Source organism: Bubalus bubalis, chromosome 2 (genome assembly GCF_019923935.1).
Source record: "Bubalus bubalis isolate 160015118507 breed Murrah chromosome 2, NDDB_SH_1, whole genome shotgun sequence".
Classification (NCBI taxonomy): domain Eukaryota; kingdom Metazoa; phylum Chordata; class Mammalia; order Artiodactyla; family Bovidae; genus Bubalus; species Bubalus bubalis.
In genome coordinates, this window is record NC_059158.1 from 141,979,310 (window position 1) to 142,471,495 (window position 492,186).

At 39.4% G+C, this 492,186-nt stretch overlaps 9 protein-coding genes and 1 non-coding gene across 26 annotated transcripts; 3 read left to right on the forward strand and 7 right to left on the reverse strand.

Moving 5' to 3' along the window:
* The first annotated feature begins 2,712 nt into the window (after positions 1-2,712).
* Positions 2,713-26,875, forward strand: CASP8 (caspase 8). Of its 3 annotated transcripts, none has more exons than XM_006080519.3 (11): positions 2,713-2,930; positions 4,920-4,963; positions 5,557-5,618; positions 14,894-15,231; positions 17,733-17,838; positions 18,748-18,886; positions 18,999-19,043; positions 19,606-19,691; positions 21,231-21,372; positions 23,964-24,465; positions 25,837-26,875. In XM_006080519.3, the coding sequence occupies exons 4-11, from the start codon at positions 14,927-14,929 to the stop codon at positions 25,970-25,972; spliced, it is 1,461 nt and encodes a 486-aa protein (XP_006080581.1). In that variant the 5' UTR covers positions 2,713-2,930; positions 4,920-4,963; positions 5,557-5,618; positions 14,894-14,926; the 3' UTR covers positions 25,973-26,875. The 3 variants fall into 3 exon arrangements, with proteins under 3 accessions (XP_006080581.1, XP_044793152.1, XP_006080583.1); XM_044937217.1 differs by having other exon boundaries at positions 4,920-4,932; XM_006080521.3 differs by lacking the exon at positions 4,920-4,963.
* A 629-nt stretch (positions 26,876-27,504) lies between these two features.
* FLACC1 (flagellum associated containing coiled-coil domains 1) lies at positions 27,505-66,331 on the reverse strand. 4 transcript variants are annotated; one of them, XM_006080522.3, is made up of 15 exons: positions 65,931-66,328; positions 58,730-58,916; positions 58,163-58,237; positions 55,510-55,558; positions 53,672-53,805; positions 51,832-51,925; positions 49,402-49,463; positions 47,698-47,795; positions 46,371-46,423; positions 45,198-45,297; positions 42,998-43,101; positions 39,712-39,774; positions 36,270-36,359; positions 36,043-36,152; positions 27,505-27,991 (listed from the first exon to the last, which is right to left on the reverse strand). In XM_006080522.3, the coding sequence occupies exons 2-15, from the start codon at positions 58,840-58,842 to the stop codon at positions 27,814-27,816; spliced, it is 1,323 nt and encodes a 440-aa protein (XP_006080584.1). In that variant the 5' UTR covers positions 58,843-58,916; positions 65,931-66,328; the 3' UTR covers positions 27,505-27,813. The 4 variants fall into 4 exon arrangements, with proteins under 4 accessions (XP_006080584.1, XP_006080585.1, XP_044793157.1 ...); XM_006080523.3 differs by lacking the exon at positions 39,712-39,774 and having other exon boundaries at positions 65,931-66,331; XM_044937222.1 differs by lacking the exon at positions 36,270-36,359 and having other exon boundaries at positions 65,931-66,331.
* LOC102413693 (acyl-CoA-binding domain-containing protein 6-like) lies at positions 29,560-30,437 on the reverse strand. The gene is given in 2 exon segments (XM_045164437.1): positions 29,560-30,401; positions 30,404-30,437. Coding segments are annotated over 2 exon segments (846 nt in total). The 5' UTR covers positions 30,423-30,437; the 3' UTR covers positions 29,560-29,574.
* Positions 66,332-78,295: 11,964 nt separating the features above from the next.
* Positions 78,296-153,253, reverse strand: TRAK2 (trafficking kinesin protein 2). The gene is made up of 16 exons (XM_044937232.1): positions 152,984-153,253; positions 124,626-124,913; positions 118,309-118,503; positions 108,285-108,361; positions 106,673-106,789; positions 97,753-97,962; positions 97,029-97,107; positions 95,966-96,096; positions 95,461-95,535; positions 94,066-94,203; positions 91,906-91,985; positions 91,404-91,601; positions 89,750-90,048; positions 87,947-88,213; positions 83,785-83,890; positions 78,296-82,180 (listed from the first exon to the last, which is right to left on the reverse strand). Exons 2-16 carry the CDS (start codon positions 124,714-124,716, stop codon positions 81,502-81,504), a joined length of 2,742 nt encoding a protein of 913 aa, XP_044793167.1. The 5' UTR covers positions 124,717-124,913; positions 152,984-153,253; the 3' UTR covers positions 78,296-81,501.
* A 62-nt stretch (positions 153,254-153,315) lies between these two features.
* STRADB (STE20 related adaptor beta) lies at positions 153,316-184,620 on the forward strand. The gene is made up of 12 exons (XM_006080529.3): positions 153,316-153,579; positions 157,024-157,121; positions 160,533-160,613; positions 174,808-174,907; positions 178,119-178,240; positions 179,169-179,277; positions 180,118-180,241; positions 181,291-181,462; positions 181,764-181,868; positions 182,032-182,276; positions 183,275-183,317; positions 183,774-184,620. The coding sequence occupies exons 2-12, from the start codon at positions 157,110-157,112 to the stop codon at positions 183,915-183,917; spliced, it is 1,257 nt and encodes a 418-aa protein (XP_006080591.1). The 5' UTR covers positions 153,316-153,579; positions 157,024-157,109; the 3' UTR covers positions 183,918-184,620.
* A 5,161-nt stretch (positions 184,621-189,781) lies between these two features.
* C2CD6 (C2 calcium dependent domain containing 6) lies at positions 189,782-327,633 on the reverse strand. Its single transcript, XM_006080530.3, has 18 exons — positions 327,160-327,633; positions 313,096-313,182; positions 312,495-312,546; positions 311,031-311,176; positions 306,267-306,389; positions 298,382-298,426; positions 297,404-297,472; positions 294,511-294,590; positions 285,787-285,933; positions 274,712-274,817; positions 271,245-271,311; positions 267,158-267,201; positions 265,729-266,022; positions 241,678-241,732; positions 234,589-234,647; positions 197,181-197,255; positions 192,591-196,163; positions 189,782-190,139 (listed from the first exon to the last, which is right to left on the reverse strand). The coding sequence occupies exons 1-18, from the start codon at positions 327,517-327,519 to the stop codon at positions 189,849-189,851; spliced, it is 5,673 nt and encodes a 1,890-aa protein (XP_006080592.3). The 5' UTR covers positions 327,520-327,633; the 3' UTR covers positions 189,782-189,848.
* Positions 327,634-330,015: 2,382 nt separating this feature from the next.
* On the reverse strand, positions 330,016-354,433 carry TMEM237 (transmembrane protein 237). Of its 7 annotated transcripts, none has more exons than XM_006080532.3 (14): positions 354,261-354,433; positions 352,173-352,204; positions 351,573-351,583; positions 350,602-350,658; positions 348,522-348,659; positions 342,750-342,870; positions 341,667-341,824; positions 339,239-339,362; positions 338,766-338,957; positions 335,501-335,574; positions 334,760-334,853; positions 334,238-334,359; positions 332,065-332,144; positions 330,016-330,181 (listed from the first exon to the last, which is right to left on the reverse strand). In XM_006080532.3, exons 1-13 carry the CDS (start codon positions 354,300-354,302, stop codon positions 332,083-332,085), a joined length of 1,227 nt encoding a protein of 408 aa, XP_006080594.1. In that variant the 5' UTR covers positions 354,303-354,433; the 3' UTR covers positions 330,016-330,181; positions 332,065-332,082. The 7 variants fall into 7 exon arrangements, 6 of the variants coding, with proteins under 6 accessions (XP_006080594.1, XP_044793191.1, XP_025133785.1 ...); XM_044937256.1 differs by lacking the exon at positions 351,573-351,583 and adding an exon at positions 350,201-350,329 and having other exon boundaries at positions 354,261-354,357; XM_025278000.2 differs by lacking the exon at positions 354,261-354,433 and adding an exon at positions 353,506-354,166.
* A 1,128-nt stretch (positions 354,434-355,561) lies between these two features.
* MPP4 (MAGUK p55 scaffold protein 4) lies at positions 355,562-397,090 on the reverse strand. Its single transcript, XM_006080535.3, has 21 exons — positions 396,742-397,090; positions 395,579-395,700; positions 394,090-394,167; positions 389,236-389,316; positions 387,269-387,400; positions 385,943-386,024; positions 384,417-384,502; positions 382,626-382,697; positions 381,930-382,126; positions 378,716-378,780; positions 376,813-376,830; positions 375,842-375,880; positions 373,946-373,966; positions 370,005-370,019; positions 368,844-368,885; positions 367,676-367,846; positions 366,175-366,255; positions 362,054-362,147; positions 361,566-361,674; positions 360,071-360,205; positions 355,562-356,104 (listed from the first exon to the last, which is right to left on the reverse strand). Exons 1-21 carry the CDS (start codon positions 396,896-396,898, stop codon positions 355,913-355,915), a joined length of 1,989 nt encoding a protein of 662 aa, XP_006080597.2. The 5' UTR covers positions 396,899-397,090; the 3' UTR covers positions 355,562-355,912.
* On the forward strand, positions 358,224-358,327 carry LOC112583052. Its single transcript, XR_003107415.1, has one exon. It is a non-coding gene; the product is annotated as a U6 spliceosomal RNA (small nuclear RNA).
* A 10,182-nt stretch (positions 397,091-407,272) lies between the features above and the next one.
* On the reverse strand, positions 407,273-467,746 carry ALS2 (alsin Rho guanine nucleotide exchange factor ALS2). Of its 6 annotated transcripts, none has more exons than XM_044937276.1 (34): positions 466,958-467,734; positions 455,735-455,810; positions 454,291-454,445; positions 450,521-451,458; positions 447,057-447,414; positions 445,571-445,739; positions 444,615-444,711; positions 441,526-441,603; positions 438,653-438,835; positions 436,681-436,852; positions 434,417-434,597; positions 432,612-432,677; positions 429,041-429,203; positions 427,464-427,595; positions 426,722-426,850; positions 426,285-426,355; positions 425,826-425,892; positions 425,360-425,562; positions 425,174-425,239; positions 424,047-424,145; positions 422,842-423,006; positions 421,172-421,283; positions 420,860-420,937; positions 418,604-418,737; positions 417,513-417,677; positions 413,937-414,054; positions 412,871-413,028; positions 411,904-412,026; positions 411,209-411,385; positions 410,463-410,508; positions 410,185-410,246; positions 409,451-409,600; positions 409,265-409,361; positions 407,273-408,621 (listed from the first exon to the last, which is right to left on the reverse strand). In XM_044937276.1, exons 2-34 carry the CDS (start codon positions 455,752-455,754, stop codon positions 408,583-408,585), a joined length of 4,971 nt encoding a protein of 1,656 aa, XP_044793211.1. In that variant the 5' UTR covers positions 455,755-455,810; positions 466,958-467,734; the 3' UTR covers positions 407,273-408,582. The 6 variants fall into 6 exon arrangements, with proteins under 6 accessions (XP_044793211.1, XP_044793206.1, XP_025133787.2 ...); XM_044937271.1 differs by having other exon boundaries at positions 417,513-417,680; positions 467,368-467,732; XM_025278002.2 differs by having other exon boundaries at positions 417,513-417,680; positions 466,958-467,732.
* Between the last annotated feature and the right edge of the window lie 24,440 nt (positions 467,747-492,186).

Sequence of the window (492,186 nt, forward strand, 5' to 3'; positions counted from 1 at the left end):
AAACTCATGTCCATGGAGTCGATGGTGCCATCCAACCATCTCATCCTCTGTTGTCCCCTTCTCCTCCCACCTTCAATCTTTCCCAGCATCAGGGTCTTTTCCGATGAGTCAGTTCTTCATATCAGGTAGCCAGAGTATTGGAGTTTCAGCTTCAGCTTCGGTCCTTCCATTGAATATTCACGACTGATTTCCTTTAGGATGGACTGGTTGGATCTCCTCGCAGTCCAAGGGTCTCTCAAGAGTCTTCTCCAACACCACAGTTTAAAAGCATCAATTCTTCAGTGCTCAGCTTTCTTTTATAGTCCACCTCTCACATCCATACATGACTACTGGAAAAACCTTAGTTTTGACTAGACGGACCTTTGTTGGCAAAGTAATGTCTCTGGTTTTTAATATGCTGTCTAGGTTGGTCATAGCTTTTCTTCCAAGGAGTAAGTGTCTTGCAATTTCAAGGCTACAGTCACCATCTGCAGTGATTTTGGAGCCCCCAAAAATAAAGTCTCTCATTGTTTCCCCATCTATTTGCCATGAAGTGATGGGACCGGATGCCATTATCTTAGTTTTCTGAATGTTGAGTTTTAAGAACCTGGTTAGAGCAAGTAAATTAATACCGATCCTAGAAGATCACAAAAGGAATTTAACCAACTTGAGGGTTACACTTTACGTGTTAATTATTTGTCTTCTTTTATTCATTAAAAAAATATTTTATTTTAGTTTTTCTGACCATGTTCCAAGGTATGTGGGATCTTAGTTCTCTGACCTGGATCAAACCCGTGCCTCCTACATTCGAAGCAGGAAGTCTTGTCCATGGGACTGCAAGGGAAGTCCTTATAGGTTTTCCTTTTAAAAACAGATTTAAGACTAAGAGAGCGTAGGATCAGTGCCTTACAAAAGACAGGTTGAAGCCCTGAACCTCCCCAACTCATCTTCAGTATGGCTCCGTAGATGCCTGCAGTGGGTCATCCATTCCATCCAAGCCAGGGATTGGGAGATGGGTGTAAACGCTCAACTGCGACGATCTTGGGATCATGTGCTGGCCATGCAGTTTGTCAGTTAATTGACACTGAACTTAGTTTCCTCAACTGCACTACATGTCTAGTAATTCGTAGCCATTGTACAGATGTGAGCTTATGTAACAGTGGTACTGATTATTTACCGAGAACTCCAGGAGGTCCAGGCATTCCTTTAAGTGCTCAATCTGTTTTATCTCCTGTAATTCTGCTCAGATAGGAACTTCAGAGCTGGGGCCTGAAGACTGGCAATTTAGAAACCTACTCAGTTAACCCTCAGATCAATCAAATTGAGAACCATGGATGTGTACTAATGTTCAGACACTGATTAACCTCTTGGGGTTTTAGAGAGACACAAAAACCTCATCCTGCCACTCACTAGCTGAAGATGCTTGTCTGAGTCTTTTAACTCTCCAAACCTCATTTTTCTTGCTCAAATGAGAGCAAAAATAGCATCCACTTCTGAGAATTACTCAGAAGATGCAATGAACCAGTTTGGGTGGTTATACATATGGCACACACAAAATCTTTATAATGTTAGCTGGTGCCTGGAGGCCGACTCCTTTTTCTTAGGTGACCTTCTGACCTCTGCGCCCAGGTCATCATGTTAGTTTAAATTTAGCACTTTTCCATCCACATGGTTCATTTCAAATCCTAAGTTATGGGGGAGGGAATAGTGTGTTATGGTGGAAAAATCCTTGTTTTGGATCTAGCTGGACTGAGTTCGAATTTGTATATTCATTTGAGCCTCCATTTCCTCCTCCATGACATGGGGGATCCTCTACATTGCTGGGAGAATGAGAAATAATTGATGTAAAGGTGCAACGTACAGGTATTGCATTATTATTGGTGTAGTTTTAAAATCTACAAGATGTGAAAACAAAAAGGCAGAAAGCTCTTTAAAAAATTCAAACAGGAAACAGAGGCAGAGGGTGGGGAGAGGGTGGAGGATGAAGAAAAGCTGGGGAGGTTCAGACTCCCAGAGGAGAGGTCTTCACATCACTGTCCCCTCCCCTCAACACCTCCTTCCCCACCGGGGGTCAGCACTGGACAAGGATGGTTACCTCTGCTTAGGGCTGGGCAGGACCGCACCCCCATTTGGTGGTGAATTTCCTCACAACTCAGCTAGAGATCTGTTTGGACCCAGGAAGAGCTCTTGCCAGATGATCGGGGAGCTTGTCCACGGCTGCAGTGCTAAGATTCAGGCCACAGAACAGAGGAAGCATTTTTCTCCGCAGACCCCTTTCAAGCGAGAATGACATTTTACTGGTCACAGGCAGTCTCAAGTCTGTCTTTAAAAATTAGAGAGCTGATAAACACTAAATGTAGTGAGTAAAAATGCTTTCCAATAAAACATGTCCAGCTTCCTAGTTTTTAGTTTGCATGTTGACAAATTGTCTGTGGTCACCTCTGAATGTAGGGAAATTGGTCATGGTTCCTTTAAATAAGAAACATTTTCTGTTCAAGTGAGTCACCTCGGTTTTCCAGCTTTCAAAATCAAGTTTATTTTCTAGTTCTTTCTGTTCAGGAATTTTCTTTCTCTCTTCCTAAAGACCAGAGTTTGCCCTTCTGCTGGAAGGCAATGGTTTCACAGGTTCTCTTTCATCTCAAGATTTTTTTAAGCCCTGCTGAATTTGGTAGCAAATTCTGAACGTAGAGAGGAGAGAACCAGGAAGTGAGGCTTCCAGGGGCAGGCATAAAAGCCTGGTGGAGGCATCGAAAGTAAAAGTAAACTTCTTCCTGGAGGCGTTTCCAACCCCACCTCTTGTCTCCCCCTCCCGCTTGCCTCATTTCCAGGGATTTTTCTCCAGCTTGGTTGTAAGAACCAGCCTCAGCAATCCGACGTGTGAAGTTAGGCAGTTTGGGGTCTTGTCGTTGGGAGTTTGGTGGCTGGGATGTTGCCAGGACTGTGTGGAGCAGGTGAGTGCCTGGTGCCCAGTTGGCTTCTGGATGCCGCCTTTCTCACTCAAGGACTTCCCTGGGGAAGTTACCTGCCAGGGTGCCAGGTTCTGAGTGGGTTTCTATCTGAACCACAGCCCCTGGCTTTGCTACTTTTTAATCTGAGGACTCTCCAGTTCCTCTGATGCCCAGGGAAGAGTCCTGCCAGGGTGCCAGGTTCTGAGTGGGTTCCTATCTGAACCACAGCCCCTGGCTTTGCTACTTTTTAATCTGAGGACTCTCCAGTTCCTCTGCTGCCTCGAGTATAGGTACACTGTCTATCTCCTTCTGGTTTACTTTAGATTTCCCACAAGACTTTATTTACCTTCTTATATTTATTTTCTTTATCACTTGTCCTGGGGCAGAGGGTTGAGTTGATCACTCAATCAGGTCCCGATTCCCTATAAGCCCTTGGTCTTGGGGACCCACGGCCCTTCCCTCCACCTCCGCCCTGCTTTACCCATTTTCTTGGATCTCCCCACTCCCAGCCTATCTCCTATCCTCCTCGCTGGCTCCCAAAGTGTGTGTGTTTGCTAGTCGCTCAGTCATGTCTGACTCTTTGCGACCCTAGAAACTGTACCCGCCAGGCTCCTTTGCCCATGGGATTTTCCAGGCAAACATATTGGAATGGGTTGCCACTCCCACCTCCTGGGGATCTTCCCAATCCAGGGATCGAAACTGCGTCTCCTGCATTGGCACTTGGATTCTTTCCCACTGAGCCACCTGGGAAGCCCAGCTCCCAAGACAACCCTCCCCATCTTATGATACATATCCTTAATTGTTCTGTATCTTTGTGAATGTACCATTTTTTTGTGTGTGTACACTATGTCTTAAACTGTGTGACCAGAGCAAGAAAGTAATTTCTCTGTACCTCTGTTTCCTCATCATTAGTGGGATTAACACTCCCTCAACAGGTAGCTGTGAGGATTTATTTGATAATAACAGCTTTAGCCACTTAGTGACTGGTGTTGCTCTCTACCCAGTAAGTGTTAGCAATTATTATTACATGTTATGTATTAGTATTCATATTGTATTTTGCTTGTTCTGTTTTTGACTTTTTATTTTATTTTATTTTATTTGCAAGTAAGCACTCTGTACTTTAATAGAACTTTAAGTTAAAGTACAGAGTTCTGTTTTTTAAGTGTTTTGCCTGGTCCCACTTTATAACTGCTGCTTATTATTCCATGACGGACAGTTTCTACAACTTATATAAGTACTATAGAAGAACTGGCCCACCAAGAACTTAGCTGGATCCAGCTTGCAAACCTTTGCCATTCTGATAGGTACAAAGTAGGTAGCTCATACCTACTTTGTATTCCCCAGCTTAGTCATGAGTTTGAGTATCATTTGCACACTTTGGCCATCTGAGTATCTCTGTCAAGGAACTCTATAATCAGATCCACTGTCTTTCGTCAGGGTTTCTTTTCCTTGTTGGTTTGCAGGAGACCTTTGTATATTCGAGATATTTCTACTCCTGTGGCACAACCTGGGAACATGGACATGAAAGATGTGGTCCCTGCCTTTGTGAAGATCACAGCCTAGGACAGGAACCACCCATAAAACGGCAGGACAGATATTGGGTGGATATTCAGGAGGTCGCAAGAAAAGAGCAAGGGGGCACTTCCTGGACTAGGATTTAGCCACTAATAGGTTTTCCTTCTGTGGCTGCCTTCTCACTTCTCAGGGCAGAGTCAAGGGAAGTTAAGGGAACAAAAGGAACACAGCACTCCTACCTAACCCTGTGCAGGTGGAGGGGCATTTTCAGCTATCTCGTTAATCCACTCGGCTGTGAAATTTGCCCTCTGAAAGCTAATACTCCATTTGGGGAAAGAGAACATGTAGTTTCAAAGAAGAGAGGTTTTTTTTTTTTTTTTTTTTTTTTATTCTTTCTCTGCTTTAATCACCAGAAAACAACTGATGAGAGCCAAAAGGCAAGGCTAAAGTGAGTTTTGTTCTCTGTTTTATCTCTAGGTCCCAGTCCATGGTGAGGGCCCTGGGATTTTATTTTTCCTTTGGTGAGTTTGGCTGGGCCTTTTGGGAGGAAACACTATGATTCTAGAGTTTTCTAGACCTAGACTGCTGAGGGTGAGATCTGGTGGTCTTGGGGTCATGGAGGTGATCTTGTATTTGAATGTAGATGGGGGAAACCATGAGAGTTTCTGTGGGGGTCAGTAGACCCTCTGAACCATACTGAGGGCCCCACAGTTTCCAGAACTCAAGATCACTCAGGAGTGCTCAGTGAGTATTATTGAAGGAAACCACTGAAGTCTTAATAATGAACCCATCAAAATCTGTACATTTCTGAAAAGGAAAAGAAAGGGTTCTTAGCTATCATTCAGTTCAATTTTTTCCTTTGGAATGTGGTACGGAAGCCCCAAAGAGAAAATGACCTGCCCAAAGTCACATAGCCAGAGGCAAGTCTCAGATGGCCAGGTCCCCACCCAGCACCTACCTCTTATTTCACGGGCTCCTTCTTGGAGATGGAGACGGGGTTGCTGCCTGGAGGCTGGCCTGCCTCACTCAGCCTATGGTGACTCAGGAGTTTTGAAAACAGGAAGTAAGCGAGCTACGCTGTTGGTTCTTCATTTGACTCTAATTCCTGTCTTAGATCTACTGAGAGAAGAGGCCGTGCAGTGGCTGCTGCTGTGAAGGTTCCAGGATCCACCTCTGGTAAGATCTGATGGGACTTTGGAGAGGAAGACCTTTGATTCTAGAACTCTCTAGGCTACTGAGAATGGGATCTGGCAGGTTCGGGGCCCATAGGATAATCCTTGTATTTGAGTGTAGATGGAGAAACTTGGAGAGTTAGCCGTGCCTCTGAAGGCCATGGTGAGGGTCCAGAGATCCCAGATGTCCGTGTCCCTCCAGCTTCGGTAGATGATGCATTCCTGGGTTTTAGAGGGGGAATACTCCAAGTATATTCATCTTTACAGAGGCCTCACCCTTATGCCAGCCAGACTTATCAAAGAACAGAAACCAAAATTCAAATCTCAACTGACTTTGCTGATGTAGCTACCCATCTGCCGACCCACAGACCACCAACATAAACACACACACACCTAAACAGACACACACAGAAACACACACACAGTGCTAAGCACTCAATTATTTATTTATTTATCTTTCCGGGGTGGGGGTGGGGGGATTAAAAGGGTAAAGAACAGTACAGGGAATAATAAAATGGCAGTAGGTTGATAATCAGTATTTGTGGAGTTAAGCGTTCATAGGTGGAATTATGAATTTCATTCCAACATTGGTTTGGAAATGTGAGATTAAGCATTTACAGGTGAAGTTATACATTTGTTCAGTTTGGTAGGTTCTAAATTTGGTTGGAATGTGGATACCTTTCCTGGGCTGTGTGATAGTGCTGGCTGGGGCCCTGCAGTGAACAGTGCTTGTGTGGGCCTCTGGCAGGTTCTGGGGGAATCCCAATTTGGAGTGGGAACCCCAATTCGGAGTGATCCTCCTGGACTGGAGGGAATGGCCATCCTATTACTTAGGGCTTTCAGGCCTGAGACTAACTTTCCAGTACTCTTGAACTTTGAATGAGACACAGATTTTTGTCTCAGAAGAGGAATGCAAATTTTGGGTTTATTTTCTCCAGCTTTGAGGTAGTTTTCCATAAGACTGAGAGAGCTAAGATGCTGCTAGAATGTTGTTAGAAGGATTGTTTGTGATTAGATGAGATTTATTTGCAATTTAATTGTGGTGTAACAGGCAGTGCTAATTTGGGACTCTGGGATGAGGTGCTGAGATTTAAATCCAGACTTCAGCACATACCAGCTTGGTTGTAAGGTTCTGACCTTCTCTCTGCTTTCGTGGATTTGTTAAGAATTTTTGTTTGTTGTTTCTTTTGGGGGTTTCTTTAAGAATTCCAAAGACCGTATAGTCCATGGGTTCACAAAGAGTTGGACATGACTGAGTGACTTTCACTTCACTTCACTTAGTCTTTTAAAATTTTAAGTAATTCATAATCTTTAAAAATATTTTGATTATGTGTCTTTATTAAATTTCTTCACTGGCTTCCAACTGCAATTAGAATGAAATCTAAATCTTTTCAGGGTCTGTCACTGAGCCTCTTGAGATGCTCAAATCTGGGCCTGATACCTCTCACTAGTTTATTTCTGAACTGATTTTTCATGGTAATAAAGTGAAGATGATAATAGCATTTTCTAGAGAGGATTGCAGTAAATGAGACAAGAAAAATATTTTTATGTTTATATGGTTATATGTTATAAACATTTATATATCATAATACAAACATTTGGCTATATAAAAACACTTTGGAGCACACATTATAAAAATAATAGATATAGTTACATATCATATAATACAAGTATATGTATGTGGGCTTATTACTTAGATATTATATAATTGAAAGTAAAACTTCTGAAGGCCTTTCCATTCCCACCCCTCTCCTCTATCTTGCATGCAATATACATCAATATATTCAAACTGATATATTCTACATATGTATATGCATATATTATATATGCATGTATGTGAATAAAATTGGGGAAAAACCCACAAAAGTGACCCCAAAATTACTTCTAAATTTTTCCAAGTGGTATTTTTCTTTTAAAAGTTCTCTAAGGAACAAGTGTTACTTTTACTACTTTAGGATGAGAAAAATAGAGCAATGAATATTCTTTTTAAAATATTACTCTAATAAAGTTTCTGGCTTATGAGCTCGTGCAATAAACCCAGATCCCATAAAAAAAGAAGTGCCTTTTAGTTCCTCTTCCTATAAAGCCTAATCTAGAGGTGGCCCGTGGTTAATGGTATAAAATCTAGAGCAGGTAATAGTGCTTCCCAGGTACTACGAGCAGAGAGATGGGTGACCTAAACAAAGACAATATTATACCACAATGTGTTTTGGAAAATCTGGGTCAGGAAAGAAGCCTCGCCAGTACTTTCCCTACTAAGTGAAAGTAGTAGGGATGCGATGTAAAAATCACTTAGAAAGCACTGCCAGGCTATTGCAAAGAAAATGAAATGACCTGGTTATAGAGGATGGGAGCCAATCATGTTATATTCAAACTCATGTCATTCTGGCTTTGGATTGGATTTTTTTATATGTCAGGAAATGCTGTTGAACATGTAACAAAAGCCTTAAAAAGCTTTATGTCTTTCATCTCAATAATGCTATTTCTAAGAAATTATTCTAATAAAATAATCAGAGTTGCATTGGAGATTTGCATTGTAAGATCATCCTAAATGTCATCACTGACTCAATGGACATGAGTTTGAGCAAGTTCCAGGAGATGTGAAGGACAGGGAAGCCTGGCATGCTGCAGTCCATGGGGTTGCAAAGAGCCGGACACGACTAAACAACTGAACAACAACAAAAAATGTCATCAGAGACTGGTTAAATTATTGCCCATTTGTATGATTATATAACTTACAGATGTTCAAATCCATGTTGTAGAAAAAAAAAGACATCAAGTTGTACTTATAATATTATCAGTGGAAAAATACACTTACACCTCAGAAATACAGTGTGTTCAGATAGGAGGGAAAATATATAAACAGTACTAAAATATTTTGTAGGAAAGACAGTAAAATATTATTAGGTAGTTATCTTTTTTTTAAATTATTTGTTAATTTGTTTACTTTTGGTCGCACTGGGTCTTCACTGCTGCCTTGGGCTTTCTCTAGTTGCGGCGAGTGGGGGCTACTCTCTAGTAGCGGGTGCACTGGCTTCTCATTGCTATTGCAGGGCACGGGCTCTGGGTACGCGGGCTACGAGTTGTGGCGCACGGGCTCAGTTGCTCTGAGGCACGTGGAGTCTTCCTGGACCAGGGATGGAACCTGTGTCCTCTGCACTGGCAGGCAGATTCTTATCTACTGTACCACCAGGGAAGTCCTATCTTTGTTTTTTATTTTAAGTTTTTTTTCAAATTGAAGTATAGTTGATTTTCAATATTGTGTTAATTTCTGCTCAGTCACACGCACACATGCGTGTGCACACACACACACGTATACATATACATTATTTTTTTCAATATCCTTTTCCATTATGGTTTATCATAGCATACTGAATATAGTTCTCAGTGCTGTAGGGCAGGACCTTGTTGTTTATCCATTCCATTTACAGGAGCTTACCTCTTTGAACTGCAACCTGCCACTTCATCTCTGCCCCTACGCCCTCTCCCTTGGCAACCACACGTCTGTTTCTGTTTCATAGATAGGTTTCATTTGTCCTATTTTAGATTCCATAGATAAGTGATATCATATCGTATTCATCATTCTCTTTCTGATTTACTTCATTTAGTACGACAATGTCTGATTGCTGCAAATTATATTATTTCATTATTTTTTATAGCTGAGTGATATTTCATTGTATATATATACCAGATCTTCTTTATTTGTTCATCTGTTGATGGACACTTAGGTTGCTTCCATGTGTTGGCTATTGTGAATAGTGCTGCTATGAACATAGGAGTGAATGTATCCTTTTGGATTAGAGGTTTTGTCTGGATATATGCCCAGGAGTGGGATTGCTAGATTATATGGTAATTCTATTTTTAGTTTTCTGAGGAACTTCCATACTATTTTCCATAGTGGCTGTACCAACTTACATTCAGAGAAGGCAATGGCACCCTACTCCAGTACTCTTGCCTAGAAAATCCCATGGACGGAGGAGCCTGGTGGGCTGCAGTCCATGGGGTCGCTAAGAGTCGGACACGACTGAGCGACTTCACTTTCACTTTTCACTTTCATGCATTGGAGGAGGAAATGGCAACCCACTCCAGTGCTCTTGCCTGGAGAATCCCAGGCATGGGGGAGCCTGGTGGGCTGCTGTCTATGGGGTCGCACAGAGTCGGACATGACTGAAGCAACTTAGCAGCAGTAGCAGCAGCATTGGCCATTTATATTCTCCTTTGGAGAAATGTCTCTCTGGGTCTTCTGCCCATTTTATAGTTGGTTTTTTTTGTTGTTGTTGTTGAGCTGTATAAACTGTTTGTATATTTTGGAAATTAAGCCCTTGTCAGTTACATCATTGGTAAATATTTTTTCCTATTCTGTAGATTGTCTTTTCATTTTGGTTTTTTTTTTTTTTTTAAGGGAAGGATTTTTATTTGTTTTCTTCACTTCTGTGCTTGATACATATAGGTCTCAGTAAATTAGTGTTAAGTAAATGTATTCATTTTCCATGTGACAAAGGCTGTGTGCCTGCTCAGTTGGTTCAGTTATGTCCCACTCTTTGTGACCCCATGAACTGTAGCCCGGCCAGGCTCTTCTGCCCATGGGATTCTCCAGGCAAGTATACTGGAGTGGGTTGCCATTTCCTTCTCCATCATTTTGTTTTGGGTTTCCTTTGCTGTACAAAAGTTTGTAAGCTTGATTAGGTCGCATTTGTTTATTTTTGGTTTTATTTCTATTGCCTTGGGAGACTGAAAACATTGGTACAATTTATGTCTGGAATGTTTTGATTAGGGCTTTTAACTTTGGATGATAGAATTATAGGTATTTTTATTCTTTTATCTTTCCTGTATTTTCTAAGATGAATACAAAAAGCATTGTTATCAGAGTCAGAAAATCATATCAGAAAATAATTGTTATAATATCAGAAAACAACTGCAAAGGGGGAAAAAAGGAGATTCTGCTTTCATTTGATTCTTTGGTTGATTTCATTCTGTAAAATGATATTTTAGCAATGGTTAGAACTGTTAAAAGATCTAAGGACACTGGACTTAATGGTACTAAGCAGAACTGGACCCAGTTCAGATCCTTTCCAGATTCATATACGGGAATAAAAATAGGACTTTAAGCAGAGCTTTTCATTTAAGTTCATGTACATTTAGCATAAGTAATACACGCAAATGGTAAAGATTCACACTGTGCAAAGGGTACAGAATGTAGAGCATGTCACTTCCGGTCCACACCCGCGCCTCCCCCACCCCCAGACCTCTAGTTCCTCTCTTCTCAGGCAACCAATGTATTTTCTTCAAAGATCTGTGAATACAAAAACTAGGCACTTTATGAGTTTGGTATGTCACTTTCCAGAATTTCTGTATCTTTTTTTTTTCTGCTTTTATGTCTATAATCACTGAAAATCTAATTGTGTTGTTTGAGTGTTTCTGAAAAGTAGCTATATGATCCTTGGTTATTATATCTTCACTGACATAACACATCTTGAATATCTATGCATTTTAATTTCAGAAGGTGGAGGGCATCTTCTTAAGTGCTGCACAACTTTCAGTGTATGACTATACTGTAGTTGACTTGAGTGAAGTGAGTGAAGTTGCTCAGTCGTGTCTGATTTTTGCAACCCCGTGGACTGTAGCCCACCAGGCTCCTCCGTCCATAGGATTCTCCAGGCAAGAATACTGGAGTGGGTTGCCGTTTCCTTCTCCAGGGATCTTCCCGACCCAGGGATCGAACCCAGGTCTCCCACATTGCAGACAGACACTTTAACCTCTGAGCCACCAGTAGTTGACTTAACCACTCCTTTATTGGAGGACTTTTGGGATGTTTCAAGTTATTGAAGCTTACATATCATGCTATTGTGATATGTACAAACCCTGTAGAGCATATGTGCTCCTATAGAGTGTGATTTAAGGAATGAACTCACTAGTCTGTTTCCTGGAATGTCCAGCAGCTTTGTTTGTTGAACTTTGAACTTATGCTTTTAGGTGCTGGCCAAATATTTAAGATATCAAATATTTTTATGATAATTGATTGCTTTTGCAGTGAATGATCTAGGCTCTGCAGTCTTTGTGACTCCAATGTAAAACAAAATGCATCTTCCCAAGAAACTGTCCCTACAGTTCCCTAATCAAGAAAACACTTTGTCTAAACAGTAATGCCAGCTCTAGACCAAAAGTGTGAAAAAAAGTTTTGCCAAAAAGTTTTGCCATGATTCCAGTTCTAAAAAAGGAAATAATCAGAGATATGCCCAGGATATATGAAAAAGTCCCTCAATGCAATTTTATTTTAACAGTAAAGAAACAGAAAATTGCTTAAAATCAATTTTATTTTCACATGTTGGAATTCAAGAAATATTAAAAATATGCCAAAAAAGAATGTTTATGGTAAGGGTAAACGTTCGTTCTAATTATTAAGTGGGTTAAAAAAAACCCAGGTGTACATGTTTGTTTTTTATATAAATGTATCTTTATGTGTATGTGATGTATGATAATGACAACTGTAACCATGTTATAATTTATTGTATTTTCAATTTTTACCCTTCCCCCTCAAAAAAACCCCACTGTTCTATAATCAGCATTGGGAGGCTGGAAAAAGAAAAGCTAAAAAGCTTCAAAATCTTTTGGGTTACTTTAAAACAAGTTATTTTTCTGTGAGCCACTTTTAAAAAATACTAAAATTTACCTTAATGTTTCTATTTTAACATCTGATGTACAAAATACACAGGTCCTGGTTCACTCTATCGCCCCTCAAGTGATAGTCAGGATTCATGGTTTCATCCAAGAATGTCAGTGAATGCAGGGAGCTTAAAAATTCAGGAGCCTTGTTTCAGGGAGGAAAGAGATCCAAACAGGTTAAGATTATTTGATGTCAAGCAAAATGCCCAGAGGCACAGAGTCTGTGGGAACAAGCAAGTGATGGAGCTGAGGTTAAAGGTTTTCTAGTTCAAGGTTCGCAGACAGTAGCCCTGAGGTAAGGCAGCATTTGAGTAAGCCTTCAAGGAAAAGTTTTCAACGATGAGGAGATTGAAAATTGCTGCTTCCAGCTGACGTTTCCAGTGAGGAAGCAGGAAAATTAGGAGGGTAAGAGAAGTGTTGAGGTTACATGAACAAGTGTTCATGTAAGTGTTCATATAACCACCTGCTGTGGGGCCAGTGGTGGCCAGCCCCACAGCCAAGGTGTTTCCTTTCTTTCAGGTGAACACGCCTTTATTCATTAGTTGTTGGTCATTACTCTGCAAACACTATAGGTGTTACATACTCAAAGTGGGCTTCCCTGGTTGCTCAGAAGGTAAAGAACCTACCTGCAGTACAGGAGACTTGGGTTCGTTCCCTTGTTTGGGAAGATCCCCTGGAGAAGGGAATGGCTACCCACTCCAGTATTCTTGCCTGGAAATCCCATGGACAGAGGAACCTGGAGGGCTACAGTCCATGGGGTGGCAAAGAGACAGACGTGTCTGAGCGACTATCACTTTCACTTTCATACTCACAACACTGCAGGAGAGGTTGTTCTTTTGATCTTACCTTACCGAGGAGAATCTCACCCTAAGAGGCTCTGAAGTGCCCAGGCCTGGGCCAGGCTCACCCTGGGTTCTGGTCTAAGTTCTGTCTGACCCCACAGCCCCACTGCCTAGACACTCAGCTGCTGGTGAGATTCCTGGCTTTGACAGTGACCATGTAGCCCGCCTCGAGTAGTCATGTCCCAGTCTTGTTACTATGCTGTGTCTGATACGAAACCTGCTCTAAGGGCTCCTTGTGCCTAGAATATAGGTCTATCAGAGCAGGGAGGGTGAAGGAGAAATCCACGGTGACTCAAGGGGCTCAAGGGGGAAAACTCCAGGTTCGGGGCTACTTGTGTGAAGCTTATCTGTGGTTTCCGGAAACACTACCCTCTCCTTTTCTTACCTGCTCAAATGTGTGTGTGTTAGTCACTCAGTTGTGTCTGACTCTAGGAGACCCCATGGACTGTAGCCTGTGAGGCTCCTCTGTCCATGGAATTCTCCAGGCCAGAATACTGGAGTGGGTAGCTATTCCCTTCTCCAGGGGATCTTCCTGACCCAGGGGTCAAACCCAGGTCTCCTGCATTGCAGGTGGACTGTTTATCATCTGAGCCACCAGGGAAGCCCACTCAAACAAGTAAGTATGTGGAAATAGGGCTTCCCTGGTGTCTCAGTGGTAACAAATCTGCCTGCCAATGCAGGAGACGTGGGTTTGATCACTGGGTCAGAAAGATTCCCTGGAAAAGGAAATGGCAATCCACTTCAGTATTCTTGTCTGGGAAATCCTATGAACAGAGGAGCTTGAAGGGCTACAGTCCATGGGGTCAAAAGAGTCAGACACGACTTATCGACTGTACAATAGCAATATGTGAAAATACCCCATAATTTGAGTTGAAAGGCTGACCAAGTTCTTCTGGGTTCTGTTTCCAGTCTTGGGTTCTTGACCAGCTGAGAGAGCCAGTCTTGAGGCCCCTGGAGGACAACACTGCATCGTGTCCTCCCACCACCATTGTTTCTGCCAGATCATATCACTTTTCCCACCTCCAACCCTTCCAATCTGTCCTCCACACTTCATTTTATTTTTTAAGTATAATTTTTATTTTATACTGGAGTCTAGTTGATTTACAATTTTGTGTTAGTTTCAGATGTACAGCAACATCATTCAGTTACCCATATATGTATGTCCCCCACACTTTAAATGTTAATACTAAATTGGATGACATCATTGTCGTGCTTACGATGCTTTCTTAGTTTCCCATTACCTCCAGGACAGAGCCTGACCCCGTTGACCCATGGTCTGGGCCCTTTATAATGGTTCCTGGTCACAGTTCCATCCCTTTGTCTCACCATTCCCTCTTTCAGACTCTTCACGGTTACTTTTTGAGCTCTCCATGCCTGTCTGAACTGACTTGAACATTCTTGCCTCCATCTTTTGCACACATTATTTCCTTTAAGAATTGTCCTTCACCCTCTTTTCCCCAAAGGTGACTTCTCTCCAGGAAGCCCTTCTCCCAGGTTGAGTTAAGGCTCTATATTTCTCCTGTGCTCTGGTTACAACTCTCTGACCACTGATTAGTTTGTAAATCTATTTTCCAAAGCAATGTTATGTTCCAAAATGATAACGAGTGGGAACCTGTTTGTTTGTGGGTTTTTTTTTTCATTTTGTTTTTCTTCTTCCCTGTATCTTTAGCATAATGTCTGGCATACAGTAGATGTAATAGCATTTGATGAAGGAACAAACCAGTAAGTGGTAGTTTTCTTCCTCATCTGAAAATAACATTGTGTTTTAACCTAGGTAACAACTACATTCTCCTAACACTTGAAAAGCATGGCTCTCACCCAATGTCTCTATAATATTGGGGAGCAGCTGGGCAGTGACGACCTGGCTGCCCTCAAGTTCCTAAGCCGGGACCACATCCCATATAGGAAGCAGGAACCCATCAAGGATGCCTTGATGCTATTCCAGAGGCTCCAAGAAAAGAGAATGTTGGAGGAAAACAATCTGTCCTTCTTGAAGGAGCTGCTTTTCCGAGTGAATAGACTGGATCTGCTGCTTAACTACTTGTATACCAGCGAGGAGGAGATGAAGAGGGAGCTTCAGATACCCGGCAGGGCCCAGATCTCTGCCTACAGGTGGGGAGAACCTCCACGGGGTGGACCTGGGAGCTGTGGGTTTGAATGGACACATCTTTATGGGCAGGGCTGATATTGTATGTAGGTTGTCTGTGTGGAGTGACTTTGGAGGCTCTGGTAAGAAGTTTCACCATGGCCAGGTTAAGAAATGTAGAGACTTAATGTAGAATTCAGAGGAAAAAAATACTAAAACCAATAAAGTAAAATTTTCTTTACATAGTGAAACATTACCAATAGGTACATGTGCTAATTGCTTCTGTCGTGTCTGACTCTTTATGACTCTATGGACTGTAGCCCTCCAGGTTCCTCTGTCCATGGGGATTCTCCAGGCAAGAATACTGGACTGGGTTGTCATTTCCTCCTCCAGGGAATCTTCCCAACACAAGGATTGAACCTGCGTCTCTTATGTCTCCTGCATTGGCAGGCGGGTCCTTTACCACTAGAACCACCTGGGAAGCCACTGAAATTCAAATAGCCATGCTTTAAGCATTCTAACTCTCCTCTCTTTACATGTCTGTTATCTTGATGCCTCTGCTTTGCTGGTGTTCATACCGTGCACTTAACTTTGCCTATTATTAAATAAAGCATTGTAGCTTCCCACTCGAGAACCTGTCCCATCTACTTGTGGATGACTATGAAATTCTCCACAGGGTTTTAGGCTTTTATTACACACTTTAAGGCTTGTGTTACCAAGTTCTTCAGTGAGGTGTGTGCTGCCAGTCATTCTGGATTGGCCAGCCTGGACCCCCACAATAATTGTTTTTTTTTTTTAATGGTATAAGATAACCATTTAAAAAAAATGATTCATTTATTAATTTACTAACGGTTGTGCTGGGTCTTCAGTTCTGCACCTGGGCTTTGTCTAGCTGTGGCGAGTAGGGGTTACTCTTTGTGCAGCGCATTGACTTCTCATTGTGGTAGTTTCTCTTGTTGCGGAACGCAGGCTCTAGGCGCGTGGGCTTCAGTTGTTGCAGGACTCTGGCTTGGTTGTTTCACTGCACATGTTAATTGCTCCAGAGCAAGTGGAATCTTCCCCAACCAGGGACAGAACTCGTGTCCCCTGCATTGGCAGGTGGATTCTTACCCACTGTACCACCAGAGAAGTCTTAAGATAATCACTTCTACTCTATCTCTGGCCATACACTGGAAACACCCACTGTAATAACCAATCATCCTAAAGGTTAAACAGCTTCCACAATCTCACTTCATAAGCCAGTCTGCAACACCCAATGACTGCTTAATCCCCATGACTCCAGATGCTGTCAGAAGAACGGCAGTGGCTTGGGCTGTCTGTCCTGCCAAAGGCTTAACACAGTAGAGAAATTATTTTTCTAATTGTTCTGGAGCCTATGGGCCTGAAATTGAAGCGTTAACATGACAGGTTCCCTTTTGGAGGCTCTAAGGGAGACTCTAATTCATGCTCCTCTCCTGGCTTCAGGCAGTTGCAGGCAGTCCTTGGTGTCCTCCTTTCAGATGCATCACTCCAATCTTGCCACTCTCTTCACCTTGTTTTCTCTCCTTTGTGTCTGTGTCTCAAGTTCCCTCTTCTTTTAAAGACACCAGCCATCGGGTTAGGACCATCTTAATCCAGTCTACAGATGAACAAGGTAATGGGGGTATGAGGGGCCCAACATCAAAGGGTGAGGAGCAGGGCAACTGGGTATGTTCAGAGAGGAATGAGGAGATGGTGGTAAGGCATGGCCAGAGATGAAGAGGCAGACTAGGCTCAGTTCACAAAAGCCTGTGTTCCAGGAGGAGGTGTTTGGCCTTCCTATTGAAGGGAGTGGCTGGGAGAACATTGACTAGTTTTAATTGAAGAATTAGGGTTAAACTGATCTGTGTTTTGAAAAGAATAATATCCAAAATCAAAGCTTTTTTTTTTTCTTTCTTTGCCACAAGATCTTGATCTTATAGTGAAGGACAAGGGAAAAACACAATTCACTCAACTGATATTAACTGAAAGTTAAAATTGGGGAACTTTAAAATTTTTTAATTAAATTAAAACTATTTGTTTAGTTACTTTGGCTGTGCAGGGTCTTCATTGCTGCATGCAGGCTTTCTCCAGTTGCAGAGAGCAGAGGCTACTCTTCATTATGGTATGCTCAATCTGGGACTTGTGGGCTTCAACAGTTGCAACTCTTGGGCCCTACAGCATGGGCTCGGTAACTGTGGCGCATGGACTTAGTTACCCCGGGGCATGGGGGATCTTCCTGGACCAGAGATTGAACCTGTGTCCCCTGCACGAGCAAGTGGATTCTTAACCACTAAACCACCAGGGAAGTCCCTGGGGAATTTAAATTCCATTAAGAGTGGGATAGTTGAGCATGAGCCATGAGTCTTCAGTGTCACGACACCAGCCCCTTTCCAAGAACTCAACTCACAAATCATGTCAATAGCTGGTTTTATTTTAAAGGGAGGCCAGAGGATCAAGTCCACGTGACTCCATATATCAGATGGGAAATAACTGAAGAAAGTTAAAGTGTTTCTGTTTCCCCCCATAGGATTCTGCTTTTCCAGATTTCAGAAGATGTGAACAAAGTAGAATTGAAGGACTTTAAGTTTTTTTTGAGCCAGGAGATTGCCAAATGTAAGCTGGATGATGACATGGTAAGACCTGGTGTCTCACCCGAGGTGTAGCCCTGAGGGTGAGTCAGCTGGTGGGGATTACTGAGACTAAAGAGAGCTCTTGTCAGTAAAAGCAACCTGAATTCTCACTTTTTAACCAAGGGAGAAGAATGCTGTCTGGAATGAGTGCTGTAGATATGATGCCTTTGTATAATATAAGGTGCTGCTCACATTAATTATCAGGGACAAGACAGAGTGAGGAACAAAGGGAGAAGGCTGGTTGTGGGAGCCTAGGTCAGTGTGGGGGCCTGTAGAGCCAGGAGAGCCACCGGTGGGCCTGAGACCATTTCCCCACTTCTGCAGTCTCTGAAAAACCTGGGACCTGGAACTCTGTGTGCGTGTGTGTGTGTGTGTGTGTGTGTGTATGGTATGGTGTGTCTATACATATATGTGTCTGTACTGTGATGTAATGCTGTATGTGTGTGTGTTTGTCTGTGTGTGTGTGTTGCAGTGCACTGGTCACTGCTCTGTTGTTAAGGACCCTCAGCCTGGAGGTGAGTGGGTGCCAGAGGCAATGTAGGGTGTGAGGCAGTTCCCAGGGCTGTTGCCATGGGGACTGGGCAGCTGCATCTCAGCCATGTACCTGGGCTGCTTCACTGCTGCTTCACTGTCTTCACATAAAAGTGTCCATAGATGGTTGGACCTAGAGACTGGGTGACATCTGAGGTGACTTCTTCTCTATGTTATTTCTGTCTTTTTGGGCCAGAAAACATGAATTCCCTCCCTGATAGTTTATTGATTGGCTTTATAAGACCAGGATGTCCTCTTAAGAGGATCAGCTTGGGAAGCTAGGTGGGTGTCTAATTTGGAGAAAGTGGAAATAAAAAAATAATAATCTAAAAGTCAGTAAAACTCCATCCTGTTTTCTAACTTGACTTCTCCTCCCTCTAGACTTTGCTTGATATTTTCGTGGAGATGGAGAAGAGGACCATCCTAGGGGAAGAGAACTTGGACACCCTGAAAAGAATCTGTGAGCAGGTCAACAAGAGCTTGCTGAAGAAAATCTATGATTATGAAGAATTAAGACAAGGTATAAATAACCTGAGAGCTGTGAATCAGCAAAATGTAGTCTTAAATTGACAGATGCTTCTATGTCACAACTGTTTCTAATCAAATATGTGTATGTTTCTTTTAAAATTCAGAGAGAAGAATGAGCCTTGAAAGAGATCCAGATGCATTTTCAAATGGTAATACTTGCAGATATGTTTTCAAGGTCTATTTAGTTAATTTACTTCCCAGGTGGCTCTAGTGGTAAATAAGCCGCCTGCCAATGGAGGAGATGCAAGAGATGTGGGTTCAGTGTCTGGGTCGGGAAGATCCCATGGAGAAGGAAATGGCAACCCACTCCAGTATTCTTACCTGGAAAATCCCATGGACCGAGGAGCCTGGCAGGCTACAGTCCATGGGGTCTCAAAGAGTCGGACAATGACTAAACTACAAGCCTCATTGTCTCCTCTCTACAACCTTTACCACATCTGCTCTCCTAATAGCAGTGACTACTAGTCACCTTCTCTGCACATTGGAAGATGTAAAAGGAATTGTCAAAAGGCAGAGACCCTGTAGCCTCAGGCTGGCAAGTTTGAAATAACAGGCAGAATGAGTCGGCAGTAAGATTTTCCCTTATTCTGTGGACTGCAAGTATATTATGTTCAAGGCAGTCTGTGAATTTACATTTTAAAAGGGACCTTATGTTGTCCAGGGTGCCACCTCTTTACTAAACAATATCTTCCCTGTCACATTTCATTCCAGATATGTCACAATCGCTTCCAGAGGAGGGCTACTCTGAGATGCCGGCCATGTCAGACTCTCCAGGAGAACAGGACAGTGAGTGGCAGGTACCAGGAAATTCCCATTCTTTCCCCTTTTTCCAGCAGATTCTAGTTATTGTGTTCCTGAGCTTTTTTTTTCCCCCCCAAATAAACTTATAAGGGACAGAAACATCATGAAAAGTGTTGAGAACTATAGAAAAATTCCACAAAAGCACAAGTTTAAAATGTGACTTTGGAATTTGGTAAAGGTGATCTCTTTGGTTTCCCGTGTGTTAAATGTCTATTTTAAAACCAAAGATGTTGGAAGAGTTGGAGGACAGAGGAGTAGGGAGCCTCTAACCTGATCCCTTTAGCAGCTGCCTCAGCTGAAATGGGAGGGGGCTTTTGGGGGGAGAGTTGAACAGGACTGGAAGAAGCAAAGTCTTCGTTTAGCTTGGCATTTCAAAACTGTTTCTCCCTTGTGATTAGGCGTAAGCAGCAAATGTTCACGATCTAGTCATCTCTATGTTCTCCTCCCACTGAGCAGGCCCAAGAATTACCTTTCCTGGTATCATTTCTGTTTCTGTAGCCTTCAACACTTGACCACCTTCTTACTCATCAGCCCATTCACTCTTCCCAGGGAAGCAGAGGAATTGCTATAAGCCAAAAGTCTATTGAAAAAAACTTGAAATTAAGCTTAGGAGAGACCACTCATTAGTGGACTCCTGAGCAAATTACCAGACCTCTCTTGGTACGGGCATCAAGGATTAGCCAAAGTCATGTGACACTTTGTAATCAGTAAAGCATTTTGCTGACATCAATCCCACCCATCAGCTAATGACACCAAGGGCAAGAGAGATTCAATAACTTGTACCAGGTTTGAGGTTATTGAGCCAGGAATTTGGCCCCCTAGTCTGGGGCCCTTTCATCTACCTTGAGAAACTGCATGGATTTCCCAATAAATGCTAAATATCTCAGCACTAAAACAGCCCTGGGGAAATCAGGAGGTCACAGGGTCACTGTCAAGTACTAGAACCTGGATATTGTAACCCATAGCATAACCTGTCTGTCTCCTCCAGTCACTGTGGTCCTCAGAGCCAAGTTAAGCCATCAGCTTTAAAAATCCTGGGACCATGCTGTGTTGTGTGATGGATAGGTCCTCAGCTGTTAGCCCAGAGCATGGATGAGATGATCAGAGAGCCAAGGGAATCACAAGGTCACAAAGGGGCAGCCTAAAGACAGCACTACAATAGTCCTTAGTCCAGCAACTCCTGATTGAGCTCTCTCAAATGAATAATAAATCCTAGTCCCTGACACAGATGTTCTGTGCCTTGAGCAGAGATGAGAATAAGTAATACTAATACAATATGACGGCAACACTATTAATATAAGTACAAATGCTGAGGAGACCCAAATATTGGGACACTGACTTTACACACTAAACTGTGGGGAAGAAGTCTGGGGATCCTTTGTCAGGGGAATGAATGGAAACTAGTTGCTTAGGGGAGCACTGCCAAGTTGGGGTGGGGCCATGGAAAGTGCATTCGCATCCCAGTTGGGCTTGGGTGATGCCTAACCAAAGCTGACCCAGAGAGTCAGCTCCTGGGTTGGATTTTTGTTTTCCAGACATCTGACACAGTTTACCGAATGACAAGCAAACCTCGGGGATACTGTTTGATCTTTAACAATTATGATTTTAGCATAGCACGGAAGCAGGTGCCTGAACTTCACGACCTTAGGGATAGGACTGGAACACACTTTGATGCAGGTACAGTAGAACAAAAAAGAAATGTTTCTAATACCTATGTTTTTGTTGAAAAGGGAGAACAAAAGCTGTATCAACAGGACCACATGTTTCAAAAAGGTGGATCTAACCATATTTCTCTATGGACACGAAGAACATTCTTATATATTTGCTAGTTTTCTGCTTTTGTTTTTTTTTTAATTAATTTTTAAAATCAAAGCAATATATTTATAAAGATAAAATATTAAATTTTACTAAAAGGCTACAAGCAACAATAAATTTTGTTTTTATCTATTTTTGGCTACACTAGGTCTTTGTTGCTGCATGCAGGCTTCTCTAGTTGCAGCTACTGGGCTTCTTGTTGTGGTGGCCTCTCTTGTTGTGGCTTGAGGACTCTAGAGTGCAGGCTCAGCAGTTGTGGTTCATGGGCTTAGTTGTTCAGTGGCATGTGGGATTCTAGTTCCCGGACCAGGGAACAAACTTGGGTCCCCTGCATTGGCAGGTGGATTCTTATCCACTGGACCACCAGGGACGTCCCTAAACTTCATTTTTTTTTTTTTTTAGATTTCTTTTTTTTTTTAATTTTATTTTATTTTTAAACTTTACAATATTGTATTGGTTTTGCCACATATCGAAATGAATCCGCCATAGGTATACATGTGTTTCCCATCCTGAACCCTCCTCCCTCCTCCCTCCCCATACCATCCCTCTGGGTTGTCCCAGTGCACCAGCCCCAAGCATCCAGTATTGTGCATCAAACCTGGACTGGTGACTCGTTTCATACATGATAGTATACATGTTTCAATGCCATTCTCCCAAATCTTCCCATCCTCTCCCTCTCCCGCAGAGTCCATAAGATTGTTCTATACATCAGTGTCTCTTTTGCTGTCTCGTATACAGGGTTATTGTTACCATCTTTCTAAATTCCATATATATGTGTTAGTATACTGTATTGGTGTTTTTCTTTCTGGCTTACTTCACTCTGTATAATAGGCTCCAGTTTCATCCATCTCATTAGAACTGATTCATTCAACTAAATGCATAGAGCTTCTGCAGAGTGTATTAGGTGTTGGGTGAAAACATTGCTTTTGTATAAACCATTTACAGAAGTTGGGCTCTGAGTGCAGCAGAAATTGAGTTCTTAACATAAATAGCATTTTCAAATGTTAAACTAACCAGAAATTCTTTGGCTCAGTCTTTTCTGGCTAAGATTGAGATCTTACAGGTTGAATGAAAAATAATTTGCATCATGTGAATGTAGATATGATGACAACTAAAAGCAATAAAAGAAATAATCCAACCCAATCCATAGTGATATTAAGAATTTCAACTTGATGAAAGAATTTTTGAAAATGGTCTTTATGAGTCATAACATCAGGTAATGACTTATTTTTTTTAAATAGAGTAGCGCTTAGAAAATTAAGATAGGTTGATTTTAATCATCAGGAATCTGTGAATGTTTTCTGTTAACATTTGTCTATTCTAAGGTTTTAAATAGCCATAGAGCTTAAGTTCACTGGCTACATCATTTATCATCATATGTCTTGGTTTATTTTAATAAGAAAGGAAGCATATTAAAGAATATTATATTTACATAGTACTGGTAATATATAGATTTCTGCTGCTTCAACTAAATGTTATAAATGTTTAAGAACACCAAGTGCTCATCATCCACAATAGGAACTCAATACAAAAGTCTAAAATTTATAAATAAATAAGTAGAAATGTACCCAAATTCATTACAAAATGGAGGCTTATACCCCCTCCCCCAAATAGTTAAAAGTTGAAAGTGGTTGCCTTCACAGAAGTGGCTGGACAGAATATAACTGGGTAGTAGGAAAGAGTAGGGAAGGGGTAACTTTTTTATAATAAGTCTTTTAGTTCTACTTGACTTTTTAAACATTCATATCTTGTATTTTGATAAACAGCTCTGAGAAGATATAGGATAAAATAAGTATGGATTTTGTATTAAAAATTTGTTTTGCTTTCTTTCTGGTTATGTAAGTAGTACAGTTAGTTTTTAGACTGGTTCGGTAGTAAGCCTTAAAAATAGCTTACCCATCTTGTAGACTAGTTGAGAAAAGACAATAGCAGTCTCCCCTTTCTCATTTGCCTGAGATCTGGGAAATGTTTGCAGCTAGTGGCAGTAAATATTAGAAGCCTGTGGAATCCAGCCACAAACATAGTGGGTCTTGTTCTTAAATTCAGGTTCAAATTCTTATCTGATCAATGTTCTCTCTAGTTCTAGGTTGTGGTCTAGGAGTTACTGCCGTATACTACTGACTTTCCTTTCTTTTGTTTTCAATAAGTGTATTTATTTTTGGCCGCATTGGGTCTTCATTTCTGTGTGTGGACTTTCTCTAGTCGCAGTGAGTGGGGGCTACTCTCTCTGTGGTGTGGAGGCGTCTCATTGTGGTGGCTTCTCTTCTTGCAGAGCGTGGGCACTAGAGTATGCAGGCTTCAGTTTGTTGGTATGCCCTGGGCTTAGTTGCTCCAAGGAATGTGGAACCTTCCTGGACCAGGATCTAACCCATACCCCCTGCAGTGGCAGGCAGATTCTTAACCACTGGACCACCAGGGAGGTCCAATATGACTTTTCTTGTTTCACTTTTCAGAGGCTTTGGATAAGACCTTTCGTGACCTTCATTTTGAGATAGTGCACTACAAAGACCAAACAGCAAAGGGAATCTGTGAGGTTCTAGAATCCTACCGGAAGAAGGACCACAAAAACAAAGACTGCTTCATCTGCTGCATCCTCACCCACGGAAACAAGGGCATCATCTATGGTTCCGATGGGCAAGAAGCCTCCATCTATGAGCTGACCTCTTACTTCACTGGCTTAAAATGCCCTTCCCTTATTGGCAAACCCAAAATCTTTTTTATTCAGGCTTGTCAAGGGGACAAGTACCAGAAAGGTGTAGCTGTTGAGACCGACTCAGAACAGATGGAAGCCTATTTAGAGGTGGACTCATCACCTCAGAAGAGATATATCCCAGATGAGGCTGACTTTCTGCTGGGGATGGCCACTGTGAAAGACTATGTTTCCTACCGAAACATCTGGAATGGGACCTGGTATATCCAATCACTTTGCCAGAATCTGAGAGAAAGATGTCCTAGGTAATTTTTGCTTATTCAATCCTACATTCATCTCCAAATGTCTAATTGTGGATCACATAGCTGATTCTCAGGTCAGTTGCAGAGTGAAAGAGACAGCAAGTGTTAAGATCTTTAGTTCACAGATGGAAAAACCTGAGATGCTTACAGAGGATTTTCTTTTATTTAGCACTTCAAAGGACAATCAGTATATCATAGAGCTGGAGAGATGGCAAAATCATATAGTACAGCTCTGTTTTTAGGGAGAAACATGACTGAACCCACTCAACAAGTTTGGAATTTCAATGTTTAACATTCTCTTACTATGTCAAAAGTGAAAGTGTTAGTCGCTCAGTTGTGTCTGACTCTTTATGACCCCATAGACTGTAGCCCACCAAGCTCCTTTGTCCATGCAATTTCCCAGGTAAGAATACTGGTGTGGGTTGCCATTTCCTCCTCCAGGGTATCTCACCAACTCGGGAGTGAACCCAGGTCTCCTGCATTGCAGGTGGATTTTTTTTTTTTTAAACCATCTGAGCCACCAGGGAAGCTTTCTATAATAGCTCACCAACCTCAAACCCTCTTGTGGGAGTTAAGAGCCAAAGAGTAGAAACCTTTTATATTCCCAATAATTTGACTTCTTTGAAGCTCACAAAATTTGGGGAAGTATCTTTTCCTCATTTATTATCGTATGTTTCCATTAATTAAATGATAGTATGGCTTAGTTCACCTAATGTACATATAAATATCAAGAACTCCTCTCCAAGTTGCTTCTAGTTTTGTGTCTCATTATGTTTTATGTGTGTGAAGAGCAAGAATTGTCCATGGCAGAGAAAAGACTGAGAGGGAACCATAACATCCAGGCTACATTTTCATTTTGTAACTTAGTGAATGAACCTGCAAGGTTCCAGGGGGCTAGCTACAGAGTTGAATGAACAGGTTGCCCAACTAAACTTATAAGAGGTGCTGGTGAGAAAGGGATGGAGTTGCTGCAGGAGACATTCTATTTCCACTTGCTTCAAGTTTGATGGGGCCATCAGTGAATCCACAGAAGAAATGCCAATTTGAGGCAGAGGATGTTGAGGGGCCTTGAGGAGATTAGTGGGTAAGTGACATCATACTTGGAGTTGAGTGAAGTACAAATAGGCCAGGAGGGAAAGAAACCAAATCCAGTGCTGACACTGAGGTTTCTGATGGTCATAAGATCCCTAATAAACCAAGGGTAAGTTATGAAGCTCTGAGAACTTCTTTACCTAGAAAGCTGGGGTAGGCCTTGGTTTAACACCATATGAATTCAAATGCCTGATGTTTTGAAGGAAATAATTATCACTAACCACAGTAGATGATAGTGATTTCCTCCCATAGGTGGTCACAAGGTTCTGTTACATTTTTCAGGGGTGAAGACATTCTGACCATCCTAACCAAGGTGAACTTTGAAGTAAGCAAAAAGGATGACAAGGAACGTATGGCCAAACAGATGCCACAACCTACTTTCACACTGCGAAAAAAACTCTTCTTTCCTCTTAATTGATGCTATTGTTTAGTTGTATAACTCAATAGTTATGCAACTGAACAATAGTTAAAATGCTGCTACTTTATTCTCTTTCTTCTTCTTTTTATTTTCAAATAGCTGGGAGAGCATGGGAGTCAGGACAATATAATTTTTATGCAAATTCAAGCCTAAATCTCTGGCTTTGTAGACAATAAGTCATAGCTGTGGGCTTGATTTCAATTGTGTTTTTAATTTGATGAAAAGGTTTAAAAATGAACTAAAATGGATACAAAAAACACAGTAAGTTTAAAAGAAATATCAAAGATCATGGAGGGAGATTTTTGTGATCTGACCTAGCTAAAAAATCCCGACTATTGAGGTTCAGGGTATAAAGTTCCCATATCCAGCCTGATTGCTGCTGGTGTGTATGATAAGCTGTCCTGGAAACATGTGACCCTCCTCACCTTAGCCATGAGCAGACCCTGATTTTCAGTGGTGAAAAACTACCACTCTTTAGACTTCAGTTTCAAAAGCTTGGAGATTATTTTCCTTTAAAAAAAAATTATTCATAAATTCAGCATTCAACTTACTTTTAAGAGAAATGATGTTAATATTAACTTGTTTTGTACTTCCAGTAGGTCTTTTCCCAAGCTATCCTTTATACTAATTTGCAAGATTTTTTTTAATAAAAATTTAAAAAAATTCATATATTAAAGATTTTTAAAATACCAAATAATTTTGTTTTTTTAAGAATCTTCCCAAACTCCCTTTTCAGCTTTTATATACATGCTTCTGCAGTGCTGAACATGATTTGCCTTTTTGCTAACAATACAGTATGCCTTTTATACGTTTGCTCTTTCTTTATATGTTCATTTTAAATCTTTAGTAATTAGTAATGTAATAAATATTTTTAACAGAATAAAATATAATTTTATCATACTATTCCTTGGAGATTGTTTTCGTTTTTTTTTTGCCAGTGGAACCTAGTCTTACAGGTAGAAAATGTTTGGGTCATAGATGTGTTTACCTTGAGCCTTCCAATATTTGTTCACATAGTTGTATTTCTTAAACATTTCTTGTCTAAAAAAACCCCACTTCTTCTCCATATTTAAAAATTGGAAGCTGTCACATAAAAACCAGAATACTTTCTTTTGATGATCAGAGTATCTGACCACATTTACACCATGCTCCTGTTTGGCAACAATGAAATGGGTTCACCGAATTTCCACAACCCTTACCCCATACCCCCAATCCCCACACCATCCTGCCCAATTCCCTCACTGAGACTGCTGCCAGTTACCATTTATCACTGTGCTTATGTGGTTATTTTTTCTTATGTTAAGCACACTTCCCTTATTTATATTGCCTGCCTCCTAGACATTTGAATTCTGGAATAGTTTAGAGACGATGACAGGAATCATCAGAAATTCTTCCCAAATCATAGGGTTGGGAACATATTGAGAAATAGGGGAGTGGAGACACATGTAAGAGAGAAAAGGTTTGGGGATCAATTCAACAAATTATCATTCTTGCTAGTGAAATGTCTGGGGGACAAAAGGCACACCCCAAAATATTGTCATCATTTAATAGAAAGAAGTTCTTCAGGTAAGTATCTTTGGTAATGAAATATGTAAAGGTGGAAGAGAAAATAGTACAAAGCCTAGAGACCCTCAGCTCTAGGTATAGAGACAATTACTTTTCAATGAAGAGTCATGAATGTCTATGTAATTGAGATGAGAATTCAAACATTCTCAGTCACTCAGAAGAAAACAAATTGTGAAGAGTCACAAGTAGAATCAAGGCAAGGCCAAAAGCTAAACTCACCATATTCATTTCTCAAGAAAACCTCACAGGAGTTCTTAAGCCTACCAAAGATGGTTCTAACATCTTTGGTTCCTCACATCTTTGGTCATAGAGACCAACTCTTCTCCTCGTGATTCTTGCGTTTCGTTGCCACCATCTTCCAAAGTGTCAGAATTATGCTCATAAATAGTAACAGAGGTAGATCTCCCAAACCGTTCATCATAAATTTCTTCATTTTGGGCAATTATCTTTTGCCTATAAAGAGAAGATTTATAGAGGTAAAGGGTAGAAAGGGATATAAGACATTTGGGAGGCAGAGAAATGTGGTTTTGTTCCTTCACTGGTTGGGAGTGGTCTCTTTCAACATCTGCAGTGATTTTGAATTTAGGGAGACATGAAATTTGGATTACCAAATTCCCAGATGAAGAATTTATGACAAAATTAACACAGTGAACAATTTCCCTTTGTTAGATATTGACCAAAAGTTACTTCAGTGATTTAAGATGCATCTTCAGGTAACAGTATAATTTCTGACCTGAGGTTGATTTTCATAGGAACCAAATGGGACTGCATCTAAAGGTAAACTATTGACACCTGAATCCCATTTAAAAAGAAAAAAAGACACCACTAGAAGACTCTTTAATGGGCTTCCCTGATAGCTCAGTTGGTAAAGAATCCACCTGTAATGTGGGAGACCTGAGTTCAATCATTGGGTTGGGAAGATCCCCTGGAGAAAGGAAAGGCTACCCACTCCAGTATTCTAGCCTGGAGAATTCCATGGACTGTACAGTCCATGGCGTCATAACGAGTCAGACACGACTGAGGGACTTTATTCTTCTTCATTAAATATAGTAGAGACCAGAAGGGGGAGCTCTCATGCCCTGAGATGGTAGCAGAGCCCCGAAGGAAGAAAGACTCCTCTTGTTTCCTAGGAAGAACTCAGGCAAAGAAAAGTCATGGACTCTGTTTACTATGCTGCTGCTGCTGCTACATCGCTTCAGTCATGTCTGACTCTGTGCGACCCCATAGACGGCAGCCCACCAGGCGCCCCCGTCCCCGGGATTCTCCAAGCAAGAGTACTGGAGTAGAGTGCCATTGCCTTCTCTGGCTGTTTACTATAGCCCTCCCTATTACTTTTTCCCCTCTATAAAAGCATTCTTCTTCCCTTGCTATGTGGGACCTTGCACATGGCTTGCCATATTTCAGTTCAGTTCAGTTGCTCATTCATATCTGACTCTCTGTGATCCCATGGACTGCAGCACGCCAGGCTTCCCTGTCCATCACCAACTCCCAGAGCTTACTCAAACTCATGTCCATCGAGTCCGTGATGCCATCCAACCATCTCGTCCTCTGTCATCCCCTCCTCCTCCCGCCTTCAATCTTTCCCAGCATCGGGGTCTTTTCCAATGAGTCAGTTCTTCACATCAGGTGGCCAAAGTATTGGAGTTTCAGCGTCAGCATCAGTCCTTCCAATGAATATTCAGGACTGATTTCCTTTAGGATTGACTGACTGGTTGGATCTCCTTGCAGTCCAAGGGCATTTCAAGAGTCTTCTCCAACGCCACAGTTCAAAAGCATCAACTCTTCAGCTCTCAGCTTTCTCTGTAGTCCACCTCTCACATCCATACATGACTACTGGAAAAAACATAGCTTTGACTAGACGGACGTTTGTTGGCAAAGTAATGTCTCTGCTTTTTTTTTTTTTTCCAATTCCTCACAACTGATTTTATTAGCCAATATATACCAAAGATGGGCGGCAAAAGATGTGTCATTTTTGCAGTTTTCTTTCACCACTGGAGCCCTGTGCTGTTGTCGACCATAGTTTTCTAGTCTTTTGATTAAGCCTTGCCTGTTGTGTACTGCTGTAACATCAGAGTTACTGCTTTGCACCCTGTCACCTCCTCTGGCAGGCAGCCATCCTGGTCTTGGAGTGTGGGGTCAGCCCCGGACTGGAGCAGCAGCTCCACAATGTCCAACAACTTACAGGCAGCAGCATAATGTAGAGCTGTTTGACCTTCATTGTCCTGACAGTTAATATCAGCTCTATATTGTAGCAAGACTGTGACTAGTTCCTTATGTCCTCGATCACAAGCCCAGTGGAGTAGAGTTCTGCCCTCTTCATCTTTCATATTCACATCCATGTTTTTTGTTTTGATGACTTTGGTTATATGGTCAATGTTGTTTTCCCTGCAGTAATCAAATATGTCTTTATTTTCTTCCCTGATGATTTCTTCGTGATACAGAGAACTAACAACTGGCCCACCCAAACCCGTATTTGCTTCTTTTCCTTTCTTCTCTGGTGACTGAGGATTCCAACTTGGATCTAATTTTTTAACTACAGCAATATGTTCCTGCATTGCTTGGCTGGGGCTTGAATCACCAAGCGCTTTCCATGCTTCCCATTTTTGCTTTCCTTCAAAGTCAAAGAAGCTTGGTTTAGGTGTATTGCAATTTCCAACTTTGACCTGCTTGTACCTGGCATACAGATACAAGAGCTGCTCCCTGCTAGCCACTTGCACCAGGCCTTGGAGACGTGCTGCAGCCTTCTCAAACAGCTCTGCCAGGCTCTTGGATGCCTCGATCTCCGGGCTCTGGAGGGATTCCACATCCCTGGAGTCATCCCCCGAGTTCAGCTCTCCGCCACTGTCACCCGTGGTGGCCCCGAGGGCAGGAATGACAAGGCCATGAGTCCGCCTGTCTTCTTCGGACGGACCGGGTGTGACGCTGGCGTGGGAGCCTGGCCCACCAGTCCCGAGCTCAAGTTGCACCCAAGCTCACCTAACCCTCGCTTAACTCAGCCTCGCTCCCTCTATCCCCCTGGTCTCCCTGGGTGTGCAGGGAGGGTCCCACCACCCTCTGCTGCTCTCCCCCACTGCCCGGTCTCTTCTGGCTTCCCCAGGCTAACAGGGAGCTCCAGGTAGCCCAGATCGCTCTCATGGCGTGGGGGTCCTCGAGCAACACAGCCAGGGGGCCTGGAACAAGGCTTGTCTCTGCTTTTTAATATGCTGTCTAGGAAAAGGCAATGGCACTCCACTCCAGAACTCTTGCCTGGAAAATCCCATGGATGGAGGAGCCTGGTAGGCTGCAGTCCATGGGGTCGCTAAGAGTCGGACACAACTGAGCGACTTCACTTTCACTTTTCACTTTCATGCATTGGAGAAGGAAATGGCAACCCACTCCAGTGTTCTTGCCTGGAGAATCCCAGGGAGAGGGGAGCCTGGTGGGCTGCTGTCTATGGGGTCGCACAGAGTCGGACACTTGTGAAGCAACTTAGCAGCAGTAGCAGCAGATTGGTCATAGCTTTTCTTCCAAGGAACAAGCGTCTTGTAATCTCATGGCTGCTGTCGCCAACCGCAGTGATTTTGGAGCCCCCCAAAATAAAGTCTCTCACTGTTTCCATTGTTTCCCCATCTATTTGTCATGAAGTGATGGGACCAGATGCCATGATCTTAGTTTTCTGAATGTTGAGTTTTAAGCCAGCTTTTTCACTCTCCTCTTTGACTTTCATCAAGAGGCTCTTTAGTTCTTCACTTTCTGCCATAAGGGTAGTGTCGTCTGCGTATCTGAGGCAGGTCAGGTGGTCTGGTATTCCCATCTCTTGAAGAAATTTCCACAGTTTGTTGTGATCCACATAGTCAAAGGCTTTGGCATAGTCAATAAAGCAGAAGTAGAGGTTTATCTAGTCTCTTGCTTTTTCAGTGATTCAGTGGATGTTGGCAATTTGATCTCTGCTTCCTCTGTCTTTTCTAAATCCAGCCTGAACATCTGGAAGTTCACAGTTGTTGAACAGTACATGTTGTCATGGACTGTTGAAGCCTGGCTTGGAGAATTTTGAGCATTACTTTGCTAGCATGTGAGATGAATGCAATTGTGTGGTAGTTTGAACATTGCTTGGCATTTCCTTTCTTTGGGACTGGAATGAAAACTGACCTTTTCCAGTCCTATGGCCACTGCTGAGTTTTCCAAATTTGCTGTTGTATTGAGTGCAGCACCTTCACAGAATCAACTTTTAGGATTTGAAATAGCTCAACTGGAATCCCATTATCTCCACTAGCTTTGTTCATAGTGATGTTTCCTAAGGCCCACTTGACTTCGCATTCAAGGATGTCTGGCTCTAGGTGAGTGATCACACCATCGTGGTTATCTGGGTCATGAAGATATTTTTTGCATAGTCCTTCTATGTATTCTTGCCACCTCTTCTTAATATCTTCTGCTTCTGTTAGGTCCATACCATTTCTGTCCTTTATTGTGCCCATCTTTGTTTGAAATGTTCCCTTGGTGTCTCTAATTTTAAAGAAATCTCTAGTCTTTCCCATTCTATTGTTTGCCTCTGTTTCTTTGCATTGATCACTGATGAAGGCTTCTTATCTCTCCTTGCTATTCTTTGGAACTCTGCATTCAGATGTTTATATCTTTCCTTTTCTCCTTTGCCTTTCACTTCTCTTCTTTTCTCAACTATTTTTAAGGTCTCCTCAGACAAACATTTTGCCTTTTTGCATTTCTTTTTCTTGGGGATGGTCTTGATTACTGCCTCCTGTACAATATCATAAATCTCTGTCCATAGTTCTTCAGGCACTCTGTCTATCAGATCCAATCCCTAGAATCTATTTCTCACATCTACTGTATAATCATAAGGCATTTGATTTAGCTCATACCTGAATGGTCTAGTGGTTTTCCCTATTTTATTCAATTTAAGTCTGAATTAGGCAATAAGGAATTTATGATCTGAGCCACAGTCAGCTCCTGGTCTTGTTTTTGCTGACTATATAGAGCTTCTCCATCTTTGGCTACAAAGAATATAATCAGTCTGATCTTGATATTGACCATCTGGTGATATCCATGTGTAGACCGTGTTTGTAGACCCCAAATTGAAATTCTTTGGTGATTTCAAATAAACCCATCATTGCTGGAGAATAACTCGCAGTCTATTTGTTTTATGTCAACATTTGGTGGCCAATACAGGGACCAAAGATGATCCTCAATGGCTCTGGGACTGGTGAGCAAACAGGTGTGGTGCTCACAATTGAGCCCACTGAGTTCACTGGTTTTCTCAATGACCCTGGAGTTTGAAGGTATATCTTTCTCCTGGATCTGAACCCATGCCCTCTTTGCATTTGAAGCTCTCTGACTTTATTCAGAATCTACTTTAAGGTTTTGTGTTTCTGGTTAAGGCCTTGTTCTATTTGTGAGTGCTCATTTGGCACTTTGGTCTGATTTTGTGATTATACTCTTTCAACTAAAGCTGGCTGAGAAGCTGTCAGCCCATTCCTTTGGGAACAGGAGCTGCTTCACTGAAGCTGAAGCTGTTGGCCCCTTCCTTTGGAACATGGGCTGTTTCCTGGAAACTGGCTGAAAACCCTCTGGACTGGCTACTTTGGGATCAAGCTGTTTCATTAGAACTGGCTGGTATTAGCTGGTAGGCTGTTTGAGCTGAAAACTGTTTGAATTGAGCTGTTTGAGCTGTCAGTTATTTGAAAATTATTCTTTTATTCTAGAGAGAAACCTCTGAGAAAGGGGACCCCTGTTACCTAGATATTTTGAAATCCCAATCCCAGGGATTCCAACCAGTTTTATGTTTAGAAACTGTGGTCCTCAAAACAAAACAAAAAACTGTGGTCCTTCCTCATGTGCATTTCTAGCTAAATGGACTAGTCCAAATCAAAGGTAGGTTAGGATCTCAACGGCCATTATGGGGAACTTTTGAAAACTCCAAACTTAATTTTCTTAAAACCAAATTAGACCACAATAGTTCAAAAATTTCCAGAACTGAGTGGAATGCTTATTTTGAACCTGATGAATGTCATGACTCTAAAATTGCCTCTCTGCAGAAATAAGATTTTTAAGGTTAACTGAGGCAAATAATTAAAGAAAGATAAAATGGCTGCTGAAGCTTCTGGCTTGTCTTCTTTGGCCTCTTTGTCTCAGGCTCCATCTCTGTTTCCATCTTGAGTCTCTTCTTTGGCTCTTCGTGACCAGACTCTGCCTCTGGCACCATCTCCCTCCTTCCCTTCTATGCTGCTTACACGTCTTTTATATCCTTTGTTCCCCTATAGTAATTCCTTTACTGAACTTTCCCTTCTTTCTGAAATTCTCCCCACTCCTCTTCCTCTGAACTTGTCAGAACCTGTCCTTTTAAAATTAAGCAGTCTGAGAATCCAAATCCTTAATTTCTCATACTCCTTGGACTAAAGCTGAACTGTGAGCCATAAAGATTCAGAGTAACCAAAGAGCTTCACAGATTTGCTTAGGAGTTTACTATAGTCATTCAAACTTACTGACCTGGTTTTTCTAACTTATATAGTTCATATATATGCTTGTTGGTGAAGGCCAGTCACAGTATTGGATGAAACCTGCTAATTAAGAAAATCCTAACAGATCTCAAAAATTACAACCAGGAAACTACTAACTTATATGGCTTGAGCAACTGCTAGATGACTTCATCCCATGATTCCTAGGGCTTTTCCAAAGCCTGTTGATTAGAAGAAAATTCAGGCTTGCACATAAAAATGTAACAAACCTGTTCATGACAAATTACAATTGACTTCAGATTGTTTTTAAAGAAAATTCTTGTCTTCCTAAAGAGTTTGATTCTACCCAGGAAGCTTTTAACTGTACTTATTAATGGATTGAACTGAAATCTTCCCCTGCTAAAAGGACCCTCAGAATGGTGAATTTACATCCACTCCAGATTTAGTTCATCTGGCATATCAGCTCTCTGACACTCATGGATGAGTCACCCATAAAGAAGACCACCAAAATTCTTATCTTCAATTTCACAAACTAAATTTCCTAAGCCAGACAAGAATCCTCCTAGTTTCTCCTGTTATTGCAAAGAGCCAGGACATTGGAAAAGAGATTTTACAGAGTCTAGCACTTCAGGTTGCTTCAGCCCTCTTAACCAGCCTTTCCAACATCCTTTCAATTCTCAGTGATAGGGCTCCAAGGAACTCCAGGGGCTCTTCCCAATCCTCCCTCCCAACTGGTTTGAAGAAACTTTTCTCCAAGTTGGGGATGAATCTCTTTCAGTCCTAAAAGACATCAGAGCCACATTCTCAGTGCTCAGCCCCACTACAATAAAGCGGCCCTTGCCTCAGAGTTCTAAAACACTTCAAAGAGAGGGGATCTCTAATGAGCCACAAGAGGGTCCTGTCTCTGCACTTACTTCCTTTTGTTTAGGTCCTTTGAGACACACGTCCCTTTCTCCTTAGTTCCCTCATCTCTACCCATTTATTAAGCTGAGACTTCTTAGAGAAGTGTCTTGCTGGAATTTTTTTCTCCCTATATAAAATAATTCTAGAATTTGACTACAATCATCAAAACAACCAACTAGGTGAATTAAAAGACCCTGTGACATCTTTTATTTGCTCCATCTGTCGTGGACCTAAAACTTATTCTGGAAACATTGATCATCTGTCCCTCCTGAATCAACTATCTTTCTTATGGGCAAACTCTCCAACTGATACTGGAAAAATTCACAGTGCACTTGCCATCAAGATATTCAAATAGATCCCTCAGAACCTCTTTCTGCTAAGCTAAGTCACTTCAGTCGTGTCCGACTCTGTGCGACCCCACAGACGGTAGCCCACCAGGCTTCCCCGTCCCTGGGATTCTCCAGGCAAGAACACTGGAGTGGGTTGCCATTTCCTTCTCCAATGCATGAAAATGAAAAGTGAAAGTGAAGTCACTCAGTCGTGTCTGACTCCACCGACCCCATGGACTGCAGCCTACCAGGCTCCTCCATCCATGGGATTTTCCAGGCAAAAGTACTGGAGTGGGGTGCCATTGCCTTCTCTAGAAAGAAGTTCTGCTAGAACCTCTTTCTAGCATTTATTAATACCCCATAAGTAAAGAAGGCCTTCAAGGCATAGAGCCCTTAATAGAAAATCACAAGGCTCAAGGCCATGGATTTAAAAATAATTCTCAGTCATAAAACTGAATAAACCCAGAGAGTCTCAGATAAACCTCATGTGTTATTTTGCATTAAAAACTAACATAGGAAAGGGAGAGGAGTCTCCCAACATCACTTTAAAAGTGCTGACCTCAGAAGGTAACTTCTGTGGCCAGCGAATATCCCCCTCCTGACAGTGCCTGTGCCTTGACTTCATGAGGGAATACCTAGGTTCATTTCCACCCATTCCTCACCCATCACCACACAACATGTGGAATCATAGTCCCCTGATCAGGGATTGATCCCAGGCCCCCTGCAGTGGAAGCACAGAATTGTAACCACTGGGCTGCCAGGGAATTCCTGCTATCACTTTCTGAAGATAATTCAGCCACGTCTTTCTGAGCAGCATCATTCATACCTTAGATGAATGTTTTCTTCTGTCAGATTGTGTATGGTGTACTTAAACTTGTCTTCAGCTTCAGTAAGCTTGATCTGGAGTGTTTTCTCCAGAGTTGCTACCACAGCTTTCTGAAAGACAGGTACATTTTAATAGCCATCTTTCCTAAATTAGAGTCACCCAGGGCAGAGCTACATGGCAGAGGGTTCCTCCCTCCAGCTCCCATCCCCACTCCAGCCAAGATTCACCTCTCTCTGGAGTTCCATCTGGGTTTGGTAGAGGGTTGTGTTAAGTGATTCTAGGATAAGAGCTTGAGCATACAACTCTTCCTCTATGACCTGGGTAAGAAGAAATTATTTCAGGACATTGCACTGATGTCTACGCATTTATCCCCTTGTTCAGGACATTTGGATTAGAATGTGAAAGCATCAACTTTAGCCACTCCTTCTCCTGCTCTGTTACTATGCCCTGTTCATTCTATCCCACTATGTCTCACTAGCCTATTCCCCTCTCAATAGCCTCACTGGTACAGCCCTCACCAAAGCTCACATGGGTTGTCAAAACAGCTATCAATTATCCATTCATTAAACAAGGGTTTATTAAATATCTAGTATGAATTCCAACTACATGACTGTCTAGAAAATGCAAAACCATAGAGACAGTAAAAAGACCAGTGGTTGCCAGGAGTTAGGAAGGGAAGCAAGGAATGAATAGGAGGATGGAGGATTTTTAGGGCAGAGACATCATTCTGTATGATGCTGCAGTGGAGGCTGCGTGGCATGATGCATGTGACAAAACCTATGGGATGCAAACAGGCATGCCAACCCTGTATGCCAGCTGCTGTACTGTACTGTGTGCTTCTGAAGGTACTGTGCTGTAAGATTAAACATGTTTTCTTTATTTTTTGTGTTTGCTTGTTTTTTATGCACATATTATTTGTATGAAAGGTATTACAAACCTATTAAAGTACAGTACTATATAGTCGATTGTGTTAGTTGGGTACTTAAGCGAACTTTGTTGGACTTTTGAATATACTCTCAGAATGGAACTTATTCATATGTAGGGATTTACTGTACAACACAAAGAAGGAATGCTAAGGTAAATTGGATTTTAGTTATTAATAATGTATTGATATGGATTCATCAAGGAGCTTCCCAGTAGCTCAGTTGTAAAGAATCTGCCTGCCAATGCAGGAGACGTGGGTTCTATCCCTGGGTCAGGAAGATCCCCTGGAAAAGGAATGACAACCCACTCCAGTATTCTTGCCTTGGAAATCCCATGGACAGGGAGCCTGGCGGGCTACTGTCCATGGGGTCCCCAAAGAGTCAGACATGACTGAGAATGCATGCACCATCACTTTCATTGCAATGGCATTGGGCAAAGCACTGTACCAGGTCATTTGGCATTCTTTCATTGAAGTATTTATTTAAAAATGAATAAAATTAATTTATTTATTCGTTTAAAAATTTGCAGTTTACTGGATGTCTGTGATATGGCAGGCACCATTCTAGGAACTGAGGATTAGTGGCAAGGAAAGCAGCAGACAAAAATCCCTCCTTTCACTAAGTTTATCAGGTTGAATGGTTATAAGTCAGTGTAGAAACATAAAGTATTTGGCAGGTTGTTGAGCCTTTAAGTAGAGCAGGCTCTGAGAAGTTGGCATTTGGATAAAGACTGGGAGGAGGTAAGGAAGTGAGCTGTGTGGATATCTGGTAAAGAGCTTTCCAAGAAGGGAAAAGATGGAGTGCAAAGACCCTGAAGTGGGAGAAATCTGGCCTGTTAAGAAACAGTATGCAGTCCAGTGTCACTGGAGCTACATGATGGCGAGAAGGAACAGAGGGAGACGAGGCAAGGGGAAAGAACCACCAGCAGGCAGAACAGTCCCTAGACCAAAACAGGACTGGGGAAATTCATTTTTCCACTATGCATGTATGTTAGTCGCTTCAGTCGTGTCCAACTCTTTGCGACCCCATACACTGTAGCCTGCCACGCTCCAGCCAGAATATAAAAACCCTGTTAATACACAGAGATTACTCAGCAGTGAGAAAAAGCTGGCCCTAGATCAAGACTGCTGTAATTTTTGCCTAAGAAAGCTTAAAACCAAGGCTTGAAAAATCAAACTGTTTCCAAGTAACTTTAAAACAAAAACAAAAAAACAAAAAGAAATGTTTTGTGTGTGTATGTGGTTTGGTTTTTTTTGTTTTTTTTTTTTTTTAGTTTTTATTGTTTATTCAGCTGTGCTGGGTCTTGGTTGCCGCAAGGAGGCTTTCTCTAGTTGCAGTGAGTGGCGGCTGCTCTCTAGTTGCTGTGCGTGGACTTCTCATTGCGGTGGCTTCTCTTGTTTTGGAGCACGGGTTCTGGGGCCCATGAGCTTTAGTAGTTGTGACATGTGGGCTCAGTGGTTGTTGGCTCCTGAGCTCTAGGGCACAAGCTCAGTAGTTGTGGTACATGGGCTCAGTTGTCCCTTGGCCTGTGAGATCTTCCTGGGTAAGGGATTGAACTCCTGTCCTCTGCATTGCCAGACAGATTCTTTACCACTGAGCCACCAGGGAAGCCCATTTCTAAGTAACTTTACTGAATCCCAGAACAAAGGTTAATGATATTTAAAGAAGTACAAAAGTATTCAGCACCTAGTAAGGTAAAGGTCACAATGGCTGGCATCCAATAAAAAAATCACCAGACACGCAAATAAGCAAGAAAATATGACCATGCATGAGGAGCAAAATAAATTAATTTAAATAGACCCAGAAATGACACAGTGATAGAATTAGTAGTCAAGCTCATTAAAGCCATTCTTACAATACACTGAGTCTACCTCATACCAAAGTCCACCCGTTTACCTTGTAGGACATTATGACTGTTTGCCCAACAAAGCTGACATCCTGCTTGGGCTCTACGATGTCATGCCATGCTTTCAGAATGGCTAATCTTTTCCCAAACGGGTCCATTCTGAATCCAAATTAAACTCACAGTGGAAGAAGAACCACAAGGCAGTTTGGGGGTTTGAACAATTTCCCTATAATTTGTTCCAGAAAAAAAGTTCCTAGAGAGGCTGTAGGGGTGAGGTAAATACACTCAGAGTTTTAAGGAAAGACTTGAGCTCACAGTTCCCAAGAGGCAGTATTGTACTTTTCAGGGTCTAAATGGAAGAATCTGGCATTTTACTGTTTAAGGCCCATTTGTTGTTAGAGCCTTAAGAGAAGTGCAAGGCATTTAACACTGAAGATCTCACAGTATATTGTTCATATATTTGTTCAGATCTGTCTCTAAAAAGACAGCAATGGCTTTTTTCAGAGAGTTCTATAATCCTTTTTGACAGTGAATCTAGCAAACTCAGCTTTGTATGTATGTGTGCTAAGTTGCTTCAGTCATGTCTGACTCTTCACAACCCCAAGGACTGTAGCTCTTCGGTCCATGGGATTTTCCAGGCAAGAATACTGGAGTGGGTTGCCATTTCCTCCTCCAGGGGATCTTCCTGACCCAGAGATTGAACCCGTGACTCCTGCGGCTCCTGAACTGCAGGCAGATTCTTTACTGCTGAGCCACTGGGGAAGCCCTAACTCAGCTTTAGCTCTTTTGTTTTTCAATGGTTTGGAGAAAATTATCATAGATTCCATTATATTGAGAATGTATCATTTTAGCAATGTATTTGTTAGAGGCTAATTCCACAGGAAAAATGAAAGAGCTTACCTCTTTTGTCTTTCTAAGCTCCTCTAATTGCAAGGTATCCCTTTCATGTTGTTTTAAGAGCTCCTAAAAAGAATTTTATGTAGAAAAGGTCAGCAACTGGGGTTCTGGCACTTCTTTCAGAAAATTAAGAAAGCCAGAATACGATTCAGGAATGCAATATTCACCAAAGTTCAGATGTTGCTTTAATAAAGCACACATTACAAAGTAGTGACATGACATGTTGAAGTTAAATGATGAAAATCTTACTCCTTCTCAGCTTAGTGTATCAAGAAGTATCGAAAGCAATCATATTTTCATTAAAGAGTTTTCTTTTGTTAGGGTAAGATTTAATACTGTTAAATATCCAATTCTCCACAGACCAAGCTTTACGTTCATTGCAATCCCACTTAAAATACCACTAGGCTTTCTTGACAAGATAATTATAAAATTTATATAGAAATTCAAAGGCTGAAGAAGAACTAAAATAACCTTGAAAAGCAAGAGCAAAGTTGGAAGATTTTTTTTTCCTCCCTGATTTCAAGCTACAGAAATTAAGACATTGTTTTGTTGGCCTAAATATAGACAGATAGTTGAATGGAACAGAATGGAGAGAGTTTGCCCCCTACCCCCTCAAATACAACAAAGACATCAAGGTAACTTAATGGAGAAAGGGACATTTTTTTTCAACAAATCATTCTGAAACAATGAATATAAATATGGAAAAAATGATCTAAGACCTTTAATATCAAAAAAATTATTCAAAATGGATCACAGAATCATAAATGCTAAACTTATGAAACTTTTAAAAACTAGAATATCTTCATGTTCTTGGAATAGGCAACAGTTTCACAGAGGACACAAAAAGCTATTACCATACGAGGAAAAAGTCAATAACCAACTTTTCATCGAAAGTAAAACTTTTGCACGTGGAGAGACAATGTGAGCAAAATGAAAAGGCAAACCACAGAATTCACAGCATGTATATCTGACAAAGAACCGTATTCATAGTATAAAAAGTACTCCTACGTACCGATTATAAAAAGGTAAATAACGCAATTTCTTTTAAACTGGCAAAACTTGAACTGAACTTCACAAAAGAAGACATATAAATGGTCCAATAACCATATGAAAATTTGCCTGACGTAATTAGTCATCAGGGAAACTAAAATAATAATGAAATAGCACTTTATACCTATTGCTGAGCTGTGTTGTGCTCAGAAGCTTCTGTCATGTCCAACTCTTTGTAATCTGATGGACTGTAGGCTGCCAGACTCCTCTGGCCATAGGATTCTCCAGGCAAGAATACTGGAGTGGGTTTCCATGCCCTCTTCCAGGGTCATACCCATTGAAATAGCCAAAATTAAAAGATCGGCAGTACTCAGAAATTCCCTGGCAGTCCAGTGGTTAGGACTCCACACTCACTGAGGGCCTGAGGGCCTGGGTTCAATCCTTGGTCAGGGAACAAAGATGCATGGTGCAACCAAAAAACAAAATTAAAAAAAAAAAAAAACTTCTTAAGGAAAAGATTAGTAATATTAATTGTTGTTGATGATATAGAACAACTGGAATTCTCATATAGTTGAGGTGCAAGAGAAAAATGGCACAACTTCTGTGGAAAATATCTTAGTACTTTGTTATAAATCCCTACGTTAGAGTCCAGTAATAACACATCTAGGTATATACTCATGAGAAAGGAGAGAGTAAGTCTACAAAAATAGTTACACATGGTATTTATAGAAGCTTTGTTTGTAAAAATCAAAAAATAGAGCCAATCAAAATCTCCAAAAACAGAAAAATGGTGAACACATTGTGTTATAGTCCTACAAATAAATACTACTGTGCAATAAAAGGAAAAAACTACTGATACGAACAATGGATAAATTTCAGAGAAATAATTGAGGGGAAAGAAGCTACACAACAAAGCACATATACTGTATGATTCCATTTATATGAAGCTTAAAAACAGGTGAAACTAATCTATAGTTGTTTCGCTTGTTCACTTGCTCCTTGGAAGAAAAGCTATGACCAACCTAGACAGCATATTAAAAAGCAGAGACGTTACTTTGCTGACAAAGGCCCGTCTATTGAAAGTTGTGGTTTTTCAAGTAGTCATGTGTGGATGTGAGAGTTGGACCATAAAGAAAGCTGAGTGCTGAAGAATTGATGCTTTTGAACTGTGGTGTTGAAGAAGACTCTTGAGAGTCCATTGGACTGCAAGGAGCCAAACCAGTCAATCATAAAGGAAATCAGTCCTAAATATTCATTGGAAACACTGATGCTGAAGCTGAAACTCCAATACTTTGGCCACCTGATGCAAAGAACTGACTCCTTAGAAAAGACCCTGATGCTGGGAAAGATTGGAGGTGGGAGGTGAAGGGGATGGCAGAGGATGAGATGGTTGGATGACATCACCACCTCGATGGTCATGAGTTTGAGAAAGCTCCAGGAGTTGGTGATGGACAGGGAAATATGGCGTACTGTAGTTCACGGGGTTGCAAAGAGTTGGACATGACTGAGCGATTGAACTAGACTGAACTAAATCTATAGTTATATGAATAAAAAGAGTGGTTGTCTTGGGGAAGGTTTTGAGGTAGATAGGGGTTAGCTGCGAAGGGGCACAGGCATGCTTTCTGGGTTGATGAAATGTTCTAGGTCTTGATTTGGATGTTAGTTACATGGGGCTTTCCTGGTGGCTCAGATGATAAAGAATCTGCCTGCGATGCAGGAGACCTGGATTCCATCCCTGGGTTGGGAAGATCCCCTGGAGAAGGGAGTGGTTACCCTCTCCAGTAGTCTTGCCTGGAGAATTCCACGGTCAGAAGAGCTTGGTGGGCTACAGTCCATGGGGTCGCAAAGAGTTGAACACGACTGAGCAACCAACACTTGACTTCACTACATGGATGAACATGTTTGTCAAAACTCATCTAACATGAGTTGTACGTGTCCAGACTTGCTCAGTTTAGTTTGCAACACTGCCATTTCTCTTCAGTTACAGTCAAGGATGAGAAGATCATTCAGAAACTGAGATTTTGGCAAATAGGGAACTGCGGGCTTTGTATATGTTTTAGCATTCTATTATTTCCTATAAATGACAATTTTCATTCCAATAATCCTGTGGTAAGACTGTCTAGATAAAGAACCACATAATGACAGTCTGCTTGCAGAAGTTTCCAGGGAAGCTGGAAAAGTAGGACCATACACCCCCCTCCCAAAACAAAGAGTTTGCCTCATTACAGAGGCACCCCTGGGAACTGGACATCCCACCCAGACTGCACATTCAACCACTGATGTGTTTGCACTGAGTTACCTCCTTCTCCTGATTGAAGTTCTCAAAGATAGCTGTGTAAGACTCATTTATTTTCTTCCTTTCTTCTTCTGATTCTAACTCAAACTTTCTGGTTATCTTATGTTCTGTGGAGATGAAGAAATGACATATATGGGTAAATGTGGGAAAAATAGACACACAAAGAAAACCAGAATATCTGAAGATAGTACAAATTCCAGACTGGGTCAAACAACTCCAGGTCCTTTCAGCCTGGTATTTAACCTCTGACGCTCACCTGGAGATGCCTGAGAATGAGGAGAATATGGCGATGGTTCTCCATCACATCAGCCGCGTGGGATTTACTTCTAGTGCATGCACATGTGCTAAGTTGCTTCCGTTTTGTCTGACTCTTTGTGACTCTATGGACTGTAGTCTGCCAAGTTTCTCTGTCCATGGGATTCTCCAGGCAAGAATAGAATACTGGAGTGGGTTGCCATGCCCTCTTCTAGGGGATCTTCCCCACCCAGGGATCAAACCTGTGTCTTATGTCTCCTCCATCAGCAGGTGGGTTCTTTACCCTTAGCGCCACCTGGGAAGCCCCTTATTTCTAATACCTCTGGTTCTTTTTGTGTAGTTTATTTTGGATCTGTTATTTATTATTTTAAACGTTGCTTCTGCTGAATTAATCACTATGTTTTCTTGGATACTCGAATCCTAAAATACAGCTCTTGGGTAACATGACTTTTCCAGCAATAAAATGTATTCTGTACTTAGCCCTGAGGCAGAGCTAGGCTTAATCATTTTGAGGGGCTGGAAGAGCTGCCAATAGAACTGTAATACTAAACAGGATGATGGACAGGTGAAGGTCTCACACAAATCTCTTCTTCAGCATCATGGTGCTGGGGTTGGGTAGGGAGGCAAACCGTGGGATCACAAGATAAGTCTGGACTAAGGTACACTGTGAGCAGCTAATGTCTGGTCTTCCAAAACCAGCTGTAGCATCTTAGCACAGACTTTGACAACATGGCATAGCTGTAGTTTGAGTAGCTGGGAGTCTGGGCAACAGCCTGGGCTGCTGCTGCTGCGTCTTATCAGTCGTGTCCGGCTCTGTGTGACCCCATAGATGGCAGCCCACCAGGCTCACCCATCCCTGGGATTCTCCAGGCAAGAACACTGGAGTGGGTTGCCATTTGCTTCTCCAATGCACAAAAGGGTAAAGGGAAAGTGAAGTCGCTCAGTTGTGTCCTACTCTTAGCGACCCCATGGACTGCAGCTTACCAGACTCCTCCCTCCATGGGATTTTCCAGGCAAGAGTACTGGAGTGGGGTGCCATTGCTTTCTCCAACGACCTGAGCTACACCAAGATTCCAGGAAAGCCTCAAGCAGGAGCAGCCCCCATGCCCCATTTCCCAGCCTTGACTCCAGGGTCTTCATGCTATCTCCTGGTTATCCAGGGAGGGAAGGGACTTGAGGATGAGCTTTCCCAGGGAGTATCTGCATTTAATGAGTGGTTTGCTAGTCAGCTAAATCAGATCTGAATTGGGTTGAGCTAGGATGTGGAATAAGTTTATAGAGGCCCCACTTCTGCCTCAACTAGTCCTCTAGATCAGGAAGCAGAAACTTCAGAGATTTCCCTCTCCTTTTTCCATTTATGAAAAAGCTCAGTGCAGGTAGGAGAGTCTCCTATAGGGCACTTTGTGTGATCCAGGCGATGTGCTAAGTGTTGGAAATGTTAAGAATACATAGCAATATATGAATATATCAAATCAACATGCTGTACACTTTATCTCAAAAAAATACCTCAATTGAAAAATACATCAAACATGGCTTCCTTTGGAAGGGACATGGCAGTATAGAGACTTTCCATGTAATGGATCATGTTGCCCCTCTCCCAAAAAGTGAGTATTTGGAACTAATTCAGGAGCCTTTTTTTTTTTTCTGGAACTTTGGACAAGTCTGCAATCCTACAGATGTCCCCAAGCTCAGTCCAGCTCGTGATTGCCAAACTTGCAACCAGAGAGCTCTGGATGGTACGGTTTAGTCCCTCAGGTGGTTAAACACTCTAAAAGACTCCATCCTGCTGCACTTTCTTGAAGTCTCCAGACACTTTCCATTCAGGAGTCCAGCCCTGCAGCACATCATCTTTCAAGACTCCAAGGCCACCTTTCTCGAGTCGAGATCAACATTAATGCCAGTTTCTTGGGGTATCTGTCATCAAAAAGTCCAAAGTTTCTGAACTCACTTTGCTGTAACAGTATCCTCTCCCGTTCCAGCTTCTCATCCTTCTCCCACTCTGCCTTCTTCTTTGACCACTTGTCCTCCATTTCATCATAAATGCTGTCCTGTTGGGGGGACAAAGGTACTATGAAGAAAAGCATCCTGAAAGGCTGCACCCCAGCCTGAGGCCCAGTACTGAGCTCTCTGCAGCTTCCCTTACCACAGCCCCTGGCTGTGGGCCTCCATACATTAACTGGTGGGCTTTGATTCCAGCCCTGGGACCCAAGACCCTAAAGATCAAAGCAGACTCTGTGTGGTGTTTGCCCTATTGGAATGGGGCTTCCTTTGAAGACAGGCAGTTGAGCACACTGCATGTGTTCATGTCAGCTCCCTTTGAATCATGAATTACTAATCAATAACACAGTAGGAAACAAGGGAAATGTCAAGATGCTAATTTTTTAAATCAACTGTCCTTGTTTGCCTGGGACTGAGCTGTTTCCTGGGACTCCAGACTATCAAGGCTGAAAATTGGAAAGTCCCTGGCCACCCAGGATCCATAGTAGGGCCTTGCTGCCCCAGCCCTCCCCCGTCCACTTCCCGTTTCCTACTCTCTCATCCCCCTAGAATGAAACTGTGCCCTAATTCTGGCTTCCTGGGCTTCCATCAGATTAGCTGACAAAATGGATGGGCTATGTTGTGGGGTGCCCCCTGCTCCACTTGCTGAAGTTAGTGCAGAGTGATACAGCCTTTTTGGATGGCAATTTGGTCAAATGCGTCAAAGACCTTTCAAGTGTTTATTCCTTTTGACCCAGTGTTCGGCTAAAATTAAATATATTACAAAGTACAGATCTTAAAAAGTGGTTTTCTTTAGAGTGGCGATAGTTCTTTTGGCTGTTGTTGATTTTTGAATTTCTTTAAAAAAAAAAAACCAACAAGCAGGTATTACTTTGGTCATGACAAACATATTCATCAATGGACTCTTTTAGGGTCCAGAGGCCAAACTGTCCTGCAAGGATGCCATAAAAATCCATAGGTTCACTTTTCTCCCTGGGTGCAGTGAGGGCCACTTAGGTTCAAGGAGACTGGGGATTTCAGGAAATTATTTTCTGGGCAAGCACTCTAGATTCATCTCAACATCATCAGCCAAGAAGGAGCCTTGCTTCTCTCTCATAATCCACCAAGGAGCTCTGAATCTCACCTGATATATATGAAACATATTCTTCAAATATTTATATTCTTTTCCCATCTCCTCTGAGAACAAAAAGAAAAAACAGAGTCGAGTCATCATTATTCCTCTGAAATACATGATTTCAAATTCATGTTAGAGCCCTCCTGCACACCATCCACACCTTGAACTCATCCCATCAGTGGTGAAACCATGGTGCTGCCTCAGCAGGCTACTGGAAGCTTATCAGAAATCAGATGCCTGGACCCTACCCTGAACCCACTGAGTCAAGGTCTCAGAGGCAAGGCTCATTATCTGTTGATAATATGATGTCAGGTGATTCTGAGGCACCTCCAAAACTGAGAACTAATCCCTGGGGGCAAACCTACAACTGAGGGTAAAAGAGAGGCAAAACCTTCTGTCTTTTTAAAATAACATTCCTAGTGTATCCTGGTTTTGAAAACAATTATCTTTTATTTAAGACAAAAATCTTTTCTTTAGAAAATTGGAAAGCTGGCAAGGTATTAATACCAATATCATTTTTTTTAATTGGAGGCTAATTACTTTGCAATATTGTATTGGTTTTGCCATACATCAATATGAATCCGCCACGGGTGTTCACATGTTCCCAATCCTCAACCCCCCTCCCACCTCCCTCCCCGTACCATCCCTCTGGGTCATCCCAGTGCACCAGCCCCGAGCATCCTGTATCCTGCATCGAACCTGGACTGGTGATTTGTTTCTTTTATGACTAATACATCTTTTAAAAATATAAAAAGGGAAAAATTTCTCCTTCTCCCTGTAGAGATTACTCTATAAACTCAGAATTCTGAATGATACACACTTTGCCCTTCCCAAGGGCAGCATAAACAGTGGGATAAGTGGCCCGCACAACCCTTATAGGTTATAAAGTCATACAAATCACAGTGTGCCTGTTAGCGTTTGATGAAGCACCATCATTTTACCAGTGAGGAAACTTGCTGAATTAGAACAGTATTATATTTGTAGAACTTTTAAATATATTTTAAAAAGTGCTTTCATATTCTTACCACTGTGATAAAGGCAGGTATTATTGTCCTCAATTCGCAGGTGGGGATAGTGAGACTCAAGGAGGTGAAGGGACTTGTTCAAACCCCTAAACTTGGCTGTAGACCCTTCTAACTTCTCGGGGTAGAGAGGTTGTTTGTTGACATGGTTTCCCTTTTTTCAGTTTCATTCTCAATCACTCCCTCTTCCTGGGCTTTAGAAGTAAACTTTGAAAGTCTACCCAGAGTGCAGCCATGGCCATGGGAAATCCTTTGCCCTCAACCTGCATGGTCAGCCTCTGCCCCCTTACCAGGGTCATCTCCCCAAACCTTACCTAGTTTGTCCTGGGCAGCCAACTTTTCTGCCTTCAAGGCTGCTTTGTAGTTTTTCTCCAACTCACTGAGTTGTGCTGCGTGAGCTTCCTCGAGCTCCCTGTGGGGCCCCAGGAGAAGGCCACAGTCACCTGTGGAAGGTTCACCTGATCTCAGCTCCCCTCCTCATGCAGGCAGCTGGTGGGCAGGCAGTGGGGCCCTCACTTCCTGACACATTCTTCTGGCATCCATCCAGAAACGATTGAGGAGACCTCTGTTTTCACCATCCACTATTTTGAATGGAGTCATCGGGGGGCCATAGACTACCCCCAACAACAGGGTCTTTGCTTACAGCAAAGAAACTGTGAGCTGATTAACACCCAGGATAATTTTAGAGCCTAAGTTCTTGCCAGGCTCCATTCCAGGAGGCAGATGTTGGCAGTGTTCAAGAAGGGCATTAAAACACAGGGCTGTAGGAGCTGTCAAGCCAAGATAAGACCTGGAGGAATCTTAAATGCATACTGGTAAGTAGAAGAACTCAGTCTGAAAAGCCTACAGGCTGTATGATTCCAACTATATGAAATTCTGGAAAAGTCACATCTATAGAAGTGGTCAAAAGATCAGTGGTTTCCGGAGATTAGTGGGGAGACAGCAATGAACAGGCAGAGCCCAGAGGATTTTTAGGGCAGTGAGATTATTCTGTATGATATTGTAATGGTGGATACATGACACTAAACATTTATCAAAACCCATAGAATCTGCAGTATCAAGAGTGACTTCCCTGATGATCCGATGGTTGGGAACCTGCCTCCAAAGCAGGGGACACGGGTTCAATCCTTGGTTGGGGAACTAAGATCCCCCATGTTTTGGGGAAATCAAGGCCGAGTACCACAACTAGACAGGCTCTTTCACTGCAACTAGAGAAAGCACACATGCAGCAATGAAAACCCAGCACAGCCAAAAGAAAAAAAAAAAGGAGTGAACCCTAACATAAACTAAGACTTTGGGAGCAGGCTCATTGATTGTAACAAATACCCCTTGGTGGTGGGGCAGGACGTCAATGATGACGAAGGTTGTGCAGGTGTGGGGCCAGGGGGTATGTGGAAATTCTCTGTACTTTATGTTTTACTGTGAATCTAAAAAATAGTCTATTAATAAGCAAGTTAATTAATTAATTTAAAAAAATTAAAAGCAAGTTTGCAACACTTATGAGGACTTCTCTCCAGCAGGACTAAGAAAGGGACTTTGTGGGTCTTCACTTTCACACAGACAACACATTTCCTTTTTCTTCCCCTTGGTTTGTCTCTGCAGCTCTGGCTCCTGCCCTCCCATACTTTCTTCCCATTTTGCCCAGCCTTGAGCTAGCAGCCAAGACAGTTAGAGAAGAGGGGAGGAAGAAGAGGGGGGCAGGGAGAGACTGGGCTGAGAACAATAGTAGTTTACCACGGAAATCTCATAGAGAACTGAAAATTGTTTCTTCTTAGCAATCAACTGAAAGGGAGATTATAACTGAAATAACTGGATGATAAAGTACAAAGTCAGGAATAACCTCTGTGCTATGTTTCAGTGGCCTCAGATCGAATCATCCTGCTCTCCAAAGACATGTCTCTTATCTACCCCTCCCCCCTTGCGACCCCATTGTCTGAAATCCCAGTGAACTGAAATCTCGCAAGGATGCAGGAACCTTAGGACCTGCAGTATACAGGAACTTGTGCCAGAGAGCATACCTCGTCTTGCTTTCAAAGTTCTTCTGCATCTCAGCACAGCGGAGATCCATTTCATTAGAGAGCTGGAAATGAGGCCAGGCCAGTATTAACAAGACAGGAAGGAGGACCCCCCTCCCACTTCAACTTGCAACTTCTGAGAAGCCTTCTCATTCATGGGGTACCCCCCCACTCCCTTCACCTCTCCCACATAGTTACTGAAGGAATGAAACAATTCTTGCCTCTGTGTTAGTTGGTTGCATGGAAACCATTCCTTTCACTGTTTTGTTTTGTTTGTTTGTTTTTTTTCTCTTTGGCTGGATGTAATCTCTATAAGACTCTTGAGAGTCCCTTGGACTGCAAGGAGATCCAACCAGCCCATTCTGAAGGAGATCAGCCCTGGGATTTCTTTGGAAGGAATGATGCTGAAGCTGAAACTCCAGTACTTTGGCCACCTCATGCGAAGAGTTGACTCATTGGAAAATACCCTGATGCTGGGAGGGCTTGGGGGCAGGAGGAGAAGGGGACGACAGAGGATGAGATGGCTGGATGGCATCACTGACTCGATGGACATGAGTCTGAGTGAACTCCGGGGGTAGGTTATGGACAGGGAGGCCTGGCGTGCTGCGATTCATGGGGTCGCAGAGTCGGACACAACTGAGCGACTGAACTGAACTGAATCTCTGTAAGGTCATGGCCTTTGGATTTGGGGAATGTAACTCAATTGAGCAATCATTTATTGTGCAAAAGGCTTGACCTGGAAACATCAAACAGGCCTAAGACTCAGGCCCCGTCATCGATGAACTTAAAGACCATGTTAATAAGTCCTTAGCAGAATGACTGTGTTTCCATAGGCAGGGAGTGCTCAGTTGCAGGTGACCCTCTGTTCTAACACATTGGGTCCTCTGGCTGGTGTCTCAGGAGGAATGGACACTGCCAGCTGGGATAAGGGTTGGGGGGCCAGGACTTCTCCCCTCTGTGCAGTCGCATAACAATGTGGGGCGTGACGGGAGGAATGTGAGAATTACAATGTGAAGTCTCTCCATCGAAATAATCTCTAAATATGTCTTCAGTAGGGCCAGTGTTTTGAAAGTGTGTGTTTTGCCCAATAAACCACCAAGGATGAGTTGAGTGATCTCATGCAAATTATTTAACTTCCTGAGTCTCAATTTCCTCTCTGTAGAAGGTGACCACAAAAACAAGGTTTTCAGAGAAGTACAGGGATGAATCACCAGAAGGGAAGGTCTCAGCCTGAGTCCTAGGCTGGGTCTCTATAGGATTCAGACACACCTGGGGCTGCCTTCTGGGAAGTCACCCTTCACACGTGGGTTCCAGTAACAGCAAGCATGGCACAGGTTGGGGGTGGGGGGAGGAATGAGCGGATGGGAAGGAGATGTAAGTGTCGCTCTGGTTTATCACTCCAGCTCAGGACACCAGGCACCCCTGCTTGGGGTGGGGAAGAAGAGTCCGTGATAAAGCAGATGGTAAAATCTAAAGGGAGTGTCACCACAAGCCCCAGGAGACACGAAGAGTGCAAACTGAAATCAACAGATTCGGGAGAGTGGGCTTCAGCAGTTTCAACAGCAACAGGAAGTGGGACTGGAGGCTTCTGGATAGTTTTTGAGTGAAACTAAAATACTGGTCATGCTGGTGCCATTAGCAAGAGTTTCAGCAAGGTCTGAAATTAATCTCACCACACGGCATAGTAGGCTCTGGAGGAAATTGCTGGTGCCCCCTAGTGGAGCAACCCACTCCAGTACTCTTGCCTGGAAAATCCCATGGATGGGGGAGCATGGTAGGCTATAGTCCCTGGGGTCGCAAAGACTTGGACACGACTGAGCGACTTCACTTTCTTTCTTTCCTAGTGGAAAAGATAGTGGCATTGAGCATGCCAGAGATGCCCAGGGAGCTCCTGGAAATTGACTTAGGCCTGAAGATCAAACCAGTCAGTCTCGAAAGGAAATCAACCCTGAATATTTATTGTAAGGACTGACACTGAAGCTGAAGCTCCAATAATTTGGCCACCTGATGCGAACAGCCAACTCATTGAAAAAGACCCTGATGCTGGGAAAGATTGAGAGCAGGATGAGAAGGGGACGACAGAGGATGAGATGGTTGGGTGGCATCATCAACTCAATGGACATGAGTTTGAGCAAGTTCTGAAAGATAGTGATGGACAGGGAAACCTGACATGCTTCAGATAAATGGGATTGCAAAGAGTTGGACATGACAGTGACTGAACAACAATTAGAGGAAGGACTTGAGTTCTTGGCAATTTTGGATGAGGATGGAGTCAGAGAAATACGATGGGGTGACCACAGTCTTATCTGCAGAGCTGTTGCTTGGGCAACCTGGCTCCATGAGCCAGGGACTTGGCCCCTTGCCTGGAACATAGCAGGTGATCTGAAGCTATTGGTCTTTCCCTTTCCCATAGCTCACTCAAGGACCACTCACCAATTTTTGGGCAGAACGATGGTCTCTGTTCATTTGCTCTATGATCACTGTCAGCTCTGAGATCTGTTCTTTGAGGTCAGCAATGATATCAGTCCTGCGGGACAAGTAACCCATCACCCACAGAGCATGGCTGGCCGGCCCGGTGAGAGCCAGGCTGTGTTCTGCACTTCCTCCATCATCATGGGGTGGGGATGCAGGGGCAGGGGGTGGGCTGGGAGAAGGAAATTTGGCAGTAGGGTTGTTGAGCTCAGACACAGCCCTTTTGGGTAGACTGGCAGAAGCGAGTAGGGGTAATTTGGTGACTCACTAGATTAGAAGAGAAAGAGCAGGATGTCAGAAATCTATTAGGGTTTGACCTTGACTCAGTAAAGATAGTTGAAATGGAGGGAGAAGATCAGAGGATTAGGAAATGAGTTGAGGGGAATAGAATTGATGCTGACAGTGACTCACAGACAAGGAATGTGCTGGAAACAGGACAAAGAAGGGATTGAAGAGTGTGGCTTGCAGAATAGATTATGGATTTTTGTGTTTCTGGAAGAAAGTGAAAGTGTTAGGCACTCAGTTTTGTCCAACTCTTTGTGACCCCATGGATTGTAGCCCACCAGGCTCCTCTGTCCACAGAATTCTCCAAGCAAGGATACTGGAGTGGGTTGCCATACCCTTCTCCAGGGGATCTTCCTGACTCAGGGATTGAACCCAGGTTTCCTGCATTGCTGGCAGACTCTTTACTGACTAAGGGAAGACCTGAATGGCCTTCATAGACAAGGAATGGGCTGGAAACAGGATAAAGAAGGGATTTTAGAGTGTGGCTTTCAGAATAGATTATGGATGTTTGTGTTTCTTGGGCCTCCATGAAATCTGTAAGATTATTTATGAAATCTGTAAGATTATTCCAGAGAAGGCAAAGGCACCCCACTCCAGTACTCTTGCCTGGAAAATCCCATAGATGGAGGAGCCTGGTGGGCTCCAGTCCATGGGGTCGCTAGGAGTCGGACACGACTGAGCGACTTCACTTTCACTTTTCACTTTCATGCACTGGAGAAGGAAATGGCAACCCACTCCAGTGTTCTTGCCTGGAGAATCCCAGGGATGGGGGAGCCTGGTAGGCTACCGTCTATGGGGTCACACAGAGTCGGACACGACTGAAGTGACTTAGCACAGCATAGCATAGTAAGATTATTCAGCTCTCTTTGGTTGTGCTGGAGTAAACAGGGTGGCAGGCAGCGCAGCAGAGATGAGGTCCTTAATTCAACAGGTCGAGAAAAGAAGAGAGACGATGTAGGAGGAGATGGGGAAAGAGGAGATATGAGTTAGAGATTCAGGAGTTAGAATGAGAAGGATGTGGGGACTGACTTTATATGGTCCTGGAGGATGGGGAATAGGTGAGCCTTGAATGACAGAGGGGGTGGCATAGGTTCAACTGGAATGGAATCAGGCCAGAGTCTTACACACCACATCTCTCAGAGGCATTAGTGAGTGTTATCTTTGGACATAAGGAAAAAGATGCAGACTCGGGCCTCCCAGAAGTCCTGACTTTACTCTCAGTTCTCATTCTTCAAATTCAGACCATTGTATGAGTATTTCATCTACTCATTACCTTCAGGAACAACTACTCTCCTTTAGGATGAGTGACACCAACCCAGTCATTTTCCAGATCAGCTGCCTGACTCATCCGTCCATCCTCCTGACTCCAGTGGGCTCTGAGCAGAGAGATGGGTGCAGAGAGGTGCCAGCACAGGGCTGAGTGTAGGGACACTGTGGACTGGGCGTCAAGTGAGGGTTTGTCCTTGGGACAGGAGAGGAGAAGTCTGGGGAGCTGGAGGGAGCTCAAGGGCATTACCTGGAAATTTTGACTTTGCCCACGTCCTCCGATTCTGAATGTTTTTTCCTATCAAACATCTCATCTCCCAAGGTGACAGAAATCTGCTCCCTGTTCCGAACGAGGCGGTAGCCAGGTGATACGTTTATCACTTCCTGGGCATCAAGGTGGAATGAGAGGTCATATTGCAGACTTGGAGTGTTGGGATTGTTCCAGTATTTCTCTAGGGCCTTACTCACATCTTAGACCCACAAGGTGGGGTGTTCCCCCGTAGCCTCCCCCAGTTCCCTCTCTCCTGAAACCAAGTTGCAAGACTCAGCTGGTCCCTGGGTGTCCCCATAGGCTTCTCAAACCCAACATGTGCAAAACCCAGACACTGACCCCTGTTCCCCACTCTGCCTCTGACCCCTGCTCCTCTTCTGCATTCTCCTTCCAGATGCCAGGAGGCAGCTGGGCGTTGTGGACGCTGCTCAGGTTTTGTAATTAGATGGGCCTGAGTTTAAATCCTGACTCTGCCACTAGCCACAGTTATTCAGCATCTCTGAGCTTCAGTTTGCTTATCAGAGAATGAAGATAATAACTCTTCATCAAAGGCCTTTTTTGATGAATAAACAAAATAACACATGAGAAAATATCTAGCACAATTGTGAGCAAAACAAAACAAAACCCTCAAAATTCTAGTCAGCTCCACCAAATCATTCATCTGGGCAGGGCTACCAACCAGTGTGGACCAAGATAAGATGTACGGTCTTTTTTAAAAAAGATTTTTTGATGTGGTCATTTTTTTTTAATAAAAAAAGTATTTATTGAATGTGTTACAATATCGCTTCTGTTTTATGTTTTGTTTTTTTGGCCCCAAGGCATGTGGGATCTTAGCTCTGTGACCAGGGATCGAACCTGCACCCCCTGCACTGCAAGGCGAATTCTCAAGCACTGGACTGCAAGCTAGTCCCAGATGTACTGTCCTGAGTTGTGCAGGACACCCTGTAGCATCCGTTACCTCCTAACTCTACCTCAACCTCACCCTCTCTTCACTACACCCCTGCCCTTCATGTGGTCCAAGGCCGCTGTCATCTTGCTCCTTGGCTCTGGTGATCTCTTCTCAGTTGGCCTCTCTGCCTTTAGTCTGGCTTCCCTAAAGTTCATCATCCTCTCCACCTAGAGGGCTATTGTAATTTTGTTTATTTTTTTCCTGACCATTAAGAGACTGTGTGATCTTCATATAAGACAGGCGGAGCAGGGGAAGAGAGGCAAGGAAAACAGATGTAAGCAGAGAGCGTATAAAGGGCCAATAATACCCCACGGGAGGGCATTTTCTAAAACTGTAAACCTGACCTGTGTCAGACCCCTAAAGGCTCCCAGACACCAAGAGGACTAGGTCTAAACTCCCAGGCAGGTGTCATGTCCTTCTGGGTTTGGTCCCATCTCTTTCTCCAGCACCCTCCTGTCCCTGCTCCTTTCCTCTCATCCTCCCATCCCGGCTCCCCTCAGGTGCCCTAGTGGTCTGTCCCCTTGTCTTTGTGGGTTCCCAAGTGCAGCAGAGGGTTTCCTGCATCTGGGCTTAAGCTGTTCCCATGGTGTGGACTGATTGCCACCATCTGGTTTCTGTGGGAGACTCGCCTCACCCTACACCCTACAAGGCAGCAGAAAGTGGTAATTAAATGCCTTCTCTGGGATCTGGCTGAGCTGAGTTCAAGTCCTGGTTCCACCCCTCACCAGCGACACATTAAATGTGATCTTGATAGAGGCTCCTCAGGGGATCATTGCACAGATTCAAGGAGGTGAGTGTGTGTAAAAGATCTATGTCTTCACATAGCAGGTCATGTTAGCCCCACTGCCCTCTTCCCAGTTTTACTCACATTAGGTAATTTATTGCTCTCCTCTTGTTTTCCTAAATGGACTTTCATTCTGTAAGAGAAGGGCATGCTCAGAAAGCAGTCGGGTAAAAAGGAAGGTTGGTACACAGATTGCGATGAAATGATGGGTAGTAAAATAGTAGGAAATCAATCCATCACTAGCCTAATAGTAGAACCATTCTGAAAACAAGGGCCCAGAAACTTGATATGAAGATCCAAGCACTCTCCTATGAGCCAGTGCCTAAACTTCAAAGCCCATGCTTTTTAGTGACATCCTTGCTGTGTCTGCACAACTGCCTTTCTTCCTGTTTGCACTGGGAATTGGTGTTCTGGGAACCTGAAAGTGCTCAGGGTTAAATAAATTCCGGGTAAGCAAAGTGTTACTGTTCTGAGACCTGGTGTTAACCCTGATTATAATTAATATTTTTTTCCAGATACAGAAACATGAGCATAGGGTCAGGTACTCAAGTGTCATAAGAATATTTACAGGGGAGCTTACCTGGGATGTTGGAAGAGTCGAGTAAGAGTAACTAACTTCTGCTATGGTGGCAAGCAACACACATTGGATTGTGTCACTCTTCTCAGAATCCTCAGATGGCTTCCTATGTGTTATGCACTAAATTGTGTCCCTCCATAATTCACCACATTAAAATCCTAGCACCTGCCATCCCAGAATGTGTGACTGTATTTGGATTTACGAACTTTAAAGAAGTGACTGAGTTAAAATGAGGCCATTAAGGCGGGCACTAATACCATTTCCTGGTGTTCTTGCAAGAGAGATTAGGACACACAGAGAGAACCCTGGATGTGCACGCACAAAGGAGAGACCCGGTGAGGGGGCGGCAGGCGGGCAGCCATCTGCAAGCCAGGGAGAGAGTCCTCACCAGAGATCAACCCTGCCAGCATCTTGATCCTGGACTCCCAGCTTCCAGAACTATGGGACAATAAATTTCCGCTGCTTAAGCCACTTAGTCTGTGGTTTTCATTGTGGTGGCCCCAGGAGTGAATACACCATCCCTTTTGGAGTGAAAATCAAAGTCCTTATAGTGGCCAGCACACTTCCCTGTGAGTTTCCTACTGTTATTGTAACAAATTACTATGAATTTAGTGGCTTAGAACAACATCTTGTTATGTTTAGTTCTCAAGTCAAACTCTGAAACGGATCTTCCTGGGCTAAAATCAAGGTGCTGGTCCGGTTGTCTTCCTCCTGGAGGCTCTGGGGAAGAATCTATTTCCTTGCCTTTTCCAGCTCCTAGAAGCTGCCCCTACTCCTAGTAGCCTCGTCCTCTGTCTTCAAAGCCAACAAGGTCATCACTCCAACCTGTGCTTCTGTTGTCACATCTCCTTCTCTGACACACTGACTTCCTCTTTCACAGGAAAGGAACTTTCCTTTTATATTAAGTCCACCTTTACATTACATCCTGGATAATCCAGCATGATCTGTCAGCTGCTGAGCAACCTAATTCCATCCACCACCTTCATTTCCCCTCAGCAAGTAACAGAACAAAGTGATGGTTTCCAGGGATTAGGACGTGGACTTCTGCGGGGAGGTAGGGGGCTGATTGTTACTCTACTGACTGCGTTCAGCATCTCTGCAACTTCTTTGAGCTCATTTCCCTGCACTCTCTCCTCCCTTCCTCCACTGGCCCCACGTGGGCCACTTTGCTTTCCAGGAAAACATCAGATGTGCCAAGCAAATTCCTACCCAGGGCCTCTATATTCACTGTTCCCTTTGCCAGGAGTGCTTGACCCCAATGGTCAGCGCAGTTCCTGCTGACCTCTTACCCAGGGATTGCCCTGATCTCTCTGTGCAAAATTACAACCCCACCCTCACCATCCCCTCCTCCCTATGCCTGCGCTGTTTTTTCACATAGTGCTTGCAGTGTTTGGATGGATTTACATGTTCATAGTCATCTCCCCAGCCCTCCCCACTAGAATGCAAGTCCAGGAGAGCAGAGACTTTGCCGTGTTCATTGCTGTCCCCCTGCACCTGACTCAAAGTCTAGCAAATAGTGAGTGAGTGAGTGAGTGAAGTCGCTCAGTCGTGTCCAACTCTTTGCGACCCCGTGGACTGTAGCCTGCCAGGCTTCTCTGTCCATGGGATTCTCCAGGCAAGAATACTGGAGTGGGTTGCCATTTCCTTCTCCAAGCAAATAGTAGGTGCTCAGTAAATGGTTTCCAAATAAATAAGTAAATAGAATACAAAGTTTCATGCAAAGGCCTAAACCTAAATTACACTAGATAAGCTTATAAATGTGAATGAAAATTTTAATTGGTGAATAAAAACAGAGCTGCAATCTACAGAAATCCTTAGACATAGTAAAGTAATCAAGAAAAGGATGAGTGCACGCTATAAATTCGTGGGAGGCTTTTGGTCAAGGACGTGCATTCAACGCTTTTAGGGCAGGGAGGGGCTCTCTGGGGCACCCTGCTGAGAATTCCTTGGAAGTGACTTTGAAAGCAGTGAGGGCAAAGGACCACAGAATCCACCTGTAGGAGCTGAGGTTTGGAGGAAATCCCAGTGCGTTCTGGCATTTCTCTGACACACTTGGGAGCAGTTACCTCAAGTCAGGAAATGTTGTAAAGGCCTAGAAGTGGGATTATTTTATTCACATACCTCAAACCGTTCCTGTCCCATGGACGTGAAAATACTTACTTTGGGGAGACAACAGGTTTTGTTATCGGTTGGGCATAATTTTGTTTTTTTCCAGCTGGAGGAAGAGGAGAGAGCCTGACAGTGAAAAAGGAAATCATGAGAAAGAGAAAATTGGAAATTCAGGAACCTGCGTTGGCACTCTCAGGTAAGGGAGACCCCCACAGTAACCCCAAGTTGGAAGACACGGTCTGCCAATGGGAATCTTTATAACCAGGATGGTCTGGGGAACCTCGGGCCAATGATCCTGGCACTTGTTCACTGACCAGGGGTTCCTGGGCTGAAGTCCTCTAGTTCTAGAAGCTCTTTGACCTGTATCGGGGAGGGGTCCTGCCATGGCCCTTTCCCTCCTGTGCTTACTCTGCAGATTCCTCATTGAAACCACACTCCGCCCCAGCTGCCCTGTCCAGAGTGCTGTGCAGCCAACAGGTCAGTAAAGCCGGGCTTTCTGGCCGCTTTGGGATTTTGCTGCCAGGCTGACTGTTTTGGAAATCTTGTGAGAGAAAGATGGCTGCCCCACTCCACAGAACCCAAGCCCTCAGGCCACACTCCATCCTGGATAATCCTTACTTGGGCTTCACTGAGGAGGTCTTGCTTGGTGGCTGAGGGGTCTTGATTAGCTTTCGTGGCCCCAAGTTCCAGGGATCCCAGCAGGTGCAGTAGACGAGGGGGTTGGGGTACATGGCAGGTCAGGGGCTGTCTTGGTTGCTTGGTCAGGAGGCCCTCACCGAAGTCGGAAAACAGCAGCAGAGTTACACTGTTGAGAGTCAGAGCAACAATGCTTAGAGACGAATTGGGAAGAACCCAGGGAAAGGCCAAAGCACAGATGACAGATTCTGGAAGCTGTCAATGTGGTACAGGGTCTCGAACACAGCACCTTGGCCTGTGTTCACCTCTGGCCACCCAGGAGATCTGACTTGAAAGCCGTTTAACGTTTGATGTTGTTGTTGTTTAGTCGCTCAGTCATGTCCGACTCTTTGCAACCCCATGGACTGCAGCCTACCAGGCTCCTCTGTCCACAGGATTTCCCAGACAAGAATACTGGAGTGGGTTGTCATTTTCTTCTCCAGGGGATCTTCCTGACCCAGGATCAAACCTGCATCTCCTGCATTAGCAGGAGGGTTCTTTACCACTGAGCCACCTGGGAAAGAGTTGCTGAGTGCTTACTATGAGCCAGATCCACAAAAAGTGATCAGTTATTGTTATGCCAGCTTTACAGATGAGGATAGTGAGGCTCAGAAAGGTAACGGAGGTAGCAAGTCACAAAGGTGGAAACAAACACAAGTCTATCTGATTCCTGAGCACTTGCTCTTCCCTCAGATCACACTAAATGCCTGTAACAGGTAGGTCATGCGTAGCCCTTCCTAGAAAAGCAGCTCTGTTACTCAAATTACAGTGCAAGAGAACCTTTTAGGTTCTCTTTCCTGGTCACTGGCCTGAATTGCACAGCCAAAACTCTTCCTTCTTGGCTTCATAAAAACAAAAAACTCTGTAACAAAGGTTTGCATGAAAAACTATCAGATAAACATGGAGGCTTGATCATACTTGTTTATCTTCTTTCTTTTCCAGAACTTCACTAAAATGAGAGTACAGATTAAGAGATGTTTAATTCCATGAGAACAGAGAGAAGGAGAGAGGAGATAATACTGCACAATGATGTCCATACGGGCTCGGCACTGTGACTCCCTCACTTAGTGCACCATAGGAAACTACAGCTTATGAGCCTGCAAAGGATGTACAAACCAGCGGAAGCCAGTTTCCAGGAGAAAGCCCCCCAAGATGCAGGGTTGGAACTGGTCGATTATCTGATGTTTCGGATGGGTATTCGACATCTGTTGGAGCACATGGTAGGTCAAATAGTGTTCCTTCCCCTTTCTCCCCTGCCCCATGTTCTAAGTAAATATGTTACCTTACATGCCAAAAGGGGCTTTGTAGCTGTGATTAAGGATTCACCTCAACCATAGTTTTTTCTTTCTTGTTTTTATTTTTTATTAAAGTATATTTGACATACAATATATTCAGTTCAGTTCAGCTCAGTTGCTCAGTCGTGTCTGACTCTTTGTGACCCCATGGACTGCAGCACATCCAAGTCCAAATTCAAGGGAGTCCAAGTCTTCTCCAACACCACAGTTCAAAAGCATCGATTCTTTAGTGCTCAGCTTTCTTTATAGTCCAACGCTCACATCTATATATGACTACTAGAAAAACCACAGCTTTGACTAGATGGACCTTTGTTGGCAAAGATATGTTTCTTTTTTTTTTAACATGCTGTCTAGATTGGTCATAGCTTTTCTTCCAAGGAGCAAGCGTCTTTTAATTTCATGGCTGCAGTCACCACCTGCAGAGATTTTGGAGTCCAAAAAAATAAAGTCTCTTACTGTTTCCACTATCTATTTGCCATGAAGTGATGGGACCAGATGCCATGATCTTTGTTTTCTGAATGTTGAGTTTTAAGTCAACTTTTTCACTCTCCTCTTTCACCTTCATCAAGAGGCTCTTTAGATCTTCCTCGATTTCTGCCATAAGGGTGGTGTCATCTGCATATCTGAGGTTGTTGATATTTCTCCCAGCAATCTTGATTCCAGCTTGTGCTTCATCCAGCCCAGCGTTTCTCATGATGTACTCTGCATATAAGTTAAATAAGCAGAGTGACAATATACAGCTTTGACATACTCCTTTTCCTATTTGGAACCAGTCTGTTGTTCCATGTCCAGTTCTAACTGTTACCCCCTAACCTGCATACAGAATTCTCAAGAGCCAGGTCAGGTGGTCTGGTATTCCTATCTCTTTCAGAATTTTCCACAATTTGCTGATATCCACACAGTCAAAGGCTTTGACGTAGTCAATAAAGCAGAAATAGATGTTTTCCTGGAACTCTCTTGCTTTTTCAATGATCCAGCAGATGTTGGCAATTTGATCTCTGGTTCCTCTGTCTTTTCTAAATCCAGCTTGAACATCTCGAAGTACACGGTTCACATACTGTTGAAGCCTGGCTTGGAGAATTTTGAGCATTACTTTGCTAGCCTGTGAGATGAGTGCAACTGTGCAGTAGTTTGAGCATTCTTTGGCATTGCCTTTCTCTGGGACTGGAATGAAAACTGACCTCTTCCAGTCCTGTGGCCACTGCCAAGTTTTCCAAATTTGCTGGCATATTGAGTGCAGCACTTTCACAGCATCATCTTTTAGGATTTGAAATAGCTCAACTGGAATTCCATCACCTCCACTAGCTTTGTTTATAGTGATGCTTCCTAAGGCCCACTTGACTTCGCATTCCAGGACGTCTGGCTCTAGGTCAGTGATCACACCATCGTGATTATCTGGGTCCTGAAGATTTTTTGTATAATTCTTCTGTGTATTCTTGCCGCCTCTTCTTAATATCTTCTGCTTCTGTTAGGTCCATACCATTTCTGTCCTTTATTGAGCCCATCTTTGCATGTAATGTTCCTTTGTTATCTTTCATTTTCTTAAAGAGATCTCTAGTCTTTCCCATTCTATTGTTTTCCTCTATTTCTTTGCATTGATCTCTGAGGAAGGCTTTCTTATCTCTCCTTGCTATTCTTTGGAACTCTGTATTCAGATGTTTATATCTTTCCTTTTCTCCTTTGCATTTAGCTTCTCTTCTTTTCTCAGCTATTTGTAAGGCCTCCTCAGACAACTATTTTGCTTTTTTGCATTTCTTTTTCTTGGGGGTGGTCTTGATTACTGCCTTCTGTACAAATCATGAACCTCTGTCCATAGTTCTTCAGGCACTCTGTCTGTCAAATCTAATCCCTTGAATCTATTTCTCACTTCCACTGTATAATTGTAATGGATTTGATTTAGGTCATACCTGCATGGTCTAATAGTTTTTTCCTACTTTCTTCAATTTAATTCTGAATTTGGCAATAAGGAATTCATGATCTGAGCCACAGTCAGCTCCTGGTCTTGTTTTTGTTGACTGTATAGAGCTTCTCCATCTTTGGCTGCAAAGAATATAATCAATGTGATTTCGGTTTGACCATCTGGTGATGTCCGTGTGTAGAGTCTTCTCTTGTGTGGTTGGAAGAGGGTGTTTGCTATGACCCGTGCGTTCTTTTGGCAAAACTCTGTTAGCCTTTGCCCGGCTTCATTCTGTACTCCAAGGCCAAATTTGCCTGTTACTCCAAGTATTTCTTGACTTCCTAATTCTGCATTCCCATCCCTTATAATGATGAGGACATCTTTTTTGTGTGTTAATCTAAAGGGTCTTGTAGGTCTTCATAGAACTGTTCAGCTTCTTCAGCATTACTGGTTGGGGCATAGACATGGATTAATGTGATATTGAATGGTTTGCCTTGGAAATGAACAGAGATCATTCTGTCATTATTGAGATTGCATCCAAGTACTGCATTTCGGACTCTTCTGTTGACTGTGATGGCTACTCCATTTCTTCTAAGGGATACAATGTATTAGTTTCCAGTATACAACCCAGTGATTTGACAATTTTATACATTATAAGCTAATAAAAGTCTAGTAACCCTTTGTCACATGCAAAGTTATTACAATGTTATTGAGAATATTCCCTATGCTATACATTATATCTCTATGATAGTTATTTTATAACTGGAAATTTGTACCTCTTGATCCTCTTCACATATTTTGCCCAAGTTTTTACCCCTCATCTTTCTGGCAACCACTTTGTTCTCTGTATCTATGAGTCTGTTTCTGTTTTGTCTTGTTTGTTCATTTGCTTTTTTTTTAATTTAAAAAAGTCATTATTAAGGTTTTTGTTGAAAATAACTCATGTTCAAAAGGAAAGGCCAATATGGTGTGTTATCAGAATAGAATAAATCAGAGTTGATTGGCTGGTTAAAAAGTTATATGGAAAAGTTGAAAGGAAACTGAGTTTTAAGAGAGTGTAAATAACTAAAATATTTTAAAATGTTATATTAAAATTAGAAATTTTATACTAAAGATATACTAGAATATACTGGAATGTTTGCAAAAATGAAAAAGGGTGCTTTGTTTTTTAGATTCCACATATAAGTGAAATCATACTGTTTGTCTTTCTCTGACTTATTTTACGTGGCATAACAGTCTCTGCTGCTGCTAAGTCGCTTCAGTCGTGTCCAACTCTGTGCGACCCCATAGACAGCCTCCTACCAGGCTCCTCTGTCCCTGGGATTCTCCAGGCAAGAACACTGGAGTGGGTTGCCATTTCCTTCTCCAGTGCATGAAAGTGAAAAGTGAAGTCGCTCAGTCATGTCCGACTCTTAGCGACTTCATGGACTGCAGTCCACCAGGTTCCTCCGTCCATGGGATTTTCCAGGCAAGAGTACTGGAGTGGGGTGCCATTGCCTTCTCCTAACAGTCTCTAGGTCCATTCATATTATTGCAAATGGCAAGATTTCATTCTTTTTTTGACTTAGTAATATTCCATTATATCCATCTTCACAACATTGTTTACTAAAATTTCCCTTGGGTTTTGGAATCAGTTGGGTCTGATTTTGCACAGGAAATCTGCTTATCATCTGTGGGACCCCAATAAATGTACTTTCATGAGTCTCAGCTTCCTCATCGGCAAAATGGGGAAAAAATTCATGTCTCCTCACTGGGCTTTCGGGCACATGAAATGAGACCATGTCAGGAAAGTTCTCAGCACACTGCCTTGCATACATTAGGGTTTCAAAAACTGGCAACTGAGTTTAGGAACATTATGAAAAAGGTATTTTGTTTACAGAAGCTTTTATTCCTAAATTTATGGGAGAATAGGCTTTTTAAAAAATATGTGTTAAATTGAATTATGTTCATTGTAAAGAAAATAACACAGAAAAGCCTAAGTAAAAATAACCCAAAATACTAGCATCTAGAGATGACCACTGGAAATATTTTGGTGAGTGCCCTCTAGAATTCTCTTTAGTCTAGAGAAACAGATGCATAATTTTCTATAAATGAAAGCAAATTCTACTTACATCCTAGATATGCCTTTTTAAACACATAGTTGGTAACTATATACATATACAGTCATAGAATTATTTTTAAACTTAAGTTTACTGTGGAGAAATTTTTAAAATGTACAGAAGTAGACAAAAGAGTACAGTGAACTCACACGTATTGTCACCTAGCTACAATAACTAGCAATTTATGGCTAGTCTCTTCCATCTTAGCTCACCTTTTTAAAAATTGGAGAATAATAGCTTTACAATGTTGTGCTGGTTTCTGCTGTACAACGTGAATCACCTGTAAGTATACATATACACCCTCCCTCTTGAGACTCCCTCCCCTCCCCCAGCCCACCCCTCTAGGTCATCACAGAGCACTGAACTGAGTTAACCCACTTTTCTAACACTAGATTATTTTAGAGCAAATTTAAGGCAAATCTATAATTCTAATTATTTAAAACAAACCTTTTAAACAAGACTGAGGACTTCCTTGGTGGTCCAATGGTTAAGAATCTGCCTGCCAAAGCAGGGGACACAGGTTTCATCCCTGGTCCAGGAAGATTCCACTTGGTGCAGGGCAACTAAGTCCACATGCCACAACTACTGAGCCCTCACGCCCTGGAAGCCATGCTCCACAACAAGAGAGCAGCCCCCGCTCACTGCAACTAGAGAAAGCCCACGTCAGCAACTAAGACCCAAGCGAACCAAAAATAAATAAACAAACGAAAAAAAGCCTGAAATTTGTTTCTATATTATCATGACTTTGTAAATTTCTCTTTTATGAATGTACTCATTTATATTTTTAGCTAGTTTTGTATTAATAAACATTTGCTTGTTCCTTTTTTCCCGATGATGAGCAATGCCTTGGTGCATATTCTTTTGCTCTTAAAAAGTAAAGGCCTCCAAATACCCATGGGAATGATACTCCAAATTATTAACAACTAGTAAGACAAGGCTATGGAACAAGCAGAATAGTTGAGGGTTATGTGGTGGAACAGGGTGATAGAGGACCCCACTCCCATCCCCACACCAGGTAGTAACCACTCACTGAATCCTGAGGAGGTCTGGGGATGCCAGGACAATTGTGGAGGTAACCAAGGAGGCAGGCATGACATTTGAGGGCCTTGAACAATGTATATGCACAGCCAGTATGGCAGTATTTTTATATTTCAATAACTGTGCATACAAGCTAAATGTCAGCCCTCTGCCTTCATATTCCCCCAAGAGGGAATCACTGTTAACAGCTTTTTGGGTATCTTTCCAGAAATATTCTATAATATTTAAAAAGTTTTTACATAAACAAGAACACACTTTACACACTACACCATGCCTTGCCTTTTTTGGTGTATGTATATCTGGACTTTCCAGGTGGCTCAGTGGTAAAGAATCTGTCTGCCAGGCAGGAAACTCAAGTTTGATCCCTGGGTTAGGAAGATCCCTTGGAGAAGGAAATGGCAACCCACTCTAGTATTCTTGCCTGGGAAATCCCATGGACAGACGAGCTTGGCAAGCTACAAATCCAAGGGGTCACAAAACAGTTGGACGCGACTTGGCAACTAAACAACAGCAGGATATCTAATAGATATTTCCATATCAGCATGGATAGATCTAATGCATACACAGTGGCTAGATGTGCATTTTATGGCTCTAAGACTATATGGGTGTGTGTGTGTGTTTTAGAATCTTGCTCCTCATTCTTTTCCTTTCCTATATCTCTTTCTGATGATTTTACCCAAGACTTAGTGCACTGAATGTGCCAATTGGTGACCTTATAGTCACCAGTGAGCAGCTGAGCCTCCAGAAAGGTCACTGGTTAGCATTAACAACCAGAACAAAAAAAATTTTATGAAACATCTTTCCAAAGAGCTTACCTTGGACTTCCCAAAGATTTGTTTTCCCCATGTAGTTTCTTTTCAATTCAAGAGTCTTAAAGTCACCATAAGGTTAGAGAAACTCTTTTCATCAATGCAAAATCAGAATTAATTTTAGGTCAAATCCGGAGGGTTCCAGGATGCGAGACTGTAGTGGTCATTCCAAGTGATTGAAATGCCAGAGCAGAAAATCCACAGTTTTCCAGGGAATCCAAAGTCTTTCACAAAGGCTGACCTGGCATGAGCATGAATTTCCCTTCTGAAGACAACCCAGTTTGAGTCTTTTAGTATTGCAATGTAAGTCAAATTAGAGGAGAGAGTCACCCCTTCACTGAGACTCTCTTGTGAGAGTTAGAGTTGTGAGATTTTTCCTTAGCAGATGGTGGGGGAAGGTTTGTTTCTTTTATTGCTATGGAAACAGAACGGCAGCATCTCATTGGCTCAGGCCCTCAGCTCTTAAGAGAGAAGGCTGGAGAAGCAGCCATTAAGAAATTCTCCAAGATGTGAGACAAGATATGTTTAAGACAAACTACCAGAGGAAACAGAATTAAGTAGCACTCCTAGGCTTAGTAGGCTGTGGCAGGATCCGTGATGGGTTTTAAAGTCTTATCATTTGCTCACAGAAACCTAAAACTCTAAAGCAGGCACTTTCTTCCTTGAATTTCAGGCTTTGAAATTTGTTAAAGTGCCAGTCTTCCGGGGCAGGAGTCCTTTTCAGTTACCAAGAAGCTCAGATTTTTTGCCAGAAAGAAAACTGCTTTTACTCATTACACAGAAAAAGAAGCTTGTTTATCAAAGACCAGTGGCTTTTATTTTTATTCTACTGCACCTCACTGTATTTTACACATTTTATTCTAAAAATTGCATGAAATAATACCCTTATTATATACTATTTTATCTTTCTTTTTAAAATACTTTAAAATTTTTACTTATGTTTAAAAATTATTTTTAAAATTTATTTTATGTTGGAGCAGAGTTGATTAACAATGTTGTGTTAGTTTCAGGTATAGAGCAAAGTAATTCGGTTATGCATATACATATGTCTATTCTTTTTCAAATTCTTTTCCTATTTATGTTATACAGAATACTGAGCAGAGTTCCCTGCGCTATACAGTAGGTCCTTGTTGATTATCTATTTTAAATGCAGTAGTGTGTACATGTGAAGACCAAACTCCCAATCTATTCCTTCTTTTAACTATTTTTAACAATTCTTCTAGTTAAAATGAAAGCTGATTATAAATCTACCTTATTGATTTCATGATTCGCTGATGAGTCATATGCCAAAGCTTTTAAAACATTGCTATAAGCTCATCCATTCATTCTACTCCATCAGTTCAGTTCAGTTCAGTCATTCAGTTGTGTCCGACTCTTTGCGACCCCATGGACTACAGCACGCCAGGCTTCCCTGTCCATCACCAACTCCTGGAGCTTGCTTAAATTCATGTCTATCGAGTCGGTGATGCCATCCAACCATCCCGTCCTCTGTCGTCCCCTTCTTGTCCTGCCTTCAATCTTTCCCAGCATCAGGGCCTTTTCCAATGAGTCAGTTCTTTGCATCAGGTAGCCAAAGTTTCAGCTTCAACATCAGTCCTTCCAATGAATATTCAGGACTGATTACCTTTAGGATGGACTGGTTGGATCTCCTTGCTGTCCAAGGGACTCTCAAGAGTCTTCTCCAACACCACAGCTCAAATGCATCAATTCTTTGGCACTCAGCTTTCTTTATAGTCCAAACTTGTTGGGGGCCAGCGTGAGGTACTCCTCCCGTGGCAAAGGTCATGAGGAAGGAGGCTCGACATACGCAAAGGCGGGATCGAGCCTCAGGAGTCCCCCTGGAAATCCTCGAGCATCTACCCCCATAACCAGAGCCTGCCTACTTTACTACTTTGTGCTCTCACCTACACCTCTGACTTTACGGGGGGCTGTCCCCCACCACCTCTTTTGGAGAAGGAGTTAACCTAGAGCTCCAGTTAGTGAAAACTCCTGGGCGTGACAAGAGTGTTTTAACCTACAAACTCCTCTGAAGGTTCTCTGGCCTGCCTGACAGGCTTGACCGGCCACATGTGATTGCTCACAGCCTCCCAACTGTGAGAGGCACGAGATGCTTTAAACCTTCTAAAAACAGGTTCCTTAGAAAAGTTAGAAAACTATTAGTATAAGTATAATGGGCTGATTAGAAATTGTATTGGTGAAGGGTTTTTCATTTGTTGAGCCAATGTTTGTTGCTAAGTCTCCATATCCCCTGCCCTTACATACGTTAATGAATATATAGAAGAAATAAGTATTAACCTTTGATATTAATCACGTTAGACCTTAGGCTAAGTAAATTCTTTCCTTAACTAAAACCCACTACACCCTCACCCTATAGGAATGTAACTTTGTTTGGGTGGCGTCTGTTTTAAGAATAATCACCCCTGGAGAAATAAGTGTCCTGGTTGACTGACTGCTGTCGCAAGGAGAGGGTCATAAATTGTCAGCAGGCCCCCCTGGCCAGAAGATGATGTAACACCCCTAAGACCTCTGTATACATTTGTATGAAGCACCTGACTTTGATAAAAGTCAGGATTGCTGACCCCATGTGACTTTTGTATAACACCTCAGTGTATAAAAGTAGACCATGGAAAATAAAGAATTGGGATCAGTTTCTCAAAATACTGGTCTCCCCATGTCACTCTCTCTCTCACTCTGGTGAGTCTCCATCTGGAGCGCGTAGAACCCGCCATGTTTACTAATTTTGCCTGGGCTTCTAAGATCTGACCGGGGAGGCCACAGTGTCTCCTCTCCTTCGGGAGAACGGAAGGACGCCTGCGGCCTACGTAAGTGGTACAAGCTTCTTGTCTTGAAGTTTTATCGGTCGCCTGCGTAAACCAAGCTACTCAGCCTCTTTTCTCCACTGAATTTTCCTACTGAGCTATCCTCATTGTATTACTCTTTACATCTTTAATTAATATCTAATTGAAGCTATTGTATCCTGATCCTCACCGACGCCATCCCCGCTTCGAATACCCTGGATCAGCCGGGGCTGGACCCCGGCACAAACTCACATCCATACATGACTACTGGAAAAACTATAGCTTTGACTAGAAGGAACTTTGTCAGCAAAGTAATGTCTCTGCCCTATAATATGCTGTCTAGGTTGGTCATAGCTTTTCTTTCAAGGAGCAAGCGTATTTTAATTTCACACATGCAGTCACCATCTGCAGAGATTTTGAAGCACCAGAAAATAAAGTCTTTCACTGTTTCCATTGTTTCGCCATCTATTTGCCATGCAATGATGGGACCAGATGCCATGATCTTAGTTTTCTGAATGTTGAGCTTTAAGCCTGGTTTTTCACTCACTTCTTTCACTTTTATCAAGAGGCTCTTCAGTTTTTCTTTACTTTCTGCCATAAGGGTGGTGTCATCTGCCTATCTGAGGTTATTGATATTTCTCCCAGCAATCTTGATTCCAGCTTGCGCTTCATCCAGCCTGGCATTTCTCATGATGTACTCTGCATATAAGTTAAATAAGCAGAGTGACAATATACAGCTTTGACATACTCCTTTTCCTATTTGGAACCAGTCTGTTGTTCCACGTCCAGTTCCAACTGTTGCTTCTTGACCTACATACAGATTTCTCAAGAGGCAGGTCAGGTGATCTGGTATTCCTACCTCTTGAAGAATTTTCAGTTTGTTGTGATCCACATAGTCAAAGGCTTTGGTGTAGTCAATAAAGCAGAAGTAGATACTTTACTGAAACTCTCTTGCTTTTTTGATGATCCAGAAGATGTTGGCAATTTGATCTCTGGTTCCTCTGCCTTTTCTAAAACCAGCTTGAACATCTGGAAGTTCATGGTTCACATATTGTTGAAGGCTGGCTTGGAGAATTTTGAGCATTACTTTGCTAGCCTGTGAGATGAGTGCAATTATGCAGTAGTTTGAACATACCTTGGCATTGCCTTTTCTTTGGGATTGGAATGAAAACTGACTTTTTCCAGTCCTGTGGCCACAGATGGATTTTTCAAATTTGCTAGCATATTGAGTGCAGCACTTTCACAGCATCATCTTTTAGTATTTGAAATAGCTCAACTGGAATTCCATCACCTCCACTAGCTTTGTTTGTAGTGATGCTTCCTAAGGCTGACTTGACTTTGCATTCCAGGATGTCTGGCTGTAGATTAGTGATCACACCATTGTGGTTATCTGGGTCATGAAGATCTTTTTTGTATAGTTCTTCTGTGTATTCTTGTCACCTCTTTTTAATATCTTCGCTTCTGTTAGGCCAATATCATTTCTGTCCTTTATTGTGCTCATCTTTGTATGAAATGTTTCCTTGGTATCTCTCATTTTCTTGAAGAGATCTCTAGTTTTTCCCATTCTATTGTTTTCCTCTATTTCTTTGCATTGATCACTGAGGAAGGATTTCTTATCTCTCCTTGCTATTCTTTGGAACTTTGCATTCAAATGGGTATATCTTGCCTTTTCTCCTTTGCATTTAACTTCTCTTCTTTTCTCAGCTAGGCAATGGCACCCCACTCTAGTACTCTTGCCTGGAGAATCACAGGGTGGAGGAGCCTGGTAGCCTGCAGTCCATGGGGTTGCTAAGAGTCGGACAGGACTGAGCGACTTCACTGTCACTTTTCACTTTCATGCATTGAAGAAGGAAATGGCAACCCACTCCAGTGTTCTTGCCTGGAGAATCCCAGGGACAGGGGAGCCTGGTGGGCTGCCATCTATGGGGTCGCACAGAGTCAGATATGACTGAAGTGACCTAGCAGCAGCAGCAGCAGCTTTTCTCAGCTATTTGTAAGGCCTCCTTAGACGACTATTTTGCTTTTTTGCATTTGTTTTTCTTAGGGATGGTCTCAATTACTGCCTCCTGTACAATATCATGAACCTCTGTCCATAGTTCTTCAAGCACTCTGTCTATCAGATCTAATCCCTTGAATCTATTTCTCACTTCTACTGTATAATCATAAGGGATTTGATTTAGGTCATATCTGCATGGTCTAGTGGTTTTCCCTACTTTCTTCAATTTAAGTCTGAATTTGGCCATAAGGAGTGCATGATCTCAGCTACAGTCAGCTCCTGGTCTTGTTTTTGCTGACTTTATAGAACTTCTCCATCTTTGGCTACAAAGAATATAATCAATCCGATTTCGGTATTGATCATCTGGTTGTGTGCATGTGTAGTCTTCTCTTGTATTGTTAGAAGAGGGTGTTTGCTCTGACCAGTGTGTTATTTTGGCAAAACTCTGTTAGCTTTTGCCCTGCTTCATTTAGTATTCCAAGATCAATTTGACTGTTACTCCTTACTCCTGTTACTCCCTGGTATCTCTTGACTTCCTACTTTTGCATTCCAGCCCCCTATCATGGAAAGGACATCTCTTTTGGGTGTTAGTTCTAGAAGGTCTTCATAGAACTGTTCAACTTCAGCTTCTTCAGCATTACTGGTTGGGGCATAGACTTGGATTACTGTGATATTGAATGGTTTGTGTTGGAAATGAACAGAGATCATTCTGTCATTTTTGAGATTGCATTCAAGTACTGCATTTTGGACTCTTTTGTGGACTATGAGGGTTACTCCATTTCTTCTAAGGGATTCTTGCCCACAGTAGTAGAGATAAGGGTCGTCTGAGTTAAATTCACCCATTCCAGTCCATTTTAGTTTACTGATTCCTAAAATGTTGATGCTCACTCTTGCCCTCTCCTGTTGACAGCTTCCAATTGACCTTGATTCATGGGCCTAACGTCCAGGTTCCAATGCAATATTTTTCTTTACAACATCACACTTTACTTCCATCACCAGTCAGATCCACAACTGGGTGTTGTTTTAGCTTTGACTCCATCTCTTCATTCTTTCTTGAGTTATTTCTCTACTCTTCTCCAATAGCACATTGGGCACCTACCCGCCTGGGGAGTTCATCTTTCAGTGTACTATCTTTTTGCCTTTTGTACTATTCATGGGGTTCTGAAGGCAAGAATACTTGCCATTTCCTTCTCCAGTGGACCATGTCTTGTCAGAACTTTCCATCGTGACCTGTCCGTCTCGGGTGACCCTACATGACATGGATCATAGTTTCAGTGGGTTAGACAAGGCTGTGGTCCATGTGAGCAGTTTGATTAGTTCTCTTTGATTGGGGTTTTTATTCTGTCTGCCCTCTGATGGATAAGGATAAGAGGCTTATGGAAGCTTCCTGATGGGAGAAACTGACTGAGGGGGAAACTGGGTCTTGTTCTGATGGGCAGAACAAAAACTAGTGGAGGTGATGGAATTCCAGGTGAGCTATTTCAAATTGTAAAAGATGATGGTGTGAAAGTGCTGCACTCAATATGCTAGCAAATTTGGAAAACTCAGCAGTGGCCACAGGACAGGAAAAGGTCAGTTTTCATTCCAGTTCCAAAGAATGGCAATGCTAAAGAATGCTTAAACTACTGCACAATTGCAGTTATCTCACAGGCTAGCAAAGTAATGCTCAAAATTCTCCAGGCCAGGCTTCAACAATACATGAGCTATGAACTTCCAGATGTTCAAGCTGGTTTCAGAAAAGGCAGAGGAACCAGAGATCAGATTGCCAACATCCGCTGGATCATGGAAAAAGCAAGAGAGTTCCAGAAAGACATCTATTTCTGCTGTATTGACTATGCCAAAGCCTTTGACTGTGTGGATCACAATAAACTGTGGAAAATTCTGAAAGAGATGGGAATACCAGACCACCTGACCTGCCTCTTGAGAAACCTGTATGCAGGTCAGGAAGCAACAGTTAGAACTGGACATGGAACAACAGACTGGTTCCAAATAGGAAAAGGAGTACGTCAAGGCTGTATGTTGTCACCCTGCTTATTTAACTTATATGCAGAGTACATCATGAGAAACGCTGGACTGGAAGTAGAACAAGCTGGAATCAAGATTGCCGGGAGAAATATCAATAACTTCAGATATGCAGATGACACCACCCTTATGGCAGAAAGTGAAGAGGAACTAAAAAGCCTCTTGATGAAAGTGAAAAAGTTGGCTTAAAGCTTAACATTCAGAAAACTAAGATTATGGCATCTGGTCCCATCATTTCATGGCAAATAGATGGGGAAACAGTGGAAACAGTGGCTGACTATTTTTATGGGCTCCAAAATCACTGCAGATGGTGACTGTAGCCATGAAATTAAAAGATGCTTACTGGTTGGAAGAAAAGTTATGACCAACCTAGACAGCATATTAAAAAGCAGAGACTTTACTTTGCCAAGAATGGTCCATCTAGTCAAGGCTATGGTTTTTCCAGTAGTCATATATGGATGTGAGAGGTGGACTATAAAGAAAGCTGAATGCCCAAGAATTGATATTTTTGAACTGTGGTGTTGGAGAAGACTCTTGAGAGTCCCTTGGACAGCAAGGAGATCCAAACAGTCCATCCTAAAGGAAATCAATCCTGAATATTCATTGGAAGGACTGATATTGAAGCTGAAACTCCAATACTTTGGCCACCTGATGCAAAGAGCTGACTCATTTGAAAAGATTCCGATGGTGGGAAAGATTGAAGGCAGATGGAGAAGGGGATGACAGAGGATGAGATGGTTGGATGGTAGAACTGACTCAATGGGCATGAGTTTGAGTAAACTCTGGGAGTTGGTGATGGACAGGGAGGTCTGGCGTGCTGCAATTCATGGGGTCGCAGAGTCGGACACGACTGAGCGACTGAACTGAACTGAACTGAGTGACTGAACTGAAGTGAACTGAACTGATGGGTGAGGACATGCTCAGTGAATCTTTAATCCAATTTTCTGTTGATGGGCAGTGCTGTGTTCCCTCCCTGTTGTTTGACCTGAGGCCAAACTACGGTGGGGGTAATGAAGATAATGGCGACCTCCTTCCAAAGGTCCCATGCATGCACTGCTGCACTCAGTGCCCCAACCCTGCAGAAGGCCACTGCCGACTCACGCCTCTGCAGGAGACTTCTGGACCCTCATGGACAAGTCTGGGTCAGTCTCTTGTGGGGTCACTGTTCCTTTCTCCTGGGTCCTGGTGTGCACTAGGTTTTGTTTGTGCCCTCCAAGAGTCTATTTCTCCAGTCCTGTGTAAGTTCTGTCAGCTCTATGGTGGAGTTAATGGCGACCTCCTCCAAGAGGGCTTACTCCATTCCCAGGTCTGCCGCACCCAGAGCCCCTGCCCTTGTGGCAGGGCACTACTGACCCGTACCTCTGCAGGAGACACTCATACACTCAAAGGCAGGTCTGGCTCAATCTCCGTGGGGTCTCCTGGTGCACACAAGATTTTGTTTAAGCCTTCTGAGTGTCTCTGGTGGGTATGGGGTTTGATTCTAAATGCAATTTTGCCTCTCCTACCATCTTGCTGAGGCTTCTCCTTTGCCCTTGGATGTGGGATATCTTTTTTTTTTTTTTTGGTGGGATCCAACATTTTCCTGTCGATGGTTGTTCAGCAGCAACTTGTAATTTTGGAGTTCTCGCAGGAGAAGATGAGGGCATATCCTTCTACTCCGCCATCTTGTACTTACTATCTATTGTGTGCCAGGCACTGTTGTGAGGTGTGGAAGATACTTCAGTTCCCCTGATCCAAAGAGCTTAGAGACTAGTAGGGAAACAGACAATTAATAAATTCAATAAAAGCACAATGAAGCTTTTGTTGAGGGCCTTACCCCATGTCCTGGGAGTGGATAGAAAAGATCCCTTTCTAATTTAATGAATCAGGCAGTAGTTTTAACTAGAGAAAGAATTTAACTAGCTTTGCATATTAGAAAGATAAGTTTGACTGCAGCGTAGACCAACAATTGGAGGGGCCATGGGAGGAAAACTGGTTAGGAGTCTGTGGCAGTGGCCAAATGAGACCCAACAGTAGCCTCAACTAGGGAGAAGCAGTGGAGATGGAGAGAAAGAGGACACTATAGGGCTTGGTGATTGAAGGAGAAGGAGGAGGCGGTGATGATTCCTGGGTCTCTAGCTCAAGCAATTGAGTAGATGGTGGGGTCATTTATCAAGATGGGAAAGTCTGGGGAACAAACAAGTTCAGGGAAAAAGGTCATGATTTCTTAGATGGTTGAGTCTGAGGTGCCAGGAAGACATCCAAGTGGTGAGGTCTGTTACAGAGTTTGTTACATGTTTGGGGTGTTCAAAAGAAGAGTCTGGGCCAGAAACACTTGGAGTCTTCAAAGTAGATCATATTTTAAGCCAAGGCGGTGGATGAGATCATACAGGGAAAGGGTGTGTGTAAGAAGAGAAGAGGGTCTAGAACAGAGCCCTGAGAAACAATATTTATGACAGCATTTCTCAAACTGTGGGCCATGTATTAGTTAAAATATGTACAACTATCATGTGAATGATTGTGGCTTAAATCAAAGATGTTCATTAATTTCATGAAATACAAATTCTGCTGGTCATGCTACCAGAGTTGGTGCAGACTCAGAAACATCATTTTAGAACTGGGTTCTTTCCATTTTTCTGTCCTGCCACCCTCAGTGTGTTGACAGAGGGGAGCCTCATGGTTGCATGATGGCTGCCACGACTCCAAGTACCATGAGCAGACTGGGTGGTGTGTGTGTGTGTTAGATGCTCATTCGTGTCTGACTCTTTGTGACCCTATGGACTGTAGCCTGCCAGGCTCCTCCGTCCATGGGGATTCTCCAGGCAAGAATACTGGGGTGGGTTGCCATTTCCTTCTCCAGGGGATAATCCCAACCCAGGGATCGAACCTGGGACTCCCGCATTGCCTTTAGATTCTTTACCATCTGAGCCACCAAGGAAGTCCCAAGATAGGGTGGGGATGACTTCAAAAGCTAAAAGGGAGGGAGAAAAATTACCAAGAGAAAAAGGGGATTGGATTTAGGGGATTGGAGATTTACTTTGAGTCTGTTTATTGGGTAAAAGTTTATATTTAAAGGCTGTCTTATGCCTTTAAATACAGGCTTTGGGTCTTGTGTGGAGAGTGGCTAAAAACAAAGACACAAATGAAGTGGGTAAGGAAAACCCCAGCCATTTGTCTGAGGTTAAGCACTGATAACTTTGTTTTTTTTTTCCCTCTTTTCCTCTTTTTAGACATGAGGACAACTTTAACAGCTCTAAAACAGCAGAAGGGACAGAAATGAAAGCTTCTAGGAGCTAAGTGTTAACTAGAACTTCTAGGAGCTAAGAGTTAACTGCTCTCTTTTTGGTTGAATTTAGGGAAACTTTGGCATTGCCTAAGAGGCTCTTTCCAAAAGACCCCATAAGGGAATTGAAGCTACTAAAGTTCTCAGCAACTTTCCCTAAAGCAATCTGTCTTAGTATTTGGAATGGAGGTGAAAGAGGCTAGAATACCAACAGTATAACCAAGTATAAGCTGAATAAATGAATGAGAGAAACAGTGACTTAACAATTCACACATCATCAAAATTAGTTTGCACATTGGTTGGGGAAATGGGCACCATCTTCTGTAACATTGCAGACCTCTTGAAGTGGCAAATGTGATCAGCTGGTGATCGTTTACAAGCTTCCTTCCCATTCATGTGGCTGTAAGAGAATACTCCCAGTGTGGAAAAGTCAGTATTACTCTTAAGGAGCTCATCATTATTTTCATTTCTCTTTGATCATTCCTTGTCTTTCAAGATGAATTAAAGGTGCCAAGCTAAATCCCAGAGACACATTCAATAGTTTCCGAATGGCCCCTAGCCAGGGAACCACAGGAATCACGCACAAGCCCGCAGTGCCATCTCACACCTAGACAGGGAGGCCGCTGTCCTGAGCCCTGGACTTTAGAGGGCTCTGTGTATCACAGGTATGCTCAAACACCTAACTTTGTTAAAGAGCACATGGGCACTTGATCTTGAACTCAGTTTTGGGATAGCGGGACCTGCAACCCTAAACATCCATTCTCATCATAAACATCATCAGGACCCAGGGCAACAGTTCTAGCCATCTCTTGCCCTTTATCTTCAGAACAAAAGATGCCTGTGACCACATGCTATCAATGTTTCTGGGTTGTTCTGCTGCTAAGGTCAGAGACCCTGCTTTGGAATGCAGAAAGGACTGGGGCAAGAGCAGTGAGGTGAGAGGAAAGGGAACTTGTTCAAAAACTCTTAGAAAGCTTGAATGCTTGGATTCACCCATAATGAGATACTGTTTCCCAGTGATGCTGATCATTCATTTTTGCTTCATGTTTTCATTTGTAACTCCACAGGTGCTCATATATCGGAGTGGTACTTGGCAGGAACTACATATTGTGGCTGAAGAGCATTTTGCAGTATGGGTCCTGATTATCTGTAAATATATTTATATATAAAGATCTAGATGGAATGCAAATGAATCATGGTGTGAATTGTTCACATTATCGTATGAATTTTGTGGTTGCTTTGAGAGATGGTGAAATAGCTGTAAAAGTGGTAGTGAATTAAATGAAATCAAAATACTTTCTAATTTTCTGGCCCATTGTACTGTTTGAATATGATGTGAAATTCTTGCTTTTAAACAATTTTGCTGAGAAGGTAAAAAAAATTAAATTTAACGGAATTAAACTTTTTAACATATTTGACATTTATACTTTTTTCTCTAACTTCTCACATTACCTTTGATGTGCTTCACTCACGCTTTCTCACGCTAAAGAATAAAGCACTTCATGCCTGACAGTTGTGTTTTGGCATCTTTGGCAAACCTGCCCAGCATTTTTTCATTAAAAAAAATTTGGAGGGGGGGCATTTTAGCCTTAATTCATAAAAACTAATGAAAAAAAGAAAAACCAATACTAGCAAAACTCAAACATATAATAAAAACAGAAACAAAAGGCAACAGCATGCTGAAAGCCTCAAATCTTTAGCCTTATTTCATCAGGTTTTTGAACTTCAAACACATGCACTGATAATCATTTGTGAAAGAAAACACAATCAAAGATGCTTGGAACATCACTAAATTATATATCAAAGAAGTGGGGACTCATTTCTCACAAAATTTCACTCATTTCTCACAAAATGCTCATATGAGCTTTAAAAAAATATAGCAGTTAAAATGTGACAGAGAAAAAAGAACATCAAAGAATCTTTTCTATTAAAATCCAACAATTTTCAAATTTAATTTCTTGGAAACAGTTTCTAAATAGTTAAGTATCAGTAGTCAGTTGTGGACCATCAGAAATGAATTGCTTCATACTTCCTGAGTCTTAAGGATCTGCATATCGACAACTTCAGGTTTTATTTTTTTGTTGCTGATGCTTTGCTGAGGAAACAATATGGTTATTCTATTTAAAAAAATCTAAGAAAATACAGTAATATCTGTTTACTACTCATGACTATTGTCGGTTTGGCAAATAGAGCTTGTTCTCTGTACCCAAAACAACATAACAGAAAGGAAAGACTTTATGCAGGATTATCTGTTGAAAGAACTGGGACAAAACCACAGAAAGACAAAGGAAAATTTAAGAAGATACTCATGTTTATTATCTGATTTACATTCGACAAAGCAAAGGTAGGTGCACAAAGAGCCATTTGACAAAGTCAAACCCCAGATATCATACTACAGTATCTCGCCGGCAGCCACAGAGGGCCCCACGCCACTTCCTGATAGCTGTGAAGGCAAAGCGGCCACTCAGTGTCGACTCTGCTGTGCTGCGCTCAGGGTACAGGCTTGCAGGCATCCGACATCAGAGGAGTGGGCCACTGAACACCAAGAGCTCTGGTTCCAGATGTCAAGAGTCAGTGTTTGAACAACAAGTACTAATTAAGTACCAGAAAAAAAATAACAGGCTTTGAATACTGTATAAAAATACACCTTTTCTAGAGAACAGGCTCTTGTGAGCTGCCGATAACATGCCTCCCTTTGTCAAAGTCTGTTTATTCAGGTCAAATCAAGGACATAGAGTACAAAATTTTTTTTAAAAACTACTTTAACAATGGTCATTAACTTTTTTCCAAGACCCATGGGTAAAGCTATTTACATAAGATTTGGGATCATGATAATTCTGGAGAACTTTTAATTCTGAATTCACAGGGAAGGTATCCCTCCTAGCAACAGGATACTCAGAAATACCTGAGGTATAATCATTGAGAGCCTTCAGAAGAAAAAAGAAAGATTGGCGTTTTCCAAACTGGCATTAAAGTACCTACACAGTGGATACAAGAAAATTAAAATGTGAACAGTGCTAAAGCATAACAGATAAATTAAGAAAGAACTTGCTACAAGGCTCCAGTTCTTACTATCCTTACACACTATTTCATTATAGTAGAGAGTCTCAGGCAGTATTCAAAAATGATTTTAGATGGAAATTTCAAAAACGACAAAACCCAATTTCAAAACAGAATTCATTTCTAGAGACAAGCAAGCATCAGTTTATAATCCTTGTGTTTCTGGTGGAACAGCAACATCAGTTTAATTTTCAAGAACCAAAGTCTGATTTTCTTTAATCAGACAGGCTTATTTGGCTGTGAATACGCTCTTGCCCTGCCTCTAAAGCGATCATTTTAGCATCAGTTATTTTACAAATATACTAATTATACACAACATGCCCAAATCTTGCTTAATTTATAGCTGTTTATATAATATACATAAACTCTGATAATTTAACACTTTGTACTACTCTCTGGCCCTACATTTTCCTAGATCCTGATGTTTCTCGGCAACTGGCAATAAGAAGATTACTTTCTTAGAGAATAAATAAAAAGCTTAAAGAATTGTCTAAAATAAGCACCCCAGAGTTACTTTATGAAGTAGAAACTCAAATATTATCATTTAAAATGGGAATATTTTAGAAATTGAAGCATCAGGAATTCTTCTGGTTCACATTCAGGACACTGACATTCACTTACATGCCAGCTGGAATCCTTTCTGAACATCTACGTATACAGTCTTCTGACTTCAGAAGGACTGAGCAAGGGGGAGAGAATAGGGAAAGGACACTCTCACTTTTAATTTTGAGAAATTTATTTAGAAAAGTCTTATTAAAAGATCTGTAAAAAGCACAGAAAACCCACACATTTTACTACTGCATGTGTGCTTTGAGCACAATAAGCAGCTCGAGAAGAGAGAAGGCCCTCCTCTGGTCTGTAACAGGTGTACGGATGGGAGCCCCAGGAGCAACGCTCCCATCAAGAATACTTCAGAAAAGGCCTTGCACTTTAAGTCAGAACAAAGGGGCAAAAAATCTGCTAATGAAACACTGAAAAGATCAAGTAACATGTCTCCCCTTTTCAAAAATAACTAGCCCCCTTCTAGCTTCTCTCTATTATGCCTTTTGTGTGATGGCATTTCTTTCTGAACTTCACGGCCGAGATAAAGACCTTGGTCAGCAATACTCAAAAAACAGGTCTGTTTCTTCCTAATTCACAGCCTTGCATCACACCGCTGGAAGCTGAAACCTAATCCCCGAGTTTCACTTTGCCATTTCACATAGTTAAAAACAAAAACAGAATCCCAGAGAAAAAACAAAAGCTTTGACTTTTCCATTGAAAAGTTCATTCTCTAATTCTACAGATATTAATAAAAAGGCAAATGTGTCTTAATTTTATTTTATATTAAAAAACAATCTCAAAGCAAGCACCTGGGTTTTACTTCAGTTTATAATATTAGACTGTGCCTGAGAATTTTTGTGCAAATACATGTCATTCTTCATTAAAAACATGCATAGCATATTTTGGAAAAAGTTTACTTGCAATCAACTTTCCTTACAAAAAACCTTACGGACATAAACACACAACATTCTCAAATTCCTATGGATTGCACTTCTGGTTTAACCTTTCCAGCCTCCAAGGAAATCTGAAAGACATGTAACTATGTTCATACAACTTGGTCATTACATTTATTCAGAATAAATATTCTGAAAACGAGATGCCTTGGTTCCAATGTACCCACACTTCCCTTCTTAAAATAAATCCTTCCTACCCCCATCCCCAACTTATACTGTTTGAGGGGGATACTATATAAAAATACAAATTAAAAAACTGAACACTTATTAATCACAAGTGCAAAAGGAATGTGGATGACGTTTGGGCTCCCAGGGGTTCAAAGTCCTGAAAACAGAAAGCAAAAAGGGAGTCTCCACTACTCTGATCTTATGAAAAAGGTGAAATTCCTTGTTTGATAATGCAGTGAGCTTACTTTCTGATGGATGTGTAATTTAACCAGACGTTAACAGGGGCCAACATAAAAGCCATATCACTGTCGTCTCAGTAACAGACCGAGTTTACCCCAGCAACCTTCTGGAACAGCTTTCTAAAGGCAGTGGTCCAAGCTGCTTCTTCTTCTATCCCATCTCCTAACCTAGGTCCTTCCTGCTTACGCTCACCAGAAGTAAGTGTACTAGGAAGTTCAGTATTTCTAGTGTGTTTCAAAATTACTGGATTTATTTTCTAGTCACTTTTTATTTTCAAGACAAGAAAAACCAACTGAAGGACTACATTCAACCTTTTTTCTTTCCCTTGCCTCCAAATACTCATGACCCATTCATTTATACTTTCAAGTTATCAGACAGACCTCATGCTAATCCTGTTTCCATTCTTTCACCCTCCCCTTTCTACATTCACAACCCTTCTGCGACATTCCTTTTCTCTCAGACAAGACTACATATAAACAGTGCAAATCTTTCCTTCATGTGCTAACTTGATAAGACGTCAGTCAACTGCTGAACTTCAATCCTCCTTCAGGATATCCATTTTGGGGGATGATGTGCAAACTGGGGTGCTGAAGCTACCCAACATGACTGGAAGACTCTGATTCCTCCTCAGTCCACTCAGTAAATTGCTCCCTGAATTTAAATAGACAGCAGAGTTTGGTCTTTGAAGACCATTTTCTGCTTTTTGGCTTCTTCCATTTGCCTGGGCCTCGGGGGTCTTGATCACTCTGGCTATCCCCAGTCTCTTCAGCCTGTCCACTAAGTTCATCTTCAACTGGCCAACATCAGGAGGGTTTCGGGATGGTCTCAGGCCATACATCTCTTGGAGGAACGTTTCTGCTGGTCGGGAGGCCAAAAAATTTTCAGAGACATGCACTCGAGGCTCCATGGGCAAAGGAGAAGGGCAAGGTGAATGAGATGGTGAATTTGGTGGTGTGGAAGGGGTAGATAGGCCTCGAGGGAGAGGCTGGAGGAGAGGGATCTCTGAAATTGGGCTGTGGTACACTTTAGCGGAGATGCCTCGCTCCTGTAGAAGTTTGGCCAAGCTCACGGTGCTGCTGAAGGTTATGGTGGAATCTCGTCGGTTAGTGATAGATTCACCAACGCTGAGCCTGTAGGACACGGCAGGAGAATTCACTGCTGTGTTTGATGAACTGCTACCACTGCTTGCACAGGATAAGGAAGGGAAGCCAGAGCTTTACAAAGGAAAAAAAAAAAAAAAAAAAAGCAGGAGGGAGTGTTTAAGAATAAAAAGTAATCTGAAGTGAGCATTTAAGGTAATTATAGTAGTTATCCATAGCATATGTAGAGGAACAGATAACACATCAGTATCTGAGGAATGAAAATCCTGATGTGTTACTTCAAAGATTAGTTGTTTGTAATTTAGTCATTAACTTACTGAAACATATTTATTTTCATAGAATATGAAAAAGTTTACTATACTCTTAGATAAATTTATTCTTAAATTTTAACTCTAAAATATGTCACCTGTGGAAATATAACTAAAATTTATGATTAAAAAATCAAAGAAATTTAAATACTTAAGAAAATAAACTTTAGAAATTTTTATTAATATATCCATTCTGTAAAGCAAAATATACCAAAAGATGATAACCCACAGTTTAACAATTCTTCAACCCTTTAGAAAATACAATTTTTCAAAATTAAATCTAAGATGCTCTTTAAGTCTTCCTAATATTTTAATTATTCTAAATAATTAAATATTTTAAAATTATTTTAATAATTATTCTTCTCTACTTCTAGTTAACATTATCCCTGCAATGTTCTAGGTATCTCTGGAAACTACCGTAGATTCTTTTGGGAATTGGTAGGATAGAAACTACAGCAATATTGCTTATTGTTTTAGCCTGTGTAATACATGATTTGGACTGCCCAGAGGTTTCTGCCTTTGCCTTCTGCTTCTGGGAGGTAATCTATGCCATGTTTGCTAGAAGTATGTTTGTTCAGGAAGGAGACTGGCCACACTAGCTAGATCTTGGGGTGGACTTGGCCATAGCCTATAGTTGTAGGGTGGGGACTGGCCATGCCAGAAAAACTAACCCTGTGATGCAGGGTCGAAGCTTTGGGTCAGTGGACCCGGAGGTGAGTTATTATATTTATAGTGAGTTATAACTATATGGGTAGTCAATCATGCCTTCCACAGTGAAAGAGTAAAAAATCTGGACCCTGAAGCTTAGGTGAACTTCCCTGGTTGGAAGTACTCTGTGTGACTGACAAACATTAATTCCAGGAAAGTAATGAACCCTAAGGAAGCTTCATGTGTAGAGTCCTCCCAGACTCTGACCTGTCAGAGTCTCTTCCTTCAGCTAATTTTATCCTGTAACCTTTCCCTGTAATAAATAGTAACCATGTGCACGACAGCTTTCAGAGAGTTCTGTGAGTCCTTCTAGAATATCAGTCTAACAAGAGCATGGTCTTGGGAATCTCCTGAACCAGCAGGTGGTATCAGAACAGAGGGCAGTCTTGTACGGAGAACTAGTTCCTCCAGTTGTTCAGTTTGGCTAATTCTCTGTATAGGCTCAGTTGGGTCATTTACTACCTCTCTATCCTTGGACCAGTCACCCAAACGTTCTATGCCTCACTTTCTTCATTTAGACACTACATACTCGCTCTTTGTCTCCTTGTAAGAGTTATAATCATCAAATGATTATATTCTAAAGGCAAATTATCACAGAACATTAAAATTCTAGGAATTAAAAAGACAGTAATTAAAAAAAGAAATGTAGTAAAATATATCTGAAGAAAGAAGTAAGGATTCCAACTGCCCAGCCCCTCTTACCTGGGGGTAACCTGAGTGATATCAGAGGGATGTAATATCCTACAGGTGGTGAAGGTAAATGTCGAGTTTGTGCAGGACAGACACTTGCCTGGGTTTGAGGTTGCAACTGACGTGGAGAATTTTAGAGAATCAAACACAAAATTGAAAGACTAGGTTAATAATGTAGAAAGTTCATTATTAATAATATGATATTTATCAAGTATCTTTTATACAAAAATTCCACAATCTAGAAATGAAATATACACACTGTAATAGTATCCACTGATCAATACATAGCTGAATCCTTCAATAATTTGAAATTGTAATCAAACAGATTTAAAACAGCTTAGAAACAAGAGAAAAACACATTCTGAAAAAAAAAAAAAAATCAAACCATATAAGAACTAGTCATCAATCTTTCTAGCCAAACTACTCCAGTGGTTCTCAATGTGTGATTTGCACCATGTATTGCCAGGAGAAATATCAATAACCTCAGATATGCAGATGACACCACCCTTATGGCAGAAAGTGAGGAGGAACTAAAAAGTCTCTTGATGAAAGTAAAAGAGGAGAGTGAAAAAGTTGGCTTAGAAGTCACCGTTCAGAAAACTATGATCGTGGCATCTGGTCCCATCACTTCATGGGAAATAGATGTGGAAACAGTAGCTGACTTTATTTTTTTGGGCTCCAAAATCACTGCAGATGGTGATTGCAGCCATGAAATTAAAAGACACTTACTTCTTGGAAGGAAAGTTATGACCAACTTAGATAGCATATTAAAAAGCAGAGACATTACTTTGCCAACAAAGGTCCATCTAGTCAAGGCTATGGTTTTTCCAGTGGTCATGTATGGATGTGAGAGTTGGACTGTGAAGAAAGCTGAGCGCCGAAGAATTGATGCTTTTGAACTGTGGTGTTGGAGAAAACTCTTGCGAGGAGAAAACTGCAAGGAGATCCACCCAGTCCAACCTAAAGGAGATCAGTCCTGGGTGTTCATTGGAAGGACTGATGCTGAGGCTGAAACTCCAGTACTTTGGCCACCTCATGCGAAGTGTTGACTCATTGGAAAAGACCCTGATGCTGGGAGGGATTGGGGGCAGGAGGAGAAGGGGACAACAGAGGATGAGATGGCTGGATGGCATCACTGACTCGACGGACATGAGTTTGGGTAAACTCTGGGAGATGGTGATGGACAGGGAGGCCTGGCGTGCTGCGATTCATGGCGTCTCAAAGAGTCGGAGACGACTGAGTGACTAAACTGAACTGAACTGATGGGATCTACAGGTCAGAACTACTTTCACAGCAACATTAAGATGCTGTCTGTCTTTCCTATTGGGCTGGCATTTGCACTGCTGATGCAAAGGTGACACTGAGTAAAGCTGTGGGCTCCTGAGCACAAAACAGGGCAAAAGCACCAAGTGGTACTAGCATCTCTCACTGCTATCCAATTATGGTAGCAAAAAAAGGGCCAAATTCACATTAAAATGACCTTGATGAAGCAGTATAAATTATTAAATCTTGGCCCTTGAATCTTTTTAATATTCTATGTGATGAAATGGGAAGTAAGTATTAAGTACTTCTTTGCACCATACAGAGATACAATGCTTACATGAAGGAAAAGCACAAGTGCAATTAAGTTTTATCTTTTTTGACAGAACAGCATTTTTACTTAAAAGAACAATTAATACAAAAACTACAGGTATTCAGATTTGCATATGTGGCAACATTTTTTTTTTTAACTTTTTATTTTATATTGAGGAATAGCCGACTAATAATGTGAGAGTTTCAGGTGGACAGCAAAGGGACTCAGCCAAACATATACATGTATCCATTCTCCCCCAAACTCCCCTCTTATTCAGACCATATAACACTGAGCAGAATTCCCTGTATTATACAGTATGGCAACATTTTCTTCAAAAAAAAAATGTAGTGAGCCTGTCTCTTCAAGAAAATAGCTGAAAGGATTTGCTGCCAGTGACAAAATTCGAGCTTTGAAGTGAAAATGACTGTTTTGGTAGACTTGAACCCACCACTGAGAGCCTGAAAGCTTCCTAGTACTAAAAGACTTACCAATGAGATAGGTGGGTAATATTACATGATTTTATTGTATTATATAATGAAATGTGTCAACATTTGGAAGATCTGCATAACTTAGTGAACCAATATTTTCCAAATGACCGGTGCATGATGTTATAAAATCGTGCATGGGTAAAAGATGTATTCAGAGTGTAGAACAGACTAATAGATTTTAATGTAACAAAGTATGAAAAGTTTTAGATTTACATTGTTATAAACCTTAAAGAAACTACCACTTATCAAGTTTTGGTGTAATATTCACAAGTATCTGAAGAGGCTATTAAAACACACTTTCCTTTTCCAACCGGATATCTGTGTGAGGCTGTACTTCCTTTTTTTTAACTTTAAGTTTTTTTTATTTTATTGAGGTATAATTGATTTACAATGTTGTATTTCAGGTATACAGCAAAATGATTCAGTTATATATATAAACATATATTATTTTATATTCTTTTCCCTTATAGATTATTGCAAAATATTGAGTATAGTGCCCTGTGCTGTAAATTTGGTCCTTAGGTCCTTGTTGGTTATCGATTTTATATAATAGTAGTAGTGTGTATCTGTTAATTCCAAACTTCAAATTTATCCCTCCCTCCCTCCTTTCTTTTTTGGTAGACATAAATTTGTTTCCTACATCTGTGGATCTATTTCTGTTTGGTATATAAGTTCATTTATATTAATTTTTAAAAAATTCCACATATAAGTAATATCATATAATATTTGTCTTTCTCTGTCTTGCATACTTCCCTTAGTATGATAATATCTAGGTCCATCCATATTGCTGCAAACACCATTATTTCATTCTTTTTATGGCTGAATAATTCTGTTGTATTATGTAATATATATGTATCATGTCTTCTTTATCCATTCATCTGTTGATGGACATTTAGGTTGATTCCATATCTTGGTTATTGTAAACAGTGCTGCAATGGATACTGGGGTGCATGTAGCTTTTCAAATTAACGTTTTCTCTAAATATATACCCAGGAATGGGATTGCAGGATCATATGGTAGCTTTATTTTTAGTTTTTTAAGGAACTTTCTTACTGCTGTCCACAGTGGCTGTACCAGTTTATGTTCCCAACAGTGTGTGGTTCCTTTTTCTCTACATCCTCTCCAGCATTTATTATTTGCAGATTTTTTGATGATGGCAAGGCTGTATTTTCTTCACGTGTGCATGCTCAGTCACTTCAGTCACATCCAACTTTCTGCAATCCTATGGACTGCAGCCCACCAGGCTCATCTGTCCATGGGATTCTTCAGGCAAGAATACTGGAGTAGGTTGCCATGCCCTCCTGTAGAGGATCTTCCCAATTCATGGATCAAGCCCATATTTCCTGTGTCTCCTGCGTTGTAGGTGGATTCTTTACCCCCTGAGCCAACTGGGAAGCCTGTATTTTCTTCATACTCTCAATCAAAACAACATATTGTAATAGAGTGAATGTAGATGCTGACACAAGAATCCTGTTATCTTCTATTGATCTGTAAATTAAGGACTTGCAAAATTATAAAACTAAACCATTTTTCTCACTACTTGAAAAAATACAGCTTTTTTCATAAAATATATTATTTGTGTTAATATGTAACTATTTTAAAATAATGAGTTAATAAATATTTTAATAATTTCTCAGTTTTTATTTCTAATATGGTAAATTATAAGTAGATACAACCCACACAGACATGCTCTCTGCAATTCTTCATGATTTTTAAGAATGTAAAGATGGGATGGGGAGGGAGGTAGGGGGGATGTTCAAGTGAGAGGAGACATGGGTTAACCTATGTCTGATACATGTTGATTTTTGTTAGAAACCAACACAATACTATAAAGCAATTATCCTTCAACTGAAAAAAAAAAGAGTTTAAAGAGATGCTGAGTCCTAAAGGTTTGTGAACCATTGACTGAACTGCTCTCTCCTCTCTGCCTGATCTATTTATGCAGGTTGGCTAAGACATGGAGAGAATCAGAAGGGGCACTTACGCTATACATTTCTACTACCCTATTTTCAAGATGAGTACACTCCAGTAAGACTTAAGTAGAGGCAGTCAGCTGACCATACAGTGATGCAGAAAGCAAAGTACTACTGGTTACAAGCTATACTCTTCTCACCTGTAACTGGACCACCAGCTGAAGTCATGGGTGGCAGGAAGATTCCTGTTACTGGCTGGGATACTGATGTTTTCTGTTCCACTTGAAGAGGTTGCTGAACCTGAAAAGTGATACCCTCCTCTTCATCTTCTTCTAAATCTGAGAGGTGATAGATGGCATCCTTGGGCAACTGGGTAAAGCCTTTAGTGATGACACCTGGTCGTGGGTCAAGAATGGTTCCTAAATTTGGTTGAGCAAGTTGCTGCCATTGATGCAGAGTTTGTGATCCTGAGTACGCAAACAAAAAAAGGAACAGGTTTTAAATTTCCCACAAATATTAAATCTTGAAAGAAGCTAAAATTATGTGTGTAAAAAAGTAATGATAATAATAAAACTGCTTTTTCAGTCTTAATATTTTGGTAAAATTTGTACATTGAAGTTCTCTGTGGAAAACTAACAAGATGCTAAAGGTATGAATAATCATCTTTTTATTTCAAAAGTTAACTTTAAAAAGGACATCTAAAGCAGGGGTGAAAAAACCAAGTCAACATGCTTAATAGGAACTAGAATGCTGAGGCAGTGATGAGAAGAAAGATATGTACAATGTGGGGTTGTGTTTTTCCAGGTGACAAAAATCAATATTCCTTTGTTTTGGAACTGCTTATGAGCTTTGAACTCAAAAGCTAGGCTCCTAGGTTGGAAGGCATCTTGAATTACAGTGATTTTTTGTATACTTCTCCACTGTGTTCATGTCCTTTCACCAGGATCTCAGGGAGAGTAGGAAAGCTAAGGAAATGATAAAAGGAGGACATATCCCCACTGTTTCTGTCTGCAAATGCAGGTTAATGATCATCCCAAGTGCCTGCACCAGATGCAGTTGCTACTTGTCACTGAGAGTCATTTAATCCTAAAAATAGCTGCAAATATCTGCACTGACCATTAATAAAATGAACATAACACCTTTGAGTTTGAGAGGTCCTTCTAGGTTATCAACTCAAAATTCTGTCTAATGCAGACACTTTTATGGTAACAGCAGAGGATCATTTGAAGATTGTCAATATTCCATAAAACAAAGAAATCTATTTTAAATTCAAGTCCCATTTTAAGAGAGAATAGAAACTGACTTGAAATTAACAACATTTTCTAATTGAACAAAAGAAAAATACAGGCACACATACCTCTAAGTAAAAGACACTCTTTGGGTAAAGAACTCTTTCTTGAAACAAAAGGTAGAGATGAAGTATTCCATCTAGATTATTTTTATTCATCTGTCATATCTCATTTATCTTATCATGAAAACTGCTATCAAGGATGTGTGTGCATGCATGCTAAGTTGCTTCAGTCATGCCCAACTCTGTGCAACCCTATAAACTGTAGCTTGCTAGGCTCCTCTGTCCATGGGATTCTCCAGGCAAGAGTACTGGAGTGGGTTGCTGTGCCCTCCTTCAGGGGGCCTTCCTAACTCAGGGATTGAACCCACATCTCTTAAATCTCCTGCACTGGCAAGTGGGTTTTTTTCCAGTAGTGCTATCTGGAAAGCCCCACTATCAAGGATATTCCTCAGCAAAGGACAAGAAAAGATTACTTGTCTTCCCCCACATTTGTATAAAAACAACATCTGTAGAAGAGAACTGACAGCTGATGGCATGGAGAATGCAAATCTCTTCATTAATTTTCCACAAAATTCTGCAGTGCATGGTCATATGAACAGTGAAGATTTAGGGATAATAAAGATAGCTCCTGCACAATTACAAGAGACACATCATTTCCAGGGGAAGGCAAAACCATAAGCAACATCGCTTAGAAATGGCCCTCACTTATTACCTTCAAGGGGCTTGACAATTTGTAATTTTTCAGGCATAAAACCTCGAAGGCAACTGGCACTGCTTAGGTCTGTGGTCTCCGACTGGTCGGTGTAGAGGGAGGCCAGGCTCTCTGTGGGCGTGCCACAGCCACTACCCTCTTCTTTCTGGTCAGCCAGAACTTGGATCTTCCGCTGCCATTCTTCTGCAAAGAACTGCTTCTCACTTAAGTAGTTCTGTCGCCGCAGACTGAGGCGATGAAGTGCTGTTGCCAAATCGCTCTCTGTAGAGGGTCCTGGTTGATCCGTCTTCTGGATGTTCCTATGGGAAAATCACATTCACTGACTACATCTGTGAGGGTCAGAAGCACAGCAAAGAGCTCTCCTTTCCACAATGGTGAATGTTCGAGAGACTGATCTTAAAAACACATATTTTTCTTAGATAGCTGGAATACAGAAATAGTAACAAACCCAAATCTCTAATACTACATTGTAATATTTTTATAGATCATTTCAGATGACTTCAGATAGGCTATATTATGTTGTGTTTATTAAAATTTCTGTTTCACTTAATTCATTTAGCTATAGATAATGACCATTTATAAATTCAGTTTAGGTAGTCAAAAAACTAAATGTTATCTTATTTCACTGAATCTATAATACCATTGAGGGCAAGAGGTATCATTATTTTATGTATTACTAAGAAATTAAAAATGCTACTCATTATACTACAACACATCATTAGCTGCAAAAGATAAACAATTTCAAAAATATTAAAATGTGAAAAAATTTACTTTAGGCCATAAAATCCACTATGAATACTGCAGACATTTAAAAGAAAACAAGATTCATAAATACTGCACTTTCATAGCTCTGCAACACAGTTTTTCACTTCTCAAGATTAAAAAAATCGGAGATATCTTACAACTGATACCAAAAGAAAGAGTAGTAAGCCAAGTTTTAGGCATTCCATGTGTGAATTCACATAGATGTTCTTGTTAGATCTTTTCCTAAGGTAACTGTGTACAATGAGGTAGTATTAACACATAAGGCTACCATGGGTACAGAATCTACCTCTAAGACCAGACAATACAATCGAAAACCTAGGGTAATGGATTTCTGCATTAGGAACGACTTCTCTCAGGTGCCAAACATCTAATTTTCAAAAACTTTCAGTTGACTTTCCAGTAATTCTCTTTAATTTCTAGTTAAACAAAATTCAATGAACTGAATTAATAAAAAAACAGAAACAGAAATCTCAATTTAAACAAATAGGAAATTAAGAGCAATCTAGTTTTCCTTAATAGGTATTCAAGATTATTGTTTATTGTAAAGGCACCAAAGAAGCTGAAATTATGAGCACGGGTTATGAGAAACTATCATCTAATGCTATGCGTAACTGCTAATGACCAAACAGATTCAAACAAATTTGATTCTGAACACAAAGTTAGAGACTCAAATTTTGCCAAACCAGAGAAGAAAGAAGTAAAGAATTTTATAGTTCAATGCAAACTCCATTTTGAATATAATTAATTAAACCTTTTCACTCCAGTGATCCGTCTAACAAATAATGATACAAGGCATCACTACTGAATGAGAACTGATAGTTCCTTTCAGTGTTGTCTTCAGACAGCACAGAACAATGCTGAAATTTGTGTGTGAATCCATGTTTCTTACCCTGGATCTTCCTCCAAGTTACTCTTCTGGGTTGTTTTGCTCTCTGTTGGTTCTAAGCCAGATTCAAATGGTTTTGCTGTCATGATGACACTTGAGCGGTTGGAGCCTGGGATGGGCAGTAGAATTGGGAATGGGACAGAGCGACCCCGGGTGTCATTGGCAACCTTGACAGTGTCAAATACCCGTTTCTGTTGGGCTCTGTCAAAAAAGAAGTGTTTATTATTGCCACTGCCTAGCATTGGAGTACTCTAGAAAAGATGCATGTAAATACAGCTCATTAAAAACAAAGCCACCCTGAAGAGCCTCTTAAGTTTGGGAGAAATTATTAGAAAATAAATTTCAGAACAAGAGAATGCTCTCACAGATGGGAGCACTATCAGGAAAGAACTGAATAGTAAGAAGATATACTACTGAATCTCATAATACTGGTCACTTTGGATTGTAGCTTCTTTTCAATTTCCATCCCAATGGTCTAGTAACAACACATATGATCTGTACTTACTTTTGTTTAAAGAGAGAAGATTCCTCATCCAAACTCAACTTCTTACGCATGGTCCCCTCAATCTCAGCTGCCAGAGATTCCTAAGAAAAGAGTTTGAGGGTACTAACAGTGATTAACTAAGAAGCCTGTTATGAGAAATAAACGACCTTTCAATTATCTAACAGAATTCCCAGAATCCAATACTTTCAGTGTTATAGTAAAAGAAAACACAAGAAAACAGTCATAAGCTAAAATGCAGGGGAAGAAAAGAGACATTCTGGAAATGTAGCTTTTATACAAGAAACGACTACTTTTTCATCATATATATTTTTACAGGAAGCAATGGGAAAAGCCAATTATGATACATAAAAGTATTACATATACAGATACACAAAAATAAAAGGTTTGAAAGGCTATAAACCAAGATGTTAATAGTGATTCTGTGGAGGTCAGGATTTGATAGTATTTAACCATTTCTTTTTGGTCCTCTCTAGTTTCTAACTTTTCTATAATGAACATGTAAAACTTTTACAATATAAAAAATTGTTTAAAATAAAAATCAGCAATCCTCTCCTTCCCCTGATCAAAGGTGAAGATTCGATTAGCATGGATGGTAGACTCAATGGAGCTGACAATGACTGAATTGGAGGTACTGGTGTGAACTCATGATGTTAAATATGCATATAAACATAAGATATGAATAGAAAGATAGATATACATGTGTTTATATGGGTGCATATGAACATACATATATTTCCTAGCTCTATCTGTTGAGAGGGACTGAAAGCAATAATAACTCTAGTGGCCAGGCATACCTAGCACCCAGATTTTGGATTCTAAGTATCATTCCTCACTAAAAATAACCAGAGCTCCTTGGAGAATGGCTGATCTGAAGGCTGGCCCAAGGAAAGGGCAAGAAGAGCCTGAAGGAGATCCTACTGACCACATCTGGGACAATTTAAGTATCAAAATAAAAAAGAGTAATGATGGCTTATAATCCATTGATTAAAATAGGAATTCATGGGTCTATACTGCGTAACCTAAATGAACAAATGAATAAATCAATGAGACAGAAAAGTTCTGACAAAAGAATGCCAATTTTAAAAAGCTGAAAAAAAATGATGGAATTAAAAAGTTACCATTTGGCAACCATCATAGTAATAACTGAGTCAGATACATCCCCATTAATGGGTGCTAAAACTAGTGGGTAAAGCTTGATGGGGAACATAATATTTAAACAGTATCAAAGTATCACCCCAAAATAGTTATTTTGATCACTTGGTCAAGGTAGTATCTGACAATTTTCATCACTGAAAAGTTAATTAGTAATGTTAATTCAATTAACTAGTAATTAATTAACAATGACTAACTTTACAGTGAAAAAAAACTGGCAGATATTACCTTAACCAAAGGATCAAAGTTAATTAACATCATCAGTAATGGGACAAAAAGACAATGTGTGCCTCCCAATACAATGCACTGAGGAGAACATGGCATTATTTCTGCTGAAAATGCATTGCTGCTGCTGCTAAGTTGCTTCAGTTGTGTCCGACTCCGTGCGACCCCATAGTCGGCAGCCCACCAGGCTCCCCTGTCCCTGGGATTCTCCAGGCAAGAACACTGGAGTGGGGTGCCATTTCCTTCTCCAATGCATGAAAGTGAAAAGTGAAAGTGAAGTCGCTCAGTCATGTCTGACTCTTAGCGACCCCATGGACTGCAGCCTACCAGGCTCTTCTGTCCATGGGATTCTCCAGGCAAGAGTACTGGAGTGGGGTGCCATTGCATTACCTAAATCTAATTGTGGGGAAACAACAGACAAATCAAAGCTGAAGACATTCTACAAAGGTCATAAATGACAAAACAAAGACAGAAGAACTGTTCCAGACTGTAACAACCCAATGCAATGTATCCTTCAAAGGACATTGTTGGGACAATTAGCGAAATTTAAATGGGCTCTGTGGATGAGACAGTGATAGTATTGTATCAAAGTCAATATCCTGGAGTTGATGGTTGTATGTGGTTAGGTAGGAGAATGTCCTTGAGAGGATCCTTTTTTTTTTTAATACATACACACTGAAGTATTAAGGGGTAATAGGGTTACTAACAACCCTGTTACTCTCAAGGACCATCAAATCTTAAGCAAGTTTCCTTAAATACATAATATTTTTATCAGTTCCTTACCCCAGAGAAAACTCCATATGGCTGAGAGAAGTAGAGATGAGCTGCAGGGCTAGATCTACTGCGAAGTTCCTTTATTTCTTCTTGAGATTCATGTAGCATTCCGAGACACTCCATATTCCTGTCTTGTAACTCATGAAGCTGCAAGATTGGAGGGCGATTAGTGTACCTTATTATACTACAAAGTGACAACAGGAAAAAAAAATTGAGATAAGTTTAAATTTTATCCAGAGGACTAACTTTATGAATTTAAATTTTCTACAAAGACTCTGAAACAGCCTAAGCAAGGAAAGTATATATATTTCCAGCTGCCAGATTTAGAGGTGTCTTGGCCAGAATTATATACAAACATGATTTCCTAAAAATGTGAAAAGTAACTGAGACAACCATAGCTGTCAATTCAGTATTTAATGCTTCTTATATAAAAAAAAAAACTTATAGAGGAAGTATAATAGCTATGGTCAAGTTAGTTTAGCACAATATTAGATATGTATATTTTTAAACATCTCTCTGAAGTTTGCAAATGACAAGATCAAGTCTATCAAGTCTGTAAGATGTCAGGGTGCAGGTTTCTGTGGTGGTCGAGCAGTTAAGAATTCACCTGCCAATGCTGGGGACAGTGGGTTCAATCTCTGGTCCAAAAAGATCCCACATGCCATGGAGCAACTAAGCCCATGTGCCACAACGACTGAGCCCAAGCTCTAGAGCCCATGAGTTGCAACTACTGAAGCCCATGCTCCATAACAAGAGAAGCCAACCACAATGAGAAGCATGCAACAGCAATTAGAAAGTAGGTCCTGCTTGCTGCAGCTAGAGAAAAGCCCATAAACAGCAATGAAGACTCACCACAGCCAAAATAAATAAATAAATAAAATCTTAAAAAAAAAAAATAGATGTCAGGGTACTCAATAGACATAAAACAAGTAGTTTCTTCTCCCTTGTTTCAGAAACTTTCTTTTATAGTTAGCATACATAAGCATGTTAAAACAGTACATAATCTTCAGAGTACATTCTAACTTCAAAAAGTTCTTCAAGTGTATGTATTATGTGGACTAGATGATCAGCATCACTAGGGCTAGAGGTGCTTATTAAAAATGGAGATTGCTTTATTTTAAAAACTGTTGGGTTAGTTAACAGAGACCTGAAAGGGGTCATACATTCCTAAAAAATCTTATAATCTCAAGGTTTCCCTGCTAAGAAGGATGTTGTCATGTTATTATTAGTTTTAGAGACAGAATTCTTAAAAAGCTTTATTTTGTAGATCTCATAATTTCATTTTAATCTTCTGTGGTTATTTCAAACCTGGTAATCATCTTTAATCATTCTTATTCACAAAGAAGAAAGAAACTATTCATTCCTCTCTCCCATATTACACAAGATAAAGGAAGATCTCATTACCTCCATCGTCAATTGTCTTTGGGCATCTTTGGAAGCTTGGAGGTGAAGTCTCAGTTCTTCCTTCTCAATCACATGCTAACAACATATTAAAAGAGACATATGAAGCCTTCCCACGTAAATGAGGTTACTCTCTTTTTAAGACATCTGGAGAATGTTTTCCAGGGGAGAGTCCAAAGGAATAGCAAAAGCTAACCTTTCAAAAGCCAAACAATAGCAATAAAATGGGCAGAATACAAAATCCATCAAGGTGTTTAAAGGACAAAGAGCATGAATCAGTAGTTCATATCACAACTTTCTGAGGAAAAGAGAATTCCATTTAATGGAAAGAAATAATGATCTGAAAGTAGTTATTCATGATATTTCATGACAGAAGACTAAAACAGCAGTCAGAAAGACTACAGCATTGTAAAAGGACAAGGACTATGTTTATTTTGCTTAGCACTTAACAGAGTGCATAAGTATTAGGTCAGTGCTTAACAAACATCTGTTGAATGAATGAACTTACTTCTTTAAGTTTGTGCTGAAGATCTACAATCTGAGACAAGAGAGAGGAAATCTCTTCTTGGTATCGAATCAGTTCATCACTCTTCCCAGACAATTCTTCAGTCATTCTGGACATCTGAGCATTGGTTTCACCTGGAAAACAAAAATTTAAAAATTAATATAAATATAGGACATTAAACTATGGCTGGTGGGCCAAATCCTGTTTTGTAACAAGCATTGGGCTATCATGAATTGATTTTTCTTTAACATAAATTTAAAGTAATAAACCTGAATAACCCAACAGAGAAAATTGAAGGTTCTTCTGAAATAGACAAATGCTGGGAATTTAATAAGAGGCACTGAAGCCAAAAAGAGATAACTTATAAAGGCAAACAAGCTAAAGATTTTGCCTCTGTCTTTTTCTTTATGAAGGATAAAGCTGAAAAAAGATAAGTGAATTATATATGTTTGCAAGTGCTGAGACACTATGTTTTTGAGTAATCATCAGGGATATAAATAAGGTCCCAAAAGAAATGAGAATCAAACTTAACAAATATAACAAAGGCTATACACTTACAGAGAGATTCAAACTTTTTCTCTAGTAAAGCTGATCTTTTTCCAACTGATTTATTTTTTTTTAATTTAGGTAATAATACATGAAAGCAAAATATATTCCTTTATAGAAACCCAGTTTGCATTTAACAAATACTCACTGAATGTTATATTTTACACCATCATTTAAGCTCTAGTTTTGCTACTAATCAGTTTCCTGACTTTGGCAATCATATTCTCTACAGGACTATTTCTGCACCAACAACATAAGAGTTTTGGTTCCTTTCATTTTAATATGCTGTAACAGGCAGAAATATAGGTCTTTATTTAATGATGACAAAGATATTTCTTAAAAATACAAATGGAACTTTATTTAGAGTTGTGGGCTCAATGTTATATTCCAAGATTTTTAGTAACTATTTAAATTGTTTCTTGACATGTTTTTATTGAAATCATTGATCTAATTTCTGAGTTAGTGATACACTACCAAAGAATTACCCAGAGGCTATAAAACAGAACACATTAATACTTACGAAGTTCTTTAACACAATCACTGACAAGCTGCTGTTCTTTCTCTTCATAGGTAATAGTTTCTGTCTTTATGTGACAAGCCTTCAAGGGGAAAAAATCAGTATGTGATAATATTTTCTAACGATTTTCTAGAATTAACTAAAGAAAACTTCTAATACTCATTTAAGATAAAAGTTCATCACTTGCAAAGTAAAACAAAAACTCATAAAGCTTTATCTATCACAAAATAAAGACTATGGAATAGGACATGACAAACATCTCCCCCTTATTCCTTGCAGGGCCTTTGCACATCACCCCCAGCCCCTGCTCTCCATCATATATCTCTGATAGGCTAATCCTCAGCCTCAGCTAAAATGTCACTTGTTTAAGTAGCACTGCTTTGATCCATTCTCTGACCCTCCCCCATTATATAAGCTCATGAAACATTTTCCAATACAGTTCTTACCTTATTTGTAATGATTTAGCTATTTGTGTAAAGTCCACAACATATATATTGTATGCTGTGGTTTCCCCTCTTTGACCTGTCAGCTTGCTATTCATTTTTCACTGGGCTCTGAGTAACAGTGGAAGGTAATCAGTCACCTGTGCCTTAGCTGCCACCCACTCCACCCCCAATGGAATGTCAATAGCAAGTCCTTAGTTATGCCATATTTCACCCCAATACTACCTAGACCTAAACCTTATAGCCCTTAAGGTAAAGGAGAGTGAGAAATAATGTGACTGTGCCTTGGATCGAAGAAGCATATTCTCTTCTTCCAGTTCCTTGAGCTTTTCTTGCAGCATGTCCAATTGCAGCAAACCTTGAGATAAGCTAAAGGACTCATTGAAGCGAAGAGGTGTAGAGCAGCTGGAATCAGTTTCACTCTCTTCAGAAGCAATGGAGACAATTCGAAGCAACTCATCTTTCTTGGACAGCTCATGCTGCAGTTGATTAACCTGCACATCAAAAGGGCTTGATTTACAAGATAGTCTTTATTTTACATTATTTACAAGTAATATACCTTATAATTTATGGGGCAATTGTTTCTCGCCATAAAACAAAATCATAAACTCAGCTTCTAGGTTCTATTAATTAAAGTAATAAGAGCTAAAAAGCGAGTTAAAAGCCTCATATATTTCCAGAGCTATAATTTCAGAGCACTAACTCAATGAATATAGTTTTTTCTATAGTAGGTGAAAAGAAAAGCCAATTTCCATATTCAATATAATTGGAATATAGGAGGAAATTTCACATAAGGTGACATATTCACAGTTCAAAACAAAACAGAAGAAACTTCAAAATATCAGAATAGAACCTTATTTCAAATTCTCATTCTAAAGGTATTTTCCCCCTTAATTTCCATTTTATTTATTTATTTTATTATTACAATATTGTATTGGTTTTGCCATACATTGACATGAATCCACCACGGGGCTACATGTGTTCCCCATCCTGAACCCCCCTCCCACTTCCCTCCCCATCCCATCCCTCTGGGTCATCACTGTGTACCAGCCCTGAGCATCCTGTATCATGCATCCAACCTGGACTGGTGATTCATTTCACTATGATAATATACATGTTTCAATGCCATTCTCCCAAATCATCCCACCCTCCGCCTCTCCCACAGAGTCCAAAAGACTGTTCTATACATCTGTGTCTCTTTTGCTATCTCGCATACAGGGTTATCATTACCATCTTTCTAAATTCCATATATATGTATTAGTATACTGTATTGGTGTTTTTCTTTCTGGCTTACTTCACTCTGTATAACAGGCTCCAGTTTCATCAGCTCATTAGAACTGATTCAAATGTATTCTTTTTAATGGCTGAGTAATACTCCATTGTGTATATGTACCACAGCTTTCTTATCCATTTGTCTGCTGATGGACACCTAGGTTACTTCCATGTCCTGGCTTTATAAATAGTGCTGCGATGAACAGTGGGGTACATGTGTCTCTTTCAATTCTGGTTTTCTCAGTGTGTATGCCCAGAAGTGGGATTGCTGGGTCGTATGGCAGTTCTATTTCCAGTTTTTTAAGGAATCTCCACACTGTTCTCCATAGTGGCTGTACTAGTTTGCATTCCCACCAACAGTGTAAGAGGGTTCCCTTTTCTCCACACCCTCTCCAGCATTTATTGCTTGTAGACTTTTGGATAGCAGCCATTCTGACTAGTGGGAAATGGTACCTCATTGTGGTTTTGATTTGTTTTCTCTGATAATGAGTGATGTTGAGCATCTTTCAAGTGTTTGTTAGCCATCTGTATGTCTTCTTTGGAGAAAGGTCTGTTTAGTTCTTCGGCCCATTTTTTGATTGGGTCATTTATTTTTCTGGAATTGAGCTGCAGGAGTTGCTTCTATATTTTTGAGATTAGTTGTTTGTCAGTTGCATCATTTGCTATTATTTTCTCCCATTCTGAAGGCTGTCTTTTCACCTTGCTTATAGTTTCCTTTGTTGTGCAGAAGCTTTTAATTTTAATTAGGTCCCATTTGTTTATTTCATGAAATTAAAAGACACTTACTCCTTGGAAGGAAAGTTATGACCAACCTAGATAGCATATTGAAAAGCAGAGACATTACTTTGCCAACAAAGGTTCGTCTAGTCAAGGCTATGGTTTTTCCTGTGGTCATGTATGGATGTGAGAGTTGGACTGTGAAGAAGGCTGAGCGCCGAAGAATTGATGCTTTTGAACTGTGGTGTTGGAGAAGACTCTTGAGAGTCCCTTGGACTGCAAGGAGATCCAACCAGTCCATTCTGAAGGAGATCGGCCCTGGGATTTCTTTGGAAGGAACGATGCTAAAGCTGAAACTCCAGTACTTTGGCCACCTCATGGGAAGAGTTGACTCATTGGAAAAGACTCTGATGCTGGGAGGGATTGGGGGCAGGAGGAGAAGGGGAAGACAGAGAATGAGATGGCTGGATGGCATCACTGACTCGATGGACGTGAGTCTGGGTGAACTCCAGGAGCTGGTGATAGACAGGGAGGCCTGGCGTGCTGCGATTCATGGGGTCACAAAGAGTCGGACACGACTGAGTGACTGAGCTGAACTGAACTGTTTATTTTTGCTTTTATTTCCAATATTCTGGGAGATGGGTCATAGAGGATCCTGCTGTGATGTATGTTGGAGAGTGTTTTGCCTATGTTCTCCTCTAGGAGTTTTATAGTTTCTGGTCTTACATTTAGATCTTTAATCCATTTTGAGTTTATTTTTGTGTATGGTGTTAGAAAGTGTTCTAGTTTCATCCTTTTACAAGTGGTTGACCAGTTTTCCCAGCACCACTTGTTAAAGAGATTGTCTTTCCTCTATTGTATATTCTTGCCCCCTTTGTGGAAGGTAAGGTGTCCATAGGTGTGTGGATTTATCTCTGGGCTTTCTATTTTGTTCCATGGATCTATATTTCTGTCTTTGTGCCAGTACCATACTGTCTTAATGACTGTGGCTTTGTAGTAGAGCCTGAAGTCAGGCAGGTTGATTCCTCCAGTTCCATTCTTCTTTCTCAAGATTGCTTTGGCTATTTGAGGTTTTTTGTATTTCCATACAAATTGTGAAATTATCTGTTCTAGCTCTGTGAAAAATACCGTTGGCAGCTTGATAGGGATTGCATTGAATCTATAGATCGCTTTGGGTAGTATATTCATTTTCACTATATTGATTCTTCCGATCCATCAATATGGTATATTTCTCCATCGATTAGTGTCCTCTTTGATTTCTTTCACCAGTGTTTTATAGTTTTCTATATATAGGTCTTTTGTTTCTTTAGGTAGATATATTCCTAAGTATTTTATTCTTTTCATTGCAATGGTGAATGGAATTGTTTCCTTAATTTCTCTTTCTATTTTCTCATTATTAGTGTATAGGAATGCAAGGAATTTCTGTGTGTTGATTTTATATCCTGCAACTTTACTATATTCATTGATTAGCTCTAGTAATTTTCTGGTGGAGTCTTTAGGGTTTTCTATATAGAGGATCATGTCATCTGCAAACACTGAGAGTTTTACTTCTTCTTTTCCAACTTGGATTCCTTTTATTTCTTTTTCTGCTCTGATTGCTGTGGTAAAAACTTCTAAAACTATGTTGAATAGTAGTGGTGAGAGAGGGCACTCTTGTCTTGTTCCTGACTTTAGGGAAAATGCTTTCAGTTTTTCACCATTGAGGATAATGTTTGCTGTGGGTTTATCATATATAGCTTTTATTATGTTGAAGTATGTTCCTTCTATTCCTGCTTTCTGGAGGGTTTTTTTGATCATAAATGGGTGTTGAATTTTGTCAAAGGCTTTCTCTGCCACTATTGAGATAATCATATGGCTTTCATTTTTCAATTGGTTAATGTGGTGTATTACGTTGATTGATTTGCGGATATTGAAGAATCCTTGCATCCCTGGGATAAAGCCCACTTGGTCATGATGTATGATCTTTTTAATGTGTTGTTGGATTCTGATTGCTAGAATTTTGTTAAGGATTTTTGCATCTATGTTCATCAGTGATATTGGCCTGTAGTTTTCTTTTTTTGTGGCATGTTCGTCAGGTTTTGGTATTAGGGTGATGGTGGCCTTATAGAATGAGTTTGGAAGTTTACCTTCCTCTGCAATTTTCTGGAAGAGTTTGAGTAGGATAGGTGTTAGCTGTTCTCTAAATTTTTGGTAGAATTCAGCTGTGAAGCCATCTGGTCCTGGGCTTTTATTTGCTGGAAGACTTCTGATTACAGTCTCAGTCTCTGTGCTTGTGATGGGTCTGTTAAGATTTTTTTCTTTCTTCCTGGTTCAGTTTTGGAAAGTTGTACATTTCCAAGAATTTGTCCATTTCTTCCAAGTTGTCCATTTTATTGACATAAGTAGTCTCTTATGATCCTTTGTATTTCTGTGTTGTCTGTTGTGATCTCTCCATTTTCATTTCTAATTTTATTGATTTGATTTTTCTCCCTTTGTTTCTTGATGAGTCTGGCTAATGGTTTGTCAATTTTATTTATCCTTTCAAAGAACCAGCTTTTGGCTTTGTTGATTTTTGCTATGGTCTCTTTTGTTTCTTTTGCATTTATTTCTGTTCTAATTTTAAAGATTTCTTTCTTTCTACTAAACCTAGGGTTCTTCATTTCTTCCTTTTCTAGTTGCTTTAGGTGTAGAGTTAGGTTATTTATTTGACTTTTTTCTTGTTTCTTGAGGTATGCCTGTATTGCTATGAACCTTTCCCTTAGCACTGCTTTTACAGTGTCCCACAGGTTTTGGGTTGTTGTGTTTTCATTTTCATTCATTTCTATGCATATTTTGATTTCTTTTTTGATTTCTACTGTGTATTGTTGGTTATTCAGCAGTGTGTTGTTCAGCCTCCATATGTTGGAATTTTTATTAGTTTTTCTCCTGTAGTTGAGATCTAATCTTACTGCATTGTGATCAGAAAAGATGCTTGGAATGATTTCAATTTTGGTGAATTTACCAAGGCTAGATTTATGGCCCAGGATGTGATCTATCCTGGATAAGGTTCCATGTGAGCTTGAGAAAAAGGTAAAATTCATTGTTTTGGGGTGAAATGCTATAGATATCAATTAGGTCTAATTGGTCTATCATCCTTTAAAGTTTGTGTTTCCTTGTTAATTTTCTGTTTAGTTGATCTATCCATAGGTGTGAGTGGGGTATTAAAGTCTCCCACTATTATTGTGTTATTGTTAACTTCCCCTTTCATACTTGTTAGCATTTGTCTTACATATTGCGCTGCTCCTATGTTGGTGCATATATATTTATAATTGTTGTATCTTCTTCTTGGATTGATCCTTTGATCATTATGTAGTGTCCTTCTTTGTCTCTTTTCACAGCCTTTGTTTTAAAGTCTATTTTATCTGATATGAATATTGCTACTCCTGCTTTCTTTTGGTCTCTATTTGTGTGAAATATCTTTTTCCAGCCCTTCACTTTCAGTCTGTATGTGTCCCTTGTTTCGAGGTGGGTCTCTTCTAGACAACATATATAGGGGTCTTGTTTTTGTATCCATTCAGCCAGTCTCTGTCTTTTGGTTGGGGCATTCAACCCATTTACATTTAAGGTAATTATTGATAAGTATGATCCCATTGCCATTTACTTTATTGTTTTGGGTTTGACTTTATACACCCTTTCTGTGTTTTGTGTTTCCTGTCTAGAGAGGATCCTTTCGAGTTGGTTTGGTGGTGCTGAATTCTCTGAGCTTTCGCTTGTCTGTAAAGCTTTTGATTTCTCCTTCATATTTGAATGAGATCCTTGCTGGGTACAGTAATCTGGGCTGTAGGTTATTTTCTTTCATCACTTTAAGTATGTCCTGCCATTCCCTCCTGGCCTGAAGAGTTTCTATTGAAAGATCAGCTGTTATCCTTATGGGAATCCCCTTGTGTGTTATTTGTTGTTTTTCCCTTGTTGCTTTTAATATTTGTTCTTTGTGTCTGATCTTTGTTAATTTGATTAATATGTGTCTTGGGGTGTTTTGCCTTGGGTTTATCCTGTTTTGGATTCTCTGGGTTTCTTGGACTTTGGCGATTATTTCCTTCCCCATTTTAGGGAAGTTTTCAACTACTATCTCCTCAAGTATTTTCTCATGGTCTTTTTTTTGTCTTCTTCTGGGACTCCTATAATTCAAATGTTGGGGCATTTAACATTGTCCCAGAGGTCTCAGAGATTGTCCTCATTTCTTTTAATTCATTTTTCATTTTTCCTCTCTGTTTCATTTATTTCTACCATTGTATCTTTTACCTCTGTTATTCTACTGTTGGTTCCCTCCAGAGTGTTTTTGAACTCATTTATTCCATTATTCATTATATATTGACTCTTTTTTATTTCTTCTAGGTCCTTGTTAAACCTTTCTTGCATCTTCTCAATCCTTGTCTCCAGGCTATTTAACTGTAACTCCATTTTGTTTTCAAGATTTTGGATCATTTTCACTATCATTATTCAAAATTCTTTATCAGGTAGATTCCCTATCTCTTCCTTTTGTTTGGTTTGGTGGGCATTTATCCTGTTCCTTTACCTGCTGGGTATTTCTCTGCCTCTTCATCTTGTTTATATTGCTGTGTTTGGGGTGGCTTTTCCATATTCTGGAAGTTTGTGGAGTTCTCTTTATTGTGGAGTTTCCTCCCTGTGGGTGGGGTTGGGCAGGTGGCTTGTTAAGATTTCCTTGTTAGGGAAGCTTGTGTTGGTGTTCTGATGGGTGGAGCTGTATTTCTTCTCTCTGGAGTGCAATGAAGTGTCCAGTAATGAGTTATGAGATGTCAGTGGGTTTGGATTGACTTTGGGCAGCCTGTATATTGAAGCTCAGGGGTATGTCCCCATGTTGCTGGAGAATTTGTGTGGTATGTCTTGCTCTGGAACTTGTTGGCCTTTGGGTGGTGCTTGGTTTCAGTGTAGGTGTGGAGGTGTTTGATGAGCTCCTATCAATTAATGTTCCCTGGAGTCAGGAGTTCTCTGGTGTTCTCAGGATTTGGACTTAAGCCTCCTGCTTCTGGTTTTCAGTCTTATTCTTACAGTAGCCTCAAGGCTTCTCCATCTGTCACTTCCAAGGCGGTTCCCTCAGTTTTAGCTTCTTCTGTTTGCTGGTCTCTTCAGTGTCTAATTTCCACCCTGACACAAGGGGGTGGTGGTGGACACTTTTTAAGGCTCCCTTGTTCAGTTGTGCTGTGGGGAGGGAGGAACACTGCAAACAAATAACACTGGCATGTGCTCACAGTGTCTCAGCCACAGTGGGTTTGCCCCCACTCATGGCGTGTGTGCTTTCCCTGTCTACACTGCTTAGGCTCTAGGTTGCTCTGCTGGAAACCGTTGCAGCCAGCCCTGGGTTGTATGCACTTCCCAGGTCTAAGCTGCTCAGGTTCAGGCACTCGGGTACTCCTCAAAGGCACAGATTTGGTTGGGCCTGCATTTTGTGCCCTTCCCAGGTCCGAGCAGCTCAGGTGACCAGGTGTTTGGCGAGCACGGTTGCTGTGACTTATTGCCTCCCCTGTCCCTGCCACTCGGTTTTCTGGGTGTACAACTGGCGCACCTTCTCAGGCGGATGTCAACCATCTAGAATCCCAAGAAGTCTTGGTTAGCAATGAAGCCTGCTTGCAGTTTGGTATAGGGTGCCTCTCTGGGGCCGCGACTGCCCCCTTCCGGCTCTGGCTGCCCTCGCCTGCTTGTCTCTGGTGGGGGATGGGTCGGTCTGCAGCCAGCTAGCTCTGCTCAGGCCTTTGTTCTGTGAGTGGGCCTACTAGTGTCTTAGGTTAGGGCTTTTCACGTAGCTCTAGTCAGTTCTTTGTTCTGTGAGCGGGCCTGGAGGTGTCTTAGGTTAGGGCTTTTCGCAGGGTAGCTATCCCACAGTCTGGTTTGCTCTCAAGTTAGTTCCCTCAGATTGCCCTCAGGACATTCAGGCCCGGTCCTTACTCTAAGCAATGCAGCCTGCACCTCCCTGCCCAGCCACCGCTTGCTAGTGGCCGATGTGGGCATCTGTGCTGCTTCTCTGCTGGGGGAGTTACTGTTGGGCACGGAATCTGTGGGTTTTAATTATTTATTTATTTTTCCTCCTGGTTATGTTGCCCTCTGAGGTTCCAAGGCTCGCCACAGACTCGCCAGTGAGAGTGTTTCCTGGTGTTTGGAAACTTCTCTCTTTTTTAAGACTCCCTTCCTGGGATGGATCTCCGTCCCTAACCTCTTTTGTCTCTCTTTTTATCTTTTATATTTTTTCCTACCTCCTTTTGAAGACAATGGGCTGCTTTTTTGGGTGCCTGATGTCCTCTGACGGCATTCAGAAGTTGTTTTGTGGAGTTTACTCAGCGTTCAAATGCTCTTTTGATGAATTTGTGGGGCATAAAGTCGTCTCCCTGTCCTATTCCTCCATCATCTTAGGACCGCCTCTAAAGGTTTGTATTTTTAAGCTGTGTGACTCTATATGACTTACCAACTTTAATTCTAGGGAATTAGTACTTTAAACTCAAAGGCTTGACTGTTACTAAACATGATATCTTTATATAAAATATAAATGAAACTAGATAGCAAGTTAAAAATTTTTTCCTTTTCTTGTTTGGGTTTTTGAAAAAAGATACTTTCTTTGGGTATCTATGACTTTGGGGTATATTTTAAAATACTAAGATAAGATAATACAAAAAGTCTACACAAAGGAATAAGAATAAAGTGTTAGAGTTTGCAACCCAATGGTCTATACAGTCCATGGAATTCTCCAGGGCAGAATACTGGAGTTGGTAGCCTTTCCCTTCTACAGGGGATCTTCTCAATGCAGGGATCGAACGCAGGTCTCTTGCTGCAGGTGGATTCTTTACCATTGAGCCACAAAGGAAGCCCCAATATACTGGAATAGGTAGCTTATCCCTTGTCCAGTGGGTCTTCCTGACCCAGGAATTGAACCAGGGTGTCCTGCATTGCAGGCAGATTCTTTACCACCTGAGCTATCAGGGAAGCCATTAGAATCTAAACAGGATGCCACAAGTACTGTAGGTACTCAATATAGACTTTATGTTGACTAAGGTAGAGTCACATGAGTACTCCTCTGTACATTAGCATTTCATTTCTCTACTGGTTAGTTCAGTGGATACCAACAATTAACATGTACTGGTATTATCTGTCAACCTATTGTCATCATTTCAGGGACACCAGGAAAATAAATTCTCCATTTCCCAAATCTAACTGTTTCATGCTGCAAATACTTGATCCAAGACATACTTGATCAAAGGCTTGTCCCAGTTGCTCCTCCAGGGTTTCATTCTGCTCAGACAATGCATGGTTCCTCTTTAAGAGAGCTTGTCCAATTCGAGCAGCTAGCTCCAGATCACGATCCCTCTGTTAAAACACCAAATACATGTCTTGAGTACAAACAAAATTAAGTAGTAGTTTAGAAATCCTGCAGTCATTAAAAGTAATGTCCTAGAAAGCATCAAGGCCCATTTTAATGCCCAGATATACAAACGAATACAGGGCCTGACACACAAATGGTGTTTAAAATATGTGGTCAAATGGATGACCACCGTAGTTATAAATGCAAGAGAGTATTTCCTAATATTAAGTGAGATTTATTGATCATCCTATTAGTTAGGATACAGCAACTCTATCTTTAAACTTATGACTTTGGAAACTTAGAAAACTAATATAGTCTTTAAAAATGAGGACAGGGCCTGACCCACAGTAAAAGCCCAATAAATATTTGTTGAATGCATGTGTCTTTGAGCATGGTAATGATACAGTAGGCATGTTGAAAACCAAGGCAAAGCTTGTATGCATTCAGAGCCATAGGCTCAGAAGAAAGCATAATCAAGAACCCTATTGTCAACTGGTGTTAAGAACCATGATATGAAATAAAATAGGGGATATAACAAACTGGACATTTCAAGGCTATAGGGTTCTTCTTTGAATATAGAGAAGAAGGGAGTCTGAAGAAATCAGTGGTAATGATGAAGGGAGGCCCAAGCCAAGAGTTACTGTATCTGGGTAGATGGTAATAACTTAGCAAGGGCATAGGGATTCCCTCTATATGGTGGGGATGAGAATTGTACTCTGTAGGATGGAAAACTATCAATATAGTAAAACATCTAAGTGCCTTATGGTATATGGTTATGCTTACATTAATCACTGCAAATAAAATTAAACTTCTTTTTGTTCCATAGTAACATGAAAAGTGGTAGATGGGTTATCTCTAAATTTTCAAGGCCCACTTATTTCATTTTCAATATAGGCTAAGTGGCATACACAAAATCATTCTGGGGAGCTGCCAGGGGTGATGGGGACATGTGAGGAGAAGGGTACTTCAAAGAGAAAGATAATTCCCATAAGATCAACTGAACTTGAAGCATAGGGAGAGCTCTCTAAGACCACCACTCAGAAGAGATACACTATATATACTAAAAATGTCATGGACAAAGTGAGCTAAGATAATAGCCTGAAAGAAAGTAGAAAAGGGAAGGTGCTCCAAACTGTTGGTGTTTATTTGCAAACGAGCTGCTTCTTGAATGGGAGCTCTGTTTCAGGGTAAGTGACAGCAAGGATTTATTTAAAAAAACATATTTTTTTAAAGATTGTTTTTCTAAGACAGTGAAGCCAGCCAGCATCATTATAACACAACAATAAAAAATTAAGCGCTGTGCAACTTTATAAAAATAAACTTCAGGAGCCATTATACTTTGGAATGCCAGTTGGTTTGAGTTGTTCTAGTTGTAACAACCTTATACAGAACAACCTAGGGCAAAGACATCATCATTCTTCATTGATATGCAAATTTAATAGCTTCTAAACGATCTTCAAGGTTTACTTTTTGTACTGGAGAAAAAGGACACATTCCTACCTCTGCCAGGAGATGTGTAACCATGTCGATGTCATTGTAAGTTTTGGTCATCTGCTCCACCCTGTCTGTGCCTAGAACTAAGACAGTTAAAACAACTGTTTATAAGATATAGAAATAACACAAGGTTTTAATATTCATAAGAATTGAAAGATAACAACACAACAAACAACTCAGGCTTTTACAAAAAGTTATTTAGAATAAAAATACAGGTGAAAAAAGAAAAAGAAAAAGAAAATAAATAGTTCACACGTTAGTCAGGACAGACCAATTACTACAAACAAAATGTATATCATACAATGAATTAAGAAAATATCAACTGGTCACAGGGTAGTCACCTCCTGACTATCTTCTCTTTCTGTGGTGAGACTGGAATTTTGTCTCACTCATGTTAGAAGATATAGGCCAGAGAATTAACTGAATCGTTTTATACCCTAATCTAAAGTTATTGAGGGGTGAGTTTGTGAGGAGTTATTAAAAAAACTAAGATCATGGCATCTGGCCCCATCTCTTCAGCAAATAGATGGGGAAACAATGGAAACAGTGACAGACTTTATTTTCTTGGGCTCCAAAATCACTGCAGATGGTGATGGCAGCCATAGAATTAAAAGACACTTGCTCCTTGGAAGAAAAGCTATGACCAACATAGACAGAATATTTAAAAGCAGAGACATTACTTTGCTGACAAAGGTCCATCTAGTTAAAGTTATGGTTTTTCCAGTACTCATGTATGAATGTGCAAGTTGGACCATTAAGAAAGCTGAGTGCCGAAGAATTGATACTTTTGAACTGTGGTGTTGGAGAAGACTCTTGAGAGTCCCTTGGACTGCAAGGAAATCAAACCAGTCAATCCTAAAGGAAATCAGTCCTGAATATTCATTGGAAGGACTTATGCTGAAGCTGAAACTCCAATACTTTGGCCACCTGATGTGAAGAACTGACTCCTTGGAAAAGACCCTGATGCTGGGAAAGATTCAAGGCAGGAGGAGAAGGGGACAGAGGATGAGATGGTTGGATGGCATCACTGACTTGATGGACATGAGTTTGTGCAAGCTCCAGTAGTTGGTGATGGACAGGGAAGCCTGGTATGCTGCTGTCCATGAGGTTGCAAAGTCGGACATGACTGAGTGACTGAACTGAATGTATAAAGGAAATTAATTAGAATTCTGTTGTGATTATTTTGAACATCTGTGATCAGCTATCATGTGAGCTAATATCAATAAATAAGGAATAGGACTTGCAGGACTTTTTGTAGTTTTATTGTGAATCATAACCCTTTTTAGCTTTAAAATTCTTTTTCTTTATAATAAACTTCATCACAGGTAGGGCCTTGCTATAAAATGAATTGTATATTATTATATTCCTTGTATTACTCAAATCCATTATTTCTGACACTCCAAATTCAGGAATTGCACTTGACTAATTTAGCTCCAAAGAAAAGAACAGATAGGACCCTAATGATTGTACAAGCACAATAAGCAATACCTGTTTAAAGCCAATGATGCATAGTAAGAGAGGGAACTTTTGACTTTGGAGAGCATTAATGAAACAGACTTGGGTTTGATTTAGACTGATTTTATAATTTGTTTGCCGTGAAATGTGAAAAAGCAGAGATTTGAAGCAGAGAAGCTGAATTCATGTGTTTGAGTGAGCTTGAACAAGTCACTTATCCCTTCTGAGATTCAGATTCATATTTATAATATGGAGGTGACAGCATCTCACAAGGCCATTAGGAGCTTCAAATATGATAATTTACTAAGTACTGTTTAATAAACTGCTGCTGCTGCTAAGTCACTTTAGTCGTGTCCGACTGTGTGACCCCATAGACGGCAGCCCACAGGCTCCTCCATCCCTGAGATTCTCCAGGCAAGAACATTGGAGTGGGTTGCCATTTCCTTCTTCAATGCATGAAAGTGAAAAGTGAAAGGGAAGTCGCTCAGTCGTGTTTGACTCTTCGCGACCCCAGGGACTGCAGCCTACCAGGCTCCTCCATCCATGGGATTTTCCAGGCAAGAGTACTGGAGTGGGGTGCCATCGCCTTCTCCGAATAAACTGCTAAGTATCATATAACTATTCATAGCTATACTCCTTAAACACAACTGGTATGTATGAAACAGCCTCAATTTAAAATTCTCTGTAAACAATGCACTGACTTGGGAGCAGAAACTATGAGTTAAGTTATCTTTAGTTCCTTGGACCCATCTTAACACTTAAGATTGCTCAAAAGACACCAGTAGACAGGTTTTACTTTAATCTGAGCCTTTAATTTTTCTTCCCAGCTTCACTGCTCAAAATGAAAATGGCCATTACCCAGAGCAAATTATTAATGATAGTCTTAGTTCTAGTTAAAAGTAAAACAAAGTGCTGGATTGTCAGTATTAAGAGATTGCTGGAAAAATTTTAAACTGAAAACTAACAACAACAGCAACAAAAACAAAAAAAACTAGAAAGAAACATTTTTATTACAAAAGAATTTTTATTTACAAGTAGATAAAAAGGCTCTGTACTTTAACCACACAGGGATAAAAGAAATAGGCTTTTGGGCCTAAGGAATTTTCACAGTTTAACTTGGTAGCATAGCTCAGGAACAAAGATTAAAAAATAAGGCAGATACGTACAGTGTGCGGTCTCTTCTACCTCTGGTCTCAATAATAGAGGGGGGAAAAATCAAGTCAATATAACTACACTGTAAACTACAAAAAACTAGCCAATGTTTGCAAAGACAAATGTAACACAGTGCAGTGAGTCTCAACTCCAGATTCTAATTGAGTTCATTTGGAGGGACCCTAGGGCACAGTAGTAAGGAAAATATGCCAGATGTTCTAATGTGAAGCTAGGGATGAGAACCACTGAGCCAGGATTAACACTCAAAGTAAGAACCAGGAATCCTGGAAACTCAGTTAAAGACAGTTTTTATACAACTAATTTAAAAACTGCAGGACATGGCTTATATTATATGACTGATAAGAGTTGAAGATGAAGTGGAAAATTTAATCTGAAGTAAAACCTGTAAATTAAGAATGTAATAACATTGTGAGATACAAGTCACACATGATAAAAGGGGAATTGAAAATGAAGGACCCAGGAATTATAGAAATGCCTGGAATAAAATATGTTTTAGTGAGGAGAAACTAAAATATATTTCCTATAAATGCTAACCATCTGTCAAAGTCTGATACTTTCAAGCTGAACCTTAAGAAGATATCTCCTTTAATGATCTCATTTTCTTATATGAGGAAACCTGACTGAGAGGAATTATGTGACATGTCTAAGATGGCAAAGCAAACTATTAGTGGCAAAGCCAAGATATAATAAGGAGGTGATAGCAGCTTCCACCTCACAAGGTCCTAAGAAAAAACTTGGGTCTGCTCATTCTCAATGATGGGCTCTTTACACCATGTTGCTTTTTCTACCATAGTACCACCAAGATCAAAAGGCTCTTATCTGATGAAATATTAGAGTACTTATCTGTGAACACAAGTTATAAAACAACATAGGTCCTGATTTTGTTTTTAAGGTGTGAGTATATCTATACATCGGAGAAGGCAATGGCACCCCACTCCAGTACTCTTGCCAGGAAAATCCCATGGGCATTGGAGCCTGGTGGGTTGCAGTCCATGGGGTTGCTAGGAGTCGGACACGACTGAGAGACTTCACTTTCACTTTTCACTTTCATGCATTGGAGAAGGAAATGGCAACCCACTCCAGTGTTCTTGCCTGGAGAATCCCAGGGACGGGGGAGCCTGGTGGGCTGCCGTCTATGGGGTGGCACAGAGTCGGACACGACTGAAGTGACTTAACAGCATATTTATACATATCTATACACAAGAGAGGTTGAAAGAACATACATCAAAATGTTAATAGTGATGATCTCTGAGTATGGATTATAGTTGCTTTGTTGTTCTCTTGTCAGCTTTTTGCTAATTTTCAATGAAGAACAAATGTTATCTTTGCAATAAAAAAAGAGCAGCTCTTCAGTTCAGTCACTCAGTTGTGTCTGACTCTTTGTGACCCCATGAACCACAGCACGCCAGGCCTCCCTGTCCATCACCAACTGTTGGAGTCTACCCAAACCCATGTCCATTGAGTCAGTGATGCCATCCAACCATCTCATCCTCTGTTGTCCCCTTCTTCTCCTGCCCTCAATGTTTCCCAGCATCAGGGTCTTTTCAAATGAGTCAGCTCTTCGCATCAGGTGGCCAAAGTATTGGAGTTTCAGCTTCAACATCAGTCCTTCCAATGAACACCCAGGACTGATCTGCTTTAGGATGGACTGGTTGGATCTCCTTGCAGTCCAAGGGACTCTCAAGAGTCTTCTCCAACATCACAGTTCAAAAGCATCAATTCTTCGGTGCTCAGCTTTCTTTATAGTCCGACTCTCACATCCATACATGACTACTGGAAAAACCATAGCCTTGACTAGACAGACCTTTATGGACAAAGTAATGTCTCTGCTTTTTAATATTCTGTCTAGGTTGGTCATAACTTTCCTTCCATAGAGTGTCTTTTAATTTCATGCTGCAATCATCATCTGCAGTGAAATTAGAGCCCCCCAAAATAAACTCAGCCACTGTTTCTGACAGAATGTGGTCCACTGGAGAAGGGAATGGCAAACCACTTCAGTATTTTTGCCTTGAGAACCCCATGGACAGTATGAAAAGGCAAAAAGATAGGACACTGAAAGATGAACTCCCCAGGTCAGTAGGTGCCCAATATGCTACTGGAGATCAGTGGAGAAATAACTCCAGAAAGAATGAAGGGATGGAGCCAAAGCAAAAACAACACCCAGTTGTGGATGGGACTGGTGATAGAAGCAAAGTCTGATGCTGTTAAGAACAATATTGTATAGGAACCCGGAATGTTAGGTCCATGAATCAAGGCAAATTAGAAGTGGTCAAACAGGAAGGAGATGGCAAGAGTGAACATTGACATTCTAGGAATCAGCAAACTAAAGTGGACTGGAGTGGGTGAATTTAACTCAGATGACCATTATATCTACTACTATGGGCAGGAATCCCTTAGAAGAAATGGAGTAGCCATCATAGTCAACAAAACAGTCTGAAATGAAGTACTTGGATGCAATCTCAAAAACGACAGAATGAGCTCTGTTCGTTTCCAAGGCAAACCATTCAATATCACAGTAATCCAAGTCTATGCCCCAACCAGTAATGCTGAAGAAGCTCAACGGTTCTATGAAGACCTACAAGACCTTCTAGAACTAACACCCCAAAAAGACGTCCTTTTCATTACAGGGGACTGGAATGCCAAAATAGGAAGTCAAGAAACACCTGGAGTAACAGACAAATTTGGCTTTGGGGTACAGAATGAAGCAGGGCAAAGGCTAATAGAATTCTTCCAAGAGAACGCACTGGTCATAGCAAACACCCTCTTTCAACAACACAAGGAAGACTCTACACATGGACATCACCAGATGGTCAACACTGAAATCAGCAGCGCTTCTTAAAAGGCTCCAAAAGGGAAAAATGAATTTTCAAATGCTTAAGTATTTACTATGACAAAAAAGTTAGATAATGCAACCAGAATTCTCCAGTTTGTTTAGTCTGTAGACCACCAAGCCCAATGGCTGGGCTACCTCAACTGCACAGAGTTGCTCAATTGATAAAGGAACACAAAGTATCCTTCTCTGCAGCCTAATCAGTTCTGTCTTCTTTTCCTTAACACAATACTCCTGATAAAGATAGGCTGCTTGGAATGATTCCAAAAGCACTCAGGGCAAGGCTCTTAAGTGTTCTCTTAGCATTTAGGCATGGTGATTAAATGCTTTCAAAGCAATAGACTAATTCCTCACTTTAATTCTGTAACCATGAATGCAGGGCCAAACAGACTGACTTTATTATAATTAATCCTATCAAATTCTACTTTCCCTTCAGTTCTCAGAGGTTAAAATAAAAATGCAAAATGGTACAGAAATTACCAATGCTCTGTGCTTGTTTCCAGTCTAAGAAAGAATTACTCATCAGAGAGATGATAAACATTTTTATAGAACACTTTTGGTTTATGAAGGTTGTTAATTAATGTCCAGTGTTCCTGAAAAAACATGGGGGAGATGTTTTTTTGTCACTAATTCTTTTTTTTACTAATTCTTACTTTATAACACATAGTTTTATACCAACTCCACCCAATCATTTTCAGGATGGGAAATGCCAATGTTGACCCATTTTGATATCCCTGTTATTTACATGAGATGGTGCCTGAATAGTTCTCTCAAATGTCCTTTTTCAAGGTCTAGAGTTTTTACCACAATTATTTAATTTTTAAAAGATTTCTGATCTTTCATCACTCTCCAATTCTTCCACATGAAAAAAAAAAGAAACACAAACAGTTTCTGCATGACAGAGTAAAAGCTGAAATAGCTCCTGGTAACTACAGACAGGTTTTGAGGTTTTAACTCCAGAGAAGTGTTTTTTGCTACTATAATACAGAGAACATTTCTGCAATACAAAAAACTGTCTTCAAAAGAACTGAGATGGAACAAAAAGGAGGCTGATCATATGTTCCATCTAGGACAGCCTTTCTCAATGGGGTTCCAGGAGAGAATTAAGCCCCACAGATAATGATTTGAGAAACAATTTTCTCACTAATAATACCTAGATAGGACATGATGTATAAGTGATAAGGTAACTCATTCTACAATAGATGTCTTAGGGCAAATGACTTAATTCTTCCATGGAACTGGTCAAAAGGAATTATAAATCCGCTCACCTCTATGACTAGATTTATGATTATTGCTTCCTGAGAATTACCTGTTTTATTTCCTTCCTGCAGGTAAAGGTTAATGAGTTTCAAGGGCAGAGGAAAAGTATAACTACCAACCAGAAGTAATAATCTCTAAAACTGTACTTCTCTGCAAAATTCTGTACCCTCCTTCGTTTCTCAACTTCTCCATTTAATGTCACTGTGAAGTGGCCAGTTTTGGTGACAATGCTTCCGATCACTGGTTCTCAAATCTGTGTGCATCAGCACCAGCAGGAGGACTTATTTAATTTAAACAGACTAGGCCCCACCCCCAGAGTTTCTGAATCAGTAGATCTGAGATGGGGACACAGGATCTGTGTTTTTAACAAGTACCAAGTGACGTTTATGCCTTAAATATACTTATATAACCACCCCTCCTTTCCTTATGCATTAAGAAGTGGTAAGGTGATCTTTTATTCCCAAATAAAAAATACCCTGAAAAGCAGATCAGGTTTCTACTTTGAGCCTTCACATGAACAAATGGTACTTTCTGTCATGGTGTGATCTGATTGCACTGCTTGTCCCACATGTCACTGTGGGACTCTCTTAATAAAATTAGAAAACCCTGCAAGCAAAACCTTCTTTGAGTATCTTAAACTGTGTGTCTATGGCAGGGACTGCATGTGTGCTCAGTCACTTCAATCATGTCCGACTGTTTGTTACCCAATGGACTGTAGCCCACCGGGCTTCTCTGTCCATGGCTTCTTCAGGCACGAATACTGGAGTGAGTTGCCATGTCCTCCTCCAGGGGATCTTCCCAACCAAGGGATCCAACCTGCATCTCCTGGGTCTCCTGCATCGCACGTGGATTCTTTACCACTCAGCCATCAGGGAAGCCCATGGCAGGGACTAGGAGGGAAGTATTTTTCTGGACCCATCCATTGTTTACTTTTAAAACACATGAAAGCAAACTCTTTCTGGTTTGGAAGGGGCTTCAGAGAACAACCAGGATCCTTTTATTCATGTGAGACAGGTTCCTATCACAAAACTTTCCCATTTCCTTCCAAATTTCATTATTTTCTTATGGTGCTTTGAACTTCTTTGTGTAAACTAAGAAAGAAAGTGCCTCTGCTTGGCACCTCTTTTTATTAGTTGTCATAATTCATTTTAATGAGCACGTGTCTATTGCCATGTGAGGGAACTAGGGACATGAAGGGGCTGAAACAGAACCAGGGAGCTGAACCCTAGGATCACTTGCCAGTGTCCATAGTAAATATTCAAAACCAAAAAATCTTGACATCTCAGGGGGACAGAAAACAGTGGAAAAAGGTGAGAGAATGGTTTGTATCATGCTTTTTAAGACCTTGGTCAATTTGCTAAATAAAGTAAATCATTTATCTTTTACATTCATAAGAGACAAATTCATAATGAAGTCTATTTATATTTGTGTGAACTGTTAACCCAAAGAATTGATAACTTTAAAATAACAGTGAAATTAAAGTACAATATAGAGAAAAAGTAGGCTTCCCAGGTGGTTCATTGATTAAAAAGAATCTGCCTGCCAATGCAGGAGATGCAGGAAACACAGGTTCAATTCCTGGGTTGGGAAGATCCCCTGAAGGAGAAAATGGCAACCTACTCTGGAAAATCCCACGGACAGAGAAGCCTGGTGGGCTACAGTCCATGGGATTGCAGAGAGTTGGGTATGACTTACCAACTAAGCATGCAGTTACACAGAAAAAGTATTAGTGAACCAATGATAATCCTAATTATTTGCTTCATGATCTTAGTAAATCATATGTAGTTTAATTTTCAAATTGTTGACATGAAAATAGTACCATTAGATGAAAGGAATAGGACAGTTTTCCAGATCCTGGAAGTATGGATCTTGTAACATCCTATTAATCTCTAGTTTTAATTACACTCTTGTTTACCTTTAAACCAAGTATTTTAGAATCTGTTTACCTTTTATTTTCTAGTCTTTTTATGTAAAATTCATCCTAACAGCAACTCCATTAAATCATAACCTAAAACATCTTTCTAGCTAGTCTCCCCTCCCTGCCCCCTCCAGTGATGTATAGAACAAAGAACATGTAAACTAAGAGCACTTTCTGTACCACTTTATGAAAATAATGACCTAAATTTATCCCGATGAAAGTCCAGTTTGAAAATTTCTCACAAATCTAAAAACTCATGGCACAAAAGAAAATGGAATCTAAAAATGTTCCTTTTAAAAAGTATTTTCCAGAAATCTCAAGTAAGTAATTTCTCAAACTAGAAAGTTAAGAAAACCTTAAGAGCCCTAATATTCAGCTACTTAAAAGAATAAACTGTACAGAAACAGTTTTATTTCAGTTCCTAATTCAAGTGTAAACAAAGTTTAAAATTCTTTTTTCTGAGCAGTAAGTAACCTGGTTGTAGGAAAGTACCATTAAAAGTTAATGATTACTATGAAAATGATTTCACAACATTCTCCAGCTAGAATCTTTAAAAACATGGAAGCCCTCACTAGGCAAATATCTAGGAGCTGATGCAATCTCATATCTAATTCAAATGAAAATAGTTTTATAAATATATCAATATTGAACTCAGAGACTCACTATGTATTCTAATAGCTATTATGCATACAACATCTTTATAGTGAATGCATTAAAAAAAGGTAAGCTCAGACTGAAGGCAGATTTTTGGAATAAGGTCAAAAACAACAACAACAACAAATCTCTATATTTTAAAGTTAAAAGAGTGTTCTATTTAATTTTGTCATTTTTTAAGAGTGTGGGATAAAACAAATCTATGTTTAGGACATAGCTGACTTAGTTTCTCACTGAAATATTCTCTCTGAATCCTTATGTAAATAATGAAGATGACTATATAGTGTGCATGTATTTCTCCTTGGCATTATTAAAACTACTTATGTATCCAGGAACTATGTTTCTTAATGACTTGACAAGTTCCTGTGACTATGTCAGTTTAACAGACTAAATATTAAATTATTAAGATAACAAATATAAAGGGATATTAAAATTTGAAACACGTTCACTACTTTTTTAAAAAAAAGTTTCCCTTTCTACTCAGTCTGAGGAAAGTATGAAGGAAAAGAGGAGAGAAATGGAAACCTCTGGGTATGCTCACAACCCTGGACACTCAGATTCTTAAAAATTATAAACTTGCTGCGTTCAGACACAACACAATTAGAGTCATCTCTTCATGTTGTTAAAGCAGTTTGAATTAAAGTAGGTACAAACTAAACAACATTTAGGATTGTCAAATATTGTAAAAGTCAACAAGACACTCATGATCTTTAGTTCAATGGATAAATTCAAATACTCACTCATATAACGGAAAGTCTCTTCAGCAAGTACTGGAGAGAGGGTGTCAGATGCATGTTGCTGCTGGTGTGGGGACTGAGTCCAATCTTGGTTTTCATAAAGAAATAGAGAGTCCACTCTGAGCTTATACTGGGGTAGTTGTTCTTCTAGCAGGCTCACAAGCTCAACTTCAGGGACATCTTCATTGGAGCAGACATCTGAGGAGAAGATTCCATGTAAATGAATCTAATATATTCCAATTTACTAGGCTACAGAGAAAAATCAGTGAAATTAGTTCTGTGAAAGTAAGACAATCAAGAAACATTAGTCAAGATCATGTCACCAATGATTTTTATTGCTGTATCCTGGAATTCCAGTTGGTCTTTCTCTAGGTTTCTTTACTATAAGAACTTCCACAGTAAAAATAATACCATGACTTTTAATTATATTCTATATTGCTTAGGGAATATAACTATGGCTTTAGGTTTAAAATTTATTTCCTCCTTATCAATCTATTTAGTGCCATTTAAAAGACATGTAATCTCAAATAACTCATAACATTTGAGGGAAAAAAGGCAACAAGACAACCAGCAGAAAATAGTGAGTTCAAAAGGAATAAAACGATACGTTCTTCAATAATAGAATTTGACCTCTGTGGAAGGATTCTTCAAAATATGGAAAAGTTACATTTTACTATATTCTCCCAGAAGCTATAAAAAAATTAATATTTACTGGTTAAATGTTAAACAGTAATGTTAACATTCCAGCACATTTTACTATATTCTCCCAGAAGATATAAAAAAATTAATATTTACTGGTTAAATGTTAAACAGTAATGTTAACATTCCAGCACAGTGTCCTACATTGGTACTAGAATAAGTACTTAATCACTTTTACTTTAAAGATGTGATACATTTAAAGTCTTGAATATCTTTTACATCACTACTCTCACCTGCACATCTCTAACTGTCCTTGCATATGCTTCTCTGAACACACTTGGGCTTCTCTATCTTTATGTGTTTGCTCCTGGCTTCTTATTCCAAATGCTGCTCATCATTTAACACCTTCTTACTTTAGCAGTTTTCAAAAAAAAGTTACCCTTTTTAATATGCTTAAAATACTAGGGCTTAAAATACAGAAAATACAGGATGTCATCTCAACCCTCTCATTTTTTAAAGACATCGGGTATTTCCTTTGTGGGTGGCACAGAGAAACATGTTCTAACTCTGGCAAAGAACAACAAAGTTTATTTTTAGAAAATGTACCTTAAAAAAGTAAATTTCAACTACTTGACTTTAATTCAAAAATGAGGAGGCTGACATTAATCAAATATGAGGAGGCTGACATATTAGAAAATCCTATCCATATAGAAAGACAAGCAGTGGCTTCATAACCAAAACATGAGGTACACAATCACAGATATGAGGTACATTTAAAACCTTAAATGTGGGTCTGAAGAAGCTCCTCTCAACCCTTAGCAGATCGTTAAATAAGAACTCCAAAAATACATCCAAATAATATTACTATGAATTCTATGTGACTATTCAAATGTTTTTCCTGCCATGAATATATGACATACATATTATTATTAATATATGTGCAGGAAGAGAAGTTGACTATAAATACATGCAGAGCTAAAAACAAACTCTTAGACACTCAAGGGTATAATGCAAGTGATGAACAAAATTAATATTCATTAAAATAACTACTATTCCATATACATTTTATTTTAATAAGCATTAATGAAATTCTGTGAAAATTCAAGACTACCAGTTGCCTACTTCCAAAATGGGTATACAGTCATGGTTTAGTAGATTTGAATAATATCCTTCAGACTAGCACCTTCTATTTGCTTCTGCATTTCTGATAATGTACTATTTAGTGCTTTCCTAATTGTCCAATCCTAAAATTTTTATCCTCCAAATGTTCTTTTCTTGTGTTCACTTCTTTCTAGCCACACTGCCTCATTTAAATTCAATCTCCTCTTGTTTTTCGGCCTCGAAGTGATCTGTTCTCATTACATTCGTATTTTCCTCCACATCTTCATATCTTTCTTATGTTCCTCTCCTATGCAAAGCTAAGAAAGGCTTGAATTTCATCTAGACAGAGTGTAAAAACCTAATGAACAGTGTTGTTGTTCAGTCGCTCAATCATGTCCAGCTCTTTGCAACCCCATGCAAAGCATGCAAAGCAGCATGCCAGGCTTCCCTGTCCTTCACCATCTCCTGGAGTTTGCTCAAATTCGTGTCCTTTGAGTCGATGATGCCATCCAACCATCTCATCCTCTGTCGTCCCCTTCTCCTCTCACCTTCAGTCTTTCCAAGCATCAGGGTCTTTTCCAATAAGTCAGCTCTTCACATCAGGTAGCCAAAGTACTGGCGCTTCGGCATCAGTCTTCCAATGAATATTCAGGAATGATTTCCTTTAGGATGGACTGGTTTGATCTCCTTGCAGTCCAAGGAATTCTCCAGTCTTCTCCAACACCACAGTCCAAAAGCATCAATTCTTCGGTGCTCAGCCTTCTTTATGGTCCAACTCTCACATCCATACATGACTAGTGGAAAAACCATAGCTTTGACTAGATGAACCTTTGTCAGCAAGGTAATGTCTCTGCTTTTTAAATATGCTGCCTATGTTTGCTATAGCTTTTCTTCCAAGGAGCAAGCATCTTTTAATTTCATGGCTGCAGTCACTGTCCACAGTGATTCTGGAGCCCAAGAAAATGAAAAGTTGAGACAATCAAAAGATCCTAGAAGGGTTGTGCCTGCTAGTAGTAGAATTAAATTAATGCTAGAATAAAGCATAATGGAATATGGTCTTGTTATCTACAAACTCAGATAGCAAAGATTGAAAACAAGACTCAAAAGAACTGATCTTATCAGCAAGTAATTTAAGGACCTGCCAAAATAACAGTTTTCCAAATAAGACAACGAAATTCAAATATCAATTTAACATTGAAAATATCTGATAACAAGTTACTAGAAATGCAAAGAATAAGCAATTTGTAACCCATTACCAGTTGGAAAATAAATCAACAGAAACAAGCCCAGTAATGACAAAAATGATAAAATTAGTAAAGAGAAAAATTTTTAAAGCCATTATAAATATGCTCAAAGATTTAAGAGGAAAACTTAAATTTGATGAAAAGAGAAACGAAAAGTATACTTCTAAAATTCAAATAGAACTAGAGTGAAAGATCAAAGTGAAGTCACTCAGTCATGTCCGACTCTTTGCGACCCCATGGACTGTAGCCTACCAGGCTCCTCCGTCCATGGGATTTTCCAGGCAAGAATATTGGAGTGGGTTGCCATTTCTTTCTCCAAGAGATCTTCCCAACCCAGGGATTGAACCCAGGTCTCCTGCATTGTAGGCATGCACTTTACCGTCTGAGCCACCAGGGAAGCCCCCCGGAACTAGAGTACAATATAGAAATTAAAAATTCACTGGATAACATTAACACATTAGACACTCTCCAGAAGAAAAGAAAAGTAGACTTGAAGGCACAGCAATGGTAACTATCTCAAATGAAAAAAGACTAGGGAGAAAACTCAGAACACCATTGACTTATGTAGACAAAGTTAATAAAACTAAGTTAAGCAAAGTTGCAGAATACAAAGTCAATATATAAGTTTCATTTCTACATACTAGTAATAACACCTGGAAAATAAAATTGAATAAACAATGTTATTTATAGTAGCAGGAAAAAAAAAGTAGGATTAAATTTAACAAAGTATGTGGAAGACCTGTGTAACAAAAATTGCAAGTACTATTTAGAGAAATTAAAGAAGACCTAAATAAATGGAGGGATATATCATGTTCATGGATTAGATGATTTAACAGTCTTAAGATGTCAATTTTCTATCAAGTGTGTATCATTCCATTCAAAATTCCATCACTCTTTTTTGGCTGAAACTGACAAACTGGTTTTAAAATTTATATAGAAATGTGAGAGGTCAAGAATGGCCAAAATAAGTTTTTAAAAAGAAGAGCAAAGTTGGAGAATGTATACTACCTGATTTCAAGATTTACTATAGATTTCTGTACAGGACCAATCCAAATTAATGCTTTTAAAATCCAGATTGTACAAACACTGTGTTGTCTTTGCATTTGTTAATAACTTCTTAAATTCCAAAAAATAACAATTAGCATTGGATCATTTGTATAAAAGTTTAAGTAAAAAGAAAGAAAAGAAACAAATTAAAAATAGTAATAAAATGATTTACTATAGAGTTATAGTAATCAAAACATTGTAGTATTTATGTAAAGATAGACTTGGGGATTAAAGAAACAGAATGGAGAGTTCATTAACAGACTCACACATATAAAAATCAAATGATTTTTCAATGAAATTACCAAAGTAATTCAACAGCATAAAAGATAATGTTTTCAACAAATGGTGCAGGAACAATTAAACATTTAACAGGGGAAAAAAATCTGGACCCTAACTTGATTATATATTCAAAATTAATTATAAAATGGACAGTTGACCTTAATGTAAAAGCAAAAACTGTAAAACTCTTAAAGGTAAACTGAAGAGATATCTTTGTGATTCTGAACTATGCAAAGATTTCTTAGAAATGACACAAAAAATATGAACTATAAAAGCAAAACTTGATAAACTTGGTTCCACCAAAATTTTAAACTTTTGCTCTTCAAAGGACATCATTAAGTAGATGAAAAGGCAAATCACAGTCTGGAAGAAAATATTTGTACCCCTTTACCTAACAAAGAATTTACATAGAATATATAAAGAACATTTATAATTCAACAGTAGGACAAATATAAAAAACGAGCAAATGATTTAAATAGAAAACTCCAAGTACCTAGAAATAGCCGATAAGCACAAGAAGAGACTGAAAATCATTAGTCTTCAGGGAAAAAGAAACTGAAACCACACAAAGATACCAGATACACACCTACGAGAATGGTTAAAATAAAAAACACTGATGCTACCAAGTGTTATGTTGTTGTGAAGAGGTCAGGAAACTATGGCCCAGAAGCCAACTCTAGCCTATTGCCTCTGCTTGGCTTTATAAATTAAGTTTTATTGAAACAATTATATATGTTCTTTTATGTATCATCTATGACATCTTTACTGCTATAACAGCAGAGTTTAGTAGTTGTAACTGGGCAATAAAAACAAATGAACTGCTGACACATACCACAATGTTGATAAATCTCAAAAGCACTTTGCTGCATAAAAAATCCAGACACAAAAGACAGATTAATTTATATGACCTTCCAGAACAAGGCAAATTTTTTCTGTTACCATAGTAACAAAAAGCACATTGACTGGAGTTAGCAGTTGAAGGGTGGAGAGATCTGGGTATGAGGGAACTTTGGGGGGATAATAAAAATATCTTACAACTTGATTGTACTGGTGGTTACATGAGTGTACATATTTGTCAAAACCAAACTCTACACTTAAAATGGGTGCATCTTAATACACATATCTCAGTACTGGTGAATAAAAAATGGGGGAAAAACCCTACAGATTTAGATGCGTTTCAGAATTTTATGGAGTTTTAGAAAAGTAGTCCTGTGCATTTACTGCATGTTATATAACACCTCCAACTGGTTTTGTAGCAGTATTCCATATTTAAATACATTAATACATTTTTCAGCAAACAAACATTCAAACAAAGTGGGATAAATCTAGAAATAACTGAACAGGTCAGGTTTTGTGGACCAATGAGTTTTAGAACCAAAGTGTAGAAAAAAAGTTGGGTCTACAGAGTTTTTAAAATTTAGTCTTGCAGATGAGGACTTATGGGGTTGTACCTGTTTTGCAAACTTATATGTCCTGAGAGCTTTATGTGCCAGATACTGTTGTTAAGTGACAGCAGGGTATAGATAGCAACTCTGTCTTTTTGGAGATAGGAAGATGGGAATAGGAAGATAAGATAAGGGAGATGAGTATGACGCAGTTTCTACTGATCAGGGCTCACAGATATAGGGAGTCAAACATAGATAAGGAACAACACCCAAGGCAGATTCTGATAATGTAGTAAGAGAGGTCCCCAACCTCTGGGATCTAATGCCTGAAGATCTGAGGAGGAGCTGATGTAATATTAATAGAAATAAAGTGCACAATAAATTTAACATGCTTGAATCATCCCGAAACCAGCTCCTACCCCTGCCCCAATCTGTGGAAAAACTGTCTTCCATGAAACCAATTGTGGTTGGGGACCATTGTGATAGGAGACCTGAGGAAGGAGAGATTAATTCAGTGGTCTTTGAGAAGACAAGGCTGGAGAGAGAGGCTGAGTTTCATCATGGTGGGTCTTAAATGCATTTTGTCCTGTAGGCAAGAGCACTTCATTTATTAAACTGGACTCACCAGTGATGCTCTCTGAGTCTCTGTGATTGATATTCATGAGGTTTTCTTCACCCATTGGTGCTGTAAAAGTGGCATCCTGGGATTGACTCATGCAAGATCCTTTTTTGTTTTGGTTGAGAAGGATAGCTTTGGTTTGAATCAGAGTAAAGGAAATCCATCAAGCCATTGAATAAAGAAAGGTTCTGGTCAAAGGGATATTTGCTTTTAAGCAGATTTTTGTTTGATGAGTCAAATGACATCTGGAGCAGAGTGCTCTCATGTGATTATCACACCTTGGATGGTCATGACCTAAAACAAAGAACACATCAAGTGACTTTAGAATTCAGCATGCTTGTTAATAACAGCAATTCAATTACCTGGAATATATGTCATTAAGAATGTTTTCCTAATGATACACACACCACGTGGATAAATCTCAAAATAATTATGCTGGATGAAAGACGCCAGACAAAAAAGGTACATAATTTATGATTCCATTTATATAAAATCAAAAAAATGTAAACTTACCCACAGTGACAGAAAGCAGATCACTGGTTGCCTGGGGCTAGGGAGGGATTACCAAGGGACAGGAGAAAAGTTTAGAGGATGATAAATATGTTCATTATTTTGATGGTGATGGTTTCACAAGTATATACATGTCAAAATTTATCAAATTGTATATTTGAAATATGTGCAATCTAATGTAAATTATAGGGGCTCCCAGGTAGTGCCAGTGGTAAAGAATCTGCCTGCCAATGCAGGAGACACCAAAGACACGGGTTCAATCCCTGGGTTGGGAAGATCCCCTGGAGGAGGAAATGGCAACCCACTCCAGTATTCTTGCCTGGAGAATCCCATGGACAGAGGGGCCTGGTGGGCTACAGTCCACGGGGTCACAAAGAGTCAGACGTGACTGAGCACGCATACACATAGAATGTAAATATAATTCATTAAAGCTGTTTAAAAAATGTAATCTACTGTTTAAAGTAAAATAATAATAATATACAGTGGGGTCTATAACATATATAGAAGTAAAATGTATTAAAACAATAGCACAAAGGCCAGGAAGAGAAAAATGGAAATTTACTATAGCAAGGTGTTTATACCATATAGGAAATAGTAAAATACTACTCAAAGTTGAACTAAAAAAATGTACATATAAACTCTAAAGCAAACAATAACTTAAGAATTACAGATAATAAATCAAAAAAGAAGAGGAAATGGAATAATATTAAGCAGAGTTTCTCAATCTTGGTGCTACTGCTATTTAGGGCTGGATAATACTTCGCTGTGTGCATTGTAGGATGTTTAGCAGCATGCTAGAAGAATCCTCTTCCCAGACCTGCTTCCTGTTTTAACAGCCCCCCCCTCGCCTCCCCAATTCCAGACAGTATCAAATGTCCCCTGGGCACAGGGATAAATTGCTCCCAGTTGAAAATTACTGATATAAAAGATGCTCAACCTTACTTATAATTAACATAAATTAAAATGTAAAGAAAATATTTTTCATCCATTAGATCAACAAACATTATGTTTGTTGTTGGAGGGGATATGGAAAAAGTGGTACTCATACTGTTGATAAAAGTGCAAACTGATACAAGCTTTCAGAAAGGCTATTCAGCAATGCCTACTACACTTTTCAATGCATATACACCATAATTTAACAATTTTACCAGTAAGAATTTATACAATGGATATACTCACAGAGTTTGCCAAGATGTAGGCATAAGGATGCTCATAGAGTACTTTCTTAAAAAAAAAAAAAAAAAAAAACAACGCACACAACTGGAATCAAAACATTCATAAAGAAACAGTTTACAGAGGAACACAAAACAATATAGTGCATTAAATACATGTGTGTACTTAAAAAAAACCTAGTTGTTGCCAATTAAAAAACTGTTTAATATTAATTTTAACCCTAGCTTTATATCAAAAGACAATCTCTACTAAATAGTGTCTACTTAGCAATGTGCAGCTTCTATTTATGGCTAAATCATTCTCATGCCTACTATTTACAGGCATCATAAACACTGTGTTGTTTTTTTTTTTTTTTAAACAAGAGTCACCACCAAGAAATAGAGAAGACCAAAACAAAAGCAGTAGAGGAGACTGAAAATGGTTTCACTAAGGTACTGCAGAGACACAATCCCAGCAAATACTAGGAAAGAGAATTTCCGATAGAATGGGCAAAAGAGTTAAACATACAGAAATGTCAAAAAAGGTATCTGGTTTTTAAAAGGGGGTATACAGAGACCATAAAATCAATAGTAACGATCTAGAAAGCAGTCCAACCAAGAGGTTAGGCCCAAAGCCAGGCTGTAAGTAATCACGAAAAAGAACGGAGCATAGTGAGCATACACCGAGGTTTGTAATATCCAGGCTTTCCGATTATCATGGACAAGTAAAATTTAAAAAAACCTCTGTGGTTATTGGCATAGGGTTGCTGTTTTTATACTTCATAAATGGATAAAAAATGTATAAGGAAAAAAACATAATAAACAACAGTCTTTACCAGAGTTTATAATTTTATGTTGGTATAAGAAAAAATTTCCTATACTTGAATTCAGAAAACTAATAAATTTTTAAAATTCCATCTTATATAAACAATTATTTTCTTGAAATATGTTTGTCAATATAGTAATCTGTACAAGCCAGTGCAACATGAAGTAAAGCTGGAAGTATTTATTAGGTACTTTAATTTTAATTCCAGTTGTCAAAAATTTATTTTCCTATCCAAGCTCAGTCTATTGCATGCAATTAAATTCTTCCCCATGTGCTATCTTACTGTCCAAGCTGTCATTTCCAAATTAACCACTGCAAGGGCAATGGAACTAAAATGGGATCAAACCAATTAAGATTTGCCTACACCCACCCCCTGAAGTTGAAGGAAAGAAAAAAGCACCTTCCCTGAAGAACTCGACCACCAGGAGCCTGAACAGAATCTCAACTAAGAGTTCTGTCCACAAAGAATCAACAACCGTTGAGCTGGCAACTGAAAATCACATGTTATGTAAGTCCTTATGGCACATGTAATTTTTATCAAGTTCTTTCAAATTATAATACTCCAGTGCTATATTCTTAAAAATAGAATGGTAATGCAAATATAAGAATAAACATGCTACTGTCTAATAGGTCATCTAGTTCAGAGTCAGCAAATGTACTGACTGAATTTGACCTGCCACCTGTTCTCTGTAACCTGTGAGCCAAGAACAGGTTTCACATTTTTAAACTGTTGGGGGAAATAAAAAAATCAAAGTTAAAATGTTTCATGGATGTGTAACAAATATGTGAAATTCAAATTTCAGTTTCTATGAGTGAAGTTTTACTGGAGCAGAGCCACGCTCCCTTATGTGTCGTCAACTGGTTGCTTTCATGCTACGATGGTAGAGCTTAGTAACTGTGACGAAAACCTTGTAGTCAGCCAAAGCCTAAAATATTTACTATCTGACCTTTTATAGAAAAAGATTTCAGACTTCTGATCTAGTAGTAAAATAATTCAGACATCAAATAACCATCTGTATAAATCAATAGTTTCCTAGTTCAAACTTCTGAAATAGGGAACCACCTACATTTAGGTATACTTGTAATTAGATCACTATCTCTAAAGAATTTCAGTAAGGAACAGACTTCTATTTTCTATACCTACTAGTATATTTAAAAGTTATTTTCAAGTTCTAATAAAATATTTTTTAAAAGTCCATAAGTTACAAATTCGGAGAAGGCGATGGCACCCCACTCCAGTACTCTTGCCTAGAAAATCCCATGGATGGAGAAGCCTGGTAGGCTGCAGTCCATGGGGTCGCGAAGAGTCAGACACGACTGAGCAACTTCACTTTCACTTTTCACTTTCATGCACTGGAGAAGGAAATGGCAACCCACTCCAGTGTTCTTGCCTGGAGAATCCCAGGGACGGGGGAGCCTGGTGGGCTGCCATCTATGGGGTCGCACAGAGTCAGACACGACTGAAGCGACTTAGCAGCAGCAGCACCAGCAGCAAGTTAGAAATTGTTTGTGAAGTGGAGAGGGAAGGGAAAATGAAAGAAGGAAGAAAGAGAAAGAAGAGAGGCAGGACAAGGAGGAGGAGGATGAAAAGGAATAAAAGCAAATGACTTTCATATGGTCCAAATGGGTTCTTAAACAAAATTGTGGTCCTTAATCATACTGTAATCAAAGACCACTGTGGAAATCTACTGATAACTTCGGGATCTTCTGCTTGCTACTCTGTTATACACTGGCTGGTTTAATCTCATATTTTCGTTATGATTCCACTTTTTGTTTTTTATGTTTAGTATAGCACACAGGAACACAAAAAACTGTATGTGGGTGTTCACTGTGGATGCTGGTATCCATCTTTAGTCTAGAGAATTGCTTTTAAATTAGTTTTAGAGGTTTTGTTAATGATTTGGGCTTAACTGTTATATACAAGAATAGAGAAACCCAGGTGAACACAGAACAAAGTCCATCTCGAGTCATGCGGGAAGAATCTAGGTCTCCAGGGCAGTTCAGGAACCTGACCAACCTACACACTGTGCACCAGGTCAAGGGTGATCTGGAAGCAGTATGTTCTTCCTTATGACTCTTTAGAACTAAGGAAACCCATTGGATGTGCCCTGGTCTAGATCTGAACTCCTCCCTAGGATTAGTTTAGAGTAGCAATTCTGACCGGAGAAGGCAATGGCACCCCTCTCCAGTACTCTTGCCTGGAAAATCCCATGGACGGAGGAGCCTGGTAGGCTGCAGTCCATGGGGTCACAAAGAGTCGGACACTTACTGAGTGGCTTCACTTTCACTTTTCACTTTCATGCACTGGAGAAGGAAATGGCAACCCACTCCAGTGTTCTTGCCTGGAGAATCCAGGGACTGTGGAGCCTGGTGGGCTGCCGTCTGTGGGGTCGTACAGAGTCGGACACAACTGAAGTGACTTAGCAGCAGCAGCAATTCTGACATATAGGATATATATATATATATAGCAATATAGGACAATGTATGCACCTTGTCATTAGACAAACCTGAATTTTATCTCATTTACTGGTTTTCTGATTCTGAGCACATTACTTCCCAGTTTATAATTGTTGAGGCGGAAGTAATAATCAATTATTCTTTATAGGGAGGGTCAAGTATGATGAGCACCAAAATGAATAACAGAAATTCCTAACTCGGTAAAGATGTACAGTGGACACTGAAATGTGACACTCATCCCCTCCAGCTATCCCCTTTAACTTGGCCCTGAAATAAAAATGATGTCTTCTTAATATTTCTAAGGTTTCTGACCCAACAGTCAACTCTGAGCTCAGAATGGCTACTTTGTTTAAGTATGTATTAGATGCAGTCTAAAGATTACCACTGAAAAATCTTCATTTAGAAAGAGATAAAGATTAAGCAATAAAGCAACAAGTGCCATAAAGCAGGACCACTGAAGGAGATGATTACTGAAGCTGATTCCTTCATGGATTCTGGGGAAGGGCTGCCCACCATAAAAAGCTTAACTGTAACTAGCATAGTAGTGGCATTAGCTTCCTATTGCTGTTCTAATGAATCACCACAAATTTCAGTGGCTTAAAACAACACCAATTTATTATCTTACAGCTCTGGACCTCAAGGGATGAAAAACTTTCAGTGGCTTAAAACCCAAAACCAAGGTATTGGCAGAGCTATGCTTCCTCTTTCGGCTCTAGGGGGAAATTCCTCTCCTGTCTTGTCCAGCTTCTAGAGCTGCAGTCGTTGGCTCAGGGCCCCTTCTTCCATCTTCAAAGCCAGTATCTCCGGATCTCTCTCTGTCTCTGCTTCCCCTGTCACATCACTGTCTTCTGCCAAATCTTCTGCTATCTCCCTCTTATGGACACCCATACTTTTATTTAAGGCCCAGCTGGATTAGCCAAAATAATCTCCCCCTCTCAAAATCCTCAATGTGGTCCTTTCTGCAAAATCCCTTTGGCTATATCAGGTAATATTCACAGGTTCCAGGAGACTAAGGTCTAGGTATCCTGGAGGGCCATTATTGAGCCTGTCACAGAGGTTAAGAACATGGATTCTGAACCCCAGTTCTACTACTAGTTGCATGACCTTGGACAAGTTACTTAACCTCGTTTCTTCATTTGTAAGTGGCCTTAATAACATGTCTCCTTTATGGAGATTAAGTGAGTTACAAGAGGATAATAGAAGAACCTGCCTCAGATGGTCACTGGGAAATTCCATGAGTAACTACATGTAAAGCTCTTAGAACAATACCTCAGAATACAGTAAATGCTATGCAAATATTAGTTATTATTATTTCTATCACCATCAAATAATACTATTTTATCTTTATCATTATAATTATTCAAGATGACAGAAAGCTGTACACACTGTAAAGCCTACAGTTGATTGCTTTATGATATCTTCTTGCAACTAAGAAGTCACATTTACTTCCTGTCCTCTGAATGAGTGATGCTAGTTTAGTGCCCTTTATCATTTTCTCTCTACCTCGTGATGCATAAATAGAAAGCCTGCAGCGTCACAGTCCTAAATGCAGTCAAAACTAAACTCTGGCAAGCACAAACAGTACATATCCAGTGTCTTTCCTAGTTCATACACACACACTTCCTTGAGTACTTTCTACTTGCTATGCTGGATCTATATTTATTCTTTTTAGGAACAACTTCACCACTTTTCTTCATAAAACAATCAACCAAGCATGCATTATTTAACAAGAAGCCAGCTTTTGTAATTCTTGCACATTTAGGAGAAAATAAACTAAACTGGCCCAGTGACTTATTTTAATAACAATGAGACATAAAAAGAACAAACAAAACATGTCATTGATATAAATACTGCTGGCAGAATACAACAGGCGGATGACTTAGTTCAGCCTAGCCATGGAAACTAAATGGTCAACAGTGAGGGCCTAAATATAGGTCCTGTGCCTTAAAAAAAAAAAAAAAAAAAATCTTGCTACTTCCTTAAAACAGGATACTCTGGCCAAAACAGCCTTACAGGATAGGCTAAACCAATTCAGGGACACTTCACTTGGACAAGAGTGCACAGCCTATAATTACAGTAACTATAATGATGTGACAAATATCTAAATTGAAAAAATATACTTAAAATTTTTATTGTACAAATAATACTTTGGGGATTAATTTAAAATACATGCTGGCTGCTGATCTGCCTGCAGAAATGGGAACAGTGACAATCACTAATTCCAGCAGCAGCTCTGGTAGGCAGTGAGAACCTTAATCCAGACCAAAGATAAACTGTACAATTTCAAACATAAAATGTACCATGTTCCTACATTAAACAACAGACTTTCAAGAGACTCACTAATTTTCTGGCTACATCAAAAGATAAAACTTACTGAAAAACCCCACAATAATTTTAAAGTCAGATACTAAACTACAAAAAAGTCTATAGGAAGGTTTCTGTGCTAAAAGCTGAAAAAGGGGTGGCGGCAGAGGGGTGTACCTCTGAAATCCACCCTGGATAGTGAACAACAGATCTCACAAAGGCAGAGACCGCACACGACGCCAGGGCCAGCTGCACGGGCGAGCCACAGTACACCACCTCCAGCACACCACCTCCAGCACACCACCTCCAGCACACCACCTCCAGCACACCACCTCCAGCACACCACCTCCAGTACACCACCTCCAGCACACCACCTCCAGCACACCTACCCTACCAGCAGCTGTCGAGTTCACCCCAGGAGCTACGTGGTCCCAGCAAAATCTTGACCCCTTTTTTGTGTGTCATTCAATTTGATGACCAGTAGGGTTTCCAGAGTATAAAAATACAGAGAGGCAGCTCTACTTACAAACAGGATGAATTCCAAAAGGCTGTGAAATCCATTAGTCTAAAAGTCCAAAACTATGAGTGAGATTTAGGTTTTAGAGGTCCACATTTCCTCTGAGCTGGTATATTTTTGGCATTAAAAAAAAAGTGTCCTGTTTTGTTTACAATGAACATTTACTGAGGCAGGCAACCCCTCCCTTCCACAATCTCCACCAACAGAAGGGAGGGAACCTCTGGCAGCTAAGGAATCCACACTAGAGTTTCACCTGCAGATTAGAAATGGCCATGAACCCATGGTGCCATCTGTGGTGTTTGATAAGTTTCCACAGAACCACTTTCACTCATCATACCCAGCCTTCAAGTTCTTGAACTCCAACTTTAACCTGAATTAGACTTTGACTAAACAGGCATCCCATTTTAGGCATTCATATCTCTTCACCTTTGGCTGCCTGTCAAAGGTACTGGCACATCCTGGGACTGTCCTTAATAATCATTTTTGTTACCCAGTCATAAATTTAACATGTGTAATTTTTTCACTTTCAGTTTTTTACACAATTTGTATTTTCATGTTGATCCATCTATCACCAATACTGCTTTCAGAGACAAAATGGGGCTTTATAATATTTACAAGATACCTCAAAAGTATACACATATAAAATAAACATGCTATAAATAACAATGGCTGAGTTGGAAATGATTTCATCTACTGGTGATCCGCAGAGCTGAACTTGATCCGTAGCATCCATAGAGCTGAACTTGATCTGTAGCATCCATTGCCCCTATCCAGAAACTTTCAGAAGTTACAGGTTTTAAGCAGACAAGCTTGTGTTTCAAAGGATTTATAAGAAAGAAAATCTACCATGCAAGGACAGGACTTTCTGTCCTATACATTTAGAGATGTAATTTTCCACTTGATCTTAGCCAAAAGGCCAAGAAGCGATTGGAGACACGTAATTTTAGATGTCACTTATGCTTGACATTTGGTTTCAAGCCAAATATTGAGGAAGGTTTGAAGAAAAAATTAGTCTACTGTCCTGTCTGCAAAGATAATGAATTTATGTTTCAATAATCCAGTCCGATTATTAGAAAGGATTATTAGTAGAAAGGGATACTGTTTCTCTATCCTTCCTCAACAAATAGTAAATAGCAAGAGAATGGGTGACTGCTAATATATATCTGATTCATCAGGGACATCAAATCACTAAGAGCTAAAACCACCATGGTTGGATGGCATCATCAACTCGATGGACACGAGTTGGAGCAAGCTCTGGGAGTTGGTGATGGACAGGGAGGCTTGGCGTGCTGCAGTCCATGGGGCTGCAAAGAGTCAGACATGACTGAGCGATTGAACTGACTGAAAACCACCACAGCAACACTGAAGAAGATTTTCCAGGCAAGGAACCATCTGTGAGTCAATGATTAATTTTACAGCGGTCATGTTATACAACTGTGGTTGTATATTCCATACAGTACCTTTTACAAAATTAGACAAATAATCCAAAAGAAAAAAAACATTAGGGACTTCTTCAAGAAAGCCAGGTCTAGTCATTATTAGAAGTCTTCTGTTTCATGTTTGACACCTACATCCTCATCAAAGTACAATGACAATTATTAAAATATGATCCCAACCCTGAGGAAAATGTTAAATCATGCTCTCATGCCTACTCTTCAAGAAGTTAGGAAAGCAGGATTTAAAAGAAAATGTTAAGAAATAATATTTTATGGTGTTTAAATAAGTTTTACCTATCTGTAAAATTCATACACCCAGGTGTGCTGGCATCTTTTTTTTTCAAGTTTTTTTAAAAAATTTATTTTTAATTGGAGGATAACTGCTTTACAATGTTGTGTTGGTTTCTGCCATAAAACAGCGCGAATCAGCCATAAAGATATGTATGTCCCCTCTCTCGAATCCCTTCCCCACCCACCTAGTTTGAACAACTATGGCATCTAATAAAGATTATCATTACCACTGGATTTTATTTTCCAATTTTTGGAAGTATAATATTAAACACTTTAGTAAATGTGCTTCCTTTTTCCATTTGGCATTTCAATGAGTTACACACATTGGTGTTCAAAAGTTAAAGTCAGAAAAGTTAAATAAAACCTTTATGTTTATAATGAATTATGAAATAAAATAAATTACATACCCCATTTATTTTTATAGGCTTTTCATTAATTATCCACAATCACCAATTGGTAATATTAAAGCAGTCTTTCTGTGCCTCAGTTTTCTCATTTATAAAATGGGAGCAATAATAGGACCTATTTTATGTGGATTAAATGAGTTAATATTTATAAAGCATATACAGTAGTATTTGGTATACAGTAAGCATTAGTTCTGTGTTTAACAAAATGTAAAAGCCAAATAGATAAGGAGGTAGAATTATAAAATACAAATCACACCATTTCATGGTACCTGGTCATGGCACACAGACTTAAAAGATACAGGAAAGCTATGGTACATATACACAATGGAGTATTACTCAGCCATTAAAAAGAATACATTTGAATCACTTCTAATGAGGTGGATGAAACTGGAGCCTATTATACAGAGTGAAGTAAGCCAGAAAGAAAAACACCAATACAGTATACTAACGCATATATATGGAATTTAGAAAGATGGTAACAATAACCCTGTGTACGAGACAGCAAAAGAGACACTGATGTATAGAACAGTCTTATGGACTCTGTGGGAGAGGGAGAGGGTGGGAAGATTTGGGAGAATGGCATTGAAACATGTAAAATATCATGTATGAAACGAGTTGCCAGTCCAGGTTCGATGCACGATACTGGATGCTTGGGGCTGGTGCACTGGGACGACCCAGAGGGATGGTATGGGGAGGGAGGAGGGAGGAGGGTTCAGGGTGGGGAACACATGTATACCTGTGGCGGATTCATTTTGATATTTGGCAAAACTAATACAATTATGTAAAGTTTAAAAAAAAAAAAAAAAAAGAAACAGGACTCAGATCCTCTCCACATGGTCAGCAGCCCAGGCTCTCAAGAAGAACATGCTTTTAAAGAAAGCATGGTTCTGTATCTCATTGCTCTATATCTCTCTATATCTATCTGGGAGTGCCACCTAGCAATAATTCAAGAGTTATTAACCGTTATTCTTACCTAAGGTAACCCTTTCTTGTCACTAATTACTGGCCTTAGAGGAACTCTTCTAATCCTATAAAAATTTACCCAAATAAAAAGCCCTTGGTGAGAATGCAGACTAATACAGCCATTCAGAAGACCCCTAGAAACTATGCTGTCAAATTAAGTACACACGTACCCTTCAATCCAGCAGTTCTGCTCCTGGGTATATCTATCTCGAACAGATTCTCATATTAGCACATAAAGAGACAGGTGTGAGATTGTTTCTTGCATTGCTATTTGTGATAATAAGGTGAGGGCCTGCTCCCTGGAGACTAATAGGCTAAATGTGGATACATACCATGGAGTAACACAGCAATAAAAATACAGTGCTGAGTGAATAAAGCAGGAAGCAAAATGAGAGATGCCACAATGCAATTCACATAAATTAATGTTTTCTGCATTATAAACATTAAAATGCTTGCCTTGATGAGAAGAGAGTGGGAGAATTTGGAGCAAGGTATGGAGATACAAGGGAAAAATTTTTAAAAACCGATGAAATCCTACTGTTGTTTAGGCAGACTACTTATCGTATCATTACTATTGCATCTCTTCAGTCCTTAATGTCTGAACATGTACCTGGACATGAAAACACTTGCTGGAGAGAGTATATGCAGAACTAGCAATCTCTGCAATGTAAACTATGTGGGGCACAGTTCCTGACAATTTCTTAAAAGGCCATGTTACTTTTCTATTACTATCTAGCTGCTCTAAAGCAGTATAATTAGATTTCAACTAAAAAAGTAGTTAAAAAATACAAAGTGAGATTAAGCCTTGATGTTGACATCTTCAGGTGTTCGGTTATCTGGTAAAAAAAAAATTTTAAGGGAAATATGCTTAAAGTTCAAAGATGACAAGAGTTTAAAAGTGGCATATAATAAGTTTATATTTGTTAAACAAACCTACTTACCATCTGATGAATAGCTCAAAATTACTAAATGCATACCTCAAAAGAGCAGACTGCTCACATTCACAAAATTTAGTGATTTTCTTCTCTAAGAGAAAGAGCAACTTGATACTTAACCTCTATCTGAAACTCTATCTAAGAGCACACCATCTTTGAATCACCTGGCAAAAGAACTACACAAGGTTACATAATCAATTCTAACACTGCAAAAGTCTTTTCAAGATAGGTTTTCTTATAACTTCTGTAAACAGTGGAGACTAAGTTTGATATGAATTACTGAAATTTTGTAAAGTTTTATAAATGGAGAAAATAAGCTACTGGAAGGATTATTATTATCAAATTAAACCTAATAAGGCACACATTTCATCATTTTAATATACAACAGCAGAGCTCCTCTTAGGAAAGAAATGCTTTTTGTTCGGGAAAACACATGGAAAATGCACTTACGGTGGAAGGTAAGGCCTTGTAGCAACAAAGGAAGGCAAAGCGGCTCTCCATGAGCCCAGGGAAACAACTATATACTTTTCCCTCCACTGGAGGGGAGAGAGAAGGGAAGGGAAAGAAGTCCCAACCAGATGGCAGTAACTCAGAGGTCACAGAACACTAGAATCTGCAGAAATCTTAGCGAAAGTTTAGGCTTCTTCATAACATAAAACTGAAGGCTCTTGAGCCAACTGTTTAGTTCTTAAAGGGTCTGTCTGGACACTCAGATGACATTTGGGTATAGATATATTAAAATATTCATTCACAAGAGCAGTTGCTGTCAGGAATTTATATTCTAGGATATTAATAAAGTCATTAGAGGTACCATATTTTAAATCTTTTTTTTAACATAGAAAATTATGTCCTTTTGACTAAGTGAAAGTGTTAGTTGCTCAGTCCTGTCCAATTCTATGCCTCCATGGGCTGTAGTCCGCCAGACTCCTCTATCCATGGAGAGGCAAGAATACTTGACTAGGCAGCCATTTCCTTCTCCAGGGGATCTTTCCAACCCAGGGATCAAACCCAGGTCTCCCGCACTGCAGGCAGACTCTTTACCATTTGAGCCACCAGGAAAGCCCTTTTGACTAAAGTAATGGCTACAAAAAGATAAAAAACAATTATAGGTCTTCAAAGATGGATAATGCAGAGTAAATGGCATGACAGAGTTTGTGGTTTTCCTGTTCTCTTAACCAAAAATGAGGGGAAACACCTCAAGCAGAGGCATTTTATTTTATATAATAGATTCTGTGGGGACCAAAATATGTACGATACTTGCAGAACCAAATAAATCCTTCCCTAACAAATCAGAAAGCATTGTCTTTCAGGATTGACTGGTAAAATTAAGTAGTAGAATAAATCAAAAGATACCATCACCTGAAAATCTATAAACATTTCACATAAGGTTAAGAAATAAACAGAACAGATATAATCATGCTGGCAACTTAAGAATATTCCTGTATAATCTGCTCTTCCAGACTTATCTTCAAATCAAACAGCCAAGAAGACACCTTGAAACAGACTTTCATAGAGCAATGAGGTAAATTCAAACTTTAAACACAGAAATTCAAGGAGAGGTTAAAAAATCTATGTCATTTCTTTTTTAAAGATTTTTACTGGAGTATAGTTGATTTACAATATTGTGTTAGTTTCAGGTGTACAGCAAAGTGAATCAGTTATACATATACATACATATCCACTCTTTTTAAGATTCTTTTGTGTCCTCATTTCTGTCTCCTCTGACAATAAAATATAAATTTGCTTTTGGTGGCTTTAAGATGATCCTAAATCCTTCAGTTATTTTAAACTTAACTACTTAAAGCCTTTTGAAGTAAAAAGTTTTCAAAAGCTGACACAAGAAAAACCATAGGCAAGACAGCTCTTCAGATCAATGAAGTAATCAGTGGCACCAGGACAACGCAAGCTTACTTGACCAGGAATACGGTATAACTTAAAATAGGGGTGAGTGATGGTCAGGGTAGAATATGTATCATAAACATATTTATTAACATATATAATTCTAGAATTCTGCATATCTAAGACATGTAACCATTTCAATAATATAATTCTACTGCACAAGAGATATTCAAATTATATTATGGACATAACATAATATATAATGACATAACAAAACATAATGAGTTTAGACATAACACTCATTATTTTCTAAATCAGTTGTTATGGTCAACTCCAGGACTTTGAGATAAGATTACCTTTTGAGGGTCAACTGACATGTGGTAGATGATTTTGATTTGCTGTGAAATTCAGGAATCAACTAAGAACAAGTACATTTTTTGGGGGGGGGTTGACTATTGGCATGAGTCTGAGTGAACTCCGAGAGTTGGTGATAGACAGGGAGGCCTGGCGTGCTGCGATTCATGGGGTCGTGAAGAGTCGGACACAACTGAGCGACTGAACTGAACTGACTATTGGCTATCTGCAACACAGATAGACCATTAGATTCTGAGTTTGATGTGTACAGTAACTAGGTGGCTGAGGAAATTCAGGAATTCTCTTCCTCTATCTATCTTTAATAGCTAATATTCCAAGTGCCTCAGGATTTTATCATGAAAAAAACCCTCCTCTCCTTTATCTCCTCGGAAATTGCACCTGCTTCAAGGACTTAACTTCTAATTATACAATAACTGGTTCTGAAGGCCCTATTTTCAGTCTAAATTGGCATTTCTTAGCTTTAAACTGGACTTCTAAATATCAACTTATAACCAACATCATAAATTCACCCCAGTGTTGGTTTACATTTGCTTTTAGAAATGAGTCATCCAATCCCAAAGTTGGCTGTATTTACAATGAAGTAAAATGACCTGTGTTTCCAAGTCTATCATGATTTTTTTAATAAGACAACTCCAAATATGAGACTGATTTTGCCTTTAAATGGGCTAGTCTACAATCAAGAAAAGAACACATATTACCATATTACCATATGGTAACATATTATCAAAAATTGGGAATACTTCTGTTTCTTATTCTGAGCTGCTAAAGATAGTACGTGGACTATATATCAAAATAAATCCTTATTCCAAAAAATTAAGTACACCTCTATCTTGCTGCTGCTGCTGCTGCTAAGTCGCTTCAGTCGTGTCCGACTCTGTGCGACCCCATAGACAGCAGCCCACCAGGCTCCCTGTCCCTGGGATTCTCCAGGCAAGAATACTGGAGTGGGTTGCCATTTCCTTCTCCACACCTCTATCTTAATATCTTGCAAATGGCAGGCATTCAATAAACATCTATTAAATGAATGAATCAATCTGTAGTCAAGTTGCTGCTGCTGCTGCTAAGTCGCTTCAGTCGTGTCCGACCCTGTGCGACCCCAGAGATGGCAGCCCACTAGGCTCCGTTGTCCCCGGGATTCTCCAGGCAAGAACACTGGAGTGGGTTGCCACTTCCTTCTCCAATGCATGAAAGTGAAAAGTGAAAGTGAAGTCACTCAGTCGTGTCCGACTTTTCATGACACCATGAACTGCAGCCTACCAGGCTTCTCCGTCCATGGGATTTTCCAGGCAAGAGTACTGGAGTGGGTTGCCATTGCCTTCTCCACATCCTTGCAATCTGCAGTAGGGAGAAAATGGAGCCACATGAGAAATAGAAGACTGAGACCATTTGGAAACTGAAGGCTTTCTGAGCCCAATTTACAAAGATCTGCATAGGCCTCTCCTCGGTTTCTGTTAAGAAATGTGAGCATATACGTAGGGCTTTATCAGTTAAACCCATCAGTCACAATGAAGTTGAAAACATCCCCTAGAGATGGGTTTGACAGCAGTATGGCAAAAAAACCACAAAACCTTTAATATCAGTATCCTCTGCTTCTTGAAAGTTGACTTTACATCACTTTGCTTTTATGAAGGACCTACATAAGTACCTGTATTCACAAACAAACAAACAAAAAAAAATCAAAGAGGATTTTGCTTTTATGAAAAAAGGCATTTGTTTTCCTGAGAACCGTTACAGAGGCAGTGGGCATCCCAGGCAGTGAGCAGGGCACCGTCCAGCTCCTTCCCAGGGAACTACACTCAACATCTCATCATCCATCCACTATGGCTTTGAACTGTGTTTGTGACCATCTGTGCTTCATCCTGACTTATTCTGTGCATCTGTTAGTAAGATGTGTCCTAAGGTAACTGCTTCACTTTACTCCAGCTTTCTAAAAGGTTTCACATGAGTGCTCTACTTTCTGATATCAGGGGAACCTTGTATCTAACTCTCCCACACCACCCTCATTTTCTTCTCTTAGAAATATTGATAGTAAGATGTTTTCCCCCTAAAGTTAATACATAGTAATAAGAAAGGTCCAACAACCTGCAATGGACAGGGAGAAAAGTCTTTAGAATAGAATAAAAAGAATTTGATGATGCAGGGGCATAACTATGACCAGCAATTTATGGTGACTGTGGTGATATGTGGGCTTCCCAGGTGACAGTGGTGGTGAAGAGCCCACTTGCCAATGCAGGAGGTATGAGGGATGCGGGTTTCATCCCTGGGTTGGGACGATCCTCTGGAGCACGGCATGTCAACCCTCTCCAATATTCTTGCCTGGAGAATCCCATGGACAGAGGAGCCCAGCGGGCTATAGCCCATAGGGTCACAAAGAGTTGGATATGACTGAAGTGACTTAGCACGCACACACCTGGTGATATGCTCCAGGACTATGAGCTTTTAAAGACTTCTTTCTCCCTATGCTAAATGGTCTCAAGTGGCTAATTTTTTTGAGCTATGAAGTCCACTTCTAATTTTCTTTTCTCCCTCACTGGGAGGCTATCAACCTTTGCTGCCAGTGTGCCTCTCCCTTTCTAACCTGCTGTTGGCTGAGAAACCAGATAACCAGGTTATCAGAGAACCCAGAAAGTTCTGCTTGAGACTGAACCCTAGGACCTGTTTTTTGACCCTTGGCTCACTCTTCAAGCACCTCTTTTTTCACCCCTCTAGCACTAGGGATTTAGCTGGCTGGCCTTCTCTTCCTTTGACACTGTTGCCAAGCGCTTTTCTCAACCTGGTGTTCTTTTCTCTAGGCTGGCTATGAATATGTTCTGTCTTTAATCTTTACTGTCTCCTCTGAAAAGCACAGGTCCATCTCTTTTGTGAGAAGTTTACTATGAATCACTCTAGAGACATACAGTGGAAACAAGGAGAAAATGGTTCAGGAAATCTTATAAAATCTGTATTGTGATTTTGCTCCTTAATCAGTGTTTACTGACTGCCCTACTTGGATATCCCCAGCAGACTACATGCTCAATTCTTTCCTGACTATACTACAAGCTCCTTGAATGAAGGTATTTCACTTTTGTATGCCCCAAACCAAACTGACACACAGTAGGCTTGCAGTACATGCCCAACTATAACTTAATGATTAAAAACGTCAATACACTGAATTAAAGATGTAATTGAATGAATGAAATTGATTATTGGTACATTTCAATCCAACATCAACTAAATGAACTGCTTGGGAAAGCAAAATCAAGCTAAGATTCAATATTTGAAAGAAAACACTATATTTGCTTTATGAAAAACTCTGTATAAGAGTTTGCTGGTAAATGGATGATTTATCATCTTCATAGCAATAACACAGTACCCACTTTCCTTGTAATAACTAAAAAGAATGAGTTGTCAGTTTTGCAGAAAGCTAAACCTGAACCTTTGACTCACTGCTTAGTTTTATCATGTTTTCCACAAATAGCATTTGCAGCTGTTTATAAACGCATTTAAAATGAGTTCTGTATCAAATAAGAAATGACTATCTTCTTTAAAAACTTAGCTACTAATATAAGTCTCATTTGTAATCTTTCAATTTTGTGACTAAAAATAAAACAAAGTCACACTCAGTGCTTTAGCCTAGTACTAGCTAAAAAGAGGAGAATGGTTGAAAGGAAATTTTTTTTTTTTAGGTTGTTAAATTATGTGCTTTAGGAACAGTAAGTAGTGCCATCTCAGAGACACTGTAGTTGGTTTCCAGTCTCTTCCTTTCCTTCACACAGAGACTGTTCTTTCTTAGCCAACAAGCTTCCCTTTGTTTTGATTTATATCACTGGCTGAATAACCCCAAAGCACCACACAACACGGTGCGGCGTGGAATGGAAGACTATGACTGAAAGCAATTAAGAGCTGAAGGCAACGTTTTGGCACTCAGAACCCAAACACGGACTTACTTTCCACAAGTGATGGGTTTTTGAGAAATCCATTTTCAAAGCTGACATACATTTTAATTGTAAAGAAGTTAAGTTCTGAAAAGATCACAGAACCTTGTGGGGAGAGGCTGTTGCAGGTTCTTCAGCTACAGGCATCACACCACAAACATGCCCTCTGTTATCCTGTTAAATAACAATTCCAAATCATATCTTCTCAGTCTTCTCTGAACCCCTATCTGTGCTCCATCTCTCTCTCATTCCTCCCACCAATAAACCCACATAACCTATAGTAGCTGTCTCTCCAAACTCTGAGAATTTAGTACAAGCACAATGCCAATCATACATTTACACACTTGTTGATGGCAGTGCAAATTAGCAATCCTCTAAGAAGAGGAACTGCGTGGCTGGAAGACAAAAGGGCGAAAGAAACTTATTTTTCATCATTTCCTTCATTTCAACCCGTTAAAAAATAAAGAAACATACATTACAAGTCTCTACTCCTGCCTAAACTGCTCTACTGGTTATCCGTATACTCCATTAGCTTCACCTTCTTCCATGGCCTATTATCATGTCCCAAGTCTTCCATTTTATTAAAAACAGATAAAATAAAAATTTGAAAATCTCCCTTCCCCAAGACTCTGAGGTCCCTTCAAGCTGCTGCCCTCTGTCCTCAGCCAAGTTTCTTCACAGAGCATTCACTCTCGTGTTCTTCCCCTTGTCTCTCATTGTTACCTCAACCCCACTACAGTCTGATCTTTCTTGAAACCAGTTTCCCTTCAGTTGCCAATAGTGAAGTGAAGTCGCTCAGTCGTGTCCGACTCTTTGCGACCCCATGGACTGTAGCCTATCAGGCTCCTCCGTCCTTGGGATTTTCCAGGCAAGAGTGCTGGAGTGGATTGCCATTTCTTTCTCCAGGGGATCTTCCTGACCCAGGAATCAAACCCAGGTCTCCCGAATTGCAGGCAGACGCTTTAGCATCTGAGCCACCAGGGAAGCCCTGGTGGCTTCAGTTGCCAATCGTCTCTGCTAACCAATCTAATCTACCTTCTTAGGTGTTATCTTGGGTTACCTCTGATTCACTATTACTGACCACTCCCTCCTTGAACTTTCCTCTGGAGCCTATGATTTTACAATGAATGCTCTTTCTCAAATGCCTCCACTGGATCACCCAGCTTCTTCCTTTTGATCCTTAAATGTTGGTATTGCCCAGGGTTCCAGTTTTGACCATGTTCTCATTTTTTTTTTTTCATGTATCTTTGTACAAACCATTCACCACCACAGATTAAACCACCTCTTTCATGTTAATAACTCCCAAACAGACCAGACTTCTTCCTGAGCGCCACTCACATTTCTCACAGCTGATCATGATCCATGAACTGACCCATGGAACCACAGATACCTCCTTTCTCTCACTTGCTGCATTCAATCCATTATCAATCCCTGGGTAGTATAATACAACTGTACCCACTTCTCTTCATCCTCTCTTCCACCATCCTAATTCAAGCCATCATCATCTCTTAGAATATGAAAAACCTAACAGACTCTATTCTTAATCTCCTCTGTATTCTCCAAAAGACAAAAGAATAAAGCTTTAAAAATTAAACTCCTTTAAAAAAAAAATTCAAGGATGTCCATAATATACAGAATAAAATTCACACTTCAGATCGCCAAGGTCCAGCCCCGCCTGGCCCCTAACTACTACTCTTCCCTCATCTTGCACCACTCTCCTCCTTGCTCATGCTCAGCCACAGGCCTTCTGTCATTTCCTTCCACTTCCTCATCACACTGTCTCCTATCTTGGGCCTTTGCAACTGTTCACGGTACCCAGAATACTCTTCCCTCTTGTATGTTAACTACTTTTACCAGTTCACCTGATCTGAAGTAGACTCCCCTGCCACCTTTATTTTCTAACTTTGCATTTAATGTTTCTTTCACAACATGTATTCCAATTTACATTCTGGAAGTCCTCTTCCAAACAGGAAGGAGAAAGGTGCTATCTTCTCCCTTTCCTCTCACTTGCTGACCAGAATGGATATATAATAGCAGGAGCTCAAGCAACTCAATAAATATTTGTTGTTGAAATGAACTATTAACTGAACCTGGTGGGTGAATTCTTTCACCACTAACATGCATAACTATCAACTTCATTGTTATACAACATAGTGTAACACTCTTAAATTAGACTCTATTTTATTTGAACTATTCCTTCATTCTTCATGACTTGTCAGAAAGCTTTCTAAAGAAAAAGAAATCACAGTTTGGCAAGCTGACAGAGATACATGGATAAGCTTCAAAGACCTCAGTGATCTTTACAGCATGAATTAGTTCCACTTCTATACCACGGGTAGACTTTGTATGCTCATTTTCTAGCATGAATAAGCCATAATACAGAGTGTAATTAATCAGAATGTCCCCAAGGTTATGTGAGTCAGTAATAAAGCTACAATAAAGTCAGAACATTACATATTAAGAAGCCAGTTATAAAAGAAATTTTAATAAAATGATCACTATTAACAACTGGTCAACAAGCTGCTTATTGGACTGCTTTCAATAAATGCTTCTTGAATTAAACTACAAGTACTGAAAAGAGATAAAAAGTAATATACAACAGTCTCCCTCTTAGAGGGAAGATAAAGATCTAAGAACTCTAATGAAGAGTTCTAATGAGCTCCATGATCTAGATTAGATCTAAGATTTGATGATCTAAGAAATCTGAGAATATAAGATAACACCACTAGATAAGAAATAAGTATTTAATGAGTATTGGAACAGAACTGTTGTATAGATAGTGAGTGGGGTGAGTTCTTTTCTAGCTGAAGTGGCCTGGCTTCACACAGGAGTAACATTTAGTACAGGGTTACTCAAGGAACACAGGGTTCCTCAAGGATGGAAAGATTTCAGTACCGAGAATGGGGGTGTCTGGTAGGCAAAGGTTAAAGAAAAAGAGGCCCCAAAGCAAACAGCAGACAGGCCAATTTGGCAGCAGTGTGAAGACCAACTGAAGTGGGAATGATTATGAAGAAGGTACTTGGAGTTTTAAATTAGACTCGTTCAGATTAGGAAGTGTGAACTTGATCCCTCAGGGAACAAGTTTCTTGCTTTTTTTCTATTAAAACTTTTTTTTTTCCTACCATGAAACAATATTGTTTGGTCAGTTGGTCACATTTATGTTCTAACTCTTTTTTTCAAACTTATTTTTTATTGAAGTACAGTTGAATTACAATGTTAATTATGGCTATACAGCAAAGTGACTCAATTATACATATATGTATATTCTTTTTCATATCCTTTTCTGCTATGGTTTATCACAGGATACTGGATATAATTCCCTATTCTATACAGTAGGACCCTTGCTGTTTATCCATTCTATATATATATATATATCAGTTTGCATCTGTTAATTCCAAACTCCCAATCCAACCCCTTCCCACCTCCCTCCGCCTTGGCAGCTACCAGTCTATTCTCTATGTCCTTGATTCTATTTCTGTTTCATTGCTATTGCTAAGTCACTTCAGTCGTGTCCGACTCTGTGTGACCCCATAGACGGCAGCCCACCAGGCTCCCCCGTCCCTGGGATTCTCCTGGCAAGAACACTGGAGTGGGTTGCCATTTCCTTCTCCAATGCATGAAAGTGAAAAGTGAAAGTGAAGTCGCTCAGTCGTGTCCGACCCTCAGCAACCCCATGGACTGCAGCCTTCCAGGCTCCTCCATCCATGGGATTTTCCAGGCAAGAGTACTGGAGTGGGGTGCATACATAGTTTCATTTGTGTTGAATCCAGATATAAGTGATATCATATGGTACTTGTCTTTCTGACTTAATAGGACAATCTCTAGTTTCATCATGTTGCTGCAAATAGTATTATTTCATTATTTTTTATGGCTGAGTAGTATTCCACTGCATGTATATATCATATCTTCTTTACCCATTCACCTGTCAATGGACATGGTTGTTTCCATGCCTTGGCTATTGTGAATAGCGCAGCTATGAACACAGGGGTGCTTGTATCTTTTTGAATTATAGCTTTGTCCAGATGTTTGCCCAGAAGTGAGATTGCTGGATCATATGGTAATTCTGTTTTTAGTTTTCTGAGGAATTTCCATACTGCTGTCCACAGTGATTGCACCAATTTACATTCCCACCAACAATGTAGGAGGGGGAACAAGTTTCTAAGTGGAAAATGACATTTGAAAAATAAATTTGGAGTCAGAATACAGGATAAATTTCAGGAATGGAGAGATTAGAGACAGAAAATTAAGAAATTTTATTATTATGCCTGAATTATTGTAATAAAGGCATAAACTATGTATACAGAAGCAGTAAGAAGGATGTGTGCAATTTGTGAAACGGTAAAATAGGACTTAACTGTTAAGTAGAGATTAGATGAACTTTATCCTCTCCTAAAAGATTATTACTTCTAATATACACCTCAATCATTTGGTTTAAAAACCTATACAATTTTACTTGCCCCTCACTCCCTAGAGTTCTCTTTCTCAGACATTTGCTGCCTCCCATCCCCCAGACTGGCTTTTCCAACCACATAATATATTCCAGCCAAAACAAAGGACTGTATTTACTAGTTCCCTAGACACACCAGGAAATTCCCAAACCAATGACTTTGCTCATGCCATGTCTTCTTTAACATCCTCTCCCCATTCTATGTATCCAAAGTCTAGACATTATTCACATCCGAGGTCAATGCTACTTTTTCTATCTAGCTCTCCCAGAAGCCCCAACTCAGAGCAAGCATTGCCTCCCAATACTCTTCATTTTCCTCTAAAACACTTTTTTCAAAAACCTTACACTTGTTCCTTATTTCTTCTGACAAACTGTACTCTCCATGGCAAACACACCCAATTTATTTCCTCCTCCTTTCATACGTAACTGAAGATCTTAATAAATAATACATGGCAACAGTAATGATCTTGATAAATAATATATGGCAATTATATATGGCTAAAAGCACAGACTCTGAAGACAGCCTGTTTGAGTTTGAATCTTAATACTGCCATTTATTAGCTATGTGACCATGGGCAAGTTACTTAGTCTCTCTGTGCTTCAATATCTTTATGCATAATGTAGAGATAATAAAAGTAGATCCTGGAGAAGGAAATGCCAACCCACTCCAGCATTCTTGCCTGGGAAATCCCAAGGACAAGAAGGCTGGTGGGCTACAGTCTGTAGGGTCGCAAGGGTTGGACACGACTTAGCGACTAAACCACCACAGCAAGAGTAGATATTTCATAAAGCTGTCAGAGGAGTTGGCTTAGAATAGAATAAGTACTATAAAAGTGTCTATTAAATACAGTGGAAAAATACTAAATATTCTGTGATAGGTGAGTGAAGCTTTATTTACAGAAAGCAAAATGTCAAAAGCAAAGCCAGTCTCTAGGTACAAAATAGGTATATACAGATTCTTCTTAAATCTATGTACGTCCTAAGGGTTGCTGCTGCTAAGTCGCATCAGTCGTGTCCGACTCTGTGAGACCCCATAGACGGCAGCCCACCAGGCCCCCCCGTCCCTGGGATTCTCCAGGCAAGAACACTGGAGTGGGTTGCCATTTCCTTCTCCAATGCATGAAAATGAAAAGTGAAAGTGAAGTCGCTCAGTCGTGTCCGACTCTTAGCGATCCCCATGGACTGCAGCCTACCAGGCTCCTCCATCCATGGGATTTTCCAGGTGAGAGTATTAGAGTGGGGTGCCATTGCCTTCTCTGGCCCTAAGGGTTAGCTGTGCCCTTTTAAATCTTCCTTATATTAACAACGATCTTGGTATGTCGAACAATTTAGTTTGACGTTTCAATATTCTGAGAAAATATTTAGTTCAGCTTCCTGTGACAATAAGACAACCAATTGATCTTCTTGCCTCCAGTCTTACCCTCTTTATCCTTCCATGGCTCACAGAGTATCTTTCTAAAATGCAGACCTAATGTTTTCCCACTGCTGCAAATCCCCTCCATTCTACCTCCCTTAGGATAAAGTTTAAAATCCTTAGAGTCTCATACACATTATCCAAAATGGCCCCTGCCTTGTCTTCAGAATCATCTCTCAACACTTTTTACCATGAAACCTAATCACCTGGCCACACCTCAAAGACTTTTTGTATATCATTCCTTTGCTAGAACATCTCTCCATTCATTTGCTAGGACCACCATAACAAAATACCGATGGATAAAGAATCTGCCTGCAAAGCAGGAGATGTGGGTTTGACCCCTGCATCAGCCAGATTCCTTGGTGGAGGAAATGGCAACCCACTCCAGTATTCTTGCCTGAAAAATCCCATGGACAGAAGGGCCTGGCGGGCTATATAGTCCACAGGGTTACAAAGAGTCAGACACGACTCAGTAACTAAGCACAAGCTAGGTAGCTTAAACAACAGAAGTTTATTTGCTCACAGTTCTGGAGGCTAGAAGTCCAAGATCAAAGTACCAGCAAGACTGGCTTCTCCCGAGGCTTACATATGGCTGCCTTCTCGAAGTATCCTCACGTGGTCTTTTTTCTATGTGCACATGTTCTCAATGTCTCTTTTGTGTCCAAAGTTCCTCTTTTATAAAGATACCAGTCAGAATGAATTATACCCTAAAGGTCTCATTTTAACTTAGTTACCTCTTCAAAGGCCCTATCTCTAAATATAGTCATATTCTGAGGTTATGGGGGCTAGGGCTTCAATTTACAAATTTTGGAGAAACACAACTGAGCCCACAATAAGGCCTTCTTCTTTTCTTTGGTCAGGCTAATTCCTATTTGTTTTTCCAAGATTGGCCCAAGTCTTCCTATCCAGGCAGATTTCATTGCCCTGTCTCTGTGTTCCCACAGTACTTCTGTGTGCTGCTCACTCATAAACACACTATCCCAATTGTCTCTTTCCTTCTTCAGATTGTATTCCTTAAGAGCAGAGAATAAATCTCTAGCACTTAGCACAGTATCTATCCCATTGAAGAGATTTACTAAAGATTTGATTATTTAGGGAACACAGAAGAAAGAATATGAGCTTTGAATAAAGGCAAGCATGAGTTCAAATCCTGGTTCTAATATGCACCTATGATTTTAAACCGGAGAAGGCAATGGCAACCCACTCCAGTGTTCTTGCCTGGAGAATCCCAGGGACGGGGGAGCCTGATGGGCTGCCATCTATGGGGTCGCACAGAGTTGGACACGACTGAAGCAACTTAGCAGCAGCAGCATGATTTTAAACAAGTCATTAAATGTTGATCTTCCATTCTACATAAGGTAGTTATAAAGATAAATGACTTAATTATAATATAAACATCCATTTTTAGGGTTGGTAGATAGTGAGTGAGTGAAGTTGCTCAGTCATGTCCAACTCTTTGCAACCCTGTGGACTGTAGCCTACCAGGCTCTTCTGTCCATGGGATTTTCCAGACAAGAACACCAGACTGGGATGCCATCTCCTTCTCCAGGAGATCTTCCCAACCCAGGGATTGAACCCGGGTCTCCTGCATTGTAGGCAGAATGCAGAACAGTTTACCGTCTGAGCCACCAGGGAAGCTGGTGGTACACAGTAGATGCTCGCTAAACATTAGAGTACAGATTCTGGGATTGCCTGGGTTTGAGACCCAATTTCCCCACTTAGTAGCTGAATGACCTCGGGTATGTTAACGTCCCTCTGCTTCAGTTGCTTATCTAAATAAACATTTCTCACTGCTAATGTGGGGATATTTACTATTATATGATTATTTAAGATCTGAACAAATATGGCTGGATATCATGAGTAATTTAGTTCCTTCAATTATAAAGTTATTTTAAATGTGAATATTACTTAAATGCCTCAGATTTCTTACCAACCACATAGGATAGTAACTAAAGAGGTTCAAAAACTGGTATGGATGATATAAGTAAAGATCAAAATAAACATGAAATAATAAATTTTCATGTGTCTCATTCCTTATTTTGGTGTTTAAACATCCTGGGTATTGAAGTAAAAATCTTAATCAAGTTTTTCTACTCTCTGTGACTACGGATGTTAATCATTTGTAGTAGAGAATACTACTTCTTGGCTCAATTTTTCAATTTCAGAACCACTAAACCTTTGAACTAGAAAGGCCAATCCCATCATGGCTTACCTAAGTAAACAGGTGGATTTGTAATGGGCTCTTAGGGTCTTAATGAAAAGCTCTGTGAAGGACAGGCATTGCAAGCAGAGAGAACACCTGGTTCACAAGTACTAAAGCGGGGTTCATCTTTTATTCTAGATATTCAAGGTATGTAGTAGGAACTAGTATTAGAAAATAATGCTGGAAAATGCTTTTTAATCATCCAACCTTTAAGGTCAGCAATAGGTAAAAGTTATCTGACCTATAACTTTGAAGTAAGGCAGATCTAGGTATGAATCTCCACTTGTTACATAAGCAGTTTTAGAGCCTTAGATTATGCAAGGGGGTTATTATAGTGATTAACTGATCAAATGCACATAGAGCTCATAACTGAGATGCCTGGCTGACTGGGAGGTACCTAGCCACACAGTGACCCCATGGACTGTAACCTGCCAGGCTCCTCTGTTCATGGAACTCTCCAGGCAAGAATACTGGAGTGAGTATCCATTCCCTTCTCCAGGGGAATTCTTCCTGATCCAGGAATCAAACCCAGGTCTCCTGCATTGCAGGCAGATTCTTTACCATCTGAGCCACCAGGGAAGGCCCAATAGTGATTAATCAATCAAATGTATGGAGAGCTTATAACTGATATGCCTGGCTGATTGAGAGTAATCAAATGTTTGTCTTTCTCACACCTGTAATCATATGAATAAACACCTGTAAAATATCTTAAAACCATCTTTCACATAGTATGTATTTGCTGAGTGTCTGAGGCTTACTGAAAATGACTTAATTTTAAAAACAGAAAGCTGGCCAGTGCTTTCCCCAGCCACCCAGGCAGCCTTCCAGCTAGAGCCCCCGCCTCCACATCTCCTTCAGAAATTGAGACCCGATCATCCTGCTCACTCTGCAGCAAGAAATCCAGACTTTCAGGGAGAGGAGGGAACATCAAACAGAAAGTCCACAAGGACATAGTCTCATCAGGAAAAACTCTCCCCAAACTGCAGAGCCTCAGGTCAGAGGGTAGGGGGTGTGGGATGGAAGAGGCTCCTCTGGTCAGCTGGGTGAAGTGAAGAAGGTAGGTGGGACTTCCAAGTTCTGGAAACACCTTGGAATCTTCCCCAAGTAGCTGTCAACAGGTCTCCCCTTCACACAGACTGCTGCTGCTGCTGCTAAGTCGCTTCAGTTGTGTCCGACTCTATGCAACCCCATAGATGGCAGCCCACCAGGCTTCCCTGTCCCTGGGATTCTCCAGGCAAGAACACTGGGGTGGATTGCCATTTCCTTCTCCAATGCATAAAAGTGAAAGTGAAGTCGCTCAGTTGTGTCCAACTCTTAGTGACCCCATGGACTGCAGCCTACCAGGCTCCTCCATCCATGGGATTTTCCAGGCAAGAGTACTTTAGTGGGGTGCCATCGCCTTCTCCGTCACATAGACAGAAGTCAACAAAAAAAGAAATCTGCCTGATTAGAAGATAAAACAACAGAAAGCTGGGATAACGGCCGAGATAAACAAGTGTCTTCATCCCTGCCCATTCTCCTCACCAGTGTCTTTCACAATTTCTTCCCAAGTATCACCACACCAGCAGTAACATGCTATCTGGAGATCACTGCAGCTCAGACTTCCAATTCTATAGCAAAGATTAGAAGGCCAGGGGGGAAAAAATCACTGAAATAGATAAAACAAAACTGGAAGAATTCATTTCCTTTTTTACCCTATAGTCCATTATCGCTTGATGAATTTCCAGTGAAAAGTTAGTTTTCGACGCAGAAACTGCAGGCTTCAATAAAAGGTCCTTGGGCAAGTAACTGATTTCACGACAATTATAATGACCTAGAAATCTTTTAAGTGTTTAGGAGACTACCTTTACTCTGGTACTAAAAGGACGTCGGTTAATATCCATTATACGCTTCAAACTGAAGGCAAGCGTCTTTCTTTTAAAAGACGTGCGGTGTCTGGCTCAAAATCAATCGCAAGAAAAGCCCAACTCAACACAGAAAGAGCTCTTTTCCACACCCTCTCGTCTCACATCATAGATGGCAACCAAGGCTTGAGATTTAACATCCAGACACTAAAGCGGCTCATCGCTCAACGATGGGGCACCAGGTGGGTGCTGTCCGGCATAGGACGGGATGCTGCCGATCCTGAGAGGTGCAGCTGGTGTGAACCCCGAGGCCAGAGCCTAATGCCCATCACTTAGCACTTACACTTGGGAAACCACCCGCTTCCCATCGCGGGGCTGAGACAAGGGGAGGACACAGTCCTCTGGTACCCCAGTTCCAGGGTCCGCGCGTGACCTCCGAGGACCGGGAGGAGCGCGGGGCGGGGAAGCTCCTCCGCCTTCAAGGGAAGATGGCAAGGGCAAGTTCGGGTCGTAAACGGAAAGGTTACTCACAGGAATGACCTGGCGTCCTCCGTCCAACGCCCAAGCTCCCTCAGGGAAAAGTCTCCAATGAAGCGGCAGCTGGAGAGCAGCAGCCTGCGCGGCCTCCGCTGCCAAAAACTACCTGGGCGTGGCAGGGACGGGCGGGCCACTTCACAACATCATCATTCAGCGACTTCGGTTTTGCAGCGACGCCAGGTCAATGACAGCCCCCACACAATCGGGGAAGAGAGGAGGAGACCCATTCTCCCAGCAGCCTGCACGGCGTCAGCCCACGACCTGCTGGGAATTGTAGTTTCATATAGGCCACGCCCCTTAATTCGAAGGCCACGCCCCTCCCTGCTAGCCCTGAAGCGGGAGGCGGGAGGCGGGAGGCGGGGCAGCGACCCTGGGGCCGGGGTGGGGCGAGTCCAGTCCCGGTGGGCTGCGGGGGTTTGGGGCAGAGTTCCAGGCCCACAGCCCCATTCTGGGTCGCACCGCCCCCTTGGCTCCGCGGCCCGCGCTGGGAGCGGGCCTTGCGCTCTCGCTTTGCCCCCGGGCGGGCCGGGCGCCCAGGGCCCGCACCGCTGGCCGCCTGAGGAGAACCGCTGGCCGTGGTCGCCGCCAGGGTAATGAGGGGAGGCCGGGCAGGGAGGGGAAGGGCTAGGGGCCGATCGCGAAGTGAGGGAGAGCGGCTTAGTCCGCGCGCGCCTCGGGAAACTCGAGGCTAGAACTCGCCGTCATACCTCCAGCCGGAGCCCGGGCGGCTGGCGGAGCCGTGGCGGGGGTCCGGCTTCGCATGAACAGCGGCCCCTGCGCCCCGCGCAGCTCCGGTTCTGCCCGGCGTCCCGGGCCGCGTGGCGGAGAGCACCTGCGTGTGGGTAGGCTGCTCTTGCTGGGGTCGGCGGCGCCAGGTGCGCGGGTCCGGCCGCCCGTGGTGCTCTCCCGGGTCCTGGCACCCCCACCCCTGCTCTCACCTTTGGCCGCACTCATCCACGCGTGGCGTTTCCAAACCCGAGACGCCCTCCGGCCCGGCTCCGTGTGCCACCTTCTGCGAGTTCGCTACAAAGTCCCCTAAAGCAGGACTCGCAAGGAAGCTTTTATATAATTGAATGCAAGCTCTGTTTTCTCCTCGTTAGTTAAGTTCAGGGTTGTGTTTTTCCCTTGTGGATTTGTTGTGTCAAGCACCTTTTCCCTCAAAACGGGATTGGAATTTGTGACAGCGCGTACCTAGCAAAGAGCCTGGCCCACAGTAGGCGCTTAGTAAATATTTTTTGAAAGCTTGAGTCACGATGCTAAGTTTGGAAAATTCTACCGAGTTGTGCGTCGCTATAGTTAAGATTTTATGGGTTCCCAACATCGCTTTGAAAAGTACAGTAATTTTAAGGCTCCACAAAGATTTAAATCGGGCTTTTTTACATTCCCTGTAACAAGGGCCTCTGTTGAATGCTTAAATTAACTCAAAACCCGAGTTCTGTAATTTGCGCATTCTGATTGTTCCAGAAAGTGTTAACCTTTCAGATTAAAGTTTTCAGAGGAACCATTCTTCATTTATTCTTCGTTCAGATGAAGTAATTAATTTGATCTGAATCACCTAGAATAAATTTATTTACAAAGCTTTTTCCTGATTAGCTTTTTAGATACAAGTATGAACGATCACAGTGATGTACATGTGAATACATTCAGAAATACAAGTCTCAACTATGAATTTTTTCAAAAAGATATTCATACCTAGTGAAAGCATGCAGGAGAAAATTATAACAGCAAATTTGACCCCTCCCCCCGCCCTTACCGGGGGCAACTGCTGCCTTGACCTCAAAATGTCTTATAAAATTATCTCTTAATAGTCTGTCACATCTAAAGCAAAATCCTCTGGGATTAAGCCCCGCACAGGGGCAACCCCTTTAGTACTAACAGTTTTCACAGATTGTGTCAGTTTCTTGAGAGTTTTCCTGAAAAATAGATAATGTAGTTGGAGAAGGCAATGGCAACCCACTCCAGTACTCTTGCCTGGAAAATCCCATGGATGGAGGAGCCTGGTGGGCTGCCGTCTATGGGGTCGCACAGAGTCAGACACGACTGAAGTGACTTAGCAGCAGCAGTAGCAGATAATGTAGTTAAAATTTTTTTTTGTTTAAGAAAGAACTTACTATTATTATGTGGAAAAAGCAGGGAACAATCATGAGAACTAGGAAATTCAGTTAATCACCACATCTCTAATCTTGGTTTGTGGGAATGTATGCTGCAAGTGGCCTGGACCTTGTTTGCCTGGGTCACTACTGAGTGTCCCCAGTGCCCAGCACAGCACCTGACCCATGACAGCCATTCATTAAACACTATGGTAAGAATACTTGATTGTTTCAGATAGCAGTGTAATTACTTTCTGCATGTGAATGGTTTCTTCATTTACTTGGATTTTTTTTAGATTACTAGAAGTGAGGATTTTATAGGATCAAAAGGTATCAATGTCTTCATAGTTATCAAAACATTGCCAACTTGCTTTCCAAATGAGCCCTACCATTTGGTACTGCCACCAGTAATAACTGAGTGTACCTTTCAGAGCATCTTCTTAAGCTCTTATATGGATACAGTATTTGGTAATTCTAAGCACTTTCAGATGAAGCAATTCATTTGATCTGAACCACCTGGAAAGTGGGCAGGTATTGCATTATCCCTTTTGTAACACAGCAAACATCAGTGCCTTATTTTTATGATAATGAATGGCAGGAGACAAAAATAATCAAACCCTGTCAGGTCCCCCCCCACACACATCCATTCTTTACCTTTGGTCTGTAGTGAATATCATGAACAAATTGACTTCTTTCCTTAACAATAAAATTAGATGCTGGTCTATAATTTCTGTGGTTTACAAAATCCTTTTCTTTGCCATTTGTTCAGATGTTTGCAGATGCCTTGATCAAACTTGGGAATTTCATTAAAATGAAATAATGAGTCACAGTTTAGGTGAAAGAGAAATTGGGTAGGTGTAAGGGAATACCTCGCACTAGGAAATTTAGAACATTGCCACCCTTTTTAAGCAGAAAGATATGGGAATTTTGGCGGTGCTTTTGTAGCTTCCTGAATGTAAATGTAGTAAGTTACTATTTTAAACCTCTGCATCTGTTGGAGTCTTCATAAACTATTGAGATTAATATGCCATCAGTGAAAGTGGACAGGAATTATTTGTATAATAATCAGTATATTTTTCGTATCTGTCAATAAATTCCAAGAAGAATGGAAATGAGACTAAGAATCATAAGTTAAAAAAATTCAACCTACAGAAAATATTTTCACATTAAAACTGAAAAAAATTTTTGTAAACATATGGCAAGAAGAAAATGTTATTAATTCCTAGTCTGTTACTAATCCTGATTCTTTCCCAAATTTGCTGATCAGTGACCATGAATGATTTAATAGGTAATGAATTGATAAGGAAGCTTTGGAAGATTCAGAGTTTGCTTATAAGTAGAACCATTGGAAATTCTTGGGCATCGTTTGTAGTAAAAGTAGGTCCAAAATTGCCTTTTTGTATTGTTTTTACATTTTGCTTAGGGTTCTTTGAAAGTAGTAGTACAGATAAGGAAGAACAGATGCAGGTAATCAAGGCTTTGGAAATATTCAGAACCTCCTTTCAACTGCACTTTGCCTTTGTGATGGAAATCTGTGAAAGGGAAAGTCGCTCAGTCACGTCAGGCTCTTTGCGATCCCATGGACTATACAGTCCATGGAATTCTCCAGGCCAGAGTACTGTAGTGGGTAGCCTTTCCCTTCTCCAGGGGATCTTCCCAACCCAGGGATTGAACCCAGGTCTCCTGCATTGCTGGTGGATTCTTTACCAGCTGGGCCACCAGAGATGCCCAAGAATACTTTAGTGGGTAATATCTGATATCTCTTGTGTTATCAGATCCGAAATGGCGTTCGGTAAACAGAAATGCTCTTTAAGAACACCTTTCAGAAATGTCAGTAGTCCTTGTGTCAGAGAACAGCTGCCCAAATAGTGGTGGGTTTTGGCAACTAAATCTTTAAGGAATTGTTATGTAAATATGTTATTTTGCTTCTGTTTTTTATACTAGGGTATTTCAGTGTCTTGAAGATTAAAGCAGAAATCTTCTTTGGAATAGATGGATTTTTGTTACTTTCTGTGAACTAAAGCGATTCAATGTCTCTTTTGGTAAGTTTTTATAAATGTGGATCTAATTTTGTATCAACAGAGTAGTTAGATATGATATTAGTGTAAAGCCATAAGAGAAGGAGTACTCTGATGCAATGTTCTTATGCTCTGAGATGTTATTTTGATCTGAATGACTTCTGGTCTTTAAACATAAATTCTCACTGAGTTTTTGTCTCTTTAAAAAAGAGCTTCTCCTATACTTTTCTGATATACTCCCTCTATTCCTTTGTCCCATACACACTTTTTCTCATACATTTACTATCCTTATGTATTCCTCTTCCATCCAGCCTTATTCTTTAAATGTTTCAGAAATCCCTTTTAACAAATTTCCATTTGACTAAAGGTAAGCAAAATAGTATGAAAAATAAGCCCCTTGACTTAGCAAGACAAGATACATTTAGATCAATGTATAATATGATATATAGATACTAACTTGGTTTTTGTTTATATGAAGTTCATGGTATCTAATCTAGATTAAGTAGTTTTAGGACTTTCATTGTGTCATATAAAATATAATACTTTATTTGAATATTTAAATTATTAAAGCAGTGATCTTTTAAAAAGTGGTGGGTGCATATGTAATTTTCAAATACTTTAATATATTATCTCTCTCTTAGTCTTCAAAATTGTTAGTGATTGTCAGGGCAGGTGGTATAATCCTCATTTAGAGTTTGGCCTAAGATTGCAAAGAATTAGAGGCAAGGATCAAACTCATATCTGCCAATTCACTCCATCAGTTGCCAAATCTGAGAGCCAGAACTATGAAGTTAGACTATATTGTAGGTTATTTGGAAAATATAGAATGCATTCACTTTTTGTTTAAAATAAAGTTTATCTACCTAAAAGGGGAGCTTTATATATCTGGAAAATATATTGAGGTGAAATATTACCTCATTTTTCTAACGCAGTATCTGAAAACTTTTTCTTTAGAGAGCCAGGTAGGATTTGTGGGCCAGGTATATATAGGGCCAGATATGATCTATATATCTATATACCCTATATATAGATCACTGCTTTAATAATTTAAATATTAAAATAAAGTATTATATTCTATATAAGACACAATGAAAGTCCTAAAACTGCTTAATCTAGACTAGATACTATGGACTTCATGTAAACAGAAACCAAGTTAGTATCTATATATCTATATACCCTATATATCTATATAGGGCCAGGTATGATCTCCATTAAATTACTCTTCTGTTATCAAAGCAGCCATAGGCAATATGAGTTAAATGCAAATAAAGGTATCTGTGTTTCTGTAAAACTTTACACACTAAAACAGGTGGTGGGTCAGATTTGATTCATGGACCATAGTTTCTGCTCTAAAGGATTATCTAAGATTTAACAATTTATGTCAGTTTGTAGGTTGGATGAGATGTAAAGGAGCATTTGATAGATGAAGATCCTGAGATTCAAAGGGCTATGTGGTTGCCCAGGTTTCCAAATTTGGGGGGGAAGACATCTTACTTAATCTATTATTTCATAATTATGGATTTTTTGGGAAAAACAGAATTTGATAGTGGGTCATTTATATTTGTTCAGTTTGTTGATAATTTTAGTTTATATTCTTCTTGCAATGATGAAATATTTAGACTTTTTTGAATCAAAACCTTCATGTTTTCTCCTCAATGAGATATTTGTGCAACTCAGATAAAGTTAATGAAGGATTCCTCCCTGTTCAAAGTTTACTGTCTGTTTGACAGGTAGGAAATAGTGTTTTCAAAGGAGCAGCAAGTAACAAAATTCCACACTCTTAGAAAAAAAGCAGGTGTTCAGCATAAACCATGTTGTTTGCACAAACAGTTTAGGCACCATGATCCATTCTTATCAAGGAATGGTGGGAACCCTCCCAAAATCCGAGTTCCTAGATACCAGCCAAGTGTCAGCCTTGTAATCAGGCCTTTCCAAGGAGAGCAGTTTTAGGCCTGCTATGTTAACCCCTTTTCACACAAAGTATTAGTGATTATTGTGAAAGATTCAGGGTAAATGTTGGAAAATATATTTAAGTACCAAATAACATATAAATGACCTAACTGGTGATTATTTTTTATATGAACAACAATAGTATCTTCAAAAACTGTTTTATTATAAATTTTATTCACCCTACACAAACCAATAGAAATTTGCAAAGGAAATGATTCTACAGCTATCTAGACACTCTTAGCTCCTGTTGTTCGGGGGAAAATTTTACATAAAATGGTAGGGATCTATTTAAGAGTATTGTAGTAAGATTGATAACATATACATACTATAGGAATTAAATTTAATCAGTAATTTAGGCTAACTGGGAAAATTATTAGTTTGATTAGTGAGAAATTATGGCATATTTTTAGAGAAAGGAAGTTTGATTAAGTAAGTGACTGAAACCATTAAGTAGACATGGATGGATTTTTCTTAAAGACTCAGTTGATGTTATACTGTAGTAGTGAAAAGTGAAAGTGTTAGTCACTCAATCTGACTCTGACTCAGTCACTCAGTCTGACTCAGTCACTCGTGTCTGACTCTTTGTGACTGCATGGACTGCAGCCCACCAGGCTCCTCTGTCCATGGAATTCTCCAAGCAAGAATACTGGAGTGGGTAGCCTTTCCCCACTGCAAGGGATCTTCAGGACCCAGGAATCAAACCCAGGTCTCCCGTATTACAGGCATATTCTTTACTGTTTGAGCCATGAGGGGCCCAATTATACATTAATGTTCATATAAAAATGAATGTTCATGAGATGCTTGACATTAATTAAAAATCTCTTTCATATAGCTTGTTTATACTTTTTGGGGGGCATATTTTCTTCCTAAATAATGTAACATCAGCTTCACATTGCTAACATGTTTAGGTGTTACATTTCTTTATTGACAGTATGTGATAATAGAACCTTGAGTTAAAATGCAGGAAAATGTAAATTGTGATAATGGAACTAAGTCTCTTAATTTGATTTGAGTTGGTTAGAAATCTTTATCACTTTATAAAACAACATTGGTTCCAAATATATGTGGTTTAAATATAGATAAACATGGTTCCTACACCTGAGGGAAAAAATCTGAAGATCAAGATAAAATGATATGAGTACAACGAAATAATCTCTAGCTAAATACTCAGAAGAAAACTGCAAAGATGATGAAAAAGTTAAATACTAGCACCTGCAGTAAGAATGAATTGATATTACCTCCAGGGTAGAGAGCAAGAGTCAGAGATAGCACCAAGTAACACTACAGCAGATATGAAGTTTGTCTTCTGCATACCCAGCTGCTTCTCCCTTCTCTCCCCGTATGAATCCTGGCTCCAGTTCAGGCTCCTGCATGTTGTCCTTTCTCTCTGTTCCTCACTCTAGTCAACAAACTTTTTTGGATCCATGTGCCACCCTTACAGTGTTTTTGATTTTTCACTTATTTAATATATTTCTGACTTTACAGGATTGTTTCTGCACCTCACGAACACAAGTTGAATCACTCAGACCTGAAAAACAGTCTGAAACCAGTACGCATCAAAATTTGGTAAGAAAATGGTTGAGTACAAATGTTCTTCTTCTGCTTCCTGTAATGCCATTTTATAGAACATAATTCTTGGTTCTCCTTTATCTCTTTTTCTTTTCTTCTTATTCTTTTTTCTTCCTCTACTTAAGCTGTTCTCCAGAAGTCTATAATTGATCTCTGCTCTTCTGCCTAAACAGACTCTCCCTGAGCAGTCTCACAGGCTCCTGTGGTTTCAGTTGCTCATATTTCAGATTGTCCAGAGGTACCTAAGGTTATCCTTCAGGTTGATAGGGGACCCAGTCATCAGGCAGGACTGATGATTCTCAAATTTTTACCTGCCACTTTGACTCTTTCCTGAGTATCAGATATGTCTATAGAATACCTCTGGCTAGAGTTTTCAAAGCTATCTCTATAGCAAATTGAGTAAAACCTTAATCTTCTCTCAGACCTCACTGACCTATTGAATTTCCAGCTTTGGCAAATGAAAATCCATCTGCTAAATCACCCTCACTGGGAACTTTGTAGTTATCCTCACACTGCCTCTTCCTTTGCCCTTACATCTAGTTATATACCAAGTCTCTGAAATGCCCATGAGTCCATCCCCTCCTTCACCTGATCACTGTTACTACTCAAATCTCATCATCTCTCACCTGGACTATTGTAGGTAAACTCATTGCTTGTAGTTTCCTAGTCATACGTATAACCTCTTATGATCTCTCACTTAGGTCAGTATTCAACACTGTTACCTCAACAGGCCTGTTTGTGCCACTTTCCAGCTTTAAAATTGCCATTGATTTCCTAAATCCTATTGGATAGAGCCTAAATTTCTTAATGTGGTATAAGGACTTTTAATGGTGTGGAATCTGTCTGATTTTTGAGTTTCATTTATTACTACTGAGTCTTAGCACATACTTTTATTTCTGCTTGAAATACCCTTCTCAATTTTCTGCCTCTAAAATTCTTCCTCTTGCTTAAAGAGTTGGCTCAAATATCACATCTGAAGCCTTTGCTCTTGTATCTTTAATTCTGTTATGCTCCTGCAGATCTTAGACATCCTCATAAAAAGGCATTTACTATATTAATCTCACAATGACTGATGCATATGTCTCTCCACATGAGCCCCCCAAAATAGGCATCCTGTCTTATTTGTCATCCCTGGGTAATAACATTAAATAATATTTAAAGAAACATGCTGATAAATAAATGTTTCTCTGGGATCTTCCACCTTTAATCTCTAAATCTTTATTTTATAATTATTTCTATAAAATAGAACCTGCCTTGCAAATACCTTAGTCCTACAAAATAGAGTAATCTTAGTTTTGTTTATAAATTTATCCTGATCTTATCTTCAGTTGTCATCATTTTTGTCATTTCACTTTTTACTTACTTTTAAGTCTTCTAGTTACATACCCTTTTGTACAATAGAATACAGTATCCAGTCCTAGTTTTCATTCACATATTACCCTTCAGACTGAGGTAGAGTTTAGAAAGTAAAGTGTCTGTTGTTGGCTCTTTGCTGTTACCAAGAGAGAGGCCTAGAATTCAGGAAACTTCCACAAGTGCTGCTTTTTTTTTTTTTCCCAGCAGGAGCGAGAAGTAGGGGAAATATTGTGGTAGGATACAAACAACATAAAATTTACCATCTAACCATTTTTAAGTATATAGTTCAGTGGCATCAAATAACTCATAATATTGTACAAGCATCACTGCTCTTCATCTCCATAACTCCCCACCTCTTGGAAACGACAATTCTACTTTCTGTCTCTGATATTTGACTACTCTAAGTACCAATATAAGTACCGTATTTATTATTTTCTGACTGAGAATTTTCAGTTAGCATAATATCCTCAAGGTTCATTGGTATTGCAGCATATTGCAGAATTTCCTTAATCTTTAAGGTTGAATACTTCTTCATTATATGTGTACACTATATTTTGCTTCTTCATTTATTTGCTGTTGAAAACTTGGGTTGCTTCCACATTGCAGCTATTGTGAAGAATGGTGCTTCTATGAACATCGATATACAAATCTCTTTGAGATTGTAATTTCAGTTCTTTTAGGTACATACCCAGAAGTGAAATTGCTGGATCATATGGTAATTCTATTTAAATTTATTGAGGAGCCACCATACTGTTTTCCACAGTAGCTGTACCATTTTACCTTCCCACCAGCAGTGCATAAGAGTTCCAGTTTCTCTACATTCTCTCCAAAACTCAGTATTTTCTGCTTTTTGATAACAGCCATTGTAAAGGATGGGAGTTGGTATCTCATGGTAGTTTTGATTTATATTTGCCTAATAAACTGTGGGAAATTCTGAAAGAAATGGGACTACCAGACCACCTGACCTGCCTCTTGAGAAACCTATATGCAGATCAGGAAGCAACAGTTAGAACTGGACATGGAACAACATTGTCTTTGAAAGGAGGTAGGAAAAAATATAAAAGAAAAAAGAGAGGCAAAAGAGGTAGGGATGGAGATCCATTCCGGAAAGGGAGCCTTAAAAAAAGAGAGAAGTTTCCAAACACCAGGAAACACTCTCACTGTGTTTCCTGTGGAGAGCCTTGGGACCTCAGAGGGCAACATAACCGGGAGGAAAAATAAACAAATAATTAAAACCCACAGATTCCGTGCCCAACGGTAACTCCCAGCGGAGAAGCAGCTCAGACGCCCGCATCCACCACTAGCAAGCGGGGGCTGGGCAGGGAAGTGCGGCCTGCATTGTGTAGGGTAAGGACTGGGCCTGAATGCCCCGAGGGCAATCTGAGGGAAGTAACTTGAGATAGCAAACCAGACTGTGGGATAGCTACCCCACGAAAAGCCCTAACCTAAGACACCGTCAGGCCCTCTCACACAACAAAGGACTGAGCAGAGCTAGCCGGCTGCAGACCGGCCCATCCCCCACTGGAGACAGGCAGGTGAGGGCTGCCAGAGCCAGAAGGGGGCAATTGCGGCCACAGAGAGGCATCACCTACAAAACTGCAAGCAGGCTTCGTTGCTAACCAAGACTTCTTGGGATTCTGGATGGTCGAATTGCCTGAGAAGGTGCACTGGTTGTACACCCAGAAAACCAAGTGGCAGGGGTGGGGGAGGCAATAAGTCACAGCAACCATGCTCGCCAAACACCTGGTCACCTAAGCTGCTCGGACCTGGGAAGGGCACAAAACGCAGGCCCAACCAAGTCTGTGCCTTTGAGGAGTACCCGAGCACCTGAACCTGAGCGGCTTAGACCTGGGAAGTGCATACAACCCAGGGCCGGCCTCAGACAGTTCCCAGCAGAGCAACCTAGAGCCTAAGCAGTGTAGACAGGGAAAGCACACATGCCGTGAGCATGGGCAAACCCAGTGTGGCTGAGACACTGCGAGCACATGCCAGTGTTATTTATTTGCAGTGTTCCTCCCTCCCCACAGCACGACTGAACAAGGGAGCCTAAAAAAGTGTCCACCACCGCCCCCTTGTGTCAGGGCGGAAATTAGACACTGAGGAGACCAGCAAACAGAAGAAGCTAAAACTGAGGGAACCGCCTTGGAAGTGACAGATGGAGAAGCCTTGAGGCTACTGTAAGAATAAGACTGAAAACCAGAAGCAGGAGGCTTAAGTCCAAATCCTGAGAACACCAGAGAACTCCTGACTCCAGGGAACATTAATTGATAGGACCTCATCAAACACTTCCATACCTACACTGAAACCAAGGGCCAACAAGTTCCAGAGCAAGACATACCACACAAATTCTCCAGCAACATGGGGACATACCCCTGAGCTTCAATATAAAGGCTCCTAAAGTCACTCCAAACCCATTGACATCTCATAACTCATTACTGGACACTTCATTGCACTCCAGAGAGAAGAAATCCAGCTTCACCCACCAGAACACCCGCACAAGCTTCCCTAACCAGGAAATCTTGACAAGCCACCCATCCAACCCCACCCACAGGGAGGAAACTCCACAATAAAGAGAACTCCACAAACTTCCAGAATATGGAAAAGCCACCCCAAACACAACAATATAAACAAGATGAGGAGTCAGAGAAATACCCAGCAGGTAAAGAAACAGGATAAATGCCCACCAAACCAAACAAAAGGAAGAGATAGGGAATCTACCTGATAAAGAATTCTGAATAATGATAGTGAAAATGATCCAAAATCTTGAAAACAAAACGGAGTTACAGATAAATTGCCTGGAGACAAGGATTGAGAAGATGCAAGAAAGGTTTAACAAGGACCTAGAAGAAATAAAAAAGAGTCAATATATAATGAATAATGCAATAAATGAGTTCAAAAACACTCTGGAGGGAACCACCAGTAGAACAATGGAGGCAGAAGATAGGATAAGTGAGATAGAAGGCAGAATGGTAGAAATAAATGAAACAGAGAGGAAAAAAGAAAAACGAATTAAAAGAAATGAGGACAATCTCAGAGACCTCTGGGACAATGTTAAATACCCCAACATTTGCATCATAGAGGTACCAGAAGAAGAAGACAAAAAGAAAAACCATAAGAAAATACTTCAGGAGATAATAGTTGAAAACGTCCCTGAAATGGGGAAGGAAATAATCGCCCAAGTCCAAGAAACCCAGAGAGTCCCAAACAGGAGAAAGCCAAGGCAAAACACCCCAAGACACATATTAATCAAATTAACAAAGATCAGACACAAAGAACAAATATTAAAAGCAGCAAGGGAAAAACAACAAATAACACACAAGGGGATTCCCATAAGGATAACAGCTGATCTTTCAATAGAAACTCTTCAGGCCAGGAGGGAATGGCAGGACATACTTAAAGTGATGAAAGAAAATAACCTACAGCCCAGATTACTGCACCCAGCAAGGATCTCATTCAAATATGAAGGAGAAATCAAAAGCTTTACAGACAAGCAAAAGCTCAGAGAATTCAGCACCACCAAAGTAAAGTAGCTCTCCAACAAATGCTAAAGGATCTTCTCTAGACAGGAAACACAAAAAGGGTATATAAACTCGAACCCAAAACAATAAAGTAAATGGCAATGGGATCATACTTATCAATAATTACCTTACATGTAAATGGGTTGAATGCCCCAACCAAAAGACAAAGACTGGCTGAATGGATACAAAAACAAGACCCCTATATATGTTGTCCATATATAGGGGACATATATAGCGGTCCATATGAGGTGATGGAATTCCAGTTGAGCTATTTCAAATCCTGAAAGATGATGCTGTGAAAGTGCTGAACTCAATATGCCAGCAAATTTGGAAAACACAGCAGTGGCCACAGGACTGGAAAAGGTCAGTTTTCATTCCAATCCCAAAGAAAGGCAATGCCAAAGAATGCTCAAACTACCACACAATTGCACTCATCTCACACGCTAGTAAAGTAATGCTCAAAATTCTCCAAGCCAGGCTTCAGCAATATGTGAACCGTGAACTTCCATATGTTGAAGCTGGTTTTAGAAAAGGCAGAGGAACCAGAGATCAAATTGCCAACATCTGCTGGATCATCAAAAAAGCAAGAGAGTTCCAGAAAAACATCTATTTCTGCTTTATTGACTATGCCAAAGCCTTTGACTGTGTGGATCACAAAAAACTGTGGAAAATTCTGAAAGAGATGGGAATACCAGACCACCTGACCTGCCTCTTGAGAAACCTATATGCAGGTCAGGAAGCAACAGTTAGAACTGGACATGGAATAACAGACTGGTTCCAAATAGGAAAAGGAGTACGTCAAGGCTGTATATTGTCACCCTGCTTATTTAACTTCTATGCAGAGTACCACATGAGAAACGCTGGGCTGGAAGAAGCACAAGCTGGAATCAAGATTGCCAGGAGAAATATCAGTAACCTCAGATATGCAGATGACACCACCCTTATGGCAGAAAGTGAAGAGGAACTAAAGAGCCTCTTGAAGAAATGAAAGTGGAGAGTGAAAAAGTTGGCTTAAAGCTCAACATTCAGAAAACGAAGATCATGGCATCCAGTCCCATCACTTCATGGGAAATAGATGGGGAAACAGTGGAAACAGTGTCAGACTTTATTTTTTTAGGCTCCAAAATCACTGCAGATGGTGACTGCAGCCATTAAATTAAAAGACGCTTACTCCTTGAAAGAAAAGTTATGACCAACCTAGATAGCATATTGAAAAGCAGAGACATTACTTTGCCAACAAAGATCCATCTAGTCAAGGCTATGGTTTTTCCAGTGGTCATGTATGAATGTGAGAGTTGGACTGTGAAGAAAGCTGAGCGCCGAAGAATTGATGCTTTTGAACTGTGGTGTTGGAGAAGACTCTTGAGAGTCCCTTGAACTGCAAGGAGATCCAACCAGTCCATTCTGAAGGAGATCAGCCCTGGGATTTTTTTGGAAGGAATGATGCTGAAGCTGAAACTTTGGCCACCTCATGCGAAGAGTTGACTCATTGGAAAAGACTCTGATGCTGGGAGGGATTGGGGGCAGGAGGAGAAGGGGATGACAGAGGATGAGATGGCTGGATGGCATCACTGACTCGATGGACGTGAGTCTGAGTGAACTCCTGGAGTTGGTGATGGACAGGGAGGCCTGGTGTGCTGCGATTCATGGGGTCGCAGAGTCGGACACGACTGAGCAACTGAATTGAACTGAACTGATATATGTTGTCTGTATATAGGGGTCTTGAGAGACCCACGTCAAAACAAGGGACACATACAGACTGAAAGTGAAGGGCTGGAAAAAGATATTCCACGCAAATAGAGACTAAAAAAAAGCAAGAGTACCAATACTCATAATCAGATAAAATAGACTTTAAAACAAAGGCTTGAAAAGAGACGAAGAAGAACACTACATAATGATCAAAGGATCAATCCAAGAAGAAGATATAACAATTATAAATATATATGCACCCAACATAGGAGCAGCGCAATATGTAAGACAAATGCTAACAAGTGTGAAAGGGGAAATTAACAATAACACAATAATGGTGGGAGACTTTAATACCCCACTCACACATATGGATATATCAACTAAACAGAAAATTAACAAGGAAACACAAACTTTAAAGGATACAATAGACCAGGTAGACCTAATTAATATCTATAAGACATTTCACCCCAAAACAATGAATTTCACCTTTTCTCAAGTGCACATGGAAACTTCTCCAGGATAGATCACATCCTGGGCCATAAATCTAGCCTTGGTAAATTCACCAAAATTGAAATCATTCCAAGCATGTTTTCTGACCACAATGCAGTAAAATTAGATCTCAATTACAGGAGAAAAACTATTTTAAAATTCCAACATATGGAGGCTGAATAACATGCTGCTGAATAACCAACAAATCACAAAATAAATCAAAAAAGAAATCAAAGTATGCATAGAAACAAATGAAAATGAAAACAACCCAAAACCTGTGGGATACTGTAAAAGCAGTGCTAAGGGGAAGGTTCATAGCAATACAGGCATACCTCAAGAAACAAGAAAAAAGTCAAATAAATAACCTAACTCTACGCCTAAAGCAACTAGAAAAGGAAGAAACAAAGAACCCCAGGGTTAGTAGAAAGAAAGAAATCTTTAAAATTAAGGCAGAAATAAATGCAAAAGAAGAAAAGAGACCATAGCAAAAATCAACAAAGCTAAAAGCTGGTTCTTTGAAAGGATAAATAAAATTGACAAACCATTAGCCAGACTCATCAAGAAACAAAGGGAGAAAAATCAAATCAATAAAATTAGAAATGAAAATGGAGAGATCACAACAGACAACACAGAAATACAAAGGCTCATATGAGACTACTATCAACAATTATATGCCAATAAAATGGACGACTTGGAAGAAATGGACAAATTCTTGGAAATGTACAACTTTCCAAAACTGAACCAGGAAGAAAGAAAATCTTAACAGACCCATCTCAAGCATGGAAATTGAAACTGTAATCAGAACTCTTCCAGCAAACAAAAGCCCAGGACCAGGCGGCTTCACAGCTGAATTCTACCAAAAATTTAGAGAAGAGCTAACACCTATCCTACTCAAACTCTTCCAGAAAATTGCAGAGGAAGGTAAACTTTCAAACTCATTCATGAGGCCACTATCACCCTAATAGCAAAGCCTGACAAAGATGCCACAAAAAAAGAAAACTACAGGCCAATATCACTGGTGAGCATAAATGCAAAAATCCTTAACAAAATTCTAGTAATCAGAATCCAACAACACATTAAAAAGATCGTACATCATGACCAAGTGGGCTTTATCCCAGGGATGCAAGGATTCTTCAATATCAACAAATCAATCAATGTAATACACCACATTAACAAATTAAAAAGTTAAAGCCATATGATTATCTCAATAGATGCAGAGAAAGCCTTTTACAAAATTCAGCACCCATTTATGATAAAAACCCTCCAGAAAGCAGGAATAGAAGGAACATACCTCAACATAATAAAAGCTATATATGACAAACCCACAGCAAACATTATCCTCAATGGTGAAAAATTGAAAGCATTTCCCCTAAAGTCAGGAACAAGACAAGGGTGCCCACTCTCACCACTACTATTCAACATAGTTTTGGAAGTTTTGGCCACAGCAATCCGAGCAGAAAAAGAAATAAAAAGAATCCAAATTGGAAAAGAAGAAGTAAAACTCTCACTGTTTGCAGATGACATGATCCTCTACATAGAAAACCCTATAGACTCCACCAGAAAATCACTAGAGCTAATCAATGAATATAGTAAAGTTGCAGAATATAAAATCAACACACACAAATCCCTTGCATTCCTATACACTGCTGCTGCTGCTGCTAAGTCACTTCAGTCGTGTCCGACTCTGTGCGACCCTGTAGATGGCAGCCCACCAGGCTCTGCTGTCCCTGGGATTCTCCAGGCAAGAACACTGGAGTGGGTTGCCATTTCCTTCTCCAGTGCATGAAAGAGAAAAGTGAAGGTGAAGTCAGTCAGTCGTGTCCGACTCCTAGTGACCCTGTGGACTGCAGCCTACCAGGCTCCTCCATCCATGGATTTTCCAGGCAAGAGTACTGGAGTGGGGTGCCATTGCCTTTTCCGTCCTATACACTAATAATGAGAAAATAGAGAAATTAAGGAAACAATTCCATTCACCATTACAACAAAAAGAATAAAATACTTAGGAATATATCTACCTAAAGAAACAAAAGACCTATATATAGAAAACTATAAAACACTGGTGAAAGAAATCAAAGAGGACACTAATAGATGGAGAAATATACCGTGTTGATGGATCAGAAGAATCAATATAGTGAAAATGAGTATACTACCCAAAGCAATCTATAGATTCAATGTAATCCCTATCAAGCTACCAATGGTATTTTTTACAGAGCTAGAACAAATAATTTCACAATTTGCATGGAAATACAAAAAACCTCAAATAGCCAAAGCAATCTTGAGAAAGAAGAATGGAACTGGAGGAATCAACCTGCCTGACTTCAGGCTCTACTACAAAGCCACAGTCATCAAGACAGTATGGTACTGGCACAAAGACAGAAATATAGATCCATGGAACAAAATAGAAAGCCCAGAGATAAATCCACGCACCTATGGACACCTTATCTTTGACAAAGGAGGCAAGAATATACAATGGAGAAAAGACAATCTCTTTAACAAGTGGTGCCGGGAAAACTGGTCAACAACTTTTAAAAGAATGAAACTATAACACTTTCTAACACTATACACAAAAATAAACTCAAAATGGATTAAAGATCTATACATAAGACCAGAAACTATAAAACTCCTAGAGAAGAACATAGGCAAAAGACTCTCTGACATAAATCACAGCAGGATCCTCTATGACCCACCTCCCAGAATATTGGAAATAAAAGCAAAAATAAACAAATGGGACCTAATTAAAATTAAAAAGCTTCTGCACAACAAAGGAAACTATAAGCAAGGTGAAAAGACAGCCTTCAGAATGGGAGAAAATAATGGCAAATGAAGCAACTGACAAAGCATTAATCTCAAAAATATACAAGCAACTCCTGCAGCTGAATTCCAGTAAAATAAACGACCCAATCAAAAAGTGGGCCAAAGAACTAAACAGACATTTCCCCAAAGAAGACATACAGATGGCTAACAAACACATGAAAAAATGCTTAACATCACTCATTATCAGAGAAATCCAAATTAAAACCACAATGAAATATCATTTCACGCCAGTCAGAATGGCTGCTATCCAAAGGTATACAAACAATAAATGCTGGAGAGGGTGTGGAGAAAATGGAACCCTCTTACACTGTTGGTGGGAATGCAAACTAGTACAGCCACTATCGAGAACAGTGTGGAGATTCCTTAAAAACCTGGAAATAGAACTGCCATATGACCCAGCAATCCCACACCGAGGAAACCAGAATTGAAAGAGACACGTGTACCCCAGTGTTCATCGCAGCACTGTTTATAATAGCCAGGACATGGAAGCAACCTAGATGTCCATCAGCAGACGAATGGGTAAGAAAGCTATGGTACGTATACACAATGGAGTATTATTACTCAGCCATTAAAAAGAATACATTTGAATCAGTTCTAATGAGGTGGATGAAACTGGAGCCTATTATACAGAGTGTAGTAAGCCAGAAAGAAAAACACCAATACGGTATACTAATGCATATATATGGAACTTAGAAAGATGGTAACGATAACCCTGTATGCGAGACAGCAAAAGAGACACAGATGTATAGAACAGTCTTTTGGACTCTGTGGGAGAGGGCGAGGGTGGTTTGATTTGGGAGAATGGCATTGAAACATGTATATTATCATATGTGAAATGAATCACCAGTCCAGGTTCGATGCATGATACAGGGTGCTTGAGGCTGGTGCACTGGGATGACCCAGAGGGATGGTATGGGGAGGGAGGTGGGAGGGGGTTTCAGGATGGGGAACACATGTGTCCCTGTGGTGGATTCATGGCAATGTATGGCAAAACCAATACAATATGGTAAAGTTAAAAAAAAAAAAAAAAGACTTTGGCATAGTCAGTAAAGAAATAAATGTTTTTCTGGAAAAAAACTGGACATGGAACAACAGACTGGTTCCAAATAGGAAAAGGAGTATTTTAAGGCTGTATATTGTCACCCTGCTTATTTAACTTATATGCAGAGTACATCATGAGAAACACTGGGCAGGAGAAAGCACAAGCTGGAATCAAGATTGCCAGGAGAAATATCAATAACCTCAGATATGCAGATGACACCACCCTTATGGCAGAAAGTGAAGAACTAAAGAGCCTCATGATGAAGGTGAAAGAGGAGAGGGAAAAAGTTGGCTTAAAACTCAACATTCAGAAAATGAAGATCATGGCATCTGGGCCCATCACTTCATGGAAATAGATGGAGAAACAGTGGCAACAGTGGCTGACTTTATTTTTCTGGGCTCCAAAATCACTGCAGATGGTGATTGCAGCCATGAAATTAAAAGACGCTTACTCCTTGGAAGGAAAGTTATGACCAACCTAGATAGCATATTTAAAAGCAGAGACATTACTTTGCCAACAAAGGTCCATCTAGTCAAGGCTATGGTTTTTCCAGTGGTCATGTATGGATGTGAGAGTTGGACTAAAGAAAGCCAAGCACAGAAGAATTGATGCTTTTGAACTGTGGTGTTGGAGAAGACTCTTGAGAGTCCCTTGGACTGCAAGGAGATCCAACCAGTTCATCCTAAAGGAGATCAGTCCTGGGTGTTCATTGGAAGGACTGATGTTGAAGCTGAAACTCCAATACTTTGGCCACCTGATGCAAAGAGCTGACTCATTGGAAAAGACCATGATGCTGGGAAAAATTCAGGGCAGGAGGAGAAGGGGACAACAGAGGATGAGATGGTTGGATGGCATCACCGACTCAATGGACATGGGTTTGGGTGGACTCCAGGAATTGGTGATGGACAGGGAGGCCTGGTGTGCTGCGATTCATGGGGTCGCAAAGAGTCGGACATGACTGAGCAACTGAGCTGAATGATTAGTGATGTTGAACACCTTTTCATGTGTTTATTGACCATATACATGTGTTCTTGGAGAAATGTCTATTCAGGTTCTTTGCCCATTTTTTAATTGGGTTGTTGGTGGGTTTTATTTTGTTTTGAGTTTTAGTTCAATTTGTATTCTGATTAACATCTTATCAGAAATGTGACCTGCAAATATCTTCTTGATCCACCTTGAGTTAGTTTTTGTTAAGTATGGTCCAGCTCCATTCTTTTGCAGATGGATGTCCAGTGTTCTTAGTACTGTTAGTTGAAAACAGTGACCTAGCCCTATTAATTGTGTTGGCACACTTGTCAAAGTCATTTGACTATATACATGAGGTTTGATTTCTGAGTTCTCTGTTCTGTTGCCCTATATGTCTGTCTTTTTTGTCAGTACTGCATTGTTTTAAGTACTGTAGCTTTGTAGTAGATTTTGAAATCAGGAAGAGTGAGTCTTCCAATTTTTTTTTCAAGGTGTTTTTACTATTTGAGATGCTTTGCATTTTCATAATATTAAATCTTACAGTCTTTGAACATGAGGTGAGTTTCCATTCAGTAATGTCTTCTTTAATTTCTTTTGGCAGCATTTTGTAGTTTCCATTGTATAGGCCTTTCAGTGCTTTGGTTCAGTTAATTTCTAAGTACTTTATTCTTTTTGATGCTATTATAAATGGTATTGTTTTCATCACTTTTTTCTAGACTATTCATTAGCCAAGTCTTTTGAATTTTTAGAAAATTATTTAAAAAGTTTGAGAAGGACAAGGACACTGCTATGATTTTTGCTTTTAATTCTCTAACTAGTTATCAAATCAAAAAGAGTGCTGAGGTTCAAAATGATTTACTCTTAGTAAACCTATTTTGTCTTCTTGTGACTGCTAATGTTGTTTTCTTAAGTGTCCATAACGGTCTATGTAGTAATTTGATACCAGACCTTACTGGGTAACAGCATCAAGCTTTCCCCTTTATAATTTTTCCCTTTTCTCAAAATTGAGTTAATGTTCGACTGTTTCCATTCTGGTTTCTCACCTGAGTTCTACTGTATTTGCAGACTTAATATTCTAGATGTAAGGATATTTGATCTGGAGGTTTAACCTATTTAAAACAATCTGTTTTGGTCTTCAGCTACTTAATTACAAATTAAGTGCATCTTCTAGTTTAAAGAAGACTGTTCCCTAATGGAGTCGATGGATGCAAAGTAGAGGTTTATTAGCCTGATTTCAACCCATCATTTGATAATCTGATGCCATATTTTTTCTAGCAGTGAACTGTAAGTCTCAATTCATTTTGTGCTCTAGCCTTCCTGACAGACTTACAGCTTATCCCTCTTGAAGACTATTCACCTTTATTCACCTTTTGCCAGGATCTTATAATTATATTCTGCTCTCTTAAAAGTTTAAGGAACATGTAGAATCAAATGTAAAAAGTGGTTAGCAGAATTCCTAGTACATAGTAATGTTATTTCTAACTGCCTCTTCATTCTCTTTACCTTGGAGGTAGTAACAAGATTCCTGCCACCTGCTGGTGCCTGTAAAGGCTACTAAGTGTCTTTTGGAAATCCTCGTGGCTATCATATGACACCAGTGGTGCTGGTCACTTCTTTCTCCTGCATGTATGTTATTTTACTGCCCCTGGGATCTGGTGCAGACTTAGGACTCTTGACTCCATAGTACCCTGTGAAAGGCCACAGTAGTAAGGTCATTAACTCAGGACTTCTATACCCTATTCTTTTCTCCCATCTCTTGAGGTTTATTTTTCTTTCTGACCTCCCTTCTGATTCATCTCATCTTGTGAAAAACTTCTTCAGCTTCTTTTAATAAGCCACAGTGTGGAAATTGTTCCTTGACTGTTAACATCTCCACTAGTTGAGCATAATAGCTGAATGTGTAATGATTGTAACTGGCAACCACTTGAAGCAAGAACAGCAGAATAGAATATTTTTCATAGGTCTTTGCATCTCTTCCCTTGATATATTTGTTAGATACCCCAAGGGCTCAACAGCCATTCTTAGCAGCTCCTGACAATGCTTCCTGAAAATTGAGCTGAAAAGTGTTCTTCACTACCTGTAAATCTGCTTCTCTAGCCCTACCCTGCTTCACAGGCTGATAGGCATAACTTGTTAGCTATTGTGAATACTTTTTGGATCTTAAAATAGTCTCTCAAGCCACCTTTCAATACCTTCCTAATAAGCACTTGTGTGTTTGAAAAGACAATATCAGTATTTTATACTGGAGTAAGGGACTCAGTTGGGGCACCAAAAAAGTTTATACCTATTTTGTTTTCATGTTTTCAAAACAATGCAGGTTGATGAGCCAACCCTTTCCTTGCGGCCTTCGTCCACTAGAGCCAGTGAAGTGATCTGTTCCACCAATGTTTCTCACTATGAACTCCAAGTGGAAATAGGTAATAATTATACAGTGCAATTATTTGACTCATCATTGTTTGGAATGAAATTGATGACAAATGATTATTTTGTTAGCAGTCTTTTTCTGTTGTTACCCACATCATAAAACTAAATGTTAATTGTGTCAATCAAATGGATCTATTAATTTTATTTGTCCTAAAACAGTAGCCAGATTTTTTTCAAGATTACTTTCTAGAATTTTTACTTTTTCACTGAAGTACTTATAGAGGAGGAGGATACTGAATAAATATTTGTTTGAATCTTTATTGTAGGAAACCTCTCATCATTTGTCTGAATTAAATCAAATCATGTAAGTCTTTTCAGTCACAGTCCTTTAACCAAATTACTTTCTTCTAACTTAAAACCTTACCTAAAATTCCATTTGTAGTAGAAACTTTTTTCAGTTAGGTTTGGAACAGGCTGAGTTATCGTTTATAGTCTTATACATGTGAAAATTTGTTTTGACTATTCAGAAACATCTGTTAAGCACTGCAAAAAGGTACTGTGTTAGGTGCCAGGGATATAAAGCCATGTAAAACACTTGAGGAGTTCACATCCTCTCTGGGACGATAAACATGAAAGACAGCTTTGTCTTATGTACTGGAAAGTACTGTAGTAGAGCTATGCTAAGCGTTATGGGAACAGAGAAGATGGAGCATCCAACTGTTCATCTTGACTATTCTAGGAGTCAAGGAAGATGGCAAAAAAGGGGCTGGATCCTGAAGTATGAGGAAAAGTTTACTAAATATTCTAGTCAGGGTTTTTGTTCAAACAGCAGAATCAAAGAAGGAATTTTTTGAGCAATTTTGCTAACTCACAGAATCATTGGCTAGAAAAATATACTTGGAAAAAGCCAAGAGAAGCTCTGTGGCTAAAACCACAAGAAGGGTCATAGCATAAGAGCAGCCTCGCTAATGTACATGAGTAGGTGCTTTTACCACCAGACACTGGACCCCACTGGGGAGTTCCACACTTAACTGAAAAAAATTTCTACTAAAAATGGGATTTTAGATAAGTTTTAAGTGAATTCTGACTGCCCCTGCTTCCTTTGTCACTTACTTCATCCTCCAGTTGACTAAGCTTAGATCATTGACCCTCACCTGTGAGGGTCAAGGTGACAAAGAATAAGGATTTTACTTTTTATACAATAAAATAGCACTGGTAGAAAATGCTCCCCAAATTAGAAGGGACTTTCAGATGATGTCAATAAAAAAAGATTAAAAAAATACTCCAGTAGGTGACTGAGGAAGGACTATCAATGTGGTTGCTCTGTGCCTAGATTCAGGAACAAAGAGAACATAGGCAATAAGGAGAGAAATCTGAAAAATAAATGGATACATCTGAAAAAGGAGGTTTGGAACATATTGTGGAAGACCTTATATGGGGTGTATAGAGGTTCACACTCTGTGCTCGAGAGACATTGTGGAATAGTGATGATGATAATAGTAGCATCCAGTAGGCATTAGGCTGAACATTTTGTATGAATTTTTTTCATCTCGCTTGTTTACTCCTCCCATTTAATAGATGAAGATACTGAGACTGAGAATTTAAGTAATTCGAAAGCAGACTTTTGTCCTTGTAAGGTCTAAGCCCTCAGCTGCTGCACTGTAGTACCTTTCTTTTGATAAAATGTTAAATTTAGGACAACTGGCAGCAGTTCCAGGCAATAACCTGAAAGACAGAGAAGATCAGTGGTTTAAAACCAGAAGTATCATCCTCATCACCTGAGTCTTTTTAAAAATTGCAGTGTATGAATCCCATCAGACCTACTGAATCAAAATTTCTGGTGAATGGGACCTTGGCACAGGCTTTTGAAGTGGCTCCATCAGTGGTTTTGGTGCGTGTGCTGGTTCAGAATGTAGGGCAGGTGAGGAAGTCAGTCTATCCGGAGAATAAGGACAGGACTTGGGCAAGTGGTGCTGATACTGGGGAGAAAGGGATGAACCTCAGATTAACTTCACTTCAACAATAAAAGTGGCAGAATTTGGTAACTGTGGAGAGAGGGAGGAAACTAATATTTATTAGATGTCTGTTAATAGATTACCATTCTAGATGTTTTTAGTTTAAAAACTAACAGCAACAAATGCTGATAAGTATGTCAAGCAACTGCAGTTCGTACACATCGCTTGTGGGAATGCAAAGTGGTTCAGCCACTTTCAAAAACACTTTCACAACTTCTTATAAGGCTAAACATACATGATCCAGCAATCCCGCTTGAAGGTATTTGCCAGAGAAAAATGAAAACATGTGTCTACTTAAAGAATGTTTTTGGCAATTTTATTTCTATAGTCACCAAAGACTGAAAACAACCCAAGTACATTATCAACTTATGAACAGATAAATAAATTGTGGTATGTACATTTGATGGATTATTACTCTGCCAGGCACCTCTGTCCCTGGGATTTTCCAGGCAAGAATACTGGAGTGGGTTGCCATTTCCTTCTCAAGGGGATCTTCCAGATCCAGGGATCGAATCTGGGTCTCCACACTGCAGGCAGATTCTTTTACCATCTGAATATTGGAGTAGATTGCCATTCCCTTCTCCAGAGGAACCTCCCAACCCAGGGATTGAACCCTGGTCTCCTGCATTGCAGGCAGATTATTTACTGTTTGAGCTACAGGGAAGTCCTATTATTACTCTGCAATAGAAAGAAATTACTGAAACATGGATGAATCTTAAAAGCATTATGCTAAGTGAAAGAAGCCAGACCCTAAAAAACTGTACTCCTTATGATACTATTTACATAACAAACAAATTGTATCAGTGGTTGCCGGGGACTTGGAGCAGGGGATTGCTGAGTAAACATTCTGTTGTTGGAGTATGTCACAACTTGTTTATCAAGTCACAGTATTAGCCATTACAATAGGTATATAATGGTATACTGTGTTTAATTTGTGCTCCTCTATCTTGAACATCTTTTCATGTGCTTATTGGCCATTTCTTTTCTACTTTTTGGCTTGCCTGTTTAATCTTCTGCCTAATTTTTAATTGGGATGTTTGTCATTTATTTTAGAGCTGTAGGAGTTCTTTATGTGGTACCCTGGATGTGAATCCTATCAGATACGAATATTGTTAATACTTTGAGTCAGTGGCTTGCCTTCCCATTTTCTTATCAGTGTTTTCTTGAAGAGCAAAAGTTAATTTTGATAAAGTCCAGGTTATCAGTTTCTCTCTTTGGTTTTTAACATGAGTTTTACGTCTGATTTTAGGAAGGGGATTTGACAACTTGACTTCTGTCCATCTTGCACGGCATACTCCTACAGGAACACTGGTCACTATAAAAATTACAAATTTGGAAAACTGCACTGAAGAACGCCTAAAAGCTTTACAGGTAACAATACAAAAAAAAAAAAATAAAGATACGTCTAATTTAATGTCTATTTGAGGAGATACATTTGTAAGAACTTTTCTTTTTCATAAATTAGTACTTCTGTTAGAAAAAGGTAGATTCCTTTCTTTTAATAAACATAAAATTATAGAATTGGAAAGAAAGGAAGCCAGATCAATGAAAGAACAAATAAATTCAAACTTTGGTGTCTACTCTAAGTTCCTTCAAATGAAAGTCATATTTGAAACACTGGTCTGAAATTAATTTAAATATTCCTCATCAGTCCAGTCACAAATAATAGGAAAATAGAAAAAAACAAAAGCAAACAGTTTCTTTTTCATACGGCTAAGTTAAATTAGCTTCTGAATTGATAAATTTTAACAGATTGCATTTCAGGAATATTATAATACTATTTCCATTGTCACTCATCATTTTTGATATAAAAAGAGAAAGGATTTCATTTTTATATTATCTCAATTTTTAACGTATTTAACGTATTTGTGCACATGTACATTGAACAGAAAAAGATTGGAAGAAATTATACTGAAATATTAACAGTGGTTCTATCATTTAGTGTTAGAAGGGACTTTTATCTTCATGTTTTAATGTATTTTTTAAATGTTTCTATCATAAGAACACAGAACAGTTATTGAATATGACCTCTGGAGTCAGACTGTCCTACTTTCATTAATTATGTGCTCTTGAACAAATTTTCTATCTTGTTTTTAAATATTCTCTTCTATAAAATGGGAATTACAATGCAACATACTCTGTGTAGTGGTTGTGAGATTGAAAGACATGACAGTACAAGAAGAGTGCTTAGTACTAAAAACTCCATTATTAGTACTAGTAAGCTGCCACTGCTGTTATCTTCATCATGAAGGAAAAACCATTGTTTTTAAATGTCTTGTCTCTTGTGTGTCTATACTAGAAAGCAGTGATTCTATCCCACTTTTTCCGGCATCCCAATATTACAACTTACTGGACTGTTTTCACTGTTGGCAGCTGGCTTTGGGTTATTTCTCCTTTTATGGCCTATGGTAAGAAAACTCATTTTAGGTAAAATAACTCATGGTTTAGCCTGGATGATGTAATTATAAGGATGAGTGTGATCTTAGATTTATGGTTTACTACTTTTAATTTATAAACCTGGCCAATTCTAGTTTTCATGATATATTTCTATATCTGGTTCATGTTGAATTTAGTCTTCAGAAAAAAAGGTAGAATGGCTCTCATGATCAGTGAAACCACCTCTGATTTCTCCAAGAAATCCATGCCTTTGAACAAGCTGTCTTTTTTCCCTTCAGTTTCCTTTCTCTCTCAATGGAGAGCTGCTATTTTTCTTCAAGTAGATGTAGTTTTCCTACTTGTGTACACCATCCCTGTCTTTGTTTCTCTGCATTTGTAAACTAATTTAACTGCATTGTAAACATCTGTGTATCTGTCTCCCTTCTCTGGATTTGAGCTTCTCAAGGGCAGGATCATGTATGTATTTTTCCTTTTGGTGTCCCCAGGTGCTCATAAAATACCTAGCATAAAGTCGTGATCAGTAGGTGTGTTGAATAAATAAATGGATTTTAGAGGTTTGATTTTTTTTAGAATGCTTTTATGGATTGCCTGTGGGTTTAAAAATATATATATTCTCACACAGTATGTATTTTTTCACTAATATTGAGTATTATTAATTCACTGTCCTAATCTCTAGCATGTCATTAGAAAAGTCTTTTTAAAGATTCTTGAAGGGAAATTACCTTTGCATAGGAAAATGGTTAGACTCTAAAATGTAGCATGTGTGTATGTGTTGATTGTTGATAACATTTAAAATGTAGAAACAAAGTCACTTTTAGTGTTCATATGAGGATTTCAGGGGTCTCTTTCAGGTTCAGCAAGTCAACTCTTGAGGACTTACTTTCCTGAAGGAATGAGTGAAACTTTAATAAGGAACATTCTCTTTGGAGCAGTGAGAGGGTTGAACTATCTGCATCAAAATGGCTGTATTCACAGGTATTTACTTATTTGTACTTTACAAAATGAAAGAATTTGAGAGGAAGAAGTGTTTTAGGGAGCTGTTAGGAAGAAACAGTTGAGTGTTAAAATGGAGGATAGGAAATTTGCAAATGAATATTGGGGGAGGAAGGGACCAGTAGTTAAAGTAGATGCTTACATTTTATGGTTCATTCACTAGAAATGTTCAGCCCACCTCCTCTGTGCCAAGTGCTTTGCTCAGCACTGGGGTGAAATGCCTGCCCTCCAGTGAGCTCATGTCTCAGTGATGAGGGATACAAGAACCTGCCTGTTTCAACTATAAGCTGTGGGGAGTGCGATCCTAGTTCGCTCTTGTGTTTTGTTTTTTTCTTAAGCAAATAAAGAGCTTCTTTACCTGCTTTTCAGCTTTATGTCATGTTTATATCGTATACGAGTTGTAACTAAACCTTTGATTCCTTAAGTGTTTTTGTATGTAGCACATTGAGATTATCATACTAAATACCAGTTCTCTAGTTGCCGAACTGTAGGTACAGAAGTGATCGGCTGAATGTTGAAAACAGTGCTGCTCTGAGATACTTGGGAAATTTTTTTCCTTTTTAATTAAGTTACTTTTAAATAAGCTTGTTTTCTTATTGTTTATTTTACCTCCTTAAAGCTTTTTTTCTTACTCTTTATTATTTCTTAGCAGCATTCTGGTTAACTGAAGATTTCTAACAGACAGTATTCTAATTAATCAAGCTTTTATTATACTTTACCAGACTATTGGCCGTCCTGCTCTATTAGTTTCCAATCTTCCATGTTTCAAATGAAAAACAAGGCTCTTCTATATTTGACAAAGGAAATTTTTATATTAGACATGTCTTTATAAATTTTGTTAATCCCATCAGAGGCTATCTTTTATTGGATAATATTGCATTTAACTTTAAATTATAACTTCGTGCTTTAAATATTATTTTATAAAGAGTATTTAATTTCCAAGGGAATACATGAATTTATTCTGACCATATTTCTATTCTTTCTTTCTTGGCCAATTTCTTAGTATTTAGGATTGTTTCTTTTTGTTCTAGGAGTATTAAAGCCAGCCATATCCTCATTTCTGGTGATGGCCTAGTGACCCTCTCTGGCCTGTCCCACCTGCATAGTTTGGTTAAGCACGGACAGAGGCATAGGGCTGTGTATGATTTCCCACAGTTCAGCACATCAGTGCAGCCGTGGCTGAGTCCAGAACTACTGAGACAGGTCAGGTGTGGCCATTGCATTGGGTTGTCTATGCGTCTTGAGTGTCTTCTGAGTTTGACAAAAGGACAATTGTGCCCTTACATTCAGACTGATGAAAGGCCTACTGCAAGACTTTTTTTATTCTTTCTTGTCAAAATTATTCTGTTAGGAATTTTTAAATGTATATCAAATATTAGGTGTATCTCGATTTCTCACAAGTTTTTTCCATTATTAATCACCATCCTTTATCAAAAAAAAGCATATGTATGTAACTTTTTAAAGGGTATTTACACTAAAGGACTTCAAATTAATTGTTCTATAGGATTTACATGGATATAATGTAAAGTCAGATATTTACAGCGTTGGGATTACAGCCTGTGAATTGGCCAGTGGGCAGGTTCCTTTCCAAGACATGCACAGGACACAGGTAAGTGCTGCCAAAATTCCTGAACTACTTTCCCTTCACGAGATCCCTTATATTCTAGATAATTTCTTTTAAACATCTTTTAAACTCTTAGGATCCTTACTGTCATTGTTATTGTTTTAATATTTTGCCTGAAAAAGGTTGAAGGAAAATTTTCTTCTTTTAGATGTTATTACAGAAACTGAAAGGTCCTCCCTACAGTCCATTGGATGCCAGTATTTTTCCTCAGTCAGAATCCAGAATGAAAAATTCGCGATCAGGTGTAGACTCTGGGATTGGAGAAAGTGTACATGTCTCCAGTGGAACTCGCACCGTAAATAGTGACAGATTGCAAACACCCTCCTCAAAAACATTCTCTCCTGCCTTCCTCAGCTTGGTACAGCTCTGTTTGCAACAGGATCCTGAGAAAAGGTAATACTGGTCAGATCTAAATAGCATAAAACATCCGTGGTTCATAAAAGTTTTTGTGATATTTGCTTCATGCCAAGTTCAAATCTTCTATCAGTCTTTTTTCCAAAAAACTATAGACTAATCCAGAAAATACCAGTGCCTAAAGCAAGTAGAGACAGTGAATAAATGGGAAGAATACTAGGTTTGAAGTCAATACTTGGGCTTCAGTCTCCACTGTATCATTTCCTAACCGAATCCCCTTACAAAAATCAGTTAATGTTTCTGGACATGAGTTACTATGCTTATGTTAAGCCATTTTAGAAACTTCCAAGCAGTACAAGAGTGTTAGTTGCTGGTATTAAAGTAATTATTATCATAGATAATATTAGCATTAATATTTTAGAAATAAAGTGTCAATTTTTTTTTTAAGCTCCTTAATGCCTAGGATAATTTGTTATAATTGGTTAGTGCCTAATAAATATTAAGTCATGGAGTGAAAGTAAAGGTCACTCAGTTGTGTCCAACTCTTTGACACCATGGACTATACAGTCCATGGAATTCTCCAGACCAGAATACTGGAGAGGATAGCCTTTCCCTTCTCCAGGAGATCTTCCCAACCCAGGGATCGAACCCACGTCTCCCACATTGCAGGTGGATTCTTTACCAGCTGAGCCACAAGGGAAGCCCAGGAATACTGGAGTGGGTAGACTATGGAGTGGGCAGCCTATCCCTTCTCCAGCGGATCTTCCCAACCCAGGAATCAAACCAGGGGCTCCTGCATTGCAGGTGGATTTTTTACCAACTGAGCTATGAGGAAAATCATGGAGTAGTTGAAGACAATCTCTAGAATTAATTAGTCAAGGTTGAAGCTAAGAATTGGACCTCTTTACATATATTCTTTTTCCTTTCAATTTTTGTATATTGTTTTATAGCTTTAAACTTATATTCTAACAGTTTAAACCAAAATATCTACATTCTAATAGGTTCTTTTTTTATAATTTTTTTAAAAAAAATTTCAGGCCATCAGCAAGCAGCTTACTGTCCCATGTTTTCTTCAAACAGGTGAGCTGATTTATCTTTGTTGTCTAGATGTTTTTTAGTACTATTAAAGTCACATCATTTTGTTAGCTTAATGGGACAGTTTGGTTACTGAGATTCTTAATAACTTTCTTACAAGGTAAAATTAAAAACAAAACATTTTTGTAGACTTTCTAAAATAAAACAAATGGAACATCATCACATGTTACTTTATTCTAAGTTTATATTTTGATTAATTTAGAGGTATTTTTCTATATTGGCTAGAAATGATGGAGGGGCAAAATAATTCTCTGATAAAAATCAGTTTATTTGGTTAGTACTACTTGTTTTCAGATGATCAGAATCAAAGGCATGTTTAAGTGAAAATACCTAAAACAATTTAAACACTTATAACATGACTTCTTTAAAAGTTTATTATTTTTTAAAAATTAATGTATTGAATTTGTGTGCCTTCAACCTTATTTTGAGTTTATTTAACAGATGAAAGAAGAAAACCAGAGTTCAATACTCTCACTGTTGCCTCCTCCTTGTCACAAGCCATCAATATCACTGTCTCCAGCATCACCTTGGACTGAGCCAGAATGTGATTTTCCTGATGAAAAAGACTCAGACTGGGAATTCTAGGGCTGCCGGATCCTTTTATGTCCTATATACTTGACACTTTCTCCCTGCTGCTTTTTCTTCTGTATTGCTAGGTACAAATACTAGAATTATACTTGAAAATACAGTTGGTGCACTGGAGAATGTATCATTTGAAACCACTCTGTTCAAAGGAGCAGGAGTTTATAGCCCGTTTGGTTAGCTCAGAGTACTCTGACAACTCCAGGGAAACTTTGGAATTATTACTCTAACTACATTTAGTATCATCTGTAGATGACAGATGACATGAAAAAAATATTCTTCCCCAAGCTGTGACTAACTCTTCTTTTTGATCTCTCAGTATGATTTTTGAGCCAGTTAAATTTTTCAGCATTTTGCTGCCCTCAGGGGAATGAGCCCGCAGAGGACAGTGCTTCTAAGTACATTTTTTACTTCCAGATCGTAGCCTTTTTGATCAGCCATTGTTAAAACAACAGGGTTTTATCCTGGCGTCAAACCCTTTTCTGATAGAAGGGAAAATGCTTATACTTTCCCACTTTCTTCTGTTAATATTTCTGGTAATATCAAACTGAGCCTCACTCACATTAAATGATTCACTTGAAATACACACAGAAGTTGTAATTTGTTTCTTTTTAAAGGGGCTAAAGTAACACTTTTCTACTTATGTAAATTATAGATCCTAAATTCATGCACTCCATGGGAGCTCAATAAAGATTTATTGAATTGAGTTTATACTTAATAATTTTGTGTGGTTTGACAGAGCTAAAACATAGATTATAATTTGTTTTGCCAAGGAAAGCTCTTTCTCAGAGAAATAGATATATAACCTCTTGAACTGGGGACAACTTGGTATTTGATTCAGTGGAAGCAGATCTTCCAGCCCTTTATATGATTATTCTTGCTCCTGTAGGGGGTACAACATATAAAGACATAGAGAACTTGAGGTTTTACCTTATTAGCCAAAGGGGATATGCTGTCTTAAAGGGAGTATGTATTTTGGACTGTGATAAGTTGGGTTTACCTCAATTAGCAGGTTTTACTTGCACATACTTGACATTACATTAAAAATTATTTTTAAATGATTGCTTTAAGACTAGACACTAATGAGATAAATAATATACAAATTAATAGTTAAAAACACAAACCTTTTCATGTTTATTGGCCAGTCTCCCTCAAGGATGTTTGGGTTACTCCATCAAGAAGCCTCCAAGGCTTGCCAACATGGAGGAGAGAGACGAGACAAGTACCAACTGAGGCCTTGAGGTGGGGCTGTAGTTGGGGGTCGGGGAGCTATAGTTCATCCCACTAACCTCCTAAATTCCCCTCAGCAAGAGGAACCATAGAGGAAATTCTCCAAAATCTGGGTGGAGAGTCAATATGTGTACTGCAAAAGGTGACTGGAGGCCAAGGTACAGTGCCTCTCAGTTCCACTATATTAGGGTTCTCCAGAGAAACAAAGCCAGTGGATTTTTTTTTTTTAAGTATTAAATATAGTTGACTTACAATGTGTTAGTTTCAGGTGTATAGCAAAGTGATATATGTATGTCTCTCTCTCTCATGTTCTTTTTCAGATTCTTTTCTAGTATAGACTAAAAGATATTGAATATAGTTCCTTGTGCTATACAGTAGATCCTTATTGTTTACTTATATATAGTAGTGTGTATCTGTTAATCCCAAACTTCTGATTTATCCCTCCACCTACTTAACCCTTTGGTAACTGTAGGTTTTCTGTGTATTTATAAGGTATTTTTTTTCATTGGCAGATAATTGCTTTACAATGTTGTGTTAGTTTCTGCTATACAATAGTGTGAATCAGCTATATATGTGTGTGTGTATATAATCTCCTCCCTCCCACCCCAGTTCTGCATCCTACGCCTCTAGGTCATCACGGAGCTTAAAAGGAACAAAAAAGGAATGAAATTGAATGAGACTGGGTCAGTTACAGTGATGTGTATGACCCTAGAATCTGTCATACAGAGTGAAGTAAGTCAGAAAAATAAAAATATTGTATATTAATACATATATATATATATATGGAATCTAGAAAAATGGTACTGATGAACCTATTTGCAGGGCAGAAAAAGAGATGCAGGCATAGAAAATGGACTTGTGGACACATGGTGGGAAAGGAGAGGGTAGGACGAATTGAGAGAGTGATCACTGACATACATACACTACCATGTGTAAAATAGATAGCTAGTGGGAAGTTGCTATGTAACACAGGGAGCTCAGCTCAGTGCTCTGTGATGATCTAGAGGGGTGGGATGGGGCATGTGGTGGGAGGGAGGACCAGGAGGGAGGGGGCATATGGATACTTGCAGCTGATTCTCGTTGTTGTGCAGCAGAAACTAACACAATATTGTAAAGCCATTATATCCCAATTAAAATAAAATTTTTAAAAATTGTTAACTTTTTTTAGTTAATGATTTGGGAGAATAGCATTGAAACATGTATATTATCATATGTGAAACAGATCGCCAGTCCAGGTTCAATGCATGGGACAGGTTGCTCAAGGCTTGTCCACTAGGATGACCCTGAGGGATGGGATGGGGAGAGAGGTGCGGGGGGGTTCAGGATGGGGAACACATGTACACCCATTAAAAAGAAGAGAATTTTTAAAAACAAAAAAAAGGTTAACTTTTTAAAAAAAAAAACAAAAAAAAAATTAAACATCCCATAACCAATTAAAGCTATGGTTTTTCTAGTAGTCATGTATGGATGTGATAGTTGGACCATAAAGAAGGCTGAGCACCAAAGAATTTTTGCTTTCGAACTGTGGTGCTGGGGAAGACTCCGGAGAGTTCCTTGGACTGCAAGGAGATTAAACTAGTCAATTCTAAAGGGAATCAACCCTGAATATTCACTGGAAGGGCTGATGCTGAAGCTGAAGCTCCAGTATTTTGCTCACCTGATGTGAAGAATTAACTCATTAGAAGAGACCCTGATGCTGGGCAAGATTAAGGGCCCGAGGATAAGGAGGCGACAGAAGATGAGATGGTTGGATGGCATCGCTGACTCAGTGGATGTGAGTCTGAGCAAACTCTGGGAGATAGTGAAGGACAGGGAACCTGGCATGCTGCACTCCATGGGGTCACAAAGACTCGGACACGACTGAACAACAACAAAAGAAGTAGATATGGTAATTAACAGCCTCCCTCTGAGAGTGAATGCCTTAAATTTTGTTCCTGAGGATCCTGGAATGCTGTATCAGTTTTTTTTTCATCACTGTTATAACAAATTAACACAAATTTAGTGACTTCAAACAACCACAAGTTTATTACCTTACAGTTCTGGAGGTCAGAATTGTAAAATGATTTGGCAGGGCTACATTCCTTCTGCAAGCTCTCGAGAACTTGCTGCCTTTTCCAGCTTCCAGAAACTTCCAGCCTTCCTTTGCTTCACAGGCCAGCATTACTTCAACTTCTGTTTCAGTGATCGCACCTCTGTCTCTCTCTGACTGACCCTGCTGCTTGTCTTAAAAACCCTTTTGATTATGTCGGGCCAATTCATATTATCCAGGATAGCCTCTCTATCTCCAGATCATTAATCACAGCTTCAGAGTACCTTTTGCCATGTAAGGTAACATGGTCACAGGTTCCTGGGATTAGGTTGTAGATATGTTGTTGACTGGGGGTTGGGGTGGGGGCAGTTATTATTCTGCTTACCATATGTGACTGATCTCAGCTTGGTATCTGCTTTCTGAAGGATCCAAACTAGCCTAGCCACTTTGGCCAAAATGTCCCCCCATGAATTTCTACAGTACTTTCCCCAACAACACTTGTGACTCTAATTCTGTGTTTATGTCCCCAGTATACTGAGGATGTCTTGAGAACATTGTCTTATTCACGAGTATATAGAGTTTAGCAAAATGTTTGGCATTAGACATTTAATAAATATTTAAGGGATTCTTTGAATAAAGGGCATGGGTCTTCTGCTTTTGCTGATTTTTAAAAAGACTTAAAAAAAGTTTATTTCCATGGTAGGAGATTTTTGACTGTGTCACAGTATTGCCATTAAAAGTTAATGAGGCAAAGTGATTTGAGATTTCCATCTAGTAAGTTATTTCCTCCTTTACTGCAAGCTAGTAGTAGTGAAAGTCACTCAGTCATGTCCACCTCTGCGACCATATGGACTAACCTGCCAGGCTCTTCGTCTATGGAATTCTGCAGCCAAGAATCCTGGAGTGCATAGCCGTTCCCTTTTCCAGGGGATCTTCCCAACCCAGGTCTCCTGCATTGCACGTGGATTCTTTACCATCTGAGCTATCAGGGAAGCCCAGGAATATTGGAGTGGGTAATCTATCCCTTCTTCAGGGGATCTTCCCAACCCAAGAGTCAAACCAGGGTCTCCTGTACTGCAGGCAGACTCTACCAGCTGAGCTACCAGGGAAGGCCTTACTGCAAGCTGGATCAATGGTTTTCTCCAAAAGTGTTGTTTAGTTGCCTCTTAGCTGTCAAATACATTTCTCCATGCTTCTGCTCTGCCTCACTGGAAACTAAACATCCCATGCTCCCTCACTCTCCCAGTTTCCAGGACTTCCCTGATGGCTCAGACGGTAAAGAATCTGCCTGCAATGCGGGAGATCCAGGTTCAATCCCTGGGTTGGGAAGATTCCCTGGAGAAGGGAATGGCAACCCATTCCAGTATTCTTGCCTGGAGAACTCCATGAACGAGGCTACAGCCCATGGGGTCGCAAAGAGTTGAACATGACTGAGCGACTAACACTTTCCGAGGGCAGGAGGAGAGAGAACAGTTCTCACTCCTTGCCCCCCTCCCCAGTTTCTTGTTGTGTCTCTCACTGGTTGTATCTTCTTTGACTTCTGGCTTTAGGTCTTGGGTCACACCACTTCTTCCTAATGTCCTGAGAGGTGGTATTTTCTCCTCTTGCTAATCTCTGGATCGCCACATCATCCTTTTTAGTTTCTTAGCCCTGTTTTCCATTACCCATGAAACCAATTCCCTATGTTCCTTCTACTTGGAAGATCCAAGGGTATTTGTGCTTTCCAAGTCATACTCTGATTGATACATGTGCCGACAACTTTGAGAATTGCTAGAAATTCTTGGTCTCCCTCCCAAAATTACTACTTTGATTATGCTATTAAATGAGTGATCAGGAATTAATGTTTTCCATCTATTTGAATTCTATTTGAACTCCATAGACTTTATGATTTATGGTAGAAAGTGGAAACTGACAAAAATTCTATAAATTGAAATTCTTACTTTTCAAGAGTAGACCAAAGTTTAACAATATTCAGATATTGTATTTGGTAAGAATAGAACCAATCTCTTGGTTTAAATCCTATGCTGATTAGCTAGATACTGTAATGCAGTTTCTTTTTTATACAGTTTCTTCCTGAGTTCTGTGTTATCAAAGAGGCTGTTTCATAGTCAAAGTTAGAAAGTCACTCCAGTGTATTAGATGCCTCAGGTCTTAGTACTATTAAACCTGTTTTTTATTATCTTTATAGTGTTAAAAGCTGTAGTATCAGATGATATTGAAATTAATAGATATTCTACAGGCCCAGGGAGTTGCATACTATTGAATCTAGAGCTCAAGAGTTAAAGTATATTCATACCAAAGGCTAAACATACATAACTTCAAATAGAGACCCTGAAACTGGGTGGTCAGGGATAATTTAGAGCACAGCCAAGATTTGGGAAATAATAGTGGAAAGGGGAAAAGCTGGGAAATAACACTTTACTAATGAAGACATATTTCTGAGTTTGTTCCCTAAGGTTCATAAACAAAAACATTTACATCAAAAGTGTTTCTTTTTCATTTTAATTAAAACAAAATGGTTCTAACAAGATGAAATTTGGTTACTGATTCCTATCACACAAAAAGGACTGATCTCCAAACCATTTTGCTAATTGGAGAAATGCTATTCTTTTGGCCTCACATATCATTCTGAACTGTTTAACATTTGGATAATATCACAAATGAGCAAACATTTTTCAATATTCTCTTTTAATTTTTTTTTTTGGCCGCATTTTATGGATTTCATACTCTGGGATTGAATCATTTATATGAACTAAGCCTGCTGAAACCATTCGAGGACTTGTAAATTTTCCAGTGTAGCTCTCTCCTCTTTTGTTAACCTCTGGAGCAGTATATGGTCTTGCGAAGCGTTTGAACTGATTATGGCTATCATCTGGGCTCTTTTCTAAAAGCCTTGCTCTTGATTTTGCATTTTCAAGATGCTTAAATGAAGTCACATGTAATTCCTCAAATCTATCCGAACAATCCTAAACATTAAAATAAAAGATCAGGTTGGTGAGTTAGATTTCTTAAGAGTACATTTTAGATTTACAAGGACTAAAGTTTATAATATCAACAAAGAATGAGAGCATTCAAATGTTTTATAGATGGTCCCTAAATTCAGACCCTACATTCAACGCCTGCCATCAGATATCATAGAAACCATACTTAAAATAATCTTATTGTTTCAAAGAATCTGTTGTTTCAAAAGAGATGCAAGATATGAAGCTGGAAACCAGAAATCTTAAGGGAGCTGTCTTCAGGGGTCAGACTCCTAGGCAAAGCCAGCCCTAATTCTCCTCTAATTTAGCTCTTCCCCAACCCCAAATATAAATTATGAACTCATTTCACTTTTTAAATCATCTAAATATTCTTTAAAAATTAACACCTTCTTTGATATATCCAACACACACATGCAAAGCTCAGCATCTATTGTTATGTTTATTGTGATTTTTGTTGTTATTCAGTGGCTAAGTCGTGTCTGGCTCTTTGCAACCCCATGACTGCAGCATGCCAGGCTTCCCTGTCCTTCACTATCTCCCAGAGTTTGCTCAAACTGATGTCCATTAAGTCTAAAATATTAAAAATTTTTGTGGACATTCTGAGACTAAACAAATTTTACATTTAAGAAAGTAACTGGAAGGAAATATGCCATAATAATTTTTTTTTAAATGATGGTTGTTTTAGGGTGGTGGGATTATGGTCTTTGTTTTCCTTTTTTTTTTTCAAATCTGTATAATATGACCACATTAAAAATATAATCTCTAAGTACCCATAGAAGGGTATGGAGTCATTAGCCATTTCTCAGATTAGCGTAAACTTTGCAGTTTGAGCAGTTTGTCACTTAAAACCTTGTGCCCCAAGGGAATGGCCACCCCATAAGCCTGCTTTGATCTGGTGAGAAGGTGGGAGTAGATTAATACAGCTGGCAAGTTAAAAGAATTTAGGCAGGACTAAGAAGAATTAGGGCAACCTAACACAAACATAAACATAATTTCTTATTTTGTTTGGAAAAGTGATATTAAAGATTCCACTTATCTGAAGGAGCTTCAGAAAGTCTTCCCTCTCCAAAAACTATGAACACCTTTTATTTCCTTTTTCCTGTACACGCACACACACACACTCATTAAATTACTGAATTTAGAAAAGAGAAATCCAAAGTTGAGAGAATAAGCTACATTGATATTTACCCTGTGACTGATTTGCCTTACTATTTACTAAAGCTAATAATTTGCTTTCTATTTTCTCATTCAAAGATGGTTATGCACGTCAAATTATCAACATTATGTCATTTTAGAATTTGTGTTTTCCCAACTGTGGGTCATGCCTATTTATATAGCCTATTTATATATACTAACAGAGAAGAACAATGTTCCATAAAATTAAAATAAGTCCCTTCCATTCTAGATTTTAACTCTGCTTTTGAATCGTTTGTAGAAAGTCAGGTAGCAGAGGTACCTTCCTAATTGTTTTATGTTAGTATGGCACCCCACTCCAGTACTCCTGCCTGGAAAATCCCATGGATGGAGGAGCCTGGTAGGCTGCAATCCATGGGGTCGCTGAGGGTCGGACACGACTGAGCAACTTCACTTTCACTTTTCACTTTCATGCATTGGAGAAGGAAATGGCAACCCACTCCGGTGTTCTTGCCTGGAGAATCCCAGGGACGGGGGAGCCTGGTGGGCTGCCGTCTATGGGGTCACACAGAGTCGGACACGACTGAAGTGACTTAGCAGCAGTAGCAGTAGCAGTATCAAAAATAGATTTGAATTCTCATGTTTCTCAACAAGGCAGAGGGGTGGTGATGGAAAAAAGAAAAGAGTAGAAGCTAAATTAAACTGTAATTCATAATTCAAGAGACTAAATTCTGCATATCTCTAAGGCTTAGAAGAATAACTGGCATGTAATAGGAGCTTCATATTTGTTTTAAAAACAAAGAAAATTAAGTGATCTGAAAAAAGACTATATACTTATATCTGCATGAAAAGACAATCCCAGCCTTTCTGTAGTATACAGCCACTGCCCGTGGTTGCACAGGTTGTGGCTGCATAACAGCCCCTGGCTGAGGGGTCAGTCAGGGCTGAAACAGCTGGTCTTCCGTACACATAACTAACTGTGTACCCTGTGCAGGCTGTGTCAGCCTGGAGTCGGCCTGAAGGAAAGAGTACTTTTTTCTAATTCATGATCTGGGGCGGGGGGTCCCTTTTATCTATTTTATACAAAGGCACTAAGTATGTTAACAGTCCCTTGATTTTCTGACTACCTTTTGAATGAGGCAAAGTGATATTTGAATGTCAGAATTTTTTTTAAATTTGGAGGTCTGTATATTTTAGGGCAATTAAGGTTACACACATACTTGCATGAAGACACATACACTCTACGTTATCTAAAGAACTTTGCCAAATAAAGAAATAAAAGACTTAGAAAAATATTATTACATGTGTAGTTCTTCTTGCAGTCCAATGAAGCAACGTCCTTGGAACAGATTTTCTTAGATGGATTCCTGTGCTGGGCAGTGTAGTTGGTAATACACTAACTATCTTGTTAGATGACTTTTTTTGTTTGCTGACACAATCTCTTTCTTTTCGGACCTTGGGCTTTAGATTTTCTCTCTTTAGTACTTCCGGGAAGAGAGATGGTTTTGAGTTTTTCTCAGCTATCAAAATTTTAAGCAACTGTGATTCAGGCACCCAGGCATATTTTTCGTTGCAAAGTTCATTTGGTTTGGTGTAAAGGGTTTGTATTTCTTCTTTGTAATGTGCAAATATTTCTAAATGTTGTTTTTTATTATTGTTGTTATTTCCTTTCGATCTCTGACAATACTGGTCTTCTAACTTTGATTTCTCTCCAGCCTCTGAATTGAGGCAAGTTAGATTATTATTTTGCCTGGAAGGTAAAGTGAATTGGTTTACATATTCCTCATCTTCATTTGGCATCTTGCAATTAGGAATTCTTTGATATGGTGACAATACCGCTTCAGGTTTTTCCTGTACCATCAACTTATAGGTGTTACTGTGATCCTTTTTGTCAAGAGACTTCATTTTTAGTGTCTTTTCAAAGCAAGCCTTTGATTGAATTATTTTTGATTTACCACTCCAATTATGTTGCTCTTGAGTCTCTGTTTTAAATTCAAAATTTTCTTCATGAGGAAACTGCATGAAACCATGTTCTTTCTTTTTTTTCTTAGGCACTGTATCTGTAAGTCTTTCTGAAGACTTATTTAGTGGAATCACCTGAGTGTTTTTGTTGGAACAGGGTTTTACTTTAATTAATCTCAGTGTTTTAGGTTCTTGAGAATGTCTTTTCTGTTCCTGAATTATTGGTGGATTTTCTTTAATATTTTCTAAGGAAAAAACTTCTTTTTCTTCCTTTTTGGTCAACTCTGTTTCTACAAGTCTTTCCTCAGGAGCTTTTTGTAAAGTGGTTTTCTGAGCAATTTTTGAATATTTATTTTGCTTGTCTGAATGCTCCGCCACAAACTGATTTTCATCTCTTAAAGACAAATCTGGGTTTATACATTTTAGTGGTGTGGAACTAAAATTAACCAAATTTATGTGCTGGCTTATCCCCTTTAATTGCCTTTCTGTGATTAGTCCTGATTTTGACAGTTTTTCTATAAAAAGGCTCTGGAAGTGTTTGCTTAAATCAGCCTTTAGATGTAAGATTTCATTTTCTGATAAAGCTATAAGATAGCTTTGTAGAGATTTACTTAAGGGATATTTCATGTTTATTTCAAGTCTACCGCCAAAACTCCTGCTTGAAGTATCTTGCCCTAACTCCTGGAAAGATACTGAGGCACTTTGAGCTCTTAGAGAAGATACTTTTGAGCACATAGGGTCAGATTCTGTCTCTTTAAATAAACTGTTATCTGAAAGGTTTTTCAGGAAATAGTTTTGGAGAACTTCATTTAAAAAAGATCTTAGTTTTATTTCCAAATGTTTATCTATGAAATGATGATTAAAATTATTTACAAAAGACATGATTTCTTTTACAGTTTCTGAATATTTCTCCAGAAAAATATTTTGCCCTTTTGGTTCTACTTTCTCATTCATCAAATACAGATTTTGATAGATTTTTGGTAAGTCTTCTTTGGTGATATGTCCTGATTCTGAAAGCTTTTCTACAAGGTAATGCTGGACATGTTTACTTAATTCAGATTTTAAATTTTTTATTTCTGACTCTGAGAGTTCTTCTAGAAATATACGCAGCTTTGGATTCAAAACAGGTTTTCTGTCCAATTTGTCTGCTTTATCAAAATTCTCTTCGATTTCTTCAAGGTCTTCTGTCTTATTTGGAAAAGGATGTTGAATTAGTCTTTCTAATTCTTTTTCTGGTGGTCTGTTTTCAGATTGATTATATTTGAAAAAAAAGTTAAATATGTTTTTCAAAAAAGATTTTAACATTATTACATCAGAGTCATTAAGTTTACCTGTTAATGAGGTACATAAGTTTTCTAAAGTAGAACTTGTATCATTTTCTTCTCTATCAAGTCTCTGACCATTATTACTTGGCAAATCTGATTTTTTATCTGGTGTTGACTGGTATTTTGAATCATGTGGGGATGTATTTTGGCCTTTGTCTATGAATTCAACTCTTTTAAAAGAAGAAGTGGTTTCTTGGTGAATGATGGCTGAATTCTGGTCTGAAAGAGGTTCTGCTTTGCCTCTGATTTCTGAATACTCCTCTGTGGAATCCTTTGGCTTTTCTTCAGCAAAAGCTGTCTCTGTATCCAGCAAAAAACCTTTCTGGTATTCTTTATCTAATTCTATCACTTTGATTATCCCTGATTCTAAAAGAGTATCTACAGGAAATGCCTGTATTATCTGGCTTATAACAGAATTGGCTGGTGGAAATTCTATTTCATTATTGCTTTCTTCATAGTGGGGAACTAGAACACTGGAAGAGAGCGAACTCTCCCAAGCTGTGGGTAACTGCCTCTGCGAGTCTATCTGTGTTTCACTCGCTTCTTTCACTCCTCTTGCCAACTCGGAGAAGATCGGTGCAGTGAATATTTGCTTTATAACATAATCATATACAAGGCTATTCAAATCTGGTTTGGAGCTAGATATTTCACTTTTTGAATGTTTCTTTTTGAAACTACTCTTTTTTTTAGTTGGAAAATCTATCTCACCAGGCTGTAAGTGTTTTTCAGAGACAGGTTCCTCTTCTGCCTCAGGAGAATTTCCTGGTCTGCCTTCTGAAAGTGAATCTGGGGGAATATTTTTAATTATTTGACTTAAAAGAGACTTTGAATTTAAAATGCCTCCTTCTGAAAGCCAGTTACTTAAATCTTGACTTTTTTCAAATACTTTATCTTCTAAACTACTTGGTTGTTCATCATGGATAACCAGAAGTGGAGAACTGTAACTTTTCTTTCTTGCTTCAGGGTCCATAGAAATACCTGGTGTAGAAAATAATCTATCTGAAAGGTCTTGCAGATTTTTACTTAAAATTGACTTGAGCACCATTGATTGTTTTAAATTTTCTATGTTGGAAGTAAGACTTAATGATTTTGAGAGGCGACATTTATGTACATTTACTTTTCCAGTCACTGATGAGTCTCCCTCAAAGTTTGGTAAAGAAACATGTGGTAGTCTTTCTTGTAACATATTCTTAGTGTCTAAAGTCTTTATTGTGGTGATACTAGGATGATGAGCTAAATTATTCTTAGTGTCTAGAGTCTTTATTGTGATGATACCTGGATCATGGGCCACATTATTCATAGGGTCTGAAGTCTTTACTGTGGTGATACCAGGATCATCAGCTAACTTATTCTTAGTGTCTAAAGCCTTTATTGAAATGATGTCAAGATTATGGGGCCAGGTTTTACTAGCAGGTCTTGCAGTTTTTGAATGTGTTGGGTAAGGAGGATCTTGATCTTCATGCTCTATAATCTCTGCACTTAAAATATTTCTACATTTGAGCATATCTTGGTCTTTCCTTTTTTGAACTGACATTTTGTTGTTTAAATTCCTTAGAAAAGGATCAAAACCATTCTTGATGTTGAATTTCTGGAATTATAATATTTAAAAAAGGTAAGAAATTCTGAAACATTTGAAATTTATAATAAAATTTCTACTTAATTTTCTGTAAGCAATCTTCCAATTTATTCATCTTCCTACCTTTTTACCAAGAGAAAACCAACTTTAATTATTTTAAAATATTTAAAGTTGGAATAATAATGAGGATCATAGTGCAAATTTTTCAAATTCCTAATTCTTATACTATGTTGTGTTCAAGAGCTTTTTGCTATCTGAAAGATTTTGAACACTTAAAAGGCACTCATCAATAGTTTTTCTTTAAGAACTCCATTTCCAGTGTTAGCTGAATTTGCTTAGACAAAAACTAACATCATAATCTAAGTCCTATCCATATAAATATTTTAGTAGCAATGGGGGTAACTTTTTTAAAATGCAAGGCAAGTAATAGATATTCCATTAAAAGTATTCTCTAAAGATTGATTTGGGAGCATAGATCATTTGAGAATTTAAACAATGATGTCCTTAGTATGTTACAGTAGAATCTTGCTGTTTGATAAATATATATGCCTCCCTCAGATACTGTAGAAAACAGTACAAAAAGTTCCAAAGTACAGCGAAATGTCAGTGTAATAGTTACAGGCAATTTTGTAGCTTTGAGATTAGGCTATTCTATTATTGAAGTAGCCTTTCAAAATGAAGTCTCTTATTCAAACTCTTTGTTCATACTCCCATTATTCAATTTAAAAGGCAAAATTTGAAATAATCAACCTAGTATTTGTTTTAGTTCATATGGTTTTCAAATGTTAATTGATACCCAGGTGACAGCATCAGAATCCTTGTTTTTTTAAAAAAATACAAATTCCAGGCTCCATTTCCAAATTCAGATTTATTAGGTCAGAGGTGGGACCTGGGAATGTGTATTTTTGTAAAGATAGGTGAGTGTTTCCAATGGGTAGTCTGGTTTTGGAACCACTGAATTACACAAAGTATTAGAGAAACCTACTATTAAGTATAATTGCTATTGGGATAAGAAAACTCAGGACTCACCTGATATGCTGGTTTGAATTCTGTATATTCTGGGTTGAAACACGGTGAAATGTATTCTTTTGGTGAGAAAACCACCTTATAAAAAGAGAAGTTTTAATTTTAGACTGCTTGTAATGAAAGGATATTTCCCAAGATAATTTTACTCATTCAATAGTTATTAAAGATAGTAAACATTTTAAAAACTAAAGAAATATTTTCCTTGTAACTACTGTAATTTGCTAATAATCAAAAGAAGTTTATATCAGACATATATAATAATCTTCACTTCCCTGACACTACAATACTCTATCGAATCTGTAAAACCAAAATAATGCTCATCAACTTTAAGCAGAAACAAAAGTAGAAAAGAAAACAGAACTGTTAAAGCAAATTTAATCTAGTTTTAAAAGGTTGTGAAATGCTTTAGATAATAAGTGGCATCTGATATTATAGTGAGACAACAATTTCAATGACTCTCAACCTGTAATTGTTAAATGAGTAACTACTGCCTAAGGAAACACTTTATGCTAAATCAAGGTGTTCAGGAAAATTACAGAAACACTGAATTTTTGCAGATGGAAGACACTTTGTATGCGTGTGTGCTGTCACGTCCAACTCTTTGTGGCCCCCTGCTCTGTAGCCTGCCAGGCTCCTATGCCCATGGAACTTTCCAGGCTAGAATACTGGAGTAGGGTGTCATTTCCTACTCCAGGGGATCTTCCCAACCTAGAGACTGAACCCACGTCTCTTGCGTCTCCTGCATTGGTAGGCAGATTCTTAACCACTAGCACCACCTGGGAAGCCCAGAAGACACTTCAGAGATAATCAAGACCTACTCTCTGTTTTACACAAGAATCTGCAGTTGAAGTTATTGCCCTAAATTACCAGATTAAATCCTAGGCATTCTAAATTTTCATCCGATGTGCCTACTACCACACAATGAAAACTGCAGTGAAAGACAATGGTGCTTTGAAAATGTCATAAGATGCATGTACACCTCCAACTCATTAATGATACTATCTCTTTGCAGAACACTTAGTATTATAAAGCACTTTTCTATACACTGTTTCCTTTAGTCTGTAGCTGCTTCATTATATATCAAGTCAGTTAAAATAATTCAATGAATGACGCTTTCATAAGAAATACTTTTGGCTTAAGTATTTGTTAATATTAAGCAGTCATAACATGACTTTATTCTTATATCTTCAGCAGTTTCCCATGTTATGTTATTAACTACCCTTAGACACTGACTTTAAATGATTTCTCCAAGTATCTCAGAATTCCCCAGTACAGTTTCTCTCCTCCAGAAAAACATGTCTTAATTTGGAACTCTACAAATACATCTCATTCTTTTCCACACCTGTTCTTTTGCTCATTTTATTTTTCTTTGAACTTTCCAAAATCTCTCTTAAAAAGTTTAAATTCTAACATTTGAAAGTTTGTTGCTTTAAGTCAATTTAGTAGAAAAATTAAAGGTAAATGAAATATGTCTGACAAGGAAGTGGAAGAATAAGTAGTAGGAAAAAAAAATTAAAACTCCCCCTAATATATAAGCATGGGAAAATATATGAAAGGATACAAAATGTTAACATTGTTCTCTTTGTGACCCCATGAACTGCAGCACCCCAGGCTTCCCTGTCCTTCACTATCTGAGTTTGCTCAAATTCATGTTGAGTCAGTGATACCATCTACCCATCTCATCCTCTGTTACCCCCTTCTCCTTCTGCCTTCAATATTTCCCATCATCAGGGTCTTTTCCAGTGAGTCAGTTCTTAACATCAGGTGGCCAAAGTATTTGCGTTTCAGCTTCAGCACCAGTCCTTCCAATGAATAGTCAGGATTGATTTCCTTAAGGATTGACTGGTTTGATCTCCATGTTGTCCAAGGGACTCGCAAAAGTCTTCTCCAGCACCACAGCTCGAAAACATCAATTCTCTGGCTCTCAGCCTTCTTTATGGTCCAACTCTCACATCCGTACATGACTATTGGAAAAAGCATAGCTTTGACTATATGGACCAGCAAAGTGATGTCTCTGCTTTATAATACACTGTCTAGGTTTGTCATAGCTTTTCTTCCAAGAACCAAGTGTATTTTAGTGGCTGCAGTCACTGTCTGCAGAGATTTTGGAGCCCAAGAAAATGAAATCTGACACTATTTCCCCAAATACCCTCCAGGGAAGCTTGCCTGTCACACAGAGCATGCCTATACAGCCAACATACTCCTTCATTCACAAACATAAAGCAGACCAACAAAACTCATCAGATATGTGAGGAAAATCAGTATATGTAAGTGAAGGATCAATAAGAATAAACAGAGCTAACCCCAGAGTAAATAGAGCTATTTCTGAGGAATGCAGGGGGGAGAATGACCCTTGGAAAGATTCAAAATAGTATCCTCAGAAATATTTAGAAGGGCATTGATTTCCACATAGCTATATAATCAGTTCAGTTCAGTTGCTCAGTCGTGTCCGACTCTTTGCGACCCCATGAATCGCAGCACGCCAGGCCTCCCTGTCCATCACCAACTCCAGGAGTTCACTCAAACTCACGTTCATCGAGTCGGTGATGCCATCCAGCCATCTCATCCTCCGTCGCCCCTTTCCCTCCTGCCCCCAATCCCTCCCAGCATCACAGTCTTTTCCAAAGAGTCAACTCTTTGCATCAGGTGGCCAAAGTACTGGAGTTTCAGCTTTAGCATCATTCCTTCCAAAGAATACCCAGGGCTGATCTCCTTTAGAATGGACTGGTTGGATCTCCTTGCAGTCCTATATAATAGGCACGTCAAATTTAATGTATACATAATAGGATTCTAGATTACCTCCCTGCTCCCCACTTCCCTCAAAAAAAATAATAAAAAAAAACCCCACAAAACCTTGGCTTTTCTCTATTTTTCCTCATCTCAGGTAATGGTGCCACCTCTACTGAACTGTTAGACCAGAAACCTATCTCAACCTTTCTTTCCTCCTCTTCATGTGTAAGCCAGCATTAAGTCCTATGCCTACTGCCTTCAAAATATATTAAATATCCAATCATATCCTACCACCACCTACTAACCCTACAGCACAAGTCACCATCATCTCTTCCCAACAAGAGTCTCTTAACTAGTCTCTTGCTCCCTGTGACACAGACTGAGAGTTACTTTCCCAAAATACATATTATTTCAAGAACCTCAATATTTTAGGAGCAAAAATGTCCCTTACTCAAAAAGCTACATCTTCCAGCCTCCTTTAAAAGACAGGAGTGGCCATGTAACAAGGTTCTGGCCAACTACATATAACTGAAAACTGTTGGAAGATGCTTCTAAGAGTATATCTTAAAACAGAGGCAGACTGAGCTGACAGGTACTTAGTCAACCTTTATTCCTTTCTTCTTCCTGCCTGGAACACATCATGATTCAGTACAGAGTTCATTTAGTGTTACTCTATACTAACATGCATATGCTGACAATAGATTCCAGAAAGAAAGGACATGTGGGTCCAGGATGACATCACAAAAACCACTGCACTACTATTTAAAGCAGTGTTTCTAAATTTTTGTTTATAATTCTTAACTGATTCAACAACTTCCACACATACTGAGTCTATTCATCCACAATGGAATGAAGGTAGAAATCAATAATAGAAGGAAACTGGAAAAATAACAAATATGAAGAAAGTGAACACTTGTAGCAATAAGTACACTCAGTGCCCAGAGCTTGATTTACAAATATTCTCTAGTAAAATAACCAGGACTCCATGTAGAAACTATTGATATTATGACTGGGTAAGAAAAATTCAGTATAAGCCTGGAACATCATAGAGCACTAAAAACTATGAAAATGCTCAAAAAATAAAAGGATAGGGGCATGTCATTGGGACACAGGACACACTGAAAGTCCCAATGGCCAAAGCTTGAAAAATTAATACAACAAAATACATAATACCATAGATTATAATCATATATATATATATATGGCTATACTCATGAAAATAAATTATATAAATAAATGAGGGAAACAAATATTTCTCACAGAAGAATTTTTTTAAAAAGACATGTAGATACTCCCCCATCCAAGAAGTAGAGCTTAATTCTGGCCCATCACCCACCACCCTCACACATACACCCTTGAGGGTAGGCTAGAGTTAGGAACTTACTTCAAAAAATCTGAGCAGTGAAAGCGAAAAAAACAGTAACTGCACAGTGGAGAAACCTGGCAATCAAGACCTAAACAAGGTGGGGGGTGAGGGGGAGGCAGTCCTAAGATGGCAGAGGAATAGGATGGGGAGACCACTTTCTCCCCCACAAATTCATCAAAAGATCATTTGAACACTGAGCAAATACCACAAAACAACTTCTGAACGTTGGCAGAGGACACCAGGCACCCAGAAAGGAATTGTCTTTAAAAGGAGGTAGGACAAAAGATAAAAAGAGAAACAAAAGAGTTAGGGGTGGAGACTCGTCTGGGGCGGGGGAGGAGTCTTAAAAGAGGAGAAGTTTCCAAACACCAGGAAACCCTCTCACTGGCAGGTCTGTGGGGAGTTTTGGAATCTCAGAGGGCAACATAACCAGGAGGAAAAAATAAAATAATAAAACCCACAGATAACACACCTAACTGCAACTCCCAGTGGAGAAGTAGCCCAGATGCTCACGTCCACCACCAGCAAGCATTGCTTAGGGTAAGGACTGGGCCTGAATGCCCTCAGGGCAATCTGATGGAGCTAACGTGAGATAGCAACCCAAACCGTGGGATAGCCAGAGAGGAAAAAAAAAAAGAAGAGGAAAGAGAGAGAGAACTTTCCTGCGAAAAGCTCTAACCTAAGGCACTGCTGGAGAAGGTGATGACACCCCACTCCAGTACTCTTGCCTAGAAAATCCCATGGACGGAGGAGCCTGATAGGCTGCAGTCCATGGGGTCGCTAAGAGTTGGACACGACTGAGTGACTTCACTTTCACTTTCATGCATTGGAGAAGGAAATGGCAACCCACTCCAGTGTTCTTACCTGGAGAATCCCAGGGACGGGGGAGCCTGGTGGGCTGCCGTCTACGGGGTCGCACAGAGTCAGATACGACTGAAGCGACTCAGCAGCAGCAGCAGCAACGCATTGCCAGCCCGCTTACAGAACAAAGGACTGAGCGAATACCAGAGGAGACTTAGCCAGCTGCAGACGGCCCATCCCCTGCCGGAGGCTGGGAGGCAGGCAGGTGACAGCCAGAGCCAGAAGGCAAGGGGCAAACTCGGCCCCAGAGATGGCATCCCCTACCAAACTGCGAGAAGGCTTCCAGTTGCTAACCAAGTCTTCCTGGGGTCCTGGACGGTTGACATCCATCAGGAGGGTCACAGCCAGAGATTAGCACCCCAGAGGAGACACAGCACACCTGAGATGGCACTCCTGCTGCACACCCACGAAACCGAGCAGCTGGGACTGAGAGGTGATAAAATGCACCACCCAGCTGGGAAGAGTGCACTTGCCAAGCACCTGGTTGCCTGAGCTGCTCCGACCTGGGAAGGGCACAAAACCCAGGCCTGACAGAGTCTGCGCCTTTGTGGAGTACCTGGGAACCTGAACCTGAACGGTTTAGATCTGGGAAGTGTACGCAGCCCAGGGCTCGCCTTAGGCAGTTCCCCCGCAGAGCAATCTGGAGCCTGAGCAGTGTAGACCGGGAAAGCACACACGCTGTGAGCAGGTGCAAACCCAAGGTGGCCCAGACACTGCGAGCACTCCCCACACATGCCAGTGATATTTGTTTGCAGCATTCCTCCTTCCCCACAGCACAATTGAACAAGTTAGGGTAAATAAATGACCACCTTCACACTTGTGTGAGGGTGGACGTTAGATACTGAAGAGACTTGCAAACAAAGCCAAAATAAACAAAGAAGAGGGAATGGCTTTGGAAGTGACAGGTGCAACAGCTTAAAACCCTATAGTTAGCACTGGCATTGGAAGGGACCTACAGACCTTGAGAAGAAGTGTAAGGTGGAACAAGGAACTATCTGAAACTGAACTGACCACACACTGCCCTCAACAGCTCCAGAGTAATTCCTAGATATATTTTACTATTATCATTGTTTAATTAAAAAATTTTTTTTATTTTTAAGTTCTTTATTACTCCTTTAATTTTCATTTTTAAAACCTTCTATTACCTTGAAAAAAAGACCATATTTTTAAAGCAAATTTCATATTTTTTATATATAACTTTTGTGATTTTGTTTTTTTATATTTTAATATTGTATTTTTGAGAGTCTAACCTCTACTCTAGATTTTTAATCTTTGCTTTTTGGTATTTGTTATCAATTCTATACCTTTAAGAATCCAATCTTCAGTACACATTTTTACTTAGGAGTGTAATTACTGGCTTGATTGCTCTCTCCCCTTTTGACTCTCCTTTTTCCTCCCCCAGGTCACCTCGATCTCCTTCCTCCCCCTTCTCTTCTCTACTTAACTCTGTTAATCTCTTTGGGTGTTCTGGGCTATGGAGAAAACTTAGGGAACTGATCACAGGCTACACTGGTCTGTCTCCTTTTGACTCCCCCTCCTCTCCTCTTGGTCACATCTCCTTCCTCCCTCTTTGCTTCTATATGGAACTCCATGAACCTCTCTGTGTGTTCCAGACTGTGGAGAGCAAACAGGGAATTTATTACTGGCTAGACTGCTCTCTTCCCTTTTGATTCCCCCTCTTCTCCTCCTGGTCACCTCTATCTCCCTTCTCCCTCTTCTCTTCTTCATGTAACTCTGTGAACCTCTCTGGGTGTCCCTCACTGTGAAGAATCTTCACCATTAACCTAGATGTCTTATCAGTGGAGCTATATGGATGGAGAAGTCTTGAGGCTACTATAAGAATAAGATGGAAAGCCAGAGGCAGGAGGCCTAAATCCAAAACTTGAGAACACCAGAAAACTCCTGACTCCAGGGACTATTAATCGACAAAAGCTCATCCAAAAGCCTCCATACCTACACTGAAACCAAGCTCCACCCAAGAGCCAACAAGTTGCAGAGCAAGACATACCAAGCTAATTCTCCAACAAAGCAGGAACATAACCATGAGCACAAAAATACAGGCAGCCAAAAGTCACACCAAACCCATAGACACCTCAAAACTCACTACTGGACACTTCATTGCACTCCAGAGAAAAGAGATCCAGCTCCACCCACCAGAACACCGATGCAAGCTTCCCTAACCAGGAAACCTTGACAAGTCACTCGTCCAACACCATCCACAGGGAGGAACCTCCAGAATAAAGAGGAACCACAAACTTCCAGCATACAGAAATTCTGGCCACCCCAAACACAGCAACCTAAACAAGATGAAAAGGCAGAGAAATATTCAGCAGGTAAAGGAACATGATAAAAGCCCACCAATCCAAACAAAAGAGGAGGAGATAGGAAGTCTAACTGAAAAAGAATTCAGAATAATGATAGTCAAAATGATTCCAAATCTTGAAAACAAAATGGAGTTGCAGATAAATAGTCTGGAGACAAGGATTGAGAAAATGCAAGAAAAGTTTAACAAGCACCTAGAAGAAATAAAAAAGAGTCAATCAATAATGAATAATGCAATAACTGAGATCAACAGCACTCTGGAGGAAACCAACAGTAGAATAACTGAGGCAGAAGATAGGATAAGTGAGGTGTAAGATAGAATGGTGGAAATAAATGAAGCAGAAAGGAAAAAAGAAAAAAGAATTAAAAGAAATGAGGACAACCTCAGAGACCTCTGGGACAATGTTAAATGCCCCAACATTCTAATCATGGAGTCCCAGAAGAAGAAGGCAAAAAGAAAGGCCATGAGAAAATACTTGAGGAGATAATAGTTGAAAACTTCCCTAAAATGGGGAAGTAAATAGCCACCCAAAACAAAGAAACCCAGGGAGTCCCAAACAGGAGAAAGCCAAGGCAAAACACCCCAAGACACATATTAATCAAATTAATGAAGATCAAACACAAAGAACAAATATTAAAAGCAGCAAGGGAAAAAACAAGAAATAACACACAAGGGGATCCCCATAAGGATAACAGCTCATCTTTCAATAGAAACTCTTCAGGCCAGGAGGGAATGGCAGGATATACTTAAACTGATGAAAGAGAAAAACCTACAGCCCAGATTACTGTACCCAGCAAGGATCTCGTTCAAATATGAAGGAGAAATCAAAAGCTTTACAGACAAGCAAAAGCTCAGAGAATTCAGCACCACCAAACCAGCTCTCCAACAAATGCTAAAGGATCTTCTCTAGACAGGAAACACAGAAAAGGTTTATAAACTCGAACCCAAAACAACAAAGTAAATAGCAACGGGATCATACTTACCAATAATTACCTTAAATGTAACTGGGCTGAATGCCCCAACCAAAAGACAGAGACTGGCTGAATGGATACAAAAACAAGACTCTTATATATGTTGTCTACAAGAGACCCATCTCAAACCTAGGGACACATACAGACCGAAAGTGAAGGGCTGCATAAAGATATTTCATGCAAATGGAGACCAAAAGGAAGCAGGAGTAGCGATACATGTATCAGATAAAATAGACTTTGAAATAAAGGCCATGAAAAGAGACAAGAAGGACACTACATAATGATCAAAGGATCAATCCAAGAAGAAGATATAACAATTATAAATATATATATGCACCCAACATAGGAGCACGGCAATATGTAAGGCAAATGCTAACAAATATGAAAGGGGAAATTAACAGTAACACAATAATAGTGGGAGACTTTAATACCCCACTCACACCTATGGATAGATCAACTAAACAGAAAATTAGCAAGGAAACACAAACTTTAAATGATACAATGGACCAGTTAGACCTAATTGATATCTATAGGACATTTCACCCTAAAACAATGAATTTCACCCTTTTCTCAAGTGCACACAGAATCTTCTCCAGGATAGATCACATCCTGGGCCACAAATCTAGCCTTGGTAAATTTTAAAAAATTGAAATCATCTCAAGCATCTTTTCTGATCACAATGCAGTAAGATTAGATGTCAAATACAGGGGAAAAAAACTATTAAAAATACAAACATATGGAAGGTAAACAATACGCTTCTGAATAACCAACAAATAACAGAAGAAATCAAAAAAGAAATCAAAATATGCATAGAAACATGAAAATGAAAACACAACAACCCAAAACCTATGGGATTCAGCAACAGCAGTGCTAAGGAGAAGGTTCATAGCAATACAAGCCTACCTCAAGAAAAAGGAGAGAAATCAAATAAATAACCTAACTCTACACCTAAAGCAACTAGAAAAGGAAGAAATGAAGAACCCCAGGGAGAGTAGAAGGAAAGAAATCACAAAAATTAGGGCAGAAATAAATGCAAAACAAGCAAAAGAGACCATAGCAAAAATCAACAAAGCTAAAAGCTGGTTCTTCAAGAAGATATATAAAATTGACAAACCATTAGCCAGACTCATCAAGAAACAAAGGGAGAAAAATCAAATTAACAAAATTAGAAATGAAAATGGACAGATCACAACAGACAACACAGAAATACAAAGGATCATAAGAGACTACTATCAGCAATTATATGCCAATAAAATGGACAACTTGGAAGAAATGGACAAAATCTTAGAAAAGTATAACTTCCCAAAACTGAACCGGGAAGAAATAGAAAACCTTAACAGACCCATCACAAGCCCAGAAACTGAAACCATAATCAGAAATCTTCCATCAAGGAAAAGCCCAGGACCAGATGGCTTCACAGATGAATTCACCCAAAAATTTAGAGAAGAGCTAACACCTATCCTACTCAAACTCTTCCAGAAAATTGCAGGGGAAGGTAAACTTCCAAATTCATTCTATGAGGCCACCATCACCCTAATACCAAAACCAGACAAAGATTCCACAAAAAAAGAAAACTACAGATCAATATCACTGATGAACATAGATGCAAAAACCCTTAACCAAATTCTAGCAAACAGAATCCAACATATTAAAAAGATCATATATCATGACCAAGTGGGCTTTATCCCAAGGATGCAAGTAGAGTTCAGTTCAGTTGCTCAGTCGTGTCCGACTCTTTGCGACCCCATGAACTGCAGCACTCCAGGCCTCCCTGTCCATCACCAACTCCTGGAGTCCACCCAAACCCATGTCCATTGAGTCGGTGATGCCATCCAACCATCTTATCTTCTGTTGTCCCCTTCTCCTCCTGCCCTCAATCCTTCCCAGCATCAGGGTCTTTTCCAATGAGTCAGCTCTTTGCATCAGGTGGCCAAAGTACTGGAGTTTCAGCTTCAAAATCAGTCCTTCCAATGAACACCCAGGACTGATCTCCTTTAGGATGGACTGGGTGGATCTCCTTGCAGTCCAAGGGACTCTCAGGAGTCTTCTCCAACACCACAGTTCAAAAGCATCAATTCTTCAGCACTCAGCTTTCTTGACAGTCCAACTCTCGCATCCATACATGACCACTGGAAAAACCATAGCCTTGACTAGACGGACCTTTGTTGGCAAAGTGATGTCTCTGCTTTTCAATATGCTATCTAGGTTGGTCATAACTTTTCTTCCAAGGAGTAATCTCTTTTAATTTCATGGCTGCAGTCACCATCTGCAGTGATTTTGGAGCCTAAAAAAATAAAGTCTGACACTGTTTCCACTGTTTCCCCATCTATTTCCCATGAAGTGATGGGACCAGATGCCATGATCTTCGTTTTCTGAAGGTTGAGCTTTAAGCCAACTTTTTCACTCTCCTCTTTTACTTTCATCAAGAGGCTCTTTAATTCCTCTTCACTTTCTGCCATAAGGGTGGTGTCATCTGCATATCTGAGGTTATTGATATTTCTCCTGGCAATCTTGATTCCAGCTTGTGCTTCTTCCAGCCCAGCGTTTCACATGATGTACTCTGCACAGAAGTTAAATAAGCAGGGTGACAATATACAGCCTTGACGTACTCCTTTTCCTATTTGGAACCAGTCTGTTGTTCCATGTCCAGTTCTAACTGTTGCTTCCTGACCTGCATATAGGTTTCTCAAGAGGCAGGTCAGGTGGTCTGGTATTCCCATCTCTTTCAGAATTTTCCACAGTTTCTTGTGATCCACACAGTCAAAGGCTTTGGCATAGTCAATAAAGCAGAAATAGATGTTTTTCTGGAACTCTCTTGCTTTTTCCATGATCCAGCGGATGTTGGCAATTTGATCTCTGGTTCCTCTGCTTTTTCTAAAACCAGCTTGAACATCTGGAAGTTCACGGTTCACGTATTGCTGAAGCCTGGCTTGGAGAATGTTGAGCATTACTTTACTAGCATGTGAGATGAGTGCAATTGTGTGGTAGTTTGAGCATTCTTTGCCATTGCCTTTCTTTAGGATTGGAATGAAAACTGACCTTTTCCAGTCCTGTGGCCACTGCCGAGTTTTCCAAATTTGCTGGCATATTGAGTGCAGCACTTTCACAGCATCGTCTTTCAGGATTTGAAATAGCTCAACTGGAATTCCATCACCTCCACTAGCTTTGTTCGTAGTGATGCTTTCTAAGGCCCACTTGACTACACATTCCAGGATGTCTGGCTCTAGGTGAGTGATCATACCATCGTGATTATCTGGGTTGTGAAGATCTTTTTTGTACAGTTCTTCTGTGTATTCTTGCCATCTCTTCTTAATATCTTCTGCTTCTGTTAGGTCCATACCATTTCTGTCCTTTATTGAGCCCATCTTTGCATGAAATATTCCCTTGGTATCTCTAATTTTCTTGAAGAGATCTCTAGTCTTTCCCATTCTGTTATTTTCCTCTATTTCTTTGCATTGATCGCTGAGGAAGGCTTTCTTATCTCTTCTTGCTATTCTTTGGAACTCTGCATTCAGATGCTTATATTTTTACTTTTCTCCTTTGCTTTGCTTTTCTCTTCTCTTCTTTTCACAGCTATTTGTAAGGCCTCCCCAGACAGCCATTTTGGTTTTTTGCATTTCTTTTCCATGGGGATGGTCTTGATCCCTGTCTCCTGTACAATGTCATGAACCTCAGTCGATAGTTCATCAGGCACTCTATCAGATCTAGTCCCTTAAATCTATTTCTCACTTCCACTGTGTAGTCATGAGGGATTTGATTTAGGTCATACCTGAATGGTCTAGTGGTTTTCCCTACTTTCTTCAATTTCAGTCTGAATTTGGCAATAAGGAGTTCATGATCTGAGCCACAGTCAGCTCCTGGTCTTGTTTTTGTTGACTATATAGAGCTTCTCCACCTTTGGCTGCAAAGAATATAATCAATCTGATTTCAGTGTTGACCATCTGGTGATGTCCATGTGTAGAGTCTTCTCTTGTGTTGTTGGAAGAGGGTGTTTGCTATAACCACTGCGTTTTCTTGGCAAAACTCTATTAGCCTTTGCACTGCTTCATTCTGTATTCCAAGGCCAAATTTGCCTGTTACTCCAGGTGTTTCTTGACTTCCTACTTTTGCATTCCCGTCCCCTATAATGAAAAGGACAACTTTTTGGGGTTTTAGTTCTAAACGGTCTTGTAGGTCTTCATAGAACCGTTCAACTTCAGCTTCTTCAGCATTACTGGTTGGGGCATAGACTTGGATTACTGTGATATTGAATGGTTTGCCTTGGAAACGAACAGAGATCATTCTTTCATTTTTGAGATTGCATCCAAGTACTGCATTTTGGGCTCTTTTGTTGACCATGATGACTACTCCATTTCTTCTAAGGGATTCCTGCCCGCATTAGTAGATATTATGGTCATCTGAGTTAAATTCACCGATTCCAGTCCATTTTAGTTCACTGATTCCTAGAATGTCAATGTTCACTCTTGCCATCTCCTGTTTGACCACTTCCAATTTGCCTTGATTCATGGACCTGACATTCCAGGTTCCTAAGCAATATTGCTCTTTAAGGCATTGGACCTTGCTTCTATCACCAGTCACATCCACAACTGGGTATTGGTTTTGCTTTGGCTCCATCCCTTCATTCTTTCTGGAGTTATTTCTCTACTGATCTCCAGTAGCATATTGGGCACCTACTGACCTGGGGAATTCCTCTTTCAGTATCCTACAATTTTGCCTTTTCATACTGTTCATGGGGTTCTCAAGGCAAGAATACTGAAGTGGTTTGCCATTCCCTTCTCCAGTGGACCATGTTCTATCAGACCTCTCCAACATGACCTGCCTGTCTTGGGTGGCCCCACAGGGCATGGCTTAGTTTCATTGAGTTAGACAAGGCTGTGGTCCTAGTGTGATTAGATTGACTAGTTTTCTGTGATTATGATTTCAGTGTGTCTGCCCTCTGATGCCCTCTTGCAGCACCACATTAGCAAATTAAAAGATAAAAACCATATGATTATCTCAATAGATGCAGAGAAAGCCTTTGAAAAAATTCAACAACGATTTATGATAAAAACCCTCCAGAAAGCAGCATAGAAGGAACATACCTCAACATAATAAAAGCTATCTATGACAAACCCACAGCAAATTTATCCTCAATGGGGAAAATTTGAAAACATTTCCCCTAAAGTCAGGCAAGGATGCCCAATTTCACCTCTACAATTCAAAATAATTTTGGTCATTTTGGCCACAGTAATCAGACCATAAAAAGAAATAAAAGGAATTCAGATTGGAAAAGAAGTAAAACTCTCACTGTTTACAGATGACATGATACTTTACATAGAAAACCCTTAAGACTCCACCAGAAAATTACTAGAGCTAATCAATAAATACAGTAAAGTTGCAGGATATAAAATCAACACACAGAAATTCCTTGCATTCCTATAGACTAACAATGAGAAAACAGAAAGAGAAATTAAGGAAACAATTCCATTCACCATTGCAACAAAAAGAATAAAATACTTAGGAATAAATCTACCTAAAGAAACAAAAGACCTATATATAGAAAACTATAAAACATTGGTAAAAGAAATCCAAGATGACACAAATAGATGGAGAAATATACCATGTTCATGGATTGGAAGAATCAATATAGTGAAAATGAGTATACTACCCAAAGCAATCTATAGAGTCTACACAATTCCTATCAAGCTACCAACGGATTCATTTTGATATTTGGCAAAACTAATACAATTATGTAAAGTTTAAAAATAAAATAAAATTAAAAATAAAAAAAATGAAGATAAAAAAAAAAAAAGCTACCAACGGTATTTTTCAGAGAATTAGAACAAATAATTTCACAATTTGTATGAAATTACAAAAAACCTCGAAGCCAAAGCAATCTTGAGAAAGAAGAATGGAACTGGAGGAACCAACCTGCCTGACTTCAGACTATGCTACAAAGCAACAGTCATCAAGGTAGTATGGTACTGGCACAAAGACAGAAACATAGATCAATGCAACAAAATAGAAAGCCCGGAAATAAATCCATGCACCTATGGACACCTTATCTTTGACAAAGGAGGCAAGAATATACAATGGAGAAAAGACCATCTCTTTAACAAGTGGTGCTGGGAAAACTGGTCAACCACTGGTAAAAGGATGAAACTAGAACACTTTCTAACATCATAGACAAAAATAAACTCAAAATGGATTAAAGATCTAAACATAAGACCAGAAACTATAAAACTCCTAGAGGAAAACATAGGCAAAACACTCTCTGACATAAATCACAGCAGGATTCTCTATGACCCACCTCCCAGAGTAATGGAAATAAAACCAAAAATAAACAAATTACACCTAATTAAACTTAAAAGCTTTTGCACAACAAAGGGAACTATAAACAAGGTGAAAAGACACCCTTCAGAATGGGAGAAAACAATAGCAAATGAAGCAACTGACAAAGAATTAATCTCAAAAATATACAAGCAACTCCTGAAGCTGAATTCCAGAAAAATAAATGACCCAATCAAAAAGTGGGCCAAAGAACTAAACAGACATTTCTCCAAAGAAGACATACAAATGGCTAACAAACACATGAAAAGATGCTCAATATCACTCATTATCAGAGAAACGCAAATCAAAACCACAATGACGTGCCATCTCACGCCGGTCAGAATGGCTGCTATCAAAAAGTCTACAAGCAATAAATGCTGGAGAGGGCGTGGAGAAAAGGAAACCCTCTTACACTGTTGGTGGGAATGCAAACTAGTACAGCCACTATGGAGAACAGGGTGGAGATTCCTTAAAAAACTGGAAATAGAGCTGCCATACAACCCAGCAATCCCACTGCTGGGCATACATACTGAGGAAACCAGAATTGAAAGAGACACATGTACCCCAATGTTCATCACAGCACTCTTTACAATAGCCATGATCTTCGTTTTCTGAATGTTGAGCTTTAAGCCAACTTTTTCACTCTCCTCTTTTACTTTCATCGAGAGGCTTTTTAATTCCTCTTCACTTTCTGCCATAAGGGTGGTGTCATCTGCATATCTGAGGTTATTGATATTTCTCCCGGCAATCTTGATTCCAGCTTGTGCTTCTTCCAGCCCAGCGTTTCTCATGATGTACTCTGCATGTAAGTTAAATAAGCAGGGTGACAATATACAACCTTGATGTACTCCTTTTCCTATTTGGAACCAGTCTGTTGTTCCATGTCCAGTTCTAACTGTGCTTCCTGGCCACAGGACTGCAAAAGGTCAGTTTTCATTCCAATCCCAAAGAAAGGCAATGCCAAAGAATGCTCAAACTACCGCACAATTGCACTCATCTCACATGCTAGTAAAGTAATGCTCAAAATTCTCCAAGCCAGGCTTCAGCAATATATGAACCATGAACTTCCAGATGTTCAAGCTGGTTTTAGAAAAGGCAGAGCAACCAGAGATCAAATTGCCAACATCCGCAGGATCATGGAAAAAGCAAGAGAGTTCCAGAAAAACATCTATTTCTGCTTTATTGACTATGCCAAAGCCTTTGACTGTGTGGATAACAATAAACTGTTGCAAATTCTTCAAGAAATGGGAATACCAGACCACCTGCCCTGCCTCTTGATCATGATTAGAGGGGACACATGTGGGGGGACATTATACAGGGTACTTGGCCAGAGCTCATCAAGATTTTTGAAGTCATAAAAAGAAACAAAATCAAGGAAAAGCAGAGAAACTGTTGTAGACCCAAGGAGTCTGGGAAGACATGACAACTAAATATAATGTGGTGCTCTGTACTGAAACCTGGAACAGAAATAGAACGTTAATGGAAAAAATAGTGAGACCCAAATAAAATCTGGATGTGGGTTATTAGTAATATACTGATGTTGGTTTCTTAAGTTTTGGCAAATGTACTATGGTAATATAAGATGTTAACAATGGGGGACAATAAGTGTTGGTTAGACTACGGAGGTGGAGAAGGCAATGGCACCCCACTCCAGTACTTTTGCCTGGAAAATCCCATGGATGGAGGAGCCTGGTAGGCTGCAGTCCATGGGGGTCGCTAGAGTCAGACACGACTGAGAAACTTCACTTTCACTTTTCACTTTCATGCATTGGAGAAGGAAATGGCAACCCACTCCAGTGTTCTTGCCTGGAGAATCCCAGGGACGGGGAAGCCTGGTGGGCTGCCGTCTATGGGATCGCACAGAGTTGGACACAACTGAAGCGACTTAGCAGCAGCAGCAGCAGCAGACTGTGGAGAAAAAAGAACCCCTGTGCACTGTTGGTGGGAATGTAAATTGGTGCAGCCATTATGGAAGTCAGTATGGGTTTAACTATTGGGCTTCCCAGGTGGCACGATGGTCAAGTATTTGCCTGCCAATGCAGGAGAAGCAAGAGACATGGGATCAATCTCTGGGCTGAGAAATCCCCTGGAGTAGGAAATGGCAACTTGCTCATTTTCATGCCTAGCAAATTCCATGGACAGAGCACCCTGGTGGGCTACAGTCCTTGGGGTCGTAAAGAGTCACACATCACTCAGTGACTGGGCACGTACACACACAGACACACAAGGGCTTAACTATGGGGTGGTTAAAAATAGTTGCCATATGATCCATCAATCCCACTTCTGGGCCTGTATGTGAAGGAAATGAAAACACTATCTTGAAGAGATATCTGCACTCCACATTCACTGCAGGTTTATTCACATTAGTCAAGACATGAAAATAACTTACGTGTCCATTGACAAATGAATGGATAAAAAAGTAAGAAACTATTGGTTTACATGCATGGACCTGGAAGGCATTATACTAAGTGAAATAAGTCATAGAGAAAGACAGATATATATGTTCTCACTTACATGTGGATTCTAACTAGTCAAATGGTACAAACTCTCTGCTATAAGATGAATTATAAGTTCTTGGATCTAATGTTCGGTATGGTGACTATAATTAGCATTACTGTACTATATATCTGAAAGTTGTTAAAAGGGTAAATTTTAAATGTTATCACCATACACACATATGAAGGTAAATACATGAGGGGATGGAGGTGCTAAACTTAATGCGGTAAACATTTTGCAATATATACATGTATCAAATTATCACACTGTACACCTCACACTTACATATGTTGTGTCAATAATTCAATAAAGGGGAAAACAAAATGAGGGAAACAAACCAATATAAATTGGTGCAGCCACTGTGGAAGTCAGTATGCATTTAATTATTGGGCTTCCCAGGTGGCAGAGTGGTAAGGAATCCACCTGCCAATGCAGGAGATGCAAAAGATATGGGTTCAATCTCTGGGCTGGGAAGATCCCACCAGGGAAGTACCTCTAAATATTTTTATATCAAATTACATGGTCATCCTTGTTGCCACAGAGGTGTAGTGTCAAGTTTGCCAAATATACCAACAATTAGAGTTGGGGCAGAGAGGATATCCTCAAGAAGGATTACTGACAGACAAAAATCTGTTAACTATATGGACAATTAATAAATAGCACTGAGACAACTATCTATCCATTTCAGCAAAATTATCAATAGACCCTTACCTCATACCAAAAACATCAAATATAGATGGATTAAATATAGAAAGTATGCATAGAAAAACATCTAAGAAAATGCTGACATAATTTTGGAGACGGGAAGGATATTCTAAACAAGATGTAAACTAATAGCCATAAAGGAAAAGCTGCCAGATTTGACTACATAAACATTTCAAATTTCTATAAGACCATGAAGAAGTAAAAACAAATGTAGATAACAAACAGCACAGATAACAAAGTGTTGTTATTCAAAAATAAAAAGCATTTCCACACATAAATAAGCACACAGACAACCCAATTTGTAAACATGAGCAGAGATTATAAACAAAAGTCAAATAATAGAAATACAACTGGGTAATAAACACATGAAAACTGTTCACTCATTAATTTTCAGGACTATGCAAATTAAAATATCAATGGAATATCATCTTTGTGCATCAAATTAACAAAAACAAAAATGACCAAGCTGTGAGATAATGGATATTTTCCTACCTTTTGGATACAAATGCAAATAAGTAAATCTGGATTAAAGGATAATCTTGCAGTATCTATCAAAAGTAAATATGCTTATTCACTTTGATCCAACAATTCTGTTTCTCATATTTATCCTATCATATACTTGTACAAGTGAAAAAATAATGTATACCACTTAGTAAACAACTATTATGTTCTAGGTCCTTTAAATTCTTTGAAATATTTGATAGTATAATCATTTTGCAGGTGAAAACTAAAACTCAGATGTAAATTGCCTAAGGTTATTTGACCATGGTAGTAGAAGAATTTGGATTTGAATCTAGGTATTTCTTCCTATAAAATCCAAGCTCTTTTCCCCATATCCTAGTTTCCTAATTCTCTTACCATCACCAAACACTGCCTTTCATTGGTAGGTAAATGCCCTCCTCCCTGCCCCTACCTTTCATGAATCCTGACCTTTGGGGAAATGACTTCACATTCTGTCACTGTCAGGGTTTAGAGAGAAACTTATTATGCTATATTTAAAAATCTTAATTTAGGAAGGGACTCTAAAAATGTGAAGGAACTATTGAAAGACTGTCACCTGAATCAGCTGTGAATTGAAAGAGATGTCAGTCCTTTCCAGTTCAGATGAGCATTCCAGAAGTTTGTCTCAAAATACAGCATTTCTTTAACACACTGTCTACCTTGGTTCATAAAAAACTCTTCTTTGAACTTCAAACTTCAAAGTTTATTTTACCATAGAATTCTGAAGATTTTGTGACTTGTTGATGAAGCAATTAGCTTAGACTTTAAGGAATTTGTTCTAGAACCCCAGTTTTCAATAAACAATCCTGTTGCCTTAGGTGATAGATTCTTTCAACTTTCTAAGTCTGTTGATTTTATGTAACCTATGTTTTACAGGTTACCCACTGAATTTATCTTGTTTAACTTAATTTAGTTTTATCTCTCATACACAGGTGTGACTATCACCTTAAAGAAAAATATTTAAGGTAAGTTTTTTCCTTTTAAACATTAAACTTTGTTTTGAAATAATTGTAGACTCACACAGTTGTAAGAAATAACACAGGGAGACCATCCTAATATCGATCAGGATATTAACATTATACAGTTAAGATGTAGAATATTTTCACAAGGATCCCTAATGTCCTTTTATAGTCACAGCCATTTCTTTCCTGCCTCCATCTCCTAGTTAAGTAAGGCCTGGCAACCACTAACCTGTTCTGTATTTTTATAATTTCAAGAATGTCATATAAAAGAATCCATATAGTGTATAATATTTGAAGATTGGCTTTTTTTTCACTCAGCATAATTCTCTGGAATTTCATCCAGGTTATTGTATGTATCAATGTTCCTTTGAATTGTTGAGTATTATTCCATGGCATAGAGGTAGCACAGTTTGTTTAGCCATTCACCAATTAAAGAATATTTGTATTGTCTCCACTTTTTGGCTACTATTAATAAGGCTCTATGAACATTTTGTTCAGGGTGTTTGTGTGTGTGTGATTTTAAGACAATTTTTCTAGGATAAATGCCTAAGAGTATAATTGTTGGGTTACATGGAGGTTGCATAGTTAGTGTTTTTGAGAAACTGCCAAAATGTTTTCAGGAGTGGTTATGAAATTTTAAATTCCCATCAGTAATTTCTCCACATCTCACCAGCACTTAATTTTATTACTGTTTTTTATCTTAGGTAAGAGACTTAGGACAAGGTTTGGTTTTGTTTGCCCATGGATGTCCCAATAGCTTCAGCACTACTTTTTGAAAAGGCTATCATTCCTCCATTAAATTGCTTTTGCATCACTGTTGAAAATCAGTTGGGTGTACTTTTGTGGGCCTATTTCAGGGATGTCTATTCCGTTCCACTGATCTTTGTGTCTCTCTTCTAATACCACACTATCTTTACTCTTGACTACTGTAGCTTAATTACTATAGCTGCTGCTGCTGCTAAGTCGCATCAGTCGTGTCCGACTCTGTGCGACCCCATAGATGGCAGCCCACCAGGCTCCGCTGTCCCTGGGATTCTCCAGGCAAGAACACTGGAGTGGGTTGCCATTTCCTTCTCCAATGCATGAAAGTGAAAAGTGAAAGTGAAGTCACTCAGTCATGTCTGACTCTTCGCAACCCCATGGACTGTAGCCTACTAGGCCCCTCCGTCCATGGGATTTTCCAGGCGAGAGTACTGGAGTGGGTTTACTATAGCTAGTAGGCCTTAATATGGGGAAAAGTGATTCCTCCCATTTTCTTCTTTTTAAAGATGACTTTAGCTACTCTAGGACCTGTGCTTTCTATATAAATTTTAGAGCGGTTTTCTCTATATTTACAAAGAGCTGGTATTTAGATAAAAATTACATTAAATCTAAAAGTCAATCTGGGGAGAACTGACATCTTTACTATGTTGAGTTTTCCAATTCATGAATATGTTATGTCTGCAGGACTGCAGTTTTTGTGCTTCTAATGTCTGCCTCCTGGTTGGTGAGGCTTGTCTAGAGACTTGTACAGGTTTTCTGGCAAGAAGGGCTGGTGACTCTTCCCTGGTGGAGCTGGGTCTTGTTCCCTAGTGGGCAGGGTCATGTCTCAGGGCATGTCTAGAGGCAGCTTTGGGTTCAGGAAATCTTTAGGCTGCCTGTCTGTGGATGGGAAGGGCTGTGTCCCTATCCAGTTTGTTGTTTGGCCTGAGACATCACAGCACTGAAGCCTGTGGTCTATTGGGTGAGGCTAGATCATGGTGCTGAAATGTCAGCCTGGAAAACTCATGCAAATGAATGTTCTCTGATATATCCACTGCTGCTGCTGCTGCTAAGTCGCTTCAGTCGTGTCCGACTCTGTGCGATCCCATAGACGGCAGCCCACCAGGCTCCTCCATCCCTGGGATTCTCCAGGCAAGAATACTGGAGTGGGTTGCCATTTCCTTCTCCAATGCATGAAAGTGAAAAGGGAAAGTGAAGTCGCTCAGTCATGTCCGACTCTTAGCGACCCCATGGACTGCAGCCCACCAGGCTCCTCCATCCATGGGATTTTCCAGGCAAGAGTACTGGAGTGGGTGGGGTGCCATTGCCTTCTCCGGATATATCCACTACCAGTGTCTATATCTCTGCGGTGGGCCACAGCTGCCCCCTTCCTCCCCAGGAGACCCTCTAAGACCAGCAGGTAGGTCTGGCCCAGCCTTGTCCCAAATTACTGCTTTTGCCCTTATTCTTAGTGTGTGTGAGATTTTGTGTGCACCCTTTAAGAAGGCAGTCTCTATTCCCTAATCCTGTGGAGTTTCAGGCAATCAAGCCCCACTGACCTCCAAAGCCAAATGCTATGGGGGTTCCTCTCCTTGGTTCCAGACCCTGGGCTTGAGGTCCTAACATGGGGCTCAGAACTCTCCTGGGGAGAACTTTTGTAATATAATTATCTCTAGTTTGTGGATCACCCACCTAAGGATATGGGATTTGATTATATCCAGAGTCTGCTTCCCCTACCAGTCTCATTGTGGTTCTGCCCTTATGTCTTTAGCTGTAGAAGGTTATTTTCTGGTAGGTTTCAGTCTTTTTCAATGATGATTATTCTGCAGATTATTTTGACTGGTATACTCATGAGAGCTGGTAAGCTTAGGGTCCTTCTACTCTGCCATCTTGGCTGCTTTCTCCCAACCATGTCTTTTAAATGGTGCATTTAGACCATTTTTCATTTACTAAATTTCTATATCAGTTATTATTGACATGTTGGGACACCAGTCTGCCATTTAGTTATTTTTTTCCTGTTTGTTTCCTCTATTTCTCATTCTTTTTCCTCTTTTCTTACCTCTATTGTTGTTTTTTTTTTCTCTATTGTTATTTGAATATTTTTTAGGATTCCACACTGATTTATAGTTTTTTAGTTTTTTTTTTTTTAACAGTTTTCTTAGTGGTTGTGCTAGGTATTATAACATATTCACTTATTTCAATCTACTGGTATTGATATTTTACCTCTTTGAGTGAAGTATAGAAATCTTACTTCCATTTAGGCATTTTAATCATCCCAACTTTAAAAAAATAATTGTCCTATGTATCTCCCCTACTTGCATTTCACATCTGCAGATTATTTTGGTCAGGAGGTGGTGTTATAATCTTTGATTTAATGATTACATACTATTTAAAAACCCATGAGAATTAGAATGCTGCTGCTGCTGCTAAGTCACTTCAGTCGTGTCCGACTCTGTGCGACCCCATAGACGGCAGCCCACCAGGCTCCCCTGTCCCTGGGATTCTCCAGGCAAGAACACTGGAGTGGGTTGCCATTTCCTTCTCCAATGCATGAAAGTGAAAAGTGAAAGTGAAGTCGCTCAGTCGTGTCCGACTCTAGAATTAGTTAGAATTCTAGTTAGATTAGTTAGAATTAATTAGAATTAGAATAGGCTATAATATTTGCCCATTCTGCTGTTTCTTTCTTTATATAGCTCCAAGCCTTTTTCTGTTATCATTTTCTTTCTTTTTAAAGAATTTCCTTTAGGTATTCATTAGGGGTATGTTTGCTAGCAACAAATTCTCTTAGTTTTCCTTTGTCTAAGAATATCTTCTTTGCCCCATCACTCCTGAATTATTGCTGGGTATAGAATTTACAGTTGCCAGTTATTTTCTTTTCATACTTGAAAAATATTGTGCCACATCCTCTGGTTTCCATGATTTTAAATGAGAAAATCACTATCATTTAAATAGATATTCCATGGTATGTTTCTATTCCCTATAGATTTCACTGTTTCCCTTTGGCTGCTTTCAAGACATTTTTTCTTCAATTTTTAGAAGTATAATGGTTGTGTGCCTTGAATTTCTTTGGGTTTACCCTCTTTGGGATTTGCTCAGCTTCTTTAATCCATAGGTTTATGTTTTCCACCAATGCTGGGGTGTTTTCAGCCAATATTTATTTGAATACTTTCTCCTTATCCTTCTTCTCTTTCTCCTCCTTCTCTTCCTCTCTCCTCTTCTACTAGGATTCTAATGAGTATCAATATTGTTATTGACAATATTGACGACTCATATTGTCATATTGCTATTGTTCTACAGATCCCAGAATTTTTTTTTTCAGTTTATCTTCATTCTGTTGTTCAGATTGGCAAATCCTACTGATATTTTTTCAAGCTCACTACTTCTGTCCTCTATCATTTCCACTCCACTACTGACTCAAATTGATGACATTTTAATTTTGCTTATTGTCTTTTTAAAAAAGCTTGGAGTATGTTTTTGGTTCCCTTCTATAAGGCTGTGTTAGGCTCAGATGACAGATTCTCCAGAAGCTAAGAAGACAGAGGCAATAAGGAGCTACACTTCTAGTGAATTTAGAGGATGGATACCTGTTGGTGGTCAACATCCACGTAATTCAGGTGTAGGAACAAGACCTGAGTGATAGAAGGCTCAGAAAAGGCCAGTAAAAAAAGAGGACTTCTGAAATAAAAATAAGATTATTTCATACTAAAGTCCTTTTTGAACAACTGGTCTATGGTAGCTTAGAAAGTGCTTTCTTGGACAACTGTTATACTGTTAAGGTATCAGTTAATAGGCCTAATGATGATATTACTGAATTAAAGTGACATCAAGTTACTAGGCCTGTGGTTATTAGAAGCACTGAGAGAGCTCCTGTAAGGGGTCAGAACTGGGACTTACTATGTGATATGGGTTTGGAGGGTCACTGTGTGTTGTCATATAAGTAAAGACTTACTAGAAAGGTGAATACATAAGCTTGAATTAGGGCAATGGCAAATTCAAAGACAGTAAGTAAAACAAGGATTGTTGTTGTTGTTGTTGTTCAGTCACTCAGTTGTATCTGACTCTTTGTGGGCCCATGGGCTGCAGCACACCAGCTTTCCCTGTCCTTCACTATCTCTTGGAGTTTGCTCAAACTCATGTCCATTAGTTGACCATCTCATCTTCTGTTGCCCTGTTCTCCTCCTCCCCTCAATCTTTCCCAGCATCAGGGTTTTTTCCAGTGAGTTGGCTCTTCACATCAGGTGGCCAAAATATTGGGGCTTCAGCTTCAGCATCAGTCATTCCAATGAATATTCAGGGTTGATTTCCTTTAGGATTGACTGGTTTGATCTCCTTGCTGTCCGAGGGACTCTCAAGTGTCTTCTCCAACACCACTGTGTGAAAACATCAATTCTTCAGCACTCAGCCTTCTTTATGGTCCAACTCTCACATCCATACATGACTACTGGAAAAATGATAGCATTGACTATTCAGACCTGCCGGCAAAGTGATGTCTCTGCTTCTTAATACACTGTCTAGGTCTGTCATAGCTTTTCTTCCAAGGAGGAAGCATCTTTTAATTTCATGGCCGCAGTCACCATCTGCAGTGATTTTGAAACCCAAGAAAATAAAGTCTATCACTGTTTCCATTGTTTCCCCATCTATTTGTCAGGAAGTGATGGGACCAGATGCCATGATTTTTGTTTTTTGAATATTTGACTTTTAATTCAGCTTTTTTACTATCCTCTTTCACTTTCATCAAGAAGTTCTTTAGTTCCTCTTCGCTTTCTGCCATAAGAGTGGTGTCATCTGCATATCTGACGTTATTGATATTTCTCCCAGCAATCTTGATTCCAGCTTGCGCTTCATCCAGCCCAGCATTTCACATGATGTACTCTGCATATAAGTTAAATAAGCAGGATGACAATATACAGCCTTGACGTACTTCTTTCCCAATTTTGAACCAGTCTGTTGTTTCATGTCCAGTTTTAACCATTACTTCTTGACCTGCACACAGGTTTCTCAGGAGGCAGGTAAGGTGGTGGTCTGGTATTCCCATCTCTTGAAGAATTTTCCACAGTTTGTTGTAATCCACACAGTCAAAGACTTTGACATAATCAATGAAGCAGAAGTAGAAGTTTTTCTGGAATTCTCTTGCCTTTTCAATGGTCCAATGGATGTTGCCAATTTGATCTCTGGTTCCTCTACCTTTCCTAAATCCAGCTTGTACACTTGGAAGTCCTCAGTTCATATACTGTTGAAGCCTAGCTTGAAGGATTTTGAGCATTACCTTGCTAGCTTTTAAAATGAGCGCAACTGTGCAGTAGTTTGAACATTCTTTGGCATTGTCATTCTTTGGAATTGGAATGAAAACTGACCTTTTCCAGTCCTATGGTCACTGCTGAGTTTTCCAAATTCATTGACATACTGAGTGCGGCACTTTCACAGCATCATCTTTTAGGATTTGAAATAGCTCAGCTGAAATTCCATCACCTCCACTAGCTTTGTTAATAGTGATATTTCCTAAGGCCCACTTGACTTCACACTCCAAGATATCTGGCTCTAGGTGAGTGATCATACCATCGTGGTTATCCAGGTCATTAAGACCTTTTTTTGTACAGTTCCTCTGTGTATTCTTGCCACTTCTTAATACCTTCTGTTTCTGTTAGGTCCATATCATTTCTGTCCTATTGTGCCCATCTTTGCATGAAATATTCCCTTGGTATCTTTCATTTTCTTGAAGAGATCTCTAGTCTTTCCCATTCTATTGTTTTCCTCTATTTCCCTGCAACGTTCACTTAAGAAGGCTTTCTTATTTCTTCTTGCTATTCTTTGGAACTTTGCATTCAGATGGGTATATCTTTCCTTTTCTACTTAAATATTATGAAGGCTGTGGTGTTACTAATATTTGGTAGTGCTAGAGTTGTTCCCCCAATTAAATGAATTAATAGATGACCTGATATAATGTTAGGTGTTAATCATACAGCAAAACCTATTGGTTGAATAAAAGAGGAACTGGTGTTTCTTGCAGTAAAAAATGGCAGAAATTTTTGGGTTTTGCCATAAAATCTGCCAAAATTCTGCCATAAAATTTTGGTTTTATGGCAGAAATCAGCAGTTACATTTCCTGCTCACAGAGGGACTGCTTTATCTAAACTTATTGACAGTTGTATAGCATGTGTAAATGAATGTGATATGAGTCCTAATATATCTGTTGATCCAATAAACAATAAATATAAGGATAACTGATATACATATTAGTGTTATACATATTATACATATACATATATTAGTGTTATATGTATATACATATTAATATATGTATGTATACATATACTAGTGATATACATATTAGTGTTCAGGTCTGTTCTTTGTGGTTGTGAATAGCTATTTTTTGTTTCAATGTAAGTTGGACTAATCATTGTTGAATAAAACCATGCAGTGTTGATTAGTCAGTTAGCTGTGGGGAATAAAATACTTGAGAATATAATGATTAATACAACAATAAGAAGTTATTATTGTTGGGTTAATGAAAGAGGCAAATAAATTTTCATTCATTTTGCTTCTCAAGGGTGAGTTGTTTTTGCATTTTAGTATATTTTTATTTCTGGATTTGAAGTATATTTTTAAAATTTTAGTTGGAATATAATGATTAGGACTAGAATTTTTTATAAAATAGAAGTATGGCAAAACCACTACAATATTGTAAAATAAGTAGCCTCCAATTAAAATAAATAAATTAAAAAATAAAACAATAAAAAAATAGAAATAAACCATGATGATGTGTCTAGTTGTGGCATATCATTATGGGGAGAGTTAACACCCAGTCTTTAACTTAAAAGGTTAATTAGTTTTTTAATGAATTTATAATATTGATGAAGATCATTTCTCAAAGTATTTCAGTGAAACTAATTCAAGGACAACAGTCATGAAACTGTGATTTGATCCACAAATTTTAGAGCATTGTCCATAATCTAAGGTTGCTTGTTTTACACATCCTGGAGTAGCATCTGTTTTTAGGCTGAAAGAAGGAACAGCTCAACAGTGCAAAACATCTTTGGAGGAAATTAATATTTAGATTGTTATCTCTATGGATAGTACTACTTGGTTATCTATTTCTAATAATTGCAGCTCTCCTGGTTTTAGATCTGATCAATCCCAAAGAAAGACAATGCCAAAGAATGCTCAAACTACCGCACAACTGCACTCATCTCACACGCTAGTAAAGTAATGCTCAAAATTCTCCAAGCCAGGCTTCACCAATATGTGAACCGTGAACTTCCAGATGTTCAAGCTAGTTTTAGAAAAGGCAGAGGAACCAGCGATCAAATTGCCAACACCCGCTGGATCATGGAAAAAGCAAGAAAGTTCCAGAAAAGCATCTATTTCTGCTTCTTTGACTATGCCAAAGCCTTTGACTGTGTGGATCACAATAAACTGTGGAAAATTCTGAAAGAGATGGGAATACCAGACCACCTAATCTGCCTCTTGAGAAAACTGTATGCAGGTCAGGAAGCAACAGTTAGAGCTGGGCATGGAACAACAGACTGGTTCCAAATAGGAAAAGGAGTTCGTCAAGCCTGTATATTGTCACCCTGTTTATTTACCTTATATGCAGAGTACATCATGAGAAACGCTGGGCTGGAAGAAACACAAGCTGGAATCAAGATTGCTGGGAGAAATATCAATAACCTCATATATGCAGATGACACCACCCTTATGGCAGAAAATGAAGAGGAACTAAAAAGCCTCTTGATGAAAGTGAAAGTGGAGAGTGAAAAAGTTGGCTTATAGCTCAACCTTCAGAAAATGAAGATCATGGCATCCGGTCCCATCACTTCATGGGAAATAGATGGGTAAACAATGGAAACAGTGGCTGATTTTATTTTTCTGGGCTCCAAAATCACTGCAGATGGTGAATGCAGCCATGACATTAAAAGACGCTTACTCCTTGGAAGGAAAGTTATGACCGACTTAGACAGCATATTCAAAAGCAGAGACATTACTTTGCCAACAAAGGTCCGTCTAGTCAAGGCTATGATTTTTCCTGTGGTCTTGTATGGATGTAAGAGTTGGACTGTGAAGAAGGCTGAGCGCCGAAGAATTGATGCTTTTGAACTGTGGTGTTGGAGAAGACTCTTGAGAGTCCCTTGAACTGCAAGGAGATCCAACCAGTCCATTCTGAAGGAGATCAGCCCTGGGATTTCTTTGGAAGGAATGATGCTAAAGCTGAAACTCTAGTACTTTGGCCACCTGATGCGAAGAGTTGACTCATTGGAAAAGACTCTGATGCTGGGAGGGATTGGGGGCAGGAGGAGAAGGGGACGACAGAGGATGAGATGGCTGGATGGCATCACTGACTCGATGGACGTGAGTCTGAGTGAACTCCGGGAGTTGGTGATGGACAGGGAGGCCTGGCGTGCTGTGATTCATGGGGTCGCAAAGAGTCGGACACGACTGAGCGACTGATCTGATCTGATGAATTGTATATGAAAGTCTTCACAGTCTGTGTATTTGTAACTTCAATATCATTGGTGTCCTATAGTTTTTATAGTCATAGAGGGATTATTTATTTCATCTATCATATAAAGAATTCATAGTGATGGCAAGGGAATTAAAATTAGGATGATGGCTGCTAAGATTGTTCAAACTTTTTCCACTTCTTGTGCATTTATTGTGCCTGTATGTATTAGCTTAGTTGTTAACATGAGTGAAATAATACATAGGACTAAGGAGCTAATTAAAAATATGATTATTAACATGTGATCATGGAAGTGCAGAAGTTCCTCTATAACAGGTGACACTGCATCTTGAAAGTCTCGTTGGAAAGGATATGCCATAGAGGTATATACGATTTCACCTACAACTTTGACAAAGTTATGTATATTTTACTAATATCACATTTATTGAGAAAGACATAATGGTGTTGGCTTGAAACCAGTAAAAGAGGGCTTGTTCCTTCCTTTCTTAGTTATTTTAAACTAATATAAGTGGGTTCCTCAAATGTGTGATATCGTAGACATCTATGTAATCATTCTAAGTTTGCAGTGGTTAGCTCTCTCATTTTTATACAAATGCTTCTCAGATTATAAAAACTGTAAGTATCACTGCTGTTAGTGAAATGAATGAGCCTACTGATGAAATAGTATTTCATGTTGTGTATATATTGGGGTAGTAGGAATATTGTTGTGATATTCCAGATAGACCAAGGCAGTGTTATGGGAAAAAAGTTATATTTATGCCTACAAATATAATTACAAAATGAATTTTTGCTCATGCTGAGTTAAGTGTGTGGGAATCAATGTCTGAAGCCTCCTATAATGGCGAATACCACTTCTATTGATAGGACATAACAGAAATGTGCAACTACCTAATACATATCATGAAGAGTGGTTTCTAGGGACGAGTTGGCTAAAGCAATTCCTATTAAACTACCTATTATAAAAAGGAGAGTAAAGCCTAAGGCTTATAACGTAGCAGGGGATCATCTGATATTACCCCTGTGAAGAGTTGCCAGTCAGCTAAATACTTGCAGACTTCCCTGGTAGTTCAGACTGTAAAGCATCTGCCTACAATGTGGGAGACCCGGGTTCAATCCCTGGGTCAGGAAGATCTTCTGGAGAAGGAAATGGCAACCCACTCCAGTATTCTTGCCTGGAGAATCCCATGGATGGAGGAGCCTGGTAGGCTACAGTCCATGGGGTCACAAAGAATCGGACACAACTGAGTGACTTCACTCCTATTTAGTTGGAGTACTAAATACTCGTACTCCTACAGGAATAACAATAATTATAGTAGCTGATGTAAAATATGCACATGTATCAACATCTATGCCTACTATAAACATATGACTCTTGAGAGTCCCTTGGAATATTCTTTGTAAGGACTGATACTGAAGCTGCAGCTCCAATTACTCTGGCCACCTAATGCGAAGATCTGACTTGTTAGAAAAGACCCTGATGCTAGGAAACACTGAAAGCAGGAGAAGGGGAGGACAGAGGACAAGATGGTTGGATGGCATCACTGACACAATGGACATAGTTTGAGCAAGCTCTGAGAGATGATGAAGGACACGGAAGCCTGGCATGCTGCAGTCCATGGGGTTGCAAAGAGTCGGACATGACTGAGCACACAACAACAATAAACATATGACTGGCTCATACAATAAACCCTAAGAGATATCATAGCTCATAATATGCCCATATACCCATATACTATGCCTCAAAGGCTCTGTTTTCCTCAATAATAAGTTACAATATGTGAGATTATTCCAAATCCAGGTAAGATAAGAATATAAACTTCAGGGTGACCAAAAAATCAGAACAGATATTGATAAAGAATGAGGTCTCTTCCTTCTGCAGGGTCAGAAAAGGTTGTTTTTAGATTTTGGTCTGTTTATAGTATGATAATTCCAGTGCTAGTGTTGGCAATGATAATAATAGCATACAGCTATAATTAAGAGAGATCACACAAATAATAATGTTTGGTATTGAGGTATAGTGAGTGCTTTTATGTTCCTAATTGTGGTAATAAAATTAATAGCCCCTGGAATTGTAGAAACACCTGCTAAATATAAAGGAAGAAAAACGTAAGATCAATTGAAACTCCTGCATGAGCAAGGTGTTCGACTAGAGCTGGGAATACAGGTCAGCCTGTACCTGCACCAGCTGCAAATAAGAGTAAGAAAGAGGGTGGAAGTAGTCAGAAGCATATGGTGTTCATATGAGAGAAGGCTATATTGGGTGATCCAATTATCAGTGGAACTAACCAGTTTCCAAAGCCTCCTATTGTCACAGGTATAGATGATATACCTATGAAGTGTGTGTGTGCGTGTGTGTGTGTTAGTCGCTTAGTCATGTCCGACTCTTTGCAACCCCATAGACTGTAGCCCACCAGGCTCCTCTGTCTATGGAATTCTCCAGGCAAGGATACTGGAGTGGGTTGCCATTTCCTTCTCCAGGGGATACCTATGAAGTATATCATATATAATGAAGAAAATTATTACAAATGCGTGGGCTGTTAAAATTACATTGCAAATCTGATCATCCCCAAGTAATGCTCTAGGTTGACTTAATTCAGCACTAATTAGTAGGTTTTGGCAGTACCCACTGTTCCAGCCCAGACACCAAATAATAAATACAGGTAGCCGATTTCTTTATGATTGGTTGAGAATAATCAGTGGTTTATGAACACAGGCAAAAACGGCTGAGTAAGCATTAGATGGAAATTTAAAGACAGAGGTTGAGTCCTCTCATTGTGAAGTCCTGTGGCGAATTAAACATACTGAACTGCAAATTCAAAGAAACAGCCTCAATTCTGCTGGAGCTTTTCCTGCCTTTTTTCTTTCCAGTGGCAGAAGTAGACAGAAGCCAGTTGATTAGAGTATTTTATTGTTGTTTAGTTGCTAACTTGTGTCCAACTCTTTTATAACCCCATGGACTATAGCCTGCCAGGCCCCTCTGTTCACAGAATTTTTCAGGCAAGAATACTGGAACAGGTTGCCATTTCCTATTCCAGGGGATCTTCCCAACCCAGGGATCAAACCCACATCTCCTACATTGGCAGGCAGATTCTTTGCAACTGAGCCACCAAGGAAACCCCAAGAGTATTTAGCTGTTTACTAAAATTTTGGGGTACATAATCCCACTAATCTCATGAGGATTTAGCTTAACTAAAGTGTTTGATTTGCATTCAATTGATGTAGGATAGAACTTTGCAATTCTTATTGCACAGGAATTAAGGAAATTATACGTGCAATGGCACCCCACTCCAGTATTCTTGCCTGGAAAATCCCATGGACAGAGGAGCCTGGTAGGCTGCAGTCCATGGGGTCGCTAAGAGTCAGACACGACTGAGCACTTCACTTTCACTTTTCACTTTCATGCATTGGAAAAGGAAATGGCAACCCACTCCAGTGTTCTTGCTTGGAGAATCCCAGGGATGGGGAAGCCTGGTGGGCTTCTGTCTGTGGGGTCACACACAGTCAGACACGACTGAAGCGACTTAGCAGCAGCAGCAGCAGCATAGCTTTGAAGGCTCTTGGTCTGTATTAACCTAAATTCCTATTCCAGTACTGAAAAGATTGGTGTAAGGGGTAAAAGTAATATAGATATAATAGCTATTATTGGTAGAAAAGTTGTTTGTTTTATATATTCAAATGGTCATTTTACTTTTATGTTATTGACTGATGGAAATATGGTTAGTGATGTAGAATACGTAAGTTGTATGTAGAAATGCAGGTTAAGAAGTGCTACGGTGGCTAATAGTGTAGGTAACATAAAGTGCTTATTTTTGTTATTTCTTGAATAATTACTCTTTGGGGTATGAATTCTGATAGTGGCAGGATGCCTTCTACTGGTAATAGAATGGTGAGGATAAGACTTGTAATAATGGGCATTTTGTTTCATGTGTGTGATAATGATAATGCAGTGGTGGCTGAGCTGTGAATGAGTAATGTGAATATAGTGAGTGTTACTATAATGTAAATTAGTAGGTTTAGGATTGTTAGAGTCAGATTATATGATAGCTGTTATTCATCCTATGTGAGTGATTGATGAATAAGCTATGATATTTTGTAGTTGGGTTTTATTCAGTCTACTTCATCTTTCAATTATGATTGATAGTGTGGATATGATCAGTAGTGAGTTTAGGTTAATGGATGGTGTAATTTGGTATAATGTGGATAATGGTGCAAGTTTTGGTTTTATTACTAGAAGTAAGCCTGCTGTTAGTGAAATGTCCTGTGTGACTTTAAGTACTCAGAAGTGGAAGGGGGATAGTCCTAATTTATGACTAGAGCTATTGTTATGATTATTGACGATGTTGGATTAAAAATGTTTACAGTGGTTCATTGACCAGAATATGGTAGGCTATTTATAAATAATATTGATCTGATGGCCTGTGTTAAGAAATATTGAGTTGATACTTCTATGGCTCATGGGTTGAAGTTTTTTTATTAGAATAGGGATGACAGCTAATATATTTCAAATCCAGTTCAAATAAGTAATCAGTATGAACTAGTTATTACAATTATGGTCCCTTAAATAATGGTTATTAAGATAATGATAAAGATAATGGGATTTATTGGTAAAGGAAGGATATAAACCAACATTTTCAAAGTATGGGTCCAATAGCTTATTCAGTTGATTTTACTATAAAATATAGTGAAATGTGGTGGTATGAAGAATTTTGAATTCTTAAGGTTAGGTTCAATTCCTATAATTCTAGAAATAAGATAATTTAAACTTCTATTATTTACTCTGTCAAAGTGACTCTTTTATCAGACATATTTCTTATGTTTATAGAGGGATGTTTGATGTTATGTTCAGTAGTGAAACGTCTCATATACACAAGGTTAGTGTTAGTTATAGAAAATTTTTTCAAAGTACATGTATGAGTTGGGTGTTGAGAATCGTGGGTGTTAATAGTAGTATTTTGATAATAAAATTCATTGTTTATAGTTCTGGTGTATGGGATCATAGAATGCTCCTAGAAATAGGACTGTTGTGAAAATGTTTATTATGATGGATGTTGGCATATTCTGATAGGAAAAATATAATAAATGAGCCTGCTGCATATTCTATGTTAAAGGCAGATAAAAGTTCTAATTCTTCTTCTGTTAGACCAAAGGGATTCAATTAGTTTCTGCAGAATAAATACAATTTATTCTGAAATAAATTATATTATGGCTAGAGGTCATGATGTAAAAATTAATCATAGATGTTTTTGTGTTGTGATGCAAGTTGAGAGGGTAAAATCTATTTACTAAAAGGACTGATAAGAGGATAATTTCTAGTGTTACTTCACATGAAACTGTTTGTGCTACTGCTCCTAGGGATCCAATTAGAGCATATTTTGAATAATAAGCTCATCCACCTCACAGAATAGAATAGATGGCTAGGCTTGACACAGCTAGTAAGAATACCCCTAGATTTTTGTTGATGAGAGGATAACGTATAGGTAGAGGGATTCATATGCCTAAGGCTAAAGTTAGAGTTAAGATGGTACAATAATAAATATGGAGATAGATGATGTATTAAATAGCTGGTCATAGTGGTTCTTTAATGAACAGTTTGATTGCATTGGCAATGGGATATAATACACCATATGGTCCAATAATGTTTGGTCCTTTTTGAAGTTACGTGAGACCTAAAACTTTTTCTTCAATTAATATGACAAATGCCACAGCTAGAAGAATTGGGCCAATGAGTATTAAGATGTCAGTTATAAACATTTAGTTAGGGAGAGGAGTTGAACCACAGTTATAAAGGGTTAAGTTTTATGCAGATCCCTAAAAAATCCTGGTTTTGGGTACTACATTTATAAAATAATTAAATTAAATCAGATTATATCATTAATAGATTTTAAGACACTTTTGTAAAGTAGAGCTTGTTTATCTTGTCCTTTCCTACTGGAAGAAATATATAATAGAAATTAATCTGGATCTACACCTGTCCAGAAAAACATCTATTTCTGCTTTATTGACTATGCCAAAGCCTTTGACTGTGTGGATCACAAGAAACTGTGGAAAATTCTTCAAGAGATGGGAATACCAGACCACCTGACCTGCCTCTTAAGAAACCTGTATGCAGGTCAGGAAGCAACAGTTAGAACTGGACATGGAACAACAGACTGGTTCCAAATAGGAAAAGGAGTACGTCAAGGCTGTATATTGTCACCCTGCTTATTTAACTTATATGCAGAGTACATCATGAGAAACGCTGGGCTGGAAGAAGCACAAGCTGGAATCAAGATTGCTGGGAGGAATATCAATAACCTCAGATATGCAGATGACACCACCCTTATGGCAGAAAGTGAAGAGGAACTAAAGAGCCTCTTGATGAAAGTGAAAGTGAAGAGTGAAAAAGTTGGCTTAAAGCTCAACATTCAGAAAACGAAGATCATGGCATCTGGTCCCATCACTTCATGGGAAATAGATGGGGAAACAGTGAAAACAGTGTCAGACTTTATTTTTTTGGGCTCCAAAATCACTGCAGATGGTGAATGTAGCCATGAAATTAAAAGACACTTACTCCTTGGAAGGAAAGTTATGACCAACCTAGATAGCATATTCAAAAGCAGAGACATTACTTTGCCAACAAAGGTTCGTCTAGTCAAGGCTATGGTTTTTCCAGTAGTCATGTATGGATGTGAGAGTTGGACTGTGAAGAAGGCTGAGCGCCGAAGAATTGATGCTTTTGAACTGTGGTGTTGGAGAAGACTCTTGAGAGTCCCTTGGACTGCAAGGAGATCCAACCAGTCCATTCTGAAGGAGATCAGCCCTGGGATTTCTTTGGAAGGAATGATGCTAAAGCTGAAACTCTAGTACTTTGGCCACCTCATGCAAAGAGTTGACTTATTGGAAAAGACTGTGATGCTGGGAGGGATTGGGGGCAGGAGGAGAAGGGGATGACAGAGGATGAGATGGCTGAATGGCATCACCAACTCAATGGACGTGAGTCTGAGTGAACTCTGGGAGTTGGTGATGGACAGGGAGGCCTGGTGTGCTGCGATTCATGGGGTCACACGACTGAGCGACGGAACTGAACTGAACTGAACTAAACTGAAACTATGTAGGTTGCTGGGCAGAGATGATCTATGCTTTCCTGGTGCTACTGTGAGTTGCCTATTAAAACAATTTGGGAGAGGCAGAATTAAATAGTATAACTTGTTAAAATTAATGTTATATTTATTTATATTGCTTTATAATAATTTATAAGTTTATAATAAACCATGACAAATAATATAAGTAACTTTACTTATGACAAGGTAATAAATTCATAGTGATAGAGTATATGCTTTCTTTTTTCATTTGAATGATTTTCACCAATAGACAGCTTTAATGAAAATATTTTACTAATAGAATGCTAAAGTCTTTCCATGAGATGTAAGTAACCTTTAGGTTATTTAGGTGGAAGGAACCTTTAATATAATGAATTAAATGCAACTATTCATATAAATGAACACTTTTTCTATTGTCTGTACTCAATTCTTCCTGAGATGATTGTGTTAGTATCTTGATTAATTTAGTGAGCCTTTTATCTAGTTAATCCTATGGTTACCATGGTATTATATACTTTTCCATTTCTCTGCCTAATAATCCTCTATTTAGAGGTTATTTATTTTATTTTTAAACATAATTAAGATTTATACAATTTTCACAAAATAGGATACAAATTCTATTCAAGTTACCATAGACTAAAAATTAGGAGACACTGGAATATATCCAAGGTCATAAAATAAGGTGCAAAAATTTCATAGTTTAAAGATATTGAAATCATACAGAGTCTGTTCTCTTATCACAGTGGAATTATGTTAGAAATCATGTTCTCTTAACACGGTGGAATTATGTTAGAAATCAATATCAAAAGATATTTGAAAATAACGCATATATTTTCAAGAGCAATGTGACATTTACCAAGAAAGACCTTTACTTAGCCGTTGAAAGCCTCAATAAATTTAGAAGACTAAAAGACCACAGAAGTTGATTGCAGAGAAGAAAGCATATAAATGAGGAATTAACATTAAAATTAGAAATTAATATCAAAGATACTTTAAAAACCCCATATATTTGAAAATTAAATGTCCACTTTTAAATGATGGATGTATTTAAGAAGCCATATAAAGGAAAATAGGAAAATATTTTAACAGAATAAAGATGAAAAGAGAATTTACCAGAATTTGTTGCACAGAGCTGAAGCTGCTCAGCGCAACTAAATACAATGTGGAGTCTTGAATAAAGTATGAAAACAAATAATGGACAGTAGCATAACGTTTTGTGAGATTTGAACATAATCTGTACTTTATTTAATAATACTGTATGTGTGTGTGTTCAGTTGCTTCAGACGTGTCTGACTCTTTGCAACCCTATGAGCTGTAGCCTGCCAGGCTCCTCTTTCCATGGGAATCTCCAGGCAAAAAAATTGGACTGGGTTACCATGCCCTCCTCCAGGGGATCTTTCCAACCCAGGGATAGAACCTGGTCTCCTGTGTCTCCTGCACTTCAGGCAGATTCTTTACTGCTGAGCCACCAGTGAAGCCCATTAATAGTACTGTATCACATGTTAATTTCCTGTTTTGTTTTGTTTTTTACACAACATAGTATTTCTTTATATTCTCAGAATTGGATTGAAATTTCAAGCCTCAAATTTTTTTTAAAAGAAAATCACTAAGGTAATAAACTTTCTAGTCTTTTAGTAGTAATATCAGATGCCAAAATACATGGAACTATATAAAAATTTTGAGTGAACATAAATTAGAAATCTAGCATTCTATTCAGACTAAGTCAAACAAGTGGAATCAAAATGTCACAAATTTTTCAGCTAGGCAAAAATTCCTAAGTTTTCGAATATATATATTATACTATATAAGTATATGCCTTTTGATGACAGGATATACAGTAAATATTAATTAATTCAAAATAATATAAAATGTTAACAATGAGTTTTAAAGGATATATCAATATGCTTACTGATTTTCCTTTTCTATTTGTATTTTTCTGACCACAGGCTTTATCTTGCATTAACTCATCTGAAAAAGAATGAAAAAAATAATATAATTAAGTCAGCACTTGTGGCATTTGATAAACATGTTATTCAGACACGTCTCTAGTGACTGTGTAGTACAACAGTTAAGGGAACAGGCTCTAAGCCAGATTGCCTAGACTCAGCCTCTGCAACTAACCAACCACCTAAATTTGGACATGTTATCCTGCTTCACTCTTTCTGTTTCCTCGTCTGTCAAAGGGTGACGATCCTCTCTCACAGGGTTGTGTCATTTAAAGGCTAAAGCATCTAGCACTGTGTCTGGGACATAATAAGCACAAATGAATGTAAGTTTTGCTGTTAATTTTACCATCATTGTTGTTGTTCAGTTGCTAAGTGGTGTCCAACTCTTTGAAACCACACAGACTGCCCCACACCAGGCTTCCCCATCTTTTACTATCTCTCAGAGTTTGTTCAGAGTCATGTCCATTGAGTCGGTGATGCTATCTAACCATCTCATCCTCTGCTGCCCACTTATTTTGCCTTCAGTCTTTCCCAGCATCAGGGTCTTTTCCAATGAGTCAGTTCTTTGCATCAGGTGGCCCAAGTATTGGAGCTTCAGCATCAGTCCTTCCAATAACGGTAATGTCCTTTAGGATTGACTGGTTTGATCTCCCTGCAATCCAAGGGACTGTCGAGGGTCCTCTTCAGCACCACAATTCAAAAGCATCAGTTCTTCGGTGCTCAGCCTTCTTTATGGTCCAACTCTCATAACCTTACATGACTACAGGAAAAACCATAGTTTTGACTAGATGCACCTCTGTCGGCAAAGTGATGTCTCTGCTTTTTAATATACTATCTAAGATTGTCACAGCTTTCCTTCCAAGGAGCAAGCATCTTTTCATTTCATGGCTGCAGTCACCTTCTGCAATGATTTTGGAGCCCAAGAAAATAAAATCTGTCACTGTTTCCACTTTCTCCCCTTCTATTTGCCAGAAAGTGATGGGACTGGATGCCATGATCTTCATTTTATGAATATTGAGTTTCAAGCCAGCTTTTTCACTCTCCTCTTTCACCCTCAAGAGGCTCTTTATTTCCTCTTCACTTTCTGCCATTAGAGTGGTATACCATCTGCATATCTGAGGATGCTGATATTTCTCCCAACAATCTTGATTCCAGGTTGAAATTTATACAGTCTGGAATTTCACACAATGTACTCTGCTTATAATTTAAATAAACAGGGTGACAATATACAGCCTTGTACTCCTTTCCCAGTTTTGAACCAGTCAGTTGTTCTATGTCCGGTTCTAACTATTGCTTTTTGACCCCTCATACAGGTTTCTCAGGAGACAGGTAAGCTGGTCTGGTATTCCCATCTCTTTAAGAATTTTCCAGTTTGTTGTGATTTACAGAGTCAAAGGCTTTAGTGTAGTCAATGAAGCAGAAGTAGTTTCTCCAGAATTCCCTTGCTTTCTCTATGATCCAGCAGACATTGGCAATTTGATCTCTGGTTCCTCTGCCTTTTTAAAATCCCATTTATACCCTTGGAATTTCTCAGTTCATGTACTCCTGAAGCCTAGCTTGAAGGATTTTGAGCATAACCTTACTAACATGTAAAATGAGCACAATTGTACAGTGGTTTGAACATTCTCTAGCGCTGCCCTTCTTTGGGACTGTAATGAAAACTGACCATTACTCCTTCTATTCTAACCCCTGACACACTGCACCCTTAGGTTTGTCATTTAGTAACTCTAATAATTTGAATAGTATTGTTAAAATGCATACATTAAGTTATTAAAGTTAAATGTCAATGTGCACTGTACTTGCACTATACTTTATGTACATAAAAGATTGTCTTTTAATCACATTGTAGTCAATATATTGAATACTTCTACTTTTCTGGCTCTTAATGCCAGTTCAAAAAATGAAGTAAAAATTTAAAAAAAAATCACTGTACTCCAGGTGATTCTGAATATTTTGTGGCTGTCATGCACCTTATCACATATGTGCTTGCTGCTGCTGCTGCTGCTAAGTCGCTTCAGTTGTGTCCAACTCTGTGCAACCCCACAGACGGCAGCCCACCAGGCTCCCCCGTCCTGGGATTCTCCAGGCAAGAACACTGGAGTGGGTTGCCATTTCCTTCTCCAGTGCATGAAAGTGAAAAGTGAAAGTGAAGTCGCTCAGTCGTGTCTGACTCTCAGCGACCCCATGGACTGCAGCCTACCAGGCTCCTCCATCCATGGGATTTTCCAGGAGAGTACTGGAGTGGGGTGCCATCGCCTTCTCCCCATATGTGCTTCACAATGTTTAAGAGAACACTTTTACTAATCCTTCTTGGAGCCTCATTTTAGCCTATCCTCTGGCAGTCATTTGGGTGATCTTCCATCATACATTTGCTATACATGCCCAATTCTGTAAAGCTGTGTGGACACACACCCTACATTCTAGATACGTTTCATGAATAGGTCTGTATTTCCTCAATTCATGACACTAGAGAAGATTTTTACATAATAAACTTAAAGAGCTCATAAAAGCATGGAGTGGAACAATCACGTTCTTCAGTGAATTGTGGTAGTATGCTTAAATATATGTACATACATATCAGTAGCCAGAGGGTATCAACGAAAGCAGCCGCAAAGGAACTGGGCTAGTATATGTCTCTAATTTGCTTAAAGGTAATGATCATGCAAGGAATTTATTAGCAAGAGTGCTATGTGAAACTTACTACATAAACTCTTTAATATATATTGCATTTTATTTTATATAATGTATCCATAGAAAAATTAGGTTAATTATATAAGACTAATCAACATAAATAAACTGAAAAGTGTAAAGCAAAGTATAATAAAATCATATAAAATATGTATTTAGGAATTGAATCATTTTTAAAAGACTCTATTCACATATAAACTTAGAAATACAGACTTTTAGAAAAATTGGAGACTGAATAGTCTTAAAACCATCTTTCTCATTTTAAAAATGAAAAAAACCCAGAAAAGTTAACAACCTACTCAAGAGCAAACTGGACTGAACAATAAGAAAATAAGCCGTTTTGCTCCCTAAGCATTTACTTTTTAAAAGATATACCACGCAGATGCTCTTTCCAATTCTGTTTGTTCTTTCCAATTGACTTGGCACTGCTTATAAAGGCTCTTCACTCTTCAGAAGAGATTGGACCACTGGCTTCTTTCACAGACTTCTGTTCCAGAATTGTCAAGTGACTCAGCCATTCAATGCCTCAGTTGCTTCATCTATAAAACTAGGATAATAATGTCAACCTAACAAGGTTGTATGCTGCTGCTGCTGCTGCTGCTGCTAAGTCGCTTCAGTCGTGTCCAACACTCAGCGACCCCATGGACTGCAGCCCTCCAGGCTCCTCTGTCCATGGGATTCTCCAGGCAAGAGTACTGCAATGGGGTGCCATTGCCTTCTCCAAGGTTGTATGAAGACTAAATAAATTAATATATGTGAAATGTCTACAAAGTTATGAAGATTGTAAGGCAATAAAGGCAGACTGCAAGGGGGTGGTATCTAGTTTCATTCTTTCACTTTTAAAATGGAAAAATCAAGGCTTTTATAAGATAAATGGTTGCCTAAGTTTCAGAGCAGATGGTGACTGCAGCCATGAAATTAAAAGATGCTTGCTCCTTGGAAGAAAAGCTATAACCAAGCTAGACAGCATATTAAAAAGCAGAGACATTACTTTGCCAACAAAGGTCTATCTAGTCAAAGCTATGGTTTTTTCCAGTAGTCATGTATGGATGTGAGAGTTGGACTATAAAGAAAGCTGAGTGCCAAAGAATTGATGCCTTTAAACTGTGGTGTTGGAGAAGACTTTTGAGAGCTCCTTGGATAGCAAGGAGATCAAACCAGTCCATCCTAAATGAAATCAGTCCTGAATATTCATTGGAAGGACTGATGCTGAAGCTCCAATTCTTTGGCCACCTGATACGAAGAACTGACTCACTGGAAAAGACCCTGATGCTGGGAAAGATCGAAGGCAGGAGGAGAAGGGGATGACAGAGGATGAGATGGCTGGATGGCATCATCGACTTGATGGACATGAGCTTGAGCAAGCTCCAGGAGTTGATGATGGACAGGGAACCCTGGTGTGCTGCAGTCCATGGGGTCGCAAAGAGTTGGACACCACTGAGCAACTGAACTGAACTGAACTGAAGTTCCAGAGCTAATCAGTTTACCCCCTCATTAATATTGTCCATTACTTGATACACTATTTCTCCCTTTGAAGAAATAGTTGGAAGTATTAATAATAAAATAAGGAGCTTGCTTTGCTGTTATATCAGATTTATTCCAAAAGTTATTTTATGATTAGAATATTCCCAAGGATATCAGAAAGAAAGTTCTGGAGGAATCACATTATGGGTTTCCAAATATCCTAATCTTCCAGGATATTTTATTACTCCTGAATGTTATTCCAAATGGTCACTTTTTCTTCTAGGATAAATAATAATTTAAGTGTACTATAAAATTTTCCTGATATTTAAAGTATTCCAGACACTGACATACTATGTTGTCAAATAGTTTCCTGTACCACAATATATGTTCTTAGAATTGTTATTATTGTGTAGAACATATATACATATACATATGTATTCATATGGATAAATACAAAACATATATGGCTAAAACATTAATTTGTAATAATTTTCATTTCACCACATCAACTACTGAGGTAAGTCAAATTTCCACTTCAGAAACTTTCTTCTAAAATTATACTTCTTAATCACAATTTCATCTGGTATTTTCCCTGTCTTTTTTTAAATACATTTTTTCATCTTCTATTTCTCCATAAGTTCCTCGTTGGGGAACACTCTCTACAACTCAAGGATGCTTTCATGTTACAAAAAAATATTCTTGCTTGCTCATCTTCTGTCAAGTGTTTGAGTTATATTCTTATTCTCTCTTCATTTTAATTACATTTCTACGGTCTCCTCTGGATAGATATTCAGTTATTACACAGTCATATAACTGTCCCAATTGTTAAATATTAAAACATTTCTGTTGTTATTGTTGCTCAGTTGCCAAGTTGTGTCTGACTCTTTGTGGCCTCATGAACTGCAGCACACCAGGCTCCTCTGTTTTCCACTATCTCCCGGAGTTTGCTCAAATTCATGTCCATTGAGTCAGTGATGTTATCTAACCATTTCATTCTCTGCCACCCTCTCTCCTTTTGCCTTCAATCTCTCCCAGTATCAGGGTATTTTTCAATGAGTCAGTTCTTCACATCAGGTGGCCAAAGTATAGGAATTTCCCATTTCCTTCAACCCCAATATGGCACAGCAAGGGACTTCCAGAACTTTGATCCAACAGCATTATCTAATCTAGTTGTTCCATGCTTATGCTGTACTGGTTGTTAAATATTTTGATTATTCAGTTCAGTTCAGTTCAGTTCAGTCACTCAGTCATGTCCAACCCTTTGTGACCCCATGAACTGCAGCACGCCAGGCCTCCCTGTCCATCACCAACTCCGGAGTCCACCCAAACCCATGTCTATTGAGCCGATGATGCCATCCAACCATCTCATCCTCTGTCCCTTTCTCCTCTTGCCCTCAATCTTTCCCAGCATCAGGGTCTTAACCAGTGAGTCGGCTCTACACATCAGGTAGCCAAAGTATTGCAGTTTCAGCTTCAACATCAGTCCTTCCAGTGAACACTCAGGACTCATCTCCTTTAGTTGGATCTGGATCTGGTTGGATCTCCTTGCAGTCCAAGGGACTCTCAAGAGTTTTCTCCAACACCACAGATCAAAAGCATCAATTCTTCAGTGCTCAGCTTTCTTTATAGTCCAACTCTCACATCCATACATGACCACTGGAAAAACCATAGCCTTGACTAGATGGACCTTTGCTGGCAAAGTAATGTCTCTGCTTTTGAATATGCTGTCTAGGTTGGTCATAACTTTCCTTCCAAGGAGTAAGCCTCTTTTAATTTCATGGCTGCAATCACCATCTGCAGTGATTTTGGAGCCCAGAAAAATAAAGTCAGCCACTGTTTCCACTGTTTCTCCATCTATTTGCCATGAAGTGATGGGACCAGATGCTACGATCTTAGTTTTCTGAATGTTGAGCTTTAAGCCAACTTTTTCACTCTCCTCTTTCACTTTCATCAAGAGGCTCTTTAGTTCTTCTTCACTTTCTGCCATAAGGGTGGTGTCATCTGCATATCTGAGGTTATTGAGATTTCTCCCAGCAATCTTGATTCCAGCTTGTGCTTCCTCCAGCCCAGCATTTCTCATGATGTACTCTGCATATAAGTTAAATAAGCAAGGTGACAATATACAGCCTTGACGTACTCCTTTTCCTATTTGGAACCAGTTTGTTGTTCCATGTCCAGTTCTAACTGTTGCTTCCTGACCTGCATACAGGTTTCTCAAGAGGCAGGTCAGGTAGTCTGGTATGCACCCATCGCTTTAAGAATTTTCCACAGTTTCTTGTGATCCCCACAGTCAAAGGCTTTGGCATAGTCAATAAAGCAGAAATAGATGTTTTTCTGGAACTCTCTTGCTTTTTCGATGATCCAGCGGATGTTGGCAATCTGATCTCTGGTTCCTCTGCCTTTTCTAAAACAAGCTTGAACATCTGGAAGTTCATGGTTCATGTATTGCTGAAGCCTGGCTTGGAGAATTTTAAGCATTACTTTACTAGCATGTGAGATGAGTGCAATTTTGATTATTACCTTTGTGTTTACTGATATGTCAAGTATGTCTTCATGATGATATCACAGTACAATTCATTGAATTATAAAAACTTCATTAGGTATATCTACACATAGCCAGAATGTTTGTAAACACAGATAAATGTAATAAATGGCTTAGCAATATTATAATGCATGTAAAATAAATATTATCTAGGATCTTTCAGCCACTTGTATTTTGCTTTGCTTGATTTCCCACTAATACTGTAATTCCATAGTTTTGTCATGTCAGTAATCACAAACATCATAGGTAGTTAATATTTTGATGAAAATTCTTGATAATAATTGTTTTACATAAGTTTATGTTCTCAATTTCACTAAATATTTGAAAATTACAAGTATATATACAAATAATAACTTACCTAAACTACAAGGTCTATTTAAATTTTCCTTTGTGCAACAGTAAGAAGGTGAACTCTGAAGTAAAAACAGACCAGAGAAGGTGAATAGAAAAAATAAGTGTTAATATAATTTTTAAACTTAGCATTATTGATAGCTATAAATAATAATAAAATGAGATCTAGTGTTACCATTTGGCTTTATCTTAAATAAACAAAATAATTCATTGATAATTTAACCAGTACAATGGAGGTAGTGAGAGAACTTGAAACACAGTAATAATAGTTTATTGAGGTAGGAAATGGCAAACATCACAAAAAGTACATGATAGTACTTTGTATATTATTGACCTCTTTTTATTCCCCTAAGCCCCAGGAAACAAAAACAGTAACTTAAATAAAAATCAGTGCAGTTCAGTTGCTCAGTCGTGTCCAACTCTTTGCGACCCCATGAATCGCAGCAGACCAGGCCTCCCTATCCATCACCAACTCCTGGAGTTCACCCAAACGCCTGTGCATTGAGTTGGTGATGCCATCCAGCCATCTCATCCTCTGCTGTCCCCTTCTCCTCCTGCCATCCCTCCCAGCATCAGGGTCTTTTCCAATGAGTCAACTCATAGGATTAGCATAAAATAAAGCATATATTAGAAGAGAATGCAAAAGTGATATCATAGAAAGTGGTAGATTGCTCAAAGAATTAGTCCCTTCACTGAAACAAATATAATAAACTGTCAAAAGGTTGAAAGATCAACTAATTAAAACTTCATAATTTAATACAAAACTTAAAGCAACCAGGGATTGGTTAATGAGAAAAAAAGGGCAGTTAAATTTTGGTGTTTTAAGAAATCAGTCAGGTCATTAACTGGATGCTAAGATAATGGAAGAAAGACTTTGATGACTGACCACAAATGACAAGGAATATAGTCTTTGAAAAAAAATTTGAATGGTCATTAAAGAAATATGTGACCACAGCCCTCAAAAATAAAAAAAAAAAAAAAAACAGGACTTCTCTGGTGGTACAGTGTTACAGGCAGAGAAAGTCTGCCTGTCAATGCAGGGGACACGGGTTCTATCCCTGCTCTGGGAAGACTCCACATGCTGTGGAGCAAGTAAGCCCATGTGCCACAACTTCTGAGCCTGAGTGCCACAATTACTGAAGCCCATGTGCCATAGAGCATGTGCTTTGTGACAAGAGAAGCCACTGCAATAAGAAGCCTGCATGTTGCAACTAGAGAGTAGGCTCTGTTCGCTGCAACTAGAGAAAGCCCACACACAGCAAGAAGACACAGAGCAGCCAAAAATCAATCAATCATCAATACCCTAGAGACAGAGGAGAATTTCCAGTTACACTATAATATTTTAAATACTCAATTTTCAACAAAAATAACATAGCATACTAAAGTATAGGAAATTATGGCCCATTCATAGGAAAAAATTTAATAGAAATGTCCTGTGAAGAAGCCCAGATATTGGACTTAATAGACAAAGATTTTAAAACAATCTTTCTTAAATATGCTCAAAGAGCAAAAGGAAACCATGGGCAAACAACTAAAGGAAATCAATAAAAAAATGAACAAAATGTAAATAAAGAGAAATTATAAAAAGGAACCAAATCAAAATTCTGGATCAGGAAGTACAATAACTGAAATGGAAAACTCTTGAGAAGTTCAACAGCATATTGAGCAGATAGAAGAAGGAATCATTGAATTGAAGATAGGACAATAAAATTGTTGAGCCTGAAGAGAAGGAAGAATAAAAGAATGAAAAAATGAACAGAACCTAAAGGACCCTGGGAACCACAGTCAAATGTACCAACATACACATGGGAGTCAAAGAAGGAGAGAGAGAGAGAGAGAGTCAGGGAGAATATTTGAAGAAATAATGGCCAAATATTTCCCAAATTTAGTAAAAGTCATGAATCTACACATCCAAAAAGCTCAACACATTTCAAGGATAAACTCAAAAACATATATATACCAAGACACAATAAAACTCTGAAAAGACAAAGAGGGAACTTGAAAGCAGCAAGAAAAAAAGTGACTCATCATGTATAAAAACTCTTCAGTTTTTGGCTGTAAAATTAACAGCTAATTTCTCACCAACAAACCACATCAGTAGAGAGTGGAGAGAAAAAGACCATCAACCAAGAATTACATAACAAGCAAAACCATCCTTCAAAAATGAAGAATTAAGACATTCCTGGATCAACAAAAGTTAGAGGAGTTTGTCACTATTATTTCTTTGTTACAGGAAATGATAACAGAGTCTCTCAGGATAAAAGGAAAAGACACTAGACAGTAACTCAATTAACAAAGAACTCTGGAAAAGGTATCTATGTAGGTAAATATAAAAGCCATCATTATCATACTTTTGGCTTGTAACTTCAAATATTTCCTACATGCTGGTGTACAACACTGTATTAGTTTTAAGTATACATAATGCTTTTATATATGTATATATTATAGAATAATTACATAATTTTAGTTTACATCCATCACCACACATTTATAATTTTTTTCCTGTGATGAGAACTTTTAATATTTATTCTCTGCAACTTTCAAATATACTCATTGTATTGTTAACCATAGTATACATCACAAACCAAGGACTTATTTATCTTATAACTGGGAAGTTTGTACTTTCTGTCCACCTTTACCCATTTGACCCACCTCCCAAAATGCACCTCTGGCACCCACCAATCTGTGATATCAAAAATAAAATACTTTTGAATAAATTTAATCAAGGAGGTGAAAGACCTTTACACTGAAAACTGTAAGACACTGAAAGAAACCGACAAAGACACAAATAAATGGAAAGATAGCTAATGTTCATGGACTGAAAAATCACTATGGCTAAAATGTCCAACTAACCAAAGTGATCTATGGAGTCAATTAAATCCCTGTACATTCCAATGACATTTTTCAGAAAAACAGAAAAAAAAAAAAGTCCTAAAATAACGTATGAACTCCAAAGGACCCTGAACAGCCAAAGCAATCTTGAAAAAGAAGAATAAAGTTGGAGGCCTCACAATTTCTGATTTTGAACTGTATTACAAAGCTATTTTGTAAGCAAAACAGTATGGTACTGGCATAAAAACAGACCAATAAAACAGAATGGAGAGCCCATAAATAAACTGCCATGTATCTGGCCAACTACTATTTGATAGGATAGCCACAAAGTCTCAGTGGGTAAAGTATAGTCTCCCCAATAAAACGGAGTTGGGAAAACTGGATATCTCCATGCAAAAGGATAAAACTGAACACCTATCTGATATCACTCACAAAAAATTAGCTCAAAATTGATTAAAGGTTAAAATATAAGATTTGAAAACATAACACTCCTAAAAGAAAACTTAGGGAAAAAAACTCCTTGAATTGGTCTTGGCAATATTTTTTTTAAATATGACACCAGAAGCAAAGGTAATAAAATAAAAAATAAACAAGTGAGGCTAAGTTAAACTGAAAGCTTCTGCACAGTAGGGAAACAGTCAACAAATGAAAAGGCAATCTAGTAATGGGAGAAAATATTTGCAAACCATACATCTCTAAAGGGACTAATAGTCAAACTGTATAAAGAATGTATACAACTCAATAGCAAACAAACAAATAACCAGATTTTTAAAAGGAGCAAAGGAAGATGGTGGGGCAGAAGGACATACGTGCCTCTCCTCCTGAGAAAGCACCAAAACTGCAACTAGCTGTTGAACATTGACAGGAGAATGCTGGAACCCACCAAAAAAAGATATCTCACATCCAAAGACAAAGAAGAAGCCACAGTGAGATGGTAGGAGGGGCAGAATCATGATAAAATCAAATCCCATACCCACCAAGTGGGTGGCCCACAAACTAGAGAACAGTAATAGCAAAGAAGTTCTCCCACTATTTTAAAAGTTCTGAACCCTACGTCAGGCTTCTCAGGCTGGGGATCCAACAAAAAGAACTGGGAATCCCCAGAGAATCTGAACTTAAAGGCCAGCAGGATTTGATTACAGGACTTCCAAAGGACTGGGGAGAATCTGAGACTCCAACCTTGGAGGGCACAAACAAAATGTTGTGTGCACCAAGACCCAGAGGAAAGAACCAGTGACCCCACAGGAGACTGAACCAAAACCTGCTAGTGTTGGAAGTTCTCCTGTACAGGTGTGGATTGGCAGGGGCTCACACCAGGGACAGTGGCACTGGCAGCAGCAGTCCTGGAAAGTCCCCGTTGGTGTAAGCCCTCTTGGAGGTCACAGAGCCAGTAAACCCCATGGCTGGGTTGCCCCAGGCCAAACAACTAACAAGGTTGGCCCTGCCAACCAGAGCAAGACCCAATTTTCCCCACCACCAGTCCCTCCCATTGGGATGCTTACAAATGCCTCTTAGCCAAAACCCACAATCCCACAGTGGCTAGAACAAAAACCACATTACGGAAAACTTAATCAGGATATTGCTGCTGTTGTTCAGTCACTCAGTCATGTCCTATTCTTTGTGATCCCATGGACTGCAGCACGCGAGGCTTCCCTGTCCTTCACCATCTCCTGGAGCTTGCTCAAACTCATGTCCATTGAGTCTGTGATGCCATCCAACCATCTCATCCTCTGTCATCCCTTTCTCCTGCCTTCAGTCTTTTTCCTGCATGAGGGTCTTTTCAGGATGAAAAAGCAGACAGTTATATCTCAGATGAAGGGAAAAGATAAAATTCTAGAAAAACAACTAAATGTAGTAGAGATAGGCAACCTTCCAGAAAAAGAACTGAGAACAATGATAGTGAAGATGATCCAGGATCTCAGGAAAACAATGGAGAAGATGCAAAAAATGTTTACTACAGACCTGCTTTTGAACTGTGGTGTTGGAGAAGACTCTTGAGAGTCCCTTGGACTGCAAGGAGATCAAACCAGTCCATCCTAAAGGAGATGAGTCCTGGGTGTTCATTGGAAGGACTGATGTTGAAGCTGAAACTCCAATACTTTGGCCACCTGATGCGAAGATCTGACTTATTGGAAAAGACCCTGATGCTGGGAAAGATTGAGGGCAAGAGGAGAAGGGGATGACAGAGGATGAGATGGTTGGATGGCATCACTGATTCAATGGACATGGGTTTGGGTGGACTCCAGGAATTGGTGATGGACAGGGAGGCCTGGTGTGCTGCGGTTCATGGGGTCGCAAAGAAATGGACACAACTGAGCAACTGAACTGAACTGAACTGAACCAGAAGAACTAAAGAACAAACATGGATGAATAATACATGAGAAGGAATAAACGCAGAATAACTGAGGCAGAAGAATGGATAAATGATCTGGAGGACAGAAAGGTGGAAATCACTGCTGTAGAACAGAAAATAGAAAAAAGATTGAAAAGAAACGAAGACAGCCCAAGAGACCTCTGGGACAACATTAAATGCACCAATATTTGCATTATAGGGGTCCCAGAAGGAGAAGAAAGAGAGGGAGGACCTGAGAAAATATTTGAAGAGATAATAGCTGAAAACTTCCCTAACATGGGGAAGGACATACTCAACCAAGTACAGAAAGCACAGAGAGTTCCAGGCAGGAAAACTTCAAGGAGGAACACATGGAGACACATAGCAATCAAACTGACAAAAATTAAAGACACAAATAAAAGTATTAAAAGCAACGAGGGGAAAACAACAACATACAAGGAAACTCTCATCAGGTTATCAACTGATTTCTCAACAGAAAACTCAAGCCAGAAGGAAATGACATGATATATTTAAAGTGATGAAAAGGAAGAAACTTACAACCAAGAATACTCTACCCAGCAGGACTCTCATTCAGATTTGAGGGAGAAATCAAAAATTTTCCAGACAAGCAAAAGTTAAGAGAATTCAGTAGATATTGCTTTTTCTCTCCAAAGCTCCAGATGTGTTTCTAATGAGCAGCCATGTTTAAAAACCACTGGACTATATGATGATCTTTTACTTTTATCCAGTTTGTTTCACTTTTTCCATTTCATATTCAGTGCTCCCATTTCATTTAGTTTGTTTTCCAACTCTCCATCTCTTCTTTTTCTTTTTGATGTTCATCAAGGCTTTATCAAGTGTATTAGAAAAGCTTTGCATATATATATATAAATAGTGTGTACAATATATATATGTTTTAGAAAACTTATCAACTTTAGCCTAACTAAAAAATTTATGACATTTTGATTCCACTTGTTTGACTGGTATGAATAGAATGCTAGATTTCTAATTTAAAAAATTATATATGCAACAAGCAACAGAGGTTTACTATATACCACAGGGAACTATAGTCATTATCTTGTAATAAGCTATAATGGAAAATAATATGAAAAATAATATATATGTGTGTGTAATATATATATGTGTAAGTATAATATATATACATATATATAATATATACATGTGTATGTGTATAAAACTGAATCACCTTGCTGTACACCTGAAACATTGTTAGTCAACTATACTTCAATAAAATATACATTAATAAAAAAAATAAAAGGGGGCAAAGGACCTGAATAGACATTCTTTCAAAGAAGACATTCACAGTCAACAGGGGAAGTGCTCCAATTACTAATTTCATGCTCCAATATTAAAAAGTACTCCAATTACTAATCAACTACAAATCATCAAGGAAATGCAAATCAAAACCACAAGATCACCTCATAACTGTTCAGTTCAGTTTAGTTCAGTCGCTCAGTTGTGTCCAACTCTCTGTGACCCCATGGACTGCAGCATGCTAGGCCTCCCTGTCCATAACCAACTCCCAGAGTTTACTCAAACTTATGTCCATGGAGTCGGTGATGCCATCCAACCATCTCATCCTCTGTTGTCCCCTTCTCCTCATGCCTTCAATCTTTCCCAGCATCAGGGTCTTTTCCAATAAGTCAGATCTTCGCATCAGGTGGCCAAAGTATAGGAGTTTCAGCTTCAACATCAGTCCTTCCAATGATTATTCAGGCCTGACTCCCTTTAGGGTGGACTGGTTTGATCTCCTTGCAGTCCAAGGGACTCTCAAGAGTTTCTCCAACACCACAGATCAAAAGAATCAATTCTTCGGCACTCAGCTTTCTTTACACTCCAACTCTCACATCCATACATGACCACTGGAAAAACCATAGCCTTGACTAGATGGACCTTTGTTGGCAAAGTAATGTCTCTGCTTTTGAATATGCTGTCTAGGTTGGTCATAACTTTTCTTCCAAGGAGTAAGCATTTTTTAATGTCATAGCTGCAGTCACCGTCTGCAGTGCTTTTGGAGCCCCCCAAAATAAAGTCAGCCACTGTTTCCACTGTTTCCACTGTTTCCCCATCTATTTTCCATGAAGTGATGGGACCAGATGCCATGATCTTCGTTTTCTGAAAGTTGAGCTTTAAGCCAACTTTTTCACTCTCCTCTTTCACTTTCATTAAGAGGCTCTTTAGTTCTTTGCTTTCTGCTGTAAGGGTGGTGTCATCTGCATATCTGAGGTTATTGATATTTCTCCTGGCAATCTTGATTCCAGCTTGTGCTTCCTCCAGCCCAACATTTCTCATGATATACTCTGCATATAAGTCAAATAAGCAGGGTGACAATTACAGCCTTGACGTGCTCCTTTTCCTATTTGGAACCAGTTTGTTGTTCCATGTCCAGTTCTAACTGTTGCTTCCTGACCTGCATACAGATTTGTGCACATCAGGATCCAGGGACCCCACAGAGACAGGGGGGCTCTGAGTGCAGCATATTTGGGCATGGCATAAGCCCTTTTGGAGGAGGTCGCCATTAACCCCACCATAGAGCTACCAGAACTTACACAGGACTGGGAAATAGACTCTTGAAGGGCACAAACAGAACATTGTGTGCACCAGGACCTAGGAGAAAGGAGCAGTGACCTCACTAGAGACTGACCCAGACTGCCTGTGAGGGTCTAGGAGTCTCCAGTGGAGGAATGGGTTGGTAGTGGCCTGCTGCAGGGTTGGGGGCATTGAGTGTAGCAGAACATGCATGGGCTCTTTCGAAGGAGATTGCCATTATCTTCATTACCTCCACCATAGTTTCAGTTCAGGTCAGTTCAGTCGTTTAGTCGTGTCCGACTCTTTGCGACCCCATGAATCGCAGCACACCATGCCTCCTTGTCCATCACCAACTCCCGGAGTTCACTCAGACTCACGTCCATCGAGTCAGTGATGCCATCCAGCCATCTAATCCTCTGTCGTCCCCTTCTCCTCCTGCCCCCAATCCCTGCCAGCATCACAGTCTTTTCCAATGAGTCAACTCTTTGCATCAGGTGGGCAAAGTTCTGGAGTTTCAGCTTTAGCATCATTCCCTCCAAAGAAATCCCAGGGCTGATCTCCTTCAGAATGGACTGGTTGGATCTCCTTGCAGTCCAAGGGACTCTCAAGAGTCTTCTCCAACACCACAGTTCAAAAGCATCAATTCTTCGGCGCTCAGCTTTCTTCACAGTCCAACTCTCACATCCATACATGACCACTGGAAAAACCATAGCCTTGACTAGACAGACCTTTGTTGGCAAAGTGATGTCTCTGCTTTTGAATATGCTATCTAGGTTGGTCATAACTTTTCTTCCAAGGAGTAAGTGTCTTTTAATTTTATGGCTGCAGTCACCATCTGTAGTGATTTTGGAGCCCAGAAAAACAAAGTCTGACACTGTTTCCACTGTTTCCCCATCTATTTCCCATGAAGTGATGGGACCAGATGCCATGATCTTCGTTTTCTGAAGGTTGAGCTTTAAGCCAACTTTTTCACTCTTCACTTTCACTTTCATCAAGAGGCTTTTTAGTTCCTCTTCACTTTCTGCCATAAGGGTGGTGTCATCTGCATATCTGAGGTTGTTGATATTTCTCCCGGCAATCTTGATGCCAGCTTGTGCTTCTTCCAGCCCAGCGTTTCTCATGAGGTACTCTGCATACAAGTTAAATAAGCAGGGTGACAATATACAGCCTTGACATACTCCTTTTCCTATTTGGAACTAGTTTGTTGTTCCATGTCCAGTTCTAACTGTTGCTTCCTGACCTGCATATAGGTTTCTCAAGAGGCAGCTCAGGTGGTCTGGTATTCCCATCTCTTGAAGAATTTTCCACAGTTTCTTGTGATCCACACAGTCAAAGGCTTTGGCATAGTCAATAAAGCAGAAATAGACGTTTTTCTGGAACTCTCTTTCTTTTTTCATGATCCAGTGGATGTTGGCAATTTGATCTCTGGTTCCTCTGCCTTTTCTAAAACCAGCTTGAACATCTGGAAGTTCACAGTTCACATATTGCTGAAGCCTGGCTTGGAGAATTTTGAGCATTACTTTACTAGCATGTGAGATGAGTGCAATTGTGTGGTAGTTTGAACATTCTTTGCCATTGCCTTTCTTTGGGATTGGAATGAAAACGGACCTTTTCCAGTCCTGTGGCCACTGCTGAGTTTTCCAAATTTGCTGGCATATTGAGTGCAGCACTTTCACAGCATCATCTTTCAGGATTTGAAGTAGCTCAACTGGAATTCCATCACCTCCACTAGCTTTGTTCGTAGTGATGCTTTCTAAGGCCCACTTGACTTCACATTCTAGGATGTCTGGCTCTAGGTGCGTGATCACACTATCGTGATTATCTTGGTCGTGAAGATCTTTTTTTTTTTTTTAAACTTTACAAAATTGTATTAGTTTTGCCAAATATCAGAATGAATCTGCCACAGGTATACATGTGTTCTTCCGTGTATTCTTGCCACCTCTTCTTAATATCTTCTGCTTCTGTTAGGTCCATACCATTTCTGTCCTTTATCAAGCCCATCTTTGCATGAAATATTCCCTTGGTATCTCTAATTTTCTTGAAGAGATCTCTAGTTTTTCCCATTCTGTTATTTTCCTCTATTTCTTTGCATTGATTGCTGAGGAAGGCTTTCTTATCTCTCCTTGCTATTCTTTGGAACTCTGCATTCAGATGCTTATATCTTTTCACACTATGGGGCCACCATAGTTTGGCCCCAGTTAAATAGCAGGGAGGGAACACAGCTCCATCCATCAACAGAAAATTGGATTAAAGATTTAATGAGCATGTCCCTGCCCATCAGAACAAGACCCAGTTTCCCCCTCAGTGTCTCTCCCATCAGGAATCTTCCATAAGCCTCTTATCCTTCTCCATCAGAGGGCAGACAGACTGAAAACCACAATCATAACTGTTAGACTGTCTCTTATTAAAAAGACAAGAGTTCACACATTTTTCAAGGAGGTAAAGAAAAGGGATTCCTTATGCAATGTTGGTAAGAATGTAAATTGATAACAACTACTATGAAAAACCGGAGAAGGCAATGGCACCCCACTCCAGTACTCTTGCCTGGAAAATCCCATGGACGGAAGAGCCTGGTAGCCTGCAGTCCATGGGTCGCTCAGAGTCGGACACGACTGAGCGACTTCACTTTCACTTTTCACTTTCATGCATTGGAGAAGGAAATGCCATCCATTCCAGTGTTCTTGCCTGGAGAATCCCAGGGACGGGGGAGCCTGGTGGGCTGCCGTCTGTGGGGTTGCACAGAGTCAGACACAACTGAAGTGACTTAGCAACTATGAAAAACAGTATGGATATTCCTCAAGAAGTTAAAAGTAGAGTTATATGATCCAGCATTCCCACTGCTGGGCATATACCAGAATTTATAACAATATATCAAAGAAATATCTGCACTTTAATGTTCACTGCAGCATTATTCACAATAGCCAAGGTATGGAAACTACCTATATGTCTATAGAAAGATGAATGGGTAAAGATGTGGTATCTATCTCAAAAGAATATTATTCAGCTGTGAAAAATAAGGATATAATGCCACTTGTGACAACGTGGATGAAATCTGAAGGCATTATGTTAAGTGAAATAAGTCAGATAGAGAAAAATACTGTAGATCTCATTTGTAGTTAAATCTTTAAAAAAAAAAAAAAAAGGCCAAACTTGTAGAAACAGAAAGTAGAATGGTAGTTACCAGCAGCTAGGGTTTAAGGGATAGGGAAATGCTGGTCAAAGGGTTCAAGACTTATAAGATGGAAAATATTCTAGAGTATAGCACATAAGTTCTGCATACAGCATAGTTACTATAGTTATTAACAGTAATATTGCATTTTATACTTGGCATCTGCTAAAAGAGTAAATCTTAAGTTTTCTCACTACACACACATGCAGGCAACTCTGGAAGGTGATGGATATATTAATTAACCTGATGATGATAATTATTTCACAAGGTATCCTTATATCAAATCATCACACTGTATACACGTTGTGCTGTGCTTAGTTGCTTAGTCATATCCGACTTTTTGGACCCCTTGGACGGTAACCCATCAGCCTCCTCTGTCCATGGGGATTCTCCAGGCAAGAATAATTGAGTGGGTTGCCATGCCCTCTTCCAGGGGATCTTCCCAACACAGGGATCAAACGCAGATCTCCCTCATTGCAGGCAGATTCTTTACCATCTGAGCCACCAGGGAAGCCTGTATACATGTTAAATATATACAATTTTGTTTGTTAATGAAATCTCAGTAAACCTTGAGGAAAACATTATCATACTTAATGGTGTAATGATGAAAATATTCTAGATCTTCATATAGTGAAATACACATTATCAAAACTCATTGAACTGTCCATATAAAATTGGGTACATTTCATGGTATGTAAATGTTATGGGTTGACTTTGTCTCCTAAAAAGATTTGAGACACAAAGTCCCTCAAAAAAGTTCAAAGTCCCAATAGCTCAGGATGTACCCTTACTTAAAAATAGTTATTGCAAATATAATAAATTAAGATGAGGTCCTATCGAAATAGGCTGGAACCTTAATTGAACATTTCTGATATCTTCATAAAAGGAGACACACACAAGGAGAAGATGACCATGTGATGACAGAGGCAGAGAGTGGCAGTATATGGTTATAAGCCAAGGAATACTAAAGATTGCTGGCCAATACCAGAAGCTAGAAGCACCAAGGAAGCATTCTCCCCTACAGGGTTCAGAGAGAGCCAGACCTTGCTGACACCTTTGTTTCAAACTTGTAGTCTCCATAACTGTGGGACAATAAATTTCTGTTGTTTTAAGGTACCTATTTGTTTGTGGATCATGACAAACTGTGCAAAGCTCTTAGAGAGATGGGAATACCAGACCATCTTACCTGTCTCCCTGAGAAACCTGTATGCGGGTCAGAAAACAACAGTTAGAACACTGTATGGAACAACTGACTGGCTCAAGATCAAGAAAGGAGTTATGACAGGGTTGTCTGCTGTCACCCTATTTGTTTAACCTATATGCTTAGTGCATCATGAGAAATGCCGGGCTGGATGAGTTACAAGTTGGAATCAAGACAGGTGGGAGAAACAACAACAACCTCAGATATGCAGATGATACCACTCTAATCACTACTACTACTCTGGCAGCAAAGGAAGAGGAAGAGGAACTAAAGAACCTCTTAATTAGGGTGAAGGAGGAGAGTGAAAGAGCCGGCTTAAGACTAAATATTAAAAAAAAACACTAAGATCATGGCATCTGGCCCCATTACTTCATGGCAAATAGAGGGGGGTGGGGAAGGTGGAAGTAGTGACAGACTTCCTCTTCTTGGGCTCCAAAATCACTGTGGACAGTGATTGCAATCATGAAATCAGAAGACGGCTGCTTCTTGGCAGGAAAGATATGACAAACCTAGACAGTGTACTGAAAAGCAGAGACATTACTCTGCTGACAAAGGTCTGTTTAGTGAAGGCTATGGTCTTCACAGTGGTCATGTACGGTTGTGAGAGCTGGACTATAAAGAAGGCAGAATGACAAAGAACTGATGCCTTTAGACTGTGGTGCTGGAGAAGACTCCTGAAAGTCCCCTGGACAGCAAGGAGATCAAAACAGTCAATCTTAAGGGAGATCAACACTGAATATTCACTGGAAGGATGCTGAAGCTCCAGTATTTTGGTCATCTGAGGCAAACAGACTTGGAAAAGTCCCTGATGCTGGGAAAGACTGAGGACAGAAGGAGAAGAGGGTATCAAGGGATGAGATGGCTGGATGGCATCACTGATGCAATGAATGTGAACTTGAGCAAACTCCAGGAGATGGTGAGGGACAGGAAGGCCTGGCATGCTGCAGTCCATGAGGCTGCAAAGAATTGGACATGACTGCGCGACTGAACAACAACAACAACAACAACAATGGCATCCCTAGGAAAATAAGAGAAATTAATAAGGTATAATTAGTAAAATCATAATTAGGAAATTATTATAGTAATACCTCAATAAAGTTTATAGAAAACAAAAGAAAAAGAGAGAAAAGTACCATAAGATTTCACATTGATAAAATTAATAGTCCAAGAGTATCAAAATGTTATTCAGAAAATATCTATAGGAAAAGTTACACACTATAGGTAAGAGGTAAACTGGTACCACCATCTTAACATTGTACAGGAAGTGGTGACCAAAACCATCCCCAAGAAAAGAAATGCAAATAGGCAAAGTGGTTGTCTGAGGAGGCCTTACAAACAGCTGAGAAAAGAGAAGCAAAAGGCATGGAAACATGTATAATATCATACAAGAAACAAATTTCCAGTCCAGGTTCGATACAGGATCCTTGGGTTTGGTGCACTGGGATGACCCGGAGGGATGGTACGGGGAGGGAGGTGGGAGGGGGGTTCAGGATGGGGAACATGTGTATGCCCGTGGAGGATTCACGTTGATGTGTGGCAGAACCAATACAGTATTGTAAAGTAATTAGCCTCCAATTAAAATAAATAAATTTAAATTTTAAAAAACAGGAAAAAAATAAAGGTCAACAGGGGAAAAAAAAAAAAGGCAAAGGAGAAAGGGAAAGATATACCCAACTGAATGCAGAGTACCAGAGAACAGCAAAGAGAGATAAGAAAGCTTTCTTAAGTGAACAATGCAAAGAAATAGAGGGAAACAATAAAATGGGAAAAACTAGAGATCTCTTCAAGAAAACTGGAGATACCAAGGGAATATTTCATGAAAAGAAGACCACGATAAAGGACAGAAATGGCAAGGATATAACAGAAGCAGAAGAGATAAAGAAGAGGTGGCAAGAATACACAGAAGAATGATACAAAAAAGGTCTTAATCACTCAGATAACCACGATGGTGTGGTCACTCACTTAGAGCCAGACATCCTCAAGTATGAAGTCAAGTGGGCTTTTTAGGAAGCATTACTATGAACAAAGCTCATGGAGGTGATGGAATTTCAGCTGAGCTATTTCAAACCCTAAAGGATGATGCTGTTAAACTGCTGCACTCAATATGCTAGCAAATTTGAAAAACTCAGCAGTAGCCAGGACTGGAAAAGTCCATTTTCATTCCAATCCCAAAGAATGGCAATGCCAAAGAACATTTAAACTACCATACAACTATGCTCATTTCACATGTGAGCAAGATAATGCTTAAAGTCCTTCAAGCTAGGTTTCAACAGTATGTGAATTGAGAAATTCCAGATGTACAAGCTGGATTTAGAAAAGGCAGAGGAAGCAAAGATCAAATCGTCAACATATGCTGGATCATTGAAAAAGCAAGGGAATTAAAAAAAATCTATTTCTGATCAATGCAAAGAAATAGAGGAAAACAATAGAATGGGAAAGACTTAGAGATCTCTTCAAGAAAATTAGAGATACAAAGGGAACATTTCATGCAAAGATGGGCTTGATAAAGGACAGAAATGGTATGGACCTAACAGAAGCAGAAGATATTAAGAAAAGATGGCAAGAATACACAGAAGAACTGTACAAAAAAGATCTTCATAACCAAGATAATCACGATGGTGTCATCACTCACCTACAGCCAGACATCCTGGAATGTGAAGTCAAGTGGGCCTTAGAAAGCATCACTACGAACAAAGCTAGTGGAGGTGATGGAATTCCAGTTGAGCTACTTCAAATCCTGAAAGATGATGCTGTGAAAGTGCTGCACTCAATATGCCAGCAAATTTGGAAAACTCAGCAGTGGCCACAGGACTGGGAAAGGTCCGTTTTCATTCCAATCCCAAAGAAAGGCAATGCCAAAGAATGCTCAAACTACCACACAATTGCACTCATCTCACATGCTAGTAAAGTAATGCCCAAAATTCTCCAAGCCAGGCTTCAGCAATATGTGAACTGTGAACTTCCAGATGTTCAAGCTGGTTTTAGAAAAGGCAGAGGAACCAGAGATCAAATTGCCAACATCCTCTGGATCATGGGAAAAGCAAGAGAGATCCAGAAAAACATCCATTTCTGCTTTATTGACTATGCCAAAGCCTTTGACTGTGTGGATCACAAGAAACTGTGGAAAATTCTTCAAGAGATGGGAATACCAGACCACCTGAGCTGCCTCTTGAGAAACCTATATGCAGGTCAGGAAGCAACAGTTAGAACTGGACATGGAACAACAGACTGGTTCCAAATAGGAAAAGGAGTACGTCAAGGCTGTATATTGTCACCCTGCTTATTTAACTTGTATGCAGAGTACATCATGAGAAACGCTGGGCTGGAAGAAGCACAAGCTGGAATCAAGATTGCCGGGAGAAATATTAATAATCCCAGATATGCAGATGACACCACCCTTATGGTAGAAAGTGAAGAGGAACTAAAAAGCCTCTTGATGAAAGTGAAAATGGAGAGTGAAAAAGTTGGCTTAAAGCTCAACATTCAGAAAACGAAGACGATGGCATCCGGTCCCATCACTTCATGGGAAACAGATGGGGAAACAGTGGAAACAGTGTCAGACTTTATTTTTTGGGGCTCCAAAATCACTGCAGATGGTGAATGCAGCCATGAAATTAAAAGATGCTTACTCCTTGGAAGGAAAGTTATGACCAACCTAGATAGCATATTGAAAAGCAGAGACATCACTTTGCCAACAAAGGTCCATCTAGTCAAGGCTATGGTTTTTCCTGTGGTCATGTATGGATGTGAGAGTTGGACTGTGAAGAAGGCTGAGTGCCGAAGAATTGATGCTTTTGAACTGTGGTGTTGGAGAAGACTCTTGAGAGTCCCTTGGACTGCAAGGAGATCCAACCAGTCCATTCTGAAGGAGATCAGCCCTGGGATTTCTTTGGAAGGAATGATGCTAAAGTGGAAACTCCAGTACTTTACCCACCTGATGCGAAGAGCTGACTCATTGGAAAAGACTCTGATGCTGGGAGGGATTGGGGGCAGGAGGAGAAGGGGATGACAGAGGATGAGATGGCTGGATGGCATCACCGACTCAATGGACATGAGTTTGAGTAAACTCCAGGAGTTGGTGATAGACAGGGAGGCCTGGCGTGCTGCGATTCACGGGGTCGCAAAGAGTCGGACACGACTGAGCAACTGAACTGAACTGAACTACACTAAAGCCTTTGACTGTGTGGATCATAACAAACTGGAAAATTCTTCAAGAGACAGGAATACCAGAACACCTTACCTGTCTCCTGAGAACCCTGTGCAGGCCAAGAAGCAACAGAATGGGACATGGAACAACAGAGTAGTTCAAAATTTGGAAAGGAGTACGTCATGGCTATATATGGTCACTCTGCTTATCCAACTGATATGCAGAGTACATCACATGAAATACTGGGCTGGTTGGTTCACAAGCTGGATGCAAGATTGCTGGGAGAAATATCAACAACCTCAGAAATACAGATGATACCACTCTAATGGCAGAAAGGGAAGAGGAACTAAAGAGCGTCTTGATGAGGGTGAAAGAGGGGAGTGAAAAAGCTGTCTTAAAACTCAAAATTCAAAAAATGAAAATCATGACATCCAGTCTCATCATTTCCTGGCAAATAGAAGGGGAAAAAGTAGAAACAGTGACAGATTTTATTTTCTTGGGCTCCAAAATCACTGCAGATGGTGACTGCAGCCATGGAATTAAAAGACACTTGCTCCTTGGAAGAAAAGCTATGACACACATAGGCAGCATAAAAAAAGCAGAGACATTACTTTGTCGACAAAGGTCAGTCTAGTCAAAGCTATGGTTTTTGCAGTAGTCATGTACAGATATGAGAGTTGAACCGTAAAGAAGGCTGAGCACCAAAGAATAGATGCTTTTTGAATTGGGGTGCTGGAGAAGACTCTTGAGAATCTCTTGGACAGCAAGGAGATCAAAATAGTCAATTCTAAAGAAAATCAACCCTGAATATTTATTGGAAGGACTGATGCTGAAGCTGAAGCTCCAATACTTTGGCCACCTGATGCAAAGAGCCGACTCACTGCATAAGACCCTGATGGTAGGAAAGATTGAAGGCAAAAGGAGAAGGGGGAAACAGAGGATGAGATGGTTGGATGACATCACCAACTCAGTGGACATGAGTCTGAGCAAACTCCGGGAGATAGTAAAGGACAGGGAAGCCTGGCAAGCTGCAGTCAATGCAGTTGCAAAGAGTCGGACATGACTTAGCGTCTGAAAAACAAGAACAACCATCTTGGTAAACAATGTGGCTAACTGGGTATATTATCTATTTAGGAATCAGCAATTTCAACTCTATGTATACACCCCAGAGAGTTGCATGCCACAATAATGTTTATATTAATAACAGCATGTTTATAACAGATGACTGACTGAGCAAGCACACACACACAATAAATAACATTCACACAACATTTAAATTGTATTCCAGTCAATCGGCTATTTTATAGCAAGGAAAATTACTTAGCTACATTACATCCATCAAAAATATGATTGAATCTCACAAATTCGATGTTAAAAATAATAAGCAATAATTTAATAAGTTTTTGCATAACTTTGTCATTTGGGAATGTAAAAATAATCAGTAAAACTACAAAGGAGGGAAATGTTATCACGACAGTCAAGACAGTGCTTATCTCTGGAGAGGATGTAATGGGACTGTCATCAGGAAAGAGCACGTGGTTGAGGAAGTACTTTTCATGTAACTGCGCTGTTTTATTTCTTGACCTAGGTAGAGATTACAATGGTTGTTGCTTTATAATTACTCATTAAAATGCTCATATTTTATGTACTTTTCTGTATGTGTACTTCAGTATAAGACAAATATATTGTAAAGGGAGTGATGAAAAAGTGTAATGGGTTCTTAGAAGAGATTAATAACAAGTATTAGGACACTGACAGTACTAATTTTAGAAGCAGCAGCAAGTTTAGGAAGTGTTTTTTGTTGTTTTTTTTTTCCTATTCAGGAAGGAAAGTGATTTAGTTGAACTTAGGGAAATGTTTAGCAGTCGCTGAAAAGAATTTTACTAATATTTCATTAAAACCCAGAAATTATTTATTGAAGCTGCATTTGAACTACAGAAACTTCCAGGTAAAATGGGATAATAAGCCTTTGCACTAATATCTAATGAAACAAAATATATAAACTCTGACGAGGTACCACCTCACTCTAGTCAGAATGGCCATCATGAAAAAGCCTACAAAGAACAAATGGTGGAGAGGATGTGGTAAAAAGGAAACCCTCCTACACTGTTGGTGGGAATGTAAATTGGTGCAGCCACTATGGAGAACAGTATGTGGGTTCCTTAAAAAACTAAAAATAGAACTTACATTTGACACAGGAATCACACTCCTGGGCATACACCCGGAGGACACAATAATTCCAAAAGATACATGCACCCCCATGCTCACTACAGCACTATTTACAATAGCCAGGACGTACAAACAACCTAAATGTCCATCAACAGAGGAATGGATACAGAAGATGTGGCACATATATACTATGGAATATCACTCAGCCATTAAAAGGAATGAAACTGTGCCATGTTCAGAGATGTGGATGGACCTAAAGACTGTCAAACAGAGTGAAGTCAGTCAGAAAAAGAAAAATATTGCATATTAAAGCATACATGTGGAATCTAGGAAAATGGAACAGATGAACCTATTTGCAAAGCAGGAATAGAGACACAGACATAGAGAACAAATGTATGGACTCCAATGGGGAGAGGGGGAAGGTGGGATGAATTGGGAGATTGGTATTGACACTACAATGAGAACCTACTGTATAGCAGAGAATTCAACTCAGTGTTCTGTGGTGACCTAAATGGGAAGGAAATCAAAAAAGAGTGGATATATGTATACACTCAGCTGATTCACTTTTCTGTACACCTGAAACTAACACAACATTGTAAAGAAACTATATGCCAATAAAATTTTTTTTGAAAGAAAGAAATAACATACAACTTAAAAAAAATTCTTTCCACTGAGATAACCTCTCAGGTTTTCCTTTGAATTTAGATTTTGCTATTGCTGTTATACTTTCAGCTGAATTTTATACCAACCCATGAGACTAGTTGGGCCCCACCATATGGCCCCACCATAAGAGCCACCAAGCAGACGACCCACAAACTGCAGAAAAATTATTCCAAAGAAATTCTTGCACTGTTAAGAAAGTTCTAGAACCCACAACAGATTTTCCAACCTGGGGATATGGCAAAGGGATGGAGAACCCCCAGGAATTTGACTTTGGAGGCCAGTGGGATTTCATTACAGAACTTGCACAGGACTAGGGAAACAGACTCTTGGGGGCACAAACAAAATCTTATGTGCACCAGGGCCCAGGAGAAAGGAGCAATGTTCCCATAAGAGACTGAGCCAGACTTGCCTATAAGTGTCCAGGAGTCTCCGGCAAAGGTGTGGGTCAATAGTGGCCTGCTGCAGGGTCAGGGGCACTGAATAGCCCCTGTAGCCATAAGTCCTTTTGAAGAAGGTCACCATTGCTGGCATTACTCCTACAAAGTTTGGCCTCAGGCCAAACACCCACCCATCAACAGAAAATTGGATCAAAGATTTACTGAGCATAGCCTAGTAAACTAAGACCATGGCATCCAGTCCCATTACTTCATGGCAAATAGATGGGAAAACAATGGAAACACTGAGAGACCTTATTTTGGGGGCTCCAAAATCACTGCAGATGGCGACTGCAGCCATGAAATTAAAAGACGCTTACTCCTTGGAAGGGAAGTTATGACCAACCTAGACAGCATATCAAAAAGCAGAGACATTACTTTGCCAAGAAAGATCCATCTAGTCAAGGCTAAGGTTTTTCCAGTAGTCATGTACGGATGTGAGAGTTGGACTATAAAGAAAGCTGAGCGCTTAAGAATTGATGCTTTTAAAACTGTGGTGTTGGAGAAGATTCTTGAGAGTCTCTTGGAGAGACTCTCAAGAGATTCAACCAGTCCATCCTAAAGGAAATCAGTCCTGAATATTCATTGGAAGGACTGATGCTGAAGCTGAAACTCCAATATTTTGGCCACCTGATGTGAAGAACTGATTCACTGGAAAAGACCCTGATGCTTGCAAAGATTGAAGTCAGGAGGAGGAGGGAACAGAGGATGAGAATGTTGGATGGCATCACCAACTCGATGGACATGAGTTTGAGTAAGCTCCAGGAGTTAGAGATGGACAAGGAAGCCTGGCATGCTGTTGTCCACAGGGTCGCAAAGAGTCAGACATGACTGAGAGACTGAACTGAGCATGGCCCCACCCATCAGAACGAGACCCAGATTGCCCCACAGTCAGTCTCCCCCATCAGGAAGCTTCCACAAGCCTCTTATCATTATCCATCACAGGGCAAACAGAATGAAAACCACAATCACAGAAAACTAACCAACTGATTACATTGATTATAGCCCTATCAAACTCAGTGAAACTATGAGCCATGCCATGTAGGGCCACACAAGACGGATGGGTCATGGTGGAGAGTTCTGACAAAATGTGGTCTACTGGAGAAGGGAATGGCAAACCACTTCAGTATTCTTGCCTTGAGAACCCCATGAATACTATGAAAAAACAAAAATATATCACACTGAAAGATGAACTCCGCAAGTCGGTAGGCACCCAATATGCTACTGGAGAACAGTGGAGAAATAACTCCAGAAAGAATGACGTGAAAACAACACCCAGTTGTGGATGTGACTGGTGATGGAAGTAAAGTACAATGCCATAAAGAGCAATATTGCATAGGAACCTGGGATGTTAGATCCATGAATCAAAGTAAATTAGAAATGGTCAAATAGGAGATGGCAAGAGTGAACATCAACATTTTAGGAATCAGTGAACTAAAATGGACTGGAATGGGTGAATTTAATTCAGATGACCATTGTATCTACTACTGTGGACAAGAATCCCTTAGAAGAAATGGAGTAGCCTTCATAGTAACAGTGGAGTCCAAATAGCAGTACTTGGGTGCAATCTCAAAAATGACAGAATGATCTCTGTTTCCAAGGCAAACCATTCAATATCACAGTAATCCAAGTCTATGCCCCAACCACAAATGCTGAAGAATCCGAAGCTGAACAGTTCTATGATGACATACAAGACCATCTAAAACTAATACCAAAAAAAGATGTTCTTTTCATCGTAAGGTACTGGAATGCAGAAGTAGGAAGTCAAGAGATACCTGGAGTAACAGGCAAGTTTGGCCTTGGAGTACAAAATGAAGCAGGGCAAAGGCTAATAGAGTTTTGCCAAGAGAATGCACTGGGCATAGCAAACACCCATTTTGAACAACACAAGAGATAACTCTACACATACACATCACCGATATCCATTTGTATTGATGGTCAATACCAAAATCAGATTGATTATATTCTTTGCAGCCAAAGATGGAGAAGCTCTATACAGTCAGCAACAAGACCGGGAGCTGACTGTGGCTCAGATCATTAACTCCTTATTGCCAAATTCAGACTTAAATTGAAGAAAGTAGGGAAAACCACTGAATCATTGAAGTATGACCTAAATCAAATCCCTTATGACTATACAGAGAAAGTGATAAATAGATTCAAGGGATTAGATCTGATAGACAGAGTGCCTGAAAAACCATGGACGGAGGTTTGTGACATTGTACAGGAGGCAGTGACCAAGACCATCCCCAAGAAAAAGAAAGGCAAAAAGGCAAAATGGTTGTCTGAAGAGGCCTTAAAATAGCTGAGAAAACAACAGAAGTGAAAGGCAAAGGAGAAAAGGAAAGACATACCCATCTGAATGCAGAGTTCCAAAGAATAGCAAGGAGGGATAAGAAAACCTTCCTAAGTGATCAATGCAAAGAAATACAGGAAAGTGACAGAATGGGAAAGGCCTCTTCAAGAAAATGAGAGATACCAAGGGACTATTTCATGCAAAGATGGGCACAATAAAGGATGGAAATGGTAGGGACCTAACAGAAGCAGAAGATATTAAGAAGAGGTGGCAAGAATACACAACAGAACTATACAAAAAAGATCTTTACAACCCAGATAACCACGATGGTTCGTCACTCACCTAGAACCAGACATCCTGGAATGTGAAGTCAAGTGGGCCTTAGGAAGTGTCACTACAAATAAAGCTAGTGGAGGTGATGAATTCCAGCTGAGCTATTTCAAATCCTAAAAGATGATGCTGTGAAAGTGCTGCACTCAATATGCCAGCAAATTTGGAAAACTCAGCAGTGGCCACAGGACTGGAAAAGGTCAATTTTCATTCCAATCCCAAAGAAAAGTAATGCCAAAGAATGTTAACACTACTGCACAATTGCACTCATCTCACTGGCTAGCAAAATAACGCTCATAATTCTTCACCAGTGAAGCAAGAACTTTCAGATGTTCAAGCTGGATTGAGAAAAGGCCGAAAAAAGAGAGATCAAGTTGCCAACATCCATTGGAGCATCGAAAAAGCAAGAGAGTTCCAGAAAAACATCTACTTCTGTTTTACTGACTACACCAAAGTCTTTGACTAGGTGGATCATAACAAACTGTGGAAAATTCTTAAAGAGACAGGAACACCAGACCATCTTACCTGCCTCCTGAGAAATCTGTATGCAGGTCAAGAAGCAACAGTTAGAACTGAACATGGAACAGCAGACTGGCTCCAAATTGAGAAAAGGAGTACATCAAGGCTGTATATTGTCACCCTGCTTATTTAACTTCTATGCAGAGTACATCATGTGAAATGCCAGGCTGGATGAGGCACAAACTGGAATCAAGATTGCTGGGAGAAATAACAATAACCTCACATATGCAGATGACACCACCCTCATGGCAGAAAGCGAAGAACTAAAGAGCCTCTTGATGAAAGGGAAAAAGGAGAGTGAAAAAGCTGGCTTAAAACTCAACATTCAAAAAACAAAGATCATGGCATCCGGTTCCATCAATTCAAGACAAATGGATGAGAAAACAATAGAAACAGTGACAGACTTTATTTTCCTGGGCTTCAAAATCACTGCAGATGGTGACTGCAGCCATGAAATTAAAAGATGTTTGCTCCTTGGAAGAAAAGCTATGATCAACCTAGACAGAATATTAAAAAGCAGAGACATTACTTTACTGACAAAGGTCTGTCTAGTCAAAGCTATGGATTTTCCAGTAGTCACATATGGATGTGAGAGTCGGATCATAAAGAATGCTAAGTGCCAAAGAATTGATGCTTTTGAACTGTGGTGTTAGAGAAGACTCTTGAGACTCCCTTGGACAACAAGGAGATCCAACCAGTCCATCCTAAAGGAAATCAGTCCTGAATATTCATTGGAAGAACTGATGCTGAAGCTGAAGCTCCAATTCTTTGGCCACCTGATGTGAAGAACTGACTTACTAGAAAAGACCCTGATTCTAAGAAAGATTGAAGGAAGGAAGAGAAGGGGATGAAAGAGGATGAGATGGTTGGATTGCATCACCGACTTGATGGACATGAGTCTGAGCAAGCTCCGGGAGTTGGTGGACAGGGAAGCCCGGCATGATACAGTCCATGGGGTCGCAAAGAGTCAGACACAACTGAGCGACTGAACTGAACTGAACTGAACTGATGAGACTAGTTTGTATTACTGGTTTCTCACATCAGTTTTCCTTCAGGGGCTTTTTCTCCTTTACTTGATGATTATAAGTATGGTAGGAATATTTAATATACTTAGACACACTTCTACTTGGAGACATCTGAATACATTTCCAATTTTTTGTATTTAATTTTTATTAATGAATTTTTGTTTTTCCTAGTCTTATACTTCTAATATGATGGCAGATACCTTTATTCAAAGTCTTTCTTTGCATCCCTGCCTTGAAAGCTACCTTTTGATTTTGAATCTGGGGAAACTAAGCTTGTGTTCTTCTTTCAAGCTAAGCTTAGACTTTTGCTTTGCCACTGAATTTCTGTTGGAGATAAATCCAAGTTCCTCCTTTTTATTCTACTTGGATTCATATGGATATTTTTCAACTTTACCTCTGATGGATATGAGTCAGTTTTCAAAAGGCCTGGGTATCTATCTTTTAATTTTTCTTCTGGTAGAAAGAAGAGATTTTTCATTTTTTTCACTGGCATGGCTTCTTGCTGGTGTTCCTCTAAAGGTGGTATTTGGTTCTCTTCTGTTATTGGCAGCCTAGGAATAGTGGACAATGGAGTATCTGTTTCCTTTGATGGCATGTCAGTTTTAGGAGCAACAACACTTGAATCATCTTTACTTGACTGGTTCAAAGTTGGTAGACTCAGGCCTTTCTTATCATCATTATCCAGTAACTAGAAAATATATCAATAAGACAGCTACCAATTAATCATTGCCAATTAAATTCTTTAAAACAAACTAAACTGGATTTAAAATCATTTGTACTTCTTTATTATAAAAGTTATCATCAATATTTGTAAATTATTACATTCCTTAAGAGTTGAAAAATTCTCTACTTGCCTGCAGCCATGGACTACAGAGATTATCCATAAAAATGATCATACTGCATTATAAAGCAGTAGCTCTCATATATTCATATTTTATAAATCAGCAACATCTCAAAGAAGGAAAATCGAGGTGTCTGATATTTTACTGTTATTATACTATCACCAATATATCATAACAAAAGAAATATTAATAGCAAAATAATACAAAGAACAGTATCATAAAAACACAATTATATAATAAAAGAAATTTTAATAGTAAAATATTACAAGTAATAATATCATAAAATAAAGGATAAAAGTCTGTTAAGACAAGTAAATTAGGTGTATGAAAAGTTCCCTATATTGCCTTTTTTGTCTCTTCTTGGACTATGGAAAACAGTGTATATTGACTCTTCAACTGGTATTTGGGGACCCAGTGACCCAAGAATAGATAGAAATCATTAAATCCTATTTGTCAAGTAGTACAAAAGAACCTTTTATATTTTATTGGTTTCCATAGGGGTCCACTGGCTTTTGGAATTGATACCTTATGTAAAATTAGCTAAAAAGTAAATAATATTATGTGAAATATATTATAAAATATAGACTACTGTTATGGAGATTGCATATTACAGAGAGTATATAGTTACAGAGGAAAAGTACAGAATATAGTTAGGTCTGTGGCATCCATATCTAAGATGTAGAACTTCATGATTTTTTTTTAACTTGTTTCCCCCCACTTTGGTTTGTAAACACCTTTTGTCCCCTGTAGTCATATATACTTTAAAATGTTACAATTTAATGCTGAAACTTCCCCTTTAACAGCATAATTTAACTTAAATGAATCACGTAACTGTACAATATTGCTTATCAGAAATAACCATGAAGACCTAAATAACTTCTTGAGTGCTTTTTTCCTTCCATCTACAAATATTTTGTTTACAAATATTTCACCCCTTTATAAAACAGTAACTATTAGAGGTTCTCTTTCAAGTTTCCTTACCTCACTTGGAATAGTCTCAGCTTCCTCCTTTATAAGAGAGATACCTGTTAAGAAATTTATAGAATTATTTTATTATATATAAAATAATAAACATTATGCATTAATAAAATATCATTACAATTTTTCTCACCAAGAATAAGTGCAATTTAAATCAAAGCAGCTATTCAAACATAGACACTACATAGTTATAAAAACAGGCTGACGAATCTCTAGGAAGATGGAGGAGTAAATGAATAAGTATAAAGTGAAAAAATATAATATGATAACACTTCAGATACATCAATATAAGACATTGAAACAGGCATATAATATTGGTTGTTCAGTCACTCAGTCATGTCCAGCGATTTGCAAACCCATGGACTGCAGCCTGCCAGGCTTCCCAGTCCTTCACCATCTCTCGGAACTTGCTCAAACTCATGTCCATTGAGTTGGTGATGCCATCCAACCATCTCATCTGTTGTCCCCTTCTCCTCCTGCCTTCAATCTTTCCCAGTATCAGGGTCTTTTCTAATGAGTCAGCTCTTTGCATCAGGTGGCCAAAGTATTGGGGCTTCAGCTTCAGCATCAGTCCTTCCAATGAATATTTAGGACTGATCTCCCTTATGACCAACCTAGATAGCATATTCAAAAGCAGAGACATCACTTTGCCAACAAAGGTTCGTCTAGTCAAGGCTATGGTTTTTCCTGTGGTCATGTATGGATGTGAGAGTTGGACTGTGAAGAAGGCTGAGCGCCGAAGAATTGATGCTTTTGAACTGTGGTGTTGGAGAAGACTCTTGAGAGTCCCTTGGACTGCAAGGAGATCCAACCAGTCCATTCTGAAGGAGATCAGCCCTGGGATTTCTTTGGAAGGAATGATGCTGAAGCTGAAACTCCAGTACTTTGGCCACCTCATGTGAAGAGTTGACTCATTGGAAAAGACTCTGATGCTGGGAGGGATTGAGGGCAGGAGGAGAAGGGGACAACAGAGGATGAGATGGCTGGATGGCATCATTGACTCGATGGACATGAGTCTGAGTGAACTCCAGGAGTTGGTGATGGACAAGGAGGCCTGGCGTGCTGCGATTCATGGGGTCGCAAAGAGTCGGACACAACTGAGCGATTGATCTGATCTGATCCTTTAAGACTGATTGGTTTGATCTCCTTGAGAAACGACACCATAATTCAAAGTCGGAGAAGCCTTTTCTCTGACACCACAGTTCAAAAGCATCAATTCTTTTGGTGCTCAGCCTTTTTTATGGTCCAACTCTCACATCCATACATGACTACTGGAAAATCCATAGCTTTGACTAGATGGATCTTTGTCAGTAAAATAATATCTCTGCTATTTAATATGCTATCTAGATATGTCATAGCTTTTCTTCCAAGGAGCAAGCGTCTTTTAATTTCATGGCTGCAGTCACCATCTGCAGTGATTTTGGAGCCCAAGAAAATAAAGTCTCTCACTCTTTCCATTGTTTCCCCATCCATTTGCCATGAAGTGATGGGACCAGATGCCATGATCTTTGTTTTTTGAATGTTCGGTTTTAAGTCAGCTTTTTCACTCTCCTCTTTCACTTTCATCAAGAGGCTCTTTAGTTCTTCTTTGCTTTCTGCCATGAGGGTAATGTCATCTGCACATCTGTCATCTGCACTAACTGTTGCTTCTTGACCTGCATACAGGTTTCTCAGGAGGCAGGTAAGGTGGTCTGTTATTCCCATCTCTTTAATAATTTTCCACAGTTTGTTGTGATCCACACAGTCAAAGGCTTTAGCATAGTCAAGGAAGCAGAAGTAGATATTTTCCTGGAATTCTCTTGCTTTTTCTATGATCCAGCGGATGTTGGCAATTTGATCTCTGGTTCTTCTGCCTTTTCTAAATCCAGCTTGAACATCTGAAAGTTCTCGGTTCATATACTGTTAGAGACTAGCTTGGAGAATTTTGAGCATTACTTTGCTACCATGTGAAATGAGTATAATTGTGCAGTAGTATAAACATTCTTTTGGATTGCCTTTCTTTGGGATTGGAATGAAAACTGAGTATATCTTGGTAAAAATCAAGAGGAAATAAAATAAATCCCAGATGGTCAGTGATAAGGTTGGTTTGGAAAAAGAGATTAGAATAAGGCTGTATATAACCAAAAAACTAAGACCTCTCAACAGAGGCTAACTGAAGCACTTGCAAAATCTTCCTGAAAGTGAAAGTGAAGTCGCTCAGTTGTGTCCGACTCTTTGCAACCCCATGAACTGTAGCCTACAACGCTCCTCTGTCCATGGGATTTTCCAGGCAAGAGTACTGGAGTGGGTTGCCACTTCCTTCTCCAGAGGATCTTGCCAACCCAGGGATCGAACCTGGGTCTCCACATTGTAGGTAGATGCTTTACCATCTGAGCCACCAGGGAAGAAATATGTTGGCCTTCCCTGGTGACTCAGTCAGTAAAGAGTCTACCTGCAATGCGGGAGACCCAGATTCAATTCCTGGGTTGGGAAGATCCCCTGGAGAAGGAAATGGCAACCCGCTCCAGTATTCTTGCCTAGAGAATTCCATGGACATGGGGAGCTTGGTGGATTACAGTCTATGGGGTCACAAAGAGTCGGACACAACTGAGTGACTAACACTTTCACTTTAGAAATATAAACAATATGTATTTAGCAAAGAAAATAAGTCTAAAAGGGGAAAGGGATTAAATACAGAGACAAAATGGAATGCCTAAGTCTAATAAAAACAGAATTTATTAAGGTCACTATTAGCTGCATGACTACTGTTAGCTCATTTTTCTGAGCCTTGGTTTTCTCACAAGTAAATCAGATTAGAGACAGTTTATCTTATAGGAATGGTACAAGTATACATAAACATGTGCAGCAAAGTGGCTAAAAGCTTGAGCTCTTGGATCAAACAGACAAGGTTCAAATTAATGGCTATGTGACCTCTCACTGACTTGATCCTCAGTTTTCTCATCTGTGAAAATGTGGATAAATAATAATAGCATCCTCAGTTGACTGCTGTGAGGACTGATTTATATAATCCAAGTAACATGCCTGGAACATAGTGATCAGTAAATCACTTAGCTGTAACTACAGGAAGCTATTGGAATGCCAAAAGGAAAGAAGTCACCAGAGGATCCAATGGGATCTGAAATAAACTCCTAGGATAATTGAAAAAAATTAAAGAAAAATAAAGCTAGCAACCACTAGTGAGTGAGAAAGGTTAACCTCCAATATTCAACAGTGGTATTAAAGAGGGAAGCTGTGATTCTGCTACAACCTAAAACTTGAATGTTTCAGTTAAAGGGCAGATTAGAGATGAAATAGTTCTGCTAGGCTGGTTGATCCTCAGAGGTTAGGAAATGAATATACCAAAGGCTGAGGTAGCTGGAGAAGTAGAATTAGATAAATAACCTGTGGCAAAAACTTATAACAATAAATCATTAATCCACATCAGCAGAATCCAAGATTTTGAAGATAGAGTATTATGCATCTATTTTAATTTACTAAGTGAACCTTTTAATAGATTTTTCTTAAAGCTGCATGAACAATATCTTTTATTAATTAAATATGTTACTGATAATTTGTAGAGAAGGAAACGGCAATCTACTCCAGTGTTCTTGCTTAGAGAGTCCCATGGACAGAGAAGCCTGGTGGGCTGCAGTCCATGGGGTCCCACAGGGTCGGGCATGACTGAAGCGACTTAGCATGCACACATGCACTGATAATTTGTATGAAGTTCTCAGGTTTAACACTAACTTTATTTCCTGTCCAACTTTTTCCCTTTTCCATTTCTCTTACACACACATATACACCCTCCACATAAAAGAAATCAATAGGTCACATACCTTTTCATAGACTATAGATAAGATTTAACTTTTTTCTTGTCCTTAAAGGAGGAAAGGAGTATCAAAAATAAAAATAATTCTTTATTGGGTCTAATTCTTTTCTTTGGAGTGTTACAAAATAAATACTATATACCAAGACTATAATGAAATGTATTTTTATTCCCTAACAAAAAATGAAATCTACTTAAAGCAGATTACTGGTTTGCTTTTTGTAATATAACCACCCTGTTTTAATTATCTTAATAATAAATACAAAAGTAAGTTAGTTATATAACCTGATGTTACAGTATCTGTAGGTCTCTCTTCCAATTGGCTTTCTGGTATCTCATTGATATTACTTTCCTAGAAGGAAAAAATAAAAAGAAAACATATTGGAGAAATGTTTAAAGAGCTAAAACACTTTTCTCTGCCTTCATAACTTCTTTTAACACTTTAAAAAATTATAGAAGACAAGAAGAATATGGGTTTGTGAGAAAAGCAAAATTTGTGAGAAATAGTACTGTTTAAATAGTACTAACACCCTGGCTAGGAGCTGATGTTCCAGGGAGAGAAGATCCAAGAATTGATAGGGTTTCTGAATGCTGAATGCATGAGAGAAAAAGATTACAAGACAAATGACATAATGTTTAATTTCAGGGGGTGTAAGAGGATATCCCCAGGAAACAGATCAGTTGTTTATTGGAATTCATTATAGTCTATCAACTGCAAAGTGATATGGACTTTAAAAAATTTTAAGAATTATAAGGTGGGGTGACCACTGGCTCTAATAAAATACTGACTTTTCAATGACAGCCCAAAGTCCAAAGTCCCTTAACCAAAAAGTCTCCCAATTTCCCTAAAATACAAATTCTGTATTAGCAAATGCTAACTGATTCATCTTATCATAGCACAATCCTGCCCAATTATCTCAGAGGCTTTGAAAAACATGAGTATGTTTTTTTTAATATGTTTTATTACCATTTTAAGGCTGTGATTTTAGTTAACATTTTATTTATTCACTGAAATCCCCATGAATCCTTTACAGCCAGATCAAAATGTATATATTAGATTGTACTTCTAAATATTAAGCCTTACTTATCTATCTGATAAGGGTCTAGTATCCAAAATATATAAATAACTCCTACAACTCAACAATAAAAATACAAATAGCTAAATTAAAAAAATAACCAAAGATATAAATAAAAATTTATTCAGAGAAGATATACAAATGGCCAGTATTCACATGAAAAGTTGTCCTCATCATGGGTCATTAAAGCAATGCAAATGAAAACTACAATGAGATACTACTTCAAACCCACCAGGATGGCTATAATTAATTTAAAAAAAAAAAAACAAAATAACAAGTTTTGTAGAAGACATGGACCCCTCATACATTGCTGGTTAAATGTAAAATTATGCAGCTGCTGTGGAAAAGTTTGTCAGTTTCTGAAAAAGTTAAACAGAATTATGATACAATTTAGCAACTGCACACCTAAGTATATACACAAAAGAATTAAAAACATACATTTACACAAAAAGCTGCAAGTGACTGTTCATAGCAGCATTATACATAATAGCTAAAAAGTGAAAACAACCAAATGTCCACTAACTAATGAGTGGATAAAAAATGAGGTATATCCATACAATGAGATGTTTGGCAATGAAATGAAGTACTGATACATGCTACAATAGGGATAAACCTTGAAAACACTATACTAAGTGAAAGAAGTAAGTCACAAAGGACCATATATTGTATGATTCCATTTGTATGAAATATCTACAACAAGCAAATCTATAGAGACATAAAGTAGATTAGTTATTGTTTAGGGCTTGTGGGGCATGGAGGGTTTGGAGGTTATAGGCCAAGAGGTTTGGGGCTTCTTTTATGGGTAATGGTAATATTCTCAAATTTATTACAACAATGGATGCACAACTGTATGAATATGTCACTGAATTGTACTCTTAAATGGGTGAATGGTATAGTATCTGAATTATATCTCAACAAAGCTGTTAAAAACTAAACCTTATAAGTAATCAATATTTACTGAATGTCACATTATCAGAATATGAAAGTACAGAAACTATGCTCAAAATCCTTCAAGCTAGGCTGCAGCAGTGTGTGAACTGAGAACTTCCAGATGTAAAAGCTGGATCCAGAGATCAAATTGCCAACATACACTGGATCATAGAAAAAATAAGAGAACTCTAAAGAAAAACATCTGCTCCATTGACTGTGCTAAAGCCTTTGACTGTGTGGATTACAACAAACTGTGGAATATTCTTAAAGAGATGGGAATACCAGACCACATTACCTGCCTCCTGAGAAACCTGTATGCAGGTCAAGAAGCAACAGTTAGTACTGGACATGGAACAATGGACTGGGTCCAAATTGGAAAAGAAGTACGTCAAGGCTGTATATTGTCACCCTGCCTGTTTAACTTCTATGCAGAGTACATCATGTGAAATGCTAGGCTGGATGAAGCACAAGCTAGAATCAAGATTGCCAGGAAAAATATCAATAATCTCAGATATGCAGATGACACCAGTCTTATGGCAGAAAGTGACAAGGAACTAAAGAGCCTGTTGATGAAAGTGAGAGAGGAGAGTAAAAAAGCTGGCTTAAAACTCAACATTCAAAAAACAAAGATCATGGCATCCAGTCCCATCACTTCATGGCAAATGGATGGAGATACAATGGAAACAGTGAGGGACTTTATTTTCTTGGGCTCCAAAATCACTGCAGATGGTGACTGCAGCCATGACATTAAAAGACATTTGTTCCTTGGAAGAAAAGCTATATCTACATCTAGACAGCATATTAAAAAGCATATTAAAAAAGCAGAGACATTACTTTGCCAACCAAGGTCTGTATAGTCAAAGCTATGGTTTTTCCCAGTAGTCATGTATGGGTGTGAGAGCTGGACCACAAAGAAAGCTGAGTACCAAAGAAGTGATGCTTTTGAACTGTGGTGTTGGAGAAGACTCCTGAGAGTCCCTTGGAGACTCTCAGCAAGGAGATCAAATCAGTCAATCCTAAAAGAAATCAACCCTGAATATTCTTTGGAAGGATTGATGCTGAAGCTGAAGCTACACCACTTTGGCCACCTCATGCAAAGAGCCCACTCATTGGAAAAGATCTTGATGCTGGGAAAGATTGAGGGCAGGAGGAGAAGGGGATGACAGAGGATGAGATGGTTGGATGGCATCACTGATTTAGTGAACATGAGTTTGAGCAAACTCTGAGATGGTGAAGGACAGGGAAGCCTGGTGTGCTGCAGTTCATGGAGTTGTAAAGAGCCAGACATGATTTAGCAACTGAACAACAACGAGAGGGAAAAATAAGCAGTGTCTGATCATTATTTATTTAATTGGAGAAGAATTACTTTACAATATTGTGATGGTTTTGCCAAACATCAATATGAATCCTCCTTGGTATACTTGTGTCCCCGCCATCCTGAACTCACTTCCTCCCTCCCTCCCTACACCATCCCTCAACGTTGTCACAGAGCATTGGCTTTGGGTGCCCTGCTTCATGCACTAGTTATCTGCTTTACATATAGTAATGCATGTGTCTCAATGTTCTTCCATCAAGTCATCTCACCCTCTCCTCCTCCCACTGATTCCAAAGTCTGTTCTTTCCATCTGTGAGTACAAGGCAGCAAAGGAGACACAGACATAAAGCACAGGCTTTTGACCATTATTTTTAACTATCATAATTTTAAAATAAAAATCTATATAGGAAACAATGTATTATGTTAATTACCTTAGGTTCTTTATGTTCTAATCCTGGGGTAAGAAGTCCTTCTAAATAGCTAGCTTTTTCTGCCCATGTACTTAGATGTCTATATTCTTTTTTCATTTTCTCCAGCCTAAAGAAAGAAATAAGTCACAGACATAAAAAGTGACAGAAGAATATATATGGTATGAATCAAAGAACAACATATACAGTATGATACATTTATATAAAGTTCTTAAAGAAAAAATCAACAATGTATTGTTTAAGGATACAAAGGAAAAAGAATGATTACAATAAAATTCAGAGTAGTAGTTTCCTGGAGAGGGATGTAATCTTGTAAGAGCACATAAAACACATTATAATATTGGTAATGTTGTATTTCTTAACCCTATATTGTAAATATCTAGCCAATGGTCTTATTATTTTTAAGTTATACACATATATTTTAGAAATTATTCTATATATATTGGTTTCATTATGTAAACAATATACACATATGTTTTAATTATTCAGCATATATATATCTTCAGTAATAAAATAAATAAAAGAGAAGAATTTTGTTTCTAATCCAAGAAATTTCAAAAGACTTTCATAATCTAAATATATAATTGACAAGAATTAAATAGAAAAGAGGAAATGTTTCTCAATTTATTTCATGAGGACACTGATCTTGATAATAAAGCATAATAAGGATATTACAAAAAAAGAAAATTAGTTTAATCTCACTCACAAATATAGATGCAAATCTTACAAATAAAATACAATTTTAGTACAAAAAAATCTAGTGGTATAAGGAAAAGATAATATACTATGAACAAGTTGGCTTTATTCCAGGAATATAGGGCTATTTTGACATTAGCAATAAAACATATAATTTACATACAATTTAGCTGATTGAAAGAGAAAAATAATTTGGCAAAATCCTATGGCCATTTATGATTAAAATAAAAAGAAACTCACAGAAAACGAGGAAGAGAAGGAAATAATTTATTTGGTATAAGACATCAGCAAAAAAACCTACATAAATAATGTGTTTGGCTTTCTAATGCTATGAGCTTTGCCATGAAAGATCCTAAACAAAATAAAGATATCCACTATTTATAACAGACGTTAACTGGAGCTTCTAGCCAGCACAGAATGACAAGAAGACAAAGTTATGGATTAAGGACTGGGAACAAAGAAACAGCTGTTATTACCTATAGATGATTGTTTAAATAACCCCCCCAAATGATACCACAATAAAGTATTATGAATATAAAAGTTTTGTAAAACAAGGAAAATTCCAAGATGATGATAGAAGCAGTGACAGTATAGTTTTTGAATCTTCCCAAATATCTACATAAAAACTCACAGTATCTGACTAGCATACCCCAAAACTTACAGGCAACATTTACAACAAAATCATGTGACAAGGTTTTCCTATTAACCCCATACACATAAGACCTTCATGGTATCAGTGAATATATGGGGGAAAGCAACAGGTGTAACAGGGGCATCTGATGAATGTGAGAATAAGTCATCCCCAAACAACCAACAGGCAGTCACAAGAAAGCACAGCCAGCCAGTCTGAGAATTAAGTCACAAGAAAGCACAGCCAGTTGAAACTGGGAGGGTTTTGTTCATTTCCATTAGTGAGTACATAGTTGAGTGCCAAGGATTTACGATAAGAACCAAGAGGACTGGAGTAGTCTAACCACTGAGAATAATCAAAACTGACCAGCTTGTTCTCTGCTTTGAGACAGGGCCTGCAGAAACCTGGGTTTCCTGCAATGTAGGCAGATTCTTTACCATCCTAACTACCAGGGAAGCCCCACTGTATTTTTAAACACCAAATAAAAACTTCAGAAGTGAGAGCTCTGTGAAACTAGAAGAATTTTCTAAACCAAGTCTTCTACAAAAAATTCAGGAAAATTAATTTCATATAAGATAAGCAATAGAGAATTATCAGGGCCGAGGTATTGGGTTGACCAAAAGGTTTGTTCATTTTTCTCCATAAGATGGCTCAAGCAGCACTTAATGGTTCAGTTCAGTTGCTCAGTCGTGTCCGACTCTTTGCGACCCCATGAATCACAGCACGCCAGGCCTCCCTGTCCATCACCAACTCCCGGAGTTCACTCAGACTCACGTCCATCGAGTCAGTGATGCCATCCAGCCATCTCATCCTCTGTCATCCCCTTCTCCTCCTGCCCCCAATCCTTCCCAGCATCAGAGTCTTTTCCAATGAGTCAACTCTTCACATGAGGTGGCCAAAGTACTAGAGTTTCAGCTTTAGCATCATTCCTTCCAAAGAAATCCCAGGGCTGATCTCCTTCAGAATGGACTGGTTGGATCTCCTTGCAGTCCAAGGGACTCTCAAGAGTCTTCTCCAACACCACACTTCAAAAGCATCAATTCTTTGGTGCTCAGCTTTCTTCAAAGTCCAACTCTCACATCCATACATGACCACTGGAAAAACCATAGCCTTGACTAGATGGACCTTTGTTGTCAAAGTAATGCCTCTGCTTTTGAATATGCTATCTAGGTTGGTCATAACTTTCCTTCCAAGGAGTAAGCATCTTTTAATTTCATGGCTGCAGTCACCATCTGCAGTGATTTTGGAGCCCAGAAAAATAAAGTCTGACACTATTTCCACTGTTTCCCCATCTATTTGCCATGAAGTGATGGGACCAGATGCCATGATCTTCGTTTTCTGAATGTTGAGTTTTAAGCCAACTTTTTCACTCTCCTCTTTCACCTTCATCAAGAGGCTTTTTAGTTCCTCTTCACTTTCTGCCATAAGGGTGGTGTCATCTGCATACTGAGATTATTGATATTTCTCCCCGCAATCTTGATTCCAGCTTGTGCTTCTTCCAGTCCAGCGTTTCTCATGATGTGCTCTGCATATAAGTTAAATAAGCAAGGTGACAATATATAGGCTTGATGTACTCCTTTTCCTATTTGGAACCAGTCTGTTGTTCCATGTCCAGTTCTAACTGTTGCTTCTTCACATGCATACAAATTTCTCAAGAGGCAGGTCAGGTTGTCTGGTATTCCCATCTCTTTCAGAATTTTCCACAGTTTATCATGATCCACACAGTCAAAGGCTTTGGCATACTCAATAAAGCAGAAATAGATGTTTTTCTGGAACTCTCTTGCTTTTTCGATGATCCAGTGGATGTTGGCAATTTGGTCTCTGGTTCCTCTGCATTTCTAAAACCAGCTTGAACATCTGGAAGTTCATGGTTCACGTATTCCTGAAGCCTTTCTTGGAGAATTTTGAGCATTACTTTACTAGCATGTGAGATCAGTGCAATTGTGCAGTAGTTTGAGCATTCTTTGGCATTGCCTTTCTTTGGGATTGGAATGAAAACGGACCTTTTCCAGTCCTGTGGCCACTGCTGAGTTTTCCAAATTTGCTGGCATATTGAGTGCAGCACTTTCACAGCATCATCTTTCAGGATTTGAAGTAGCTCAACTGGAATTCCATCACCTCCACTAGCTTTGTTCGTAGTGATGCTTTCTAAGGCCCACTTGACTTCACATTCCAGGATATCTGGCTCTAGGTCAATGATCATACCATCATGATTATCTGGGTCATGAAGATCTTTTTTGTACAGTTCTTCTGTGTATTCTTGCCACCTCTTCTTAATATCTTCTGCTTCTGTTAGGTCCATACCATTTCTGTCCTTTATCAAGCCCATCTTTGCATGAAATGTTCCCTTGGTATCTCTAACTTAGTGGTTACCTTCACTCAAAACAATTTTGTTAGACTGTATTGTGACAGTTGCCATATAAGTATGCATTTAAACAATTATCAAAATTGGTGAACTTTTGTGTTATTGAGGACAGAAAAAAAGAAGCAACATTTTCAGCATATTCTGCTTCATTATTTCAAGAAAGGTAAGAACACAATGGAAACACAAAGATTTGTGCAGTGTATGGAGAAGGTGCTGTGACTGATTGAACATGTCAACAGTGGTTAGAGAAATTTCGTGTTAGAGATTTCTTGCCGATGATGCTCCATAGTTGGGTAGACCAGTTGGAGTTGACAGTAATCAAATCAAGACATAAATTAATCAACATTATATCATGTGGGAGGTAGCTGACATACTCAAAACATCCAAATCAAGCACTGAAAATCCATACGTTTGGTTATGTTCATCATTTTGATGTTTGGATTCCACATAAGTGAAAAAATCCTAGACTGTATTTCCACACACAATTCCCTACTTAAAACACATCAAAAACATTCTATTTTTAAAACAAACTGTGATGGGCAATGAAAAGTCAATACTGCATAATAATAAGGAATAGAAAAAAGATCATGGGGCAAGCAAAAGGAACCATCACCAACCACCAAAGGCCAGTCTTCATTCAAAGAAGGTGATGTTTTGTATATGGTGGGTTTGGAAGGATGTCCCCTATTATGAGCTCCTTTTGGAAAACCAAATGATGGATTTCAATAAGTACCTCTCCAATTAGATCAACTGATGGCAGCACTCAACAGAAAGCATTTAGAATTAGTCAACAGAATCACATAATCTTCCATCAGGATAATGCAAGACCACATGTTTCTTTGATGACAAGGAAAAAACTGTCATGGCTTGGCTAAGAAGTTCTGGTTTATCCTCTGTATTCACCAAACATCGCACCTTTGAATGTCCATTTATTTCAGTTTACAAAATTCTCTTAATGGAAAAAATTTCAATTCCCTAGAAGACTGTAAAAGGCACCTGGAACAGTTCTTTGCTCAAAAAGATAAAAGAGTTGGGAATGCCGAGGTCCAGCCCCGGCTGATCCAGGGTATTCGAAGGAGAGACGGCTAGGCGACCTATTCAAATGTTAATTAGAGATAATAAAGAGTAATAGAATGAGGATAGCTCAGTAGGAAAATTCAGTGGAGAAAAGAGGCTGAGTAGCTTGGTTTACGCGGAAAATCAATATAACCTGTGACACCAGGTTAGCTCTGACCACGGAGGCCACAGGCACCCTCTCGAATAGCGGAAGGTGCCCCACCTTAGACACCTTCTTGAGTGGGTCTTAGAAGCCCAGGCAAATAAATGGTTGCAGAGGACCTCCGCACTCCAGATGGAGACTCAGCTGGAAATTGAGGAAAAGAATGACATGGGGAGACCAAGCTTTGGTGAGCAAGGCCGTAGCTTTATTTTCAACAGGGGCTTTTATACCCTAAGTTACACATAGAGGATAATAGGGGATGTGAAATCATGCAAAGTCAGCAGTCTTTGATCCTTATCAAAAACCAGAGTTTCTTTCCTGCAAATTTATCATATACAAGTGGTTTAGGTGATTTACATCATCTTCTGGCCAGAAGGCCTAGTAACATTTTATGACTCTTGACAAAGGTTTGTCAACCATAAGACTTATTTTCTCTAAGAGTAATTATTTTAAGGTTTGGCGCCATCTTCCGAAGATAAGATTACGTTCCTATAGGGTGGATGTGTAATGGGTTTACAAAGGAAAATATTTACTACCTTAAGGGTCTAAAGTTACTAACACCAAGGCCACTACTTATTTTTTCTATATACCAACTATATTAATTAATGCACATTCAAGGATACAATTCAGGGGATGTGGGAACTTGGCAACAAACATTGGCTCATCAATGAAATCTTTTACTAGTTTTATTTTGACAGTTTCTAACTCTCTGAGAGGCTCTAAGCTATTTGAATATCTTAAGCTTCCCGTGCCTCTCGAGGCTGGGAGACTGTAAACAATCGTATGCATAGCTGTAGGTGTCCGGGTAAACTTGTCAGGCGAGTTAGAGAGCCATCTGAGGGGTTTGGATTTAAACACTCCTAATTGCCCAGGAACTTTATTAATTGGAGCTGTAAGTTAACTCTTTGACAGAGAGAGTGAGATGGTGGTGGGGGACAGCCCCCAGTAAAGTCAGAGGTGAGAGCACAAAGCAATAAAGTAGGCAGACTCTGGTTTTTTGGGGGTAGATGCTCGAGAATATCCGGGGGCACTCCCGAGGCTCGATCCCGCCTTTGTGTATGCCGAGCCTCCTTCCTCATGACCTTTGTCACGAGTGGAATGTCTCTCGCCGGCTCCGGGCAGGAAGATGGAATTATGAAGTTGTGTAAAAAATAGAAGAAGGTGGTAGAACAAAATGGTGAATACATTGTTCAATAAACTTCTTCGTAAAAATGAAAAATATGTCTCTTATTTTTACATAAAAAGAAAACAGAGGAACTTTTTGGCCAATCCAATAGTTATAAGAAGAAGATAATACAGAGCAAAATAACATTCTTAGATTGCTGAAATACACAATAAAGATATTTGGGAGTCAGTGAGCAGAGGGGGACCCATTCTTCTAGAAAGAAGGGGGTTGGGTGGTACTACCATTCAAGAGAAGACAGAGCAACAGCCATCCATGTCACTGGAATCCAAAAAGTTGAGGTTCAGCAGATGGACCTCAGGGAGCCACTCTGAGTGGAGAAGCTGTTATGATGATCCAGTTGTGTTTTACTAAGCCAAGAATTGAAGAAATTTGTGCATCTCTGTCCAAGATGGTGAAAAAGCCTCTGAACTTATTCATCTCCTCCCAAAGATACACCTAATCTACAGCTATACAAAAAAGAAATCCAGAAATAGAAATCCTGCTGAAAGAAATCTAGAAATAGCTGAGCAACTCTGAAACACTGGACAAATGAAAGAAAATTCACAACAAAATGGGTAAGAGAGGCTGAGACACACTTTCACCATAAACCTAACCCTGGCATAATGCCATACAATTGGGAAGGAATCTACTTGAGGACAGAAAAGTTTGGACTCTACATCTAGTGCTCCAACTTCAAGACTGCCACTTGAAAGACAGGCCCTGAAAACACCTTGCTAGGTCACACCTACCTTGTGACCAGGAGACACACAAGGTTAAAAAATAAATAAATAGTCCTTAATGGGTTCGCTAAGGGCTTGCCATACCTGTTTGCCCAAGGCTCAGCACAGTTCAGGCAAATTTGTACATATCCCAGTCCTTCCCCAAGAAAAGCCTACTTGAATTCTGTAAAAGCTGCTGCTTGAGGGTCAGGCCTCTAATTTAGCATGCTTCTAGGAGAAGGCAATGGTACCCCACTCCAGTCCTCTTGCCTGGAAAATCCCATGGGTGGCGGAGCCTGGTAGGCTGCAGTCCATGGGGTCACTAAGAGTCAGATACAGCTGAGCGACTTCACTTTCACTTTTCACTTTCATGCATTGGAGAAAGAAATGGCAACCCACTCCAGTGTTCTTGCTTGGAGAATCCCAGGGATGGGAGAGCCTGGTTGGGTTCCATCTATGGGATCGCACAGAGTCAGACATGACTGAAGTGACTTAGCAGCAGCAGCAGCAGGAAACAGGGAAGCCAGCAGACTCCATATCTCCCTTCTCTCCTAGCCTGATCCAGATCACCAGTATCTCCAAGGAAAGAGCTTGTACACACAATTGGCACCCCAGATTTTGTGGCTGCCATCGGAGGTACAGGTCCCCAGATTGCCTGATGTCATAGTCAACAGGGTTTGCATTTTCCGGTGCTACCAACCCTGTGCATATACACACAGACCCAGCACAGAGAGAACAGGAAAAAAAAGTCTTACCAGTTTCTCCTTAGAAGGGTTCTAACTACATACTTTTCCAGCATCTACCTGGGGGTTCAGCCTTCCAATCAGCCTGAATGTAGGTGCTGACTGAAGTCCTCCCGTTTGGGACACTGACAAGTCTTGACACACCCTCAAGTCTTGGGAGAGTCACTAAAAACAAAGAAGGTGACTGGGACAGTCACAAAGGTGTAAGGGACAACGGAGAACTTGGACTAGGCTGATGAGGTTCATTTCCTACATGAGACCACAATACCAAAACTAACAGAGGTGGTTGTTTTATCCAATGTTCAGGAACCAACATGGAGAGTTAGGAAAATGAAGTAAAGAGGAGTAAGTCCTAAACAAAAGAATAAAACTCCAGAAACATAAGTTCCAAACAAAAGAACAAGATAAAACTCTAGAAACAGACATAAATGAAACAGAGATAAGTGACTTGCCTGATAAAGAAATCAAAATAACGCTCATAAAGATGTTCATCAAGGTCAGAAGAAAAATTCATGAACAAAGTGAGAATTTCACATAGAGGCAGAAAATACTAGAAAGTATCAAACAGAAATCACAGAGCTGAAGAATACAATAACTGAACAAAAATTCAACAGAGAGATTAAGAGCAAACCAGATGATTCAGAAGAAAGGATCAGTGAATGTGAAGACAAAGCAATGAAATTCATCCAATCAGAGAAGCAGAAAAGAATGAAAAAGAGAGAAGATAGCTTAAGGAACTTATGATACACCATCAAGTAGACCAATATATTTATTACAGGGGAACTAGAAGGAGAGAGAAAGAAAGGGGCAGATGCTTACTCAAAGAAATAATAACTGAAAACTTCCCTAACCAGAGGAAAGAAACAGACACCAGATCAAGGAAGTCCAGACGGTTCCAAGTAAAAGTAATCCAAAAGACTCACACTGAGACACATTAAAATTAAGTTGCTAAAAATGAAAGACAAGGAGAGAATCTTAAAAGCAGCAAGAGAAAAACAATTTGCTATGTACAAAGAAGCCACCATAAGACTATGAACAAATCTTTTAGCAGAAACTTTGTAGGCCAGAAGAAAGTGATAATCATACACTCAAAGTGCTAAAAGAATAAAATGGACAACCAAATAAATCAGCCAAAGACCATAACAAGAGACAAAAATGCCTTGTTTACTAACAAGACATTGTAAATTAGTTCAGTTTAGTTCAGTCACTCAGTTGTTCCGACTCTTTGCAACCCCATGAACAGCAGCATGCCAGGCCTCCCTGTCCATCACCAACTGCTGGAGTCTACCCAAACCCACGTCCATTGAGTTGGTGATGCCATCCAACCATCTCATCCTCCGTCGTCACTCTCTCCTCCTGTCCTCAATCTTTCCCAGCATCAAGGTCTTTTCCAATGAGTCAGCTCTTCGCATCAGGTGGCCAAAGTACTGGAGTTTCAGCTTCAACATCAGCCCTTCCAATGAACACCTAGGACTGATCTCCTTTAGGAGGGACTGGTTGGATCTCCTTGCATTCCAAGGGACTCTCAAGAGTCTTCTCCAACACCACAGTTCAAAAGCATCAATTCTTTGGCACTCAGCTTTCTTTATAGTCCAACTCTCACATCCATACATGTCTACTGGAAAAACCATAGCCTTGACTAGATGGACTTTTGTTGACAATCAGTTTATAATTTAGAATTGTAAATCAACCATATTCCAATAAAAATTATAAATAAATAAACTTTATTGAGGGCTTCCCAGATGGTACAAGTGGTAAAGAATCCACCTACATGCAGGAGACGTAAGAGATGCAGGTTTGATCCCTGAGTGGGGAAGAACCCCTGGCAACTCACTCCAGTACTTCTGCTTTCAGAATCCCATGGACAGAGGAGCTTGGAAGGCTGCAGTCCATAGGTTTGGAGAGTCAGACACAACTGAAGCAATCGAGCATGCATGCACAAATGTTATTAAATGAATAAAACATATGACTAGGGGAAAAAGGGGTTTCTTGATGACTCGACTCAATGTTTATGAATTAATTTATAAGTCTAGTAAACTATGCATACACATAAACATTATTTTTAAAATATTCAAGAGTTCTATTTCTGGCAATGATGGAATAGGTTATTTCAGACAAACCATCTCACTGGACAACTGGAAAAAACTGGACAAAATATTAAAAAATTTTTTGTTTGGAAGGATCCGTCAGTTATAAAGGCAGCAAGGATTTTCAGATCCACGATTCCAGACAGAAAAGAAGTCTGGAGACTTTGAGCCCATAATTTGGAGCCATTTTCCTTCAAGGTATCTGTGGTGATGAAGAGTTAAGAGCTCTGAGATAAATATGTAAGAACGAGAGAAAACCAGAGTTCAGACCCTGCTAAGGATGAGAAGCCATGGTAAACACCCAGGTTTTCAGTTGGGACCCTAAAGGGTTCTTCCTCAAGAATAAATGCCTCCTTAAATATTGTACCCTGGTTGCCTCACATTAGTGTCATTCTTTTTTATTATTATTTTTTAATTAGAGGAAAATCGCTTTAAAATGCTGTGTTGATTTCTGCCATACAACAACACAAATCAGCCATAATTATACATATATCTCCTCCCTCTTGAGCCTCCCTCCCCTCCCCCTATCCAACCACTCTAGGTCATCACAGAGTGCCAGGCTGGGCTCTCTGTGCTTTATAGCAACTTCTCACCAGCTATCTATAGTAAACCATAAAAAGACTAATGTTCACAGGAATGAAAGCCCAAATCACTTCAATCTCAACTGAATTAAGATGATCTAGGATTGCTTAGTGTTCCTAGGCTAGTTGGCAACCAGATGCAAATGTATTTATATATTATCTGTAAAAAATGTATAACCAAGATCCTCAAAGAAGTTCTACAGATTTTCAAATACAATGTTTGGCACTTGATAAAAACAACTAGACATGTGAGAACAGAAAATATGACTAAAAACTATGAGTAGATAAACCAACGACAGAAATAGACTTTTAGGAAATCCAAATAATCAAGTTATCAGGGATGAACTTCGAAATAACAATAATTATTATGTTTAAAGAACTAAAAGATAAGATTGAGGATTTTGGCAGAAAAGTGGCATTATGAAATAAATTATGAAAATTCCATAACTGAAAAGGAAATAACTGAAATGAAGAATTCAGTTGGCTTAACAACAGATAAAGAACAAAGATTCAATGATTATAAGATAGGTCAGAAGAAAATATCTAAAGCACAGAGAAAAAAAGATGGGGAATATAGAAAAGACTGTAAGAGACCTATAAAATATATTGTTGAGTGAAGAGGCAGAGCAAATATTGTACTTTCTCCCTTACAATGAATTCTCACCCCTTTTCTTCCCATGTCATTGACTTTTTACAACAAACTCTTAAATATGCTAAAGCAAAACTCTGGAATAACCTCTGGGCACATGAAATATCACCATGATGAAGTTTTCCAGACCAATAGCAAGCCCATGTCTCAAAGGAAAAAATTAATATATACATAATACATAAATATGATGAAAATTTTGTTTTGTTATGGTTTTGTTTTTTACCTTTCCCGGGGTTGTTGCTTAAGTTTTTCAAGTTGCACGACAGATGGCTGGTTGGACTGGGATGTTGTAGCTGGCACCCCAATAGTAACATTCAGGTCTGGGGATAAGAATGCTGGATATGCTATTGGCTGTGGTATAATAACATTTCTGGAAAATGGTAATAAAGTTAAATATTAAAATTATACAAAAGTACACTTCTAAAATCAATGTTAGCTATTACTTTTGAATCACTCCCTGTTTTAAACTGTAAGCTCACATATCCACATTGGACCACTAGAGAACAGAGCTAGGAAAGAGGAAGTCAGAAATACTGAGAAAGTGGCCTTTTGAGTACTCCTACTAATAAGATTTCAGAGAAGGCAATGGCACCCCACTCCAGTACTGTTGCCTGGAAAATCCCATGGACGGAGGAGCCTGGTAGGCTGCAGTCCATGGGGTCGCTAAGAGTCGGACATGACTGAGCGACTTCACTTTCACTTTTCACTTTCATGCATTGGAGAAGAAAATGGCAACCCACTCCAGTGTTCTTGCCTGGAGAATCCCAGGGACGGGGGAGCTTGGTGGGCTACCATCTATGGGGTCACACAGAGTCGGACACGACTGAAGTGACTTAGCAGCAGCAGCAGCAGCAGCAACTATATAAGATTATGGGTAGCAAAGATGAGAAAGGAGAGAAGGATCTGAAGTTCTAAGGAGATGTAGAAAGCATGTGAGCCCAGATTTCTCTTCTTATCTCTAGGTTCAAATCTTTATGTCATGGCCCAGTCAAGTGGACACAAAAAATTAACCATCATAAGTTCATCCGCTTGTCAACTTGGCACCCATAAACATCTCCTTACAGCATGCTTTATTTACAAATGAGAAAATAAAAAGGTCATAATTCACCTTACATGATACAACTCTCCTTCATACATACAGCCAAAAACTCACTAGCTCCTTCCCTGTAAGAGGACGTAAAGTCCTTGGGTGATGTTTACTCTCTGCTTAATATCCTGAAACTTAAATAACTATGACATAAGGTTACAATACTTAAATATTATGATATAAAGTGAATATATGTTATGTTACATGATAAGGAAATGGGAGAATTTTTTTCCCAGGTTACTGAGTAAATTGGCCAGAGGAGCATACCCAGAGGAATATGTTGTCTCCAAAACTCAAGAATCCCACCAGGTGGTATGTCTCTTTTTTGGTTGTAGGAGAGCCCAGACACAATAACTTACCCTTCACCTCAGCAGGAATATCTTAACAAGCCACATGTCTGGATCCCTAAAATTTCGCTTAAGTAGTAAAAAAGTGTCAGAGTCGCTCAGTCATGTTCAACTGTTTACAACCCCATGGACTTGTAGCCCACCAGGCTCCTCTGTCCATGGAATTCTCCAGGCAAGAATACTGGAGTGGGTAGCCACACCCTTCTCCAGGGGATCTTTCCAACCCACAGACTGAACCCAGGTCTCCTGCATTGCAGGCAGATTTTTTTTTACCATCTGAGCCACCAGGGAGGTAGAAAGTCCTCAAATTTTATCAGACTTACATTGAGGTAGAAAGCCCTCGAATTTTATTAGACATTTCCCATCTTCTAACATGCAAATATCTTACCAATAGGTCTACAGTAGTGCTGCTCACTAGGTCAAATCAGCATGTCATCACTGGAAGGGACAGTGTATACCTTATATTAGAGAAAGTAATCAAGAGTCCTGTCTACTAAATTATAGAGCTGGGAAGAGATATATCTCTGAGGTAGGACAGAGAAGGCGTACTACTGATCTTGCCTGTGGAAAGAATACTGTTATGGATGGTCTTTATTAACAAATATGGAGAAAAAAGTATTTGTTAAATCAAGAGTTGCAGGCCAGGTACTGAAGACATGTTAATTTACTCAAGCAATAAAACCACATCTGGTACAGCAGTTGCGTTTGGAGTCACCACCTGGTTAAGCTTACAATCATCTACTGTCATTCTCCAAGATACATCTGTCTCAGCACAGGCAAGATAAGTGAGTTGAATGGGGATGTGATGGGAACCACCATCTCTGCATCTTTCAAATCCCTGTGGTCGCACAAATCTCTGCCATCCCTCCAGTAATATGGTATTACTATTGGTTTACCATTGGAACCTCTAGTGACTACCATTTGGTCTTTCCCACTATAACATCCCTCATTCCACAGGTCAAGGGAGGTATTCACCAACTGCTGAATATGTCTATCTATGCATTCTGCTGCTGCTGCTGCTAAGTCACTTCAGTCGTGTCCGACTCTGTGCAACTCCATAGACGGCAGCCCACCAGGCTCCCCCGTCCCTGGGATTCTCCAGGCAAGAACACTGGAGTGGGTTGCCATTTCCTTCTCCAATGCATGAAAGCGAAAAGTGAAAGTGAAATTGCTCAGTCGTGTCCAACTCTTAGCGACCCCAAGGACTGCAGCCTACCAGGCTCCTCCGTCCATGGGATTCTCCAGGCAAGAGTACTGGAGTGGGATGCCATTGCCTTCTCTGATTTACGCATTCTGGAACTGAGGAAATAACTACAGGATGGATTTGGGGGACCAACTGGGTCCCCTGTGAGATGAATCAGAGTTAAAACTTCCTTGACCACCTGATCTCCCTAAGCCCCTATTCTAAGTGGCAGACAACAGTGACATTTTGTTGTTGTTCAGCCACTCAGTTGTGTGGCTTTGCGACCCTGTGATTGCAACATGCCAAGCCTCCATGTCCTTCACCATCTCCGAGAGCTTGCTCAAATTCATGTCCATTGAATCAGTGATGCCATTCAACAACTTTGTCCTCTGTTGTCCCCGCCTCCTGCCTTCAATCTTTCCCAGCATCAGGGTCTTTTCCACTGAGTCAGTTCTTCACATCGGGTAGCCAAAGTACTGGGGCTTCAGCTTCATCATCAGTCCTTCTAATGAACATTCAGGATTGATCTCCTCTAGGATTGACTGGTTTGATCTCTTTGCAGTCCAAGAGACTCTCAAGAGTCTTCTCCAATCAGATCAGATCAGATCAGATCAGTCGCTCAGTCGTGTCTGACTCTTTGCGACCCCATGAATCGCAGCACGCCAGGCCTCCCTGTCCATCACCAACTCCCGGAGTTCACTCAGACTCACGTCCATCGAGTCAGTGATGCCATCCAGCCATCTCATCCTCTGTCGTCCCCTTCTCTTCCTGCCCCCAATCCCTCCCAGCACGAGAGTCTTTTCCAATGAGTCAACTCTTCGCATGAGGTGGTCAAAGTACTGGAGTTTCAGCTTTAGCATCATTCCTTCCAAAGAAATCCCAGGGCTGATCTCCTTCAGAATGGACTGGTTGGATCTCCTTGCAGTCCAAGGGACTCTCAAGAGTCTTCTCCAACACCACAGTTCAAAAGCAAAAATTCTTCGGCACTCAGCTTTCTTTATGGTCCAACTCTCACATTCATACATGACTACTGAAAAACCATAGCTTTGACTAGATGGACATTTGTGGGCAAAGTGATATCTCTGCTTTTTAATATGCTGTCTAGGTTGGTTGTAGCTTTTCTTCCAAGGAGCAAGGGTCTTTTAATTTCATGACTGCAGTCACCATCTGCAGAGATTTTGGAGCCCAAGAAAATAAATTCTCTCACTGTTTCCATTGTTTCCCCATCTATTTGCTATGAAGTGATGGGACCAGATGCCATGATCTTCATTTTTTGAATGTTGAGTTTTAAGCCAGCTTTTTCACTCTCCTCTTTCACTTTCATCAAGAAGCTCTTTAGTTCCTCTTCACTTTCTGCTGTAAGGGTGGTGTCATCTGCATATCTGAGGTTACTGATATTTCTCCTGGCAATCTTGATTCCAGCTTGTGCTTTATCTAGCCCGGCATTTCTCATGATGTATTCTGCATAAGTTAAATAAGCAGGGTGACAATATACAGCCTTGACATACTCTTTTCCCAATTTGGAACCAGTCTGTTGTTCCATGTCTGGTTCTTAACTGTTGCTTCTTGGCCTGCACACAGGTTTGTCAGGAGGCAGGTAAGGTGGTCTGGTATTCCCATCTCTTGAATAATTTTCCACAGTTTGTTGTGATCCACACCGTCAAAGGCTTTAAATGAAGCAGATGTTTTTCTGGAATTCTCTTGCTTTTTCTATTTTCCAATGGATGTTGGCAATTTGATCTCTGGTTCTTCTGCCTTTTCTAAATCCAGCTTGAACATCTGGAAGTTCTTGGTTCATGTATTGTTGAAGCCTAGCATAGAGAATTTTGAACATTACTTTGCTAGTGTGTGAGATGAGGGCAATTGTGTGGTAGTTTGAGCATTCTTTGGCATTGCCTTTCTTTGGGATTGGAATGAAAACTGACTTTTTCCAATCCTGGAGCCACTGCAGAGTTTTCCAAATTTGCTGGCATATTGGGTGTGGCATTTTCACGGTATCATCTTTTATGATTTAGGTTACTTTTGTTCACTTGATCTAGAACTTCAATGCTAATACAGATCAAGCAAGAATTCAGTAGACTTCCTGTATTCTGGTTTCCAGCAATATCATGATCCAATGCCATGGCTCTGCATGAGTCAGACTACTCTGTTTGCTGCTTCGACTCTGCTGTCTAGCACAGTACCCACACCTACCTTGTGGCTCTGGGATCCAATTCCTCCCAATTCATTTAGGTTTTCCATTCCAGTGACTGCAGTTCCCACTGCAAGGTCTACTCAGAGAAGAACAATCACAGGGATCTTCAAGGGTGGGGATTCCCTCACAAACTTTTTTCTCAGCTTCATAAAAATCAGTGTGCCTTCTGCATGCAGCCTCTCAGAATAAGTAGGTCTTAAATGACAAATCCTCTCTAACACTGCTAACTCATGTCAGTTGTGTCCGACTCTGTGCAACCCCATAGACGGCAGCCCACCAGGCTCCCCAATCCCTGGGATTCTCCTGGCAAGAACACTGGAGTGGGTTGCCATTTCCTTCTCCAATGCATGAAAGTGAAAAGTGAACACTTTTCACTTTTCTCTAACACTATAATCTCCCTAAACCTCTGAATCACTTCCTCTACATTAAACTAAACTAGGTCTGGTTTTTAAATTCACTCATAGTGTGTTATCTTTTGGTCCATGTTTCAGTAACCAACACACTGTAAAGAGTTCTATGTAACCCCTCAAGCTGCAAACTAAACACAGAATCTCTGCTTAGTTAGCTCATGTCAGTAAATTTTTTATATGACCAAACTTAATTGTCCTGTCACCATTATACCTAATACCTTAAATATCCTTACCCCTACACATCCCCTGGATTTTTGTATACATAAATGAGAAAACTCAGGCAGTTCTTTTTAGAGTGTAATGCACTTCCTCGAGGGTCACACTTTGAACCTCACCTTTAGGAGCTTGCTGGGACTTGCATCTAGTTATAAGCCTAAAAGCAAAGAGGGGTTGTGACGGTGAGTCTTCAGGAGAATCAACATCATCTTGCATGGCAACTGTCTCAGAAGAGATTACTATTTCCTTGAGCAATACAGAGTTAATCTTCTGAGATGGAGGCAGAAAGCCCACTTTCACTTTGCTACGGATAGAGACGTCACCGGCAAAGGAGGTATATCAGAATTTATGGGCTCATTGTCCCCAGTTTCATCAAGATTTTCTCCTATTTTCCCATTCTAACTTGAAGGTTCCACTTCAGTTCAGTTCAGTCAGTCAGTCGTGTCCGACTCTTTGCGACCCCATGAATTGCAGCACACCAGGCCTCCTTGTCCATCACCAACTCCCGGAGTTCACTCAGACTCATGTCCATCGAGTCAGTGATGCCATCCAGCCATCTCATCCTCTGTCGTCCCCTTCTCCTCCTGCCCCCAATCTCTCCCAGCATCAGAGTCTTTTCTAATGAGTCAACTCTTTGCATGAGGTGGCCAAATTAGTCCCAATCGATATTCTCACTTTAAAAGTTGACACCTTGTGAAGCTGGGAGCTCAATTTGCCTTGTAATTCAGCCAGCTGCAAGATGAAATTCTGCCTTTGATTCTTAATAATCTTAGTATAATGGCTACAGGAGATCAGGGTCTCCTTCAGAACACACATGGAAGATTTCAGGTCATTTACACAAGGCTTGAGCTGGGAATTTGAATCCTTGAGCAAACTCATTATGTTCACTAGTTTGACAAAAATGTTTGAAAGTATCAAATATATAGTCACTCATATCTTTGCTTATAAATTGTTGATTAAGGATATCCAATGGTGATATTTTTCACATCACTCTTGCCAGGTCATGCTGAGGAGTATCAGTGTCTCTTTACCACTAGAAATGGAGTCATTAGAGTCTTTAAATCTAATCAGATTAGCGAGCTAACTTCAGAAAACTCAGAACCAATTCAGAAAACTCATCCTTAATCTTCTGTTTCTCTCAAGCCACTCTCGGTATCAAAATCTATATTAGTGAGAGGCATTCAGAGAAACAAAACAAGTAAGCTGGGAGAAGGCAGTGGGGTGGGGGAGGGGGGTTGGGGGAGAAAGAGAGGGAGAAGTTCAGACTCCAGATCCAGGAAGATCTGATGTTTCCATTCAAGTCCGAAGGCAGGAAAAAGCCAACATTTCAGTCAAAGGCTATTATTGGGAAGGAGGAATTCTCTCCTACTCGAAGAAAGGAAAGGTCAGATTTCTTTGTTCTATTCGGGCTTTCAACTGACTGGATGAAGCCTACCCAATGAGGGCAATCTGCTTTACTCAGTCTACTGATTTAAATGTCAATCTCATTCAAAACACTCTTACAAAAACATCCAGAATAATGTTTGACCAAATATCTGGGAACCCCATGGCCCGGTCAAGCTGACACACAGAATTAACTGTATACCCATCTAGCCATTGCCTTCATTCAGACTGTCAGTACCTCTCACGTAGACTACTGCAATAGCTTCCTCCAGTCTTTCATCTCCAATACTAAACTAATTCTGTCTATACTCAATCCTATTGACTCCCTCACTTAAATTCTTCAACGGCTCTACACCTGAAGTATTTCCAAATTTTCCCAATAAAGAACTCCTGTGGGTAGAGGACAGTGAAGATATCTTGAAGTGTAGCTTAATGCAATCAGACACAAACCACATCATTTCCTGGAATCATTTTGCTATCTTGAAAATTCATGTGACTTTTAAATCTACTATATAGTATGTAGATGTTAATTTTAAGATAACATTTTCCCTTTCAAAATCTTTGAGCAAAGTAATACTCCAGAAAGATGCACCATATTTTCCAGTGCCTTTGTGTTGCCCTGCCACATGTGGGAGGACTCAAAACAGTAAAGTTTACTCACATTTGAGAAGTATAAACTTACAATGATGATGATGGTGATGATAAAACATTTATTACTTCAGCAAGTAGTTAACAACTGAGAATTTTGTTATTTGCTACCATGTTCCAAGTGCTTTATACGTAACTTATTTAATATTACAATAACTCAACTGAGTAGTTGTTATTTTTATTCCATTCAATAGATGAAGCACAAAGAGCCAAAGTAACTTGCTCAAGGTTGCACAGCTAGTACATGGGAGAGCCCACATAGTCCGGTTCTAGAGCCTGACCACTTGACTGCTACGTCTTGCCCTGACTGCTGCTCCAGCTCATCTCCTACTGCTCCCCTCCTTATTCCTGTGTACTTTGCAACCCACAACTAACCACTCACTGTTCCCCATCATAACATAGCCTCTTATGGCTCCCGCCATTTGTTCATGTGCCCTCTTTAGGGAATGTGTCTCCTCACCCTTACAAAATCAGCCTGGTGCACCACTACTCATTTTTCAAGTCTTACATCCAGCGCTTTTTATTTTGTGGATCCTTACTTCATACTTTCCTCCTAACTCCCCTAAAAAGTATAGGAGGCTCCCTGGCTGTGTCCCACAGACCTCATGTTTATCTCTAGGAGGGCTCCTTCTCATTCATATTACCATATTTTTTACATGCTACCTTTGCATTAAACCTGCGGTACGGCAAACATTCAGTAAGTGTCTATTGAATCAATGGATGGGTATGAAATAACAATCAATAAACATAAGAAAAACATTAAACTTTACCATTTCAACAAATCACCAATATCAAATGGACAAAATTTATTTTTAATGATAATGCTCAGTGTTGACAGGACAATCAGCTCTTCAGAATATAATTTCCTATTCTATACCTAATTTCCTCAATCCCATTTCAAGTATTTTCTATTCCTTATTCTTGCATAGCACCATAGATTAAATATCTCTCTCAGGTGCTCATTTTTCTTTGATCTATCTTTACTGTTGAAATTTCAAGACTAATTTACATACTATGTTTTAAGTTACTTTTTGGCCTACTAATGGCATTTTTCGACCATAAGCTTTTTCCTGAAAATTTAGAAGTAACAAGCGGGGTGTGTGGAAATGGGCGTAATGCTACCATACTGCAGAACAGAAAATGCAACTATTAGGCACCTTGATCTTAAAAGTTCCTCACCTCTTTCTGCAAAAGGAATATCGCTCTGGCCAACTTCCTCATTAGGCTTCCACTCCTTTCCCTCCTTTAGTCACAAAGTTGGCAACCCTTCTCTTCTTTTTCTTATCTCCAGACCTCCTCAACTACTCTCTCCAGGGCTACATCCAGAAACTCAAAATATCTTCCACCTGAGGCAAAACAATTCACTGCTTTCTTTACCTTGGAGACTAGCTCATTCTGGACATGTCTTAAGACAATCAAGATGTTCCACCAAATGGATTACATGTTTTAAATGTCTGTTAATAAGACTTTAATACTTACGTCACAGGGTCTGTTCTTTCTGGAGGTGGTGCAATATCCATAAACATAGATGGCTTAATAATTTTCTGAAGCGGTTTTAACTGAAGAAAATAATAAGTACATATTAACACTGTTTAGTCACAATTTCAGTTCATCCTAATATGACTATTTCCTGGACTTATATGATTGATATATATATATATATATATAATTATATAATGAAATGAGGAGGAAATGAATTAAGAGAGGAAGAAAGAATTAACATTGAGCACTGAGTATACAGTCCATGGAATTCTCCAGGCCAGAATACTCGAGTGGTAGCCTTTCCCTTCTCCAAGGGATGTTCCCAACCCAGGGATCGAACCCAGGTCTCCCACATTGCAGGCGGATTCTTTACCAGCTGAGCCACAAGGCAAGCCCATACATATAAAAGGAGGAAATTAATTAAGAGAGAAAGAAAGAATTAACTTTGAGCGCTAAGTATCTGCCAAGAATTCTACATCTTCAATATTCTTTAATCCTCTCAATAATTCTATGAGGTAGACAAGTATCTCTATTTTACAGGTAATACTAACAATCAGTAATTTGTTCAAGGGCTACCCAATAGGCACAAGAGCCAGGGTTTGAATGTAACTTCATCTCCCCAGTGCAAGTACTCATTATACATTACCATAATAGGTAAGTAGGGGATATGTAACTGAAAAGTTCATAGACATAAAATCAAGTAGAACTTTTATTAAACCTCCCACTCTTTTCCTTATAATACCTTCGTTCCTAGTTTTTAGTAGAATCCACCTAAATAAAATGCAAAACCTGCCCAGTTTATTTGAAAAGGATCTATCTCTGGGATTGTTACATGTTATATTCACACAACACCTACCTCAGAAGTTAGTGCTCATAAACTATGACTGTAACAAAAGGACTAAACAATTAAGGATCCCTATAAGGTCCAATTCATGATAAGAAAATAGGCAGAATAAACAGAAGAAAAATCAAAGGAGAAAAGAGAAAAAGCTCGTGTCTAACGGCTTTCATCATTATGTATTTGTGATCCAAATGTTATTTAAAAAATTATGATATACCATAGGTAAAATTTTAAAATGCATTTTATAGGAATTTCTGAGTTAACCAGCAGTAGACTTATTTAATAAGACTGATCTACTGACTCTAAATTCCTGAGGTAAAAAACCAAGAGTATAAAAAGTAGTAAAAGCTGAAAATTAAAGATTATATGTAAAGTATAGGGGTCCTTTCTTCTATACAACAGAAGTACTAATGAGACTGGATTTATAAATGCCCCAAAGCTGTGACAATACCCAGAGATATCAATAGTTCTTTCAAATACTTAATAAGAATATATGTTGGTAGATTATTGGGTAGATTTTTCTAGACCAATTCCTTGAAAAGGTCATTACTGACAATAATTTCCACTATAGGAATCCAGCCTAAGTACAAAATGAAAGAAAAGGATAAACGTTAATGTATAAAAATCTTCACTGCAACTTTGGATATACATAGTAAATTTAAAGAGGTAGGCTTAAGCTAGAAAGATATCTTCTTTGGGCATATTACTTTCTTCATGAATCAAGAAGAGTTGACACTGAAACAATCATGGTGAGAAAGGACTCTATGTGATTAGAGCACAATATATCTGAATAACATAAATGACTCCATTTTAATGATTTTTTTAGATATAAAAATACACTCACTTCTTGAATATTTAATTTTGTTTTCAATCACATAAGTATATTTGTACACAGACACTAATACACAAAAGTTTTAAAATAAAGACATCCTGAGTAAAATATCATTTTAAAAATGTATAAACAAACAATGGTGAAGTTTCATTTTTCTTTAGACTAGAGAAAAATGTCATTCTTTAAAGAAGACATATAGATGGCCCACAAACACATGAAAAGATGCTCAACATCACTCATTATCAGAGAAATGCAAATCAAAACCACTATGCGGTACCATTTCACACCAGTCAGAATGGCTGCGATCCAAAAGTCTACAAGTAATAAATGCTGGAGAGGGTGTGGAGAAAAGGGAACCCTCTTACACTGTTGGTGGGAATGCAAACTAGTACAGCCACTATGGAGAACAGTGTGGAGATTCCTTAAAAAACTGGAAATAGAACTGCCTTATGATCCAGCAATCCCACTGCTGGGCATACACACTGAGGAAACCAGAAGGGAAAGAGACACGTGTACCCCAATGTTCATCGCAGCACTGTTTATAATAGCCAGGACATGGAAGCAACCTAGATGTCCATCAGCAGATGAATGGCTAAGAAAGCAGTGGTACATATACACAATGGAGTATTACTCAGCCATTAAAAAGAATACATTTGAATCACTTCTAATGAGGTGGATGAAACTGGAGCCTATTATACAGAGTGAAGTAAGCCAGAAAGAAAAACACCAATACAGTATACTAACGCATATATATGGAATTTAGAAAGATGGTAACAATAACCCTGTGTACGAGACAGCAAAAGAGACACTGATGTATAGAACAGTCTTATGGACTCTGTGAGAGAGGGAGAGGGTGGGAAGATTTGGGAGAATGGCATTGAAACATGTAAAATATCATGTATGAAACGAGTTGCCAGTCCAGGTTCGATGCACGTTACTGGATGCTTGGGGCTGGTGCACTGGGACGACCCAGAGGGATGGAATGGGGAGGGAGGAGGGTGGAGGGTTCAGGATGGGGAATACATGTATACCTGTGGCGGATTCATTTTGATATTTGGCAAAACTAATACAATTATGTAAAGTTTAAAAAATAAAATAAAATTAAAAATATATATATTTATTTTAAAGAACATATCAAACTGGAAAGGGAAGAGGCTCAGGAGTATTATATGACTAAAGAGCTGCAACAGAATTATTTTTAAAAGAGGGAAACTAACCTGATGTGAAAATCCATAACCAAAGTTTCCATAGGAGAACATAAATTCCACCTCCACTCTGCAGATAAACTAAACATGCCAAATTTATTTTATGATTTGATCAGAAAGATATTTGAATGGAGAGTTATAGCAAGTGATATTTTTACTTCACAAATCTTTAAATTAGAAAAACCAAAGCATGAATCTCTTCATTAAAAATATTTTTACATAAGTAATTCCTATGTAGCAATCTATGGTGTTCTGGAAATGTTAAAAGAAAACTTAAGGAATATTATATGATTAAGATATGAAAAATATCAATTTAAAATTGCTAACAATTATGCTAAGATACATACATACATATGTATTCATACCCATGTATATATGTTTTAAGTATTTATTCACACTTTTACCATCTCCACTTTCATTTTAAGATAAATTTTTATTTAGAAAAAGTGATTTTATCTCTCTGAACCTCAGCTTGCTCATATGTGAAATGAAGGAGGGAATCAGAGGTTATGACCTCAAATGTTCTTCATTCTTTCTTTAATGTTTCTTGTCCTCAATTTGGCTTTTGGAAGGAGAAGCCTCTCAGAGTAGATGATCAATTAATCAAGATAATTTTTAAGTACTTAAAAAGAAATTCAGTAAGAACTATAAACACCAATTTAGAGACTGCTCAAGGAGGAAAATAATTCTTCCTCAATTCAGCAAGTGAGGATCCTGAGGCTATACAGTCAAAGCAGCAACGAGAGGCATTTTACTCTCTTACCCAATGATTTCTAATTTTTGTGTTCACCATTTAGCAGTAAGATAGCAGCATTTTTTTTTTTTAAGTAGAGATGAAGATTTTTTGAGCAAATATTATACTTTCTCTTTAATATGTTTACATTAACTCAAACAGTGACTGGAAGTGTAACAAAAGAATAAAAACAGTATCAGAGCAAAGTTACACAAAATGTGCACACAAGGCTTTGGAAGTTTCAGTAAAGTTCTTACTGTATTTTTATTCAACACTTGGAGTTCTCCAGTAAAGCACCCTTTCTAGAAAAAGAAACAAGAAAATTATTAAATATAGAATTACTGATATAGTCATGGTGTCACTTGTAAATTATCTAAATCATTTCATAAATTAAAAAAAATCAGGTAATGATTTTTAATGCATATATGATCTAATAGCTAAAATATAAAAATAATGAATGTTTGGAAGAAAATAAAACTTCCAGGTTGTACCAGAAATAAATGTTAATATTTACATTTATATTTTAAAGAAAAATGTTCCTACTACTTCTACTTAGAGGAACCGCCAGGCCTACACTCCTTTTGAGGGGTAAACATGGATCTATATGATAGGCTGACTCATGACAGAACTGAGTGCTTCGCTCATCTCTTGGGGACTGTTGGGATCTTTTTACCCAAGGAAACCTTTGGTATTGAGAGGATAACAGGCAGGAAGTCCAGGAGTCTCCAAATGGAGGAAATAGGCTGCAAGTGTCAGACATTTTTTTCTCTCTCTCATAAGCGACAGGAAGAAACAAACTAGTGTTACATTTTTTCCCCTTCTCTATACAAATTTAAAAAGAGGTTTCTCTTAAAATTCTATGCTGCCATAGTGATACCTGGTTCCACCTGAACTTGACTTTTCTCAAACCTTGAGCTAACCAATGCATTTTTCTTATGGAAATGTTTGTCTTAAGCTATGTTAATGTGCTATGTATTTACCCCAGACTCTGTCTTCAAGTCAGTTCTGCCTAAAGGCTCAGAACCGACTTGACAAACCAGTATGTTACACTCATACATAGTTCATCAGGCACTCTGTCTATCAGATCTAGTCCCTTAAATCTGTTTCTCACTTCCACTGTATAGTCATAAGGGATTTGATTTAGCTCATACCTGAATGGTCTAGTGGTTTTCTCCACTTTCTTCAATTTCAGTCTGAATATGGCAATAAGGAGTTCAAACAATAGTAAAGCATAATAAAATTAAAAGCTGGTTATTTGAGAAGATAAAATTGACAAACCCTTAGCCAGACTCATCAAGAAAAAAAGAGAGAAACATCAAATCAACAAAATTAGAAATGAAAAAGGAGAGGTTACAACAGATAATGCAGAAATACAAAGGATTATGAGACTATTGTGAACAAGGTAAGGAGCAGTGGCTGTGCTTTGCTGGAGCAGCCGTGAAGAGATACCCCATGTCCAAGGTAAGAGAAAACCAAGTAAGATGGTAGGCACTGAGAAAGGGCATCAGAGGGCAGACAGACTGAAACCACAATCACAGACAAGTAGCCAATCTGATCAAAAGGACCACAGCCTTGTTTAACTCAATTAAACTAAGCCATGCCCTGTGGGGCCACTCAAGATGGGTGGGTCATGGTGGAGAGGTCTGACAGAATGTGGTCCACTGGAGAAGGTAATGGCAAACCACTTCAGTATTCTTGCCTTGAGAACCCCATGAACAGTATGAAAAAGGCAAAAAGATAGGACACTGAAAGATGAAATCCCCAGGTCGGTAGGTGTCCAATATGCTACTGGAGATCAGTGGAGAAATAACTCCAGAAAGAATGAAGGGACGGAGCCAAATCAAAAACAGCCAGTTGTGAATGGGACTGGTGATAGAAGCAAGGTTCGATGCTGTAAAGAGCAATATTGCATAGGACCCTGGGATGTTAGGTCCATGAATCAAGGCAAATTGGAAGTAGTCAAACAGGAGATGATAAGAGTGAACACTGACATTCTCAGATGACCATTATATCTACTACTGTGGGCAGGAATCCCTTAGAAGAAATGGAGTGGCCATCATTGTCAACAAAAGAGTCCGAAATGCAGTACTTGGATGCAATCTCAATAACGACAGCATGATTTCTGTTCCTTTCCGAGGCAAACCATTCAGTATCACGTTAATCCAGGTCTATGTCCTGACCAGTAATGCTGAAGAAGCTTAAGTTGAACAGTTCTATGAAGACCTACAAGTCCTTCTAACTAATCCCCCCAAAAGATGTCCTTTTCATTACAGGGGACTGGAATGCAAAAGTAGGAAGTCAAGAAACACCTGAAGTAACAGGCAAATTTGGCCTTTGAGTACAAAATGAAGCAGGGTAAAGGCTAATAGAGTTCTGCCAAGAGACAAACTAGTCATAGCAAACACCCTCTTCCAACAACACAAGAGAAGACTCTACACATGGACATCACCAGATGGTTGACACCGAAAATCAGATTAATTATATTCTAGCAGCCAAAGATGGAGAAGCTCTATACAGTCAGCAAAAACAAGACTGGGAACTGACTGTGGCTCAGATCATGAACTCCTTATTGCCAAATTCAGACTTAAATTGAAGAAAGTAGGGAAAACCACTAGACCATTAGGGTATGATCTAAATCAAATCTCTTATGATTATACAGTGGAAGTGAGAAATAGATTTAAGGGACTAGATCTGATAGACAGAGTGCCTGATGAACTATGGATGGAGGTTTGTGACATTGTACAGGAGACAGGAATCAAGACCATCCCCAAGAAAAAGAAATGCAAAAAAGCAAAATGGCTGTCTGAGGAGGCCTTACAAATAGCTGTGAAAAGAAAGGAAGTGAAAAGCAAAGGAGAAAAGGAAAGATATGCCCATTTGAATGCAGAGTTCCAAAGAATAGCAAGGAGAGATAAGAAAGCCTTCCTCAGCAATCAATGCAAGAGAGGAAAACAATAGAATGGGAAAGACTAGAGATTTCTTCAAGAAAATTAGAGATACCAAGGGAACGTTTCATGCAAAGATGGGCTCATTAAAGGACAGAAATGGTATGGACCTAACAGAAGCAGAAGATATTAAGAAGAGGTAGCAAGAATGCACAGAAGAACTGTACAAAAAAGATCTTCACAACCCGGATAATCATGATGGTGTGATCACTCACCTAGAGACAGACATCCTAGAATGTGAAGTCAGGTGGGCCTTAGGAAGCATCACTATGACAAAGCTAGTGGAGGTGATGGAATTCCAGTTGAGCTATTTCAAATCCTGAAAGATGATGCTGTGAAAGTGCTGAACTCAATATGCCAGCAAATTCGGAAAACTCAGCAGTGGCCACAGGACTGGAAAAGGTCAGTTTTCATTCCAATCCGAAAGAAAGGTAATGCCAAAGAATGCTCAAACTACCGCACAATTGCACTCATCTCACACACTAGTAAAGTAATGCTCAAAATTCTCCAAGCCAGGCTTCAACAGTACGTGAACCGTGAACATCCAGATATTCAAGCTGGTTTTAGAAAAGGCTTAGAGGAACCAGAGATCAAATTGCCAACATCCGCTGGATCATGGAAAAAGCAAGAGAGTTCCAGAAAAACATCTATTTCTGCTTTATTGACTATGCCAAAGCCTTTGACTGTGTGGATCACAAAAAACTGTGGAGAATTCTGAAAGAGATGGGAATACCAGACCACCTGACCTGCCTCTTGAGAAACCTATATGCAGGTCAGGAAGCAACAGTTAGAACTGGACATGGAACAACAGACTGGTTCCAAATAGGAAAAGGAGTACGTCAAGGCCGTATATTGTCACCCTGCTTATTTAACTTATATGCAGAGTACATCATGAGAAATGCTGGGCTGGAGGAAGCACAAGCTGGAATCAAGACTGCCTGGAGAAATATCAATAACCTCAGATATGCAGATGACACCACCCTTATGGCAGAAAGTGAAGAGGAACTAAAAAGCCTCTTGATGAAGGTGAAAGTGGAGAGTGAAAAAGTTGGCTTAAAGCTCAACATTCAGAAAACTAAGATCATGGCATCTGGTCCCATCACTTCAAGGCAAATAGATGGGGAAACATTGCAAACAGTGTCAGACTTTATTTTTCTGGGCCCCAAAATCACTGCAGATGGTGACTGCAGCCATGAAATTAAAAGACGCTTACTCCTTGGAAAGAAAGTTATAACCAACCTAGATAGCACATTGAAAAGCAGAGACATTACTTTGCCAACAAAAGTCCGTCTAGTCAAGGCTATGGTTTTTCCAGTGGCCACGTATGGATGTGAGAGTTGAACTATAAAGAAAGCTGAGTGCCGAAGAATTGAAGCTTTTGAACTGTGGTATTGGAGAAGACTTTTGAGAGTCCCTTGGACTGCAAGGAGATACAACCAGTCCATTCTAAAGGAAATCAGTCCTGAATATTCATTGGTAGGACTGATGCTGAAGCTGAAACTCCAATACTTCAGACACCTGATTCATTGGAAAAGACCCTGATGCTGGGAAAGATTGAAGGCGGGAGAAGGGGATGACAGAGCATGAGATGGCTGGATGGCAAACACCGACTCAATGGACATGGGTTTGGGTGGACCTCGGGAGTTGCTGATGGACAGGGAGGCCTGGAATGCTGTGGTTCATGGGGTCTCAAAGAGTCAGATACGACTGAGCATCTGAACTGAACTGACTGATTGTGAACAAGTATATGGCAATAAAATGGATAACCTGGAAGCAATGGACAGATTCTTAGAAAAGATCAATCTTCCAAGAGTGAACCAGGAAGAAATAGAAATTATGAATAACCCAATTACAAGCACTGAAATTGAAGCTGTGATCAAAAATCTCACAAAAAACAAAAGCCCAGAACCAGATGGCTTCACAGGAGAATTCTATCAAACATTTAGAGAACAGCTATTGCCTAACCCTCTAAAACTCTTTCAAAAAATTGCAGAGAAAGGAACACTTCCAAAGTCATTCTACAAGGCCACCATCATCCTGATACCAAAACCAGAGAAAGACAATACAAAAAAAGAAAACTACAGGCCAATATCACTGATGAACATAGATGCAAAAATTCTCAACAAAATCTTAGCAAACAGAATCCAGCAACACATCAAAAAGCCCATATACCATGATCAAGTTGGGTTTATTCCAGGGATGCAAGGATTCTTCAATATACTTGAATCAATCAATGGGAGACACCATATTAACAAATTGAAAGATAAAAACCATATGATAATCTCAATAGATGCAGAAAAAGGCTTTGACACAATTCAGCACCCATTTATGATTAAAACTCTTCAAAAACTGGGCACAGAAGGAATCTACCTCAACATAGTAAAGGCCATATATGATAAGCCTACAGCAAACATTATTCTCAATGTTGAAAAACTGAAAGCATTCCCCCTAAGATCAGGAACAAGACAAGGGTGTCCACTTTCACCACTATTACTCAACATAGTTCTGGAAGTCCTAGCTACAGAAATCAGAGAAGAAAAAGAAATAAAAGGAATCCAGATCAGAAAAGAAGTAAATCTGTCACTGTTTACGGATGACATGATACTGTACATAGAAAACCCTAAAGATACTATCAGAAAATTACTAGAGCTAATCACTGAATTTAGCAAAGTTGCAAGATACAAAATCAATACACAGAAATCACTTGCATTTTTATATACCAACAATGAAAAATCAGAAAGAGAAATTAAGTAATCAATCCCATTCACCACTGTAACAAAAAGAATTAAATATCTAGGAATAAACTTACTTAAGGAGACAAAAGAACTGTACACAGAGAGTTATAAGACACTGATGAAAGAAATCAAAGATGACATAAACAGATGGAGAGATACTCCATGTTCCTGGGTAGGAAGAATCAATATTGTGAAAATGACTATACTACCATATGCAATCTACAGATTCAATGCAATCCCTATCAAATTGTCAATGACATTTTTCACAGAACTAGAACAAAAAATTTCACAATTCATAGGGAAATACAAAAGACCCCAAATAGCCAAAGCAGTCTTGAGGAAGAATAGAGCTGGAGGAATCAATGTTCCTGACTTCAGATTATACTACAAAGCTACAGTCATCAAGACAGTATGGTACTGGCACAAAAACAGAAATATAGACCAATGGAACAAGATAGAAAGCCCAGAAATAAGCCCATGCACCTATGGATACCTTATTTTTGACAAAGGAGGCAAGAATATATAATGGGGCAAAGACAGCCTCTTCAATAAGTGGTGCTGGGAAAATTGGACAGCTACATGTAAAAGAATGCAATTAGATTACTTCTTAACACCATACATAAAGATAAACTCAAAATGGATTAAATATCTAAATGTAAGACCAGAAACTATAAAACTCTTAGAGGAAAACATAGGCAGAACACTCGATGACATAAATCAAAGCAAGATCCTCTATGACCCACCTCCTAGAGTAATGGAAATAAAAACAAAAGTAAACAAGTGGGACCTGATTAAATTTAAAAGCTTTTACACAGCAAAGGAAACTATAAGCAAGCTGAAAAAACAACCCTCAGAATGGGAGAAAATAATAGCAAATGAAACAACTGACAAAAGATTAATTTCCAAAATATACAAGCAGCTCATACAACTCAATAGCAGAAAAACAAATAACCCAATCAAAAAGTGGGGGAAAGATTTAACAGCCATTTTCCAAAGACATACAGATGGCTAACAAACACATGAAAAGATGCTCAACATTGCTCAGTATTAGAGAAATGCAAATCAAAACTACAATGAGATATCACCTCACAGTGGTCAGAATGGCCATCACCATAAAGTCTACAAACCATAAATGCCGGAGAGGGTGTGGAGAAAAGGGAACACTCTTGCACTGTTGGTGGGAATATAAATTGATACAGCCACTATGGAAGATGGTATGGAGATTCCTTAAAAACTAGGAATAAAACCACCATATGACCCAGCAATCCCACTCCTAGGCATATACCCTGAGGAAACCAAAATTGAAAAAGACACATGTATCCCACTGTTCACTGCAGCACTATTTACAACGGCTAGAACATGGAAGCAACGTAGATGTCCATCGACAGATGAATGGATAAAGAAGTTGGGGTACATATACATAATGGAATATTAAAAAGAAACACTTTTGCATCAGTTCCTAATGAGGTGGATGAACCTAGAACCTATTATACAGAGTGAAGTAAATCAGAAAGAGAAAAATAAGTGTTGTATTCTAATGCATATATATGGAATCTAGAAAACTGGGACTGAAGAACTTACTTACAGAGCAGCAATGGAGAAACAGACAGAGAATAGACTTACGGGGAGAGGGGAGGAGAGGGTGAGATGTATGAAAAGAGTAACGTGGAAACTTGGATTACCAAATGTAAAATAGATAGCCACAGGAATTTTCTGTATGGCTCAGGAAACTCAAACAGGGGCTCTGTATCAACCTAGAGGGATGGGATGGGCAGGGAGATGGGAGAGAGGTTCAAAAGGAAGGGGAGGTATGTATACCTATGGCTGATTCATGTTGAGGTTTGACAGAAAATAAACAAATTCTGTAATTATCCTTCAGTAAAAAATAAATAAATTAGGAAAAAAAAGAACTGAACTGAAACTGGAACTGACAGTTAAGAGAGTTTGTGGTCTGAGTCTTGTTTTGAAACATGTAAGAAAACAAAATAAAACAAACAAAAAGCATGCTTAGTCTTCTAGGTTGTATAATTACCCTTCGGGGCTTCCCTGGTGGCTCAGATGGTAAAGAATTTGCCTGCAATGCCTGAGACCCAGGTTTGATCCCTGGGTGGGGAAGATCCCCTGGAGAAAGAAATGGCTACCCATTCCAGTATTTTTGCCTGGAGAATCCCCAAGGACATAAGAGACTGGCAGGCTACAGTCCATGGGGTCACAAAGAGTTGGACACAACTGAACAACCTGCACTTACTTATTGCCCTCCAGGAAATAAAATTAAAAAAACATTATGCTGTTACAAACTTTTTTTTTTGAGCCAGAGGGAAATATTGTTTACTGCACATGAATTTACTAAGCACCTAAGACAGAAAATAAGCAAAAGAAGTCCATTAAGTACAGATAAATCTTGAAAACAAACATCAACTGGACAATGTGATACCAAGGTGAAAAAATGATTTAATACATACCTGAATTACTTCATAAAGATGTACCTGAACACTCCCTAACAAGAGAAGATACTTTTTTGTATTGTCATGTTGCATTAGTTCTAAGTGAATATTATTCTTCTCATCATCTTGACGTCTGGGAACCTTAACACAAAATATATATAAAAAGAAACAATAAATTTTCAGTCTGAATTTCAGACATAATTTCTGAATAAAAACACCCATATTATGTATTTTTTGAAGCATCCATTTTTTGAAACACCCATTTCAACTACCATGGAGAGAGGAGACTGGTGACTTACAGACCCATGGGGTTGCAAAGAGTTGGACACGACTGAGTGACTGAGCACACGTATTGTTAACTATAGTCACCATCCTATTCATTAGATCCCAAGGATTTACTCATCTTATAACTGGAAGTTTGCACCTTTTGTTTACCTTCATTCATTTTGCTCACCCCCAAACCCCACCTCTAGCAACCACCAATCAGTTCTCTATGAGTTCATTTCCCTTTTTTTTCTGGCTGTGCTACATAGCTTGTAAGATCTTAGTTCCCTGATCAGAGATTGGATCCACACCCTAGGCAGTGAAAGCACAGGGTTCTAACTACTGGACCATCATGGAATTTCCTCATTTTTTTGGATTGCACATATAAATGATCACACAGTGCTTGTCTTTCCCTGACTTAGTTTACTTAGCATAATGCCCTCAAAATGCATCCGTGTTGCTGCAAACAGCAGGGCATGTTTATGTATTTATTTTGGCTGGGTCCTCACTGCTGCGTGAGGGCATTCTCTAGTTGAGGAGGGCGTGGGTTACTCTCTAGTTGTAGTGTGAGGGCTTCTTGCTGCGGTGGCTTCTCTTGCAGAGCATGGGCTCTAGGTGTGCGGGCTCCAACAGCTGTGGTACATGGGCTCAGTTGCTACATGAGCATGTAGGGTCTTCTCAGACCAGGGATCAAACCCATGTTTGATCCTGCACTGGCAGGTGTATTTTTAACCACTGGACCACCAGGGAGTCTCAGATGTGTAATATATAAAGTACAGGTGTACAACATAGTGATTCATAATTTTTAAAGGTTGTACTCCACTTATAGTTCTATAAAATATCTGCTATCTTCTCCATGTGTAAAATATATCCATGTAGCTTACTTTATACCTAATAGTTGGTACCTCTTAATTTTCCATCCCTGTTTTGCTCCTCCTCCTTCCATCTCCCCACAGGTAACCATTATTTTTGTCTTCTCTATATCTGTGAATCTTCTTTTTTCTTATATTCACTAATCTGTTGTATATTTTAGATGCCACATATAAGTGATATCATACAGTATTTGTCTCTCTTTCTGACTTATTTCACTTGGCATAATGCCCTCCAAGTCCATCCATTTTGCTGCAAATGGTAAAATTTCATTCTTTTTATGGCTGAGTAGTATTCTGTTGTGTATACATGTATGTATTATATCCTCTTTTTCCATTTATCTTTTGATGGACACTTTGGTTGCATCCATATTTTGGCACTATAAATAATGCTACTATGAACACTGAGGTCATTTAGGTACAATCTATTGACTGTTTATTGTGGAAGGAAAATATTAGCTGTCAGTAGCCTCCTCCCACAACTTTCACATTTCTTTTCCCATTAGTCCTCCAATATATTTCATACATTTTTGTTAGACTAATACTTAGTGTTTATATTATGTATATGTAACTATTTTTAGGATTTAATAATACACTTACAATGATTATGTTTATAGTCCTGTAAAATTTTTTTTAATTTCCCTGGAATTAATGTCTTGCTTTTTGTTCACATTTCTTTGTTTGCTTGTCCAATTTTCTATGTTAATATTACTAGATAATTCCAAAACTTTCCTTTAGAGTTCCACTAAAACTCTCTTCTTATACTAATCAAACTAATAGCTCCTATTAAAATAAACATAGGAAAAATATTTTGATAATCTAGTGAAAATAAGCACCCTATTAATTTATATTTTTTCCAGTATTATTTGTAGGCTTTATTTAAATGAACATATATCTACAAAATTCCTGAAAACTTGGCAAAAAAGCATAGGAAAATTATTTGCAAAGTAAAAGAAATAATATGGATTGCATCTAGGAAAATAATGCTTTTTTAAACACATGTTTAAATAAGTATTTTCAATACTCAACACTTAGGCAAAATGAAGTTTGAAATATATATATATACACACATATGTACACAAACACATACACACACATATATATACATATATATGACACAGAGAAAATATTTTAGGATTTCACTAAAATTCAACAGATGTAATAAAACTATCAAGAAACAATTGGACTAATCAAGGAATCCTGAAGCTAAATGAAATAGTATCTCTCATTTTAAAGACAACTCTGAGATACATTTAGGATTCTAGGAAGTTTAACTGTAAACAGAAGTAAACTCAGCAGAGCAAGCACTGGTGTGAGAGACGGTATAATGAAGTCGGTTGAAGCCAGACTGACTGTATTCTCAGCTCCACCAATTACTAGTTCTATGACCTTAAGAAATTTCTTTAAACCTTACAGTACCTATTTCTTAATCTGCAAAACAAAGAGTATATATAAGACAATAAGAATATATATAAGAGTATAGCAAAGGGTTGTTATAAAGACTAAATAAGCTAATCTGTGCAAAAGGAATGAGAGAGTCTATATAAGAAGAAAGCAGAGAGGTAAAGGAAAAGGAGATGAAAAAAAAGGTGTGCTATGGCCTGAACGTTTGGGTCCTCTCAAAAGTCATGCTGTAGCCTAAATCTCCAATGCAATGGTATTTGTTCATGGGGTGATTGGGAGGTAACTAGGTCATGAGAATTGGAGCCCTTGTAAATTCTGATTAGTGTCCTTCTAAGGAGCCAGACACCCTGGAATGTGAAGTCAAGTGGGCCTTAGAAAGCATCACTATAAACAAAGCTAGTGGAGGTGATGGAATCCCAGTTGAGCTATTTCAAATCCTGAAAGATGATGCTGTGAAAGTGCTGCACTCAATATGCCAGCAAATTTGGAAAACTCAGCAGTGGCCACAGGACTGGAAAAGGTCAGTTTTCATTCCAATCCCAAAGAAAGGCAATGCCAAGAATGCTCAAACTACCACACAATTGCACTCATCTCACACGCTAGTAAAATAATGCTCAAAATTCTCCAAGCCAGACTTCAGCAATACTTGAACCGTGAACATCCAGATGTTCAAGCTGGATTTAGAAAAGGCAGAGGAACCAGAGATCAAATTGCCAACATCCACTGGATCATGGAAAAAGCAAGAGAGTTCCAGAAAAACATCTATTTCTGCTTTATTGACTATGCCAAAGCCTTTGACTGTGTGGATCACAAAAAACTGTGGAAAATTCTGAAAGAGATGGGAATACCAGACCACCTGACCTGCCTCTTGAGAAACCTATATGCAGGTCAGGAAGCAACAGTTAGAACTGGACATGGAACAACAGACTGTTTCCAAATAGGAAAAGGAGTACGTCAAGGTTGCATACTGTCACCCTGCTTATTTAACTTATATGCAGAGTACATCATGAGAAATGCTGGGCTGGAAGAAGCACAAGCTGGAATTAAGATTGTCGGGAGAAATATCAATAACCTCAGATATGCAGATGACACCACCCTTATGGCAGAAAGTGAAGAGGAACTAAAAAGCCTCTTGATGAAAGGGAAAGAGGAGAGTGAAAAAGTTGGCTTAAAGCTCAACATTCAGAAAACGAAGATTATGGCATCTGGTCCCATCACTTCATGGGAAATAGATGGGGAAACAGTGTCAGACTTTATTTCGGGGGTCTCCAAAATCAGTGGGGATGGTGATTGCACCCATGAAATTAAAAGACTCTTACTCCTTGGAAAGAAAGTTATGACCAACCTAGATAGCATATTGAAAAGCAGAGACATTACTTTGCCAACAAAGGTCCGTCTAGTCAAGGCTATGGTTTTTCCAGTGGTCGTGTATGGATGTGAGAGTTGGACTGTGAAGAAAGCTGAGCACCAAAGAATTGATGCTTTTGAACTGTGGTGTTGGAGAAGACTCTTGAGAGTCCCTTGGACTGCAAGGAGATCTAACCAGTCCATCCTAAAGGAGATCAGTCCTGGGTGTTCACTGGAAGGACTGATGCTAAAGCTGAAACTCCAGTACTTTGGCCACCTCATGCGAAGAGTTGACTCATTGGAAAAGACCCTGATGCTGGGAGGGATTGGGGGCAGGAGGAGAAGGGGACGACAGCAGATGAGATGGCTGGATGGCATCACCGACTCGATGGACATGAGTTTGGGTAAACTCCGGGAGTTGGTGATGGATGGGGGGCCTGGCGTGCTGCGATTCATGGGGTTGCAAAGAGTCGGACATGACTGAGCAACTGAACTGAACTGAAGGAACTTCCTACCTTCCAGAAAAGCAAGAAATAAAGGTCTGTTTTTTAAGCCATCCAGTCTGTGGTAATTTGCTATAATAGCCCACCCTAACTAAGACAGGTGGAAGAGGGCAGATGGGAGGGGAAGAGTGAGATAGAGAAGAATGCATGCATGTGTGATAACACTGAGAATCACCACCAACAAGCTCTCAGAGAACACCACAATTATATATTTTACAGTAAGCTGCAAAAACATCAATATAGCCCATAATATAGAAATAAATACTGTAAAATACCAAATAAAAGAACACTGCTTTTGTTTTTTTCCTATCCCCTGAGGAAAAAACACATTAGTGTAGAATATTTCAAATTACAAAGAATACATTATTTTTTCTAGAAGAGAAATTTAACATTACCTGTACAGAAAAATACTTCACTTCATCAAATGTAATCATAATGTCCTTTTCAGTGTTTTGGGATATCAAGCTATAAGTTTTTGTACATTTCACCACATTGTTAATAGAGATGCGAATGAACAAATTACTGTAATGCTGGGAAATGACTGAAAATACATATTTAGGAAGCAAATTTTATTGTAATTGACAGTAACACATTGTAAAATTAATCCATTAAACAATTCAGGCCAAAACCAGAGACTCAATAAAATAAAGAAAGAAGTTATAGAGCATATTAAACAGTAAAGAAAGCATTTTAAAATAGTACTTTTGCCCACTGGTGGTAGGCACAATCAGGAAAAGACGGTTGATTCTTCATTAGATTACTTCTCATATTTTTATCCTCACATTTTTATTATAATTATTTTGAAAATTTTCCTATATATTATTTTTAAGGTAACCAAACATTTACAACACATACTTGAAAACTTTTTCTAATAATTATGTGGAAATTCAAAAAATATAATAATTCAGAATAATTTATTCTTAGTTTTATTCTAATTTTAATTTCAATATATTTTTAATTTTATCTTGTAATTCACTTTACTATCTACTTAACATATACTATATTGGTCAGTGTTTTTATCTTTCATAGCACTCCATGAATTAAAACAATTTTGTTTTTATGATTTATCTTTAAAACTCTGTTATATAGAATTCTCTTCAATAATTCACTTTATATAGAAAAGAACCATCAAGGCTTCATAATGAGGCTGGTTTTATGCCACAATAAATCCAATAATAAGCATTCAACTTACTTAAAGTCACCAAGAAAAATAAATTCCTTAAACAATGTTTAAGAGACACATAGAAATAAATTAGTACTATCATCCAAGAACATAAACATTTTTTCTTAAACTTACATGATGATTGAGGTGGATTACAGATAGTTCAAAATCTTTTGTCACTCCCCGCCTCAAAAAGTCAACTTAATATTTTCCTCTGCTCTTGAATCTGGCCTAGTCCTGTGACTATTTTAACATGCAATGGACATGACCATGGCTGAGATTAGGACAAGGTGAGAGAGGCACTACCCAGGGTACAAAGTTAAGTGGACACCAGAGACTTTAGTAATCAGGATAGTATTTTAATATTTTAAATAAAAATTAATGATGAAAGACAAGATCCTGGGACTACGTGGGTAGAAAGGTCCAGCCTCTCGGCTAAGCCCAGTCCTTCAGGCATTCTCATTAAGGCACCAGACACTTAGATGAGTTCTTTTGGACATACCAGCCCTTTTGAACTACAGCCCCAGCTGTGAAAATGTGAAGCAGAAGAACCACTTGGTGAATGCACAGATAATGATTGGTAGTAAAATGGTAAATGTTTTAAGCTGAGTCTTTGAGTGTTTTGTAAGGCAGCAATATATAACTGAAACAGTGACATATGATCATAGTATGATCGTTAAATCAAAAGAAAGGATACTCTTAGGCGTAAAATGTTTGCAGTTTCTTACATGAATGGCCAGGCAGCCGACCTATAACAATCAAAATAAAAACACAGAGAATGTATTTTTTAAAGTTAATTTTTCTTTCATTTTACTATAACCAAACTGTATTTTTTAAAGCTTCACTTTGTTAGTTTTTCTCATTAGAAATTTTTTATTAGCAATATCTAGTCACAGATATAAAGCAGAAATACAGAATAAAAATAGGCAAGATTTGTTCAAAGTAAACCTAAAATAAACAAGAATTAAAAGCTAAAAATGGTTCATTTATTAACTTCAATACAGCTGTCACTCTCTGAATCATTTTCATTTTACATTAGGTGAGATGTTATGTTAAAACATAACATCTTGGGAATCCCTAGTACAGATAACAGTTTTTCTGCGAATCAGAATGTTTTCTATAATTTCAGTGATTATTAGAATGCTTATCTGACTCATAAAAATGAAAAATTCATGAATATGGTTATCAGAGACAGCCATTTTCTATTCATGCTTTTTGATACCATGTAACAAACATTAAATTGTCTTCATATGAAATAAATAATTTATATGGCTTTATTGAGACTTAGTCATACATACCACATCCCCAAATGGCACCAAACTTGGTGCCTCATGTGTTACTTCTGGTTCTTTATTTTCAGACCCTTTAAGAGTTTTTCTCAGCATCTACAATGTAATTAAGTTGAGACTTTAGAAGGCAAAGAATATAATTAGATAAAATATCACTTCAATTCAACAAGTATTTTATGAGTGTCTAGTATCAGATACTGTATATTTTAGTACTATATATTCTATGACTTGAAAACTCATCTCTACCCCAAGCTTATTAAGTTAGCAGAGAAACAAAATGTGTACATTTAAATGTAAAATCATTAATGGAATTGTGAGACAGGAGAGAAGTACATAATAGCATGAACAGTGAGTTCTCCTTGCTAACAAAAAATGATCATCTCAATCTAATGTGGACTAGATCCTGTATCTCACAAACAGCAGTAATCCTGGTGCAAATTATTCCAAATTGCTTCAGTTATCAGCCACTGCAGGGACTGCAATTACATCCTTTGGAATAGTAGGTACCCTGGAAAGGACTAATAAATAGATGGCTTTTGGTTTTTGGTTGTGTGATTTCATCCAGAATAATTCAATCAATTGGTATCTGTGGGTTGATATTTAACTTTGTTTTTATTTTTTTTAATTAAATTTATTTATTTTAATTAGAGGCTAATTACTTTACAATACTGTATTGGTTTTGCCATACATCAACACGAATCCACCACGGGTGTACACATGTTCCCAATCCTGAACCCCCTTCCCACCTCCCTCCCCATACCATCCCTCTGGGTCATCCCAGTGCACCAGTCCCAAGCTTCCTGTATCCTGCATCAAACCTGGACTGGCGATTCGTTTCTTATATGATATTATACATGTTTGAATGACATTCTCCCAAATCATCCCCCCCCTCCCTCTCCCACAGAGTCCAAAAGACTGTTCTATACATCTGTGTCTCTTTTGCTCTGGTCACTACACATAATGGTTAGCATTTAAAAATTACAAGACATTTTAATATAGATTTTTAAAGTAAAGAGCAAGGGATGGGAAGGGGAATGAGAGGAAAGGTGAGGGGAATAGTGAACAAATGGTCTATTAAATCTAACCTGAAAAGGAGAATTGTATTTATTCTCAACCAGTGCTGAACTTGAATCAACATGGTCTTATCTATAAGGAAAAATTTCCCAAAAGCTTTGTTGTTCTGTGTCTTTTAAGAATCACTTGTTTAATTCATATAATATGCATAAATCCTTAGTTATGTTGAAAATTTCGTTTTAAAGGACAAAACAAATATTTGAGGTGTACTGAAAACATTTTTTTAATATATATCTTGGATCATTTTGTTATTGTTGCATCTGTGGTTTAATGTGCTTTTTATATATGATTAATTCACAGGTTAAGCTAACTGAATGACAATTACTGTACTGTTACAAAAATATCAATCTGTGTACAGTCTATGTGTATTTAATATGGAACACCATACTTTCTAATGTTTTAATGATCTTCTTATGGAAGTCTACTTTGAAAATGCATCTTAATAACTACAAAATAATTAGGAAAAACTTCTTTAGAATACTAATACTCAACTTAGCCTTAACAATTTGGCATTTTACTTAACAATCCTCACTTTATTATCTTTTTTACTTTTCCTTCCTCATATGAGCAGAGCTCTCTTCAATGGCAGCAGCATGAGCAAAACAACTCTTTGCCAAAATTCTATTTAGAACCTTGAACAAAACTTTTAAAGACTAGTCTCATAAAGCCTCTGACACCACATAGAATTTCTCCTGAACCTGTGGAGAATTTTAATTCCAATTAATTCCACTTGCCTTTTTTCTCTGCTGCCTTTGGCCCCACCTTGAACAGAAGTCCCTCCTGGCACTTCTATTTAAAAGCCTCTACATTCACTTACATCGCTCTGCACTTTGTTTCCAACGGCCTTTCTGGACCACTCTCCCCCATTCCACAGTTTTCCTTGAAAACCCACCAGCCTACATACAGGTTTACCTTCTCCTAGCATTCTCCCCCTCCTAGTGCTAATGGCAACTCACTATCCTTACATCAATTAACATTCAGTAGTGTACTGGAGTGGAGAAGGCAATGGCACCCCACTCCAGTACTCTTGCCTGGAAAATCCCATGGATGGAGGAGCCCGGTAGGCTGCAGTTCATGGGGTCGCTAAGAGTCGGACACGACTGAGCGACTTCACTCTCACTTTTCACTTTCCTGCACTGGAGAAGGAAATGGCAACCCACTACAGTGTTCTTGCCTGGAGAATCCCTGGGACAGGGGAGCCTGGTGGGCCGCCGTCTATGGGGTCGCACAGAGTCGGACACGACTGAAGCGACTTAGCAGCAGCAGTGTACTGGCAGGATTATATGCCTGGCATTGTGTTGATTTCAGCTTGAAATGTTCCTGCCCTTGAGAAGTTCAGCCCAGTGTTGAAGACAAGTTAAAAAACAATGACAGTTTCACTATAAGAAAAACAAATGCTGAGAAGAAGGAGTTTATCTTTACTCATTCTCTGCACATATCTTATACATGGAAAAACAATAATTTATTTGATTGGTCAGATACTGTCATTCATTGTACAAGCTACAGGTGCATGGAATTCTTAAAAACAGTTTGGGTATTGCGTTTGCTAATTAAGTAGGTCAATCAATTACATTACCTTGAGTAGTAGAATATCTAGTCTACTTTGCAAAAATAGATAAACATTGATCACAAGAAATTTCATGGCAAAACCCTTTTAAAAAGTTAGTAAACATAAAGATGCATCATACACTTTGGTTTTACAAAAAGAAATGTTTCAACTTGCTAAACTTTTCTTCCATGGCTGTCAGTAGTACACAAACTAGCAAATATTTTAAAATATATACTTCTTAATCTGTCCTTTCAGAGTAAGGTGGTGACATTTTAATGAGTAAGAAAATAACTATCTTTTTGAAATAAACTCACATTAAGATGAGAACATTTTAAAAACTACTGGAAATATTTCCTTCTAATGTTACTTTATGTGTATGCAAATGTGTTATGAGCACACTTGAAAATTTAGAAACACTTTTGTTTAAAAAATTCACAAGTGAAGAGTTTCAGCAGGTTGTGTGCTGTGTGCTGTGCTTAGTCACTCTACCGTGTCTGACTCTTTGCGACCCCATGGACTTCTCTGTTCATGAGGATTCTCCAGATCTTTACCAGCTGAGCTACCAAGGAAGCCCACCAGCAGCTTAAGAGACCATTTTTCCTTTTAAATGTAAAAAAATGAAAGCCCTCCCCAGAGTTTACCATAACTAATTAATCAGAAAAGTAACATTTTATGCAAAACATGTGAGCTAAAAACCTTGAATAACATGACAGAAATGAAAAATGAGTACTGTGATTTAACAGGCTCAATGAAAAAGCATTGCTTCCAATTGGAATTTCGAATATTTAAAGGTATCTTTTCTAAATATAACAGCATTAAAAACCTAATACTGAAATACATTTGCCTTAAACCAGACCTTCAAACCACTACATCACTAAGTATTAAATCATGTTTTTCAAAAATAGTGATATTTATTGAGTTCTGTACCAGTAATAAACAAAATGAATTAAAAATCAGTTTTAGAAATATTGCTTATTTATAATTTTTAATTTTTGTATATTGTAGAATCTATAAAGTAAATTGCATTACATTTTATAAAGTATAAATGAATATTAAAAACATTGGTTAAAGATGTTCACATATTTTTACTGATAATATTGTGCAGTCAAAGAAATTTGGAGAATATTGCTAAGAAGTCACATTTAGATGCCCATGTCTCTCTTTACAAATCTGTCTTTCTGGAGGTTTGAAGCTGCCAGTTCCCATGTGTATGCCCATCTCGGCACAGTCTGCTCAGAATGAACACCTTTTCCATCTGATAGGCCCACTGCCTTCAATATGATATGGAGGTAAGAATTCCATAATAGTTTTCAACTGTGACTCATCACCAGAATGCCTTGGATGAAGGTAATACTTAGTTCCCTCTTTGGTTGTCCACTTTTCTGAAAGTACTAACGGTCACAACTCTGGAGCTAATTAGAAGCAAGGGTTATGATTCCAGTACCAAGCCCCATTCAGGATGCCTATAAACCACTGCATAAACACAGGGCAGATAAGGGGAGTGAGGAGAAAGAGTGTTAGGGAAGGAGGTGACAATATTTCAAGCAGGTCTGAAAAAGTAAAAAATTAAAGACTAGGGGAAGAGGAGCCTAGACAAAATAAATAAGTGTAAAAGCATAAAGAAGTTGTATTTTATACATATTTATATATATAAATTTATATTATGTAATAAGTATATATTATACATAAGTATAATGTTATATATATTTTATACATGCTTATATGTAAATAACTATACATATCTACATATAAACATTAGATATTATTTTATATTATATATAAATATATGTAATTCATTTTCTCAAATTGAGCTATAGTTTCAGGCAATCAAAATCAAAGTTCCAACAAGTCTTCCTGTGGAAACTGATGAGCTTTTCCAAGACAATCTTGAAGAAAAACAGGATGACATACTTAAAAATTAAAGAAATAAAGACATTATTTATTAATGTCTAACAGCATTAGCGTGAAGTGAAGCGAAGTGAAACTTGCTCAGTCGTGTCCAACTGTTCGCAACCCCATGAACTCTACAGTCCATGGAATTCTCCAGGCCAGAATACTGGAGTGGGGGTAGCCTTTCCCTTCTCCAGGGGATCTTCCCAACCAAGGGATTGAACCCAGGTCTCCGGCATTGCAGGCGTATTTGTCACCAGCTGAGCCACAAGGGAAACCCTTGAAGAATGGAATTAGCATTAGCATAACAATAGAAAAATGCACCAAATAAACTCATTAGAGAGTCTGGAAACAAACATTTATGCAAACTTCACTTGTGACAAAGACGGAACTAAAGAATAGTGGGGTAAAAAACACTCTCAAATGAGTAAGTAGAAATTGCCATACAGAAGAAAGAGAGAGAAAGAAGAAAAAGCAGAAAGAGAGAGAGAAGGGAAAGAAGAGAAAAGAATGAAGAGCAAAAGGGAAAAAAGGAGAGGGAAAAAAAGAACAGAAAACCTGACACATACCTCACAGTACACACACAGAATCAGTTACAGTGAATTGTAGATCTCAATGTGAAAGGAAAAACGATTAAAAGATAATACAGAAGAAGATTTTCATGACGTTTTCATGATATAAACAATTAGAAGATGATATAGGTAGATTTCTAAAACAGAACACAGAGCAATAACCACAAAGAAAAAGTTTGAAACAGTAAACCACATTAAATTTAATAACTTTTGTTTATTAATGACACCGTTAGGAAAGTGAAGGGGCTTCCCAGGTGGCGCAGTGGTAAAGAATCCACCTGTCAATGTAGCAGTTGCAGGAAGCACGGATTCCAATCCCTGGAGGAGGAAATGGCAACCCACTCCAGTATTCAGTTCAGTTCAGTTCAGTCGCTCAGTCGTGTCCGACTCTTTGCAACCCCATGAATCGCAGCACACCAGGCCCCCTTGTCCATCACCAACTCCCAGAGTTCACTCAGACTCACCTCCATCGAGTCAGTGATGCCATCCAGCCATCTCATCCTCTGTCGTCCCCTTCTCCTCCTGTCCCCAATCCCTCCCAGCATCACAGTCTTTTCCAATGAGTCAACTCTTCGCATCAGGTGGGCAAAGTACTGGAGTTTCAGCTTTAGCATCATTCCTTCCAAAGAAATCCCAGGGCTGATCTCCTTCAGAATGGACTGCTTGGATCTCCTTGCAGTCCAAGGGACTCTCAGGAGTCTTCTCCAACACCACAGTTCAAAAGCATCAATTCTTCGGCGCTCAGCCTTCTTCACAGTCCAACTCTCACATCCATACATGACCACAGGAAAAACCATAGCCTTGACTAGACGGACCTTTGTTGGCAAAGTAATGTCTCTGCTTTTCAATATGCTCTCTAGGTTGGTCATAACTTTTCTTCCAAGGAGTAAGCGTCTTTTAATTTCATGGCTGCAGTCACCATGTGCAGTGATTTTGGAGCCTAAAAAATAAAGTCTGACACTGTTTCCCCATCTATTTCCCATGAAGTGATGGGACCAGATGCCATGATCTTCCTTTTCTGAATGCTGAGTTTTAAGCCAACTTTTTCACTCTCCACTTTCACTTTCATCAAGAGGCTCTTTAGTCCCTCTTTGCTTTCTGCCATAAGGGTGGTGTCATCTGCATATCTGAGGTTATTGATATTTCTCCTGGAAATCTTGATTACAGTTTGTGCTTCTTCCAGCCCAGCGTTTCTCATGATGTACTCTGTATAGAAGTTAAATAAGCAGGGTGACAATATACAGCCTTGACGAACTCCTTTTCCTATTTGGAACCAGTCTGTTGTTCCATGTCCAGTTCTAACTGTTGCTTCCTGACCTGCATACAAATTTCTCAAGAGGCAGATCAGGTGGTCTGGTATTCCCATCTCTTTCAGAATTTTCCACAGTTTATTGTAATCCACACAGTCAAAGGCTTTGGCATAGTCAATAAAGCAGAAATAGATGTTACTGTCAGCAAAATCCCATGGACAGAGGAGCCTGGTGAGCTGCAGTCCATGGGATCACAAAGAGTCAGACACCACCAAGAACACACACACACACACACATACACACACATACACAGAGGAAAGTGAAAAGATAAGACACTGACTGGAAGATTTTTGCAACATGTTTAGTATAACTGACAAAGGGCCTATAACTAGAATGTATACACAAAAGTATACAAACTAGTAAGAAAAAGTTAGACAATCCAACAGAAAAATGGGGAACAAGCACTTCACAAAATAGTTTATAAGATCACTCATAATCATTTGGAAGGGAACTCACCCTCATTAGTCATCAGGGAAATGAAAGCTAACACCACAAAGAGATACCACTACACTTCCCTGAGATGCCTAACCATTAAGAGACTGGCACTATGAAATGGAAGGATGGAGATTATCTAGAACTCCACACTGCCAGTGGGAATATAAATTGGTATATTCTCTTTGAAAAACATTTGGTATTTGGTTGAATATATACATAATAATGACCCAGAAATTCCATTCTTAGATATATCCTCAACAGAATGTAAAAACATGTGTATCAAAAGACATATACAAGAACAGTTACAGCTGTATTATTCACCATAGCCAAAAAATAGAAACAACACAAATATTTGTTAATAATAGAATGGATAAATATAATGTGTTATGTTCATACAATGGAATATTACAAAGCAAGGAAAATGAATAACTACACGTACACACAGCATGAATGAATCTTACAAACAAAATATTGAACAAAACCCCCCGAAATACATAGCTTTAACTGCACATAGGACATTCTGTAAGATGTACCATATACTAGCCCATAAAACCAGTTTCAATAAAATTTGGCAAAATTGAAATCAAACAAAGAATGTTCTCCTACTTCAACAGAATAAATTATAAGAATACAAGGAAATTTGGGAAATACACAAATCCTGGAAATTAAAAACATTTGTAAATAAGCTCTGGGCCAAAGAAGAAAAAAAGTCAGAATACATTATGAGCTGGATAAAAATGAAAACACAACACAAAATTCATGAAGTGCACCTAAAGCAGTGCTCAGCTGAAAATCAGCATTAAACGTACTTAGCAAAATAAGAGCAAGCTCAACTCAAAGTAAGCAAGAGGAAGAAAATAAAGGTTAGAATAGAAATTATTAAGATTAAAAAAAAATCAATGAAACTAAAAGGTAGGTTCTTGAAAAGATCACCAAAACTGCCAAATCTTTAGCTATACTGACGAAGATAAAAGATAGAGGTTACAAATGACCAAAACCAAAAAAGAAAGGGGTATACCACTGATCTTACAAAATTAAAAGGGTTATAAAGAAATAGCATTGTATTAGTTCTTGTAGCTGCTATACAAATTGCTACAAACTTGGTGACCTAAAACAACAAAAATTTGTTTTTTCACAGCTGTGTAGACCAGAAGTCTAATATCAGTCCCCCTGGGCCAAAATTTTAAGGAAAAATCCAGTCTTATGCCTTATAGCTTCTGACAACAGGGCAGCATTCCTTAGCTTGTGGTCACATCACTCCAACCTCTACCTCTGGTCACATTACCTTCTCTTCTTAGTGTGTCCAAATATCCCTCTATCTCTCTCTTATAAGGACATTTGTGATTACACATAGGGCCCATCAGATAATCCAGGATAATGGCCTCCATCACAAATCCTGAACTTCACTGAATCTGCAAAAGTTTATTGACATATAAGGTAACTACTTACAACCTCAAACAATTTTATGTTAACCAATTAGAAATTTAGATGAAATGGAAAAATGCCTATCAAGGCACATATTATCAAAATTGAGGAAGAATATCTGGAAAGACTTATAACAACTAAAGAAATTAAATTACTAATTGAAGCTCTTCCTACCAAACCAAACAAAAACAACTTAGGCCCAAACTTTCACAGGTGAATTCTATCAAATACTTACAATCCTTAACAAACTCAAGGAAAAAGAAGAGGAAAGTACACATCCCAGGTTATTCTATGAGGTCAGTATTATATTAATACCAAAGCCAGACAGGCATCACAAGATGAAAAAACAATAAATCATTATTCCTTACAAACACAGAGGCAAAAATCTTCCACAAGATGTTAGTAAATTAAATCCAACAACATATTAAAAAGAACCATACACCATGACAAAGTGGGATTTTTTTCATCTGAAAAATCAATGTAATAAAATTAATATAATAAGTCATATTAGTATGTCCAATAAAGGACAAAATGACATAATTTAGCTAGATGCAGAAAATGTATTTGACAAAATCAAGATATATTCTTTTTAAAAAAACATTTACTTATTTATTTGGCTGCACTTGATCTCAGTTGTAGCATGTAGGACTAGTTCCCCAACCACAGATTGAACCTGGGCCGCCTGCATTGGGAGTGCAGAGTCTCAACCACTGGACCACCAGGGAAGTTCTAAAATGTATTCTAAATAAAAACTCTGAACAGACGAGGAATAGATGGGAAATTCTCCAACATCACACTCAATGGTGAAAGACTGAATGTTTTCCAGTTTAAGATTGGTAAGGCAATAATGTTCACTCTATTTTTAATCAACATCGTACTACAGGTTCTATCACGGCAATCAGACAAGAAAAAGAAAGAAAAAGTATCCACATTTGAGAGAAAGAACTAAAACTATCTTTATTTGCAGGTGACACCATTCTGTATACAGAAATTCCTTAAAAATCCACCAAAAAAAGAAGAGGAAGAAAGAGAGAAACTACTAGAATTAACAACTGAGTTCAGCAAGGTCTTAGGCTATAAGAACAAAATATAAAAATCAACTGCATTTCTATATACTAGCAATGAAAAATCTGGAAATAAAAAGAAAACAATTACATTAGAAAGAGCATCAAAATAATAAAATACTTAGTAAAATTAAAAGAAGAAATGTAAGACTAGTACACTGAAAACTATAAAACGTTCCTGAGTGAAATTAAAGATCTATATGAATGGAAAACTTCTATGTTTATGACTGGAAAGATTCAATATTGTTAAAAAATCAATTCTCAAACTGATCTATGACTGTGTGTGTGCTCAGTTGTGTCCGACTCTTTGAGACCCTATGGACTGTAGCCTGTCAGGCTCCTCTGTCCATGGAATGTTCCAAGCAAGACTATTAGAGTGGGTTGCCACTTCCTTCTCCAGAGGATTTTCCCAATCCAGGGATTGAACCCACGTCTCCTGCATTGGCAGGCAGGTTCTTAACCACTGAGCTGCTAGGAAGCCCAAATTGATCTACAGAGCCAACAAATACACAAACCACTAGCTAGCTTAATCAATATACAAGGATAAGACACAAATAAGAAATAAGATCTTTGAAAAACCATAAAAGACTACTTTGCGGACCTCCAAATGTATTTTAAAACCTAAATATAATGTATATCTCCTGCTGCTGCTGCTAAGTCGCTTCCAGTCACGTCCCACTCTGTTCGACCCCATAGACGGCAGCCTACCAGGCTACCGCGTCCCTGGGATTCTCCAGGCAAGAACACTAGAGTGGGTTGCCATTTCCTTCTCCAATGCATTAATGTGAAGAGTGAGAGTGAAGTCGCTCAGTCATGTCTGACTCTTAGCGACCCCATGGGCTGGAGCCCACCAGGCTCCTCTGTCCATGGGCTTTTCCAGAAAAGAGTACCGGAGTGGGTTGCCATCGCCTTCTCTGTATAATCCCCTAAGGAAATACAATTCAACAAAATTGATGCTGTTAGTGGTAAACAGTTTGAACAGACCACTTTCTATTTAAGAAGAGAGAGAGAGAGAGCTAGCAATGAGCTATCACCAATGAAAAGCACCGGGCCCAGATGATTTCACAGGGAATTCTACCAAATTCAAAAATTAAGTATCCCATAGCACCATTAACGAAAACTTTCTTATTCTTTTTACAAAGCAAGCATAGCATTGATACCTAAACCCATAAAGAAAATTACAGATGAATGCAAAGGCACTTCAGTTCAGTTCAGTTCAGTTCAGTCTCTCAGTCATGTCCGACTCGTTGCGACCCCATGAATCGCAGCACGCCAGGCCTCCTTGTCCATCACCAGCTCCCAGAGTTCACTCAAACTCATGTCCATCGAGTCGGTGATGCCATCCAGCCATCTCATCCTCTATTGTCCCCTTCTCCTCCTGCCCCAAATCTCTCCCAGCATCAGGGTCTTTTCCAATGAGTCAACTCTTCACATGAGGTGGCCAAAGTACTAAAGTTTCAGCTTCAGCATCAGTCCTTTCAATGAACACCCAGGACTGATCTCCTTTAGGATGGACTGGTTGGATCTCCTTGCAGTCCAAGGGACTCTCAAGCGTCTTCTCCAACACCACAGTTCAAAAGCATCAATTCTTTGGTGCTCAGCTTTCTTCACAGTCCAACTCTTGCATCCATACATGACCACTGGAAAAACCATAGCCTTGACTAGACGGACCTTTGTTGGCAAAGTAATGTCTCTGCTTTTCAATATGCTATCTAGGTTGGTCATAACTTTCTTTCCAAGGAGTAAGCGTCTTTTAATTTCATGGCTGCAGTCACCATCTGCACTGACTTTGGAGACCAAAAAAAATAGTCTGACACTGTTTCCACTGTTTCCCCATCTAGTTCCCATGAAGTGAAGGGACCAGATGCCATGATCTTAGTTTTCTGAATGTTGAGCTTTAAGCCAACTTTTTCACTCTCCTCTTTCACTTTTATCAAGAGGTTTTTTGTGTCCAACTCTATGCGACCCCATGGACTGTAGCCTACCAGACTCCTCTGTTCATGCGATTCTTCAGGCAAGAATACTGGATTGGGTTGCCATTTCCTTCTCCAATAGATGAATATAACAAAAATATTGATACAAAGATACTAAATAATAAAAACAGAATCTAATACCACAAAGAAAATAATATGCAATAATCAAGAGAGATTAATTCTAGGAATGTAATAAGTTGGTTCAATAATAGGAAATTCACTAATAATGAATCTCTCCTTATGATATAAGGAGAAAAATTATGCAATTATTTCCATATATATTTATTAATAAATGGCCCCTGACAAAATTCAACAACTTTTCCTGTTAAAACACTCACAAAAATAGCAATTAAGCCAGTACTTGAAGTTTGAACCTTCAAATATTTCATTTGGTGGAGAAATAGTGGAAACATTTACTAAGATCAGGAACAAGGCAAGGTTGTCTACTGTCTCTAATATGACTCAACATGTTACTAACTGGTAGCATTAGTCCAAGCAGTTAGGCAAGAAAAATCAAATAGAGGCAAGATCATCTTCAAATATATATAAAACTTAGAGAATTAATAATAATACTAACTCAATTATTTAAAAAATTCAATAAGGAAGCAGGACATGAAATTAACATACAGACATCTATAGCCTTAATATAGACAAATAATTGAAGTATATAAAGCAGAAGAAGCCCCACCTGAGGAATAATCTTAACAAGAAGTGTGCAAAACTCTTAAGAGGAAAACTTTAAAACACTTCTGACAGACACAAAAGTAGAGTTGAATAATGAAAAACATCTCTGGATAGGACAGACCAACATCATAAAGATGTCAGTTCTACTTAATTTACAAATGTAATGTAATCTTTAGTTTTTTAAAAGCCTTTTATTATGAGATAAACAAGTTAACAAAGTTTTTATAAAGAGTGAGAATAGTCAGGAAGTTACAGGAAAAGAAAACTACAAAAGGGAAGGGGTCCAGCCCTACTAGACTTCAAAACATACTTTAAGTCTTTAAATAAAAGAGTACGGTCTTAACTACCTTTCCCAAGGTAGAGTCATGAAATATATAGGAAATGCCTACTAAATATGATTGACCTTGGGAAATGCTGCATTTCATATTCCCTTCTTGAATATTCACAAGGCATTCAGCATGTTAAAGATTCCTGAAACAAAGGATTTATCTTTTCTTAAAAAAATTGTAAGGTCTTGGCACTTGAATTGATAAACACCAATGGAATAGAAGTCCAGAAAAAAAACATATATGAAAGCTTAAATCTTATGCATAAATGAGGCATCTCAAAACTCTAGGGCAAAGATAGATTTTTTTTTTTTTTAAGAAATGGTGTTGGGACATCTATTTGGGAAAATAATAAATTAAATCCAGACTGCATACCACACATTACAAATAAATCAGGAATCTAAATATAAAAATGATATACAAGAACTAGAAGGCAAATTCAATTCCTTAAATTTGTGTACTGTTTGTTTCCTAATAGAACAATATCTTTATGTATACGAATTGTTTCCTGATAAATACTGTACTATTTTTAAAAACTTAAGAACAACAAAGAATGCAAAATTTCCTAATAACACTCTAACAGACTTTGAAAATGTGAGTTTCAGTTTGATTCCCCTTTTCCATTTCCTCTAAGTTTTGGCAGTACCACCGCTGCTGCTGCTGCTAAGTTGCTTCAGTTGTGTCCAACTTTGTGCGACCCCACAGACGGCAGCCCACCAGGCTCTGCTGTCCCTGGGATTCTCCAGGCAAGAACACTGGAGTGGGTTGCCATTTCCTTCTCCAATGCATGAAAGTGAAGTCGCTCAGTCGCGTTCGACTCTTAGCGACCCCATGGACTGCAGCGTACCAGGCCCCTCCGTCCATGGGATTTTCCAGGCAAGAGTACTGGAGTGGGTTGCCATCGCCTTCTCTAAATGGAAATTAAACTCAAGTTTCACACACTTCAGATACAAATTTACGTAATTAAGAACAGGACGCCAACGCCATGTATAAGAACCTCAGGCATTGAAAAGAGAGAGCTAACTGATGTTTCTGGAGTTGAGCCCTTTAGACAAATGAATTTCCAGTGATGAGTATGATGATGTTAGCAGCTAACATCTATTAACGCTTTACTTCGCACTGCATTAAATATTTTATATTATTCTTTTAGTTCTTCAGACAACCCTTCAGGGTAGGCAGTAATTAAACGGGGCTCTGACAAGTTAAATAACTGTCAGTGCCCCACAAGAAAACTCGTCCTCAGGTGTTCAGTTCAGTTCAGTCGCTCAGTCGTGTCCGACTCTTTGCGACCCCATGAACTGCAGTACACCAGGCTTCCCTGTCCATCACCAACTCCCGGAGTCCACCCAAACCCATGTTCATTGTGTCAGTGATGCCGTCCAACCATCTCATCCTCTGTGGTCCCCTTCTCCTCCTGCCCTCAATCTTTCCCAGCATCAGTGTCTTTTCAAATGAGTCAGCTCTCGGCATCAGGTGGCCAAAGTATTGGAGTTTCAGCTTCAACATCAGTCCCTCCAATGAACAACCAGGACTGATCTCCTTTAGGACGGACTGGTTGGATCTCCTTGCAGTCCAAGGGACTCTCAAGAGTCTTCTCCAACACCACACACAGTTCAAAAGTATCAATTCTTCTGCGCTCAGCTTTCTTTGTATTACCACTCTCCAAACGAGGGCAGGTTTCCCTCCCTCCACTGGCACACTGACCCCTTGGTCCTGCCTGACCCTCTACGGGGTCAGGGGACAGACTCCATCCGCCAGACCCCCCACTTACATTCAGCAGCCGGTACCCAGGACCCTCCTTGGACTTGACTTTGGACAGATTAGAGGTCTTGTCCCGCCCCTGGACGGTCCAGGCTGCAGAAGAGAATTCCGACCCCCTCGCTTGCATGTTTTCCAAGTTGGTTTGGGAAATTCTCTGAAATAACGGTGCTGTGTACAGGGAATGGACCCGCCTGTTGTGATCATCTTCTGTGTTGGAAACCTTCTCCATGTCTTGGGGCGGCTCCATGCCTCCATCCTCGGCTGGGCAGGTCTGCGCACTAACCGACTGCCTGCTACTGCGCAGGCGCAGCCCTCTCCACCTTTCCCGCGCTTTTCCTGTGCACGCACCCACACCACGTGACCTGCGCATTCAGGCAGGCCTCTGCCCCAGGCTGGAACAGGGGCTGTGCTAATTTCAATTGCAAGCCCTTGCTTAGGCCATTTCAGCCTCCCTTTGAAGGAAGTCTGAGCTTGCTGGCTGACAGCAAAGCTCCTCAGCACGGCGATTGAATTTAGTTCGTTTCCTGCCTGCCCTTTCAGTTCAGTTCAGTCGCTCAGTCGTGTCCGACTCTTCGCGACCCCAGAATCGCAGCACGCCAGGCCTCCCTGTCCATCACCAACTCCTGGAGTTCACTCAGACTCACGTCCATCGAGTCAGTGATGCCATCCAGCCATCTCATCCTCTGTTGTCCCCTTCTCCTCCTGCCCCCAATCCCTCCCAGCATCACAGTCTTTTCCAATGAGTCAACTCTTCGCATGAGGTGGCCCAAGTACTGGAGTTTCAGCTTCAGCATCATTCCCTCCAAAGAAATACCAGGGCTGATCTCCTTCAGAATGGACTGCTTGGATCTCCTTGCAGTCCAAGGGATTCTCAGGAGTCTTCTCCAACACCACAGTTCAAAAGCATCAATTCTTCGGCGCTCAGCCTTCTTCACAGTCCAACTCTCACATCCATACATGACCACAGGAAAAACCATAGCCTTGACTAGACGGACCTTTGTTGGCAAAGTAATGTCTCTGCTTTTCAATATGCTCTCTAGGTTGGTCATAACTTTCCTTCCAAGGAGTAAGCGTCTTTTAATTTCATGGCTGCAGTCACCATCTGCAGTGATTTTGGAGCCCAAAAAAGTGAAGTCTGACACTGTTTCCACTGTTTCCCCATCTATTTCCCATGAAGTGATGAGACCGGATGCCATGATCTTCGTTTTCTGAATGTTGAGCTTTAAGCCAACTTTTTCACTGTCCACTTTCACCTTCATCAAGAGGCTTCTTAGTTCCTCTTCACTTTCTGCCATAAGGGTGGTGTCATCTGCATATCTGAGGTTATTGATATTTCTCCCGGCAATCTTGACTTCCAGCTTGTGTTTCTTCCAGTCCAGCGTTTCTCATGATGTACTCTGCATATAAGTTAAACAAGCCTGCCCTTTAATCCATCATAAACCTTCTCTCTTCTCCGTACACCTCTGAATACTATCCCCTGAGTTCCAGATGCTATATTTTTAACAGTCTACTTGGATACTTTTACTCGACTGTCCCATAGATTCATAACCCAACATGTTAATATTCATCTTCCTTCTCAGACGTCTATGTTCCATACACATTTCGTGTAGCAATGTCGTATCCACAAAATCTTAAAACTTCAGTTTTGAATTCAAATCCTAAATATTTGAACCCGACTCTTCCTCTTTATGGCTCCTCATTTAGGGTATCTCACATAGACGACTGCAGTGCTTTACTGCAGGGGTCCCTGGCCTACTGTTATCCACCCTTCCCACTGCCCCAGTGTTCATGCAGCTTACCTTTTAAAACACACAGAATCAGGAATGTTCAGAGTTTCTTTAATCGGCCACAACATATTCTTTAATACAGAAAACAAGGGACTCCAAAATGCTCTATACCACCTCAGCATCATTTCTTATGTCTATTCTATATGGAATCAGGTTTTCTTTTATTCAACGGCCACCTCAGAGTTTAGCCTTTTATAACCCCATACACATACCCCCAAAGCAGAATTAACTGCTGTCTCCAAGCTTCTACTTGGCATATTCCTATTAGTGGGCTCACACTATTAGAATTAGTTGTTAATTTTGATATTTGGCAAAACTAATACAATTATGTAAAGTTTAAAAATAAAATAAAATTAAAAAAAAATAATAAATTTACAACAACAACAAAAAAAAAAAAACCAAAAAATAGTTCTTGGAGGTAAAAATCTGATCCTCACTTTTCACTCTTCAGGGCTCACCACACAATAGCTCAACATCCTTGACATGTTTGCTGTCATTTTGGGTCGTGTTTAATGACTGTTCAAAGAGACTTGCTGTCCATCAGCACACTCCGACTTCCTTAGGGTTCATGTGATGCAACAAAAATCTAACCTAAATCTAACCAAATCTATAGCCCTAACTTCTGGGCTATAGGAAATTCAGGAGATATAAATTGGATGATACTTTCAGGAGAAAAAAATTAAATAAAAATATAGGTGGGACATTTAAAAAAATTGATTTGGATTCTTTATACACACACACACACACACACACACAAAATGTCGTGGGAATGTGTAGAATGGTATGGTCACCCTAGAAAAAGAGTTTGGCAATTTCTTAACAAACTAAACATAAAACTACCATACAACCCAGTGGTTGTACTCCTGGGTGTTTTTGTTGTTCAGTTACTAAGTCTTGTCCAACTCTTTGTGACCCCATGGGCTGGAGCACACCAGACTTCCCTGTCCTTCACTGCCTCCTGGAGTTTGCTCAAACTCATGTCCATTGAGTCAGTGATGCCATCCAACCATCTTATCCTCTGTTGTCCCCTTCTCCTCCTGCCCTCAATCTTTCCCAGCATCAGGGTCTTTTTCAATGAGTTGGCTCTTTGCACCAGGTAGCTAAAGTATTGGAGCTTCAACTTCAGCATCAGTCCTTCCAATGAATGTTCTCAGTTGATTTCCTTTACAATAGACTGGTTTGACCTTGTGAGAAGACTCTTGCGAGCACTCTTGGAGTCAGCACTCCAATTCAAAAGCATCAGGTCTAAAAAAAAAAAAAAAACAAAAGCATCAGGTCTTTGGTGCTCAGCCTTCTTTATGGTCCAAATCTCACATCTGTACATGACTACTGAAAAAACCATAGCTTTGACTATATGGACCTTTGTTGGCAAAGTGATGTCTCTGCTTTTTAATAGGCTGTCCAAGTTTGTCATAGCTTTTCTTCCAAGGAGCAAGCATTTTTTAATTTCGTGGCTGCAGTCTCTGTCTGCATTGATTTTAGAGCCCAAGAAAATAAAATCTGTAAAACTCACATTCATTCAAAAACCTATACACAAATTTTCATAGTAGCTTTATTCATAAATAAAAAAGTGGAATCAGCTCAGATGTCCTTTGACAGGTAAATGGTTAAACTTCAATAACTTGCAATGTGACTTTGCAATAAAAAGGGATGAACTATGGCCTTACAACATGGGTGAATCTCCAGGGAATACACTGAGCAGAAAAAAGCTAATCCCAAAAGATTACATACTGTATAATTCAACTTATTATTGAAATTATAAGATTTAAGAAATAGAAGACATTAGTAATTGCCAGGGCTTGGGGTTAGGGGTACAGGGAAAGGATGTAGGAAGGATATTGTCTGTTTATAAAAGGGCAACATGAGAGATTCTTACAGCTTTTAGACTTGGTAGATACACAAACATACACAATTGATAAAACTGTATAGAACTTAATATATACATAGACATACACACACATGTAACAGTAGGGGGATTCCCTTTTCAGCAGCTCCTGACAGCTGGAGAATACCTTATAGACAAGCAAGATATTCCTAGTTGACATGTGTATCAAATTTAGACCTATTTTCAGCACCATCCAACTCCACCATCAACTTATCAGTCCTCTTCTGTTCCACAACATTCAGTGGGTTGCTAATCAGGGCAGGCTCAGTTTTACTGAGGTGCTCAAGAGACTCTGAGACATCTTTTCCCACAGTGAGCCTTAATGTCTTGAGCTCTAAGTCTCATGTCAGTTGAGGCACCAATAGATACAGCTCTGAAGAGATCTCTTCTCTGAAGAGTGGGATTTCCATGAAGGTCAAAGATCTCTCTGACAAAGAACTCAGGAACAGGTATGGTGAATTTCTACTCATACTTCTTGTCATTTAAAAAAAGAGGCAGGGGAAAAGGTCTGCAGAGGTCAAATGAGTGTTAACTTAATAAGCTCACAGGCCTCTCCTTTACTCTCCTGAACTCTTGGCCAGCTTGGCTTCTCTTTTGCTATATATGTTTCTTAAAGCTCCCTAAATGATTCTGATGTGCAACCAGATATAACTACTGGTATAGGTCTTAAAAAAAAATAAACTTTTACAATTATATAACTTCTCAAACGAAAGTTACATTTCCTTTTTATTAGCCATCTTTCAAGCTAAATTACATTTTACTTACTACATGATACACAACCACTGAACCAGTTTCAAAAATGACAAAATTCATATTTCAATTTATTCAGTCAGGAAACATGAAAAATAAATAATGAAGGTCCTTTTCCTCCACTTCTTCTCTATTCTCTAAACTTATGTTTAAACTTGATAGATATTTTGTAACACTAAAGTTATGGCTTTTTTAAAAGCACTGTATTACTGCTTTTAAAGATAATGATTATAAATGCAACTAATCTGAAAAAACAGGAAATAAACACTTTCACCTGTTGGTTTCTAGTTCATTATCTACTTCATCATAAAGACGATAATGCTATAGAAATTAATGTTTGGGTATAAATTGCAGATACAATTTTAACATTTTCCATAATCCTGAGAAATTGTTCAGTATTATATATCAAAAATCAATTCCAAATACATCTGTACATATATAAAAATACATTTAAAAACAAGAATGGGAAAAATTCTAAATACTAGGTCATTACTCAGAAGGTGAGTTGGCACTATGAAGAGGCTTTGATTCCTTTATTAGGATATTCTTCCACATCCGAGGAGAACATCAACTCTGGGAGAGAAAATGAACAAATCATACTTAAAATGATTTCCCAGCATCTCAAAAAGTTTTATAACTTACTAATGAACAGGCTTAAAATACTGACATATTATATAATAGAATTATAATTCTTTATGTTATAAATTAGTATTATAAATTCTTTATATAATTCTTACTTAAGTACAAGTAAGATTTCTTGATAGTGAACTCTGAGTTTTAAAAGATGAGCTATTGACAAATGTACAAGTTTTGCATTTTGAGATGTACAAGTTTTTAATGCATTGTAACTCCTGAAAAATAAAATATATACAATAAAGACAATATAATAACTCATACCAGGAAGTTTAAGTCACTTAGAGAATCCAGGATCATTAAACGGCTAAAGAAGTCTAATTCTATAGTGATCATGATAACCTAAAATATAGGACACAGACATAGAGGAGGACCTGGAACTAAGATTAGGTGTGTGCCAGGAAAGTTTAAATATGTGACCCCATTTAATCACCATGAACTCCCTTTAAGTGAGAATTATCTTCCTCATTTTATATTTCCTTTTTTTTTTAATCCATATGGAAATGCTTTTTGACTCACATAACCCTAAAAGAGAGCAGGATTCTGGAAATATAAGTAACATATACTTTATGATTAAGATTGAATACTACAAAAGCCAGCTGAATTAGCTTCAATCCCAGTGGAGAATGTTATTAACTGGCATTTCGACATTTAAACTATCACTAAGCATAGTCCCATAATTTACTAAAATACCAATAAATATTAAAAAAAGAAAACCTTAGGAATTTAGTAAAATAAAGTCCCCTGATGTAAACATTAGATGAAAAAAAAAAATCTTTGAATGATGAAAAACTACACCAAGTTGAAGAAAAACTGCGAACTACCTAAAGCCTAAGAAGATTTTTTTAAAATATTTTAAATATATCTAAAAGGAGTGCTCGCTTCGGCAGCACATATACTAAAAAAATAAATAAATTAAAAAAATAAATATATCTAAAAGGAATAATTAGTGAATAACACAAGAAAAGGTACATTCATGAGTGAAAACACACAAGATTACATTTTTTGTCTTGGTTTTTACATATGGAAATGTTGGAAAGATTCTCAGTTCCAAGATTTCTGAGACACAGGCTGTAATCAGTTGATCAAATTGTGGTTAAATGCTTTAACAAATCAAGAATAAAATAATAGCCAAAGTCCAGAAAACAGCAAAGAGATTCAAGGGTGAAACTGTGGAACATCTACCAGGAAACACAACTTACAATACAAATACTAAGCTGTTCTCAGAGCAATGCTGAAAGACGAGCAGTTTACAAATGTGATCCTTCTTCAGGTGTTCCAAAAGGGGTCTGAGGACTACAGATTAGTAAATCCCACTTTACTCTCGGCACATTAAAGATTGCTAAACACTTCATTAGACAATGAAGGGTTAAGAATTTGTGCCAGGTAGAGGAGGAGGTAAGGGTAAACTCACCTGAATATGTGTCTAGCAGAGGCTAACAGATGAAGCATATGATTTATTTCAAATTTATGGGCTTCCCGAGAGGCTCAGCGGTAAAGAATCTGCCTGCAATGCAGGAAGCACAGCAGGAGCTGCAGGTTCAATCACTGGGTCGGGAAGATCCCCTGGAGGAGGAAATGGCAACCCACTCCAGTACTCTTGCTGGGAAAAGCCCATGGACAGAGGAGACTGGAGGGCTATAGTCTATAGGTTCGCAAACGGTCAGACACGACTTAGTGACTGAGTAGCAAGAGATACTTTGATCAGAAAGAGACTAAGAGAAAGGAAGAGCAAAGACTTTCTATAAAATACCTGAAAGAGTCCAAGAAAAGAAATATCTCCAAAATATGTGGAAACCCTCATTAAGTGCTCCAAGACTCCAGCTCTCCCACACATGCCTCTGTTTTTTGCAGCATTCAGTTTCACCACTTTATTGTTATACTTCTTGGGTTATTTTAAATGCATCTTTGTTATTGAAATGTTATAATACTATAAAGTATAAATGATATAATGCTATATCCATTAAAAGAAGATTTATGAAGTCATTATAGAAGATTTTATGATGTACTTATACTATTTTTTTCTTTAATACCTTCACTAAGATCCATGCCTGGCTTGTAAGACAAAATAAGCCAAGATAACCCAACCAGAATGGCCACCACCAGATTCACCACAATCCATGGCTGAAGAACCTGCTCCTCAATTCCTTCTGCCCTAGAGGTACAGAAATACTCGTCAGAAATGTCTTCGTTGTGTTCCATATATCCAGATATATCTATTTTATAAACTTAAAAAAAAATTAGCCATCCTTATCTAGAGGAATAACAAGCATAAAATATAACTTCCCTATGAAATACACTATATATATCATGAGAATTTTAAAACCATAACTTAAAAGATTTAAAACATTGTTTACAAAACATTTCATTAAAATGCAAGAGTATATAACAATAGTTATCCATTAACCAGTGGAATAGGGGGTTTTTTTTGGCCACAATTTTAAAAACAAAAACAAGGCCCTCGTTACTATTTTGAAAAAACAAGAATAGCACCATTCCTCCCGCTGTTGCTATTATTATGATCAACAATTACAAGTGCTACTATGAATCCTTACCAAAGGCTACCGTTAACAGAAGAAGGTGTGTAAAGGTGGATTCTGTCACTTGTCATTTGTTGACTCAGAGATAATACAAGAGCAGTAAAGTACACTGAGAAAAGACAAATGAATTACTAATCATGTATTTTTAACAACCTAGTTTATCTGGAATTTATAAATAACTTTAAGGTCAAAAATAATCTGAGCTTTGGGAAATGATGACACAAAAAATTTTCATTTGGTCAATTTCAATAGGCTGGATAGTCTTACATTATTTTTCAATATAGGTAGAGAAGGGTCTTTAGATACTCACTATTTTATCATTAGATTGGCAAGAATCTAGAAGATCATTTAAGAAATTAAATGATTCAAGGTCTTAAAATTAGTTTTATTAACATTCTCATAATTAGAACAAAATTTACTCCAAATTACCAAAAAGGTAAAAAAAAATAGTATTTGTTACTAAAATGTCCTATCAGCCTTATTTGTTTAATGTCAAGTAGAAAACACAAAAGTTAAATATTAAGTAATACAGAACAATAAACTTTAAAAAGTTAGATAACCTCTACTGAAAAATAATTCTAAACCTCCACTGAAAAATAATTCTATCAAAATTATACCTACCATAGTTGAATTACAAATTCCACTGAATATTGATATGAAATGTTTATAAGTAGCAATAATATAAAATCATTTTAAAAATAAAATTATACTTTTTTTCTGATTCAAATTTACACAGTTATCAAATTATTTACTTACAGAAAGATGCTAAAGCTCTTGGATCCAGAGCAAGAAAATTTCGGATTGCTACTGATGTTTTAGCAAAGTCAATCCTAGAAAATACAAAAGCCTCTTATCACAGTGTAGTTGTAAACTTCTTACAAAACTGTACAAAACTGTAGTCTCTAGACAACAGTTTCTTCTATATTTTAATGCTACCACATGTACTGTCTATTATGAAGCTTTAAGTAGCTACAGTTTATACTTAACACACACGAAAGAATCTTATTTACAAAGGCCACATAAAACATTTAACTAAAAGACTATTTTAGTCATCATTCCTTTAGCATTAAGAAGAAACAAATTTGATCAGCTATTTCATTAGATTCTACTTCCTTTTATTACTCATAATGAGTGATAAGCTGTTGTTTTCTTAGTGGGTTAAATTGTGTTCCTAAAAAGACATATTGAACTTCTAAACCCTGGAACCTGTGAATGTGATCCTATTTGGAAATAGAATCTTTACTGATGCAGTCAACTTAAGATGAGGCCATTACAAGGGGCCTAATCCAATAAGACTGGTGTCTTTATAAGAAGAGACACAGATCCATGGACACACAGGTAAGACTGTCATCTGATAATTGAGGGAGAGGCTGGAGTAATGCATCTACAAGGAACACCAAGGACTGCCAGAAACCACTGGAAGCTAAGAAACAGGCAGGAATAGACTCTCCATGGATCCCTCGAAAATGGAACCAACCTTGCCAACAACTTGGTTTTAGACTTTCAGATTCCAAAACTGTGAGAGAACACATTCCTGTTGTTTCAAGCCACCCAGTTTGTGGTACTTTTGTTACAGCAGTCCTGCTGCTGCTGCTGCTGCTGCTAAGTCGCTTCAGTCGTGTACGACTCTGTGCAACCCCGTAGACGGCAGCCCACCAGGCTCCCCTGTCCCTGGGATTCTCCAGGCAAGAACACTGGAGACGGTTGCCACTTCCTTCTCCAATGCATGAAAGTGAAAAGTGAAAGCGAAGTCGCTCAGTCGTGTCCAACTCTTCGCGACCTCATGGACTGCAGCCTATCAGGCTCCTCTGTCCATGGGATTTTCCAGGCAAGAGTACTGGAGTGGGGTGCCATTGCCTTCTCTGACAGCAGCCCTAGGAAACTAATATAATACCCAGAGTCTTGACTATACTTGATTCAGTTCATTGGAAGATGTTTGGGTCTTTTTTTTAAATTAACTTTTTATTTTGTATTGCTGCTGCTGCTGCTGCTAAGTTGCGTCAGTCGTGTCCGACTCTGTGTGACCCCATAGACGGCAGCCCACCAGGCTCCGCTGTCCCTGGGATTCTCCAGGCAAGAACACTGGAGTGGGTTGCCATTTCCTTCTCCAATGCATGAAAGTGAAAAGTGAAAGTGAAGTTGCTCAGTAGTGCCTGACTCTTCGCGACCCCATGGACTGTAGCCCACCAGGCTCCTCTGCCGGGAGCCAGCAAGAGGCACTCCACTCGTGACAAAGGTCATAAGGAAGGAGGCTCGGCATATGCAAAGGCAGGATCGAGCCTCAGGAGTCCCCCTGGATATTCCCGAGCATCTACCCCCAAAAACCAGAGTCTGCCTACTTTATTGCTTTGTGCTCTCACCTCTGACTTTACTGGGGGGCTGCCCCCCACCACCATCTCGCTCTCTCTGACAAAGAGTTAACTTACAGCTCCTGGGCATTAGGAGTGTTTAAATCTAAACCCCTCAGATAGCTCTCTAACTCGCTTGACAAGTTTACCCGGACTCCTACAGCTATGCATACGATTGTTTACAGTCTCTCAGCCTGGAGAGGCACGGGCAGCTTAAGATATTCAAATAGCTTAGAGCCTCTCAGAGAGTTAGAAACTGTCAGAATAAAACTAGTAAAAGATTTCATTGATGAGCCAATGCTTGCTGCCAAGTTTCCACATCCCCTGTGTTGTATCCTTGAATGTGTATTAATTAATATAGTTGGTATGTAGAAAAAATAAGTAGTGGCCTTGGTGTTAGCAACTTTAGACCCTTAAGGTAATAAATTCTTTCCTTTGTTGTAAACCCATTACACCTCTGCCCTATAGGAATGCAATTTTATCTAACACCTTCGGAAGATGGCGCCAAACCTTAAAATAATTACTCTTAGAGAAAATAAGTCTTACAGTTGACAAACCTTTGTCAAGAGTCATAAAATGTTAATAGGCCTTCTGGCCAGAAGATGATGTAAATCACCTAAACCACTTGTATATGATAAATTTGCAGGAAAGAAACTCTGGTTTTTGATAAGGATCAAAGACTGCTGACTTTGCATGATTTCACATCCCCTATTATCCTCTATGTGTAACTTAGGGTATAAAAGCCCCTGTTGAAAATAAAGCTACGGCCTTGCTCACCAAAGCTTGGTCTCCCCATGTCATTCTTTTCCTCAATTTCCAGCTGAGTCTCCATCTGGAGTGCGGAGGTCCTCTGCAACCATTTATTTGCCTGGGCTTCTAAGACCCACTCGAGAAGGTGTCTAAGGTGGGGCACCTTCCGCTATTCGAGAGGGTGCCTGTGGCCTCCGTGGTCAGAGCTAACCTGGTGTCACGGGTTATATTGATTTTCCGCGTAAACCAAGCTACTCAGCCTCTTTTCTCCACTGAATTTTCCTACTGAGCTATCCTCATTCTATTACTCTTTATATCTTTGATGAATATTTAAATAGTCGCCGACGCCGTCTCCCCTTCGAATACCCTGGATCAGCCGGGGCTGGACCTCGGCACTCCTCCGTCCATGGGATTTTCCAAGCAAGAGTACTGGAGTGGGGTGCCATTGCCTTCTCCATTTGTGTTGCAGTATAGCCAATTAATAATGTTGTGATAGTTTCAGGTGAATAGAGAAGGGACCCAGCCATATATATACATGTATCCATTCTCCCCCAAACCCCCCTCCCATCCAGGCTGCCACATAACACTGTGCAGAGTTCCATGGTCTATACAATAGGTCCCTGTTGGTTATAGATACAGCAGTGTGTATGTTTGGGACTTTTTGAGTTGATTATATTTGGATGAAATTTTGGATTTAGAGTTGATGCTGGAACGGGTTAAGACTTTGGGGTATGTTTTTGCTCACAATAGTCCCATCTCCTCCCCTCAAAAAGAACAGAAACAGAATGGCTCTTTAAAAAGTCAAAATAATATTAATATCCTGTAATTCTATTTTGAAAATGTCATAGTTTGTCAGGGACACATTTTGCTCAACATTTCCTTCTGAAGAAAGTTAGAGGGGCCTACAGTCAAAACGGTCTTACCTGTCAAAGGCTGAAACTGTACTCAGAGCCAAAAGCAAGTAGAGAAGACTCTGGAATGGATATGCTAATGTCTTGTATTGTTGCAGAAGGTTTGAGAGGTCAGAAAGCTCATCTCCTGCCAGAACATAGATCACAACAATGTTCCACACAGCACAGCCAGCCAGGAAGCCATGGGAGAAGACACCAATCATCCTGAATGGAAAATGATTTCGTTAACATACACGAAAGACTAAAGCAAAAAGCTCATTCTTCAAATCTCTTCATGTGTAAGAATAAAGTTCAACATTTCACAAAAACAAGCTTTTCTTTTCTCTATACTAATAGGCAGATCATTTAAATCTAATGGAATGTTTGAAAACTATATCCACCCACCATTTTAAGTTGTCAAATTTTTTAACATTATTGAACAATCAATACTTTAAAAAAAAATTGTGGAACATTAGTCTTTAGAAAAGTCCAACAAAATCAGTCACCGGAAAGCCCGATGCACCAACAGTGCAACATCTCTGGTCGTCCAGGAAGGCTTCATGTCCACTGACACATCGATCTTTTCTGTGGTCTTAATCAACTCTGAACGATCAGCAGCCTGGAATCGCCCTAAGAACACAACACACAATTAAAAACAACTCACAACAGAGAACCCTGGTGATCTTTCTTGTTATTCCACATTTAAGAACCCTCACGTTGAGACTGAAATTTTACAGTTTTCTTGTCTTGAAATTCTCCCTGATTCGGCTCCTATTTCAGTAGTCTCTTTTCTCTCAGTTGTTAAAAACATACAATGTTTTAATCTTGAAGAAAAGTAAATGATGTCCACGTAATTTCTTCTCAACCCAAAACAGATGTTAAAGTAGCAGTCTTGGAAATCAATTTATTTAATGAAATACAATGAACTTGTAATTCAGAATGAAGTCTGGAAACCTTTAACATGATATAGTCTAAAAGATTCTAATTTAGAGATTTTTACAAGTATCAAAGTGTAAATCCTACCACTATAAAGGTAAGTCAATATTTGAAAACACTTCAAATTTCTCAGGCAAAGATGCCAGCATATGTAGTATGGCGTTCTGTGGTGACAGAAAAGAAACAGATTGTTTCATACACTGGTCTTAAGATTCCCATGGAAACCGTCAGTTCAAAGGTCAGAACTCAATACTGTGAGCAGAGCTTTATGCTTCTACTGCAGACAAGGAGGCTCCTTCTCATTCATCAGCCAATCCACAAATGGACCTCAAGAAACTGGAAAGGTTCCATTATCTTTGCCAAACCTGGCTGTCAGACACTTTGGAGAAGGAAAGACAAAAGTGGGATACCTAATGTTCCCAAAAAAAAGCAACTGCTGGGCAAATCACTGGTACATTTCATGGTCAGTTACTTTACTAAGGGAAGTTTCTGTGCTACAGGAAGCAAGAATAAAAATGAGGATTGAGTGATATTGCTTGAAAATCAGTTCAGTTCATTCAGTCATTCAGTCGTGTCCGACTCTTTGCAACCCCATGAACCACAGCACACCAGGCCTCCTTGTCCATCACCAACTCCCAGAGTCCACTCAAACCCATGTCCACTGTGTTGGTGATGCCATCCAACCATCTCATCCTCTGTCGTCCCCTTCTCCTCCTGCCCTCAATCTTTCCCAGCATCAGGGTCTTTTCAAATAAGTCAGCTCTCCGCATCAGATGGCCAAAGTATTGGAGTTTCAGCTTCAACATCAGGCCCTCCAGTGCTTGAAAATAGACTGAAGCAAATTAAATGGCCACACGGTATACTAGTCCTTCTGCTTGCTGCGTGCATGCTCAGTCGTGTCTGACTCTTTGCAACCCCATGGACTGGAGCCTGCCAGTCTCCTCTAACAGCCCTTAACTAGAAGTCATGAAACTTTGGTTCGAGTCCCAATTCTGTACTAATCAACTGTGAGACCCTGGGTGACTCCGCCTCTCTGGGTCACAGGTTTCTCACTGGCCAACAACGCCAAGATCCCTTAAGTGGGCTCTTAAGGAATCAGAATTCTAAAACAATTTACGCAAAATCTAAGTTGTAAATTTTAAGGGTTAACCTTTATGTTTTAGATGAGTTCTTTAGGCAGCATGTTCACAGCATATCCATGGGACTAATATATGGTTCTGATCATGCTTTCAGTAGGTTTTTCTTAAACACCACAGATGTAGTGTTATAACCAATGTGTGCTATATACAATGTCAGAACTATTTTTCTAAAAGAAAATATAGCTATAATGTTGTATTCTCATTTAATATGGCAATACTCTCATGTATTTTCTCTTATTTATTTTTAATGATAGAATTTATATCATTACTTGCTCCACCACCAATATCACTACCAATTGCAGAAAACCGGTAAAAGTACAACAGAGAATAAAGAAATGGGTGGGGGGAGAGGGAGGTTTTTTAAATTACCAATCATCTCATAACCTAGAAACAACCAGCATTAACATTTTAGCATATTTTCCTCTAGTCTTTTGTCCTATGCATTTCTCTATAATTCAAATCTAACTACAAGTATGTATGTTTGCTTTTCATTAGCATCTTAACATGAAGTGAAAAGTTCTCCCTAAACATTATTTTTAGTGGTGCAGAAGATTTCATTGTATAGATATGCCATAAACTGTCTGAAATCACTCCCCTTCTGTTTTTTGCTCTCATTAATAACAATATGATGGTTTTTTCCAGCTTTTTGCTCTCATTAATAACAATATGATTAGCTTTATGTTTTTCCAGTTTTTTGCTCTCATTAATAACAATATGATGATTAGCTTTATGTATAAATTTTTATCCATATTTTTACTTATTTCCTTAATTCAGATTTCCAGAAGTATAATTCCTAGGTCAAAGGATATCCTTGTATAATTCTTAAAGGGTTCATGTTCCAAAATAAGGACCTACTTACTGCTTTTTTCCACAAACACTTTGCCTACAGGCTGGCTAATGCCCGTGGGTGCAGTGAATACAGATTGTTGTTCTGGACTACTTTGCTCGTCAGTAATTATGTCTTCATCTTCAACTCCTAGTTCATTGGCATAATGTAATTCCGCTGGCTGGGTTTTCCTGTAATCAAGGAGAATATAAGAAAAATGGATGATTTCTGACCTCTTATAGACCCAAATAAAGAGTTCTTGTGAGTCTAATGGAAAGAACCCTGGATTTGGAGTCAGGAAATTTGGTTTTTACTCAAATGGATCAGTTATTAACTGTTACATACAGCAAGTCACTTATATTTCTGTGGACCTCAGTTTTCTCATCTGGAAAATGAAGTGACTAAACTAGATTTGAAAGGTTCTTTATAGACTTAAAATTATATGATTCTATATAGATACTGATCACTATGTTGTAGAGTCATTTCCAAATATGAACAACAATGCTATATAACTTCCAGTATACTCCTTTAAAGTATACCATTCTATTTTACCTGGGACTTAATTTCCTATGAAATAAACATTTTATGTATTGTTAGAATAATCATAATTTTAATTCTATTAATATGAGAAAATAAATAATAGCCTACCTTATTATACTGCTACTGCTAAGTCACTTCAGTCGTGTCTGACTCTACGCGATCCCATAGACGGCAGCCCACCAGGCTCCCCTGTCCTTGGGATTCTCCAGGCAAGAACACTGGAGTGGGTTGCCATTTCCTTCTCCAATGCATGAAAGTGATATCACCTTTAATTTTTAATATCTTTAATATGTAATGTTTTTACTACTTATATAGAATCTTCTATTTGTGTTCCTCTTCTTTAGATACAGCTCTAAATATTTTATTTATTTAAATATAATATTTTACTTTTCTCAGTGGGCTTACTCTTTTCAAAGTTATCCTTAGATTAGTTTAACTAATACCTTTGTAATACTACTTATGCTAGAGAACACAACTGCAAGTATTTAATAAGACTTAGAAGCTGCTTTTTGGGAGCTCCAAATTAAGCATCAGGGTATATCTGCTGAATATTTAGAAGGACAAATAAATCCTTACTTCATCTTCCTTCGAGGTTTCTGAATAACTGGCTCCTCATCTGGCTCCACATTGATACCATTTTCATTTGGTAATAAAGATGGACTAGCTGTCTTCTTCTGGGTAAAGGTAGTCTCCAATTCTGAAAATAAAGCAGATTAAGTTTTTAAATAACTATGATGCAAAAAAGAAAAGTAGCATGTAAGACTTCTGTATGACAAAAGAACTTTAAGAATTCTAATTGGCCCCCAATTTTTTTCACCATCTTATTAATCTTTACTTTTTAAAATTTTACACCTCTAAACACTCAACAGAAAATTTGAAATCATGATGCCAAACAACATGAAAAAAGAAAAATTAAGTCATCCAACATTGAGGGTGTGTCAGAGCTCCAAGATTATCTCCAAGTTCTATGATTCTCTCAACGGACTCACAAGTCATTTACACCCACAGTTACAGTTTATTACAGGAAAAAGACACAAAACAAAATCAGAAGAAGGAAAAAGCTCATGGAACAAAGTCCCAAAGAAACCAAGTCCAAGTTTCCAAGAGTCCTCTATCAGTGAAGTCACACAGGATGGTGCTAATTCTTCCAGCAACAAGTTGTGATGACATACATGTTCCTTTCTCTTTTAAGGGAAGCTCATCAGTCACTTAGCAGCCAGGAATTTTACTGGAGAGTGATCATAGAGCTACCTCCTGCCAAACACATACCAAAATTATACACTCCCAGAAGAAAAGCAGGTGCTCAGCATAAATCTCACTGTGTGCATAAGTGCAGAGTGAGCCACCCTGACAGTTTATAGAGAAAGCTTTGATCAGTGTAGACAACTGTTGCATAGGAAGCTGGAAAGTTAGGTCCATGAATCAAGGTAAATTGGAAGTGGTCAAATAGGAGATGGCAAGAGTGAACATTGACATTTTAGGAATCGTGATCCAAAACGGACTGAAATGGGTAAATTTAACTCAGATGACCATTATATCTACTACTGTGGGCAGGAATCCCTTAGAAGAAATGGAGTAGCCATCATGGTCAACAAAAGAGTCCGAAATGCAGTACTTGGATGCAATCTCAAAAATGATGGAATGATCTCTGTTCGTTTCCAAGGCAAATCATTCAATATCACAGTAATCCAAGTCTATGCCCCAACCAGTAATGCTGAAGAAGCTGAAGTTGAACGGTTCTATGAAGATCTACAAGACCTTTTAGAACTAACACCCAAAAGAGATGTCCTTTTCATTATAGGGGACTGGAATGCAAAAGTAGGAAGTCAAGAAACACCTGGAGTAACAGGCAAATTTGGCCTTGGAGTACAAAACGAAGCAGGTCAAAGGCTAACAGAGTTTTGCTAAGAAAACACACTGGTCATAGCCAACATCTTCTTCCAACAACACACAAGAAGACTCTACACATGGATATGACCAGATAGTCAATACCAAAATCAGACTGATTATATTCTTTGCAGCCAAAGATGTAGAAGCTCTATACAGTCAGCAAAAACAAGACCGGGAGCTGACTATGGCTCAGATCATGAACTCCCTATTGCCAAATTCAGACTTAAATTGAAGAAAGTAGGGAAAACAACTAGACCATTCAGGTATGACCTAAATCAAATCCCTTACAATTATACAGTGGAAGTGAAAAATAGATTCAAGGGAATAGATCTCATAGACAGAGTGCCTAAAGAACTACGGACGTAGGTTCGTGACATTGTACAGGAGGCATTGATCAAGACGATCCCCAAGAAAAAGAAATGCAAAAAGGCAAAATGGTTGTCTGAGGAGGGCTTACAAATAGCTGAGAAAAGAAGAGAAGCTAAAGCAAAGGAGAAAAAGAAAGATATAAGCATCTGAATGTAGAGTTCCAAAGAGAATCAAGGAGAGATAAGAAAGTCTTCCTCAGTTATCAATGTAAAGAATAGAGGAAAACAATAGAATGGGAAAGACTAGAGATCTCTTCAAGAAAATTAAGACATACCAAGGGAACATTTCATGCAACGATGGGCTCGATAAAGGACAGAAATGATAGGGACCTAACAGAAGCAGAAGATATTAAGAAGATGTGGCAAGAATACACAGAAGAACTATACAAAAAAGATCTTCATGATCCAGATAACCACGATGGTGTGATCACTCACCTAGAGCCAGACATCCTGGAATGTGAAGTCAAGTGGGCCTTAGGAAACATCACAATGAACAAAGCTAGTAGGTGATGGAATTCCAGTTGAGCCATTTCAAATCCTGAAAGATGATATTATGAAAGGGCTGCATTCAATATGCCAGCAAATTTGGAAAACTCAGCAGTGGCCACAGGACTGGAAAAAGTCAATTTTCATCCAATCCCAAAGAAAGGCAATGCCAAACAATGTTCAAAGTACCACACAATTGAACTCATCTCACACACTAGTAAAGTAATGCTCAAAATTCTCCAAGCCAGGCTTCAACAGTACGCGAACCATGAACTTCCAGATGTTCAAGCTGGATTTAGAAAAGGCAGAGGAACCAAAGATCAAATTGCCAATATCCACTAGATCATCAAAAAAACAAGAGAGTTCCAGAAAAACATCTAATTCTGCTTTATGCCAAAGCCTTTGACTGTGTGGATCACAACAAACTATGGAAAATTCTTCAAGAGATGGGAATACCAGACCCCCTGACCTGTCTCTTGAGAAATATGTATGCAGGTCAAGAAGCAACAGTTAGAACTGGACATGGAACAACAGACTGGTTCCAAATAGGAAAAGGAGTACATCAAGGCTGTATATTGTCACTCTGCTTATTTAACTTCTATGCAGAGTACATCATGAGAAACGCTGGGCTGGAAGAAGCACAAGCTGGAATCAAGATTGCCGGGAGAAATATCAATAACCTCAGATATGCAGATCACACCACCCTTATGGCAGAAAGTGAAGAACTAAAGAGCCTCTTGATTTAAGTGAAAGAGGAGAGTGAAAAGGTTGGCTTAAAGCTCAACATTCAGAAAACTAAGATCATGGCATCCGGTCCCATCACTTCATGGCATGGCAAATGGGGAAATAATGGAAACAGTGACAGACTTTATTTTTGGGGGCTCCAAAATCACTGCAGATGGTGACTGCAGCCATGAAATTAAAAGATGTTTGCTCCTTGGGAGAAAAGTTATGACCAACCTAGACAGCATATTAAAAAGCAGAGACATTACTTTGCCAACAAAAGTCCGTCTAGTCAAAGCTATGATTTTTCCAGTAGTCATATATGGATGTGAGAATTGAACTATAAAGAAAGCTGAACGCCAAAGAATTGATGCTTTTGAACTGTGGTATTGGAGAAGACTCTTGAGAGTCGCTTGGACTGAAAGGAGATCCAACCAGTCCATCCTCAAGGAAATCAGTCCTGAATATTCATTGGAAGGACTGATGCTGAAGCTGAAACTCCAATACTTTGGCCTCCTGATGTGAAGAATTGACTCATTTGAAAAGACCCTGATGCTGGGAAAGATTAAAGGCCCTGATGCTGGAGGAGAAGGGGATGACAGAGGATGAGATGGTTGGATGGCATCACTGACTTGATGGAAATCAGTTTGAGTAAGCTCTGGGAGTTGGAGATGGATAGGGAAGCCTGGCATGCTGCAGTCCATCAGGTTTCAAAAAGTCGGACACGACTGAGCAACTGAACTGAACTGAACTAAGAAAACTGTTTACCTCCCAAGTTCCCAGATTCCAGTCAAGCGGCCCTACAGCAAGTAGGCCTGTCCAGTCCTGCTGAGTTAACTCTTTTCTAAACACAAAGCATTAAATTCAGGCAAGTCAATGGAGCCTTCTAACCCACTAGCAACTCTTCCTATCTGGAAATACAGGAAATGGCTCCCTGGAATGCCCACAAAGACCCTAGAAATCTATTTTTAAAAGCACTTACAGCCTGGGCTGGAAATAGAAGCAGTACAGGCACCCACAGATGTGCTGGACAAAACAAAAATGAAACAAACATGTGGGAAGCTAGGCCTGTCGTGGCAGGTGCATTCTAGAATGGCAGTAAACGTACTCTTTGGCCCAGGACTTAGTTGGGATCTTAATTTTCTAAAAACTATCACTTCTATAAATAAATTTCCTCCTGAATTATAAAGCTAGGTATTTTGGTATCCATCTTGATTTTCAACTTTGTACCCTAACTGAATTACTGAGAAAATACTTTTAATTCAACTATCCTTGAATTAAATTAAAGGAAATAAACTGTTGGTAAAACTGTCTGAGGATCATTTCTGTCTCCTTTCCTCTCTTCTGCCCTCTACTTCTCCTCTTACTGCCCCCCGGCACTGTGGTATCCCACTTCAACTTGCCTCTCAAAACTGTGTTCCATTCTCCTGACTTTTCTAGTTCCTGCTCTCTACTCCTGTAATCTCTTCATCTAATAAGAATCTATTGTTTTCTAAGAAAACAAAGCAATAGTCTTGGGAACTATTTTGTAATTAACCATTCATTGGGGCTAATGTTAATGGGAGAAAGCTAATCTTACAATCTTTGTTCCTTCCTTTTTTTTACTCTAATAAAATCTATTGTCATTTTCTAATTATTATAAAAGTTACACATACAATATATGAAAATTTAGTAAAGAAAGAAAATTTTTAAAAATCATCCCTAATTCTGCCTTCTAAAAATCTTACCACTGTTGACACTTTGCTATATCCTTCCATTCTTTTTACTGTATGTGTGTGTATGTACATATGTTCTGGACTGAATTGTATCTCCTGAAAAAGATATACGCAAGTCCTAATCCCCAATACCTGTGAATGAGACTTTAGAAATAGGGTCTTTGCAGATGTGATCAAGTTAATATGAGGTCATGCTGGATTAGGATGGGCCCTAAATTCAATGGCTAGTGTCCTTATAAGAAAAGCCAAAGTTGGACACAGAAACACAGGGAAAAATGTGAAGATGGGGGCACAGAATGGAGTTATGCTGTTTCGAGCCAAGGAATGCCAAGAACTACAAACCACCACCAGAATCTAGAAGAGGCTAGGGTGGATTCTTTCCTACAAACTTTGGAGGAAACATGGCCCTGTGGACACCTTGATTTTGGACTTCTAGCCTCCAGAACTGTCAAGGGACTAAATGTCCATTGTCCATTGGAAGGCATGCCGAGATCTAAACTTTCTATTTTGCTTCTGAAATTGCATCCCTTCTCTCATAATCTGTACATATATTCCCTCATAACTCAGTTGGTGGTGGCTTCCCTGATGGCTCAGAGGGTAAAAGCATCTGCTTGCAATGTGGGAGACCCAGGTTCGATCCCCAGGTTGGGAAGATCCCCTAGAGAAAGAAATGGCAACCGACTCCAGTACTCTTGCCTGGAAAATCCCATGGATGGAGAAGCCTGATAGGCTACAGTCCATGGGGTCTCGAAGAGTCGGACACAACTGAGCAACTTCACTTTCACTTTTCAGCTCAGTTGGTAAAGAATCTGCCTGCAATGCAAGAGACCCCAATTCGATACCTGGGTTGGGAAGATTCCCTGGAGAAGGGATAGGCTACCCACTGTAGTATCTGACCTGGACAATTCCATGGACTGTATAGTCCATGGGGTCACAAGGAGTCAGACACCACTAAGCAACTTTCACTTCACTTCATGATCAAAAGAGATCCTGTGAAATATTCCTGACTTAACCCTCTGGAGTTACCCTAGCAATAAAAATTTTAAGCAAAAACAAACAAACAAAAAAACTGGATATGAGTGGGGAAAATAGAAATAGACAGGTTTTTAATCATATCCCTCAAACTACGACTGTTGTCACAACCTAACCTTGGTTTCTTTACATACCAAGAGGTAGCCTTGTTTTCTTCTGCCTCCGTTGAACAGGAGCTTCTTGATGTTCTGTGGAGTCTTTGGTTGGTGGCTCGCTGCCCTCAGGTGGCCTCTGAACAGCAGTCTGAACAAGACCTTCTGAAGAAGCACTAGCTACAGAGATACAGAGTAGGGGGAAATGGGGATAACTTGAGCAGAGACTACTAACTCTCAAATATATGGGGAAAGGGGAACTGGAACATTTCCTATCTAATATCTTCTTCTCTCACAGAACTAATTGTGCCCCAAGTCTTGATTTCCTCCCCTCTTACCTGTAACTTTGGGCTTCAAGTTGAAAAAACAAAGAAATAAGGGAACAAGGAAGACTGAGGAAGAAAGAAATCTGGGGACTAGAAAGAAGAACAAAAGACGGGGAGGAGGAAAATCGCTTCTGAACTTTCAAAAAAGTGAAAACATGATAGAAACTGTCACCATAATGAACTTTCTTACACCTTGAAGATTATCAGCCTCTATATATCAACACTTTAGTCCTTCATTTATAAATTAACACATGATAAATTCATCATGGATAACTGGAGTTAACAGAGAACTTATAAATCTCTCCCCTCATTAAATCGTTAAACAGATTTTGACACATTTTGGCAGATCTGAATTCTGCTTCATACATTCCCTTGCCAGTTTCTTCACAAAAGAATACAAATGAGTGAACAAATGAACAGATCTATTAGTATCTTGGTATTATCAATAGTATTCAGCGAAATAGAAACTAAAATAAGCTAGTTTTTATCCACTAGGTTAACAAAAAAAAAATTTTTAAGTTGATATTTTCCAGCGTTCCTTAGCAAATGTGACACTCAAACTCTGCTGCTGGTACGAAGATAACTAAAGCTCTGTTAAAGGCAATTTAGTAGAAACATATTAATAATGCACAGGTCCTTTAATCAGTTTCACTGCTAGCAATCCATGTTATAGAAATATCTCTTCTTCCCCATCATCCACTATTTTATGTAGAAGAACTGCAAACTGTTGGAGTGAAAAATTTGAAATAACCTAATCGAACAACAACTTTAATAAAAGCCAGCAATATATCCCTTTGTCGAGAGCACTGATTTTTTTTTTCTTTTTTACAAGAAAAATAGTTGGTAGCTGGGATAGAGCTGTACCTCTGTTCCTACAACTCACTCTTTATTGCATTCTTCACCAGTGACCTTTTTAAGTCCATAGGTAAGACATGTCTGTACTTAAATGTGAGTACACTTTTAGAGCCTAGCATTTCAGCGAGTATCTTTGTGAATCTAAGTCTCTCTGCCTCTTTTCTTTTTGTTCCATGTCTGTATATTTTTCTGTATACATCCATCTCCATTTTTCTCTTTTCTTACACCCACCATCTATTTATTACTCCATTTATTAGGCAATGATAAGCTAATATAAGTTTCCAACCAGGTATAAGGTAGGACCAGCTATGAGCTTTAGGACATTCATCCAGCAGTGGTGGACAGGACAAAGTGGGGTGGAAGGAAGCTAGAAGTACAGAGCAATGTTGGCGGCAACCCCAATACCTCAGGTGAGAGGAAGAAAGGTGCTAGACTAACCAGAGTTGTGGCAGTGGAAATGGCAGCAGGAAAAATACATTAAAACTACTATATAAAAAGCAAGCTTGAGCTTCCCTGGTGGTCTAGTGGTTAAGAACCTACCTTGCAATGCAGGGAACATGGGTTCAATCCCTGGTCCCAGGGGATTGTGTCTCTAAATCCAGTATCTTGTTCAAGGGTCTGGAACTGATCACAGCTTAAGACAACTTACGTTATCTGGGGATAAAAGACCTCAAAGAGTCCAAGAAAGTTGTGGAAGTTAAGATTTGGGGCAGCACTACCCTTTATTCCACAAATGTTTCTAGATACTCCTCAGCCTGCCCATTGCCTTATCCCTCATTACCATCAAGAATCCCACTGCTTCAGAGTGAACTTGATCTTATCTTTAATAAAGCAGTGACTTGGGACTGTTAGGGCCTTGCCTCTCCCTGATCTGTGATGTTTATCATGTCCGAGGTCCTGGAAAAACTTGTGATCCCACACAACAAAGAACAACTTCTTACCAAGCGGGGTTTTCGTTCTGGGCTTCTTTTTCTTAGGACGACTAAGTGGAATATCATCTATAAAAGAGAAAGAACATCAGAAAAGGCTGCCTAAAAGTCAATGCATGGAAAAGTCAAAAGGGAACTTTTAGTGGGGAAGACCTTTCCCTTCTCTTCCCTGGGTCCAGTCAACTTCTATACATTAGGGGAAGAAGGTGAGAAATTGACAAAGTTAAAGGAAGCCCAGAATGTAATACAGGTAGCTCACAGCTGGTCAGTAAAGTTATAAACTGTGACAGAAAGTGGGCTCATCAAATATTCATCTGATCCCCTACATTTCCCAGCCCCTTTGCACTGTGGCCTATGACTGGTTCTAACCAGGCTGTGAGCAGAAGTGTTCTGTGCCATTTGGGGGCCAAGACATTGAAAGAGCCAGTGAGTAACCCTCCAGCTTCCTCATCCCTTGCTGTGGCAACTGAGGGGGCTTCACATTAAGATGGCAGAACTGCAGCATGGAAGTAGCTGAGATCACTGCATCATTAGTGAAGAGGGAGAGGAAGGTAACTGTCCTGGATTGCTCCTATGATGGACTTTGCATTAACCAGAAAAACCCCTTATGATATTAAGTAACTGTGATTTGGGGGTTAGTGTGACATAACCCAGTCTATCCTGATGAAATGAGACAAAAGAAGATGTAGTCCCTATCACAGAACTATATGCAAGACCACAGTTATATTCTAGGTGACTCCATTCAGGGATGAATGCTTTTTAACTTTTAAGGTCAAATATCAACCATATAACTAGTGTCACATAGTATCAGCCATCCTTTAAAAATGGCAGTCATAGGAGATTAATATGATAAAAAAAATTGTGACATTATAACATATACTATTCAGATTCAAGTTTAAGGGAAAATTAAGGGGGAAAAAACTAACTTTCAAACATCAAATACTGTATTTAGAAAATTTTACATTAACAGAAAACTAACTCACCTTGAATAGCACTTTACATGACACCACCAAATTTAATCAGGACAGAGACAAAAAGAGAAACTCTATTAATTAGAAATCTATTAAACTGTCAGACTGCAAATTGACTTATATCATTACAAATTTAAAATAAAATTAGCTTTCACAGAAAATAAGCTAATTTACAAACTAGCTTATTATTTATAAATAATAAGCTGTTTAATAAGACTAACAAAATAACCCCAATATTTTCTGAACCTACATATACATACTCCCTGTCTATTAATAAAGTGGATTAAACAGATTAAGAACTCTTATGTTGTCACTGATTAAAATCAGCTTAAACTCTGAGGAAACAAACAAAAGAGGATCAGAATTCTGATCAACAAATCACTAAAACATTCAGAACAGACCCAGTATACTAATATGTGGACATTCAGTCTTTGAAACAGAATGTTTAATTACAACTGTTATCTTAATGATTCAAGGATTTTTCATCTTTTAACTTGAGGACGTCTTCTCTGAATTATTACAATTGTGCAATGGTACTAGTCACAATTTTTTCACTTTATTCATTTTGAATTTTTAAAACTAGATAATAAAATTACTGTAAATTATTTTTACCTTGGCACAGGTGGAAGGGCTCGTGGAGGACGCTATGGGAAAAAGACAGAAAACTTCTTGTAAGTGAAGGCCTGGGAACATCTTACTTCATGTATTTTAAACTTTTGATAACCCTGTTCATCAAATGAAACCCAAGAGATACAGATGAGAATCAGATGGGCAATTTTAATTTTTTCTATCACTTCTAAATTTCACATAAAATTCCTTCCTTCCTATATTCCTCACTATCTTCAGGCCAGGCACTGTTCTAAGCATTAGAGATACATTAATAAACAGAACCGAGAGATCCTTGCTTTATGCAAAGTACATCCTAATGGTTAAATATTAGAAGATAACATTAGGCATATATATTTTTATATATATATATGATGAAGAATGCTGCTTTAGTTAGGAAAAGTCTGAGATATTTGAACTGAGACCTGAATAAGAAAGGAGACAAAGGGGAGCAAATACAAAATATTTTACTGGAGGTTGGGCTTGGAGAGTTTCAGATAAAAGAAGGCCAATAAAGGTGAAGCACCGTTATCAAGCCATGGGAAAATTAATTAGGAAGACCAACAGAAAGAACTGAGATTTTGCTTCAATTCAATGGGAAGCCAATGGAGGTTTTAAGTCACAGAGTAAAATACTAACATTTATATAGTAACGTTTTAAAAATGTTACTAACACAACATAGTAACCTTTTAAAAAATATACTCTGAATACAATGTGAAACACCCAATTTAGGGCAGAGAGAAAAAATTCTAAATGTACTATAAATTTTCTACTTTACATGAACAAGAAAAGTGTTCACAACATTAATTGGCTATAGGCCAGTATAAAATAACACATGTTTTAAGAAGTGCTTGCAGGTCACAGAAATTACAGGTAAGTAGCACTCTGGAATCTTTCAAAATAAAATACTAACAAATATATCTAGTAATCAGTTTAATATTCCAAGTATCTCAAGTTGCTTGCAGAAGACATTGATTTTGAAGGGTTAAAGTTTAAACAACTCATTGCTTGTTCCACAACTGTCCCATTCAGCTATCCATTCGTTCAAAAAGTGTGTTAATAAAAATGCTGCAAGATTAAGACATCGCTGGCTGTCTTAGCACTATCCAGTAGCCAAAACTGAACTGGCAAAGGATGGGTCCTGTTCCATCAGTCTACAAAACGGTATTGTTCTAAAGATGCTATGGACCGCGTTCTAACCAAAGACTCAGTTCAGACCACAACTCCTCATTTCAAAAGTCCCGCAAAAATGACGTGTCATCCATCCAGAAACTCAACCTCTATGTTCCTCAAAAGTAGAAAGTCTCATCTGAACTGAAAGTAACTAAGGCTCGCTTACCACCTGCTTCTTCCCCATTGCGTCTAAAGCTGGGCTCTCCGGCGGCTGCCGGTTCCCAGGCGCGGGTAACACACCCCGCCGGGGTTCACACCCGCCTCGCTGGCCGCGCGCGCAGGCGCAATGCGTCATCAAGCTGCGCCGCACAGGCCGTTCTGACCCCCAGCCTCCACGCAGCAGGGTGGGAGCGAGGGGGAGCACGGAGACCCGGTGTGGCTTTTCCGGGCTACTCTTGCGGTGGGCGTTGGAGTCGGAGCCCCGGGAGGGGAGACTCCGGCGGATGCGGGGTAGTAATCACGATTTTCCCCATGGTTTCCCAAGTGGTTGCAGTGATTTGTTCGAGAGAAGTGAGAGAAGACCAGGATTAAAAGTCCCTGCTGGCAAACAAATCTCTTTCCTGGGCAGCTAAAATGCTCCCTGGGAGGAGTCGATAAGGGCCTCGCTGGCAGCCCCCGCACCCGCAGGGGCGGGGTCGAAGTGAGTGAGGCGTCGTCATGGCAACACCCTCACTCAGACCCCACCCCCACCCCGGAAACTTCACGCCTGGCTCTCCGCCCGGCTTTTGGAGTTCGGGTCCGGCCCTGGGAAGAACTTCTGGCCCCCGCTCCCAGTCCCTCTCCTGTGAGCACCGAAGGGGCGGATGCGCGAGCTTCCAGACTGGGGTTCGCCCCTTCTTGTCTCCAGCAGGTCGGTGTCGGCCCCGCCCCAGAGGTAGCGGCCGCGTTAAGGCAGCGGCTCACACGCCCCTCACCGCTCACCCGGTGGTCCTCTTCCACCCCGAGCCTGGAGTCGGCCCTCATGGCGTTGTGCCCGCCTGGGCTCCCTCGGCGCAAGTGCTGCCTGCGGGAGCCTGGTTCCCCGCAACGCTGCAGCCTTCGGGACCAGCGGGAGGCGGGGGCTCTGCGGGGCCGGACTAGGCTGCCGCCCCCGGGCCAGGTCTCCGCCCGCCTCCGCTTTGGCAGCCTTCGCGTTCCGAGGCTTCGGGGTTGACAGACGCAAGCGTTTAGCCACCAGACCTAATGTTTAGGTTCGGGTATGAGTGAGTGTGTGTTGAAACAGGCAATTCTCAGATTTTCTCCAGTTGCTTACCCTCCGTCCAAAGACGCGCGACATAAAATCTGGGCTTACATAAGTGTTTAAAAATGACAGTTTTCTTCGTTTTGTTTGGTTGGGTTTCTGAGAAAAATAATGGTCACTTTAAATAAAAAACTACAAATGTTTTGAAGCATACACTCAGTTTGCTCAATAGTTAAGAAAGAGCAGATCGGATATGGGGAAAGTTAGGGAATGATCCTGTAGTCCTGTATGGATGGATGTGAGAGCTGGACCATAAAAGAAGGCTGAGCACCAAAGAATTGATGCTTTTGAACTGTGGTGTTAGAGAAGACTCTTGACAGTCCCTTGGACTTCAAGAAGATCAAACCAGTCAGTCCTAAAGTAAATCAATTCATTGAAAGGACTGATGCTGAAGTGGAAGCTCCAATACTTTGGCCACCTTATGACAAGAGCAGATTCATTGGAAAAGACCCTGGGAAAGACTGAGGGCAGAAGGGGGCGACAGAGGATATAATGGTTGGATGGCATCACCGACTCAGTGGACAAGAGTTTGAGGAAATTCCAGGAGATAGTGAAGGACAGGGGAACCTGGCTGTCCATGGGGTCCACATGACTGAGTGACTGAACATCAAGGGAGAGATCCAGAAGGTGAACATATATAAGGGCAGGAAGAGCGACTGGAAGTCTCCGAGTTCGTGGAATAACATCCTCATCCCCTTGTTTTCTCACATGTTGGAGTTTAGCACTAAAATTCATTGCTCTTTCCTAATTTAGGCATAAATGTAGATACTGGCTTTTAGGAAAATTAATGATTGCTACAGCCCTGATCAAAAGAATAATTTTTATTTGTAGCTTAATGTGTAAAATGAGAGCAGTGCTGTTTCTGTAAGTTTTGATGTTAGAGGTGATTTGTATATTAATCCTTCCTTCTTGCAGTTAAACTGCATACTTTTTGAAAAATCCATGTTTATAAAACAAGTTTCATAAGGTAAAATACAGTTTCTGAAATTAAATACAACGTATTTTATTTAGGAAAGCTCTTTTTTATCTGAATCACACAAAGGCCACATGAAATCTATGAAAGGTCCTCATACTCGGTGACTTAACATTGTTCCCTACCAATTGCTGCATATAAGGTAAAGGAAAACATTTTTTTCCCCTGAAATCCAAATAGATAACTCTACATAACCATACAAATTTCGTTCACATAAGATGAACAAACTGCAGCACTTTTGCAGCTGCACATATTATAATAGAGCAAATATGACACTGATGTTTTGGATTATAGCTGTTTTTCCAGCACTAGTGAACAGGTGAACATTGTTAAAACTCCAGTATTAAGCAGAAGGCCTCTTTAAGATTTTGTATCAGAGGAAACCCATGTTGCTGGTACCCACTGAGACTCCTCCTGAGCCTTCTGAACTGCAGACAGCAACTGGGCACATGCCTCTTCCAAGTTGTCATTCACAATCACATGGTCAAAAAATTGGCCAAACTGAGTCTCCATTTTTTGGGCTAAATCCTCCATCTCTTGTAGATCTTCATCCTTTAGGAAAAATAGAAAAATACAAATAGCAAACTTAATGAGATGAATAGAAATAATAAGCAGTTATGTTGTTATACTCAGAACTGTATCTGTTTATAAAAACAGGTCATGTAAATGTTCTCCACTCTAAACCACAAAACTTATGTTTCTGTGTTTAGTCTTACTTAATGTCTCCCAGATCAAGTTTTCATAAAGTTGAGTTAATAGTTTGTAGACAACCAATCCTCTCAACTTCCTATTTGGACTTAAATTATCTTATTCTATTATCTAAACACTTGGAGCTCTCAAACCCCATACAACATAAAACCAAAGAAATTTTATCAGTTAAATATAAATAAAAATTAAACATAAATTTCAAATGAACATTAATCTGATAAGAATGACATTATTTTGCAGACACAAATGGCCACGTTGAACATGATGCTATGACATGGGTCTTCAAATGAGGCATTTCTAAATTACTCTTCATGATGACTGACTTCACCTATCAGATCAGATCAGATCAGTCGCTCAGTCGTGTCCAACTCTTTGCGACCCCATGAATCTCAGCACGCCAGGCCTCCCTGTCCATCACCAACTCCCAGAGTTCACTCAGACTCACGTCCATCGAGTCAGTGATGCCATCCAGCCATCTCATCCTCTGTCGTCCCCTTCTCCTCCTGCCCCCAATCCCTCCCAGCATCACAGTCTTGTCCAATGAGTCAACTCTTCGCATGAGGTGGCCAAAGTACTGGAGTTTCAGCTTTAGCATCATTCCTTCCAAAGAAATCCCAGGGCTGATCTCTTTCAGAATGGACTGGTTGGATCTCCTTGCAGTCCAAGGGACTCTCAAGAGTCTTCTCCAACACCACAGTTCAAAAGCATCAATTCTTCGGCGCTCAGCCTTCTTTACAGTCCAACTCTCACATCCATACATGACCACAGGAAAAACCATAGCCTTGACTAGACGAACCTTTGTTGGCAAAGTAATGTCACTGCTTTTGAATATGCTATCTAGGTTGGTCATAACTTTCCTTCCAAGGAGTAAGCGTCTTTTAATTTCATGGCTGCAGTCACCATCTGTAGTGATTTTGGAGCCCAGAAAAATAAAGTCTGACACTGTTTCCACTGTTTCCCCATCTATTTCCCATGAAGTGGTGGGACCGGATGCCATGATCTTCGTTTTCTGAATGTTGAGCTTTAAGCCAACTTTTCACTCTCCACTTTCACTTTCATCAAGAGGCTTTTGAGTTCTTCACTTTCTGCCATAAGGGTGGTGTCATCTGCATATCTGAGGTTATTGATATTTCTCCCGGCAATCTTGATTCCAGCTTGTGTTTCTTCCAGTCCAGCGTTTCTCATGATGTACTCTGCATATATGTTAAATAAACAGGGTGACAATATACAGCCTTGACGAACTCCTTTTCCTATTTGGAACCAGTCTGTTGTTCCATTTCCAGTTCTAACTGTTGCTTCCTGACCTGCATACAAATTTCTCAAGAGGCAGATCAGGTGGTCTGGTATTCCCATCTCTTTCAGAATTTTCCACAGTTTATTGTGATCCACACAGTCAAAGGCTTTGGCATAGTCAATAAAGCAGAAATAGATGTTTTTCTGGAACTCTCTTGCTTTTTCTATGATCCAGCAGATGTTGGCAATTTGGTCTCTGGTTCCTCTGCCTTTTCTAAAACCAGCTTGAATATCAGGAAGTTCACGGTTCACATATTGCTGAAGCCTGGCTTGGAGAATTTTGAGCATTTCTACTGCTGTGAAAACTTCATTTAGTCAAGATCATTTGGCCTTCACTTGGCAGTAATACATTAAATTCGTTGCTATTATTTTCTTATTTGTCTACAATAATTAGTACAACTTGTCACAAATACAAATATAAATATGGGCACTGAGATCTTGTGGCAGTACTCCTTTACAAGGTGACCATACACAAGACCTAGAAACAATTTTGTTAACTTTTCAGATTGCCATAAAACTGAGAACAGAATTTAATTAAGACTCAGAGAATATATCCATAGACTCCACTGTTTGAAATGCAAACTGGAGAATCAAACTTCCATAGAGTAGCCTTTGAAAAAATAATGAAGATAAAAATAACGAGAGATAAAGGATAATACAAAGATACCTCATGCCCACTTCAGCAACACATATACTAAAATTGGAATGATGTAGAGATTAGCATGGCCCCTACTCAAGGATGACATGCAAATTCATAAAGTAATCCATATATTTATTTTGTTTTACAAGATTAAAAAGTTCTGGAGATCTGCTTCACAATATGAACAGAATTAACATTACTTAACTGTACACTTAAAATGGGTAAGACAGTAAATCTTGTTTTATTTTATATGTTTTTTACCCCACCACATACACACACACATGCATGCATGTGCATGCACACACAAGTGGATATAATGTCTTGATCTAGATGATGGTTACCTGGGTGTATACACACTGTAAAAAATTCTTTGAACTGTACACTTAAGATTTATATGCCTTACTGAATGTGTATTATGACTCAAAATATTTAAAGTATATTTAATTAAAAATATACATATATATATATATGGAAAAATCACTGATTAATCCCACCTGGCCTGGCCCCTCTATTATTACTATAATTATTAATAAACATCTTTTATGTTTAAATATATTTATAAAGAGATCTCATATAATAGATGATATAATCAATTAGAGTATTTTATTTTTTTCAGGTTTACTTTTTTTAATATAAATTTATTTATTTTAATTGGAGGCTAGTTACTTTACAATATCGAAGTGGTTTTGCCATACATTGACATGAATCCACCACGGAGGTACATGTGTTCCCCATCCTGAACCCCCCTCCCACCTCCCTCCCCATCCCATCCCTCAGGGTCATCCCAGTGCACCACCCCCAAGCACCCTGTCTCATTCATCGAACCTGGACTGGTGATCCATTTCACATATGATAACATATATATTTCAATGCCATTCTCCCAATCATCCCACGCTTGCCCTCTCCCACAGAGTCCAAAAGACCGTTCTATACATCTGTGTCTCTTTTGCTGTCTCGTATATAGGGTTATCGTTACCATCTTTCTAAATTCCATATATATGTGTCACTATACTGTATTGGTGTTTTCCTTTCTGGCTTACTCCACTCTGCATAATAGGCTCCAGTTTCATCCACCTCATTAGAACTGATTCAAATGTATTCTTTTTAATGGCTGAGTAATACTCCATTGTGTATATGTACCACAGCTTTCTTATCCATTCATCTGCTGATGGACATCTAGGTTGCTTCCATGTCCTGGCTATTATAAACAGTGCTGCGATGAACATTGGGGTACATGTGTCTCAATTCTGGTTTCCTAGGTGTGTATGCCCAGCAGTGGGATTGCTGGGTCATATGGCAGTTCTATTTCCAGTTTTTTAAGGAAAATTGTTCCACACTGTCCTCACTGTTCTCCATAGTGGCTGTACTAGTTTGCATTCCCACCAACAGTGTAAGAGGGTTCGCTTTTCTCCACACCCTCTCCAGCATTTACTGCTTGTAGACTTTTGGATAGCAGCCATTCTGACTGGTGTGAAATGGTACCTCATTGTAGTTTTGATTTGCATTTCTCTGATAATGAGTAATGTTGACCATCTTTTCATGTGTTAGCCATCTGTATGTACTTTAAAGTAAATTCAAATACTTTTCAAAATAAATAGTCCATTTTAAGTACACACATGCAATTTCTATGTGGTTTTGCAAATTGTGACTTGAGGGCCTTTTAAAGCTAGACCCAAAAAGAGAAGAAAAATAAGAGTAGTTATTAAACTTTATTTTAATATCTATAAGTGATATTCAATAAGGATAGTTCATAAGGGTAGTAATCATTAGAAACAAAAATTACATTCCTTAACATAGGGATACTGTGGAATAATACAGTAATTTTTTTGACTGGGGAAAAAAAAATGATATACTCATCTATCTCCTCTGTATCTTACCTTGAACTTCATGTCCACAAAGTAGTCTGTAATAATCTTAGCATTTTTCCGAGATCGCTTCATACAGCTCATGTTAGATGGCTTTATAAATATGACATAGGGCTTCAGTTCTTGGGTTCGAGCCACTTGAATACCCTACACAGAAAAATTAAATGCACATTTAAAACAGAAGTCCTTACATGTATATGTATGGCTGAGTGCCTTCGTTGTCCATCTGCAACTACCACAACATTGTAGCTCTACCCCAATACAAAATAAGAAGTAAAGTTTGGGAAAAACAATAATGAAGAAAAAAATGAGAAAAAAAGAAGCCCTAGTAGCTGAAATATCTCAAGAGAATATTAAATTGAGGATCTAAAAACATAAGTCCTAATTTTCTAGAGTCAACATAAATGTTCTCAAAATTTCTAAGACCAGAAATTAGCAGTTATTTTTAGCCAGAGTATATTCTCATGTGCTCCCAAGTCCTCAACTCTAAAAAACATTTTAATAATTAAGAGATGGAGTTCTGGAATCAAAATTAAGTTGAAATCCTGGCTCTTCCTCTTACCAGCCATGACACCCTTATTGAAACCTGAGAGTAGGATTCTACACCTGATCTCATGGGCAAAAGACAAAGACAGACTCTCAAGGCCAGTCAGCTCCCTCACTTCTCTTTCCCCTTGCCATCGTCCCATAACAGATAATACTGACATCTTCATGCTGACCACAGCTTCAACCCAAGCGAGAACAACGCTCTCATCCTCTGATTAGCATACAAGGTAATATTTTTACATGACTTCAGAAAACATGGAGTTGGTGATGGACAGGGAGGCCTGGCGTGCTGCGATTCATGGGGTCACAAAGAGTCGGATACGACTGAGCAACTGAACTGAACTGAACTGACAGAAAACATAAACACAAGGTTTATAAAAATTTTGACAACACATTGTATGTTCTGTATCTCACTTTAACTCACTCACTCCTGCTCTATTCCACACATGGTCTCAGTGAGACAGCTATTCATATGATAACATAGGAACCTCATCTCCTTGCATAAAGCAACATTTTATTCCCTCCACAAGAAGTTACCTTGATGCCTTTGTAATCAAAGGCAAAGCAAGATTCTCAGTTTTGTTTTGTTTTTTTTTAAAAGATCCTCAGTTTTCTTTATGGCTGTCTGCTCATTTCTGGGGGTTTTTTGCTTTGGTTTTTTGTTTGTTTTTTTAAATTTTTTATTTTATTTTCTGTTGTTGCTGTTTTTTTTTTTTTTTTTTTTTGGCAGGGGGGGGGGGGGGGGGGGCAGGTCTGAGAAACTAGATTTTTTTTCCCTCCAACTAAAAGGACAAGATAATGACAATTGATTTTTCAAGTAAGATCCTGGTCCTTATATATGGGAAGTAGTCTTATCCTAACAGAATAAAGTGTCTCAACTACAGCTTAAAGCATGTGCAAAAAATGGATGGCATGCATTCATTACTCTGGGGAGATGGGAAATATTCCACCACAGACCTACCTGAAGCTCTAGGTCCATAACACAGATCTTTCCATCATCAAGGACTGCTTGAACCGCATCCACACTGGTGCCATACAAGTGGCCTTTGTACTCACCATACTCGAGCATTCTGCAAGGGTGAGATAAAGAAAACAAGAGCTGTTTGTAGAGGTAAAATATTATTAGCAATAACATACAGATAAATTCCAACAGAAGAGAGTAAAATATGTGGATCTTGATTAATGAATTAGTGGATATTCAACAGGAAAAAATATATATTAGGAGATCTAAGACTTAACTACTCCAAATTCTCTAAAATTTGCAACTCAGTTCAGCTCCTTCTCCAAACTCAATGAGTTAGTGTACTAGTAAATCAATATACATTTTCTTAATTTTTCAGAATAAAAAAAATGTATCCCAGAAGTTTTGGACAAAGCATGAAAATAAGAGATCTATTTTAAGTATAAAACAATGAGAGGGGAGAATCAGATTCTGAACGTCTAGCTTACCTGTGACTGTACATGAGGCTTTCAAATGTTTCCTTTGACACATAGTGATACTCACGACCATCCATTTCATAACTCTTTTTGGAACGAGTAGTATCTGTCAAAATAGTGAATTTTTAAAATATCTTAGAATCTACAAAATGTTTGGACTTATTACCCATACACATTTGGATAAAGATGATCAAAATAAATTAATACATAAGCAGATAGATAAAATGCTAGAACAAAAAAGGGAGCCTGATTGGTGATAAGAAAGTAGAAGTTCCCATATCAAAATGAGCTAATCATAAACCTTTGTTAAGTGTTTGTGGTGTAGACTAGACCAGAATGTATCATATTTAAACCAAGATAAAGAGGCTCTAAAGGAACTCTTGCTGTTACTTCAGGACAGGAAGTGGTAAGTTATGTGTGAGCCCTATGGTGCCTAAAGGGCTTCCCAGGTGGCTCAATGGTAAAGAATCCACCTGCAATGCAGGAGACACAGGAGACATGGGCTCAGTCCCTGAGTTGGGAAGATCCCCTGGAAGAGGAAATGTCAACCTACTCCAGTATTCTTGACTGGAATATCCCATGGACAGAAAAGCCTGGTGGGCCATTGTCCATGGGGTCACAGAGAGTTAGACATGACTTAGTGACTGAGCACTAAGGTAACTAAAGGCCCTCAGGTAGCAAAACCAGCAATATCTTATGTTTAGATAATGCATCTCCCAAGATCTCATTTCATCCTTCATATTCCTAGCTAGGTGAAATGCTGTTATCTGTAGTTTACTGATAAGTAACTAAAGATTTTAGAGAGTAACTAACTTGCTCATGTGAATAAAATTAATGAAAAACAAAGTTGTAAACAAGCACCTAGGTGTCCTGACTCCCAAACTAATCTCTTCTACCACAGCAGATTCTGTCAGATTTGAAATAAAGCCCCTGACACTCTGTAGTCTTGCTCAAATGCATTAACATCTAAGTAAGCTGGTGATCAGTTTTAGGGATCTCCAGAAAGAAAAGATTGGTAGAGTCTAGATTCAATCTGATTCTTTGATACAACCACTTTGTTCATAGATCTTCAACCTAAATAGTACCTAGTATAGAACAAGGAGTTCACTGACTACCTAAAAGTGATTCTTGTCTGCTTACCCATTTATTCAACTAACATATACTGAGTGCCTATATTCCAGCTATCATGTGAATTTCTTAGAACACAAAGATGAATAAGACATGGTTCCAGCTCTGTGACCTGTATAAATTATAAAGCTGCTAGTCCCCTAACCTGCATTACAATAAATTCTCCTTATTCATAAAAATTTTGTATTTACATTTGATAAAGTTTAAAGATGAAATAGATCAACATCTGATGATACCAACACATGGAAATGACCAAAAAGGAACTTGAAATAGACCCTAAATGATAAAAGGAGCTCCCAACGTTTCAAGATACAATACTTTGGCCACCTGATGCGAAGAACTGACTCATTTGAAAAGACCCTGATTCTGGGAAAGATTGAAGGCAGGAAGAGAAGGGGACAACAGGATGAGATGGTTGGATGGCATCACCGACTCAATGGATGTCAATCTGAGTAAACTCTGGGAGTTGGCAATGGACAAGGAGGCCTGGCATGCTGCAGTCCATTGGGTTGCAAAGAGTCGGACACGACTGAGCGACTGAACTGAATTAACTGAACATTTCAAGAAGCTCAAAAAGCAAAATTTTTTTCTTTATTCAAGCCTCTCTTTAGATCCTCAGAGTTCCTACAGTTATGCTACCCTTCTATACCTTTGTATTGAAAAAAAATCTAGTTCTCAGGTGATAGAAAATTATGTTACTATCAGCCTAAGATCAGCCCTTCTCCTTGGCTTCTATCCTACTATGTTATATATGGTAGGCTAAGGTCTGTGAATTGGCGCATGACTTGAGGCGTTCATTCTGAGCTTAAAACTGTTCACTCAATTTAAAGAGCAAAATATGGGCAACATATTCCCATTTTGAATGATGGTTATCCAGACAACATACAATTCTACATTTTGTGGGCATTTTATTTTTATCCAGATTATTGTAAGTGGTGATTTCTTTATTAGTTTTTGCTTTGTAGTGCCCATTCTTACATAGGTAAACAGTACTTGGAAAGCACAACCTATGGGATGTGATCATAAAACAAGTTCATTTGTTTGGCCCTGGATAGAATTCTCAAATTCATCTGATTACTCTTAGGTTTGTTTGTTTGTTTTTTAAGAAAGGTTCAATATCATTTATGCCTGAAACTCAGTCTCAATAATTAAAACTCTGTTTCCATGTAATACTCAAAATTATGAACTTTATATATATTTCAGGCTTCTTCTCCCCACAGCTGGCTCAGACTTGCTACACCAAGGGAAGCCTGACATCAGAGAAGTCAGAAATCAGGAAAGGGAGCTTGATTCTCTTCTCTTCCCTTTCATTGCATTCCTACTGCTCCTCCTCCAGTTTTATAACTCTCCAAGCTTAAGTGCAGAGAGAGAGGAGGAACAAGCAAGGCAGGAAAACTCTTACTTAATTGATGCTGATGCTGGCTTCTCATGGCTCTTTTTAGACTTGCTGCTGCTGCTGCTAAGTCACTTCAGTCGTGTCCGACTCTGTGCGACCCCATAGACGGCAGCCCACCAGGCTCCCCCGTCCCTGGGATTCTCCAGGCAAGAACACTGGAGTGGGTTGCCATTTCCTTCTCCAATGCATGAAAGTGAAAAGCCAAAGTCAAGTCGCTCAGTCTTGTCCGACTCTTTGCGACCCCATGGACTGCAGCCTACCAGGCTCCTCTGCCCGTGGAATTTTCCAGGCAAGAGTACTGGAGTGGGGTGCCATTGCCTTCTCCCCTTTTAGACTTAGCAGATGTTTAAATCTGGCTCTTAATCTCCCAGAGGATTCATTGGACTATTTTGCAAAGCCTACCCCTCTACCACCACTACTGGGTGTCTCAAATCCATCTCTATTCCACCTAATCATTTGTGACTTCTTCCACACCCTCAGGTACCCGGGGCTTCACGTTTGATCTTCCTCTTGGGCAGGAACCAAGACAACCCCAGGCAGACTTTCTTCCACATTATCCACCCAGATCTGGTCTTTGGGGAAAAAAAAAAAATCACAACTCTTTTGCAGTGATAGACTCTAAAATGGCAGCTACCTGCCCCAAACAGCCTTTGGCCACTCTTCTAAACTCTCATGCTTTAGATATTTCAGATATAATTCTGATTCCAGTCTTCTGTGTCTCCCAAATAGCACGAAACACATATTAGGCTCTTTAAGTGGTTTTCCTAACTTCTTCTCTCTTGCCCTGAGGTAAAGGGGAAGCACCCACATCCACATGCTCCTTCACCTTGGATGGTATAATAGTTATTGTTCTTGTTCAGTCTCTAAGTTGTGTCCAACTCTTTGAGACCCCATGAACTGCAGCACACCAGGCTTGCCTGTGTATAGTTGATTTAAAATTATATGTGCATATATTATGGAGAAGGCAATGGCACCCCACTCCAGTACTTTTGCCTGGAAAATCCTATGGACGGAGAAGCCTGGTAGGCTGCAGTCCATGGGGTCGCTAAGAGTCGGACAAGACTGAGCGACTTGACTTTCACTTTTCACTTTCATGCATTGGAGAAGGAAATGGCAACCCACTCCAGTGTTCTTGCCTGGAGAATCCCAGGGACGGCGGAGCCTGGTGGGCTGCCGTCTATGGGGTCGCACAGAGTCAGACACGACTGAAGTGAATTAGCAGCAGCAGCAGTGCATATATCAAAATAAAAAATATGATAAAGCATTCAAAGAGCCAAGCACACTGCCAGGAGGATTGTAAATATTGAATGAATGCTAGCCATTACTATTAAATATTTAGTTTTCCTAAAAGGTTATGTATATGATTGCTAAGCAATGGAAAAAAGGAGTCATTTTTCAAAAGCCTAGCTAGCTAGCTACATGCTAGTAAGTCAATTTCCTCTATTAAAATAAGTTTAGTTAGAAATGCTGAGGACTATCTGTGTCTTACATTCTTACAACAAAGATGGTATAACATAGTTGAGATCAGTACATCTGAAGATCTTTTTGCATCTGTAAAAAGAAAATCTTACTCCAGTATGAACCGCTATGAAAGATAAAGTAAACGTACGTGGCACGGCACTTTGAAAACGGTTAGGATTAAGTTCAATAAGTTGTCTTCTCAGTTCATTTACTCCAACACCAGAAGGTCCTAAACAAAACATCACATATGGAAATTATTAGAAGTGGATAAGCAGAGGTATGTGGTAAAACCATCACTTTGATCCTTTCCCTGAAGACACTTGAAAGCACATGTTTTTGCAGGGAAAATAACATAACTTCCATTCTCATGAATTGAAATAACTCCGGAAAATTCTTGGGAATTTCCCTGACGGAGTAACCCACACTTCTCCACCTGATGACCTGTGGAGTAACCCCCACTTCAGAAAAGAAGTAGGGAATTGCAGGAACGTGGCACCCCGGAACACTTTGCCTAATGTTGGCTACTCTGAGAAGTCTCTAGCCTCGTGTCAGATCATTTGAGACACGCTGCCTTTCCTCTTCCCATGAAGTTCCTATTACAGCACAACCCAGAAACCAGCTTCCACAATGATAGAATGCAGGGACACATCCCTGACCACAAGTGGAGAAGTCAACACCCCCGTGTGCAAGTGAAGGCAGGGCTGGCTTCCTGGGCAGAGAACTGTGCAAGCCACAAGCCCACGCTTAGCTGCTGCACTTGGCTTGATGCTCTTCTTTTGCCACACATATAGTCTTCATTTTTGAATAAGGGGCTTTTGGATTTTTATTTTGCTGTGTCCTGAAAATTCTGTAGCTGGTCCTGGCTGTGAGGTATGTTGTTCTGCTTCAAAGGGGCCTGCCTTCACCACAACTGGAATACACAGAGAAGATGGCAGTAAGAGTAAGTTACTACTACTGAAGGCAGGAGGAGAAGGGGACCACAGAGAAAGAGATGGTTGGATGGCATCACTGATTCAATGGACATGAGTTTGAGCAAGCTCCAGGAGATGGTGAAAGACAGGGAAACCCAGCGTGCTGCAGTCCATGGGGTCACAAAGAGGTGGACACAACTGAGTGACTGAACAACTCCTACGGCAGGGACCAGCTTTGTAGACATCTGGGTCACAACGCAGGTCATCCCAGTGCTATATCTGCCCTGTTCTTTAGCAACAAAGATACAGCCCAGAAGCTTTTTAGAAACTCTCCTAAAGGAGACAGTTACACACTTCTTAGGGAAATGGATCTTAAGCATTTTTATTCCTAATACAGACTAATGATGTGGGGGGGTGGGGGTGGGAAACATCTCATCCATGCTTCTAAAAGAAATTCTAAACAGGACGAAAAAAAATCTTAAGTTATAACCTCATCATATCACACCTTGTTGTTACACAGATTCATATACACCTTGACATACCACATTCAACTGTAGACATTAAAAGTATAATTAATAACGTTTTATTTATAAACACACATTAAAAAACGGTTTCGTCTTTTTTAAAAAAAAAAATATGCAGGCTCACAGAGTCCTACTTTTACTACTACGCCCAATGCAAGACTACTGATGGCAGGGGAACCTTGCCGCGGATGGGGAGACTGCCCTCGGGACATACCCACGAGCACGATGAGGCGGTGCTTGTCGGTGGGGCGTCGCTGGTATCTCACCACCTCCTCGTACGGGGCGCCCACCGCGCCTGCGCAGCTGCTGGCGCTGCACCCCTGGGCGCGCAGCTGGCTTCGATGGGCCCTGCGGCGGCACAAGCGCATGCTGCGGCGGAAACCCGCTGCCAGGGTGGAAACGGAGGGACAGTGAGATCCAGGGCAGGGGAACTCGCTTCCTGCGTCTGGCCCGGAGAAACAGGCGGCGACTGTGATTCGAAAGAGTTCATTTTATTTTTTCATGTGGGACCTTAGTTCTCCTCGGAGAAGGCAATGTCACCCCACTCCAGTACTCTTGCCTGGAAAATCCCATGGATGGAGGAGCCTGGTAGGCTGCAGTCCATGGGGTCGCTAGAGTCGGACACAACTAAGCGACTTCACTTTCACTTTTCACTTTCATGCACTGGAGAAGGAAATGGCAACCCACTCCAGTGTTCTTGCCTGGAGAGTCCCAGGGACGGGGAAGCCTCGTGGGCCGCCGTCTATGGGGTCACACAGAGTCGGACACGACTGAAGCGACTTAGCAGTAGCAGTAGCAGTTAGTTCTCCGAGCAGGGATGGAACACATGACCCCCTACAGGGGAAGGGCAGAGTCTTAACCGAGGGACCTCCAGGGAAGTCCCGGAAAGAGTTGACTATGTGTGTCTGAAGGTAGAAGATAGGAAGCAATAGAAAGGCTACTGGATGCTTGGGGCTAGTGCACTGGGACAACCCAGAGGGATGTTACGGGGAGGGAGGAGGGAGGAGGGTTCAGGATGGGGAACACATGTATACCTGTGGCGGATTCATTTTGATATTTGGCAAAACTAATACAATTATGTAAAGTTTAAAAATAAAATAAAATTAAAAGCCAAAAAAAAAAAAAAAAAAGAAAGGCTGCAGGGTCTGGAAAGCAGAATGTTGGTCCCTAGGCCTGGTTGCATACTGGAATCATCTGGGAGCTTTTAAAATTAAAAAATGGGGCCACTGACTAATTAAAAAAAAAAAAAAAAAAAAACAGAGAAAATAGTTTGAGAACAACCATCAGCAAACGAAGCTTTCAGAAGAGCCAGGCTTATCCATTATGGTATGAATATAACTTAGCAAGTGACAAAGAGCCACCTGTTATTAATCATTACCTACCAATATAGAACTTCTGACCATAGCCAACAAATTCCTCCTTGTCTGGAACACAGCAAATGGCAGGAACAGAATATGTGAAGGAGAAAGAGAAGTTTACTTAGAAGAGGTACATGAAATAAATCTTTAAATAAATAAATCTTTAAATCTTCAAGCGACACTATTTCAGTAGATGGCAGCACAGCTGAATTTGTCCTTGGCAGCTTATTGAGAATTGTCCTAAGCACTTTCCATTTTATCACATGCACTAAACTATATAGAGACACGCTCCAGAAATTTAGCAACACACTGCATATATTCTGTCTAGTATAGTTGGAACAAAAATCTATTATAGGCTTCTTTAAAATTATAAGAAATACTGAGTCATAGTGAAAACATATATTTGGGTATACATTTTTAAATGTCCCCAAGGAAAACTGATTTTTTAAAAAAGAAACATATAAACTGGTTTTGGCTTTAACTCCTAGATATGGCGTTCTGTAGACCCGATAATTAATTTCTTTGTTAGAAATGGGTTGTTATTTTTTCCCTTATGAAATGGTTCATTCTGTAGAAAATTAGTATTTGCTTTATAGATGCAAATTCTTTCTGACTCTGAGAGACAAAAGAGTGGAAAACTGTGCCTAGTAGTAACATCTAGAGCTAGTTTAAACTTCTGTCTCTGCTTCCACTGGGGTCTCAGAAAAATTATCGAAAACTACGGGGAAAAATGTTATAAAACTGTCATTTGAAATTACTTCTTACTAACGTATTCCTTTTCACTTATACAACTCTGTTCTGATCATTGAAATAATATAGAAAGAGCATTTATTCATAGAATGAAATGACATAGATCTTTCTTAACTTTTGTGTTTAAACACACATTTTAAAATATAAATAAAACACACAAGTATCAATTCCATCTTCTGGTAAGAAAGCACATTTTTCTAACTGAAAATTGGCAATAAGTTTAAAATAAAATGTTTACTTAGGGATATAGTCATAAGACTACTTTCATTGTTCATTTAAATATATTTTCTATGACATTGAATGTCTCATCATTGATTTCATCCTTAAAATATCATATCTTAAAACACTTCCAGTGAAGTATTCATGTTGAGGCATGTTTGAAAGATCTCAAACAGCTCTATTTGGTGTACCAAGGACATAAAAATGAATAGTTACCTTCTGAAAGTTCTTCTGGATATTTCGGTAAGTTAAGAAACAGACATGAAAAAGTTAAGCCTTTGAGGAGATCAAGTTGGCAAACTGAAGACAAATAACAAACAAATGACACAAATAAGGCATTCGTGTTACCCTTAGAGAGAGTTGTAAGCTGGGCAAGATGAACAGCACACAAACTAGACTCAGAAACTCACTGGACCTGTGTCTGCTGCCCAGCAGACTCTAACTTCCTGAAAGCTGCTTATCTCAACTCTCCTCAAAGGCCCTCTATCCATGCAGACTTCCCTCTACCCGGCTGGCACAGATGGGGATTGAAAGAGAGAAATTATAGGAAGTCAACTAATGTGAGCCTTGATGTGGAGGAAGTAGTGGAAGGGACACTGGCAGCCTTGAACCACACCATCCTCATTCTTTACCCATCCCAGGCCCAGTTACATATTCCACCTCCAGTTGGCCCCTTGAAGATAGGTGTAACTAAACACAGAGCATATTCTTTTCTTTGTTTTCTAGATGTCTTGAAACATCTATCATCCCTGTTTTTGTTTGTTTGTTTTTGGCAGGGGAGAGAGAGAGAGAGAGTGTGTGTGTGTATGTAAACTGAATTCCTAAGTAGACTATACCATCCAGAGGTATTCAAAGAGGTCACATGATACTACATTCAGAGACAAGTTGGGGACAAAACTTAAGAAACTTAACTGCCCATTAAGTGCTCAAGGAACAGAATTAAGCATCTTAGAAAAAAATGCCAGCCTCGAGCCAAATGTTCCTTAATTGAGCTCCTAAGTGAGGAGGATTCAGAATGTACTTGAGAGTTCTCATGCTTTCAACCAAGAGGAGTCCAGAAGGAGTGCCCTACCGTAACTAAGGGCAGCTGCACGCTTTCCTCTGCAGTTCTATCAGAGAACAAACTGCTGAATGCCCCTATATTTCTTTGTAATAATGCTGGCTAACCCTCATGCACTTATGTTCTAAGCATGTTTTATATATATAATTTTTCCCACTTTAGACATGGGGCACTTGAAGGATAAACTGTGGAAAATTCTTAAAGAGATGGGAATACCAGATCACCTTACCTGTCTCTTGAGAAACCTATAATGTGGGTCAAGAAGCAACAGTTAGAACCAGACATGGAACAATGGATTGGTTCAAAACTGGGAAAGGAGTATGTCAAAGCTGTATATTGTCACCCTGCTTATTTAACTTATATGCAGAGTACATCATGTGAAATGCTGGGCTGGATGAATCACAAGCTGGGATCAAGATTGCTGGGAGAAATATCAACAACCTCAGATATATAGATGTTACCACTCTAATGCCAGAAAATGAAAAACTAAAGAGTTTCTTGATGAGGGTGAAAGTGGAGAGTGAAAAACTAGCTTAGAACTCAACATTTAAAAAACTAAGATCATGGCATCCAGTCCCATCAGTTCATGGCAAATAGAAAGGGAAAAAGTGTAAGCAGTGACAGATTTTATTTTCTTGGGCTCCAAAATCACTGCAGACAGTGACTGCAACCATGAAATTAAAAGATACTTGCTCCTTGGAAGAAAAACTATTACCAACCTAGACAGCATATTAAAAAGCAGAGACATTACTTTACTGACAAAGGTCCATCTAGTCAAAACTATGGTTTTTCAGTAGTCATGGTACAGATGTGAGAGTTGGACCATAAAGAAGGCTGAGCGCCAAAGAATTAATGCTTTTGAGCCTTGGTATTGGAGAAGACTCTTGAGAGTCCCTTGGATTGAAAGGAGATCAAATCAATCATTCCTAAAGGAAATCAGTCCTGAATATCCATTTGAAGGACTGTTGCCAAAGCTGAAACTCCAATACTTTGGCCACTTGATGTGAAGAGCCGACTCATTAGAAAAGACCTTGATGCCTGGAAAGATGGAAGGCAAAAGGAGAAGACAGCAACAGAGGATGAGATAGTTAGATGGCATCACCAACTCAATGGACATGAATCTGAGCAAACTTTGGGAGATAGTGGAGGACAGAGGAGCCTGACCTGCTACAGTCCATGGGGTCGCAAAGAGTTGGACATGACTTAGCTACTGAACAATAACAACAATAACCTGAAGGGCAGAGAGGTTAAGTGACAGAGGAGCCCCCCAGTTAGCGAGTAATGGGCCAGAATTCATGCTTGGACATTCTGCCTCCAGTCCATGGCTTTGACCACTGCAACACTGCCTTTCCTTTCACAGATGTCTCAAGTACCTCTAAGCCTCAGCTGCAACTTTGGCATGCAGAGTGTCTCCAGCAAAATGACCAGTTGAACAGAACAAAGAAGGATGACTATAATCCAGAGGAATTAAGCATTAAACCAATCCCAAACACTGAACCAAGTGTAGATCATTAAATCACCCCAATAGGCCAATTATCTAATTGAAAACAGGAAATTTAGAAAGAATATAAATGGTAAATAATTTCGGAGAATTTAGGTGAGTAGTTTCCCAGGTCCATCTGCCTCAATGCTATCTCTTTTATAACTAATATATATACAGCAATCTCTCTACTCTTATAAAGTGAAATCCATAGATATAATCTAACACATATAACTTTTAAAAACCAGTGCAATGCTCTGCATGCGTGTGTGCTGTCGCTTCAGCCATGTCCAACTCTCTGAGATCCTAAGGACTATAACCTGCCAGGCTCCTCTGTCCGTGGGATTCTCCAGGCAAGAATACTGGAGTGGGTTGTGCAATGCTCTAACTGGAATATAAAGAAAGTAAAAGGAAGTGATTTATATTTTAAAAGTCTGTATTTTAAAAAAGTATATATTTCAAAATATAAATCTTTGGGAATGACTTCTCTATTAGACAAGAGAAACTATTAGATGCCTATACCTACCTATATTGAGGGCTTTCCTAATGGCTCAGTTGGTAAAGAATCCGCCTGCAATGCAGGAGACCCAGGTTCGATCCCTGGGTAGGGAAGATCCCCTGCAGAAGGAAATGGCAACCCACTCCGGTACTCTTATGATGCTTATACCTACCTATACTGAAGAAGCCTGGCTTTAAAGGAAGTAAGAAGATCAGAAAATAGTCCTAATATGAAGTAGAGAAAAATAGAGGAGCAAAGTAACAAGTGGACATTAGAAAAAAAAACATGTTCTGATAAATAGTAACAGATTAGATTTATTTGTGTATATGGGAAAGGGGGAACTTGACATAAATGAAGAAGATGTAATGTATGCCAAAGTAATTATAGACTGATGAAGTGAAGAAAATGAGACATCATAAACTAGAAGAGGTGAGTAAGGTTAACACGCTCCCAAAGGTTGCCAATGCCTAAATACTCTGTGGGATTTATTTTTTTTTTACTAACAAGGTCAACAGTACTTTGAGGACCAGATACTGGATAAAACCATGTGTCATCAATAATGACAATAACATGTTAAAGAAAAAGAAAAGAATTGATTTAGTATAAATACCTCACTTTCCAGTTTATTTTCTATCAGTATAGATTAGACAGAATGTGTGGAATAAATTATTCAACACTTTCAAAATAAATGTCTTTATTCTGTTTAAATATTTGTCTCCATAGTGACACTCTTCTAAACCAATGAGCTTTTCATGTTACATCTTGTGAAACCTTACATCACTATTGTGTATTAAAGAATTACTTACTCAGATTTGTAATGAGTTTTGTCCATTCAGGAGTTGGTGTAGGATGGTCTCACACTCGGCAGCTCAACTGGCATCCCCAACTCCCAGCAGTTGAAGGCCAGTAGTGCCCCCCAATCAATATGAAAACCAAAACAGTGCTCCCAGAGGGTTCCAAAATGTCCCTAATGAACAGCGCCTCTTACGGTGAAGTTTACAATATCTCACAACCATACCGTTGATGTATTTATTCACATTCCTAAAAAGTGTTTAACGTATACCAAAATTTGGATAACACATTTATAAACCAGTACCAAATATTCACGTCTTACTTACCAGATTCAAATGTTTCTTCATCTGTCATTTTTCCATGAGGCAAAACAAAAGTGTAGTTATGTTACTATTCATAGTAAGTCTATAGTTCAACAGTCTAATTCCCTGACCCTATGTTTCTGCACACACAACACTTTTAAAATGCTTTTCCTAAACCAAGGCCAACTCAGGGGTGTGTCTGTGGCAATAAAGCTTTAAATGAGATATATAAGCAGCTGGGCTGTGATGACAAGAAGGGATACAAGCAGGAGCTTAAAATAAATAAAATCATAAAATAGAAAAGGATAAATAAGATTAAAAAGAGACTCAGAGGGAAGGGAAAGGTGGAGTGTCATGGTAAACTCCAGTATCTGGTCGGATGTTATACAGCTTTGCTGCTAGAGGCTTGCCTGAAGCTTTGGAGGTCCATAAGCAAAGGGAGCAGGATGAGGGGAAGAAGTATACAAATAGCTTGACAGGTTAGGGTTGTTTAGGTGACTGAAAAATACCTGAGATAAAGCAAATGCCTCATCAGTTAAAATGATTATTGTTAGTGTTTTAAAGAGACATTAAGCATTAAGAAGCTAGAATTTATATGCAGAGCAATTTGAAATATATAGCAATATTACTAATACATCCTTGAATCTGGTGATGCTACATCTATGGTCTACTCATGTATGAAATTGTTTATAATAGAAAATATTGGACATAATTCAAATGTCTACCAGTAAGTGATTATATAAATGCACAACAACTTACCTAATCAATAAGCTTTTTAAAAATTATGAGGAGGCTCTTTATGTATTATGATGGAATCATCTCCAAAGATACAATTTTAAGTAAAAAAAAACAGGAACAGAACAGTGTATATAGCATACCATCAAAGAGTACATGCATTTGTCTTTTAAAAAGAGGTGAGAATGAGGTGTGTGGGAGAGGAGGAAAAAACATACATCATTGCACAGAATATGTCTGGAGGGATGCCAAAGAAACAGAGCATTTATTGCCTCAAGAAAGAAAACTCAGTAGGGAAACAGGAAGAGGGAGGGAATTTTACTGAATATACTTTCCTAGTTTTTTGAACTTGAAAGATGTGACTGATTAACCTAATAAAAACTTTTCATTAAAATTATAGAAAGGAAATGAATATTACTGCTAGTTAACTCACCCAGGATGTGTACTTGGTAGAATAAATATAATGTCAACATTATTCTGTAGTTGTTCTGGGAAATATATGTAAATCTTTGAAATACTCAGTATTTAAACATTTCATGTCATTCTTTAATTTCTAAAACTAGATTAACCTGTAAAGCCAAGACACATTCACTTATCAGACTAAAGACTCTCCATTTAGTCTTCCAACAAAATCCTAGTGATTCTTGAGTCAATCTTAGTTTTGCCACTAAATTTGAAACATCTTTTCCCAATTTCCAAAAAGTGTAAGGATAGAAATGTGAAAAGTTTTAATATATCGCTCAGAAATTTGGAACCCATGACTATTGATCTGTACTGGAATCTACCAGAAGATGATATCAAACAATAACTGGATATTTTGCTTTTTAAAATTTTGATATCTCAGTATTCCATAGTATTTCACAAAGAGCATGTGGATTCTAGATATTTCTCCTGAATGTTACTGAATGTAACACTAGAGCATTACTGTGTGTTTCTGTGATCGTTTCCAAAAAGTGCTTTCTAGAACACTTTCTAAAAGGTTGGTCTGGAGCATGGAGACATCCTTCCAGCTGTGCTTCCCTTCTGAGTGTCAGAACCACAGGAAAATGCTGGGGTGGGGACTTATTTTACACATTTCTTCCAGAGAAAAAGGTCCACAGGTCCTTTGACTGACTCTGCTTCAGAAAATCTATAGTTGAGCTGCTTTGTATCTCTCCTAGTAGTAAATCTATCAAGAAATGCTACCTGCTTCCACACATTTCTCATCAATCTTCATGTCATCATCTATAAAAGAGCATAGATAGGGAAAAAATGAAATTAAAATGTGTTACTATCACAACAAAAATCCCCTGCTAAGTCACCTCACTTCAGTTGTGTCCAACTCTGTGCGACCCCATAGACACAAGCCCACCAGGCTCCCGCGTCCCTGGGATTCTCCATGCAAGAACACTGGAGTGGGTTGCCATTTCCTTCTCCAATGCAGGAAAGTGAAAAGTGAAAGTGAAGTCATTCAGTCGTGTCCGATCCTCAGCGACCCCATGGACTGCAGCCTACCAGGCTCCTCTGTCCATGGGATTTTCCAGGCAAGAGTACTGGAGTGGGTTGCCATTGCCTTCTCTGCAAAAATCCCCTATGTATAGGCTTATGGCAGTGAAACTCAGACCACCGTATATCATGTTATTCTTACAGCAATCACTCACTCAGACAGATAAAAAGGACTCTATTGTACTAAATGAAAATATATGTTATGGGAGGCTACAGGACATCACATGGTTAAAATTATAAAAGCATAGGCTTTTGTATGCTGGATAAATGATTTTACCTCTAAGCCTCCATTTTCTATCTATAAATGAGGGTAGTAACAATACATACTGTGTAGGATAAGATTGAGATAATGCAGGAAAAGCTCATACACATGGTAAGTGCTCAATAAGATTAACTATTTTTACCTTTAATTGGGATATATATATGTGAATAAAAGAATATAACTTTCAAAATTGTTCAACTCAAAACTCTTTACAATATAACCCAAACCCTGCATATGTTTTCTTTTGACTGACATCTTTTTCTAAATTAGGATATTATTGATTAGTACACTATTAGGCACACAGAAAGAGCTTATTAAACAGCTGAATTGAAGTGAATTAAGAAAGCTACAGGAATTTTCTGGGTGGCTTTGGAAATGAAGATTTTTCCCCACAAATATTGTTTCCTACCTTCTTCCATAGAAATTGCTGGGTACAGATGATTGAAGCGGGGGGGAAAGAGAGAATGCACAATATTTTATGCTATAATTTATCAGATGAATTTACCTACATTAATAAAAGTGAAGTGCCAAAATTATTCTCTAAAAATTTAGTGGAGACTTAGTAACAAAATGCTAAATGAATATCCTATAGAAACCAATACATTCGTGAGCCTTGCTGGAAACGGAATCTGTTTGCTTCTGGCAAATCCTATTCCCTTCTATCCTAATAAACTCTGCAAGAGTTGCATTCTACTCATTTTGAATTAAGGCACTTATTATTGATTCATTATATTTTTAGAACTCAAACCTTGAATGAAAAGAAGAAAGAGAAAGGAAGAGAGAAAGAGGAAGAAAAGATGGAAGGAAGAGGGAGAAAGGAGGGAGGGAAACAGATGACAACTAGAGTGCATTTTCAGTAAATAACTCTTTAGTAACTGTCTATACACTAACATATGCTTGGAATTTTTCAATAACTCTTGAGTAATAAAGTTGTGTACACCTTCTGAATCAGTATCTTTACCTGAGATTTTTTTTCCTATAGTAACTTACAAGCAGAACAGAACTATATGAAATAATATTTCATTTTGATATTTCATATTTAGAAATATTTATTTGTAACATCATCTCCAAAAACTAAAAAGAAATGACTTGATAGTTCAGATAGTGCTGTCCTCCATCAAAAACATCTCTGCGAGAAATGATCCCTTAAGCCAGTGGGCTCCATACCTGGGGTTCTTGGACTCAGAAATATGTGAGGATAATAATACAGAGCTGCAAACTCTTTTCAAGATGGACTTTGCAAAAGTCTAACAGAAGTGGCACATAGCCTGTGCAAGCAAATTAAATGTGAACAAGTGGTCCTACTGGTTACCAGATACTGATTAAAGCTGAGTTAGAATTTTCATATGCCTTTGATAAACAAAACAGGAAAATGAGTTAAAGAAGTCCTTCAATCTGGTTTGGTAAACAAACTTTTTTTCAAAGCACAGGGGAAATAACTAGAATATCACCATGAAGATGATATCATGACAAATGTTTCTGATAAAATGTTACATTAGAGAAAAAAGATGAAGGGTAGTATTGCAGCTGTTACTATAATCATGTCAAATACGGTTCCATAACTGGAAGGTAGTATGAAAATATTGCCAGTGTAAAGGAATTCTAAGAATTTATTTCCCAAAAAATGTCTTTATAGTTGTCATGTTTTCAAGAGAAAAAAAAATAGGAATTTTTGGCTTAGAGAACTGAGAAATAAAGTGGGTGAGAACTCTCTATGGGCAAGTCTATGTCTATGCCCCTCTCCCTCCTCGGGGTGCCTCTTCCCCTTCTGTAACTGCTGCCAGGGAGCATATCGGAAGGGCCTTGATCAGTAGGTTCTAGCTGCACTCTACAAGCTAACATCCCTCATTAAGGCAGTAAGTCGTTCACAAGCGTTTGCCACCGTGGATGCCATTGCTGACCCATTGCCATCTGAAAATACTGTGTAGTGAACAAACTACACTCATTGAATAGTAATTCAGCCCCACGTTTACTTGTCAAAGGCACACGCACTACGCCACCACGCAGCCTTGCTTGCCAGTAGATGTGCAATGCATGGACTAGCCATAGACACCTCAGGGGACTTCAAGCTGGGCAGTGAACCCAGAAAGTGTGACAACACAAGGACATTTGCACTTTCCCAAACTGAAAACTGAAAAGTCTTCTAAATCCCAAGGAATGAATGTTTACGGTAGGATTTCAGATGGCTGCCAGGAGGCCATATGGGGCATGGGGACGTTTAAAGATCCTCCCTTGGGCAGGAAGCCAGTCCTGGAAGAGACAGAGCTGGCTTCCCCATGAAGCAAACGCGGCTGAGGTGTCAGCATACTCACAGATGGTGGATCTGAGGTGTTTGTAAGGCTGGTATGGCTGAGACCACCAGAACTCCCGTTGCTTCCTGTGCAAAAACAAATACACTGTGAGAAAAAAATAGAACTCAGGTTAACCCAGGTGAGACAGACCCAGGACAAAAAGTTTTCTAGAATTCTGTTGCCTCCAACCAAGTGAACAAGATTCCACCTCCAAAGTGTCAGTTGCTCAGTCAAGTCCGACTCTTTGAGACCCCATGGACTGTATAACCCGCCAGGCTCCTCTGTCCATGGAATTCTCCAGACAAGAATACTGGAGGGGATAGCCATTCCCTTCGCCAGGGGACCTTCCTGACCCAGGGGTCGAACCTAGGTCTCTTGCATTGCAGGCAGACTCTTCACCATCTGAGCCACCAGGGAAGCCTCCACACACATTGTCAAATACGTTCTCCAAATGTACAGTCTTTCTTATTTTGTCCTGCCTCATGGTATCTTCTCAGAGCCAAACCGATTTAGAGTTAACACCCAGCCCATGACCCTAGTTCATATGCCCAGGGCTTCAGTGCATGAGCCCTGGCACCCCCATCTCTGGTGTGGTAGCCCGCTCCAGCAGGTCTCAGAATATTCACCACATGTTCTGGTTTCCCTCCCAAGCTGTGAGGCTCTCCATAGTCCTTTAGAGCCACATGAATTTCAACTCCTTCTGTTGCCCTTTATTTGTGCACTGATCCAATAAGCCTGTCATTTCTGTGTGCTCCTTGCAAGACCCCCACCAGAGCCTCCACACCACTCCCTGCTCTGAGACCATGAGGACTAATCTCATTAGGCCTTTATCCCTGGTGTGTGTCCTCAGCCCCCAAATTCGGGTCATTCCTTATCCTCTGCACTTTAATCCCTGTTCCATCTACCACCCACCGCTCCCTGACACCCTTTCACACACCCTCTGGAACTGGTAGCAAACCTTTAGTGAAGTCTCTCACAACACTCTACCTTCTTGGAGCTTCCCTGGTGGCTCAGATGGTAAAGAATCTGCCTGCAGTGCAGGAGACCTGGGTTCAATCCCTAGGTCAGGAAGATTCCCTGGAGAAGGGAATGACAACCCACTCCAGTATTCTTACCTGGAGAATTCCATGGACAGAGGAGCCTGGCAGGCTACAGTTCATGGGGTCTCAAAGAGTCAGACACGACTGAGTGACTAATATTTGCACTTTCGCTTTTCACCTTCTTGCCCTAACTAAACCCAGGTCCCCCGGAGGTCCCTGCTCCCCTTTCCTCTCTTGCTCCCAGGCGTGTGTGGGTAAACCAGCCCAGACTCGAGGGGGAGGGGTATCCTGATGCGCAGCTTAGCTGACTTCGGTCGTGTCAACATTCCCACTGTGACTGATTTCCAGCTGCCACCCCTGACGTCACTGACCATGAGGAAGGGTGCACATGGGCTCTGAGGGCCGGCTCCAGCATACCACGAGGCCCTCAGCCCACAGGGCCTGGAGGTGGGGGGTCTCTGCCCTGCCATCTCCAGACCATTCTCCCTCTTCCCTAGAAGAGGCTCTCACTTTGAATACCCTCCTCCTGACTCTTCTATAAGCCATTCTCAGATGATTCCTGCTCACTCCCATGCTCTTAACACTGCTCCATCATAATTCATGATGATTTTTATTTGGCACATTAATGCCTCTTCCAACACCCTGGCCTCTTGGTTCCTTGATCTCCTCTCTTCCAATGGCCTTAGCTACTGCCTCCCACTGTCATCCCCTAGACCTTTCAGTTCCAAAAACTACAGTCTCCATAATTTCAATTTCTAGCATCCTTTTCTTCTACCAGCAACTTCTGTCTTCCCACTCCAATAATCTATCAACCTCTTTGGAACCTATAATCCACTGACCTGACTTCCTTTCCACTGATCCTACACTGTCACCTCCCTCCTTAACATAAATGTCATGATCCTTCATAAAAGACACTCTCTTCTCCCTCTCTTGATTTACTGCTAGGTCTGACTCTCTGTCTAGTCTGGACCTGTCCTCCCAGGAAGCTGACCAAATTTATATAAATTTAACTGTAAATTTATGAACTTGAAGCCTAAGTGGGCCCTTAATGCTGATGATACTGCATTTACTCAATCAATTTCTCTCCAGTTCTCATAGAAACTTTTCAAGCTTTCTCCTCTTTCCTTCCCAAAACCTCCACCCACTTTTCTCTCAGCCATGACATTGGTTGAGATGAAAATAAGAGCAGATGGAAGAGACTTTCCATAAGCTTGCACCATATCCCTCATCCTCAGCTGTGCCCACACTGCATTCTCTACTGCTGGGATTACTGTGGGTAAACTGTTCAGAATCCTGTACAAGGCCAACCCCTCTACTTATAGACTTCATCACCTCTCCATCTGCCTCCTCAAGGACTGATAACAGCAGCAGTTCTCTCCTCTTTCTCCTGTATCAGGAAAGTTTCGCTCTCACTGGATTTCCCCCATTAGCATTATCTACCCCACCTAAAAACTCTTTCATACCACTCTACTTTCTCCTCTAGCTATTTCTCCACTGCTCTGCTCTGCCTTATTCAAAATGTTGCAAAGACTTTTCCATGATCAGTTGTCAATGTCTTCAAAGACTCAGATTTTGGCCCACCCCTCCACTGAAATTGCTTTTATCAAGATCACCAAGGACCTCCTTTGCTAAATCCAGTGGTCAATTCTCAGTCTCCACAACAGTGGTGAACATAGTTGATCAGCACACTCTACCATCATGATTTTCATCCTGTCTCATTGGTGATTCCTTTTCAGTCTCTTTTGCTGGCTCCATTTTCTTCTTTGTGATCTCTTAACATTGGCTGAGTCTTGTGCCTCTTATTCTATCTTCTTTCTATCTCTAATCACTTCCTTGGACCTCAGTAGCACCAAGGCGATGGTGATGAGTTGAAATTCGGTAACTGAGCTTTCAACTCAGCCTCGAAAGGTTAATAGAGGGAGTCAGAACTACCTAAAACTTTAGTTTCCCAAGTAACTATTCTCTCTTTTCAAGTTGATATGATTATCCTGGTCCCTTTGGTACTTAAGATGTTTAGAGCATATTGACAAGTTGACATTTGGATTTACAGACCAGTATGTGTTCATCTATCTGCTTGTCTCTCCTCTCATCTTAACTACAGTAACACTGCTTATCTCCCTTAATTGCAAAAACATGAGAAATGTTTTATTTCCTGATGACTCAGTCTTGGGTCCAGGAATGATGACTTTTCTTACCTCTTCAGAAGTTGGTTAGAAGGGATTAGCCCAGCACAGGTATCAAGGTCAGAGATTTTCCGGGCCTGCCACCAGAGAGCATCATTCTGGTCCACAATCTGGAGGATGTCTCCTTTCTGGAAAGGCAGCCCGGCATCCATGCAAGGGATGGTGGGGTCCTCCTGGGGCCAGTACTCGATCATGGCACGAACATACACCTGATGGAAGGCACACAATGACATCATCAGAAGAATCCTTACCCCCAGGTTGTTAAGACTTAAAATCATCTCTCTCACTCTTCTACCTACTGGTGCTATCTTTCCTCTCCATCTTCACCAAGAAGAAGAAATCCCTTCTTGAACTGAGTCTAAGAGCCATGAAAAAAAAAAAAAGTGACTTTGGGAATAAAATCTTTTAGCTCTGAGAAGTCTCTGCTCAAATGTTCACCATTCCTGATGTTACTTCTTAACTTCTCAATACCCCCATCTTCTCTTACTGTGTTCATTTACTGATTTGCGTCTCATGTCATCAGTGTTGAAAAATATGCAATACAATATTGAACAAATGATCAACACATTACAGAGGATAGTAGTAAAATATAAAGTTTTTTTTTTTTTTTTTGCTGTTATTGTGGAGGATTTACTGTGTGTGGGTAAAGGTTTTTACTGTGGGTAAAGGTTTTTATTGTGTGGGTATGAAGGTTCAGTTAATTCTTACCGTCTTCTGGCTGTTAACAGGAGGGTCAGAAACTGGAACCACCTTGAACATGATTGTGCCACGAGACATGGCCTAGAAAATGCCAGAGGAGAGAATGGCAAATCTCAGACTTTACTGGGTTATTAGAATTTGGCAGGTGAAAGTTAAAAACAATGTGTGCAGGTCAAATGGTGACATCTCCCACAGGGGCTTTTACAAGGGCTCAACAGCTAAATATCACCACCCAGAAATGGACATTAGAAGAACTATAGCTTCACTTCTGTCCTGCTGTGTGGGGTCCAGGGTCCTGAGGCTGGACTCTCCTAGTACCCTCCACCTGGCTCTCATCAGGACACCACACTCAGCAAGCTCTTTTTCCCCCAAAGCATGAGGAGGGAAAGGAACTCTTGATCTGACTTTCACTCTTCACGTCTCTGTCAGTAAGTCTTTCCTGAACACTTGTTTCTATATCAGGCAGCCTCATCTGATAGGGAAGAAGATCCTAAGTCTTCTCGGGGGTACTGACAAGCCTCTAAACTAATGGTGGAGGAGATAGAGAACCTCCTAGCTTGATGTGGGAGGTAGGAACACACCTCTCAGCCCCACTGCCCCCAAACACACACCATGACAGACACTGGAGATCCAGAGATGAACAAGAAAGATCTCATTCTCACTCAGGAATCTCATGATCCCACTGTCATGGTAACTCCACACTGGTACCAAAAGGACTGTGGTGGACACATGTGTATCTGTGACTGACAGTCCTTTAAGCTCTTTTGGCAGTACATTTTAAACCACAAAGAATCTTGCATAGCAGTTTGCATAATATTTAGGTACTTAATATACTCCTTACTGGGGGCTTCCCAGGTAGCACTAGTAGTAAAGAGCCAGCCTGCCAATGCAGGGGATGCAAGAGACTCAGGTTCAATCCTTGGGTCGAGAAGATCCCCCGGGAGAAGGAAATGGCAGTCCACTCCAGTATTCTTACCTGGAGAATCCCCATGGACAGGGGAGCCTGGCAGGCTACAGTCCATAGGGTCACACAGAGTCGGACATGACTGAAGTGACTTAGCATGTACACATACTCCTTATTATACCACTTCTCTTCTCAGTCCCTAAGGCACATCTATGAAAATCTAGAGTTCCCACAAGAACCCAGTGTGAGAACCACTAGTACATGTAATATATAATAACCGACCTCAGGCCCACAGTGGGGGTGTGCACGGGGAGAGGTGGGCAGGGCATGACGCTATGGCCATATTGACAGCTGAACGGTGACCCAGGCAATGGTTTGAAGGATGGGAATGAGAACTGAAAAGAAACCAAAAGCTCATATAATCAGGTCATAAATCCCCATCTCAACCACAAGGATTGGCAGGGCCAGCAAAGATGTCCCCCTCCCCATTTGCTGCCCTCTGGGGACTTCTTTTCTACCTCAAAGCTGCCTCAAAGAAACTGCATAAAAATGTTAGGGGAGTAAGGGGTGGTTTGCTCAGGTTCAGCCTCTCCTCCACAGTCTCACTCTGCCCACCCCAGGCTCAGTTTCCAACAGAGCAACGCAGGTGATGAGGACCTGGGCCGTCTTCCTAAGGCTGAAAGAGCAGCTTGGGAAGGGACATCTCCAGCAGGGTCCAGATCAACTGGGGAGAGGGAGTACGTGAGGGGGATGAGATGCATAGAAACAGACAAGTTCTAGGGCCTGGAGAGAGTAGGCTGCCGGGAGGGACTCGAATCCCCCTCCCGGCGCACACGCCAGAGGCTGGATGCAACACGGCAGTGAGTCATGGATAAGGCGAGGAGGAGACTTGTTACCAGAATGTGGATCACTTGCTCAGGGTCCAGTCCTTCAACTGAAACTCCATTCACTTCCACCAGTTTGTCCCCGGCGTATAACAGCCCTAGGCAAACCGGAACACAAAACAGAGGGGTGCCAAACAACTCGCAAAAGGGCGGCAGCCATCCCAACACTACTTAACAAACTCACTAACCTAAGATGCTCTGACATCTTAAATTCTACTGTGAAATAATAGTAATAATAAAGCAAACTGGCTAGTTGAATTTACACCACCACCAAAGTACATGAGAATTGCCTTTTTCTACCTTTTCACCAACACTGGGCATTAACTAAAGGTGATACTTTTATTTTTGCTAATCTGATGTTGTAAAATGGAACTGGAACACTGGCAAGAAGATAACACTAAAAATAAAGATGTCTATAATTTCCTTCGCTGTGCAAAAGCTTTTAAGTTTAATTAGGTCTCACTTATTTATTTTTTTTATTTCCATTACTCTAGAAGGTGGGCCACAGAGGATATTGCTGTGATTTATGTCATCAAGTGTTCTACCTATGTTTTCCTCTAAGAGTTTTATAGTTTCTGGTCTTACATTTAGTTCTTTAATCCATTTTGAGTTTATCTTTGTGTATGGTGTGAGGAAGTGTTCTAATTTCACTCTTTTACAGGTATCTGTCCAGTTTTCCCAGCACCACTTAAATTTAAAAAATAAAAATAAAGATGTCACAGTCGTGAGTAAATGTTAAATGAAAAGGAAATGGGGTGGGGGTATTCTTCAAAAGAGAAAGTGTAGAGAAACTTGGGGGTTAAGATTAAGCCTTGAGAATTATGAGGTAAGACAGTGGAGACAAGAAGCATCTTGAAAATTTCTAGAAAGCTATCATCTTCAACAACATCAAATGTGCTAGAGAAGTAAAAATAGAACTGAGGCTGAAGGGAGGGCCAGTGGACTTAGCAACTAGGAAGTCTCTGGGTAATTTCTCTAAGAATGTTGGTGTATGAATTCTACACCAGGTTTCCGGGGTCATGAGCAGTGAGGACAAGGGACAGCAGGTACATAACTGATGGTTTCAGAAGCGCAGCAGTGAAAAGAAGGAAATTCGGTTCCCAGATAGAAAAGGCAAGCAATGACAGTCTGAAGATGTGGAAGAGCTGTGCCTTTAAGAAAGCAGAAGGACCAAGTGGAGAGTGAAAGTTGGCAATATAGAGAGAGGCAGACCTAGCCTTGAACCCTAACTCAAACTGTGAAACCTCAAGCAAGTTAGGTGGTTTATCTTTGTGAGCTTCAGTCTCCTCATCTACACAGTAGCATGATGATGCTTAGCTTGTTAGGTTTATGTGGGAATGTAAAGTGACAGAAAACTAATTTAATGCATAGAATGGAGGGACTTGGTGAGGAAGGGCAACAGGGTTGGTTTCTCTGGAATATTTCTGTCTTCCTTCTTAGTAACAAAGCAGTGGAACTTATTAAAGGCTCGACCTCACATAGGAGACAGGGGTCCCCTGTTTTCCCAGTCACGCTTGCACACCGCTGCTCCAGCTTACCACTCCTCTCGGCCAGCCCACCATGGATGACTCTGGCCACCAGGATGTCCCCTGTCATCTCGTGGCGCTTGATGGTAGCTCCCTGGGAAGAGAGTACAGTGGAACCCATTTTTTACCTAGCATGACCACTTTCCTGGGGGCTTCCCTCAATGTCGTTCTGGTCTTTCAAACAAGGGAATTCATACCAACCAGGGTCATGGAAAAGGAATGACAACCCACTCCAGTATTCTTGCCTGGAGAATTCTGTAGACAGAGGCGCCTACAGGCGAGCTACAGTCCATAGGGTCTCAAAGAGTCAGACACGACTGAGTGACTATCACTCACTCACACTCAGGGCCATATGTATGCCATGTCATCAAAAAGGAAAGGCCATTTCACTCAGGTCTGCCAGTCTCTATTCAACCACATAGACATCAAATAATATTGAGATCCTTCCAGAGATAAACAGAACTTCCACGATTCCAACCTAATCGAAGGAAATATGCTTAGAAAATCATATTAATGCCTTACTTAGCTTCCCCTTAACAAAGGAAAAAACTTAGGCAAATACATTAGAACTAGGTGAAATATATGTACATGTCACAGAGCCAAATAATAAAATAATTTCTTTTTTTCTCATAGCTGTTAAAAAAGAAAAACACTAAGCAGAAATCTTTTCTGGTGAAAACATTACAACCTGTAAAGTGTTTGAAATCACAGGCAAAATTGATTAAAATATATTTTAGCCATTATTATCATGGATTCCCTCATGTTGCCTGAGTGCCTCACACTATAGGTGACCATAGACAAGAATATTGCCCAACAGTTATTTCAAGCTGCCTACCGCACTAAATTTCAAGAATCCTAAGCTGAAGCAGTGATCTCTGCTAGAATCATATGAGGAAAAAGTACAACAGCACTGATTTTGACTGCTTTCCTCTGGCCGACTGAAGAAACAGAACAGACAAGCATCACAAAATTCTGCCGGCAACCATGCTTAGCTGGGAATAGGATTGCTATGATAAAGTCAGAAAGACAGGTAGGTAATCAGCAGATCAGCAGAAAAGGGGAAGCACATAACCCTCACCAAAAGGGAGAATAATTTGTAGCTCAAAGATATCCTTGATTGGATGGGGGAAGTTAATAGTTAAATAAAGAGAAATTATTAGTTTAAATAACACATGCATAAGGAAAACTGCCAGTGATTCTGTGTATGGCCTTTGAAACATTTTGCTTATTTTAAACTAAAGAAAATTTTTATTAAAAAAATATTGTCTAAGTAACTACTAGAGATAACTTAGCTCCCAATTAACCCTGGTGTGATCCTAAATGAAAAGATTTCCTTACCAGGGGCTGCTGGTTCTTCACCAAGCAAACAATCCTCATTGCTTCCTCACTCTCAGGGATGTTGTCTGGCAGTGGGGGAAGAAGGGGCTCAAAGTCCTTCTGAGCTACCGTGTCGTGGGCGCTGAGCAAGGCCTGGAAACAGAGAAGGAAAAGGCAAACGAACCTCACGCATAGGATGCACCCACCTAGAAGACGCTGACTCAGTACTGTGTGAGACACACGATGACAACCAAAACGTGCATGCCAGGCACAGTTCTAAGTGTTTTATGTGGATTAACTCAATCGTCACAGTAACTCTGAGGCAGGTGTACATATATTTTTAACTGTTAAAATTTATTTTTATATAATTTTAAAGTTTACTTTCCATTTTCAGTTATTACAAAATACTGGCTGTATTCGGTGTTTGTACAGTACATCCCTGTAGCCTATCTTACACACAGTAGTTCATACTTCCCACTCCCTCGCTCCTGTACTGGTCCTCCCCACTTGCACTCTACTGGTAGCTCCTAGCTTGTTCTCTGTATCTGTGAGTTTGCTCCTTTCTTGTTATATTAGATTGTTGTATTTTTTAGTTTCCCCATATAAGTGATATCATACAGTATGTCTTTCTCTGTCTGATTTATTTCATTTAGCATAATTCCTTCAAAGTGTCCATCCATGTTGCTGCAAATAGCAAAATCTCATTCATTTTTATGGCTGAATGGTATTCCATTGTGTGTGTGTGTGTGTGTGTGTGTGTGTGTGTGTATCACATCGTCTTTATCCATTCGTCTGTTGATAGACACTTACGTTGCTTTCATACCTTGGCAACTGTAAATAGTGCTGCTATGTACATTGGAGTGCATGTATTTTTTTAAAATTAGTGTTTTTGGGGGGTATATACCCAGGAGTGGAATTGCTGAGTCAGACGGTAGCTCTATTTTTAGTTTTATGAAAAACCTCCGTACAGTTTTCCACGGGGGCTGCATTAATTTACCAGGGTTCCCTTTTCTTCACATCCTCATGAGGCAAGTATATTCACTGTCCCCATGTTATAGATAAGAAAACAAGGCACAGAGAGGGTAAGTAACACAAAATTTATTCTTTCATTTCTGATAAAATGTATTCTGTCATGTTCTTTTTTCCTGGAAACCCATGTAATCCATGATGCTCCTGTAGACTTGAACTACAAAATAATTATTGTAATAGTTTCCCCAGGCAAGGTAGAATGAGAGGCAGTAATCAAAACATCTTGCTGGTTTAATTTGTCAATGACACCCAAGATCCCATGTGAAACAGGATGAGAAAAAGCAGTCCCCTGGTTTAGGGTATGATCAAATAGTTCCGGTATGTTAAAATGTAATTTCATGGGGTAGGGAAGTAGTTATTCTACAACTCTGCCTGAGACTGGTGGACAGAACTCTGTTGGAACTCAGAGAAAATTCTGTAGGTTTATCTGGTGAAATAAAACTTTTTGACTCAAAAATTCCATTGCTTCAGATGCAGATATTCTCTTAAAGTTCTAATTTGTTGATAAATTGGTCTCAAAACCTGTAAGGTAGGGTTCTGTTCTGCAATCAAATGTTCTTTATATATCCCCTCATAGAGCTAGTCATTATTTTACTGTTTTTTCCAAATACCTTCATACATTTTATCTCTGAAACTTAAAATATTTCCCAGTTGGAAAGAATGTATGGTGCCTTAACTGTCCCCCAGAATTTTGGAGGAATGGTGGCTTTTCAGGGGGAAAACAAGATGCCGTGAGAAGTCCTGAATGCCTCCATATAAATAGAGCCGGCTTGGCTCCATGACCAATGAGATTAAGTCGCCCATAAGTCACATCTGAGTCCCACATCTTTCGGTATAATCTGTTGGTTACCCACATACAGTAAAAGAACATCTATTCCAAGAGCACATCTTTATTTCTTCTTCCCAACTCTGTCAATGTGCTGGATGGTTATACCTTGTCAATTTTAGCAAGCACTTGCCTTAAAGTGTGGAGCCTGGAGGATCTGTCTTAGCTCTTGGATCTCAGGGGACTTGGGGGTTTCGCATAGTATCTTCACTACCTGGTTGGTGGGAAAACATGCATGTGAATTTTTAATAATCTTTATCACCTAGTTAACATCACCCAGGTTGGATAACAGGTATATTGACATGATATTTACCTAAGAAAAGCTGTTACTAAAGCCTTCTTCTTCACCTTTAAAGTCAGGTGAAAGTAGCATTTTTTCTTTATTCACTGAACTTCATTACAGCAGGTAGAATCCAAGACTGGAGATAGATCTAAACCACAGTGCCTTTGTCCTGGCACCTCACAGACTTGGAAGAAGGACTAACTTAATTTTGTAAGATCATATGTGCCAAGGCAGCGTCCCTCAGTGCCACTAAAGTGACTGTTTGCTCATGTGAATGCTTTATGGGCAAGTTAAGGTATCTGAGTTCTCCAGGACAGGCTCAGTTACTTGGAAAACCAAGTAGCTTTAATCCCATGGGATGTTTCATTTTTCAACTAAAAAAATGAAATGGTAATTTGTATTTTAAAGCTTTTATTTGATTAGTAATTTTAATGTTTGTGGCAAAAAAAAGTGTTAGAATAAATTCTGATCCCTTTGCTTTGGTTTAAGTGTAGACCTGGCTTCTGATAGAACATAAGAGCTTTCAAGAATTTAACTCTGTAAATGCTCACCAGTCAAGCAACATCACATCCAGTCAAATGAAAACAAGAGGTTTAGCAAACTTCACCTCCACTCACTAGGGTTACAGCTGAATAAAATCACATGTGTGTGTTTCCCCTGGATAGCTAAGAACAATTTAAGTTGTTGATTACTGGAGTTCCGGCTGTAAGGTTTTATTTTTTTTTTTCTTTTTAAAAGTTTCTATTAATGTGGTTTGGACAATAAATAAAAATAAAATGGATTATATTTATGCATCCAAATATTGGGCTTCCTTGGTGGCTCAGACGGTAAAGAATCCACTTGCAAGGCGGGAGACCTGGGTTTGATCCCTGAGTGGGGAAGGTCCCCTAGAGGAGGGCATGGCAACTCCAGTATTCTTGCCTGGAGAATCCCCATTAACACAGGAGCCAGGTGGGCTATGGTACATGGGGTCACAAGGAGTCGGACCTGGCTGAGAGACTTCCATTTTTAAGCAACTATGTATTGAACATTTACTATGTGTTAGGTATTGTTTTTTGTTTGTTTGTTTTTAAATATGTATGTATTTATTTACTTGGTTGTGCTGGGTCTTAGTTGTAGCACTCGAAATCTTTGATTTTTTTCTGACATGCAGGATCTAGTTCCCTGACCGGAGATCGAACCCTGGTCCCCTGCACTGGGAGGGCAGAGTCTTAGCCACTGGACCACCAGGGAAGTCCCTAGACAGTTTTAAGTGATGCAAATACAGCTGTGAATAGGCAGACACAAACCCCCACACTCATAGAATTTAAATTTTTGTTAGGAGCCACAGATAATAAGTAAAATGTGTAAGTAAAAAAAATAGTTTTATTTGATGATGAAAAGAATTAAGAAGAAAAATAAAACAATGAAGGTGGATAGGGAGTGCTATGAGGGGACTGCAATTTTAGATGGGGTGACCAGAGAAAGTCTCTGTGAGAAGCTGACATTTCAGTGGAAACTGGAAGGAGATGAAGAAGCATATCATGTGGATATATAGGCAAGAGCATTACTGATATAGGGAATAGCAAATGCAAAGGGCCTGTGGCAGGAACATGTCTGATTCAAACAACCACAAGTGGTTCATGAGGCTGGAGCAGAGTCAATAAGGGAGAGGGGTAGTAGTTCAGTTCAGTTCAGTCTCTCAGTCATGTCCGACTCTTTGCAACCCCATGAATCGCAGCACACCAGGCCTCCCTGTCCATCACCAACTCCCAGAGTTCACCCAAACTCATGTCCATCGAGTCGGTGATGCCGTCCAGCCATCCTATCCTCTGTCGTCCCCTTCTCCTGCCCCCAATCCCTCCCAGCATCACAGTCTTTTCCAATGAGTCAACTCTTCACATGAGGTGGCCAAAGTACTGGAGTTTCAGTTTTAGCATCAGTCCTTCCAAAGAAATCCCAGGACTGATCTCCTTTAGAATGGACTGGTTGGATCTCCTTACAGTCCAAGAGACTCTCAAGAGTCTTCTCCAACACCACAGTTCAAAAGCATCAATTCTTTGGCACTCAGCTTTCTTCACAGTCCAACTCTCACATCCATACATGACCACTGGAAAAACCATAGCCTTGACTAGGCAGACCTTTGTTGGCAAAGTAATGTCTCTGCTTTTCAATATACTATCTAGGTTGGTCATAACTTTCCTTCCAAGGGGTAAGCGTCTTTTAATTTCATGGCTGCAATCACCATCTTCGGTGATTTTGGAGCCCAAAAAAATAAAGTCTGACACTGTTTCCACTGTTTCCCCATCTATTTCCCATGAAGTGATGGGACCAGATGCCATGATCTTCGTTTTCTGAAGGTTGAGCTTTAAGCCAACTTTTTCACTCTCCTCTTTTACTTTCATCAAGAGGCTCTTTAATTCCTCTTCACTTTCTGCCATAAGGGTGGTGTCATCTGCATATCTGAGGTTATTGATATTTCTCCCGGCAATCTTGATTCCAGCTTGTGCTTCTTCCAGCCCAGCGTTTCACATGATGTACTCTGCACAGAAGTTAAATAAGCAGGGTGACAATATACAGCCTTGACATACTCCTTTTCCTATTTGGAACCAGTCTGTTGTTCCATGTCCAGTTCTAACTGTTGCTTCCTGACCTGCATATAGGTTTCTCAAGAGGCAGGTCAGGTGCTCTAGTATTCCCATCTCTTTCAGAATTTTCCACAGTTTCTTGTGATCCACACAGTCAAAGGCTTTGGCATAGTCAATAAAGCAGAAATAGATGTTTTTCTGGAACTCTCTTGCTTTTTCCATGATCCAGCGAATGTTGACAATTTGATCTCTGGTTCCTCCACCTTTTCTAAAACCAGCTTGAACATCTGGAAGTTCACGGTTCACATATTGCTGAAGCCTGGCTTGGAGAATTTTGAGCATTACTTTACTAGCGTGCAATTGTGTGGTAGTTTGAGCATTCTTTGGCATTGCCTTTCTTTGGGACTGGAATGAAAACTGACCTTTTCCAGTCCTGTGGCCACTGCTGAGTTTTCCAAATTTGCTGGCATATTGAGTGCAGCACTTTCACAGCATCATCTTTCAGGATTTGAAGTAGCTCAACTGGAATTCCATCACCTCCACTAGCTTTGTTTGTAGTGATGCTTTCTAAGGCCCACTTGACTTCACATTCCAGGATGTCTGGCTCTAGGTCAGTGATCACACCATCGTGATTATCTTGGTCATGCAGATCTTTTTTGTACAGTTCTTCTGTGTATTCTTGCCACCTCTTCTTAATATCTTCTGCTTCTGTTAGGTCCATACCATTTCTGTCCTTTATCGAGCCCATCTTTGCATGAAATGTTCCCTTGATATCTCTAATTTTCTTGAAAAGATCTCTAGTCTTTCCCATTCTGTTGTTTTCCTCTATTTCTTTGCATTGATCACTAAGGAAGGCTTTCTTATCTCTCCTTGCTAGACCATTCAAGCATGACCTAAATCAAATTCCTTATGATTATACAGTGGAAATGAGAAATAGATTTAAGGGACTAGATCTGATAGATAGAGTGCCTGATGAACTATGGACGGAGGTTCGTGACATTGTACAGGAGACAGGGATCAAGACCATCCCCATGGAAAAGAAATGCAAAAAAGCAAAAGGGCTATCTGGGGAGGCCCTACATAAGAGGGTGGTAAGTCAACATTAAAGAGAGGTAATGCTATGTTTGGCTATATAGTAACTTTGATGTTTACTCTGAGATGAGAAGTTGTAGGAAGAGTTTGAGCAGGGAAGTGACACATTTTGACTCATCTTTAATTCAGAATGTCTTAATGGCTGCCATGACAGGAATAGATAGTTAGGGAGCAAGAGTAGAAGGAGACGACCAGGCAGGATGCTACATTGCAATTATCCATGTAAGAGAAAATGATGCTATATTCAGTGACACAGCAGAGGTGGTGTATTTCAACATATTTTGAAACCAGAGCTGAAGGACTGGATGTGGGTATGAGAGAAAGAGAAAGTCAAAGATGATCCCAAAGATGTTGGTTTAAGCACCACAAAAACAAAAATTGTGCTCAGTCATGTCTGACTCTTTGCAACCTCATGGACTACAGACCACTAGGCGCCTCTGTTGACGGAATATTTCCAGGCAGGCATACTGCAGAGTGTTGCATTTCCTACTCCAGAGGATCTTCCCAACCCAGGGATCGAACCCACAAGTTTGTGCCTCCTGCATTAGCAGGAGGCTTCTTTACCACTAGCGCCACCCGGGAAGCCCCATGCAAGAACAAAAATAGACAGAAAAGGCTGGAGCAGGAGTAGCTTTGGGGTGGGGATGATCAGGAGCTCAGTTTGGGACCTGTTAAATTGGAGGGTCCATTAAACAGTAAAATGGGCAGGAGGCAGTGGATGTAAGAGTATAATTTAGCAGAGAAGTCCAGACTAGAGAAGTAAAATTGGAGATCATTAGTAGAAAAACATTACCCTGTTTTCATAGCATAACTGAGTCGAATTTTTAGGGAAAAAGAGAAAAATGGACACATTTCTCTAGAAATGTGTTTTGTTTTAATTTGGGGAGGCAGGAGGCCAATTGTCTTTCTTCTTTTAAAGCTCAATTAGAAGCAAGGATTAGATGCATAGTCACCAATTAAACATTTAGAGCATTTAAACTAGCACTATGAGTAAAATGGCATCATGTTAAAATTACTATTCTCTGGATGAAAGAAAGCACCTCACCTCGCAGGATAACACCTGTGCATGGGGTGTGGCAGGAACGAGCTTCTTCTCTTTGAATTCCTGGAGGCTGTCATAAACCTGCAGAGGGGCAGCAAGGAGAGAGTGATGTATTGAGCAAAGGCTTGCCAAGGGGAGAAGCAGCCTGGGCAACAGTGCCAGCAGGTGGGCAGCCTGTGTGCCAACTTTTAATAAGGCTTGTTAGGTTGCCAGAACTTTTTCACCTTATAATTAGAAGCTTGTACCCTTTGACCAACATCTCCCCATTTCCTCCATCCCCCAGCTCCTGGCAACCACTAATCTCTCTGTTTCTATGAGCTCCACATTTTTAGATTCCACATACAAGTGAGATGACATGGTATTTGTCTTTCTCTGACTTATTGCACTTAACATAATGCCTTGAGATCCACCCATGCTGTCCCAAAAAAGGGAGGATTTCCTCCTTTTACAAGTGAATAATATTCCACTGGACATCCCATTTCTGAGGATATTGTAAAATGAAATCATTATCTCAAAAACATATCTGCACCCCATGTTCATTGAGGCTTTATTCGTAATAGTCAAGCGTTTCCCAAGTGGCGCTAGTGGTAAAGAGCTCACCTGCCACTGCAGGAGATATAAGAGACCTGGGTTCAATCCCTGGGTTGGGAAGATCCCCTGGAAAAGGAAATGGCAACCCACTCCAGGATTCTTGCCTGAAGAATCCCATGGATAGAGGAGCCTGGCAGGCTACCGCCCATGGGGTCGCAAAGCGTTGGACATACCTGCGTGACTTAGCAAGTACACAAAAGCCAAAACATGGGGGAAAAGACTCTGTGTCCAGCAATGGATAAAGAAATCGGGCATTTTAAAGCCAGTGCTGTAAGGAGTACTTCTGGGTTCACACTAAATACATTGACACCTCTTTTAAAAGTATTAATATGCACCATAAGGCTGACCACATTTCACACCTAAGCGAAGGAGACACATCCCCCAAAAATAACTTCAAAAGGATCTTTCTTGATAATAACATTTGTTTAGAAGAACAAAATTATAGTCAGATAGTAGACGCTATTGTATAGTGTGAAATGTCAGCCAACTTATAAAAGAGAGCCTCAGAGTAAGAAAAACTTAAGATACCTAAACACAACTATGGACATTTCATTTCCTAATTTATAAAAACAAAGAGGAATGATATTTTAAAGCCTTTTTATTTGTCCTGAGTTGACCTCAAGGACAAAGGGTCGTGGACAGCTGCGTATGGGGTTGCCAATGACCATTTTCAGTGGCTGCTTTGTGACCCTGGGGCCCCTGGAAGACAGGAAGTTGAGGGCAGAAGAGAGGAGCTGCTATATTCTTTTCCACTCAAGTAATTTCCTTCCTGAACTTGGGGCTGTGTAGGTCTTCCTTGAACTTTTTCCCTGTTGAGATTTCCTGCCATGTGACAGGCGACACTGCTGGATGAGCAGGTGCCACTCCCAAGGCCATGGCTTCAGAGCAGTGGCGCGCTCACCTTGAGCAGAGCCTGCAGCCACGGGGAGTGGAGGAGGTCATATAGGAGACACACTCCGTTCACGTCTCGGCTGTAGAACAGGTTCAGCTCCTGTAGCACGAGCCTCAGGAGGTGCGAGATCCCTAGGAACAGGAGAGGGCAGAGATGGGGTGGCAGATGAGGGCGGAAAGAAGGGCAGGTGTAACAGGAAGGACAATTCAGACCATGAGGAGGCTCCAGGGGCTCAAAAGAAGAGGAGTGGACACTGCATTTAAAGCCAAAAGATCTACCTTCTGGCTCTGTTATCACTGTGTATGCTTCAGAAAACCATCCAACTCTCTGGGAACTAGTTCCTTATAGAAAATGAGGGTATGCTTGCTTTGCTATAGAGTTCTTGCTAACATTAGATGAACTAATAGATCACAATAATACAGATGAAAAATTTTATGAGAGCAGTATTGCTTTCCCCTCCCTAGTCCTAACAGCCTCTGGTTTATTCCAAAATTATATAGTTGTTTTCTGGATCCTTCAAACATGCAGTCATCTGTATTTACCCTTTATGAAAATTCTTACTAAAAAACTCTCCCAACAGGCTCTTAGAAAATATTTACTCATGTATGTACCTGCACTGGGTCTTAGTTGTGACACGCAGGCTCTTTCAGTTGCAGCTTGCAGAATCTTTAGCTGCAACATATGAGAGCTCCCCGACCAGGGATCGAACCTAGGCCTCCTGCTTCGGGAGTGAGGAGTCTTAGCCACTGTAGCACCAGGAAAGTCTCTCCCAATAAATAGGCTTTTAATACAAACCTCAGGGTTCCACTATTAAAGGGACTGGACAGATTTTAGCAAATGCTTGTTTTTATAAGTGTTTTCATAGAAATCCTATTTGTTGCCATGGCATTCTGAATGTGAGCAAGTTGCAAAGTTCTAAATAGAAGTAAAACATTGTGGGATAGGAAAAAAAAGAGATTCCTAATCTACTGTATCCATTTCTTTCCTTTCTGCCTTAAAAATTGCTTGGACGTATCACTAATAGATGCAACAGGACACTTCAAAGTGTATAACAAGTTCCATATAGAAATCAGAATAAATCTATCAAAATTTCTGCCCCTAAATTGGATCACATTGTTAGAGTCATATTGAAAGGCCTTTCTGGTCTAGAAAAGGAACTTGGCACCACATACCGTTCTCCGAATTGGTTCCCGTAGAGAGCTTCTCATCCTTCTTGTCTTTTTCATCTGGAAGATCTGATCCTTTGTCTGACTGTATCATCTTCCTTGCCCAAGATTTCAGAGGGGATTCAGAGCTAGGGAACAGATCAACAAACAGCACACAGCTCATTCAGTCACGCTGGCCCCACAGCTCTTAGTACATATAAAGGCATATATTTTCAACTAGCAATAGTCCAACTGAGCAAGTTGGACTCTGTGCTACATACACACCAGGATCCACATCAGATAAAATGGTCCTGAGTCCTGCCCAGTGGTACTTCCTCTCTAAATTAACCACCACCAGCTGTGTGGACGAGAAAACTCACAAAACATTCCTTCTATCCCCTCTTTTTTTATTTTCATTTATTTTTAAATAAATGCTTTGATACTTTATTTTTTAATGTGTTTATTTATTTATTTGGCTGTGCTGGGTCTTAGTTGCAGCATGTGGGATCTAGTTCCTTGACCAGGGATTGAACCTGGATCACCTGCATTGGGAGTGTGGAGTCTTAGCCACTGGACCACCAGGGAAGTCCCTGTTCCCCTCTTTTTTTAAACAAGTGACCAAGTTATATTTGTTTATTTTCCACCTCTTTGCCTTGTTGATTTTACCACCATTCTGAGCTTGGAAGGGGCTTCTCTGGCCTGACTCCATCTAGCCTGTCCATCTGGCCCTGTTCCCTTTCATTGCACCAATGGCACTGGTCACAGTTGCAAGTCATGGATTACTGCTGAAAATGCCATTCGAGTTTATTTTATATATTGCTATAAGTAGGTTTAAAGAAACAGAAACCCCAAACAACAGTGGCTGAACAGAGTAGAAGTTCATATCTTGCTCGTGTAAGAGTCCAGAGGCAGAGACAACCCAGGGCTGGTAGGGCTGCCCCACTCCTGAAATTGTTAGAGAATAGACTCCTTCCAGCCCACTGCTCTGCCTCCTCAGGATGCAGTGTGATTCTTATCTTCCTGCTCTAAGATGGTGGCTGGAACTCCAGCCATCACACCTACATTTCAGCCAGCAGGACGAGGATCAAGAAAACAAGGGCAAAGGAGACATGCTCCCTGCTCTTTGAGTTAGTTTGACAGAGAGAAGTTGCCCTACACTATAGGAAATCACTTCAGGCCCTGTAAACTTTCAAATGTCCCATTGGACTCTCATGTTGCTGAGAAAAACAAAACAAAAAACTTATAATTATCTGACCCCAGGTGGTGCGAATGGTAAAGAACCCACCTGCAGATGTAGGAGACATAAGAGACCTGTGTTCAATCGCTGGGTAGGGAAGATCCCCTGGAGAAGGAAATGGCAACCCACTCCAGTATTCTTGCCTGGAGAATCCCATGGACAGAGGAGCCTGGCGGGCTATAGTCCATAGGGTCACAAAGAGTCAGACATGGCTGAAGCGACTTAGCACACACACACCAAAACTCAACTTCTCTTTATGTATAAACACAAAGTATTTTTGCACAGTTTTAATGTACATTGAATTTTCTGGAATGTTACTACCATAACTGAAGAATGAATTTACTTTGTTTTGCTTGGACTTTATCAAGTCCACCATTTCAGAAAAACCATGTCATTGACGGTAAAGCTGCTTACAGTATATAACACACACTGCAACACACCAGGCTGCAGCTGTGTCTGTCTGCCTTCAAAGCCGCTGATTCCCTAGAGAATGCTTTTTTTTTTTTTTTTTTTAGAGAATTCTTTTACAGATGCAAACATGTTACTTCATTATATGTTTTGGTATAATGATATCCCATTTTATACATTGTAATAGTATCTTACCAGCCACATGTACTTAATTTCTCTTTCTCATTATTACTAGGATTTTGTTTGTTTGTTTGTTTGTTTTATGTAAGTAAGTGCATTAGTTTGGATTCCCCCAGAATCAAATACCGAGCAAGGATTCTAGTGAGGTGATTTGCTTGGAAAGTGATCCAGAACATTAGTAGGGGAGTGGGGTATTAAGACAGGGCAAGGGGGGAAAGACAGTAAAAGGTGTTATCAAGTAAGAAGCTGCTCTGGGTACTATGGTGCTTAACCCGTGGAGAGACAAGGGACAGGGAGTGCGGTTATTCATACCCCAATGCTGCCAGATACTGGTGGAGGGCTTTCCCCAGAAAACATTACTTCTGGGCCTTCCAGCCTGCTTCATGTGTGCATTCGCAGAGTGTGGATGTAGAATGCACCAAAAGGGACAAGGTAGGGCACTGATAGTACTTGTTACAGGAGGATAATACTGAATAAATCGGGACTTTTTAAAAAAGGAGCATTTCACATTAGTTGTTAAGGACGTGGGTATTGAATCGGATGAGGCTGAGAACCACTGTCTAGAATCTAGACAGACTGTGGTGTTGACTCAGGGAGGATGTCTAGGAAAAGACAGATCATCATGTAGTCTCTCAATTCTAAGGCAGCGAGAAGAGCAAAGCAGAAAGCTGTTACGAAATCTTACACATTCTTGCCCAGTCACATTGAAGTTTTCTAGTTTGCTAGATTCTGCCAAAACTTGACATCATAAACTTTTGCCCTGCCCAGCACCACCCACCCTACCCAGCCCCAATTCGGTTTAAATCCTCCCTTGTTCCTGCATTCCAATTTTTGAGCCTCTATTGAATCATTTAGCACAACAGTTGCTTATACGACTCATCTTCCTCCCTGGAGGGGAGCACTACCAAGGTAGCATTTGAAAAGGGAGATGGGGTGTCTGCCAGACAAAATTCAGAGCAAAGAGATGAGTCTAACACCAAGCCATCATACTTGGGCAACTTCTTAAAATGCTTCTCACAAATTGTATGTTCTTGGTGAGGCAGTATGAATTAGACAATGATGCTATGTGTGCATTGCGGGCGAGCCATAGTTCTCCCATATTTAATGCCCAGATGACAGTGTGCCCGACCAGGCCTATCCATGCAGCATATGGGGACACTGGAGACTGTAGACTCCTGAGATGAAACTGTGAGAGAAACTTATAGACAGACTGTGGTTTCTATGTGCGTGTGTGCTAAGTCCCATCAGTCATGTCTGACTCTTTGCAACCCCATGGCCTGTAGGCCACCAGGTTCCTCTGTCCGTGGGATTGTCCAGGCAAGGATACAGAAGGGGTTGCCATGTCCTCCTCCAGGGGATCTTCCTGACCCAGGGGTGAACCTGAGTCTCTTTTGTCTCCTACATTGGCAGGCGGGTTCTTTACCACTAGTGCCACCTGGGAAGCCCAAACATTCTCTGACATTGTTGTTTAGTTGCTAAGTCATGTCTGACTCCTTTGTGACCCCATGGACTGTAGTCCACCAGGCTCCTCTGTTCATGGGATTTCCCGGACAAGAATATTGGAGTGGGTTGCCATTTCCTTCTCCAGGCGATCTTCCTGACCCAGGGTTCAAACTCATGTCTCTTGCATTGGCAGGCAGATTCTTTACCACTGAGCCACCTGAGAAGCCTTAATAGAAGGTTTCTATGCTGCTGCTAAGTTGCTTCAGTCGTGTCCGACTCTCTGCGACCCCATAGACGGCAGCCCACCAGGCCCCCCTGTCCCTGGGATTCTCCAGGCAAGAACACTGGAGTGGGTTGCCATTTCCTTCTCCAATGCAGGAAAGTGAAAAGTGAAAGTGAAGTCGCTCAGTCGTGTCTGACTCTTAGCAACCCCATGGACTGCAGCCCACCAGGCTCCTCCGTCCATGGGATTTTCCAGGCAAGAGTACTGGAGTGGGTGCCATTGCCTTCTCTGAGAAGGTTTCTATAGTGAGTTCTAATTATCAAAGTGTGTATGTGCTCAGTCACTCAGTCACATCTGACTCTTGGCAACCCCAAGGACTGCAGTCTGCCAGGCTCCTCTGTCCATGGGATTTTCCCTGCAAGAATATTGACTTCAGCCTCATTCCTTGTCAAAACTTGGATCGGGGCTGATGATCCTTGAGGCAAACAAACGCAATCTTACAGATAAGGAATCTGACACTCAGTGGGGTATTCAGTAGATTTCACAAGTAGTAAGGACAAACGTTTTCCTTTTTTTTTTTTCCATATTTAGTCCTGAAACATGGTAGTCCCTGGCAAAAGACTGTAATGTCCTTTCCTTGCCTGCCTTTTTATGACCGTCAGCTGAGACTTAATCTATTTCTGTCTTGAGGATGAGAATTCTTGATTGAGACTGTAGTAGCCGATCATAGGCAATCCTGAGCTAAGTAACACAAGAAGCATGGCCAATTCTTATTAACTTAGAAGCTGCATTAGTGTTACTGACACCTAAGAAATTTGCCCTAATGTTACTTTAAAAATCAGTATATGTGAACTTTTAAAAATATAGTGATTATTATTAAATGCCACAATCTTTACCCATATTATGCTTATTTTTCAAAACAATGTTTTCTACTAGGCAAAGCTGAAAAAGCACTTGAAACTTAACGATGAGAAACAGCCTGTACAAAAATGGCTGGCTTCCTCTGGGTCAAAAGGCTGTTGACTGGGACTAAGACAAATGTTCAGCTTTACTTAGTCTCCACAGCAATTCATTATTCCATACTTAAGAAAGGGTTTCTCAAAGCAAAACCTGCTCTTTCAAAATCAAAAAATTCTCCATTCAACTAAAGCATTCATGCATCGATGCAACTAAAGCATTCAAATATTACTCACAATTTTTAGCTCTTAAAAATTGACAGAGGGCAGACATTTGTATTAATAGATCTCTTCTGGTAACTGGGGGTCATCTGGCAGGGTCTCTTACCTGCAAGACTGCAAACATGTAACGCTGCTCCTATGCAGAGAAAAGCTTTAGCAGGAAATACCAGTGGGCTATTAGGTGCCAAAGTCACCTTACTGTTCTAGATAAAATCTCGGTGCATCCTCTTTGATCTAATCCATGGAAGCCTAACCCCGCCTCACCACTAAATTACTCTTAAGCCTCCCCTGTTACAAATCTTCCTAAGTGTTCCTAGCACTGGTTTCTTGCACTGGATCTGTAAAGTCCAACATATCATTTTCAAACCTTCGTTTTAGTATTTTCTGATGGCCAGCACATAGTAACCAAAAAAAGATGAATATTTTTGTTGACTATTTCAGGAAAAGACACCCCATGATAGACAATAGCATCTTTATTGAAATCTAAGGAAAAACTGATACTTGAGAGTAAGCTGACTTATTAATCTCATTTTCTCACATTATGGTGAGGAAAAAAATGGAAGACTCTTCATCCAGTAATAATGAGACTGATACATGATTTCCTTCTGGAAGTTCAGTTCAGTTCAGTCACTCAGTTGTTTCCAACTCTTTGCAACCCCATGGACTGTAGCACGCCAGGTCTCCCTGTCCATTACCAACTGCTATAGCTGCTCAAACTCATGTCCATCGAGTTGGTGATGCCACCCAACCATCATCTCACTTTCAATCTCTCCCAGCATCAGGGTCTTTTCCAAGGAGTCAGTTCTTTGCATTAGGTAGCCAAAATATTGGAGCTTCAGCTTCATCATCAGTCCTTCCAATGAATATTCAGGGCTGATTTCCTTTAGGAGTGACTGGCTTGATCTCATGGCACTCCCGGGGACTCCCAAGAGTCTTCTCCAACACCACAGTTCAAAAACATCAGTTCTTCTGCACTCAGCTTTCTTTATAGTCCAACTCTCACATCCATACTTGACTACTGGAAAAACTATAGCCTTGACTAACTAGATGGACCTTTGTTTGCAAAGTAATGTCTCTGCTTTTTAATATGCTATCTAGGTTGGTCATAGCTTTTCTTCCAAGGAGCAAGGGTCTTTTAATTTCATGGCTGCAGTCATCATCTGCAGTGATTTTGGAGTCCAAGAAAATAAAGTCTGTCATTGTTTCCATTGTTTCCCCATTTGCCATGAATAGGAATAGGAGTACGTCAAGGCTGTATACTGTCACCCTGCTTATTTAACTTCTATGCAGAGTACATCATGACAAACACTGGACTGGAAGAAACACAAGCTGGAATCAAGATTGCTGGGGGAAATATCAATAACCTCAGATATGCAGATGACACCACCCTTATGGCAGAAAGTGAAGAGGAACTAAAAAGCCTCTTGATGAAAGTGAAAGTGGAGAGTGAAAAAGTTGGCTTAAAGTTCAACATTCAGAAAACGAAGATCATGGCATCTGGTCCCATCACTTCATGGGAAATAGATGGGGAAACAGTGAAAACAGTGTCAGACTTTATTTTTTTGGGCTCCAAAATCACTGCAGATGGTGACTGCAGCCATAAAATTAAAAGACACTTACTCCTTGGAAGGAAAGTTATGACCAACCTAGATAGCATATTCAAAAGCAGAGACATTACTTTGCCAACAAAGGTCCGTCTAGTCAAGGCTATGGTTTTTCCTGTGGTCATGTATGGATGTGAGAGTTGGACTTTGCAGAAGGCTGAGCGCCGAAGAATTGATGCTTTTGAAGTGTGGTGTTGGAGAAGACTCTTGAGAGTCCCTTGGACTGCAAGGAGGTCCAACCAGTCCATTCTGAAGGAGATCAGCCCTGGGATTTCTTTGGAAGGAATGATGCTAAAGCTGAAACTCCAGTACTTTGGTCACCTCATGCGAAGAGTTGACTCATTGGAAAAGACTCTGATGCTGGGAGGGATTGGGGGCAGGAGGAGGAAGGGACGACAGAGGATGAGATGGCTGGATGGCATCACTGACTCGATGGACGTGAGTCTGGGTGAACTCTGGGAGTTGATGATGGACAGGGAGGCCTGGTGTGCTGTGATTCATGGGGTTGCAAAGAGTCGGACATGACTGAGCAACTCAACTGAACTGAACTGATGGAATCAGATGCCATGATCTTAGTTTTATGAATGTTGACTTCTAAGCCAATTTTTTCACTCTCCTCTTTCACTTTCATCAAGAGGCTCTTTAGTTCTTCTTCAGTTTCTGCCACAAGGGTGGTGTCATGTGCACATCTGAGGTTATTGATATTTCTCCCATATATCTTGATTCCAGCTTGTGCTTCATCCAGCCTAGCATTTTGTATGATGTACTCTGCATGTAAGTTAAATAAGCAGGGTGACTACATACAGCCCTGATGTACTCCTTTCCTGACTTGGAACCAGTCTCTTGTTCCATGTTCAGTTCTAACTGTAGCTTCCTGACCTGCATACAGATTTTTCAGGAGGCAAGTCAGGTGGTCTGGTACTCCCATCTCTTTCAGAATTTTCCAGTTTGTTGTGATCCACACAGTCAAACGCTTTGGCATAGTCAATAAAGTAGATGTTTTTCTGGAACTCTTGCTTTTTCGATAATCCAGCGGATATTGGCAATTTGATCTCTGGTTTCTTTGCCTTTTCTAAATCCAGCTTGAACATCTGGAAGTTCACGGTTCATGTAATGTTGAAGCCTGGCTTGGAGAATTTTGAGCATTACTTTGCTAGCTTGTGAGGTGAGTGCAATTGTGTGGTAGTTTGAATATTCTTTGGCATTGCCTTTGGATTGGAATGAAAACTGACCTTTTCCATTCCTGTGGTTACTGCTCAGTTTTCCAAATTTGCTGGCATATTGAGTACAGTGCTTTCACAGCATCATCTTTTAGGATTTGAAATAGCTCAACTGAAATTCCATCACTTCCACTAGCTTTGTTCATAGTGATGCTTCCTAAGGCCCACTTGACTTCAGATTCTAGGTAAGTCATCACAAAGTCATGGTTACCTGGGTCGTGAAGATCTTTTGGATAATTCTTCTGTGTATTCTTGCCACCTCTTCTTAATATCTTCTGCTTCTGTTAGGCCCATACCATTTCTGTCCTTTATTGTGCCCATCTTGGCAAATGTTCCCTTGGTATCTCTAATTTTCTTGAAGAGATGTCTAGTCCTTCCCCTTCTATTGTTTTCCTCTATTTCTTTGCATTGATCACTGAAGACGGCTCTCTTCTCTCCTCGCTATTCTTTGGAATTCTGCATTCAGATACTTATATCTTTCCTTTTTTCCTTTGCCTTTAGCTTCTCTTCTTTTCTCAGCTATTTGTAAGGCCTCCTCGGACAACTACTTTACCTTTTTGCATTTCTTTTTCATGGGAATGTTCCTGAACACTGCCTCGTGTACAATGTCACAAACCTCTGTCCATAGTTCTTCAGGCAGTCTATCAGATCTATTTCTTTGAATCTATTTGTCACCTCCACTGTATAATTAAGGAATTTGATTTAGGCCACACCTGCATGGTCCAGTGGTTTTCCCTTTCTTCAATTTAAGTTGAATTTGGCCATAAGGAGTTCATGATCTGAGCCAGTCAGCTCCCAGTCTTGTTTTTGCTGACTGTATAGAGCTTCTCCATCTTTGGCTGCAAAGAATATAATCAATCTGATTTCGGTGTTGACCATCTAGTGACGTCCATGTGTAGAGTTGTCTCTTGTGTTATTGGAAGATGGTGTTTGCCGTGACCAGTTGTGTTCTCTTGGCAAAACTCTGTTAGCCTTTGACCTGCTTCACTTTGTACTCCAAGGCTAAATTTGCCTATTACTCCAGGTATTTCTTGCCTTCCTACTTTTGCATTCCAGTCCCCTACAATGAAAAGGACATCATTTTTGGGTGTTAGTTCTAGGTCTTGTAGGTCTTCAGAGAACCGTTCAACTCCAGCTTCTTCAGCATTACTGGTTGGGGCACAGACTTGGATTACTGTGAATGGTTTGCCTTGGTAATGAACAGAGATCATTCTGTCATTTTTGAGAGTGCACCCAAGTACTACATTTCAGACTCTTTTGTTGATTGAGGGCTACTCCACTTTTCTAAGGGATTCTTGCCCACAGTAGTAGATACAATGATCATTTTAGTTAAATTTGCTCATTCCGGTCCATTTTAGTTCACCGATTCCTAGAATGTCGATGTTCACTCTTGCCATCTCCTGTTTGACCACTTCCAATTTAACTTGATTCATGGACCTAACATTCCAGGTTCCTATGCAATATTGTTCTTTACAACATTGGACTTTACTTCCATCACCAGTCATATCCACAACTGGACGTTGTTTTTGCTTCGGCTCTGTCTCTTCATTCTTTCTGGAGTTATTCCTCCACTCTTCTCCAGAACATATTGAGCACCTACTGACTGGGGGAGTTCATCTTTCAGTGTCCTATCTTTTTGCCTTTCAAACTGTTCATGGAAGGTCCCCTACTAAGTGACTGTTCTGATCCTAACAGTCCATTCTCTATCTCAGGTGGGACCTACCTCTCTTTTGAAATTTTCAGGGAGGTGACAGCAGGAAGAATATTTGGAAGCAGGATGAGAGAGGGTACATACCCCTGGCAGCCAGGCAAAGAGTAAAGACCAAACGGCAGCTGTTAAAGGTTTACCAGCCCTTTCATCCTAAATTAGACAGATGGCATTCTGTTACTGTGTTGTAGATGGAAGCTCAAGCTAGGAATGTGATACATTTGTGACTGCTTGAGCACAGTGTATTTTATCAAAAGCACTTAATTTTATTTAAAATTTGCAACTGTTTTTCTACTTATGAGTAGCCCACTATGAAATAACATCTCTGGCACCTGCACTAGAAAAAAGTACTGGAATTAAGAGTAGGGAAATTTCAGTTTGGAATCCCAGTTCTGATAACAAGAAAATTCCAGCCTCTGCTTGTCTACAAGATCAGGGGGTTAACACCTGCCCCATGGGGCTGTGGGCATATAGCACACACTTGTCAGACCTACGTAAGCTGCTGCATCAAGGCCAGGTATTTCTACTTGCAGGCATTGGCCTGGCGACTTATCCTTGAGGTTTTCCCCTCAAGGGAACTGAAAATTTAATGCTTTCTGAAAAGTATAAATACAGTAAGAAGAGTCAAGTAGTGGAATAACTGGCTTTCAAGACTCCCAATAAAAGAATGAATTGTAACTCTTCTCTTAGAATTAAGATAGCCTACTATCATTTGAGAACTTCAGTATAGGTTTCAAGTCTGTCAGTTTCTAGAATTATCCATCTCTCTTCCTCTAAAGAGGTCATTCAGTAAATTTGTCTTTACAAGCGAAATGTGAAATTTGTGTTTATCCCAAAATCAAAACAATTGCTAATGGAAACGTAAATTGCTTAACATAAACTAAACTTTAAGCATTGGTCTCTTTACAATAATGACAGGTACATCCTGGTAAATGCTCCCTGAGAAGACATTACAACTGGTATGTAATTAACTAATGCCTAATATTTTTAGCCAGAATTTTAAATCCTCCATTTTCCCTTCTCTGAATCTGTTTAGGAAGGGAAAAAATTTAACTTGTAACTATCAAAATATATCTTATTCAAAGAAATAATAGTACCATTTCTCTTAAGACCCTTGTCCTCAGTTTATTAGGGTCAGAAATTGAATTTGTTCTTTGTCAGCAAAGGTGCTCTAAGTTTATGTCTATTCTAAAGAAAGAGAGCTCTAAAACTCCATGGGATCTCTGAGGCCTGTACAAAGAGGCATGGATTACAACGCAGGGGGCAAAGCCCCCACCCACAAAATAACCAGACTTGGATTTCTTTTAAATTTTTAGTGGCCCAGTGTCACTTCCTTCACAATCATAAAACAACCTCATAAATATGAATGTCTTTTATTATGAAAATTGCTGTTACATTACAGCCAACATTCCAAAACAGTATTTTAATAAACACTTGTCTTGATTACAAAGTAGAGCAGAAACCATGATCCTTTTTCAAAATCGATTAACATCTGCAGATGTTAACATGAAGGAGGAGGAGGACACTCCGAACGCTCACCCTGGTGTAGAGGAGATGAGATGGGGAACAGCACCTGTTATCCAGAATAGCTACTAGTGTTATTTGTACAGTGTAAACCAACCACTTACAATAGGACATTTAAAAATGGTGAAAAGCAAAACAATAAAAGGCTGAGGTGTCACAATACTTTTGAGATGGGAAAAGCCAAAGTGAGTTTCCTTTTCCTTCCCCTCTGTGAGTTCAGTGCAAGGTTCAGGGAAGAACCCCAACACTAGGTCAAGGATGGATGCAGTTCTTTGCTTCCATATTTCCCAGTCTCCAGTCCTATTTTAAAAAACAGCTTGCATGTAAAAGCCCTTCAGGCTTTCACAGGTCCTGGAACACAGCGTTTGCACGTGGATGAATGAGGTTCCACAGCAGCTCAGAGTCAGTGTCTGAATTCCAGTGTATCCACTCTGGAACATTGTAAGGAATCCAAGAACACAATTCCTATGTTCTTTCTCATCGGGAGGCAACAGACTCCTATTTGGGTGTACTCCATGTTTGGGGTCAGGGTGTAGAAGTAGTAAAACTGCATAGAACCTTTCCATCACGAATAAATGCCCTGGTGGAAAAGCTTAGAAAAAGTTAAAATTGCAGTTTAAAAGTTCCTCTTTCCCCTTCCCTCAGCAAAGAAGCATGGTGCACACATGACTGCAAGGAATTTTGGAAGGCATAGTGTGGCTACTATAGTTTCAAGTACAAAGTGTTCCTTGCAAAGGGGTCTGGGGTGACTGTGGGCAAACCAGAAACTCAAAAATATTCATCAACCTCTTTAATGTAAGAAGCCACACTGAGAATTTTATCCTACAAGTTCATGAGCTGGCATACTCTTTACCATAGGAAGGGATAGCCTCGTTTCTCCAACAGCAGATGTATGATAGTTGGGAAACTTAACACAGGCCAGGGACTGGTCTAATCTGATTTCTACCTCCTTTTCCGTCCTCCCTTTCCACCAGTCTTTTATTCTGGGCTCAGAGCTCCAATCACTAGCAAGGCTCAGAAATAACAACCAAAATAATACAACGTCCTAATTTCAACACTGTTCTTTTTTGCTGCTACAGGAAGACACCAGATGGTGCTGAAACACTCTGAATAGATAATCCAGTTGTCAAGCTGTTATGCAGCCTAGTTAAGCTTCTCACGCTGGATCTGATAGTAACATGCCTGAAAGAAAAGTTCAAAACCATTTAAAATTTACTTTAAAAGAAATTACATAAACATAACAATGCACATGGGACTAAGAAAGGAACTCCTTTATGAATACTGAGCGCTCAACAAAATCAGCTGCTTTCATATTTTCCCATTTTCTTCCAGTCCCCCTATCCTATCCCATGTCTACTTTGTCTTGTTATAATTAGTAGAAATAAAACTTTGTAAAATTCTGATTCTAAAACAGACAAAAAAATTTTTTTCAAGCTGTTTAACATCTGTCATTAAGCAGAAATATCTTAATTTGCTAAGCCACTACTGACTGGACATTTAGAATATGCTGATGATCAGTATAAGGTACACAAACAAGTATAATCAGAATCACCAAAGTGTTTGATAAACACACAGGTTGAGATTAAGCATCATTCCAGATCTACTGAGTCAGAGGACTGGATAACTTGCTTTAGTATTTTGAGACTGACCGATTCTACTTTTCTTTAATATAGTGTATATTTTAAAATATTAACAATATGTGCTCTAAAGGCACTTAATGTTTGCATTAAAATTTTATATAAAAGAAGGTGGTTAATGAAAGATTCACAATATGGTAAATGAAGGAGAGATTTTAACAAAATATTAAATAATATCTATACTTTACCTTCAAAGTAGTGAACATTATACCCTGTTCTCCATGCTGAAGATATGGGTCCATTAGATCCTCGATGAGGTGTACCTCAGAGCCTAAATTCCTAATCCTGCCCCAACGAGAAAGAGATATTGAGTTACTTCTGCTTATATGTACATCCTACTTCTGAATCTATTTAAGTCAGAAGAGATTGGTCACCTGGCCCGAAGCACCACATATAAGAAAACAGGGAATAAGTCATCCATGGACCACAGGAAGTCTTCCTGAAGTGATGCCAGGACACTCTGAGAGATCTCTTCAAAAGTCTGCTGGATGACTTTTAGTTTGTCTGATGGGGTAAACGTTGTGCTGTTGTAAACAAACAAACAAAAAAAAACAATTAAAAACTAGAAATAAATGACAAAATATAGCCTATGGTTGTTTTCTTAGTAGAGCCATTTGACATTGTTTGACAATATACTCTAAGGGCTCATGTGCCTTAAGCTAGATCCATCAGGCAAAAGGAGTCACTGGAAGGGATGACCTCTGTAAGCCTATGATTCTTTGAGGAAAGAAGCCTCCAGCTATGAATGGTTCACATGAAAGAATTCACTAAGTCATAGATCACCTCCTTTTACCCACATGGAACCTTATTGTCCTAATACATGCTCTTCTCTGAGTAAGAAGCTTAATTTCCCTTTGGCTAAAGATATGATTATGCAGATAAATATCTGGGTAGGTTCTCCACCACTTCTGAAAATGCAAGGGCCTTGTAGAGTAAAAGGTAACCCAAATGTCTCAAGAGTCTTTCTGATATCCAGGCTGAGTCTGACACCATCTTGGGGGGTTGAGTGTGGGGGGACTAGAGTTTAGGTAAATATAAGATTTCATCAATATCTTAATAAACTAACCACTACTTTGACTTATGTAATTTTCAACAAAGCAGAGATCACCTGATCTGTTGCAGACATTCCACAGCTGAGGCAAAACAAGCATCTTTCGTGGTTGGCAAAACCTGCAAAAAAAAAAAAAAAAGGACTGATAAAGGTCAAAGAAGAAAGCTGTCTTTTGCAGTGACAATAAACATAAACGACACCAATCACAGAATGCGCGTCTTAAGTGAGTAACTTATGCTTGTGTACTATACTATCAAAGTAAAATGGAAATTTTTTTGCTAATCCCCCACACTAAACAAAAGCATATTTGCTAAGGAAACCAAAATCCACTGTACCTTTTTACTCTCTCCAAGGACTGACAAGGTCACTGGCCAAAATTTCCTACAATGGAATCCGTACATTGTTAATATATGTTTGTGTCTTATGGTAGATTAAGCCCCATAAAAACAGTTAATGACTAGATTGACTTTCCTGTCCCCACTTAAATAACTATTTCAGTTACTTAGCTTTTACTACTGAACCAGTCCATTGAAAAAATTTACTTTCCAATTAAGGCTCAATCTCTTTTTTCTAATAGCACAAATCTATAATTATTGGATGCTGGGGTAATCAGCTTTATCATAACACTTCTAGAAAGTATAAATATTGACTGTTTCCTTAGATTATAGGAAACAACGCCCTACAATAAAAAAGGGCACTTCTAAACTTTTAATTAGAAATTGTAGATGGGAAGGGAGGGAGGAAAGAGAAAAGAAGGGAAAGAAGAATGCAAGAGACTGACTACAATTAACTTTCTCTGAAAATGTGAATGTATGTACTTGGCTTTGAAGAACTGCAAAATATCAGTCAGGAAAAACTCAAATTATTTACATATATTCAGAAGAATAATCAGATTTCAAACTCAAATCTAAAGATTCTCAGAAATAAAGATTTTTAAATATCACTATTTTGCTAAAGACAGGCAATAAGTAATAACTGCAAATCATATATTTAATTAAATATCAAAGTACCAAATTCCTGATAATGCTGTTTGCATTTTGAGTTAAAACCACTAGATCCCATTCATAATTACTGTACTGACCTCTGCACCCCAAGGAAGCCCAAAAGAGCAAGGTCTGCCTGCTTATTTAGCCGGAGAACACATTCCCAGTAAACGTCCTCCTCACGATCATTATCCAGGGCATACAGCATGAACAGTGGAGGGTAGAGCCGAGGTAGGAGTACAGGAAGCAGTAACCCAGAACCTGTTACCACATAGCTACAAAACATCACAGGGAGAGGGAGAACTCTTAACATTAAAACTGAATATAGAATCAAACATGGAGCTTCATTTTCTAGAAATGGAAAGTAAAGGTGGGAAATTTTGAGTAAAGAACTAGTTCTATTACTTCTTTTATGTAAGGAGTTAACATGAGAAGTTTACCTATGGCCCCAGAGTTTTGTCTTGGGTCACCTGTGAATGCTTTTCATAGGCTCAAAATCTAAATGAAAGCCCACTGTGTTTCCATTTTAAGGCTGACTTCTCTGTTGAACTGGGGCAAAATGATCTACTTTGCTCATCAGCCTTTGTGCCTAGTCATCTGTGGTTACAGCTTCATGGCATTTGGCTAACAGAACTTGAGACCTAAAAGAAACCTCAGAGATCACCTAATCCAACCAAACTATTTTAAAAAGAAGGAAACAGATCTAGAGAAAAGAATTTTCCCTGGGATTCTCTGCGTAAGATCACTTGGTTCCCATCCTCTTTCTTCACCATCTCCACCCAGGTCTACTCACCCTGGCTCTGGTGATTCAGATCTGGAATCTGACTTCCCAGTGCAGAAAGATTTCCTTTCGGTCGGCAGAGGGGCAGAGAGAGGAATTGTGCTGCCCTCTTCAGGAAGCTCAGGAAATAAGAACCTAAGGAAGAATAAAACAATCATTATACAGTTACACCTCTAGAGTGAATAAAAAGAGTAAAAACACATTTCCATTATTTAATCCACTTAAGGACCAATTAAATCAAACTTCATATCAATTATTAATGAAAATGCCAATTCCCTTAAGAGTCTTAACTAATGCTTTTTACATAATAAAATTAACAATGTATCTAATGAATGTGTATGTGTGCTCAGTCCTGTCCCACTCTTTGCGACCCTATGGACTATAGCCTGCCAGGCTCCTCTGTCCATGGGGTTGTCCGGACAAGAATACTGGAGTAGGTTGCCAATTCCTCCTCCAGGGGATCTGCCCCATCCAGGGATTGAACCTGCGTCTCTTGCATCTCCTATACTGGGAGGCAGGTTCTTTACCACTGCACCACCTGGGAAGCCTGACAAAACATAAATACTCAGGGATAAAACTTCCTATTAGACTTAGTCTTCTCCAGGTTTTAGGTTAGGCTAGGTTTTAGAGACACAACTTTGCCTAGAGATTAACTCCAAGTAAGACTCCTATACGTCATACCAAAATTGGTATTAAAAATTTATTTTTAGCTTTCTATTATACTTAATGAGTAAGAAAGACATAAAGGAAATAAGTTACAATGGCTATGAACACAAAGTAAAAATGTGTTTTCACTAATCTACTAAAGGATCTGTGGCATAAAACCATTTTCCTGATGAATAATTTCTGCAATAAAGGGGAACAATCATGATTACAGCTTTCCTCGCAAAGCTGTAATCTCTAGATTCAGGGTGAAGCCACCCAAGCATGAGTGTAAACTAGTATTTCCACACCCTGCTGACATGAAAAGCTCTCTCACCTCACTAGCTGGAAAATTCGCTTAAGGTAGGACTTAATCTCCTTCACAGCCTCCTGCAGTAGCCGGCGGTTGGCTCCCACACCCACGTATGTCATTCTATACACGGCAACCAGAGTCTCCACGAGCCTGCCCAGCGGGTGCAGAGGAGTGTCGCAGGCCTGAACAGGAAGAGAACCGACGCAGCCAGTCCATGTGCACCAACAGCGGAAGCAATCAAAATAAACAATTTCATAAAGGATAAACAATTTTCAAAGGGCCAAGAGTCTACTTTTTGGACCAGGAATATTTAAATACTTCAACTTCTCTGAAAGCGTTAATTCTACCCAAATTATATGGAGTAGAAATCCTTAATCAAAGAATCCTATTAACATTTTGGAAAAATAGCTTTGGATACTGATATAGAATAACATCATTAAAAGAAAGGTTCTAAGGGAATTCCCTGGCAGTCCGGTGGTTAAGACTCTGCACTTGCACTGCACAGGTTCAATCTCAGGTCGGAGAATTGAGATCCCACATGCTGTGTGGCCCAGCCAAAGGAAAAAAGGAAAGAAAGACAACATACCTTAAATGTCAAGAAAAATACATGAAATGTTACCTTGCAGAAAACTGAATAATGAGAGTTGAAACAGTCACTGTTCAGTTCCCTTGATTTCTCCTAATACTCCTTCCTGCACCCCTACATCAACGCCTGTCATACTTTAAACTGTGGTCTGATTTCACAGGGTTGGAGAAAGAAGCAAAGACAGCATAACCATGGGGTGAGGGTGGGGTGCCTTCTTTATATAACTTTTAGTTTGCTAATGTTACAAACAGAAAGCCATTTTAAACTCTGACCCTAGATGTCCAGGATCCCCTTGAACATTTACAAAACTTATAAATTTCTACCATCATAATCAGCCAATCTTCAGGTGGAAATGTGCTCTTAGCAGTCAGAGAATGAACAAAAGACATTAAGAAAGCAAAAACAGGATATGAGTAACAATAAGCTGTGAGTACCTCTGAATGATATACTGTGTTAGCTGTATCATTAATTAACAAAACCAGTATGGTTCCGATTCTCATTTACCTTTATTAAGTATTTCTTAATGTCATCGTATTTCTCCACGGAGAAGGCACCAACATGCTGAGGAATGAATTCCAAACTCTCTAGTGTCTGAGTCTGTGAACGACTTAGTATCTCTGGACTATAAAAAGGGAAAAGAAAGCCTATCATGTATTTTAAGAAAGCAAGATAATTTTAAGTGCACATGAAGCTCTATTAAGGATGAAATGGAGCAACCATCACAGTGTTCAGACAAATGTACTTATAACTTGTAACTGTCCTGCATTAGATTTATATGTTATTCAAAATAGCACTTAATGTTACTCCATACAAACCACAATAAATTAATGAAAATGTTGTGCCAATATAAACCCTGGTGTAGAAAAATACTCTAATACTGTTGTAAAATACTGTAATGTAGTATGTGTAATAGCCTCAAGAGAAAACCGGTGACAGACTTGTCAGTGACGATAGAAATGGAATAAAGGGGAGAGGGAGAGCTAAAGAATGAAGGAAAACAAATCAAAGGGCAAAGGGTGAAATGGAAATGAGCTCAAGATGTAAGGGGATAATGCGGACACTACAACAGGTGGTGGGGTACGCACACAGTGGGTAAAGGGAAGCTTCGGATGAAGAGGTTAAGACAAAACACATACCAGTCATCAACTGAAATTTTTCGTATTGCCACTCTATCATTAGATTACAATCAATGAGAAATTAGAAACAGTGCACAATTAACATTGATACTATTTTAATAGTATCAATGAACAAAAAAGATCTTTGTGGCAGCAATGTGTTTTACACAAAAGTTCATTCATTCTCACTTCTTGGAAATACCCAACAAAAGTTAACCAAGGTTAACTGGAGGACTCAAGTCTCAGTGTCTTGGCCCAGGGGCTCTATCAAGTGAAGGCTGACCAACTACATCCCATAAGGACACATCCACAGCTTTAATCAATCCTGGGAGTTTCCATTTCTTTCACTGATACAGTAGGAGATAAAAATCATAAACTTCATGAATGAAACACTATAATCAATTCCCATTGATCCCCAATACAGGAAAAAACAAAACCAAACCTTTCTATACTGCAGGGATTAGCAAGTTCTTTAGATTCAAATGCTAATCAGTGCTTGTGGAAGTGACTGGCCAAGTTACATACAGAAATATGAAGAATGGCAGATGGAAAAGAAAAGCAGGAAAAAGAAAAAGGAAGAAAATAAGAAAAAGAAAGAAATGAAAAGTACATCTGTAATTTTTCTTTCAGCACTTCCAAATCATTGTGCCACTTCCTTTTGGCCACCAAGGTTTCTGACAACAAAGACGCAGCCATTTGAACTGAAATTGCCATATATATGCAATGCATAATTCTTCTGAAACTGCTTTCAAGATTTTTTCTTCCAATTTGAATATGACATGTCTGTGCATGGATATCTGCTTTGTTCTAGGATGGAGTTTGTTCGGCTTCTTGAATGTGCAGGTTTATGTACTGGGCTTTCACCAAACTTGGGAGTTTTCAATCACTTCTTATTCAAATATTTTTCAGCTCTGCAATTTTTCTCCTTTCCTTCTGGGATTCCAAGGATACAAATATTAGACTCTCAGGTCCTTAGAGCTCTGTTCACTTTTTTTTTTTTCACACTCTGTTGTTCAGCTTAAATAATTTCTATTAGTCTATTTTCAAGTTTACTGACTCTTCTGCTGTCATTTCCTATCTGCTACTGAGTCCACACAATGATTTTTTAAATTCTGCTTACTGTATTTTTCATTTCAAAAATTTTGATTTGGTTCTTCTTTATATCCTCTATTTCTTTGCAGGTACTTACAATTTTAACATTGCTTCAAGGATATTTATAATTGCTCATCTGAATGTTTTATAATAGCTCCTTTAAAGTTCTTGTAATATAATTCCAAAATCTAGGTTAGGGGGTCATGGATATCTGTTGATTATCTTCCCCTAAATGAGTTGAGATTTTCATGGTTCTTTGATTGCCAAGTAATTCTAGTTTATTTCCTGGACATTTTGAGTATTAAGCTATGAGATTCTGGGTCCTGTTTATATCCTATTGAGGATGTTAACATCCAAAACATAGTAAACATAGAACTGAAACTGTTGTCTTTACAAGGACCTGCTTATGAAGCTGGCCCTTGGGTGGCACCTGGGAACTAAATCCGCTATACGAATATGAAGCATTTCCTAACATAGGGTATTGTGGCGCTGCCCGTAAACTGTTAACAAAGTGATTTACGGTGAACATGTGCTTCCTTCCGGGACTGTGGGATTTTGGTAGCTGGTAGGCTTAAGATGCCTATGTGACCAGTCCCCATAAAAACCTGGGGCAGTTCATCTCTAACGGGCTTCACTGAGCAGAAATACTGTTTGTGTGGCTGCATTTTACTGCCTGGGGGAGAGTGTGCTGTGTGTGACCCCTCAGAGAAGAGGCAGAGCACAGGAAGCTTGCACATGGATTCCTCCAGACTCGGCTTGTGTCTTCTTCCCTTATGATTGGCTGTGGAGCCTTACTGTGTTGCTGGAACAACTCTTACCTGTGAGTACAACTATATGTTGAGTCATATTATGAGTCCCTCTAGTGAATCACTGAATGTGTAGGTGACCTTAGGAGTCTCTCAAACAGCTGGTATTTTTGTTTCTGCTGTCTGTCTGTGGGCTGTGGTTCCAGTGTTAGCCCAATTCCCATGGACTATGCAGCCCTGTCTGGGTCTGTTCCATGAGTACCACTCAAGTGTCAGTCTGGGACCTAGGTGGACTGCTTAGCTAATTAGAATCAAATCCACACATGAACAGGTATGGGGTGAGTCCAGGAGTTCATACACAACTTATCAGGGTTGCTTTCCAAAGTTCCTCTCTCTCCATGACCTCCCCAGCATTTTCTGATTCCCCCTGTAGGTAAGTCTTTCAGCCTGAAATTACCCACTTCCATAAAGTGGTGGGAGGACAGAGAGAGAAGCCAACATAGCAGTAAGATTTGGCCCTAACTCCTGGACCTGATGATCCATTAAGGGAGAAGAAGGGTCCACACCGTAAGGGTCCTGGCTCCTCCAAGCACTCCTGGCTGCTCCAGCTGGTGCATCGCTGTCCTGCCACAGAAGTGCCTGTAGGCTGAGGCATGAGAAAGTGGAGAAGGAGAGAGAAAACCCAGCGTTCCTCCTCCACTCTTTCTGAGCTCTAGGAGTCTCTGGCATCTTGAGCCAGAAATAGAGCGGTTTTTCTGGATCCCCACACCACAGTGTGCACTTCTAGTTTCAAGTTATACTGAGTTCAAGCTGAGGAACATGGAGGTTAAAAAACTTGTAAACTCTCCACTGGTTGGGTGGCACTTTGAATTCAGGTGTTCTCCCCCAATAATCTGCTGACATGTACTCTTCAGAGTTTTGAATAGCTCACCACGTATTCTGCCTACATTTTATATTAATAGTTGAGTTCAGTAGAAGACACAGGGAGGCGTGTTTTATCCATCCTTACCCAGAAGTACATCACTGACTTCTAAATTGTACTTAAAACCTAAATGTGGAAATCCTTAACCTACTCGCTTTAGGTTTCGTCTTCTACCAGCCTCTATGCTGGGCAGGCATCCACGCACCTGTCTCTGTGTTGGCGCCGATTGGTGGTCAGGGCCACAGCAATATTGTCCCACGCTTTCCAAACTTCCCCTTGGCCTGGGTTCTCACAGCCGAGCTGATGCCAACATTCATCAAACACGGCTTTCCACTTCTCATCAGCCGGCACCGCCAGGTTTCCAAGCTTCCTGCTAATAAGGTTATGTCAACCTTTTATTGATCACTTATTTTTGTGCAAATATCCTAAGAAACAGAAACTTTCTAGTAATATACGAACTATAAATACTCCTATGACAAAAGCTGCCGAAGTTGATAGTGGCTCTGTTGTTTAAAGACTGAATAAGAAGTGTAAAGGGATGGTTTTTAGCTACTTAGTGTTTATTAGATACTAAAGTGTATGAACTGTTAAGTATGAAGCACATCAGACTTGTCTCCTTTGCTTTCTACATTTCTACAGAATTGATTTTGAAAACCCGATTCCTGCTAAAAAGAGAAGTTTCTGTGCCTTGCATATCTCACAATGAGAACTGTAAAATACATTATGCACTGGGTTCTAAAAATACTCTTTAAGAATAAACATGCTACAGAAAGTATATCATGTTCCCAAGAAAACAAAGAATCTGAGATGCTATCAAAATAAAAAAACAAAGCAGAAGCTGGAATCAGTAAAGGAAAATAAACGTGCCAAAAACCTAGAGAAAGAACACAATACACTTAGAGACCTTGATTTTTCCCCATATATGCAGCGTATACTATTCCACTTATTGTATCTATAGGGCTGATCTTTACTTTTCAAAATCAAGTTGTGCAGGGCTTCCATTTTAAAAGGTTCTCCTTCGATCAATTTGGATACCTAATACCATTAACAGTAAGATGATTCCTGCACACAGAACTTCCGTCAGTTTAAACATTTATGCTCTGAGGCTATAATCGAAGATAAGACTATAGATTTAGCTATCTGTAGCAGTGTCAGTTTACAATTCAGGGTTATACACTACTTACAAAAACAGACTTTAAAAACTTGTTCTGCATTTGAAATATTAACCAGTTTTCACAAAAGCGAGACAACTCAAAATGTTCAATAATTAATCCATAATTAATACTCATTACTCACAAAGCTTTAGGTCGGTCTTTATCACTCTCATACAGACTAGGCTTGAAGTATGTTCCAGTGATTTTGATCCCAGATCCCCATTCTCCACTAAAATAACCTTCAATGTAATCTCCATTTGGCATAGTCAGTGTTCCCTAGGTAATGGTAGAGAAAATGTGGAATTACAAGAAGTACTTCCAGTCTTAAAAATCTAGGTGGGGGGAGGGGGGTAAAAAAAAAAAAAGAAAAAGCACTACATGGTTGGCATTTTCACTTTTAACTAGTCCCTAATCCTTAAAAAAAAGTGTATGTACATGTATGTGCAAAAAGAGTATATGAAAATAACCCATGGGTTAAAGAAAAAGAAATAACAAGAAAAATTGTTAAAATACATTGAGTTGTAAAAAATGAATACACAACTTATCTAAATTGATGCAATGCTACAAAAGCAGTGCTTAGAGGCAAATTTAAAACTGTAAATGTCTGTATTATTAAAAAAAAAAGACCTGAAATCAATATTCTAAAATTCCACCTCACAAAATTAGAAAAAAGCAAACTAAACCCAAAGCAAGAAGATACTAAATATTAGAGTAAAAATCAATGAGCAAGAAAATAAGAGATAAAAAAACAATGAAACCAAAAGTTGTTTCTTTGAAAAGATACGAAAACTTGACACACATTTAACTGGATTGACTAAGAAACAAAGACCAATACTTAACTAGATTGATCAAGGAAAAGAGAGGACATAAAATTAGAAAATCAACAGAGGATATTAAAATGCAATAAGCTATAAACAAGTAAATTCTTAAAATGTCAAAATATTTGAATATATACATTTCACCAAAGAAGACAGATGAATTCCTAGTAAGTACTTGAAGATATGCTCTATAATGAGATTATTAGTCACTAGGGAAATGTTAATTAAAACCATGAGGTTTCAGTTCACATCCACTAGAATGACAAAGAGGAAAAAAAGAAAATAAAACGTATTGGCAAATGTGTGAAGAAATTAGAATCCTTATACATTGACTATAGGAATGTAAAATGATGCAGCCACTGTGGAAGATAGTTTGGCCATTTCTTAACATGTTAAACATCAATTTTCCATAAACCCAGCAACTGTACTACTAGGTATCCACCTGAGAGAAATGAGAACACGTGTTCACACAGAAGTTTTAAGTGGAAACGGAAAACAGAAACAAACTCAGAGAGAAAACAAACCTGTGGTTTTCAAATAGGAATGGACAGGACATGGACAAATTAGTGGTATGGGATTAACAGACACAAAGTACTATGTACACAGTAGATAAGCAACAAGGATATACTGTGCAGCACAGGGAATTATACCCATTATCTTGCAATAACCTATAATAGGGGCAAAATCTGCAAAAATACTGAGTAGTCATGGTGTACACCTGAAACTAACACAATATTACAGATCAATCATATTTCAATTTCAAAAAGAAGAAAAGAAGTTGTAGTTAACTTCACTATACACAATAGCCTAAAGTTGAAAACAGTCTGAAGTTGAAAATAATCCAATGCCCATCAACTGGTGAAGGGACAAACGAAATGTGGTTTTGGGATGCTGTTCAGCAATAAAAAAGGAATAAAGTATTGCACATGCCACAATATGTAAAAATCTCACAAACATGCTAAGTGTGAGAAGCCACACAAAAGAAAACCCTTGTTGCATGATTCCAATTACATGAAAGGACCTGAAAGGGCAAATCTATAAAGTTCATCAGAGGTCATCTGGGACTGGAAGTAGAACCAGGGAATGACTATAACCGGGCAGGAGATGGTGATGGAAATGATCTCAAACTGGATCATGGTAAGAGATCAGTCCTGGGAGTTCACTGGAAGGACTGATGTTGAAGCTGAAACTCCAATACTTTAGCCACCTGATGCAAGAGCTGACTCATTGGAAAAGACCCTGATGCTGGAAAAGATTGAGGGCAGGAGGAAAAGGGGACGAAAGAGGATGAGATGGTTGGATGGCATCACTGACTCAATGGACATGGGTTTGGGTGGACTCCAGGAGTTGGTGATGGACAGGGAGGCCTGGCGTGCTGCAGTTCATGGGGTCACAAAGAGTCGGACACGACTGAGTGACTGAACTGAACTGAACTGAATGGTTGTACAACTCTGCATACGTACTAAAAAATCACTGAAATGCACACTTGAAACAGGTAAATTTTATTGGAGGTTAGCTTTTTTAAAGATCAAGAAAAAAATCAGTAAAAGATTATTAAGAGAGAGAAAGAAGTTTCCAACCTTTCCACTGAGGGTCCAGTCATCTGAAAATTCCCCTTCATAGATAGTATCATCTTCAGAAAGTAAAACCCCATTTCCCTATGTGAAGAAAAAAAACAAAAATCACAACACATAAAACATAGGGTAACTTAGGGTAACACCTAACTTAGGGTATCTGTAGCCACATCCTCCAAAGCCTTACATAATCTTAAAAAAAAAGATAAGAAAAATTGTATTAGGGAAGGTGGAACATTAATAAAAAGATGACTTAAAAATTAAGGACTAGGAGTTTTTAAAAGTCAATCGTAACTATATGCAAAACATTCCACTCACCATCATTTTATTAAGATGGAAGTTGCCTTCATAGTATAAACCAAACTGGGTAACTACTACACCATTGCCTTGGCATACATCATCTTGCCACAGTCCCATATACTTCTCACCTCTGCAGAGAAACAGAAAAAAAAATTAAAAATAGAAATTAAAAAAAAAAGGAAATGAAATTAAAAAATCAATCATGATAAGGATGAGGTAGGGAAAAAACAATGATCACATGGAAGATAACCAAGCATCACCCCTAGGTTAGTATCTGTCCCATTTCACTAATTAAAGTGTTAATGCTGTCTCCTCCAACATGGGAGAATGTGACTGCAAAACACATCCCACTCTGAGCACTGTCCTCTCAGGAACTGGTGGCTCAGATGATAAAGAATCTGCCTGCAACTCGGGAGATCTGGGTTCAAACCCTGGGTTGGGAAGATCCCCTGGAGAAGGGAATGGCTACCCACTCCTGTATTCTGGCCTGGAGAATTCCACAGACAGAGGAGCATGGTGGGCTACAGTCCATGGGGTTGCAAAGAGTCAGACACAACTGAGTGATTAACACACACATACTACCAGACACAGATCTGTATATATTTTCAGGGCTTCCTTGATAATTATAAAATATTTAATTAATGCCAGAATTCAACTCGAAACAATGTCACTCAAGAGGTGAACTTAAACCTACGCACAATTTTTCTTATCCAAAATTTATTGACTCAAATGGGGTTTATCAAAAAATAAGGCTCATTCTTCCACCTATTCAAACTCAGAGAAATCTTACTAATCTCCACTAAAAAAATCAAATGAGTACAAATTACCTGTTAAATAACCATGGATTTTAGTAACTACAGCAAAAAATTTTCAATCCCACATTATGAGAATAACATGTGTGTGCTAAGTTGCTTCAGTCGTGTCCAACTCTATGTGACCCTATGGACTACAGCTCACCAGGCTCCTCTGTCCAAGGAATTCTCCAGACAAGAATACTGGAGTGGGTTGCTATGCCCTCCTCCAGGGCACGAGATCAAACCCACGTCTCTTACGTCTCCTGCACTCGCAGGCAGGTTCTTTACCACCAGCAATACCTGGGAAGCCCCAACAATAACATGAGGGGGAGATTATATATTCAGTCTAAAAGCAAATCAGGCCAAACCAGATACAGAGGCAAAAGAACTATATTCCTCCCCAAAGTTTAGTTCATTGAATTTAACCAAGTTTGATTCCTGGGTGGCTGGCATGGTAACAAGTCAGAGGCTTGACAGGAACAACTACATAGAAAGGTGTTTAGATACTATTTCATAATCCCAAAAGGGAATTTCCACTGATCTTGCTAACTTTTTATTCCTATTATCTACTGACTGCATTAAAGGTTTCTCTTTGTATAATAGTCAGATTTGGTAGCCCCTTTGAAACATGAAAAGCTTTGTATGGGTAAAGCTTTAAGGAAAATCATACCAATGTTAATTTTTAATGATCCAGATCTTGTATAGAAGTAATCTGTTGTCTGGTTCACAACCGAATGAATAAAATGACACCTGACAACTCTGTTTTCTTATTAAAAATGTTCTCAGTATTGTCCAATTAATACACTTAGCCTTCATAAAATCATCTTTTTTTAGAGATGAATAGGAACCTTATCCTCTCAACTAAACTGTGAGAGTAGAAACAGAATACTGTACCTCGTGATATCATCAAAGACACCATATCCTGCTTTCTTATCCATTACCCACTGGCCAATGAACATACTGGGAGAAGAGGAAGTCAGCTTGCCGCTTCGCAGGAGACCATGACCATGACGCATATTATCTTGAAAACAGCCTTCAAACACTTCACCAGAGGCATAACTGTGGTTAGAAAGAATGGATAAAGATCACAAGCATACTGAATTCTGATGCTCATTTTTACAAAGTTTAGGAAATTCAAAATTATACTCATGTCTCACTGGTATTTGTTTATTTATATGGCTATTTTTCACCATCAAAAATCTCACTTTTGAATGACTGAGTTTAAGAAGCTGAAGATATTATAGGGGGAATTTTATGCTAACATGGGGGAAAATGTGTCCCTTATGGGAAAATGAAATAATGGGTAATCTCTGGAAGAATGACAGGTTTTATCCATACTACTACTACTACTACTAAGTCGCTTCAGTCGTGTCCAACCCTGTGTGACCCCAGAGACGGCAGCAGCCCACCAGGCTCCCCTGTCCCTAGGATTCTCCAGGCAAGAACACTGGAGTGGGTTGCCATTTCCTTCTCCAATGCATGAAAGTGAAAAGTGAAAGCGAAGTCGCTCAGTCGTGTCCGACTCTTCACGACCCCATGGACTGCAGCCCACCAGGCTCCTCCATCCATGGGATTTTCCAGGCAAGAGCACTGGAGTGGGGTGCCATTGCCTTCTCCTTATCCATACTAGAGCTATGCAATAAATATCAGATAAATTCACAAGCAAGATATCTAGGAGATTCTATGAGAAAGTTATGGTTTACAATGATTTTACAGTTTTAAGAACTAATGAATAAGCTAGTATCTTCATCCTGTGATAGATGAGAGGCTGATATTTAAAAGAAGAGTCAACACATTTTCAGTCATTAAGGATAAGTAAAATTTACTGCTTGGAAACAGAAAATTCAGGTTTACATGATTTTTCTTTTAAATTTATTTTTAATTGGAAGATAATGGCTTCACAATATTGTGTTGGCTTCTGCCATACAACAATGTAAACCAGCCCTAAGTATACATACATGTCCTCCCTCTTGAAACTCCTTCCCACCTCCCACCCCATCCCACCCCTCTACGTTGTCATAGAGTACTGCTGTGAGCTCCCTGTGTTAAACAGCAACTTCTCATTAGCAACCAGTCAGCAACCTTTCCAATGCTATTACCTATAGACTCCTTGACCACACATTTTTCCTTCTTTCCAATGGCCCACATAATGGTCTTCTTTGTTCAGTGCTTTGTTTGGGATTCTATATTCTCCGTATCTGCCAAGGAAAATAAAAACATTTTAAGATGCATATATGACATACTCACTTTTGGTATGAATATGTCGGTAAATATAATAAGAACAGAGAAAAGATCTACCTAGAAGAGTAAATGGGTTATTGGTTTACGTGGTTTTCTATTACCTAAGCTATTTGGCAAGTCTTAGAAGAATGGGACATCAACATCATTACAGAGTAATTAGGTGTTTTATCCCAAGTCCAGTGAAAAACAGAAAATCTGTGTCCTAGGCCTATTTTTGCCCCTAATCAGCTGCATCAGCTTGGGTAAGTCTAGGTACCCAGCTCCCTCATCTATGTAACAAGGCAGGTAAATCAAGAGTATCTCAAGTCTCTTCTCATTCTGAAATTCTATGAAACAGAGATTAAAAGACATCAAAATTATATAAAATTAATTATAAAAATTATAAAATTATATTATCACACACACAAAAATAACCTACCCAATTTATATAATAATCTTTTTATATAGTAAAATAAATTAGTTCTCTAACATGAAACAAAACACTTCATTGCCATACATTTATCACGTAAACACATTTATAGTTTTAGAAAACTTGACTTGTTTATATAAAAATAACATCATCTGAATATCATTAAGATAAATATAATTTAGAAGATTTCCCCTTCAACAGATCACAGAAATTAAAGATGAATTAAAATTACTGAAGGGAAAATTTCCTTTGTGTAAAGGGGGCACTTGATCTCAACAGTCTCAACATCAACATTACCCAAGGTTCTCAGTCCTTACAACTGAGAAATGGATAGAAAAAACAGTCCTATGTCAACAGATAGAAGCTGTGTAATTTAAGGTCATCAGCTGTCAAAGCAAATGATTCATTCTAGGTAAAACAAGGCTGCAGCCTGGATTCCTAGCTCTCTTCATGTTCATACCTGTACATAAGTCCTAATCCATTTCCAAAAACATAAAACAAAATTCTACTGTCTTGAAAATAACTGTGAGCACAAAATAACGCACTTTAAGACACTTATGTTCACAATGTCCTTACCCATCTTCCAAGCCATTCCTGAACATGCCAGAATACATCTTTCCATCTGGCCACTTCAAAACCCCTCTGGAAATGCATAAGCAAAGAATAATACATGTCAATTAAAGTTTCTGATAATCAGTACTTTTTCAGTAGTTAGACTACCATCCTGACTCCAGACATAAATCAAATCATGAACATGCTAACCTGCCATGAGGCTTCCCTGAAAGCCAGCGTCCATCATAGGTTGCATCCTTTAGGCGAGGATCCTTGTAGAAAGTGTATTTGGCACTGCGTGAAATTGGTGGTTCCTGCCTCTGAATACTGCTGCCACTTCCATAAGGTGGAAGATCAGACAGCCCCCTCAAAGCCTGATCCACAGCTTGGCTTATAGCCCGGAGCCACTTTGTCTAAGAGCAAAAAGTACATGCCACTAAGCTTAAGGCAACAACTCATCAAGCATTGCTTTAAATCTTGATAGCTTTCCTTACTGTGGAAATTTCATCTGACTCCTAACACTCTCTTTATTAAGTAATATTGATTGGCTCTTAAAATTGATTGCTTTATGTTTAAAATTCATTGCAAACAAGAACAATTTGTATTTCTTCCTCACTACCATAAGAGACAGAAAACAGTCAGGCCAAAGATGGAAAGAAAATACCATAAGACTAACCTTTTCCTGGGGTGTTGATGAAATGAGAGTGAACTGCTCCTCGGGTGTAGTTATCTTTAAGCCATTCCTAAAATGTGCACAAGGATAAAGGCCAGTAGGTATGACAACCTGTCATTATAACATCAATCCTCAAATATGAAAAGCAACTTGTTTATTTCAAGAGGATCAGAAGTCAATCAGATGTAAACGCAGTCTTGCCCTGGGTTTGGTTCCCATAGTGGAAAAAGGACACAGTTTCTTTGCTCTGGGTTAAACAATGGAGATGTAAGCAGTGTAGAAGCCCTTCCAACACTCATCATGTTGGCTCTTCATGATCTTCCCACTAGGCCACTTACTATCTATGTGTTGGGATGGTGAGTACTCTTGTACACAATAGGGAGGCCTCTTGAGCTTTCATTTGTCTAAGGAAGCAACCTGGGTAAGTAACACAAGAAGGGAATGAGGTAGGGGGACACTTACACACCACCAGCTTCTTCAGAAAGTGGCTCAGCCCACAGTGTGGCCAAAGGGAAAACATGGTGTGTGGAGAACTGAAACAAAGAATATGGAGACACGTCTGAGAAGGCCGATGTGGGCCCTGAAGATGCTGCTGCAGAACCCCTTTCAAGTGGTTAAGTCCACCTCAGCCACATCCCCATAACACAGCCAACCCCAGTGGTCTCGCCATGTTTGCAGCTATGGACCCCTTCACACGGCTGACACTCATTTTCAATTTGGAAACTAAAACAGCTCCTGGAAGTCTAGCCTGTGCCACCAAGCAAGCTAAACATTCTCTTTCACTCAAGTGTTTCAGTAAAATCACAACAGTTTGTAAAATAAACTGATGGTACGATTAATTAAATACACATAGTACTGCCCCTTCCATGGCCTCTTTTGAGGTGAGGAATCTAACCTACCTGGGCATGGACTAGGGCATCATTAAAGAGAATGAACCAGTTCACAGAAAACCTCCCAGCGTGCTGCAGGGACAGGGCCCGGTTGCTGCTCTCACACAGCAACCGACGCTCGGGCTTCCGCAAGGAATCCTGGGATTGAAAACAAATACAAAATCAAAGTATCAAAATTATTTTATGCAAGGAGAAAAAGAAAAAAAAATACAAATTACATTTAGGAGAATTTGCTGGTCATAGCTTAGCTTGGTGTTAATAAACTTAAATTCAGATGGGACCCAAACATTTCATAAAAGCAGAGCTCAAAGGAAAATAAAAAAGACAGGAAAGTGGCTCAGTTGGTAAATCTGCCTGCTATGCAGGAAACCCGAGTTCGATTCCAGGGTCAGGGAGATCCCCTAGAGAAGGAAATGGCAACCTACTCCAGTACCTTTGCCTGGAGAATTTCACAGAGGAGCCAGGTAAGCTACAGTCATGGGATTGCAAAGAGTTGGACATGACTATGCTACTAACTTTCACTTTCAGGAACAAACAAACAAAAGAAGAAGAGACATATTCAGAAAAGATTCCCAGCGATGAGGGAAGGTGCTGATACTCAGAACCCCCATGGCTGTGGTCCTTAGATCACCCTTAGAAAAGGGGTCACTACAGCACCATTACCGTAAACAAGTGAGGAGTCAAGAAAATCATGGCAGCTATTACAGCTATGCCTGCTGTCTGTGGGGTAAGGACCACTGGCATGGTTTACCGTCATTTTTCCAGGAAAGGTCTTCCAGAAACTCAGTGTGTATTCTGCTTCCTTCCTTTTCCTGCCGAGATGGAGAGCAAGTGACTCATAACAAGAGCTGGAATCCTGCAGCTTCTGGTATTCTGGAGATGTCTAGAGGCCAATAATTAAGGGGGGGGGGGGGTAACGGATATATAACAATAGTCCAGAATTTGTAGACTCATTGTGGTTTAGATAGGTAGTAATAAATTTAGGGAAGGAAGCCAGCCTAAGAAAAGACATGGTACACTAAAGGGAACTGAGAAAAAAGAAGACTGTCTCCAGAAAATTCTACTACATACAGCTACACATGTATCACATACAAGTACATATGGAATAGGTGAAGAACTCAAGAGGGAAAAGAAACAAACACTGGTAGTTATCAGTAAGGAGAAAAGCAGAGAACTCAGGATAGGAGAGGAATTATCAATGGTTTTGGTCTCAGGATCCCTCTATTTTGCTTCTGTGGGCTATATCTCTTGATATTTGTCATATTGGAAAATAAAGTTTAAAAAATTTTAAATCTTTATTAATTCAAATATAACAATTTTTAATGAAAATTAAAATTTTCAAAACAAAAAAATGTTTCATATGAAAAGCGGCACTGTTCCACATTTTTTCAAATCTCTTTATTATGTGAGTTAAAAGATGATGGCCGGATTTTCATATCTGCCACTGCATTTAATCTGTTGAGATTGTTTAGTTCAAACAAATGAAGAAAATCTTGCTTTATACAGTTGGAAATACAGCTGAAATTAGATCAGTTTGGGGTAACACCAAAACCAGACAAAAGAAAAGACCTACAAGACCACGATAGGATCAAATATAAAAAGACCACATAAATTCCTAGATCATTCTGAAGACAACATCTGTCCTAAATGAGGACCCCAAGATATAAAAAATTCTAAACTGTAAGAAACCCTAGAATCATTATGGTTTCTCTAGAGCCCTTCAGAATGGAAACTAAAACAACACATTTCAGTACAAGTTCAAAAATGACTGTCTTAGGATCAGCTTTAATATACACTCATATCCTAGAGTGATGCTAATTATCTAGGACTTCACCTAACTAATTTTATACAGAAAGTGATCTAGTTAACATTTGAGAAAATCCTATAACACTGCTGATTTTTCACAGCATATGTCAAAGTGACCCAAATACCTGGCATTAAGTCTACCATGAATCCAGGCCAGGTGCTACTGCCACACTGCCTTAGAAGGGTGTGTCATTACAGGCAGGGTTTTAAACAGCTCTGTTTAACATGTAACTTGTACTCAGTATGTACTCAAAGTTGGACAACTACTGAATGAGTAGCAAAACTGGGTCTCAGCTTTAGACTGACATAAAATGAATAAAATTAATCTTGTCAAGGCCCTGAAAGGAAATTGAATCCATAGCAAAGAACACTAGATAAACCTACAGTCATACCTTCCTCTTTCATTTCCCTGAAGAAAAATAAATTTAATGGCGTTCCAGATCTTGGGGTAGAATAATTCAAACAAAAAACTATGATCCTTGGCTTCCCAAGTGTCCACAACAGATATATATGTGAGCTTACCACTTCAAAACAAGTAGCAAGTTTTAGCAAAACTTTTGCATAACTATGAAGCCGTCTGATTGGCAAGAAAAACAGAGTATTCAAAATTTCCATCAACTGGGTGTTTTCATCATCCACTTCTGATAAATCTTGCAACAGTTCCTGGTTTTTATTCAGGAAATCACTGAAGGTAGAGACAAAAAGGGATTCAGTTAATCATTTTGACATTGACAATATGCATGATATAAACAGAAGTATTTCACCACATACTACTTTCATCAAAATGTACATTTTTAGGTGCTATGAGAGAAAGTAACAGACTATTAATACAATGAAATAAACATGATGTAATTAAAATAATTTCCCTGCCTATAAATATGGGATTTTTGAGTATGAAAAGTAGTGAATGGTAGCAACAGAAACACTGTAATAGATATGGTGCATCACAGACTTGTGCCTAAAGTTCTAGGAAGTGAATCATACATCCCACAGTTACAGGGAATAACAGGAGACAAGCTGACACAGTTACCTGTTAATTTCCAAGTAGGAAGTCACAGCAATAAATGGCAAAACCAACTGTTCTAAACACTTGTGCTAAACATAAATACTGGAAGAAAAACAAAGTTCTTTGCTCTAACAAAATTGGCATGGAATACTAAATACTGCTAATTTCTTTTTTTTCAATTTGTGATCATCTAATAAGAGTTTATTACAAAGGCGTATTAAAAGGTGGCCAGTACTACAATTAACAGCAAACAGTAAAGCAAATTATATGTGTGGATTTTAATGCTGAGATCATTGAAAAAACATTTCAAAGTGAAACCAATATTTACTTTTTATATTCAATTATGAAGTGAAGTCACTCAGTCGTGTCCAGCTTTTTGCGACCCCATGGACTATATAGTCCATGGAATTCTCCAGGCCAGAATACTGGAGTGGGTAGCCTTTCCTTTCTCCAGGGGATCTTCCCAACCCAGGGATCAAACCCATGTCTCCTGCATTGCAGGCAGATTCTTTACCAGCTGAGCCACAAGAGAAGCCCATGTGTGTGCTCAGTTGCTCAGTCGTTTCCAACTCTTTATGGCCCCATGGGCTGTAACCCACCAGGCTCCTCTGTCCATGGAATTTTCCAGGCAAGAATACTAGAGTGGGTTGCTCTAGTATTCCAGGGGATCTTCCCGATCCACAGATCAAACCCACGTCTTTTGAGTGTACTGTATTGGCAGGAGGACTTTTTTATCACTAGCGGCTTCCCAGGCGGCTTCCCAGGTGGCACTAGTGATAAAAAAATCCTCTTGCCAATACTGTAGACTCAAAAGACGTGGGTTTGATCTCTGGATGGGGAAGATCCCCTGGAATAGGAAATGGCAACCCGCTCTAGTATTCTTGCCTGGAAAATTCCATGGACAGAGGAACCTGGCCGGTTACAGCCCATGGGGCCACAAAGAGTTGGAAACGAATGAACAACTGAGCACACACAATGTAAGTTCATGATTAAAATTTTACTGCAAATTTTAAGGCTGGTCAGTAACCCATTGAGATTATCCACACCACACTAAAACACTTAAAAGATCTGTAAAGAAGTAAGAGGGCTTCCTTTGTGGCTCAGCTGGTAAACAATCTGCCTGCAGTGCAGAAGACCTGGGTTCGATTCCTGGGTTGGGAAGATCCCCTGGAGAAGGGAAAGGCAGCTCAGACGGTAAAGTGTCTGCCTACAATGCAGGAGGCCTGGGTTCGATCCCTGGGTTGGGAAAATCCCCTGGAGAAGGAAATGGCAACCCACTCCAGTACCCTTGCCTGGAAAATCTCACAGACAGAGGAGCCTGGTAGGCTACAGTCCATGGGGTCACAAAGAGTCGGACATGACTGAGTGACTTCACTTTCACCCACTCCAGTATTCTGGCCTGGAGAACTGCACGGATTGTATAGTCCATGAGTCGGTGGAACAGAATAATAATCATTATCTTCCACTTAATGAACAATAATTATGTGCCAAGTACTGCCCTCACTGCTTTGTAAGCATGATACTATAACTTTTAGCTACAAGGCTTCAAAAACAAAACAATGTCACACAAGGCTATACAACAAAAATGAGTAATTTTAGAATCCCTTGGAGAACTATGGAATAAAGAGATGTTTAACTCAGAAATTATAAAATATTATCTTGGAAAGATGGAGAAATATGTAATAATTTCCAGGAACCCATAAGTTCAATGGCACAAACTGGACTGCTATATAATGTAATTAAGAGATCTTGGAGAGTATGCTACAGGGAACACGGCCCAGATTTTTGTTTATATTTGGCTTGTTGGATGGTCCTACTTACTCCTCCATGTTCTGCTGGGGAAACTCTCTTAACCCTACATAAGTATTCTGCTTTGACCAGCTCCTGAGAGATGGAGGTGGTACATGGTGAACACATAATCCCTCCGCCCACATTTCTGCTGGATGCCCAGTACTAGACCAGGAATATTCCAACTCTTGTGAACCTTATTATTTTTCTGAACTCACTGAAGTACTTGCCTATAAATTTTCCCAAAAGGAGCCCTAGTATGCTCTCAGAAAACCTGAACTACTCTGTTTAGCATATTTTCTCTTGGGAGTTTTTAATCCAATAAGTGGCAATATTGCTCTTTCTTTATATGATTAGGTTTGCACTTGTTACCCCAAAAATAAACATATTAAAGGTAGAAACAACCCAAGTGTCTGTCAACAGATGAATGGACAATCAAAATGTGGTATATTCCTAAAATGGAATATTATTCAGACACACAATGAGATGAAATTTTGATATATGGTATCAGATGGATGGACTTTGAAAAATCATCCTTAGGGAGATAAGCCAGACACAGAAAGACAACTACTGTATGATTCCACTTATGTGAGGTACCTAGAGCAGGGAAATTCAGAGAGACAGGAAATAGAATAGAGATTACCAGAGGCTGGTGGAGGAGGGGAAGTCATTTTTAATTGGTACAGAATTTTTGTTGGGGATGATAAAAAGTTTGGTGTGTAGACAGTGGCTTATACAACATGTGAATGTACCTGATGCCGCAGAAATTATACCCTTAGGAATGGTTAAAATGATAAATATTATGTATATTTTACTATAATATTAAAAAAAAAACTTTATGAAGATCAAACTACCAGGCTAGTCTGAGGTGAATGTCTAAGTGATAAACCAGCTGAGTGAGGAAAACGTGGGCAGGGTCACTACCTGCCTGTGGGCCCACTAGTATGTTCTAGAGATTCTCAAATGGTTCTTTTTAAATGAATATCTTAAAATTCTGATCTTGTAAACAGAAGTTTAAAAAGAAGTTATTACTGCCTTTATGTAAAACCATGGGATTCATGAACCACCACTTCAGAAAGGCTGCCCAAATCCAAATTTAACATCTGCTGCCATAGCTCAGAGTCACCCAGAGTTCATTAATTGCTTTCTACCCATCCAGGCTCTAGCAAGAGGCTTTCACTTATGTTATTGTGAACTCGACTCTGAAATACTAGCTCTTCCGAGGCACTCAAAAACACAGACTGCTATAAAACAGGTTCTTTGGTTGTTAGAATAACTGGAAACTATGTATTTGCTTACATGGCAGGTTTAGCAAGAAGCTGGAATCCTCCCATAACCAGGAAATTTGTAATAGATGTGCAATACCTTGAGCAAAAAAGAAAACACACAGATATTAGTGTAAAAGTAAATTTGCTCTTCAGAGTTTTGAACAAGCATCTGGAATAAACACTTCTGGTATCTCATGAGTGAGTTTCACTTCAGAACTTTGTGATGTTAATAATCATGAACTACGTAGGGCATATTACGTGATCATTACAACAATCAGGAGTAAAAGGCCATTTTAGTAAAAATGTTAATAGGAATTTTTTAAACACTTTAAAAAACACTTTAAGCTATGCAGAAGATGCTAGAAGTATCTTTATTAGGTATGTTTTACTTTGGTAATTTAACAAATGTGAGAAAATACGATTTAAGTTGTTGGATTTTAAAAAAATTTTCTCTAATCTTCACTTTAAGTTTTCCAATTAAGTCTTCAGAAATAAACAATAGGGAAGGTAAGAATGTATGTTTAAAAGAGCTTAAGCGAAAAAGTGTTAGAAAGTGTTGGTAAAGTACTGATCTACAGTTAAAGAGGAAGTCATGACATACTGCTTTGCACCACATACATTTCTTCCACACTCCTGGGCCGGCAAATAAAATCAACTGACTTTGTCAAAGACGACAAATTCCTACTAAAAACACCCCAAGGTACTGAACACTTAAAAATAGTTACAATGGTAAATTTTATGTGTATTTTACCACAATTATAAATAATTTTTAAAATTCATACACAAATCAAGTTTACCTGCCCAGTCTATATGAATACATTTTAAAAACCCAAGGAATCAAAATAGAAGCATTTCCAAGCATAAGTCCTGAAGTATTACAGCAGAAAAAGAGAAATACACATGAGATCTATACAAGTCAAAACAAAAAATTTATACCAATAAAAGCTGAAACCTTCACACATAAAAAATCTAGTTTAAAAAAGTAAATTCATATCAAATTATGCTACTTTTTATGTCCGAAAGAAGATGAGTTAAAAGACTCTAACGAGGGTAATTCCTCCCAGACAACAGCCAACAGCTTCAAATATACTCAGTTTTGCTTAGATCTGCACATTTATGCCTAAGTCTGTAAGGAAATACACTAAGATTATTAACAATGGCTGTTTCTGATAGAAGGATTATGAGTGACTTTAAAATCAATACTTCAGATCAATAGCATAACCTAATACACATTAACACTTAAATTATGCCTCACATCACAATGCCAAAATGAAAATGAAAAATGCAAAAGAAAAAGTGAGAAATACTGACTATTTCAAATACAGTTGGGATATTTTACTTGAAAAACATGAAAAGAACCTTGGATCACTATCCTAGGTTTTATTACAGTAAGATCTTTATTTTTAAACCCTCCTTTACACAACAGTGAAAAGCAGGCATTGGAAGAGCTCCATATTTACAATCATTAGTTGATCTTAAAATAATCTGTTTACTTATTTCTTCAAATTTTAGTATAATTTATTTAAGTACAAAATTGTTCTCTAAAGAGCCATCTTTATTATGGTAAATTTTGAAAATTAAGAATACTATCATTCTGCTAGAATGCAGAAGGAAATTTGAGAATGCATTATTTCTTCTTAAAATTTTCCCCTCTTAGAGCAAACTAAAATTGTAGTGACGTGGAGCTATATAGTTGTCTTAAGATTAAAGCACTGCTTTGCAATTTCTATTACCTTATAGAACTCTCCCTAATCTAGTCTCTTCTGATTAAGGAACTGTTCTCCTTGGCAGAATAACCCTGCAGAGACTGAACATGACACGGGACTGGATACTTGCTCTGTATAACTATCCAAGAAGAGACTTGCATGCTTCAGGATGACCAAACTCCTGGCTTCCTTTATCCCCTGAAGGAAGCTGCTCAGTGAGGTTCCATGCTGACCAATTAGGTAACACAGCTTGCTGAATCGGCTTGCCACTTCCTGCAACAGCTGGACTGTATTTGCAGTGCCCAGATTTTCTGGAACAAAACGATGATGATGATGACATAACCTAAAGACTCATTATATAAATACTTTCTTATGATCAAGATAATGAATTTTCCTTTACTAAAAATTCTTAACATGTTGAAATGGACTCTCAACTATGGAACCCAAATACTTTATGGATCCCAAATAATCACAGTGCTTAACATGCAGAGATCAGTGTCCAGTCATTTCAAGAACTTGTTAAAAATATTCATGGGACCCCTACAGATTCTGACTCAGCAGACAAGAGTTTAGACACCAGGATGGATATTTTTTTAAAGCACTTTCCAGGTAATTCCAAAGACCAGACAGTATTTGATAACCACTGTGCAAATCCAACTCTCTTCTCATCTTGAAGTCATCTAAGGCCAAGGGAAAGGAAGTGAAATATCTACCTTTATACAACTGGTTAGTAACAGCCAGGAATTAAACTCACTTCTATAGCTATACCTTTGTCAACATTTCCCACTTTTACACTGACTTCAGCTCTGCTTGCCCCCTGGATAAGCCCTGTTCTTCCATGCAAAGAAAAAGATTCCAAAAAGATTGCCTTTGATTGGGATTAAGACTGACTTAGACTGCCTTGGTTACTCTTAACTTTATAAAAGACATCAGGAGATTACTACTTTTTCCCAGTCCAAAATACCCAATTTGCAGGACTTCTAAGTTAGAAGTGAGGCTGATGAACAGACCACATGAAACCAATATAGAAATCAGGAATCAGAACAGGAAAAGGGTAGGTTTCACTTTCTTTTCAGAGCAATCCAGGAAGCTTCCAGCTTGGACTGCTTCCTATCTCTTGCCAAAGTACTAGGAAGCTGGGCCCACCCACTGGAGGAGTATTTATAGAACAGGAACTCAACATTTAAAAAAGCAAAACATGTTAAAAACAAAAACAAATGCTGTCTCCAGCTTATATAGGGACTGAATTCAGAAAGACTGTAAGTTAGTTGTTTGAAAAATAGATGTTTTCCCATTAAAAACAATGGACTGACCTACACAAGCCAGTCACCCTAATGTGGAAAAGTGATGCATGAACAGGGCACAATTTAAGTACTAGAGTACTGGTCTGAATTCTGTGGCCTCACAGGGGGTCGAGTTCAGGTGAATGAAAGAGAAAAAAGGTCCTTTCCATTTTCTGAGAGTAGGGTCAAACCTACAAAAGCTTTTGACTAGGGGAAGTTAATCTTTAATAGCCCACCCACCCATCTCCATTCTGCATTCCTTTATAACCTCCTGGAGATCCCAGTATTCTATTTCTGGACAGTAGCACCCCATCGAGAACCACTGTAATCTATTTTCTCCATATTATCTCCTTACCTTCAATCCCTGTTGTCACTGATTACAGCTAAGGGATAAGATTTAATCAATTTCTGCTAATGTGGGGGGGTAAGATCTTTAACATTCTTACAGTTATTCACATTTTGAGATATTACTTGTAAATCCAAATGAAGTTCTACTTGATAAAATTCTAAGAAGCAGAACAAAGAAAATGAAAATCTGGAGTAGTATATAAGCTATCTTGGGGCTTGCCTGGTGGCCTAGATGGTAAAGAATCTGCCTGCAATGCAGGAGACCGGGTTTGACCTCTGGGACCAGAAGATCCCCTGGAGAAGTGAATGGCAACCCATTCCAGTATTCTTGCCTGGAGAATTCCATGGACAGAGGAGTCCAGCGGGTCCACGGGGGTCTCAAAGAGTCGGACATGACTGAGTGACTAACACTTTCACTTTACACTTTTAAGGTATCTTAGAACTAGTGCAGCTAGAAGTGTTGTTTAGAAGTTTGACTCCTAGGATCAACTTTTCCACAGTTGCTCTGCTTCTCTGCCATGGATCTTATGAAAGCTCCATGTTTCTACTTCCGTAAGTAACAGGAGCTCTGGGGGTGCCAGGACAGGGGAGCTAGGCTACCAGCAAAGAGGAAATGGCTTGTAAGCTGTTGACCACGTGGGCACAAAAGAAGAGACTGGAAAGAAAGGAGCAGAGTACAACTCAAACAAAAAGTTTTCTTTATTTGTGATATAGGAAGAAGAGGTAAAATAAGACTCCTGATAATTGACTGGCTGGTACTTACCTAAACCAAGAAGAGGCCTGAGAATCTGGGACTTGATATCACTTAGTTTTGAATAGAAGCGTCTTTCAGTAGTAGCCAACTCATGGAGACTGGCAATATACCCCATAATGTTTTTGTCCACCAAGGCTAGATAACTGTCTTTTCCTGCTGTCACTCTGCTTATATACCCAAGCTAAAACAGGAGAAGAAAGAGATTAAAGATAAAATCTAATTTACTAGCAGTAATTTGGGCACTAAAGTTAGTTCATAACAGCTGGTGAGAGCCAACAGCTAACTACGCAAGAATTCTGCAGCAAGTTGGTTATTAAATCATTAATAGTTTGAAAGTGGCAATAGTGAAATTTACCAAAAAAAAAAACAAAACAAAACTGGAAAACATTACAAATCAGAGCTTTTGAGTTTACTTTTTAGGGCTGGTTTACCAGTATACTGTTGTTATATACATATAACACAATCTATATATAACTATAAACATCTATAGTATTATTTATTGCCACAATACCTTTTATTTCACTTTACACATAGTTAGAACCATAAATACTCTAAATATACAAAGATACAAATGATACAAATATATGTCTCAGGACTTCTTTTTGCATGAAACAGATGAGAGCAGAGACCATCTCTATGCTGTATGTCAAAATATCAAGGATCTAGGAGCTATATTTTAAAAGCACAACAGATATATGGCAAAACCAATACAATACTGTAAAGTAATTAGCCTCCAATTAAAATAAATAAATTTATATTTAAAAAATACATATGCAACAAGCAAAAAAAAAAAGTACAACAGAAAGAGATTTTCTTTAAAAGTGAACTTTGTCATTTATTCATGATAGCACTGAACAAAAATATGTGACGTCTTTGTCACATATCCCTATTAAACTAGGCAACCAAGCTGCAGGCTCAATATACTATTAAGAGCCCATGGTAACTAAAGACACAGATTGAGCCTCATCGCTTTCATCAGCCCATTTCATCCTTTACCTGGACTGTGGAATCTTTAATGAGGAATGTGGAGTCAGGGCCAAGAACTACGAAGAGTCAATTAATATGTCTGGAATAACAGGCTATATACAGGTCAAGAGTCAAATATTGGCCAGTGTTACCTTTAGCAAGAAAGATCTTGCCCTTATATACAGCTACAATTGCATAGTTAGCCAGAAAAACAAAGGATTAAAAAAAAAAAACAATCCATAGGATATATTATTCAGTAAGAATAAGAAACCCAGAATGCACAAGCTTTGAAGGTTAATTTCCTTGCAATGTTGTGAGGAAAAAGAAAACCAGAAACAGACCAATGGTATTAAGTTTAAGAAAAAGAGGTAAGCAGTAGGAAAGCAAATAAATTCAGATCAACAAAGGAAAAATAAGTTAACAGTAGTAAACAAAAGAAAAAGCTAAGAGAAGAGGGGAAGTGATGGAAAACAGCATGGTTGGTGGCCTGTCAGGTCTGCCACAAGCCCACCTCAGGCCCCTGCAATTTTCACTTTCTACTAACAGTTAAAAATCTGTTACTCAATTTCTATTCTGATTCGTTTCTGAGGACTCCATTAACACAGTCAGAAAACTTTGCTGCGAAATAAATATTTTCAACATTCCTATGTGAGGGTGTTACATCAACAATCATTTATAAAAGCATTTACTTCAACAAATATTTATGAAATATACATAAATAGAGTTATAAATGAGAGAGCCTAAAAATCCCTACTCTAATGAATTTTATAGTTAAGGAGGACAGACAATAAACAAAATAAGTAAACTCTACAGAGGATGAGATGATGATATGCACTGTGGAGAGAAATAAGGCAGGAAAAGGAGATGAGGAGTGAAGGGGGATGGGAAGCGGCTTACAATTTTAAATATATTAGTCAGGGATACTTAATAATAGGCATACATACAAACAGCAACAGAAACAAAATACTTCTCATGTGTTACGGAATGTGGGCCTTAGGATCTAATTCCTGTTCACCTTACTACAGGAGAGGAGGACTGGCATCTTAGTACCACTGTGATTCTCTGGAAGGTTGTCACCTTCTGTCGGGTCCTGCCGGCCACTGTAACATAATCCAGGCTGGAAGTCTTCGGTATCCACTAAAAACAGGGAATAATCCTGGCCTGCAGCCACACTCCAGACTCCATTTTCACTGTTCACCTGCAATGACAGGAAGACATGTCTATCTGAGATGAAGGAATCAGATGCAACTCCAAGTCCATGATAACTAGAATGTTAGGTTACCTGAACAAGTGGAATAAAAGTCACGTCTCAGAGGGCAAAACTCACCCAGAAACATACCCAAACAACTGCAGGAGTGAAAAGGAACCCTATTCAGCCAGTAAATGTAGAACTGGATTGTTCTATAAAAAACTGAAAAATTGGAATTCAAAAATAAAAAAACCATACATTTGATATTTTAATTGTTATTTTTGGAAGCTGTCATAGGACTTAGCTTGTACTATAATCAAAGACCCAAAAACTTCTAGAGCCCTATTCTACAGCTAGGACACACCTTTGTCCATTCATATTCTGCTATGTAAACAAAAATCAATGTAAAAAGAAAACCTAACTAGGCTAAATTCCATTCTGGCCAACTAAACCCATGAGTGCGAAAACTGCTTTCTGACTTGGAACTCACTAATTCTCACATGACTTTACTGTGTCCCAGGATGTTGCAACAGGCAGAAACCCCTAGAAGCCCATCTACAAGGATCCCCTAGACGAATGGTGCTCAACAAGAAGCTTTTGCAGCAGCAGCAGCAATCATCTAGGAACACATGAGAAATGCAAACTCAGGCCACAGAGCCACTGAGGGGAGGGACTAGGCAGTCGGCTTCGACAAGCTCTTCAGGTGTTTCTGATATATGCAAAAGTTTGAGAACCACTGCCTTAAACCAATGGCTTTAGGTTTCCAGGATTCCAGGTAGTGATTCAGGAGCCACCATGGAAAGGCAGGTGCCCGGGTTCTATCCCCACCCACATCCATCCCTTAACTAAGACAGTCCTACAGTTATCTGTTTTATGTAGGGGATTCAGCACAAGGTTTCATTTGAAGGAAGTGTTCTGCTACAAAAACTACTGCCCCATCCTGCAGACCCAGCTTCAGCCATGACGCGTATAACAATAAAGCAAAAAAATTTCTTATCTTGATATTCCATGTCTAGATCTGGTTCACATCCTGGGTGATTAGGTGATAGTGTGTATGTTACTATCACGCACATCTCCACTACTTTACAGTTATCCTGTTCAGGCATGACATTATCTTCTCAAATTCAGGTTATCTATAAAATTGACTTCTGCTGGTTTTGCAAAGAATGAATTAAAATTTTTGCAGGAGGAAAGAGTTGTCTTCCTAGTTTCTAATCAAAACTAATTCAGGTCTCACTCTGCCTTGATTTTAATTCACACATTAATTTAAATGACTTCAAAATAATTTTCTCAAATAAAAAACCAAAATAAAACCTTCCCCCAAATAAAGACCAAAATAATGATGTTGCATTTTCAGAGGTACAGGTAAACAGTAATGAAACTAAAACCTTATAACAAACTCTATTCTCTCTTGTCTGACACTAAAATGTTAAATAAAAATTGTATTTGCAGCATCACCATGCTGGATTATAAAACTTTTCTTAGTAGGAATATAAGCATGTTCTAATTTATTCAAATGAACAAAAACAAGAAACAATGATTTACCATATTTTTATCTGTAGTAAAATATCAGAAATTGAATTTGCTGTTCAGTTGCCAAGTCATGTCCAACTCCTCAGGACACATTATTCAAAACTGAATAGCTGACCATTAAAACATTTTATGCTAAAAATATTTTAAGATTGGAGCTAGAAATAACAACTGTTCTGTAATGTTTCATTTAAGACTTTCCTTCCCAGTAAAATTAGTTCACTGGAAGGAAAGGTAACAGGTAAAGGTCTTATGTAGTGATGGATGCACAGTGTACACTGAATACATGAATCACTGGAATATATATTAACTGTAGCTCATATGTTGAATCAGATTCCTGAAACTGAAGTAAACATCCTTTTCTAGTCTCTAATACTCTCAGGGCAGAGAGCATGCATCAGGATGGAGAGGATTCAAACTAGGAACACATGAGCCCCATATCCCATTCTTTTAGGCTATTGGGCTATCATCACGCCTACTCTCTGCCCACAACACATCCGTTCCCCAAACAAACAGATCTCATGTGAGGAGTCAATACTACTGATGAATTCTGTATTTCTGCAGAACGTTGTGACAGAAAAAAAAAGGGTGAGAAACGGTCCTCTAAAACTGCACCCACTACATAAACTAAAACCAATTCATACAGCAGTGAAGAAATTATCTATACTTTTAGCTTCCCTATAGAAAACAAAAAGGGTTACAAAAAGGTTTTACTACTGTGTACATAATAACAAAACAAACCATCAAATAACGTTATGTAAAAGTTACACTTAAAAGAAAGTCAAACTTAAGTGAGAAATCGAAGAGTAGGCATTATTCGGTGGTATAAAGCTTAGAAGTCAATCTCACAGTCCAAGAAACATTTGCTTTAAAATAACTTGTTCATTTTTACTTTAAAAAAAAAAAAAAAACAAACACAGAACTATGAATACTTAGTGAAGCTAGGAAAAAAAGAAATATTAATACAAACTAACACATCAAAAATGGGGAACATTTTGCCTGAAAACAAGCAGCTTCAGTTTCTTAAAAATTTTAATGTATGTGATAACAAACAGGTTACAAGTATACAATTCTCCTAATTTTATAAAACAAGAATTGGAGAAATATAGTGTTATAACTTAGAATTCTGGAATAAGCTGCTGTAAAAGTTATCAAGGTTACAAAAGTACCTTTGCAAGACGGGGAACTGTTGTTGGAAAATCTGAATGCCCAAGTTGACCAAAGGTGTTGCTCCCCCATGAGTAAACCTATTAGAAAACCACAGGAAACCAGGTAAGAGATGTGACACTGATCTTTGCATGCCAATTCTGAACTTTTATAATAACACATATTTACCAACAGTTACACACAAATTACTTATCCTAGTCTTTCAACTCTTTAGAAAATTCATTTTAACTAACATTTCTCAGGAGTTTATTACCTGCCAGGCCCTGTTCTTAATATACTTTCTGTGTATTAATTAATGTTTCACTATCACACAATCCTTTTTTTTTTTTTTTAAACATTTAAGGGAATTGACCCAGAGAGGTCACAAATTTTCCAGGATTTAATCCCAGGAACTATCCTATACTGCCTCTTATAAAGAAAGTGATTTTTAAAAATAAAGCTAAGTACCATGAAGAAAAAGGAATCACTATTCTTTATTCTGTGGACAGGAGTACAATGGAATGACTAGAAAGCTTTTCATATATGAAGAATCACATATATGAGAAGCATAAAGCACCTATGCACTAATATAGACCAAAAAAAACCAGATTACAGTAACTATGCTTAATGCAAATGATTTTGTTTATTCTGATTATAAAAGCAATTCATGACCACTGTACAAGACTGTGACAATACAAAGAAACAAAAAGAAAGTGAAAACCACTGATGAATCACCCACTCAGAGACAACTCCTACCTTGCTTTAGGAACATACACATATATAATTCCAGAAATTTTATTATCTACTAGATATAATGAATATACAAAATGTAAAGTATAAAGTGGGACTCTACTATCAATGCTGCTTTGTGACCTGATGTTTTTTATGTAATGCTCTGCACACTGACATCTTTCTAGGTCAATAAGTATAGAGCTACAATATAAGTACATGAAACTCCACTGTGGGTGTAGTTTAATCAATTACCTAATGAAATAAGTACATTTATTAATAATTTCTTTTCAATTATTTAATATAAAAATTAACTAAAATTCTTTATATATATATATATAATGTATCTATTTCCTTAGGATAGATTTCTAAGCAAAGAACTTTGGGTCAATGAACATACACATTCTGATTTTTGCTATATACCAACAAACTGTCTTCCAGCAAAGTTCAATTTACATTCCCACCAGCAGTGTGTGTACCTTTTCCCCACATCCTCACCAACACTTAGCATTAAATGCAATCCCTGCTAATATGATAGGTGAGAAAATTTTGTTTTAATTTAAATTTGCTTACTGAGTAGTTGACCATCTTTTGTTGCTGGCTACTTTTATTTTTTCTTCAGTGAATGGACTATAAATGCTGTTAAACAATTTTTCTTTATGGATCAGGTCATATATGTTACAATGTTTTTCCCCATATATTATGTATCTTAAATTTGTTTGTGGGGTTTTTTGGTTTGTGTTTAGGTTTTTGCTATGTTGGACTATTGAATTATTACGTAGACAAACATATATCTTTACTTTTTAATTTCTGGTTTTGATGTCATATCTTATTCTACTCCTAAGATTACTGAAAAAATAAATCACCTAAATTTGTTCTTACACATGTAAAGTTTTATTTTTTAACATCTAGATCTTTACTCCATCCAGAATTAGAATATGTAAAGTTATCTTAGTTTTCTTCTGCAAATAAGAAGCCAGTGGTTCCAAAAGAATTTACTGAACACTCAGTCTTGTTTTTCCACCTGATCTGAAATGCCTACTTTTTAAAATTTTTTTATTTTTTAATTGAAGGATAATTGCTTTACAGAATTGTGTTGATTGCTGCCAAACACATGTACACCTATGGCTGATTCAGAATGCTGAAATGCCTACTTTTTATCACAGACTAAATTCTCATATATACTTGTGGCTATTTCTAGTCTATAGTGTATTTCTGTTATAATAACCTGTTTGTAGTTTTATAGTATGTTTTATAAGGCTAATGCTTTCTTTTTTCAGAATTTTTGTGGCTCACCTCTTTTGTTTATTCTCCTAGAATAATTTTGGGAATCATTTTATTAAGGTGTAAATATTATATTGGAATATTCTGGGGATTGTACTGAATTTACACTCTACTAATTTAATGATCTAGGAGAAATGGCATTTTTGCAATGTTCAGTCTTCTCATCTAAAAATAAAATTTTTCCCTCTTTATTCCTATTTTCTTTTATAACTTAGAAGAGTTCTTGAATTTGTGTCATGTGGGCTATACACTTTTCCTATTAACAATGTTCCTGTTTCCTTAACACTTGTGTTGTAATTGTGAACAGCTTTTTTTTTTCCTTAAGCATGCTTTCTGCTTTACTTTACATATATAAGAAAGCTGGTAATTTTTATGCTTACTTTGTAACTTACCATCTTCCTGTTTTCTTATTTTTAAGCCTTTCTGATGATTCATCACATTAATAACAAATTATCCTTTTCTTTGCTAATATTTATATTTATTTATATGAACTATAATAGCTTTTTGGTGAGACTATTATGTCATTTAAAATAAAGTGTTTAGAATCTTTTACTGACTTTTTATAGCAAGATAATGGGGCTAATGAAGAATCATTATATGAATATATTTAAGAGTATGTTTAAAAATCTACCATCCTCAGAAGGATTTGTATATGTGGGCATGGTTTTAAATGATTCTGGAAGTCACTTTCAGGTCTCACAATTTTAAGAAAGAAATGCCTTCTGTTTTCTTAATGTCTTACATAAGTGTTTTCTTCATCAAGAAATAAAAGTTTACCAATACCTTAGAAAACTCTGAGTTCTATTTTTCCATAAAAGCACATTATAAAAAGCTTCTTTGTCAAGCAGACCAGTGTTGAATCCAAACTCTACAGTCACACATGTGACTTTAGCCAAGTTACACGATTTCTCTAAACCTCCCTTTCCTCACCTATAAAATGGAAATAATACAGTGCAATGTAAAACACTGAAAAGATCAAATGAGATATAGGATTGTTGCCTGACATACAGCAGATAAGATTCTCAATAAATGATAGTCTAATCTCATCATGTTGGTCTTTCATGAAATCAAGATCAGCTTTTAACAGTTTGCCTCCTACCTGGGATTTTGCAGTAAGTGCAAGAGAATGGTAACCACCTGCCTCCAGATGGATTACTTCTTTACCGTCCAGACATTTTACACACAATGGTTGAAGCCTTAAAGAAAAACATACACACATACACATAAACTCAAAGTAAGAAGTATTCTCAGCAAGAATCATGGACTTTCTCAAATTATGTTTTCAAGTAAATATTTCCAAAAAAAATTAAAATAAAAATACTGGATTTATATTCAATCTACTCCTAAATATAAGTAATTTTAAATGGTTTTAATTTCATCTTTGTCTGTTAATCACTAATTCACCACCATAATTTGAAATCTATTAAGAATCATAAAACAACTAAATGATTAATATGGCAGAGAGTATACTTTTTAATGAATTAGGTGCTTTCACTCTGCTAAGGAGAAAAGAGACATTTATATTAACTGGTTTAGATAATCATTCTATTTATACACTTTTACAAATATTTATTGCTAATATCAAAAGAATTTCTCTTAGAACAGTTTTTCCATGATATACATGAATAGACATGGTTTAATACAGTGGTTATAGTTATTTTGGCAGCAGCAGATAGACCTCTTTCAGGTTAAGAAAACTGTTGGCTCTTTTTCATAAGTTAAAAATGTGAACCATTCACATGTTCCAGTGACACATAATCTTATCCCAAACACCCCTTTCTGCATTCTAACATGAATAAACATCAAAGAAGAGATGGAAAAATATACCATGGATACTTAAGTCCTTTATTGTCAGGAACAAATTCAAGACTAAGAATGACTGGGGGGAGCAGGTGGTGTTTGTTTTGTTTTTTTATCAGAGTTAATGGTGTATAACAATCTAGAGCTAGAAGGGACCAGATTTCCTCCAGGAGGAAGTGGAGATTTGGAGACCTTCAAGGGGGAGAAGTTATTTGTTTAAACTAATTCCTAACAGTAAACACTGGCAGCACTCACCTGGGCAGAACATCGCCATGCCCCAGCTGTCCTTCCTTCCCTTTCCCCCAGGTCCACACCTCTGTTCTCAGAGAAGGCAGGAGCGCGTCTGCTTCTCCACTGTATGTAGGGGTCAAAACCACTGTTCGAGTTTTTACCCGTGCAGCTTTCCTCAGGAGCCTGGGCGAGACTGAAAACAAACCAGAAATATCATGAGGGAATAGACACATGAAAAGAAAGGTACCCTTTTAATAAACGTTGATTTTCAACAAAATATACTAACATGGTATTTGTGAAGCATATTCTATAGGTCTGCAAAACTGGGGATTAAGTGAGTTTGGTAAATACTGCCTACTACATTCTTCCTTCCCGCCCCTGTGGAGATTCACACACACATCAGCATGCTCAAGGTACAGACAAGTCCTGCAATTAAAAGCCGTGTTTAAATCTGTTTAGCCCTACCCCACTTCCAACCATTTGGCCACAAAATTCTTTTCTGTACATTTTTTATATAGAATAGCTATATGACATCCTATGTAACTGGTATTCTGAAGAACAAGCTTAACAAAATACTGCTGCTAAGTCACTTCAGTCATGTCCGCCTCTGTGCGACCCCATAGAAGGAAGCCCACCAGGCTCCCCCGTCCCTGGGATTCTCCAGGCAAGAACACTGGAGTGGGTTGCCATTTCCTTCTCCAATGCATGAAAGTGAAAAGTGAAAGGGAAGTCGCTCAGTCGTGTCTGACTCAGCGACCCCATGGACTACAGCCTAGCAGGGCTCCTCCTTCCATGGGATTTTCCAGGCAAGAGTACTAGAGTGGGGTGCCATTGCCTTCTCTGAACAAAGTCCTACACTAAGGCTAAAAAATAGTTCTTCCATGTCAAAGCAAAATTAAAAGTAAAGCTTTTCCAAATGAAGGTCTTAAGTTCAAGCATGCTATAAATATTTTAACAAAAGATTTACTTTAGACATAAAGTGTTAAAGTTTTTAAGTGAGAAAATGGTTATAAATCAGAAATACTAAAAAGCTTTTGTATTTTGCCTGCTAACTTTATTTCATAGAGAACTTCATCTTTTACAGTGTTCTAAATTATACCAAAGGCTGTTATAACATTGTGCAAATCTTGTACACCAATCTGGTGACAGACTGTTTTGAAGAAAATCATCAAGTGTCACTAAGTACAGACTCAGTCACTTGATCACTAAGTTGTGGGTCACAAAGAAAGTGATCATCACTGGCTAAGATTACAATCTTTTCTGCTGAGTGTGCCACTAGCTTACACAAGGTTCATAAGCAGAAGCATGTATCATGAAAAAGTGAGGGTCTAAACTTATTTATAAAGCACAGTAATATGTAACTTAAAAAAAATTAATTAATGAAATAAATTTTGATATTTGCATATGTTAGCTTTAATAATTAAGAAAGCAAATTTATTATAACACAATATGTGATATCAGGAGCATCTTGGATTCACCAGAAGTCAGCTCACAAAAGCTAGCTCCTTACCTTGTGACAACAAGCCAGGGAGAGAGAGTCTTCGGCTGCCTCCCTCAGACTCTTCTTCTCTGATATCCACAAGACTTGAACTCTTCTTTCCTTGCATTGACTCCTGCTTAACCTGTTCTTCTCTGCTATCTTTCAGACCTTCTGGGCCTATGGAACTGCTGCCTGCCGGAGCTCCAGGCTCACAAGGGGCTGTATTATAAAAGTTCATAACTTTCTTAAAAGACAAGGCCCCAGCTTCATATGTAGCAGCCACTCTCACACCAACAGCAGATGCACAAGAGACCACAAGGCTGTTGAGGGCTGAAGTGCTTGTGGTTGGTGGGCTGTGAAGATTAGGAATTGCTTCTTCTACAAGAGGCTAAAATATACACACATAAAACAGCATATAAAAATATAATCCCTTATACAACAAGTAATCAATAAAAAGAAAATGTAACATCTATCACTATTCGCAAATATAAGACTGAAACAGGAGGTCTTCATCTCCAACCTAAAGGTATCCCTTCTTGATCATGTATTTAACACATTTATATGGAAAAGAGTACTCAAAATACAGCTCCTTATAAAAAGTACTTCCTTTTGTTTGGGTGGGATTTTATCATGGTATTTAAAAATAAGTCCCAGCTGCTTTATAAAACAAAACACAGTAGAGGGGAGAGGGGAGGGAAGGTATGAAAAACAAAGCCTTTAACATGGGGTAATAGCCCTGGATAGAAGGTTGAAAAAGTGCAAGCTTTACTACTGATCACTACTAGGAAAAATTATACAGATTTCTACTAAAAAATTATGAGAAAAAATTCTATTTTAAGAAAATTCTATTTTAGGCTTTTCCTAAAATATTTTATAGACAGAAATTTATATATGGCATACACAGGCAGAGAAATAAGTTATATCTCTAAATTATCAGCCCCCAAATTATGTTTTGAAGTTTATGTCCTCCTACTATCTAATCAGGAGTTATTTTCCATGACCCAGGCACAAGGTAAACTGAAAGATTACCTTTGCTCTCATTACCATTGAGTAATGTGGTAGGTTAATCATTAAACACTTGGATCCAATGTGCTTAGTGTTATTCACAGCTGGATTAGAAAGCTAACTAAAGTTTTCTGGTATCTTGGTGAAAGATCAGTTAATTACTCTGAGCTGTCAAGCATCACTGCTTACTAAAAAAGATAAGCCTACTAACCCACACAAAAAGCTTTTAGTTTATGAGCACAGGTCACAGTGAAAATTTTGTTTCCTATGCTACCCAAATATCCCAGAGGTGTGGTATGCACACATATGTGTGTGTGTGTGTGTGTGTGTGTGTGTGTATGTGTATAATATTTCTTCATTTGTCCTGAATTGCAAACCAAACCCCCAATTTATTTTTTAACACTGGCTTCTGATTTTCTTACAGGAAATAATGCCTGTTCCCTGCACAGGGTCTGACATGTAGTAGGCACTCAACACATTTTGGTGAATTAAATACTAAATTCAGAAGACTCACTTCTGTGTGAGTCTTTAATTAAAATATCCAACAAAATAAACAAATAGACCATATAAAAAAAGTTAAATACAAAGTGTGTCACTTCCCTGGTAACACAGGTCCCATGATAACGTGTTCAGAAAAGCTAGTGTTGCTACTTCCACCCTCTATTTACAAACGCTCACAGGTGGCGCTAGCTGGTAAAAACCCGCCTGCCAATGCCAATGCAGGAGACTTAAGAAACGCAGGTTCAATTCCTGGGTCGGGAAGATTCCCTGGAGGAGGGCACAGCAACCCACTCCGGTACTTCTTGCCTGGAGAATGCTATGGACAGAGGAGCCTGGCAGGCCATAGTCCATAGGGTCGCAAAGAGTCGGACAGACTGAAGTGATATTAGCATGCATGCACATAACAGAAGCTTAAATAGTATTTACGGGTGACTGACTTAGGGAGTTCTTAGCATCAGGCTCAGGAAAATTAAAAAAAAACTCTACCTTATATAAACTTTATTGTCTTAATTTGCCCCTCTACTTAATTACATTTAACAATTCATAAAATAAGTAAATAAAACAAAAACACATGCCCAGCAATTCTGACAAAAGATACACTTTTAGTAGTCCCAGTCAGTAAAATTCAATAATGAGATATATGCTTCATTACCAAATACTTTGGCTTATTTCATAAATACGTGATATTCTTTCAGTTACATCTGGCCAGAAGAAGAAAAGACTTATCCTAGGCTACATAAATTCCTAAGGGTTAGCTGTATGACTGAGACACTATTTACAAAGATGGATGAGTTACACTTAGCTAAACACACAATGTCAAAACTAGCATAGGTAACCAAAGCTTTAAATGTTTAACCAAATGATTGGGTCCAAAGAAAAGTGCAATTTCAATGATGACAATCTATTGATCAAATAAACAGTAAAAAATAAACTTTTAACTTCAACTTTTAACAAATCAGATGAATGACTTTTGATAAGTCAAAATCTAACTTTTTTATTAGTGTGCACAAGTCCTGTTAAATTATTACTTTCACTTTGTTTAGATTTCCCTTTCTCCAAACAGCTTCTTAACTAAAAAAAAAAAAAAATCAAGTATCTACAAGGTTCAGGGAGTAGACTGTGAAATAAAGACTGTTTCTGAAAACAACTCTAAGCCACATTTCTATCCTGAGCCAGTAAACAACAGTAAGGAAGAATCAAGAGGCAAGGTGGTTTCAAAAACCTGAAAACAATGCCAAAGGTAGCTCTTTGAGTCTTAATCACTAAATCGCCAGGGAAGTCCATATGATTAGTTGTTTCTCTTCATATTTATTTTAGAAAAGCAAAAGCCTTCTACTAAGAGTAAAAAACCAAGTATCCTTTAGAAAAATTTGTTTGAAGTAGGGAGACACAGTTTACTATATGGCCCTAGTAAATAGCTTCTCTCCACTTATTACACGTTTTCCAACTAAAAATGGTTTAAACAAGTTGAAAAAAAAAAATTAAAGCCTCCATCCAATGATGCCCAGTAAGGACCACTGATATAACTGAAAAGAACTCAAATATGTAATGCCTGTCAATTTTAAGTCTGCCCCCAATCAAGGGATCTACCACAGAGCAAGCTTCCCTGATAAAGAAGGAACCTGAATAGTGCTACTAGTACAGATCAGAGCATTCTTTGTGAATATACAGTTATGTTAGATCAAACTATTTTGGGAGCCCATCTTAGCCAGGGGGGAAAAGTACTTGGACAAGAAAAATGGGATTTTGCTACTTATAAAACAAGCCCAGAGTAACATCTTGCAACATCATAAAGAGCCAGAATTTGAACAAAAAGAGTAATTTTGAATCAATCCAGGGTTTTTCTTATCTAGGCTTGCATGATGAGATAGAATCATAGTCAAACTAAGAAAATTTTAAATGGTACCAACCCTTAGATATTTAAAGTTTCTCAAGAAAAACTCAGATGGTTCAACTCCAGAAACACCTTTACAAAATTTAGCAGGTACCTGAGATGGCACTGGCTTTTCACCATTCTCGGAGTTTTCTCTTACTGAATGATCCGACAGTTTCTGCACATATTCATTTACTGCCTGAGTGTCAGGGTATGATGGTATACTTCTTGCAGAAGAAACTTCAGTTGTTCCCATGATATCTTGTGGGGAGGAAGTGGTTTGAACACTTGCGGTCTGAACATTTCCAACATTCAGTTCAGTAGCAGCAGGCGGCTCATTCTGCACAAGAGTGTTCTCAAACACTTCTCCCTGGGTGTCAAGGGTTTCAGAGGAGGGGCTGATGGTGGTGCTGGCCTGGATTTCCGCCTGGGATTCTGACAGTGTCACACCTAATGGACAACAGTGGCTGTCTGATATAATCACATGGTCTTCCTTGTCAGTCATCGTAATCAAGAGCTGGCTGCATTGGTTGCATCTTTCTGGCACTGGCTTCAGATCCTGGGAAGGGAGGCATTGGACCAGTGCTAAGCTGTGGAAGGCACCACAAGCAACTTGGAGCACTACTCGCCCAGCAAGGTGTTCCACCTTTTGTGGCTTTGTCACTGGGAAGGTGGTGGTGATGAGACCCAACTGACAACCGGTACCCCATGCCCAGATCTCTCTGCTTAGGGACAATGCCAGAGTGTGCTCCTCACCACATGCCAACTGCAAGATCCTGACCGCTAACAAAGGACTGGTCTCAGAATCAGAAATGCTGACAGGGTTTGGCTCTGGAACATACGGCTGGTTAGCTACAGCACACTGGCCAGAAGAGTTCTCCCCCCACATGTACACCACACCACTGTCTGTGACTGCTCCAGTGTGGAAACTCCCTGTTGCCACGGTAACAACATACTGCCCAACCAGGGCACTCTCCAGAATGGGGTTGCTTGGACAAGTCTCTGCTGGCTCACTTCTCCAGGGGAGAGTCCCAAAGCTGTAGACCTCACCATCTGAGGGTTTAAAAACAAAACAAAACAGAAACAAAAAGTTAGTGAATTAACTAGACAATTTCTCAGCTAACCTTTAGTCCCCTCTAGGTTTAACAAAATAGAATTTCTTTTTTGTTTCCTTTTCTTAATTTTCAAGAGCACAGCTACAGAAATTCTGTTCAAGCATATAGCATTCCATACTTACTAATCTTTTAACAAAGAGCTTCTTTGAACATTCAGAGATATGGTGACAATTTCTACAAATTGCAGGAGACAACTTCAAATGAAGGTGCTCCTCTTATTCAGCCTCATCCTAGCACTGATCATTACTAACGGCTCTCATCGTAGGCTATTACAGAAGTGGATTCCAAGTTCAAATCCAGAACAATGATCAAGATATGATTAGATAAAATAAGCAGAAGACAAAACAGACACATTCGCTAATATCTATAATATTCACTACTAATGTTTAACAGAGCAGTAGATGAATATGCAATGGCATAAAAAATACTAGAGATTCACTTTGGCCAAAACTATGAAATCAGCTTTATATAACACCTCCAGGTTGGACTGAAAGCAGCAATATTAACAATACGTGACTGTCTTCATGTTTTGTACTATACTATGTGTAATTTTTATATATTATATATAATATATATTGTGTACTAGACAGCCTTTCTGAGTTGCATTTAAAAAGCACATCACAACAAAACAAAGTAAAACACAAATGAAGTCATGACTGGTAGCTTTAGACTGAAGGGTAACTGGCCAGCTTTAGAAATAAAAAGGAAGGCACCAGTGAGTTGGAGACATGAATGATGACAACTTATTTATGCTCACGTGTGCTATCAAGTCATAGTTTTACTGCAGGTACTGCAGGAATTTGGGGGCATGTATAAATGATCCATATTAGCTAAAAAATTTAAATGGGACAAAGATTTGGCCATGGATTTTGAACCCACTATCTTTTCTTTCCTATATGACCAGGGACCTACCCATTTTTTTTTTAATTAATAAAGAAATGAGTACTATTCTTCCTCCACAAGCAGCGATTTAGTCATTGATTAAAAAAATGCTTTTATCTCTGGCCTATGATACATGGCAGATACAATTATATACTCAAATTAACTCACTACAAGATCTGTGTTAGGAAAAACACAATAGTGGCTAGAAAAAAGATCAGCTTTTGTTAGGGAATTTCTAATTTGCATAGAGTACTGAGAAAATAAGCTCACTGGTTAAGAGCTTTCAAACTTTTCTTCCCAAGTGATATACCTATCACACTTGTTTACCAAATCACACAGTTCACCAAAACTTTCAATTGGTATTATTCCACTGGAATAATAGGCTCTCTAGAGAAAACTGCAAGAAATGAATATTTAGACATCATTTAAAAATAGTATCCCACAAAAACAGTGAGTCAATGAGATGTCCTCACTGGATTAGGAGCTAATGGTTAACTTGAATAGAGACAAAGAAGCTTGAAATTTCTAGTATTCAATCAATACCATTTCCTCACTTAGAAAAGAAAGTACTGGAGATCTCTGTGCCATTTCAAGCTACACAGTTGTGTTGAGAGGAGATTTTTTGTTCCTTTGACACTTAAACCAGAATACTGTTTACACATGAACATTATTTACATATTTTTTAAAGTTTTCCCTCAGTTTTCCCAGCCTTTTAGGTTTGATTCTAGATGTTTAAAGATACCATGCTCATGAAGGATTCCTAAACAGCTTACTGAAGGGCTAAAACAATAACAGTAACAGAATTCCATTTATATATGCTTGAGAACTATACATTTTGAAGCCCATAGTGTAGGTACTGAATATAGTTTACATTTAAAAAATAAGGCTTTTTCCAAATTTTGGCCTAATACAGTAATAATGATAATATTATGTATTATCATAACAAAAGTGACAAAATAACAAAGAAGTTAGAAAGAAGTCTATGTTTACCCCATAAACCACCAAGGTCAGCTTTAAGCTTTGTTTCCTAGAATTTGTCTTCCCTTAGTTCCTACAAGGAAAATACCAAAGCATTATTAAATACTTAACAAATGCTTATAGAGCAGAAATTTATAAATTAGTGGAGTTGATGGCAGTCCTGACCCAAATCAAATTTGCCATGACTGTACTGGCAAAATGCCATCAAAATTAAAGGTAGCTCTCTATATAAATTATAGCCTAGGTTTCTGTTACAGATTTATAGACTGCATTATATCCTTATAAGCTGCCATTTATGCCCGAGAAAACCTAAGACAGTATAGCCAAGTGATTTTAAAAGCAGGCTTTGAAATCAGACTCTCTGGGTTCCCATCCTGACTCTGACCCTTTAAATAGCTGTGTGTGCTTGGGAAAACGATTTAACCTCCCTGACCTTCAGCTACCTCATCTGTGAAGTGGGGATAATAACAGCAGCTACCTCATAAGGTGGTTGTCAGGACTCGATGAGATAATACATATGAAGTGCTTAGCACAGTGCCTGGCACATATAATTGCTTAATAGACATTTGCTATTATTAGCATTATTATTTTGATACATTTAATGAACAAAGGTATAGCAACAGGATCTCTGAATACATAATCTTTCAAAAAGTCTAATTTTTCATGTACTTATCACTACAAAAAAATTTAAGCTATAATTCTCCCTTTTATTCTAGCTAGGGAACATCTTAAATTTAAGAACTAATCTGATTTCTGATAAAGGGAGTAAGAACATATTTTGAAAACAAAAAGAAAATAAGCTCCAGCAAAGTCCATTGAGAACCGCGGGCACACAGGAAGCTCAGCTGTTCTTACACACTCAGACACTAGTCAGAGTTTCAGTTAATGCTGGCTAAGCCATTCTCAGCACCTTCAGTCAGAAGCACTCCATGTTTCACTCCAAGGGCAGCGTGAAGAACAGTCTTTCCTCCCCAGCCTGGCAATCTCTCTGGTGTCACAGAAACGGACCCTGCCTGCCACACATGGACCAGGCCTCTTTCTTTGGATCCTTCAGCCTCTGTGGAACTACAAACATCAAGAAAAATAGCTTAATTGTTTCTGTAGTTCAGAACTATACCTCTTGTCCTTAATACTGTCATGAAAATTTATACCTTTTACCAGTACATGGGTGACTGGGTCAGATAGGTTGGCTATTTTATGACTTGGTTATGACACAGAAGCAGATGCAAAACAACTATTTATATGTGACCCTGAGGACAAATCCACAAATTACTTATTTCTATCTAAGAAGCCAACAAAACCTAGGCTATTTTTTGAAGTTTTTTGATTAACATAAAATTTCAAAATTCTAACTTCTCAATACATTAACTCCTTAGCTATTAAAGTTACAACATATCCACCACGGGTGTACATGTGTTCCCCATCACACACACACAAAAATATATAAAGTTACAACATATCCAAAGTTGGAGTCTTATTTTAAAATTTTTTTAATTTGGTAGGGAAAAAAACAACAAATAGATATCTGATGAGAAAGACAGGAGCAGCAGAGATCCTTATTTCACTTTATGCTGAGTTTAAGCTCTATAATTCCTATTTAAATTTTTAAGAGTTAAATTTATAACAGGTAAAATCCTTCATGCTTTACTTACAGTTTAGCCAAAGAATTCTATCCATCTGATGACACTGGCTCAAAAATCATAAAACACACAGCTGTGTAATAATGATCATATCCTAACTGCCTCCCTTTCCAAGAAAAGGCCATATTAACATACTCTGGATTTCCTTTATATAAAGTCTTCCTTTGTGTCGCCACTGATGGGACATTTCTTTTTTCATAATCTTTTTTCTAGAACACTGATGCCAAAATTTTAATGATGTTCAGAAACTTTCTTTGACTTTATTTTGTAATACCTAGGATTTTCTCTATTTGTGCTAAATAATATTCCTGCAAGTTGTAATTGGGCACATCCATGGTTTTATGAAAGGGAAGCCACAAACCTAACTTTTTTTCAAAATATCGTTCATGACAAGTTTTCCAAGAATATAATTATAAATAATAAGGCTACTTTTGAAAAAAACTGAAATTATGTGAGGAAAAAATGGCTTCAAAAGCTTTTCAATGATGAAATGAAGACATCTGTGCCTTTAATAAGAAAGGGACTAGCAAAAAAGTGAACCACTAACAAGCTTTATTGTAATTATCTTTCTCTCTTTGCCAATCAACACAAATGTCGCTATTCCTACTTAATAACCATCAAGAAGAAAATTAAACTGAAGAGAAGCTACACATAAGTGGAACTGTTTGTTGTGTTTTCCTAGAAAGACAGAGGAGAAGGAAAAAATGGTTTTACCTTTTCTTCTTTGAGTCCATCGGTCAGTGGGAGCACTCCATCACCAAATCATTCTCTCCTTGCAAAAGGTAAAGACCTAAACGGCAAAACTCAGGTAAGCACAAAGAGCAGTAAAAGAACCCTTTGCTATTTTATCAGTCAGATTTTTCAAAAAAGGGAAAAAAAAAAAAGGCAGCCTTCCAACAAGTGCACGTTCACTGGGCAATAAATATGCAGCAAAACTATTTAAACTATTTCATATCCTGCCTGCCAAAGTTGAATCTCTAGACTGAGCCTGCCCACTAGCTTATAAAAAATGCCTGTTGAACGTCAAATGTAATTTCAAAGTGAGAAAAGACTACCTATGACCTCGCTGTACTTTGTCAGGCAACAGACTTTTTTCGTTTATTACCAAGAAGTGGAATCTGAAAACTCAGTGTGTTACATATTCACTACATACACACTGAGGCTACTTTTTAAATGCTTCTGGGACATATGTACACTTAAATACCAATTAAATAAACAAGAAATTCTACAATCTCTCCAGTAATGTATCAGATTGAAGCAGTTTTAATTTACATTTTCCAGGAATGCCCACACACAAAATTACATCATTAGAACAAAGCTCTCCATTTATTGGAACCAGCAGTACTTTCCCCAAATCAATCTTAATTCAAAACCATAATCCCAAGGGCTAGAAGAAATCTGAATTTTAAAATATCATCTGCCATTTAATAGAAAAGAGTTATAAGAAAATAACAGTACCAATATCATGATCCATCCTTTCAGCAACTCAAAATTTAATAAAGTTAGAGCTAGCAATAGGAACAGGCAGACAGAAACGCTCAATGCATTTCAACTTAGAAATTCACATTTTTAAGGGCCCCAAAGCTCATGAAAATAAGGGCAATGGGGTTTTAGATGTGTGAGTGATAAAAATACTGGGGCCAAATTTATTATTGTCCTGCAAAAGGATATGGCATGATCACAATGCTCTGCAAACAGCCCACACCGGCAGGAGAGATGTAAGATCCATCTGTTTACTCCAGGTTGCCTGTGAATTCTTACTGTTTCCCATCTGTGTATCTGGAGGAAATTACTCTCTACCTAGTGCTTATTTTAGAAAGGTTCTGAATCATTCCAAGTTGGATGAAGGGTACCATGTAAATGAAAGATATATTTGAATAGATTTAGCCGATTCATCAGAAGAGACCCTAATGCTGGGAAAGATTGAAGGTGGAAGGAGAAGGGGACAACAGAGGACGAGATGGATGGATGGCATCATCAACTCAATGGACATGAGTATGAGCAAACTCTGAGATAGTGAAGGACAAAGAAGCCTAGCGTGCTGCAGTCCATAGGGTCGCAAAGAATTGGACACAACTTAGTGACTGAACAACACCACTTAATAAATGATTACTAAGTGGTACTATGCTTTGTGTGTGACAGTAATTAACTTTTAGTAAAAGGCACGACTTGATGGACTCGATGGACGTGAGTTTGAGTGAACTCTGGGAGTTGGTGATGGACAGGGAGGCCTGGCATGCTGCAATTCATGGGGTCCCAAAGAGTCAGACATGACTGAGGGACTGAACTGAACTGAACTCAACAGTTCACAGCATACAGAAAAGTTCTGAGGACAGGTCTAACCTTCACTTACCTATCAGAGATCACAGAGTAAGTGGTCCCTTGATACAAGTAACAATGCCCTGGAAGAAACCAGAGAACTGCTCCGGGAGGGTACGGCAGTGTAGGAACACACTTAATGCAACTGACTCACTGCCTCTGAGCTGAACTGGCAATCAAAACTGTGGAGAATCTTTTGGTAAAGTGACTGAAGCAGCTGACATATCTTCCCTTTTGGGGTCCTTTTTTTGAATAAAGGGCTTTCTTAAAGTAGGTTACTCCTTATGTGATATGATTTCTCACCAATAATCACTTTTTCAAATCCAAATGAAATTAAAACTCTACAAACTGTTTTGCAACATTCCTTTGTTACTTTCTATCTATGGTAGGGAAGATAATGATCCCCAAGATGTCCATGTATCCTAATGTCCAGAACCTGGGAGTATATCAGGTTACACAGCAAAGGAGAAGTAAAGCTGCTAACCAGCTGGTTTTAAGTTGGGGAGATGATTCTATTAATAGCTATCCAGGTGGACTCAGTATAATCACAGAGTTCTTAAAAGTGGGAAAGGGAGGTAAAGGAGAGTTCGAGAAAGAGATATGATGATGCAAACAGGGTCAGAGAGCTGCTAAACTGCTGGCTTTGAAGATGGAAGGGAACGCAGGTGGCCTCTAGGAGCTGAAAGGGGCAAGGGAACGGATTCTCTCCTAGAGCCTCCAGAAAAAAACGCTTCCCTGATGACACACTGAAACCTAGAGAGACTTGAGTCTGACTTTTAACCTAAAGAGTTCTAAGATAATAAGTCAGTGTAATTCTGAGCACTAAATTTGTAGGAATGCTATAAGCAGCAACCAAAAGCTAGTATACTACTTCACAGACATCTTTCTTTATCAATATTTATAGATCTAATTTTGTTTTAATGGTGTTTAATATACTTCTAAGAAGATATGCCCACCTGAAATTCATATATGACAATGACAAAAAAGGAGATGAGTAAGGAAACATAACTAAAAAGGAATATTACAGCTAAATGTGGAAAGCTTATAAAGTTTTACCTCACGTACTTAAAATATGTAGCATTTACCAAATCCAGTTAACCTAGCATTCTTCCTCAACTATGTACCGAAACAGAAAAATAAAAAATTTTGTTTTCCTAATATTTTTATGATCCTCCCCCCCCTCTGGGAAATCTATAAGACTTGCCTCAACCATTCAAATAGCATTTAAAGTTGCTTATGTTCTTCCTCTGTTTAACATTTTTAATTGTTATAAAACTGCCTAATTATGAGGCTTCTTCTGAGGATATTTCTCCCCAGGTGAGTCAGGATCCCTGCACTCTGCTTTTCTTCTGTTACAGTAACTTTCCCTAACAGCCTTTATTATATTAACTAGCTCTGACCCAGAAGCTGTGTGATATTTACGGAGTCAAATAATGTGGGGTCCTCTTTTACTTCACCTGGCCTTTCCAGACACAAGTGGCATCTGTAAAAGAAGCAAAATAGACTCTGGCATCCCCTCCAACTACTAAGTACTATGAGCCACAGAAGAAAGCTACATTCAGTTTAAATATACCCCTGAACACTTCAAATGATCTCCTTCACCATGAAATGTAAAGTAATCAAACTCTCAGATGACTCTTTAAAACAAAAAGCAAATCTTGGTTCTTAATGAATTGATTCCATTGTTAGATCCCAATGGACACACAACCTCCTGCTACATTTAACAGAGAGATAAGCTAACTTGTACATGCTGAGGATATGGTTTTAGTACCATGATCTGGAAGTGTCTAAAAAAAAAAAAAAAAAATCTGGTCTAGATGTTCTAATTATCACTAGAAAGAAGAGCTGCAAACTATCTACAGGTCCATGATACCATAACCAGAAATCCAAAGGCCAAAAAACTCTGAAAACTAAAAGTTTTTTTCATTTAAGTCTTCTGGTGGCAAAATTTAATCTGACCTGAACTCACCCAAGAGCAAAACCTGACCGGAACTAACATGAGGCTATTTAGTTTTTACCCTTTTAGTGCACATCTTCATAAGTTCTGTCACAGAAGTATTCATATGATTGTAGGGTGGGATCAAAAGCCCCACAGGAAGTGTTATATATGGCTTATGCATCTTAGTCCAAAGATCAGAAAAACTCAGTTTCAAAACACATCTTGCCCCAAGGGTTACAAGCAAGGGACTGGGAACCTGTATTCTAAAACTATCATTTTGGTAGGCATCCTCAACTTTTTAATGGCAATGATTTACATCACTCGTTTCAATAGTTTTAAATCAATTTTACGGTGAACATAGTCACATACAGTGCCCAAATGAGTTTTGTAAGGAATGCCCTCCCTGAAAATACTCTCTTGCCTCATCTGAGTGAAGGAAGGAAGCCTGGGCTCTTTAATTTCACACAAGGCTACCCATCTGGTGGAAAGAGGTAAACAAGGTGAGAGGTGCTGTGTCCTAGAACAATCAGGACTTAGTGATGTATTAGATATAAGGGGGAGATAAAGACGGAGGAGGAATAAAAAATGACCTCTGACTTCTGCCTTGAGCAACTGTGTAGTGGTACCATTTACTGAAATGAGGAAAAGTGAGGGGACAGGATTCTGAAGTGGAAGGTCAGATTCTGGTTAGACAAGATTTTTTTATATATATAAATTTAAGGTGCCTGTGAGAAATCCAAGAGTACATATCAAGTGAGCAGCTGAATATATGAGTATGGTGTTCAGAAGAAAGGTCTTAACTGTTGACATGAACTTGGGAAACATATGGACAATATCTGAGAGCAAGACAATGGATAGTGACAGTGGACACACAAAGAAAGGGAAGGCACAGAATCAAGCTGTAAGATGCCTGGACAGACTGAGCAACAAGCAAGGGCTGAGGTGGGAAGTGGCCTGAGAGGTAGAAGAAACGTGAGTCAGATGTGAGCACACAAAGCAAAGCAGAAAACGTTTCCAGCAGGAAGGACTGATCAGCACAGCTGGGGTCTCAGTTGGGGACTGAAAACCAGATTGGAGCAGGCTGACTGTAAGTGGGAGGTGAGGACACGAAAATAAAGTTGGTGCAAATGATTCTCTTTAAAAAAAAAATGTTGAAATGGCAAACAGAAAGGAGCAGTCACTGGAGAGAAACATGAAGATCAAGAGTGTATTTTGGGGGAGCAGGGTAAGATGAGAGAGAGCTGAACATGTCTGCAGGACGATGACACTGATCCTAGATATAAGGGGGACAAGGACAGAGGACAAAACCAAAATCCTGGACAAAGTGGGAAAGGATAGCATTCAGAACACACATGCAGTGGGACTGATCTTTCATAAGAGGAAGGGTCTACATTTCAAGAAGAAACAAAATGGCAGGTATAAACACAGGCAGGATTATAGATTTCATGGTGGGAGGATAAGAGTCCCACAGGATAGCACCTGTGACTAGGACCTCACTGTATGTGTGCTGTTTTCTAATCTCACACCATTCATTCCATCTCTTCGTTTTATTTTGCCACATTTACAGATTTCTGTAAACTGCCTTTTAGGAACAAAGTAGAATATAAATAAACATTTTAAATATGGAACAGAAATATGTCAATGAACTATTATCCCCAATGCAAAGAGAAAATTAAATTCTATGTATTCACATTTAGTAAACTTTATTCTCTGGACAAAGTCCATTTGCCTTAATAATTTAGTCAAAGTTAGTATACTAACTTTAAAATGCTTAAATTTCAACAACTAAAACCATATGTATTTTTCTTACCTACTGTACTTCAGGTATGGAACCAATATAAAACTTCCATGGAAGCCCAAAACACCTTATGTTCTATTATATCCCAGCTGCTTAAAACAGTCCTGATATACAACAAGTACTCAATAAATACCTGTAGACAAACTGTGCTGTGCTGTGCTTAGTCGTTCAGTCATGTCCGAATCTTTTCGACCCCATGGACTAGCCTGCCAGGTTCCTCTGTTCATGGAGATTCTCTAGGCAAGAATACTGAAGTGGGTTGCCATGCCCTCCGCAAGGGGATCTTCCCAACCCAGGGATTGAACCCATGTCTCCTACATCTGCACTGGCAGGCAGGTTCCTTACCACTATCACCACATGGGAGCTGACCACCCCTTAAATCCTGACCCAGAGTTCATGAATTCAGTAAATTAATGCATATAAATAAAGTCAGTAGGATGGCCTAGAAAGTACTTACTACTTATAATGCTGTTACTAATGGGATAATGCACTTACTAAGTCATTGATTCAAAATATATTACAAACTCCGGGAGGTCAGAAACCATGACTTATTTATTGGTAAGCTCTTGTACCCATAGGAACCATTAGGCGCAAGCTGGCTACACATAAGAGTACCCAGTGGAAGACAACCCTTGATCTTAAGTTCCTGTCCACAGACTTTCAAATGATTAGAAGGTTTCTATGCTTATATATAATTAAAAGTCAGTTTTAGACACAAAAGGGAATCTTCTCATAATAAAAACTCTTATCCATAATTTGCTAATGATCTTCCTAACAAGGAAGATGCTTTTCTTTCATGCCACTTCACAGATGTCAGATAACGCAGGAGAGAACAGTCCCTTTCTCCTTAGAACATGGAGAGTTTTAGTGTAATCAGGGACATTAAGGCTTCATAATCTCTTTTTACTTATTTTTATTTTTTTCTGGCCTGCTAATCTCACCCTGGGGGCTTCCCTGGGGGCTCAGTGGTAAAAAAATCCACCTGCCCAATGCAGGAGACACAGGTTTGATCCCTGGGTCGGTAAGATCCTCTAGAGATGAAAATGGCAACCCACTCCAGTATCCTTGCCTGGGAAAACCCATGGACAGAGAAGTCTGGCAGGCTGCAGTCCATGGGGTTGTAAAAATGTCCGACACTACTTAGTTACCAAACAACAACAAATCTTACCCTGAAGCCTATTAAAACTGTATTCTTCTGACTGTTGAGAATCTTCTAAAATGAATATTGCTCATGGGAGGGGGGGAAACATGGTAAAATAAACATCCCACAATACCCACTTAGCTCTTTTTTGCACTCACTGCATACCTCTTTGAAATGCATTTGTTGGAAATACTAAAATTCCAAAGAAACATTCTGATAAATATTATAATTTCAAATTCCCAGGTACTGCAACCATTTATGCCTATTACTTGACAGTGTATAACTTACGATATAAATTATGTATATATATAAATTATTTATTTATATATTTATATAAGTATTTATTCCTTTGCTACTATTCTTTCATTAAAATGGCTGCTTTTTTTAAAAAAGGGCATTACAGAAATACAGTTCAAAGTATGTTGACTTATTTCTTATTTTACCGATCAATAATACCCAGTGCTTAAGGTCAAAAAGGGGCCACACAATAGGGAGTACACATGCCAAAATATACTGTTCTGGAGACATATTTCACTTAAGAGTATTTTGAAAGTGCTAATAACAGGTATCTTGATTAGGCCTGAAAATATTCTTTTTAAACTTGTGAGTTATATTAGGGATCAGCCATTAAATTGACTATTCATAACTCAATCATTTAATACATTATCATGTTTACTTATTAATACCTGTAGAAAGAGAATTATTTTGTTTGAGCAATAACTAGGACACTTGTATTCACAGTATAAAACTTAGGATTACTACACTGTAATGAAATTTAACCAGTGCAAACTTGAAAAAAAGTAAATGTTAATGACTATATGATACCTACAGTTATTTTGTATCTAAGTCACTGTCCAAATTCCTTTCAGGATTTTAGGATACAATGCACTCCTCTACACTCTGAAAGTTCACCATCATGTACTTCTCAAGGGTTTCTAGAACTTGAATTCCCCTGCAGCCTCTTAAGAAGGATTACTCCTCATATCCTAAGGAAAGCATTTCTCCTAGGAGCTCAAGTCAAACAGCAAAATAAACTTGAATAAATAATTGGTCTGGCTCCTTTCTTTAGAAAGCTTCACACAGTGGCTATGCAGTGGCACATTCTTTTCCTGCTGCAGGGAGAGAAGCTACAAAGTAAAATAAAGACAGCATATCGGAAGAGAGCCCAATTATAAGCAAAAATTATAAGGTTCTAGTTTCACAAACTATCTTAACCATACACAAGTCTTTAAAAATACAAATCCATGCACCTATCATTCAATTTTATATTTTAACACATTTTCATATCTGCTTCAGCTCTCTTTAAAACAGAAGAAAAAGTTATACAGAGACCTGAAGGAGTTCTGTCCAAACCTTCCTTCTCCAGGATTACCCACTATTTCTAAAGTTAGTATGTCTTATTTCCATGTATATTCTTGTACGTTTATGTACTTTCACTAGATATACACATAACAATAAACAGTATATGTTATATTGTTTTAAAACTCTACACAATTGCATAATACTGTGTGTATCTATCCTTTGGCAATTTGTTTTTTTTTTTTTACTCAATATTATGTATTTGAGGTGTATCCATGTTGATAAGCAAAGATCTAGTTCACTCATTTTTACCAGGGGTAGTATTTCATTGCATGAATGCTGCTGCTAAGTCACTTCAGTCGTGTCAGACTCTGTACGACCCCATAGATGGCAGCCCACCAGGCTCCCCCGTCCCTGGGATTCTCCAGGCAAGAACACTGAAGTGGGTTGCCATTTCCTTCTCCAATGCATGAAAGTGAAAAGTGAACTGAAGCCGCTCAGTCGTGTCCCAACCCTCAGCGACCCCATGGACTGCAGCCTTCCAGGCTCCTCCATCCATGGGATTTTCCAGGCAAGAGTACTGGAGTGGGGTGCCATTGCCTTCTCCGTCATTGCATGAATAAACCATAGTTTATCCATTTCCCTACAAAAATACAGCTGGCTTGTTCTACTGATTGCTATTTTTTAAGAACTGCTATCATCATCTTTGTTAGATGTTTGCTTAGGAAATTGCCCCAAGTTTAGTTAAGAATTCAGCTCAAAAAAAAAAAAATTCAGGTTGTGGAAGAAAATAATCCGAGAATGAAAAACCTACCCATATCACACTGACCCAGTCTTTTTTCCGTAGGAGTTGAGAAAGCTACATTTTCTTCAAAACAAAAAACTCTACAATAAAAGAGTAAGTCTACAAGAGCCCCCCAAAGTACTCATTACCTTGCTGATTTGAATATTTGTGCTCTATCCACACAGAGAAGGCAATGGCAACCCACTCCAGTACTCTTGCCTGGAGAATCCCACGGATGGAGCAACCTGATGGGCTACAGTCCATGGGGTCTCGAAGAGTCGGACACGACTGACACGACTTAGCAGCATCAGCAACAGCTCTATCCACATGGATCAATTAATTCACCTATTTAACCAATTGCTCATCTGTTCTATCAATTGTGTGATATAGGCAAATATCAGGACAAAATGTGATGATAGCACTGTTACATCTACAGAGGAATGGGAGGTAGAGACAGGAAAATAAATGCAGTGCTAAAAAGAATCAAGTCCAAGTTGGCTGATTTAATTTGTGGTTCCCATGCATGTTCTTAAGGACTGATATCCTGTTAAACCTACTGCTTTTATACTGATGACTGAATTACCTGGTCATCAATGAAGAGTTAAAAGAAAAAATTGCTAAAAAAATAAAACTAAGTCTACCAGAATTATGTATATCCTTAATACAATCAGAATATGTGGTAGGTTTAATTTCACAAAGTAATTAAAATCCTCACAGCATTCCCCTGAGTGTCTGAGAAAAGGACTCAACCTCACACTTTATTAAAGCAAGGCTTTTTTTACACCAGCTCAAAAATCACCACTCATTACTTCCTTCATAGTTTTTCAACCCACTCCTTACCTAGTCTCATATTAATAAAGAAATACAAAAGGTTTTTACAAGTCAGTCATATTCTTTGGAAATACTTTTAAAATGGACCCAACAATACTACACTAAACCCATGTTTTTCATGAAGAGGTAGAGGATAGTACTCTTTCCATCTAATTATATGAAAAAAATCAGCTTTCAGTGAGGTTCATTCTTATCATACCTTTTGCTTCTTTAACAGTCAAAATGTCCAAAGTAAGTCAATGATGACCTAAATTCTGTCAGGCTGAAATCTGGAGAGAAGGGATTCCAGTTCACATTATACGAATCAATTTTAAAAATAAGCGGCTTACATAATGCTACTCAAATTCTCCCCCTCAAATTACTTGCTTGGCACTTTATTTTCTGCATCATTATCTTTTCAAATTTTAATATTGTGAAACAGCTTTTAACATTTCTCCTTATAACTATGAATCTTACATCTGCCAATACTAGTCAGTTTGCAAACTAAGTAATTAATTTAAACTAGATACGGATTCCATCAGCATTTTCCCCATTAAAAGGCTCTAATGGAACACCAAAGTTACTACAGACCAACTTGAAATTATATTTTCTCTAAATACACCCCTGCATCATAAAACTATCTGGAAACTAACCCTTGATATTAAAAACTATAGCTCTTTTCTAAAAAAAAAAAAAAATCAGTTCTCTTTCACATCATTTAGAAAACAGTAAGTCAGTGGGTCATGGTGTAGTGGAAAAGAAAATGACATAAAACGGCTAATATGTATTGAATATTTACATACAGTGCCAAGTTCAGTAAAAAAAGGAAAAAAAATACAATACATGAACCATTACATGTAAAGGTACTGTTATGAAGAAAGTACTTTTATCCCCAGTTTAAAGACAAGGAAATTCAGACAGATGAGTAACTTGCCCAAACTCAAAGATGTAGGTTGATGGGGCTCCAGGTACGCCCAGGTCTAAAGCTTAGGATCTTCACCATTATGCTTGTATTATTAAGATTAAAATACTGTAATCTACTGCAAAAACAAATTTTTCACTCTTTTAAATTCTTAAAGTATTCACTAACTCGGAGGTCAAGTGGCCACTCCAAATCATGCCTATCTATGATAAACTGAAAAGATACGGACCAACAGGTTTGCTGAATTTCAGTACTTGTTCAAAATAAACACACATCACACAATTTTATTTTTTTAAGCCTTTTAAAGAACATTTACAGCCACCAACAAATCCAGAAGGCAACAGACTAAGGATGAGCGTTTGTCGCTGCTGCTATTGTTCAGTCGCCTAGTCGTGTCCAACTCTTTGCGACCCCATGGACTGCAGCACGCCATGCCTCCCTGAACCTCACCATCTCCCGAAATTTGCCCAAGTTCATGTCCATTGCATCGGTGATGCCATGGACAAATGGTGAGCGTGTGTATTCAACAGTTATTTCCTTTTCCATTCTAAACCCAAAAGAAAATACTGTACTTGGATAAGCCACTTCAGCCAGTGTGTTTTTCCTCTTCCCTCATCAACAAAGCCCTAAGCAATACACCACCACTTTAGCCAAACATACAAAGAGGACCAACACCAGCGTCCCAACACCAGCGTCAGTACCATTTCCTCAAGAAAACCCCTGTGTTATTTTCCTCTTCACTTGTCAAAAGAACTTACCACCCTCTGCTGGATCACTTGACACGCAAAAGGACTAACCTAAACTCCTAATTCTTAATATCACAGTCATTTTCTTTTTCCACGACCGCCTTTTCAAGTCAGCGAAACCCTTGGTCCACTGTCCACCGCGAGCTGCATCCAGGGGCAACCCCTCCCGGGACACTCACCAAGGTTCGCGGCCAGGGACCCGAGTTTATCTGGTCGGCGCCAAGAGTGGGCATTCAATAAATCCTCCGGAATGAATGGCTGGAAGGCAGCGTGGGTGGAGGCGGGAAGGGGGGACGCGAAGAATTTCAGGAGGCTGAGGTCTCTGCAGTGGCGCCCCGTGTGAGGAGGGAGGAACCGGGGCGACTGGGAGAACCTGGGGCCGTTGGGTGCTCCTCCACAGGCAGGCGCAGCGGGGCGGACGCTGGCTTGGGAAGATGGGGGCGCCGTCTCCGCGGATCCCCGCAGAGCGCTCCTGGGCCTCTGCCTGCGCCTCCGCCTTTCTCTCGGACCCCGGCCACCCTCACGCTGGAGGCCCCGGCCGGTCAGCCTTCCGAAGCCACGGGCCAACCCGGGACCCGCACTCGCTCACCTGACGCTCCACCAGCGGCACCGCCGTCTGCATCCGGCGCGAGCCCCGCAGCTCGGCGGGCCGTGAGATCAGCTGATTCATGGGGGGCGGGGCTTCTCGGCTGGGGCTGGGCGGCTTGCGAGTCTGAAAGCGGGAGGAGATCACCCCCGAAGTAGGTGGGGTCAGATGCCAACGGCGTCTGGTAGGGATCAAAATTACTCAAGGGGCGGTGGGCACCGCGGGTAACGTCCCGGGGGTACTTGCCTCTCCCTTAAGACCAGGCAGAACCACCCCTCCTGAGATGCACTTGGACAGTGACGTAACGTGGCGTCGCCGCAGCCTAACTACCCAAACGCTTCCATGGTAACGGACGACTAGGAGGGTGGTCGGGAGCCGCAGTCATTTTGTTGCTACCTCAAACTGCTGAAGTCCGAAGGGTAAGCGCTACACTTGAAGGCGAAGAGGCTAAAATGTGAAATGTATTCAGACTGCTTTGATGGACTGTACCTACCCCAACGGTAGCCGCTTGCTCCCGCGAGAATGACGTCATCGCCATGCGGCGCGGGTTGGCACTAGTGTTTATACTGTGTTTATACTGTTATTTATTTAGACTCCAAAGGATGGAGTCTGGTCGGAGGGAATGAGTTGGTCTCTCCTATGATTCCCACTGGGCTCTCGAGTGTGTATAGTCTTAGTAAAGCCAGTTTGTTTGCCCAGCACACATTTTCACGACCGTCTGCTTCTTGCAGTCACTACCCCACCCCACCTCCCCTCGTGAAGTCCCCTCGTGAAGATTTTCCGGAGACGCCACTCTTGGCAGAGAGTGGATGCAAACTTTACGGCTAGGCAGTGTGCCATCGCTGGACCTGCAAATCTGTATTCAGACCATCAGTGAGAGATGTGCAGTCAGGGTCTCACCGTCCTGTGCATAAATGGTCTATTGTGTTCACCAACATCTTCAACTCAGTGACCTCCTTGATCCTCCATCACCTGCAAAACTGTTAGCCTGTAACAATTCAAGCTTGTACACTCTTGCAGCAGTGCTGGAAAAAACATAACCCCGAGGATTCTTACCACTGCAAACCAAGGGTGTCCAATTTCAGTCAGGACTACCATGTGGCAGGGCAACCTTGGTGAGCCCCAAACTGTCCTTAATATATTACTACTCAGAATTTCTCCTATCTCTGTCCCCTGCTATTCCCAATCGTCACACTCTGCTAAGTTCTTACTGAACTCTACCCACCCACCCTTTCTGATGCAAATTTTAAAAAATAAAAAAAGTTTGCTTCCTACATTTCTGAGGAAAATGAGACCAGTAAGTCAGGAAGCAACAGTTAGAACTGGACATGGAACAACAGACTGGTTCCAAATAGGAAAAGGAGTAGGTCAAGGCTGTATACTGTCACCCTGCTTATTTAACTTATATGCAGTGTTCATCCGGAGAAGGCAATGGCACCCCACTCCAGTACTCGTGCCTGGAAAATCCCATGGACGGAGGAGCCTGGAAGGTTGCAGTCCATGGGGTTGCTGGGGGTTGGATACGACTGAGCGACTTCACTTTCACTTTTCACTTTCATGCATTGGAGAAGGAAATGGCAACCCACTCCAGTGTTCTTGCCATGAGAATCCCAGGGACGGGGGAGCCTGGTGGGCTGCCATCTATGGGGTTGCACAGAGTTGGACACGACTGAGGTGACTTAGCAGCAGCAAAGTTCGTCATGAGAAACGCTGGGCTGGAAGAAGCACAAGCTGGAATCAAGATTGCCGGGAGAAATATCAATAACCTCAGATACACAGATGACACCACCCTTATGGCAGAAAGTGAAGAGGAACTAAAAACCCTCTTGATGAAAATGAAAGAGGAGAGTGAAAAAGTTGGCTTAAAGCTCAACATTCAGAAAACTAAGATCATGGCATCTGGTCCCACCACTTCATGGCAAATAGATGGGGAAACAGTAGAAAGAGTGTCAGACTTTATTTTTGGGGGCTCCAAAACCAGTGCAGATGGTGATTGCAGCCATGAAATTAAAAGACACTTACTCCTTGGAAGGAAAGTTATGTCCAACCTAGACAGCATATTCAAAAGCAAAGACATTACTTTGCCAAAAAAGGTCCGTCTAGTCAAGGCTATGGTTTTTCCCGTGGTCATGTATGGATGTGAGAGTTGGACTGTGAAGAAAGCTGAGCACCGAAGAATTGATGTTTTTTGAAGACTCTTGAGAGTCCCTTGGACTGCAAGGAGATCCAACCAGTCCATTCTAAAGGAGATCAGTCCTGGGTGTTCATTGAAAGGACTGATGCTGAGGCTGAAACTCCAGTACTTTGGCCACCTCATGCGAATAGTTGACTCATTGGAAAAGACCCTGATGCTGGGAGGGATTGGGGGCAGGAGGAGAAGGGGATGACAGAGGATGAGATGGCTGGATGGCATCACCGACTCAATGGACATGAGTTTGGGTAAACTCCAGGAGTTGGTGATAGACAGGGAAGCCTGGCGTGCTGCGATTTGTGGGGTCACAAAGAGTCAGACACAACTAAGCGACTGAACTGAACTGAAGCTTGAATTTTCTTAGCTCCCAACTGCTACCTTTACAAAGACTACCTGCAGCCCCAGCCTTCCTTTCCTTCTCTCTCTTTCTCCTTAGAAGTGTTCTGTCCTCTCAAGGTTAATCCCTTCCAATCCCCTTAGAGGCTTGCTCCATTACTTATCGCTTCCCTTTTGTGTATTTTCAATCTCCTTGTCCCTTGTTAGCTTTATTCTTAAGGATATAAGCCTGCTCCTGCATATTCATCTTTTATTTCTTTTTCCTTTGTCCTCTCCTTGTTTACTTTCTGACCCCTCAATCTTCATCCCAATCTGCAATGTCTACTTTTTCAGGAGGTAATGAAATCAGTAATTGCCTTCTAATTTTGAAAGCTAAAGATACAGCCTAAGAATGGAACCATTCTATGCACGCATTTGAAAGAAAGAAAATGTTCTATATGTACTGATGTGGAATGATCTGGAAGTTAGGTTAAGAGAAAAAATGCTAGAGGCTGAATCATGTGAATTGTATTCTACTAATTACATACATTAGAAGAGAGAGAGGATAAATATCCTTGCCTTTGTGTATTCATATTTTAACTCTGAAAGGATGCATTAAGGTGACTGACACTGGGGAGGAGAACTGGGAACAAAGGTAGGGAAAAAAATTCACTTTTCACTCTATGCCATTTCGCATTGTTTGAACTTGTAACTTTACAAATGTAGATTAAATATGCTTTTTTAAACTTATTTTTAAAGCTTTTAAATCTGGGGGAAAAAAGGAGTATAATTTTCATTCTTATCTTCCTTTCCCTCTTTTCTTAACTTCTGGGACACATTCCTTCTGGGCTATTGGTCCTACTCCTTAGACCTTTCCTTTACCTTTTCAGACTCTTTCATTTGTCCCTTAAATACATGGGCTAAATAAATATTTGTTGTACACGTATTATGTGCCAGGCACTGCTCTAGGCACTAAAGAGACAATGAACAAAACAGATGAGCCCCTCCTCTCATGGAACTTGCACTCTGTGGTGGGGAAGACAGTTTCCAGCAGTAGCAGCCATCAGTTCCTCCCTTCGTGTATACAAATGCCACTCTTGACATCAAGAGATGGAGTCTGTTTCCTCTTCCCCTGAATACGGGCTAGGCTTATGTTTTTTTCCCCAACTAATGTGACAGAAATGAAGATCTGATACTTCTGAATGAAGGCCTTCTAACAAGCTGTATGTTTATTTAGTCCATGTATTTAAAGGACAAGTGAAAGAGTCTGAAAAGGTTAAGGAAAGGTCTAAGAAGTAGGAGGAAAGCCCAGAAGGAATGTATCCCAGAAGTTAAGAAAAGAGGGAAAGGAAGATGAGAGTGAAAATTATTCTCCTATAAATAAGTTTGAAAAAGCATATTTAATCTACATTTGTAAAGTTACAAGTTCAAACAGTGCGATATGGCATAAAGAGAAAATTGAATATTTTCCCTGCCTTTGTTCCCAATTCTTCTCCCCAGTGTCAGTCAGTTTAATGCGGCTGAGTGAGTGACACCAGCCAACGTGAAGGGGAGCATACACAACAGCCCAGTTAAGCCCTGCCTGAGTTTCTGACCCAAGTTTCCAAGAAATAGTAACTAATTGCTTCAAGCTGGTGAGTCTGGGATGGTTGATTACGCCACAATAACTGAAACATATGGGAAGAGTGAGAGATAATAAATAAATACAGCAGTGACTGGGGCTACCAAGAGGCAAAATAGTGGAGTAGCTAAAAGCACAGGCTGGAGCCAAACATCCTGGGTTCAAATCTCAGCTCTTTGGACCTCTGTTTCTTCATCCATAAAACAAGGATAGTGGGACTTCGATGGTGGTCCAGTGGTTAAGAATCTGCCTTGCAATGCAAGGGATACAGGTTCAATCCCTGATCCAGGAAGATCTCATGTGCCCTGGAGCAACTAAACCTGTGGGCCACAACTACTGAGCTTGTGCTCTAGAACCCAAGAGCTGCAACTACGGAGCCCTTGCGCCACTACTAGAGAGTCCGTGCATGCGTGCGTGGCCAGTCATGTCCAGCTCTTTGTGACCCCATGGACTGTGGCTCCTCTGTTCATGGGATTATCCTAGCAAGAAAACTGGAGTGGGTTGCCATGTCCACCTTCAGGGGTTCTTTCCGACCCAGGATTCGAACCTGCATCTCCTGTGTCTCTTGCATTGGGAGGCAGATAGTTTACCACTGAGCCACCTGGGAAGATGTAGGCAGTCCAAGATCTCACATGACTTGCAATGAAGATACTGCATGCTGCAAGACCCATCACAGCCAAGGCAATACATATTTTTTAAAAACAGAAATAGTAAAGTCACTTTTACAGAGTGATAGGATTACATGTAAATTACTTAGAATAGTACCTGGCATATAAATGTTATATAAATGTTGTTATTTTGAACAATAAAGAAAGATAAGGGAATAGACAAGAAAGAGTGCAATTTTGGGTAAGGTGGGCAGGACAAACCTCTTTTTCTATTAATAAGAAGATATCTGAACAGAGATCTAAAAGTAAGTGAAGGCACAAACCATATGAATATCTGACACTCCAGGCAAACCAAACGAGTATTCTCTTAGGCTAGGAGGGCAATGTGGCTGGAGCTGAATAAGAGACTAAAAGTGACTGAATGAGGCTAGAGTTGAATGAGAAGAGGATGAAAGGTAGGAGATAAGCTACTAACTGGTGGCTCAGCTGTAAAGAATCCTCCTGCCAGTGCAAGAGATGCGGGTTCGATCCCTGGGTCGAGAAGATGCCCTGGAGAAAGAAATGGCAACCCACTCCAAAATCCCATGGACAGAGCAGTCTGGTGGGCTAGAGTCCATAGGGTCTGAAAAGAGTTGGACACAACTTAGCAACTAAACAAAAAGATGAGACTATGTAAGAATTTGGGCTCATAGAATTCTCTGAAAATACCTGTGTGAAATCCTGTTCTGCCCATTTTTCCCAGAGCACAGAGTGCCTCATTCCTGATCTCCTCCCTGGACTCCCTTTCAGGGTAGATTGATAAGATCAGGTAAATAATGATCTGAAAGTAGAGGCAGATCCTCTGGGCTGGGGAAAGGAGGGAAAGGACTTCGGGTTTATCTGAATGATAAGAGCAACCACTGTGGCTTTGAGCAGAGAGTGCTGTAATCTGGCTTCTGTTTTAAAGGAAGGACTTCTGCTCTGCGATCATAGTGATCATAGTATCAGATCAGATCAGATCAGTCGCTCAGTTGTGTCCGACTCTTTGTGACCCCATGAATCACAGCACGCCAGGCCTCCCTGTCCATCACCAACTCCCGGAGTTCACTCAGACTCACGTCCATCGAGTCAGTGATGCCATCCAGCCATCTCATCCTCTGTCGTCCCCTTCTCCTCCTGCCCCCAATCCCTCCCAGCATCAGAGTCTTTTCCAATGAGTCAACTCTTCGCATGAGGTGGCCAAAGTACTGGAGTTTCCGCTTTAGCATCATTCCTTCCAAAGAAATCCCAGGGCTGATCTCCTTCAGAATGGACTGGTTGGATCTCCTTGCAGTCCAAGGGACTCTCAAGAGTCTTCTCCAACACCACAGTTCAAAAGCATCAATTCTTTGGCGCTCAGCCTTCTGCAAAGTCCAACTCTCACATCCATACATGACCACAGGAAAAACCATAGCCTTGACTAGACGAACCTTTGTTGGCAAAGTAATGTCTCTGCTTTTGAATATGCTCTCTAGGTTGGTCATAACTTTCCTTCCAAGGAGTAAGCGTCTTTTAATTTCATGGCTGCAGTCACCATCTGTAGTGATTTTGGAGCCCAGAAAAATAAAGCCTGACACTGTTTCCACTGTTTCCCCATCTATTTCCCATGAAGTGGTGGGACCGGATGCCATGATCTTCGTTTTCTGAATGTTGAGCTTTAAGCCAACTTTTTCACTCTCCACTTTCACTTTCATCAAGAGGCTTTTGAGTTCCTCTTCACTGTCTGCCATAAGGGTGGTGTCATCTGCATATCTGAGGTTATTGATATTTCTCCCAGCAATCTTGATTCCAACTTATGTTTCTCCCAGTCCAGCATTTCTCATGATGTACTCTGCATATAAGTTAAATAAACAGGGTGACAATATACAGCCTTGACATACTCCTTTTCCTGTTGGAACCAGTCTGTTGTTCCATGTCCAGTTCTAACTGTTGCTTCCTGATCTGCATACAGATTTCTCAAGAGGCAGGTCAGGTGGTCTGGTATTCCCATCTCTTTCAGAATTTTCCACAGTTTATTGTGATCCACACAGTCAAAGGCTTTGGCATAGTCAATAAAGCAGAAATAGATGTTTTTCTGGAACGGGCTTGCTTTTTCCATGATCCAGCAGATGTTGGCAATTTGATCTCTGGTTCCTCTGCCTTTTCTAAAACCAGCTTGAACATCAGGAAGTTCACGGTTCACATATTGCTGAAGCCTGGCTTGGAGAATTTTGAGCATTAGTAGTTTAAGAGCAGAAGCAGCAAAAGCAGTAAGAGGCTATTGCAACACATAGCCAGTATCCACTAGGCACTGGTTGCAAGACCCCTGTGAGTACCAAAATCTGCAGATACTCAAGTCCCTTATAGAAAATGATGTATTATTTACATATAACCTATACACATCCTCCCATATACTTTAAATCATCTCTAGATTACTTATAATAACTCATACAATGTAAATGTTATGTAAATAGTAGCCTGGCACAGCAAATTAAAGTTTTTATTATTGGGACTTTCTGGATTTTTTTTCCAAATATTTTCAACCTATGGTTGGTTGAATCTATGGATGCAGAGCCCACAGACACAGGAAGATCAAGGCAAACAGTTTTGATATTTTGGCTAGATTGGAGGAGAAGGTGAAAGAAGTTGGATTCCTGATGTATTTTGAAAGTGGAGTCATGAGTATTTGCTCATGGATTAGACATGAGCTTTGAGATAAAAAGAGGAATTAGGGTCTGATTTGGCTTCCCTCATAGCTCAGTTGGTAAAGAATCTGCCTGCAGTGCAGGAGCTGCTGCTGCTGCTGCTGCTAAGTCGCTTCAGTCGTGTCCGACTCTGTGCGACCCCATGGACTGCAGCCTACCAGGCTTCTCTGTCCATGGGATTCTCCAGGCAAGAACACTGGAGTGGGTTGCAGGAGACCCAGGTTCAATTCCTGTGTTGGGAAGATCCCCCAGAGAAGGAAATGGTAACCCACTCCAGTATTCTTCCCTGGAGAATCCCATGGACAGAGGAGCCTGGGAGGCTCCAGACCATGGTGTCTCATGCATCGGACACAATTTAGTGACTAAACCACCACCAAGGTCTGAGTTATTGGTAAAAATGCACTATTGTTTACTGAGATGGAAAAGACTGGAGAAAAGAGTATATATGGGAGTATAGGGAGGAAGAACCAAATATTCTTTTTTTATATATATAGATTATATGGCTTATAAGCATCTGAATGGAAATGCCAGGTAGACAATTGCAGATACAAATCTTGTGTTGGGGAGAAAGGTCATGGCTGGAGATAAAATTTAGGAACCTGTCCAAGGAAAAGATAAGCAGTCTTAGATCCAAACTCTATCTAGAGACTAAGAAGATAGGGAGAATCTAGCCCAGAATCCTGCGAGTTTCTTTGAAAGGAGAAATAGAAATAAGGCAACAATGTCTAGCACGGAGGGGTTGTAGTCATTGTCCTTGTTCAGTTGCTCAGTCATCTCTGACTATTTGCAACCCCGTGGACTGTAGCACACCAGGCTTCTGTGTCCCCCACTATCTCCTGGTGTTTGCTCAAACACATGTCCATCGAGTTGGTGATGCCATCCAACCATCTCATCCTCTGTCGTCTCCTTCTCCTCCCACCTTCAGTCTTTCCGAGCATCAGGGTCTTTTCCAGTGCGTCAGTACTTTGCATCAGGTGGCCAAAGTATTGGAGTTTCAGCTTCAGCATCAGTCCTTCCAATGAATATTCAGGACTGATTTCCTTTAGGATTGACTAGTTTGAACTCCTTGCTGTCCAAGAGACTCTCAAGAGTCTTCTCCAACACCATAATTTGAAAGCATCAACTCTTCTGCACTCAGCCTTCTTTATGACCCAACTTTCCATCCATACATGTATGGACCCAACATCCATACATGACTACTGGAAAAACCATAGCTTTGACTGTATGGACCTTTGTCAGCAAAGTGATGTCTCTGTTTTTAATACGCTGTCTAAGTTTGTCATGGGGCTTCCCATGTGGCTCAGCAGTAAAGAATCCACCTGTGAAGCAGAAGATGCAGGAGGCCCCAGGTTCAGTCTGTGGGTTGGGAATGAGGGCATGGCAATCCACTCCAGCATTCTTGCCTAGAGAATCCCATGGACAGAAGACTCTGGCAGGCTACAGTCCATAGGGTCACAAAGAGTGGGGCATGACTGAAGCAACTGAGCACGCACGCACTGGGTTCGTCATGCCTTTATTTATATCTATCATAGGTTTTTGTGAGTTTTTGGAAGAGAAAACACATATATAAAGCACTTTGCAAATTGTACATTCTAAAATATATTTTATTGCAATAGTATTTAAATTAGTCCAAATATCATTACCTTCCAGTGGGCATATCACCCACCTCATGAACACACACATTCACGCAGTCATCCATCAATTGCCTCAGGGCAGGTAAACCACTGCCTTCAATCCTTTTGCCCTTTGAGCCCAGAAGGGGCTTATCTTGTATGACTTTTGTTGATGGAAAAATTAATCAATAGTCAATCTAAGAAAGAAATAGAAAATTTTACTTGAGCCAATCTGAGGATTATAACCTGGGAGACAGTCTTTGAGAAAGCTCTGAAGAGTGTTCCACCCATTCAAGTTGAGACAAAGGATTATATTATATACATCAAATGTTGTTGACAGTTTACACAATCCAGATCTACATGTACAAAGTGAGTAGTGGGTCATAGATTGTCACATCCCTTGCAATATTTAGAAGGAAGATTATTTCCTAAGGAGTTGTTACCATTAATGAGATTCAGAAGAATCACAGAAGTTCACTCAGACTCACATCTATCGAGTCAGTGATGCCATCCAGCCATCTCATCCTCTGTCGTTCCCCTTCCCCTCCTGCCCCCAATCCCTCCCAGCATCAGTCTTTTCCAATGAGTTCACTCTTCGCATGAGGTGGCCAAAGTACTGGAGTTTCAGCTTTAGCATCATTCCTTCCAAAGAAATCCCAGGGCTGATCTCCTTCAGAATGGACTGGTTGGATCTCCTTGCAGTCCAAGGGACTCTCAAGAGTCTTCTCCAACACCACAGTTCAAAAGCATCAATTCTTTGGCGCTCAGCCTTCTTCACAGTCCAACTCTCACATCCATACATGACCACAGGAAAAACCATAGCCTTGACTAGACGAACCTTTGTTGGCAAAGTAATGTCTCTGCTTTTGAATATGCTATCTAGGTTGGTCATAACTTTCCTTCCAAGGAGTAAGCGTCTTTTAATTTCATGGCTGCAGTCACCATCTGTAGTGATTTTGGAGCCCAGAAAAATAAAGCCTGACACTGTTTCCACTGTTTCCCCATCTATTTCCCATGAAGTGGTGGGACCGGATGCCATGATCTTCGTTTTCTGAATGTTGAGCTTTAAGCCAACTTTTTCACTCTCCACTTTCACTTTCATCAAGAGGCTTTTGAGTTCCTCTTCACTGTCTGCCATAAGGGTGGTGTCATCTGCATATCTGAGGTTATTGATATTTCTCCCAGCAATCTTGATTCCAACTTATGTTTCTCCCAGTCCAGCATTTCTCATGATGTACTCTGCATATAAGTTAAATAAACAGGGTGACAATATACAGCCTTGACGTACTCCTTTTCCTATTTGGAAACAGTCTGTTGTTCCATGTCCAGTTCTAACTGTTGCTTCCTGACCTGCATACAGATTTCTTAAGAGGCAGATCAGGTGGTCTGGTATTCCCATCTCTTTCAGAATTTTCCACAGTTTATTGTGATCCACACAGTCAAAGGCTTTGGCATAGTCAATAAAGCAGAAATAGATGTTTTTCTGGAACTCTCTTGCTTTTTCCATGATCCAGTGAATGTTGGCAATTTGATCTCTGGTTCCTCTGCCTTTTCTAAAACCAGCTTGAACATCAGGAAGTTCACGGTTCACATATTGCTGAAGCCTGGCTTGGAGAATTTTGAACATTACTTTACTAGCGTGTGAGATGACTGCAATTGTGCAGTAGTTTGAGCATTCTTTGGCATTGTCTTTCTTTGGGATTGGAATGAAAACGGACCTTTTCCAGTCCTGTGTCCACTGCTGAGTTTTCCAAATTTGCTGGCATATTGAGTGCAGCACTTTCACAGCATCATCTTTCAGGATTTGGAATAGCTCAACTGGAATTCCATCACCTCCACTAGCTTTGTTCATAGTGATGCTTTCTAAGGCCCACTTGACTGCACATTTCAGGATGTCTGGCTCTAGGCCAGTGATCACACCATCGTGATTTTCTGGGTCATGAAGATCTTTTTTGTACAGTTCTTCTGTGTATTCTTGCCATCTCTTCTTAATATCTTCTGCTTCTGTTAGGTCCATACCATTTCTGTCCTTTATTGAGCTCATCTTTGCATGAAATATTCCTTTGGTATCTCTGATTTTCTTGAAGAGATCCCTAGTCTTTCCCATTCTGTTGTTTTCCTCTATTTCTTTGCATTGTTGGCTGAAGAAGGCTTTCTTATCTCTTCTTGCTATTCTTTGGAACTCTGCATTCAGATGTTTATATCTTTCCTTTTCTCCTTTGCTTTTCGCTTCTCTTCTTTTCAAAGCTATTTGGAAGGCCTCCCCAGACAGCCATTTTGCTTTTTTGCATTTCTTTTCCATGGGAATGGTCTTGATCCCTGTCTGCTGTACAATGTCACGAACCTCATTCCATAGTTCATCAGGCACTCTATCTATCAGATCTAGGCCCTTAAATCTATTTCTCACTTCCACTGTATAATCATAAGGGATTTGGTTTAGGTCATACCTGAATGGTCTAATGGTTTTCCCTACTTTCTTCAATTTAAGTCTGAATTTGGCAATAAGGAGTTCATGGTCTGAGCCACAGTCAGCTCCTGGTCTTGTTTTTGCTGACTACAGCATATTCAAAAGCAGAGACATTACTTTGCCAACAAAGGTCCGTCTAGTCAAGGCTATGGTTTTTCCTGTGGTCATGTATGGATGTGAGAGTTGGACTGTGAAGAAAGTTGAGCACCAAAGAATTGATGCTTTTGAACTGTGGTGTTGGAGAAGACTCTTGAGAGTCCCTTGGACTGCAAGGAGATCCAACCAGTCCATTCTGAAGGAGATCAGCCCTGGGATTTCTTTGGAAGGAATGATGCTAAAGCTGAAACTCCAGTACTTTGGCCACCTCATGCGAAGAGTGAACTCATTGGAAAAGACTCTGATGCTGGGAGGGATTGAGGGCAGGAGGGGAAGGGGAACAACAGAGGATGAGATGGCTGGATGGCATCACTGACTCGATAGATGTGAGTCTGAGTGAACTCCGGGAGTTGGTGATGGACAGGGAGACCTGGCATGCTGTGATTCATGGGATAGCAAAGAGTCGGACACGACTGAGTGACTGAACTGAACTGAACTGAAGGAGGTCTGGCTAATACAGAAGCACAATACATAATAAAAGGGATGGAGGAGGGCCAAATGAGCAAAGAGAAATTTTATATTTTAGTTTTTCTCATCTTGCCATCAAATAGGAATTTTATTTTGTCATTTTTAAAGAGAGGAAAGTAGGAGAATCATGCCTCAATTCTTCCCAGTGATCAGAGGACAGGAACAAGAGCCCATGTCAGTCAGGTTAGCTGGCAGAAGAGACAACCACTTATGTCGCTTTCAATGAACTTCACTTCAACAAATTGTTGAATTGCTAGATCTCAAGAAACAATATTACTGAACAATTATTAAGTTTAAGGCACTTGTAGCTAGTCTCTCGGAGTAGGCAATGGCACCCCACTCCAGTACTCTTGCCTGGAAAATCCCATGGACGGAAGAGCCTGGTAGGCTGCAGTTCATGGGGTCGCTCAGAGTTGGACACGACTGAGCGACTTCACTTTCACTTTTCACTTTCATACATTGGAGAAGGAAATGGCAACCCACTCCAGTATTCTTGCCTGGAGAATCCCAGGGACGGGAGAGTCTGGTGGGCTGCCGTCTATGGGGTCGCACAGAGTCAGACGTGACTGAAGCGACTTAGCAGCAGCAGCAGCTAGTCTCTAGAGAATTAAAAAATAAGAAACATTGTCTGGGACCTTAAAATCTAACAAGAGAGACATACGGGCTTGAAAATTAGTGTAACACATGCCATGCTAAAAGAACATATATATAAGTAGATTCAACTCAGGTTTTGCGTTACAGTACTAAATCTGGGATAATATCTAGAAAGATGTGTTTGGATGTGTTTCTTTTTTTCCTTATAGGATCAGTTTCTTTCCAATAGGAAATCTGGGTTTGCTATTGTATTGACCTTTTTTTTTTTTAATGCTTGGGTTTGGGGTATCTGTTCTTTGCCTTACTATCACATTCCCTTCCAGCCACTACCCAGTTTTCTATTCCACTTCACAACAAAACTTCCTGAAGGAGATGTCCCTGCTACCACATCTCCTATTCTTTCTTTAACTCACCCTTGATAAAACCTCTGTCTATTGTTCCACTGAACCTACTCCTGTCAATGTCTACTGAAATAAAAATGCACAACATAAAAGTTGTGAGTTAAGTTTTATTCAGGAACCTTCCTGAGGACAACAACCTGGAAGCCAGCCTCTCAGATAGCTCTGAGGAACCGCTCTGAAGAGGTAAGGGAGGAGCCAGTATATACATATATTAACTTTTTTTTTTTGGCTAGGAAAAACATGGAATCAAGCATCGAAAGACTACTGCTAACCACAAAGAACAGATATCTGAAGTTAATTATTTTATTTAGTGCTTTTCTATTTATATAGTCATGTATGGGTATGAGAGTTGGACTGTAAAGAAAGCTGAGCGCCAAAGAATTGATGCTTTTGAACCGTGATGTTGGGGAAGACTCTTCAGAGTGCCTTGAACTGCAAGGATATCAAACCAGTCAATTCTAAAGGAAATCAACCCTGAATATTCATTGGAAGGAATGATGCTGAAGCTCCAATACTTTTGGCCATCTGATACAAAAAGTGAACTCATTGGAAAAGACTCTGATGCTGGGAAAGATTGAGAACAGGAGGAGAAGAGGGAGACAGAGGATGAGATTGTTCGATGGCATCACCAACTCAATGGATGTGAGTTTGAGCATACTCCGTAAGATGGTAAAGACAGGGAAGCCTGGCCTGCTGTAGTCCATGGGGTTGCAAGGAGTTGGACATGAATCACATGAAGGAATTGAAGCCCACTGACTTGTCCAAGTGAACCCAACTACTCTAAGTGGCCCGCATCTCCTAATCTAGATCTCCGAACTCCAAGTTCTTTGTTTTGATCCCTACTTCAACTCTTATTGGACCAAAATGTTGAATATAGAGTTCTGGACTAAGATTAAAAAGTCGAGTTCAAAAAGAGGAGGATAGAGGATGACAGAGAAGAAGTAACAGAGCCAGTGAAGGCCACTATTAGACACTGAGAATAACACTCATGGGAGGGTAGGCTTCAGGGACTTGTCTCAGAGTGGGATCAGCATGAACATAACATAAACCCTGATTTTAGGCTCCCATCCCCTATATGTATGTGAATATTAGTGGGTGTGGTGGTACATTCACACACATTTGTACGCTATTACTTAATATAACTGCCATTTAATAGGAATCTGAAAGTTCACACCCTCGAAAATATACTTTTCAACTTGTTAGGAAAACATTAAAAATAGTGATTAGGATGTTCAGACAATCAGTGATTCAGGAACTCGTCCTTGGAAGAGATGGGAGTCGAGTGGGGAGAATCAAGGAAGCAAGGGAAGGTTTAGAGAGAGAAGATAGAAGCTCAGCCACGATTTGGAGGATGGGCATGAACAGGGGAAGGAAGAATGTGTCAGATGGGAGACACATGAAAGAAGGTCTGTTGCACAGCTACAGGTGTGGCTACAGTAGGGGATGACTGGGAAATCGTGGTGGGTGGAGCAGGATATGAGTCAGGTTGTCTGAAGCCAAACTGAAGAATTTAGACTTGATTTCATAGGTAACTAAGGGTCTATGGCTTCCCTGGTAGCTCAGACAGTAAAGTGTCTGCCTGCAATGCAGGAGACCGGGGTTCAATCCCTGGATTGGGAAGATCCCCTGGAGAAGGAAATGGCAACCCACTCTGGTACTCTTGCCTGGAAAATTCCATGGACAGAGGAGCCTGGTAGGCTACAGTCCATGGGATCGCACACTACTGAGCGGCTTCAGTTTGTACTTTTGTACTAAGGGTCTATGGAGAATTTTAAAAGTATGCCACAGAAACATCTACTGAACTTTCCAAGAAAAGTTGTAGTCTGCGTTTCTTATTTTACTTAACCATTAAAATAGAGGGTGTGTGTGTGTGTGTGTGTGTGTGTGTGTGTGTTATACCTTTTATTCTTACTGAATTAGATTACATTTCTCTTTCAGGTCTTCCCAGGTGGTGCTAGTGGTAGAGAACCCACCTGCCAATGCAGGAGACATAGGAGATGTGAGTTCGATATCTGGGTCAGGAAGATCCCCCAGATTAGGGCATGGCAACCTACTCCGGTATCCTTGCCTGGAAAATCCTGTGGACAGAGGAACCTGGTGGGCTGCAGTCCACAGGGTATCAAAGAGTCAGGCACGACTGAAGCACCTTAGCACGCACACATTCTCTCCCGGGTTCCATAGCGTAGTTTAAAACAACTTGTGTTTAGCTGCTCAGTCGTATTCGACTCTGTGACCCCCATGGTCTGTAGCCTGCCAGACTCTTCTGTCCTTTGGGGATTCTCCAGGCAAGAATACTGGAGTGGGTTGCCATGCCCTCCTCCGGGGGATCTTCCCCACCCAGGGATCAAACCCACGTCTCTCATACTGCAGGTGGATTCTTTACTGTCTGATCCACCAGGGAAGCCCTAAAACAACTTAGACCTTTGTGATTTGAAATGCATCCTGAGATTCTAAGTAGCTGAGATTTTAAAGGGGCACCCAACTCTCTTTGACGTCTGGGAGCATTTTACTCTATGGCCAAAATTCAAGTAAGAAGATAATGAGTGAAATGAGGAACAAAGTCCTGCTGATGACATACTGTAATTTGGGGGAATGGTTTAAAAAGAAATGCTTCTGCTCATCTCGTACCAAAAATAATCAGTGACTTAAATGACTAACCAGCAGATATAGGTAAGCAGATGCTAAGTTGTTATTTTTAAAATGGAAACACATAGCTGTATGAGACTTGTTGAGACATATATTGATAAATCCCATATTATGATGTAGAAGTATCCTTTAGAACAAGCATAATAAAAAGCTTCCCAGGTGGCACTAGTGGTAAAGAACCCACCTGTACCTAAGAGACAAAGGTTCAATCCCTGAGTTGGGAAGATCTTCTGGAATAGGAAATGGCAATCTACTCCAGTATTCTTGTCTGGAGAATCCCATGGACAGAGAAGCCTGGAAGGGTATAGCCCTTAGAGTCAAAAAGAGTTAGACAGAACTGAAGTGACTTAGCATACACAGCATATTGTAATTTAAAAAGTATTTATATTTAAATGAAATGTTTTTTCTGGATCTGAGTTATTTTTATGTAATATGTGCCTAATAATGTTATACTTTTATTCTTCCCTTATTTCAGTTTCTTGACAAAACCCATTCTACTGATGTATCTTAGTCTTCTGATCTCAAGCTGGGCCCCACAAGTCACTGTTTTTCTTAAAAGTAAAGAGCAGTAGTCTGAGTTAAAGGGCATCCTTTGTTAGTGTGTATTACAAAGTGAAACTTGTAAATTGTTATAAGTATTTAAAGAAAGCATTTAGGGCCCAACATACAAAAAACAACATCTCAAATATTTATTTGCAAGTAAGTTCTTTGAAACTTAGAACTTGGCCTTCTCATAGTCTTAGTGAGGTAAATAATGGATTAGTTCCTGGGCTAATCTACAAATGTTATTTGATTTATGATGTTATTCAAATAATGTGCAGTTGCAATTTACAATGTACCCATAAGCAATACTTCTGCAATGCTTTACAATTTAAAAAATGAGAAAGAAAACCCCTCCATAACGAGTGAATAATTTTTCATGAATGCTGGTACTTAAATAAAGGCGAGTTTTAAGGGTCAAGCATAAAATGTTGGTTGGAAGTTGTGGAGTTCTAGAGCGGGAAGCAGCACCCCTGCCAGCCATATTGGAGCCTGGGCAACAGGAAAAACCTGCACTCTTATACATACATGGATCAAAATATCCTCCCATATCTTATAATCAATTGGAAAAAGTTATTAAAGCCCTATAGTTGGGAAAAACATAGGTAGATGATGGATATATAGATAGATAGATAAATTATAGATATAAAAATTTGCATTGCCAATCTCTTGCATATCCCTGTCAATCAAACCTCATAAACCCACCCAGCCTGTTAGGGTCGGTTTGGCTCCTATAGGAGCCAAATTTGGTTTACTCATTCATAGTAACTGCTAGGCTTATGCATGTAGTAAAGGCAGTTGGAAGATTAAGAAAAGCTTATGAAGTAACTGGCTGAGGAAAAGAAAAAGATTTTTTTAAAGAAGGATGTGTACACTATTGATACTATGCATGAAATAGTAATGAGAGCTACTGTTTAGCACAAGGAACCCTACTCAGTGCTCTATGGTAACCCTAATGGGAAGGAAATCCAAAAAAGAGGAAACATATGTATACGTATAACTGATTCACTTTGCTGTACAGTAGAAACTAACACATTGTAAAGCAACTGTACGCCAATAAAAATTAATTAATTTAAAAAAGAGTTCTAAGCCAATAGCAAAAACAAAAAGGATGTGTGTAAATTTGAGAAAGATTACCTGAAGTGGAATCACCTTGGCTGTGAAATGACAAAGTCCAAAGAAAATTGAGGTGAGTGTGTGGTGGAGGAGAGATTGGGGTTGGGGAGGGGCATTCTCTTGAGGAAAAAAGTTTGGAGGGAAGAAATGTCGATTCGACCTGTTTTCCATCCTGGCCACCTAGTGGTGCTGTTGGAACAGGGCTGTTTGCTTTCCAGAATGAAGGACTAGAGGGGATCAGGCATCCTGGGGTGGATGTAGGGAGAGGGAGTCTCAGATTCTGCCACAGAGTTTGTGGGGATCAGAAATTGACCACTCAGGTTTTTGTAAGTTGTGTTTATCTGTATTTACAGATCCACAATATACACATATTTTAAAGTGATAGTAAATTGCAGGAGAGGGTTTCAAGCATTTCTAAAACTACTAATTTTAGTACTGTGGAGGGTACTATGCTTCAACATGAAGAATGATGGGTTTTAAGGCTAGACCATTTTACTCTGACAGAGCAAGAAACTTTAAGGCAGTGTTAAAGAAGGTTATGAGAACATTTTAATCCATTTCACAGAAATTAACAATGATGAGTTATACAAAATTGCCATTATTCTTTAATCACCAGCATGAGCACTTCTGTAGTGGACTAGTTGTTCCGATGGTACATTGAAATTGTGAGGGGCTACTGGGAAGAGATGCAGATGGCTGTGGATGCCATGGGAGGAAGACAGCTCAGCCTCTGCTTTCAAGGATGCATGTTTCCTGTCAGAGGCGATGTTCTTTCACATGATTTAGGGTGCCCTTCTGGACACCAGGAAACATAATTCCCTTCCATGTACAAAAGAACAGTGTGCTGAGTTGATGGACACCCTGTGTGTCAGGGAAAAGGATGCCCATACCACCTGGGTGTTCACTGTGTGGAGATGTAATTAAGAGCATGGATCCCAGAATCAATACCAGTGTGTTTAAATTCTAATTCTGACACTTATACTCTTAAGAAATTTTGAGAAATTCTCAGTTTTCTCATGTAAAATCGGGAGAATAAATGTCTCTGTCACAGAATTAAATGAGATAATGTATATGAAGTGCTTGGTTAGAACAGATTTTAAATAAATTTTAGCCATATTTAGCTATTCCCTTCCCCAGGGGATCTTCCCAACCCAGGGATCAAACCAGGATCTCCTGCACTGCAGGCAGATTCCTTACCATCTGAGCCACCAGGGAAGCCCATGTTAGGTGGCAATGCCTAATAAAAAATGGAGACCAAGAGCAGATGTGGAAAGTCTTTGCTGTGACATTCTTGATCAAGAATGAAAATGGTCAAGTAGATTTAAAATATGGACATCAGAGCTGTTCTTCTTTGATTTAAATCCACCACAAGCTGGAATCAAGATCGCTGGGAGAAATATCAACAACCTCAGATATGCAGATGACACCACCTTTATGGCAGAAAGCGAAGAACTAAAGAGCCTCTTGATGAAAGTGAAAGAGGAGAGTGAAAAAGTTGGCTTAAAATTCAACATTCAGAAAACTAATTCATGGCATCCGGTCCCATCACTTCATGGCAAATAGATGGAGAAACAGTGGAAACCATGACAGATTTTATTTTGGGGGGCTCCAAAATCACTGCAGATGGTGACTGCAGCCATGAAATTAAAAGACACTTGCTCCTTGGAAGAAAAGCTATGACCAACCTAGACAGCATATTAAAAAGCAGAGACATTACTTTGCCAACAAAGGTCTGTCTAGTCAAAGCTATGGTGTTTCCAGTAGTCATGTAGGGATGTGAGAGTTGGACTTAAAGAAAGCTGAGTGCTTTTGATGCCTTTGAACTGTGGTGTTGGAAAAGACCCTTGAGAGTCCCTTGGACAGCAAGGAGATCCAACCAGTCCATCCTAAAGGAAGTCAGTCCTGAATATTCATTGGAAGGACTGATGCTAAAGGAAACTCCAATACTTTGGCCACCTGATGCAAAGAACTGATTCATTGGAAAAGACCCAGATGCTGGGAAAGATTGAAGGTAGGATGAGAAGGAGATGACAGAGGATGAGATGGTTGGTTGGCATCACCGACTCAATGGACATGAGTTTGAGCTAGCTCCGGGAGTTGGTATTGGACAGGGCCGCCTGGCATGCTGCAGTCTGTGAGGTTGCAAAGAGTTGGACGCGACTGAGCGACCGAACTGAACTCCACCACCTTTTCTTGTGTGGCCTTGGTCAAATTAATGCTTCTGACCACAGAATTGTTATGAGTAAATACAAGTAAACCATGTATCTGTCTTATTATTGTCATTTCCCCCCCCTCCCTTTATCCTGAAGACTTAGACTAAATATATGAACAGTTGCCTCATCATGGAACCTGATTATGGTATGAATACAGATCTACTCTTTACAAAAAGAATGTGAAATCACTCCTCTTAAAAATTATAATATTATTGGTGTCCCCCATTTCATTTGGCACTAAATCATCAGTTTAAGTCATTTCTGGAATTTTCCCTTAATAAATCAAGACTCAAGAAATTAAAACAAACAAGCAATCATAACAAAAATTCAAATTTGTTATGCATTAGTTATGCATAACAGGGAAACAGGGAAACAACTAGTCTCTAGAAGGAGAATTTTATTTTTTGCTCATACTGGAAATAGTGTCTTTCTACTTTCCCTTCATCTACAAATATCCCAAGGATTCATGCAGTTTTAGACAAAAGATCCTCTTTAGGTATATCTCTTTAGGTAGCCCACCAGGCTCCCCTGTCCGTGGGATTCTCCAGGCAAGAATACTGAAGTGAGTTGCCATTCCCCTCTCCAGGGGATCTTCCCCATCCAGGGATTGAATCTGGGTCTCCTGTATTGCAGGCAGAGTCTTTACATCTGAGCTACCAGGATAGCCCCGTAGGTAAAAAGTTCAGTGTAACTTGGTAGTTTCATAAGCTAAGCCATCTGTCACAGGAACACCTTATAATTAGATTTTTTTTCCTACTTGTGAAATGTCTCTTAACCTGTCATTGCTTTCAGGTGGTTTTAGAATACGGGTCTGCACATATGGAATTGCTCAGCATTCTTCAGTGTTCTATCTGTAGCTCACCGTTTTGATCCACAACAGGGAAAGCTGGGATGTGAGGAGAACCTGAATGTGAGGCAGAGTTCAATAGTGTCCGAGTCAGGAGCACAGCACAGAATTTAAGTCTAGAAAACTGTAACTGGGGCACTGTGCATTACTGAGCTGAAGTTCCCAAGCTTCAAAGTTGTCTTCTTAAATCAGTAAGAACTTGTTAAATTTGGAAAATGGCCATCTTGTTCCACAAACTTCCTCATTAATTCATCAGTTTTAAAATTTACTCTTTCTTGAAGGAAGTAGAAATAAAATGTAACACTGGGGTTTACACCACCAGCTTCATTATGAAAACTGAGTACGAGGAAACAAATAACACTCTAACAGGCAATGATAGTATGATGTAATTACAGATCACAGATGCATGCAAAGGTGCAAAGGAGACCCAGATGCCATGCACTTGCAGTTCTGCTTGTTGTCAGCAGACAGCACTCTCAGCATATGGAAGTGTCAGGTCAAAGAATTCCAGGAAGAAGGAAGGCAAGAGATTTCAGAATCATACTCTAGCTTGTATTGGGACCGAAGATGATGTCACATGCCTCCTGATTAACAAATTAGAGTTACTTACCTATTACTGATTTATTCTAAATATAACTAATTTAAATATGTGTGTGCACAGTCGCTCAGTCGTACCCGACTCTTTTTGACCCCGTGGACTGTAGCCCACCAAGATCTTCTGTCCATGGAATTTTCCAGACAAGAATACTGGAGTGGGTTGCCATTTCCTGCTCCAGGGGATCGTCCCAACCCAGGGATCAAACCTGAGTCTCTTGCATCTCCTGCATTGGCAGATGGATTCTTTACCACTGCACCACATGGGGAAGCCAGTTTAAATGTGCGCCTAATAATTAATAAAGAATGAGACCAAACAGAGAGATTTTGTGCTTTTTATGCAAATACAATTATCAGTGTGTCCTCATTAAATAAAATCTGGGGAATTTAGTAGTCTTTGAGCTGCTTTTTAAATATTTTCTAGTATTTGTAGTTTAGTAATCTTGGGAAAGGACCTTCTCTGATGGCTCAATAGTGAAGAATCCACCTGCCAATATAGGAAACGTGAGTTCAGTCCCTGGGTGGGGAAGATCCCCTGGAGAAGGAAATAGCAACCCATTCCAGTATTCTTACCTAGGAAATCCCATGTACACCGGGCTCCTCAGCCCGGTGAGCTACAGTCCATAGGGTCACAAAGAGTTGGAAACAACTTAGTGACTAAACCCAAACCTAATCTTGGAAAAGTTAATTAAACTCTCTATGATTCAGTTCCCTCATGACTAAGTGAGAATACTACTGGCACCTGCTCATTGTCAAGGAGTTGGAGGATCAGCCTGGAGTCTGGCATACAGTGAGCACTGATATGGTAACTGTTGTCGTTACTATTACTACTGTATTTTATCTAAAGCCTCCCCCTACCCCCCACCTTGTTGAAAATAGGCAGGGATATAAGGAAATAAATAAATAATCAAAATGCATGCATTTCATGTGAATGTATTTTCAAAACTGTTATTCTTTTTCTGGCTTGTTTAGAAAATTGTTAAACACACAGAAATGAACCTCCCTATAGCTGTCACTCAGCTTAACCAATGATCAACATTTTTACCAATTTTGGGTTTTTTATCCCCAATATTATTTTTATGAAATATTTCAAAGCAAGGAAATTAAATCATTCCACCTGCAAATACTTGAGTATTCATCTTTAACCATATAATTGTTTTAAAAACATAATCATCATGCAATACTGAAAATGAATTCTTAATGTCAACTAATACCATATTTACATACCCATATTTGTCTCAGAAATGTCATTTTACAGTTGTTAACGGGTTGGGACATGAGGGGAATGGGAAAATGCTGGTCAAAGGGTACAAAGTTTCAGATATGCAGGATATACATTCTGGGGCTCTAATGTACAGCAGGGTGACTATAGTTAACCATAGTATATTGTATACTTGAAATTTGCTAGAAAATGAAGTCACTCAGTCGTGTCCAACTCTTTGCAACCCCACAGACTGTAGACCACCAGGCTCCTCTGTCCATGGAATTCTCCAGGCAAGAATACTGGAGTGGGTTGCCATTTCCTTCTCCAGGGGATGCTCCCAACCCAGGGATTGAACCCAGGTCTCCCATATTGCTGGCAGACGCCTTACCGCCTGAGCCATTTGCTAAGAGTAGATCTTAATTGTTCTCACATACTCAAAAGTTGTGAAGGGATTGATATGTTAATTAGCTTCCTTCTGGTAGACATTTTGCAAAGTATACATATATCAAAACATCACCTTGTATTTCTTAATTACATGCGATTTTTTTTGTCAATTATACCTCAGTAAAGCTGGAGGGAAAATCTGTTTTACAGCTAATTTATTTTTTAAAAAGAAACTGTTTTGCATTTAGTTTATTCAAATCAGGATCCAAATAAGGTATACATATTGCATTAGTTTGTCCTGTCTCTTGACTTTTTCTTTTTTTGCCATTGCTGCTTTAAGAGAAATCAGGTTTACTGACCTTTCTGATTTAGGGATTTGCTTCCTTGTGGCATTATGTAACTTTTCTGTTCTCTGTGTTTTTTGCAATCTGGTTTTAGATGCAGATATTTGATTGGCTTCAGGTTAAATTTTTTTTCCTTAGTCAAAAATACATCACAAGTGATGCTGTGCAATTTCTGTTGTATCATCACATCAGGAGGCACATAATGTCTGGATGTCCTAAATTTAGTGGAGCTAAGATTGATCTGAGGACTCAGATGGTGTCTACCTGACCCTTCATTGCAGAATTCTTTATCAATCTTCCACCTAGGGACTTCCCTGGTGGTCCAGTGGCTAAGACTCCATGCTCCCAAAGCAGGAGGTCCTGGTCAGGGAAGTGGATCCCACATGCCACAGCTAAGAGTTCGCATTCCACAACTAAAGATTCTGCATGCTGCAGCGAAGATCAAAACTCCTGAGTGTGCAACTAAGACCTGGCGTGGCTAAACAAACATTTTAAAAAAATCTTTCACCTAACCATTTTAACATCCGTTAATGATCACTGCTTTGAAGTATTATTGCATTAGGGACTGCATAATAGTGAATTTCTTACTTCTGTCATTTCTCCTGCATTTATTGGTTGGAATTCTTCCATGAAGAAGAATTTCCCCCTCATTAACTACTTGATAACCCTGGAAAAATAATCTGTATAGAAGAGACAAAGAAAGTACTTGATTTTCCCCTTTATTTCTCAATAGCGTGAGTAATGAATTGCTGCACTAGAAACCTCCAAGTGGTCCTTTTTATTTCAAATAACTATAAAGTTATGGATTTTATGTATTTAGTGTGTGCCAATCCTTTGTAGCCATTATTCTTTCTTGGTTTTCAAATCGTCCCCTCTTAAACCAAATGAGACTCTTTCAGGTTGGCTCCTATGTCCTGTTCATGGGGTCGCAAAGAGTCGGACACGACTGAGCAACTGAACTGAACTGAACTGAACATGCTCATAGTTAAATTATCTGAATAATTGCAATAATTATAATTATTCTTGTAAGATTCAGATATCAAATATATGTAAATATTGTTGTGATAAAAGAGATGACTCTTATTTTTTCCTTAATGATCATGTGTGTATGTGTCTTATTTTCCATCTCATTCTAATTAGCACATTATAGTGGTAATGACCTTTAGGATTCTATGAAAGAAAAAAGTTCTGTTCAAAGACTGCAAACTAGCATGAGGTCCTGCCCTGACATGTCACTGTATTAATATATTGATCAGTTCAGTTCAGTCGCTCAGTCCAGTTCAGTTGCTCAGTCGTGTCCGACTCTTTGCAACCCCATGAATTGCAGCATGCCAGGCCTCCCTGTCCACCACCAACTCTCAGAGTTCACTCAAACTCATGTCCATCAAGTCAGTGATGCCATCCAGCCATCTCATCCTCTGTTGTCCCCTTCTCCTCCTGCCCTCAATCCCTCCCAGCATCAGAGTCTTTTCCAATGAGTCAACTCTTTGCATGAGGTGGCCAAAGTACTGGAGTTTCAGCTTCAGCATCATTCCTTCCAAAGAAATCCCAGGGCTGATCTCCTTCAGAATGGACTGGTTGGATCTCCTTGCAGTCCAAGGGACTCTCGAGAGTCTTCTCCAACACCACAGTTCAAAAGCATCAATTCTTCGGTGCTCAGCTTTCTTCACAGTCCAACTCTCACATCCATACATGACCACAGGAAAAACCATAGCCTTGACTAGACTGACCTTTGTTGGCAAAGTAATGTCTCTGCTTTTGAATATGCTATCTAGGTTGGTCATAACTTTCCTTCCAA

Bases quoted from the DNA above. Each gene is read 5' to 3' on its own strand.
- ALS2 (XM_044937271.1), bottom strand. From the start codon at position 455,754: ATGGACTCAAAGAAGAAAAG. The intron at 434,598-436,680 runs GTAAGTACCAGC...GTTTTGTTCCAG, and splicing joins CAGGCCTCTTCTTGGTTTAG to AAAATCTGGGCACTGCAAAT. The intron at 426,356-426,721 runs GTAGGTTAGATT...TCTTTGTTTCAG, and splicing joins ATGCCCTAGTCCATGCCCAG to TTCTCCACACACCATGTTTT.
- FLACC1 (XM_006080522.3), bottom strand. From the start codon at position 58,842: ATGTACCCCAACCCCCTCGTCTACTGCACCTGCTGGGATCCCTGGAAC. The intron at 49,464-51,831 runs GTGAGTGGTCCT...CCTCATTTCCAG, and splicing joins ATCGTTCTGCCCAAAAATTG to CTCTCTAATGAAATGGATCT. The intron at 43,102-45,197 runs GTGAGTTCAGAA...TCATCTCCACAG, and splicing joins GAGGATACTGTTACAGCAAA to AACATAAGATAACCAGAAAG.
- CASP8 (XM_006080519.3), top strand. From the start codon at position 14,927: ATGGCTCTCACCCAATGTCTCTATAATATTGGGGAGCAGCTGGGCAGT. The intron at 15,232-17,732 runs GTGGGGAGAACC...TTCCCCCCATAG, and splicing joins GCCCAGATCTCTGCCTACAG to GATTCTGCTTTTCCAGATTT. The intron at 18,887-18,998 runs GTATAAATAACC...TTTAAAATTCAG, and splicing joins TTATGAAGAATTAAGACAAG to AGAGAAGAATGAGCCTTGAA.
- STRADB (XM_006080529.3), top strand. The intron at 174,908-178,118 runs GTAATAATTATA...GTCTGATTTTAG, and splicing joins TGAACTCCAAGTGGAAATAG to GAAGGGGATTTGACAACTTG. The intron at 181,869-182,031 runs GTAAGTGCTGCC...TTCTTCTTTTAG, and splicing joins AAGACATGCACAGGACACAG to ATGTTATTACAGAAACTGAA.
- MPP4 (XM_006080535.3), bottom strand. From the start codon at position 396,898: ATGAGCTGTGTGCTGTTTGTTGATCTGTTCCCTAGCTCTGAATCCCCT. The intron at 395,701-396,741 runs GTATGTGGTGCC...TCCTGTTCCTAG, and splicing joins GGGAACCAATTCGGAGAACG to GGATCTCGCACCTCCTGAGG. The intron at 360,206-361,565 runs GTAGGTCTGTGG...TTTTCTGTGTAG, and splicing joins TTATGGACCTAGAGCTTCAG to GGTATTCAAGTGGCTCGAAC.
- TMEM237 (XM_025278000.2), bottom strand. From the start codon at position 353,634: ATGACGCATTGCGCCTGCGCGCGCGGCCAGCGAGGCGGGTGTGAACCC. The intron at 334,360-334,759 runs GTAAGGATTCAT...CTGTACCTCTAG, and splicing joins TCTGTTAACGGTAGCCTTTG to GGCAGAAGGAATTGAGGAGC. The intron at 332,145-334,237 runs GTATTAAAGAAA...TTTCTCTCCCAG, and splicing joins AGGCATGGATCTTAGTGAAG to AGTTGATGTTCTCCTCGGAT.
- TRAK2 (XM_044937232.1), bottom strand. From the start codon at position 124,716: ATGAGTCAATCCCAGGATGCCACTTTTACAGCACCAATGGGTGAAGAA. The intron at 118,504-124,625 runs GTGAGTCCAGTT...TCTTCTCCTCAG, and splicing joins AGACTCAGAGAGCATCACTG to ATGTCTGCTCCAATGAAGAT. The intron at 82,181-83,784 runs GTAAGAGGGGCT...TCCTTTGTAAAG, and splicing joins ATCACTCAGGTTACCCCCAG to CTCTGGCTTCCCTTCCTTAT.
- C2CD6 (XM_006080530.3), bottom strand. From the start codon at position 327,519: ATGCGCAGGTCACGTGGTGTGGGTGCGTGCACAGGAAAAGCGCGGGAA. The intron at 266,023-267,157 runs GTAAGGAAACTT...TATATTTTCTAG, and splicing joins CTGAGACTATTCCAAGTGAG to TTACTGGATAATGATGATAA. The intron at 197,256-234,588 runs GTAAGCATATTG...TCTTTTTATAAG, and splicing joins CAAATAGAAAAGGAAAATCA to GTGGTTTTCTCACCAAAAGA.